At 39.1% G+C, this 576,716-nt stretch overlaps 11 protein-coding genes and 1 long non-coding RNA gene across 35 annotated transcripts; 6 read left to right on the forward strand and 6 right to left on the reverse strand.

Annotated features, from left to right (window-relative positions):
- Positions 1-3,667: 3,667 nt before the first annotated feature.
- On the reverse strand, positions 3,668-22,357 carry CCL20 (C-C motif chemokine ligand 20). 2 transcript variants are annotated; one of them, XM_033005491.1, is made up of 4 exons: positions 22,269-22,357; positions 5,281-5,395; positions 4,445-4,522; positions 3,668-4,170 (listed from the first exon to the last, which is right to left on the reverse strand). In XM_033005491.1, the coding sequence occupies exons 1-4, from the start codon at positions 22,351-22,353 to the stop codon at positions 4,143-4,145; spliced, it is 306 nt and encodes a 101-aa protein (XP_032861382.1). In that variant the 5' UTR covers positions 22,354-22,357; the 3' UTR covers positions 3,668-4,142. The 2 variants fall into 2 exon arrangements, with proteins under 2 accessions (XP_032861382.1, XP_009973751.1); XM_009975449.2 differs by lacking the exon at positions 22,269-22,357 and adding an exon at positions 5,664-5,793.
- Positions 21,117-30,384, forward strand: LOC104356604 (thiamine transporter 2). Of its 2 annotated transcripts, none has more exons than XM_033005490.2 (6): positions 21,117-21,221; positions 23,852-24,030; positions 24,367-25,183; positions 26,353-26,545; positions 28,110-28,251; positions 29,433-30,384. In XM_033005490.2, exons 2-6 carry the CDS (start codon positions 23,881-23,883, stop codon positions 29,610-29,612), a joined length of 1,482 nt encoding a protein of 493 aa, XP_032861381.1. In that variant the 5' UTR covers positions 21,117-21,221; positions 23,852-23,880; the 3' UTR covers positions 29,613-30,384. The 2 variants fall into 2 exon arrangements, with proteins under 2 accessions (XP_032861381.1, XP_032861380.1); XM_033005489.2 differs by having other exon boundaries at positions 23,865-24,030.
- A 4,190-nt stretch (positions 30,385-34,574) lies between these two features.
- Positions 34,575-44,396, forward strand: LOC104355494 (thiamine transporter 2). Of its 2 annotated transcripts, XM_042793498.1 has the most exons (5): positions 34,585-34,735; positions 36,039-36,855; positions 39,083-39,275; positions 39,782-39,923; positions 40,819-44,396. In XM_042793498.1, exons 1-5 carry the CDS (start codon positions 34,586-34,588, stop codon positions 40,939-40,941), a joined length of 1,425 nt encoding a protein of 474 aa, XP_042649432.1. In that variant the 5' UTR covers position 34,585; the 3' UTR covers positions 40,942-44,396. The 2 variants fall into 2 exon arrangements, with proteins under 2 accessions (XP_042649425.1, XP_042649432.1); XM_042793491.1 differs by having other exon boundaries at positions 34,575-34,735; positions 39,782-44,396.
- A 67-nt stretch (positions 44,397-44,463) lies between these two features.
- Positions 44,464-79,873, reverse strand: AGFG1 (ArfGAP with FG repeats 1). 9 transcript variants are annotated; one of them, XM_042793449.1, is made up of 14 exons: positions 79,450-79,873; positions 70,052-70,145; positions 60,012-60,127; positions 59,358-59,520; positions 58,153-58,309; positions 52,761-52,832; positions 51,590-51,799; positions 50,584-50,767; positions 49,813-49,892; positions 49,431-49,523; positions 47,835-47,882; positions 46,283-46,441; positions 45,564-45,655; positions 44,464-45,210 (listed from the first exon to the last, which is right to left on the reverse strand). In XM_042793449.1, exons 1-14 carry the CDS (start codon positions 79,614-79,616, stop codon positions 45,151-45,153), a joined length of 1,695 nt encoding a protein of 564 aa, XP_042649383.1. In that variant the 5' UTR covers positions 79,617-79,873; the 3' UTR covers positions 44,464-45,150. The 9 variants fall into 9 exon arrangements, with proteins under 9 accessions (XP_042649383.1, XP_042649417.1, XP_042649373.1 ...); XM_042793483.1 differs by lacking the exon at positions 47,835-47,882 and adding an exon at positions 53,478-53,597 and having other exon boundaries at positions 79,450-79,872; XM_042793439.1 differs by lacking the exon at positions 52,761-52,832 and adding an exon at positions 53,478-53,597 and having other exon boundaries at positions 46,283-46,438; positions 79,450-79,871.
- Positions 79,874-79,902: 29 nt separating this feature from the next.
- On the forward strand, positions 79,903-99,411 carry LOC122153489 (WAS/WASL-interacting protein family member 2-like). Its single transcript, XM_042793499.1, has 2 exons — positions 79,903-80,516; positions 98,933-99,411. Exons 1-2 carry the CDS (start codon positions 79,903-79,905, stop codon positions 99,219-99,221), a joined length of 903 nt encoding a protein of 300 aa, XP_042649433.1. The 3' UTR covers positions 99,222-99,411.
- Positions 95,032-99,014, reverse strand: MRPL44 (mitochondrial ribosomal protein L44). The gene is made up of 4 exons (XM_033005373.2): positions 98,650-99,014; positions 97,815-98,283; positions 96,606-96,784; positions 95,032-95,369 (listed from the first exon to the last, which is right to left on the reverse strand). Exons 1-4 carry the CDS (start codon positions 98,835-98,837, stop codon positions 95,198-95,200), a joined length of 1,008 nt encoding a protein of 335 aa, XP_032861264.2. The 5' UTR covers positions 98,838-99,014; the 3' UTR covers positions 95,032-95,197.
- A 653-nt stretch (positions 99,412-100,064) lies between the features above and the next one.
- Positions 100,065-124,160, reverse strand: MFF (mitochondrial fission factor). Of its 10 annotated transcripts, XM_042796201.1 has the most exons (10): positions 123,765-124,160; positions 119,275-119,492; positions 118,204-118,376; positions 117,263-117,351; positions 113,383-113,457; positions 109,818-109,976; positions 107,413-107,430; positions 104,084-104,146; positions 101,261-101,345; positions 100,065-100,911 (listed from the first exon to the last, which is right to left on the reverse strand). In XM_042796201.1, the coding sequence occupies exons 2-10, from the start codon at positions 119,489-119,491 to the stop codon at positions 100,780-100,782; spliced, it is 1,011 nt and encodes a 336-aa protein (XP_042652135.1). In that variant the 5' UTR covers position 119,492; positions 123,765-124,160; the 3' UTR covers positions 100,065-100,779. The 10 variants fall into 10 exon arrangements, with proteins under 10 accessions (XP_042652135.1, XP_042652139.1, XP_042652144.1 ...); XM_042796205.1 differs by lacking the exon at positions 107,413-107,430 and having other exon boundaries at positions 123,765-124,159; XM_042796210.1 differs by lacking the exon at positions 113,383-113,457 and having other exon boundaries at positions 123,765-124,158.
- Positions 124,161-129,036: 4,876 nt separating this feature from the next.
- Positions 129,037-192,512, reverse strand: COL4A3 (collagen type IV alpha 3 chain). The gene is made up of 52 exons (XM_033005374.2): positions 192,415-192,512; positions 179,664-179,720; positions 176,053-176,142; positions 174,304-174,348; positions 173,780-173,824; positions 173,426-173,488; positions 172,627-172,680; positions 171,762-171,788; positions 171,073-171,150; positions 169,784-169,846; positions 169,254-169,289; positions 169,097-169,138; positions 167,575-167,652; positions 166,036-166,098; positions 165,720-165,776; positions 163,202-163,246; positions 161,746-161,799; positions 161,313-161,354; positions 159,901-159,988; positions 158,781-158,816; positions 158,268-158,432; positions 157,053-157,145; positions 156,196-156,291; positions 155,776-155,846; positions 154,342-154,530; positions 153,285-153,453; positions 152,313-152,405; positions 151,125-151,229; positions 150,135-150,232; positions 148,586-148,736; positions 148,341-148,454; positions 147,380-147,547; positions 146,162-146,251; positions 145,454-145,588; positions 144,645-144,743; positions 143,017-143,106; positions 142,491-142,630; positions 141,294-141,420; positions 140,936-141,016; positions 139,838-139,936; positions 138,819-138,869; positions 137,649-137,834; positions 136,823-136,953; positions 136,340-136,412; positions 134,943-135,014; positions 134,699-134,818; positions 133,575-133,673; positions 132,781-132,993; positions 131,963-132,140; positions 131,333-131,447; positions 129,850-130,022; positions 129,037-129,576 (listed from the first exon to the last, which is right to left on the reverse strand). Exons 1-52 carry the CDS (start codon positions 192,499-192,501, stop codon positions 129,492-129,494), a joined length of 5,019 nt encoding a protein of 1,672 aa, XP_032861265.2. The 5' UTR covers positions 192,502-192,512; the 3' UTR covers positions 129,037-129,491.
- Positions 192,513-192,733: 221 nt separating this feature from the next.
- COL4A4 (collagen type IV alpha 4 chain) lies at positions 192,734-271,505 on the forward strand. The gene is made up of 50 exons (XM_042799850.1): positions 192,734-192,810; positions 198,220-198,428; positions 200,944-200,983; positions 203,029-203,106; positions 213,869-214,003; positions 214,867-214,911; positions 216,571-216,687; positions 219,456-219,524; positions 219,764-219,799; positions 220,568-220,630; positions 221,060-221,095; positions 221,273-221,314; positions 222,293-222,373; positions 223,518-223,571; positions 224,771-224,830; positions 225,444-225,488; positions 226,546-226,599; positions 231,341-231,410; positions 232,910-233,014; positions 233,620-233,784; positions 234,338-234,430; positions 234,761-234,924; positions 237,973-238,045; positions 239,345-239,451; positions 239,905-240,088; positions 240,548-240,616; positions 241,674-241,778; positions 242,311-242,529; positions 243,461-243,622; positions 244,231-244,401; positions 247,210-247,353; positions 247,716-247,823; positions 248,078-248,256; positions 249,420-249,483; positions 251,026-251,100; positions 251,573-251,680; positions 252,021-252,128; positions 256,092-256,163; positions 256,948-257,076; positions 258,899-259,006; positions 259,947-260,102; positions 260,777-260,875; positions 261,179-261,187; positions 262,056-262,187; positions 264,241-264,357; positions 265,095-265,283; positions 267,112-267,398; positions 268,005-268,330; positions 269,512-269,708; positions 270,127-271,505. Exons 2-48 carry the CDS (start codon positions 198,373-198,375, stop codon positions 268,266-268,268), a joined length of 5,046 nt encoding a protein of 1,681 aa, XP_042655784.1. The 5' UTR covers positions 192,734-192,810; positions 198,220-198,372; the 3' UTR covers positions 268,269-268,330; positions 269,512-269,708; positions 270,127-271,505.
- A 9,266-nt stretch (positions 271,506-280,771) lies between these two features.
- Positions 280,772-330,694, reverse strand: RHBDD1 (rhomboid domain containing 1). Of its 4 annotated transcripts, none has more exons than XM_042800078.1 (7): positions 330,547-330,693; positions 321,965-322,483; positions 318,418-318,550; positions 309,544-309,632; positions 307,873-307,923; positions 302,607-302,726; positions 280,772-281,573 (listed from the first exon to the last, which is right to left on the reverse strand). In XM_042800078.1, the coding sequence occupies exons 2-7, from the start codon at positions 322,395-322,397 to the stop codon at positions 281,455-281,457; spliced, it is 945 nt and encodes a 314-aa protein (XP_042656012.1). In that variant the 5' UTR covers positions 322,398-322,483; positions 330,547-330,693; the 3' UTR covers positions 280,772-281,454. The 4 variants fall into 4 exon arrangements, with proteins under 4 accessions (XP_042656012.1, XP_032861413.2, XP_032861412.2 ...); XM_033005522.2 differs by lacking the exon at positions 330,547-330,693 and adding an exon at positions 330,212-330,284; XM_033005521.2 differs by lacking the exon at positions 330,547-330,693 and adding an exon at positions 329,895-329,913.
- Positions 330,695-330,815: 121 nt separating this feature from the next.
- On the forward strand, positions 330,816-334,259 carry LOC122153889. Its single transcript, XR_006165737.1, has 3 exons — positions 330,816-330,913; positions 332,202-332,255; positions 333,879-334,259. It is a non-coding gene; the product is annotated as an uncharacterized LOC122153889 (long non-coding RNA).
- Positions 334,260-357,806: 23,547 nt separating this feature from the next.
- Positions 357,807-415,749, forward strand: IRS1 (insulin receptor substrate 1). The gene is made up of 2 exons (XM_042797814.1): positions 357,807-362,581; positions 414,663-415,749. Exon 1 carries the CDS (start codon positions 358,947-358,949, stop codon positions 362,556-362,558), a length of 3,612 nt encoding a protein of 1,203 aa, XP_042653748.1. The 5' UTR covers positions 357,807-358,946; the 3' UTR covers positions 362,559-362,581; positions 414,663-415,749.
- The last annotated feature ends 160,967 nt before the right edge of the window (positions 415,750-576,716 follow it).

Genomic DNA, 576,716 nt, shown 5'->3' on the forward strand with positions numbered 1-576,716 from the left:
GATGCCCACTGAAACACATAATCATATTTTTCAACCAGCTCTAATAAATGTACATTCGAAAAAATAAATCACTGTAGTGGCATATAGGTAAAATATTATTATTTTTCAGATATGTATGACAAACTTTTACATGAATGTTTTGAGTTGTATTCCTTAAGCTTATTTATATGTGAGATACTGCCACATTTGAGTAGACGGTTGAAGTCGCCACACTGACCACTCTACAGCTCTGATTTATCTGCCACATTAAATCTATCTTTCTCAAAATCCCATTTGCCTACTTTGTAGATTTATAGTGTTCTCACTAGCTTTGTGCTTCACCAATGGTGCTGCAAGAATATCAAACTATCAGTTTAATCTTGACACTTTAAGTGACAGTTTTACTGCAGACTGGACCACTTACTTGTACCCATTTCCACTGACACAACCGTAATTAGATGGCCTGGCCAGTCAGTGCGTAGCACCTTGCTATGTGCTCCCCCCCATGTATGAGTCTCTAGCTTCTTACAGATTTGTAATGTTTCTCTGCCCTTGTTACCTAATAATGCTATCTACTATCACCTCAGTATTTTTTATATGAATTCTTGCTACAGATTTGATCCCCTTGCAAGCCATGTTCCTTCAAGCACAACCTATGCTTTGATTAAATTTTAACATCCAGAAGATGTAGGAGGAGTCTAGTACAATTTTGTTGTACTAGATCATCCTACACATAAACTTTTGCCTTGTCTTATGGGCACATGGCCAGAAGAGAATACAGTTACAGTTTGCATCCCAAATATACCTAAAGTTTGACTCAGAAGTAAAAAAATACTTTGTGCTCTGTTTTGTACGCTTAAGTACATGCCTTCACTAATCATGGTACCCCAACTTCTTGGTTCATGAATTTCCCAATTAATTTCTCAACAAAATCACAGCTGAACGATGCATTCCAGTTCATCAGGAGTGAAGTTGAGTTACATGTGGCTTCGTTGGTATTGGTAATTGAAAATAACTGACCAATTATCAACACCCCTATGAAAGAGCCAAAAGCATCATTCTCACCAAGCACACCCAGTATATTTAGACATACTTCAAAAAATGCGTATCACAGGCTAAGAAGGGCCTTTACCCATTTGTCTCTTGGATTTGCACATGCTTTTCAACCCCACTTTGCATGGAAGGTGGAAAAAGGAAGAGATGAGGAACAAAAAAACAGTCTTCAACTTATAGCTAGGAGCTACCATCAACTGAACAGTAACACAATAAATAACTTATTAGTACCTGCCCAGCAGATAAAATGTGGCAGGTTTTCTATTTTAACAGAAAAATTAAATCAGCAGAAGGTTTGCTATTCCTTACAAAAATCACTGTCCATGAAATGCTAAGTTATTTCGTTGCATTGGGCTGGAGTAGGAAGAAAAAAATATTAATAAATGAATAAATCTAATTATGATTCCACATATGAAGAAAAAGTTTTCTGTCAAAGATCCCAAGCTAATGAAATGCTGCAGTGTCTTGCTGGGAATGGTGTGAGATTGCTCTAGGGAAGGAAAATGAGAAAAAAAAAATAAAAACAAACAGACAAACAAAACACAGAAAGAATATGCACAAATAGGATTCAATAATAATACTCCAGAAGGCACAGGAATCACTGAGGACTGGTCTCAATACAGCAAGAACAGGAGACTGGAACTGAAATATCAAGTTGTGCTGAGACTTTGAAGGGAAAGGTCTCATATCCATTATCCAAGTGATATCCAAGCTGTAATAAAAAGTCTCATTGGCATTTTGAAAGAAAAAATAATATGTTTTTTTAAAAAAATATATAAATGGAAGGGAAAAAGTTCCTAAATGACCACCTAATACTGTATCTCACATTATTTAATAAAATTGCACATGCTGAGTTAGGAGCTGAGGACCAGAGATGTAGAAGAAAAACTTACCTACACAAATGCAGAACAGCCCCACCAAAGTAATCAGGATTCAGATTTTCCTAGAAGAGGTCATGATTTTGAGATCTGTCAGAACTTTTAACTGACAACATAAGGTTACTTACAAAAATGTACCTCTGATCTTCCCCCCCCCCCCTCCATTGACGTTGGTTATAAAAGAAATATTCAACTAGAATAAGAGGAACTAAAAAAAAAAACCCATTAGTCATACCTCTGTGGATGAAGCATTGGGGGTTTGTGGCAATGGAGCCATGGTTGACAAGAGGAAGGACAAGTTACAAAAGCAACACAAAACTTTTAACAGACCTGGCCTAGGAATACAAAGAGCCACCCACAGAATTTCATACATTGATCTTCACTTTCTTATTGCACTCCCCTTCGTTGAATTCACTAGCTTGGACTCCGGGCTTTTGTGCACCAAGTTCACATACAGCTCTGGTTCCTAACATCTCCACCGATGCCTACTTATTCCCAAAGTAGTCTTGGGGAACCTCGCCTTCAGATGCTTTAACACAAATCCATTAATTGTGTCTGTACCATTGTGTTGGTACCTGATTTAGCCTGCAACCTCTTTGAGCCCAAACAGGAGCCTGCACTAGTGCTAGTAGGTGTGAGGCAGAGCTCTGCAGTTTTGCCTAAAAGTTGGGGGAATCCCTAGGGAATATGCTGGGTAATTACTCCTCCCTAGGAAGCTAATAGCTTCTTACATAATTTCCTTAATATCAGAGACATGGAATCCACCTGCTGGAATGAAAGCAAATTAATCTTGCTCCTTCAGAGCTTCACCCACAAACAACTACCAGTTCTCAGATTTGTGGAGCCACAAGCAGATTGGTTAAGTTCTAGCAAGTTTTGAAATCTGAAAATAACAGCCTTACACTCATGAATACCATTTAAAAAACCCAACACCTCTCAGCTCCTCTCAAAAACACCAAAGATGCTTTATGTTTAAATTAAATTAAAATTAGTGATTCTATCTCTGTGACTAAAAGGTACTAAAAGTCAGGGTATAGATTTATCTGCAATGCTCAGGTGCTGATAATGAGAGGACTACACCTACACAGCCTACTTGGTCACATCCCTGAAGTCTGTTTGGACCATGTAATAGTACCTAAAAAGCTGAGCAGCCTTCCCCATTCAACCTAACCCATGAAGCCCCATTACTTTTATCAGGCATCATTTGTACTGCAATAGTGTCTTCAGACCTCCATCAAGAGATCCTGCATCAGAAAAAAACTCATGAAGCTAGAAGTCATAGGATACTACAGGAAATTCATAAAGGGAAGGAAGGCACTGCAAATTTGTCCTCTACAGATAACCCTTTAAACTGAGAGCAGACTGTGTTACCGTAATCATAGTCCTTCTCAGTGGATGAGCTAGAAGCTTGCCCTGTAACAGTATGTGTAAGGTTTCTCCTAAATAAATAGAGAAACTGGTAAGAGAAATTCTCTCAAGTCTGATTAAGATGGAGTTGAGTTAAGAACGGTTCTTTACATCAAGCAAAAGCTTCATATATAGCAGCTGTCTGGGGGAGAGGAAGGAATTATATCCTACAGAGGTCATAGCTACTCATAAGGCAAAGTGAGCAAGGTGGAAAGTGGCTTTAGCAGGTGTGAATGCACTTGCATAATTGTTTCATCTGGAGGCTCAGAAGCAAAGGAATTAATTTCAAGGGGAAGTCACCTTTTGTAATTAAAAAAATAAACATATCACATAGAGAATGCAGATTTTAACATTTATTTTTTTAAAATTTCAATTTCCATGAGCAGACTTTGTTTAACAATAGTTCAAGAAGCATGATAATGCTAACTACATTTAAAAGGAAACATTTTGGCACAAGACAGTGCCAGGGAAGTAACAGAATAAACAGAATAAATAACCCACTTTACACATGTTTGGACATGCTGAACAAAACAAAAATAACGTGCAATAAAATTAATAAAATTCATACTCTGTACAACAGCTTAAGATAGTCCTTACTAAATAGTACTCGTCATATTAGTAAAAATATAAACTTTAACAAAATGCTTAATTCAAGCAAAACAGCGATGCAATATGAATCAACTCAAGAAGTTCAACAGTTCCAAAGAAGCTAGAGGTGGTGGTGAGTAAGCACACAACAGTGTACAAGACGACAATCTCAACTGAGAGGTTGAACCTTGTGGTTCTTCAGCCACGTCTCTGTTTAGTTCCCTGCTGGAAACCATATCACATGGACATCTTCTTGAGCTTATGGCTGTTAAAAGAATGAGAGTACATAAATAATACTGTCAGCCACAGGCCAATTACAAGTTTCTCTCTCCCAAGTACAGCTCAGGTAGAAAAAGTGGCACATGACATGGCTGCCCCTGAGAAGACTCAGAAAGGAATAGCCCTGTCTGGCAGGAGTTGAAAAAACAAATGTGTTCAGCATTGCCATCGGAAGTGGCATTCAGGAGATGTAAGAAATGGGCTTTCATATGTGCTTTGTTTTCATCAGCCTAGTAGTATTTAGATTTTTAGATTCCTACCTCAGGAAAAGAAGATGCTTCTTCACCCAGCCTTCCTTAGGATTTACACAGGCATTCAGCCCACTGTAGGTGTGGAAACTGGAAAAGAAATAATGATAAAGAGATCAGTATATCATTAGAAATCCTTGCTAGTAAATACTGTGAAGATGCATTTGGTCAAAAACACGCATCATAGTTACTCTATATAATAAACAATAGCAACTCCTTTTGTAAATGCCAGTTAGATATGGGATGCTCCACAACCCCTCCAATACTATATGAACAAAAAGAAACTATTGAAATTTAAATGTAATATCTGCTTCAGTCTCAGGGATCATTTTTTGCACCATAAAGTTGTCTTCAATTTATCAGAACTATTGAGACAAAGAATTTTGCTGAATGCCAGAAATAATTTGTGAGACGAAGGAGAATAGTTGCTGTAAAGCTAAGGTGACAGATCAACATTTAGGAGGGCTAAAACCTTGTGGGAAAAATATTCCAATCTCTGTGAATTAAGAAAACTCTTGTTGCTTATGTGTCTGTTGACAGATTTTGGCAAGGGAACATACTGTGTTGGCTAGAGTGGCTCTCAGCTGGAGACAAAGTGTGTCTTTGCATAGCTGATCCCTAAACAGTCAGATTTATTATTTACATTGTATGGCTGATAGTAGTCCCTATCAACTAGAGGTTGTTTATTTTCTTCACAGGTATTATATACAATTTATTCAATTAATTTAGCATATTGAAAAAGCAAGAAAAATCATGTTTATATTGTTCAAATAATAGTTTCTGCCCAAACAAACATCCTGAGGTTAATGTCTAAAAAAAAACAGAGGATCTTCTGAAAAGTAACTTACATGATCGCATGGATATCGCAGACTTCACTGGAGAGCTGCTCAGTATAACCTTTCAGGGCCCACCGAGGCAGACGTACTTTGGTGTAAGACAGGCAGCAATCCTGGTTGCTTTGTGCTGGAATGAAGAAAAACAACAAAGTAAATAAAACCCATTTGGACCATGCTGTCCTGCTGCCTGGGCTACTCGCTGTTCATCCCCGTGACTCTCCAGCTCCCCATCGACATAAGAGGAGGAGTAAACAGCATACTTTGCTGAAACAATTCCCTCCCATCTCACACTGGTGCTGCTGGCAGCTGTGAGCACTCACAGCCCGGCATGGCTGGCGCGACGCAGAGTGGCCCAGAGAACCGCTGCCTGGGACCAGGCACCGGAGCTCACCCACCTTCGGCGCGGCCGCACAGGAGCAGCGCCAGGAGCCCCAGCAGGGAAACCAGGACCAAGTTCTTGCTGCTAAAGACAGCCATTTCCACTCCACGCAGCAGCTGTGCTCCAGGGAGTGCTCGGCTGCTGCCTGCTTGTCCTGCCAGCCTTGCTGCACCTCCACCTGCTTATAAAGCGGTGGCAGGAGCCGCGGGAATTCACACGCGGGCGGGTTCCACTGTCATCAGCGGGTTTTCCCATGGCAAATTCCATCGTGCCCGATTTGGCCCCAGTGCACCTTCCTGGTGCTATAACCAGAGATAACAGCATGCTGGGGATTTTTTTTTTCTTTTTTTTTTTTTTTTTTTTTTAAGTAGGTTAGAAGATTCAGCCAAAAAGAAAAGGAAATAAAGGGCTGTGAGGTAATGGTTCTGTGGGTGAAGCATGTGTATTTTTAGGGGTAGGAGAGTGTGGGTTGTGAAATGAGGAAAGTCAAATGTAGGTAACTCTCAGTTACCTACAGAAACTGCTGTGCTCTAGTTTAATAAGCCCAGCTGGAGGGAGAGGGAGGTGGGCCTAACTCAGACATTCATTTCAGTATGGTGTGCTCACAGAAGCTGGGTAACTATCTGCAATGATACCAAAGCACTACATTAATATTTACAGGTTGGCCCATACAGTAACATCAAGCTTTCCAGATTACTACTTTCTGAGCTTGAGATCGTAGTACTGGTGAGAACATTTGAGCAACATGAAGTATTCATGGAAATGGATTTCTTTAGAGTTTCTTTCACCATATATTCACTGCCATCACCTTCTGCCAGTTTGTTACACATATGAGCTATTTCATCTGAAACAGTTAGCTTGAAAGCAACTTGAAATGGGGTCTATATTTTCTACTGAATCTGTACTGTCCATAATGCATCAATGCTGCTTCATAAGCAACAGCTGTAGCTTGTTACTTTCCCATGCCGAACTGTACCCAAGTATTGATTCCTGAACACTCAAGTAAAACATGCACAATCTTAAAACTACCTTGCATGACTCAAGAGAATCCCCCAAAGAGAGGCTTTCTTATCGCTGCAGGTACACTGTTTGAGCTGCTGTGGAAGTCTGCTACTTCCCAATGCTATTTAGTGACCTGCGTGAGATGAATGTGATGGCTGCAGGCCATGTCCTAGTCAGCTGGTGTATAGAGCTGCTACCAGCTCCAAGTGGTTTTAGAGTAACCTCAGCTTTAAGTAGCTTCTCTTCAAGTAAAGCTCAGGGACACAGTCATAGTCAGTTCATAATTACATAGCTTCTGTTCTTCGCAGACTGCCAGTACCTCTCACAAAGGGTGCACTCCTATTATTTCTTTCTAGAAATGTAAAAAATTTGAACTCTAGAACAGATTGTTACTCAGAGAAATTTATTTCTCTATATAATAGCCAGAATTTAGGGAAGCTCGTATGGCTGGGGTACATATGAGCGGCCTTGCAGGATGCACGGCGTCACATATGTTGGCGATGTTTCTCCCCAGAGCCACTGCCACTGGCCAAGGCACAGGAGACAGGCAGTAAAGATCCCATGCCCTGATGTACGCTGTTTTTTGTAACTGCTTAACAGATCATAGTGAAATGCTATAAAAATACATAAAGATCAATGCTCCCAGTGAGCAGCTAAACTGGTTTAAGGACTACCTGTCAGCATTAGGCAATGCTACAAAATAGCTAACTAGAATGATAACACTTGAAACGATGAAGGTTTGGCTTGATAGCTTTTTCCTTTCCATAAAGATAGGAGTAATTAAACATAAATCACTTAAACTATTTCTAGATTGACGGGTATCAAGGCTGACAATAAGCAATTCTCTATCTTATCAGCAGCACCACCTTTTGGATTTTGTTTTGGGTTTTTTGTGAGTGTGTGGTTTTTTTGTTTTGTTTTGTTTTGTTTTGTTTTTTTAAACTGACTGTCCAGTAACAACCTGGGATTTTTTATATACTTATTTTTTTAATCAGGTGTTCACACCATTCAGACTCTATCAAGAAACTGCCTGTAAGAAGATATGAAAATTAGGCATTGGGTTATCAACTTGCATTCCTCCACTTCCACCCTCCCATTCCACTCTAGTTTCAATACTAGGAAGGAAAGCATTCAGCTACTTTAGAAAGAGAACTTCTTGATATTGTCAAAATAATAACCATATCTTCTTATCCATGGATTAATATCAAGAGCATCAAAAGCACTAGGCATATAATTTTAAAAATTGCTAACAAAGCCCTTTAAAAAAAGAGATCAGTTTGTTTCCTGTCTTGGTAATGTACTTGTTACTCCCTATATTCATCTTTCCCCCATTAGTTTGGAGACCTGAGACCTAACCAATTAGGGTGATGATAATGTTTATTAATTAGGCAGCACATCTTTTAAAAAATATATAATTGCTTAATTGGCTAATAAAAACACCACTATTTTTAGCAATATTACTTCACAGTTATGTCACTTCAAGTAATATTGAGTTACAATTCTCTTGCTTACTATTAGTATTGATACGGTGGCTACATTAATATATTGGTTAAATTATTATAAAGAAAACTGAAAAATCACTAGTTAGCGCTATTAAATTACAATTCTGCTGCCTTACCTCCTGAGCTGAGTATTAAAGTACAAGTCTATCCTTCCTTACAAGTTTATCCCTTCCTACTCCCCAGTCCTGCACTGTCTTTCAGAGATAGACCTGGTGGAGAGTCTGGTAGGTTGTCCACAGGGGATGTCCCCAGCATCCCAGGGAACTTGGGCCCACAGCTTCACCACTGCCTGGAGGCAGCCGCACTCCTCCTATCACAAGACCTTCCCGTTTCTTGACCTCCTTCTTCATTTTATACCTTATTCCCTATTTTTTCATTTTCTTGAACCCACCTTTTAACCACCTCTGCATCTCCTTTCCTCTGCCCAAACTCCACTCAAATAAACAACTTATCCCAATTCCTTTTCGTCATTGATCCCAAATCTATTACACCCATATCCAACTTCAGTATTTCTTATGCTATTTGCTAGGCAATTACAGCTTAACATGTGATTCCTGATACTGCTATCTAGATGGAGGTGACCTTATATCTCAAGTCTGCCTTCTGACTGTAAAACTCTATTTCTTCTCCATTCAGTGCTTTTTGGACAGAATCTTCTCCCCTGAGCTTTGACACCCCTACCCACTCCTAACTAAGCACAGGCAGTTTGAATATCAGAGCAATGATATCACCCAGTTAGTGCTCACCCCATACTTATGCCCTCAGACAGTTTTTATCACACCTCTGGTTCCCACCAGAGGCCATGGCTGGTGTTGTGCCTCATGTCACAGCAGGACTCTTGCTCATGGTTTGTTTGATTTAGGAAATTAGGTTAAGATTAAGATTTAGAAAAAAAGCCATGAGGAGGGCCTCAGCTTCAGGAGCACTGTCCTTTTGTTTGTACTTGGTGTGTACAAAGTACCTTCAGTTTATTTGCACAAAGTAGTTTTAAAAAAAAATATCAAAAAAGGTTTCATGCAAACTGAAGAAAGTTGCCTTCTAGGTCCCGATATGACTCATAACCATATCTTATCAGTCTTTACAAGTCCATAATACAAACAGAAGGCAGAAAATATAAAACCAGGGAGGTGCTGATGTCTTTGGGGGAAGTGATTATTCCCTGTGGACGAGGGGATGGTGACTGTTGTCCACCCTGACCCAGTGGGGCTTTCGGCCTGGTTTCCCTTAGCGCCTGAGTGACCAAATGGGGCCACATGGACTGGCCGGGGGGCTGCAACACAGGTGTAAGGCTGGGCCACCGGGCTCCGGGGTGGCAACCAGCACCTCAGAGACTGTTCATGGGCCAGCTGTGGGTGGCCATTGCTGGGCCAGTACATTGTGTTTAGTGTCCTAATACTGATGCAATTAGGAGGCTGCACATGGAGTGGAGGTGAGGGAGGGGGCCTCCAGGTCGAGAGAAGCCATTATTTCCCTCTGTTGGGGCCTGTGAGGGTACGCAGGGAGGGCTGTGCCCAGAGCCTCCTCAGAGGGGCACAGCCAAAGCACAGGTTGTGAAAAGGGAAGTTCTCATCAGACATAGTGAAAAACCCTCTTCATAGCAGGAGTGTTGAAGCACTGTTACACGTTGCCCAGGAGGGGATGTGGAAGCCCAGTTTGAATACCCTTGGAGATACTCAAACCTCAATTGGACATGGCCCTTCCCTGAACATGATCTTACTCTTGGGTTCCTTCCCAAGCCACAGTCCAACCCACATAATTTTTTCTGGTTTTGTCATGTCTAACTCTCCTTTTCTTCTTTTAGTTTCCTATTTGTCTCTTCCTGACTTTATGTTGCTATAAGTTTCTCAACTTCCCTCCCTCCTGTTGTCCTACCTCAGATCCCCTCACAAACCCTGCTCTCCCTCCTTGTTGCTGCATCCACAGAAAGACAAAGCACCAAAACACAAGTCATCAAAGTTTTCAGCCTCTCCTAAACCTCCCCTTCTGTTGATCCAGGGGCCAGAGGGAACAGGCCAAATCCCTCCCACATGTACTATAAAAGATGAGGCAAAGACAGCCTAGGTGCCAGTGCTGTAGAGCTGTTCAGTTAGAGCTGTGAAAGGAGAGGAAACGCATCAGGGAAAACAGCCTTCTCCAAGGTAGTATTGGGAAACTGATTGTTCTGAGCAGTTTGGGAACAGTAAAGAGGAGAGCTGGGGAGTCAGACCACTCTTGGTCACCAGCTGCAAATCTGCAGCCTGTGCCCCTGCTTTCCCGGGTCACCAGGCTGCTGTCTCCTTGTAATACACTTCCTCTCTTTTATCTCAATGGGATTTTACTCACAGATGTATCTACTAAAATTCTGAAGCGCTCAAGGGGCTTAATAGTACAACGTTGATAAACATACCTGTATAAAAATAAGCATTGGGTCTGGGGTCACTCTCCCCATTGTGCAGCAGCACAGAAGCAGACTGCCTGGTTTCCAGGTACACATGGAGTTGTGTCAATCAAGCTATGTCTGATTTAATTCAAAATCTTGCCTATGAGAACCCATATGCACATGGGAAATTCAGAACTGTACATTATTTGGAAAACAGTTTGAAATGCTTTGAAAGTATATCCCCACAATGGTAATCTACTTGACTATGCAGCTCTGCTATGAGATCCTAAAACAATCATACAGATACAAGGCTTAAAACACTCCATTAACTTCTTAAGAGACACACAGAGAAGGAATTTTATAATCATTAACTATTTGACTGATAAGCTACAGCATCTAGTCACTTCTTTACAGGTTTAGGTCTAATATTAAACATGAAGGATTAAAAAAAAAAACAAAACAAAACAAAACAAAACAAAAACAACACAAACCCTCCCTTACCTACCCTGATGTTAGATGCTGTCTATAATATATTTACCTGTCCCCTGCAATAAGACGAGAAACATATTGACGGTTTTTAATTGACTGGCAACCATTTGCCAAAATTTCTATTTTTATTCATCCTCACAAAGAGATGTTGGTTTATTACATATTACTGCCCTTATCCAAACTGCTGAAAATAAAGCATTATAGCAATACAGCTGATCATCAACCAGGAAGGACAGAACCAAAAAGGGGAAATTCCCTTCTGTAATTTCCAATGGTTTAGGACACCTTTGACAGAGCAAAGGGCAGGAGAAGTCATTAGTTCAAAGGAACAGGGCCAAATGTGGGGATTTAATCTTTGCATAATCCCTGATGATGAAATACGTAATAAATCCCAAGCACAAAAGTTCCCCAGGTAACTTGCTCAACCTCTGTGGAGCTTTAGAGGCTGTGATGCAATACAGTGATTTCATGCAGTTCAATATTTGCATGACTGACAAAAATCATTATCTGGAGGAAGAAACCAATTTTCACTAATTATATGTTGCACTTCGTATGGAAGAGATCTAGAAATACTATTGAATGACATTGGTTTTGTGCAGTTACAAACAAATTACATGCCTGTTGAGAGAAATGAACCTCTGATCCATCAAAAGTGCAGGTTATGAGGAGACTGGTGCATCTGTTGTGGTCATCCCAGCATCCATCCTAGCACTGCTGTTTGCTTGCCGCTATGTACATACAGGAGCAGAATATGTGATGGTTTGAGGGCAGATTTCTCTCTTTCAAGATTAACCCTACTGTGTCTATAGCCTCTTGTGGTAGCCAACCACATTTTCACAGAAATGGACCTCTCAAAGTTGATGGCAAAACCTATAGTTGGAAAGAAAGATGAAAAAAATAGTCTCTGTTGGGTTTGCATGGCAAGGTTCTGGTATCAGGGGGCTACAGGGGCAGCTGCTGCGAGAAGCTGCCAGAAGGTTCCCCCGTGTCCGCCCGAGCCAACGCCAGCCGGCTCCGAGACGGACCCGCCGCTGGCCAAGGCCGAGCCCAGCAGCGATGGCGGTAGCGCCTCTGGGGTAACGGATTTAGGAAGGGGGGAAAAACACCCGAGCGCCTGCAGCTGGAGAGAGGAGCGAGAACACGCGAGAGCAACAACTCTGCAGGCAGCAGGGCAGCGAAGCAGGAGGGGCGGGAGGTGCTCCAGGCGCCGGAGCAGAGATTCCCCTGCGGCCCGAGGTGCAGCCCGTGGGGAGGCAGGCTGGGCCCTGCAGCCCGGGGAGGCCCACGGAGGAGCAGATCTCCACCTGCAGCCCGGGGAGGACCCCGCGCCGGAGCAGGGGGATGCCCGAAGGAGGCTGTGACCCCGCGGGAAGCCCGCGCTGGAGCGGGCTCCTGGCAGGGCCCGTGGGCCCGTGGGGAGAGGAGCCCGCGCTGGAGCAGGTTTGCTGGCAGGACTGGTGACCCCGTGGGGGACCCACGCGGGAGCGGTCTGTGCCGGAGGGACCGCACCCCCTGGGAGGGACCCACGCTGGAGCAGGTCGTGAAGAACTGCAGCCCGCGGGAAGGACTCACGTGGGAGAAGTTCGTGGAGGACTGTCTGCCGTGGGAGGGACCCACGCTGGAGCAGGGGAGTGTGAGGAGTCCTCCCCGGAGGGGGAAGGAGCAGCAGAGACAAGGTGTGATGAGCTGAACACAACCCCCATTCCCCGTCCCCCCGCACTGCTGGGGGGGAGGAGGCAGAGAGAATCGGGAGTGAAGTTAAGCCTGGGAAGAAGGGAGGGGTGGGGGGAAGGTGTTTTTAAGATTTGGTTTTATTTCTCATTATCCTACCCTGATTTGATAGGTAATAAACTAATTTCCCCAAGTTGTCTCTGTTTTGCATGAGATGGAAATTGGTGAGTGATCTCTTCCTGTCCTTATTTCAAACCACGAGCCATTCATTGTATTTTCTCTCCCCTGCCCATCAGAGGAGGGGAGTGATAGAGCAGCTTTGGTGGGCACCTGGTATCCAGCCAGGGTCAGCCCACCACATAGTCAAAAGAAGAAACAATTGAAGGCTGCCTACCAGACTGAGCTCTAGGTTACATTAGACTTACTTTATTACAGCTCTGTCTCCCTTCTAATCTAAATTTATATGTGCCTTTAGGCATAATAAACACAACAAAATAAATACTTCAACTAATACATTTCTGACCATTAAATAAGTTGAGAAGTGCCAATTTTCTGCATAATTTCTACAAAGGTGAGGAAGAAGGGAAGGAATCACTTGAGTGGATACAACGTGTATCTCCTGCAAGGGACTGAGGTCACCAAGTGTCATTTGCAGACAAAAAGAAACCTGCTTACAAAAAGAAGTAACGTGATTTACTATGGTCTAACATCCTGGAATCTTCACCAAAATAAAAAACCTGTCAGCAACCTTTTAGCACTAGAGTCATCATATAACCTTTGAAACTATGTCTGAAACTTCTGCGAGCCATTTGAGCTCAGAGCTGCCACCTCACCACCTCTACACGTCAGTCAGTGCTTCTCCACTCCTGTGATGTGGCTGAGAGTTTCCCAGAGATGTACAGATTCCAAAGAAGATCTGGAAAAGGAGAATGGCTGGGGCCAAAATCCACAGCCTGAGCATCAAGGCAACTTCCATTACTAACAAACGAAGGTTTGCACTTAAACATTTAATTCAGAAAGAAGATAAAAAGATACTATTCATTGGAAATTATGAAAGATATATGTAACATTTCCAGATTTTGACAATTAGTAGACAAGAATAGATGTAAGGAAAAAAATCTCGCACATTTCATTAGAAATGCAGTTTGATGTGGGCTGAAGCTATTCATAAATTCAGTTGAAACATGGTGAATAGTTTTGTCTAAAAATTAGAAGAGAATAATTTAGAAAAAGTGAAGCTGCTTTTTTTCTCACGTTATATGTTTGCTTCCTCAAAGTGACATAAAACAAATAAAACAAACCCTAAAAAGAAAAGAGAAGAAAGAAGAACTAAGTGACATGAAGTGGTAAAGTTCTAAGTTGTCCAAAAGAACTCATAGACTGAAGGTTTTGCTAAGTTACACTTGACACGTAGAGCACTTGATCACTCTGGACTACTTATTACATGATTAACACAGCTGACATTTTGACATGTCATAGAAGACTAGCTTAAAAATATCGAGTAGCACCTGGTCATTTTGGATTGCCAAACAAAAAACCAGACAAGCTTGGTTTTAATAGATATTATTTAACACTACTGGGTGGCTGTGTCATAAACATTGGCAGAGTAGCCATGGACACAGGCCTTCTCAAGGCAAGTGCTGCAATCACTCTAGCTTTTCAGCACTCCATGGTTACATTATAGGGACTTTCCGGTGGGGAGATTTAAATCACGGTTGCCCAAACCAGCTGGCTCGGACTTTCTTCTGTCCAAGAGTCCTGCTCTTTTTCCAAGGAAATAACAGCCCTGGGTCCTTCCATCCCAAACCTTAAGGGTTCTTTTGCATAACACAACAGAGATACTGCCTTTCTTATCCTCCTATATCCTCACTACTCCTTTTCTAGACCTTAGTCCTCATCTCTTGATTTATGCAAGAGTCATTTGGGAGCCCTAACAAGGGCAGTCTGGCCCTAGCACTCATTAAGGAAATGTCTGCCAGGGTGATTTTTCCTTCCTTTCTACAAGGTTCCCCTTGGCTCCTTCAAGCATATTTTGCTTGTCTTAATTTTCAAAGTCTTTCTCACCTTATTGCTGGCCCAAATAACTCTAGTCAGCCCACTGGACAACTCCAGTCAGCCACAGTAGTGCCGTGTTGGATGAGGCTTAAAGGAAGGTGCTGTTCCCAACCACACAAGACTGCTCACAAGCTTCAGAGGCTCCTGTAAACAACAAGGACTTGTTCTGCAAGAACCAGAGCCAGAAAAGCTGGTCAAACACAAGATGTGTTAAACCAAGCAGTGTGGGCTTGACATAAATCTGATATTCCAAAATGAACTGTGTTTTACAAGAACTTCTTCACCTCGAGTACCTGCACTTATGCTTCCTCAGATCAGAGAATGGTTCTTTTTTATTTCATGTTTGTACACAACCTAGCATACTGGGAACCAGGTGGCCTGGGAACCAGGGCCAGCTACTTCAGGATACAACATATACACTATAACTGCTGCCTTTAGAGGACCAACAGGAAGGTGAGAGCACATGGAATAAAACTTGGACCATGTTAAAAAAAAAAAAAATTATTCGTGAAAGGGAAAAAAACAACACACTGTTGGGGAAAAACAAAACAAAACAACAACAACAACAACAACAAAAAAAAAACAACAAAAAATAAAACACCAAAAAAACCCCACCTGCAAGGCTTTGGTGACTCTATTATCCAAACTCTTCTGAGCTGGCAAAAAAACAAGGTATTAGAAGAATCCAGGACATTTTGAGTACAAGAATACTTAATTTCAAGCAATCACTAGCAGCATGTTGAAGTCTCTCTCAAATGAGATGTAGCATTAAATGAAGCACCCAGCTAGTTATGCGCACTTGTCAAAATGTGACAAACATTCCTCTAGCAGGATGTTACACTACCTGGGTTGTTGCAATGATTCAAAGTCTCCCACCATGTCTGTAATGAGACGCACCTTGAGGGAAAAAAAAAAAAAAAAATGTAGAGCGGAGGTGCTGAGCTGAAACTTCCTACACGGGTTGTGCAAATGCAAAACTGCATCTGTGAAACGAGATGTTCATCCATGACGACAGGGCAAAATCTGCCACTAGTGGGAGGCTTGCAGGATAAACGTACAAGGGAATGTGCCTCAAAGTGATCTTTCAACATGGAAAGTTACTTAGAAATTCTTTCCAGTTTTTCCTCTCATCTCTGTTTGGCAATTCACAGTAAGCCACTAAAAGTATTAACCAATGTAAATGAGATTTCTTTGACGTATATATCGTTTCCTTTTTGTTACTTAACTGGAGATGAAGAAAGTATGCAAAAGGCTAAAGCACAAGCTAAAAGTGCACATTGACTGAGATTATATAGCAACCTTACAAAAAAGACAAATAGGATGGCAAAGTCACCAAGTCCAATCATCGAGTAGGAAACTTGGAGATATAGGGGGTTTTTTGCTGCTGGGATATGCATGCTACACGCATCCATCTATGACTGGAGAGCCCTCCAAATTCTGAAGGTGAAGTTTAGTAAATTTTTTTATTCCCTTCCTCAGCAACTAAAAGCATGATTTTTACTCATTTTTTTGTTACATTTTTGTGTTGAACAATGATTGCACTGAATTAAAAAGATGGGGTTTTCCATCTCTACCAAAAAAATTAGCAAGAGTGGCACAAGCTTTATATCAAGAGAGTACTTGCTTTGTGGACCTTGGCTGGCTCATTGATCATGTGGAGCTCATAGCTCTCATGGGAGTGAGCTGTGGTTGGCACTGATGAGAAAACAGGCCACAACATTTAGAGCATTTGGTACTTTATGAAAGTGATTGTTTCATTCTTACATGTAACCTGTAGCTCATATCAAGGAAGTATTAAGCAAAATGTTCTTATTAGCCACAGAAAATAGACGTGTTTCTCTCAACCACAGTTTGCAGAAATGAAGAACTCAAAGCCAACTTGTGAACCACATTGACAGTCTTAAAGTGATGGTGAAAGATAGCTTTGCTATCACAACAAAAATTCAACCACTTCATTCTCACTGGGATCATTTATCCTCCACTTCATCCAGAAATACCAAACTGCCATTCTTCCTTTAAACACTGATGGCTTCTATGCCATTAGAAGAGCTGACAGACATACTGTGTGTGGGGCAGAGGGAAACCAGAGACCACTACACTCACCCACAGCCAGGACTTGCACAGAAGTCAGCAGCTGACCTACAGCAACCACCACATAAAATTTTAAATAAAAGGAAAAACCACAGAAAATCCCCCTGACTAGTAGTTCCTGTCATTTGCTAATGATCTGGAAGGAAAATGTAAGGAATTTCTTAAGGTATAGCCTATTCTTCTGTAAGCCTTTCTGCGCTGCTCTATGATTCACTGAATGCAACAGGAAGACTTTCTCCAACTTCCAATAAACTTTGGATCACACTATTTTTGGATTTCAGTTCTTGGTTTTAAAAGTTTCAAGACAGTATACTACTATTGGTACAATTGCAACAGAAATAAACTTGGCTGTTAGAGCTAAAATATATCCTGATGCCAAGAGGGAGACCACATATAAGATATAATTTTTCTGCTCAAGCCTGAAACTTTTATCATGTATTCAACTTAACTGCTTGCTTTTTTTTTTTTGTTGTTCAAAAGTAGCTTTGAACCATAAAAAACAAGGTTGAAAATGTTAAAATTTATTTTTCCATCATTCTCAGACCTATAAATCAAGGGGGAAGGTACCGCAAAGCCCACAAACAGCTTCAAGTTTGAGCAATGAATTGTGTAGCAGAACAGTATCAGCAGATACCTTCACATGCTGGGCTGTTTTCTGGATTGGCTCTGTGGCTCCTCTAGTCCACACTGCTTTTCAGCCCTCAGCTGAGAGAGCAGAGTGGGTTTTATGCCAATTAGAGCAAGAAAGTAAAAGCGGAATCTTGCTCAACTAACAAACCTAGTCCTCAGACAATGTGAAACACCTTTATTTGGAAACCTACCAAAGTCTCTGACAGGTTTTCACAAGAAACATGGAGCAAATTGTAGAGCTGCAATGCAGGTCACTGTGATGCAAATAAGGATGCCATACATCCCTGTAAAGTCTTGGCAGTGCTCCCAAGGGGGACACCCAGTATAAATTGGATGCTACTTCCCCAGCCTCTTGCAACTATGGAGGCATTGACCAGCCACCTACACTTAATTCAACAATGAAACTGTAACCAAAAGAGGAGGAAATCCAACCAGTGACTTATATTGCAGAAAGCTAAAATATTTAACTTAACTTTCCCTGGCAAGTAACAGGAGATTAAGAGGGTAAAGCACTCTGTTCGGCCCAGTGCTGGCCCAAGGGTAGCAGTGTACAAAAAGGGATATAAAACATGGGTCTGCAAGAAAAATAAGTTCAACCGGTCTTTAGAAACTCATCACAAAACCTCTACATGCTCCATGCTATGTTGGTAGCACATTATAGCAAGAGCTCCAGACTTAACTGACACAAACATACAAGTGTGCCACCACAGAAATGTTGCCTGTAAGAAAAAACAATTATCCCCCCCACCGCACCCACCCGAATGTTCCAGAGTGATGATTAATGACACAACTGTTAGTTCCAGATCCTGCACTGCTACCAGCAGCCACTACCCTGCATGGTTCAAATGGCAATGCACACTCTAGTGACATGAATAAGAAGTGACCAGAAAAAGGAAGAGCATTAGCCTTATGTAAGAAGCAGTGTAGTGAAAAATAACCTTACATCATTAATTTTTAGTAAGGAAGCACTTGTAAGTCTACATTTAAACTAAGTGCCTGAAACTTTAGTTTGGTTGAACATATTCTCTAACTCACCTCTTGGAGAAATGTACTTAATACTTTTTAGCTAAATATTCTAAACTAGACTTTGCATAAGCATTTAAGTGTCTCAGTCAAAAAGCATTGTAGCCCAGCATGTGAAGGTCTGCCTGTCTTGGAAACCCTGTGTGAGATTCAGCTGAGAGACAAATTATGGAAACCCTTACCCACATACCACAGGGTTCAGGCTCAGACTGCAGTCTCGTTCCCAAAATGGACATGTAGTGCATGAGGAAAGATAAAGATTTACTCATTCATCAATCAGAAAGTGAACTTGCCCTGTGAGTACTCCTGGGTCTGAGGAATCCAACAAAAAAGGTAGTTTAATCTTTATAACTGCCATTGCAACCTTTCTGTGTGTGGGCTGTATGTGACCACCAATTGAGAAAAATCTTCAGTATTAGCCATAGTAAATTTTCTTTCTTATCACTCTTTCTTTAAGGGAGTATTGTACACATTCTTCAAAAAGTATAAGACTTCAGTTTGATTTACAAAGTCTGTTCTTCTGAGTTAAGCAGGTGTCAAGACACAGATGTGATCTGGGAGCTGAGAGACAGTGTCTATATCAGCACCCAACCAGACAGTTTGAGAGAGAGAAACGTACCTCATACAGCTGAGGTGAGACTCTCAGCCTTGGTGCCCCCTGTGAAGCAACAGAGAGAATACCAGGATCCAGCCCAAGGGGCAGCAAGGGCAGGAGAAGGTACCAGGGTGACAGGTTTGCAGTCTGTTCTCTTTCTGCCTTTCCCTCCTCTTCTCACCTCAGAATTTTCCTGTGTCCTCGATACATTAGAGACCATATTACATTAACTCTTTAGGATACACTACTACTATAAAACTCACCTTTTCTCCAGGTCATACAGAGTCTTCCCTTTCACAGCTGAACAAAACTGGCATGCCAGCTATAAACAGATCTCCCAGCCCACCCTCCAAGAAGAACACTTTTGCTTCTGACCAGACTACATTCAAACTCAGTGTAAAGAGCATGGTCCCCTTCAAACCCAGCAACCAAACTCTGCTGCAGACAGTTTATGACATAGGGATCAAGTTGACCCAAATCTTGCATAAGCCCATCATAGTTTTACTGTCTTGCATTTAGCATTCAGATGTCAATCAGTGAAAAAGGATGAAAATTTAAGTACAAATGAGATGGACTAAAGAGTACGGAAAGAACAGCTAATAGGGGATAAAAAAGGACCAGAAAGCGGAAAAGAACAAACATCAATCACTGGAAGTTACTTAAATCATCCTTTCTCATTATTACATTACCAGAAAAACACAATTTGGGGTTTTTTTTCAGTGTCGAGAAATTTGAGTTGGATTCTTGCCTCAGTAGTTCAGCGCAAACTCATAGTAACGCTATTCATTTCAGTAGAAATTCTCTGCATTTTAGCAAGAGCCCTTGAGAGTAAAATCAAAGGTGGGTATACACAGCCTCCTTTCAGATGGGCTGTCACCTCCTATAGCTACAGGTTCAGTTAAACATGCAGAACCAAAATAGCTCCAGAATCAGTGTCAGACAGTGACTGATGGCTGGGAAAGCTCCAAAAGGAATTACTACATCCCTTTCATGCATTAGTTTCACATACATCACAAAAGCTCACGGAAGTATTCAGCAGTGATCTGGGCAGGATTAGATGGATTCATGGACAACAGGTCAACAAACTAATGATAAAGGCAATAGGCAGGGATGGCCCCTCTAACATCACTAATCCTGTTACTTTGCTGAGGAATAGGAGGCAAAACGGCTGCAAAATGTGGCCAAGGCTGAAAGCAAAGGACTGGCCTAGCTGGGCAACTCATCTGACCCAGCAGGGAATTTCATATGTTTTTTGTATTCAAGTGTATCTCCCTAAAGTTACTGAACTATTTTACTGTGTATGAGCTAAGAAGATTAAATTATTGGATAATTCACTATCACTTACAAATTTATTATTTTCCTAATGTATTGGTTGCATTCCTAAGTAATTATTTTATCCCTCATTCCAGACCTATATCTTGTAGGATGAGGATGAGAGTGGATCTAGGTATGTAGGTACATATATTTTGTGCAAATCTGTACATTTCAGATAGTATTCTTTGCTGTTACGAGTCCCACGGGATCTTCTGAAGATGACTATAGGACCATCTCAATCTTCAGTAGGACTGCAAGAACCTGCCTAAGCAAAAGATTTGAGAAATTTGCTAACAAACAACAGTCAAGAGGAAACAGTGTGGTTTATTTTTTAAATCTGCTAGAATAGTATGAAACCCCATGTATTTAGTGGGAAAACATTTAAAGCTTATGACACTGGCATTTGTTCTCCCTCATCTCTGTTATTAGCCATGCGTAGCTACTGCTCCATCTTTAATATAGACCAATTTGAGGCACAGGTGGCTCCCAAGCCATGTACCCTGTCAAATAGATGCAAAATTCTTTGGGAACAGTATTATGTCTATTGCTTTTGTGCCAGTCAAGCACCAAACCTTAGTTTGGGTCTTGATTTCCTGCTGCCTGTGGACAAGGACAGGACAGGATTACCTGGCTGTTCCTTTAAGGGTGCTGAAAGTCAGCTGGAGATGTTTTTAAAGGAGATGTCATCAGAGCATGCTGAAATACCGGAAGAACAGGAAAAGCACAAAAATCAAATAGAGTCCAGCAGTTGCAATACACACAGGATGGCCAGAAGAAAGATTGGAAATACTCAGAGGGGACCTTTCCCTTGGAAGTAAGAAAGGAACAGCTCCAGGAGACAAGGTATGATTATATATGAACTTCAGAAATCAGAAATTTTGCAGTGACAAGGGAAAGAGGGAGGAAAAAAGAGAGTAGCCTGGTGGGGAATTGGGGGGCTGCATCCAGCTGTGTGGGAGAAGACCTGACAGCTACAGCACTAACCAAGAACTTATGGGGGAAATGAGAAACAGAGGGTTGTTCTGCTGCAGAACAACACAAAGGCATCCCACCATCTCTCCAAACATTAAGGAAAACCTAGATTTATAGAAGACAAATTGACCATAAGGGGTGACTGAGTGGGAATGAGTTGGATCCCTCCCCCTTAAGCACCAAGGTGCTTCTTGTCAGAGGTTTATGGTTGTGAATGCAGAAAGGAGCAATTACACCAGCAGCCGGCAGAGCTGAGCAGGGGCTGCAGCAGAGCCCTTCGCCGACAGCAAAAGGCTGGGGTGCAAGGTGGGCACTCACCCCACTGCTGCCGGAGCGGGGCCCACCTCCCACTCCCCAAGGGCAGAGCGGCTGCCCCTGAAAGCCCTCAGCCCGCTGCCTTTCCCGGCTCAGCACCAGAGGCAGGTTTTTTCCTGCACAGCTGCTTAAATCAGGTGGGAAACTTTTCATCTGACTTACCTGCCAGCCTAACACAGGTGCCTCAATGAGTAAATCTACAGAACAGAGGTACATGTCTAGCAGAAAACCCCAAACAGTGCATGTGCTGGCACTGGAGCGATGAAGTGACCATGGCACGCCTAAAGTTTTTCTGTAGGTAGCTCAAAACAGAAATTACCGCACACGATGGCACAGCGCTGCCACAGACGGACAGCATCAGAGGTGCAGCACACGGTGCCCTGCGAGCCCTGGGAATACAGCAGTTTGCCCCACTCACCTCCCAAGGTGTGGGGCATTTTGAAAGAATCCACGAACCCTGCTGTCTTTGTGTCATGCAACCTGCTGCAGAGAGAGCCAACATGGCAAGACCTGAAACAGACCGGAGCACAGAATCTAGGCTGGGAAGGGAAAAAGATAACCTGGCTAAGACACAGAGCTAACTTCAACAAGTGTTTTTCATACCAGTCCTGTAGATGCTCTTCATCCCTGCTGCTCTTGATGCCTTTCTCAGAACCTTTCGGTACCACAGGAGGCATTCACAGGGCATTAGGGTGCTGTAAACACTTTAATGATTACCAGGTGAAAGGAGAGCGAGGGGGTATTATGGTGACTGAGTGTGATCCTGGGCAGGGCCAAAACTGGTCCTACCAAAGCCAAGTCTACAGCAGAAGCTATTACAACAACTGGGGAGGGAGGAGGGACAGAATTGCTTCTTTCCTTGAGCATTCTGAATGTGCTTCACATTCCTCCCATACACATTTTTCCTTTGCTGGGGTCATCTTGCCCTCTAGTGGCTCGCACCGCAGAGCTGAGAGAGCCAAATGCATTTCTGCTGTAAATCCTGTAACGTCAAGGGTTTCAGCCATTATGCATAAAATGAAATACTTCAAATTCCCTTTGATCTGCACCCATGTTTTAGTGCATCAGGCCATTAGTAAAATGTGCTATCCTGGTATGAAGTTAGAAAAGAAGATGCATAACGCCTGCTGCCTTATACGTTATATATCACACCTTATAGGAGGATCCTCTGCCTACCCAGTCTGGAACAATGTATCCAACAGGTACATGAACATTTTTGGCTGTTTTGGAAGAGAACTTTCTTCAGCCTTATAAAAAAGTTTTAGGAAGAACACTCCCTGCAAAATACATTAAGATAAAGTTTTTCACCTGAAAAAGAAAGAGTTCTCAGAAGGTAAACAGGTAGTCAAAACCAGAATGATGGAAATCCCAGCTGGTAACAAGACATAAATTATACAGGTTTAGATTCCCGACATTCCCTATACCAACATGAATATGGAGTATAACCTACTGTCTGTTCCTTTGTGTGCCACTCATTACACACATTTTGACTTCTCTTTGGGCTCTGTCCAGCAGACTTGCAAAGTTTAATTTATTCCATAACTCTGAACTAGAGACAAGAGCAAAAATATCTCCTTTGTTTCATTTTAGTGTGAACTATTGCCTTCAGTGACCACAAATGTTTTATATAGATTGAAAATAGGATGTCTGTATCCAAACTGGACTTCAGATGCAGTTCATTCCAGGTGATGATCTGGCTTGACATCCTTTCTGCATTTATTAGCAAGTCTCATCTGCTAGGCTCCAGAGTTACCAGCTTTCCATAACAGAAAGGCCATGTACATCTAAGGAGGCGAGGGAGAAAAAAGCAGCAATTGTGAACTAGTTGTCATTCAACAAAATTCTTGGCTGTGATCAGTCATGGTGTCAAGTGAAATCTCTGTGCTCAGCTCTCTTCAGCGACTTTTGTCTAGAAAGGCTTTTCCTGCAGTTAGCTTGGTCAGTGCAGATTGAATGACAGTGTAATTTGTCTCCCAGTGAAAGATATTCCAAGTCATTCTTCATACATTATCTACAAAGACAGAGTAGACAAATGTAAGGAAAAGCTGTTCACTTTAAAGTTATGAAGAAAAATGTTTTCCAACTGCCAGCCTCTGAAGAGCACTCCTTAGCATTAGAAACCACAAAATAAAAATCAATTACAAGACATCTTTGTGCTTGTGTGGGCAGTATCATCCTTCCAACAGACTTTCTCCTCAGCTTTGCTGCAGAGGCCATGGGCTGCTGGAAGCAAGAGAAGAGCAACACCTGGACTTTTCCCACCCTGATCCTCTGCCTCTATGGATTCCTCTACATGATGAAACCATCAGAACCTTTCCTAACTCCCTATTTAACCGGACCAGATAAAAACCTGACCACAGATGAGGTACAGTTTTACTCTGCCTTTTCATTTGTATGGGGCATCAAAAATAAAAAAGTAAAATTTTGTTTAAAGTTTTTAAACAAATATAAAAACCAAAAAAAATGCACAACTGTAACGAGCTTTGGCAGGTTACAATTTGCAGCAGATGGCATAAATAAAAGATCGATTTAATGGATTTAATATCCATTTGCCTGCTCAACAGTCACATGCCGCTTCAGCGAGGTTATGTATTTCATGAATTCCTTCAGGGGAAAATCCTCCCTCTACAAAGTCATTTAAAATAAATGACCTTCCTTTCCCAAAGAGTAACAACATAGAGATTTTTCTCTTCTCTTCTAGGTTACCAACCAGATTTTCCCGGTCTGGACATACTCCTACCTCGCGCTCCTTTTCCCAGTCTTCCTGATTACAGACTACGTGCGCTACAAGCCCGTCCTCCTCCTCCAGGGCATCAGCTTCATCATCACGTGGCTCTTGCTCCTCTTTGCACACGGAGTGGTGGCCATGCAGGTGGTGGAATTCTTCTACGGGATGGTGACAGCCACCGAGGTCGCCTATTACGCCTACATCTACAGCGTTGTCAGCACCGATCGCTATCAGAGAGTGACGAGCTATTGCAGAAGTATCACTCTTGTTGCAGCCACCGTTGCGGCGGTGCTGGGGCAGCTGCTGGTTTCCTTAGCAGGCGTATCCTACTTTCACCTTAACGCCATCACTTTGGCTTCCGTGTCCCTGGCATTCGTGTGCTCCTTTTTCCTCCCAATGCCCCAGAAGAGTATGTTCTTCCACAGGAAAGACGGCTCAGAATCTCTCCCGGGACCCGATAAAGTTGTGGCTAGGGTCAGCTCTGACAGGCCACCGAGCTGCCGAGAGGACAAGAGCTCTGTATGTGCTGACAGGGCACCGCCACCCGAGCAGCAGGCTGATAGTCCCAAGGCCCAGAATCACATGCTGAGAGTCCTGGTGCAGCTGAGCAAGGACCTGAGGGATTGCTACAGCTCTAGGAAACTTCTGTACTGGTCCCTGTGGTGGGCTCTGGCTACGGCAGGCTTTAACCAGGTTCTGAATTATGTCCAAGTGCTGTGGGACTTCAGAGCCCCCTCCCACAGCTCTGCAGTGTACAATGGAGCTGTTGAAGCCATAGCAACTTTTCTGAGTAAGTTAATGTCTAAACTGTAAATCACAAAATCATTCTCTAAAGTTTTACTGCAGAACACTTTTAAACTGCCATTACATTGCAGACACTTCGGGAAGCCACTGTATGCAATGTGCATTCAAGACCTAGTGTAGCAGGACAGAAAGAAGAATTTTAGTCATTCCATGACACAGAAATTTGCAGATGATGACCATATTGAATTCATTACAGTGCAAATGTTAACTATTACACTTTTGCACTGGAAGCAGATGCCAACACCACACGAGCAAAGTAATGCTACAGAAAGGTAACATCAGAGGATACCACCTTGACTTGACAGTGTTTCACATATTCATATTGTGCTGCTATAAAGAACTTGCACAAGGCATTGGGGTGTGATCCATCAGGGAAAATAAACATGTCTACATCATACCTGGTCTTTCAGGTTACCTCTACAGCCATTGAGGAGATTCTAAGATTAAAAATTACTCTCATCGTAAGGTAGGCAACTAAACAGACCAAGTGAATTATGAATTAGGAGCCCTTAAATCCTGTAATGTATACACCTTAATGAATTCCTCTTTCTCAAGGAATTGCCTATTTTTTAATGGAGATGCATAGAAGTTTTAAAATTGTATGAGACCTCTATGGATGGCTTACCTTCACAACTGATGCGTCTTTGTAGCAGGCCCACCAAAAGCAAACAGTGCCTATCCTTTCTCATTTCCCTGTACGTATTCACCCTTGATACCTCACAAAACTCCCTTTTTTGACAGCTTATCCCCTTTACAAGCTGCACAGAGCTAAGCTGTTGGGCTAGAAAGTTTACTGGCTTAGTTATAAAGTAAGCTAGTAGAATTGTTCTTGAGCTCTAAACCATGTTCTCTCCCTAGCGATACATGCTGGGTACAGACAGCCAAATAAACTGTTATGTAGAAGGATTTGTTATCTGGTGAAGTGGAATAAAACATTAAGAATGGAATGACAGAGACTTGCTTTATATGCAGCCATCTAAAATGACCAGTCACCTGCACAACTTCAGAAGTGATTAGAAATGCTTTCAAAACACTTCAGAACTACTCTGCTTCACTATTCAGCGTTGTCTTTTGGCATGTGAGGGTGGCAAGACTTGGTGATGTAAGGTATAGAACAGATACAAAATTTACATGTTTTTTTTCCTCTTTTTCTAGGCTCAGTAACATCTTTCTTAGTACAATATATGAAAATTAACTGGGACCTTTTTGGAGAACTGGCTTTAGGGATCTTCTCTGCAATAGATGCTGGTTCGCTATTTCTCATGCACTTCACTGCCAACATCTGGGCGTGTTATACCAGCTATCTCATTTTCAAAGCATGTTATATGCTCCTCATAACAATTGCAACGTAAGTATAAAACCTTACAGTGCTGCCATTATGCACAGAATATTAACCATACTTGAAGTTTACTTTGGGCATCCCTCCTTTTACTCAGGGGTAGCTGATCTAATGCTAGACATAACTGTTTACATAAAGACAAGGACACTTAAATGTCTAGTTATGTTGGTTTTGTTCTTCTAAAGAACCATAAAAGAAAAATTATCAAAGGACACTGAACATTTACTTAGTCAGAAATAAAACAAGGTACAAGTTACCTTTATTACTAAAGGCAATGGTAATGGGAAAACATGTAAGATATTTCCTTCCTTCCTGGCTTGGAAGATGCAAAGTGAACAATAGGGACAAGCATGCCTTGACAACCATCCTTGAAGATCCCCTTAAGTCTAGATCACCTTGCTGATACACGTTTTAGCATGCTATGAACTGCATGAATGCAAGAAAAGATGTGGCATAGAGTATTTCCTAATGTAACTTTATACATATAATCTTTAATGATTTTATGATGTAAAGAAGCAATAAAAGAGAACATTGGACATATAAATTCAGACAAGACCTATTAGGGGGCCAAGCTATTCTGTTGTCAGAAATAGAAAAATAATATAAATAACCAAGACAATATATAATATATGTGTAATAAATATCGAATATTTTTATTATTCCATTTAGTTTATTGATTGGAATGTCTTTAGACATACCACACTATTTCATTAACAAAAATACCAGAAGCATTTTTATGTCAAAATCCAAAATTACTCAGATACCATTTTAAAAAAATCAGTGAAACTATAATGCACGACAAGATTGTGCCTATCTTGAATGAAGCCAAGTGAATGTGCTGTTTTTATTTAGGTGTTCTGTTAGTACATTATAGTGAATCACACCTGGACTATTTCAACATATCCTTTAATAAAAAAATAAATAAAGGTAAAAGCTTGCACAAAAGAACCCCTGCTAAAAATCAATGAGAAGAGTACTGCAGGAATAACAATCTTTTTGTTCAGATAGAATCTTTGGAGGTAAATATTTCAAGGAAAATCTACAGGCCTTTGACAGAAGTGCACAGTATGCTACCTCCCCACTGCCATGCCACAAAGCAAAAAATGATTCACATCATTACAGAAAAGTTGGTTGGAAGATACCCATAGTGACCTTCTAGTGTAACCTCCCAGCCATGGCAGAACTGCCAATGCCAGATCAGGTCATGGTTTTGTCTGGCCAGGTCGTTGAAGGCTTCCAACCATGGAGATTTTAGAACCTGTCTGGCACAGTCTGTGAAGGCACAGTAGGAGTAAAGGGGAAGGTTAAAGAAATCTGATATTCTACTAGATAAAAGACATCCCCTGACATCATGGTTTAGAAAAGCAACACAGACAAGTACAAAACCATCAGAATACACTATGGTAGTCAAGACATTCTTTTAGAGAAAGCAAGGAAGAAAGCAGGAAAATGAAGCACTATTTACCCCGACCTTGTTGTATTCTCTGCATGAATCATTTCTTTTTATCAACTAAATGGGGAACAACAGCTTTATGCCCAGTGTGAAGTAACTGAATTGCCAGTCTCACATTAGGTTCCAGATTGCAGTCAACCTGAGCATAGAACGCTATGCCTTGATGTTTGGATTCAACAACTTCATTGCACTGTTGATTCAGACCATTCTTACAGTAGTTGTTGTAGATTCAAGAGGCCTGGGACTGGACGTAGTGATTCAGGTAAGTGCTATTAACTTACTTACTGTTTAGCCAATTCATCTTCAAAAGTTTACCAAGAAAGAAATTGCTATGCCAATGGAAAATTTAATTCTTTCTTTATTCTATAGAAATGTAGAAATCTTGCTCTTCCCTTCTGTCAGCCACCGGTCTTCTTTTTTGCCCTTTAGTGCAGCATGTAGGATTACAGATGCTGGTCTTTGACTTTTAAAAGCTGATACACAAGAACATAAATAATCAGGCCCTGCTATCCCACCAGCTTTTGCTAATTAATAGTATACTGAATAACATCCTCTCTGCACAAAAGATGCAGAATCAAGATGACCACATGTTGTTAGGGGAGTTCAAGACCATGAGACTCAGCCCAGATAGTTGGATTTATTTTAGCTCAAGTGAAAAGGACAGCTGCCTGCTAATTGCAGCTCAGAAGCAAACCTGGTCTGTGTCTTAATGTGAATAATAGTTTTCTACCCATAATTTGAGCATTTAATTTGGGGTGAGATATCCTATCTCACAACAGCGTCCCTAACTTCAGTCAGCCCCATTCCACTCATGTTAGAGTCAACTGAAATGTACTGACCTCTGCATTTTCTCAGATGGAATCTCGGCTGGGGCAGCTTCCTACTGCCATGGATTTGAAGAAGACTAAAGCTGTTCAGATATTCTGCACACAGAGAAGGCAAAAGTTACTTTAAAAGATTAAAGATTGAATTAAACACTACAAATTAAAACTTTAAAATTAAGGACAGGAATATGTAGGACTTCGATAACAGCCTTACTGCTGTTGTTGGAAATATTGATATGAAGTCATAGTATATTTACTGAAGCCAGTGTGGCGACAGCACTTAAATGCACAAGTATGAGCAAAAAAGGACCAACTCAAACTCTTCACTTACATTATTCATAACTATGTGGGTAATGAAGCTACTTCTACATCTTGCACTAATAGAAAAAAATCGGGTTCCTGGCATAAGGATTGTAAGCAAGGGGTAGTTCTTCATTCCTCAAAGATTTGTTGTTTGGTGGAAAAGCTAAGATTTTGCTTAATCACAAAGCAAAAACTTGAACATAGAGAAACTGTGCCAGAACACAGGTAAACAGAATAATAGTGTCTGTAATCTCCAGAAGTAGCATTTCCCTGTGTTTTTCATTAATTCTTCTGCCTTTTTCTCTCCCCCTCCCAGTTTTTGCTTTATGGCAGCTACTTTGCAGTCATAGCTGGGATTTTCTTGATCAGAAGCGTTTGCATGCTTGTCTCAAGCAAATGCAAAAGGAAAATATCAAGATCTTACAAAGAGCATCTGAACCATGCTGAACACGGATCAAAGGAGCAGATTGTAACTGGCTATACGACACGGCTGTAGGAGTCAGGCAGGCAGGCAGACTCACGCGGCCAGGCCCACGTGGGAGAAGAGCTCCTGCTGCAGCCTGCAGGGAACAGCAGTGCAAGATGAACGTACAACACAGCCCTGAAAAGCTACGCTGAATCATTGCAGCACTTCATTACAACATATGCCAGCTAAGAGATCACTATAATGGCATTGTGCCAAGAAGAAGAGATAAATTGCTTTAGATTCTTATTTATTTGCCTGTAAATAGGTTAACAGAAGTATTTTATACATGAGAACAGAGCAACCATCTTGGCATCTCAGTGTGCACAATGGCAAAGATCAGAGTTCACCCTGCCTTGCTTGTTCTAGCTCTCGTACATGGTGTTGACAAGCTGCTTCCATGCACATTTGCTCATGCACGTGGGTGAAGGGTCTATCCCCCGCTTTGCACATACCTTGTTCTGAACCAAGGAAGAAGGGACTGTGTTTGCATCATTATATTCTTTCCTACCTAACTACAGGAAACTCTGTGACAGACTGCTCCCTTTTAATTTAAAAGCACACAGAAGCAGGCCTTTTGGACAGAACTGTGCAGAAAAGCCGGCTTTGCACAACCTATCTGAGAAGGTTCACTAAAACACTGCTAAGACACAGTTGTTACTTGGCCTACATTTGAAAGCTGCAACCTAAACACTGTACTGAGTCCATAGCAATCTCAGCCCAGAAGGGAAAAACTTCACAGGCAAAACAAAGTAAAAGCATTCCACTCCTTTCCTTATGCTTCCAGTAAAATTAAATTCAGGACTTGAGTGTCTTCCTGTTTCAAGAGGAAAAGAAAAAAATATCAAAGAAATTGAGTAGTGTAGACCAAAGCCATAGAGGTACATTGTGGAGAAATTTAGCTGCTTCTGCACAGGAAAAATTCAGATTAACACAAATATCCAGAAAAATTTATAACTGAAACAAAATGCTAGCATCAGGTGTGCATTTGAGTGACAGATGAGGGAGGTCCACTGATATTGGCCAAGGATTCGGCACGGTCGCATCTCAGAATTTATCTAGAAACTTTAATTCCTATGGCTAATTTAGTCCAACACAAAGGACAGTTAGTCCAGGAGAAGAAAAAAAATATTATAAATGAGTTTGCATAGCAAATTCCTAATTTAATATAAAATATATACATATGTTAAAGTTATTTCTGTACTGCTGTTTGCTTCTAGCTCCCAAAATCTACATCTAACTAATAAAAATAGAAAATACTTAGCATCTACAGAATAATATTTTTGCTGTAGAGAGACATAAACTATCGTTTGCACAGACATATGTGGTTTTCATACAATTGTCGCATACTGCAACTAGGCAGATTTCCCAGAGCTGAGAGCAGGCAGAAGAGAAGAAATTTATTTCAAATCATATGCAAAATCATGTAGGATTTGACCAAATGAACCCAGCTAATTTTCTAGGCTTTTTGTTTACTATTGTGCATTGTGTGGATGCTCTCTATTGTAAACTGGCTCTAAGCAGAACAGCTTAACCAATGCAGTTGTAAAAGCAGGAGATGTACTTGGTCTCCACTTAGCAGTAAGTATCTTTTATTACTGCAAAACCGAGAGCATGATATTCCTGCCTGAAGAAGTGGGGACAACGTCCAACAGAGCAGGCACTGTTTTATTTTACTTTTCCTTGTGAGTAGGATTTTTCTTTTGAGGCATTTTGTTAACGAACTAGGTACCAGTCCTGGGCTAGAAGCTAACTAGAGTTTGTGTTGAAATGAAAAAGAGGAACTTGGTATTTCCAGCTCCATGGTCTCAGACTGCCTTTGGTACAGAAAATCAACAAATATTTCTCAATATGTAGCATCTGGTAAAAGGAAAGAAATCAGCAATGTGAAATTTTTTGCTATGATTAACAAAATAATGTCAGTAGTAAGCTGCAGGAAAGGAGCTAGAAAAACTGGTAGAAATAACCATAAAAATTCTTCCTTTCTGAACTGGTCAGAGCTCACTGCCTTCTGTGTATATGAGATGCCACTAAGGACCAATGGGACCAAGCAAACACAATGAGTTTGGTTTGCAGATATAGAGAATATTATCTTCAGAAAACAGATAAAACATAAAAAAAAAAAAATCTATTTCCATTTGCTCAAATTTCCAAAGGAAAGATTCTGAGGTTGAGAGTGGGGGGAGCATTGGGGGGCAGGGGGGAGGTGGAGAGAGGAATAGGGAAGGAAGAGGGCAGCTCTTAAGAGATTTAGGAAGGACATGATGCATTGGAGGTGGAAACAACAGCAAGAGAAAGGTAAGGTCATGTTACCTTCAGTTTTCAGCTGCAATTCAGTATCAAGCCAACAATCAGAGATTTCATCCAAAACAGTAAGATGCACACATCTACCTGTGTGTTCGTGTACATACACACACACTCTTTGGAAAGGAGATAGTTGAGGCTTGGCAGGTTATGAGCAAGGCTGGAAGCACAGGCTCTAGTTCTGCAGGAAAAGGAAACTGAACAAATCCACCTCTCCTTGCAGCTTTTAGTATTAAGTTCCTGTCTATCTCCCAGCATGCTAAAGGATTCCATGTAAATATGAAAATCCAGAGCTGAGCACATTGCTCCCCATAGCTACAATGACCTCCCAATACAACACTGACTACTTTTGAAACATTAGTGGATTTGGGCACAAGTCTTCCATTAAGATACAGTCAAACAAGCTGATAAGGCCAGTTCTGGCCAACAAGGCAGCAAACAAATTATATCTTTGTTTTCAAAGCAAGCAGGTATTAACCAAGCACCATGTGGGTTACCAGAGAAATGCCACTCAGCAGCCACCTTTCAGCAGGCCAGTAGACCTAGCCAGCAGCATCTTCCCCACGGTTCTTTTCCTTTCTCAGAAGCTGTGGGTAAAGAAAGAGAATGAAGTGCAGAGGCAAGCCCAGCTTCTCTGAATACATGCCTGCCTGGTCTCACTACACGCTCGAAGCGGCATGAGAAGTTTTCATACCAGTAGAATAAGACCAGGCTGTGTCCAGCTCCCAGAGCCGCTCTGGGTAGCACATGGGGCCCATCCCGCCAGGGCCACACCATTTGCTCCCAGTGTCAACACACACCCTGCCAAGAGGCTTCGGGGTTGACTCTGTCCTCTGAAGAACCTTGGAAGATGTAAGGAGTCCAGTCTAAAAAAATATGGGTAAACAAAGACAAAGCAGCAGCATTCCTCTTAAGCAGTTCCGTTTTGATCTTTTTTAGCTTAGAAGCTAGATTTAGAAGCTTCTTACCTTCTTGGCCATTTGCCCTTAAGTGGCAGATTGGTCTTTATATAGAAGTAATTCCTGGTCAACTAATAGTATGAGGTATTATATGTCCTACCTTCCCGTACCCCCAGCAAAGCCAGGACAGTCAGAAGAGACCCCATTAGCCCAGAGGCCACTGCACTATGCACAGGGGAGGATCAGCATCAGCCCAAACTGCAAAAGGGGTGGTGTGTCTTATCCATGAATCAGAGACCAGAGCTTTTAAAGGTATTTATTAACACAAAAATGCAATCAAGTGATTGCTTTCTTGCCAGGTTAGTTTTTATTAATCATTAGCTACTGTGAGTCTTAAAGTTTTATCTTAAAATTAGAAATCAGTTTGCTGAAAAAACCTGTAAAGAAGAAAGCTTCCCTTGTGATAGTTATGGACAAGTTCAGCAAGCAAGAAGAGCTCTCATGAATTACTATTATTACTATTATTTAAATTCTGTTAACATTTTATCAAGTTTAGAAAGAACTTTCAGGAAACAAAAATACAAAGAAATGTCTTAGTACCTCCAGTCCTAAAGGGTGGTTTTCTGACTTCTCTTTGACAAGAGAGAAAGTCATCCTAGGAGGAAACTGTACATGAATCCACAGAAAATGCACCACAGCCACAGTTTTGACAGGTAATTCATTACCTTCAAAGTTACTTGGAAACGTGCTGGCCACTCACTTGCTCAGTGCATTTGGAAGTGATGCAAGGTTTATGCTGATGTTACTGATCAGTCCAGGGTTTAATATCTTTTTATTTTGAAAAGATAGCAGATATCGAAAGATTTCAAAGCAGATCTAGAGTTAAGGATAATATAGGCTATATGGTATATACAATGATTTGTAAAAGATAATTGGAGGCAACCATTTAAAATCAAGTTTCAGTGTTAAGTCTGGTTTTTGTAAGTTTCCTCTGAGGTCACAGAAATACTGCCTTAATAACATACTGCTTATGCTAAGTTTTAATAGATACAGCGTCACAGTACAATAAGAAGCACTTTCCAAAATAGTGCCTGCTATGAAATGGAACTTAACAATTTAAGAGAAATAGCTTGTAACGGATTGATTAAACATCAGTCAGTGTTTTGCTTTCGTTCTCTTAAGTTTCAAAACATCCTTGTTTCTCTTGTTTTCCAGGAACAGTGGAATTGACTTTCTAACACAAAACAAGTAAAATAAGCTTAAAAACCCCAAATCTCTTTACAGCGACTGGAGTGCAAGAAATATGATGAGTATTAAAGCATTTTGAAAAAAACAAGCTCATAATGGGTTGCGAGCTGGCTGGTGGCTCTTATTGTTTGCAAAAAGGCTTGCACTTCTATTGCTCCACTTGACACTCAAGCTGTAGCTCAACAGAAAAAATGCCTCCTTGAACATGCTGAGAATGAGCTTTGATCTCAGTTTGCCCACTCATTTATTCAGAAATTAGACTGTAATGGAACTTCATTCTTCCGCTACGATACAGCCACTCGATGCTAAGTACATCATTAAGAGCAACCTTTGATAGATGGTACAGAGATGGGAGTTTACCACCACCAGTGCACCTTGATCCAAGTTGTTCATTTACAAGCTGCATGTGATCACTAGCAAGATTAGGGGGAGAAACATTAGGTGGAGTGAGTTAAAAAGTAAAATTGCAAATGAATTTTTACCAACTGTGAAGACCATCTTTATAAAGTACTTGGTATGCTCATTTCTTTACTACCTTTTCTTTTTAGGTAGACTATGGATTGCTGGAAGGGAACTATAGGCCAGAGCTGGATTTATCCCACACTGATCATCTGTGCAAATGGATTTCTTTCCACAATGAGGCCATCAGAATCCTTTCTCACTCCTTATCTAACTGGACCAGACAAAAACCTAACAATTGAAGAGGTATGTAACTATTCTCTTGAATAATAATTACAATTCTTAAAGCATCAAGTCTTACAGCAATAGCTGAGGGGGAGATTAAGTGTTTAATAATACAGGTATATTGTATCTAGAGACTCATATTTAAGATGCTTCTGGAAGAGTTAGGAGTCACCTCTTTTGCAGGTCAAAACTTTGAAGTCCCTACATTCTTAGGACTTCGAAACCACTTTGGTGGTTGTTTAAGAAACTGATATTTTAAGCAAAATAAGGTCAGTTAGTCCCTCTCTTCACCTAGAACCCCAGAGGAGGGGCAACACTAAGATTTAGTTATACTTACTGTGAAATTGATTACGCTGACAGTGACACAGTGAGTACAAGACTATAGAAAACCAGACTTCCTATTATGAGCTGTTAGGTTGTTAGCTATGTTACAAGGCTGTTTTATGCATTCACTAAACTGTAGAGGTCAGATTCACAATCAGAAAAAGGGGTTGTTTTTGACAAAAGCATGCACTGCAAGTTTTCTTGCTCTGCTCCTCTGTTCAACACTGCGTGCTTCAGAAGTACACTTCCCAACCAACGGGGACATAGTCAGCAAATGGATGAATCATGGATCTAATGGTATAATTAGAAAACACAAGCTTAGTACACCCACATGCAGCTAATATGAAAAACAGTCATTCCTGATGTGCAGTAGCAAATATTAAGGCAGAACCTGCTAGCATAATGTGAACCTAAGGTTTCTTCTGAAAAAGAGTATTTGTAGTTTGGGTTAGTTTTTTTGTTTGTTTGTTTTCCCTTTTTTATTTTTTTTTTAACCACAAAGGGAAGATAACATAGTAACAGCTACACAGTCACTATGTGCAGTTCCGTTTCCCCCATCACGAGGCATATGCATTTTTTTTCCCAGTTCTAACAACTGAAAGAGCTGACCAAAGGCATACAATGAATCATGTAAAAGTTAAAATTAAATAGGCATTCATTTTCATCTACTCTGGGGAGTAGGATTTAGTGCTAGACACACTTTCCTCTGACAAAAACACATTTATAACTGCTTTACACAGCTGCACGTCAAAATCTGCCTTCTTGATAGGCCTTCACTAGAATTATTTAAGCCAATCTATCTGTTTATGTAGTGGAGCCTAGCATCATTATCTTTGTGACTTAAGGAGTACATTTAAAGTTTTGTAATTTAAGGTGGTTTAAGTCTGCACAATTCACACAATTCAGTTTCCTGTCACCGCAACTATGTTCCTAAAATACCAGCTTCAGAAACAACATTTAGAATGTTTTGGGGTTTTTTTAAATATTTCTTCTCTTCTAGGTTACCAACCAGATTTTCCCGGTCTGGACATACTCCTACCTCGCGCTCCTTTTCCCAGTCTTCCTGATTACAGACTACGTGCGCTACAAGCCCGTCCTCCTCCTCCAGGGCATCAGCTTCATCATCACGTGGCTCTTGCTCCTCTTTGCACACGGAGTGGTGGCCATGCAGGTGGTGGAATTCTTCTACGGGATGGTGACAGCCACCGAGGTCGCCTATTACGCCTACATCTACAGCGTTGTCAGCACCGATCGCTATCAGAGAGTGACGAGCTATTGCAGAAGTATCACTCTTGTTGCAGCCACCGTTGCGGCGGTGCTGGGGCAGCTGCTGGTTTCCTTAGCAGGCGTATCCTACTTTCACCTTAACGCCATCACTTTGGCTTCCGTGTCCCTGGCATTCGTGTGCTCCTTTTTCCTCCCAATGCCCCAGAAGAGTATGTTCTTCCACAGGAAAGACGGCTCAGAATCTCTCCCGGGACCCGATAAAGTTGTGGCTAGGGTCAGCTCTGACAGGCCACCGAGCTGCCGAGAGGACAAGAGCTCTGTATGTGCTGACAGGGCACCGCCACCCGAGCAGCAGGCTGATAGTCCCAAGGCCCAGAATCACATGCTGAGAGTCCTGGTGCAGCTGAGCAAGGACCTGAGGGATTGCTACAGCTCTAGGAAACTTCTGTACTGGTCCCTGTGGTGGGCTCTGGCTACGGCAGGCTTTAACCAGGTTCTGAATTATGTCCAAGTGCTGTGGGACTTCAGAGCCCCCTCCCACAGCTCTGCAGTGTACAATGGAGCTGTTGAAGCCATAGCAACTTTTTTAGGTAAGTGAAAGATCATTAACAACTATTTCTAACCCACCCTGTGCTGATGGCATTCTTAAACAAAAAGGCACCAAAACCATTCCTGATCTCCTATGAGGACCAAGATCAACAGCAACAGCCTCCAATATATACCACCCAGTGAGCAAAGCATTTTTTTACTGTACAATTTTACCAGTAGAGTCTTACAAATATATATATAGCTATAAGCTCTTATTTATTTGAGGAGCCTCATTCCACCAAAGTATTTTAGGAGTTTAAGCTCTGTTTAGACCATGAATTTAGCCCCATGTTAACAGTTCAAAAACCCTGGGTGATGACACCTTGCCTATTCCTCCCTCAAATACACCTGGATTTAGGAGGTTTAGGAATTAAAAGAGCATATTAACAGATACACTGCTCTAGCTGGTCTGTTTAGACAGTGGATTAAATATCATTTCAGGATGAGTGCTCCTGAACGATATTCGTTGAATGCATCTGTATCATGACCAATGAGTTTACCTCCTGATGTGACATGCAAGGCCAGGCTGGGCAAGCTCTAATTGTTTAGCCTTGAGAAAACAAAGCATCTTGTTAATACACATAAAGACTTGAATGGAAGGAGTAAGGAAGACAGCCAGACTCTTCCCAGTGGTGCCCAGTGACAGGACAAGAGACAAGGGGCAGAAATCTAAAAGTTCCACTTAAACATACATAAACACTTTTATTGCAGGGTGATTTAACACTGGAACAGGTTGGCCAGAGGTATGGACTCCCCATTCTTGAAGATGTTCAAAACCTAGACAATATCCTGATCAACTTGTTCTAGCTGACCCTGCTTTCAAGCATGGCTAGGCAATCACCAGAGGCCTCTTCCAACCTCAGCCATTCTGATTCACATTACAGTTACTTGGCCCATCCCCATGACATTTGTCTTTGGCCTCAGAACAGAAGGCATATGGGTAAAGTGCAACTTTGCTCAAATAGGTGTGCAGTACCAACGGAGCCTCATTTCCAAGCTCACAGTTGCACAGCTATGTCTCCTCCTTCATGTCAGAAGTCAGATCGCACATTTCTACAAGGAACTGTCAGTTTATTCTTCCTGCAGGCATCATGAAAATGCTTTTTACTGAAGTTACTCCAAAACTCAAGGCTATTGGTTTGAGTGGTATTCCCAAGGGCTTTCTTGCTCTTACACCCTCTGGCACTTGATACTATTTCAGAGTACAGAAAGCACTCACAGTACTAAGAACCTCTGGTTGTAGCAGTGGTGGACCAAAGGAGTAGGCCTGCTACGACTTTTTGAATTCTGATGAAGAGTACATACAACCAGCAAATGTAGTCCAATTTTGCAGTACCATGCTATGCTGCCTGAAAACATCTGGGCAACTGGTACTATCTGGACTCCAATAGCTCACTGCTGTATAAGCTGCCTGGACCAGACTTCTCTTTGCGTTTGAGCTACCAACCTCAGCATATTGTGTTTCAAAGATGTTTCATAAGCCTACAGCAGCCTCTGTGCTAAAGGGATATAAAAACCCCCCATGGCTAGATACCTTCTACTGCTGTAAGACTGTTACCTCTCCCCATTGAGAGGGAGAGAAAAGTAAACCTTGTCATTATTGCCTTGATTTAAAAGGAAAAAAAAAATATCAAGGCACTGGAATTTATTGTAACCATATTACACTCAGGTAAGGGTTTTTACTATATGTGACAGTCAATAAGGCCTTGACAAATGCAGTTCATAAGATTTTTTTCACCAGAAACTGAAAAGACACTTTCATGAAAAAGATAACATGAGGGAGTGCAACACATTTTCATTTCATAAAGATATTTAAATGAAGAACTCCATTATGCATATTTTGGCAGAAAATGCTTGGTGGGTTTGTTCTCTTTGCTCACAGTTATCAAAAAAATGGAGTAACAGCAATAAACTGTACACTGCTGCCTCCAGCCTTAGGCATGAGGCACTTTCTCAGAGTACTTGTCTGTAAGGGCTCTGTAAGCAAGGGAAAAAAAAAAAAAAAAAAACAAAAACACCACCATACACACAAAAAAAAACAACTAAAAACCACACGAGACAGAAGACTCCCTCACCACTAATAGAAAATATAAGCCACACCACTATCAAAGCCCACTGTGCCTATAACAGTCTCAAGAGCTCCTGGCATGATCCATTTACAGACTTATGCAATGGCTCTAGAAGGATGATAATGTTTCAGAGTTTTAATTATTACTTTCAAATTTTTAGGTTCAGCAACATCCATGGCAGTTGGATATGTCAAAGTAAACTGGGATCTTTCTGGAGAACTGGCTTTGGGAATTTTCTCTGCAATGGATGCTGGTTCTCTGTTTCTTATGCACTTTACTGACAACATCTGGGCATGTTATGCTGGTTACCTTGCATTTAAAGCATGCTATATGCTCCTGATAACAATAGCAACGTAAGTATAATATACAACTGTTCTAATTAATTTAAATCATTAAGTATCACATTTTTAAATTTGTCAAGATTTTACTGAAAGCTCCTCTAGAAATAAGATTTTTAAATAGAAATATGTGCTGCTGTCATGGCCTAACATACACAGCTATGCTTAGTTATATGACCTAGCCATTACAATGTTGCTCCAAATGAGAAACTACCTTATTCTGCCTTTAGTTGTTCAATGATCCATGTACAAGTATTTTCTTAATGATCAGTGAACAAGATCTTTATCAAAAATATCCACTCAAATAAGACATAAGTAGGATGCACAATAGTGCCAAAGCCAGAAAAACAAGGCATTTCTGCCAAAATGAAGCTGCTAAAGCTTAATAGCCAAGATTGAAGAGGCTTTATAATTTGAAGAATCCACTGTGCACATTAAATTGCTCCCAAACTTCCCCCCATAAGTAAATTGCAAACATCCTTGTTCTCCATAGTTTAGTTAACCTGTACATTACTTTTCAGGTTTCAGATTGCTGTCAATCTAAGCATGGAGCGTTATGCTTTGATGTTTGGCTTCAACAACTTTGTGGCACTGGTGATTCAGACAATTTTAACTATTGTTGTTGTAGATTCAAAAGGTCTGGGCTTGGATATCAGCATCCAGGTAAGCTACATTACTCACACTGCTCTCCGTTCCCCTACTCTACTCCAAGAAGGTTCTACTCCAAGATTAGCCTTTGGGAAGATACCAGGTAATGTTCTAGCTTCAGACAGTTACTCACTTGAAAAACAGGTTCATTTAAAGTGAAATGGCAGTAACTACTACAACCTACTTGTCCTCTAGTCCTGCCAGTTTTGCATTTCTGCAATAATTTGAAGAATATTTTCATGAGGCAGAAGGGAAATATCACCACCTACTACTCAGGGCTAGTTTCTGTGGTTTGGGTTTTTTGTTTGTTTTTTTTTTTTTTGTTTGTTTGTTTGTTTGTTTTGTTTTGTTGTTTTATTTTTTGTTTGTGGTTTTTTTTTTTTTTTAGTTTATTTAAAGGCTTATAATTCACAAGTTTATTGTCAAAATACCATAAACAGAAGCAGAAAGCAAGACCAAAGGCAATCTACAGGTCTATTACCAGGGTAATTCTGAATTACAGTTTCATTGGATGCACCTTTAAACTACTCTAATTCTGAAAACTAACTAATCTTGTGATTCCCCATTAAATTTCTAAATTTAAACTTACAAACTGAATGAGGTCCAAGTCTCTAGCTTTCATCTTAACAGAGAAGAGCCAGAAAGTGCAGGGCAGCTGTCCTCCTTCCTTACTGGGGTGGGGAAGGGAAGCATGTAACAGAGTATTCTCCCCCCACACACATTTTACAACCAGAATTCCTACAGTATGAAGTCAAGCAGTGAGACTACTCGAATCCTTTTGAGGTGGGACCATTCTAGGGCATGGGTGACAGGGAAGGCAGCAGTGGAGAGACACTCCTTAAGTTACTGCCTAATAGCAAAAGAAGTTTTTGACTCTTCCTCCTCCTTCTTCCCCACCTCCATTTTCCAGTTTCTCATTTATGGCAGCTACTTCACATTCATAGCTGGAATTTTCCTGATCAGAAGCATATACACCATTATTTCCATCAAATGCACAAACACCGGGGTGGCTGGCGAAAGCACTGATCACTAACAAGGGAGACAAAAACAATGGCTGCAAGCAGCAGTGCAGAAAGTTGCATCATTTGAACAATGAATTGGGGGAGACATAATGCTCAATCAAGCAAGACCGGTCAATGGTGAAACAGGTCATTTATGAGCCTACAGCATAAAGAGCTCTGTCAACAGGATGATACATTTTGCCCATTTTCTCCATCACTAGTTTAATACCAAACAATCTTCAAACAATCTATTTCAACTCAAATTTAGTGATCTGACACCAAAACTTCTATTAATCCTCAAGGAGCACAACAAGCAAGTACATAGATGCCTGAACCTCACAAAAGAAGAGCTTACAGAACACAACGTTTGAACTTTCATTTCTACTGAACATTTAAATTAAAAGACAATTTAGTCATAGGTGTTAAGACCTTCAAACATTCCTAGGGAATCTAAAAAGAGAGGTTGCCCCATAGCAGCAAGATGATTTGTGGAAAGCTTGCCACAGAAGCCTTTTGAAAACATAAGACTTTTTCAACTGGAAGTTGTGACATACATTTTTAAAGCAAGTTAACTAGTAATAAACCATTTTTTTTTCCCAAAAGGTGCTACTTCTGTATGTTCAGAGGTGGATTGCTACGATGCTATATAGCATAGCAATACTGCCACTTCAGTTTACAAATGGCCAAATGCAGTCATTTCAAATTCCACACAGACAATGCACTCCTCAAATCTGAAATTACAGGACTACAAGGAAAGCATGTCCTTATATACAGATAAAACTGCTACTGGTGCAGCGACGGCTTTACGGTGAGTTTGTTGAAGGTATATGCATACAACACACTAATCTTCTCTTTGAGAGTCTGTCTCAAGAAGCATATGCATTACAGCTGCCATGCCCCACACACACTTATCTTTGGAAACAAAAAAGCGCCTAAAATAACTTATTTTTAAGCCACGGGGACACCCTTCAATTTCTATACAAGGCAGTCTTAAATAACACAACCAAAAGTTTAGATATAACTAAAGCTAATTAGGGAATCAACTGTAGTCAGTAACGTCTGCTTTGGAGTAAGCTATATCAGACAGCAGCTAATTCCACGGTGTTCCTTTACCACAACTTGCAGATTTGCCACAAGTCAGGAGTAACTGATGTTTCCCCCAGTTCAGCTCACAAGAAAGTAAAAAAATCAGTCATTCCTTTAAAAACGTACTTTTAACAGCTACTTGAGCTTGCCTTTATGCCCCAGTGAGTTTTCTCTTTAAGAGAGCAGAATACTTGCATCATATCTCTAGTTCTCTTTCAGGAATTCCAACTGAATTTGATCATTTTCAAATTAATTTCTTGACTTAGCATTTGTTCCAACACTGTGTTTGGGAGTTTGCAACCATTAAGTATCTTTGAACTGCAGTGCCTGGGCATCACATCGGCCTTGTGGAACTCAGGATGTACCTCTTACAGCATCTTCTTGCACGCATAAGATCTGACCTATTAGGAATAAAAGTATTAATCTAGAAGATTTCCAAATTAATTTCTATATAGAACAGCTAAAGTTATCAAAAGTGAAGTGCTTTGATGCTAAAGCAGAACAGGATACCAAAAAGCGAGTGGAAGTATAGCTTTTTGGCAACTATGCCAGCTGTGTGATCAATTGCGTGAACAACCGCAGAGGTTTCTAAGACAAAAACATTTATAATCATGGGTGAAGAATTAATCTTTGTAGATATAGCCTTTTAAAAATCTAATTAACGTAAACAGCTTTGGTGTCAGTTCCTGCTCAATATAAAGGAGACTCAAAACCATATAAGATCTTCAGCTACTTGTCTGGAGTTTGGCAAACTTAAAATTAGTGAACATACACTAAACAGACATGGTTGTATATTGTAAAAGTTATGAAAAATAAGGTATTCACTATTTCTGCAGCATAATCTAAAACTAAGTGCCTTGCATACTTAAATGAATTTCAGTATCTCTTAGCAGTTATCAGCTTCATTTGGATCAGAACAACAATTTCAATAGATGCCAATCTCATTAGCCCTTGCCCTAAGCTTAATTTAAATCAATTTAGGTGAAGAGAACACAGGATTGTTCCCCTTCAATAAAGTTGTTTATCTCATTGATGAGACATTTGGTTTATTTGGTCAAGTTCCCTGCAATAAGCATATTTAAGCGTTCCACAAGTCTTTCTGAACCCTTGCAGTTCCCTACTCCCCACTGCATTTGTGTCACTATCCCAAAATTAGTACAGTCAACAACAGGGAAAAATTACAGCTATTTATACTATGCTAAAAAGCAGTGGTTAGAGCAAGGGCATCACCAACATCCTTGAAACTCTCAATCATTGGGGATTTTTTTTAGTGAATTTCCCTGAGAATCTTGGGAATTAAACCATGCACCACACACTATCCAGCAGTCCTCATCAGAAGGAAAAGATAGACTTCAAGTCTGTTTTAACTTTAAATATGCCAACAGGACAAACCCAGACATTTAAGTAAGGACTGCTAGCATAAGCTGCCTGTCCCTTGCTTTGCGATCTCCAAAGCTTAAAAAAAATACATACAGAAATTACTACCACCTCAGGCAGGCAACAGAATTCAAAAGCACTGGCATAAGAGTTTTTACAAGCAGTGGTCAAGTCTTTCAGCTCCCCTAGACATACGCAGCTCTAACATTCAGTCAATTACAAGTGAAATGGGGGTTTTTTGACACAATTTTATGGAATAAATTTTCACATTTGTCTCAAATGGGCTTCCACATCCTTTTCTCAAAAATCAATCTGATCTTACTTATTCCTGTTATCTTGAAAGCTGCTAGAATCTTATTCTCCACCTGGTCAGAAACCTTTTTTTAACCTTGCAGTTTATGTATTCATTATATATTTACATTATTTGCTTAGTTCCAGTATTACACCTGAACTTAAGCCAAGTTATCTCTGTTTAAAACACCACCATCAACTACTCTCATGCAGAATTATACTTTTTCTTGAACCTTCTTACTATTACAGACAAGCCAGACTTTTTCCCCCCCTCTACAAATTCCATTCTAGTGTGGCAAAAAACATTCCAGTAAATAAAGAAATAATTGATTAATTTAATATGCCACAGGAGCTCTTACTAAGATATATAGATTTTTATTAAAAGAGCGCTACTACATCTGTGGTACCTTGGCTTGCTACTAACACATACTGTTCTGATCACAATTAAGTCTTGTTCAAAGACTGTCATTAGCTACCCATTACTGTGTGTCTCTTGCAGGTAACTATTTACCACATAACTACTCTCTTCAATTCTTCCAGTGTCCTTCATTACACAGTTACTCTGTCATAATAACCCAAGTTCACTTAACTTTTTCCTGGTTGATAGGTCACCTCACTTGAGCTAGAACAGCAAGCTTAATCACCAGGACATAAAGAAACATATCAAAGTGAGATATGAAAAAATTTTAAGCTTAACTCACCTTCAAGCGTATTGCTTTTGATAATTCAACTGTGTATGAGACTCAATATGTGCATTTTAACCCAATAAAATGTTACTGCACAGAAATAATGCTACACCATTGTTTTTTCTAATATTTATTTTTTTCACCTGCAAACTGTAGCAAAACATGATCAGCTTTATTATGCAGACAGGTATCCCTCTAACATTAGAGATTTAGGCATGTATAAATAGAAGAGCTCTTAGGAAAGGAAAACATTTTGAGAAATGAACAAACCTTCAATTTAACTCCATGACTTCCAATACCAATAGTTAAAATGATGTAGCTCATTCATTTCAAGAGATACAACAGCACCTTAAAGTGGCTGATCTATTTCCCAGTAACATTTTTCACATAACCATGTGTTAAAGTTACAAATACTGATATGCACAAATAGCTATTTTCTAAGAAAAATATGTACAGTACTGCAGCATAATGAATGTGGTATCTGCAATAACTTATTAGCCAATTTTAATATACATGATACCGCTACTTTTTACCTGCCAGTTCACAGGTTCAAGGATGTTACCACAGCCCTCTGTTTTGCACGTTATTACCTGGTGGGGGGTTGATTTTCTCGGGTTTTGTGTATTTTATTTTATTTTTTTAAAGTTTTTTTAAAGGTACACAATGCAGGCTTTTATTTTTACTTCTTAAAGACTTCTTTTGTGTTTAAAGCTAATATCAGTGAAACAAGACAACAGTGCAAGAGGCGCAGAGATGTTATGTGACCACATAAGAGTTCTTTTGGGTAAAGTGTCTATAAGGCTATAAGAAAGGATTGGTTGATGAGCTTCCTGTTGGAAATTGTCCTGTTGGTGCACCAGCCTGGGGGAAAAAGAAAGAAGAAAAATAAGACAAATACTTAAGATTTTTTTTCTATATTTTAAATCACAGATGCAGGATATATAAAAAAGAAAACAACCTATTAGGAAATATTTCCCACATGTTGCAGTTGCTGAAATTACACTACTATAAGAGCATGGTATACAAGTACCACTGTTTTGATTCAAACAGCCCTACAAATGCCATGTCATCATAATACTGAACTGCATTTAGGAGACTCACATGCTGCCTTATTTGAATAAAAAAAAAAAAAAAAATCTTTGCATGTCTCTAATGTGTTAGAAATTACGTCTCTTCAGATATACAGAAGTTATTAATATAATGCAACAACTCACCATAAAAGGGTTACTAGATACTCCAACAGCTGCAACTTGTCCAAAAGGAGTTACTACAGGCTTTGCCTGTCCAAATGCAGCAAAACTTGCTCCTTGGAAAGATAAATGAAAAATATTAATACTAGTAATCAATCTTCAGAGAGTTCTTTGCTGCAGTTACCACACAAAAATAAGTGGAAGCTTGGACTGCACAATCAGCAGCATTAACCTGACTTAAATACAAGCAGGAAAGTAAGTGTAAAAAAAAAAAATATGGCTGGGCTTTTTGTTTGTTTTCAACTGTTTAGAACTAATTAGCTTCCAATTTCCATATATACATTTTTTTCAACGTTATTTTATCATTTAAATTTAAGGAGAAAGTACTTTCCAATTTTCTCTTGCTTGTGCTCTATGAAGTTAGAGAAAGTATTATAATCAGTTGCAGACACTCCAAAAATGAAGACAAAACAACCTTTCTTGCATAAAAACCCTTTAAGCCTGGGAATACTTACAATTTTAGTATCAGATTATGGTAAAATTTCAGTTATGTTATTGCACACTTGCATGCAAGTCAGAAAGCTCAACTACAGAGCCAAAACACGAGTGTGAGAACCCCTCATCAGTATTATCATCAAGTCCACATAGAAATAAATATGCAGCTGTTATTGCTAACTTACAGAAAAATCATTTTTCTCCATGTTTCTGATTTAAACAAGATTATCTAAAATGTATAGACCTACCATTTGGCTGCTGAGGAAAAGCAGTCTGTTGAGGAAAAGCTGCCTGGGTTGGAAACGTGGGCTGCTGGAAGTTGCCACTAAAACTAGTAGGAAGACTGTAGGAGGCAGGAGTTCCAAATCCTGCAGGCATGCTCATGGATGCAGTACCAAATGTTGCTGCTGGTAGGCAAAAAACAACATTCAATTATTTGTAAGAAATCACATTTTCCATGACAATTACTATAATGGCACATTAAGAAAAGTCTCATAATGCCTCAGTGACCATACAAGAGTTAGGTTCAACTTCTACAGCCACTGAACTGATTTGTTAGCCTGGACCACCACCAACTAGGTGCATTATTTACTTCTGCACTTTAAAATGAATGGAATCATTTAAAATGTATATACATCCAGCACATTCAGATATACTTTCTGAAAAGATCATTTTTTTTACATTCTCTACATCATCTACTTCCCCCAGAGTTTTTCTGGTAAAAGTTTGTACACAGCAGAAGCAAGCACTTTCAGGCAGCATAAGCATCTCTGTTTTTCTCCTTCTGAGAAAAGCATGAAAAGATCTTCCTACTTCAAGCTGCATTACAGGAAGTCACAAGTCAAGTCAAATCATAAGGGATACATGCATCCCCTCTCTCTTCATCCCATCTTTAATGTCACTTTAAAGGAAATTCTCACCATGCACATTATTTGCACACAAAGATCCTATTGCAAATGCTCTTACTGTTGAGGTAAGACATAAAACAAAAAACCCCCAAACCTCTCATCTGATTCTCTGCTGAACATTTCAGGTAAAGAACACACAGCTCATATGCAATTCCACATGCCTTCAACAAACAAACAGGAGCACATCAAGTGCAAAAATGTAGTAACAAAACCATTATTCAGTCTTTTGGGAGCTATGCTTGAAAGGAGAAGTGTATAGAAGTTTTTTTTTCATACAAATACAGACATCAGGCATTTTATTCTAGTAACACATTAGACAGGACTTTTCCTTTGAAATGTTATGTTAGATTTTATGCAAGCCTAACTGTATAAAACAAATTAATGTATGTAATGAATATAGCTTCATTATCAGTTGAAAAGTTTACCCCAAAAATATTCGAGGGCAAGACATTATACATACAAAAACTGCTGACAAAGTATGCACAAAACTAATGTACTACTATTGGTCTCAAGTTAGAGTTAGCGGAGAAGCTATTCAACAGGCAAACTTGCTAAAACAGCAAACAAAGGCACAACAAAATAAGCAGTGACTTGGGATATCCCAAAAGGCATCAAGCTACTGTTGGTAGAAACTTCAAGAGTCACTCAACTTGTTAGTGTTATATTGTGACCATGGAAGGTATCAATAATGGTTTTGTTTTAGTTGCTTAATAGGTTGTCTATGTATGCTCTTCTCTCCCTCTGCCCAGCTGCCAAATACCCACACCCATTCCACTTTGAAAAACAAAGTCTTCCGAAATTCTACATGCAGAGAACCAGATAGCTATCAATAAGCTTTTACAAGCAAGAACAATTAGCCACAAGAAACTTGATACCAAATGTGGCCACCTACCAAAATGAGCCTGAGGAAATATGTGAGAGTGCATTGCTCCCGAGAGGCCTTGTGGAAGCCACAAAGAGACCAGACAATGTCAAATCATTTATACACTCTTGAACAGTCATTTCTTAGTTTTATATATTATGTAAATATACACATTTATATGTACCAAACAATTCATCCACAGCATGACCAGCAATAGATTTAAGCTAAGAAAACCATTAGAAATAAATGCTACAAAACAGATCTCCCATGTAATAAACAGCAAAGTTCATGCAGAAAGAAGGCTTAGCATAAAAGGACAAGCTGCAAGTTTACACCTGACACTGAAAGGGGTAGAATAATATCTTTACTTATAGTCATTATCCCCATAACCTAGTACTTAACATCAAGTTTAGCTGCCAAGGGTTGGAACCTCTGCGAGCCAAGAAGAACAGTTTAGAAGGTGGAAGGATAGAGTTGCCATATTCAAACAAATTTATCTAAAGAGGCTACAAGTTCTTAACGATGATCCAAAATAGCACAGTTAGGAATGAGATTAAAGTAAGGAAAAAGATACTGTCAGCATTAAATAGCTGAAGTAGTTTTACCACATAGTATCTCAAAATGGACTGAAAACAAATATTTTAGCAGAGGACATGAATTTGATCAGTTCAGTTTTACCTCAGTCTGATCAGTTTACTTCAATCTAGCTAAAACTTTGAGCAAAGCACAACTCAATGCTAAAATGCATACATCAGCAGATTTAAATCTGTGGAAGTCCACTTAATAGATAAAAGTGCCAAAATTATTTAGCAATGTCTCTGGAGAGGAAAATTAGCATAATCTAGTAGTCATCTAAATCCAAGTTCAGTGTTTTAAAGAAAAGTACAAGTTTGCTTTTTTAAAAAGTGATTAAATTTTATCTACGGAATTATAATTCTACAGCATCCTCTCCCAGAAAAATCAGTGTAACTCGTGAGTGTAAAGATTATATTTAAACATATGCTTTACTGTTACAAAAGATAAAAGTAAACACCACCACCAATGTACTGAATAAGTGAACTAGTCAGAAGATAACAGCCCAAAAGTCTTGTCTTTCTTGGTTCTAGCTTCAGCTTTTTGGTTTTGAAGGCTTTCAGGACTTCGAAATACCAAAATAAATTGAAAAATCAAGTGTACAAGCTTAGCAGTAGAGCTTTCAAGATCCCTGATTTCAGGACAACCTGCTATGAAGCATGCTTCAAAGCCAAGGTTATAGACTTGGAAGCTACTCAACTGGTAATACACAGACTACAAATAGCTTCGGCAGCATTAGAAGATCTTAAACAGATCATTTTGACATTTTTCATGGCCACCATTTGAAATCCTAGGATTGGGCCAAACCCAGGAAAATAATGTCCTCAGCTCAAAACACTCATCATTTATCATCTCAAAAAAAAAGTTTAAGTTGCTTTCTGCAGCCTATTCATAAATATTGTACTCTGCATTGAACAAACACACAATATATCAAATAGACTAGAGACAGATAATACAGAAAATCTTTAAGGAACAAGTTACACAGCTATGAAAAAAGAATCAATGCAAATCTTGACAGAAAGTTTCTCAAACACTTAGTGTTTTTTTCCTAACCTGTTGCTCCTCGGCTATTGGTCTGGAATGGATTTGTTGAAGGTGCCACTGGGGCAACAGGTGCAGCTACAAATGGATTTGTGGAAGGTGTTACTGAAAGATTAAAAGACACTTTATTTAATACAGTCTTTTAAAAATAGCCAATCTGACTCACATTAAGATTACACAGCTTTTATACAGAGATACATAAATATCTAAAATTATAGGAAAAATTAGGAATTGATAATAAATTGCTTAATTTGAAATGTATCACAACAACAGTACTTTTTTGGTATCCTTCAGTAACTTCAATATTACTAGTGTCAAAGTATAATACTATCAACTAAAAATTAATAAGATATTTGCTTACAGTCCACAGAAGGTGTTAGTAACACTTATATACCTCCAAATGGAGCAGGCACACTCGAAGATGCAGGCTGTGTCTGTGCAGTAGCAGCCACGGGTACTGTTCCAAAAGCATTGCTGAAAATAATTCATACATTCACTGAAGTCAGAATTGCTTGTTTAACAATTAAATACAACTTACAATTACTGTTGGTATGTAAAAGAACAGAAAATGAGTGCTTACGTGCAGTTTGCAAACTGCAATATAATTCACTGATGCCAGGGTTAGAGGCTATAACTAGTGCTGAGCAATGAAAAGTCATCTCCACCAACAGCAGGAGAAGGAATATTGAACAGAGTCCATCAGCATAAAGGTTGCAAAGCATAAGCTTTAGGGGCACTTGCAATACCAAGCAGAGCTATAACTGGCATTTGGTATTTATTACTTTAATGATCTAAAAAATAAGTCGTTGGCACCATTATAAATATCTCAGTAATTATTTTGCCAGGAATGATGCTATGATTCAGTATGCATGCAAATATTCTGTACAGGAAAGTGCTACCATCTAACAGATTTATCATGTAATGACTAGAAAGGTGCACAGAACATTCTGCTGACAAAGTATTCTTAATTTTATCTTGTAATACCTTATCAGACAGTACTGCTATTATTTAAAACAAAGGATACAGTTTCAGTAGTACCTCTAAACTCACGCAACATCTCCCTATTTAGGTAAGAAATAAAACCAGATTGGAGAAACAACTTTAAGCTACTTTTCTGCATATTGCTCAAGCCACTGTCAAAAGTCACCTACTTCTAACAAAGTACCTGCTAACGTTACTGGTGGAAGTATACGCATTACTAGAGGTTGCTGTGGAGCTGAACACGCTGTCTAATTCTGCTAGAGCCGCATACTTGTCTGAAGATGCACTTGACTGATTTGGGGCTGACAACGCAGGACCTGCTGAGGCTGACACTACTGTACTGAAGCCACTTCCTTGCTCACTACCACCTAGAAAGAAACCAGATTAAAAGTGATGAAGACTGTTTCACTTTCTGCCATGCCAACAGCTTAAGTTTCAGGCTTAAAAATTAAATAGGCACTAAGGCATATGCACAGGAAAAAGATATGTTTAACAAGCCATCAGCTATTAGCAAAGTGTCAGGCTTCTATAGATACTCCACAAGTCCAGAAAGCCTCTGGTGTTCCTGGAAAATAATGACTCAATACTACTGTCATCTTCTACTAGAAAATTGAACACCATCCCCTCAAATAAACATCCCCTCAAATAAACCATTTCAGAACAAAGCTCTACATTACAAATCAACACAAGTTTTTATACGCCATTTAAGAAAAAAGTTACAGAATAACTAGTTTTTTCTCCTTAACTTAAAAATCAACTAAACCAAGTATCAATGCTACTAGTTTATAAAAAACTAAAGCCAAGTCTTTTTGTGGCAGAGGTAGGAAAGCTATGCTGGTAGTTCTCTGCAACACCTGTAGCTCTCCATTCAAGAGCCTTCACTATAGGTTTTAGCACAAATATAAAAGATATTTTATGTATTTTCATCATTGTGGTAATATTTCCACTTAGAGCATTCATCTTGATAGGAAGTAGGTTACCAAGAAGCAGTCTTCTGATGACATCCTTTTGGAGTGATGACAGTCTTAAAGCTTACTTTCTCACACATTAAGGGTACACTGATGTGAAATCCTACTGATAACTTAGGGCACATTTCGAAATACAGTTACTATTTTGACAAGCACAGCCATCCCTGGCTTACTAAGTATACAGATGTAGAATTAAGCATGTCAAAGAATAAAGTTTAATACCTTGCCCTGCACTGAAGATATTATCTAAATTAGCAAGAGCTGCATATTTGTCAGCTGACTGGAGATTCGGTTTATTCACTGCAACTTTACTGGATGCAGTTGCTGTTGTGTTGCTCTGAGAAGCACTGAAGGCTCCAAAATCAGCACTGGAGGATTTGGGGAAGTTATCAAAGTGAGCAAAGTTAGCATTCACTGATCCAGCACTTCCACCTGTAACAGATTAAGTTAAACATGATCAACACTCCAAAGCTAGAGAAAGTCTCTCCAACTGTAACTGAGGGCACAATAATCCCATCTCTTTGTGGTTACATGAGGCAACATGTTCCCCCACCCCATCCCACACATTTAAGACCTTTTCCCAATCCCTTCAAAGTTACATTGGATTATCAGGAAAAAAAAGTAATATTTTTTAGTCTACAGATGAAGGATAAAAAAACCCTGAGCTTCAACAGCTTAAATCACAGTCATAATTTGATCTTGAAAAACTATATTATATTAATTAGCTGTTAAAAGTAATTTCAACAATAGTATTTTGGTAGAAAAATAAGTATGTCTGAATCTTTAACATTCAAAATACAGAAGCTTCATTTTCCCGTCATATGTATCTAATGAATAGCTACTATTTGCATTTACTTAATGGTACAATGCTTAACCATTTCAGATATCAGTCATCGTTCTAAGCAAAAAACAGTGCCTAGAAGTCCAAAAGTAGTATGATTTCATGCCAAGGTTTAGAGACATAGTTTGGTTCTCTCTTCTCAGATTTTTAGAGTACATCCAATCAGGAAAGAGGTTGGAGGGGGAAGACACAACACAGCTCTTTTTATACCAAGTCTCCACTGATGCCAGAGATACATAAATCAATTTTTAAAATCTGACTTAGGTACACACTACTGAACTTCAGCTCAAATATGAAGCCACGAGCTTCCATCTCTTCAATGTCCAGACAATTTAATCTAGGCAGGTCACATACTTAAATTTAAATGAGTTGTTCCATTAAGTGTATCACATTTTACAGCAATTGCTTGAGGATTGCACTTATACCACAGAACACACAACTTTCTAATAGCATAATCAATAAGCTAAAACATATGCAATAGTAGGAATGAAAATGCTATACTACAATGGCATAAAATGAAGCAAGCTGAGTTTTCCACTGCGTGGAACTTACTGTGTACAGCCTGGAGAGGAAAAGCTGAAGTAAATTCACCAAAACTGCAGCTAGATGAAAGCGTTCTGAACGCTGGACAGCCAGAAATTGTGTGGGGGTTAAAGTTAACATAAGAAGGGAGAAAGAAAATTTGAAAAAAAGTTTAAAACGACACCACACTCAAAAGGAAAAAGAAAAAAAAGGAAAAGAAAGTCAGTCAGCCAAAGATCTAGACAAACAGCAAGTGTAAGCCCAAGCAGAAGTTCTAAAGCATGATCAAATTAAAGGAGCAAAATAAATCTCAGCAATAGGCTCTACACATGAAGTCAAACATACCAAAGTGTGTGCGTATGTTACACAAATGCAGACACACTTTTTTTTGGTACTGTGATGTGCTTTTGGGTCTACTGAAACATTTCTCTTACAAAATAGTCAATGTAATATTTATCAAAAGCAGTATGGTTTACTCTTTTCATAGTTACTTCAGGTGTAGAGCTAACACACACACAGTGCCATAAATCAGACTTTTGAGTAGCATTAGGGGGTAAAAAAAGGAAAAAAAAAAAAGCAAGAACACCACCAAAACAGAAGGAATTCATTTTGAGTTTCCCCAGAGCTTCAGATGACTTGATTGCATTAAAGCACGCAGATGCAAGAAATACTCAACTTATGTACCTTCCAACATAAAGGTAAGGATTATTTCTATTAATTATTAATCAAAAGTGCTAGGAGTTCTACCTGTATTTTGGGGTTGAAAAGAAGACTGACTTGCTGTGGGGAAACCTCCAAAATTACTTGAGCCACTAGACTGTCCAAATGCATCAAAGTTTGCAAAACCTGCATTTGCAGAGTTCTGCGCTGTAAATTGCAAAGGAACAAAACATGTTAATGGATATGGGAAATAAACACAAAAACAGATGTATTAACTGAATTCATGGTCATGACAGCCTCCAAGGGTTATGTCCTACCTTGTAATTTCTGTTTACATGAAAATTATACATGTTATTCTACAACTGAAAGTGGTCTTCGAACAAGCTTTCACGATCACCTGCACAGAGCTGTACCAGTTAATGCTACTTCTCTCCTCCTCACACGTGCTACTACTCACAGCTGCGTGACCTGATGAAGGGTTCAGCTTAACCCTAGAGTGTTTGCAGTGGTGGCTGGTCAGGAAAAAACAGTCAAGAAGTATAGAATACCAGATGTGTACCTACAGAACCCAAGCCAGGTATCATTCTAAATGCTACTTCTGAAAACTAGAATTTGTGGACAAACTAAACACTTATTTGGGAACAAAAGTTAGAAATTATTCTTGTAACATACTGACAATTTGAATTCATCATATACAAAGTGCTTCTTCCTTGGGTGAATTTGGTTTGGCACCACTTGTGAGTAGTTTTGGCTAGGTTTATAAATTTCATTGGAAAATTCAGTTTTTTAAAAACTAAATCAGAGTGCAGAAATATGGAAAATCAATACCAATGTCAAGAAGACAGCATTCATAGACTGTATCCACAAAATAAAATCCAAGGAAATTTCAAATAGAATTTCAGTTTTCGCCTTCCTTTCGTGCCAGACTACAGGAGAAAATAAAAGTTAACACTCATCTAATTCCAAGCATCTGGACATTTCAAGCATCTATAGATGCAACAGGAGTTGTGTGCCTGACTGAAGCTCCACAGAAAGTAACAAATACAGTTATAAGCAAGGAAAAATATGTCTTAAATCAAGTGCAGAACAAACCTGTGTATATAGGTAACTTGAGTTACTATCCAAAGAAAGCCCATAAAACATCTTCTAGAGTAACAGATATAATACATTGTATTTTTGGGTCAGGATTTGTTTATTCTGAAGGGATTTTGTAGATTATGTATACACAAAAACAATTATGCTGATTGTTTAAGTAATGTAATTAATAGCCAGGTAACGTTAAAAAAAGTTGCATTATTTCACTTAATTTCTATTATAAAAGCATCTGTAGTAAAAATTTATAAACCAGGACATTTTTATACAAACTGCTGTATTCCACAAGGCTGCTAATATAAATGAAAGTGCAAGTATTTCCCTTCACAGGGTATACTAGGAGAGAGGGTGAGGTTTGACTCTACTTGATATCACTTTTTATTAGAAGTATGCATGCATATTTTGTTTACATGGTTTTCGTTTGTTTTGTTTTTGAGCCAGTAACTTAAGAGGAATAGAAAACAAATTCAATTGCACTTTGCTTTAAAATAAAAGTGATGCTTTTATCCTGATGCATCAATTGGATAGGGACTAGTCAGAGACTGATGTTAGGTTGATCAAATAGGATTGAGTATGTAAATGTCACTCCTCGAATTGTGACAAAATTTCTCGTTTTAACCACTTAAACTACTATGTCAGAAATCTTAAAATGAAGTATCTTTTGGGTCTAGATTAAAAACTGGAATGTATTATATTGCAGGCCACTTTTCACAATTTTATTGCATCAGCTGACTCAAAAAGTATGATTTTAAAGTGGGGCCATGTTAAAATAGTAGAGCCGTAAAGACTCTTCTGCAGAGAATTCAGATGTTAATCTTGCCTTATTTTATGCGGTAAAGTTTAAATCTATGTAAAAGTGGCACAAAGGTAAAGACCAGGTATGACTTATACTTTCCTGTACCTGAACAGTATGTATATCATGCTTTTAAGCATATAGTGGCAATTCCAAAATTCAGACCTCCATGCAGGAACCCGAAAGCAACACTAAATAAGTTAAGGAACTGCACTGGATTGCAGGTCGACATAGATTTACAACTGTTGTTGTGACAGCAGATTAGTGAGGCAGTACAAAACTAGCTGGCTAAACCTAGCTCAAGTATGATGGCACCAGTCATGGCAATGCAAGCTGCCCTTACAATCTTTGCATAGTTTCTTCTTGAGGTTTGCACTACCTAGTGTGGAATAAAGGCAGGAAACATTGCAAAACCAAACAACCTAAAATGAAGTCCACATATTCAATTACAAAATTGAAAATAATTATCTAGAAGGCAATAACTATGTTGTACTATTTTATTTGTTTTGGGTAAAGCCTCCTCTCCATTGTTATGTGCGATAGAGTTGTGCTATATCACTGCATCTTTTAAAAAAATCTCTTGTGCAGGTCTGCTGTTCCATTAGTTTATGAAAAGTCTACATGCCAAAAAAAAAAAAGTATCTCTTTTGTCGCTATTACCAGTCTGCAAGGTACAGAGAACAGTTATCTATCATCATCCGCAAAACAGCATAATTTTGCAGAAGTTATCAAACTATGTAAACTAAATACAGACAGTAAACAAGGACAGCATGTTTCCCCTTCAATATGCAACAATGTCTTGAGCCTGATTAGTACGTTGGAAAAATCAGAAAAATTAACATCAAAATTTGCACTTCCTGCATAATTTTCAAGCTTCACATCTATACTTTACAGATCACAGCACAAGTTTGTTAATATGTTCCTGTCAGCTGCTGTACTCAGTTGTGCCTTAATCGCAGAAACAGTAACTTGGAAGACCTTAAATTTGCTGGTGCTCTTCAGTCATTTCTTTAGTTAACCATAGTGTATGTGAAAAGTCCATCCCCTCTAGGTGTAGCTAAAATCAAGCCCTAAAACAAGAACACTGAACCATAAACCTTGAGAAAGTATTGCTGGACTAAGTACAAGTTCTACCATCCTCTGTAGTAGTGTGTGGTTACTAAAAAAAATTACATATTTACACAGCTATTTAAAACTTCAAATAAGCATTTAAATCTCATCTTTACCAAAGCTGATGGACTGATCAACTCTCCTTGTGTTCCAAAGGGAAGAGTCCACAGCATTCATTATTAGTTTCAGTTAACACTACTCTAGAACAAGTCTTACAAGTGTTTTACCCTAGCAAATCCGAAAACACATCAAGGTAAACAAGTCTGCAATACACATTCAGCTATCACATACCCAGAATTAGGTTTTTGTCTTTTAGAAACTGATTTACCAGCTCTGAAACTGTTCTGGATTTTAAAACTTATGGAAAGGAGTCATGGAAATGACCACAGTGGTTAACTGAGTGACCACAATGAAACAGAAAACTAGTCAGTACAGCTGAGTATTCCTCAAATTTGAATTTCCACACTTATTTCAATCAGAAATTAACAGACTCCTTCATAAGATAGTATTTATTCTGGAGTGTTCATACTGCTTTTTATCCTTTTAAAAGTTACTCAGCAGAGATACAGTATACTTTTACCTAGATATTACTTTAATGGAATTTTCATCTCCTGAAACCCACAAAGAGGAATTAAGTGCATATAAATATAGAATAATTCAGCAACAAGTTTGGAAAGAATAAGTGATTAGAAAGCACTAAATATCTATAGCCTCTTCAGTAACACTGTACAACATCAGCCAGTCAGCACAAATTCTCCCAGCTAAATATACCTCCAAAAAGATGATTAACATAAGATTTCATGTTAAGGACTTTACAAAATACACTGCAACAGTGATTCCTACTCTGTATTACTGAATTCACCCAATTACTTCACAACATTTTTTTTTGAAAGTTAACTTTGAGAAAGCCTTGATACTTTGCTCAGTTCCTCAGGTGTGCCTTAAGTCCCTTCCATCAAACTTCCTCTCTGCTGTTAATTTCAGGATTGATTTGCAAGAAATCTCTTACTCTTGTTGGCTTAGCAGCATCACAGTTTCTCTCAGAAAAACTAGAAAAAAAGCCCATTCAGACAAGCCAGGTAAAGGAACTTTCCCATAACTACAATACAAGTTAGCAACAACATACTTCAGTGACCAGAGAATCAATGTTTTCTTTAGGATAGACTTCTATGGCTCAAGATCTTTGGCTGAAAATAAACCCTGAGGGCTCAATATATTTTACTTAAGTCATTCTCTAAGAATTCAAGGCCTACTCCCATCCTCCGTCTATACATATGCTCAAAGCTTGTTTATTCTTCCTGAAAATAGACACACATACAAAAGAGGAGGCCATTCTTTAAACTGAGGAAGCTTTTCTTTTTCTTTTAATAAACTGACTGTTACTGTCAACGCATTTGAACACCCTTAAAGTCTCTATATCTGCTTTCTTTCCATGAATGCTCTTCCTAATAATTTTCAGAAAGAAAATTGAAGGTCTAATATCAGCTTCTCCCTACATTCTGTTACTCATCCTCTCACTCTCCCCCGAAGATTTTGAAGTTCTAGTAGTAGGCAGAAACAGTCTAATCATACATAATATAGAAAATAGCTATAGCAACTCCCACTTCAAAAAGCAGGACTATCAGCCTTAAAGGAAATATCAAGCAATATAACATTCTCAAGGCACAGAAATTACATATACCTCACAAAGAAGTTTAGACTAAAGTCATCAAAAATTAAAACTACATTTTATACATTTTAAAGGGATACACTGGTCAGAATACTTACCTGTATGACTGTTGAAGTGTGCAAAATTAGCAAAATTTGCTGTAGCAGTTGACTGAGGAGGAGCAGCAGCAAAGATATCTGAACCAAGGTCACTGAGGAGATCAAATTGTTTCTTTTCTTGTTGCTGCTGTCCTTGAGATCGAACTACAACAGGAGACTACAAACAATATTTCAATCAGCTAATGCAAAAAAGCTGATATTTTACCAAACTGCCTTTTCAAATGACTAGAAGGATAGACTGAGCATATTTAACAAGCCATTTGCTCCTTAAGTTTAAGATGCTGTATACAGCACAGACTCTCCTCCTATAGTATGAGGAAGACAATCTATTTATACTACTATGGTGGCTTTTAAAGGAACTCCACAGCAGATTTCCATGGATTAAGAGGGCCTAGAAGAACAAAGCAGCAGGATACAAGCAACTTCAAAACTATGTATTTAAAACAGCAAATACTGTAAAAATACAAGCAATAAAACTTAATTTTACAATTTGAAAAATAGTTATTCACTGCATTATGAAAAAGATCTCTAGAATTCATTATAGGGAGAGAAAATTTGAAGAATCTCATAATAAGGCTGCAAGCTTCTAGTTTCTACTGTTTGTGTCTTAAGAGGTCCATGTAAGAGTTGCCTGTATCCTAAAGATAAAACATTTTTTCAAAAAACTGTCTTCCCTCCAAAAATCTAACTATATAGCATTGTTTGGCTTTACAAAACAGCATACAGACATTCCCTGAAAGCCACTTGATAAGACTGTTACAGAATGCATAGCAAGAGATTATGAACATGCATGCTCTTCATCCACATATTCACAACTAATTTCATGTTAACAGTATCATCCACCTTACTGTTTTCAAATTAAAAAAAAAACAAAAAAACCAAACAAACAAACAAAAAAAAAAAAACAAAAATATATCACATTAAGTTCAAAATTTAGAGATATTTAAGCAAAAGACAATCATAATTAAACTTGTCAATGACAGTGGAAAATTCTGCTTACTAAAAATAACCATTTAAAAAAAAGTCAGTTCGGTCAACAGGAACAAGCTTAATTTAGCTGCAAACACCTACATGCTTCAACAAAACACATTAAGTTGTTATTAGCGATCGTATTCTTAGGTAACAGTTGCTATTGCAAGAATTCTTGTGATACTAAGAAAGTGCCACTGAACAGTTTTGTGCTCTTCAGCTCTGTGAGTACTCACTTGGCTAGGTGTGCCCTTGTTTAAGTGCAGTGTAGGTGCACCTTCTCCCAAGAGAGATTTGAGTGGCTTCACCTCAGGTGTGCTGCTTGTACTACTAGCAGAAGACCCCGATATGGATGCATGGACTGATGCCACCACCTTTGCTTGCTCTGGAGGAACGTACCTACGTTCAGAAACAGTGATGGTTTTTACAAGTTTAACATGGAAAGTTCTGCTCAACTTTCATAAGATCTCAGCTTTGTTATTTTAGCCACTGACACTGCAACAAATTCTAACAGTAGTTTGCAAAATACCCATTATTTAAATATACCAGATATTTTTTTAAAAGTGGACTAGAATTCTAAGTCATCAATATTTTATAGCACTCATTTAATACAAACCACATGTGTCTTCCACCTCCTTATAAAACCCTGCAAAACCCTTACTTTATACTGTTGCTGACACCCCCCTTAAGCCATTTCTGTTCCATCAATATGATCTACACATTGAGAAACTTCTTTAAATAGTTTGTTCCCTCTGCTTCTTGTAGAAGCTCTGAATAAAGTCCAAAAATAATTTTACTTTACAGATCTGTGTGATCTAGTCCAAAGAGCACAAGAAGGAAAACACACTCAAGGCATGAAAATAAACAGTCCATCTTCACTTCTTTCTTACCATCTTTTCTTTTCATATTTTTCCTGTAGAAATTCCTTTACTTTCTGTGGATCCCTGAAGTCTGGAATTGCTGATGATCTATCATCAAATAGGCCTAGCCAAATCTGTTTGCACACCTTATAAAAGAAACAACCATGGATTAATCAGATAAAATATCTTAATTCAAAGACTAAGGAAGTTTACAATTGTTACACATCAAACTTAAAAAGTGTGTGGCTGCACATTTTTTTGTTCCAGACTGAGCTGCTTTAACAACTGACTGGTGCACCATGTATTGGTCTAAATACTTAAGAGTTGAAAGACCATCTGTCACAGGAGGGCAAGCAAATCCTAGCATCCAATTTCACCATCAAATAGCGCTTTTACAAAATATTTGTAGTATGTACTTATGATGGGGCAAAGCACCTGATTTCTACTTGTGATCTTCAAGACGCTTCTTCACTTAATTCTACACATTCCCATACCTGTACTTCAGGATTTAAACTGTTTTAACAGATTCCATATGCCATAAGCCCCAGATGGAAGCTTTTAAAGGATCCGAGGGTTAGTATTTATGCTTATAATTACTATATGAGTATAGGAACTTTTTTTTAAAACACCCTTTCTTATCATGATGCAGTTTCTATGGTATCATATATGTTTAATTTGAGAGAAGGGGAAAAATACTCTTGCTCTGTTTTAATTTTCAAATTGTAGTTGTGAGTGATCAAAAGTTGAAACAATTGCAAAATTATCAGTATGTTCATCTTCAATTGCTGACCAAAATGAAAGGAAAGGTGACGGTCCTCAAAACAAGACAAGACACAGGAGTTGTCATTCTTAGAATGTTTTCTTTAAGCCCTTAATACACTTTGCAAGTAACCTGGATATGCAGCCAGATGATATACCAAACTTTAGCTACCCTCTAAAAACAGACTCTGCCATTTTAGAAGAGGTTTCTTCCAGAGAAGTCAAAAAAACTTTGGTTTTATGATGCATACCCTTTCTTCTCACACCCTATCTGAAATAGGCCTGACCATCCCTCTTACATGCCTCCTATAAACACTGTCCTCTATCTCTGCAACGGTGTCAGCTTTCCAGCATTGTCCCCATGACCTTCAGAGGAAGCACATGCTCTAACAAGCAAGAGCTGCATAAACCAATTGCTCTGAAAGTTGGCAAATCAAGGTAGAAGCTGTGATACTACATCATCTTCCCCAGAGAGGTTTTCTTCTTCTTTACCTGGCCAGCTAACTTCAGCAAAATTGTAGCAACTTAGCATCTTTGGGACCAATAGTTGTCAAATGTGATAAATCTTATAGGTCATTTCAAAGATTGCTCAGGATTAGAGATTAGACAGCATAAGTATGTATTTCATACTTGATGTCTCTATTTTATATAGCTTGCTTGCATATCCAACACGCCACAGTCCTTACTGTAATCTACTGGATAGACAAAACCCACAACAATGGAAACAGATCTAATGATCAAAGGACAGCTCTAAATTAGTGATTTAGATACTCATCTAAAAATAAGATCAGTAGTTCCTACTTCAAATAAACTCAGCTATTCAGCATTTATTCAGCAATTGTACTCCACAAAAGGGTTATGTTCAGCACACTGATTTGAGTTCATAAATATAAACAGTCATTATTTGTAGCATGGTAATAGAGGAAATGAAACTGAAGGTTTTTGTTTAATACTTCATACAAAGTTAGAAGATATAAACTCAGTCAAAAAAGTCACAAGTCTGTTCTAAAAATAATAGCATGAAGCACTATTCTACTAGCAGCAATCTTTCACATAAGCACTATAAATTTTTCAGCAAAAAAGTTAAGTCAGAACATCTACACACATAGCTTTAAACATCTGCAATGGATAGTCTGATGTGGGCCAGCAGTAGTCTTTCCACACTTAGATTTACTAGTATAATTGTACCAACTAGCAGTCATATGATCACTAGAAGTAGTCCTGTTTATGACTAGTTACAGAATACCTGGCAGCAAGAGTTGCCGGTGTCCAAATCTACACAGTCCCCCCCCGACCCCAACTTCAGTATTGGAAGGAACATCAGAAAATACTGAAAAAAAGAAAGTTGCGTCTAAGTTCAGACAAGCAGAACGATCAGTGTTAGAACATCCTCTACTTGATCCCACACCTAGCAGAATAACACTCGGGGCTGCACCGTGATGATTAGCTTGCATGCAGCCTAAGATGTGCTACTGAATGAAAGAGGAGGTCCTCCTCCCCACCCATATCAGACCATTAAATTACTCCCCCTTCTCCTTCTACCCAGAAGAGTCAGATCAAAGGAGCTCATCACAATTACCGTGTCACTACTACCACTGAAACCTGTATTAAGATCAACTCACAGCAACAACCAAGCCACAGCCCAGTGCCTAAGTATTCAGAGAGGGGAAAAAAAAAAAGCCAAACTTCTAGGAGAAATCAGAAAACAAGGTCCTGTGTGACTGTAACAGTTCTATGAAGATGCAAACAGGTATGAAGAACAATTGTGCTGTCCACTGTTGATTTAAAAGGATGCAAGCTTCTTAAAGGGATCAATTCTTGCATTACATTGCAATTTTTATAAACTTTTCAAAAAGCAGGCTTCCAGAAGTGTTTCCTGGAGCAATTAATTTCTTCTAAATACCTAAACACAAAAGCAGTACCAACTGAAATATGCCTTAAACCACTATTATAATTTAATTAATTAAACCTGCCAGCCACTCTTTTCATTGGTTCTGTTACAAAGTAACAGAGAGAACAGTATTACCAATGGGCAACATAACAACACACAACCACCAACCAAAAGAACCTAGACTAAGTCACACATGCTTCAGCAAGAAGTTTTAAGTTTGACAGCAGTAGCTATACAAACAAGGATTAAAAAATGTACCACACCAGAGATACAAATTAAATTTCACGTAAGTTTCTTTACCTAAAGAGTTATTGGAGGAAGTACAATTTCTTAGAATACTTAAATATAGATAAATCCCTTAGAAAGCCAAATTTTATAAAGCTTTAATATCACACAAGAAACTATTAAAAGGCACAGTTTTGTCTATTTCTGTATGAAGTAGCACACAATGCTTTGAACACCAGCAGCCGTTCCAAGCAAGCATTCAGAATACAATAAAAGGCCTGTTGTATTTTCTTGTTTGCGGGTGACCTGTATGCTCTTTCTAGCTATACTTTTGTAACACTCATCTGACTTAACAGGGATCCACAATACTGCATTGATTACACTTCAAGTGAGCCATAATACACAATTTACAGCTATCTACAAAAAAGCAAATGGCAGCGTGCTGTGCAATACCATAGGATGAAATCAAAATTGGGAATCAAAATTTAAAAATGTTATTGTCAGAGACAGAACTCTCATCATCATACAACTGGGTTTTGAAGTAGGTCTGAAACCAGGACATTATCTTTCCATAGTTTTAAAATAAATCACTAACAGTACCTAATCTTGTGCAAAGAAAAGTTTGCTGTGAGAAATGTGAATATTTTTACTGACCAGGCCATCACATTTTTCATTTCAAAGCTATTTTAAAGTTACTTTTATTATAAAGATCAAGGAAATTTATGCCATATTACTTGCTGTCAAGTTATGGTAGAGAGCAATCACTCAGTGTTTACACCTTTGGTATCCTTTACTACTAATCACAGCTTTTAATTCCACTATCTGAATTCGACTGCACTAAATATACTAAAAGAGTAATTCTAACAAAAAAATAAAAGCGTAAATGTAGAAAAATCAGATTGGCAATTCAGTTGCCAATACTTCAACATGTGGTTCAGTTCTATTTTCTGACTGGCCCGAGAGCTGCCTCGGCAGGATGTCTGCACAGATTAGCACACAGTTAATCACAGTAGGGCTGACTCTTGCCCAGTCATTACTTGCAGGACGTGGGGAAAAAAAGTGCAAAAAAGACAGTAAATGGCATATAAGTCTACACAAACACAAACTTTAAGCAACCAGTCGCTCTCCTAAACATAGTTTTCTTAGGTTTCTAGTACAAACTGACGATTTGAGAAAACACACAAGGAAGTAATTTTCAAAAGAAGCAAAAATTAAGAACAGTAATTTCTTTGAGAAATTTGAATCAGATAGACCAGAGAACATATATTTCAAAACACCTCTCTAACTACTCCTCTAACTACTCTAAGTTACACAGCATTACTATTAAGGTACCAGGCCTAAAAATTCTATAGCTTTCTGGAATCCTTCTACATTGCACCATCTTCTTGGGGATATCCTGGTTCAGCCATTTGATATTAATACTGTTCTTTTTGCAACAGCAGCACAAATAAGCCCCTGCTCAAAAGCTCTGTTCATTCACCAAAAGTCTTGCTATACTCCTCCTTTTGATAACCAAAGCTCTATTAAATAAAATGCTCTGCTTAGAGGAGAAGAGCCAGGCAAGCTGGAGCCAAGAGTAAACATTCAAGTTATGTGGAAACCCCTAGAAACAGTGGAACATATCCAACAATCCATAATCATTGTCCACTGTCCCTGAAGAGTATAATTAGGTCCATGTCCTACTGGTTCACCAATGCAGTAAGAAGAAAAAAAAAAAAAAAAAGACAGCATTGAAGTCAAAATGATTAAGCATATGCAGCATTTGAAAGTCTACTTTTGTTGAAGGGTTGACAGAAGCAAGACTTTCAAATTTTGTCTCCCTCTATTACATTGTGGGAGCTGCAAAGCACCAAGACAAACAAAAGTTTCATCTTGTCAGGTAACAGAGTAGATAAGAAAATTCAAAAGTTATCTTCACAAAATTTAGAAGTTCATGAGAATCCTTTTACAACTGGTTTGGGAAGAACAGTACCTGTTCTCTGCCAGCAAGCTCCAATCCTGCAAGGGATGTCACTAGACATTTGGCAACTAGATACTAGGAAGTTCAGAATTAGATCAGTAAGTACAGCATGAAGCAAAGAGGGAAAGAGAATCACAACCAGCTTCAACCTACTCACCCCAACCTAGATAAAAACCCAGGAGGTAGCAAGGCAGAAACTGTGAGCTGCCATAATTTAAATATATTGTTGAAAGGAGAAATTGGGCCAAGTGCCCACTGTATGTTATAATAAAGTCTTTACCTATATTTCTCCTCACGCCATTGGTTTCCCTGAATCTGCACACAACAGCTATTCTATTTGAGGGAGAAACTGTTTTTCCTATAATAACTGCATTTACTGATCTTGTTTTTCCATACACCATTTACATTTGTAGTCCTACAGTGAGTAATTATCCTTGTTTTCAGCTTTGACAGAAAGGAACAAAGAACTCACCCCATTCATTGCACATCTGGTACTCCACAAAATAAAGTTGACCAGAAAGGCTTCTGGTTTAAAACCCAGCCTCATAGTAAGATTTCATGCTTTCAGGAGTTCCAGGCAGGGCTCAAAGGCTAAGAACAACATAGATGCACCCATTTTCCACAAATGTTTAGCTTTTGGTTTTGCTTCTAGGTTTGTTGTCATGTTTGGTTTTTGGTTTTGTTTTGTTTTTTTTTTTTTTTTGTGTTTGTGTGTGTGTTTTTACAGAGTTGGGGAGGTGGAGAAGGACAGGTTTACTGAAAAAAAAACTTCTAGTAAAGAAAAAAAAAAATCAGTAGTATCCATCAAATTTTGCAGAAAGCATGATACAATCTGAGTTTTCAGTTATTTCTATTCCAGTGCTACATATTTCCACTACCAAACAACACTTTACCATGTCATAACTATTTCACTGATACAGATCTCCAGTGTGTGTGGGAAGGCGGATATGGGAGAGACAAAGGCCCTCTGCTTACACAACACATTGAGCCACCACACTTTGGAAACTTCTGTTAACATAGTTGTGCTAGTTAGGAATAATAAAAATTCAGTTAGGAAAGCAAAAGTAAGTTTCTACTCACGAAGCTGCCCTCTTTCAATGAGTTATAAGCTAAAGAAATGAGCTATAATAGGACAAGTACTTTTGCTGGTAGAAGCTGCACTTCAACTAGGAAAAAGCACACTACTAGACTAACAGCACTTCTTGTTTAGACCCTGACATACTAAGATTACACGTCAGTCTAGTTTAAAAAGCTCTAATGAGATATTATCTTTCAGGAGTCTGGTAAACACCAAATCAGATTTCTTCTTCTCTTTCTCCCCCTCCTCCCCCCCCCTCCAATAAAATATCCTTAGTTATGCACCAAATGTAATGCTGACAGTGCAAAGAACTACAGATTACCACACAACAAAACTATGTTCCAAAACATAACACTCACCACAGGAAGAAATATTTGGAAACAGTTCCCTTACATAAGCAAGTTATAGCTTTGTTTAGTAATTCAGCACTTCTGTTGTCAATATTATTCATTAATCTCTGTAGGTTAAAAGAATGTTATACTGCCAGTATACTGATTTCAAAGCCAGTTTGGGTCCAGAAGCTGTATCTGCTTTCAAAAGCACAGAATCCAAGCTAGTAAATCCTGCTAACAAAGACATTGTTCTATACACAATCAGCTCATGTATCTCTATATCGTATTAGGAGAACTAGGGATGTACTACAAGGACACCTGACTGCACAGCTCGTGCTGTCAGGACTCATCAGCTCCAGCTTAGTACTGCTCTTTCTACTCCAGGGTTTCTAGGGCACATTCCATAGTAAAGGAGATTCTAGGACAGCATTTTGGTCAGGCTAAACACCAGCTCTGAGTCAGTCAGCCTCATACTGCTACTAGTTCTGCAAGTGTGCAGGGAAACTGGTACTTGCACAGGTGCTATCAAGAGTCAGGAAGACTGGCACCAAAACAAAATTAAGCCCTGTTAAACTAATCCCAAGCAGTTGAGCACACTCACATACCATTCTACTGATTAGCTCAGGTAAACATGGTCTTTGCCAGAGGAACACAGTTTTTCCAAATACAAAACCATCCAAATAATTTTCTTCCGCCATATGCATATTAAAATAGGCTATTTGGAAAGGCTATAAAATACTTGGCACTTTTCAAAAGTGTAGTAGAAAAATTAACTACGTAACTGGTTTGGCTCATAATACTGTTTTTCAGCTTCAGGGGATAGCTTCTGAATAAATATTCACAGCTATAATGGCAACATGAGATTAGTACTACCTCCACTTTCTGCAAACAGTGAGTTCACTTTCTACTACCACTGCACTACTGAATCAGAGGCCTAATCAACATTAGCATCATTTGATTATGATTATTCAAACAGAACCATCTCCATACCACATTCATTATTCCTAACATGAAAATACAGTGTGAAAATATCTCACACTGCTCCTCATGAAGAAAAGGAGGGGGAAAATCCTACCCAGTGAGTCAGAATTGCCTTTATCCTTCAAAAGAACTTGAGAAGGCACTTCAGGAATATCAGCTTGAAGATGTCTCCATTCTTGCTGCAGAAGTGAGCTAACCCCAACATTAGCAAAACCAGAGCCTGGGCATCTGTTTATACCTGCAGATGAGTAAGCTACACCAAAGTACAGAAGTATTCTACTACAGTAAAAAGATTTAAGTCTGTATTCGAAGCAGTAAAAACTTACCTAAAAAAATTTTTAAGAGAACTTCACCTTCACACAATATATTGACCTTATAAATACTCTTTGAAGGAGAGTGGAAAACTACTTCCTCTAAGAACAACTCACCCCCTTAACTACCTTATCTCAGGGAAGCTTTATTGCTATTTTCCTTTTTATTTAGAAAAAGTTCCCTATTGTACACCATGATCTACTCATCTGGAGGCAAGACAGCTTACCACAAAGACCTTGGCCATGTTGTAGAAAGACTAGGAGTACAAAGGGGGAATGAAAAGTATTTTACAAGCTACAGAAAAATGAAAATTAAACATACTAGATTGCAAAGAGGTTTCTGTATATATATAGTTGCAGAACTAAAACAACTGAATGTTACAAATCTAAACCATGCAGTGACTGTACTTTGTTCCACATATCCACATTCTAAAATGTCGGACAGTTCCAAGTTTGAGCAAGTTTATCCTAGAAAATTTAATTTCTTGATATATACAAGAAAAGCCACCTATGTTGAAGAGCAAGCTAAGCAAAGAAGGTTTTGTGTGAAGTCAGGTGAACCTCATCTCCCCAGTACTTTATCTTATCTTTAGGTGAGTATTCCAAAGTTCAAAACCAACAAGAGAAACCAAAATGCTTATTTAACTACTGCAACATGCAGCATGACAAAGTGAAAACATGTTTAAGTTTTACACTTCTAACATTGTTTAAAACAATATCACTTCTGTTGAGTACATGAACACCTGTTAAAAGCTACCATCTGCAATTACAAATATCTATTTGGTGTTACTTTAGAATTAAAGCAATGGACTGCTATCCAACAACCCAAAACAAAACTCAGGTGGACATCTTCATTTATGAGGTACCTCACTTAAACCACTGTAATACTTTAATTAGAGGAATAAGTATTACAAATGCAAAGACCCCTGCTTCTGAAACATAGTATAGCCTTGTAGAGATCTGTGAACTTTTTTTATGTCAATAATGAATTATGTATCAACTAAATCATTTTGATTGGTAGACTAGTCAGGTCTATAATGAGAAGGACAACTACACTCATCAACCAAGTAGGGATCACTTAAGTTTCCAGATCAGCGAAATGTGAAACCGGTAGCATTCTCTAGCCTTTGCAGATTCAGTGAAAAACTGAAATTAAAACAGATGCAGGGAGGGAGGAAGGTACACACACACACACATTTTCCTTTGCACTTGTGAAGCTTAAAGCAAAGCTGTAGTTTATGGAAAGAGAATCCAACATACTACATCTGAACCCATGAAAGATTCTTTATTTTTCTCCCTATGCAAAAAGTCATCAATGTCCTATATATATCTACATATATATATACACACACACACATATGTGCACAATGTTATACAGCTTTAACATGACAAAACAATGAGGGGAAAAAAAAAAAAAAAAAAAAACTAGTCAAAGCCATTAAGAGTATTTTATAATGTCTGCAAGAGTTTAGACCTTGTTGCAGCTCTATCTAGAGTAATCATCCAGTAACAGTCTTTTCAACAAAGAAAACATTTACCAGAACGGAAAAAGAAATTGCTACTGCTATTTCATTCTTCAACCTGACAGTTAAGAATGGGTCAAGTTGAAGAAAGTTATATATCAGCAATTTAGCTAAAGATGGGAATTATTCCCACAAAGCTTCACAAGAACATGTTGATAAGATACTCTGTAGCCTACAATCAATATTTCTACTAAAACAGAATACATATCCAATCAAAGTGAAATATAACTTTTTCTAATTCAGAACAGAGGCAAAAGCTGCCTCTGAAACCTTAAATGTTATAATATGGTATTAAAATACAAATTTCATCCTCAAATTCAAGACAATAGCCACATCCAGGGTTTACATGTTCCATGTGTCCCCATAGAGCCAATTCAACATTTAATTCAGATTTAGTTTTCATCTATTGAAAAGAACAAAAAGGCCGTACACTAGAACTTTGTCTTCAAAGCTGCTCCAAGACACTCAACATATAGACACTTATTAGATAACAATCCTTAGAGGAAAAAAATTCTCCCTTTCCTTTCTCGCTTCATGAACCTTCAACAGATACACTTTCATTAAAGAAAGAGGCTACTGAAACTACTAAAAGTCTTTCTGACACCTACTCTGAAGAAATACAGCCACAAGCAACAAATTTATTTTTGTCATGGTACACTCTTTCAGGAAAGACTACTGCAGTCAGTCTCAAGTTCCGGGCTAACAGATTAAAAAAAAAAAAAAAAGACAGTTGCATTTGCCTTACACAAAAGCAAAAGAAAAACCAAATCAGAAATACTGATCATGTGAATCTAGATTATCTGCGTTGGGCAGTAACAAGTAACATTATGATGATCAGCTACTTAATTGAAACAAGCTCCTTAAAAGCACCACTTCAAATTTTGTTGGCTTTAGAAAACTTCTGTCTACTTTTTGCTACCAAAAAAAAATTTCAAAGTTTTCCTTAAGTAGTGTTTTAAAGTTAATATTAAAGTGCCAAAACCACTTGATATTCTTCAAATAATACTTACTTCATTCCCATGTTTCTGCAGAAATTCTATTTCCTGTTGTGTGAAAGTAGTCATTGAAATGGACTTCACTCTGTGGGGTGGATTCAAGCCCCGTCTAAAAGAAGCAGCAAGAAGTATTCAGTCAGTATTCAAAAAATCTGTCATCATACAATCACTTTTAACATTACAACCGGAAGTCAGTGAGTTTAAAACTCAGGTGCCATCTCTGTAAAACCCACTCATTTTGGTACTGTCATAAAACTTAAAGCTGTGTAAGCACATCTCAAAATAACATTCAGCATGCAAAGTCAAATAATTGGGTGCTTGGGAGACAATGTTTATAGCTGCACATGAAAACTCACTCTGTCACTTTCTATGCAAAATTATGAAAACATAATTAGACTTTTTTAAAAATGCTAATCTGCTTCCCCAAGCTTGTTCACCCTTACCTCTACCCTTCATCTCCTAATCTTGGGCCCCTCTGTTGTGGTTTTCCATCCTTTTAACTCCTCCCTCACTTCAATGTATTCTTACTACAACTTCTACCCAATCACTAGATTTCTTCAAGCTGAACTCCCCAGCTCAGATTAATTCTTTCTTGCTTTAACCTATATTTCCTGTTTCCTCTCAGCATCCTTTTCTAGTTTACTTTCTGCCCCTCTATCCACAGGTCTGTCTTCTACCTCCTCCTGAACGCTACACAAGTAACAGCAACAAAAGCAAAAAGGCAACATTTTTACTGTGCTCTCAAACGAGAGATACCAGTACTAATGCAACAGCTCAAAACTTGAGCAGCTCCGCCTTAAACAACGGTTTGCACCATTCTCACATCCACGCCCCAGACTGCTGCAGCAGGGCGAACAGAAACCCAAGTCACTTGTGCTGCCAAAGCCTGACACTGTCAAACACGGTTCAGTCAAAACCTGCAACTATAGAGAAAAATCCCACTGAGCAACAGTGCCAGCATAAGAAAAAGCTTTTTCTTTTGAAGCTATTTATTTAAATATATGGTAACTACTGCTTTTGCCCACAAATACAATTAAAATCAAGCCATGTTTTGCTTAATGGAAACAAGAACATTACATCCCACATATGCCATACTCAGGCAATACAGTGGGGTTAGTTTAACACTCAAGTTAATCAGGGCTGGATTTCTGTGATACCATCGTAGAAAAATAAATATACATTAACTATGAGATATCAAATAACATAAAATTCTGTGGTTATGTATATGAGAAGAAAGTTTCCAGAAAGTAAGTTGCAGGAAACTTTCCAGGGATGTAATACAGGCTAACAAATCAACTGATAAGAATTAGTTTTATTGCTTATGTTTGTTATTACACATACTTATAAATTTGGTTCAGATTGCTTTTAGGAATAATACAAAAAAAAAAAAAAAAAAAAAAAATCACTGACATGCAATTTAAGAAGACTAGTAATTTTCTTTAAACTCCATGATTATTCCAAGAACACTAATTATAAATAAAATTGCTATCCATCAAAACAGCATATGACAAAAATCTGATGTTCTAAATATTAATACTTTATACTCAACTTCTACAGAAGATTTTTAGCACAAAGTATAAACAGGAAAAAAAATTGTGCAAATTCACCTTGACAACTAAATTCACCCTGTACCTGTAACAATACAATTCTGATCCTGTGTTAAAAAAAATTTCCACGTTTTTAGTTAAGTTGAATGCTGATTAGAACCCTAAGCAGTAACATTTTAGCCTAAATTTCATTAAAAAAAAACCAAAACAAAACAAAAAAACGCCAGAGTTAAGACATTCAGTGTTTTAAATACTGGGATAAAAAGAAACAATTAATTATATTTTGCTACGAAACACAATTAACTTCAGAATACCTTAAAAGCAGAAAGCATATACAAGCCTACTGGCATATGACAATTTTACAGAATGATATTTCCTCAAGCAAATTTTTCAGATCTGAGCATCTAAAATTAGACTCCATGGTTCCTCACCTCAACCAGCACACTGAAGAAGTTTTATTAAAGTTAGTGAGAGATTTCAAGATAGTTTATTCAACTCAACCATCATCAAATTAATTTCTTGTCTCAAAATGTTTACATTTCTTGGTAAACTGAAATTAACAATTTAGCATCTTTCATCTAGCTGTAAATCAAATCCACATCTACATCACAAATAAGCAGCACTTATTAAAATACCATATTATCTAAATTTTTTTTAAATACTCATTTTAAAATGATGCAAAATCTGTAAGAACTCTATGTAGTTAAAAGCAATAGTTTCAGAGATGGTGCTAGTATTAGGTTTGGTTGTGCTCTGGTTTTCATTTTTTTTTTTTTTTTTTTTGAACACACCTTCCTGGTCAGTTCATTTCACTAAGCAACACTGTAGAATCACCTATCAAGTGGCAGCATAGAAACAAAGTTGACATCCACCTGGCATTTCACATAAATATGCATCATCAAACATATGACAACCATTGTCCCTTGCTTTTATAGTAAGTATAAAAGTGTTTCTGCCTACCTTAGTCTGTTCAATTTTCTCCTATTAATTAAAGAAGATACACAGTTAGATAGTTGTAAACTATTTCATGACTATTTTAAAAGCTAGGGCTATTCACTAACACATCCACATGTTTTTCAGCATGGGTAGTATATCTAAACTTTCACACTAGCTTCTGCTGGAAATTAATTTTTACAATAAGTACAGTTTAAGTGCTATATTGTACCTGTGTTTGCAATTTAAAGGCACTGCACAAATTATTTAAGCAGTACCTACACTGCACTGATCTACGAGGGCTCTTCAAAGCATCTACATCATCAAACATGTAACTTCAGTTCTTTTAAGCAGCAATATTAAAAGTACTTAAAGCATAGACAAGATTTTGTTTAGCCTAACTACACACTTCCTACATGCCTCTCTCTCTCCAGTGACGACCGCTCTAGAGTTTTAAGGTTCAGGTTATAAAGTTCCCCGATTTACACATATCCATGATGTAGGATAAGATGAATTCTCCTTTCTTTTACATCCTCCTGCTAAAGGAGGAAGTCATGCCCCACTCCTGAAGGTCAAATCACAACACAAAAGTGTCAGATGTCTTGCATGATTAAAGAGAGCACGTCACCGTATCAGTGGTCCAGAAAGACTGGAAACCCTGAACATAACTTTAATAACCATAAACACTAAGTTAACTATCAAGCTGCAGTACTATACATGCAAGTACTCTTTGAGTTTATTTAACATGACAAGTGGTGGGAGGAAGCCTATGAAAAAGCCTCCTCATACGCTAAAGCAGTGTAAGAAGTCAGACTGGAACAAGAAATTAAGGACAAGATACAGCATACAAACACAGCCTAAAATAAATGCAATATCTTCCTGAGATAAATTACTTTGATTCTACCATTGCAACAGTTAAAACCCTGTTTTGAAATTATGCGTAACTAGCATGAGCCACTTTCAATAACATTATATACCCATGAACTGACTAGAATCTCCCTAAAATTGATCAGTTGTGGGATTTACCAAGCAGAACTTGAGAACCAAACCTAAGTACTAAAGCTAGTCTTACTTCAAAATCCTAAGATATTTTATACCTTTCCTTACCTGAAGAGGTTACTTGATGACGCAAATGATTCAAAACCAACTCATCTACATATGGGGGAAACCTACTGGTAGACAGCCAAGTATAGTTATCTCTTATGAGGAATTCACATTTTTCCTATAAAAAAGGTTTGTATCTACCACTTGCTTTGTTTCTTTCCATGTATTTGACAAGTGTTTTGCACAGCTCTAATGCTTAACGGTATTCCCTAATTAACAAGAAACAAAATGGATTATGAGTCCCTTAGTCCAAATGAATAATGCCTAAATTTTAATTGACCCTGAATAAATATTCGCAATCTGCACCTGTGCAGCAGTACCAGTCACTCCTTTCTCTATGATAGAGTTTGAGGAAGACATGAACGAAACGCTACCTCAACACTTAACCCAGACTGCAGCTATCTCCTAAGAGGCCCTGAGGAAATACGACCAAGTAAAACTATTCTGTCATCTGGCACACCATAGCTAGAACATCTCACATGTAGATCCCAATCATCACTGCCAAGTTCTTCATACTCATTTCTGTGGAATAGCACTGTGACCAGAACTTCCAGCTATGAGACTATCCTCTACTGACCCTCCACTGAATCAGTCCAAGCTTCTAGTGACACAGCCTATCATAGGCACAGCTACAGAGAACAATGAGCAAAACCATGAAATCTCTGTTCTTCAGACAGCATTGTTAAAAACTGGTGATTTCACAAACAAAGGAAGCTTTAAGGCCACTGACACAAGATTCTGAAGTCTGGCAACTGAAACATTAAACATTCAAAACACTGTCAACGAGCACTGAACATTTGTTACTAAAATAATTTAGTAGCAATCACGGTTGAACTTGTGATTGTTGGCAGAGCAGCCATTCCTGCATTTGTCTCAAACAAACGTTGGCAAAGTTGTCTGCAAAGGCAAGGGCTAGGAAAGGAAAAAAAAAAATTAAAGAGTGGGCTCTGCTGGAATACAGTCACTTCCGTGGGAGGAACGGTGGGCAGACAGCTACTCAACACTGCTATGTCCCCCTGTATCAAATTCTAACATGACCTGAAGTCTAAGCCAGCAAAATCTGATCACCTAAGCAGGAGGAAGTTAATGAGGCAAGTCAAATGCCAAGCCATCATAGAGCACCCTACATCCTCAGGTGTCTGGAAAAAAACTTTAGAAAACCCAATGTCACAGCATTCATTACTATTTCTATGCTATTATTAATTGCAAAATAGAATATAAGCAGTACTGGCCATTCCTGATACTTGCAGACCTCCCTGGAGACCCTCCACCATCTCACAAGCTCATTTATTTTTAACAGAAAAAAGGCTCACACACAGATGTAGAAGCACAGTCAAGGTTAATTTAACTTTTTTCTTAAGAGAAAACATCCTTTCTGAACTGCACAGTATTCACTGTGGAATAGACATTTCTTTTGCTCTCCAGCCATGACCCTGAAAACAAGAAATATAGTAATATATGAAATACCCTTAAAAACGTAAATACATACACATACATATAGTACATGGAGCCATTTTTCCAAGCCTGCTCTGAAGGGGAAAAAAAAAAGACCAGAAAGTCATGCCAACACAACCATAATCACCTTCACTCTAACGCTGTTCATTTATACTATTTTAATTTCTACAAAACTTCTTTTGGGGAAAGGAACAATAACTCATCACCATTGCACAAAGATTTATTTTTTAATTTGTTACTAGTGTTTGTCACCAAATATTTCAATCTGGCTGATACAGAAGCCCCTCACCCAGAAAACTTACATTTAAAATTTCAACTATGAATATTATAAGCAGCCAAAATAAGGCCACATGATTCAATAATTATAAGAAATAGAATAAAAGGGCTTTAGCATTCCCCACAGTCGCCATACGTTCTAAACATTCTCTGTTGCTGTGCTTCCTAACACAAGCCAGAAGTGCAAGCAGCTGAATGAGAGACTTGCTCAGTAAGATGGAAGGGAGTAGAGAGGGCAGCAGTGAGAGGAAGGGTAGGAGTGTTCAAATTATCTCATCAGCAGATATTTTTTAAAAAGTCAAACTTAAATAAAAACTAGTACAAAGCTTGTGGAAGCAGACTCTTAGTCAAATGGGAATATTTTTCACTTGAGAATTTAAGAACGTGTTATTTTTATAAAAGTTAGGAGCAGGCTGACCAGGAGTGGTACAGAAGTGCTTGAAAGCAGAGATATACACAGACAGCTGGAAAGCAAGGCAGAGAGGCATTTGATAAGATGAAGGGAAAGTTTTCACTGTCAGCAGGACACGTGGTAGCATCCAGAAACACAAACAGACACAGCTACCAACATAATCCTTTGAACCAAAAGACTTCTGTTAAACCAGAAGAATCTCTCTGCCAACATTTCCCAAATATAGTTTTGTTATAATGAAGAAAAGTCTTCTGGTTTTGTATTACTGTAACCCTTGACCTGAGAAGACTGCTCCTCTAGACCATCTCCTTCTACTCTCAGGGAAGAAATGATTGTGTGTATATTTTTACATATCCCATGTTCTTGTCCAACACCAAAAAGTTGAATTAGGCACAGCCTGCTAGTGTGCCTTCTTCCACATGAAGGTAATTTAAACACAAGGAACAAGCAGAGGTATTTTAAGAGGAAGCCGCTGTTCACACCCCTATCCATAAACTTCCTCCTGCATGTACCATTTTGCACAGCAGAACTTCTCTGGTAAACCCAATCTGATGAGAAAAATTGAAACCTAGGTATTATGGAAAAGGACCTCCTCTATTGTTATTCATAGTTTTAACTTGACAAAACTCACCTTCAATGTTAAAGTCAGAAACAGATCTTTTCAGCAAAGTCATTAGTTCTCCCATTATTTTTAGCAGTACTTGAACAAGCTAGACATACTATTTTTTGAAATAGTTAAGAAAATGGTAGTTTTTTAAAAGCTAAATCTAGTAATAAATAGCATTGCTTGATTCTACACCTAGAATCCCTAGTGGAAATTAATGATGGATCCATAAAGAAGGTTTTGGGTTTGAACACACTGTCCTTGGAGAGAAAATGAATAAACATTTCAGAAAACTTACAAAAAACCCAATTTAGACTTCAGATTTAAAAACTTTAGAGTAAACTCTGTCTAGAACAACATGCCTGTCTAAGATGATACCAATGTTAGCAACCAGTTTTAATTGGGAAACCTTTCTGAAGGAGACTTGTTAATGTACTAGTATTTTAATCTTGCATTGGGCACTTCATACTTGAAAAAACTGGTCTACTTGACTCCAAGAATACTTCCTGTATCAGATTAGAAAAAAAATTAATTAAAACAAGAAGCAATGCAAGTCATTCACATAGCATACAAACAAGATGGAGTAATAAGATTATTAAAGCCTTACATTAAAGCAAGTGTTATAGGGTAGAATGCAGGCAGCCATTAAAAACTACAGAAGCAGCAGTATGTTTACACTTATTTGCCATTATGTGGTTTCTTTCCAAGTCATTTCCCTTCACTGTGGAACTCTACAGCATTTGGAAATAAACAAGTTGTATGAAGGACTATTCTGACAGAAGTGTTAAAAATAACAGTTTCCAGTTATGAAACAGACATGACCGCTCTCTACACTAAGTCTCATCGGTAACAAAAATATCCCACTGGCTAGGTTCTAAGGTGTTAACCAATACATATGATCTTGCACGCAATTTATGGAAGCATTTCCAAGTCACCATGAAAGAATGAGCCCAAATTTATTTCAGAAGAAAACTTTAAATCCTCTTAACAGTCCTTTACTCCAGCTTTAAGTGTAGGTGTTACTAACTGTAACACCTAAAAGTGTTGTTTGTGGTTTCTTTTTTATAGCAACACAAATACACTACATATTTAGAATGAAAGAGCTACTTGCATTTTATTATAATACGATACATTACTAACTTCTCTTCAGAAAAAGTCTTCCTCTTTTAAGCATGCTAACATCCCAATGATGGCCAACTTAACAGCAAGTGACAGCTGTCCCCTGCTTACTAGCTGTTTCACTGGATGTACATCCTTTTGCTTACTGCAAATTGCACTATGGACTTTAGCAGTCCGTACCTCCCGGCCAACAGATAAAAGGAACAAATCCTGCTGAACCCATGCTAAACACCTCAGCAGCACTCTTGATATATTTGTCTATTAAGGTTAAGAAGCCTGAAAAATAAAGCATGATGTTCTCATGGAGCAGTTTTATCATGCTGTCAGTTTAACCAGTAAAAACATGTGCAACCATTAAATAAGCTCTGTGCAGTAGCTTAAAATAGTTTCACATGCCAGCACAAACAACAGTTTGCTAACAGAGCAAACAATAGCCAGAGCTGGCTGATTAAGTAGCATGTATATGTCAAAAACTAGAGTCTCTTCTCAATTGCACAACCTGAATGTGTTTTCTGTATTTGCGTCAAGCCCGTTCAAAAGTCTACAAAAAGTAGAAGGAAAAAAAAAAAGACTAATTAGCTGTCTAGCAGTATAAAAGGCAGGTTGTTCCATGTAAATTCAGCACAGAACTAACACGTTTGCTTTGTTTTGAATCTCAACGTAATTATCAACTTTGTTTTAAAACACCAGACCTTACTCGGAAGGCCTGTGTGGGGTACTTAGTCCCTCTTAGTAAGGGGAAAGAAATTAGTTCAGGCTTCTGAAAGCCTTTCATGAACTCAAACCCTTATGAACACAAATCTGTAGCCTTTGACATACTATTTGTTACTCACTTTGGTCACTCTTTGATTCTGCTCCATTCCATAAGCACAATGCCACAGAAACATAAACAAGCAAACATTTAACTATGGAAAGAGTAGCACTGAAGACAGGAGGACCTTCTCCCCCACCCCCCCCCCCCACCCCCCCCAGTTATGTATATGTAACAAATTCAGAACTGACTCATCTCAACTTTTAGTTTCATACACATCATCTCGGACGAGGAAGGGTGGAAAAGGGAGGAGAAGTAGTGGGGAGGCCCATGCAGGAATGAGGAACAGGAAAAATGCAATCCACTTTAACAGAGCCAATCCCTTTCCAAGATTTATATATATAGTTTGTAGGAAGTAACAGATGTACTGTAGAAAACGCTTTCTACTACTTCTCCAATCAAGTATATTAAACTATTAAAGCTAGAGTCTATCCTCTAAACTAGAGTTTAGAGAGTTGCCTTACAAACTACGATCAAGCGTAATTTGATACACAAAAGGATAAACTGGTGATTTCATTTAACACCGAAGTACGATTTTTAAACGCTAAACTCAGTATTCACGGTAGAGTTAGTCTCCCCACATCTTCAGGACTGTCACGAAACGAACTGTTGAGCCATATGCCCCCTCCCCTTTCCAGAAGTATTCTCCAAACGCTTGTTTAATTACCTAGACTTTCCACGATTTCCGGGGGGGTGGCGGTGCTCCCCCCATTCACGTGCGTGCCGTAGGCAAGCGCTTACATACCCTACGTGCGGGAAAACACCCCTCCGGGCGCGGCCAGGGGATGGAGGAGCTCCCCCCCACACACACGCACACCCCGGGCAGCAACCGCCATGGCCCGGACCGGGGGCTCCGACGGGGATTTTTAGTGAAGCCTCCCGACTGCCGCCCCCTCCCCGGTAAAGCCCGCCGCTCGCTCCCCTCCGACGTGGCGGACCCGGCAGCCCGCCGCTGCCGTGCGGCGAGAAGGAAGGGGAAGCCCAAGGAGCGGGGAACGGCCGGCGCAGCGAGCCCAAAGGCGCGGCGCTACCCCCCGCGGCGCGGCTCGCTTCCCCGCCGCCGGCCCGGCGAGCCCAGGGGGCCGGGCAGGGGCGGCGGTGAGCCCGCCGGCCCCGGGGCCGCCCTCCCTCTCCCCCGCCGCCCGCACTCACAGGATGCCGGAGCAGGAGGTGCACACGAAGCTGCCCACCGTCATGTCGGTGTAGGTGGGGCCGCGCTGGTCGCAGTCGAAGCACTTGCGGTTGGGCGGGAGGCTGCTCATCTCCCGCAGCAGCTTCAGGTGCTTCTCCTCCTGCTTCCGCTTGGCGCTCGCGGCCATGGCCCCGCCGGCGAGGGGACGGGCCGGCACGGCGCCGGGCCCCGCTCACACCCCGGCGGCGGCGGCGCTCCGGGGCCCGGCCGGCGAGAGAGGGGGCCGGGGCGGGGGAAGGGGGGCGGGGGAGGAAGTGGCGGGGAGGGGAACCGGCGCCCGCCGAGAAGCCGGGGCGGGAGCGCGGTCACCGCTTGACGCCGGCCGATAGCACCGCGAGAGAGGGCGGGCGGCGGCGGCGCCAGGCCCGGGGCGGCTGAATGACGAGCCCGGGCGGAACCTGCGCGACACCTTTATGAGATCAGAGGAGATGGCGGAGCGGCGGAGCCGAACGCGCTCGCCGCCGGCAGCGCCCCCTCTCGCGCGGGAGGACGCACTCCCCCCGCGCCGCGACCCCCGGCCCCGGGAAGGCGCCTGCGGCGGGGCCGTGTCACCTGGCGTGACCCGACGGGGTGGGGGGCTTTCCCCGAGGAGCCGGAGAGAACAGCGAGGGAGGGGACACACGCACACGGAGTCCTGTGGAGAATCCGAACGGAAAAAGTTCATCGCAATGTTCGGTTCGCTTTTCCTCAGGGAGGAGAGGGTCGCCCCTCCAGCGGCGCCCCCGGGGTGCGCGCGAGGCGCGGCCGTTGGGGGCGGCGGCCGCCGGTCTCCTCACGCCCCTCAGCCCCACGCCGTGAGGGCGGGCTCGGGCCGGCTGGCGGCGGCGGGGGGAAGCCTGAGCCATAACACAACAAACGCTCACCTCGCCCCCCCCAAACTGCCCTCGCCTCCCCAAAGTCTGAACATTCAGTCACGGGGGGTCGTGCGAAGCGGGGAGCGCTCTCCAGCGAGGGCTGCCCGGGGCTCCCCGCCGGCTGCGGTGCCTCGCCGGGGCTCGGTGAGAACGGCCACAAAGCAGCGGGGGTTGTCAGGAGAACATTGTCAGGAGTCTATCTTTTTTTTTTTTTTTTTGGTGTTGCGGAGAGGGAAAGTGCTCATTTTGCCCTTGGGAATTTGGCTGTCGGTGCCCGACTGGACACTTTCCTCATCAAAGGAAACAAAACAGCAGTCATGTATATCTGCTGATATCCTTGAGAAACTCGTGGCTCCGGCTTGAACTCAAATCTGTCGCTGATCTACAAAATACGCGTTTGTTCTTTACAAATATGCCTAAAGGAATATTTTTCCACAGAGTGCAAAATACTTAAAAAAAAAAAAAAAAATCAATGTACTTTATAATTTGGTGACTCAATTTGCAAAACTTCCTGGTAACACTGTGTGTGATTAAAATCTTTTAAGGGTAAATTATTCCCACTGCTGTGTGTTTAGGGTCAAGTTTTGCACTTCTGACGTCAGTATGTATGTTAGCACTAGCTTTTGCAGGAGCAAGATCTGATCCGCTGTATTTTCCTCATAGTTTTAGTTTAAAAAAATCTAGGACTAGGTGTTCAGCATCAGTAATTTGGCATTCCTCCTCTGATTTCTCTGGATGTGCTGATTTTCATGAGCTGATCAACCAGTCCTAAGTCTTAAACCCAGAGTATAATACACTGATCTCAAATTTTTCTAATATGGAAGGCAGGAGCTGTTCATAGTGAAAAATAAACATCACCAAATCATTAAATCATCACAAATGCTTAAATAGCATTCTTAAAAGTAAACATGAAATATTTCTAGTCTTACAAGGACCAAATTCTCAAGCCTTCCTCTAATTTTTCACTTTTCTCTCAAATGCTGATGTTCTTGTTATTCAGAAGGTTTCAGATTTTTGCCTTCTACAAAACATGCTAACATTGGATGTGTGCCCATGACCTAAATGACCTCAAGTAGATGACCTAAATTTAAGAAAAAAAAAAGTTTAAAGGTTAAAAAACAAGGTTTTTTTTCCTGGAAAATACTTTAGAGAGCAATGATTGGCCACAACATCTGCTACATATGGTTGGTTTTTGTTTCAGTGAGAGTCAAAGGTGCTTTGTAACTGAGGTGGGAATGTCCAACTTCAACTACTTGTGTCGAGAATGTACTTACATGAATATCACATAGGAACAGTTGTTAATAAAAATGATACCGTTGTCATTGAAGCTGTCATTGTCGTTAAGAGGTGGAACTGCGCTCCCAGTGAAGATCCTAGTACTGTTTAAATCAACCACAGCGTTCTGTATGAGTCTTATGTATTTCACGTTACACGTAGATCAGGCTCTAGTTTGTTTTATGAAGAAACAGTTCTGATGTTATTCATGGTCAGCACCAAGGCTGGCTTATGTTAGTGGCTTTATTGACATTAATTTGGTTTAGAAATCGCTTTTTAAAAATATGAGACCTCTCCATTCTATATCTTATAAAGCTGATTTAGCTCAGGAACCTACATAATGAAACTTCAGAGTTGTGAGGATACATCTTTTTGCAAATATCTGTAAGATCTGTGGGATTTGGGTTCTTCTAGAGACTGTGAGCACATCTGCTCCAAATCTTGGTTTCCAACAATCCAGCATCTACATAGTACCATCTTGCTTCCCATAGGAACCAGTTGTTTGAGAAATACAGCTACCTATGTATAAATGTATGTGTTACACTGTTGACATATATAGGACTGAAAACTGGCTACATTAACTTCCAGCCCTGTTTCACCTCCCTGAAAGCGATAATGTAACTTGTTCAGCTTTTCCACTCCCTATTTTTCCATTTTTTGCTGCTCACACCTAGCACTGATTTCCTCAAAGCAGACGGCTTGTGTTTTCTCTAAATTACTAAGGGGAAAAAATCCTCAAATAATACATGTGAATAAAAAATACTCTTCACTTTTACTCTTTGGTTTTCTTTTTCCTGATATTTTTTTTTTCTGTTTCTCTACCCTATGATCTGAATTTCCTTTCCTACAGCCGCTCTGTCCAAATTTGTTCTTCATTCCCTCCTCCTAATGACCAGTCTTTTGTGGTTGGAAATATACTGGCCAGCTGTTTATTCCAAAAGTGCTTAACCCCAGCTGCCACCTGCTACAGCTTTTAGCATTAAAATTAATTTCTTAACAAGAAGTAAAACAATGATTTCTTATGCTTGCAACATTTCTCTTTACATAAAAAAACAGAATTTAAAAGTTAACCCAGTCATGTCAGAAAGATACTGCTTCAGTAAGACCTTAAATATGGGCTAATAGGGTATAAATTATAATGTACAAGTACATGATCTAGGGGATTTATTGTCAGGACCAAAAGAAACAAGAGTCTAAGAATGTACATTTGAGAGATGAATAAGACTTTCTCCGTTTGTCACTAGGATTGAGGTCAATAATATCCATTTTAAAGCAATTAACCTAGCAGGCTAAGTGACATGAAAATTATCATGCTGAAAGACTAATGGGCTATTAAATCCATCTTGCTTCACCACTGATGAGCATACAAAATTAATCCTGGGATTAGGTATGTTGGATCTGTGGTCAACTGCTACTGCAATATCTGTCCATGAAGGGTTTCCTGAAAATGCTAAGAAAGAGCACAGCAAGTGTATCTGGCAAGAACGTTCAGTGATATGTTATCCTAAAGATTCAGTCAGATTAGCGTATCTGTGCCTGGCCTTATTTAAGCAGTAGATTTTTGTTAATGAATAGATGCATTTTAGCAAGAGATCAAAACAAGAGAAGTCATAGTAATGTTTATGAAAATAGTTATTGATTGTTGACAGTTATTTAAATCTAGAAAATTTAACTGCAGGAAATGGTCAGACAAATATGATTGAATTACAAAATTGTTTTTATTTGAAATGCCATTTCCCTTTGATGTTGCCCACCCACTGCTATGACATTAACATGGTAGCAAAGGTAAATGATCAGTAGTCCTGCTCATAGGAGACAGACCTCACAATACAAAGGCACAGTCACATCAGCTTGTTTTTTTTTTTGTAATGCACAAGTTAGAGGTCTTTGTTTGTTTTAAACGCCATGTTTTATTAGTGTGACATACACCTAGTTCATTTTGAGCAATGTAGGGTAGGAAGCGATTTTCAACCACCACAGCAATGAAAGGCTAAGATTCAAAGCAGCCATGCTGTCTTGCTGGCTCTGAGAATGACATGGAGGGGGTTGAAGGTATGGGGTGAGACACACAAAAAGAGTGGGAAGTATCAAAAAGACCAAAAAAACATAGACAGAATAAAGCAATTGTTTTTTTAGACTCCTCTCTCAACAGTTTATGACCTATCAATTGTATCTTTATTGGTAGAACTGCTTTTACAGTTTCCAAGTGAGGTAGATTGAAGTTGTGTAGAGCCAGGTATCAGGCATTAATGCCAAGGCACATACTCTCCTTGCTACAAAGTAAACTACAATTTTCCTATTAATCTAAACAAACCAGATGGGTTTTAAGAAGAGGACCACAAAGGTGTAGAATGCCTTTCCAAAGTTAACACAACAGATCAACATCAGAGGTTGTTAAAAAGCCTTAAATATCTTTCCTCTTATCTTGATGTTCTGCTCTTGGTGACACTTGCTAAGAATGAAGGTTCCATTGTAAACGATAATTTAGATGAGCTTCTTGCCAGCATTAATTTTTCTAAATTATTTGAGTGGAAATTCTGAATTTAAATTAATTGAATTAGTGACACAATAAAGTTAGTGTTTTTAAAAATATCGTTCCTTTTGTCTGAATAAAATCTTTTACCTTGTAGCTCAGTTGAATCTACTTGAAGTTTTTCAATGGGAAGGACTGAGATTTCCTGGATGGACTCTCATGTAGCACTGGTTATCCTATACACCTCCCTCTCTTCAGTTTTTCAGGTTAGCTAAACTATTAACATCTCTCTCATGGAAATACATACTCTCCTTAGGCTTTCTTCATCTTTTTTTTTTTTTTAACCTCATGAAACTAAAAAAAAAAAAAAAAAAAGTACATCAATTGATAAGACTTAAAAAATAGATTCTCTTATTTGATTTTAGCTGTTTAGAAAGCTGTTCAGAAGACTGAGCAGCTTCCATGTTACTTAAATTGTGCATATAGTTGTTAACTAAACACTGTGCTCTCCTGGATGGACTAGAACTACTAGGGAACCTTGTGAGCCTGTCTTGCCAAAGATTACAATTGTTTTACTGTTTTAAGATTTACAAGTTCCTTCAGGCACAGTGCTCAATGAAGAATGGATTTGATTTTTTTTTTTCCAGTGGGGGATTTTTGAGTGCAGGATTGTCCCACCTCATAGTGTAATCCAGTCTAGTTCAACAGGGGGTTTTCACATCCAGGGAGGACATTTCAGCAGATTGACTTGTTCCAAAGTTACAAGAATTTTTCATTTTTTTAATTTTAGTGAGAAATTTTGATAGCTGAGGAGCCATTATTTTCTTCCTGCTTTCTAGCTTGGTCTGTGATGTTGAAAGGTTATCAATATTTCAACCTTGCCCTTTTATTTGACACAGTTCTTGAATTTCCATCATGCCTTAAGTGTACTAGATCATATTCCAGTTTGTAATCACAGACTAGGTAGTGGAAAGAACATGCCTATATACAGTTGCAGTGAAGGCAAAACATCTGCCATAGGAATATCCTGTATGCGAGGTGAACGCGTTTTATTTTTAAAATCATCTTCACAGTATCTTTATTTTTTAGGGTGTGTACCAATGCTTTTGTTACTGATTTAGACTTGTATAGGTTTATCATTATCCCATAAGATCCTGTAGTTGAATGTTGCTTTATAAACTGTACCACAAATCACAGGACTTTTTGTAAAATGATTTGTTTCATGCATCCTTTCAGAGGACAGCGGAACCCTTTGAACTGAAAAGGGAGTATACTCGTATTTGATCCTATAAACAGCAATAGAAAAATAATGTAAGCCATATCATATTTTATATTTGCTGCAACTGCCCATGGGAATCTTGGCAATACGCACGGCAGCCTAGAGCCTATAGGTAGAAGAGAGAGGTTGTGGAATTGATATGAATAAAGTGAGAAGGAAGCAAACAAATGACCTTAGGAGACAAAGAGCTGAAAGATAGACCTCGATGGTAGACAGACAGTTCATCTGTGTCTAACTTTTGGTTCTAAATTAGAAGAGGGAGAGACAGAAACTAAACCGGTATCTAAGACACCAACAATTTCTGTAGTATTTGGCTACATAAAGTACTAAACCAGGAAATGCTCTCCCAGCTCTCTGAACAGGAACAACTTAATTTTCACATTAAAGTTTATATAACGTAACTTATTTCTTGACCTATGAATGAGATTTGTATTTAAAGCCCAGTGTATTTTCAAGTTCAATTCTTCAGTACCTTTTCCACTCATTGACGAGCATGTCCTGCCTCTTTTCTGTAAAACTCCCATGGGAATGAAAAGAGGCCTTTGTTCCTTTCCACTAATGAATCTAAATTATTGATTAGTCAGTCTAATTTGTGGAAAATACTACTGGTTAGTGCCTTCTTGGAACTGCCTTAGATTTGGCAAAAAGAATTACAGGTAATTTGACAAGCATCTTCAGTGAGGGAAATACTGAAAGAGAGAGGAGAAGTAATGTTTTCAACTGGTGTTTTTTAATTTGCCCACACTTTATAAAACTCATGTATTCTCCTTCAGACTTGCATAAAATTTTAATTGTTTTAATAAACATCACTTGAGGGCTGATTTGGGGAACACTGTAGTAGAATTAACTCTTCGGAGCAGGCATCCTTCAGTGCTTGTGTTAATCTTGAAGCAGTGGTTTCAACTGCAATTCTACACAGAGAAAACAGGTCCAAAACTTTCTAATTCTCTAAGTCAGCCTGAATATATAAAGAATGAAAAACGTCAAAAAGAAAGGAAAAAGTGGGATGAGTCTAAGATGCCAAGACAAGCCACAAAATATCTATCATGCACTCCATTATCTGAAACACTGAGATGGTAAATCAGTGACTCCAGTATAGCAGTCTTTGGATCTTGCCTGATAAATAGTTTTGTACAATGCACCGAACAAATCAGTGACTATAGCAAGTAGAATAATTAAAAATCATGGAAACATCCATTTGGATTCAAAGTGGGATGAAAAAGAACTGTATCTTAGAATAAAGCAATGGAGACAGACATAACAAAACACAGAAATTTGGGAAACAGAGCTTTTAGATATCAGATATTCAAACAGAAGAATAAAAAAAATAAGCTATGTAATGTTAATATAGGAAAATTTCTTCAGTCACCCTGTTTCTGAAAGAAAATATTTTAGCAGTCGACTACAAATGGAAACCTGATCCTTCAAGTTTATTGTAATGTTTCTCATTGCTGTAATTTAAAAATCTGAGATATGGTCACCAAGATTTTTTCCATGAATCCCTGAGAATCTGTCTTGTCCAAACTGTAGACAGAAGGGCTTTATGACTGGTAGTATTAACAGGTTAAAAGTAAGTGCGCTATCAAGATGCACAACAAACACAAAATCACCTGGAGAACGTAGCACAAGCTAGTGCAGTTGCAGTGAATAGATATGGATAATCCCTCGTAGCTGCAAGTATCCTCCGTAAGGGAGATTCTCTGCAGGAGAAGCATAATCTCAATCCTTATATGGGAATAATACTGTTAAAACTAATAACACTTTAGCCCTTTCTCTCTATGCCGTTTAGTTTGGAAGTAAAAGGACAAATCCTCAAATTGTTTAGAATAATTAATTTAACAAGAAGTGAATCCCTGTACAGCAAGAGCACCTGCAGTTTCTTGCCTTGAACTGACTGTTTTCAACATCACGAGCCATAGCTGTAGATACAGTTTAAAAAAATACACCGAGATTTCTTTCAAGAATGCATTCTCTGGTTAAGTGGCAATGACAGGCATGTCTCTTTGAAACAATGTGTGTGAATTTCAACTGAGAATGAAGATCTTGAAAGTATTTGCCAATTAGAAAAACTCTTTTGTAACCAACAGGAAAAAGAGAAATGCTCATCAGCATGTAACTTAACCAAAACCATTTGACATGAAAAAGAAGCTTTCTTCATGACATGACAGAAATATTTAATATTTACTGGTTACATGCCTAAATAAATTAAATTTAAAAAACAAAACAAAACCCCAAACAAAATAAAACAAAACAAAATGAAAAACAAACAAACAAAAAAACAGAAACAAATTAACAATTAAGGCATGGTAGGCATAGCAATATTTCACATAGTGTGTTTTGGCAACTGGAAAAGAATAAATGTCCAGAACATTACTGCAGCCTGACTAGAACAAAATCTTGTTTTGTTTTGTTTTTTTTTTGTTTTTCAGTTTGGTTTGTGGACAAGGGAGTTAATGGAAGAGAATGAATAAATACTCTGAAATAGCACAGTGAATGAAAAATTTGGGATTATGTCTGCTCACAGCAATACCCTCATTATTAAAGAGCAGCATCTTACTGACAGAAACATGGCAATTTGAGAAAAATAACCTCCAATGTGCAAGAGATTTTTAAACAAATTAAACAAACTAAAAGAAGTTCCTCCAGACTACCACAGATTAGGAGAATTGGCAGGGATATGGAACCTGACAGTGTCACAAATATGGAAACAAAAGTATTTCAGAAACTATTAGGTAAGCACAGTATTTACTACAATTTAGGACTTTTATTTAAGTCTCCTGTAATTGCTACAGTTTGCTACACTGTTAGTATAACTTACTTAGAGCTCTCTAAGTTTACCCTGACTTCCCTAAATTATCAAGATCCACTTTATGAATATACAGGGGATTTTACATCCCACCCCTCTTTGTGTGGGGCTGTTTCAGACCTCAGTACTTTACTGCCTCGGGTCCAGCTTTCCCACTTTTCAGGTTCAGTGTATTCATATCCAGCTTATAAATATTGTTCTGGTGCCAGAACCACCCCTCAGCTTATTTTTCCCTCCCCGCACGCACCTCTGTGCGCACAGATAACCGCCCAACCGAAATGTTGGCACAGGCAGGCAGGCGATGGAGGAGGCGTGTGTGTGCCCGGCTGGGCAATTAGCTACCAGCTGCCACTCCGCGCCGCACCACGGGCTCTAGGTGCAGACCACAACTTTGGTAATTCAGTTAGGATTATGAGTGCAATCATCCAAAAATAAAACAATTTAAGCAAAGTAATGATCAACAGAGAAAGGTTTGATAGTGACGAATGAAGTTTTCATTGTTACTAACCTAGACATTTGCCAGGATAAACTCGTTTTAGACTCCTACTCCCCATCGCTGATAGAGATCACTGCACAAACCCACCTGTCAAAGGGTTTAATTATTTCTATTTCATCCTCATTATAAACTGATTATAACAGTCAATGAATTTTCAGAGTATTGCCCACAGTCTCAGCTTTGCTCCGAAGTGCTGTGCATTTTCTTTCTTTGCTAGAGCCTCTTAGCACTTCCAGGCAATGGCCACACTTGCCCTTGGTCCTCTCTACAGCCAGTTCCATCCCCTGTATAATGAAATCCAAATGACCATTTGGCAGTGTGAACTCTCTGGAATGACATCTTCACGTTAAAAGGATGTATCATTATGCTTCAAAAATTGAAATTATGTTGAAGTATGAAAAGCATTCCTTGCAGTTTTTAAAAAGAATCTGGTAAGAGTCAGATAATTCAGGAGTGGATTCTGTCACTAGCTGCCAAACCAGGAAAATTTTGAAGCTTATTCCAAATTTTACCATACATCGTCATCATCATTAAATAAATAAATAAACAAATAAATAAAAATAATCTAGTCCCTGCTGGTTTTGGTTACTAGGAAATCATGAGTATAGTGCTCCAGTTAAGAAAAAATGTTCAGACTTGTTATTTTTAAATTGCCTATTTTTATCTCTCACAAGGTATCGAGATCAACCAAAGTCAATGTGATCCATAATCATCTCCTAAACACTTGATCTTACAGCCAAGCTCACAGCAGTTCATTGAAATAACCAATTAAGAACTGGCAAGTTCAACAAGAATCTGTCAAATAAATAAACCATGAAATAAATTACCCACCTCTGAAACCTGGCAAGAATCGACAGTTTTGCCACTGGTCTAGATTTCCATGAACTTCAGCAGCCTGCCTGCTGTTCGTGCACCACAGACTGAGTCAAAGAAATTATCACTAACCTTATTTTGACATCATGCATGAAGTCACAGGACACAGAGCATCAGTGCAGATTCCCAGCAGCTGGGAGAAAAATATGCAATGCCATGGGTCTTGAAGTGAAACTATACGGGTGTGTGTATCTAAGGTAGGTTCATCCTAAAGTAATAAAAGCAGTAACAGAAGCAATAATGATTTGCCATGTAGTGATCTCCTAAATGCCAATATGTATGTCTTTTTTTTTTTTTTTTCCCCCCCTCCAAAGTGTTGTCTTATTCCCTCGCCTAAGTGCTAGCCACAGCCTACGGAAAGAGACAAATAAACTGGCATCGACAAACCACAGTTATCTAAATATGTGTGAATCATGAAACTAGAATCTGTTGCCATAAGTGAAGGACTATGGCTAACTACTGTCTCTCTCTATGGAAACAACTCACATTAAATAGTGTTAAATAGCTTCTTTGAAGCTGGATATCAAAACATTCTTTCAGAACTTTTTTTTTGCAAGCACACATGTTTTTAAGAGTTAGAAATGCTACATAAAAATTTGCCAAGTAATTTGAATGACCACTGAGAATACCATTTTTTAATAGACACACCTATGATGCAATTAATTCTGGTTGCCCATATAAAGTACCAAAATTAGTACTTTAAAAAAAAATTCTGCTTTCAGGACAAAGAGTATTACACTACAAATGTCAGATAGTGATTAATCTAAAATAAGTTACTCAAGTTATAAAAACAAATGTTGCTCTGATTTATATACACATCCTAGCCTATTAGGGAAGACACAGGACTGCAGAGCTGCTGAGATGCCCTATAAAATGGAACCCTCAAGCATCTTTGAAACTCAATGAAATGTTCATCTCATTGGAACTAAATGCAAAATTCTCTTAACATCAGTAAAATCAGATTTATTCTGATAAAGAACACTGGCATAAGAACATGTGAGCACAATTAGCAATGAATACTTGCAGAGGTAAGGCATAATTTTTAACCTCCATATCAGAACCGTGAGGTGCAGTAATTGTCCCCATCTGCAGCAACAGGAACAAAAGATCTAATGCTTCCAAATTGGAGCTCAATCTGTTTAGGAAAAGAACCATATGACATAGTTATGATGGTAATGGATTGTCTTGATGATCCAGGAGTTCCCCGACAGTCATACAATACATGCGCTGTAGTAATTCAGATAACATATCTGAACATAAAACTGGAAGTTCAAGAGCATAGTCACAAGCATAGCTGCCACAGACTGGCAAAAACATTAAACTTATTACACAAAAGTAGAAAAGTATGATAATGTTTACCTTCTCCCTAGAGCTACCCATTTCCCAAAGAAGACCAGCCCAAGTTTTCAGGTGCACCATGAAGAGCTGCATTGCAGTACGCCCTGTGACTTAAAGAATCACTGACAGCCTCCAACGCTGATTCTGTCACACAGATCAACCGCATATCCACTGTGCAACTTTGCACTACAACAGTGGCTATTTACTGACCAACTGGTGACCATTTTATATTCCTCATTTACCAACAATTTCTTAGACAAGCTGAAATGGTAAACACACAAAATTAGTGCTAAAAACTAGATCAGTGGAATCAATTTGAAAAGATAAAATCAATCTGTCCTTAGATGTTTGCTGCTCTATACTAAATGCATCTCTTAATATTAAACTTCAAAGCCTAGATGTAAAAGAAACCAAATAGTTTAGAGCCTGTTTAAAGTTTGCCACAGCATTCAGTAAAGTTAAGGACAAGAAAAAGTAGGGCTCTTCTAATGTTTCTGTACTGCATCATCCCTCTCCTCCTGCCCTGCAAAAAAGAATGACAACACATCTTTTGATGTTTTGAATTCTTCATGGCTTTTTATAGCAACATAACACCAGAGCAGCTTATTTAAATTTTTGATTTATCATAAAAAACAAGAGTTTCGTATAAGAAATTTTAAAAGCTTCAACTTTTCAACAGCAATTTCAAACTCTGAATTAACATGGAGATAACTGTAAAGTGACTGTATTTTAGTCTCCTGCCTTTAAGTCACAGCAACAATTAACACAAGAATTATTCCTGGACTTTTGGTTTTGGGTTTGTTTTTTTTTTTGTTTTTAAAGAAAAAAGTACAACCAACTATCTGGTTATTGTTACCAGAAGCAGCTGCAGTTCAAAACAGGGAGATAATATAGAGTGTTCAGTCACATTACTGAACACCTCGAGACACAGGAGCAAAAGCACATACTGAGAACAGAAGTAACTTAATAAAAGGCCATGAAAGCATATTAGGAAGTTTTTCTCCAATTACCTAGCTGGGACCAGTACAGTAGAACTTCTCTTACCTTTCTCAAAACAAAATCACTTTTAAAACCCTTTCAATAAAAAGACAAAGGATCTAGATGACAGAAACAGAGTAACCTAAGACTATGCACACACTGAATTTATTTAACATTTGGAGTAAAACCAAGTCTAGACCAAAATCAATAGCAAAAATACCATTGCTTTTAACAGATTAATGACTAGCAGCCTATTTATTTAATAATTCGACTTATATCTGTGTCTAAGTATATTAGCATACTTATGCAATTTAATACAAAGATCAAGAAGGAAAAGAAAGTTAAAAAAAGGGTTAGCATATAGCACTCTACTTTTGTCAAAACATAGCTGTTATTATACACTTGACACCATATTTTAAATTAGTGTATAAATATTGTTATTTGTGTTCTGGTTTACCAATTATAATTTTCACTTAAAAATCCTTGATTATGAGATGAGGTTTGAATGAGTTAAAGGAAGGATAAATGCAAATACAGTAACAGAAAAACTTGCATCAGATAAGGTTAAAAGGTAGCATACAGAAAAGCATAATCAAAGTTGATTCTTGAGATGATGTTAACCTGCTCCAAAACTCCCTAATGCTAAGGAACATATTTTCTACTGCTGAGTAAGTTCATAAATATAATATTCATAACAATAATCAGTGAGTTGTTCAATGGGTTGCAAGAATAAACCGTCCTGATTACTTTCTGTCAATTATTGACAGACTGCTTGATCTACTGTCTTCTCAGAAAGATAAATGCGATTTAAGAAGGGAACAACCACTGGGAAATGTAAATGCACTTGTACACAGCACCTGGGTCAGAAACAATGTGAGTAGCTTACAAAAGTACTGTTTAGACAACAAAACTACCATGAAATTTCACAACCTATGTGAAATAGTAGAAGAAAAGCTGCCCTTTTCACCAGATTTTGTAGATACTAATTTCTGTAAGTCTAACCAATCTTCAAACACCACTTAGATATTGTTTATGACTACTGATTGGGGGGGGGGGGTGGGGGGGGGTGGGTAAGTTATTAATCTGAAGTATGTAAATGATCCCACTACTAAAACAATAAATCCTTAAATATATGTTTGAGTGCCAGAAATTAAAGCACAGATACCATATAAAATGCTTTCTGACCTTTGGAAGGTTGAAAATAGGACGTGTTTTCTTATAAAAACTCCCCTTTCACTCACACTTCTATAAAAACCCAGTCCTTTCTTTCCATGTCCTCAAACTGTCTTTCCATCTGAGCTCAAGGCATTCCATACAGGTACTACACAATAAGTTGATTTATCTTGCATTACTCAGTTTTTTTCCAGCATAATATTCAGTAATCCACTTCTAGGACTTATGCCCATATTCCAAACTGTGAAGCTATAGTAAGCACATCTTAAATATTCTCTTAAGGTAAACTGCCAGAAAATTGCTTTTCCCTCTCTCGAAATACATAAATACGTACATTAAAAAATAGTAGATAGATTAAACTTCAGATATTAAAAAACCCACTTTGACTATTGTCCTTTTAAAATAGGTAAAGGTAAGAGAAATACCTCATCTGGAAACTAAAAATAGCATGAGTAATTTCTATCCTCTTTTCAGATTTTGCTATTATTCCCCTGGAATATAGTGACCTTGTTGGCTTTCCTTATATAAGCAATAATAGATTGCCTAGCTGGAATTTTCATTTAACACAAGAAATTTTATGCATATTTTATGCTAGACTGATCTTTCTGCTCTCCTTTTTATATTCAAGCTTTCACACACGTAATCCCCCATGCCAGAACACAGAAGGTTTCGCTGCTACCCAGCCACACAAGTGTTTTGTACACTCTTAAGACGCAGGTCACACCAAATACTGAAGACACACACGAACTGCAGACAGCAGTTCTTTTGCTTGAATACATTAATAGATCTGTTTCCATCGAGCAGACTGGAGTCAGAGCTCCTCCTCAGGCCGCGCCGCTGTACCCCAGGCCTGCCCAGCCGCTGTGGCTGCAGCCCAGGCCTTTGGCTGCCAGGTGCCCCTCACGCAAAGCCCCACCAGGGCCGAAGGCAAAGGAGGCAGGTTGTTCCAGACAGGAACAGCAAACCTGCCTGAACAGCCACCTGCACACTTTTTTTTTTTTTCCCTGATCAGTGAAGACACATTCACCTGTTGTCTTTTTTTACAACCAGGGCTCACTTCTTTAACCACTGTTCTACATTCTGCTTCTTCCTTTCTTCCTCAGAGGGCTCAGTCCCAGTTTGTAACAGACTCTCACTCAATTTTAAAGGCAGTTATTCCAAAAGAGGCACAGTCCTCATGCATCTGCTGTCATCTGGTACACATACTGAGTTTCTATGACATTTAACAGGCACATCGCTCATCCTAAGCGCCCTTCCACTTACTAGGAGTGACATTAGAACAGCTACAGATGGTGCAAACAAAACAAACACAGATTTCACTGAATCCAACAGTCACAGAACCACTTAAATTAAGATGCCAAAAGACAGGAGAAAAATTAAGTACCTGGACTAAGCAGGAGAAGTATCAAGAAGAGAAAAATGAAGAAAATGAAACAATAAGGCTGTAGCTTATCTTATAGCCTATCCTTAAATGATGTTCTCCAATTTCTTTAGGTTCAGGCCTTCATGATCCTTATTTTAATTTATTTCTAGTTTTGCAATAGAGAAATTTTTACCAATTTTAAAATTAAAAATACATGCTCCTTCAGTGTGATCCAACAATAGAAACCAATGTGTTCAGCAAACAAAATCTTTATGAAAGCAGTAAGACCTCAAAAGTGCCATTTGCACTTTTTTTTTTTTTTTAATTGGATCACCAAGTGTCAGTATCATTGACATCACATTTGATGCTTTTAAAAGGTCAAGAACAAATGAATCCAGGTGCAATCCAAAGACCTGTGTTGCATATGTACTCAACTCATTAACAATACCCTCAAAACACTCTCCAAGGAAGTATTCATGAAAACTTTTTCTATAGCATGAGATTTTGTCACACATTATTAAACATCATTAAAAGTGGTCTCCTGTGACGTATGGAAAAACTTCTCAACCACAAGGCAAAATTTCCAAATAAGGGTAATTTTGTTATGTTTAGGAAAATGAGCATATATTAAACATTGTGCAAAAGGAAAAGACTTTATTTATTTTAATACCATATTCGATTTGAAAGTTTCAAGCACTGAATATCAGAAAACCAAACTGAATGTTGCTTTCCTAAATACATCTATATTCAGCATGGAAGCCACTAATTCTTCAGAGAAAACAGAAATGTCTTTTTATCATCTAGTTACTGCTGATAGCCTTTTCAGCTGCCAATCCTTGTTTGGGTTTTGAGTAATCCCAAGGTCTCCTGTTCTCTGTATACCCATACAGCTTCCGCAGTGCCACACGGGCAGCTTCTTCCTCTGCAGCAAACAGCGTTTCACCGGGACCTTCAGCTATAATCTTCTTATCACTTGGGGGAAAAAAAATAAAATTAAAACTATTTTCATCGTGAAATCCTGAGCACTACTGTGTATCATGAATAAGGGCTGCTAGACATTTCTTTCCTCCAATGTCTATGAACACTGGAGGTAATTTCTATATACACACCAATGTAAACATTTCCGTTGGTCTTTCCGGCAAAGATAAGTATTTGCATATTCAGCAGTGGAAATTCAAATCAGAAATGTGTCCGTTTCCTGGAAGAGCACTATTCTGTTCATTTAGATACCTAACATCTCACTGATTCTTTACAGTGCTCAGTCTGTTAGCTGTGTTAAGAATATGCAAATTAGTTACTCTGGTTAGCTTAAAGAAAGAAGTGAAATGTTTCTGTCTTTTCTCCTCCCCTAGCAAGAAAGCATTATAAAACTTCTTCAAGAAGATTCACAGAGAAGTTCTCTGTTATGATGTATGTACTTAGCTCTGTTTATGCAACATCTATGGGTACTCAATAGGAACAGTTTGTGAAGGGACACCAGGGATTCCAGAAGAAAAATAAGCAAAGTTCCTTTCTCTTATATAAGATAATAAATCTTAGAAGGCATATAAACCAAAACATGATAAATCAGAACAAGTTAAGGCAACCTCCCCATGCGTTTATCTGCAGCTCATTTAGCAAAGCAACAGTGATGGGGGTTTTGGTGGAGGAAGGTCCTGTCCTGCTCCAGAGGAGCAATGTTACCTCTGGGCAAGCACTGACCACACCTGAGACAAGTGCACCAGAGGTGAATGGCACTTCCCAAGTCTTACCTGGATACACACTCCTTTTGCCTAGTTTACAGTGCCCATGATTTGAAAACTAAAAACCTTCTCTGGAAGAGAAAATAAATCTCTCTTCAGTCCCACATTCTTTGATGTCTGTGTCTCTCTACCCTTCCCTAAGCTCTGGATGATAGAGTTGTGGTCCCTCCAAAGCCATTCGGTTATGCTATTTGCAAAGTTCCTCTGTCAGGTCACCCAGAACATACACCCACACTCTTTCCTGTGCCTGATTTAGACTTTGAAGCGCTTTAGTCAGAGACTGTCTTTTTATGCATCGTTACAGCAAGCTATGGAACATGCTTAAATGGCTGATTTTACACGGAAGTCGCTGTAACGTTTCTTTCCTGTACTAACTTGACCAAAGAGCAGGAGTAGAAAAGTAAAAGATCATCTTCACTCCTCCCCACCTTAAACCCATTTCACTTTAAATTAATATTGTACTAACCAGTACAACCCAACAAAATACAGTGGTAGAACCGTGCTGACGCCCAACTGCCTGGTAATTCTTGGTTCTGGAGAAGAGATATTCCTCTTGGTCAGTTCTTCCACTAGTAAGCCCATAGGATTTACAACTTCCCACATCTCAAACAGGTCTTTTCCAATCAGCTGGGGAATAAAAAAGTCCTAAACGAGAACATTTAGAAGTTAGAATTAATGGGAAAGGTAATGAAGGCTCTAGCTTCTGGTGTCTCCTAATTAAATGACAATATGAAGAGGCTTTAATACAGTTGACAATAAATTGTTGAAACAAATGATAAAACTGGCTCAGTGCTCCGTCACAGCTGGGCACCGCTACCCAGCACGGCCACGCTCGGCAGCTCTGCTTCTGACGCACCCACTGACAGAGGATGGCAAAGCCAGGCCCAAGGTGGGAACAGCACCGGCCCGAGAGAGGAGCTGTAACGACGCTTGCGCACAGCTCTGAGCTTCCAAGCAAGAAGTTGTGTGCATCAGAAGAGTTCTGCAAGCATGTTGAAGGGAACGTGCAAACCCACAGGACATTGACCTGTTCGGATCACTCTCCTGCCTGTTAACCACTGCTTACTCTTACAGAGACCTCCCAATGGTTTTAACACATATTTCTCCATTGCAAAATTAGAAATAAGTGAAAAGGATGGCCGAAAGGACAGTAGCTGCTAAAACTACTTTGTTACGCTGCATTTTAATTGAACATTTTTGTATTAAATGTTTTCAGGTGCTTGCACATCTATATTCAAAACCTATGAAGGCAGTCTCCACTTTATATAAAATGGGATTTTTTAAAATTAAAGATATTTGTGACCTTACACAGAATAATTTCATTATTTGATACTAAAGTGCATGGAATATAATGCTTTCCTTTAGCAAGTGTCAGCAAACACTAAAATATCACCACTATAAACTAGAGGAATATGATTTTATGTAACTGTGCTTCTTAAAGAAAAAAAAGAACCGACAAATCCAAACCCCGCCAAAACCCCACCCGACCCCCACCACCAACCAAAAGACTTCATTGTTAAATTGTCTTGTTACAGGCACTGTCAAACTTCTACCAATCTCCCTGGATCTCTGGCCATCAAGGTACAAGACAGTATTTCATTTTACCTTTTTTTTTCCTGTAACTGCCAATGTTATTGTTGAGTACAAAAAATACAGATGATAAATAATGACTTACCCTGACAAAGATCCCCGTTTTCTCAGGCCCGCTGCTATCGAGCAAGGCTCCTATTACAGCAAAGAATGTCCTCTGGAGCACATCTGGTGGGACAGGAAACTCTTTGCAAAGCGTCAGATCCTGTATAGACAGGTTTTGAGCCACATAAGAAACAAGTTCCTGACTAGTAAGAAAATCAACAAGTGCTCCTATCCCCTTTGCAGGTAAATCTGGGTAGGCACCTTCAAAGCACTGCGTCAGGTAAGAACGTGAAAAAGACATCCCTTGTTCAGCAAGTTTACTGTTATCTTGTAGATTCAGAGCAACCGCTTCTTTGTCTAGGCCAAGTTCTCGGCGTTTCGCCTCTTCACTTTCAATATAACAAGAATTAACAAATGCAGTCTTGAGAATATCCAAAGAAAAATTTTCCTGTAGCCGGTGGCTAAAAGCTTGTATCTCTGCATGGTAATCCCAGTTGGGCTTCTCTGATCTACAGACATGGAAAACAAATTTAGAAACAGAACAAGAAGTTACCTGTACTGCAAGCATCACGCCTTTGAGATGATCGAAAGGAAATTAAAAACGGAATTGTTTGCGAAGATCAAAACCAGCGTTTAAAAGCCCTCGTGTCAAACACTATAGGCTTGCCTGCCACAGGACGGGCCCCTGACACGTCCAAAAGCGGAGCCAGGCTGACCCGCGGAGCTAAAAACGTTTTGCTTTATGCCCATTTCTCAGCCTGTTGCACTCCCCTCCCCGAGCCCCGCTGTGCGTGTGTGTGTGTGTGTGTGCGTGTGTGCGCTCCCCCCTCCGCCGCCCGCTCCTGACGGCCGGGCCAGGCCGGGCCGGGCCTCACCGCCGCTGCGGCGGCGCCAACAGCCGCTGCTGCTCCAAGTAGGCGCGGAGCCACCGCTTCTTCTCGCGGTGGGGCGCGGGCCGGGGCGCGGGCCGGGGCGCGGTGCTGGGCGCGGTGCTGAGCGCGGCGCGGGGCGCGGGCCCGGCCCACAGCCGCCGCGACCCCCGCAGGAGCAGGCGGGCGGCCATGGCGGCGGGCGCAGGCGCGGTCCGGGCGCTGCCCGGCCCCGCGAGTTCCGGCGGAAGCTGCGGGATGGGGGCGGCCCCGCGTCCCGGGTCGGGAGGCGGCAGCTGCTGCGAAGCCTCGGGGAGAGCCGCGTCTTCACTTACGAGCTCGCAGCTCCTCCGGTTGCAGCGAGTCCTAGAGTGGCGTCACCCGCGGGACGGGGGCGCAGGACGCGGGGCCCCGCCGCCCCTCGGTGTCCGCCCGTGGCACAGGGCGGCGGGAGCCGCGGGACGAGGCCTCCACCAGGCACCGTTTGTCGGGTCCCCACTTCGGGTGTCATTTCCACCCGCAGAACAAAGTCTGATTCTGTGCCTTTAAAAGCAGCTTCACTTTCCCCCTGTTACTAATACAACTCTGTAAAGCCTCTACTAGCTCTAACCCTCATTTGCATCATCAGAGTTCATATGCTACACCTTTAGCTTAGAAGTCATAGTACAAAAGTCTTGAAAATACAGGAAATGTGCAAAGCAGGCCCTTCGCATTGTTGTTCACTAAAAGACAAAGGCTTTTGACGTCGATGGTGAGAAAAGGTGCCCAGCAAACGCCCTAAATAGCTAGTGGAGACTGGCAGCGTGTGACCCACGCTTCCCCAGGGCCCGGCCTCAGCCCCCGGCCCCGCTGCGCCCAGGACAGCGGCTGCAGCCGTCGGGCCCCGCCAGCTCCTCCCAGGCCTGTGCGCTTCCTGAGCCCAGAACTGGCCCTGCGCAGCGGGCCAGGACAAACTGTTCTGGGAGAGGTCCCCTCCCCAGCGCTGTTCTGGCACCCTTGTGCCTGCTCTCACACGCTGGCACTATCAGTTTTCTCACAGGCCCAGGGGGAAGGGGCTGGGGCTGCCACAGCACCACGCGTGCAGAAAGCCAGGGACAGGCAGGGAGGCGGAGGTGACCCCAGCAGCACCGCGCGCGCCTCCGCGCTCCCTTGGGCAGCGGCCCCCAAAAATGTAGCAGATGTGGGACTGAAGAGGGGATGGTTAAACTGGCCACATGACGTGGGGACACTGGGTTAGCTTCTCCTACCTGCATCCTCACCCCACACACCAAGAACAACGCCACAGCGTGCCTGCAGCAGGCTATCGGACGCCCACTGCTGCCTTGGAGTTGTTCAGTGCACCACTACTACCTACTTCAAAGACTGAGAAGTTTAGATGAACCCTTTTGTAATTTTTATTAAAATAATATTAAACAATGCTCTTTTTTTTTTCTTGAGAGAATTTTATTAAATATACTACATCAGTATCTTGCACTCCATAATCTTTTGATCACTCACAGACTGACTTGCTTAAAAATGTATTTTATAGAAAAACATCTGCAAAATTAAAGCTAAAAAAAAATACATATTACACACCTCTGGACAATCTGCATGTTAGCAAACAATTCCTTTTATTATTTGACCCGAACATGTGCTTAAACAAGGAACATACTCATGAAACAGGACACACTCCTTGAATATGGCACACCTCAAACTACTCAGACTAAAGGAAAACTAGTGCAATCATGTTTAATTGCATCTAACAACAAAACATTTTAAACTACTTTTTACTCCTTCGTTTTTATAGTTTTTCCAAACCCATTCCATTTGTTCTCTTCCCACCACAACAAAGCATCCAGTGGTTATTCCTGTGGATCACTGTCTTTACATTGCATGAAGCAAACTTCATATCGGCTGATCCATATTTACACTGAAGCATGCAAAGGAGAATACTGCAAGTATTTGCAATGCAAATCTATTAAGTACATTATAACTGAACAACAGGGTGTCCCTTTAACACTGCAATTCTATAGCCTTTATCTGTGGTGGAAGTTTCCAGTGTATGAATTATAAAACAGCATACAATTCAGAAACAGAAACAAAGAATTTTGAAAACTGTTTGTATTTTCAACTACTAAATCGTTCTGAGAGCTGTGTCTAGCGCCGAAACCAAAGCCAGCTATTGAGTAGCCAGAAAGCTACAGTAATTGAATACATGATCATCTCTCTTTTAGCACGCTCTTTATTTTCTTCTTCCAGAAGTTGTAGACGGCGATTAAGTTTGATTATCTAAAAATAAATAAAGGCTTTTAATACTTCATTAAAAGTTGCCAGACTTTCTAGAAGCTTCTGAGTAGCCATGTAAAATTAGTATCTCAGACAGATGGATTTTAAACGCTTGATAATTTGACTTTCTACCTTCAATCACTAGTGATAAGATCTTGCTGTCCCTAATAAGTAGGAACAGAAATGGAGTTGGAATCTCCAGAAATATAAGTGAGGACAATCCAGCAGGGGTACAGAAAGGATCCCTCACTATATCTTTTATAGATACCTTTGCAACCACACAGAAAACCTGTTTCCCCATTTTACCACTAGAGCTTTTTCTTAATATAATTAGCTACTATGCTTTACATACCTGTCTTCTTAAGGAAGCAGCATCTACAACTGTCATGTCATCTGGTGTTCCCTCAAGTGTAGTATCCAAGTTGGAAAGACCGTATCTATCAAATAAGGGAGATATCTTAGCTGTCTTATCCACGCAGAGATTAGTAAGCATCATATTTTATCAACGTTTTAGTAGATGTATTTTTTGGTGGTGACAGTGAGAATAATTATAAAACTTTTTTTCCAGCTTTTACAGAGTTGTCTATTTCAATAGGATCCTAATTGAACAAAGCAGAAACACATATGAAGTGGGTAAGTGCTTGACTGAATCTGGGTTTATTGCTCTCTACATTTAAATAATTTTGAAGATTCTCCATGCAGACAGACTTCTTGCTGTTACTTGGTCTCTCAAAAGACTTTCCAGTTATTTAAATGACTAATGAAACCTGAAAATTGCCTGAGCTAAATTGCCAAAGTTGCAAGAGACCTGGCAACAGATTAGAAATAACCAAATGAAGACTGGGAACGAATTGGGTGTGTTATACTTGTTACCTACTTAAATATCCCAAGAGGCCACCTTCTGAGATTAACGATCTCAGTCACATTGATCTCAGTATTTCAGAGATACAAGCAGAGATCTTTGCAAATAAAGAGCCTAGTGTGGAGTCACTGCTTGCTGAACTTCACATGCATTAGGTCGTTCCCTCTCAGTTTTCTTAATGTAGCAATGCAGAGAAAGCATTACTCTAACTCCAGGGCAAGTTAATTAAATATGGCACATTTATTATCAGTTCAAAAGTGGCAGAAAGTTTACATAAAGTATGTGTTTTGATCATCCAAATGTTACCTCTTAGCCAGATTCTTTTCCAACAACTAACAGGTAAAAGTAGTTCCTGATGCTGCACCCACCACTGAGATTCTCATTTCCTATCTTAAAACCTCAGTTTCCAATATTAGTTCCCTTTGACTTGCTCTCTCACTAGGACATATGAACAACCGCTGCAAGAAGATTAGGAAATTGAACAAAATAATGTGAAGGCAAACAAAATACACCTAAAAGAATGTTTAGCATTTAATGACAGTTAATGGTCAACTTCAACTAACGTAAATACGAGTGGAACTCCAAGCTTTCAGAATGCACTTAAGTGCAGATACTACCTTTTGCACTGCGTGTTCTTTTATCACTTAAAGCAAACTTCTACAGAACGCCCTCAGCTCAGGCAAGATTCCCCCACACACCAAAAGACAATTTGTCAAAAGTTCTGAATCATATTTCATTAATATATTACTTCTAAAAGAGAACTGCTGTTTCTAGATAAGAGTTGCATTAGTCTGGACTGAGATAACAGTGAGACCCTTGAGCAACACTGTATAAAAGATAGGAAGTTAATTACATGTTGATCTGTGGTTTTTTTTGTGTTGGAGGGCATAATGGGAGAGGGAAACTTTCTTCGGGTGAGATCAGGATAAAACCAGTGTTTGGTAAGGGAATAGTCAAATGAGCAACTGTCTGTCAACAGTGTCATAGCTGTTTTAAAAACACAGTACAGGACAAACTAAAAAGTTCTGGAAACTCCTTTTGTTAGAAAAAGATTTTCTTACTAAGGCTATTACTAATTTTTCATTCTAGAGACTTCAGACATTCACATAACTATAACTTATGCTATTTACTACTTCTAGTTCTTTCACTTTGGGCAATATTAAGAAGACTGAAACTGTTGGGTGGGTGGTTTTTTTGTTGTTGTGTTTTTATTTATTTATTTTATTTATTTATTTATTTTTTATTTCCTCAGTGCTGTGAAGCTCACATTGCTCACTCGACGTTATTTTAAAATAAACTTAATTATAAAACTATTTGAACATTTCTACTGTTTAAAAAAGTCTGAAGCATTGCACACACAAAAAAATAAATCAAGTTTTCCTTACTACTACAGATCCTCTGAAAGCCAGAGATTTCTGAGGAGGGTCTTTTTGTACACATTTTAGAATTTGTAGTAGAAAAAAAAAAAAAGAACAAACATAAAAGTAGAAAAAAAAAAAAATTTAGAAAATTCCACCAGCTCCATAGCAGAGGCTCAATTTCAGTGAGATAGGCACACCTCCCTTCCAGGTCACATAAATTTAATATAAGGTCACAGTATATCACTGCTGCTCTACCAACTTCTAAACCATTCCAGGTACTAAATCAAGAGGGTTAGCGGCAAGAAATCCCCTGAGATAATCTACTGGACCATTAAAAAACCTGAATTCCTGAGTTAGAGAAGACTCACCTGCTTGAATCCAGTGTCTACTTAAGCAGAAATGTAATCTCAATTTTGATGGCAACACAGAAATGTAATTGCAAATAGGAACAACAGATGTGGGACTATTTTTTTTCCTTCATCCTGACCATGAGATTATGTGTCAATCTTATATCCAGTTCCACTGAAACGATGTCACTCTGCCAAGATAATGGCAGTGAAAAGGCATCTAGCTACAACTAACGACTAACCACAGGCATGTTACTGGGAACACCTGGAAAAAAAAAGGTGATGCAAAGCCAAATTTTCTAGCAATAAAAGTATGAAACTCACTATGAAATAGAAGATATTGCTAATGTAATTTAAGAGCCTCCCCTCACACACTACTTTGAGTCAGAATTCTGCAGCACATTGTATCTATTAGACAAGTGAGGTCTTTGCAGGTCACTTGGATGGGTAAGGAAGAAAGGCCTGAAATATCTCAAGCGAAAAGAGAGGGAGGATAGAAATAAGCACTGTGTTTTAAAATAAGGACACTAGAAATCGGGAAACAGAAGCCTTAAATTCTAGAATCTAAATTAGTGGATCATGACTAACAAAAAAATACTCTTTACCTGGTGTTGTCATGATGAGGGTTAGAGGAAGTGGTAGCAGCTGACCCACCACGTAACACTGGCCTACGGCAGGTTTTTGTAGATAGGAAGCACAAGACAGAAACAGGAAATGACAAACAGAAAGAAGAGGTAAAACACACAGAACATAGGAACACCAAAATACTTCCACTTGTATAATGTTTTAATACCATATAATATCTATTTATTTTGTTGTAAATGGTTCTTTCAAATTTCTCTTATTCAAATTTAATCAACCCTGAATATTTATGCAGCTAAGACACATAGGCAAATTGTTGATGATTCAGCTTCACTTAGGGAAGCCAAACTGTTGGAATAGATTTGGGCAGAGGTTTATCAGTCTTATAAAATAACCATGGAAAACTTCAGGATTAAAAAAAAAAATTCCCTCCCCAAACCAAACCCCACCCAACAACAGTGGGGGGGGGGGGGGGGGGGGGAAGTAATAAAAAAAAAAAAAAAAAAAAAATGTATCTACACATACTTATAAAAGACTTTTTAATCATCCTCTCCACCCTCAAGGGAAAGGAGAGATTTGTCTTTTCTTTATTCATCTATGCTGGATGTAATTCACAAATCCGCATCTAGTCTGAAAAGAGGTAGATCCCTCCAGGAAGAAGTGACTAAAAGCTTCAATTAGGTGGTATGAACATCTTTATCAGTGTTGCTCTTTCAATTTGTTTTCTTTTCAGGCAGAGAGGAAGAAAAGGTAGAGCTTTTTAAGTTGCTGCAAATATGTAACATCCATTAACTTCACAATAAGAAGTTACTGTGTCCCACCTTAGGGAACAGGCCCATACCAGCAGTACCTTTGAACAGAGCCAGTACTATTGTGTTTCCAGTGCCTCTGGTAGTGAGGCATTAGTTAAACTGTTTAAGAGCTAGAAATCTTTTCTCAATTTCTTCAATTTTCCCAATGCCAACAGGAGGTACTTGTACCGTGAGTTTAATCCATGTATACTCCAGGCTATGAAATCAAAGACAAAGAGAATCTAGGTCTGAAGATCTTTATAGCAAGTACATGTAGGAGGCAGAGGCTTGGTGCTGAAGTGGTTGGGATAACACTGTGGCCTGGCCTGAAAATGAGCTAGAACCATGCAAAAATGTCACAACCACTAGTTTAATTTAAAAGGATCAGAATCTAGGAGCCTTAACAAACTCTGCTACCCAATATAATACTTACTGGAACTAGGTCCTACTTTAATCAGCACCATAAGTGCATACCACAGTGGTTTTCCATCTAGCACATAAGATAAGCCATCATGATGTGTTTTACAAAACAGAAACCCTCATTCCCAATACATACAATAAAAGAAGTCTTACCTAAATGCATGAGGTCTTGCAGAAAGTTATCAAAAAAGGTATTCCTACTTCTTAATCAGAGAAATAATTCAGCTAGTCTAAAGTCTTGTTTGACAGATGCTAGAACTAAATACTTCGAGAAAGCATAAGAAATTCGGCAAACAGCAGCTATGGAAAAGGTTGCAGAATTTCTCTGTGAACATAAGTCACCTGTAATTAACTGGCAGATACTTCAGTGCCAGCCTGTAGGTATCCAGCAGGCATTTCCCACGCCATCTGACACAGGACAACATTTGTATTTTGTGTAGTGAGAACGACAGTTCTCAAATGCTCTCTAAACTCTTGGCCTCTGGTATTTTGTGGCAAACAAACTGCAGAACTAACCAATACTAACTACTTCACACTACCCTTCCCAAGGAAAGCCACAGGCTTGGAGGTAGCCGAGGGCTGCAGCAAAAAAACAAAACTAGAGCACTCTGGGATCTGTGCAAATCAGGAACTTAAAGACAAGTCTTTAGTCCCACCTCACAGCACAGCCAGGCTGTTAAGAAGCTGCACATACTTCTTCCTTTTCTTTGCAGTTCACATTTTATTTCTTTACAGGTGGACCCAAAAGGATCACCAGAATATTCCCCTGCCTCTTGCACACTTGTTACTTGCTTGGTTTTAGGTATCAACAAAAAATGTCATTATATACATCACAGTGGCCTCATAACTAAGATCACCTTATCCCAAAATCAGCACCAAGTTTTTTGGTAAATACAGAATGCACAAGTATAATATACTCAAGCTATGAAATACATGGCCTTCTTTGAAAACCTGAGTAAGAGTACATTAAAACTTTGAATGCTACTTCTGTCAATTCCATCCTAAACATTAATCCATGATCAGAAGAAGCTGTAACTCCAAGGCTATGTATACTAAACACTTAACTACTTCACTGCAAATACAGCGGCAGCCTGAAACATGAAGGGAATGCACAGTAATACAATTTAATAACAGTGGGAAAACAGGCAATAAGGCAGTGACCAAATGAATCTGGTCTGTCTTCCACTGCTTAGAGCAGAGCATGCAATGGAAATACTACAGTAATGATGCAATCTTAAACACATGGTCTGGGAGGAAAACAAGATGTGGACAATCTAGGTACCTGGGTCCCACTTCCATCGTTCCTGTGCATGCACACAGGGGACTGAGGACAGCATGTTCTCTTTGTTCAGCAGAGGTAGCAGCGATGTTCAACTCTTGCTGCACTTTAAAACACCTCTGGAAACCTCAGAAAGGCTGTAAGAATGGGCACTAGGACTTTACAGACATGTTCTGGATGTGAACTGGGCGAGAAGCTCAGCTTCTGAAGTACAGGAAGGGTCAGTGCATTGAAGAATCAGTGACAATGAAACTGCTTTCCTCACTTGTCTTGGTGCTATAGGCAGTTCCTTCATTAAAGCAATAGGCTACTGCTTTCCCCAGGCTCCATCACATTTGCAGACACATTTCATCTTCTTACGAATTATATTCCCCCAATCCAAAGTCATGTGTATCCCTCTTTGATGGTCTTAACTCACATCCCATTTTCTTTCCACCATGAAAAATATAATTAACTGGCTCAATAGGAAAAGTGATCTCCTAACACTTCATCATACAATTATGTGGGTGAGGTTTGGCATTTAAGGATAGTGGTTTTTTAATAAGGGCTATCCTGAAGAAAGAAAATAGTAATAAATTTCCATACCCTTTTCTCCTACATATAAAGGTATTGACCCAAGAGATGAGGAACAGTTGAGGTAAAGTACAGATTTCAACATAACTCTATCCAGCTATGAAATTGCCTTTTTTTTCCTGCATTTAAGACATCACTAATAGGTCCTTAAATGCAGGGGGGTGTGTGGTTCTTTTTGTTGCCTAGAGCATACAAGATCAGTCTTTAAAAGATACTAGGTATAAGCCCTACAGTCATTCAACAGAAATTGAAACAGAAAAAAATGTTAGAACTGGAAAACAAAACTGACCTATTGTCCTTGTCCAAGCTGAAGGAAATGCAAGAGTAAACAGACAGTGTAAACAGTGATCATTAAATTGTTGCCCATTTAAATAACCTATTATGTGAGCAGTGCCAGCTAAACTAGGCATAATTCTTTATCTGCAGCAGTACAATCAGCACCTACTGTTAGCAGTTTTAGTAGATATGAAAATATTTTCAAAAAAAAAAGCAAGCCGTGAAATGAGTTAAAAATATTTCCAGTGAATAACACATAGTCAGATCTTGTTCATTTTAAAGATCTCTTCTAGTACTAAGCATAAAATGTTAAAATACATAAGGTTTTGAGGTAGAAAGCACGTTACACAGAGCAAAAGAACAGAGTGCAGGTTTGGAGCATTGTAAAATGAACAATATTTTGCAACCATGCAAGTGGATCATCCAAATTTCACATTCCTACGCCAGCTGTAAAGTAATAGTGGGTATCTAAACACCCAACCACAAAGAATACACTTTCACCTTATTGAAAAGTTCATTATTTTGGCACCTATTTGTTCATAGGTGACTAGAAACAGGTTTCCCATTTCTTCTAGGAAGGTTAGTAAGAACACCTCAAAAATTAGCCCAAACCAGGAAGAGAAATGCAGCTTTTGAAGCATTCAGAACCATAGAAATTTTCTGATAACTGATGTAAGTTGAAAGCCTATGTATGAATATGCATATGTTTTCCAGAATCCAAGAAAACATAGGCAAGAAAATGCCTAATGGAAGCCAGGAATAAAACTTGTTAGGCTTCACTGCAGAGTCGGGAGAGGGCTACAATTTCAGTCTGTATTTTAATAAGGACTCTTAGCACAGTATCCATAAGTGCTGTTATTCACAGACAGTAGCTTTTCTCCTTATCTGGGAGTTTTAATTTTGTAAACCAAAACAAACCAGTAATTCCATCTAATTTTTAATATTGAGAAGGAAAAAAAGGTATTGCTGTCCAACTGTTGACAGGCATAAAAATTTTAACAGCTACAGCTGAAATTTCATAGGATTAAGTCAGGGTTAAGTGCTCAACTCACATAATTTCAAGGGGAACTATGCAGCTAATTAGTTGGGCTTTTGTTTTGGTTTGGTTTTTTGTCCCAGTTTAAGAACATAAAGACCAGCAAGACTGAAGTTCTCTATGATTCAGGAATGTTAATATTGGCATTTATATACTGCCAGGTCAGCAAACATGGTGAGCTACAGGAGGTGCCAGTTTGGAAAGTGACTGCAAAGACACAGACATTCACAATAAGATTGGCTTGATAGTCACATTTTATTACCAAAATAACTAAAAAGCAAATCATTTAACTTCACACTACAAAATATTAAGAATGCTGCTGGGATATTAGCAACCAGAGGCAGATGGCAAACTTCACAGAATTTCCTGGCACAGGCCACATTGAAAGGCTGCAGGAAGAAAGCAGTTCCTCCCAATGTTCTTGCTAATTGTCTCCTCTAATTTGACCCCTTGGCAAGCCCTAGACGTCTCAGCTAGCCCTACACTAGAGACTAACTGTGTGCAATTTTTACCTGAACCTCTGTGCTAGTATACTATTGAAATGAAAATTGCTTTTGGTCAATTAAGCTTGCCATTATTAGTCTTTATAAATGTGTTAAAGGTGTCATTCTTGTAACGCTTGAAGTACCAAATCAAAACAGTCCAAGACTACATCAAGTAGGCAAAACTCCACCAAAGAGAATGGAAATACTGTACAATGATTGCCATGAGGCTTGTTTTGGCTCATTACCTCTCAAAGTATCAGCTTATACATAGAACCAGAGACAGCATTAATCAGAGGAGCAACCAGCTTCTCAGTATACACTGCCTTTCTTGCTCTCAGTATCCAGCAAAGTGCTCACCATCAGTCATGCACCAACCACAGATAACTATTCCCAATATAAACTGAAACAGTGTAGAATCTTGACATATTATCAAAAGCAGTGTCTACAAGGCCTTGCATAATATTCTACCCTGTTTCTGCACATTTGTTTTAATGCTTTATGACAACATCAACCCAATCTTACTGATTTGCACCATTGCTCACCAGCAGAAAAGCAGAAGACAAGGCTAAAAAATTTGCAGGCTCAGGGTCAAGTATTAATTGCAGAAAATACTGACGATCTGGGAACAGCAAAATCCCTTGTAGTCACAGACTAACACTTCCTATTTTGATTTTTTTTTTGAAGGAAACCAAAACAATGCTATATTTCACTGAAACAGAAGCATTTTGAAATGTGAATTTTGGACAATTAAATTGCTTATGAATAGTGAAAGCAAAGGAAAGCAACAGCAAATAATTTTATCTCATTATTTTGTAAACAGAAACCAAACTCCACTAAAAAGGAGAAAAGAAACAAAAAAAGCAGCGAACTCTGGCAGAATCAGTGACAACCAATCACCTGCGGTTTTCATCCAGCACATCCAAGACCTGCTGGTAAGCCCTACGAGTGGAAGACTGGATAAACGACAAAATGCCACGAGCAGAGTAAAGATTAGTTCCATCTTCAGGTAACATATTGGGAGGACAGACACGAGCCTGTTGCAGTGATGGTGTCACACTGTTCATATAAGCATAGTAAATGAAGAGAGAAATACTATAGTCAGATTTTAAATTAAAAAAAGCTTTTCAGATAGACCCCATTCCAAAATGCTTATTGTTTGCTTTTGGTTTACCCTTCTCCCACCACTATAACGTAACACTCCCAAATTCTAGTAGCATAGGGATTATGAGCCACATTTATACATGTTCTTCAGCAACAAACACAAGTAATAATCCAAGGACACAGTTTTGATCTTTTATACAGGTTAGTTTTAGAAAGTCCTTGTGCAGCTAAATTTGTACCTGTTGAAGTCAGTATTCAAGTCCTCACTGATATCAGTCGGAAAAGTATTTTTACAAGTACTGGCATTTAAAAAAAAAATTCTACACATAATCTCTTTTCAAAAAACAAGCCTTTTTCAATAAGGAGAACCTCATACACAGCCTCTTCAACGAAAAATTGTTCTCCAAGCTGTGACTAAAGATCAAGATAGTATTTTGATTTGCATGTGAACAAAGTTTAAAGGAAACTGCAAGAAATTTTAAAAAGCACAGAATTCACAGCCCAGTGACAACAAATTCAAACATGACCATTTGGATTACACAAACCTCATCGCTATCAGACAGAAATTAGTTTTGATAAACTGCCTTTGATTTGCTTGTGTTTCTTTACATCGAACCTGACTTTATACACATTTTCCTTCACACATGACAATGTTTTTACCTTTTTTTTTTTTTAATCTGGAAACTTTAATTTAAGGTGAGATTTTTTTTTTTTTTAGGAAGTAATATGTGTTAATTGTAAATATTAACACAAATGCAAACCACGTGTGAGTCACTGTATCCTTTACATCTTGGGATAGTTTTTATTCCAAGATTAGCATCCATAATTCAACACACTTCCTTTGATCTTGCCACTTGTGCTTTGCTCCAACCATTTTTGGAGTTAGAATGCCAATCTTCCCGCTTTTGGCATCAAGAAATTAAGAAAAGCATTAGTGCCTGAGTGCTTGGGAGCTGGTTTGATATTTGGATAATATCTAGATGGGTCATAATTCTATGGACACTCTTATTTTGAATAGAGTTGATCTGCTACTGGCTGGCACCAACATCACAAAATTGAGTAAGGAAGAAAATTCAATTGAAAAAGATAGATTCAAAGCATGTTACACGGATGTCACCTCAACTGCAGAAGAGTTCAGCCATCCTGTGCTTCAAGAAACATGCAAAGACAGCAGTGGCTGGTACTTCACTGATACTGGTCATTATTTATTACCTAAACTGCAGGTATCTTTTCATGCTGCCGTAGAGTACATTTGGACAGAAGTAAAAAGGAAGAGACATCAAGCAACATCTATGTTACTTCTTTACCACTTTTATCATTCTCCAAAACTTGTAGAATCCCATCTTTCTTTTATATTTATGATGACTACTTTGCAATCAATGGTAGCGGCCACACCCACACATTTTACTCTTAAATTGCATTAGAAATGCCAATATTCACTAGACAAATATCAAGAAGCAGGGGAAAGTATGGAAATATCGCCACTAAAGTGAATTTATGAGATTTTCTACTCCTTTGTGTATTTGCTGGTTTGAGGGAAATGAGGGAAGAGCTGAAGGCTTGAACTCACCGTATGTTTTCCATTAAAAGTGATTTTTCCTGTTCACCACTTCAGAGATTTACAGAACAGGCTAAAACACAGCTTAAGAAAAGGTGACCAACAGTATTTAGACATATTGCAAACTAGAAGATATGGTGAAAATCCTGTTGTCAAGAATAGTATTACTGTAAACACCACAGTAATATTATTTGCATATAAAACTCTTCTGTAGGTACCAAAAAAAATCCAAAAAAACTATTTAACTAACACTCTACAAAATTATTTAGAAGAAAGGTACATGTGCTGATTAAATGGAAAGTGTATATAGTAAGGAAAAATCAAGGCAGACTTCAGAACTAGGTAATTCCTAACCCCATTGTCTAGTCCATGGACTACTTTATGCTTATTGTTTTATAGGTGGCTTGTAAAAAAAGGCACTTTCAAGAGATTACTTCATTCATTTTAAGATATTATTTAATTCTTAGTCAAGAGAGTATTTAGTTTCTTAAATGATTTAATTATTTAAAAGATTATTTAAATATATTTGCTCCTGGATATGAGCTAAACTGTACAGCTACGTGAAATTCCTCAAGTTTTCTCCATAGAGGCTATTGCTAATTTTAATACCCCACTAAAGTGTATGGTTTGAGACAGATCTCTCTCCTCCTTTCTGTCTGAAAGTGAGAGTAATTCTATGCAGGGTTCAAATGTCAGGAATAAGGAATAGGGGGTGGGGAAGAAAAAAAAAAAGAAGCAGCCAAATTTTTCTTCCATCTTATTTTTTCAGGATTCAAAATTATTGTCCTGTAAAGATGTGGTAGTCCTTTGGACTATGTCAGAGACGATGGAGAATAAATACCATGAAGCAAATATCTGATATACAAATCAGCCAAGGTGACATAAGAAAAAAAAATCTCTAACAAGGAAAATTCTCTAACATTTAGTATGACTACTTATCACTAGACATTGTGACTATCCCCCTTCTCTTCTTCATTTATAGTTAAATAGTCTTAGACCTAGGTAGAATTTTGTTTCAAATTTCTGAAAAGAAGTCTTATATACAGCTTGAGCCACTTATTTCAGCGCTCCCTGGTTACAAACACCAGTCAATTCATGCAGAATTTTTAGCTTAGCAGTAATCTCCCCTAAACCTTCTGAAAATACTTGTGATGTATACAGGGTTTATTTTAGATATTTCTCTGACTTACAGTTCTAGAAGTATCAAATAAGAGGTAAACAGATTTAACTAATTAAGGTTACTTTAAATTCAACCACATAATCAGACTGTATTTTCATTAAAGACGTGCACACCATCACCTTTTCCCCCCACAACTTGCATGAACAACAGAATTTCTCAAACTGTGAAATTAAACACTCTAGAGATGTATTTTCTAAGGGAAAGGCTCGAGCAGGAAAAAATTAAGTGCTGTCGCCTTTCCCATGCACTCTTGGTGGTATGTTAAATTCTGATGCAGAATAGAATCCTTTGTTTCTCCAGATATTCAAAAACAGCTAAAGAGTAAAGAATCAAACTAAAGCTATTTTGAAATTTAATTTTTCCTTACAACTCAGTTCTTAGTTGAAGCTGTGCTTTTAATTTCGGTCACATATTTTTCCCTATGTTCTTTACACCAGGAAACAATTTGGCCAAGTTTGAGAAACCCTGGAACAAAATTAGAAACCACATATTCAGTGTAGCAAAGGCTGTTTCAAATCTTATATTCTAAACTATAGATACTTAGTCATAAAATTAGTATTGCAGAGAGCTACATAATTAAACACACTCTTGATTTTCATATACCAGGTAACATTTAGGCTTACGTGGAATCCTTAGTCGAAAGAGGTGACTGGAACCGTGGCATTTTATTTCTTGGGGCAGTATCTGATCTGTGCCACCTTGAATAATAATTGTAATCTCTTAAGTAAGCATCCTTATAAATAGAGGGATTTTAATTTAGAGAGATATCATTATTGCTACAAAGATAGATAGTTATTGTACAAGCAGGTGCCTACTTGTTAGTCTCAGTTTTTTTAAAAGCATTTGAGAATTACTGTCTTTAGTGAAGCCTAACTCCTGAAAAATTCTAAGAACTGTCTCTGCATGCAACTGGATGACAAGAAGGGAAAGACAAGAGAAAAGAAAAAACTATTTGTATTATGTAGAGAGCACTGTGACAGGGAGCCCAGCCAATTCCTTCTCTTCAATCTCCCAATCTATTCCAGAAGGTTTAGTTTTGTCAGTTTGTAGGTCAAGCACTAGAATTTTGCAAAGTACATCTGAACATTTTGTTCAAGGAGGACAACAATGTCCTAGATTAAAACTTGAGTATTTCAGTCCTATTTAGAAAACAAAGTTTTTAAAAGGCAGTTCTCCATGTGCCTTTTCTATAGGCTCCTCATCATGGCATCAGAGTAGACTATCATGCCTATCAGAAAGTTTAGTTGAGGAGATAAGAGAAACAAGCATTTAAAAAAACGCAAATAACAACCCAACAGTATTTTCTGGATAAGAATAAAATATTTTAAGTAAAATGTGGACTCTTCCCTATTTGAAGATTTGAACCAGACTCACAGAAGCACTGGAATAAGAAACTGATCTTTGTCAGATTAGAGTGCTATACTATTTGTTACTGCAGAACTAAACTACTTAGACATGATATGAACTTAAAAGTCAAGCCAGTTTTGATGAAGCAGCCATGTATCATTACAATAATTAGAACAAAGACTTTTTTTCAGCCAACAATACTAGAAATAAGAATTTTAGGAGCAGCTGGTTTCTTGTGGTTTTGTACCACTGGAAAAAACATTTCTTAGATGGTAAAGAAATTTCAGTGTAGTATAAATGGGGTAACAGGTATACAATTACGTTTTCTATAGTGCAAAGAAATCATTTGTAGTAGAATTTATCTACTTAAATGGTCTAATTTATCAACATTTACTATGAACCTCTAATAGAAATAGTAGTCCATGAGCTAGGTGATACCCAGTACCATCCGAGGTAGCATAATTTACATCAAACAGGTTTGTTTGCTTTTATTGCCTATTTTGAGTCACACAATAACACTTTCACATGGGTAGCTTCTCTAAGTAGCTACCACAGTGAAAACAGAATGCCACATTATCCATTTTGTTTGTAGAATCACTACTTCTGGTTTTATTTATATGAAACTTGCAATATTTTTTGCAGTTTACAGTATATGTCCTGTGTGCCTAAACTGTGAGGAAACAAGAGCCAAGAGATACCTTTCTCACCAGCTACAAAAGGTTTGGCTTTCCTGCATTTGTGTGAGCCATACAAGTTCCACCATGAACATAAGTGTTTTCATAATCTGAATTCACAGAACATTCTCCTTAGAGTTAGCCACATAAATAGTCACATCCTCCACCGAGATTGACAAAACCTGGATGAGGGAGAAATGCCAAACTCAGCACCACTGAGAGTGCCACAGCATGTTCAAAGTGATTTCTTTTTTTGGATCATACTGAGTCAGAAGCAGCAATGATGACAGAAAAAAAGCAATTTCTAGGAGCCTCAATGATTTCAAAACAGATGATCTACACATTAGGTACAGCATAACTTCTGTCATAAGAAAACAAGTACTTGGGAGGACAAGAGACAAATTAAGTTCTACTAAAATACATTATTTGCAGGTCAGCAAGTGAAGGAAGGTAGCTTCTTCCTCCACATGGGCAGTAGAGACCGCAGATACAGCAGGCTCAATGTTATCTAGCTGTTATTTTTCATGCAAACAAAAGAGATCCTGGATCAATCTAAAGTTTATATAATGTTCTTAGAGGACACTCATAATGGAAACTGCTTGGCATCAAAGTTATATTTATTTGACAGACATTACGCTGGCACTAGTATGGGCATCAAGAGAGGAAAACTAATCTCCAGATGTGTCATAATTTCCTGGCTTTTGTAAATGATAAACTGAGTTCACTGATTACATCCTTTTTCAAACTTACAGGATTCCAAGTGCATAGTGTATTGTTAAGCCTCTGAAGGACTGATAGTAGATTAATAAACTGTGACAGCAGTTCATATTCAATTTAAAACCAGTAATTCTATATATAGCTACTGGGCAACAGCAAAGCACACAGGTGAGTTTTAAAGATTTAGGATTTTCAGATTCAAAAAATCCAAACATATGTGAGAAATCTGACAGCAACTAGACACATCCAGTCAGAGCTGATCTTGCCAGTTTCTCAGATGGCCGGCTGGGCAGACACAGCCTGTGACTTTTGGAAGGCTAAACTAACCTGGGGAGCAAGGATAAAGTGATTTCAGGAAATTGCAAAAATTCATCTGTCTTTCCTCTAAGTGCAATACATCAAAGACTGGCAAAGCAGAGCTAGTAACATCCAAGGGGTAAACTTCTTCACAAGCAGCTCCCATCACATGAAGACCATCTATTCCAGCATGCATCATGTGCAAACTATCAGATGGGCAAGTGAAGGCTAATTCTGCAGTGAAACTCTAGTATGTCCAGTTCAACAGGATGTAACTGGATGACTGAAACCACAGGCAGCTTGGGTACTTAGTAAGCTGATAAGCTTGTGTGAACCACAAGTCTGAGTAAGAAGAAGATATGCAACAATATTTCAATGAAGATCTGAAGGAAGAAGAGAACTGTAACATATCTGGAACATGCATCACAGCACATTTCACCAGTTTTAGAAGAACTTACAGGTAGACAGATATGTAGCACATATAGTATCTCCTAGTGCCTTTGCTGTAAATAGAAGAAAACAGACTTTTCTAGGACATAATTCACTTGATCTATTTTAGACTAAAAATAGGTAGACCCTAAGTAGGTCTTGTACTTATTTCCCTCTAGTTACTGAAAATTAAGTTTATGGTGATTTAGCAACAGTGTTATACAGTCTACATTGGGACAGATGAACCCCATCTTTTAGGTCTTAAATCTAAGATTCTTTCAATAAGGGAAAATCCTCTTTATCGTAGCTGTATTAGGAATCTTTTATATGTGAGTGTTAAGTGTTACATTGCAAAAACAGTTATTGTCAGGTGGAAAGATGCTGTCACTCAGAATAAACCATGATTAATCGAATACTATCATATCTAATAAAAATATACAGACCTGTGTGTCTTCAGAAAGCAACATAAGAAATGCTACCTCAGATGGTAACAACAGATGAAGATGCCAATTCTAAATACTACTTGCCGTTTTGGTTTCAAAAGATGAAGATATATACTCACAGGTTCCAATACAGTAAGTACATTGACACCAAAGAAAAATTACTTATTTGAATATTTATGAGGAAATACATACATTCCTTCTTCTATGAATGAAAACCATTATAATATCAACAGTAAGAGAACCAGTAACATTCTGATGTACAAAGAACTCAATTTCCTGAAAATTCAGGGGGAAAAAAAAAAATGTACCAGCTCAGAAACTGAAAAATCTCCCGAAATAAAAATTCTTGGTAACTGATGAGAGCCCACAAACACTTCCACCTACACACTGCAAGAAAATACTTCACAAAGGAGTCACCCCACTAAACAAAAAGCATAGAAATTAAGAAAAATGCTGTCCTTAAAATATTTAAAATTATGCATTTGCCACAATATACAAAATATTAGTTGGAAAAAACAAATAATGAGGAGATAAGGAACAAAGGCAGTATGTAACAAAGCTGTAGCTGTGTCCCTACACTCTGTTGCTCTACTCACATGGAATCATTTCGGGCCAGCTGGCCATTCTGTCGAGTGGTGTTTTCACTCATGGAACGTTCTCTCTTCAGTCTTCCCACTGAGCGGACCTGCGTAAAAGGGGAGGAATAGGGAGATAAAAGACACAGAATTACAGGAGACATTTGATAATCTGCACTGGAGATTTATAAGTTAGATCTGCCCTCAGATACAAAGGCACGTTTTCATGGGTTTCACAGTGATTAGGAGGAAAACAACCGATGACGGGGTCTGATGCTGGTACATGTAAAACGAAGGTCAAAACTTACTGCAATCCTGTTGTTATCTATCCAAAAGTATGAACAAAGAGAATTTTGAATATGAAAGAAAGCGATAACACATTTAATATTACTTCCTATCCCCAGAGATAAATATTTCTTCTGTATTTTATGAGTCTATATATGCAGCTTCATAAATATTTTTCAGTTTTAATATGTCAATTACCATCATCCACCTGGATGCCAATGTTATATATACCATTATTTGAAGTCAGTTTTCCAAGTTTTGTTAAAACTCACTAATTCTATGTGGTATTATATTATTTGGCCATGAATTCCAAAGGTTAACTATATACATTAAAAGAATCTCAGGTAACCTTCAAATTAAAAAACCATCTTGCATCTTTCTCTTCAATTAAAAGGATTTTTTTGTTGAAAATATTTTGAGTAGTTCTTATTATGACTGTATTTTTGTAAGTACCATGTAAGCTTACTGAGCATGGCAATCCCTAGCCATCTGCCAGTTAAATATGGAACTTCAAAGTCATAATTAGAACTACTACCGTGCTAATAAAAATATTTTTTTGCTTTCCCAAGTTATGTTAGCACCAAGTAGATCTGCACTACAGTTGAGAAATCACTGGTCATTTCACTTTCTTTAGTAGAATGCTTCTCAACTATCGAAAAAGCAAAATAAGTACTAGCCTCTTCATTTTGAGGTGTCTGCTGTGGAGGTTTTTCTAGGTCCAAAAAATCTAGCGGTCGATCACTAAGGGAAATAACACGGGGAGGAGTTTTCAATGCCAGTGGTTTGAATGGAGTAGACTGAAGAAGGTCAAGGTCTGGTGGTCTGGAAAATGGAATGTCTTCACTATTACCTGCAAGAACATCAGTTGTCAATAGAAAGCAAGCTGTTCTGAGGCATGAGGGCTAATGCTAAAGTTCAAAAAGACATCACATCAGTTACTTCCCCTGACTATGCCAAGTAATTAAGTATACCTTTCTTTAACAGGGCTTGTATGTTAAAACCTATGGTTAAAACTCTCATAAAGACCTCATTAACTGACACTTACTTGAGCAGTTTCTCCAAGAACAATGAACCCAAGTAATCCTGAGCAATGTCAACTGTTATTCCAAGTAAGAGCACTTTTAATCTCAGTACATAGTCCTATTAAAGGTGTATTTGTTTAGAAATATGGTGACTGGGCATGCGAACGTGTCACTCTTCCAAAGCACAAAAATATATGCCTGTCATATTTTGCAAATTGTAAGGCCATCAGCAGTTGCAGGTTTGTCACTGTAAAGCCCATGACCATAAATACCACCCAATAATAGACAGATCCTTAACATAATTAGCATTTTGATTATAATCAAACACATTTTGCATGGCTAGAATATAGTTCAACCCAAAAAACTTGTTATAGTTACTTTAGCTTATAGTTAATTAAGAAAAAAAATCACATGTAAATCAATAAACATTAAATTGCTTTGCTACAGAAATGGTTTAGTAAGATAAAAAGTCAGCAATTAAACTTTCTGTTCATGATTTGTTAACTGTCTCCACTATAAGCTACACCAAAACTATTCAGGAAACATTTTCAAAGTCTAAGAAACTTCCTAAGTCAAAGTTGATGAGCAATAACGGTTTGAAAAACAGAAAGCATTTTACAGGTTTTTCTTTTTAAAATATATTAATATTTTTTTTTGTCCATCCAGAAATTTGGAGAACCAATTTCAATTTTCACCTATTTTTCTTTTACTGAGATGCAGACATACCTGCCACTACAATCCGCTCTGGAACCTGCATAGTTACACTGGCATTTGGAAATCCTTCTTGGATGTCCTTCTCAAGGTCAGCATTTTGAGGAGCTACTTTGAGTTTTTCTGGGACCCTCATGCGCTGACTGATTCCTTCGGTGTATTCCATTTCATACTGAAGGCGATTAATTTCTGCCATCTCAGCAGCTGGAGATGGGAATGCAGCCCCACTCATTCTGACAAAAGAAAACCAGAAGCTGTAATAGCAATATAGAAAACCAGCAGAAAGTGTGTAAATGAAACTCTTTGTTCTGATTACAAGTGGTAGATGATCCTAACTGAATAGACTTATTTAGAGAAACAAATTATATAAAATTCATAGGAGGTGTAGTCACAAGGAGCTGAGAGTTGAAAGCAATGACAGAACAAAGCGATGCTATAGGCAACGCTCAAAGCTGCACTGAGGGTCCTGAAATTGAGCAGCAACAAAAAAAACCACAGAAATTCTGCATGTAATGTAGAAAATCTGCACTGGCTGGCAGAAAAAGAAACACAAAACAACAAATTAAAAAGAATTGATAGGATTGGTAGGAAATCTATGCAGGATTGGTAAGAAATCCAAAATACTGACCTGTATTTACACAGATCCAGTGTACTGGTATTTGAGAAAATGGATGAAGCTATACAAAACTGCATGTTGAAGTAGGGGAATGAAAGAAAAGGCTCAGCTTGGACACAGCCTTCTGCTTGCTATCAGTCACCCAGATCTCACTCCATCTTATAGGGACAAAGTTCCTTATCAACAGCCTCTCAAATCAGCTTGAAAACCTAGCATATTCATAACCCACTCCCAACCACAAGCAATTCTGTAAACTTCTCACTTCTGAATTTTTCTGTAAACGAGAATCTTACTTTTGCAGAACAGATACAAGATAGGCAGAGAGAGAACAAGACTTTGTTGAAACTTTTGCCAATACTTTATATACACACTTTCCTAGAAAAGAACCCTAGACAAAGACCAAGATTTGAGGTTAGGTTTAGGGTTGAGAGAAGAAGAAATCCTGAAGCTGCACTTGGAGGTGGGCTGGAAAGGGGCTGCTGATGGAAATTGTGGGTTGGAAAGGAAACTCAGACAGCTGGGAGTTGTTGTCCACCTGGGCAGTGGCTAGCAGAACTTGACAGTGGCTCAGACTGAGATGATGGTTATGGGCTCAGTTAAGAGAGAGACATCCTGGAGCTGCAGCTGGAACGAGGCTGGAAAGGGGCTCCCAAAGGAAACTGAGCTGCAAGGAATACTCAGTTGTGAGAAACTTTTCATCCAGGCAATGGCTAGGTCGGCTTGTCAACAGCTTAGACTGAGATAACAGTTATTTTTAGGGTTAGGATTGAGAGAAATACTTATTTCCATACATGTATGTATGTACACACACACACAATTTGTAAATAGTTTTCCTGACCAATCTGTCTATGCGAAACATAGCTTAGTCTAGCAAGAAATCCTTTAGTGGTATTGTTTGAAGTAGTTCTCTAAATGAAGTAATCTATCCTGGCAAAAAGGCAGGTTTTGCCACTGTAATTGCAACTACATTCTTTTACTATTTTTGGCAGCAAGGCTGTGTCTGTTGCTATGTGTGTGCTTTCATAAGCTGAACACACAGAACTTTGCGAACAAAACGCCTCCGTACAGAGCATCCACTCGGCAGGTGAGACAGACCACAAGCCATTCCTCCCACCATCACACAGAAGCCATACTTTCCATATTTATCAATAAAATCTCAAACTAATAGTAGCCTTCAGACAACAGAAAGAGCACACAGAAGGATCTGGACTGTGTAACACTATATGAAATGCACACATTTAGTATATTTAAGATGTGATCCACCTGGCAATCCATCCTGGGATCCTCAGTGTTATTTTCAGGACTTCCTACCACCACAGGTCAAATGAAAGAATCTCATTCATCTCAGAGTCTCACTACAACACAGTAGGAGAACTGGGGTTCAGGGAAAAGGCAAGAAAGTTACTTTCTGTATAAACTTATAAAGAAGATAGTTATAAAGGAAATACCTGAAGTGATACAGATTTAATCCATCTATATTAATTCTTACTGTCTGTATGTATCAAGCGAAAGCAACTGGAACAAACTATTTAATTAGAAATAAACATTTTGCAGGAGTTCAAGAGGTGGTTAAGCAGCTCTGTCAATTCAAAATTCATAAGATTTCACTTTGGGGTTTTTCTGTCCCTCTTGCAAGACATCAGCTAGATCAGCCAGTGACATGAACAAAGTACACAGTCTTCTGACACTTCCACATTCCAAATGGTGCTTTTCATTTCAATACATGGTCTACGATCAGTAAAGCATTTCCAGATCGACAGGACTAAAAGTCACAATGTCAATAAAGAGACCGAATTTTAAGAGCAACCTAAAGTAGCCAGAATATCTACTGGCAGCACCTTAAAGAATAGTTATTGCTCACAAGATTTGGCAAAAGGTGTTTCACTGCTTGTTCACTTTCTCATTTTGAAATACATGCACTGCTCTAATTTCTGCAATCAAGTATCACTACACTGCAGCAGTGTTTACACCACAGCTTCCCTAAAGTTTGGCATTGCTTTTGTACATAAGTCTGCACGACCACTGTTTTCCAGATATAAGGTAAGACACACAAAAAAGGACAGCATTAGAACAGCTACTTTATAAACTATTTATAAACTAAATAGCACTGTGTGGGTTTGGCTGTACTTGCCAAGGACCTATAGATACAATACCTCAATGTTTTCCAACTCTTCCTTACTTCTCATCTACTTTGCATCATTAAGAATTGTATTTGCTGTCAAAGTAATTTCAATTTTTAACCCTTTTTACAAGAGAAGAGCAAAACAAGAAACAGTGAGATTTCAGCAACAGAAAACTTAAAATATTTAAATGGAGCTTATTAACAGAACCCCCAACTATTTAGAGAGAACAGAAATCAAAGTTAATTTTTCTGTAACGTTCTTGTTATACAAAACATTTTACAGAAGACATTAATAATAAATCAGGGAGAAGAAGGATTTTAAAATTGATATTTACAGAACTCAGTAGCTCTACAGAGGCATAATAGAAAAGAAGTCTGAGAATGGTAAGACAATAAAAATATAATCAAAAATACAGGATAAATAAAGGACAGAGAGCAGCTGAGGCACAAATGAGTATCAGTGGCATTTAACAAAAGAGATAAAGGAAAGAGAAAATCCAGAGGAGAATAAGGGAAGAGAGAGCAAGATGAATTATAGGTGTTCAAAAAGACATAGGGGTACAACCTTCTCCCTCTCCTAAACAAGAACATCAACAGAAGAGATGGGGATGAAGCAATGCATACAAATCTGCAGGATGACTTTTTGTCATCATTCTGGCAATAATCAGGCATTGGCCATATCTGTGCTGCAACCAGGAATGTTACACACAGTGTGGATGTCTGAGTTAATACAAGACATATGAAGATGAGTACCGCTAACAGTATAGCTGTGCCAGCACTGAGATCAGAGCAGGTTTTACAACCTACACTGAACAAATTATAACTTCTGCGGCTACATTACTGTTTGTTCCTGATGCAGCTACTTTACAGGTAGTCTGTTCAAGTGCACATAAGCTAAAAAATGCTCCTCTGGCAAGTGTCTAGATATCCTTTGACAAGTAAAAGGGGAAGAGGAGGACTTAAAGCACAGTTAAGGATGGTATTATAAGACCCGAAGAACCCTATTATGGGACCCTAAAACTATCAGAACATGCATCACAGAGGCATTCAGGATCAGAGCCTATGAAATAACAATGCGCTAACAGAACAATTTGAGGGAAGGGGGAGATAGGTGTAGGCTAAATGCTGAAAGCTGCTCTGTGTAGTACAGTTACATGTGTTGAACTTTTAAAATACATTACTCCTCCTTAGCACAAGGATGACATGAACAAAAAGATCTATGTTATACATGAATAAAGCTATGGGATCACAAAACACTAAAGGCTGCATTCCCTCATGTTCGTTTTCCTCCAGCTGGAGGCTTTAATGAAAACACATTTTTTTTTTTTTTTTAATAGAGAAAAGACTGAAAACGTTAGAGGAAACAAAAAAATGTCACAATCTAACAACCATTTATCTGAAACACCCCAATGTTCACTGCGTTGTGACAGCATTAAGGGCTGACCCAGCCAGTTAACCGGGCCCGACGGCAGCAGCGGGTCCGGGCGCCTGGGAGGGCCCGGAGTCGGGGGAGCAGCGGGCGGCGGCAGACGGCGGCACCCGGCACCGGCGGGAAGGGGCGGCCACCGACGGGGCACGGAGCGGAGGGCGGTGGAACAGGGCTGAAGGGAGACACCGGCGGGGACTCAGGCTGAGGGGATGGACATCGGAGGGGGGGGGGGGGGGGGGGGGGAGGGACGGGCAGGATCGCGCCCTGCGGCCAGGCCAAGCTCCCCCGGGACAACCGGGAGCCGCCGCCGCCGCCAGGCCCCAGCAGCCTGTACTCACCCAGAGCGGCGGGAAGGCGGCCAGCGAGCCCTGCCCCGCCGCGCCGCGCCCCAGGCCCTCGCGCTGCCTCCCGCGGGCGGCGGGGGCGTTAAGCGGCGGGACGCGCCCTCGCCCCGCTCCTCCGGTAAGATGCAAAAAGCGGCCGGCTTGTCCCCATCGGCCTCCCGTCAGGGCTGCCGGGCCGGGGGCCGCGCGTCATGTGACCGAAAGAGGGCGGAAGCGACTCTCGCTGGCTGCCTCACGTACGAAGGGAGCCGGAGGGCATCCATTTTTAGTGAGGGAAGGCGGGCGCTGCGCAGGCGCCGCGCAAGGTCCCCCGGCGGCGGGGGCCGCGGGGTGGCAGCTGGCGGCACCGGTCCCGGCAGGCTCTGCTTAACTCATCCCCGAAGCTTCTCGTCGCCTTCTCCCCAGCGGCGCGGAGGGCGAGCCGCCTGCGCGTGTGCGGTGCCGCCCTGGGGCCGGGGCCCGGGCCCGCTCCCCCCTGCGCGCGCAACGTCTCTTCAGTGTCGAGCGCTCGTGCCCTCCGCGCGCGCCTTGGCGGCGGGCCAGAGCAACGCGCTGCTCTTACGCAGAAACACGAAGATGCGAGTGTGTGTTAAGTGGGTGGAAGATGTGTCTGGATGTGTGAGGAACCTGACGTACCGCCCTCCTGTGCAAGGGCAAAGGGCCAGTCACTTGAGGGCACGTTTTCTGGAGGATGAGTAGTTGCCCAGCTACTGCTCAGTAGCAATGGCACGCCTCCAAAAACCCGGCTGCTAGTTCGGAGTCGCGTCTTCCCGGCTACCAGACTGCACGGGGTCAGTCCTGTGAAATGGTGTCTGTTCTCTGTCAATGACCTCCCCATTAGCACGACATAAAATTTGTCAGCAAAGGTGGTTAACCGAGCCCTCCGTGTCCTGTCCCACTTACACCCAGCGCGCAGGTCAGTTCTGCCCGCAGCACGCCAGCTCCTGAGGGGCCTGGTGACACGCCTGCCAGGGCCCCCTTGAGTGGCCCTGCAACCGGCCCTGGTCACAGCACAGGCTGCTAAGGAACAGCTGTCTTCGAGGTGAGGGTAACTACCAATTTTCCAATTCCATACAGAAAAATATAAATGCTATTATATATCACAGATAATTTTTTAGAAAGAGTAAAGTAGCCTCCGTGCTTTCCCTATATTTTGGTTTATGGTCACAAATAATGCTTTGGAGGTCAAAATGAGCAGCGATGCCAGAAGTATTGAAGCGTATATTGATCCAAGGCCTGCAACTTGCCAATTCAGTTCTTTACAGATACCAACAATGCTGTTTTACCAAGGCAAGTGGTCTGAAATACGATCTCTTACTAGATAAAAGTTGTATAACATTGAGAATTATACATTATTTGCCTTCAGATGTATGATCTTACATTTGGCCTCCATGAAACACAAATTGTTGGCCTGAGCACATCTTACCAGGCAATCCCATCATCCTGTACAAGAGTCCTCATCAACTTTACTTCTCCAGGCTCTAACATTTCCAAACCATGAATAGGGATTTACTCTTTAAAAAAAAATACAATTCTGCAAGAAGTCCAAACACTGGTTCTTGAAGCACACTAGAAATACAGTCTGTCTCCCATGATTCCCCATATATAAAATTACGTTGAGATCAATTACGTAACTATTTTTGTTCTATTGAATATATGACTGTTCATAAAGTGAGTGGTCACACAATAAAAATGGCTGCAGGCTAGTCACCTGAGTTCTTCTAATCCACAGGAAATTCTCCAGGAGAGCCCTGGTGGTGATTTCTAGTGTAGTATCATGCTATAAATTACCACACTAGTGGCCTGCCCAGACCCCATGTATTCTGTCAAGTCTCAAAAAGAATTGCATCATGCTGCACCCTAGCTGTACCCTCATCCCTTTCAGGATTCTCTTTCCCTTTTTTCATTGTGTAGAAGTCCTAGCAGAAATAATTTTGATAGTTTTCAGATATCTCTGCAAATATCCTTGTTCAGTGATTTAAAAAGCCATCCTTAAGAATGTTGCATACAATGCTGTTTTATCACTTTGATCTTCGGATATGCCTTCCTTATTTTCACACTGAAAGCTTGATGATTATTTTATGTGTGCCCTTTTTCTGCTGCACACAATCTGCTTGTTTGTCTGTGCGTACTTACAGAATACCTCCGGGTACTGTCTTCTGTCTGAGGAAGCACAAGTCCTACATTTTTCTAGTTTTCACAGGTTTTGACATCCTTGGTGGCAAGTCCTTTCTTTTCTCGAACCTGGAGTTACAGTGGTTCCCTAAGCAAGTTGTGAGTATTTGTGATGAAGCTGCAAGAGTGGCTTCCTTCCACGTAGCAAGACAACTGCAGCCTGGGCAGGGCGGTGATCTCCTCACCAAGGGCACAGCAACACAGAGCTGGGCTGGTTCTGTTGACCGCCCAGCAACCATCATGCAAATGCAAGGTGACAAGTCAGATCCCAGGTCACAGAGGGGTGAAGAAGCTGGGAGCAGCAGGGGGGAGGGCTGGGCAGAAGCCAACCTACAGCAGAGCTCCAGCACGGCCGAGGCTGGAGCTGGGACCTGCACACTGGGAGTACCAGCCTGGTGGGGCACAGCGGGGCTCCTGGTGCATGTGGGGCCCCGCCAGCCAGCCCGCCTCATCTGCCTAGTTTTTCCTCAGTGTAATCACAACCCTTTCTCTCATATTTCTGTCAACAGCAACTCTCTACCCACCTGTGCTTCATGCTGATGAATCCAGCAGAAAATATGAATGAATGCAGTAGAAGAACATGGCTGAGTTGTTCCAGATCAAAACCACTGTCTCACCAGCCCATCACAGTGTCCTATGTAGAAATAAGTCTAGGAAGGAAGATAGCATGCAGACATAGATACCCATGTAGCTTGGGTATATACACTGAAGTGCTAGACTTCTAGTGTAGTCCAAGTAGGAGAGAGTCTTTCTGAGGGCAAAATCCACCTACTGACTGAGGGGTTTTTTGGTAACTAGTATTATGCATAGGTAGTGGAAAAGATCATTAGCACTGAGATGAACAAAAAACAACCAAGTGAAATGGGTCTTTTATTTAGTCAAAATATTTTTATTTGGCTGTATTTAGCAGAAGGTTTGCTTTCCTCTTCCCCCCTCCCCCCTATTGTTTGATCATTATTTCTGATTTCTCATGCTTCCATGCTTTCAGGACAATAAATTAACACCTTGCACCTCATCAGCACTTTCCAGTCAAGGCTCTCAAAGCATTTACAGACATGAGTTAACTAATCCTCACAACAAGCATTAGCAGTAGTGAAGTAAAATGATCTGCATCTGCAGAGAGAAGTTAAGGTCAACTTATTTCAGGTTTTTCTTTGATTTTCTGTGTCCAGCTTGTATTACGCTGGGCTTGACCATATGTGTCACTGTGCTTGTTTCATGCTTTTGAAAAAAAGACTGAGTTTGAGCACTCAAAATCTAAAGCTATTTATGAAAATCTTTCTTTAGTAACTTGTTGAAGGCCACACAAAAAGTGAACAGCAGAATCCAAAAATGGGAACAAGGCATAACTTCCAGTTATGCATTATACTATGAGACATAACTCTTTGTAACTTACCTTTGGACTTTAAAACCAATCCATTCCCTTCTCCTTACACATTATCCTCTACTGACCATTTCCAGCAGATTTCAACCTCAGGTACTTAACATTCTGCATTTTACTAGCAAGTTTTAGATGAGGGTCTCCACAGTCATCAATTATATACCATATACAATGCCTTCAGGTGACTGTAATGAGCCTTAATAAAAAAAAAAAAAAAAACCAAACTAAAAAACCAACAACCTAACAAGCAATGGGTGTGGACTTTGAGTATTTAAAGCAAACTTCAGAGTTTATGGAAAAATCTACTATGTGATTGTTTTAAGGAAAACACCCTCAACCCCAACCCCAAGCCTGGTTCAAATGGAAGACTAAATATTAACTTGACATTAATACCTTCTTATCAGTAGTGCATCTGCATAGAGATTCTTCATAAAACCCTGCGAATTCACAATTATACCTTGCAAACAGAAGTACTATGACTGTTCAAGCAAACAATAATTTTAAAATATCCATTCAGTTTATGTAAATGGTATCTTCATGTTAGCTCCATCAGAAGATACTGGCATGAAACATAGACAAAACTTTTTCTTAGTTAGGTTAACACTGAAAATTCAAACAGTCAGACAAACACAATGCAAGTATTTTAACAAAAACAATATAAAATGTCACTGGCTTAAAAAACATCTAAATGAGAAATCTTGGTTATTTCAATGAATTGCTACACCCTACATTTAAAATGATGCATTTACAGAACTGTTCAGATGAATTAGGCTTCTTCTGCAACACTAAATACTGGAATTCTGATAGATTGTGCAAGTTTTAAAAAATATTAACATTTTAAATGTTAACATTACAATTTTAAATAGCCTTGCAAGTGCAATGTTATAAATATTAAAAAAAAAACACAAAAAACAAAAAACAAACCTCAGAGCTACAATTTTATATAAGTTATATGAGTAAATGAAAGTGCTTTTCAAGTATTTAGGTTCATTTACAGTTGGATTCTCTTGTATCACTCAGTGCTTAGATGGAACAATTTAAGTATCAATCTTTTTAAAAAATTTTGTATGCATACATTTAACTGGATGGAATAAATCGTTTCATTTGCAGAAATGTGTGATAAATATTTAAATACATAATATAATTTGTGATATATATTTAAATATGGAATATTATAAAATGTTAATATTACAATTTTTGTTACCTATTAAAATAGAAAGAGATCACATCCTGATGGGTGTGTGATAACCTGATAACACTGTGGGAGCCCTTGAGCCATACATTAATTGTTAATCCCATCAAAATCCCAAATTATGGTATGGTAAACAGTTGTTCTTCAGTAGAGACAAAAGCATGTGATCATAAGAGAGGCCCAATACTGTCAACTTTTGAAGAATTTAAAAGATCTCATGATCTGTGTCAAAAGCCATGGAATCTAATAAAAACTTTCTAACACTTTCAATTAGTCAGCCCTTAGCCATAGTCACTCTGGAGAACACAGCTAGTGTGTGTCACCACTGTACTGTTTGCCCAGTGCACAGTGTAGCTCCCTTTCTGGCTAGTCAAGAACCATTATTACCGCAGTGATACAAAAAAGATTGTATTGCTGTTTGCCAGCCAGAGGAAGGGCGAGGTAAGTGGGGAGATACTTGTTTATTAGACAAGAAAACCAAAAAAAAAACCAACCCTAAATGAATCATTAGATATTTAAAAGTGCACTGAAAATATATTTTCTATTGAACCATATCTCTCGTGCCAGATTTTCATCTTAAATTATATCCACTTCGAACACTGAACATATGTAAGCAGATTAAAGCATTTAGTTTGTTGTGCGGTTTGAAAAGCACATGACACAAGGCAGCATTAACATCTTTCATTAGAGATCTGGCAATGCCACAGTTTTATCATGAAGATGCAGCTTAGAAATGACACAGTTCAGCAGAAGCCCCTGCAAACTGCCATTACAAGCTTTCTCCAACAAAGTGCTTTGTCATTTGCCAAAGACAAAAGTCAAACTGTTGCCCTACCTCACCACAGTGCTGCACTGGCAATTTACAATTTTCTTTCCAGGTACAGTTGGACTTCAATAAATTACAGCTCTTCAGAGTTAGGCAATTCTTTATAATAAAAGCAGAGCTTCATGTTCCATCAAGAGTGGCCACTGTTTAGGCTGGTCTCTTCATGCAGACCTGACAACGGCTGATGATATTTTCTAGTTCTCCTGCTTTCAAAGTCTGTGGCAGAGGTTTCCTAAAAGAAAGAAAACAAACACTTAATTTTTCTTTAAAAACCAGGGAGAGATGATGAAACTTTGGGTATGGAATTACTGACAACAGCATTGAAATCCTTGTCTCGCTTAAGGCATCTTTGTGCTACAGAATGGCCCTCACCCTAACAAAGGGGGATGGCTAAACTGAGGGAAATTACTAGGGGAGCCCCTCCATGTTTTGCAGGGAGTTACTGTCTCCTTGGGCACATGCAGCATGGATGCGATGCATATGGATGCAGGGAGGTACAGTTTACCTGAACATTCTTCTTGGATTTAATGATGCCAACCAGAAACTGTAGGAATTTGTATAGTAGTTGCACGTCCCCCTGCCGTGGCACTCTATGAATGGGATGGCTCGAAATTCTTCCAAACAAGATCCAGGAGATGCCAGTGCTTGGCCAGAAGCTTCTGAGCCGGCACTTGTATACTGTAACCACCAATACATTTCTGTATGAGAACTTGTCCATCAGCTTTAGTAAACTGCAGGCAAAAATCTCTTTCTAAAATATACCATATGTTCTGTGGTATATCTCTGACAAAAATGAACAGATTAGTTCTATCAAACTTAAAATGAAGCACAGAAGCCTTATGAAATTCAAGCACAGTTATGGCATTTCTTAAGTCCCTGCAAAGGCCTTTTTCTGCTCCATGAGAAGGGCATGGAACTGTAACCAGTATAAGGACTAGAAAGCAGCTGGCTTCTGTCCAGTTGAGGACTACGGTAACTGAATTACAAATAAGCCAAATCCCCTATTTTGTGTGTGTTCATATTTTCTGTTGCGTTGATTATGTCCCCAAACACAAAAAGCAAAGAAGGCATTTTCCTTCTCTGATGTTGGTAAAAGCTTGTAGAAATAGCTCTAAAATAATTAATGCAGTAGAAAATTGGCTAGAAAATACCATTTCAATTTGCTGATGTTGGAAACAAGCAAATTATTTTAACCAGATGCTGCAAAAATTCTCTCATTCTTTTCCAAGATTAGTATTATTATTATTATTACTACTACTACTACTACTTAGGGCCAAATCCCAGGAGAAACAACAAATTTCACACTAGATCTAAAAGGACTTTATATCATGCAAAAAAGAGGGGGTTTTAATTCTTTTACCCTCATTTGCTGGCACCCCCATGACATCACAAACACACAGATAACAAAGATGAAGTGCTACGTCCCCTAATGTACCCTTATTCCCATAATCAGTTCTGTTTGCAGTCACATTATGAACTTTCTTCACTCATATCTCATTATTGTGACAAAATTGCTAAGGCAGTTTTTTGTACAGTGTTCTGCATTTGTTTTGATTTTAGCTTTCTGTGGAATTCAGCCCCAAGATCAGATTTATAAAAGAACTAACTGGCATGGAAGTGGGTCAGTTATTTCTGTGTATTTGTGTTCAGGACTGGTGTAACCACTCCACCCCCCAAATCTGTTTTCTAGATCTTAGCATGACACATGAAAAGGAGAGCATTCAGTTATTTTTGTCAGACTAAAATCCTGTGGTTCTCCTTTCATCTTTCCCCCCTTTTCCTCCTGACACCTTTTTGAGGACAGGTCAGAATAGTTGTTCCTATGGTACCGGCACTGAATAGGAGTTAATAGAATTATTGTCTACTTCTTGACAAAGGGGAAAAAAAAAAAAACAATTACTAAGAAACAAATGAGCTACAAAGCAGATGAAAATGCCAATGAAAGTGAAAGGACATAAAATTAATAATTCAAATCTTTATATCCTTACCATAACAAAAGAAAAACCCTTCCAGAGAGATATCCAGCCTTCTGGACATGCAGGAACTACAGTGGTTTGGCTGTGAACTGCTATTACCATTGCAGCTCCTTCACAGACAACACACCTGTAAGAGGACACACACATTCATTCAGTGCAGGTATGAGGGAAAACATAAAAGCAGACCAAAACTCTACCTTCTAGGATAGTAGCTACCTAATGGCAGGGCTTACTATAAATGTTACAATTCACAGAGGCTTTATCTGTTTCTTGAGGAGATAAGTAAATTGAAGGTAACCCAAATATCTTGCTTTGCAATTCCTTTGCAATCTCTACTAGTAACACCAGACAATAATTGGTATAAGGTGGGAATTAGTCCCAGAACATTTGAGCTTCCTAATCTTGCCTTTACTGAAGTAACAAACTAAGTTCTACATTCTTCATGTGCTCACTGCTTTATGTTGTTATGGTTTAGATCAAAGTTCTGTACCTTCATTTGCTAAGATTAGAAAAAGTAATATTAATTTCCTAAATGAAGAAACTATGAAACTGAGCTACTAGATTGCAACAACTGTGTAGGGCAGACTAGGTGACAGAGTGCAAAGCTTGCCTTCCCATCTTTGACTTTGCTTATACTCTTACCTGCTTATATGGGGCTCTAATGCCCTGCCAGAAATCGGTGCCATGTCTACTGGCATTACTGCTGCAGTTGACAGCCAGTACGAATAGTCATTGCGAGAAGCAAAACTACAAACATCATTGGTGTTACAGAATAGGAACGGCATGGTGTTAAATCTCTGCAAGCAGCTACCAGCTGTTCCTAGAAGACAAGAGAAGAGAGGTTTGTGACAGATAGATTGTATTTAGTGCAGCAAACAGAATGATGGCATCCATTCTACTATAGTGAGAATGAAAGCCGTTAGTAACTATAAAGGGAGAAGTGTCTGTACAGTGGAAATATTCAAAAGCAAAATTATTATGTTATATATAAAAATATGTATATAAAAAATAAGGGCTAAGAACAAAATCTGTTAAAATTATGTCTTCTTGAATGGTATTGGTCTTCGACACAGTGGCAAGGATTCAGTTGCTTAAACAAAAGTTTCTGGTGCCATTTTTGACACTTTAAAGCATCCCATTTGGGCTCCAAACAAGCAAGATTCTCTCTCAGATCCTGTGTTGTTACTGTAAGCCCTGTGCAGATATTGATTTATACTATACATCCATCCATCAGTAATTGAATTCCTCCTCAAAAATGTCTAAAGATAGCAAAAAGGGTATACAGCAGTGCAGGGAAGAAAGGTGTCTTTTCTAAAGCCATGACTCTGAATTGACTCAGAGCAGCAGACCACTCTGGAGCCTGATGGTTGAAACCAATGTTCATCACAGACACTTAATGACAACTTAGCATTACTGGACTCCTAAAGAAAACAATCTGAAAATTTTTACCAATACAGTACCAAGATCTTGTCCATGTGCTCGTTCATTTCCTTGTACAAAAAGCAGTGAATAGCCAACATAGATCTGCGATGTCCCATGTGGGCATGAAGGAATCTTTGTTGATTGACTATGGCGGGTAAAGATAAAACCTCTTCTTGTTGGACCAGCAATGATAGTACCTGGTGATCCAGGTAACCCCTGTAGACCTGGAAAGCCAATCAGTCCGGGTTGTCCTGTGGAGGGGAGAGAAATATGACTGCAAATATTATGACTTTGTTTACATTTTTACTTCATTTAAATTAGTGAAACCACTTGAAAACTAATAAAAAAAAATACTATCAGGAAGAAGATAGAATTTGAAAATTGATGGTATTTGTTGCTAGATGTATTAACTCCTTCAGACTTAGCACAAGTAGTTTTACATTTCATAGTTTCATGGAGTAGTAAGGTATTTTAAAGAAACATGGCCATTTTTACTAATAAAGTTGTAAAAATATTTTCTGGTGACTAAAAAATACTTAGTTATATTTTGATGTCATGAAAAGGCACACTGACACCTAGAGGTTTCAAGTGGATAAATAAATGTGATTAATAACAGAGGAACACAGTCAGAGCCTATTTTCATAAATGATTGTTTCAGTTGTGAACATGCTTCTCTTAAGCTATGAATGTGTTTACATGTGCTTGTGGCCCTAAAGCTACTGTAAATGTTACAGAATCTCAATACATGCAAGAGGAAGGATTTACAGAAATCAGGCATACAGTTTATCTGTAAATGCAGTAGTAGCAGTCAGAGATATCTGCTTTCCTGTACCTCTTTGTCCTGGAAATCCTCTGTCTCCTTTTGGACCAGGCAGTCCTGGTTGACCTGGAAGACCAAACCTTCCTGGTAGACCTTTTACTCCTTTAAGTCCTAAATTGTAATCAAGAAAAAACCAGAATCATATAGCAGTAGTTATTCTGGATTTTAATAGCTGTTAATGAATAAAGTTAAAAATCCCAAGTAAATGTAGCTGTGTTAGAATAAAAACATCAAGAATGAATTTACTAAGTTTTGAGACTGTCTGTAGTGTTACTGTCACCATATTTCCTATCAGGAAGATTACAAGAAAATATTTAATGTATTACAGGAAAATACTGTTCTCATAAGAGATGTTTACAGAAAGCAGAGCAAATAGCTTTTTCTCCTAGCATGTGTCATACAGTAGAAATATTTCAGAAATACCATACAGGCCATTAATCGTCTTGGTCATAGTTTGTAATTCTATAAATAATGCAGCTCCTTTGTAAAACAACTTTAAGGAAAGCGTAAAAGAACAATTATTTTCTGCCTGCTTTGTTATACTGGAGGTAACTGCCATTCCTGAGTGGAAGTGCCCCCAGAGAAGCTCCCTTCCTGGGGTGGAAAGCTGTGGTATTGAGAAGGGTGGCCAAGTACCCATTGCACATCCACCTCATCCTACCTGCTCCTTGCTTCCTCATTCCTCACAGCTGTGGCAGGCTTCACTTCTAGTGCCAATGGAGAAATAGTCAGCCTCTCCTTTCTCTTCCCAACCCCAGACTATGACAGACACAATCACTTCGTAGCACATCTAGATTACTTCTATTATGTGCTGTAATTTCCCCCCACAAAATATCCCGAGCATGGTTCTGATAGCATGAAAATGGTGAATGTTTTGATACAAGTTTATTTTTTATTCCATTATTTTGCTTAGGCTTATGTTGAGGGAGAAACTCACTGACTGCAAGTGTGGAGGGCAGATGAAATGAGACAGGTTATAAATATAAGGTTGTTAACAAGGTATGAAGAGCTATTTTTAAGTATGGAGAGGTGAAGACATGTCAATTTTCTATGCAGAAGCATGGTTTCCCGTCAAACCAAAACGTTCCACTAAGCAGCACACACAAACACATACAGAGATAAAAAATATAAACCACCTTGTAGTCCAGGAATCCCTTCAATTCCTTGATCACCTGGTGTTCCTGGGATTCCTGGCGGTCCAGGAGGACCCTTGCTTCCTGGGATGGAGAATATTCTCCCAGTGACTCCAGGTGCACCTAGCAGCAAAAATATAATGAAGAGCTATTGCCTTATATTAAAGGAAAGCAAACAAACTACAAAACAAAACAAACAAATCAATTTAAGTAAGCTGGTATTAGAGTGAGAAGGGTTGGTGGTTACCATGCTGACCCTTTGGTCCCCTTGGCCCTTCTGCACCTTGTGGTCCAGGGGGTCCTTGATTACCCTTTTCTCCTAAAAAAGAAGATTGAAGATACGTCTGTCTAGTTTAAAATATGAAAACAACTGTCAAAGTTTCAGAGGCTTAAGAGTTCTGCATGGTCCATGCAACCTTCCCAAAGACTAACAGTGTGTAAACTCATTTGAAATGCAACGGTAGACTTCTACATGTCTGTTGTTACTGTATAATTTATAGGCCAAGTGCACTCAGTTTGTAAGAAGATGTTGCCATGCCTATCTTCATAGAGTCACTGGTCCCATAAACTGAGTTTAAAATCTCAATTTTAGATTATGTTGTTTTTATGTGTTTTTGTCGCTGAGTTTGCAGGTCAAGTGCTGCCTTCAGTGATGTGCAGTTCAACTCCCTTAAAACCCTACTATCAGTTATGCTGATGGCTGTTGTACAGTTTTTCAAGTGTTTAAAACTTAATAAGCAATTTTTTCATGGTGCAAAATATGAGGTTACATTCAGCTTACTCTCCACAGCTCTGCTGGAAATAAAAAAAATAAAAATTGTTATCATTAAGTCAGGAGATTTTACTGACTACGCCATGAAATGAGAGCTTTTTGCTTAAGAAAGTGTAATTACTGTCCGTATGATGACTTTTCAAATTAGAAAAAATTTAACCAACACAATAATGAGCACAGAACACAAACAAGTAGGTTAAACAGGTAATGGTAATTCTGTGTCACTGTAAATCATGCAGTTGAAAAATGAGAATATCTGAGTAATGAAGACCTATATCAGATGTAAATCACTAAAAAAATATCTAAATTAAAGGATTTTTAGCCAGATACTGATCCAAGTAACCCTCAGGAATATGAAATTAATGAAGTCAATATATTTAGCAGTTCATCTGCTGATAAACTGCTAGATTAGATTATAATTGGGACTATGTTTATGGCAAACAGAGGACCCAGTGCTCTGTGTTGTAAATATGACTAAATGCTCTTGAGTCCTATAGCTAAGAGTTTGCCAAGAAGTCACATCATCTAGCAGTGGTGTGGCGCTTCTAATTAGCAGACTCAGTCCCAAAGTCCTTACACACTGTTAGTCACTATGGACAAGTTTGTTTCGAATTTGCCTGGAATGGAGGTCATTGAAGTTTCAGCCCTTTCTCACTTTAACATCAGTTTAGACATGCCCATAGCATCTAACTCAAAGAAAATGCTCTCTTAGTGAATGCTTTAATTTATAGCTGACCTACACCCTGCTCTTGATGGAAAAACCTCATTTCTCTAGGACCATACCTGGTACTATTACATAAATACTATTATAACGCAACATGTAAATGGTCATATTTGGCACACAAAAGTGTATGTAGTAAACATATGAGTACCTTTTACACCTGGGAATCCAAGAAATCCTTGGTCCCCTCTAGCACCAGGATAACCTGATTGACCTTCTATTCCCTGCAAATCAGATAACACCAATAATAAACAGGAAGCAGCATCTGCACGCTAGGAAGTACATTTCCTTTTTGTTTAGAATATTCAAAGCATTATGTTCACAGAATACGCTACAACTAGAATTATCTGCTCAATTTGTGAGCATGTTAGAGATAGTCCTATCATTGTTAATATTATTCTGTAATACAGAATGGCCAAGGAAATGACATGCCAGAAATTCACAATAGTTTACTTTTGGCCCACTTGAGTCCATACCATTTTAATATCCTTCCTCTATTACAAGGGTTTTTTGGGAGCATGTGGGGTTTTTTGTTTCGATTTTTTTTTTTTTTTTAAATTGTCCTGGGTGTTATTTTCATGGTAAGAGCAAATTAACAATGGAGTAAGAAACAAGCAATATTCCTTTCACTGACTTTTGGACCAGGAGGACCAGTGTCGCCGGCTGGGCCTGTTGGCCCTGGAATGCCATCTGCCCCTCTAACACCTTTGCTTCCTTTCATGCTGGGAGTGGAAAGACCAGGAGGCCCTGGAAAACCAGGAGCACCTGTACAGAAACATCAAAGTAAAGGTTACTACCAACAGCATTTCACATACATTACATACAATGCAGTACAATATTCAATGACTGTGTAACAGTACTCATGTTTACCACCTCAGTGATTGCCAAATAAATATACTCAATTAAAAAAAAAAAACAAAACAAAACAAAACTCATTTTTCCTAGCCTGCTAATTTTATCTGAGATCAGATCTGAGTTCTTGCAGTACTCTGTAGCACTGAAGTTTTTTGAATGTTCTCCAGTTGGAGGTATGCCTGTAATCATAGATTCATAGAATCACTGAGGTTGGAAAAGACCTTTAAGATCAAGTCTGACTGTAAACCTAACACTGCCAAGTCCACCACTAGACCATGTCCCTATGTGCCACACCTACACACTTATGCTATCTCACTTCTTTAAAGTTGGATCTCAGCTGCCCTACAGACTGCATAGGAAGAAAGCAAAATAATGCAATCAAGTGGACTGCAAAGCTTAGTGTTATTTTAATTTATATCACATGGCGTAGACAACCACAGTGTTTGCAATGGTAACACTGCATTAACTGGTAAAGGAACTACCTGTTTAATTATGAAGCTCTCTTGGGGGAAGACCCCCTTCAACCTTGAGTTCTGGACAGGCTGAATTCTGCTTTCAATTATTAGTTTATCATTTCAGATAAATAAGGAGTCATAACAACACACCTGGTCTTCCATCTGCACCAGCAGTACCTCTATTCCCTTTTTGGCCAGTAATTGCAATGCCTGTTGTGCCTTGAAATCCAGGTAACCCTGGTAAGCCAGGAGGTCCAATGGGTCCTTGATCACCCTGATGACCTTTCATACCTGGTGGCCCAGGAAAACCAGGCAGTCCCATGTCCCCTTTGATTCCTGCAAAGTGTAAGTGTTACATTTGAGGAGAGCTGCTGAGGTGGTAAGATGTTGTGACTACACAGAATATGTGCATTTACTATACTGCAAAGGTGGAATTCAGCATTTGTTTTAAGTATGGAGAAGTCCCCAAAGCCACCTTGCTACTGTACAGCAAAATAGTTGTGAGAAGACAGGACTTGCTGCAAGGCAGCATACATACCACTCTCTTCTCTCTCTCTTTTTTTTTTTTTTTTTTTCCTCCCAAAAATACCACTTCAGAGATATCTCATACAGAGGAATAAACTTGAGAGGAGTGTAGAAAGACCAGAGAAGGGAAGACTTATTGATGCGTAAGTAGAAGAAATGCTTCTTTGAACATCAGAACTGGCAAATCGTCTTTAAATTCCAACTAAAAGCATCAATATGAGTACAACAAGGTAAGAGGTTGTTATAAGGTTCATCTTAGAGTGCATGATCTATATATGGAGGATATGAAGACAGAATTTTTTTTTTTTTTAATGAAGGAAATGAATGGATTTCTACCAGTACTGGAAATACAATGCAAAACCTAGAAAATGGGAAGAGTCCCCTCAGTCAACTGTTCACCAGTATGAAAAAGGAGATGAACAAAATTAAAATGCCTTCACTACCGCTTTCTTACAGTATGCTTAGTATTCAGCATCATCATCTGTTTTTATTAGATCATACTGTTAATCAAAATATAGATCAAAATAAAATTTCAAAAGCTCTAGAATGTGTATATCACCTTCACAAAACCACAGAAGTTAGCTTAATTCCCTTTTACAATAGTCTTAACTTTACAAGCAAGAACTCTTGACATTTAATATATGGCACCAAGTCACTGATCAAAAGCACAGAATCACTCTTGATTTCCTCTGACACTGTTAGTGCCATTTCAAGCATCCAAAAGCAGGAGGCAACTTAAAGATGAAGATTCTGTATTGAAAAATTAAGCTTTTGCTTTCTGAAAAGACAACTCACCTCTACGACCAGGAATACCTTGAAGGCCAGGGATTCCTCTCCCTGATGCTCCTATAAAATATTAGGTCATGTTATACTCTAAGTCCTGAATAACTAACATAATAGTTGTCTAATATTTCATACATTTCTTCAGAATTCACTGAATCAAGAATGTAGATTTTAGTTATATGTAAAATACAATTTCCTGATTATTTCCATTTCTTCTATCCAGAAATACAAATTAAATTGGTAAGTTTTTCTTTATAGTAGGAACTCTTATTGTCCAGTCATATTTGAGGTACATTCTACAATAATAAGCTTTATCTTTTTTCAAAGGAAAAAAACACAAGAAAAATCTGTAAATCAGTTACTAAGAAAAATAGAAGAAAAAATGTAAATACCTAAAAAAGAAAATACATTAACAGTGATTACTTGAAACTTAATATGAAAAAACTTACTAAGTACTATGAATGCCTTGTCAGTATCCTCTTTATACTAATATACAAAGAAACATTTTCACTGTAAAATATGAAAACACTTTCTGTCAGAATTCAGTGGACAACTAAATCTCTCTGTGGGCATTGATGACATCAGTCATAAAAGGTTTTACAACCAAAGGGCCAGGTCACAGAAACCTTTACTATTCATGTAAGTAAACACTGTGATTCCTTTTATCTTATTTCCATGTAAGAGAGGAGTCTCCTTGAAAATTGTTTTGATTCTTTTAATCTTTTTGAGATTAAGCACACAAGAACTGTTAACAGCAATACTCTGTCTCTTGAAGACATTAACATTTTTAGGTGACATGGCAAACCACATGTATAATAGAGCAGTGACATATGCATTTGGGTTGTTGACAGCATGTACAACAATTACATAGAAAAACCTGTGAATTATGTAAAAGTGAAAAACCTTCTACTTATAAACTTATCTTTGACTTCACAGAAGCTCCTTATTAATCCTTCCCAAATAATCCCTGTCAGTTTAAGTAGGGAAAAAAACAATTGTGAAATAGAATTAAAATATTTAATTGGTGTTACCTGGTTCTCCCTTTACTCCTGGGGGACCAGGCATACCATCCTGACCTTGATTACCTCTTTCACCAACAAGTCCATTTTTTCCAGGGACTCCAACAGCACCTGTGAATTATAATGGACCACAATATCATTTTCACTTCTATTATTTCACATTGCAAAGGGAGAAGATATGAGTCCCCTTTATTAAAATGTAATTAGTTCAGCTACTTCAAAGATAGATGTAACTGTTGGTATATAAACATTTGTAAAGAGCAGCATATAATTTTTATTGAGTTCACTGGACTTCAGTGGTTTTAACACTCCCACTATTTTCACAGGCAATGACTTCCCGTCTCTTAAAGACATTTTAGGACCCTGTCTTTGATTTAATCCATACTGGTGGGAATCCATACAGGCAGTGTGGTTTCTCGCCCCGGCTTTATTACAAATTCAAGATTTTTCTAAACAAGGAGTAGGTTCTGATCTTTGCTAACTCTGCTGATAAGTCAGTGCAAGTTCACTAAAGTCTACAAAACCACAACATCATCATTTTGATGAAGATCTCTGAAAGAAAGAGCTGCTCTTTTTGAAGATGGTGTCTGGCACTTACTTTATTAAGGTCTGCATTGCATACTTCTTTGTTGCTGCATATTTACATGCTCCCCCTTATGTGTATTTTGACTTATTTGATCTTTTCTGTTGCTTTAACAAACTACAAGAAGTCTGCCCCCTCTTTCCACTCTACTTTTCTTCTCCTCCGCATCTAGCTACATCTTAGTTTATTATGCTCTTTTAGGAGGTAGAACAAGCCTTTCTTACAGTTGTGTGGATATCACACCTTCAGACCTCTGGAGGAAAAAAAAAAAAAAGGGAAAAATTTTTACAGTAGTGAAACAAAATTAAAACCTCTTGCCTCTGCTGAACTGATAACATTGAAAACAGGCTGTTAAAGACCTTAGCTGGAACCAGAGAAGGTAAACAAAACTTCAAACTAAGATAAACACAGACTGCAACTGCATCAGTTAAATTCCAAAAATCTCAGAACAAGAACATAACTGCCTCATTACAAAGAAAATAACAAACCAGAGGGCAGTGATTTGGGAGAGATGCTATATACCATACCAGGAGGGCCTATAATGCCCTGTTGTCCTGGACGGCCCTGCTGTCCTTTGACACCAGTATCTCCAGGAGGTCCAAGCTTCCCTGTAGGAAGAAAGCGTGTGAGAGGAGAAAAGGCATTACCACTAGATCCAGACTCAGTCTGAGAACTTTGGTATAATTTCTGCTTCGGTCAGCTGTGAGAAGATCTCTGGCTGACATAAGCTAGCATGGCTGCACTGACTACAAAGGAGCTGTTTAGGTTTACAGCATTAGAATATAAATGTGCCACCCCTGACAGGCACCCTGTGTATTTTATTGAGAAATTATCTTCTCCTAGAAGCATGTCAACATCTCACCACCCCTCCAAAACAACACATACCTGGGATTCCTGCACCTCCAGTTTCCCCTCTGATTCCATGTGATCCTGGTACTCCTTTATGTCCTGGATGACCTTGGGATCCTTTTTCTCCTTTGCTGCCCAGAACTCCTGGGGGTCCTGGATCTCCCTGAGAAATAGCAGTTGCACACAAACAGGTAAAGAATCACATTACCTTAAATACATTACATTCCATAATTGAACTACAGAAAAATCATACATAATTTTAAAGGTTAAGTAGGTATAATCATGGTTCGTTATGATTTTCAGACAAAAATCAATGTAGGTTAATATGACGTCTTCTCATAATACCACTAATCCTTTAGACATAGCTAAGAAAAAAAAAGATCTTTCTTTAATCTGCACAAACCAACTTCAGTCTTTAGGTGTTTCAGTGGCAGACTTCCCTTAAATTTTGTTCTAACAGCTCCTCTTTTGATCCAAACATACATTCCTTACAAAATATACAGCTATACAAAATACTAAAATTTATATCTTTCCTTGAATTCCTACTGACCTTCATGACAGTACTCTCATTGTGGCTACCCAGCTAATACAGAAAATAAACAGATAATTTAGACAGATTACAGGAGTTATAGTACAGTTTATACCCTCGACCATGTATCTCAGATAATCTCACATGTAAAAAGACTCCCAGTTGTTCAACAACCAGAGTATGTAGAGTAAAATTGTATCCCATTGACCTCACTTAAAAGATACTGCTTTTTCTTAGCAATATATATTTTGAACATAATATATACTGAACGTAACATATATTGCTAAGAAAAAAAATAAAAAGCAGTCCATTCTGTGTAATGATATTATTAGAATGTCAAAAACCAACAGTACAATTGTAGATTACAAAACTTTTGCATTTGCTACAATTATGTTTTCCTATACTTTTTAATGTACAAAGATTCCTACTGCTGACTTTTTAAGTCGAAGTCTTTATTCTTAATGGGTTATCAACTTTTACAGAAACTTTACAAATAAGAAATTCTTGCACCAAGAGAAAACTGAAATATAAAGAACTCAAAAGTTTCTCCTGAGTAACGACACAATAGAATTTTCATATTTCTTATCACTAACAAATCATCTACTTCTGCAAACTTTGCAGCTCTTGCTTACATGTTGTTCTGTTTCTATAGTCAAAGGCTCTGCTTATTGCCTAACATAACACAGTTTCCACTGCCTTTATACCTTTGGACCAGGTTCTCCTGGAGGCCCAGGAGATGGGTAGCCAGGATCTCCTTTGTCACCTGGAAAGCCAGCATAGCCTGGTGGACCAGGGTCACCTGATGGTCCTGGAAAGCCTGGAGATCCTTTCTGACCTTTTGGACCTTAAAAAATACAGATACCGAGACCATTCTTAAAAGGATCATAATTGCATACCATACTTCATGTTTTGTGAACAACTGCTTGCATATTCAGATATTAATTCTTCATTAAAGTAATTTACACAGCCAGTGATGTTATTTCTAAACACATTAAAAAGAGGTTCTTACATGTAACAATATATAAATTAAAGAAGTTATATTTCAATTAGAAGGGAAGAACTCTATTCTGCAAGTCAAGCAAATGCTGAGGTGGTGAGAAGTCTATAGGTACTGCAAAGAGTAAATCCCAGTCTAAGTATCGTGCAGTGTGCTTACAGTAACTGCTCGGATCTGTGCAAATGCTTCTATACAGCTCTATGAATTTGTAATATAGCTTGACAGAAAATGACCTGGAGTTCCCATGTCCCCTTTGTTTCCTGGTGCACCTGGGAATCCTTGTCCTCCAGGAATCCCTGGAAGACCCATAAATCCTTTGACACCTGCAAGATGAAGACATAAGTGTCATCGTCACATGTTTGCTTTAGACACTGGCTGGCTGGTAGAGCTGTCATGAATACGGAATGCTCTACCACACACCTGGTCATGGTATCTTATTATTTTTTAAATCAACGTGCAGCCTCCTGCCCCAGACACAGATAAAATTATCGTTGTTGTTAAGAAGTCAAGGAAATAACGAGCATCTTACATATCAACATTAAAATTAAGGTTTGTGACCACGGCACTTAAGGACAGAAATTCAAATATACTCCTGCAAATTTTGATCAAGATTACTAATTTGTATTTATGCACTGCACTCTCCTTTCTTTGTCCCCCTGAGTTCAGTACTGTTTCTGGGCATGTCACAATCACATTGTTACTTACTCATTATGCACTTCTCATGACTAGTATACTCAAATTGCTTTTCCTTATATGCCTGAGGAACTTTTCCCCCCACTCACTTATCTTTAGCTTCATTTAGCTAAATTAGCATTCAGTTTAATGACAGCAAGATCTAGTTGCATCTAGAATTTGCAGATGTCTAAATTCCAGGGTACCAGCAATGCCTGAACATTTAGGCAGCTGAGGTCTTACTTTCTTCCATAAAAAGTTAGGGAGTAGTGGAGCATTTGCAATTTTTCCCATGATGTCTACACTGCAATGAATACAGAGGATGTTAATGACAGGATACAACAGTGATGCTATAGTGACATATAGCATGAATAATTGCCATCATTAGAAGAGCCATTTTGATTACAAGTGTAAAATTATTTCTAATTGTCACCATTTTTATGTATCTAATTATAGTGTCATATGGTTTTCTAGAAAGAAGTTATCTTGAATCAAAAATACAGAATATGGAGAAGCAAAGATGTTATATTAGCATTAATTTGAAAAAACAGATGTATCGTCTCACTCAAGGGTCAACATGTATCATTATGTATGAGATTATTGTAATGGCAGAGCAAAACTGTGTGAAATAGCTTAGGTAGGTTTATAATTTATACAGGTTCTTTTTAAGTCTGCTTTTTACTGAAGATCTGGTAACTTTCAAAATATAAGCCAAACACGCAGGCTTTGAAAAGGGAAATAAAATCAGTCTGAAATTAAAAAAGCTTCTGAAATATTTTTTGTGCACAGTTGCAATGTGAATGTTTTAGAATTCTTACTTTTTTTGTATGTATAATACTGTGAATTCAAACTTCTATCCACTTTTATAAATACCAATTTATATTCATTGGCCTCATCACCTTTTAGATTTTAAAATTATTATTCGGGATTTAATATTATTTTCTATTTATCACACAAAACACTGGTCTATATTTGGAAGGAAACAAATCATTTAGTGGTAGCTGCTATGACTTTCAAATAGAAGGTTTTGAAATTGCTCAGTTTCATAATACTCAGAAAAGCTTCAGAGTTTATGTAGTGCTGAGAATGTAGTGCTGCTGCTAGAGCCGAGCTTATATGCTAGCATTGAGGTAATATTATCTCTACTCTCCACCAATACAGTAATTTTTGATATATGTTTATTCCATACCTGGTACACCAGGTATTCCTTCAGACCCATCAAGACCTGGGGGACCTTGCACTCCAGCATATCCTTTTTCTCCTCTTAGACCCATTCTTCCTTGAACTCCTAAAACAGAGTATCATTTCAAAAAGTATTACAAAGCAACATCTTAGAATGTAAGTTTTATATAAAGTTTCAAGTTTTGTAACTCTTAAAGCTAACGAAGCAGAAGTGGAGAATAGGATTTACACTCTGTGAACACACATAAGCAAGACACAAGCTCACAGTTAATGCTCTCTGTATTTCCCATCTGGAGACAAAAGGAAGTTTCTGAAAGCTTCCATAGGAAAATGTCTACACAAAAACCTGGATAGCACTAGTTAAGCATGTACAACTCATATACAGAGAGTCTATATTAGTATTGCAAACAAAGGAATTCTTCTGATGGCACTTCTGAGAAGACTCAATTTCTTTGCAATTCAGCATCTAGTTGGCAAGTGCACCCATTTCTGTGCTCAAGGGCTACTAAATGTGTAAAAACATGAATGTGTAGCATATATGTATATCAGCCTCCTAGTACTACTGACATACTATTGCTGGATTAACATTACAATAAGATTTTTTTAAAGGAACATGGACTTGCTAAACTGGAAATAAGTGTTCAGTGTTAGTAGCCAGCTATCCCATAAATAAAAAGGCAGTTACAGTACTCAGCAATAATTATTTCAAAGCTGTCAGTAGCAGAGTCAGTTTATTACATGTTTTAGAGTCCAATGGAACAGCAACATAGACTACAACCCTAACTAGTTTTGAATGACAGAACAATGAACATGTACCTTTTAAGCCTTGTTCTCCTTTATTCCCAGTACCAACCAAGGTCTCAAATGGTCCGGGAAAACCTTTATCACCTGGTTCGCCTTTTGCTCCAAGAAACCCTTTTCTTCCCTTCAGTCCTGGGAAGCCAGAAGAACCTGCAAGAATATACAATTACATTTTCTGAAGAAACTGGACTGGACAATAGCATAAAGGAAGCGATGAAACTTCTGTCTTCAAGGGCAACTACATATGCAAATATACATTCCAAATCAACAATCTAAACTATCTTCTTAAGTATTCCAACTATCAATAAAACATCTATGAGCACAGATTATGGCAAGAGACGGTAATTATTTTTTATACTGAATATGTGTATAATCTTATATCTGTTGAATAGATGTGATAATGATACTTGGAACACTAATGGGATGGAAAAAAATGGAGCAAAAAAGAGGTCTGCTTTTTAGCAAATCACCAGCCACTTTTACAAATACCAATGAAATAGAAAGGGTGGCAATTTAAAACTGCTGAAAAAAAATTGAATAATGTCATTCAGTCTGTAGACTGCACACATACAGAAGTCAGATTTACCAAGACCCAAAGAAATCCCAGTATGACACGTGTACTCAGGAGTGATAACATACATCAAGATGGACCACAAGACTAACTTCAGCATGGAAGTTCTTATATTCTAAGTAATAATGAAGGCAGATACTATGACCACTTGCCTCTGACACCTGGGTTTCCTGGTCTTCCAATCATGCCAGGGGGTCCAGGAATTCCTAACCAGCCCATTGTACCTGGCTCTCCCCTTGAACCTGTGGAATTGAAGCAGTAGGGATGTATTTGATAGTATTTGATCAGTGAAATAGAACATTACTTCAGAAAACTACACATATGCCTGTCATTTAAGCACTTAATTGCTTATTTTACTTTTTTTTTTCCCCCCCTATTTCTGTAACATACTGTCCGAACACATTTTCCAGTCTTTAACCACATGAACAGCACTTAAACACACAGTAACCCCCAAACTACCTAGATTCGTAGCTGCAACAGCTTCTATCAATGACTGAAATAACTGACAGTGAGGATAATGTATCTGAGAGATCCACACAGGGATGAGAGACCTGTCATGGGATATATGGGAGAAACATTCCTTTCTGGCTCAGGAATTGAAGGCCAGCTGGGACATGACAGCTCTCCTCCAATGACATCAGAAGTCGCGGTTTGCATAACTGACTCAAGTGCTACATGTTTATCATTAGTTTTATAGGTTGTATATATAAAAAGGTATGTACCATCTCCTTCCCACAGAATAATGAAGAATTTGATAGTAGTGAAAAATCTTTGTTAAGAGAAAAGAAGCATTATATAACTGATTTCTTTTAGTCTGGAGATCCAATTTGAACACTTTTCTGAAAAAAAAAAAAAACAAAAAAACAAACAAACCCACACAACAAAACTACAGGAATTACCTACCTTACTTAAAGTTAGCTATGGTTCACATGAGAGTTTTAACCTGACTCAACTCTGTCAGACTCATGATCTGAACTTGCTTTTTAAGAAAAAGAAGATAGCATTAACAAGCTATGTGTTTGAAAAGGGATGCTAAGAACTGCACTTCCATTATGCTGGGGAGTTGCTTTGAATGTTAACTATTTCATGTCCGACTGCAAGGACATTACTGTGCAAAAAACAATGTAAGGTAGCCCTCTGTTCTCAGAAGACTGTTACAGAAAATTCAGTACTGTGTCATGACATCTTCAAGATATGCTTTTCATTTAGGGAATGATGATTTACTTGTTTTCCAAATAGATCTCAATTATATATGAAAACTGTTGAGGGAAAAATATTTCGGTATCTTCAATTGGAAGAGCATGACTGACACCTTTTTGCAGATACTGGCTTTATTTTTATGTTAAAACAAGTACTTAGGGAATCCTTACCTGGCACACCAGAGATTCCTGGCCTTCCAGACTGTCCCTTGGGACCAGGTAATCCTGTATTTCCCTGAAGACCTATCAATCCAGGTTCCCCAGGTGTTCCATAGATTCCTGGGATACTCAAGCCAGGAGGACCTAGTTTTCCTTTTGAACCTTGCGAACCTCTTCCTCCTAAGAAAAAGGCATGACAGTGTAGTATGGTACATCTGTCTGGAAAACAAACCTTCTCTATCTTGCCATCATGAGAATGAAACTTCTTTAACTCTGACTGTTTGAGGGCTAAACATTAGATCTGTAAAACAACATAGACAGTCAGAAAATATTAGGAGTTGTGAATTGTTGTTTGTTTGTTTGTTTTTTTAAGGGGAAAAAAGGGTGAGAGTAGACAATTCTGTTCTTTCTCAGAAAAGGAAGAAAAACTTAAACACGAAAACCTCACCAATTCTGCATTTAATCTCTAAAAAAGAAATATATATTTTTTTAAATTTAAAAAATCCTTTTGAAATCATATATAGGAAGACTGTGCTGGGTACCCAAGTGTTTTTCTTTTGGAACAAAAGTCATATGTAGTATATGCAGATATTTTGAGACCCTCAACTGGTTTTCTACCTAGCTGAGCTCTTCCTCTGTTTTGCTTCTTTATGAATCACATTGTACTGAGGAATCTAAGTTCAACCCGATACAGGAGACATGACTGAAATACCCTTTTTCCTGCGGAATTTGGGCCAGTTTGTGATTACTCTTTATACTGTACAATGGAATCTGAATCTTAATTCATCTTAATCCATGCATGTGTTTCCTCCAATCTGCAGAAAGTGCATCTTTTAAATGGGCTCACATTTTCTTGCATACTATCCTGTAACCAATATCCAGAAACAACTTCAGCTCCCTCAGGCCATTGGAAGGCAGAAACAAAACCCAGAGTCACCCAGCCAAATGGCACATATGATTCAGAAGGTCCTACCTGGTGGGCCTGTAGCTCCCTGGCCACCTGGCAAACCTGGCAAGCCAATAAGACATTCAGCAGGTTTCCCTGGAAAACCTGGATCTCCAGGAACTCCAGGTGAGCCACGATCTCCTAAAAGAAAGGAGATTGGATTCATAATGGTTTAAGCTACTTAAAGTTTCAGTCTTTGAGCACTGTTTGACTTGTCTTCCCTTTCTTTAAAATAACTTGCAGTGCTCCCTGAGCTTGTTTGACAACAGTACCTCTTAGGCCATCATCACCATCATGTCCAGCACGCCCTGGTAGGCCTGGAAGTCCTGGAAATCCAGTATCACCTTTTGAGCCAGGAATACCATGACCTCCTGGTGAACCCAGTCTACCTGGCTCTCCAGGAATAACCATGCCTGGGTCACCCTGCAACACAGAGAGAAATGTAAGTGATCCACTATATTTTGAAAATCTGCCAGAATATTTTCTCCACTGTGTGGTCAATTAACTACTTTTATTAGAGTAATTTTTTCCAGATCCCTGAGGATCTTTCACATTATAGTTTTTAATAGCTCAAATTCAGCAGACCCCTGGATGTTCCTTATTGACCAGGTGCAGGTTCCATACCAGAGGAGTAATTCATCTAGACAGATTTTGAACTGTCTCCAATATCTAAGAAATTCCTACTGAGCAATACAAGAGACTTCTCTCCATTTACCTTTACTGCATTGTGATGTTTGCTGTAGCTGTGAAAAGCTTTGGACCTGATCTGAAAATTTGATTGACGTTTGTGCAAATACAACTTTTCCTTTATTTTTATATTTTATTTAATTTTAAATATTTTTATCAAAGTATTTATTTAAATAATCAAGGTCAGCAGCCATATATGTCTTAGAATACTCGAAGTCAGTTACTGGGTTTCTTTAAATCATTCTTCTGAGTATTGTTTTCCATGAAGACTGGTTTTATCACAAATGTCCCAAGTCCATTCCCTGAACGGAAAGTGTGAATAAGTTTGTTTTCTGGCTGACTGAACTGCTGATTATTTTGGGTACTAGCTCTGAGTACCATCAAATCATTATGTTCATAAAGCAGGTCAGTAGAGTTGTGCTTATACCAGTCACTGATGAGGCCACTCCACATCCAGATGTTCTGTGGCATCAAATACCAATTAAATAATAATTTAAAACAAAACCCAAAACACAACCTCAAACCCCACATTTTCTCATGTCAAAAAACACACAAAAGAATGGCATATGAGCACACAAAACAGAAATGTCACTTTTTCAAAACATTTAGGTGCTATTATTTTGTTAAAATTTTAATCCTAATTACAGAGTAGTCAAGAATCCTGTGCTTACATATGCCATCAGTAGATTAGTTTCTGTTAATCAGCAAAAGTGGCTGCAGTATTACCTCTAATCTACTTCTTTTATGCTTCAATTTAACAGAGCACTTGCTTAAATTAAATGCATACTTGTCACTGACCTCCATCACACATGTACTTAATTGCAGTTTCTCAATAGCCTTATTTTCAGAAGCTACGGACTTATTTTTGCTTAAGCAATGCAATATCCTCCTTGTGCTCTGAAAACTGAAGTACCAAAACATCCCAAACACTTGGAGTTCTGAAATCCTGTATCTGAATTTAAAATTTTGGATTAAGTCCCTTTATATAAAATGAATTTAATTTCATAGTTTGTGCATCACTGGTCAGGAAACATAGGAACTCCTGTATTCCTTACACTTCTTAATTTCTTTGCTCAGTGTTACATTTAATGAATGGGACCTATGGAAAAGTCTGTGCTGTATTTCTAACCAAACCTTTTCTCCTGGTTGTCCTAGGTTTCCAGCTCGGCCTGGATCTCCAATCTTTCCTTCACAACCTGGTGACCCTCTGCCCCCTGCAAGTCCTTTGTCTCCTGCAAAAGGAATTAAATGGCAGTATAGATGCTATGGTTATCACCTTACTTTACAAATGGATATCTGTATGAATATAGTTATGAGCCTCTGACACTAAAATAGCTTACATGAGGTGAAGACAGCATCTTGATTTCAGAGTTGATATGACACACTCGCATCTTGTTCTTTACATACTCACTCAATATTGACTGTAACACTGCTTGGTTATTTGCTTCAAATCAGTTAAATAACATGGGAATTTTTTCAAATCGAAACTATTCTGATATCAGTTCCCTACTGTTTTCTTTAACAAGCAGCTTGATAGTACTTTTAGTATCAGAGCATTTTTTTTTCTTCCCCCCTGTCCTAACAAGATTATGAGAATTTCTCAATATTTCTACTGTCCAAAGTGGGGAGGGGTATGACTTTGCACAAGGAATGGCCAAATTTGCAGTATTCAAAATGCTTTCTCTCACCTGCACATTAAAGCAGGTATTGCATTGTACAAAACCAAAATTGATTAAAATATTGACACTTACACAGCTCTGTCTCTGTAACATATATTCAGGTAAAGAGAATCCCCCTGAAGTAACTGTGGCACTCAGGTGAACTGCACCTGTTTGGGCAGTATTCCAGGAAGCATCAATGTCTTAAAATACTGTCCTACTGCCAGCTTCGATCCTTGATTCTCTGAAATACCTAAACATATTTCCAACTTGCAATTTATAAGCCTTAAGGCAGTAAATTATAAGAGTGCTAAAAACAAAGAGTGCTAAAGTTTTTTTTGAACTCGTCAATTATTTTTAATATGAACTAAAAAAAAAAAAAAAAGAAAAAAAAGTTGTGGGTTTTTTTTTTTTTTGTTTGGTTTGGCTTGGCTTTTTTTGAAGATGATCAAAAAGAATATTTTACCTTTTGGACCTGGGTTTCCAGGAAACCCAAGCCCTGGAAAGCCTGTGTCACCTGTTGGCCCTGGATGTCCTGTATCACCTGGCTGACCTCTTGCTCCAGCCCTACCTGTACGAAGAAAGTAAATAAACTGTGATGTATCTTACCCAGAGAACATCAACTTGTAAGATTAGGTATTTTGTAGTTTATCATAATTAGGACACCACTGTCGATTATAGTAGAATTTAGACACTCTTTCTCCTCCACAGCAGGTTTTCACAGTTAAAATGCTAATTGTGTTCACAGTATCCAAAGCAGGCATGAGTCCGAGTTAGGTTTTTATGCAAAATGCCCAAATTCCAGACTTCTAGGAACAACTATGTGCAGATATAAATCTTCCACTCATTAAGAAGTTATAAGCACACATTATAGGGGTTGGAACAGAGGCAACTACAAGAACAGAATCTACTGTAAAGCTGCCAAGAAATTTTCCTATGCTAATCAGGGCAGCTTTAAGCACTATTGCTCTACAAAATCAAAGCAAAATGCCTCACGGTTAGCCTGACTGTCACTTACGGTCCTTCAGAGCATTTAAAAATTCTGCGAAATTTAACACACCGACAACCAAAAAAATCCCACCTATAATCTAAGCCCAAAATCCACCCCAAAAAGGAAACTCAGGTTCTTAGTATCTTAGAACAATAGTAACTGTCACATCAAAAAGGAACCAGGAAACTTAGTAATACAGTTACTTTTTTGACTGTGTACCTGCAAAGCCTGAGAAGGACCAAGGGCTTCAGGAAGATTAAGAATGCTTTAACCTAATTTTGTTCCTTCTATTTTGAAGGCTGCAACAGTCCCAGCATAATTTAGGACATGCTTTTGTCAAAATTATGCCAGAGGCAGTTTTCTGGATATACAAGCTGTGGCATATGCACCAGATGCTTCTGATTCTTGGAGGAACCAAGTCATAGTATTAGAATCTCTGCCATACTGCACACTATGGACATGGCCCTGTGTGCCCTTCCTATTTGCATCCACTTCTAGTTTTCTTGAAAGGAAATGTTACAGCTAATTCCATAGTTTCTGTACCACAGAAATCCTTTTAATAGTTATTTCAAAGTAACCACAGTTTTATCTGGCCAGAGCTGAGATAGAAATCCCAATCATATTATCTCTGATTTTTACTGTATTTAGTGCAGAGGTACTCACCAGGCACTCCTGGGGGTCCAGGTAAACCATCTGGTCCTTGAGGTCCTGGCAATGCAGGCAGTGGAGTTATCCTACTGGTCTCTCCTTTCAGGCCTTCAGCAAATATATAATCAAAGATTACAAAGGCTTATAGTTTGGCAATATGTAATCTTAAGCATTTAAAAATATTAGTGATCAATCTACTTGGTTAAAAATGCAGTCTTCTACAGTTTCTGTATTTCTAAAACTCCTTTGAAAAGCCTTCAGATTCTGGCTTCATAAAGCAAAAGACATTTATTGACACCAAGCCCACCTGCAGTCTTCCTCTCAGCCCTCCTGCAGTCTAATGGAGACCCAGAAAAGGAAGCACAAAGTCAGCAGGAAAGTGATGCAACTGAGAAACGCTTAATCTGCAATTCCCTTCATAAAGGTTTAAAGCATATTCTCTTTAAGAAACCTTGACTATATCTGCCATCCAATTTCGAGTTCTTCCAGATTATGCTTGCCTATAAATACATACACGGGTATGTTTTCAGTGATTAAGTCCTTCGTATCTTCCCCTGATGACTTAGCTCAAACTAAAGATGATGACTAGATGCATATTTAAAGACTTTTTTATTTTTTTAATTCATGATGAGGACAGTCAAGCACTGGAACAGGTTGCCCAGAGATGATTTATTTGTCCTTGGAGATTTTCAAGGCTCAGATGGATAATGCCTTAAGTAACTTGGTCTGATTTCATAGCTGTCCTGCTCTGGGCAGAAGTTTTGACTACAGACCTCATAGGGTCCCTTCCAACCTCAATTATCTTATGACCCTAAGACTTTTGCAATTATCTCCAGTTGCACCAAAGTTTGAACAATGCTGTGGAAATCTCATCTCAGGAAAACTTCCTGTTTCATAAATTATGACTTTGACTTCAATCTATCTCTGCAATTTCAACCAAGTACTGTTTAACATAGATAAAACATGGTAAAATAGGAAGTTACAAACCAGCTTCTCCAGGTAATCCAGGTGGACCAGGTATTCCTTTAGAGCCTTTGAAACCTCTTATTCCTTGCGGTCCATATCCTGGCAGTCCAGGAAGCCCCCTCTCTCCAGGATGACCAAGACTGCCAGGTAATCCCAGTAGTCCTCGATCTCCTTTTGAACCAGCCAATCCCTATTAATGATTACACATGTGTGTATACCAATCATTACTTGCTCACCACACCAGCTTTCGTAACAAAATGCCCAATTCTCTGACTATAATCTTGCATTACTTCAGTAACAGAATTTTTCCTCTGATTTACTTGTTACTAAAAGAATATAAATTTGAATATCAATGGTTACAAACAGGGGGCTATTAAAAGTGAAACAACAGCTTGATTTTTTCAATCACTGTGGCATTACAATGTACATTTTTTTCCTTTTTAAAACAGGTTTGGTCAAAAAAACAGAAAAAAACCAAACACCTCAGCTCTGATTTTCCTTGAACACTGTGGAGTCAGGTTTCAAGATAGTTATAGCTGAATCACGTTAACAATTTCTCAGTCAACACAACACAATAATCATTGTTACTTTTTGTTTCTGCTAAACAAGGAGCTCTGCCCTAACAGTTCTAGTTTTATGTCAGTCCTCCCAGCTTTTGTGGTTTCTCTCAGCCCTGACTGAAGATTAACTCCTAAAAATTGAACAAGAACTACTAAAATTATTATTTCTTTTTAAGCATTATAAGTAGCCAGGAAAACCAAGTGTTTTTTAAAAAAATCTTCTACATCATAGGAATCCAGGATAACGCTCCAATATAAATATCCAAGCTAACACCACAATAGACTGTTGAGGTTTTTCAGCAACATGTACCTCCAACAGCCTCATCTTTCTCTGGCATTACATAAAAAAAATATTTACTCTCATTCTTTCATGCATATTGGTTGATATAGTTGAGCATAGTACCACTAAGTCAGGTAAAAGATATTCAGTTAAATTATCTGAATAGATAAAACAGACTGCTGTACGAGATATAAATACTGACTTAGGTTTTAATTAATTAAAAACAGTGCATACCCACCTCTTCACCTTTAGAACCCTTGGATCCTTTAGAGCCAGGTCTTCCTCGAAATCCACTTGAACCTTTCCTTCCTTTGTCTCCCTTGGCCCCTGGATCTCCTCGCTCACCTTTCGGCCCTTCTGGATACACATATCCTGGCTCACCTTTTGATCCTTTATGTCCTTGATCTCCTCTAAAACCTGGAGGTCCCTGGAACAGAGCAATCAAAAGAATTTGAGTGGTAGACTTAATGTCAACTGTTTTCAAGCATTTTTTTTTTTTTAATTAAATATGTGAGAGTGGTTCTCTTTATTCTCATCTTTATTCATTGTAACAGCACACTTCAACGAAAAGGATTTTTGTTTTCATTTGATTTTGTGGTTTTTTTTTTTTCCTTTTTCTCCTGCCTTTACTCATTTTGGCCCTGATTATCATTTCATTTATGCTACTATAAGCAGGAATAATGCAGGATCATTTAATGGATCAGACTGTTAGCCACCTGGTTGTGCTGTGGTGGCACAAAAAAAAGGGCAAGAAAGTAGTTTAAAATCTAATTAGAGATTTCTCTTCCACATGGGACTATCTCCCCAGGGACACTATAACTGCCACAGTTGGTTCTGTTCATAGTTAATGTCTTCTCTCCCTTCTTTCCCCCTCAGGGTACAAAGTGAGTACTCTATCCCAGCCAAACCCAGCACAAGCTGAAAGCATGCTGTGATTTTGGGCTCATGAACTGTTGGGAGCCTTCTGGAAAAGCCTGTTAGCAGACTCATTCTGCGTCTGAACAGCAACCACCACAACGAATACTTGTGCACGACATCTTTTTACTGGACAGCGCTGACTGTAATTTTCCATAAATAATTGCTACTACAGGGACAAGTTAGAACAACCAAATGATTTGTCTGTGGCAGCAGGTGTCAGCCTTCCCTCTTCATAATGCTTCCCAAGAGGGAATGTCTTTTGCACCCCTGAGGAAGGCATTATGAGAAGCAAGTTTCTCCCCACAGCTGGGGCTTTAGCAAGGCCTGAGTATGCTGGAAACAAAGGAAGTAAGAAGTCTGACAAAGATCACAGCACACAAAACTCTATATATGCTTTACAGCCACTGCTATGATTATCGAATTACGTAGATGAACAGAAATTAACTGTAAATTACCTATACCAGGCAGAAAGAAGCAGTGTTGCCATCATGAAATGCAGCACAAGTTAATCACACAGGTATTAACCACACCTGCTTCACTGCCTGGGCTGAACTTCTTGCTGCACTGAGAAAAATGGGCTCATGTAAAGTTAGGTCAGCCATACATTACAGTTTCTGCCTAGGTGTCCCATGAAGGCACATTCATTACTACAGAAGAAAAACCTGTTGAGATCACCTAGTATGACGCTGTATGTAACAATGGCCATGAGGTTTCTCTGAAATAATTCTTGTGGTATCTGAAAAAACAGTCTTACTTGAGCTCCTGGAAACCCTGGTGCTCCTGGAGAACCTGGAGAACCTTTTGGACCTGTTGTTCCTTCTCTACCTGCAAAAGAAACAGTGTATTTTGTAAAGAAAATGAAAACAAGGACATGGATTTTGACAAGCTCTGATAATCACACCCAGCATCGAATGTTTCTGCTTATTACATTGACTGCATCATTATAAACTGACCTGGCTTCAGGCTGCAGCTAAGCTCATTAGCATTCTGACTTCACCTCTTTTAGGGCTTGTGCTCGTAACGGTAGACAGAGCTGTATCAGGCTCTCACACTCATCACAACCTCAGGGCTAGTTCAAGGCCTGCATGCTACAGACATGCCCATACCAGAGTCTTACTCTAAAAGCAAAATCATTGGCATTTCCTACTATACTGTTAGAAACAGGATAACTTACCAGGCATGCCATCCTGGCCATGTGGCCCAGGAGAACCAGGAAGACCAGGCATTCCCAGAATATAGCTGCAATCAGTACACAAGTAAGCTTCATCACCTAGAATGAAAATCATTCATTAGTTCCACCGTAAGTCATTCCCAAGCTTAACTAATGTATTACACAGTTTGTTATAGAGGATAGCTAACACTTTTTGGCCGGAGAGTGGCAGAATCACAGCCTTAATTTTGTTGGAAGATCACTTCCAAAACAGTACAAAATTTCCTGTGGTCAGACAGTGATGCAGAACTGATTACATTTAATTGAAAATGCAGAAACATCCAGTTTAGATATCTTTATTTTTTCAAGTCTAGTTTTAGAAAATCATTTGAATACAGTCATTCTACTGAGAAGCCAAATTCTCTCAAAAGAAGAAAGGGACACAGACTTCAAACTAACATGGCTCCATAATAGCCTGGGTGACTGTAATGACTAGCAAGTGGCAAAGAGATTCAGCAGCTCCTGTGGTAAAATTTGCAGAAGGAACCTTCTGTCAGAGAACAACTGCTAGTGTCAAACATAAAAATAGGAGAATATGAAACCCCTACCAATCTGTAACAATTGTTCCAGTGAAGATCTACACCCTGCTGCAGTGCTGCAGTGCTGTACAACTGGTGTGCAGCACTGGCACATGCACTGCTCTTTTAGCTGCTCTTTACTACAAGGGAAGGAAGGCATCTTGCTATCCCTAATGAGTTTTCTTAAATCTCTGAACTCATCAAATGGCTTAAGAGGTAAATTAAGTTAAAAATTTGATGAGGATCCATGAAGATTACTGGATTGTACCATCTACTTCTAAGTGACAGTCTTCTGAAACTGACCTTTCATGCCAATATCTCCTGGAGGTCCTGGAGGTCCTGTACACCCTGGCTCTCCGGGAAGTCCTGGTAGGCCTGTTTTAAATGTTACTCTACCTGTTAATGAAATGAGCATAGCACCATTACATCAGCAGATTATTCAGGCAATTCTCTAGTTGCGAAAAGAAAAAGAAGTTGCAGGGATGAGCTGGAGACAGGATTCTCATCCTTATGGGTCCCTTCCAACTTGATGTGTTCTAGGATTCATTTAAAAGAGAGAACTACCTGGAGAAATCCAAAACACCTGTAATTGGAGTTACTTGAGGATAAATATGGTAATGCCAAAGTAAATCTCAGCAGACTGTTGGATCCATCTGTCTAGGCTTTAAATAGCAAAGTCCCTTCTGGGCAAAGTATTTCCAATTTATTTGAATCAACAGAATCATAATTCTTTCTTTTAACACAAATGGGAGACCTTTTTTTAATCTTAAACCATTAATGCTGTTCATGTATCTTTGACAGAATTATTCTGCTGTATTTGCCATTACATTGGAAAAACAGAACACTCATCAAGATCTTCCTAAGTTAATATATTTGGAGGATAGATATATTTTTCAAAAGGAGGAGAATACAGGCACTACATTGGTATTGGTTCAGAAAAACCTGTTTTGGCCATACTGCATACAAAAGAAACATCATGCTGTTGAAACTCCTAGTTAAAGAGGTATTCATAATTAATACATTTTCTAGAAGTTTTATAAACTGCTGCTGCTTTGTTTTCATGCAGCCAGAACTTCAGACCTGCTCTAGGGCCCTCTAAGACCTCTGGAGGCATGCAAGTGATTTCTCTAGCTTTCAGATTAGCCCATTCTGAATTTAGTTTTACAGATTTACTACAACCTCTGTAAGAATTAATTTTAAAAACAGATTTTCTCTCACTAATCTTTCCTGGTTTTATGTTGCAGACTTTTATAGTCACAGTTATACAAAAAGGTGAGAAATCTTTATATTGGGAAGCCATTGTATCTTTCCCACAGAATCTCATTAGCAATGGAGCACACACCTTCACTATGTATGTGTTTTCATGAATATCCTAAAAAAAATTTCCCAAAAGAAATTATATTCAGCAATATTACTCAAAATATACTCTATAAGTAATATATTTAATGTCATACATTAGATATCAAGATGCCTCTGGATTTGTTCTTGCTCATTATGTATACAATACTGAAACATCACCTGGTTCTCCTGGGGGACCTGGTAATCCAACAGAACCAGGTCTGCCAGCAATACCAGGCAGTCCTGGAGGGCCTACAATACATAAGCCAGTTTGTCCTTTCTCTCCTTTTTTTCCCTTTGGCCCAGGAAATCCTGGGGGACCTCTCAAACCAGGTCTTGACACACCTAACCAAAGAGGAAAAGATAAAAAAATGAAGTTAAAGAAGAAATGGAATTTCAAAGCAAAGTAAGTACTCAGTAGGATGCTTGAAAGACAAACATATTGAGTTCATCCCACAAATCCTTTTTATCTTGTCATATATTAAAAAACCTCAATGAGAATGCAAATACATTTAAATATTATCTTTAACCTCTCTTTAAATACTCAGCCCATCAAAGCTTTTGGGTGACAATTTTTTACCACCTAGAGATATGGTTAAAGTTATCTGAAGTTAAGATTCCACAAAGCTGATTCAGTGAAATGGGCAGGAAGAACAATGTGTTCTATTGTCGGTACCGGATCATTACACATACCTGGTCTACCAGCATCTCCGGGACGACCCTGTGGCCCTGCAAAAGCAATGTATTTAGAACTTGAGTTAAACAACTGTATACTCTGCAAAGTCATGACTCAGTAATACTGACTGCAAACTTTGGGCTTCTACATTTTAGACTTATTTTATCTTTTAAGAATTTGGTTTTGCCTGCGTAGGCATCTACTGCTTATGCAACTGTTGCATACTGACAATTTTCACCGACACCTGGCAAGATATGGACATTTACAACAGGTAGGAATAGGATCCACCACATTTATCTTAGGTGGGGATGCACTCAGTTACCTGAGATCAACTTATAGGCCTGCAAACTTGCTTCTTTTTGCCACCATTATTTCCTCTAGTAAATATACCACCTCTTCACAATACATTAGTATCTTTGCAAGGCTCAACTTTCCCGTTGCCATCCCTTGCAAGTATGTAAGTAGATTCACAACAACAAAGTGTATTCACTGAATGCAACACAATCACTTGGATATATATATATAACTCATAAAACTAGAACATCAAAACACAGAAGGCAAGAACTTGCTGGATGAGTATGAGATATAGCCTACAAGATGCTGCCTCAGAGTTCAGCCCACAAGTCCTTGTTACGCTGTGATACAGCTCTAACATCCACATATGCAGTACATTTCAATTTTGTAGCATGGCCAAAATAAAATAAAAACTTGCAGATTATTATTATTTTGGAATGATAGGCAATAAAAATGGCATAGGACAAATTATGAAAGCTAAAAAAAAAAAGCGCATGACCTTTAACAGGAGACTTTCAGCCCTAATGGTTTGTCTATGGCATATACAAATAATGTGCTGATGCAGTAGTCCACTAAGGTCATGACACAGGATGTCAGTGAGCTTAGGTGCTCAACTCAATTATCTGCACAAAGAAGCATGCCAGCTTCATTATTTTTACGATGAAACATGGCCATAAATGAAAGTCTCAGGATACATTATAATTCTTCAATTTGATGGGAGTAATTTGGAAATATTCTTGTAAAGGCAGAAGCAGGTTGCTGGGTGCTCAAAAACCTGTCTGCAACAAGCCCTCTGAGTAGACAGCTCTTGTTAAAAGATTCTAGTTTTGATGTCCCACTCACCCGGCATGCCACGTTGACCTTTTGGTCCTGGAGGTCCAGGGGGTCCTTCATCTCCTTTTTCATGAATCACATGATCATAGTACTCCGTCTTAAGAGAGAGATAGTAAGAAAGAAAGAATGGTAAGGATGAAGAGAGAAGCACAGTACCTCACATTGAACATTGGTTAAAACAATGTTATGATCTCATTCATAATTTTGATGGTGTGACACCATAAGACATTTCTAATCACATGGTAATCACAAGCAGAGAGAAATGAAATTGTAATTGTTATACACAGATAATGCCAAGAGATCTGTACAAATAGATGGGGCTGGGATTTCAGCTCAATTCCTCAACTCCCAGATAACTCCTCTGCCTGCAGATGCAACTACAGAGGCAAGGTGTAAGTTGGAGACCCAATCACAAATATTACGGTAGCATGAAATAGAAAATATTCTTGAAATAAATCTCTAGGAATCACTTAGTCTATTCCATCAGCTATATCTAGACTGCTCTTTCAAACAATCATACATGACAACAGACAAAAATCAACTACTTAAGTCACATGTGCATTAAAAACTAATTCCTAAAAAATTTAATACTTAATTTATTGAAGTTTAATATTATGATGTTTCAAAGTTTCTACAAATGACAGGCAAAATCAAAAGTCAATTTGCTGTAACTCTTATTTTATAACCATAAATTTTTGCTCTTTTCTGGATATTTTTTTTTTTCAATGGGCACCATTACTGGGAAATCAGTATTATAATAATTATCATGCCTTGATATATAAACATCACACTGAAACTTAAACTGACTACTAATGCACCAATTTAAAAATTAATAAAAAACTCCTTAAAATTAAAATAAAAAAAAAATTTACTTTTCTCATATAGATGTTTTGAAAAGCAGTGGGTTTTAGTACTCTGTGAATATCACAAATGATTCAGCTTTTTACAAAGTTACTTCTTTTGAACAATTTGGGCAGATGTTTCCATTAGGTGTGCATGGGGCCTTTAAGAAAGCCACTAGTGAGATAGCATGACTAGACAGAGAGATTTTACTCATAGCATCTCCTGTATCCTTTAAAAAGTCTTCTTAGGATTTTAAAATTAATACCACCTGTCCTGGAACTGATTAGAGATTGGTTTAAGAACTAACTCCTGTGAATTTCTGCAAGTGTTCTGTGACAGTCCAATCCCCTGCCAAAATTGCTGGAACTGAGTGAGGTCTAACCAGGCCCTGATTGTGCATCCACCTCCACATGAAGGAAGCTGCCATCTCTGTGAGACTCCCAGCAACATCAGTACTCTGAGAAAGCCGTGCCTCGATTAGAGCATCACAGGACATCTGTTACTGCCTTATACAGTCAGTCTGGCATATTCTTATTCTGATAGTTTAGAAAAATTATATGAAGATAATTTACACTTACTTGACCGCAAGCTCCAGGTGGACCAACGTTTCCTTTCATCCCCTTCATGAGAAAAGAGAGATGGGATTGTTTATTAAAAACAATAGATGACATGACATTTGGTACCCACTGTTACTTCAGTACATTGCTCATAACATTAAAGAACTTCTGCTCCTGACCAGTCCTTCACCACACTCATCTCTGTTCCTTACACAACTATTCAAGCACATACACCAAAAACTATAGGAACACATCAGCAGGCACAGATGGACACCAGTTCAAACACATGATCTACTTCAGCTGATCCATTCTCTATTCCATGATATCATTACTCATCATTGCTTAGGTAAAGTAAAACATACTGTACACACATTGATAAATAAAACGACATAGTAACCCCAAATCATACCTTATGCTTATCCTTAAATGCAAGAGCAAAACCATTAGACAATACCTTAGCTCCCAGCCTGCCAGCCAGTCCTGGTTTGCCCTGTTCACCCTTTGGTCCCTGCAGGTGACAGTACACAACTTTATGAGGATTTATCTTTTAGCACCGTAAGATCTAAAATGGAAAACTTTATTCTTTCACAGCAATGGCAAGGTGCATGTGACTTTCTCATAGGAAGAAATCTCAGAGAAAGACTCAGTTTGGGAAATACCACAGGTCTCTCACCCAAACCTGCCTTTGTAACAGCACACTCCACCAATCCCAAGGTGGAGCCACTTGCATAGCACAAGTGTAGGAGGCTCTGGTTTGTTCTCCCTCTGCAAACTACTATTTCTGGAAGGAGAGAAACTGAGCACAATGTGAGACTCACACTCAGCAACTCCCTCTCCCAGAACTTGGTCAGTCTGCACAATGGCGCTGATCTCAAGAGGTGTCAGTAAAACCATGAGGGAAAATAGTGCAGACCACTGCTCAGGCTTTCTGCAAGTGCATACATGCAAGGAAAAGGGACTTCACAGAGGCTTATGAGGTTGAATGCACAGCTAATTAGTAAAGCTGAAATGGGAACAGGGCAATGACATGTCTTTGTCATGACAGAAAGTATTCTTTCTGTTAGCTGAGGCTGTAGAGCTTTGTGGTCTGTCATTCCACATTCTTTGTCAGACTGAAATGTGTTTAGACTGTCTGGGAAGGTCATTTTGGCATGATGAAAACAATGTGTTAGTAAGATATATGTGAAATTGGATATTCTCACAATAAGAACTTTGATAAGACATTTGTGAGGTCACTGTGACCCCAATGATGATGTTAAAGCTGAAGATAAGTAAATATAAAAGAGTGGTATTTAGCCAATTGAATACAGTATTCCAAATACATTTGAACAACTTTATCTTTTAAATTAGTATAGAAACAAGATAATTTTGGTTATAAAATGGCATGTTTTAAGAATTATGTGATGACAAGATGACCATTTTAATAGCTATCAGTCATCTTATTTCAGGCCAAGGCAGCTGTAACCTTGACAACAACTTTACTTTGTTAAAGAATGTGTTTGACTCTAGTGATTAAAAATTATTCATTTTGCTTCTTGATTTATGCTGAAGTGAAGGTATAACTCTTGCAAAAATTTTAATGTGACTGACCAGAATTAAACTCAGTAGAATTAATTTTGCATAACTTGGACCATGTCTCAAACTCATTAGATAATCAGCAGCAAGCAACAGGTCTTTTTAATTTACACATAAGAGACAACATCTATGAAATAAGACTCTCTCTCCTGCATAAATCTGTGAGGACATGGTATGTCCCAAGGCCAGCTGTACAAAAGGAAATGTTTCACAGTATATGCAAATCAACATTTTCAAATATATTCTGCAATAGGAAAAAACTATGACAGGAAGATATGACTGTGATAAGCAGATTACTATTACTTAGAAAGCATTTAGAAGGCTTCCTTCATTACCGGTAAACCAGGTGGACCCGGGGCACCTTCTTTTCCAGGTTTACCCTACAAAGGAACAAAAATAAAATAAAATAAAATAAAATAAAATAAAATAAAATAAAATAAAATAAAATAAAATAAAATAAAATAAAATAAAATAAAATAAAATAAAATAAAATAAAATAAAATAAAACAGATCAAAATATGGGTCATTGCATTAAAAGAGCATAACAACTAAATGCTGTGCATATGGCTGTATTTTTGGTCTTTGCAAATTTTGAAAAGACATTAAGGTTATTTTTAAAATGTTTATTATTTCTAATCATAACTAATGTTCATAAAACTCTTCAAAACAGGGAGTAAGATATTCCCTGGACATTCCTCCTGCTGTGGAGGATTAGTTGAGGCAGACACTTCACCAGCACAAAGTGCCAGTCAAGTGCAGAAAGCTTGGTGCAAAACCAAGTCCTTGCAGAAGCAAGACAAATGATAAAATAATACAGCAGCTAGCAGCCCTTCTAATGATGAGCATGAAAAGATACTGAAGGGAAACTTTTCACCTACAGGAAATGGGGTCAAGAGATAACTTGAAGAGAAATTATTTAATGAATAGGGAGTACATTTCAAAGGAACTGGAAGTAGGACAGTAGGTGGAAAAGTGACAACAGAAGGAGGCAGCATGCCAGAGGCATCTGCTGTTTTCCATGGTGCACAGCACATTAGGCAGCCTTCCATGGGGGTCCTGGTATCTAGTGTGGCAACAATACGTCTTAAGCAATTCATAACAACAACAACAACAGAAGACAGAAGGAAGGGAGAGAGGGTGGAAATATGGGAAGAGAAACAGAACAAAATGAAAACATAGGTCTGAATATGGATACCTTGCTTGCCACCTTGAAGGCAGAAATGAGGAAAACCTGGTAGATTAAAATCCACAGCAGGAAGGTAGTGATAAAGGGGGGTGGAAAATTATGAGCTCAGAACATCAGGTAAAAGTACATTTTAGAAACTTTTTTTGCACAGAGTAAATTAATTAAACTTAAAATAATTTTGAAAAAGATGACCAGACCATGAATTATGATGTAAGCATCAGAAAAACCAGCAATACTCAAAAGATAGCAGAACTTAACCAAAGAGGATACTTTGAAAGAGGAGAAGGGGAACTGGAATGATGTCACCACACGCTCAAAACTTGTGCAAAATAATATTTTTTTTCTAGAATGTAAAATCCACAGCCATTTGATATCTTGTGCTCACTGATATAACTTCAATAGCAAAAGGAAAAATTTTGTTTTCCCTCTAGAACAGCCAGTCAGTCAATGACTTAACAAAATTTTTATTTCCTTAGCATTCTTCAGGGTCAATAGGCAGAAAAGCAAGGATGCTATACTACTTCCTCCACAAAGGAGGAAAGGAGAGGTCAATTAAGAAGATTTCTAAAAAATACTGCATGACAGGGAAGGGCTTTTGCAAACAGAAGATGTAATAAGGAAGAAAGACAGAAGATTGAGGAAGCAGAACACATACGGGATAGCAAAAACATTTACTACTTTACACCAGTAACTCAAATAGAAATTAAATTTTTGTTATATATAGGAATAATAAAAATAACAATCAAGTTGCTCTATAGCATCATCATCACTATAGCACCATATAATTGAAGAAAGAACAATCTACAGGTAGTACTGATCTTGTCCTGCTACCTTTCCTTGTGGAAGAAAATTTATTGCAAACACAAGAAATATGGGAAAAGTTTCAAAACATATGTTTAGACTGAATGAAATATTTCATTTGAAAATTATTTTTTCTTAATATTGCTTTCAAAATGTATTTGGAGTCAAAATGTTTTATTCAGAAAATGTCACAAAACATTTTGATTTATTTGGATTTCTAAGGGCTCTCCCCTGATTACATATTGGTAAACTGCTATGAATTCATACAGTTTTAATTACTAAGAACCTGCATCTTTCATTGATTAGTTTTTTAACTGAAAGTTTGAAAGTCATTTGAATGCAAAGTGGTAACTTTCTATTTAATTTTCTTCAAAATGTAGATATACTAAAGAAAATTATATTTTAATGTGTATGCTTTTAAAAATAAATGTATGATTTTTTCTCATATTATCCTGTTAACAGAATAACTCTCTTATGACCACTTTCTTCACATGTCCATGTACCTGCTGGTAAACCCCATGTTTTTTATTCTCTTCTACATATCCACTGGCACTATAAAGCCAGGACATGTTCAGAAGAGCACTTTTTTTTTTTTACTAAGTTTCAACAGTAGAATCTTTACAGCAAAACAAATAGAAATGCATCCACCATCATCTGACCCTTGCTTCATATATTTGTGGTATGTGACCTTATAAGAACAATCATTTGACTTTCTGCTGTCTAGTCTGGTTTACTAACTGAAACAGCTTTTGAATCTAAGAAAATTTGCTCTGAGTGGCATTGAAACAAAAACCGGAGAGCCACACTAGGGCAAAACTGCTTTTCAGAAAAGACTAACATATGGGTATTCAATTGTTTGGACATACCTGTGCTCCGGGTTCTCCTCGGTCGCCCTTTTCACTTTGAGAATCACCAACTGGCCCCTGTAACAAAACCACCCTCAAGATACAGGTATTTTGAAACTCATGTTTTCTAAATTTAATATATCTTTTATAGTTTTATTATCTTTAAAAAGAAGTATAAAAATAAAGTACAGTTAGAATGTTATTAATAGGTATTATATTATATTCATTAGTTCTATTCATTAAAGGTCAGAATAAGTGGTGTTAATACTGGACTTTGAAGAGTAGCTTTTACTATGTGATGCTGCTGGATTTAAGTGATTTACTTTTGGTCACTTACTGTAAACCCCATTGGCCCTGGAAGTCCTCTTGACCCTTTTTCTCCTTTCTCTCCTTTCAAGTCCTATTACACAGAAAGTAAGAATTTAATACAATCTCTTGGATTTTTCTGTGCTTACCATAACACTTAAGGAAAATACAAATAACACAAATAGGAAATCCTTACATTACCAGCAAGCTTCTTTAAGCAGAGATGGTTCTACTTAAATGACTAAGGAACAGAAACTTCATCTCAGTGCTCCTAAGTCTATGATGTTTGAAATCTAAACTGGCTCTGCATGTATTTCTGTACGTAACAAGTTCAAAGCTACATCCCTGTGATTGCATGCAAGGGGACTGAAGTAAATATCCCCAGAAATGGCAACAAATTGCAAGTGAGAAACAAATAAACTTTAGTTTCTTCATTGGAGCTACAGTTACCTCCAGTATGTAAATGCAGTGGTTACAGATGCAATCCTTGCCTCTGTGGGCTCAAAATTAGATTACCCTACCGTGTAGTACTATTACCTATTGAACCACATCCTAAGGTCACTGTAAAGCCAAAGTTTATAAACTGTCTACTTATTACCTGGTTAGACTCATTCCCCAAGCTACTTATGTAAGAAGTTTTGAGGGGTCTTTCAATCTTAAAGTCCAGCGTGTCTGAAATATTGCCATCCCCCAATGATAAGATGTCACAGCTGTGACTGGGAAGTGCTCCGGGTGGTCTGTATTTGATTTAAACAGGGAAGAGCTGCTGTGCCTAAATGCTGAATATTGCTTCTACAATCTTTCTCTTCCCTCCTCAATACAGTCTTGATACAAAATTCGCTTTTCAGTTTAGCACATAATGGGGGGGATTTTTGACAAGTACATGGATTAGATGCAAATTATATAAAGAGCAGAGTCGAGAATGGGTTGAAGATTTGTTCTGCTAATATGTGAACGCTTAAAAATGCGTATCATCTACTGCTGTTAAAGTTCTATATAAGGACAAATACAAAAATTTTAATTCACAAAGCAATACTTAAAAAGAAGGTTGAAACGGATTATTTCCTTTCTCCAATACTCACTGTTTTTCCCCTTTCCATCATTACTCATATTCCAGTGAAAACAATGAGAAAATAAACTATGAAATGTACATGAGCATGCTGTAAGCTTTTGTGAAACTCCGGTAGCTCAGAGTCCTGATATTTTCAGTGACAAAGCCCAGAGGTCAACACAGCTGTGGCTTTGATAGCTATTCAGAAAATCTATGTTGATTTGATGAAGCTAAAAGTGATTTACTTTTCATGTACTCAGAGATCCAAAGCAGATGGATTACTAATAAGCATTTGGCATTCCAGGGGCATCATGCAGATGTGTATGTGAATACACAGGCCTCAGCTGAGCTGGCTGTACAGACACACTCTAAGACCTTAGTATCTAACTAAACAAGTCTGAAAAATGTTAGGATAAGTAAAAGGAAATGTTATTAGAACAATGAAGGTGAAAACGTCCTCTCAAAGTAAAACCTGGTAAAATGGCTTATCTGAACATGATGTTTTAACAATTTTACTACCGTCATGTTGTCTGGTCCACTTAATGTCACAATAACAGTTCCCGGTGGTCCAGGGGGTCCAGTTAACCCAGTGTCACCCTTGAAACAAAAGAAAAAAAATAGAGAAATTACAAGTGGTGTGTTTTTCTTGTTTCAAATTACTATTGCTATACTTTTGACGTTGTGAAAATTTTTCTGTCATTACAGTCAGCTGTTAATACAGTTAATGTTTCTCTTTGCTTACTATTTATCTTCCAATAAAAAAGGCATAAGGAAGACTTAAGATTACTATGACAACCTTCTCCTAGCTCAGAAATATAAAAATGCATATGCTCATTTCTGTTAAAGTATATAGAATTAGCTTAAATTTTTAATACTATTTGCTTAAAAGTTATGGAACCATTTTAAATCTAAATAAAATATTTCCTTGATTATAATTTTTCTCTCAATTTGATTAAGTCAATCAATCAAGTACATAAACTGTTTTTGGCAGCATTCTCAGGACTGAAATCTGTGTATTACAGGGGCATGATTGTAAAATAGTGCTGACATTTAAAATTAGCTCTTATGTGCCCTTAACCAAAAATATTAATATTGCAGTACAATTTTTCATTAAGGATATTTCAGAACAGGGAGAAGTCCTAAATGTAATCTTTCCTGTGGAGCTCAACAAAATAACATCCATAATTTCCAGTGATTTTAAGCTAGTGGAATGCCTTTGTGTGCACTTGCAGTGTAACAGCAAAGAATGCATCACTCTTTCATAAGGAAGCAAGATGCTCCATGGTCACGTGAGCTACTCTTAATGAATAATCAATTCTATTTACAGAAATTTTTCCAGGAAATTTTAGCACATTTTCAGGAGTAATTACAAAGTTAAAACCAATCCCACTGTCAGATAGCACTGTTTCAGCTCACAGCTGAATCTGTGCAGGTCGGTTAGCATAACTGTGAGATGCCCCAAGTTCTTGAATGGATCCTGTAAGGACACTCAGACTGACTACACTGGTCCTCCAACTGCAGGCTGAGGTCCCGAGAGACAATATATGCATTTGTAATACTCACTAACTTAATGTTAATTATATGGTATACGAAGTAAGAACATGGACAACAAGTCATCCAATTTTTATTCAGAATCTGGGAGGTTTTCTAGCATCATAAAGGCTGACACTGAAATATTTTGGCCATAAGAAACTGTGAGTCTACAGGTGCTATATATTTACCAATGTTTACATGCTTAGAAAAGCATTTAGGAACCCTGTGCAAATGATATATAAATTAATTTAATGTTATGTGTTAGTAAATATTAAGTACTGGCTCCTCTTAGGTTTCTACCATTCTATCAGGAAGTTTATCTCATTGGCTTGTATGTGGAAACAGTTTGTCCTTAGACATTAGTTGCCATTTTCCAGTAAAAGACTTCCACATATATGCTGAAAATTTTTATGTCACAGTACTTCCCCAAACATTTCACCATAATATATCAGAAAAAGAATAAACCAATCAAAACTTAAAGAACGTTTTAAGTATTTTATACAATTACCTTTCTTCCTTTGGTTCCTATTACTTTCAGTCCCATAAGACCCTGCAAAAAAATCCCCAAGTGTTATTTTTTTTAATTTTAAAATCAGCTATAGAATGAGTTCATTGATGTTACACATAATAGGAAGTTTTCATTTTTATCACCAATCTGAGACTACCTTAGGTCCAGGAGGTCCTGCTTTCCCTGGCAAGCCCTACAAAAAAGGTACAAAAATTTCCTTAATTTAAAAAATTACAATATTCAGCACCAACACAGTTGTTTTGAAGTACCAAATTTTCATGAGTTGTATCACTATCTTTATTCTTTCTTCCACCTTTAAACCGCAATTTGTTGTGAGTGGGTGACAGAATTTCTATACAACATAGTTGCATACATATACATTTCTCTTACAGTTATACACATTAGTATTTAAAGTGAATTTATGGGTAATTATTTGAAAACTAAAATTTATGCCTACATGGACAAGGATGCTTCTGAAAACATGGAAATTATCATGCATAAAAATAATCAAAAGAAACTGAAAAGAAAGTAAATCAGATGTGTACAGAAGGATATGGATTTCTCATACACATATCTCTAGACCTCAGACCAGTCTGGGAGAGTCAAGCACTTGTCCTTGGGTAATTCCACAGGTTTCTGGGAAAATGAAATGTTAAAGTAACTAGTGAGACATAAGTTCATACTCACTGAAACACCTGGAGGGCCCTGTGGTCCAAGTTCCCCAGGATATCCTTGAGGACCCTGGGCCCCCTGCATATTAAAAAAGAAACAGGAATAAATATCTTGGCGAGATTATGAGCAAACCACAACACTAAGTTCAATGAACTAAATAACAAACAGAGGAGCAGCACTGTCTCTGGATTTCCTTTTCATGTCTCAGGATAACACAGAAGTGTAATTCTTCCTCACTGCTTCACTGGTTGGCATACGTTTTGAAACGTAAGAAAACATATCTGTTCAAAAATTAAACTACTCAAGTGAGGATGTATGGTCTGTTTAACTGTGGATATTCTCATAAACCATATAGTCCTATTAATAACCCTAATAATCCTTTAATATTTTGAATACTATATGCAATAAATTATTCTGTACTTTAAAGCTTCATTTTCAAAGAAATGGAAAATTAAAAAAAAATATTTTCCTTTTAATTTCATGTCCTTCGTTTATCATAACAGTCAAAAGAAATGTCTGCTCTGCCTTCTCCTGTTAATCTCCATTTTTAAACTATGGATCATACTGTCCTTCGTTAGTACTCCAGAAATTGAGCTGGTGTAATCTGTCCATGAGGAGTTTTTGTGGTTGGATTAGATGGTCGTTGTAGGTCCCTTACATCTAACTGAATCATTCTATCCTATCCTATCCTATCCTATCCTATCCTATCCTATCCTATCCTATCCTATCCTATCCTATCCTATCCTATCCTATCCTATCCTATTCTATTCTATTCTATTCTATTCTATTCTATTCTATTCTATTCTATTCTATTCTATTCTATTCTATTCTATTCTATTCTATTCTATTCTACTCTATTCTACTCTATTCTATTCTATTCTATACATAGGGGTAAACCCTTAAATATAGGACCAGTTTTTCTCCATTTCTAAAGTATTGTTGTTTGTCTGCAACCTGTCTTCCCTACCTCACTTTACTAACAAATAATGAATACTATTGGTTCTGACAACAAAATTAATTACTGTTGTCTTGGTGAACGCTGGTTTGTAAAGTCAGAAGAAAGATTTTGAATGTACTTTATTAAACAGACTACATAAATAGTTTTTTTAAGACACAGAATTATTTTCTTGTTTAAAAATTAGTGACATATTTGTAAAAAAATACTATATCTATACAAAATATAGAATACATTAATATTGCATATAAAAATAATTTTTATATTTATATATACACACATTATATATCATGTGGGGATTTTTTTATACATATAAAATATCTCATAGTCTGAATGAATTCTGAATTACCTGAAGTCCAGGCATTCCTGGCAATCCAGGATCACCTTTTGCACCATACCCTTGGTTATATCCATCTGCAGGGCACCCCTGGACATTACATAAAAAGATAAAAAGTTACACTATAGAACTCTGTAGTGGGACAAATCTTCAAATACAGTTTGTAAGGAAATAAGCAACATCAGAATTGCATAATAATGGCAACTGTCCAGTATGGATAGTTGTACCTCTAAAAAAGATTTAATAAACAGACTATACATTTCTCAGGCATTCTAGTTCTCTGTTAGGAGCAATCTTCATTTCAGACATACCTATATTACTCGCCCATGATCCTGACCTTCAATTTATTTTTGGCACTTTTTATCTCTTTAAATACTCTCTAGTGCATCTACAGATTTCCATATGAATTCATAAGCTGTTTAGGGGAGGGGCTTATTTATCTGTGAGGTCTGAAAGGGTTAAATTCATTATGTGCAATAACAGTAGTTAAAGGGGAAAAGAAATTTAAATACTGTTTTGTAACCCAGGGTGAATGCAACTAGTATAGACAAAGCACCAAAGTTTGTGGTTGCTTATTCCGGGAAGTAGACCTTCTGTTTCCCATGAATAGAGACGTTAAGAACTCTTTTCCAGCAACGAACATACACACAAATTATTGATCATCAATAAATATTTCACGTAATATGGTGTAAATAACTGACCTTCTCTCCTTTGATGCCAGCAATACCCTAGGGAGGAGAACAATCGTGTTAATAAGACAGAAAAGTGAAAGAGACAATGGTGAAAGGACACTTACTAAATAGTCTCTAAGCTCAATGCTCTTGAAGTGATTTATTTTCATGGACATGGTGTATAGTCAGGTACATGTTTACTGTGCCAAACTTCAATTTAAGAAGAAAGGGCATATTGTTAAAAAATAATCCAGTCTTACAGTTACAACTCCACAACTGAAGGCAGAACAGTTCTGAAGCCTGACCTTAATAAATAAATAAATAAAATCAGGAGATCTGGTAAAGATCATGTTTAGATGTTATTAGATTTGAAGCCACTGGAACTTGACAGAGAGCATTCCTTTCCCATTTTTTTAGAAGTTTCTTTTAAACACACATTTCTGCAGAAAAAAACCCCTAACGGTTCCTAGGGTTTAAGCAATGCACCCAGAATGAGAAGTTCTGGGTTTAATTCCTGGTTCTTATTGACTTAATTAGGCCATATCCTCAAAGATATTTAGGCATGAACTGAAACTGCAATGTATTAAATACGTATTGGACAACTTTAGAGATGTGGGTGGTAAATTTTCATGTGTATCCCTTGAGACACTAAAGAGCTAACACCAGTCAATGAATCTGCATGCACTCATCAACTAAGTTGAGGTCCAGGATGCAGCTGATAAAGCATTACTTTTAATTTTGGTTTCTTTATCACATGGTTTTCATATTAATAAAATGGGGATACCTATGTATTTCAACTGCTGTCAATACCAGATAACATGAGGCTTTACACTCCTTCAGTGAATGGTTTTGCGTGGTAAAAACACACACAACCATGAATTTCATGGATACCTACTGGAACTCCTGGAGCACCTCTTCTACCTGGAGGACCTGGAAAACCTCGATCACCCTGAAAGTAGTAAGAGTGACTGTTAATGCATATTATTGTTTATTTTTTGATCTGATTTTAGAAAATGTGATTACAAAATAAGTTTCTCATGTTATCATACTAAAACTGTGAGTTGCATTACCACCACGTTTGCTAGAATGGGCACAGCTTCACTGTATGGGTCTTGTCTTCTATCTCAGACACCAGGCTTTGTTAGCTATGCCAGATAAGTTCACTGCTTCAGTATAAATGTATGATTTTCTGTAGTAGGCACTCTTCTGATTCTCTCTCAGAATGCTGAAAACATTTGCTCATAGAGCAAAATAAAACTAGTAAATCTGTAACTTAACATTGAGCCTTTTATTAGGTTTCAGGACTTAGGATTTGTCAACTGCAAGTCAGATGCTGGTGATGTGAAATTAATTAACTATCTATCTCTTCTATAACCCATTTCAATTGAAGGACAGGTTGGACAAAACTGACTAGGGTCTTCTGGATTTAATGAAAAAAGTTTTATCTGTCAAAATATCAAACATTATTCTTAACTTTTTAGCAAAGGCCATTAACATGTATTGTTTCGTTATCTATCTCACACAAAAGACAGCACTTTTCCTTCCTCTGGCCTCATGATTCATTTTTTTCCTAGTTGATAAAGCCACAAACCAGTTGAAGCTTGCTGTATATCGCAGGAAAAATTCAGAATGCTTTTTGGCCATTTCTAAGCATAGCCAAACACAATCTCCATAATATTCAGTTTGATTTGTACCTTTGTGCCATTGCAACCTGGAACACCCAATGACCCAGGAGGACCAACAGCTCCCGGTTCACCCTAAAAAGAAGTGCAAAATTGACAGAAGCTTTGTTTTTGCACATTCATATAAACCTACAGCAACACTGAAAGAGTTTATGTTGGTGCAGTGTTTCACAAGACTTGACAGATTACAATGTGTTCTTAAATCATTACAATGAGTAAGAATTGCTGATGCTAAGATTTTTATCTCTAGGCTAACTGAGACAATGCTGATGTTGAGACTAGAGTGAGCACATTGAGCTGAGGAAAATTGTGTACTGAAGACTCTAGTAAGAGAAAAACAGTTAAATCAGTTTCATTTTTACTTACTGGAAGGCCTGGGGGACCTGAAAATCCAGGTATTCCTGGGACTCCCTAATAATATGAAAAACAGGAATATTATTACAAATATTAAACAAAAGCTCATGATGCAGTTTTTCTTTTGATCATTTTTAAGAATGAATGCAAGTATGATTCTATCAAAAGATCATAATTTCCTTAACCCTTCTGACTGTGAACCAAGTATAATGGTAGCTCACTCACTGTTAACATAGACTGCTTTTTCCCACAGGAAAAAACCTGAAACAACTCTTCATGGAATTCTAGTCTGACTTTTTCATAGCACACTCCAATACTAAACACATGCAGCATGAACCTTTGTACATAAGGTGTAACAAAATAGGCAACAGGTTTAAAAAATAAACAATGCATGCGCATATTCCATGACATAAATTTTAAAAATACTTTAAAATCGTATGTAACATTTCAGTTTTATTTTTCACAAATTAGTGAACAAGATGGCATTTAACATAAGATTTAATACATACAAGTTTGTTTAAAATATAAATACTTACTCGTATACCTTTGGGTCCAACAAAGCCCATAAGCCCTGGAGAACCCTAGGTGACAAATAGAAAACAACATATTTCAATATAATTGAGAAAAATCATGTATCTTGTGCAATATTTTTAATACCAATTCCTAACATGTGTACACGAAACTATATAAATAAATAAAATATTTGCCTATTACAGACACTAAAGCAAACAAGCATTTAATACAGCTTGCATAAATCATGGTGTCTTGCCTTCCCTTTCAGTGTTTATGGGGTTATATTTCATCATAGGTCAAAAAAATAACAGTCAGGGTATGTTGAGAAAGCAGTTGCTAAGGATCTGTTCAAACTGTGAGACCCAGAAGTGCTTCCCTGTGAGATAGCTGGAAGGCTTCCAGATATGGATGATGTCTATGTAATTATCAGGTATATGCATGTACCAACCACCCTCACCTGCACTGTTGTCCATGGAAAGGAAAGCCTGGAGCAGGCTGAAAAAGGGGGCTAAGCAGGATGGGAGAGCAAGGCTAAGAGATGACAGCAAAGCATGCCACAGCACAGTTTGGACAGAACCTACTGGAACTGTTTCAAGACACTTAGAGATTTACTGATAGTAAGAAATTTTTATTGTTCTCAGAAAGGAAATGGGGAATGTACAGAACTGCATGGCTCCTAAAGTCCCAGGTGACATTTCATTATAGGCGTTGAATAGGAAAAGCTAACTGGAATACACTACAATAGATGGCATTCAGGCTAACAGAGATGTTCTTGATAGATAAACTATCCTTACTTTTTGCTATTCTTGAAGAAGTTATTAACATTTATTAAAAGGGAAATGCTCTACTAAACACTTTTCAATGAGTTCAGATAAATGGCTTATCAACATGTATGAGATCCACCATGAGTATCAGTTCCACAAAGTATTGTAAAAATGAGATAGGATAGAATAATGAAACAATACCCAAACGAGTTAAAACTATAAAAAACATTTGTTTAAAAGTATGGATAAGTGCTGCAGCCACATTAGTGCAGGTCCTAGACATAATGTGATTGTGACAGTACCTTCCTGTGGCTGAGTTCATACCATATTTACACACAAATAATTTAATCACTGAAGTCAACTTATCAATGACAGCAGGAGTGCTGTTCCTCAAGACAAATATAAATAAAATGTTTTTTAATGATCAATTTATTTGTATTTTCTGCTCATGCAGGAGTCATTGAAAATTCAGATTCAGCCACAGTTTCGGCATACAGGAAAGAAAGCAAGCAAGCCCAAGTCACTGAAGTCATGCTCTCCATACTGCAGCCAACTAGGTATTCCCTAAACAGACCAAGATTTATCTTGAAACCATCTTTCCCTTCAAATTTTCTTAAATACACGTCATATTTGTCTCAGTAGTAAGTAGTTTCCTCTTTTTCCAGCAATAGATGTCAGAGTATACTGTCACAATGAAATTGAGGTTGTGCTGCTAAAATCTATTTAGACCCATGTTCATTGCTTCTGGTAGTTCAGTCCAGGTGCTTCAGCACTGGCCAACGATCAACTGACAACAAAAACCCATGTTCATATCAGCCACTTTGACTCTGTCAAAAACAACCATTGCTGCTGGTGACCACACAACATCCCTCCCCAAATAGGAGACTCTGTAACAGGTTTGGTTTTGTTTTTTAAAACAGAATTCTCTACCCAGTCATAGCTCACTTTCACAGTCAAGCACAGTGGTTTCTCTGTGTCTCTCTCTCTGTGTCTCACATACACACTTACCTTTGGTCCCTGTGGCCCTGGAGGCCCTTCTGGACCAGGAAAGCCTCTATGACCAGGTGGACCTGGAACACCAGGAAAGCCTTTTTCACCCTGTAAACATTAAGACAATTAAGTTCTTAAAATATCCATGAATTCTCCTTTTGATAAATTATTTCTACGACTTTCACTACTTTCAGTACCTCTTAACTTCTATACATGTGTGCTGCAGCGGCAGATATATTACCCTTGCCCATACTGGTAACACTGAAGTAACACACTCATAAGTATGGCTGAAGATATCAGAAGACAAAAGTACTCAAGATTTTGCAGAGTACAGAAGTTAATTGTCAGCATGAAAAGTTTAAGAAAGCAGCTGATAAAGATTCCTTGTTAATATTTCTATATTGTGTTTAGTCCCTACAAGCAATACAAATACAAATCAATTGTAGCAGCCCTATGTAAAGTGGCAAACTTAATGGCTGCTGCTGTACAGCAAGGTCAGTTTCAAATCATCAACACCTTCCTTCATGCAAGCCATGGAAAGAAACAGTGAGAGTCAAATGCAACAAAACCATTCAGATAGAGTAAAAGAAGTTTGCTGTAAGTGACAATTTTATAAATTGTTCCGAGTCTCAGAGATTAAGACACCTGATTACTTTTTTAAGGTCAAGTTCAGTAACAAAACCATGTAAAGGAAACACAGAATATTAAAGCTACATGAATAGAATAAAGGAGTCTAAGTTACAGTGAAAGGGGTATTTTCAGTTTCTTAGTTAAATATAATGAAGATGCAAGTCTTATCTTGGATGGGAAACTGAGTCTGAGCCAGCAATGTGCACTCGCAGCCTAGAAAGCCACCTGTGTCCTGGGCTGCATCAAGAGCAGGGTGTCCAGCAGGGCGAGGGAGGGGATTCTCCCCCTCTGCTCCACTCTTGTGAGACTCCCCTGCAGTGCAGGGTGCAGCTCTGGGCCCCCAACATCAGGACACAGGCCTGCTTGAGCGTGTCCAGAGGAGGCCGCAAAGATGATCTGGGGCTGGAGCAGCTCCCCTGGGAGTCCAGGCTGAGAGAGTTGGGGGGGTTCAGCCTGGAGAAGAGAAGGCTCAGGGGAGACCTTAGAGCGGCCTCCCAGGGCTTAAAGGGGGGACAGGAAAGGTGGGGAGGGACTGTTTACCAGGGGGTGTGAGGATAGGACAGGGGTTAACAGTTTTAAACTGAAACAGGGTAGATTTAGATGAGAGATAAGGAAGAAATTCTTCCCTGTGAGGGTGGTGAGGCACTGGCACAGGTTGCCCAGAGCAGCTGTGGCTGCCCCCTCCCTGGAAGGGTTAAGGGCCAGGTTGGACGGGGCTGGGAGCAACCTGGGCTGGGGGAAGGGGGCCCTGCCTGTGGCAGGGGGGTTGGGACTAGATGATCTTTAAGGTCCCTTCCAACCCAAACCACTCTATGATTTTATGATCTCAGTTAAAATAAAAGTGCTTCAAGCCTAGAAACTCACAGAAGAGGTGTTTCAGCTCTTTAGATAGCAGTGATTTAGCATGCTCTATTTTATATCAGTGAAGAGCTAAGTATTCAAGACCTTTTACATAACTGCATGACAGGGGAGAGAGATCATGTGAGGTTATCAATTCTCTGAGTCAATTTTCCTATTGCTTTATCAAGGCAGAGTTATACAAAAAAGCATTTGAAATTTTGCTGTGCAGAAGTTCCAGTAGCTTATTATTTGATGTACAAAATATGTTCCAAGGAAGTCTTGGGGAAGCCAAAACACCTTGGCTTGACCCCAATTCTGACCCCTCAAAATACCACAAACTTGGATTTTAAATAGTTTCTGAATTAAAAAAAAAAAAAAAAAAAAAAAAAAAACCAAACAAGAAAGAATATAATCCCAGAATATTTTAACACAAATCAAAATAAGAATTGCATTATGAAGTGTCTGTGAGATCTGTATCATGAACCGGCATAGCTTTTTGTAACAAACCGTTTATTTCATCCACCAGCGCCCCGAGGAAGGCAAAAAGGTTAATGCTATACCAAGACGTGCCACTGGAGGGAGCATGATACTAACTCACGGAAAAACTAAAGCAGTCCTTGATCTTCCTCCACTGAGCTTGCTACCCCCTCACCGAAACAAGCCATGGAGTGCTCTCCAGATACAGAGCAACACTGCACTTTCCTGACAGATTCACTCCCCTCCATACGGCACAGGCAATTTTATCCACACTTTCTTCTTGACAGATCAAGATCAGAGGATTCTCAGGTTGGAGAATTTCTTAACACTGAATGGTTATCAAAACATATTGATTAATGTAATTGTCCCAACTTTCCAAAGCTGCCTGAAAAACTTCATCAGTGTAAACAATTATTAACTCTTATCTACCGATTACTCAGTTGCTTTAACATGGAACTGATGAAGACAAGTTGCGGGTGTTCATTCTTACTAATATTTCTCTTTTAGTGGGCAGCTTAATTTTTTTTTCTGAGTTTTCAACTGGTCTCAATTTTACTCGTTAGGACAAAGTCAGGTTAGACCAACTAAGAACATGAAAAATAAGCACCAAGATTTTACTAAAGACATGAGTATTCTCCTTTCCCACTCACGAAAATATGTTTTAATAATGAACATATTTACTTTGAGAGAACTTTTCTCCAACACCAAAATGAAGCTTCCTACAGGCTAGACTAGCAGTGTTTACTGTGGTGCAGTATGACATTTTTTCTTGGTAATATAAGTATGGGAGGAAAGTTGTGAGTAATTCTTTACCAGCCAGATGTGTCAACCAATGGGACTAATCACAGTCCTAAATCTATATAGACCTCTGGAATCTACTGATAAAGTTTAGTATGGCAATCACTGTGTCCACATTTAGCCTAAATTACAACCATGACTTCTTTAATAATGCCCCTTTCATTTGTGAATCAGTTGTTTTTCCAACTACAAGCAGGAGTTTGAAAGAATTTTTGGCATTTGTGTAATTCAGGTTTGTCTAAAAGCCACTCTCAGTCTCTGCCAAGCTACTATTAGCAACAGGCAGAGCTGCAGCTCTCTTACTTTTGATGGATTTTAGGCTGTTCCCTCACTGATGGCAAGGTGTTTGTGGTTAGGATCCAGAAACTCACCCCTGTCTCAGTCTGCAGGAGGTTTATCTGTTTGATGCCAGCAAAGGTGGCTTTCCTTCAGGAACCGGAAAAGGAGGGGAGATGGGCAAGGTCAAAAGAGGGAAAGAGGGAAGCACTGAACAGGATACTCTTGATGGCATTATGAAATTTGTAACAGGAGAGCTGCTGCCAGGGTAATGGAATCTGTGGGCATTTGTCAGGAGTTTGTGGAAAGGACCTAGTGGTTTGGACAGTTGTTCTGCTGGTGTTCAAACATCATGCAATGCTGTAAACAAACTAATGCATTAAAAAAAAAAAAAAAAAAAAAAAAAGTCTTAGTTAAACAGTACCCCCTGAGCTATTTTAACAGAAATTTGTAAGGTAATGTATTATTCCTTTTACAATTCTCTGTAGACTCTGTGGACAGAATTACCATTACATAATAAATTCACTCACTATATCAACTCAACTAATGTATTAACTATTTCCAGGTATAAGCTAATCTTAAAAAAGGAAAAATGTATTTGTTCTTACCTTATTACCTTTCATGCTATCGCAAAAGCAGGGACTTTTACCTTTGCATACACAGCTCTGAAAAACAAAAAGACAAATTTTATAATAAAATTATTTTTCTCATTGTGTTGTTTAGTAAGGTGCAAATGAGATCTCAGTAGTTTTAGTAAGGTAATTATTTCACAGATAATACAACTTAAAAAAAAATTGTTTGTGAAGAGTGCCAATTCCCAACAGCAGCAAAGAGCTCATTAGTCCTCTGTACTGTCTTTTGAGACAGATAAGGGCACTAGTTTAATTTTGTAATTGGGGTAAAGGCAAAGAACCCATGCTTAATGCCACCAATGTTATAGTATCAGTATGAAGTATAAAATTCAAGAGGTTGGGCTCATAGCCCTAAACATTGATGATTCTTTAAAAACTTGCTATAGAAACAAACACATATACCAATATTGTTTTAGATTACAAAGGTATTGTTTTTATTTTAATCTATTAACCAATAATTCTCTGACTTTTTCTGGCTGTGTTCACCTCCTGACCTTGGCTCCTGGTACCTAATACAATTACCAAGGACCCTCAACTTCGTTGTTTCTTAATTCTGAAGGTTTCCTGAGACAAGCTGTGTGACAGTGGGTACCCTCACACAGGGACATCCCCAGTCCTGCAGCAAGTCTGGGGCTGTCGCTGCTACCAGCATGTCCATGTCTTCAAGGGAGCCTGGAGTTTCCAAGCCCTCCTTGAGGAGCTGCGTGTTGCACTGTAGCATCCAAACCTCTCTTTGAGTCTGTGACCTCTACTGCTGGAGTATGGTATGGCTATCCAGGAGCAACTATAATTTGAGATAATTCAGTGATTAATCAAATATGAAGAGATATTCAGGTTTTTATTGTTCACACTTAAGTGAAAAGCAATCAAACAAAAAACCCAAACAAGGATTTTCAGTATGTAACTGGATAGACAACATGATCAAATTAGCTAGCTAATGCACTAGGCAGTCCTGGTAGCACGGAGCTCAGCAGAGCTGCAAAGCCCATCTGAGATCCTGGGTGAACATGAGAACACTTAACACTTCTGTGCCCAGCTTCTGCTACAGCTATCACGCACTCAGTAACTGAGCTAGCCCAGTCTCGCTGGCATAACTCTGCAAAGGACTTTTCTACACTCATGTAGATATATCCTATTTCAGTGAAGTGGTGGAGAAAACAAAAAAAATCATCCTGTTAACATAAATATTATACACACTAAAATAGCATTGAGGTTATTGAAGCCACGCATTTAATAGAGATGTGGAGTAACCTGCATTTATTGTCCTTTGTACACTTAAATTCTTTCATTTGTTTTTGAAGCTGTGGCTGAATGACTGCAGAAAGAGGGTTATTCTTCAGTTTATCCTCCCACTTTAAGTATATATGTTTATCACAATGACCATATACTATGTTACAATGAGAGACAATGTGAAAAGGACAACTATCACGTATTAGTTACAAAAATATTTTTCTAAGTTACATAAAATTCAGAAAAGAAGGAAGAACTGTATTTTTTCTTACAAGATCAAAGCCTTTAAGACGGTATGACATGAAATTTCTATTTAGATCTTGAAGACAGAATTAATTAACGCATACAGCTGGTCATAATACAACAGCAGCACTGTTCCAAATTTGTAACTTTTCCAGTAGTGTTCTCAAAAAACAGAAAACAAAAGACAGAGGAAAAAAAAAAGTTCTCAATTACATTTTTAAATTATAAAGTCAGATTGTCATTAAACTTAAATTTTCCTGTAGCAATCCGTTCAGGTAAAACATTTTACAGAGCATCTTTTCTTCCCACAAGCTAGGATCTATTTCTTGTATCTTTATAATCAAAAACTGCATTGCATGATATCAGTTAGCTGCCTTCATTTCTTACACAGTTCATGCTATTTGTTTCTTTCCTTTGACCACATGAGGAAACTTGACATCTGGTTTGGAACAACTCATCTAGTCTCCTTAGGTGCCTCTTTCAGGATGAAAGAAAGATGCTGCAAGTACTTGTTGTTTTCTATAGACTAGACAATTACTGACATTAGCTGCCTATCTGGTAGGTGTCTGAAGTTAGGTGAGATGACACCGTCTATTAATTTAAAAATAGATGCAGAGGGTATTCCTCAAGTGAACAGCTATTTAAACATTAATTTACAAAATAAACCAGAAATTAGAATCAGTTGTTCATGAAAGGCAAATACCCCAAGAAATGATTGTGTCTGCCTGTGTTTTATAGACAGATCAATAGGTGATCACTTGATGTTTCAAGCTAGATTTTTAAAGAGTTGCAAATACTGAATACCTAATTCTTTGGCATATTTAAAGAAGACTCTTTCTTCCCCTGAACTGACAGCCAGAATTCAAGTGGTACTGCATCAGAAATTTGGGAAACAAAGGTGTCATGTAAAACGGAAACCGTGTGACTATGCTACCTTTACTATTATTTTAATCAATATGATTATATCATCAGAGACACAAGAATAAACACTAGTGCAGAATTAACAACAGTATCCTGACTTCTTCTCAGTGAGGTGTATTAATTTTGCACTGGATAATCCAAATTCACCAAGTTAGTTATATGACAGATATCTTAAGCCTTTAAGCATAAAAACCAGAGGATAAAGTGACATGTATCTCAAAATAAATTTGGAATAGTCCATAAGACAAACAAATCTGTTGTTCCCTATTCAATCACAGTACTTTCCTTCCTAAAGTATTCTCTTCAAAATAGGTGACACAGGTTATTGGTACATGTCTGCTAAGCAGTACAAAGATGGTAACTGTTCAATGTTCAGCATCCCAAGGAAAGATGTAAACACAGTACACAATAAAAGTAGTCTTAAACTGCAGGCACTGCATTTTACTGCTGTACAGGGCTGGTGAGTGACTCAAGCTACCACTTTCTCAAGGCTTGCATATGAAAATTGTAAATTAACTACAAGGCCTAAGAGACCCATTTCCTCAGCAATCTCAACTGATGAAGCAAAGATTTAGCTTACAAATTTAGTAGACATGTCTGAGTCCAGGAAAGGTGCTGTTTACTGAGGTAGAAATGCTTACGGTATTCCAAATCCTCTGAATTTTTTCAGTGTAACTGGGAGCATACCCTGACTGCCCATAAAGAGTCTTCCTGAGAAACAGCCATGGCTGGTTTCTAATCTTCCTAGTACCCGTTATTTACAATTATAATCCTACAGACTTTCATGGAGTCGTACCTTATTTCTGCCTGTAAAAGTAAAGCTGGAAGCAAATTCTTTACAGTATTGGTATGCAAAGCAGTATTCAGGACATGTAGATAATCACCAAATGCTGCAACTCTTCTATAATAGGTATAATCTGCAGAAGACTTGATATGTACAGATACAGAAGAAACTTTTTCTTTTAACTTACAATCAGAGATAATCCAATGTGAAGTTAAATACATGAACATGTAGAAACTTATGATGCTACACAATTAATCAAGGTATTAAACTATTTAAAGAAAAAGAACCTTTGTTCTTCAAGAAGTCAGAATGCTTAGAATGTGTTTAATTTGCCATTAGTAAGCTTTCAGATTAATTTAGGGCTTTTTGTGTACGCATATCACTTTAAACTAAACTGAAAAGACCAATGATGATTTTGCATTACACAGTCAGTTAGCTGGATAATACTAAATGTTTTGGCATATGATTTTTACATAAGATTAGATTATGCCTTCTGTAAAGGAGCTTTGAACCAAAAAATCATTGCTCATTTATACTACTGGATGTTTCCACATCCTTGCAAGATGCCTGCAGTTCCTTCATCAAAGGATCATAACAAAACAAGAGGATATTGCTAGGTTATAAGATAAGGAAATTAAATATTAGTTATTAATGGTTTATTCAAAATCCTCACAATAACATCTATATAGGTAAACGTATTAACAAAGCCACAGGTTTACTGCATGTTTTTTGGTTTTGTGATTTTTATAATAATCGTCTACATTTATTTAAAATATTTAGATATGGTAGATGGCACTAGATTTCTGATCTCAAAATCCAGGCCAAAGGATAAAACCAGATCATTATATGAATAACAGATCAAATTAATTCACCTATGAACCAACACTTTCTGGGAGCAATTTCTTCTGAAAGGAGCTCCTTTCAGAAGTGTTTTTGTTTTGAGTGATAGTAGTTGTAGTATTATATGTTCTTTAAATAATTACAGTTTTGCACGCTGAAGCACATTTACTGCATTGGTTAATGTTTTGTTCAGTGGGTGCAACCTTATCTGTAACACTGAATTGCCCTTCCTACACTATGAAATTGGATTCTATGGGGCTCTGACCTCTTCCTGCCCCCAATTCAGAGACTAACTTAAGCATCTGCTTGAAAGTGTTCTAGTCCTCTCCTTCCCTGAATCCCTCAAAGAAATGACAAATAAAGCAGGAAGAAATAACATACTACAGACTACATTGTCACCTATACAAAGCTTAATATAGATTTATCATGGCACTGCTACTCTTACCATTTGCAGTCATGACAACTTATTCTGGAGTATTAAAGAGAATCTTGCACAGCTCGCAGCACTTTGCCAACAAGATCTAGTTACACGAAAGATGTCAGAGAATGTATTTAGGGATGTTACCAAAGCTGAATATGTTCAAGTGTTAATGTAAGGAAAAAGGCAAACAATGTTAGGAGTTTCCATGAATAGCACAAGCTTTGAGTCCTATCATTCACATTTGTGGGGCAATACAGTCATACTGGGTGTGGTTTAAAGGCAGGAAGATGGGGAACAGCCAAAATGAGCCAGTGCAGGTGATGAGCCATTATTTCTCCACTGATCTCTTTTTGGAATGACATACAGGATGACATAACACGCAGAGTATTTGTTTGCTTTTCCAGATACACAGAAGATCAGAGTAGGTCAGCTATGATTTCAAACTATATATTTGTATTAAAAACACTGCACCCAGGACAGAGGCAGCAAAGTGTGTTGCTGCAGGAAACAGGCACCATATTCTTTGTTTCAGATGAAGACTACATCAAGACCACACAGGATGAGTAATATAAAGACATTCAAATGAAAGCTGAGATGAAATTAAATGTATTTTGTAGGAATCTAGTAATCTGGCTACAGTGGGGTTTAAGGTTACACTTTGGGCCTGATTGGTCTTTAATTTCATGGGTGAACTCCACTGATTCCAGAGGTAAATGTTAGTTAACATCAATGAAAGATGACTGTGCAACATGAGGAAATTTAAGATGAATTAAAAGCAGTGCAAGTGATATCCATTAATTACTCTGGACAGTAAAAATAGTCCAGGTGTCTTCTCTCAAGTGGGTGGTGAAGCTGTCACTTTCCTTCATTGGTGGTTTTAATGGCTGATCAAGCTCATTTTTAAAAATGCAAGCCTGATTTTTCATTTAAACTTGATTTTTGTTAGTATCTCACCTATCCTGCCATTAAGTCTTTATCTTCTAACTTCAAGGATCACTAAATTAGAACTCCATCAAAACACAGAACAAGACTTATTGGACAAGATCTATTTCTCTGTGATGCCACTTTTTGTTTGTTTCTTTCTTTCTTTTACATCTTTCTTCTCATTAATGGTATCCTGAGTAGCCTACAATATGCAGGTCACCACAGTGGTCCTTTCTAAGTGGAAGTAAATTATCAGCTAATTTCCAGTAATTTCTGTAATTTCTCTTAAATTCCAACACTTATTAAAAATTACGTATCAGTGAGCCAGCTCCTTTAAGAGCTTTGATTGTGAATTTTCAAGGGCTGCTGACACACTGAGATTTCTGAATTCTTCCTGAGCTGTCTTAGTGCAGAGCAATCACTTTGCACATTCCAGCTGCATCTATAAACCACAACTGAGTACACAGAATAATACTGCTCAAATAGTTGATGTTAATATAATGGTTAAAACTACAAAGGGCCCATTTCTCTAATATTCTCTACTACATGTTTTCTATTATATCTAATACAAGTGGGTGTAGAGCATTACGATTACACCAAGTGGAAAGTTTTGCTTTAACATTTATCTACACTACAGACTTGTGTTGGGGTAGGTATGCTGCACAGAGATGTGAAATGCTGCACTTTCTGAAAGACACTTTGGTGCTAGTTAAAGCTTCTAGCTCAGACACAGTTATATTTTTGAAAATTTATCCTAACCTCCTCAAGCAGAAAATCTGAGATCAGAGCTGTATAGAAAAGAGTTCCCTCTGTGGAAAAGGCTATATAAGGAAAATCTTTTTTCTGAATCTGATGCACCTGTGTTAGGATACTTAGCTAGACTAGCACAGTCAGTAATTCTACCTAGACATGGTTAGTAGATATGTGACCCTGGCAGCATATTCCTCATGTTGCACAACTGTAAATCACCATGTAGCCTACAAGGTACTGGAGAATGAAATCCCCTCACTCCAAAACATTGTTATCAAAACAAAATACCAGTCTCACAATTACAATCTGTATACTAATAGTTTTTCATGCATTCTAAGCATCAAACATGAATTCATTAAAATTATCAAAGACCATGGAGACCTTTGTGTTTTTTTAGTGATTGCTGGACCAGTACAACAAACCCAAATTATTAAGCCTTCAGTAAGTATAGACAGCATAGAGCAGAAATAGGAGATGATGAGATGAAGGAAAATATGTCAGTTCCCAAACCCTGAAGCATTGTGTAGTCACTTGTGAACTGGAAGGCAGCCAGACATTCCTACCTTAGAAGACTCCTGTTAACAGCCATGTACGCTATGAGAATTCACAGCATTTTGCCTACCAGTTGAATGCCTAGCACCTGACAGAAATGATTACATTTTGACTTTCCATTATAAAGAAATACACTTGTAACTTTAACTAATAAACTACTTGGTCAATAATATCTAATGTAGGGAGACTGGATCTCAAAGGACACAGTGGAAGACAACTGTAATGCTACAGACAGTAGCTCATAGCTCCACACCAGAATTCCATGATGCCAACCATATTCTCGGCCAAGCAGATACAGTACAATTAATTTTATGGAGCTTGCATGTAGGGCTTAGCAATCTTCACTGTGCCTGCATGTTGTCATCACTGCATTAGATAATTAGGTAAGATGCAACACTACATTAGATAATTAGGTAAGATGTTGTAAATCAGAAAGAAAACCAACACCCTGAGTTTTCACAAACTCAGATTGTGAGCTCGGCAGTGATGACCACTAAGGCCTGTGTTGTAGAAGCTGCCTAAAATTACTCAGTATCTATGTACACAGAGCTGGCATGTTGTGTGCAGTTTCGGAAAACTAAGTTGAGGCTCTTAATTGAGTCTCTGTTTTGGGGGTTTCTTTAATTGTTTTTAGTCTATAAAGATACAGAATTACTCCCTCTTTAAACAGAGAGAATGATGGTTTGCTTTCTTCTGCTAAAATACAGAAAATTCTGATCCTTATATTTATAATGACCAAAATCCTACTCTACAAATAATCTCACTGCAGCGGAAGTCAGTGTGACACAGACTATCAGAAACTGGACCAAGCTGTTCACAATATATTCAGATGGGTAAAATCTCCAAAGACAGACCCATAAACGCTGTTTGTGTGGGTTTTTTCTCCTGACCTCGAACAGGACAAAGGGATAAAAGAAATAAATATTCTTCCTTTCCACAAGGAAAAAAAGATTAGCAATTAGGCCACGGAATTTTGTTTTGTGTAGCAAATTCTTAAGGGTGTTTAATCAGCTTATTCATCTGTGTTCTTCCTTCCTAACAGAGGGTCATCCTAAAAGAACAATCTAACAGCAAAGAACACACACCATTTAACTAGTGAATTTTTGCTTACCTACCATAATATGGTTAGCATTACATCACACAATTTGTATCTCTTCTCAACTGTTGAGTGTGGGAATGGTATTCACCATAACTGTTGTCTCCTCAGGCCTGTATATTTGTATATTCATAAAATTCCTGGTGTGCATCTTCTGTTAAGTAATGCAAACAGCAATGAAAGCAACGGGAGCTTGTTCGGAGAAAGCTTATTGCGCATGCCTTGGTTTCTCCTTTTTTGAAAGGCTCTGTGATTACACAGATTTCAAAAAAAAAAAAAAAAAAAAAAGTTATGCTTTCTTGCAGCTTCCTCCAAAATTATCTGTGGAAAAATGCAGCATAAAGCCCAAGTTAAAAAGCCTTCATTGAACCAGCCCAAATGGAAAACCTGTAAACCTGTGAGACTTGTACCCTGTCACAAAACCAAGTTAAAAATAAGGCAAACCATGAAAATAGAACTAAAAATATACTAGCTGTGGCAAAATGGAACTTTTTCAGTGTGTGCACAAGAGACTGGGGCTGTAAACAGTTAAGAAGAAAAAAGCCTTTTTGTATTTCACCTTCCTCCTAGGCTCCTGTAATCTATGCCAACATACTGAGCCTTCTAGTATTACTTTGTTAGGCAGTAGGGTGAGAATGTGACAGTAAAACAGATGACCGGACATCCCATACTAGTTGCACTTAATAGCAAAGTATTTTGTTTCAAAGACGTGTTATGATAAATCAACTCTAGGCAATGCAGAAAAGATTGCTAGCACAGATCTGGAAATAAAATGCTGATATATCTATATGAAATGCAAAGCAATGAAGAAAGAACCAGTGTTTGCCACCTACTTCAATCATTTTAATGATATTATTCAGTCAGCAAAATAACTTGAACTGTAGAGTTTTGCTTAACTGTGTATTTAACTTGTAGATTTGTTAGAAGAAGGCTATACATCAAATTTTAACAGTTCAGTTTTCACAGGTGTTTACTAAGATCACCTAAGGAGGTTCATCTTCTTGCAATTGTATGACGTAGCAAATACTTAAGCATACTTAACATTTCATGGCCATCAGAGCAAGCCTCCATGTCATATAGAACAGCAGAACTCCATACGTTTTGATGCACAAACATTAGGGCAACTCTGCTAATTTATGCTAACTCTCTTGGCCCAGAAGGAAAAGCATTGCTCTGCTGTGCCCTGACATTGGCCTGTTTCTCTGTGGAGATGATGGCTGAATTACAACTAATTATAGAGGCAATCAGGATCAGAACAGTGTAGTATAAATTGGGCCCAATTATCAAAGTAACACCCCCATTGACTTGAGAGCTGGGATCATATTAACCAAATCAAAGAGAGCACTTCACAAAGGACTTGTTCTTCTAACACACTCAGTGAACTCTCTTTTGTATAGTCAGGTGCACATCTTCTCTTCTCAGCTGCCTTATGTGACAAAGAACCTGGGCGCTTCCAAAGGCCGGCAGAGAAGGAAAATTCTCACTGTGACACTTGGTCCCTCCAACATTTTGATTCCCAGTTAAACAAAGCAATTCAGCCTGCATCCTTTTCTTACCAGCTTTGGAGATGCTCATGGCTGAGCTAGAACACTGCATTTTTTCTTTCCAGAGCCATGTATTAAGATCTATTTGCAACAGCAATATAGTTTACATATAACTAGGAAAAAGGGTATTGCATGAAGAAAAGACTAGTTTATAAGTATTTGCATGCAAATTCTAACATCTGTAGAAAATTAAATTGGGAAATATGAACACTTGCATCTGGTCACAGACAAAAACTCTAAGTGAGAAATGTGATGCAAAAAAATCTTCTCAAGCCTTACAGGCACCAAGTTTGTTATCTCCCCTCTTTTGCCAGCAGCACATGATGAAAAAATACAAAGAGTAATGACTGAGGCAAATACAGAATACTAAGAACTTACTTTATCCCGTGAGCTAACACAATATTGCAATTGTATTACAATGCAAATCAAAAACCACTACTAATATGAGGTGCAGCTAACTTGCTATCAAGTAATCCTGCTCAAGTAGAAACCCTCTTTTATCCTGTTCTGAACACATGATGTCATCACAAAAATGATTGATGCCACTAAGCAGCAGTATTGATTCAGTACCAATGAACTTGACCTAGGTATTTTTCTTGTTTGTGTCATTTGAAACAGCAAATTTTAGGGAAAATTTTTATACTACTGTTTGATTTCAAGACATACAAGAAGTACACAGATGGTATCAAAAGACACTCAGGAGAAGATTGTACATGTGCATCAAGACAGTATCAGGTCCAGGTGCTGTTAAACAAAATGAAACAATGAGAAAGCAAATACATATTATTTTTTTTTCTGAGAGGAAAAAATAGAAATGAGGAGTGAGAAAGATCTTGCTCCCTGCAGAAACATATTGATAGTTTTTGTTATTCTTCTAAAGTATTTACACGAACAGTGGGAAAATCCAAAGAATTACATCAGTATCTGAAGCAAAGGAATACACCAAGCAAGCTAAAAATCCTTTGACATGGGAAGATGCTACTTCTGCTGAGTTTTCAGAAGATGTGATTAGAGCATGCCAATGGCCAAGAATGCAGCTAATAATACTCCCTAGCAGGTGCCAAAAAGTTCAGCCTCCTAAGGGCAGGAAAGTCTGGACTCTGTGAAGGGCTATGAGGACCAAAATTTGCTCTATAAACAGCAGCAGGCACAAATTAATAATTTTCTTTCTTGTCTTTGGAAATAAAGTACTTAATGAGTTATTATGGGACATACACTTAAAATTTATACATACAGCAAAAATATTGCTTGCTCGTCAAATATAAATTTATCTTCGTATGAAAGTGTAGCACAAATTTAAACCACAAACAATACTTATTTCTTTCGAATGGACAGTCCAGCTCAGATGCAATGATTTATTCATCAATTTCAATTAACATTAGCCACTAATATTTCATTACGAGTTTAAATAAAATTTCTTTTGAAAATGTTTTTATTTCTTCTATCATCTAGAAATTTTTGTTAGACTTTCTCTTTTGAAAATATAAGCATTTTCATACAAGAATAGAAATGATGACATTTGAATCTTAAACTGATCTCAGTTATCTGTTGCAAATCTAGTTTAAAATAATCTCAGACAACATTTCAGATCCACTGAATTTTCAGAGCACTACTGAGTCAATAGTGTTCAAACTTTGCTTAAACAAGATTTCTGTAGAAGACACTTGTAACCATCCCAAATCCTGTCTTTAAAACCTAAGTGTAAACAAGGATCTAGTAACAACACTCTAGAAAACTGGTATCTGAGTTTCATGATTTATCTTCAGCAGAAAGGCTGCTAATGAACCAAGGTATATGACTCCATGAGACTGGTGACTACTCTAGGATCCTGAGGTTGCTAAAGTGTTGAAATGCTTTACTGAGCCGTAAGTGGGCTCTTACTTGCCGACACACCTCCTTTTCCTTCCTTTGTAGATAAATGCACAGAACGGGATAACAAGATCAACACAGCCAGCATAGAGGCTTAGAAAAAGTGTGTGTGTGTGTGTTGTGGGAGCGGGGGGAGGAGTTCCTGGTACACAGCCTGTCCTTGTTAACAGCCTTCCAGAAGCACACACGATGATGTCCACCTCTTGGGAACAACGAGGGCAATGGATGGGAGGTACCAGCAGACGAAGAGAAGAATGGAATAAAGAACAGCAAACTGGGTAGAAGAGAGAGGCAGATGTTGAGTTTATTAATCTTCCACGTCTTGCTTTAGAGCAAGGATCAGATCTAGGCAGAGCCTGAAACAACTCTGCAGAAAATGTGTACTTTGCAAACAGATCTGGTACCTCTGTTCCATACAAGAACTAAGAGGCATTTTAATTCCACTACATATAAACAATTAGATCTTTGTTAATGACTAAACTTGTCTTCAAGCTAGAGTGCTGTGAAACAAAGCGTTTGGTGATCTGCTTATGCTGTTTCCAGACACTTTACCCAGAATGACTGAGTGAAAGAGAAACAATGTTTTAGAAGAAACATTATTACCAATTAGTCTGCTTCAGATAATTATAGCAGAATGTGGCTCTATTTTATCAACAACAAAGTGGAAGATCAGATTTTTTCCTTATAAAGGTGAACTGCAAAATGTTTTGATAGGCAGTAAAGGGTTTTGATGCACTGCTTTAGAGCTTTACTCACATACACAAGGAGAAGTTAACACTGTTGACTATTACAGGAGGAACAGAACTTGAAATTTACTGAAACTGGTAGTTTTCTGTTTGGTAACTGCTAGAAATGTTGGGAGCTGCGCTGACCCATTTGCACCCACAGCTGACTGCTCTCCTCCCAGTTGGGAATGTGCAATCTAAATGTTATAACCAGACAGAGGAGAAAGGAACGGCAAAGGCGACAGTGGGATCTAGGCGAATTTATCGACCAAACGGTGATGCACACGCATCATTAAACCTGAAAGACAAACTGTGAAGTGAGTTTGTAACGGAGGCGGCACAGGTGGCTCAGACGATAAGCGCTGCTCTCTGTTTCCCTCGGACTATCCACGCCCGGCACCGCTCAGCCCCCGCCGTCCACATTCCCCGTCTCCCGCGGGGCGACGCGCTGCCCGCGGGACAGGCCTCCGCAGCCGCTTTCCAGGCTGGCGGCGGGACGGGGCCCCCTGTCCCCTCACGGTCCCCTCGTGGCAGCCCCTCAGCGGGAAGGGCGGGAAGCCGCCCTGCGAAGGGCCCGGCGGGGCCGCCGACGCGCCGCGCCTCTCCTTCGCACCTGAGACAAATGGTGACAGAGTGCCCTGTGCGGGGGTGAGGGGGGGGGGGGGGGCGTACAATTTTAAGCCAAATAAATTCACCGTTTCTCCCTCAAAACTTGCCAAGGCCGAAGCGCAGCGCGGTGGCCGAGGGGCCGAGCGCCGCTCCGCCCGAGGTGACTCTACAGCCGCCACCGTTCTGCCGCCCCGGCCCCTCCGCCCTGCGCTCACTCACCTCCGCCGCCGCGGCGCGGCCCGGCCGGAGCAGGGCGAGCAGCAGCAGCAGCAGCGCCGGGCGGCTGGGACCAGCCCTGCCGGCCATCCCCGCGCTCGGCGCTGCCTGCGCGGCGTCCCGCGGAGGTCGGCCCGGGGCGCTCGGACTCTGCCCCCCGCCCGCCCGCGGCTTTTGGCCTGGGGGCTGCTGCTTCGCACCCGCTTCGGCGCTCCCGGCGCCCTGGGGTGGGGACAGGGGCCGGGGCCGGCCGGGGCGGGGCCGGCCGGGCCACCCCCCTCCTCCCCTCTTGTCTCCCCCCCGCGCCTCCTGCCTCGGGCACCGCCGGCTGCCGCCGTCCGTCCGTCCTCAGCGGGCATGGAGTGAAGGAGCTGGGGGCTTTCCCGCCTGGGAGCTGAGGTGAGCGCCGCGGAGGGGCAGCCCCGGGCGGCGGTACCTGGCGCCCGTCACGGGCCGTCGCGCCTGGTCTCGGCGCCTGCCGGGGCTGCTCGCAGAGGGCTCAGCCCCGTCCTGGGACAGCCGGAGGTGTCCCGGGCTACCGGGCTGGCTCCGTCCCTCCGCCCGCTTCCTCCGCGCCGCCGTGAGGGCGCAGGTGGCGGGCGCCGCCCGAACGGCCTTGGGGCTGCGCGGAGGGAGCGGGGACGGGGACGGGGACCCGCCCGGGCCAGCCCCGGGCACCGCCCGCGCCAGGACACGGCCTGGGCCCGCCCGGAGCGCGGTCGGCTGTAGCGCCCGGGCGGGGAGAAGGGGTCGGTTAAACGGGGGCGGGAGGGAGGTGGGAGGCGGCACCGGTGCGTGCGCGAGTGAGGCGGCAGCGGGGAAGCGGGAAGGCCGGCGGCAGCCCGGGCCCGCCGCCGCGCTCCTGGGCACTGACGGCAGTGTTTTCCCTTCAGCAGCGCTGTCCTCTCCCTCGAGTGTTTTCGTAATGAGGCAGCGAAGACCGAGAACTCGCAGAAGGGACAAAGTGCTGCCCACTGCGTAAATTTAAATCAGTGAGAAATGTCTCTCCCCAGGCTTTCCACACAGCTGAGCATGATGTAGAAGTTTTCTGAATGGAGGTGTGATTTCTAAAGTGTTGGCAATGTGTAAAAGTTAGCACATTTATGTTATTGACAAAAGTACTGTATGTTCAAGGTAACATCTCAGCAAATAAAGTGCTGTTCCGAGATGGTGCAAACTTAGAAAGTGTGTTCGCCAGGCTGGCCACAGCGATCTTACCTTATCTGTAGTGTCTGTGAATGCTGTACAGGAAATCCTGCCTTACAGGTTTTCTTAAGCACTACAAGCGATACAGAGAAAAACAACATACAACAGTATAATATAGGTATATAAATCTATTCAGGACTCCTCATGAAATACAAATCTAAAGCCTTTCATGAGCATAAACCTAAGCACAGAGCTCTGTAAAACAGCTTCTCTTACAGGCATGAGAGTAGAGCTGGATCTCCATTCAGTAGACAGTCCTGTCCACCCTCTATGAAATCCAGCGTGAAAGCCAGTTAGTAGAGGCTACTTTTCCCAAAAGATTGGTGCTAGCAGCAAGAACATAACTCTGGAAGAGCAGAGCAATGTGTTCAGTATCAAAGATCTTGTACATCATCACAGATGGTATCACCTTGGCTCTGATATCTCAAGCATCAGTGAGAGCAAGCTGGTATAGAGAGAAAGGGGGAAAAAAATCCCCTGTTTTCAAGCCAGATTGATGGTGACCATGTAGAGGAAATAGTATCATAGGGATAAACCCACTAAACTGACACATTTTATTTGTCAGATTCCTAAACCTGTCAACTGTAACAGTGCTACATTTTTTACACAAGAATACTGTAATAAGGGCAAGAATGGGATCTACAGTTGTTTATAAGCCATAAGCACCTATAAATTCTAAATACCTAAATTCACCACTGAAATTTAACATTAGGAGAGCTGGTGTTAGACAGAAGGTAGCAGAGACTCATTCATACAAAAGTGAAAATGAAAGGTGCAAGGTTCTCTGAGACAATGTCAGAGCAAGCAAGACGACAGTGGAAGAGAGTGGTCAGTCTTCAGGAATTATGCAAATTTAGATGCAGAATGAACAGTATGACTCTGAGTAAAGAAGATAGTACCTAAAAGAAGAGCTCTTGAATATGGGGCCAAAGAAATATTGGAAGAAACAGAAGCAAGCAGTCAAACCAATTAATAAAGGCAGAATATCTAGTGAATGAAATACTGCTATAATAAAAAAGGTATTGAATCAGTTTTCAAATGATGAAAACCCTGTATAGAAATTTCAAAAAAAGAAGTCAGCAAGCTCAAAGCAAACATGGGGAAGTGCTAACAAGGGAGATGCAACAGAAAGACAGAACATTTAAAAAAAAAAATTGTCTTCAAGCCCAGTCGTATCCCAGTACCACCTATTTCACTGACCTTGAGCAGCTAGCTGCCAAGTATTATGGCCCAACTGGATAGAGCTTGTATGTGTTCTAGCAAGTAATGTTGCATTGTGAGATTGTCACATAAGAGCATATGTGCTTTTATGTGAGTTTCCAGGACAGATACATGACTTCAGAGTAGCATCGAGCCAGAACAAAGGTAAGATCAGCCACTGATGTTCTGTCTTGCTCATTGCTACCACAATTAATGGCATCCATCCAAAGAAAGTCTCTGAAACCTTGATGCAGACTGTGGTGTTGATACTGTTGTAGTCCATAGTATCTTCAGAGAGCTACATACTCTAAGAAACAGTCTTGTCTACCAAAACACCTGGTCAGGCAGGCTTAACATCAGTTGTGTCAAGACGTATACCTGCAGCTGCCTGTAGAAGTACTTTTTAAAACAAAACAAAACAAAACAACAACAAAAAAAAACCCAAAACAAACAAACAAACAAACCCCCCAGACTACCAGTGCACGAACAGTAGAGAGGTCAACCTTAATACTAGAATGCAATTAAAAGCTGCAACAAATTAAAGTTTGGCTTTTTCCACAATAATTGATGTTTAATTATTTTAGCTTTGATTTTGTTCTCTCAGTTCTCTATGGTAAAACAAGGATAACGGTATTTTCTCTTTTTATAGGTAAGGGATATTTTTGTGGGAAACATTTCAGTTTTATGAATTTAGTATAAAGTGCAAAGTTTCATAGGACACTGAAAGAAAAAAATAGGGCTTTAGAAGAAGGGTGAAAAGAATATGGAATATATCCATCATGAATGAGGCAGAAGTCCTATGGAAAACAGCATATATGTTCTTGTTCTTGAAATGATTGTACCAATCATACGCATAAAAGAACTACATTAAAATTGAGCACACAATCCTAATTTTGATTTCCTAACTTCTCAATCCCTGATTTTGCAACTTCAGTGATCTTGTTACACATGATGTTGGTTTCGTTGGATGTAATGAGAATATAGTTGCAGCTGCTCTAAGTTTTTATCTCAATAACTGTGGCTGTGTGTCTGCTTCAAACTATGACTTATGTCCTATGGCCTTATTTTATCAGACTCCTTTAGAATGAAATTGTCCTCCTTCTTAGTCCTTGTCAAAAAACTAAACATCTAGGTTATGTTACAGTGCCAGCTTTCCCCCTCTGGCTTTTGAGAATTTTATGAGCTGAGATTTGGTAAGGCTTGTATAAAACCTATTCCTTCGGTGATATTGAGTGTGTTATCTTGAGGATATTTCATCTTCTTTTGAATTAGGTAAGTATTCTGTTGGAGTAACTGTTGTGATTACTACAAAATATAAAACATGGGATCAACTTTATATATCAATCTAAATAACACTTTGTAGTCCTTACATTATTGCATTGGTGCTGAACCAGCCCCAGTCAGAAAATGATGGATTTTAGATAGCCACGATGAAATAGCAAGCAGAGTAGCTTAAGTCATCCACTCATGCATTAAGTATGATTTCAAACTGTGTCAATGGGTTTGATTAAAATGGATTTTAATTTGAAAATAAAAGGTTATCTACTAACAAAAAGCAAACGTACCAAATTTCAATTTCTTCTTCATTTTCAGAAGATGTCTGGATAATTCAATAATGAAATAGACAGTGGGCAATAGGAACAAATTTCTGCAAAGTCTAAAACTTTATGACTGGCTTGGACTTTCCATTTGAGGCAATCTGTCCTTGCAGTATTTTATTGCCTCACAATCTTGCTTATAGTATTTATATTATTAATGTAAAAGATTGGTGAGGTAGGAATATTACTGGAATATTATTTTTTTTATTATTAGGAGTGCTCTTCCTTTCTTTCCTTTCTTTCCTTTCTTTCCTTTCTTTGCTTTCTTTCTTTTCTTTCTTTTCTTTCTTTCCTTTCTTTACAGATGGGGAACTGGGGCACAGAAAGAAACTAAGAATTTGGCAGCTGAATGGAGTACTGCACAGTACATGTAGGGTGTGATCTTGCAGCATGGATTGGCTGCAGTTAAGCTATTCATTCATTATTCAGTACACAGTTTACAAAGTCTCTTCTTCATACTGTGGGATATGGATATACTGTGCATACACTTAGGAGTCAGTATTATTTATACATTAGTTGTGGTTAGAAAGATGTTACAATATCTAAATAATAGAAAGCAAGACAGTAATGTTTCAGGAACTGTACACTCATTCGCGTTCCAAAGAAAAGATAGATGCTTGTTGAACAGCTATCAGAGAGCAGCCAGTTTGCTGCAGGTTCACATCCTTGTTCCCTTCTCAGTAACTGACCGTCTGCTTACTCAGGAGACTTCTCCAAAGGAAGGAAACCCCCTGTCAGTTCACTCCAGTCAGCGTTCAGTCTCCTCAAAATTAACCTCCCCACATTTGGAGGACTACAGCACTAAATAAAATAAAAGCCTGTGATAATCTGTGCCACCCTAGGAAAAGCCCAGCCTCTTAAACCCTCAGTTTGAAATAACCAGTGTGAATAGTTTGCCAGATGTGCTTTATTCCAGAGGATTACAGCTTTTTTCTAATTTGGGGGATGTAAAATTTTGCACACAAGCTGGCCATTTCTCTGGATTTGTGAAGCTTGAGTTTACAAAATATTGGTGCAGCATGTTTGCACATAAAACTGCATATACACTGGGACCAAAGTCAGAGATCACAGATGCACTGTGTTGTTAATTTATGCATGCAAAATTTGACTGGGGTTGTAGAGGCCTCTGGTCAGTCTTGTGTTTAAGGCCTCCAGCTTCCTAAATCCTGGCAAAAGCTGTGGAAAAAAATGTTCTAAAAATAAAGCTAAAAAAATCTAGTCAACATTTCCAATGATTGTCATCTATCTATGTGTATGGGTAGAACTCTTGAGCTGAAAACATATACGGCTTATTCTGCATTCGGGGTATCCCTCCTTTGCTCAGATGTACAGACACTCTGTTCCAGCCCAGTTTGCAGAAGATACTACTAAGTCTGGTCTTGAAATTACAGCCAATATTTTATTGATTTTTTTTTTTTTTAAAAAGTTCATTATGTCTTTACTGTAGACAGGTGTCATATCTTTTTTTTTTTTTTTAATGCCTTTAGCTAAAAGGGTGGGTATGATAGCTTTTTAAGAAATAATGATGCAGGATACTATTTGTTCATTATTTCAGACACTGAGTGAAGACTATCTCTTTTCTAGGCTGAAATCTTGTACCCTTTTTATGTTAATATGTAATTTCATATATAGTCCCCTTGAAATAATTGGATTGATAAAATAAAATGCAGCCTGAATAGGAATAATATAATGTAGTGCCAACATAAAGTTGTGCCGTATAACGTATGTAAATGGTTAAGACATATTTTGGTGATCCAGTAATTATTAATGTTTGTACATCAGATGTATATTTTAATGTAAACAGGTTCAGAGGGGAAAACAACAACAGTATGGAGCAGTGTTTATAGATCATCCACAAACAGAATGAAAGAGAAGACCTGCTTTTTTTTTTAAAAAAAAAAAAAAAGAAGAAAGAAAGAAAAAAAGTGCTGCATATACAAATCCTCAATCAGTGTGAATGGCATTAACAAAGGATTCGTTTGAACGGATTAAGTGGCTTATCACAGCTGCCTGGTGAGTTTTACACTAGATTTTTTAACTACAGTCACTGAGATATATTCTTAGCTATTAATTTAACAGTAATAAGAAATCACCAGTTAAATCATTTGTAGCCTGGCATAAATTTGATAAATCTATATGATAATTGATTGTATTTGATTTTGATTGCTGGTCTGTAAGTTTATAGCATTTAAATTCCAGGTACTACACTATTTAAATAGTAGGAAACAGGAACAGTAATTCTGACACTATTTTAAGAGGAAAGATAGTCCTACATTCTAGTGATGAACACTATTTGGAGAATAAAAAGTAATAACCAACTTAAATCTGAATACCTGTTCCAGAATAATTTTTCAGGTGAGGGAGAATTATTAAATGTCATGAAGACAACTTTTAGGGACTATGATGGAAATACCTGCTAGCAGCTGTGGCAGGAGTTCTTTCTGGAGGAACATGATCCTTAGGAGACGATTAGGATCACCACAGCCTGGAATTTTCAGTGGTGTGTGGGATCAGTGATTCCATGTCTATAATATCTTCTAGGAAAAGTCAATCCAATTTTCCTTCTTTATAAAACCTCATGCACCAGACTCTTTAGAAATGTGAAATGATGGTTTTCTAGCTGGGAATCTGGCTCAGCAAATGTACCTTACTTGAACTTGACACCCTCACTTTTGGGCAGTCTTCTGTTGTGCTAATACACCTGAACTCTCTCCAATGTCTTTTTCATGTTTATTTGGTTTGTGCAAACCCAGGCTGCTTGTTATTCTGGTGTTCCCAAATGTAGTAGCCTTCTATCCCAGCCAGCTCTCCAAGGTAGCTCTTCTTGCCTTTTTTCTGTGTTATTTGTGAATGACTCACCTCTCGCAGTCTTGTGCTGATTTCAGTATACTGATGACATCTTCCTGGCTTCAGGAGACAGGGACTTTGAAATGACAGAGAACAATCTGGGAAATGCATTCCTGCTGTTTATGACTGGAAGAAGGGAAGACTGTAGTGTTGTGCATGAAGAACAGCACCATCAGATTTCCATTTCAGTTGTTCAAGGGCTTCATGAGAACTTGGCATTTTCTTAAATGTAAAATAACTCACACCTGGCCAATGTTGATACAGAAAAAAATATTTATAGAGACTGTCTGTAAGTTCAGAAGTTCAGAAGCAAAAGTGGTCTTAAATTAGTAGCAATAACAGAAGAAACAAATGCTATTTTCTGCTGTCTGGCTGAAGTGTTCCTGTGCAGTTATATCCCTTCTACACAAACTTATTTGATGCATTAAAGGATGAACTATCGGGATGCACAAAACCTCTTCACCATTTACTGTTGTAGCTGATCATCTGGCAGTCTCACATCTTTTAATCAGTCTTTTGTTTCACATTTAGCAAGAGACAGGATGAACTTCTGTCTTCAGCTACCACTAATTGTTTTCATAAATATTTTGTTTCTGTGAAATATGTGTTTTTGAAAAAAGGTAGCAGGCAGCATGGATTTTTAAAAGGGTATAGAGTAAATGTACATAAATGGCTAAAATATGTTAAAATTGTCAGTATTGAATTTATCAGTATATATCAGTCCATATACAGGTTATATAATTTGCAGTTTGAATCTATGAATCATGAATAATCGGGGAGAGTAACTATGGGTTTGCTGGCACAGTTCTCAGTGGTCCAAAGAGTAGGCCATGTGAATACCAAATTAAAAAGAGAAGTTGATCTCAGTAGGACTTTGGAAAATTTAATAAATGCCTAAATATTTGCAGGCTTGGAGTAATTTTGATATACAGACTTAATGACAGCTTGGAGAATAATACACAGTAGTCTATACATTATGACCATATCTGATTTATTATTTTATACCATGAGTGAGCACCTTAGTTCTCATTAATAATTAGTACTACTAATAATTAATAATAATGCTTCCTTCCTGTATCGCTGCATAATTTTGGGGGTACTTTTTTGTTTTACTTTATCCTCTTTTTTTTTTGCATGTAGAAATCATAAAAATCATGATTTGAACTTTATAATACATCACTAGCAATGGTTAGCATGGAGCTGTGCTTCCTCAGCAGCTGCTCTGACATTGTATGGCTATTTTGGATATTGCTTTGCGCCCTGCCTTCTCTCACTCTCCCTGAGCAAAAGAAAACAGCACCAGCTAACTCATTTTGGGGCAGATGCAGATCATCTCCATCTCTGCTCAGTCTTAACGCCATGGTATCTGTGGAGGTGTGGAAATCTGTCTGGAGTGGTTCCTCTCTGGCCATTCCTAATTGTGAGACTTGAAATAAGTTACAAAGGGGAAGTTACAAGGGCTTTTACATTGTCTTATTCATGCCAATTTGTTTGTACTCAGTCTCACAAATCCAAAAAGACAAATATATGTGTATCACGTGCTGACTGTTTTACTGTATAATCATCCCAAACAGGACTTAATCATGTGTACACACTTCTCACTTTTTAGAAGCTACATTTTTGTGCAGGTTGGATGTTTGAAGTTTAGTTTTAATTTAGCTTTCTTCTTCTTTTAAATCAGGTGGCTGCTGATTGTTTTTTCAGCACAAGAAACTGATGGGGTAAGTGACTGATATTTACTTTAGCCAGGTGATAGATAGGATGGTATAGTTCAAACAAGTAACCCTAGATACACCAAAATGACCTATGGTTCTGTGGGAAACCTCTGATGTTTCTTTCAGTATTTCTGCAGTTCTAACTTTCCTTTCTGTTCCTGTTGCTCAGCTTAACTAATTTGTAACTTTTTCCTTTGGTTACTTCTAAATTCTAACCTTGACATCTTTAGATGCACATAAAAAGATCTTCCTCATGCACCGAGTCTGTCTCCTTCCTTGTGAAGTCCCTTTAACGGCTCTGCATTATAACATATATCAAACTCTAGTTTTCAATCCCCTCTCTGTATATTAGCCTAGATCTTAAACTGGATCCCCTGTAAATTCCCATCTCTGAAGCCAAAATTTCACGTATAATATAGTCTCAACATCTACTTTATTTTCCTCTCTGTACTGTCCTCCATATTAATCTTACATTTGCAATGCCCTCACCGAAGCTTCTTTCAAGTCCAGCCTCTTTCTTCCTTCCAGATTTTTAAAACCTCTCTTTTTTTTTTTTTCCCTCTCAAATTCATCCCTTTTTAGTTGAACTGTTGAAAATGGAAATATTTTTAAAAGTAAATGTGTTCAATTGGAACAAAGGGTAACAGTTTACATGTTATTAGAAACTTGCATTCCATTGGAATACCAGTAGAGGCAAGTTTTTAATAACTAGGTGAGAGACTAGTGTGGAGTAGATTAGTAATTTCATGGGAAATCCAGTATGTGAAAGAGAAGCAGTCTGTGAGAGACACTATCATATCCTCTCGTTGTGAGGTTTGGGAGTACCAGATATTCTAAAAGTATTGGAAATAAAACAGAATTTTTCCTCCTTATGTAATACTTGTCAGTATCTTGTTTTCTTCTTGAAAAACTGAAGTATGAACCTATAGTGTTGTGTTGGTTATTAAAACCAATAGCAAAACAATGTTGACCTTGATAAAAACGAAATCACACTGAGCAAATACTTTTATGTTATCACTGTTTAGTTGTTTATCTAAATTATTCTTAAATCTTTTCAATCCTTGTCATCCTTTTCAAAACAACTTTGATAATTTACACAATTTTGCTGAAAAAATAATGTCACCTAGTGGACATTCCAACAATCTGAATTCATAAATATATGTGGTGTGTATTATTGGTATATGTTTAATACTACACTTTGGGAAATAGAAAAGAATAATACAATCATGCTCGCTTACCACACAATAAATCTACTGAATTTACATTTTGGTGTGTTTTAGTTTCTCCTAAAATATGCTTTTTTCCCCCCTCATTGCAATTTGATGAAACAAAGTAGTCACTTTTTTGATATTAAGAGGGCAATGACAGAAAATTTTAATATAAGAAATAAATAAATTAATGGTAGTCAATGCATAATTACGCCATGTACACACTCTTTTTTTCATTTAATATACAAGAATTAAATACAAGGCTTTATTGCTGAGTGGGCTTGTTGTTCTTCAGCCTGTTTTGCCTTTTATTATTTAATTGTAGTTAAACAATCTCCTAACCTAATGTGATGGGTTACAAATTTCACATTAAAACAAATTAAATTCTGACACTGTTACATTTTTTTTCTAGATGCAGCCTATTTCCTTAGTTGCATTTAGCTGTGTTTTTTTCATTACTTAACATAACTTGCAGGTGATGTCTTTCACCTTCTACAAGCAAAACAGTAATTAGCTTTTGCTTATTGCTTCTAGTTTGCCAGCATGTTTATGCTGATGAGAGGTCCAAGAAGGTTAGGAGGATCTTAAATGTAGTACTGATGTGTGGATTCTGTTAGGCAAGCATTGGAAAAGGTTCATATGTGTGAAGCTGAAGGTCTGCACACTGATGTTTGCTGCTATGCCAAATTTCTTCACCAGGACATTGCCATGTGGGTATGCAATGGTAGCCAAATCTTTTGCCTTAAAAATCAGCTAAATGAATAATATGTCCATTTGACAATATTTGATGAAGTGATTGTTGTCTGTTGCATATTGATAAATACATAAACTTTTAATTTTTAGGGAGGATATGCTTATATTGACCCATGTGGGGGACAGGATTGTTCAGTTTGTCGGTGCTTTCCAGAAAAAGGATCAAGAGTAAGTGATGATTAGAACTAATGATAATTACTGTTGTAAATACTGTTCATTTAGTGCACATTGCTGTTCTTAAAAACCAATATGGCTGACATAAATCAATAAATCAATATTCAGACATAAACAAGTCTGAATATAGCAAAATAGCATAATTCTCTCACTGGTATGAAGTACAACTGTCATCAAAGGAAGTTAAGACTGTAGACGAGTTTGCTTGTAAATTATGTTTGTAATAATTGTGGTGCCTTTTTTGAGTTAAGGATTCTTTGAGATCTATCTAGTAGTTAGACAAAGGTCATTCTTAATATATATTAAGTTTAGAAATCTGTGTTTTCTACTGAGAGTTGGTTAAAAGAGAATGTCTATGCCATTTACTAGTTTTATGAGAACTTAGGTGTTTCTTATTTATGTGATTCTTGAAAAGCTTGCAGACTTTTGTTTGCTTAATGCATTAAGTATAAAAAAAAATCTGAATTGTCTTTGCCTTATAAATAATTGTAAAACGTTGAATGAAGTCAAGACATTTTCATATTATATACTAAAATTAGTAAATGTGCATGTTGCTGTTTGTTAACTGAAATATGGTAGTCATGCCTAGTTTCTTATCTTGGCTATTCTTTCTCAAAATACACATCTATACAGTGATAGCAAACAATTTAAACATTCTATGAGGAAAGGATTTATTTAGATACATGCCCTGATTAGTGAACTGAAAAAACGTCAGTTAGTGATGGAAATTATTTTCTTTCGAAGTACTAATGTTAAAGTTTAGGATTAGAAAGCTTGAACATGGTGGGTCAGTTTTTAGAAGAGCTGCACACCCCATTTGTTTATGTACAACCTGAGTTGCCACACAAGCAAGACACACCTTTTCCTTCCTGTCCTTCTGCAGTTAGCTGGATGCTTTGCTGTGTCATGATCACTGCCCTGGTGTCCTTGGATCCTATCCTAATCCTCCAGGATTATGTCTATATGAAAGTCCCCCATGCTGTAGGATTTTCATAATAGGGGCCTAGGATGCGTCTATCTTTGTAACACTGTGTTAACAAAACGGCATCCCAGGAAAATTATTTTGACTAGCAGGATTGCAGTGTCTCTCAGCACTAACTGAATAGACTGTTTTGGATACCAAAAACCAGATCTGAAGTGCCATTTAAAAACGACTGACTGTAAAACTAGAGAAAATTTCCCTGATTCTGGTTCTCTCTCAATAGCCTGGAAGTTCTGAATTACATGTCCGTTATCAGTCAATAATAAATACTCACTGCAGTCATTATGGCTCTTTCCTAAGGTAAACTGAGCTATGTTTCATGCATTTGCAGCTAGTTTTTTAAGTAATTCCAAGGATCTGGACATACAGGCCAAATAAAAATGTAATAAACATTTCCCCAACAATTCAATACCATTATGTAAATGTAAATCTCAGAATTGTACCATTTTCTGATACAGCTCTGAAATACTGAGGGATGAAGTCTCTCCAATATAATATGAGTTTATATTTCATGCAACATTTCTATTAATCTATAAGCAAGAAATAGACTTACTTATCAGACCCTAACATGAAATACAGCTTAACTAAACACCACTTCAGATAGATTGTTGCAAATATTTTCTATGCTAATGTATGGTGATTAATTATTCTCCATAGGATTACTTAATCTTTTTTTTCATCCTAGAATCCCGTTGATTTCTAAACTTTGCTGTGTTCTGCCTTTACACTCTGACACACTAGTTTTGCTTTCCTAGCTTTTGTGGAGACTACCCATTACAAAATAAAAGGTTTGTTTATCTTATTGTTAGCTTCCTAGAATGCAAAACATCTGCTTTATCTACTTTTCTGCCTGAATCTTGCTCCCAGGCTAGTTCTTTGGAGTTTTGTGTCTTCCTCAATCCAGTCTTTTAAGTGCAAGAAATAAATGATCATTGCAAGCTTCTGGCACTGTATATTATGCAAGCCTAAAATTTAAGGACTGTACAGTTTATTAAATAATCCTTCCCTCTAAAGAAATTGAGCTAAGGGCAACAGTATAAATTTGGTTGCCTAGCACCATATTTTTTCCTTTTTTACTGTTTAGCACAGGCTAGCTGTCAAAATTAAGGATAAGCTGGCCTCCTCAGCAAACATTCGCTGAAAGCACGAAAAGATACTAGAAAATTCACGTACTTGCTAGCAAAAGGCAACAGAGCAGTAATCTCATCCAGACCAGCTGGAAAGCCAACCTTATAGCAGCCCTCAGAGCTAACAAGTCTTCATTGAGCTCTGTTAAACCAACTGCAGTATCAGGGGCTTTTGCAGAGGCTGAATGAGAAAGGCAGCATCTGAGTGAGCTACATCAGTATGCGTATTGAGTTACATTGAGTTACACAGACCAGTCCACCTATTTTTTATTTTTATTTTTTTTTATTTTTTTAACCTCTTTTACCACAGGGAGTCAGATGTAGGATATTCCCTTCATGATCTTCCATTGAACATGGTAATCTAAGAATTACAGGGGAGCAAGGGCAAATTGTCTCATTATTGTACTGCTAAGGTATCATCTGTGTTAGAAACACACAAGGCCAGACCTATTATGAATTGATTAAACGTTTTATTCAAACTCTTCCAAGAACTGCAACCAAATCCTTCATTAGACTAGCTGGAACATGACCATTCGTATGTTATTCTGAATCTTTGTTGTCTGAAAACTTCAAAATAGAGTTCCAGTTTCAATGGAAAGTTTCTGTCAATTTTTATCTCCCCTAAAAAAATGCACTGAGGAAGAAGCTATTTAGGAAAGCTGCTCATTGTATCTTAATGTAGACTTTGTGCTAGATAGATGTCATAGGTCCAATTTACAAGTTAGTTTAACATCTGAATAAGAGCCCAACCAGTTTGGTTCGCAAATTGCTCATAGTCACTTCTCTACATCCTTTTCCACACACTATTGAAAAGGAGATTTTTAGAGAACTCCGAAAATCTATCTGCTGATAAAACGGCAGTTGTATGGTTTCAAAGTTAAGGTGTGCCCATCTGATAAGGGTTTCACTTTTTCAGCAGACTGTGAGGAAAATACTGTTGCTAGTTTCATTTGAGGGATTCTTGTTTACACTATGACAGGTATTTGATGACATTGACATTTTACAGATATTAGACTGTTACCTTCCTTTTTAGACTTCCAGTGGAAGCACTGCCCACTGGAAATTTAGCTAGTAAAGTGAACAAACAGGTTATTTCTGTTTGGAGCAGACTTACAGTCCTTCCATAACAAAGATTGCTACTGAAATTAAGGTAGAACTGAAGTCTTAGAGCTGAAATAAATTAGCTCTGTTTACCTGTAATTACCAGTGACAAGTGAAGTGTGTTCACATTTTACACACCTAAAAACACTGTAAGCTGCATATGACATAACTGTAGCCCTTATCTGTAATGTCTCTCTACTAAAATAGTAAAAAAATATGATAATAAGAGAACAGACGCTTAAACTCCTAAATATATTTAGGTTTATGAGTCAAGTAGAATGGCTATCAGGAGCATAGTATGCTCTGAAGTTTCCACAGGAAAGTAGGACCTCAAATCTTGCCCTGCTATCTTTGACATAATGACCTTCCTTTCTACCCATTTTGTTGAATGCAGTTTAAGTATGATTAGTTAAAGCTGTGGTTACCAGGACAGTCTAAGTAAACTGTGCAGCTGACTGTGAATGCAATGGGAATTAAGACTTTGCCTTCTAGTTGCCCATTTGAAAATCTTTTAAATGTCAATGTAGAAAGCCTTCTTCACTGTAAATGGACAAGATAATTGAGCTTTTTAGCTAGAGACAAGATGACCATGGGAGTAAGAAAAGGAAATTGCTGTGGCCATACTTGAATGTATTGAAATTGGGCAAGTTGGAAGAAGAGTAGAAGCAAATAGGTGAACTTCTATTTAATGTTTACATAAAAGCAGTATACTTATGCATTAGTTGCTATACTGGGTTTTAGAACTTGTGTACTTGCTGGTTTTTATTTCTCTCAACCTTAGATAACTGCACTATAAACAGATTTGCACTACTATTCATTAGCAAGCAATCACTGTCTGAAAAACATTCTAGTCACTGTTGCTGGTACTATATCCCATTCTGATATCATGACAGCTGTCCACATCACAATGAAAGTTCAACTTCTGTTTAATTGGGATTACAGCCTTGTTGGAATTCGTTTTCTATTATACTGTTTATCTCTTGATCTCATGTCACAACTCAAAAGGACTCTTTCTTCCATTGGACATCACTAAAATGTGCTGTTGAATCTCTTTGTGTATACTGTATGCTCCTATACATATTAATTTAAGAACAATAGAACAGATAATGGAGGAGAAAAAGTCATCAATAAAAGTATATATGCCAGTAAACGTTCTACATGAATTTTAGTGCCAGCCTAGAACAACTGAGACTTTCTCCTGCCTCTTCTTACCCAGGCAAGATGTACAGTCTTCCTGTAGGAAGTAGCAGTTAATGCTTTTAATTAGAGGCAAATAGCAATTTAATTGTTTTAGATTTTTTTCCCCCTCTTCCTCTTTGGTCTCCCATAAAGTCTGTGATTTTAATTTTCTCCTGATATGTCTAACAGAGAGTGAAACCTTTTCTCCATTTCCTACTCCTTTGCTAACTTGGGAAGTCATTTCCTTGATAACTTCTGCAGTGTTTTATCAGAGGCCTCCAAAAATGCTGGCTGCTCTGACAGAATTTGGATAGTAAAAAAAATGTCTGCAGTTAGCAGTGACCAATTGTAAACCTGTCCTGTGCCGACCCCGGAGTTTGATCCCATTCAATTCCTTTGGCTTTGTTTATAGAGTTAAGTAGATTTAGAAAGCAAACGTCTATTCATGACCCAACCTGATCTAGCTTCAGTGAGATCACGTGAACTGCCTGGAGCAAAGAGAATAATAAATATAACTCAGCAAGACCGATGTTCGTTCTTTTGCAGATGAAGTGAGTGGCCTATTTTCAAACTAGTGTAGGAGAGAACCTAGCAAACAGAACTCTAGGAGAAAGGTCTCACATTTTCTGGCCTATGAGGTGTAAGGACTAAGTGTTCGCAAGAGATATTAAGTCAGTTGTTTGTCACAGGTAAGCTAGAAGGTCAGCTGAGGTATACTTCAGGGCAGTGGGTTAGAATGGTGAAATTTAACACTATAGTAGGTCTTCTGGCATCCCTTCTCTTGTAACATCTCTGTAACAGATCTGGTGGGTTGTCACATCTCCCTAGCAGATCCTGTGGGTTAACAGAGTCTGATTTACAGCACAGGGTAAACATATTTAAGGTTCATTAACTGAGAAACTTCAAATTCTGTATGTTTTGGGGAGTAAGAGACATTTATTAAATCACACTTTCTTGCATGTCAGTATGCAATGGCAGTTTGTCATTCACGTGGAATGTCCAGCACTTGATTCTGAATTTTCCACCTGCATACTTAGGAAATGAATATGTAAAAAACATCTATTTGATCTCAAATACATATGCTTAGCTGAACCCACTATCAGAGATGTATGCACACTAGCATCTGAGTAAACCCAGATCTCTCTCACCATTTGCCTCATAATTGTTGACCATTTTTCCCAGTATATTAGCTACGACACAGTTTTAAAATAGAGTCTCAAGACCAGTTATACATTTCTATAGTGTTTCAATTGCATTTCACTTACATATGCTAAGAACCATAGAAAAATGGACCTAGAGAAATAAACCCCCTAAATCTACGTCTGAAGCAGACCACGCATTTTTTTTATAACTGGGCAGAGCAGTAGGCACTTCTCTGGCTCCAGAAGTTAGGATTTGAACTGGTAGGGAATGGAGCCTGCTTACCAGAATGTAGAATAGGAACAGGATCACTCCAGTCTCCTCACTGTAAGGTCTTTCTGAGCCTGTTCCTCATACACTATGTCCAGCTATACCATATGTAAATTAGAATTTTTCACGTTAGACATGTTTCTAAATTTTTCAAAAGCTTTGGTCTTGTTCAGTTATCCCTCCTTTTGATCTTGAGCATCTTTCTTTCCTTAATACTTTCAGTTCCCCTGTCCCACCATACTAAAATCAGTGTTTTTCTCAGTTGTTGCAGATTGGCAAGCTTTTCCACATCAGGCAAGACAAAACTCTACAAAGTCATTCTTTTTCATAGATTTGAATGAACCAAAAATTGCCAATCAGCCACTCATTTTAATAAAATGAACCAGAGAAAAAGTTAATTTTATTTTATTAGCTAATATGATGTTAATTATTTGTGGTCTAAAATGCTCTATTTGCAGCACTCTGCTTTCAACCACTCATAGTGTTTCTTAGAGTTTCAGTGCCAAATTACCGCTTGTTCAGTGTTTGTTTAACACAATAGTGACACCCACTGGCTTACTGAATACTTTTTCTTTTCATGGTTCCACAGAGTCAAAATGCAAACCAACTTAAGACATGAAAAATGTTTTCAGCACTTCACTGTGATTTGTTGTGCTTCAGTGAAGTATCACTGTAGATACTAAACTGCATCATCAGGTACTATATTCCTGTAGCACATTGGATTACTGAAAAATATGCTAAAAGAGCATGGAATTTTCCACTAGTTTGCAGCATGATTCAGATGCTGAGAAAAGTCAAGCACGAAGAGTTATTATTGCATTTAATCAGCTCAAAATTTGACTATAAAAATGAAGTTACCTAATTCTGAAAAGTCATTATGCAATCTTCTGTTTCTGAACAAACTGAGAATAAAGTACATGCTGTATACTAGTCTGATCCTCACTCACTGTTTTACCCACAGTCACAGAAAAATTTGCTCTATTAAGGACAAGAGAGTGGGTTTAACACCAAGTTCCATGCTTTCTCAGATTTATCTCATCTTGATAAAGTTAATATTTAGAAGGTTTATTTTGGAGCCTTCACTTACAGTGAAAATGGTTTTGGTCCCTGTCCTACACAGTTAGAGTGGAGGAATGGAAACTTCCCAGAATGGACACCCCTACAAGCCCTGGAAGCTGGGTCTTTGCTGTGTAGTAGACCTGCTCTTCCAAAAGGGGAGAGGACATGGGTGGAGTTTAGAGTAGCAGCAGATGCTTCCACCTCACTAAGCAAATTACAAAAGAAAACATCTGCCTGCAAGTGCTTTTGTGTGCACTCCTCTTTTGCCCCCAGAACTGCTCTACTTTCCTCCCTTTCTCTGTCCTGCTCCTGGTAAAATGAGAGAGACTGGTTACAAGCCAGAGTCTACTGCAGAATGAAAAAGGGCACTATGTTATTTGCCTACAGTCTGATTCTGTGAAGTTGCTGGGCATTTTCATTTTTGTTCATGTGAACAGTAGGTAAATGCATTTCACATGTCATTGGTACATCCACATAGCCTCTCACATGGGGTACTGTCCTAATTTAAGGCAGTAACTAGACTTCTTTTGACTTTCTTGATAATGAGAAGCAAGACAGAAGTCACACTCTAATAGCATGAACCTTTTTTTTTTTTTTTTTTAATTTTCAGTTAAGACTCATTCAAAACATTGTGCTTTCAGACAATTAGGTGCTCAGGTCGCTCTAAAAAACAGGTGTTCTTTGGTGTCTCTGGCAACCAAAAAAAGTAATTCCAAATAACCTTGACCATTGCCTTTTCTAGACAGTATTAAATGCTTTGCTGCATGATTCTGAAGTATTTGCAGTCTTAGTCATAGGAAGCATGCTTAATTAAAAAAAATATAGTCTTGTTTTGTCAAAAGTCAGTTTCTTACTGAAGGTCAAGCCCAGGATATGCTAAAATAACACACCATAGTCTTGGCATGGGTAGTTCCTGACCTAGACAATTAGCAAGGCATTGAATCCTAAAGGAATTTATTGGCATCAGATGGCAGAGCAGGCATAATATTCTGTTCATTTTAACTGAGCTAATTTGTCATTTCCACATAAGCATGACTACCTTCATCCTCTTTATTTGTACAGCTGTCCTGAGACTGTAATGCTGTGGTAGTCACATTGGATGGGCACAAATAATAGATGTGATAATAGATGTTATGACATGGTATCAGTTTGGTCTTAACAAAGCTCCGAGTCATTATCAGTCTTTGAGCTGAAAGAAAGAGAGACAATCCACCAGCTTCACATGGCATGCTAAAGTTGTATCAGCTGTCAAACCTATTGTGAATTCTGGATTCAGTGACTCTGTTTTATGGCTTCACTACCTCCTACTGAAGACATAACCATGGAGCCAATTAAATTCACAGGGTAGCAACTAAGACGTTTTATAAGCCTAAAGGACTATATATCCTGGCAGTGTTTATTCATTAATTATGATGAATAATTATCATAGAATTCACATAGTGTCTCAGCTTTTTTTCTGAGTACTATCAAAATCATGTTTCTTCAACTGTCCAAAGGATATAATAGGATTTGAAAATCTTCTCTTTCAACTCTTGAATGCAGAGCCTATAAACTATGAATGAAAAATATTACAGTTGCTGCAGAAACTTCTTGTCAACAAAATGCATTGTTAAGACAAAGGCATTAGTGAGAAATATCTTATGTGGGCTTTTTTCCTGCTGATGAATATTGCATTTTGCATGGTAACAGCTAGTTCAGTGTACTAAAATAAATATCACTTCCAGTAGCGTGAATGGTTCAAACAGCTGTATTTTACTATGTTATTAGTCTCATTCATTTCACCTTTCTTATACTCAAAATTATGCTTTAATTAAAGTGATTGCCGAGTTGTTGTTTTTTTTTTTTTTTTTTATCCAATATTTAAAGGGTGTAATAGCTGCTTTAAGAGTACTTAAATGAATAAATTCTGTTTTACAACAGAGGATATACAGGGCACTGCCAATGGACAGGCTGCAATTGTTCATGCAAGCAAATACTCAAATTAAACACTCAGAATCCTGACTGTTCATTCATTGTTAATAAGGATACAGAATCAGCAGATTTTAATACTGGTAGTCCTTAATTTGCATAATAATTTACACTGCTCAAATTATAGTAGCAAGAAAATGGTAACTGTTCCTGAAGACAACGTGTTGATTCTGCCCTGGAATTTTTGCCAGTGACTTCACTGGAAAGAGGATCAAGGTTTAAGTGAGAGGAGCCAGTAAGACAAATGGAAAATGAGTCGTATGAGGATACTTTTTCAGGTAGTCCTTATTTATAAATGTAGGACTTCTTTTCATAGCTGCTGGACTGAATTCCTGTTCATAGCTTCAGGGCCAGTGGTGATCCAGTCCTGCTTCCAGTACAGCATAAGCCTATAGTGTGTTCTTGTTCCAAGCATGTAGTAAGTTACCTTCTCTTTACTCTCTTTTTTTGCTGATTTGATTAGATGATGCATACCATACATATTTTCAATTCATGTTCAACTGTCAAATCACACTGATTTGATGGACATATTTTAAAAGACAAATAGAGAATAAAGAAAAAGGAGAAGAGGTTTGGGTCCCTGCTTTCAATTCACAAGATTTTTTTCAGATAGATTCAGTCTGTTGAAATGTTTACACTGAGAAGCAAACAATACAGTTTTGTTGCTTCAACATAATTTGACTCCTGAAGCTAACATACCTCCTTACACTCACCTTTGATTTTTGTCATTTTGTTTTCCTTCAATCTATTCATAGAAATAATTGGATGGTCTGTCACTTCTGTGAATGTAGGTTGTACGAAACATCCTTTATTGCCCTCAAGTGGTCTTAAATCCATGTGCTTTTCTCAGGAATGCAACAGGACTCCATTTTGCTCTCTTTTTTAATAATGTGGTATAATTGATTGATGGATTCTGAAAAACAAAACAAAACAAAACATTCTTAAGTTGTGAAACAAAACAAGTTAACCTAAACAAAGATAATGATAGAGCATGAAGACCTGTAAATACGTAAGATTTTGTAGGGTGAAAGTGTAGACAGCTCACATGAAGTCTGATCAGAAAGCTTGCTTTATTCAGCACTCTGCATCTATGATTTAATAGTTGTTTAGCAGCACAGAACAAAACCAGCAACAAATCCAAAGCAATTCCACACCAATGCTATAGACTGAAAAATCCAGCTGGCATGGGAAATATTTTTACTTCGGGAGAATATACATTACCTTGGAAAAGCTGGTAGAAATCCATGGAGATGGTGTGTATGGTACTGTAGGTACAGATACTCAATTCAGAGCTATTTGTAGATAAATGACCTTCTGCAACCTCTCAAATCATTGTAACATTATCTGTTAAAATTTATATTTCTGTAAATGAGTTGTCTGATAACTATGCTTTTTTTTTCTGCAGGAAACTGCACAACTTTTAAGTAAGGCATTAAGAGCTGAGCATGATGATGGAAGATATGTGAGCTAGAAAAACTTAAGATAATTAGCATATAGTGTGACTTAAAAGAAAGAGGGAACTTCTCAATTTGTTCTAATTGTGTACAAAGTCCCTGCATCTAAAATGAGCCATCACTTCTCTGGTGGCAAAAATATGATGCTTAGTGGAAACTTACGCTTGCAGAAGGTGATACTTACATTGGTAGACCCAGGAAGACTTGCAATTTATCCCTGACATCTCAGAGAGTTGGTGCTGGAGACCTGATGAAGGTGAAACAAAATTGTCACCTTGAGCAAGTTGTTAAATTTGAAGGTTGTGTTCCTATAGCATCTAATGCATGGAACTGATCTGCAGGCTGTACAGCAAGCTGTTTAGAATCATGAGTATGTAAACACTGTAAGCCTTGTTTTATCCATACAGTCATCTCTGAAATGGTGCCTGATGCAAGGTTTGCAGCAGGAGTCATTCACTTCTTTGAACTCTTTTCAGGGTCAGCCTGGTGAGCTGGGAGCTCAAGGTCTGATTGGGTCCTTGGGGTCTACAGGACCAGCAGGTCTGCCAGGGGAAAAAGGACAGAGAGGTGAGAATGGGCAGCCTGGGCCAGCTGGAGAAAAAGGTGACAAGGTAGGAAACACCATAGACAGCTCTTTTAGCTGAATACACTATGTAATGTTAAATATTTGCAAATGAAACAGAACTTGAATGATCAAAAAGCATTTGCCAAACTATACTCTTGCTCAGACAAAATTCTGAAATTAATTACAGCTTTCTTGAAAAAAATGTTTCAGGGGATTTTTGCTGTGGATTGCAAAATTAGAATTATCAGAAGACATAAAACAAAATGAAACATACCCACTCTCTGATTGTTACATATCACGTCATCTTCCTTAACCTCAAAGAGGGCTGTGGGAGGAATGTGGAGCTGGAAGGAGTAGGTGCTTTTAAAAGTGCTGTACACTAATCAGAATTTTATTACCACTCATGTAGTATAAGTTGCAGTTCAGGGCTCTTGGTACTTTATACTAGTTCTAATGGTCTAATTCAACTGATCTCAGCAGATGACTGAAATCAGCAATGTCGGTATCTAGCATACCTGAAACATCAGTGTCGTAAAAAGAAATTGTGTTGCTGGTATTAATAAAACAGGAGCAGGGTTGTGAAATTACATACAGAATTATTTTCTAAGTTATAGGCAACTTTCCCTTCTCCGTCATTTTATAATCTTCGTAGAATGAATGAGTATGAGAGTTAGACATTTGTCCTGTACTGTGCCATCTGTTACGTGGGTAGCTATTGGCACTAGTCTCTTGCTAAGCCCATATAACTTTTTTCAGATATTTATGTCTGACAATTACATCTTTTGATTCATATTTCAGATGAGACTGTTTCTTTTTTCTTGCTATATAGTATCACATATTCTTGTTTTTCATTCTTTTTAAGAGTTAATGACCTCAGCAACTTTGTTTTTTCATGTCACCTGGTTTTAGGGGCCCACTGGAGTCCCAGGATTTCCTGGTTTAGATGGTGTTCCTGTACGTATTGAATTAATATTGCTTTATAAAAAATTACAGTTTCTATAAAGTCATAGTAAGTCCTCTAACAGAATAATACACTCAATAAATTATTTGGTTTTATATCTATTGATATCATCTCACCTACTGAATTACATGTTTTGCAAAAATGTAAAATAGCCAGCTTAACTTCAGCTGTGTTTACTATTGATAACAAACTCCACAAAATCCCAATGGGTAAGTACATAATTTTCATGCAGGAGTGGGGCGGTGAAGGTAGAGACTAGCCCATGTCAACACAGTATGTGTCAGTTCTAGCACTAAAAACAGTGAGTTTGTTTTCTCAGGCTCTATAGCAGGCTGTAGTCTGCTTGCAGCATTCTTAAAATTTCTGAAAGTATCTCAAATGATCTGCTGCTTTCTGTTCAAATGTTCTGATTTTTCTTGTAGTCCTTTTGCAGGAAAAAAAAAGTAACCACTGAGTCCAGCAATTTTAACCTGAATAGGGACTGAAGAAGGAAAGTGGGTCCTCAATATATCTTTATAAGCATGCACTTATATATTTTTCTGAGTGTCTTCTTCAGTGTGGAAATGGGTGTGGTAAAAGAAAGATAATATCTCTTAGATACACTATTTTGAAAAATGCTGTTTGTTAAAACTGAATTCTTATGCTGCTAATAGTTTCATATGGATCAAACTGAGTTAATATGTTGAATTTTGAAAGTGAAATCAGAACGAGAAACTGTGTGGGTGTCTTAGCATCTGCTTGTCAGCTGTCCACACTTGAAAATGGGACTGAATGCCTATGTACTGTAGAGGTCACAAGGCCAAAATTTAGCACAAAAAAGAAACTCAAGAAATGTATATTCTTTTTATGAAGAATGTTAATTAAAAAACCAGCATCCACAAATTGGGATGAAGAAACTTAAAGATAGGAAGAAGGTAAAATTAACAAAAACATTTCATACTTTCCTGATGATTTTTCAGAACACCAAAACATTATTGTGGGTCAAAATTACTGGTTTTTCCTTATAAAAATGTTTAATTCTGTGAAAATAATTTTTCCTCCAATGGAAAGATCATTCCAAGGGAAATGTCATTGTATGTATTTCCTAGTGTCCAATTTGCAGTAGGACTAACCCATATCTGGACATTGGTTATTTCTTGCTAGGTTAGAAAATTACTTCCTCAATTCTTGAATGTATAGTCATAATCTCTGCGATTACTGTGCACTTGAGTCAAGCTGTGTCCTTTCTCACCTTGTTTTATCCTATCAATTGAAACATATGAGGCTGATTACTTTTGTGTATTTCTTTAGCTTTTCTTTACAACCACAAGAAAGATTATAGTTAGAGGGCTAGAGTCTGCTTTCTCTGAGAAGATAGCACATTACTTTTTGACTTGAGAGCTCAGCCTGGCCCTCTTAACCACTGCTGTCCCTGTTATATTTGCTATGCATCAAAGAAAAAGATAGGAAATACCATTTGTCATACATGAAAAAAAAATCTACTGATCACAACAGAAAACGTTTCTAATGCTAAGATTGTGAAGCTAGGACCACTGTGAGAGGTCCTCTGTTTCAGATTTGAGATACTTTGTTTCTGAACTGTTGTGTTAATTTAAAAAGTAATTCCCTATTTATCCTGGTGTATCTCTAATAAATATTAAACTGTCTTCCAGGGATTACCAGGAAGCGAAGGACCCAGGGGCAAGCCTGGTTTCGATGGCTGCAATGGCTCAAGAGGAGATCCAGGATTTCCGGGCGAAAATGGTTATATTGGACCAAGAGGTCCTTATGTATGTGAAAGTCATTTCTACTGTCTCTGAATGTATATGTACATTTCCTCTCCAAAATAAACGCTCTTAAAATGAAAGAAGTTTTAGACTATGGCACTAGCTTTACACTGCACAATGAATTTCTAGGCATTCTTACAATAATTAATGGGAATGAAGGACACTTGGTACCTTAACAGATTAAGATTGAATGTGAAATAAGTGCCTATATCCTTGAAGTATGTATGTCTACCTTGAGAGTTGAATTCTGCTTTGTTTCCCCAGTATGTAACCACACCAAAGCTAATACCATTTAATGGAAGTACAACTGAGAATGAGTAGCTTGAAACCATCATACCGTTTATCAATACCTGAAATTTCTTAAAAGCCTTAATAGTAGGGATATATGTGAGATGAATTAGCAATAAGTGGAAGCTTCAACAAGTCTACGTCCTGTAACAAAGATTTTTAGTGGTTGATCACACAAATGTATTAGTAGATCTCTTCCAAAATCATGCTCTTACAGTGCCACTTTTTACACACACCTATTCATGACTGCTCTGTGCACACCTCATCTCGCCTGGGTGTTTATCTGTGTATATAGAAATTATTTCAGTTAAAATGTTTAAAATCAGCACTTTAATCTTGTTTACTTTTGCTGTTAAAATGGAAGGCACTTTAAAATCGTTTAAATAGTTGTGTTAGCAGTAAAGCACAGATTTATGTCAGTAAGGGATAAAAATTACTGTAGTTCCAAAGAAATTTTGCTGAACAGTTCTAGTTCCCTGTTTATGACCTTTTGTGGAAAAAAGTTTTAGTTCTGAATGATTAATAGCTGTTTAGTTGGTCAAAGAGCTTCCCTGAAATTTTCTAGTTAAAAGAATAAAAACAACTGCAATTTACGTGAAAAGTCAAGTGTTTAGTAGGAGCTGAATAAGATGCTGATTCAGCCATAGGGAATCAAAAAATGTGCAGTGGGCACCAGAGTGAAAAGATGCTATCAAAAATATAGCAGTTAGAAAAACCATACAATTTGAGTCTTGGGCCTGTAATAAATATTATGAAATGCACAAACTGAGAAACAACTCGGTAATGACCTCATTTGTTACACCTCTCAAGGTAATCCATTGACCTTCCAAATGGTAAAATGACTTCTGCTCAAACTATAATTTACCTGTTTTCTCACTTATTTTCAAAATAGAGTTTTGCCTTTTATAATTAGCCAAATGACATAAAGGAAAAATGAGTCATAGGACAAATCACAGCATAAATCCTCCCAATTGCAGGAGCATGCTCTTTGGCAGGCCTAGAAAAGTATTTGCAATCTACAAAGAATGGGAGACACAATAGGCATGTAGCCCTGGATATGCACAGTAAAATTCCAGTGCAAATTAATTTAGCTACCCAGAAAAAAACAAGACATGGTAACCATATTTGCTTGTGTACGAGAATGCTATTCCAACCTTCTTATGCAGATTGTCTATTTTTAAATCAATTTGTTTCACTATGTACCAACTTGACTACATATTAAGCTAACATTTTATGTTATTATTTATAACGTTCCATATCATTTAATTTAACTCTATGTATATTCATCTGCTTTAGTTCTGTTACCTTGTAGAATCAGTACATTTACCTCACCAATAAGTTGGATAATTAGTTTCCATTTGTAAGCCCTTACCTAACTCAAGTAGAAGGTAACAAACTGAATCTAATAAAGATGTTTTATTACACACATAAAATTACCAAAGACAAATATAACTTTTGATGTGTTTAATGTGTTCCCTAGCAGCTGTTGTTTGATCTATAATCTGCATCCAGTCTACTGTAGCTATATCCAGCTGCAGACAGCTGTAACTCTTCTTTTTATTGTACCATTCCAAGGTTAAGTACTTTCCCTGTTTCATTCTGAGATGAGGATTTGAGCAGCTAATGTATAATATCAGGAAACCAGGAAATTTTTAAAGTGATTAAATTCTATGAAAAACAGTACACCATTTTATTGAAATCACTAGTGGTTAACTTAGTTAAATTATATCCAGTATGTTTGAATTTCAAATGAGAAGACTTCAGGAATAATGTCTTAATATATCTGTTTTTCAGGTATGTACATATCATGTTCTTAATTTAATAGTCAATTGAGCATTACAATTAAATTTTGTAAAAGCAATCACCTGTTCCTACTAAGTCAGGTTGAGGTTTTGAGGGTGCTAAGATTGGCAAAATTTTATAAAGGACTCCACAGCAAGTACCATGGGAACATACAGGGCCTTTGGGCATCAGAATTATATTTTGTTATGGACTGTAAAACATATTTCCTTATAGATGGAAATGTTGACGATTACGCATGTAACAGTCCATACTTTCAGCTTTTTAACTGTATGCAGAATCACACTAGATATTCCTCTAAATCACAACATGAACTTTTGGAGAAGGGAGAGTGCTAATACTTAAAGCCACTGACTCACTGAAAGAAAAGTTAGGCATATTAATATACTTTATACTAAAGGCAAGATTTGTGAAGACTGTAGAGTAGTGAAGTACCCAAAAGCTGAGCTAAGGAGTGTCTAACAGAGCAGGAGTCTGCTCAACTGTACAGAAGGCAGTTTTACTTTTAAGGGTCTTATTAAAGAACTGCAAAATGCTTATGCAGTGATAGTAGTTCTAGTGGATTACGTAGTGATTTATGGGCAACAGAAAAGCACAGCCTGAGAAATTATCATTCAATCTCCACTGAATTGTAGGGTATCAGTAAGTGGATCATGTTTTAAATGACTTTTTTTTCTTTAAAGGGAAATCCAGGGCAAAAAGGAGAAAAAGGAAACTCAGTCTATGTGGCACATTTTGGAAAAGGACCTCCAGTAAGTATCTGATTGTAAAAAAAAAAAAAAAAAAATCACATATTGTAGGAAAACATATATGGCCAATGTAATTGTCCACATAACTTGTCACTGCTTAATAAAGCTTGGTGCAAAAAAAAAAAAGGTTTAAAAGCAAATATATAACTGGAACAGATAGCTTGTGATCTTAAAGGCTATAAAGTTAGAAATACCCATACAAAGCTTATAATGATTCGTTCGCTAAATGATTGTCGTTACAGGGCAACAGAGGTGATCCTGGACCCCCCGGCATGCCCGTAAGTACAGTCAGTGGGTTCTATACATGCTTTTTGTCTTGAAGATCTTTCAAAGTTTCCTTCTTAGTACAGTAAAGAAATACTGGGGTTTCTCCCTGTCTGTCTTAAAAAGCAAAATTTCAGAATAAAGTCTAACAAACACTGAGTCCCTACAGTCTGACCCCATGACCAGTTCATCTGGCTGAAATGGAGCAGAAACAGACCATATGTATCTGTATTAGTTGTGCACTGAGCAGTTGTTGACCTGATACTCACAGTTTGTAGACTGTTTTCTCCATGAAATTCAAGATGTGTAGAGATGTGACACCTTCTTCAACAGTATCTGGTGGATCTCCCAAGAACATGTAGCACGCTACAGTAGTTTGGCCATAAAAACATGAGAAGAAGAGAGAGTTTAATTTTGTTGCTGACTTACACTTTTAATGGCTTTGGGTTCCTCTTCTTATGCCCTTCAAAAATGTATTCACTGATGAACTGTATGAAGTCCCCACATTGTAGCAGAATTACTGACAAAGTATTCTTTCAACTCATTAATAGCATGTAACTGTGCATTTTGTGCTATCTGTACAGTATTACCCAGAAATTGGTGCTAAGCTGCTCTAGTGACAGTGAGGTTTCAGGCACGGTATAAACTTCAGGCCATGGGTAGAATGCAGTGGCCAGTAGACTGAGTCCAAGTGCTGCAGGTATTTTGGAGGGACTAGGTTTGTGGAGAATATGGTACACTCATGGTATTTTTACAAACAGACCTTTTTCTATCTTTTCCAGGGACCCAGAGGCTCAAGAGGTACAATGGGTGCATCTGGATACCCAGGCCAACCAGGCTTGCCTGTAAGAACACCACAGTTACACAGCTTTGCACTTCCACGATATGCCTAAATTCTGGTCTACCAATTTTAGAACTTGCCTTAATATCAATCAAATCTTAGAAATAACTTTTGAGGCAGAAGATAAAATGAGAGATTTACCTTACTTTGTGAGTTTGGAAGTTCAGGAATTGGAGAATATGTTGTTCCTTCCTACGCATGCATGAACACGTTTCATCCTGGCAGTCTGTGGGATTTGTGGGAACAGGAAAGGTGGGAAGCCGGAGTTCAGCCCTCCTGAAAGCAGTGACCAGGTGAAGTAAATTTTACTCTGGGAGAAGCATGTCCCAAGAGGAAATTCTGCCTCTAGGTGCTACTGGCAAGAGGAGGTAATTTTCAAAGCAAAGCTGTCTCCAAATCAGATGCATTAACCTTTCTTCATTCTCTTTTAAAGGGTATTCCAGGATACCCTGGATTGCCAGGTGAACAGGTAGGCAATGACTTTTCCTGAAGTTGTTAGTGAAATAATAAAGTATTTTATACAAATATTTGAAATGTACCTTATGGTTATTTATTACCAAGTTTTTCAAAGGAGTTACTTGATCTTGATTAAATTCTAATGTCAGCATTTTCTGTCTTCAAACTGTGTATATTTTTTGTTAACTAGGGAAACCCAGGTATTGGAGTGGATGGACAGAAGGGGGAGCCGGTAAGAAAATAAATATTATTAGAGAAAACAGAGATTATTAAATATATTATTGCTGTAGAATTAGAAGTATAATAGAGTCTTGTTGGGTTCCTTGGAACCCATTTATTTGTGGCTGTGTAGTGCCACTAATCACGTTAGAATGGAAGTAGTAATACAAGTTATTGACTCAGTTAATTCTGTGCAGAAGTGATTCCCCTTCAGTGAGCTGCATACAGGATTCAAACATATTCTGGGGGTTTTGAAAAGCAACAATCAATATGTTACTTAGCATTTACATAGCAATTACCTTCTGTATAGACCTGCCTGAATAATCACAACAGTACCCTCCAGTAACAGTGGCTGTACCAGATAAATCACAAGAATCTCATCTCTTGCTGTGTCTAGCAACAGATGCCATGGAAAGGGTGTAAGAAAAGGACAAGCACATAATAACAATTCTTTTCCCAGACTCCACCCATTAGCACACACAGGACTTACAGAATCAATGTGGAATATTTGATTTTCCTTCTATGAATTTGTACGTTCACTTCTTAGAATTCATGCAAGTTTCCAACATCCACAACTTTCCACAGTAAATCAATAATTTAATCTTTACATTTGCAAAGCCTTGCGCTCAAAGGCTTCGGTCTGAAATATGAGTACACACAAGAGATCTGACAATTCTGTAACTATCTCTGTACAGACTCAGAGCAAGAGCTATGAGTACACAGTTCTCATTTATTTCCTTAGCCATAACATTAGTTTTAATGACTGAAGAGGAGGGGATTAAGATCATCAACCTTGCTCATTTGGAAAGACAGTAGAGAGCCTTAGAGATCTCAGTACAAACCTTTATTTTTTCTACAGTTATTATTACAAGTACATGTTCAATGAGTACAAAAATATGTAGTGCTGTAGTACAACAGGAAAACATGGTGAGTCTCACTGAAACGTTGCATGGAACAGAATGTCTCTGTGCTGTTCCTCTGGCTTCCACAGGGTGACGTTGGACTTCCTGGGCCACCTGGGTCACCACTGTTAGTTGGACCTCCTGGAGCTCAGCTGTTCAAAGGAGAAAAGGTGCTAATTTGTCTTCATATTTAACTGTGGTCAACTTGGAAAGTACAGTCTCGTGATGTAATTTTTGCAAGGATGGCATAGGACAAGTCTTTCTTTCTGTAGTAAATTACCAGCTTCATCAGAAATCTTGTTGTTCAGCATCCTTCCTACAGGCTTTCAGGAGAAGAGACCCCATGTGTACTTCAGCCTGTGTCCTTGAGGGAAGACTGTCTTGATGCAGAAAGAAGTTGCTGCCCTTGCTCTGGATTTCTTAACTTTGTCATTAGCAAATTGTATTTCAGGCATCTCAGGGAAAGTTGGTTCCTCTGCTACTGAATCTCTTTTGTGGCTTTTCATGGACACTATTATTTTTCAGATCTTTGGTAATTATTCTCTTTGAGATTTCTTCAATGTAATGTTTTGAACTATCAACCCTAACCCTTCTAGGGTGCTCTTTTAAGATGAAAATTAAGTGTGATATTGTTGTCTGTTTTTAATGCAAGTTCCTGTTATTTACTGTACTTTTTCCAATATCACACTTACTGTAGCCACAGTTGTGTACCTTAAAACATTAGAATGTTTGCTTAAAAAGAACAGGAGTTACAAAAATTGCATTATGGAACCCTATATTGGAGTCTCTATATCCTCAAGTCTGATTTGCTCAAATACACAAATCAAAAGGTGAATTTGGCATTGCCAGCCCCTGCAGCCTCAACTCAGAGAACCAACAGATTTCACGTATTGGATCTTGGGCTTTGATTATGCAAATGCCATGCATCCCATTCAGATTGGGTCTATGCACAAAAGTGTAGATTTATGTATGTGAATACTTGCATCAAACTAAATAGAGCAGCAAACAAAAAAAAAAACAGTCATGCATGTTTGTAGGAATAAAGCCCCGATCTTTTCACCCTGCAAGTGAAAACATACATCTATCTCACTCCACAGTCATTATGCTGGTTTGACAGTGTTAGCAGAAATAAAAATCAGTACATAATTGTTTTTCTTGTTTCTCTACTGCCTAGTACTTCTAGAGGAACAGGCCCAGTGCTTAAGACAATACTATTTAACAGCAGTAATTCAGAACAAGACTTAAAAAAAGTTAAACAGCACATAGATATATCCTGCATATTAATATACACAAAAACTTTCCTTGTATATGTAGGGCCAAAAAGGACTGCCTGGGGTAACAGGATACAGAGGGCCACGTGGACCCAAAGTAAGTGATGTGATTTTTTTTTTTTTTTCATGGTGCTAGCAAAGTCCTTCTGTGGTTACTAAGTTAGTCTTTTAAAGCACAAGCTGATAGAAGAAATAACAGCATTTGTGCTGTGAAATTTAATCATCACTTAAATCAGTGTAAAAGCAAAAATATTTCAAAACCCTTTGGAAAACCTTTCTGAGTCTGTTTTATACATATTTATTGAATGTTGCCTGGTAGCAAAAGGTCAGTGTTGTTTCCAGCTGGGCTAGTGACACATAATGGACTGTGAAGAAAAGAGAAGCACAGATTATTTTTTCTCAAGAAGAGAAGTAGAGAAGATCTGTATGTGTTCTTAGTGGGACATGATGTATGTTTCCCTGAGTATGTTAGGAAAAGACACTAACTTCTCATTATGGGTATCCTCAAGAGTAGAGAAAGCAGAGCCACCTGTTTGGAGAAAGAGTTGCTGTATGCTATCTATTTAGCTTTGCTTTTTCTGTCACCATGATTAATTTAAACATTGGTGTGCCAGTAAAGAGTTCCTGCATGCTGAGCAAAAACAACCACAAAAAATATTCTGGAGTCTTTATTGCTGATAGATTTGGAGGAGGAAAATCCACAGGCAGGAAACTACCAGATACCAGGAAAACAGAAGATAACTGGGGACAAAAGAATGAGTCTAGTTTAGGTTAAAAATTTCTTTAGCTTTGTAGGCAGAAGAGAAGAAACGAGAAGCCTGAACATCACATTTCTGAGTTCTAAGTCTAGTACTTTTTCAAAAAGTAATTTTCCATCATAAAAGGGCCATTGTTACTTAGCACTGGAAAAGGAGACAAACCCAATCTTTTTATATCAGATTGATTTTGAAAAAGATGGGCTTTATATGCTTGCTCCAGTACTAGCTGCCCAGTTAGAAGCAGAAACTCAGAAATTGACTGATGCAAAAAGATGCCCAGAGCCTAAAATAAAAAATTAAACTGCTGAAAGCATGTTAAGATTGAAGAAGAAATCACAGCAGATTCCTTGAATAACTGAAGCTATGTAGGCTCTGCTAGTGGTGCTGTATGAAGTAAGCCCCAGTGACTGAGCCTAGCATGTGAAACAAGATCCATTAACCTAATATATATATAACTTAATAAACATGCACAAAAAATAAAATTTATGGCAAACTTCAATAAGCATCTTGTTTAAACAAAGTATTTTGAATGCTCCAGGGTATACTTGGGAGAGGAGAAAAAGGTGAAAAAGGCATTCCTGGATTCCCTGGATTGCGGGTAAGGAAGTTGCAGAATAAATTACTTCACAAATTCACTATAATTAAGTTCATAACATATTTGGCAGTTTAAGTTTGCATTTCCAAGGATTTTAAGGATTTTTTTAAAATAATCTGTCTTACTTTCTGTATGGAATATTGAGGAGTCCTGGGCTGGGACTTACTTTAAACATAAGCTCATACACACTTTCTGTCCTTGTAAAGAAAGTAAATCTGTAGGGTTATCCTCTAAATATTTAGAGCTGCACAAAGCTTCTTTGGAGTAGCACTGTACTAACACAGTAATTTAAATGTACTCACATGTGCTGATGGCAGCTTCTTACAGCAGCTTGTGCTTGATTTGCATAACCATGCTCACATGGAGCAACATGTCCACTACTGTGCTTGGTGCAATATGATAAAAAATTAAGTGAAGACCTGTCTAGTTTACTTTGGTCTATAGTTTGAATTCATGCCCAATTTCAATACAGTACTTGCACAAACTTTGCAAAGTTTTTGGGAAATATCCCAAGTAATAATTATGTAAGGAATATTAACTACTCAGCAATTCTGAACAGGTGTAATTTTGAATAAGCTTTTACTGTTTTAGCTCACATTCTACTTGCTTTTATCAGGGTAATCCTGGTTCTTATGGACCTGCAGGTTTTCCTGGGATGAAGGTAAGAAGTATAAGTATAAGCAGCTCCCTGAGCAGTGGGATCAGTGAGATTTGGGTTTCTGTGGATTTGTGCGGATTTGGAATTTCTACATATTTGATAGCTTATGTTGCATTCCTTCCTTTCTGTCCTGCTACCTGTTGCCACAGAATTTGTATGAACTCTTTGTCTTTGAATTTTTGCCATTCACTGAAATTGGCTGAAATTGGCTAACGGGGTCTGAAGTTGAAAGCAGGAGGAAAAGCCAGTGGGACTTGCCTATAGCATGATAGAAAAGTTATGCAGCATGTTAACTTTGTTTGCCCTGGTGGCACTGTTTGTGTAATTTTGTGTTATATGCATGTTTTGTTCATCTTTCTGGCTCAAGAAATTCCAGTTTTGCTGTTAAGTCTGCTAAATGTTAGTTATGAATTTACAACATCTTGCAGAAGTAAAGAACAATGGATGTAGGTATATAGATCTATATCTTGTCCTTTTTCCTATTGCCTCTCCCCAGCTCATTTTCAAATGTAGTTAAGGTAATGATCATGCTATTCATAAATCACAATAATATATAGATATCTGCATCTAGAGTTATGTTCCAGGTGACTGTTTCATTTGCAAAATTACTTTTTACTTTGTTTTTTACCACTGCCTAACTAAAGAGTTTGAATCCTGGATGGATGAATACATTAATAGGTCCTAAAAGGAGAGGAGGAGCTGATATGAGCTGCTTTCCATGCAATAATGGTTTTAGCAGGCAGCAAACCAATGTCAGCTGTATTAAGCAGACAGCATCTGCTGTTCTGTATTCCAGCTAGTTCTGTGCCCCAGCTACACTGAATCTACTCACCACTGTCTAAATAACCTGGTGATACATGTTGTGGGTTTTTTTTTTTTAACAGAAGAGATTCTATGAAACATACCATCTCTTGTACAAAGCCAGTGAATTTTCTGAAGCACACTGCAGATGCTGTTATAACAAGACAGTATTGTATGACTGCCTTACTGGTTTTTGTTCAATTAATTACATTAATGTCTAAACAGATTAATTGAATTACATTTATGTGACCCTTTCTAGGGGGAAACGGGATTTTCTGGTTTTCCTGGACAACCTGGCTATCCAGGCATACAGGTAAAAACACCCCAACAAACACACAAGCATGTGTGTACGCACACACACATACTCCCCTATATAAATGCTAGTGATTCCTCCCAAATGTTCTGGTTTATCAGATTATTTCCTTTTATACAGTCATAATTACTTTTAAGATTTACTGTTTTCTTGATAGTCATGGTTACTCAACACCATGGTAGTAAATAACAATGCAAGTAAACACTTCTGCCTGGTGTGTGTGAGAGTGGGAATTCCATTTTGCATTCCACAGGAATTGGTTAATCCCAACTGTCTACAGTTACCTTTTACTATACCAGTACAGCTATCTAATCCATAAACTGTAGTACTCTGCAAGTTATTCATGGCTGAGCTGCATTCCCCAGACAGGAATGCTAGGTAAAGGAAACTGCTGTTTAGGTAGCAGTATGATCCTAAAAGCTTTGGTCTATGAACTAGTATGATAATTAGCACCAAATGAGGTGGCAAAATTTGATTCAGATGGGCTTGTTTGCATGACTTACCAAAATTTTTTACCTGTGTTCAACCTGCTCACATAAGTAGCTTTTCCAAGATGGTTACCACAATGGAAACTGGACTTCTTCACACCAGCTTTGTTTAAACATTTCCTACTTTTGCTTGCTTAGATGACGCTAGCTGTTTTTTATTTTAAACTACATGCTGCTTTGCATTAGGGATTAGAAGTGTAGGTGTCACAGTCAGGGAGCTAAGCAGTAAAAGAGCATATTCATCTGAAAAGCATGGGAGAGAGGCTTGATACAATTTCAGAAGACCCAGGTGCCAGTCTAGTGACATTTCAGGATATAAATTTAAGGAATTCTCTTCTGCAGGCTGCAGAACCAATGATCATATTGTAGTTCTGACTACTGGATCATGTTGTAATTCTGACTAACAACAAAAACTTGAATGAAGGGAACTATTATATTTTCTATGGAATCTACAATGCTAAAGCACATTCAGAATGAAAAACCAATTCTGGATGCTACTGTAGAAGCAGCAGTGAGTCTAGCCAGGGAAAAGGTCTAGGGAGTCACCGCAATAGAGTCCAAGTGGTCAGCAATGTATGAGCAAGCGGAGAATTGAAATGCTGCAGTGAAGAAGGTGGGTGACAGGATCATCAGTAAAGACAGCTAGGTTGAAAAAGGTCATCAAAGTTATTACCACAGTACAGAGGACAAAACCAATATTGTACATATTGTGGCACTAATGAACTTGGCTCTAAATATTCTGAAATCTAAAAGTCATTAAGTGTTTATTTCCCTGTGAAATAATATTTTTGGAAAGCTGCATATAAAAAAGTAACTCTTCTTAAAGCACAGTTAGTTGTGCCCATGAAATCAGAGGAATGACACTCAAGAGGTTTGAGCAAGAAACACCTGTGCTGTAAATTGAAAATTAAGATTGGAACACACTACATAATCTATGATGATAGAAGGAAGTAAACTGTGGCTGGTGCAAACTGGCCATAAGTAGTGTACTGCTAAGGAGATCGTTGAAAGCAGACAAAGAAAAAGCAAGAAATAAGTTTTCAAGAACCAGGTTTACAAATGAAAAATGACAAATGCATGGGGCAAATAAGTAAAAGTACAATAAAAACAGCTGTTTTAGTCAGAGGCTTACTTGTTTCAAAGTCAGGACTGTGAGGAGAGTGCTAGATCAGCTGCTTCAGCCAAGACCTCATTTATACATGGGGGAAAAAAAATTGCCCATGGATGTTCATTTTTCTCCTATTTGCCCATTATCGACTTCACAACAATATGGAATCATTCAGACACTAATTAGACAGAAACACTGCATGTCTTATTTAAATAGAAACATCATTACAGTCCATTACACCCCAAAAGTAGAATCAAACCTTAAGCATTTTGTTAAAAAGTACTCACCCTAATGTGCATATTATTTTCGTTGGGTGCATCATTAACAAACTTGAGACAAGAAATTGTATAGACAAAACAGTGCATTCTTCAGTCTCCATTGATTAGACCACAGCCCGAGGAGCCATCAATTAACACTACAAACAGTAAGCAAAAAATAATTAATTGTTGGCAGATTATGCTAGGGAAAGGTTTGAATGCCTGCAGTAATGATTCGGAAAGATGAAATTACAATTGCTAATGCACAGAGCAAAAGAAAACAAATCAAATATAGACACAACTTAAAAAAATCAGGTTAACTCATACAGATATGCAAAGTTTGGAAAGATTACACAGATGCTGTAGTTTTGCTTAGGAAACAACTTGATAAATCTGATTATTCCTGAAAAGTGCAGATTTATCTAGACTGCATCAACTGTTCATCTGGACTCTCCAGGTGTTGCTTATGATCTGCTAAAAATCACATAAACTGGAGGAACACAAATACAGTTAAAAACCCTCCTGAGAATAGCTCATCCTCACGTAGATTTTCTGAAATAAACACATTTAAAGATAACCTAAGATGCATTCAGATTTAAGAGAAAGAAAGAGACTCAGAAAGAAAAATCAGTTGTATTCAAAGTAGACTTCATCTTTTACAAATGTTAACCGTTACTTAAAGCAAAGAATGAACTTTAGGGAATTGTTGGCATACCTTTACCTTTTGATGTCTAAGCCTGGACATTGGCAAGACTGTGTGGATCTTGAACAGGAGCCAGCAACATGCCCTTGCTGCAAAGGCAGTTAATGATATCCTGGGCTGCATTAGGAAAAGTACTGCCAGCAGGCTGAGGGGGGTGATCCTTGCCCTCTACTCAGCACTGGTCTCCATCCTTGTAGATGTTCTAAAGCTGTCTAGACATGGTCCTGGGCAACCAGGTCTAGGTGGTCCTGCTTGAGCAGGGGGAGTTGGACAAGGGGTCCCTTCTAACCTCAGCTGTTCTGTGATAAATTTGAAAAAAAAAAAAAACCAAAACCAAAACCAAAATGCCGCCTTCAGACCAAACAGAACTGAGGATATGAGTCCTGTTGAAATCACTCTGAGACCATTTGTCTCTGCTACTAGTGGGACGAGTCTCATTAAAATAACAAATGGTCTTTACAGGCAATGCAAAATGTTCTTGGACACTGACATTATAAAAAGGTATAGAAACTTACAGAACAAATACAGTGTTTAATGCTTAATTGGGATACCAGTAAAACTGGTGATTACAAGCTTCCATTTTAAGAATACTCCAGGTCACAGAATACAGCAGATAGATGCTTCTGTTGAATGTTTTTGGCATTTTTAGCTTTTTTTTTTAATAAACTGTTGGCAAGTTGAGTCTCCTGAAATTTTTATGGGAAAACAGTATCAGTCAACAAAATAATCCAAACAGATATATATGCCACTATGTGGCAGTGTATCAACAGTGAAAACACAGCAGTTGTGAAGCTACCATCCAGAGAGGGTCATAAGATGTAACAGCCTAAAGACAGAGATTTTCAGAGACTACCACTGGAATTTGTCACTTAAGGAGATACCAAGAACTGATATTTTTGACCTTGTCTCATTGACTCTTCAGCTCTTTCTTGTGTTCTGGTTGCGTCAGTTTAGAATCGTCATGAAAAGCGTGTAAGACTTGGGCCATATCCATCTATTGTACAAATCCTTGGTAGTTTTATCGTCATTAAATTAATTTTAAATCTCAAAATACTTTGTAAGTTTATTGGAGGAGAAAAAATGCTAGGTTTATTTTCTTTCTGGCCACACAGCATACTCTTCTATGTCATTAGGGAAGACAAATTTATATTCCTGTTTAAAACAGCCAGAGGTGACACAAGGATGTTATTTCATTCCGCAATATACAGTCAAAGGAAAAAGGCCAGCCAAAAGGCCAAAGGTCAAGAGGACAGCAGTCAGTGACAGCTCCAGAACTGTTTAAATATTGTAGAGATATCAATTTAAAAAAAAAAAAAAAGAAAAAAAAAGGCCAGAAAGAGGCATGGACTCCGTGTTTTCACTTGCATAAGAGTGAGTATCCAGTTTTACAGTCCCAGTTCTCCTCGTTGGTGTCCTAAAAGGCCCTGAACTCCAGTCCCAGGAATGCAACCTCACTATGCAGTTCCCACATTCACATTCTTGTTTTCTCAGTTCCCATTTGCTGCTGAGAGCAGGGCTGATTCCTAATCTACAAAGCAAAAAGCCTAATACAATTTGCCACATAAAAGACTTCCCTAAAGTGCATTTCACTTGCAATTCTAAGTATCAAAATCCAAGCTAATTTAGAAATCCTCCAAGCAGAAGTGATTTTCCTCACCATTAGTAGGCACTTTTACGTTTTCCTGATGCAGATGTTTAAAACTTCTTATAAGAGCTTTGAGTATCTCTTACCATCGATAATATCTGTCAGACCATGAAACCTCTTTTCTTAATGTTTATCTGTCATCATAGAAGTAATTTCCAAATTCTGATATAGAATTTTAAAGCAAATTATTGCAGCTTGATTGTTAAATCAAAATGTTTCATTTAAAAGGGTACTTATTTACTGTAATTGATTCATCTTTACTATAAATCAATGAAACCAAATACAGCACTCATGAGTTCTGAAGAGTCAAATAGATATGTGTAATAGGTATATTACTGTTTAGACACTGGTATCCGGGAAGATAATGATTATTTTATATCTTTTTGCCTGGTTTTAAATGCTACAAAGTGTCAAAATCAAGTTTCCCAGGTAATATGTGTCACATCCTTATATACCCCATCACTGTTGAAATTCTCAGTTACATGCTAGCACACTGCATATTTGTATCTATCAGTAATATTTACTGTTGGACTCTTACAGGGGGATCCAGGAGAAAAAGGGCCCCCAGGTCCTCCTGGAGCTGTTGGAACTCCGCTGTTTCCTATAAAAGGTTATAGCTAGTTTTAAATAGTTCTGCTGTATAAAGTGTGTAGGACCTATTTTGCTAAGGTGTTTAAAGGTGATCACTAGGGGTTCAGGGAACAGAATCCTAAAACATTATCTTCCTAATGGCCACATTCTGTGGGGGTTTTGTGTCTCACTGATCTTACTGGACCAACGTTAAACATACAAGTTTCAGATTAATTGCTTGCATGAAAGATCTTTATGCATACAGACACAGCTAGATCTGCAGGACTATACCGAGTTATTGAACCTAAGCATATTTAAGAAAAAGCTATGAAAAATAAGCCCATGATGCATAATAGATAGCAAAGAAGAAAACTGGCATTCCTACTGTCATTTAGAATTCCTGTTTTCAGAATTGCCACAACACACAGATACTGGACTACAATTGAGTTTCCTACCACATAGCAGGGGTGAAATCCTGGAACTAGTATTCCTAACAGAATACCTGTCAATCTTACTACCTTCCTACCTAAACCTCAGGCTGGGCTTTCATGTCCCCGCTTCTTTTATCCCCATCTTTACTATCTAATTAGTGAAAAAGTGTGTGGAAGTTCTTATTTCATAGCAGGAGGCAGTGGGGAACAGCCAAGCCTGCTGCCTGAAAGGGATTTGCTTTGGCATCTCATGCTTGTGGAACCTGTATTGTAAGAACATTTAAACAGAAAACTTATCACAAATTGTATTTCTAGTGCAGCAAATGCTGATCGTGAACACAGAAGCAAGACAACACAACTAGAGTTCAGCAGAGCCTCCCCATTAGATAGGGGCATCGTCCAAAAATCAATTAAATTTGTTTTTCATTGGCTTCTGTGTATTTCCAGCCCATGCAGTCAAAGACTTAACCCCTTGCTTAATATCTCAAGTAAGATTTAAAGTTAATCATGAGCATGGTGTGTGAGTGGGTACGTTCTTCAGAGAAATGGGACTTTAGCAGAATTGTTTGAGAACAGAACTACTACCAATATTTTGTTTTCCAATTTAATGAAGCCCTCTATGTCTGATTCAGGTTTTCTTTATCATTATGTAATTCCAATTTTTAAATTTATTCATTATAGCAGTTTTGAAAATATACTTTTACCAATCTGAATAATTTCAAGTGGAATGATCCTGAAATAACCTCCCCATGTGCACTGCCAAATGCGTATAACTTGAGATACACGTTTATTTTAAATGCTACATGTATTTATTTTGGGCAAGCACTTCTCTCTGCATTCTAAAATATGTAGCAAGAAGATACTACTATGGAGTGACAAAGAGTCAAAACTGTGCCTGTGAAATGGGCAGGAATCCATAGAAAAGTAACCAAATCCTCCCGCCTTAAAATTAAATTGTTACACATCTAAAAATGTTTCATAAGACAAAAGAAGTTACTGTGTTTTAGTTTTGTGTAGTTTCCAAATGATAATTTTGGTTGCAGTTTAATTTAGATTTAAGCTGTCAATTGCATAAGGTGTTCAATTCACATGCTTTTTTTCTGTGTAGGTCCACAAGGAGATCCTGGATTTCCAGGTCCTGCTGGTGATATGGGGTCAGTTGGACCAATTGGTCCTGCAGGCCTGCTAGGAAGACCAGGAGATGATGGAACAAGTAAGAGAAGCAGGGCACAAAATCTGAACGATATACCAATAGGAGAGAAAGCAGCTGAAAGAAAACTGTTCTTTGTTCTTGCTTGATGCAAATCACCAACAGTAAGCAACAGTAAGGATTTGATCTCTACAGAGAGCTCAGTAAAAATACTAGCTCAGCACTTAGTGGCCAGAATAGAACCAAAATAATCCAAACAGATTATGAATTAGTAGAAAAGAAACAGAGGACGAAGCAGGATGCTACCATGAACTGTAAATCCATGGTATGCCTGTATCTGGAGTGCTGTGCTCAAAAATTATTTTCTCCATTCCAAGAAGATATAAAGGAAGGTGATGAGGATGACTTTGTTCTGTATAAGGAAGGAGAATAACTGGGATGTCTGGAAAAGAGATAATGGGGAGGAAGAGAAGAAGTATTTGAAAATCTAAAGCAGGAGGCTCTTTTCCAGGGAACCCTGGCAAACTTAAAGATTTAGATTTAAGTCTTTGTTACATAATAGCTCTTCTTCAGGATAGCTCTGGATGGTCTGTAACTTTCTCTTTGATATCCTGTAGTAATCATTACTATGAAGACATATGGGCTATATACCATTCTTTTCTTTATAGGTCTGCCTGGCCTGCCAGGAGTAAGTGGGGCACCAGGACCTCAGGGTTTTCAAGGTGACCCTGGTTTCCCTGGAACAGGTGAATCAATCCCAGGAAGACCTGGATTTCCTGGACCGCCAGGCCTACCAGGACAGCCAGGAAGACAAGGCTTACCTGGACTACCCAGTAGGTTCAACAGCAATTTATATGGCGAGAATATAGTTCTGCAAATTGATGAATTCATTGCTTTTGTTGGTCCTACAAAAAACAGAGGTGAAAAGTGCATTTTGACAGATATATCAAACTTCACATGTGATGCAGAAAACATGTTTTCCCTATCAGTTATTGATGTCAAGATTTTCACAGTTTTCTGGGTGATTTAAACCCACAAAGTAACATATATGAAAAACATCCCTGAAAATATATCACCTGAAGTTAAAAACACAGCAGACTGGGGAGGAAACCCAAATCGGCATGCTTTAGTAAAGAAACAAGAGTCATAAAGTTCTACAGTGGAAAAAGGAAGAAGTAGTAGCAATGAAAAAACAATGTGTCAGCACCAACTATAGCCAGACTGACTCTTGTAGTATGATCTACAAGCAATGACTTGTAAAACATTTCATAAGATCTCTAGCTTTTTACATGAGGATAGCAAGATAAGGGAGCAGAGAACATGTGACCTAAACTGTGGAAACAGTCAACCTGATATATAGTAGCTGTACAATTTGTTTTTTCAAAGGTATAATCTGTACTGACAGAGGGATCCCTGGAGAACCTGGAGCAAAAGGTCAGATAGGTCTTCCAGGAAGAAAAGGTATAAAAGGAGAAAAGGGTAAGTATGCCTGGATAGCAACAACTGGGACATGAGACCTTTGCTGGATATGTCAGGCCTAAATTTGCAAGAAGTTTATGGTAACTTGGAGGATAAGGCCCATCAAAATCCAGAGTTAAATGGCCTGTTGGCACTGGGGCTTCTAAGTCAGCAGAGTTATGTCAGTGCAGCAGTTATTCAGCAGTGTAAAAAGGGACTGGTATGCTTCACTCATTGGAAGGCCATAATGAGATAAAATGGTCTGTGCAATATACAGAAAAGAAGGGCAGTGGTATTTTTTGTATATGTATTTTGCAGCTGTTTCAATGTAACTTTGACACGTTCACACAGGAAATCAAGGCCTCTGCTCATGTAGTGCTGGCCCTCCTGGTCGCCGTGGTATGCAAGGACCTCCAGGTACTCAAGGAAAGAAAGGACAAATGGGATACCCTGGAAGGCATGGAGAAAAGGGCGACCCAGGCTCATCTGGTGCAGTGGGATCACCAGGGCTCCCTGTGAGTAGTTGTCATGAGCTTCAGTAAATAAATAACATCAAGTTACCACTTACGCAGGAGGCATTTAAGCAGAGTGGTGGTAGAACTGCCCTGGAAAACTATCTGATAGTTTTATCTACTTTTGCTTATTACAGGCTTGTTAGAGGATGTATTTTATTAGCTTCTATCTGATTTCCCTTGAGGCAGTGGGCAGAGTTTTACACTGAGGGACCGAATCCCATGCTGTGTTTGTGAGGTGGTCAGGAGGCTTAGGAGAGCTTGTGAATGCTCATCTTGTTTTGTTTTGACTTGTTTTTACTTTTAGTTTTGAATATCCATTGTTTTTATTGAAAACATTGTAGATGCACAAATTGCTCCACTGAAGATGGCTTTTCAGTTATTTCAAAGGAAAGCATTTCCAGCAAAACCATATCAAGGCAAAGAATTGCATGATGTCATAAGGTCAAGATGGATTTTATGTCAACATCCACCTAGGGGGCAGCAATGTCTGAGAAAAGAACCCTTGAAGCATTTCAAGTCATTTCCTTTATTCCTTTTTTAGAAATTAATTTAAGAGCTTAATTTATTTGATATGCTTAATTTATTTTATGAGGCAATCTGGACATAATGTAGAGACTTTCGCTACCACAGAGTCTGAAAGGCATTGTTATTTGTTAGTGTTTATCCCTTTACTGTTCCATATTACATTATCATCTCTCATTTTCAGTCACTATTCAGCCAGTTTGTTCTCCATAAGGATCAGCCACTATAGGCAACGGTTTGTCTCTCTCTGAAATCCATATTAGCAATGAAGCTGAAACAGAATAAATATTTTGCCCTTGATTCAATAGTTCTTATAAGGAAAAATTACTATAACCATAAAGACTTTTCATTTGCTTGATTGTCTTGCTTCCAATGTAACAATTTAAAGCTCCTCAAGAACAGAAACTGAATTAATTTTTTGGTAGTAAAGATTCTGAGTACTGGATTCATTTGACATCAACATACAGTGTTCATTTTTTCCTAAGACCAGTTCATTCCAGTGTTAAAAAATCTGACATCCAGTTTTTCATGGCAAAACCCCATGAAGATTTTCATGGCAAGGTGAGGGGAAGAAAATAATGAAGAAATATTTTAAAAGGCACCTTTAGGTCAGGTGTGTATTTATACTTTAATATTGGCTATCAGCATGATGAACAAACAAATAGGAAATTTGAACTCAAGACCTATATGTTTCCTGGGTCAATAATTTACCGGGTGATGCCTGTTGCCCAACTCAGTGGTACTAGGTATTGGTTTTGGAAACAGACTTATTTTCTTTATTTTGCTTCATATAGTTTATCTTATTCACCACAGTGAGCAATAATTCAAAACACTATTTAATCTAACTGCTTCAGGAATATGTTATAAGATGATTTATTGGGCTTGCTGTGATTTTGTTCCACTTGTTCTGGTCTGGCATGTGGATTTTACATCCAGGATGCTGCGTACCAAAATGATGCCAAATAGAAGCATTTTTTTAATATACTTTCTTGTGTGAGAGCTATTTCTTTGAAAATATATGTAGATGTGCTTGGCTTTATGACTGTTCCATTATGGCTTTTTTTGTTTGGGTTTTTTGAGGTTTTGTTTTGTTTTAATAGCAGAACTCTTTTTCACATGAGGAATTGCTTAAAAGTTTCCAGAACATTTTATTTCAAAATGAAAAAAAAAAAAAAAACTAAAACAATTGTGAGACTGAAGGAAGGAGGTAGAGAGGCTCTGTTATACTGGTTCCAATACAAGCTTTGCATTTGTTTTTATTTTTCTTTTCTTAAAATCCTATTACCTGAGTGGATGATGTGAGATTTTGATATTTTTGTTACTTTTGAAAGTGTGCTTTAGCCCTTGTGGTTCTGAAGTAAAGCTTGAAGCCTTATCCTGAACACTTTGGTGTTCTTAGATTATTTAAGTGAGAAAAAAGTACAAAGGAATCAGTTTGCAAAGAAATAATTCACTTTGATACAGAAGTGCTTGGTCTAGTGGATTTCCTACATATGTATACTTTTTCCAATTTCTGCTCTCTTTTCTTCCCAAACATCTCATTTTGCTTTTCATAACTGGTCACTGCCAACTTGAGGATCTGGACATTTTAACAAATAGTCATTGCTAGTGTCAGATATGCCACATTTTTCAGAAGTCTCCTGCCTGTTTTACAATTGTCATGATTTAAAATCATGTTATAAATTATATTTTCTCCAGTTATTTCTTGGTGAAAGGTTTTGAATAACAGAGGAAACCAGCTAAAAAATACCGCAGTTTTTCTACCTCAGTGACCTTTTACTACTGTGTAAATTTCACATGGTAAAATATATTTACCCAGATGTACTGTTGCAAGATCAGACCCTCACCAACGATGATATACAAATCACGCTCTGCTTGGAGAACTGAGAGTACAAATCAGCATGAAAATATAGAAAAGCACTTCTTTTCCTCTCTAAATCTGCCAAGTCATAGATTCTTCTGACAATACCAGGTACCTAACTAGATATAGATGAAATTTTTATTGGCAGCTTTGTGGGCTTTCACGTAGCAAAAAAAGCACCACTTACCTAGTGCTGTGTTTACTTCTGGGAAGAGAGCCTCATCCCGCAGTCACCGCACTCCAGAGATCCCCCTCCTGTGTAGCCTTGGTGGATTGTGGCTTGATATCTGCAGTGGAAGAGTTGGTGAATCATTCGCAACTTAATATTCCTGCATTTATAGCCACCGCTGTAGATGGCCATGGATCCAATTCTTCTGGCATTACAATTTCTTATAGTTGTGCATCTGTGCCTTTGGCAAAGTCTGGGTGAAACGGCCAGGTGCCATTCACACAACTCCCTACAGACGTCAAAAGAGATAGGTGGGGTTTTTTTGGCATGTTACTTTTATTGGTCTGGTTTTGGGAAACACTGCAAGAGCAAGAGGTAGGTACCTAATTTTCCCCTTCATCCCCACATTGATTACTTGCTGGAGATAACTGACAACTTTTTGGTGGGACTTTTTTGCTTTTTTGTTTGTTTTTGTTGTTTTTTTGTCAATGGTAAGGGGACACCTGGTTCTGCTGGACAACATGGTGAAAAAGGAGAAAAAGGTGATCCAGGAAGAGTTAGAATAAAAGGTAAACACAAATTTTTTCATTAGCCTTTTTATTTCCTATACAATGCCTAGGCAATAGTGTGAGAAAACCATATTTATCTTCTCTTTAATGAAGTCATTAGTTTAGCGAGTTGTTGAAGCCTAGAGGTCACATATATCCAAACTGCTTTCTTGGTACTCTCTCGTTCATTTTCTTCTTGCTAAACACAAGATCAACACAGTGTTTTGTGGTTTTCACTTTATAGTTGAACCATAAAACAGTTTTAACAGCTTGTTATTGAAGCTAACAAATGACTTTTCATGTCATGTGATTGATAGTCAGGGTCTTACAGAGATCTGTATAGCAAAGACTAAGCAGGATACAATTACTGTGAAAGCATGAAGAAATATTATTGTACAGAAGCCACTTTCTGAAGTGTCATATGCCAGTATCCCAACTGCTATCTCAACTTAAACCACCAACATCCTTCTTGGGAAAAACTCAAATCTCAATGGCTATTCAGATTCCTGCTCCTATTTCTAAAAATTACTCTTGACCAGGCATTGAGGAGAAACAATAGGCTACCAGTTGCACAACTGAAATTCTTGTAATTAAATAGATCAAAACCTCTCCACAGTTATGGTTATAATTTGCAAAAGCAAAAGAAACAGAGAACAACAAACTACAGCAATCTGATGGCAAAACTTAGAAATGCTAAACTAATTATTCAGACAAAAGATTGTCCATCTTATTGTTTGTGAAAAGTTAGCTTAGCTTTGGATGCCTGTGTGTGTTTACAGATGTTGGAGCAGGGCAGAACATTTGCTGTTTATTTGCAAAGGATTTCTTAACACAGCAAAATGAATCTTTGGGTTAGAAAAATTATATTGTCCTTTATTCAAAAATTACATTTTCATAAATATTATTGCAAGAGAAATCTAGAAGTAAAGGAAGAAAAAAGTAAGGACCTTTTGGGAATATTGATGCAAATGTTCTGCGTCGTATGGCATTGGTATATCTAATTTCACTGAAATCCAGAATAAAATTCTGACTGATTTCAATAGCAAAATATTTTCACTCTGTATATAGCATGAACAAAAGCCACATTCTTGTGGTGCCTGTAAACATGTCTTTTACAGAGAGATCAAGTTGTTCCATGGTGTCCAAGTACATGTTGCTTTCCTAAACGAAAAATACCTCACTAAGAAATGTGAATTCAAGAACTGGAAATTTTCATACAGATATGATGGATGGTTACCCAGCATCTACCTGAGCAGAAATTAAAAAAAAAAACAAACCTATTGCAAATATTATACTATTTTTTTTTCAATTTGTTTTAAGGAATAAAAGGTGAAAGAGGTCCTACTGGGGTTCCAGGATTTCCAGGCCAAAGAGGTAATGATGGCAGAGACGGGGAACTAGGATTGCCTGGGGAAAAAGGAGCTGAGGTATGCTTGATTTACTCAGAATTTTTTTCCATTTCAGTTAATGTGTTGTCTTATGGAAGGACAAGCTACTTAATGAAAAAATACCATTCTACTCCAAATTCCTATCAGATTAATCAATTTTATCATTCTATGTTAGCCTAGATCAGAAATCATAGTTTTTATCTGTTGAAAAATTATTTGTTTAGAAGTAGTAACTGTTTATTTTGGTATTTCTGAATATAATTTCTGCATATACTGTGTGCCGATATTATGGGATCAGGAAGAAAAAACATCCACAAAACTCTACCCTTTGTTCCTATTGACTTTGAATATTTAAAACTAATATCATCCATGTAGTCACTTAATTGTGGAAGAGTGGTTTCTCCAGACAATTCTCTAACATGGCTTTTCATAATTAAAGAGAAGAAATAAATTAGGTCTTGTTATTTCTTATCAACAATTTATTCCTTTTAGGGCAATTCTGGAGTACCACTGCCAGGTGATAAAGGATTCCCTGGGGTTCCAGGACTTCCTGGGGTAAAAGGACAGATGGGATTGCCGGGTTTGGGGTTTCCTGGCCCTCCAGGAGTCCGAGGTAGCCCTGGGGACTTCGGTGATACTGGTAGTGTTGGGCCACCTGGTCCAAAGGGCCAGAAAGGTAATTTTGAATGTTTACAGTAAGAACCAAATAACAAAATACATGTTTGGTAGCATCCATTACAGTTTTGTATATATTACATACAGTTTTATTCATTTATAGTGAAAAATAATTTTGGCAAGCTCAGTGGTCATGTGAAATCTGGCCATTGAAAGGTATGATACTGTCAGCATTTGGCAGTGGACACTAGTGGAAATATGGCTAGGGGCCTGAAACCTGCAAAGTGCCACTTGCACACTACCAGAGGAATTATTTTCTGGAGTTAAGAGTATAACAGTAGTAAGAAAAATATATTTTAATATTCTCCATCAAACCTTAAGTAATATGGAAATAAAAATGTGCATAAACTGTACCTTTGCACATCTAGTTGGTTAGTTCCACAGAAATATTACACTAAACGTTCAGACTCCATTTATTCTAAAATCAAATCGGCCAGTTTCTTTCTCCCTCTTGCTTCAGGTGAGACTGTCTGCATTACACTACCATACCCTGGAAATCCAGGTCCCCCAGGTTTTAAAGGTGTTCAAGGTATGTTTACAGATGGGAGAATTTTTGGTTTTAATTGAAATGGAGCTTTAAGTTGCTAATTAAAAAAAATAAGCTATCCTAAAAAGATACACTATTCTAGTTTTTCAGCAGATACATGTCTCAAAATGTAAAACTGCACCTACACAGGAATATACTAACCTAACAGAATCAAGGGCCAGACAGCTGCAGTTTGCCCGATCGAAGGTGTGCAGGCTGCCTCCATAGAAATGACTAAATAAAGGCAGCCTGGACCTCTGTCCTGCCTCCATTAAAATGCATAAGAGAGTCTGTAAAATACACAGATGGCTGGAGTCAGATAAGAACTAGAATATGCACATCTGGATACCGGGAAAAAAAAGGTGTGAGAGGCAAAGACATGCTGCAAGTCTGTAATTTCTAAAGCTATTGCTCATGGCAAGTTGCAGTTGAGCCCTAAAATCTGAATACTTACTACTATTACTTCAACTTGTTCAACTTTATTTAAATTCAAAGAAGTCATCCAGGAACTTGCAAAATGTTGCTTGTGATCACCTGCAGAACATTTGAAATACCCCAGAAAATCCTGACCAGAACAACTGGAGACACTGGATTTTCAAGCTGCTTAATATGATGTTACACAGCTCCCTGACATCAGTACTGTGGGTGGTACCTACATTTATAGACACAAAAGAACAAGGAATAGCATATTGAGCTCATCTGCACCATTGCAGAAGTAGCATATAGCACAGGAGAATGCAAGGATTTGAGTTGACACCTGTCATTCACTAAGTTAATACTGTTGATGACCTGTAACATTAAAATTTTTTTCTTTTCTAATTTAAATCTGGTGATTTACAGTCTGCTGTTTATGGATTAGGGAACAAACCATTTAGAAGAACAGCAACCGTGTATTTGGTTGAGACGGGTGGTAGGTCTTGCCCAAAATGTTAGAAGCAGATGAAATCCACTTGTCTTCAAAGTACATGAATTTGTATGGGATAAAGATGCAATACTGTTTCCTTAGATCCCACGTTTTAGAGCTCTGTCAGTTTTTTACATACTTTCTTTCTGTTTCCAGGACCAAAGGGTTTAAAAGGACTCCCCGGTCATCCTGGGCCAAATGGCTTTCATGGGCAAAAAGGCCATCGAGGCAGGCCAGGAGCAGGAATCCCTGGGCCAGAAGGTGAATTGTGCTTTTCTTAGTCCAGGAGATCTCCTGGTCAAGCTGTAATGCATACATACAGGCAGGGTAAGATAGCTACCATGGTAGAATAGAACAGGAAGTGCATTTCAGCAAAAGCTAATGGAAGAGGAATCTTTACCAGTTTCCCGTCCTTTCCTCCAGCATTGCAGGTGCTGCAGTAACCTGAAGTTCAGTGTCCAGAGAGGAAATATTCTCAGAGAACTGAGAACAATTAGTATCATTTTAGCAAAGGGATGGAACTGGACAAGAGTGCAGTACACAAGACAGATGCTGCCCCAAAAATGCCACTCTCACTTCCCACAGGAACAACTGCCCCCTTCCATCCTCATGTATCATTAACTGTAAATGAGAAACCTGAAATTAAATGTATGATGTTAGTCTTCCTTGCAAAGTGATAATTTAATTCTGGTTAAATTCGCATTATAATACTCCACGGTTTTAGACGGAAAATTAAAAACAACATAAAACTTCTCATTTATGCCCTATTTGAATTTTAAAATCCTATCAACAGGCTTTCGAGGCAAAGCTGGTGATCCTGGTGATGAAGGTGAAAGAGGATCTACAGTTGATGGTAAAAAAGGCCCTCCAGGTCCACCTGGCATAGATGGTCAGAAAGGTGTTCCAGGTGATACCACATATGGTCCTCCAGGAATCCCAGGTGACAGGGGACTGCCAGGACCCCCTGGTGCACAAGGATCAAGGGGTGATCCAGGCATTCCTGGGTTTCGAGGTATGAGCCAGTTTCTATGAAGCATTTCCATGTGTTCAAAAGAGAAAATGTGAGCAAAACTGGTCCTGATTCAGACAGAATTTACTCTTTCCTGGATCACTAAGGGTGACTGGGAATGGTATGCCCTATTTTTATGTTTACATTTTTACAGTTAATGTCAATCAGCCACTGGGGAAATCTGCATTGCAGGAAGGGGAAGATGCCTTTACCCAGTCCATCGATTATCAGTGCAGCTTCCTATTCTTACTACTGTTACTGGCTGCTAAGCGGCCATCTGTGCTTAGGGCCTCCTGCTCTGCCACACAGATAGTCCCTGCCTCAGATTGTTTACTCAAATCTGAAAAGACTGGCAAAAAGTGGGAGAACGATCAGGGAGAGGGGGGTAAATTTCTTTGCCCAGAGTTATAAAATATAATCCTCAATATCTTGGGCACTACACTCCTCATTTCAGGGAAGTTTTGTTGGTTGATGCAGACGTCTCCACAGTAGCACTTCCTTCCCACTTCATAGAAGATATTGCTGTTTCCTTTTATATGTCTTCCTTTTGCCCAGCCCTAAGCAGACACACACACCCTTCTGTGCTGGGAATACCTATAGAACTGACCCCAGTGCTGTGTAGCTGTTGCAGGCCAGTGAGCTCCTTCCCTTCTGCTCCTCTGCATCAGAGGCTAGCTTTTTGTGCCATAAAGTCATCCTTGCCTATAGGTGAGAGGTGAATTCATATTTGTTCCTTAAAGAAAGACGATCTCCACAACAGCCAATTCTAAACTGCTGAAAAGCATCAGTTTTCACAAACTATGCAAAAACTAGAGGATAAGTAAGATATTACAATAACTGAACATGTACATTTCAAAATTACAATTAGGAATTCTGAGAGATGGTGAGTAGTCGAAGTAAAACATTTTAAAATGTTTTTTTTTTTTGTTTCCAGGACAGCCTGGTACTCCAGGATTTCCAGGTGCCAAAGGTTTTAGAGGCCCAGAAGGTGATATAGGAGCACCAGGCTGTCCAGGCTTCCCTGGTCCACCTTGTGACACAGGCTTACCAGGGCCACCAGGACTCAGAGGTGTCATGGGCCTGCCAGGACATCAAGGTACACAACACAGCTCTAAGCTTTACGCATCTTTTCTAGCAGATTTAATCACATTATTTTTGTGGCTGACATGACAAATATTTACATGGTGGCTGCTCATTAGTGGGGGTGTACATTACATCTTTCACATTTCCTTAAACTCAAGGAATGTACAAGTGTGCATCCCAGATGTTTCCCAACTTTCCTTCCATTCTCATACTGTTCCTTAGCTGGCCAAATCAGAGTGTGTTCACTGTCAAGTAATAAATGGAAGAGTTACCTCTTGTTCTGTTGTCCTGAGTAAATTAACTCAACTACTATCATTACTGTGATACTTTAATCTTTCTTGTTCTTAAATTGAAGTGGTATTTAGGGAGAGCTAGGAGCTATATATATATCAACAGTATTTACAAATTAGTACTGATTTTTCACAGGGTGCTTCTACTGATATGCCTCTCACTAGTGAAAAGTTTAGGAAGAGCCAGCATGGTAGCAAAGTTTCCAAGTTATTTTGCCATGTCTGATGACATTCATATTTTTACCAAAATCTGTCACTTTCTACTTTTTAGATACAATTGCTGAATGCTTTTCCTGCATTTACATACACAGATGAAAGCTCTTTTTCTCAGGCTTACCAGGTTTTAAAGGTCAGAGGGGAGACAGGGGCCTAGCCGGGCCACCTGGAGTCAAAGGTCTCAAAGGCTCTCCTGGCTCACAAGGTCCCCCAGGTCCTCCAGGCTCCCGAGGCCTTCCAGGACTTCCAGGCAATAAAGGACCACCTGGTTTCCCAGGACAAACAGGTATGTTAAACATCCTGCAAACAACCTCATCTATAACATCTCTTGTAGAGGGAGCTATTTCTACTGCTGTTAAAGCTATAAAGTACTTTGCTCCTTCCTCCCTTTCTAGCTTTGAGAATATGACCCTGCAACAGGGTAGAGGCAGTAACAATAGCATCCTTTGTTCTTTCCCTTATAATACAAACAAAGGGATGGAAATAGTTTGATGCATCTCGGTGCATCCTGGTGCTTTAGTTGTTTTACAACACTGACATATTTCCATATATTATTTCCTGATTAATCGTAATAGGTTGTTGTTATAATATGCTGTAATAAGAACAATGTACTTTCTACTACATCCAGACTATCTCCTTTACTGATGCAGTCTGTGACTATGCTGATGAATATTCAATTCTTGGAGGAGAGGGGTCAGCAAAACTGCTACCTTGGACTTCTGGAGGGCAGACTTTAGCCTGTTTAGGAGACTGGTTGAGAGAGTCCCTTGGGAGGCAGTCCTGAAGGGCAAAGGGGTCCAGGAAGGCTGGACACTCTTCAAGAAGGAAATCTTAAAGGCCCAGGAACGGGCCTTCCCCATGTGCTGAAAGATGAGCTGGCAGGGAAGACCGCCAGCCTGGCTGAACAGAGAGCTTTGGCTGGAACTCAGGAAAAAGGGAGAGTTTATGACCTTTGGAAAAAGGGGCAGGCAACACAGGGAGACTACAAGGATGTTGTGATGTTATACAGGGAGAAAATTAGAACGGCCAAAGCCCAGCTAGAACTTAATCTGGCTACTGCCATAAAAGACAATAAAAAAGTGTTTCTATAAATACATTAGCAACAAAAGGAGAGCTAAGGAGAATCTCCATCCTTTATTGGATGCAGGAGGAAACACAATAACAAAGGCTGAGGTACTTAACACCTTCTTTGCCTCAGTCTAATACTATGACAAGTTGTTCTAGAGGTCCCCAGCCCCCTGAGCTGGCAGACAGGGATGGGGAGCAGAAAGAAGCCCCCATAATCTAAGGGGAAATGGTTAGTTACCTGCTATACCACTTAGACACACACAAGTCTCTGGGGCCAGATGGGATCCCCCCAGGTAATCAGGCCCAGTGAGCATGGGTTTATGAAAGGCAGGTCATGCTTGACTAACCTGATCTTCTATGACAAAGTGACCTGCTTAGTAGGTGAGGGAAAGGCTGTGGATGTTGTCTACCTAGACATTACTAAAGCCTTTGACATCATTTCCCACAGCAGTCTCCTGGAGAAACTGGCTACTCATGGCTTGGATGGATGTACACCTCACTGAGTAAAAAACTGGCTGGATGGCCAGGCCCAAAACCTTGTGGTGAACGGAGTTAAATCCAGTTGGTGGCCAGCCGCAAGTGGTGTTCCCCAGGGCTCAGTACTGGAACCAGTTCTGTTTAATATCTTTATCAATGATCTGGACAAGGGGATCGAGTGCACCCTCAGTAAGTTTGCAGATGACATCATGTTGGGCAGGAGTGTTGGTCTGCTTGAGGGAAGGAAGGCTCTACAGAGGGTTATGAACAGGCTGGATTGATGGGCTGAGGCCAGTTGTAACAAGGTTCAACAATGCTAACTGCCAGGTCCTGCACTTGGGTCACAACAACGCCATGCAACGCTACAGACTTGGGGAATTGTGGCTGGAAAGCTGCTCTGCAGAGGAGGACCTGGGGGTGTTGGTTGATAGTTGTCTGAATATGAGCCAGCAGTATGCCCAGGGAGCCAAGAAGGCCAAGAGCGTCATGGCTTGTATCAGAAATAGTGTGGCCAGCAGGACTAGGGAAGTGATTGTCCCCCTGTACTCGGCACTGTTCAGTTTTGGGCCCCTCAAAACAAGTAAGACATTAAGGTGCTTGAGTGTGTTCAAAGAAGGGCAACAAAGCTGGCAAAGGGTCTATGGCACAAGCCTTCTGAGGAGCAGCTGAGGGAACTGGGATTGTTTAGCCTGGAAGAAAGGAAGCTCAGGGGAGACCTTATCACTCTCTACAACCACCTGAAGGGAGGTTGTTGTGAGGTGGGTGTTGATCTCTTCTCCCAAGTATCAAGGGACTGGGCAAGGGGAAATGGCCTCAAATTATGCCAGAGGAGGTTTAGGTTGGATATTAGAATTTCTTTACAGAAAGGATTGTCAAGCATTGGAACAGGCTGTCCAGGGAACTGGTTGAGTCACCATCCCTGGAGGTATTTAAAAGATGCATAGATGTGGTGCTCAGAGACATGGTTTAATGGTGGATTTGGCTGTGCTAGGTGAACAGTTGGACTTGATGATCTTAAAGATCTTTTCCAACCTGAACGACCCTGTGATTCTATTCTATGGTTCTATGAGTAAGTGGAGAAATAGCTTCTCATTATGTCTAATACTTATAGAAAATGTGACCTTGGTCCCAAATCATCACTAGACAATGGGCAGTTATTCTGAGTAACTGTAGCAAAATCCTGTTTTTCTCTTGTCTCATCTGGAGAGTAGGAGTTGTGATTTCCAGTAGTCCCATGCAAAATCTGGTGGTGTCTTAGCTGTGCATTGTGTTGAAAATGTGTTGGGGATAACTGCTTTAGTAGTAAGTGTAGCCTAAATCTCCAGGGGCGGCAGCAGGGAGGGGATGATGTTTGCTTCAAGGCAGTCTGGATTTCAAGGCAAGCCTGATCTTGGCATGAAGCCATGTTCCAACTATTGCTTCTCTAGCTTTGGTGATTTCCTAAGAAGGCCTTCTAAACTTTCTGCCTTTTGCTTTATATTCTTCCTTAGAATATGACAGCAACAGCTTAGCAGACTGAATATGTAAATAAAGCATTTAATATTACCAGGAAGCAAAGGGATTCAAGGACCCCAAGGATTCCCAGGACTCCCAGGAACACAAGGCCCAATGGGAATCTCCGGTGTAAAAGGTGAAGAAGGAAAAGTGGGTCCACCTGGGCCTACTGGAGAATGTGGGGATATGGGAATAAAAGGTTGGTAAAAATCTGCTTCACTCTCTAGTTAAGTTACTGCTATATTTTGTTTTGCTACTACTGTGTTAGAAATATATTTACTTTTTCTTCTTGTTATGAGGGTATATTTACTTCTGTTTTCAGAGATACTAAGTACTAAATCCTGTTATCTCAGTTACGAATGCATAATGAAAAATAACCAAAGAAAAATTAATTTCACTCAGATCAACAGGTGCATTTACCACTAAATCAGAGTAAGATCACTTATTTGGACAAACCTTGAATTTTGCCCTGTACACATCTGCAACTTCAGATTTGTCAAGTTTTTTTCAAGACAAGTCACTCATGAGGATTTACTTACATTCCATCTGTTTGGTTCAAAGGTGAAAGAGGGCCTCCAGGAGACAGCGGCAGTGTTAACATCCGTCTTGAGAAAGGACAAAAGGGAGAACGAGGGTTTCCTGGTGAGAACGGATTTAGAGGTGAAAGAGGTAAATTCATAAAATAAAGCCCTGCATACACACACATTCATCTGATATAAATCACTAGTGTTTTTCACAGGTTTGGACTCATAGCTGCAGTAACATCCAGCAGCCTGTTTATAGATTCTTAAACCAGCAGGCTAGTTTCTTTGGACAATTACTAAGGCAATACACAAAGTGTGAAAGCATAGACATATTCAAAATAAGTGTCAAATAATGGCTTGACTGTATTGGTCACTATCTTGTTCTACAATAACCTTCAGGTGAAAAAGGCAATACTGGTTTCAGAGGCACCCCAGGATTTCCAGGGAAGAATGGTGTCCCAGGACTGCCAGGTGACCATGGTGACACTGGACTGATGGGGTTTCCAGGATCATGGGGTTTCCCAGGACCAAAAGGCTTTAAAGGAATTACAGGTTTTCAAGGACAAGCAGGTGACCAGGTAAGCAAAGTGGTAGTGAAATGTCCTGGACTTTGCAGTTATCTTTTGCCTCCAAGAAATATTATGAAGGGTACTTCTATTGTACTTACCCATTAGATATTCCTCCTGAGAAGGAACTGTCAGTATAATAGGAAAAGTAAATTCCTTAATGCAATACTTCTGTACTTGGATTACATTTTAGAAGGAACTGTAGTCAGTCAACAAAGACCTCTCCCCTCCCTCTCTCCCAGCTGCATGTTGTGATTTTGTTATATTGCCACTTGGTAGAAGTCTGGGCTACACTGCACTTATTAATGGGGCAAAAAATGAATGCACAACCAAGTCTTAAGCATTATTCCTAAGAACGGATTGGATTGACAAATCACTTATTGCAGAGATCATAACAGAGCAACAGCACAAGTATGAAGTTAATATATATATAGCTACTTCTTCGTATCTTGCTATGTGGAGCAGCCAAGCCAATAGACAAGACAAACCAGGTCTTCTGTGCCCATACTGACAGCTTGCACCAAACAGAACCCAAGCAAGTAATACTGCTCAAGAATGAATCTATAAAACCGCACATATAACATACGGTTATAAGGTAAAATTCTTCACTGGCTTGTATGCTAGATACACAGGCAGTGGGATTACATGAAGCATAAAGCACAGTTGGTTTTTCGGTAAAGGAACATATCTTTGCTTGGCTTGTCTTATATTTCTTTGAAGAGGTAATCTGTGTTTTGCTGATTATAGGTCATTATTCAAAAGGAAAAACAGAGAAATCTTTAGATTTTTACTATTATATCACATCATATTTCTGGTTAATGTTTATAGTAAATTTTGGGTAACATACAACAATATTTGGTACATTTTTATGGTACCTTTTAAATCAAATTACTCAAGCCATCTGTGGGGAATTTAAGCAGTTCAAGCCAAGAGTTAGCAAAAACTATAAAAGCACAAATTCAAAATGATTAGCAAGTCTAATCTACAGTTTCTTGGAAGTGTTAGTGGTCAGTGCTAGACATGTAACAAAACAGCATGCTTTTCTGTTGAGTTTAAGATACAATTTTGCTATTCATATTGACTGCTGGTCTGTTTACCAGTGTAAGAGAAACAAATGCTCTTATAGATCATTCCTGCTACACCTATGTCAAGCGTTTGTTTTTTAAAAAAATCAGGGTGACGTTGGCTTACCAGGAATCCCTGGAAACCCAGGACTGACTGGCCCAAAAGGATCTAAAGGTAATGAAATTATATAGACACGTTTTCAAAAAGAGCAGTATTATTAGGATGTATATGGTCTGATAGACAGCGAGTACTCACTAGAAAAGGGACAACAGGACAGAAGTGAAAATAATTAAAACATGAATGTCATGAGAAACAAGTCTGACTTACCTGAAGACAAAATTTGCATTTCAGTATATTCTTTAACATTTTGTTCCTTTTAAAGTAGGTCTTACTAATTTAGAAGACAAATATCTGACAAATTTCATAGTTTAATAATTCCATCAAACATATATAAAAATCCACTCTAAAATTTGTCAAATCAAATAAGAGAAAATGCCATCATTAGGGTATTATCATATGGTATTATGCAGATATGTAGAATTTTTAAATATTCCAACATGATTTATAATTTCTTTTATATCACTTATTTTCCAATGTTTTCCAGGCTATAATTTTTGAATTCTTAGAACTTCTGAAAGTGTAGTGTAGCAAATCAGGCTGAGTTCATACCCATGGATGCAGAATTATTCAGCTGAAAAGTTGAAGTTCTGTACATTGTTTTTTACATAAGTAGAGATTACTCTGAAAAACTTATCTACAATATTCAGATTTTTAAAATTGTTTCAAAGAAAACCAAAATGATGTCATCCATCATATTCCAAATTTTCTTGGAGCAGGATTTCATTACTAATAAATAACAAAATTAAATCATTGCCTGGAAAAAAGCATTAAAGGGACATGAGAAAGTCTTTTCTCAGTTATATTTTCTATTTCTTCAAAAATTCAAGACCTTCTCAGCCAGGGAATATATTCCCACAAAAAAAAAAAAGTAAAGAACAATACTTGATAACTTTTATGAAATGTATTCAAGACAAATGTCCTGGAAAAGTTATCCGTAAGACTAAAGCAGGAAATAGCCAGTAAGGGTGGGGATTGCTATGGCAAGAGATTTCTAGCAACACTTGAAATTGATATTTCTCTTAACTGCTCACAGCAAAGTCAAACATGGAGACAGCATGAATAAGTAGGAGGGATCAGACCTTTGTACAGACAATGTAAGGCAAAATTGCTCAGAATTACTGATTCTGTGATAAACAGGAATTTCAACACAGACAGAAATAAGGAGTGTTGGCTAAACACTCCCAGCTAGTCCCTGAAATGTCTTTAATGCATAAACACTCACACTATATTGATTTTGCATAACCTCATAAACCTACATAAGGTGTTCTCTCTGTTAAATAAAGTGTCATGGGGAATTTATGCACTATCTTTCAATTTCAGTATATGCTATCAGTATTGGGAAAGTTCCCATAATTTTTGAACACTGCATGAATACTGCCAGGAGTTATAGTAAACACAAACTGAGTTAGTACTTCAAGACAAGATGAGCTAGCAGATAATTTGCATGTGCCAAAACCACTTTTCTCTCCATGTTCTCTCAGTCCCTTTTATAGCTGTTAACATGAGTAAATTATCTGATCTTATAAAATTGTCCAGCTTTGGTTTTGTGGATGAAAAGGATACTTGTATGAAATGAAAGTCATTGTACTTCAACAGGCAAGAGAGGCGACCCAACTCCTCTGCTTGGTGCACATGGTCGAAAAGGGCCTCCGGGAGATCCAGGATTACCAGGTATCTCTGTCTGATTGGAAAAAAAAAATCAGACTTAAGAATTTATTTTCTGTAAGTTTTGTTAGCGGAGATTTATCTCTGCTTCCTGTGTATACTGAGCAGTATTTTCTATAGTTAGAAACCCAGGGATTGGAAAGGCATCAAAATGGGCAGTATGGCTAGCATGAACATAGGAAGTAGAGTTTACTGTCATCTAGTACAGCACTGATGAACATACCAATACCTACCAGAATAAAACCTGGCTTAGCTGTATCTTGCTAGCCATTTCTGCTCTTTCGGATATCACCAGAGAGATCAGTGTAATTCATTACTAATAAATAGATGCAAGGATCTGAAGTATTTGAATAAAATTATTTTTCTAGTCAAGAAACCCCTTGCTGAACTTTTATATTTTTAAACTTATGAGATGAAGAATGGGCAACTTGAAACAAATAAATGCTAGATTTTCTTTTTTTTTTTTTTTTCCTTCAAGGACTCTGTGGATTCCCAGGAGACAAGGGTTCGCCAGGTATCCATGGGCAACCTGGAAGACCAGGATCCAAGGGTGACCCTGGATACCCAGGAAAACCTGGATTTCCAGGTAATGCCAAAGTTTAAAAAAATAATGCCATGTAACAGCTCAAAAGAGATATGGAACAGGAAAATGCAGCTGAGGAGGCACCTCTGTGGAGGAGGCTAGAGAAAATCAGAGATCATATGAAGGTGTGTATTGAAAGCTACTTCAGTATCTAGTACCTATAGACAGCAGCAATAGTCTGCTCAGTCTCAAAGAGCAAGTTCCATCAATTCTTCATACATTGCTATATACTTTTAGGTACCTTTGATTAACTCAGTGTGCTGTGTAGCCTGGGGAAAAAAAAAAAATCAGTAGTTTTAATAGATGTGCATATTCACATGGTTTTTTTTTTTTCCACTCTCAGGAGCTACAGGTCCTCAGGGATTGCCAGGAGAACCTGGAGAAAAAGGGAGACATGGAATTTTGGGACCTACAGGATTGAAAGGATTAGCTGGATCCCAAGGCAGAAAAGGTAAACAGTATACAGTGGAGTTGTTCTGGTAATGTAACAGCACCAAACATAAATACCCTTTTAGTAGTGAAAAATGGAAAAGACCTAACTGTGAGCAGGATTTTGATTCCGTGTTCTCCTAAACTATTAGAATAATTAAGTCAGTTCCCATCACTGAAAATTAATATAAATGCTACCTCAGAAAACGGCTACAATCTAAAATGAGTGAGGAAGGAGGAAGAAACAGACTCTGGCTCAGCTGATGTAACTGATAGCAGAAGTTAAGGAAAGAAAAAGGACTTTGCAGTAATTCACATTTCGCTTTCACTTCAATTATGCTGTGTTCTACTTTTCACCATGGAGTGCCACTGTTACTCTACAAAACCAGCAGAAAGCCATGGAGAGTTTTGTCTTACAAATTTATTTTAACAAATTCTGATAAGATAATTTGGGTTGGTTTTTGTTGTTGGCTTTGTTGTTGTTTTGTTTTCCTGAAACTGATTTTTGGTGGATTTAACATAGAAATGTTTCCTTCAAATTCTAACTTATACTTCTCACAATGATTGTTCTGTTTAAATTGAACACCAGTTCATCTGTACAGTTGTTTTTGTTGGAGAACATTATTAACTTCTGCTACACTTAGAATGATATATTGCAATTATGTTATATTAGTACTTCATAAAGAAAGGTAATCAACTATGTGCTTTGTATCCTCTCTCTGTTATAGTGTGCTTTATAACCAGTTCCTGGACAGGACCATATACAGAAATCATAGTAAAGTAATACTTGTGGCTATGACAAACGGTTAGAGATGACAATAGATTCAGTTTTTCAAACTCAGCCTAAGGAAATATTGAAAAGGTTTATAAGAAACTATTGCAAATTTAAATGAAAAATGGAAACCATTTATGATTGCTTGCAGTAAATAAGTGGTGCTGATGTAAACTATCATGACAGATAGCACTCCTTGCTGGTGCATAATTTGTAAGAGAACTTTTTATTGTTGCAACAGTATTTGCTGTAACAAAGAGAGAGATCTGCAGTGACAGGGATGTCTGAATTGAGAGGTGTCAAAAAAAAAAAAAAAGCATTCTTCTGCTGAAAACTTCTTAGTAGCAGATAAACTCTTTCCTTCTTGCTGTAAGTGGTAAGACACTTCTTTTCTATATTGTGCAGAACTTATCCCAAGTCCTGCGCAAGAAGCATAACAAATTAACACACGTGCTGCAGAGGGAAAAGTTCAGTTCCAAATGGCAATTCATTTGAGACCAAGTTGCCTGCTAAGCCTTAGGATTCTAAATATTGCCAGCATAGTTGAAAAGAAGGCTAACAGCTTTGAAAGTATACCCAGTCATGAAAACTCAATGGAATTTGTATTCCAATTGGAGAATATAAATCTTAACACTGTTTTAAATAAATATTGTTGCTAGCATTAGAAATGAAATGGTTAATTGGCTGTTCATAGCTAAGTACACAGCCTTGTTAGTCTAACTGCTTCTCATTGACACTGAATGTCTTGTGCCTGAAGAACTTTTAGATTAAAAAAAAAAAATTAAAAGGCATCTACTAAAGCATAATCACATTTTCTTTATTACAGAGATAGTTTTACTAGTTAAGGGCTTAGCCTGGCAAGCCTTACTGGTGTGAGTAATCCTTGATGAAGCAAGTAATATTAAGACCATCAGCAGAATTACTTGTCTGAATAGAAGCTGAATTGGGTTGTAAAATACAGAAACAGTGGTTCATACACAGGTCAGCCAATTCAGCTGTACCTAGAAGTATGGGACTATACAATCCAAAAATCTAGAATTACAAGTGCTGATATTATAATGGATTGTTGGCAAATATGACAGAAATTCCCTGGAAAGCAAGTAAACCAAGACATCAATCTCGACTGAATGAGCTAAAGATCAAAAAAGTTTTAAATGGTGACCTAGGTGCCAAAAATAGTTAGGAGTTCATAATAATTTTAAAATACCACTGTTAAATTCCCCAAATTGGCATGCAACTCTACATAAATTTGAAAATGGGAACATGCCCAAAGCACAAGCAGGCTACAGAAAGCAGGACTGAAATTTAGAATGCCATGAAAAGGTAAAGAGCAGTTAATTATGGGCACAGAAGATACTACAGGTTGGATTGCCAGTATCCTGTCTTATAAATGGGATTACATAGAGAGTACATATCAATGTCTTGCAGGTTTTCCAACAATCTTATGGATTTAAAATTTTTCTAGACCAGTGTTTGCTGCAGGTTGAGGTGTTTATTTTTCCCCCCCTTTCTTTTCATTACTTTGTTAAATTTTAACTAAAATAATTTATCACTTTCTGAGAACAAAACTATGGGATATTATTTTTATTGTGTCTGTTAGAGAACTCTACTGTCCTTTTATTTTTCCTTTCTCACATGACCCCTCTTTGAACTAGGAACCTTTACATATGTCACTGGTAAAGCGGTTGATGAAGGGCATTCGTGTTTCTGTTCCTACAACAATTTGTTCCTGCCAAATTTGACCAGTTTATAAACTTTAAAAAATACATCCATTCATATGTGCTTAAGTAGAGCAATACATTCTCCCATGATTCATGTTGTGCACAAACAGCAGATTTGTGTGCTGCAGGACACACTGGGATCAAGCCCAGGAACTGAAACAAGAGAACCTACATCTACTCCAGGAAGCAGCTAGACAGCGAAAAGGAGACAGACAGGAAGATAATTCAGACTTGTGGAAAAAAAACACTGCAGCTGGGCTGGGAATCCTACATGGCAGGAAGAGGAACTGGCAGGGAAGGAAATTAGGCAGAGATAAGCAGCAGAGGTGGAAAAGACACAGGAATAGGCACTGGCAGTATTGTTCAACTTCTTGATGATCAGTGTCCACTCTAATCTGTCCCCCTCTGGAGCAAGAAGCATCCCAAGTCTTTCCCTCTGTCTGAAACCTCTTTGAAACCTGTTACTACCAAATGACCCATCAGCTTTGCCAAATCTGTTCCTATCACCAGGTGATAGGCTGCAATCTGCATTTAATAAGCGTACGTCTTCACATCTGATACTTCACCTACAAAATTTAAGAAACCATAATGTGCTAATGATATGGAGATATTTTTACCTTCCACTGCAAGCAATAAACACAGTTTCAGATTAGTTCAGCTTTTAAAAATGGATTAAAAAATGCTATCTATGTTTTTATTTATTGTGTTTTAGCAATTTTCAAAAAAACACAGATTATAAAGCGAAATTACATCTGACTACCATGAACACCCAGCCTGTGATCTGGTCATTTAGTGAACATCACTAGTGACAAAGCTGCTCTATAATATCACATGTCAGCATAGGTCTCAACTACAGATTTCTTGTCTTCAAAGACTTTGTGCTGTTCAGTTTAAAGAATTCTTGTAATAGTGTGATGGAGAAGAGCATAGTTTTCTGTGTGAAGACTGCAGGACCAGGGAAAAGAAGACAAGTGAAAATTTAGCTTCTTTCTACTGCAACTAGATTAAATTGCCCTTAGCTTTGGAACAGAAGCTGTAAAGAAGTTACAGCTTTACAGATACTTGAGGTAGTGCCTGCATCCCAGTCACCCCGTCATGTGATAACACAGCTAACTTTGGACTAGTTAATCACATGTAGCAGTAGTAGTCTAGCCACAGACACAAGGTTCATTATAGAGTAAATTATCCCATCCTGAGCTTCCTGCTGCTAGCTGCAGTATAGAAATACCTAAAGGATTAAAAGGTGTGTTTTCCGATTGCCTTGATGTGAAGCTGTATTATGATTGTTATTTTCAGATTTCTCACATTTTCCTTTCCAAAAAGACTGCACTCAAGTGCAATGTGATCTCATCTTTGGTTGCCAGTAAGAATCAAATTCAGCAAATACCCTGTCTTGATCCAGAACGTGTTGTCAGAACAAAACCAACATAATTTTTAATTGTGACTGTAAAGGATTATTGTGGCACCTAGTCATGCTTGTAATACCTCTCAGGTCTTCCTGGACTGCCCGGACTGGATGGCTTGGATGGACTAAAAGGTCAAAAAGGTTCTACAGGAGCTCCAGGTAAAGAAGAGAAATAGCAATGTGGAACAGAAAATATTCTCTTAAATGCTTGAATGTGCAATGAATGATGCACGTTATTTTGACACTTGCCTTGTCCAGAAGATATCATTAAGGCTCAGACTAGAGTTTCAAACAATCTAAAGTATGCCTAATGACACACCTGCAGTTATTTGTGGGGAAAACTTAAACTTCCATTACTCATAGTTTTGTTGGAACCTTTCAAGGCTGTTTATAAAATGAAAATGTTCAGTGCAGATGATTCAAAGGACAGCCAAATCTCCAAGTTTTTTATATGTAAAAGATAGAACTAACAAATTAAAAGGAGACTTATGAAATCCCAGACCCACTAAAGTCCACAGGCAGTGTGCCACAAACTTAAGAACCTGGACTTCACTCATGCTGATCTATTTACAACTTTCAAAAGGTGCTTTTGAAGCAGTATTAAAAAACAGTGCTCACCATCTATCTAGAGATTACAAATCTATGCTGATAGAAAATTAAATTTAGGACCATGCAATCAGTTTACATTTCAACTTACAGACAATAATGACACCATATAAAATAACCCCTGAAGAAGAGCATTAAAGCAAAGAGATTACTTTCTTTGAAAGAGATGAATCAGGGCCAGATTCAACAAAACTCTATCCAGCTTCCAAGAGAGAACCAGAAAAACAGTACTAGGCAACCCTTGCAAGGAGGAACATCTGCAGCTGGTATTTCTATTATGCACATCTGTATTTGTACTTACTGTAAGCTTTATGTACATAATTGTTTTCCTATAAAGGTCAAAGTGAAACAGGGCCCCCAGGGTACTCAGGAGAACTTGGACCAAAAGGAGACAGAGGTGAACCTGGATGGCCTGGTATTTCTATTCCAGGCCCCCCTGGAGAAAGGGGATTCCCAGGATTCCCAGGTAAGAAAGGGTTTTGTCCTTAGGGGTGCCATGCAGAGTTGAAATGAAGCTCATACAGGCTCTTCCCCTGGTTAATATGAACATTAATACACCCAGAAGATTCCCTCCCTAAAAACATTTCTGTTGCAATAACATGCTGATGCTTCTTGAGTAGATACAGAGACACCAGTATTTCTTGTTTATTATGTTACAGGAGAGGAAATAATGAGAATAGAAAATGATGGACTTGGACAGACTCAGGGAACTGCAAGGTGGAGTTGCCTCTTGGGAAGAAATTCCTGTAGAAAAAAAGTGCAGGATATCTGGTAGTCAGAAATATAGTAAATCTATCAACTATTCGGATGTAAATGCAAGATGGAGTTGTAATCACAAGATTGCTATGATCATTTAAGAGCCTTGGTGATATAGGAATTTCATAGAAATAGGAAAAAGAAAGTGTTTCAGGAAGGGCCACTAAGAAGGTTAAGAGATTGGAGTACCTGCCATATGAGGGGAGGCTGAGGGAGTGGGAATTGCTTAGCCTCCAGAGGAGAAGGCGCAGGGGGGGATTTTATCAATGTGTGTAAGTACCTGATGGGAAGGACATGGAGACAGATTCTGCATAGTGATATCCAGTGACAGGATAAGAGGCAATGGGCACAAACTGACATACAGGAAATTCTATTTAAATATAAGGAAAAGTTTTGGTTTTCCTGTGAGAATACTTGAATATGGGAACAGGTTGTCCACAGAAGTTATGAAGTGCCCATCCTTGGAGATACTCAAAACCCAGCTGGACAGATTCCCCTGCAACTTGCTCCAGCTGACCCTGCTTTGAGGAGAGGGTTGAACTAGAAAGTCTCCTGCGGCCCATTCAAGCCTCAGCAATTTCATGATTAGAAGTGACATCAGCTTTACTCTACCAAACATTGCCACAGTGTCACAGAACACACAGAAGAAAAAGAGCAAAGGTGAATTATTCTAAGATGAAGACATAGTCATTTTTCTCAATTCAGTTACCCGTTCATGAACTGGGGGAGTCAACAGAATGGTGCTGTCAGTGAAAAAAGAGAAAAAGTTTAATTCTAAAATGTATTAACACTGCTTGACATAGGATCCTATGGTATACTGTGTCCAGCTTTGACAAATTAGGGAGAACTCACTAGAGAGTAAATGGAAGGATGGGCTCAAAAACAAAACTGAAGAAACTAGATTTGTTTTTCTGTAGAAAAGAAGGCAACGATGCAACACACGTACTAACAAGCTGAGACTAGTCGCAAGTGTTATGCAGAGGATGGTAACCTGTAAATTTTCCTGCCTTTCACATGTAAGAGCATCGATGTCTTATTTTGCAAAAATCCAGATTAAAAATTAGGATAAAAATACATTTAAGGCTGGTAAATAAATTTTGTTCACTGAGGTTTTTAGGAGACAGCTGAACTCACTTTTGCTTGGAACAATCTGTGGATACTTAAGCTGTCCCAGGCAGAATGATTTCATAGTCCCCACTTGTCTTACATTTTTACCATTTGTCCCATCGTTAGAATTCAGAAGATGGCTATTTGTGGCAATATACCAATGTGTGATGTTGCATTCTTTAGTTTAAGTAGATTTTATGGAAATAATTTAAAATTTTAAAAAGATAACAAACAGTTTAACTTCTACGAGATGTCTTCATTAGCCTAAACACTGGTATGTTCAGTATACAAGTGAGAGCATACATTACCTCCATGACTTCACATGTCACTGTTCGTTTAGTTAGTAAGTTATTTCTGTAACCCAAAAAAACCTCTGATTTTTTTTTCTTTTTTTTTTTTTTTTTTTGTAAAATGTGATTCCTTAGGTAAAAGAGGACCTGTTGGACCCACTGGACCTATAGGAAGATCTCCTGATAGTGCTTCTCCTGGTCCTCCAGGTGATCAAGGACCACCTGGTTTAGATGGCATCAGAGGTATTAAAACCAAGAATACAAAGTTTGATCATATAGAATGCCCCTGAGGTTACTAGGAGTCACTGGGTTGCTATCTGTGGAACAACATATAAAAGTATATAGAGAACAAGGAAAACAATCAATACCTCAGTGAATACACAGGGAAGTGAACACTGGATAGATCACCAGAACAAGGATAAAATACAGATCTCCAGATTCAGTTTTCTTGCTTGCATGGTAATTCTGTACAAGTCCTGCTGCTAAAACATATCTCAGTTTCCACAGAGGCAAACAGAAATAAGATTACTGGTCTCTCTTCCTCGGAAGAAGGATAAAGCACATTGTCTAGAAGCCTGCTGTTGTTGGTAAACCCACGAAGAGCTTTCCAATCTAAATCCAGCCCTGGGAAAGCTAAAACTGGCAACTCTTTTGTAAGCTTTTATGTAGACCTCACTTCTGCTACAAGCAGAAGTCGCCAAGGGATCCAGTCAATTTCTAGAGATTCTGGTCCTCAAATGGAGCTCTTTCAAGTTGCTCTGTCCCCTTATGGTAAGTATTATCTGAATCCTTCCTTACCCAGTACCAAGACTTACTTCCTATTGGGAAATAGGGTATGGAGATTGAAAGGGTAAGCAACACTATAATAAATATGAGAAACAGTGTCTCAATGCATGTAACATTTAACTTGCTGCCTTTTGCTTTAACAGAATCTACACAGTTTTGGGAGCTATTCCTATTATTGTCTTCCTTACAATGCCTTGGACCAAGGCTAATGCTAATATTTCCAAAAACACACAAGGGCTGTCTTATGTCCCAGGAAAAAAAAAAAAAACAAAACAAAAAACAAACAAACAAACAAACAAACAAACCCACAAAAGCAAAAAAAAATCAAATTAAACATGTCTAATTTTAGATGTTGATGCTTCATGCATATATTAAGAATAAAGTTCTGTTACCGTAGGTCAGCCTGGGAATCCTGGTCCTCCTGGAGAGACTCTCTTTGTGCGAGGAGATCCAGGCGATACCGGTATTCGAGGGGCTCCAGGTAATCCTGGGCAGCGAGGGCGACAAGGAGCCAGAGGTCTGCCAGGGAACCAAGGAAGAGGAGGCCCAAAAGGTATGACCTGAGATGTTTTAAAGTAGCACGTACACTTAATGCTCAGCCCTATGCAACTGAGCCTTGTGCACCAGGGTTTGCCACTGGACACTGAGCCAGGCAGAAGGGGTAGGCTGGACATTTCATAGCTCTGCCCTGTTAACTACAGATAAGTTAGGGCTGGGGCAGAAGGTCAGAGTAGAGCCAGATTCACATGTACTACTACCAACTACTTGTTGGAAGACTCCCCTACCAACCTGAGAAATGAAGCAGTAAAACTTCAGAATCTGCCAGATAAAGCAAACCTTGACCCCTCTGCAGCGTCTTGAGAAACTATGGGAGATTAAGAGGTGTTTGGACTAACACAGACTCTCACATCTGCTCCATATCAATAGCTTTGGGCTTTCAACAGATTCTTTAGTTTGAAAACAGAGATCTAGATACTGCTTCTTTCACACACTGCAGAAAAGTACTATCTACACTAATTCCTTCCACTCTCTAAAAAAAAGTCATAAATTTTAATTCAGCTCAAGACCAGGGAGAGAAGAGGAAAATGTCCATTTCTTTCTGGAAGACAACAGAATTGAGCTGTCCCAAGCGTTTTTCGTTACTCAAGCAGCCAGACTTCATCTTATTTATGTGTTCACCTTCTTGGAATGCAACCACATGTAACTGCACAACTGTTTTCTTTCCAGGTCCTATGGGAATCCATGGCCCACAGGGTCCACCTGGTGCTACAGGACAACCAGGAGACCAAGGTTTTCAAGGAAAACCTGGTCCCAAAGGTCCCACAGGTACTTATGAACCTGTTGCTTATTGTCACCCAATTGTAATCGTGATCTTTCTAGTCATATATAATCTTACTAACATGTACTTGCATACAGACAATTTAAACGATCTCAGAAAAAAAAGCAACTTAACTGATTTCTCATTTGAGTTGTGTAAAAATTTCTGAACTATGTATTTGTTTCTAATGTCATCTCATGAGAGTGTTTTCAGTTCTCATTCCATTCTTTACTCTAATTTACATGCCTGAAACTTGTTCCCACCTGCACCGCAATGGCCACAATCTGCTTTCCATTTTTCAAATCCTTCAGGTTTCATAGGTAAGTTGATGACTACTGATTATTGTTCTTTCCATGTGGGCTTCCTTCTGTATAGATACATTCCACTCTTAGCAGAAGGTATTCTTGTTTTGGCTGCTAGGAATAGCAGATACTGCTACAACATAGTTCTAAAAAATGTTTCACATAAATAGCTAGTACTTCCAAGAAGACCAATATCAGGATAATGCTATGCTGAGAGGTCTCATGCTATGATGTCAATTAGACTTGTAAAACACACTTGTTCCAAATTACCAATTTGGTCTTCTGTTGTCACAGAAAATGCTTCTTAACAAAAAATTTAGCAAAAGCTTGAATCCTAACACTGGATTACTACAAACACTAAACCCTTAATCTGACTAAATTGATCTGAATCTGATTTTGTTCCAAAATGTACATAGCCAATAGCTCCTAGTAACTTTCAATACCTAAAAAGTGGCCATTCTTTATTTTTTATTATTATAATTATTTTAAATGGATATTGTGGGTTAGCTTCTTTGGCCAGCTTACTGATGGGTTTGCAGCCACAGAATAGGCAAAGTATGGTAAATCTTCACATGTGCTAAAATGGTCCCACTGAAGTTGGGTAGACTTTAGGCTTCAACTCAAATCAGTTTGGGGCACATTAAGACAGAAACTGGACACCACATATTTGAAATATAACAGCTAGCATACACCTGTTAACACATGCTTGCCATGCTGTTAAATGCTGTGCTAAAAGACTAAGAGTAAAATTAAAAGCAGTGAGAGATTCAAGATTTTACAATACTTAAAGTAAACACTTGAATACCAAAAACCAACTAACAGTTATGTTGATTTTTCACATGGGAGCTATCTTCTGTGCAATTTACTTTCCTATTACACATTCCAGGTGACCCTGGTGAACCAGGAAAAATAGATGATTCATGCCCTACAATCCCAGGGCCCCCTGGGGAAGCAGGACAAAGAGGAGATGATGGCTCCGTAGGATTACCAGGGCCTATAGGCCACCCTGGAGCCCAAGGTAAGCTTGTGTTTTGAAATCTTGGATGTCTATTTTAGTCGTTTAGATAACAGATTGAAAAGGGTCAGAGTGTCAGTGTTATTTCTCTATGTTTTACCACGTCTCTTCCCCCTAAACACTTATGAACAGTCTCCAGAAACACGTAGTGGGCTGGTTAATACTGAGGATGATGGATCAATACAGCTGAACCAGGCTGCCTGAGCCTGCCTGCACTGCATTCCATTTTCCATTTGCCAGGGAGGGCAAAAGCATCAGGCACTGTTGAGAAGAAATATTCTTCAAATGGGATTTCTCCTTTTTACCAACAAATGAGAAAGCAATGCCTCAAACCACGCCTATGGTTTACACAGGCTGTATTTGGAGGATGTTAAAAACATACTTGCTTTAAAATTTAGCAATAATGAATCACAAAGCTCTGCTAAACAAAGTCCTAAAAGGGAACTGAGGTCAGAAAAGCTGCTACGATAGCACTTTTTATCTTCTAGAACATGAAAAAATTACCACAAAAGAAAACTGGCCAAAGAGATCTTAAAAAGGAGTGATTAAGGTGATGCTGGTACTGATGATTCCAACAGTGACCATCTTCATAGAAATATATCATAGCTTGTCTGTGTAGTGTCTTCAGTTTAGATAGTGGAAATCCTTCATGTGGTTTTAGATATTTCCTACTTGGGAAACCAAAGTTTGTTGTGGTGGCTGCAGTGGACATCCAATGTCTCTAGAGAGAAAATGCATGACTTTCTCCCAGGAGATTACCTGCAATAGACATTCCCCTCATGAAAGTGAACACAAGGCAATTTTCAATGAACTGTCTAGTTTTATATATCTTAATTGATTTGCCAATTAAAAGATGTTTCAGGGGTTGAATTGCTGTGTTTCCATTATATACATCATTAAAACAGTTTCTGTAAAACCAGATGATACAGTGATACATACTCACACTGGTTTTATGAAAGAAAAACTTAGTAATGCTTTTACTTTCATTAAGATAGCAGAATTCCACTTTTTTCCTGGCTTGGAAGGCAAACTGGAGGTTTTACTCGTAAAAGCAATGTGTATTACTAAAACTTCAGTGTACTTGAGCTTTAGTAAAATAACTAGGCAACCAACATTGAAAAGCTGTTAAATTGCTTTGACTTAATGAACGTAGTAAAAAGTAACATGGGGAAAATTTTGAATGTTGTGAGATAACCTTCAATTATGCAGTCTTCAGGTTAAATAGGAAAATTTGTAAGGAATGAAACACATCATTAATGAGAAACAACTGCGGTGCTAGAGAAACATGCTCATCTGAAAACTGTTTTTTACCTAAAGAGGAAATACTCTGCTGAGTGCAACAGTACCTGACAAGTATAGCTTTGTTCAATTCCAATGATGTTTAGAGTGGTCCGTGAACAGGACCATCACTATCTCTGCTCCGCATATGAGACGTATCTTTTACTGTCATGGCCACACCTCGTTATCTGCTAATGTAAGAAAATGCATGTACATATGAGAAATACAAAAAGGTGAGGCCATCAGAAGCCTAAAAATACCTTTACCCTTCCCCACTGAGTGCAGTCTAATTCTGACATTCCCTCCCTGTTCTGTAAGTTCTCCAATACGTACATCACTTCACAGGAAGTTCAGTACCTGTTTAAAGACTTTGCTGAACTGGGTCCTAAAAGATGAAAGCCTGCCATAGGGTGAGTTATAACTCATTACCTGGTACAGATACTGATGACAATTCTGCAAGGCTTGTCATGATCATGTTTGTTAGTGCTTTTATTGCAACTGTAAATCACACAAGTTCTGTAGAGAGGACATAAAACCTTACCAGCATTGCTGTTACAAAAGCCATGCCTCTCTGAGCCACTAGTGTGGTCACACGGTGAATAAACTGTAACGAGGATTCCCCGCAGAAAGCAGTTCTGCACCTCTCTGTCCTGAAGCATCGTCTCTTCATAGTGTCGGTTTTGCTGAGTGGCCCTCTGCACGCTGTGTATGTTTGGACAATGTATAACCTTTAAATGCAGCCATATGAAGGGAAAGCGCATGCTTTGTATTTATCTAGGAAGAAAAGGTGAAGAAGGGTCAGGCGGCCTGCCAGGTCAAGATGGCTTACCTGGGGCACCTGGACCTCCGGGTGACCAAGGGAATGTAGGAGAGCAAGGATACGCTGGGCCACGAGGTAAGAATGGAATGTGACTTCTGGGGGAAGAGATGAGCCATGCATAGACCAAGTTTTCTCTCTACTCTCCCAATTCGCACATGGATACATCCACCTCAAGCCTGAGATACTGTGACACTTCTTTCCCCCTCTCTCAGTTCAAGCCCTGATAGTGACATTTGTGAAAGATTTTGTAACACGTGAAAAGATCTATCAGAAGAAAATCTATCTCAGCGTCCATTATTAACCAGAAAGGAAATTAACCACACATGCTTAAACACCATATACCATAGGTATGCATGTCTGAGCCGGGGCTAATGGTGCATCTGTCTGTGAGTAATTAAAATTGTATTTTAACTGTGACTGCTGTTTAATAAATTAATGTTTTGATACATATGAGAGGAAGCAGCATTAACTGTTACTGCAGGGATTCAAATTCAGTCCAAACAAGTCATCCTAGTGAGTAAGTCTGGGAAGTCATTGTCCACCTCAGTTCATTTCTTAATCCACACAGCACAGGACAGAGGCACAATAGAAAAGTCAACTATCAAGCATTCAGGGGCAATCTAGTTCATTTCTCTCCTGTAAGGATAACATGAGTCTACTGTTCTCTTTATCACCCATGCCAACCTGTGCAGTTGTATTATATTCAGTCAGGTACCCCTTACTGAACACTTAAATATAGTAAAAAATAAAAGTTCACGCTAGCTATGTGTTCATATGAGTAAATTTCTTTTACCTTTTCTCCTATGTATAAGGTCCACCTGGCCAGACTGGTATCCCAGGACCACCAGGCCCCCATATTAGATCTGGAAGTGGATTCTTGCTCGTCCTTCACAGCCAGTCAGACAGAGAACCACTCTGTCCACAGGGGATGCCAAAATTATGGACTGGCTATAGTCTGCTGTACCTGGAAGGACAAGAGAAAGCTCATAATCAAGATCTCGGTATGTGTTGTAGGACAGTTAAGGTCTAATATGGTGTGATCTGTACAATGAAAGACAAGTCAAGTGGAGCACACTAGAGAGTCATCAGTTATTTTCTGCAGAATTTACACTAATTTACACTGATTATAATGGACTTGATTATGCCGCCCTATTATGTGACCCATTTAAAATGGGTTTCTGCTGCTATGCAGTTGAATGAAAAAAGCATTTCTACGTCTAAGAAATTTTGAATAGAAGTTGGAGAGATGAGTGGTTTATTTAATTTATCCTGTCTAGTCATTTTGGGATGTCTTTGAACTCACTGGAGAGATTTTCCTAGATCAGGAATCTTATTTGGCCACTCTGAAATAACGCCCTGGAGGATCTGCTCCTTTTCACTGTAGATAGAAGTTGGGAAAAAGAGCTGGCTAAGGCAAGTGGTTACAGCTGGACAGTATAAATAACTTTTACAAATAAAATTATGCATCATGTGTACAGCAGAATTGTGTGGTTTTAGGAGTCAGAAGGTAATAATTTTTGGAAAAGACAGTCAAATTTCTCCCAAACACAGCTCCTTTTGGTGTCTCAGGTCATTTCTTCTAAGATGTATACAATTCTGACCAAAATTAGCTGTCTAAATAAGCTGCCTGACTTGCAGCCTGAGAAACTGATTGGTGGCAATTTGCACAGAAGGAGTTTCCTGAATTCTTGCTGTTTTGTTATACAAGAGACAGAGAAGTCTCCTAGGAGGAAAGGATCAAGGTCCTAATAAGCTGGGCAAAAAAGAAATGTTTAAAAGAGCAATAAAAGGACGTGTTTTTAATACAGCAGTGTTGCTTTGAAATGTTTTCACTATTGGGGGTTTGGCATTCCCCAAACAGTTGGGAGAGCCAGCTGGTAACAGAATTCTGTATAACAGCAGTGAAAATCAGATTCAAAGAAAATAAAGTCCTTGTCTCCTGTGACCAGTGTGTTCTTTTTGCAGGCATTTTCCTTACTCAGGCTATTTCAGATCCTTTATCAGTACTGGAATGGAATATTATCAATAATAAACAAAACTGGCTTCTGTATAGAAATGTCACATGTCTTTAAAGAAGGCACTAGGGGTTTGGGGCATTACAGAAATAGTACATCACACAAAGTTCAAGGCAGAACACATATGCAGTGATTTTTATTGTTAACTAAATAGGTGATCATGAAACTGGTCTAAATTCAGTTCTGGAAGAAGAACTTCACCTCTGAAGTACGCAACAGTCACTTCTTAATTTCCACTGATGTCTGCCTGATAAGAATTTCGCAGGACTGGCTCTGCAAAATCCCTCAATCCTTTTACTTTTCACTTTGAGAGTCTGTGAAACCTTTCCGAACGGCAATAGAACAGCTGCTGAGCTTTCAGCCTAATGCACTGGTAGCAACGGCTTGTCATACATTAGAAAAATTTTCTATTAATCAGCATTGGCATTTGGTTTCTCACTGCTCCTAATGAGTTTGAAAATAGCTAATCTCCTTTTAAACCAGCCCTCACCTCTTGCCTAATTTTTTTTTTTCAGCATTGGCGCTGATAAAAAATTTATCGTAACTGTTTCTCATGGTGACAAACTACATCATGTTTAAACGCTGGATTGCGATACAATTAAGTATTATTGATCAAAGGAAGATACATACTAGTAAAAACAGTTTCTGTTTTCAATATAACTAGCCACTTTGGGAAAGAGCATGGGAGGTTTAATCTGTGAATTGCGTAACTCCTGTTCAGATATGTAGTTTTGCAGCAACACTACCCAGAACACTATTTTCAATTTACCTAGAAAGAAGTGGAATAATCTGCATCGTTTGTTACTGCTTTCAGGTCTGGCAGGATCTTGTCTTCCTGTGTTTAATACCATGCCTTTTGCTTACTGTAATATCAACCAAGTCTGTTACTATGCCAGTCGAAATGATAAGTCTTACTGGTTGTCAAGTGCTGCTCCTTTACCAACGACACCGCTCTCTGAGGAAGAAATACAACCGTACATAAGCAGATGTGCCGTGTGTGAGGCCCCAGCCCAAGCGGTGGCAGTTCACAGCCAAGATGAGTCCATTCCTCCCTGCCCAGTGAACTGGAGGAGTCTTTGGATAGGATATTCCTTTTTGATGGTAAGGGTCCGGGCATATCCTCGTATCTGTAAGTTTCTTTCATACAGCTTTTGTGTTCTAAACGTTCAAAGATTTTTAGCTCTGAAAAGTAAGCTATCCAGTGTCCAGCAAACATTTAAAAAGAAAATTCACAAAAAGAAACAAGAGGAGGGTTAGTTCCAAATTGCAGAACCTGGTCGTAGCTATAGATACTAAAGTTATAGCCTTAAGCTACACATTTCTTAAAATTACTAAGATTTTGCTTGCTTGTCTTTATTAAACAATAGGATTTTCTTGTACAAAGACACATTTTTCAGAACTGGAGGACCAGGTCCTTTTAATGCCATCCTCTAGTTACATTTGCAGCAGTTCAGATAACAGCATTGTTTAGAATCAACCTGGATTACTCTTCAGTTTGATAAATACCAGAAAAATAAATAACCTGGCTTCTGAGATTAGCTCATTGCAGAGCAGATTAAGACTTCCTCCAGTGAAGGAAGTCTCCTCCAACTTAAGATCACCAAAAATAGTACAGTCAAAAGCAAATAAAGTCAGAAAAAGACAGATTGACATAATTTACCTATTTTTTATGCACAGTTATCCTGTTCTTTCATTGTTTTTTTCCAGCACACTGGATCTGGTGATCAGGGTGGAGGACAGTCCCTTATGTCACCTGGAAGTTGCCTGGAAGACTTCAGATCAGCACCATTCATTGAATGCCAGGGTCAGCGGGGAACATGTCAGTTTTTTGCTAATGAATACAGTTTCTGGCTAACAACCGTGATGCCTGAATTGCAGTTTGCATCAGCCCCCCCATCAGGAACTCTGAAAGAAGGACAAGAGCAGAGGAGAAAAATCAGTAGATGCCAGGTGTGCCTGAAGCATGGCTAACCAGCCAAACAAAAATGGACAGCCAGAGTGAGACTTGCGTAAAGATGAACAGCGTGCTAAAGGTTTAAACAGTATTTAATATTTGAATACATTTGAAAGTGTGCAGCACTCTGTTTGAATGGATATGTAAGACTAAAAGATGAAAGATCTGTTGAGCCTCATCCACCCATGTATACACATCTACCAGTAGTAAAATCTATTGTAAAAAACTGAAAAAGAAAAAAAAACCTGAAACTCCATCACATTGGAGTCCCTCAGCCATAATATACTATACCTGTCCCACAAGGCAATGGATTTCCTGTTCAAAATGGCATTTACAACAGGAAGAGTATGTGCATTTGTATGGCATGTTATAAATATTTATCCTTATAGATACAGATGTGCAAACATACAAATTGCTTAAATCCCTATAGCTGAATATCCCAAGCTAAAGAAACTTGCACATGCTGTTTCCGAGGGCAGGGGAAAATGTAATTGTTAAAAAAACTCATAATAAAAAAAAACTAAGATCAGAGTCTTTTACCATTGCAGCACTGAAGCAAACTGCAAAAGCACTGTTAGTTCGGCTCTCATAAGCAACAAAAAGTTGCAAATCCATTTAACAGCAGATTATGTAAGAAAATAAAATTGGATGAGATAACGAATCCTTAAAAAGCTATATATATATATTCACAATTAATTGCTAAGAGTAGTTAAATTATTAAGCTCCAAACCAAGTAGCTGAAGAAACAAAGCAGTTTCTAATATTTATTGAAAAGAAAGAGTAGTGTGGTGATAAAATGGGTGAACTTATCTGAGTGATGAATATGAGAAACTTTAGGACAATTGTCTAAACTTGAAGCTAATAAATTTGGTTCATTTATTGCTTTATTTTTATAAATACACCACTAAAAAAAAAAAAAAAGAACCATCACCTTTAAAATCCTTACGGAATCATAGCTTAAGAGATGCTTTTTATTTTTTTAAAGCATTGATTGTTAAAATGTTTATAAGCTAAAGCACTAATCACCTTTTGAAAATGTTAACACATTTATAACTCCATCATTCAGCTACAAAACCAGAACTATTAAGTGCGTATTGGAATCATGGTGATGCTACTGGGAATACAAATTGCAAATGGCGAATTCATCATGTGCAGAAGGGCCACAAATGCTCCTTTCACCACTTAAAAAAGCTATATTTTACTAGAATGGAATAAAATGTTTTTTTCCAGCACTTTTCTTTTCAATTTGTGTTCACCAAGAGACATGCCCCCAGCAGAAGGATTTTCAAGGAAAAAGAGATCCATGTCCAAGAGTCCCGATTCAAAGAAAACTGCCTCCGAAGCCACCGTGAGTCCAGCAGGCTGATCAGCCGACTGAAAAGCTGGATACACAAACTCAAAGCGCAGGAAGGACGGACATTCCGCTCCCAGCCAGCGGGACACCGAACACTCAGAGGGTAAGTCCCTTCGAGCGTAAATGCCCCACTGTGCAACTTCCTTGCGAGGCTACCGGCCAGGCCCCCGCTCGGCTCGGCTCCGCTCACCGCCACGCAACCGCCCCCCCGGCCCGCGGGGAGCGCTGCCCTGGGGGCCCCCCTGGCCGCCTGGGCCAGGGCGCACCTCTCGCTTCACCCCGCGGTGACCCCCCCGGCGCGCTCCGGGCCCCGCACCCGCGCAGCCGCCTGAGGCGGGAGGGAGCCCTGCCCCGCAGCCCCCCGCCTCCGAGAGCAGCCCGCGGCGGTGAGACTGCCAACCCGGCCCCAGGGAGAGCCCAACGCCTGGGGGCTGCAGAGCAGCCTCGGAGGTCACTCGTGGGCGAGCCGAGCCGCAGGCAGAGAGGGGCGCCGTGCCTTAACCACCCTCCTACTCTTTCAGGTGCGCGAGCTGTATTTCCAAAAGGGCCACAGCTCAAACCACAGCGCGCTGGCAGCCTCGGCTTATGTTCACAGTAGCAGACCCCCCCTCCTCAGGTGATGTTCCCATCCCCTCAGTGTTACAGGTCATTCCACATTAAGGGCTCACTTGTGAGCTTCTCCTGACAGTTCTCACCAGCTCCTCCGCTACGCATCTGCAGCCTCCTCTCAGGTTAGGAAGTCTCTGGAGAAGGGCGGTCGCTTCGCTGGAAATATTTACAGTGGGGCTTTTGGTTCTAACTGCACTTAGATAAACAATAAAGAAAATCTTATACAGTGTGTTATTGCAAACTTTGTCATAGGATGACAAGTAAGATGGAATCAAATGGGATTTTGGAATTGGATCTGTGTTCATCCAACCTGAACAAGTACTCAGAAAAAAAGTTAAAAACACCTGAGAGAATCAACAAAACCCAAGATGCAGTAATCTAAATAAGCCATTTTATGGCATTTTACCATCTTACTCTTTTGTTTGACTTAAAAACATCATGCAAGGCAATCGTGGTTTTCCATCATTTTGATGCAGGGTTTCTGCACCTGTGCCAGGTACAATTTACTATGTTCTATAAGAACGTATTATATAGGAGATGTATTTTTAAGCTACCAGGTATGTTAACTATTTATTAGGTGTGTAAATTCTCCTTCCATGCTTAGCTGACTCTGTAAGTCACTTATCAGAAATATTCTACTAATTCAAAATGAAATTGCAGATAAACTGCTTAATATTACAAAGCAAGTAAGAAAGACCAAAGTCTAAAGCAGCATACGCTTTAATTCTGCAATCATTTGTCCAGTGACTATAAGCAGAAAAATAACTGGTAAATAACTCATGGGGTACTTAATTATGAAATCATGTATGAAAGGTAATAGCTGAAACTGTCCATGAGTAAAAACACTCCTAAAGGCAATGGCCCTGTGCTAGTCCTTAGAGTCCAAATTACCCTTACTGCTGCATTCAGGAGCTTTGGATCTTGTGTAGGCCCGGTAGAGAAGAGAATTTTATCCGAAACAGCAGGCAGGATACTAACAGCAACACAGAAAATAACGCTGGCTGCACTTGGAGGTCTTTGGAATTAGCACTGTTCGGGGTGAACTGCCCTGGAATTAAATTCTGAACCCGTGGTTTACAATGAGGAGGCTTGCTCGCCCATCGCCCTTGCAAAACCTGGCACCCGGGTGGCGAGGAAGCGGGGACAGTGCCTGGCTCGACGTCATGGCAAATCCCCAGGGCAGTTGTCAGATTCTTCTCTCTCCTTCACCTCCCTCCACATCAGGATTTCTGGAAGGTAACTTGTGGAAGAAAAACACTGCCCAGCCTGAGCCCTGACCTGCTGCTAAGAAGTGGGGCCATTTTTGCGGCATTTGCTGTTTTTCGTAAGACAAGGGAAGAGATGCACAGGCCTAATACTGAAAATGTCTTCTGAACGGAATTTCATCTTTTGGTGTATACAGGCCTTGTCAAAAGGGAGAGAATAAAGGAAACCTGAAAACGGGTATCGCTCGTTTTATCACAGTGGTGCTGTATTGTAAAAAATGGTATTTTTAAAGCGTGCTTTGTGTATGGTAGAATTTCTGGATTTGAAGTCCATAAATCACATTCTAAAAACAGGTATTGGAACGAGATAACACAAAAGATGGTTAAACTGCAAACAGAAAAAATGTTTAGCTGGGGCCTGCGAGCCCACCCAAACTTGCACCTCTCCCTGCAGGGGAAGCACACCCGCCCTGGGCCGGCCCGGCTGCCCCGCGTGCCCCCGTGCCAGCAGTGCCCTGTGCCGGGGAGCTGCTGGGCATCCCTGGACAGGACAGGGGGGACAGCGGCAGGAAAAAGATCAAGAAAGATCGTGGGGTGAAATATAAACAGGGAAATGAATTACCAAGTGCTGTTGTGGGCTAGACAGACTCAACGTGCAGAATTTAACTTAATTTATTGCCATTAAGCACAGATATTTAACTGCCAATTCAGGTTTTGGCCCTTGTTATTGCTGCAGGTTACACTCAAGCCCCTTCAGTGGGGCAAGAGGTGGCAGAGTGCTTCTGGGGGGGTTCCCAGGCACAACACGATGTCTCTGTGCTGCGCCTGCCTTCTCGCTCTTCCCCTGTGCTCCAACACGGGTGCTGGGTGGGCTGCAGCCCTTCGGGGGGAGCACCCGCTCGGCTCGAGTCCTGCAAGGGCTCCCGGCCTCCAGGGCTGAGCCTCTTCTGCCATGGAGCACCTCTGCCTCCTCCGGACCTTGGGGTTCCCACAGCAGCAAACTGCTTCAGGACTCATGCCCAGAATCACATTATTATGTGCAGCAAGTTTAAGCAAAACTGTTCCAGGACTTCTTCCAGAGGAAACTCTTAACCTAACAACCTTTTCCTACTTTGGCTGGTTCACAAGCACCAGAGAAACAAACTAAGTGTCAAAACAGCCAAAAAAACATAGAATTCTTACAGTCCATACATTTTTTTTTGCCTGTGTTTAAGGCAAATTAAACAAAGCTTTTATCTGTCAACCCAAGCTGTTATTTGTTTGAAAAAGATTCCCCGAAAATGTTAAAGCACACTACTGAGAAAAAACTAAATATGATCTGCATCATGCCTTCTGCTCCCACTATACAGCTGAAGATCGCCGGACTACAATGAGCACGTGAGCTCTGCAGCACAGAGTGCAAAACCACAGCATCAGCCCGCATCAATCCTTTAGGTATTACCAAGATCCAAATTCAGGAAATAAACCAGATCCATCTGGGAACAAACTTTCTGTTGTTCCACATGGACCACAAGGAATAACATCACTTTTCACAAACACCCCGGACTGAAGCCTGGCCTTTTCAGGGCTTACAAGCAATCCTTACAGAACTTAACTGCATTCAATTATGCCATACATAGCTAAAGGCTGCAAATATGTGGACTTCTGCTCTGATGCTTTACATGTATTAGAACTGTCTGGGTAAGAAAGAAAAAAAACAAAGCAAAACAAAACAAGAACACATTTGAGGCCATGGGGAAGATTTATAACGGGGAACAGGTGTTTGCAAGAAAAATTTTTCTCCAAAGCCAGCTGTGAAGAGGAGCAGTCAGGCAAGGACAGAGCTGACCTGCCTTCACTCTGAAACTATAAAAAGTTCGACAACTCTGGTAAAAGCTTTCCAGCAGGTGAAGCAATCACTTCATCAAAATGGGGATCTATTTCATGACTGGATCCTATTTCAGAAATCAGCAGTTTAAATGAAACAGAAAACAAAAATAGCTTGTGCAATTCTGCTCACCTTAACCAGCTGGAAAACTAGCCAGGTGGAGGAAAAATCACCATCAGCTTTCAAACAGATTCTGCTCCACTGTCATATTTAACACTTCATCCAGGTGCTCCAACAGGTACTGGAAGGTGAATTAGAGGTGGTATTTTAAGTGTAAAGTACAACACAACTCCACATTTATCAGTCTAGAGTGAATGTATTACCCAGCCCTGGCTTCTCAATACACTGTAGGCAGCCTTCAGCATCTAACGCAACCTCATAGCAAATCTCACCTTCTGCCTGACCACACAGTGCTCGACAGCTTCTCAAAAGGTGGCTTGAGCTTCATGGTGTTTGGAACTCCCCATTTTAATGTTTTCCACAGATTCAGTGAAGCAGAAATGCAAAACACAGACAAAATTCTAACCAATTCCTAAACAAACCTACGTAGTAAGGTACCACGGTAAAGAACAACCACTGTGTATTACCCCCGAGTGCTTTGCAGAAAGATTTGGAATGAAGCACTCGAGCCCCGAACCAACATCATGTTCAGCCTGCTTAAACAAAGCTTCGGTACACAGAAAAGCAAGGTCTTTATCAGAATTGAGTCTTCCATGCACAGATTACAAATACCACTCCTATAGTAGACAGATGCTCCTTCTTACACAATTTAGCACAATGAGCACAGAGGTGATTTCATTGGAATGGAGATTAAACTTTCTCAAAGGTAGAGAACAATTAATTCTGATGGGAATTGAAGAAATCTCTAATAAAAATGGCTACTCTGAGGCAGTTGGAACTGTAGCTTGTTAGAGTTCACATACGGTATTTTAAAAATGCTAAAGCAAATTAGTATTTTCAAATGTTTTATTTTTATTGTGTTTAGACATTTAAGATGCATGTAAAAAGTGAAATGCATGCAGTAAATGGTACCAATGTTATAGAACTTCGGGTCATACACAGACAGACTGTATCTCTGCAAGTACCACGTATGCTTCCTGATGACGATGTGCAGAAACTGAGAATTTAAGCATCCTGCCTTAAGAAATGGTTTATCACTACAGTGCCTTCCAAATTACACGTGTCACTGCTCACTGACCCTCTGTCCTACTCATTTCACTTACATAATCCAATTCCAAAGTACCTTTTTATAAACTAATTGCTCATTCTGGATTTCAGGTCTGTAGCTACATGCAGCAGTGAAAATGGAACTAGTAACGTACTTTTTAATACAATCAGAAGCCTCAGCCCTAAACAGCAGCAAAACAATTACCCGGCTTCCCCCAACAGACGCACTGCAATACACACATACCTGCAGTACCCCCGGCCAGGAAAGCGTATGCCTTTAAATAAACATTTACTCAAGTGCTGTTTTGAACAGCAAAGCTTTCTAGAATCAAGGGTGCTCTGACAAACTCTATTTTTTTTTAAATGTTGGACAAAATGACAGTGCCAGGTTTGACCCCTGCACACCAGGTATTTTGAAGCTTTTATCAGAAGTTGCCGAATTACATTTTGTACTAATGTAAACGAAAAACCTTACCAAAAGCAGCTGAGTTCCATTATTGGCTTTAGAGATGACTTCAGCTGTTTAAGAACACGATCCACTTGCTAATTGGGCAAAAGAATACACAACAGTCACCTCAGGTGCTGAACTGCATACGTATATGCTTAGTTTATAATTTTAAAAGGTCAGCAAACAGGTCATTCCATACTCAATGTTGTACAGATTTAGGAGCCATTCCTTGTTACCTGTGTAAGGACCCACCCACCGATAGCTCTTAAATGATCCCTGTAAGGAATAATTTGGTGAAGGACCTAACCTAACCCTACATTCTCCACCAAGGCAAGAACATTTACTGTTTACCTCCTCAGCAGCCCTTTTCAGGTTTAACCTGCTCCAAAAAAAACTAAAGAAGGAAATTCCAGAACATCCCTAAACCTATTAGAAAAGTTTGCTATCTACATGTGTAGAAGTCCTTTGCTTCCAGCCACTTTGCTGCAAATTAGGCCAATTTCTTCTTATCAGTGGACAAGCGATGAACTTATCACTGCTCTTATGCAGCAGAAGACTGTCATACATACACTCGATCTTCTCTTTTATTAACCCAATTGCTTTACCATTCTGAGTGCCTCATATAAACAGAAATACCCAAACCATATTAAATTTGCATGGCAAACTGTCTCAAATTTTCACAGCTCCTGAAAGAGTAAATAGATACCAGTATTTATTACAAGATTTAGACCCTTCACAAAGCATGATATTGCTTTAGGAACAGTTCTACAACTGAAAGCTGAGAATTTTTAATATTTCCTTACCCTCTGAAATCTGGTAACAAATAAATTACCAATTTTATTATTTTTTCTTTTATAACATAAGAGACACTTAGTAGCTTATAATAACATCCTAAAATGATTGTCCTTCATGTCTGCACACTCCTTCGAGAAGTCACATCAACACGAGTATCTGTTAGCCAGCTGTTTTGCTGAAGTGACTCACACTTAGTCACTCAACGCTAACCAAAAATTGTTACAATTCACCAGTCACAGAATCAGAAGTGAAAATGAACTGCAACACCCATTCCCGTCACATCGCAACAACACAACAGGCAGCTGTACCTGAACTGTTTTTCAAGCTGTTCATTCAAGTTTCACTCAGATACGCTGTGCAATCTTCAGACAGCGTGCACCCATTGAGCTCCACGGTCTAGATACAAGCAGGAGGTTCAAAGGTTCAGCAGTTCTTTATTCTTATATTTATGAGTATATACACTTAGCATATATGGGTATCGTAATTAAAGAGAGTGATGGATAACAAAAGGAAGTTACTTTTGTCCTGCAGACATTTCCAATCATGGAATTACTACAGAGAAGAAAAGGCAAGTCATTTTGCCTTCATTTGGTCAGGATAACCATCCTGGACTAAAAATGCTCATGGCTGCTTTACTCTATCATCTGCAATTTAAGCTCCTTTATATATGTGCGTGTATGTGTGTGTATATATATATATATATATAAAAAACAAATAGTAAGACATCTGCCATAAAGACTTGGTACAAAGACTACCTCTTACCAGGTACGCTCTCTTTCCTCTTTCTCCTTCTTTAGCATAAAACCTATCAAAACTGGGACTTTCTTCAGATCAATCAACACAGGCTCCTAGCAAGGTCTGTTTAAGAATTTCCTTTTCTCCCAAGATGGATCGTCATTCCACAGACTTTTATATATATACATATATATCACTAATTTAATGAACCAATATCCGGGCTCTTTTTTACTTATCTTCATATGTGGTATGAACAAATAAAACCTAATGATAAGAGTTATATTCTCCCTTTCGCTTTCAAATAAAACCAAACCAAAAAGGCAAAACCCCTCTGAAGTGGCCAGTCCCCTCACTGTCTCCTACTACACCCTTTATGCCAACGGAATTCTTAGAGTGGTTCTTAAGGGATATTGTGAAAAAAAACAAGTTGACATTACTCAAACTTTGTAAAAAACGGACCATGAAAATTGTGGGTTTGATTTTCCTCAAACAACAAAGCAAACCTTGTTTGAAAGGGAGTCACAGAAAACAGAGCTTCGGGCAGAAGGACGGCTCAGAGGCGGCGGGGCAGCAGAACCAACACACTGCCCCCAGCACCAACGCGCCCGTTTAAGGGGGGCAGGACAGATTCTGATCTGGTGTACAGCCCGTATGGAGACCACTGATTCCACCCGCACCCACCCGGCACGGCCTGTCCTGCTGGCATGCAGAACAGCTTTGAATATTGTTCTCTCACAAGGGCATTTCCCCCCCCCGTTTAGGAGAAGTGGCAATGACAGGAAGAAAAGCATACACACACAAGAACACACAGTTTGCCTGTGCTTAAAGACAAGACAGAATAGGGAAAAGAATTTCAAAAGTTAAAACACACTTTTTTTTACCACATCTTAATTCTGGACTGCAAGAAACCCATATTTATTAGCAGCAATGTGTTAGGTCATTCAAGCATTAAATTTCAAGTATGTGCCTGTTAACAAGTCTGCTGATTAGGATTAATTAAGGGGGTGGAATTTCTTACATGGTACCTGATCACGAGAGTTCAGAGGAAGTACAAAAAAAAAAAAACACAAGGAATCACAGCTCCTTCAGCAAAGATGCTAAAATATTTTATACAAAACTGCTTTTCTTAAAGAATCCTTACTTTATGTAGAGTTAGTCAGGCACTAAACAGTGTCAGAAAATACACAATGTGGAATACTCATCTATGTAGATTGCCCTTAATTTTTGTCCCTGAAGAGATAAAGTGCAACAGAGCATATATTAGATATTCAGCTGCAACTTACATCTGCCATCATCAGTGCTCTGAAACCTAAAATGATAGGAGTTTTTTAAAGGTAAAAACCATACTAAGGAATCATTCTGTTAATAAACTTCTCAAAATACTTTAAGTACCAGAACTTCCCAATAATCCAATCCCCAAACTTCCACTAGATTCAAAAGAAACAAAATTAGTCCCAACATAATCAATCTGTCCTCTCAGCATCACAAGTCTTCATTTCCAACAATATAGTGGCAGCCCTGTAATTTAAAATATAGACCTCATTAATTGCTCTAATGAAAAAAAGACAGTTTTAAATGTAAAAAAATATTTATTTCAATTCTGTATACAAAAAAAGTAAAAACATAAACAATTATTAGTAGACAATTTTTGTGAACGTTTAATGGGAAGTATTTCTAATCTCACTTTACAAAAACAAGTGCTTTTAGAACGGTAATCATGTTCTTGACTTTACCTAAGTATTTATTTTTCAACTGACTAGTGGCTAATGCAGTGGTTTTAAATCATTAAAGTAACAGAGCTGAACAGATACAGTCAGTTACAGTGACACTTTTGACCAAATCATTAAAAGATTAAACTGAGGAACCAATGCTACTTCTGCCTCATTTACCTGTAATTATTACCCACTGAAAAAAATATGCAAACTATATGCAGTTTTTTGATACTTATTTTTAGTGAGCATAGAAAACTTAACTAAGAATATCTGCTATTTTATTCTATGGCTACTGCATATATAGAAAAACAATCAAGACCAAGAATGCACCAAAAATTAGCTTCCTTGTGTACTAAGGGCCTTAGAATCTGCCAGAAAACAGTTTCCATAAACAGTGTTCTTACGCTACCTGAATGAGTATCTCCATAATCATGCTGCAGTCATGTCTTCTGGCTCTCAGAACCTTAAGCCACACATTTGGCATAACAATATTGTGCTGCTACTTGGCATAAAAATCAACAATAGTTGTAAGAAGGATGGTGAAAGTGAGAATGGCACAGGAGAGCGAGAACAGCTTGCACATTTTTCAGCAAACAAAATTTTAGTTACAACCAGAAGATCTACTCTTTTCTTAAAGAACATAGTAAAAAAAAAAAAAAGGAGTTTCAGGATTTTTTTTCTGTATGAAAAACAGAGCGCTTGTTTCTACATTTAGACCATAACTCCATAGAGAAGTATACTTCATAAAGCACAGATTGGTGATCACATGTACCTGAAAAGAAGCCATTAAATTTCAAATCCTATTGCTCTACTACATTAGAGCTAAAGAGATTCCAATAGTTCTGTGCCAAAGGCCAATAATCCAATTATTCTTGTGCAATCACACCTCTTCAGGACTGAAAAGAGTTAGAGGAGTGTTCCCAATTTCAAAAGAATTTCTTCTATTAAGAGGAAAAAAATCCTGGGCAATGAGTAACTTTTCAGTGATACTAGAACAAAAAACCTTCAGGTTCATTATTTAACATTACTGACTAGGCACAAGTGCCACAAGCAGGACAGCCACTGTGTGACAAGCAGTGAGTAGAGTGTCTGCTCAAAGTGGCAACCGAGCTCTCTGGTCTCCTATCAACTAGTCTAAGACCTGGGTAGAGAAATTCTTTCTAGAAAATAAAGAATTCGAGGTAGCCTATAGTTAGGCAAGATCTCCACAAGTTTGTGTGGTGGGTTGACCCTGGCTGGAGGCCAGGTGCCCACCAAAGCAGCTCTATCACTCCCCTCCTCTGATGGGCAGGGGAGAGAAAATATAATGAAAGGCTCGTGGGTTGAGGTAAGGACAGGGAGAGATCACTCACCAATTGCCATCTCAGGCAAAATAGACACAACTTGGGGAGATTAGTTTATTACCTATCAAATCAGGGTAGGATAATGAGAAATAAAACCAAATCTTAAAAACTCCTTCCCCCCACCCCTCCCTTCTTCCCAGGCTTAACTTCACTCCCGATTCTCTCTGCCTCCTCCCCCCCAGCAGTGCGGGGGGACGGGGAATGGGGGTTGTGTTCAGCTCATCACACCTTGTCTCTGCTGCTCCTTCCCCCTCCGGGGAGGACTCCTCACACTCCCCTGCTCCAGCGTGGGTCCCTCCCACGGCAGACAGTCCTCCACGAACTTCTCCCACGTGAGTCCTTCCCGCGGGCTGCAGTTCTTCACGACCTGCTCCAGCGTGGGTCCCTCCCAGGGGGTGCAGTCCCTCCGGCACAGACCGCTCCCGCGTGGGTCCCCCACGGGGTCACCAGTCCTGCCAGCAAACCTGCTCCAGCGCGGGCTCCTCTCCCCACGGGCCCACGGGCCCTGCCAGGAGCCCGCTCCAGCGCGGGCTTCCCGCGGGGTCACAGCCTCCTTCGGGCATCCCCCTGCTCCGGCGCGGGGTCCTCCCCGGGCTGCAGGTGGAGATCTGCTCCTCCGTGGGCCTCCCCGGGCTGCAGGGCCCAGCCTGCCTCCCCACGGGCTGCACCTCGGGGCCGCAGGGGAATCTCTGCTCCGGCGCCTGGAGCACCTCCCGCCCCTCCTGCTTCGCTGCCCTGCTGCCTGCAGAGTTGTTGCTCTCGCGTGTTCTCGCTCCTCTCTCCAGCTGCAGGCGCTCGGGTGTTTTTCCCCCCTTCCTAAATCCGTTACCCCAGAGGCGCTACCGCCATCGCTGCTGGGCTCGGCCTTGGCCAGCGGCGGGTCCGTCTCGGAGCCGGCTGGCGTTGGCTCGGGCGGACACGGGGGAACCTTCTGGCAGCTTCTCGCAGCAGCTGCCCCTGTAGCCCCCTGATACCAGGACCTTGCCATGCAAACCCAACACAGTCTGCAAACTCTTACTGCTGCTACTGGATGTCAAATGAGATACATATAGAGAAATAGCAGAATTTCTAAAGCTGTACAAACAGTATGTACATGACACAATTTCCAAACCTTATTGAAAAGGAAAATACATGCTTTGAAAAAGTATGTTACTAAATAAAAATATTCTTTGTATGGTACACTCATCTCCCTTTCCATAAAAACTCCTAACAAATTATTTCAACTCCAAAGGGAAGGGTTTTATTTGAAACATAAATACTAAGAAAGGCTTCAGAAAACAGTAAGTAGTTATAACTCATTTTTATCACATATAAGCTCTAGATAAAATAGCATGTTTTAAGGAAGACTGTAACACTAAAGGTTGTATTAAATAACTCCTTAGGGTAAGGATAGCTGCAACTATTTTTCACACAGTTTGCAAGACTGCTGAAGAGCTTAAGCCTAGACTCATATGATCTAGCTGTTGTCATCAAAGCAATCTTTTCAAGTGACATTTCAAATGCCAATCCCAAAAACAGTTGGTCATCATAGATAGAAATAAGTTTGTAAGGAAAAATTGCATAGTTTTACAATTGTTTAAAAAAAAGTGATATTTTTTTTTTTTTTTTCATCTGTGATAGATGAAGAAAACCTGTTGTCTGATAATACCATCAGTCAAAAAGTCAAGGAATTCTTTAAGCTACACAAATGAACTTAAGAAAAAAGACTTTGGTAAAACCATCAGCCTTCTTCCATATTTAAGGTACATTGAGATGGAGACTGCCAAAGATCACATTTTGATTCCCATCTCACACTTTTTATGCAAGTTCCAATTATGAGCCTGAACTCAGAAAATGATCTGCAGTTTTGCAACTAGTAGTAAAAAAGTGGAAAAAGTATTACAGTGAATCTGTATATTAAAAATAAATCTGCAAATATTTTGGCAACTCTGAATAGGACTTTACAATTTACATCAACACCTGCCAATTTCACCGTCTCTCAAACCTACGAAGCCTTTGCCTTCTTATTTCCTCTTCTGAATGCTGCTCAGGTGGAAACCAAAAACCATAGGGTCGCCACTCATTATTGTATGTTGCTCCACCAAAATCTGCAAGACACAATGAAAAACAACTGTTACTCTGTTTTGTAATATGAGAAAAATGCATATATATCCTGTAATCCAAAGCATCACAACACAAAGGAAACAGTGAGTTGAATGTTTCCAATTCTGACAGTTTCGGGGCAATTGCAACTTCCAGCAACCGCTCATAAAGACTTGAAGGAAAAAAAAAAAAACACAAAACAACACAACAAACCAAAACAAACCCCAACAAACAAAAAAATGAAATCAATAACCCACAACCAAAAGAACACCCAAACATCTAACAAGTACTAACCTGAGAGTTCATGTTTTTCACAATCTCTACTTTATACAGTAAACTTCAGAATGTTAAACTATTTAAACATCCTCAGCAGTTACTTCTGGCAAAATAAACTTTTGGTTTTGCTTTTAGTATTGCAGTCCAACATGTGCTGACCCATACCAGATGCACAGAAAACTCCCATCCTTAGCTGGCAGCAAGTAATTTCAGAAATAAACTACACGTGGCAGCTCCGCTAGAGAGAACTGTGAGCGGATTAATCTGTGTAGAAATAGCACACCACGACAGAAAGCTCTCTGCCCTGGCACCGCAACAGAAGACAAGAACAGGCTATTCCAGCAGCTCTTCAGAATTCACTGTAAGTCACCAAGCAAGGAAATGATTAAAACGTTGGGGTTACACACCACCTCAACTGAAGGGCTCTGGGAAAGAAAAATGAGAGACTGCCTTCTGAGCATAGGTCCAGTGTGAAGGATAAGCAAATTAGCTTTAAAGATAACAAAACAGCCTCTGTAACATTCAGTATTTTTTAAACTTTCACCTTAGGATCTCACTTAAGTTAGCAAAAGTCAATATGGAAAACCAAAAGTAAGCATTGTACTACTATGTTCATTTCAAGATGAATTTCAAATACAGCTACATCCTGTATCAGAAACTGTTTGTAGCAAGCACATCAGGCCTGTTTACAGGAGTTGAAGTCAGGAAATCCAACTTACGAAGAGGCTCTGTTAGTTTCTGATCCAGTTACAAAAGCATTTTAGTTTGTACAATACTCTCCAATAAATGTATGATTTTGTGAAAATATTAGAACATGCTCATAATTTTCCTCTTGTGTTTGCCAAGAAGTCAGACTCTCGGAAAATGCTTCCAGAGATAACTATAGCTGCTCAAACTCTGATATACAGCAATATTAACATTTATAAAATGAGATGCACTGTTTAAAAGGATTTTTAAAATTCATATTAACATACAGGGAATTAATTTAATGTATATTTTAGTATTTAATCTTCAGCTTGTCCCTGTGTCTCAACTTGCTAGAGACAAATTTGAAAAATATTTAAGCTGTTACGCCATCTCCAAAAACACTATCATTATTTGACAAATATTAGCTAAAGTATTACAGAAAGCTAACATGTACTGGAAGTCATAGAGCTTGGCACAGATAAAATTAACTGCAAGGCTTCTGAATTTTATTTTTTCTAAATCCAAGAGCAATCTCCTTGTGTAAAAATAAAATAGTTAATACAATCTGCAGCATGGGCAGAATGGTTTCCATTAACAAAAAAAAAATTAAGCTGAACTGAATATTCATTTACTACATTTATTTTCCATCATTTTACTTTGTTTCTTACACAAGAAAGTGTTTGAAAAGAAAAACACATCGTTGTTTTACTGCGTCCCGTTGACCACAAGCTGAGAAAAAACACAGACTTACAATATTTTGTAACCCCATGAACATTTATTTAGAAATTAAAAAACCCAATAGCTTCAAATTGGAAGGCACAAAAGCAAAGTAGTCAGCAGACATCAGATCCTTTCACAATAGTGCAGAAATATGTGTAGACAAAAAAGGCCTAAGAAAGCTCAACAGATCTTTCAAAGTCAATGTTGATGAATTGTAGGCAAATACTACAGTACAAATTAATAGATCTAGATGTATTTATCTTATTCATCATCTATGAGTAAGTAAAGAAACTGTTAAACAACACTGAATTCATTGTAACACTCTCAACAATGTTTATGTTGTCACGGCAAGAAAATTTACAAGAAAAATCACTGTGATTCTTAATTTTTTTAATGGTATGTAATATCTGGTGTTAATAAATGGAAAAAAAAATCAGAAAGTTAAGGGCTTTTCACAGTGTTTTTTATGTAATAATATAATATTAATTAAAATGCCTTGTATTTTCTTTACATTTTGACTTCTGATGGGTATACTTTAAATATAAACATTAACAATAGCTGAGAGGTATAAATTTTGATATATGAAGAGTAATATAGTCAAGACCCTGAACATACAAATGGCTGCACCAGAGTCAAAACTGCATTTTAATGCTAAAGTTTGATATTATCTTTTTAAATCATCATAATTAAGAAAACATTTGCATTTTTAAAAATTATTTTCTGTAGTGGCATATGAAATATCAAGATTTCTCATTAAAAGATCTGGTTTTCTATATAGCATACTTGGTTAGTTTTTATTTAAGAAATCAGATACCACTTATACAGTTAAGATAAGTACTGGCAGGCCCCATAAAATACACTCAACACTTCAAATATAAATGTGCTTTAACAATCACTAGAAGGAGATGATGTAAGAAGAGATGCAAAATGCTCCTTTATATGTTGACCCAAAAACAGAAGACTGACAATGCATTTTGAAAAGCTTTATGTTCAAGAAAAGATATTATTTTACATTGAACAATATGGTAAGGAGTGAAGTTATCTGAAATATATGGCTTTATATATGTATGTATATATTTAAACTATCCTGTTAACCAAAATAGTTCCATGACACCTTTTTTTTTAATTATAATAAAAAATATTAAAGAAGTAACACCTTTTGCTAACCAAAAGATTTGTAAGATGCGCTGTTCAGCAATGGTAATTAGGCCACTGCTACTACTGAAACAACACCTGGCCTTGTGTGCAAGCAACAAACACAATCTTCTCAACACATCAGCAAAACAAGTCAAGACTAGTGGATTTTAAGATTGTATTCAAAGTATTTTAAAAACCTTAACAACAACAGATAACAGACAAACCCAAAGGATATAGTACCAAAAATTCAGAACAAAACACTAACTCTTACATAGTACATTTTTAAATTAATTTTATTGTGAACTCCAACTGTGTTCTCTGAATATGGAAGTCTAAGACCCTCCACGCCTTTCCTATCACTGTGTGGGGTTTTTTGTTACTGAAATTTAAAACTATAGGACTTTGGACCAAACCAAGAAAACCCCTATAATTTCAACTGGTTTAACTAAATTTACACTATTGCAATACAGTAAAGTTTAATAACCCTAAACATTTTCATCCACATGTTAAATAAATATGCCTATCATGCCTAAAATACTTACTGTAGTTAGCCATTAGAGCACCTAACTCTGAAACTACATTCCCCTATGGGCATAACGTCTAGTGCACTAAGCGCTGGTTCAGAGGTTACCCAGCATGTCAGCATCAGAAATTTGGTTCATCACAGACATACAGTCTGGAATGAAGGCAACAACACTGATTGCCCTCCCTTTTTAACATATCTTTTTCCCCGCTATGAATAAGCAAGCATCTCTCAGTTGAGAGAAGGGAGATTGTTTTGCACGCCGGAGAGCAGGGCCGCTCACAGCTCATCAGCCGGGGCTGCCACTGAGTGCATTCGCTCGTCCTCGCTTCCTGGTCTTCCGGCAGCACCTGATCGATGTCCAGATTTACACGAGGAACTGCTTGTACAGTAACCATGACAACAACTTTGGAAAGACGACTGTAAAACTGTTTATGCTGACCCGTGAGACCATTTTTACTAGTTTAAAAAAAACAACACAGATTTGCAGATTGTTACTCAAATTTGTCACTTTTTCTTGCATTTAAACAATACAGAAAAATAAAAAATATTGAGCAGAAGTCTTCTCAAGTCAAGAGACATGATTAACCAAGGGAATCTCTCAAGAAACTCAAGTCTGTCATGCTCTCTTGGTTCCAGTCAAATTCCAAGTTTTGGAATCAAGTTACTGGCATGTTCAACACTGTTTTAAAATGCAACGGCCCAATCTGATAAGGCAGAAAGGAAGATACGTCTGTGAGACTATTTGGTATATGTTATTGGACACTTGGCACTGGAAATTCCACGCCCGATATTGGTGGTTCTGATTCCTAAGAAAAACTTTTGGTTTATATCTTAAGTTCTATTACCAGCTTTCACTTTTATAATTACAATTAACAGACTGCAAACAAATGACTATCTCAATTCTGAAATTCCAACACAAGCAGATACTCATTGTCTATAAGGATCTCCCTGAATGATATTTCTGTTTTAGAACAAGAAAATATATTCTAAATTCTACACAAACAGAGAAATCTTGTAACAAAGTCAACCAACAATAAATACAAGGAGTTAAGACTGTCTTACTGGATACAAGTCTTCCAAGCAAAAGACTTAAAACTCAGCAATACACATATATTTCGGTTTGGTTCTCATGCAGTTCTGGGTACTACAAACTTGTAACAGCAGGTAATACCCAAAACTTCCTCAGAGGCTTTACGATAGCAGAAGGAAACTTAATAAATGTTTCAATGTGTCTTTTTGATTCATATTTGAGACATATATGAAGTAAACTCTGAACTTCCATTTCATCACTGAACTGATGCTGAATAGTTCACCTTACTGGTAATGGGTCATTTGCAAGTAAAAGATTTTTTCAAATTAAGTACTAGCACATTGAGTACTTTTATAGGACAATCAGGAGAGCAATAGATTGTTATTACTGTTGTTCTTCCTTCAATTAAATTACACTTATTTTGTTAAAAAGCATAGTTGATGAAAACTTGAGTATTAAAAAAATCTTCGTTTCTGTTGCTATACACATTACATGACATATGAAAAAAATAAGGCAATCGCAACACAAAATTTATTACTTTTTTTTAAATCTTCCATATGATGTGGGTATTAAAGCACAGGTAGCTATCACTACTAGACAAACAACCAGAGTTTCTACTGTGGACATTCACAGCTCACGCTATACCAAATCACCAATATGGTTAATATCCGGAAGTGCCCTAACCACCAGAAACTAACTGTAGACACAAAACCAAAGTCAGCTCAGCAAAGAGGCATCATTTGATCCCACAAAGGCTTAAGCCTTTATCTTGTCCAAAAAGTTTCACATCTGAAGCACTTTGCAAGTCTAATCATCTTGTAGGGAAAAGCAAAGGAGCTAGAGAGTATTACATGCCGAATTGCTTTAAGCAATTTGGAGACTCTTGAGGAGCAATTTAACGGTCAAATAATAGAATTTATAACCCATGCAGATCCACAGGTTTAGTAAAGGATGCCTAAGATGACAGCTGCAACTGGGCCACTATTTCTCTCTTCCTTCAAGAAACGAGACAGAAGGAGAGAGGGCACACACTAGCTTGGCAACATTAAATTCACACTTTTAATCGTGCACCTGAGACTCCATTAGCAAGCAACAAGGTGATTAAATAATGAGATCTTAGACCCTTGCACCACCTCTGGGCAGGGAGGCAGCAGGCGCTGGGCCCGGGGACATCGCTGGCTGACCCAGCAGATGGCACCGGAGCCACACAGGCCGCCACGGAAATCGGGACAAACTCCAGCCAACACAGCATTCCGCCTTGTAGGCAGAATTAGGGTTATTTTGAAACAGATGGGCTCTAGAGAAGCTGCTGCACTGAATATTAGAGTTGTTTATTGTCTGGCTGGTTTGAAACCCAGGGATTATTTGCCAGCATCTAGCAGTTTTTGTCACATCAGGTTTCATCAAAAGGAAAGCAAAGCGAAAGCCACTGGAATACATACATACTTTTTTCTTTACTAAACCAGTCCTAAATTCTAAACTTAACTTCCTATTGTATACAGTGCTTTGCAGCAGAATGTCTGTCCTGACAAGACCAGCTGCATAACCAACATCTTAACTCTGAAGCTGAACAGCTAACTCAGCTATCTTCTGTACAAGAATCCTCTAAATATTGCTTGTCTTGTTATCAAGCAAAATTTCTCTAGTGTTTTTCTCATTTTATGCATTAGCAATACAACCCTCAGACACACACAGTACACTCTTTGAGGCTTTTCACTGTAACAGTCATCAGCTCAAAGCCCCCTTCCCCAGATCTTTTTTCACACATTCTCAGAACTTCAAATACTATCACACAGTTACTAGATGCATGATCTGGAAGAGCAGACAGAGAGGTGAAAAAACTAACATCAGTAGTGTCAACAATTCATTGCTTAGAATATTTCAGTGGAAATAGCAAGCCTCCAAATGTGAAGGAGAATAAAAGTTTTTCTAGTATCAGTTGATAATAGAAAACAAAACAAAAAAAAAACCTCCTGTTTCCCAAAGCAAGCACACAGGTGAAAGGACATACTCAACTTCACTGGAATTAGAAGTTCTAGCTACATCAAGTCTAACAGATAATTCAGAACTGCTCTTCTGAATGACATGTGAACCTCCAGCCAGAGTCACTGCAAACACAAGCTGACCACTCCACAAAGCAGCACACAGATTTCACAGGAACACCAGAGACATCCATCTGGCTGTGGCACAGCAAGCCTTGTTTGACAGCAAAGCAAAACTTCTGCAGCCAGCTGGCAGTGCAAATGAGCCATCCATTTAGTCTTCACTTATACACTGCCCTCTATCACCAAGATCAGATGCAAGGACAATTTGAAACATGCCATCCTGTCAAGTGTAATAATAGTACCTGTGGAACATGTGTGAGGTGTGCATTTTTTGCTCCTCTGCATGAAATTTGGCATAGGGAAGAAAAATCAGCTGGTCAGCTTACAGGGTGAGCCAAACAGACAAAATCTCTACGTGGGGTTCTAGTTCTGCCTGTAGTACAAGCCGCAGAAGTATAACATCAAACACAGTTGATTTTTCTTCCTCCTCTCTGAATTAATAGCCTTAGTTTTAGGTTAGATAATAGGATTTGCAAGTTTCTGTAAGCTTCAGGAAGAATTTATTAAGCTACCAAACTGTGAATGTCTGACTGGTAAAAATATACAGTTAGGTCCTTGATAAATACAGATGGCACTAGATAAAAGAAAGTGTCTGCATTTCTGTTTCATACTAGCCTTAGTTGTATTGAAGAATAATCTAGAATATTTCAGTTGAATAGCTTACAGTTTTCAGTATCATGATCTGCCCTGGCACTAGTGAATGTGGTATCCATACAAAAATCAAACTATACAAACACCCACATACCCATACAAAGAACAAACACTTCTCATTTCCAAAAAACTCTGTCTTTTGTAGAAGCTTTGTTGTAGAAGATAATCACAGACAAGTGATAATCTTTTTCCACAGTGAGTACCATATGGCTAACCAAAATGTAAGAAGCCCTGATGTGGATTAAAAAACTGGTCTGTGCCAAGAGTAGTCAAGTCTCAAGGTTAGTTTAATTGACTACCTTCTGATTTATTGAGTTGTACAGAGAATCTTAAGGATAGACAGTGCATATGCAACACCATTTTTCATCCTCTCCTATTTTAGAAAGACTAGGAAGCTTCCAGAAAGAGTTGAGGGAAACAAAACACTCAGAGGAGCCTTTTCACTCCCTCTGCAAAATGCAGACATGCTATACAGCCTGACAGATTGGCGTTTAGCACTTACCACCGTCCAATTTTTTCCTACTCAGCTCCACATTTAATAGCCTACGCTATTGTTTCTAACAGTGCCCTTTAAGTTTCTGTCAATGTATGAAAGAATTTTGTCATGCTATGAAGCAAACTATTCTTCCTGGTGCTAGTGCCAATATTCCTCATCTACAGACTTGAACACAACAAACCGGTGAAGAGAAGAAACAAGTCTGACTACTGATTCCATGCTGTGCTTTGCAATGACTGACAAATGAAAAATCAAGTTAGCAGGAAATCAGTTGTGGCCAGTAAAGTTAGAAGGCCAGTAATATACAATGAATCCAGATACAACTGGTTTGTTAGAAGAGCAAGCAAAATCAATCTTGAACACAGTCTCTCTCTCGTTTTTAAAAGAAGAGATGATAAAATTGAGAAACACACAAAACCATTCCCTCCAAATGGTCTGATAGTTTGTGTTGGTTAGAAGAGATGGTTAAGACTTAATATGGGTATCTTAATCCCTTCATACATGAGGATTTTTAAATGCATTTTAATCATGCCTCAAAGGCTCATCTTTGCTGTATCCGTATCACCAAAATAGCAAACTCTTTTGTGAAAGTAATAAAAGTTATTAAAAGCACATTGGTAATGTTTTTTTTTGAGAGTAGAAATCATCAGTCACTGCCTCAGAGTAAGTCAAAAGCTTACTGCATACTCAAATCCCATGTTTGCAACACGTAATCAACACTACAGTACAGAAGATGATATGGACCACTGCTGGACTTGATGACCTTCAGAAAAAGAATTAAGGGGGTTAGTTTTATAGCTACTTCCAAATACCATTTAGTTAGATACCGAAAATATTACAGGAGATATGATATAAAATAATTTCACTGCATTTCCAACCATCTAACAATGCTTGATGGTAATTCTCCTAAACAAGGCTAAACTCAACATTAAACTTAAAATGATTGATCCATAAAATCAAATATATCTTTCATTCTCAAGTATTGAAAGGGATTTGCTAACCAACTCAAAAAACCCTTGACCTATGCAGACAGGCTGCTTAACCTATGTTTAGGCTAAAACAGACAGACATCTATTCCTCTTCAGAGCAGTAAGAAGAAAGCTAAGAATAACTCTAGTTACAAGAAGAATTTCAGGTAGGCTGTATATTTATCATCATCTACTAGAAGTCTTTTGTTCAGCTGCATATAGCAAGGTATCCTTTTCCTCATTTATTTAGTTTATGTTCATCTGTTTCAAGCATCTGCAGTACATCCTTCACTGACAAAACTAAAACTGGAGACCTCATGTTATTCCATATTCTTTTCTATGCAGCTTCTTCTCTTGGTTGGTTTGTTAGTACATATTCAGGAGTGTTTAGACATATTTTCCAATTCCATACTCCAAAGGATATTGAGTACTTTTATTAAGTAATGAATGTCTAAAGTGACTTACTGTGCTACTCATATGACCTGTATTTTATTCTACTGAACTGTTTTTACAGTCAGTTGCACAGCTCAAGTAAAGAACACTGCCAAAATACAGTGAAGTAATGCACTAAAAATGAGATCGAAGAACAAAACAAACAGGATAAGGAGTTACACAAAACTGAAAAAGCTTAGTTTCTCATGGCAAAAACGAGGACTAAATGCAAATGAAATATAATTGTCCCTACAAAGTTGCTTAGATCTATGGAGTTACACACAAGTTATGTCCTTACCAGTGGTAACACATGACTATTCTTGGCAAATATTTTTGTGTGATGTTACAGTACTTGGTTCAATGCTTCTAAATTGTAATGCTCACAGGTCCTTTCTGGATCCTAAACACAAGACCAGAAAAAAAAAAAAAAAAAAAAACAACCCACACCACAAAGTTCCCTTGCTCAAGAGTTAAAAAAAGAATACTTCCATTTCACTGATAAACATTAGACTTCTATTAAAAGTCCCTTGTTTGATATTGCTGATGCACATGATGACTCAGTAAAAAAAGAACATAGATAACGTAACAGGGTCACACTAGGAGACTTACTAATTTTCTTCTGAAACCCATCCCCTATTTCTCTTCTTACAGCTTGACTAAACTTGTTTTAAAAAATAGCTCAACTAAACTGGTTTTAAATAATTTAGCTGGTCTTTTCCTCCTCATTCCCTCAGCGATTGTTCAGCAGCTTAATGCAGTTAGCTTCTGGGAAGATATCCTTACACTGTTCTATGGTATTCTTCCTCAGTCATTACACCCTCTAAAAATTATTTTCCAAGTTGTCAGGTCTTTCAAGTTCTTTAGCTAAATCTATATATAATTTGTAGTATAAAGTGATTTGATTGTAAAATGAAGCATAATTTATTGCTAGAACCATAGAAACCAGAGCTACAAAGAACCTCAAATTATCATCTAGTACATCTTCATGCCCTACGGCATGGTCAGCTATCTGTCACATTCATGAAAAACCTTACAACCCTTGCAGGATGAAGGTGTCACAAAATTCTTTGCAAATTTATTCCATTACTTCTCATTATTAACGTCTAACAAATTTCCACTAGTGAAATAGCACCTTTATTTCTTAGTTTATAAATTGTAATAAATTTACATTCCCTTCCTCTTTGCAGCTACTTTTAATCTATTTGAAGATTTGTGTATTATCAGATATCTACAGACCAACTGCCCTTTGCTTCCTATCTCATATGCTCTTTTCAGCTGTTTTTTCTAGATCTCCACTTGATACAACTAGCTTGCTATGACTGTCATAGCAAATCCATACAGCCTTGTTACTTATCTAAGTGTAACTCTTCCAGGATTTTATAGTGCATTTTTCTGGAAATTTAAGTTGCTAGAACATGTAAAATCTGGGCTCCTTCCCTCATCCCAGATGAATACCATATTTACCCCTTTCTGGTCTACTGCAACCTCATAGAACACCTCAAGTTGGAAGGGGCCCATAAGGATCAAGTTCAACACCTTGCTCCCTGCAGAGCTACCTAAAATTAAACCATATGACTGAGAGCACAGTCCAGATGCTCCCCGAACTCATCCGGGCTTGGTGTCATGACCACTTACTTCACTGCAGAGCCTGTTCCAGTGACCGACCACACTCTCACTGAAGAATCTTTTCCTAATGTCCAATCTGAAATTTCCCTGGCTCAGTTTCATTCCATTTCCTTGTGTCCTATTGCTGGTCACCACAGAGAAGAAAACAGCACCCCCCCTCCACTGCCCCCCACGAGGAAGCTGTAGGCTGTGATGAGGTCACTCCTCATCACCTTCTCCAAGCTGAACAAACCAAGTGACCCCAGCCACTCCTTGTAAGTCTTGCCCTTGAGGCTCTTCACCATCTTGGTCACCCCCCGCTGGACACACTACTAGTTTTATGTCCTTCTTGCATTCAGGCACCCAGAACTGCACACAGTACTCAAGGTGGGGCCGTCAGTGTGATGTAGAGTAAGACAATCACCTCCCTCAACTGGTTAGCTCTGCTGTGGCTTGATGCATGCCAGGGCACACTGTTGACTCATATTCAGCTTGACATCAACCCAAACCCCCAGATCTCTTTCCATGGGGCTGCTCTCCAGCCTCTTGTTCCCTGGTTTGTACGTATAACCTGATTTACCCCATTCCAGGTGGAAAATCCTGCACTTGCTCTTGTTAAATTCTTATGCCTGGTGATTACCCAGCTCCCTAGTCTATCCAGATCTCTTTGTAAGACCTCACCCGTCCTGCCATTACCTAAGATACCTGAGCATCACCACAACAAAATAAACAGAACTTATTATGAAAAAGGATATAAAAATTGTGTAAGTCCATTTCCTCCCAGTTTTTATCCCTCTGAAGTGTATACCACATTGTGCAATTATGCCAATTTTCCACTTTGACCCCTCCCTTCCTCTTTCCATGTTATGTATTAATTTGTATTTTCCTTTGACTATTCCCTTTGCTTTTTCTTGATCAAGTTTCTCAGGACAACTAAACATGTATTATTTCTTGAGGCTTGGTGTTAGGAAGCCATTAAGAAATGACAATTTTTAAACCCAGAGCTTAAATATCCTTTCCTCTTTACACAGCCTATTTGAAATCATTAATACATGTTAAGATCTGTATTTATAATCTATTAAAATAAACTTGAACTAAATCAACAAGAATTAAGCAATACGTGCTTACTGTCACAGGTAAGCCAGAGACCTAGATGACCACTTGCTCAAATCCTGAAACCAGAATCTGACAGCTTCTGCTTTAACATATCAAAAATTTCCTGTTGAGCTCATGCTGTTAAGCGATTTTTACATTTCAGTTTATTTAGTTATTAACTTGTTCACCTAAAGAAATAAAATAGAAAATGAAATCTTTATATTAATCTTCAAACAACAGAAAGAGGAAAAAGTGCTACCTAATGAGCCTTAGTAGCTCCAAAAATCCTGAATACTGTCAGGATCAGAAACAATTTTGGCAAATTATTTAATTACAAACAGTAATACCTGTATTAAATAAGGCAAATGGGCTTTGTTTTTCCATTTAAAACTGTTGTTAAAGGTATCCTGAAACCTAGATGGATGTTTATTTTTTCAACTAAATTAGAATTTTCATCCAAACATTGCTTCATAAGAATTTGTTTTTAAAAATGCTAAATAAATGCATTATTCATCCTTTATAGTATCATCAGTCATAGCAACGTGTTAAAAAATTAAACAAACATTTAAGCTATGTAATTAATAAAATGAATAAAGATAAAAAATACCAAGTTACGCTGATCTGAATTACCATTTTTCCCTATTTGAAAAAATACAAAGCTAGATTTAAATTATTTCAGGTTCATCAAACCTAGGTGCTTGCCACACCTTTTCATGTACTACAGGATATAAATGGTACTACATATCCTCTGTCAAGTCACTGAAAGACTTAAGTGCAGACATTCACTACCATCTTGCAATGCTCTAACCGTGAGGCATATCTGAAATACCTAAATGTGGCTATGAATCCTTTGCAGAAAGGGTCATATCTGTCCATACTTAAGCCTGCAAAATGTAACTAACGGCATTAACAAAACTTCTTGAGCTAATGAAACTAAGACTTTTTGATCGGAGCTGGCTCACGTCCAACCAGCTTTCAGGGTAATGTCTACAAGACTGCACAGTCATGTTAAATTGAATATGAAAGACAAAATTGTCCTGTGTATTTCTTTTGAGCATAATCCAAAAACCTACTGTTTCAGACTGACAACAGCAGGGAATCTATGTAATGCTCAAAATAATTACAGATTTTGTTTTAAATGCAAGCTAGACACTCCAGATAGAAAATGAAAAGTATAGAAGAGAAGCAAACCAGAACACAGTTGGCCTTAGGACCACAGGGATGCAGCCATGATGTTGGCCAACAAGACACAATATGGAAATACATAGCTTTCTTGAAACTACTAGGAATGACTAATTTATTCATTCAGACATCAGAGGAAGGTTCAGACCATAATTTTTAAGATAGTCCCAATGAACAAAATGTGAACTATACCCAGTCTACAGAATTAATCCAATGATAAAACAAGAGTTCAAATAGTAAATCATGAGTAAATCTAAGATTAGGAATATTCACTGACCTTAGCTTACCACTAAAAGCATCCCCAGACTAAGTTTGTCAACATTCCTAAGAATCTTTCATATACATATCTTCATATGTACACATATATGAAATCACATTTGGAAAAAACACTTTTTTTTTTTTTTTCCTTTACTGCATTTCTGCTTGCCTAACAAAGATTCACAACAACAAAGAAACTCTGAACAACATCCATTTCCCAGTGCCAAGACTAAGAAACACAAATGGATGAAGACACCAACACAGACTGAAGCCACTCCACAGTAACTACCACTTTCTACAAAGTGGAAAAGCGTGCTTTTTTGTAGCCCACACACAGCTTCTTCTAATTATGCCCACAGCTGTTAAGCAGAACTGCCTGTTCTCCAGCAAGGTGACCCTGCCAAACCCACTGTGAAAGGAATAACATTTGCTCCTTTAAGAAAAAGTTCAAGTTACCAAGGGGAAAAAAAAAAAAAATCCTGAGACCACTAAAGTCACTGAAAAGACTCCAATTTGTATCACTGAGTCTTGGATCAAAACACCAAGAACAGCCTCTATCTCCACATGCAAATCATGCTTTTATAATAGATGAAGCATGAATGTAAGAAAAACATCTCTAGCACAGTCAGATTTAACTATTTACTTACTAAAGCGTTTCCTTCCTATTTTACTTGCTGTTGTCAGTTGAAACTTCAGCAAGAAGGAAACCATCCAAAATAAAGCTGCATTGACAGTACCTTCAAAAATGTTTGCATGTTTAGGAAGTCACAGAAAAAAAAAAAAAAAAAAAAAATCAGCATTTTGTATACATTTTAGCATGAAAATCTGAATAAATGTTTTGTGTCAGAGATATATACTTTTAAAATGCAAATAAAATTAAGCATTATTTAAATTCTTATCTTAAAATCTTTTGTGGCAATAATTGGAACCCTAAGAACAACTAGGACACCGTCAACTTGTTGCCTAAAGACCAAAGGAAGTTAAACAATGCCCTTCAGGCACCGTTTCCAAAAATACCCAATATAATACCAAGCATTTGATAGAAGGAATGAAAGATGTGCTGCACTGCAAAAGAAGCTATCATGTCCAGAATGTCAAATACTGAATATAGTAATCTCAGCACAGTGCTATAATCCAGGGCAAATCAGTGAAGCAAACAATACCAGCACAAAATAGCCTTGAAAGGCATGCTGTATTAGGGCGTCAAACTGAATCTGAAAATATGTTCTAAACTATTTTCAGTGCAGTAGTGTCACAATGCCTCAATACTTTCTATTTTCATAATTTTTCACTTGAACGGTAAGTGCAAACACATTATCACTCATGTGGAATGAAGCCCTACTTTTAAATTAATAGTGTCTGTCTTTTTACCCCTATCACATGTAACTCAGGAATGCTGCATCCAAGCAAGCCCAAAATCTTAGGCAGTATTGTTTGCAACAATGGACAGAACTTTTTCAGGAAAGACACGAGAGACATGGGGAACACAGACTCATTCATTTGTGTAGCCAACATTTATACCAAAAAAAAGTTTCTGTGTTTCAGAACACATCTCAGCTCTTCCAATTTACTAATCAACAGCTGAAATAGTTTTCTCCTGTATGCAGAGGTTTCAAAGGCAGGAGGAAAAGGATACACACAGAAGTCCTGCATAATGGGCAGGAAGGGAACACCAGTTTAGACAACAAAGGGTAGCAACTGTTTCAGTTGTCTGAAGCCAACCTGTTCGCCCATGTAAACTGAGGTTTTCCAACAGAATGATTTCACTGCTTTACAGAACTATTCTTTACACCACAGTACTTCATATGTGCTAACTGGTTGTGGTTCTATGTTAAAAGATAAGCCCATGGTGAAGCGCTTAGCGGTGCTTTGCCTTACCTACCTGGTGAACTTTTCATAGTCAGGTTGGAAGGGACCTTTAATGGTCATCTAGTCCAACCCTGCTGCCACGGACAGGGACATCTTCAATTAGACCAGGTTGCTCAAAGCCCCATCCAACCTGACCTTGAACGTTTCCAGGGAGGGGGCATGTACCACCTCTGGACAACCTGTTCCAGTGCCTCACCACCCTCACAGTGAAGTTCTGCCTCGCATCTAGTTGAAATCTACTCTCTTTCAGTTTAAAATCATTACCCCTTGTCCTATGGCAACAGGCCCTGTTAAAAAGTTTCTCCTCGTCTTTCTTATGAGCACCCTTTAAGCACTGGAAGGCCACTATCAGGTCTCCCCAGAGCCTTCTCTTCTCCAGGCTGAACCATCCCCAACTCTCAGCCTTTCTTTCACCACCAGTATCAAGACAATCAGGACTTTTTTGGTTCTCATCTTCAGTAAAACTGTTTTATCCTACACCAACCACTATTTTTATGAAGAGATAAACAGAAGAATATTGCTATACATTCATTAAACATTTCTAATAGAATTCTGGCTATGTTTCTTGTTTCAAGTGGTCTGCTACTTACACACTGAGGGTACACCAAAACTTTCTGTGTCATGGTTTAACCCCAGCTTGCAATTAAACACCACAGCCACTCACTTACTCTCCCACCCACAGTGGGATGGGTGAGAGAATCAGAGAAAGAAAAAAAAGTTAAAACTCAGGGGTTGACATAAACACAGTTTAACAGGACAGAAAAGGCAGGGAAAATAATAATAATAACAATAGACTACACAAAGTAAGTGATGCACAGTGTACTTGCCCACCACCTGCTGACTGATGCCCAGCCAGCCCCTGAACTGTGGTGCTCCCTGGCCAGCTCCCCCCAGGTTATGCACTCGGCATGACACCGTATGGTATGGAATACCCCTCTGACTCATTTGGGCCAGCTGTCCTGGCTATGTCCCCTCCCAGATTCTTGTGCACCCCCAGCCTCCCCCAGCCCAGCAGTATGAGAAGCTGAAAAAGTCCATGAGTTAGTGTAAACACTCTTTACAATAATTAAAACATCAGCGTGTTATCAGCATTCTCATCCTAAATCTAAAACACAGCACTACACCAGCTACTAGGAAGAAAATTAACTTTATTCCAGCCAAAACCAGGACACTGTGGAAATTATAAAAATGTACTGATTTAATTTCCTGGAAATTTGCCTGAAGAAAGTGCTGGTTATCAAGATCACAGAGCACAGTTGAAGTTTTAGAAAGATATTTAGTATAAGAACTCAATTCAAGGGGGAAAGCTTTCTTCCAAAAAAGAAAAAGTTGGACTTCAAGATTCAGATGTAAGTCCTAGCACGTGACTATCTGATACCATGGCACTGCATATTTGAGCATATAATCTACTTTAAGACATTTTAACAAAAAAACACCATAGTCAAATGCAATGACTGGCATTCCTACAATTGCAGAAGGGAAACAACACTAACTGGAAAAAAAAATTGAATTACACAGCATTTATCTATAGTCTTATCACATCAGTTTCAGTTTTATTACAATGTCCCAAGGATTTGGCAAATTTCTGAACTACTAATAAAAAGTCCAGTCTCAGTAGAAGAAAACAGAAATGGGAACCCTTAAAAATTCAGAGAACAGGCAAGCCAGATGCCTAGATATTTCCTAACTACACCACAAAAGTACCTATGGCTAGCCCATACTTGGCCATTTAAAAACTTTGAGTGGATGCAGTTTTTCTTTTTGCTTTGTTTTAAACTAGAACTAAAGAAATACATATATAGACAGTTTCATTATAGAAGAGGAATATCTATATATGTATACTTATAGGTATTTCTCTTTAATTCACTAACCATAAGGATTAATCAGCTATATGTTTAAAAAACTTAGTCTTAAGAAAAAGGGGAAAATTACTTTGTGCAGAGACATAAGCTTGCAAGGGATTCTTAACATTATTGAGACTGAGAGACACTTAGAAGTTCAACTCACAAAAAATCCCAACACCCACCACAACAAAAATCCAAATCCACATCCCGCACTAATCAAGATATTTCTTCTGAGCAGAATAGCAAGTAAGCAATAGATAAGAAATACAGTATACTGGGGTTCCAGTAAGGACGGCTGCTAATACTAGTATTAAACAAAAAGGGCAGCCATACATTTTAGCTTCACAGCAAAACCATACAGTTCAAATATCAAAAGCTAAGATTTTTTTAAATCCAAAATTATTTTACTGACTTAAGTAAAGGAAGAATTATTGTAATTTGGAACCAATATAGAATTATGAGAATAAGAATGAAGAATTTTAAAATAGGCAAAACTTTGGAAAAATAAAAATTAATGCTGTTTAAACCAATTCTTGTTTGATGCAGCAACATATCTAAAACTGGGAATGAAAAGAATAGAAATAATAGTTCCTTCTAGTAACTGGACCTAAATCATTATGACAGTTTGGTAAGTCTTAAAACTGATGCCTTCATAAATCTCATAAACTAAGCCTAGCAATTTATTTTGTTGCACTATATACTAGTTGTTATTATTATTTAAGAAATGTTCAGGATATAGCATAAAAATAGAATTGTAGTTCAGGAATGCCTGAATGTGATATAAGCAGAAATGCAGTGCTGGGTCTAGATAACCCATGTATGGGATTATACAAGACTAACTACTGAATTTAAATTCAATGCATGTCTTAATACAAATTGGTTTTCAGATGTGGACAACAACTGATATCAGGAAATTCTCTACTACACCACTGATTCTTTTAACAGCTTAGCAGGATACTAATATAGTACAAGAATGGATCAACATTCCAAATCTGTAATGGCACATTTTGTGGCCTAAAAACTATAATAAATGCATTTGTTTAACTAAGGAGGGAAAAAAAAACCCACAACCACCTACTAAAAATATCAGTTGAAATTACCGCAATACTTTTATGTCCAAGTTACAGAGCAACTGTGATGGTTTCAATGTCATAGTTGGGAGGAAAAAAAAAGAAAGAGATTCATCCCAAAAAAGTTTCCTAGATTTTGATTGTAGTACCTCTTTTTACATCCATTTAGTTATCTATTTCAAATTACTTTATGTAATTTTTAGTCATGTTAAGTACCCGTTTCATCATCCATGTAATTGGAAGCAACTGTGAATGTCATGCTTCAGGGAAAAATGTATCATTGTGTTCAAAGGACAGTGATCGTTCAAGCTAATTATTTTTCAAACTAACTGAAAGGGAAAGATATCCTAATTGCTCGTTAGCACAGTAAATTCCATCTCATCCTTTGTGTCACTAAAACCAGTATGATCAATTACATGCTCGGTAGTATTTTCTTTGTGAAATAACGCACCTACTTATAGGCAACCTTAACCTCAAAGCAGCTTGTTTAAGGAAATAAATATTTTAAGAGTTCAGCTCTAAAGTTTTGCTTGTGCAAACTGAAGTGCTCCAGCAGGTAGGAGAAAGAGGTGCAAAATTAAAGCACTCCTGTGAAACCACTGAAAACAACATCTATATCTATTTGGTCACACCAAACTATATTGGAAACAATATAAAAGGATACATTTTCCAGCTTTGCTTATCTGTGAGGCTTAAAAACTGTAACTAGCACTGAAAACAGACGCTACTATAGACTTAAGAAATGCTGCTGTCTCAAATTGAAGTTAAAAATGTGACTTGGTATGCCACAGTTATCTACCAGTGAGATATACTTAGTTAGAGATGCTATTTAAAGTCTGTACCATGTTTCATCAAAAGGCACTCTCCAAAAAAGAATATATTCCCTCTTATAGTTGAAAACTTATCTTTGTCCAAAACCAACAGGCAGGCAAAAAAAAATACTTACCTATAGTGATTTTTATTATTTAAAAAGGCTACAAGTAAAAGTTGTAGGTGTTTCACACTGATACATGAAAGCCTTTAAAGTGTATACTATCTAGTTATATTACCATAATTTTGTCATTGTTATTTGTATTCTGCTTGATAGTTTCAAAAAAACATAAATATTGTTCATTCTTGCAGATAACATTTCAAAACGCTTAATATGAAAAGCTTTGAAAGATTTCCTTCTCAAACTTATTGTTAAAAATTATATAAAATGTCATGTAAAAACAATAAAGTAAAAAGCAGTCCTTACAATAAAGCTCATTTAAAACTCATTCCTTCCCAAAATTACATGGGACAACATATTGACTCTGATAATTTTAAAAAATTCCTAGGACAGCATGAACAGTAACTAATTCATTATCTTCTTCTGACAAACCAGATCGACCAAATCCCATTTTATCGATATATTTGAAAGCTAAGATTCTTACTGTCTACTAAGGCTTTCAGTACATTTTGATTAAAATGGCATTGCTCAGATTGCAATAATTTCTAGAACAAATATATTACAGTAATAATCTTGCAGTAGAAAATGTGGGGTTTTTTTTAAGTTTCTAGCTTCACCATGTTGAGGGACATTTAGACAGAACTACTCTCAAAGAACAAAGGTCAACACAAAATGAAGTAGGAAAAAAAAAAAAAACAAATCACTTAAAACCCTCCTAATTTCCCTAAAAGTCTGCATTTCTGTCTCCCAGGGGACTTTCACAATAGATGTAAACTTAATAAAGCAAAAAGCTGTATTAGCTTTAAAAAAAATGTTCATCAGTTTCTCAAATTGGAAAAGCCTTTTCCTATCACAATCGTGCCTCATCTGCTGCCTTTTTAAAACCATCTTCCAGATAACACAACACGTTCTTTGTAATAAAAAAATAGGATCACAGAAGGTGTGAAAGTGAAAGTGATGATGATTTGTCAAGATAGTCATTTTCATATTTTGCTTGGTATTTCTGACAGCCATAACACAGTGGTGTAAATTAATTTTCTGAGCGGAGATTTATGAATGGTGCTCCGGCTGCAGTGACAAGCAGAGACTTCTGTATCTTTTTTATAATGAATGCTTCCTTGCACCCAGGAAGACAGAATACCAAGATTATGAAAAAGGAAATGACATTGATGAGATAGATTACTTTTGTTAAGATTAAATGTTACAGCTTCACCAAATTTAAAATAAAATTTTCAGATTTGTTAACGAGCACAAAGCCTTTGGCTGTATTCCCAAAAGAATCCATATTGACAAGAAACAGATTAAAGAGGAAGCAAGTTTTTCATATCAAACATATCTCAACACCAGACAACATATACTAGGTTAATTTCTGTTCTTTATTTTATCAGTCCAATATAAGAAATTTTGCATAACTGATGTAAATTTTACATGTGATGCTCTAATAATACGCCGTCAGTCCTACTAAACAGGTTTTCTCTCAAGTCTTGAAGTTCTCAGCAACTGAGAAATTGATTCTACAAAGTATTCTCTCCCTCTTGATTTCACTTGCATTATAAAAAGATAAAATATATACTAATAAATGTATTTTACACCAATTTAACTAATACATTTTGGTTAAACACTGTTTTTCTTTCTAAACATTGCTTTTTTTTTTTAGGTCTTTCATCTAGGTAGACTATAAGTTTCCTTTAAATTCGAAAGGATAGTGTGAGGAGTAAGAAATCAGTACGACATTGTCAATTAAACTTGTATAAAAAGCAAAAATAAAAACAGAGAAAGTTTAAATATTGACAGCATCAATTCTTCTATTCTAACATTTCATACTACTTATTAGAGTATTCTAAGATTTTTTTGGCACAGCAACTTAGTTTACTTAAGGGGATTTTGTTATAAAAGCATTTCTTTTATTATAGTAGTAGCAAGGTAATCGAACAGTGAGCAATTGCAAACAAATGCAATTACCCAAGAGAATGATACTGCATCCTCACACTGCATTCTCTGAATTTTCTGAAAATTCTATCAAGAAACTTTCATCTCTTTCCAAAGATATGTCCAAAATACTGAAAATAAATAATGAGCGATACATCTTCCCCCACACATACCCCCTTCTCAGTACGAATCATAACTTAAAATATAAAATGCAATAAAATTCCTACCTCTTTCATTAAGACTGTTTAGCACTGCCCTTTCAAGCTGTTCTTCTTCAGTAAGCCCACCTGTATAATCGTAATAGCTCCTCGGTGTTCTGTACTGATAACCTGGATAACCATAATACTCTGTAAAATGAATATAAAATAAAGAAAATAAACTGCTGCTACTCAGTAGGAGAGTGAAATCGGCTATTATCTTTATGCTTTCATCCACAAATTATTTTAATTTGGGAAAGAAAAAAAAAAGATTAGGATTCAATTCCTTACACAATATATGCCATGAATCAATTTCTAATTTACAAAGCCAAACCATGGTAACAGGAGAAAGAAACACAACAGAAAAAAAGATGGCTCAAATATCTCAATTTTTTATGATTGTTGTAAGTGTCAGAAAACTGCCATTATTAAGAAGTTTCACATAGAAACTGAAAGACATTGGCTTCTTTTAACATTTAATTGTCACTACTTGGACACCTTATTAATGTCACTAGAACAGCAGCAAAAAAACAGGCAGGTTTCAGGCTTCTTCCCACCTGGGTCTCCCTTCCCCCTAGTGTCTGTGAACAATACATGCTGATGTCATCAGAAATGTAAGTAATGTTTGAACTTAGAACTAACACAGGGGAAAAGATCCCTGCGAATTTTTACAGTAATATATACAGCTAATATTGTGCTATTGCACAGCTACATCTGCCCTGGAAAAAACTCACCACACTGTAGATCTCATCTAATGTCACAGTCACTCTATGTGGCCTACACTACCGATAACCAAGAATTTCTGATCATTTGCAGTTTCTCAACACCAAGCACAAATCATCATCCATACAAACACATCGGATTTAGAAGAAAAAAAATTTCTTGGCTAGAGAACTGAGCGAGACTCACTTCTTTTTAACACAATCTGATCTTGCCTGAGCACAGAAAATCTAAACTGAGAAAAAACTCCATTTTTGCATCTTCAAAATACAAAGCTCTGGGTGGTATTTTAACTTTTCTTCCAGACAGTTGGACAGGAGATTTGGAAGAATCAAAGTACAGAAATATTGCCAGTTTTTTCCAACTGACAGAAAATGTACAGAAGTTTTTCAAAAAGAAATAATGAGAAATATTTTTGTATGAAACAAATATAGCAGGCCATTTCATTTTATCTTCAGATTATTAGCATCAATGATAGTCTTGTGTTATCTCATTAGTTATATGGATGCCATTTGTAGCGGAGTTTCTGTGATTAGTAACATGCACAGACTATGAAGTGAGGACATATAAATAATTTCTTTTAAAAAAGACTGTGTTAAAGAAAATCTCAAGTTCTAGAACCTTAAAACAAATAAAAATAGCAATACCCTATCTTAAATTTATACAGGAAAAATTGAACAGTTATTGCACACTATTCTACACAGGATTATACTCCTCTGTGGGGATTATGCAAACACACCTACATATATTTTATATAGATGTGTATGTGTACACAGATGTATGCATACATATATACATTACACACACAGAGTTAAAAATTTCATCGTCCACTTGTAAATTTTTCTTTTTCGGAACATACAACTGACATTGGGAGGATTTTCATACATCTGCAGTGAACACACTGTATTATCCTTCAGTAACCTGAAATTCTGCCTTTCTCCAATGATTGGCAACTTCGCTAGTTAGAAAACATTATTTGTGTTTTCCAATTTGCATGCATTACAGTCATATTTTTAACAAACTTTTAAAGCCTTTAAGTCATACTGGCTACATTTAAGAGACGTAATTCTGCGCAAAAATAGAACTGACTGCAGGACACCATTTAGCTGTTATACACTTTGGATGCAATCTTATGTATTTCCCTCATTCCCCTCTGCATTACATTAATCTAAAAATGAACATCTTTTCAGCTATAAATTTATTTTCTGAAGGCTTCAAAACTGCATGCATGAAGACTATAAAAATTATGGTACTAAAAGCATGAAATTCTCTGATGAAAGAAAAAAGATGTCATATTTTAAATTTGTTCTATTACTGTAAATTTTTATATGTTTGGCATTTTACACTGTCATGAAGTTTTAAGCGCTCAAAAAGCCATAATCTTTTATTTTACAAGAAACAGTTTGGTAACATCAACATGTTCAAGGTGTTTCTATTAATCAAAATAAATGTCCTACTATGTTATTCATGAACTGCATTTAGAGAAAACCTAATTCAGTTACTGTGTTAAAGTTACACTTAAAATAATCTTTTTCTTCTAAAGCTCTTTTCTTGTACTCTTTCATAAAATCTGTTCTGATCATAACTTCATCTATTTTTTTATTTAAATTGGTATTTAAAGGTAGATAGTAATAAATCAGCAATACCAGAAAATGAAAAATTAATCAAGATATGCATCATTAGCCTATGACACTAGAGAGTTTTCTTAATTCACAGATGGCCAAATTTATTACATATAACATACACCAAGCAAAAGGTTAAATCTTCCATAAAGACTTCTGCAAATAGGATAAAAGACAATCACAAAGTACATACACAGTGAATGAACGTAACAAATATGCATTTTTTTAAACTGCAGTTGGATGTCACTTTAGAGAAAGTAATTTAGTAACAAATATTTAGTTACATCTAAAGTCAAGCTTGGAAGACAGGATAAATCAGGTTAATCCTCTCCTTTGTCTCCCCTTTGTCCACAACAATTCAAAGCAACAGCATGGCTACTTCAGGGACTGGTCAGGACATACAAAAAAAAACAGACTTCCTTGTTTGTCAGAGTGCTAAAGTTGTTTTTTCCTCAGGTGCTACGTAGTCCCCCATCAGGCTAGGTATATTATATGAAATCTCCTCCTTTTCCTCTGCTTTGGAAAATAAAAAGGTAAAGGGCTATTCAGAATCTGCTCCTATTCCACAAGGGTGGTCTTTTACACCCACTCAAGCTCCAAGCATCTGGTGTTTGTACCGTGTCAGCAACAGATTATGGAGCTTAAATGTCAAGTACAAATTCTTAGCATCATTAGCCATTAAAGAACCTTTTCCAATATAAATCTTTAGCATTTCCATCCACCCTGCTGTACTGGATTTAGTGTCTATGAATGTGGAATACAGAGCAATGCAAGCAGCACACATGGCCCTGCTGAACTGAACATAGCTGTAGCTGGGGGAGCATCTTTAACTAGGCTGAGACTGCCAGTCATGAAAACAGGTAGCTCATGCTCACTACACAGCCTGCGTTCACATCTTATTTCATTTCACAATATTAATTTTATTTCTTTACTGGCCTTTAGAACAAGTGTTTCTTGAGAACTGGAATAATGGAAATCCAGGGTAAATATAATTTTAGGTTACTGTTGGTAAGGAAAGTAGGTTAAGATCTTTTGGTTAGGAACTAGAAAACAAATGCTTCAAAAATATTCAGGGACCCATAATCTCACTTGGGGGAATTATTTAATATAATTATAAAATTGGAGGTAGATCACAGAGGACAAAATCCACCATGGAGAATAAAAGTAGCACTAACCTTGGCTCTCCGTGGCTCAGAGTAAGCACATCTCAAAAGACTTTACAAAAGTAAAAACCTCTGGATGACTAAACATCAGAGAACAGTAAGAATGATCAAACGTATGAAATAGTTTGCATATAAGCAACCATATAGACTAAAACTTTTCAACCAGAAAGAAGAGTATGGTGAGTATAGGACTGAAGTCTATAAAATCATAAAGAATATGAAGAAAGTACATAAAAAATAACGTTGTGGTTTAAGCCTACTCAGCAGCTAAATGCCATACGGTCGCTCACCTACCCTCCCCCCACTTGGGAATGGGGAGGGAATCAGAGGGGCAAAGGGAGACTCACGGGTTAAGATGAAAACAGTTTAATAACAGTAACAGAATAATACACTGACAGCAGTATCAGCAGGTAATGTACAATACAGCTGCTCACCACCTGCCGACCGACACCCGCCTGCTTCCGGCCAGCAATCCCAAACACAAAACCACCACAGCCACACTCCCAGAAGTGGCAGCCTCTCCCAGCCCTCTCCTGCCTTTATATGGTGAGCACAATGTCACATGACACGGAATATCAGCCAATCCCGGCCCAGCCCTCCAGCTGTGCTCCCCCCGCCCCCACACACAGGTGAGGGCACTGGGACCTGGGGAGCCCCTGGGGTCTCAGGGTGCTGCAGCACTCCTCCAGCTACTAAAACAAACAGGAACTCTATTCCAGCCCGAACCAGGACAAAGTTTAGTTTCCCTTCCCAAGCGAAGAATTAACGTGCATCAAATAAAATTAGCAGCTAGCAGGTTTAAAACAAACAAACCCAACAGATTCTACACCAGGAAGTAAACTGTGAAATTCTTCTTCTGTGATGTTGTAGGTGTTAGAAGAATTGATGTCAATTCAAAGAGCTTTTGACAAATTCATGGAAAAAGAATCTATCACGGGCTATTAAAGACAAAATTCCCCCATAAAACTTTCTGCTGACAACATCTTTAAGCCACAAGCCACTGCACACTGGCAGATATTTCAGGGAGTTATCACTACATATTTATCCTGTTCTTACAGCTGATGCCTAGGAAATAGTTTAAATCATTGCAGGAGATAAGATACACTAAGCTATCCATCCCTTAGCTTTGATCCAACACACAGCCCTTCTCACAGCTGGCTCCTCTTCTGTCCCTCCCAGACAAGGTCTCCACCTATTATTTCTATACAATCCGTATATAATGACTCAATGTTCTGCACGAGAAGTGAATCAAACACGCTACATTCGAACTGCGCCAGCATCCTAACTATCCATCTATATACTGTGAAGACAGCCTAAATTTATTCTGGCGAGGAGTGGGCTTTTTGCATGTAAATTACTTGATTTACAAAAAGTATTCAAAGGAACAAGTTCCTTGTCAGAGGGGGGAAAAAATGTCCTAGAATGGAATAGATAAATTTGCCAGATCAGGGCAGATTTACCAAGGTTCAAAGGGCTGCTTTCAGTACACACGATTTCCCTCCTGCTACACCTTCTGCAAAGGAGATGATATTTCCACAGGGTAGCATTTTATGAAGTCATGACCTTAGCTTAAGGTTTAAAGCCTCTTCTACAAAATATATCCACACAGTTCCCTAAAAAAGAAAGGTGAGGCATGGCCAGAGAATAATATAAGTTTAGCAAATATGCATATGTGCAGAATATTTTGTATATGCTTCCATTTAACTAGCTCTTCTATAGGTTTTCTAGCATTAGCAAAAATTATTTTTAAAGCTGGACTAAGTTTTTAGTTAAGTGGATGAGAATACCTACCTGAATAGTAGTCCCGTGGCCTGGCAGGGTCTGTAAATGCAGAAATGCCACCTAAATACAAGAATAGCACATGTACTATTAGAATAAAACAATCACATTGGTTTTATAGAATACAAAACCAAAAATTTAAAGTACTTTTTTTTTCAGAGTCTGTTTCATAAGATACAAATATGAAACCACGGGTATCTATGAATTTTTCTGGCATCAATGAGAGAATATAGTATTGGTAAGCTTGCATGTTCCAGATTTTGTAGTGTGCCATGTTTAAGTACCACATCAACATGTAGACTAGAAAAATGCAAACCAACCTAACAAATGTTCTCCAGAACATATAATTAATATTTTTTGCACTAAGACTGTACATTGGCAAAAATGAGTTAATGCACAGAAAACTGAGGACTGAAGTAACACTGCACTGTTTCTGATCTGCTACATAGGAGAAAAAGATGACCTGTATACTGAAACACTCCTTCCTCCAGGTCTTAGTCACACAACTACCTTCACAGCAGCAGGATCTCCATGCTTCACTAACAGTACCATGGGCTTTATCACACAACCCTAGAATAATTCTATTTGGAAAGGACCTCAGAAGGTCTCTAGCTCAACTCCCACTCAGATCAGGGTTAGCTATGAGATCAGACCAGGTTACTCAGTCAGGGCTTTATCTCGTCAAGTCTTGAAAAGCAAGGATGGAGACTGCCGAACCTCTGCAGACAGCGTGATCCAATGGTTGACTATCAGGTAATACCTCTCTGTCACAGAAACATGCAATATTAACATTTAACTAATGTGACAATTTATGTCTGTTCACTCCAGTGGGGTAGGAAATCTGATGCTTCAGTCTCTATTTTTCCACTGTAAGCTGCTAAACATACATGACTTACAGGCTGTATCACCAAACTGTGATAAAACCTCCTGTGAAAAGCACACACATTTGAACAAATAATTTCCCACTATACAAACACCGTATCTATGGTCAATTTGGTGGCACAGACATGAATAAAGTACTCAACCTATTAAGTAATCAGACATAAAAAAACAAATACTCTGACAATCAACCCCCAGCACAGTTGTTGCGAAAGGCTTAGACTTCCAATTAAAACACTGAAATTCATAGGAGCGTTCATATAAAAGTTTACAAGGATGTAATTTAAAACAATTGTTAGAGTAAACATCTCTACAGATACAATCTTTTTAAAAAGTATTACTACAACATGAAAAGCGGTAGTAACACATTGTTGGAAAGCTTGAGAACTCCGGTAACAATTTCTCAAACATCCCACAACCTTTTTCAAACTGTAAGGACTTCCACCAGAATGGACTCAAATTGTAGAAATCAACATGGAAACACATTGTGTTCTGGCATATTTTTATGGCTTCACCCCACTTCATTTCAAGTGACATTTTCACTGACATCTTATGTAAACCATTTTACTCCAAATAAACATTTAAAAAGAAAGGTAAAAGGTATTCCTCTAAATAGAGCATTCATATTTAAGGAAAAAAAAAGAAGATAATTTTTTAAAATTCTGTGTTCATTTTAATAATCAGCATATCTCTAATTGCCTAAAAACTTGCTGGAATGGCCTGAGTTTCTCTATGTAAGACTTACTAAAATTTTTTAAAAAGTGTCTCTTAAGCAGATTTTACACATTGAACTAAATTTTATACCTGCACAGGCTTTCATGATCTTTTTCAGAGGTCCCATAGTGTACATCAATCCAACAAGAATTCCTGCCAGATGCCCAGCAAAAGAAGTCCTAGTAAAAAGGAAAATCTTGTGAGTGATGGAAAGGAAGACTTTTTGTAGGGATCCAGAAGGACGAGTGAAGAATTCCTTGTAACGGAGAAAGTCCCCAAGTGAGTCCAAACATAGAGAAATTACTTGCCTTCAAGGACATACTGCCAAGTTTTCCTTCCTCATAACTACCTTAAAATGGGTAGAGATACACAGTTACAGAAAAGTATCTAATATCCTGAGGAAGCTGGAAACTAATCAGAAAGATCATTTTAATTGCTTTTTTAAACAGAACACCATTTCCCTAAAAGCATTTAAATACTTCTTGAAGTAGCAAACTAGTTTTAATCTGTAAAAAAGTATATCCACAGAATTACGCTGAAATGTCTAGGTAAGATCTACCAAAACCAGTTAGAGTTTTAAGTGAAAGCATACAGTACTTTCTACTACACTATCAATACAATCCTACTAATGTTTATCTGAGATAAGCATGAATGCAGATGCATCGCAATCTTTGTAACACAGTGCCTTAAAATTAAAAGAATGAGTGAAACACTGAGATCCAAATTATTTTCTATACCTACCAACAATTTCTTTAGCAAATTATCATCGTCCATTTGCATGTAGAATGAAAAGGCTGTAGAGTCTTTTGAGAAACAAACATGGAAGCATATGTTTACAGTAAATAAGGATATTTGCTCCAAGTATTGCCATGGCTATTGGGTACTCTATAAATTCATAAATTAATTTTCAGTATTCAAATTATGAGTTTGACTCTTTTGTATTCAATTGGGTTTAAACACTAAGAATAAATTCTTTTGAGTTTAACCCAGTTTAAACACTATTTGCAAATTTATCACCTACATTATTTAGTACTAATACTAAATCTAAACCCTAAGATGTTTACTAATCTAAGTACTAATCTAAACATTAACATTTCCTAGTGTATGCAATTATAAACACCTCAGTTCTGCGGATTTATACTGGTTGTCCAAAGATGCAAGTACTATGAGCTTTTTTGTCTTCATAAAGCAGAAATGAAACCTATGTTTAATGTAAAATCAGATTTAAACATGAAGCTTTTTACATTCCGGTCAGAAATCCAAGAGAGTTACACAGATGATAGTATATGCACTCCTGACAAAAAAAGCTTACAGGAATCACTGGTAAAAGTATACTAGAAAATGCATGTATCACTAGAGGGAGATAAAGTTCAAATCTAAATTCACTCTTTTGACACTTACTTAACCACAAACTTGCATTCTGCTATGTAGAGCTGTGGTTCTCTCCCATAAGTAACCAACTTTTTTTTTTTTTTTTTTTAAGAGTAACACCCAAATGCTGATGTGAAAATTTGTATGTAAGAGGTAGTTAGCAAAATAAACTATCTATAAGGAATTAACTTTCCAGGTTTTTCTGGAACAGTTTTTTCCAAATTTGTGAAAAATACATGCCTAACTTGGAAAAATGTCTGTACACAGAAAATATGAAATACTTGAAGATGCATTACTCTAGAAATCACCAACATGAAACTGCTGTTCCTGGCATATTCCTGGCAGTCTTTTAAACGAATTTTATGCTCATCTTAATTTATCTGAGTACAACACTGTTCCACAAAACCCCCAAATCAAGGTTTTTGCTTGCAACAGAGTGAAGCTGTATATTTATATAATATGAATAATCAGAACCCTTCGATTTTAAAAAGTCTTTAGGGAGATAATTTTCACTTCACGTCTATTGAATAGGTTAGTGTACTAGATGCCTAAACACTATTGCCTGTTTAATTATAAATTATATTAAAGGATTAGAAACTTAAAATTAAAACATTTAAACAGGGTCTTCTAAATGAAAAATAACATCAGATACACTGTCATTCGTATATACTATCACTGACATGCAGAAAATGAGTACATTTGATAAATTACATCAAATTTTCACCATATGCTGCCGTAAAATTGAATGTGACCAACTGTAGCACCTTGCTACTTGTAATTACTAAGGAAAAGCAATTCTGCAGAGTACTACACAGCTTCTCTTACACTAAAGCATTGCTTAATGTTACAGCCAAGTTAAGTAGATACCATCTCATTTTAGAACATGTTATATTGTAAATTACTCAAATAACTTATATTTTCCAAATGTAACAACTGAAACATGCAGATAATATGCAACTTAACAAAACAAACGAACAAAAACTAAAAAACCCAACCAAACAAAAAAAAAAACCCAGCAATTCTATTAAAAACTTTTAACATTGTCAAAACAAATGAAAAAATATAACTATGCAGGAAAATTCTGAAGTAGTTAACTTGTGTCTTCTCCCAGCTGTTCTGAGGATAGGTAAGGTTCCAGAGGACTGTAAGGGTATTTCTATAACCATTCTTAAGCCGGACAGAAAAAAAATTAAAAAGCTAAAGGAGAACTCTAGTCAGACAACTACAGACTCATCACTATCTTCTGTTCCCAGACAAAACCATTTGTTCAGCAATGACCAGGGCACATAGTTTGTGGATACAACCAAGGTAAGAACACCAGAAACAGAAAACAGATTAATCAAGAATGAATCATGTCAAATCAACCATAATTCCTCCTTCGACAGGGCAACAAGCCTCAAAGAAAAGGAGAATTAGCAGATGTCACACATGCTGAAAGAATGCAGCACTGTCTCACAGCATTTGTCATAAAGAAGGCTTAAAAACTTTAAACTCAAACTACACTATGAAGATCTTTAAGTGGATGGTAAGCCTGACTTAATATTTATTAGTGATTCATTATCAAACAGGATATGGATCAAGTAGACTTCTGCAAGACTCTATTCCAAATATTATTTACAAATGACAAGCTAAGGGAAGCTGTAGGGGTCACTGGAGATGGCAGTACAATTTAAAGCAACCTTGACAAAATATATTAGTGTTTTGGAAAAAATCGTGTGCAATTCAATAAAGACAAACAGTTCTGAACATACCACAGAAATCATCAACTATACAGACAAGCTAGAAGTGACTGGCAAGTAGGAGAGCTTCAGGATTGAACCTGGGGCACACAGTGAATTATACAGCAACGCACGCATCAACATGTCAGACCACTATAGAAAAGACAAGTATTTTACTAGAAATACATAAGCAGGAGCACTATCTGGAAAGTAAAATGAAGTAACCTTCCACTCTACTCAGCAGTGGTCTCAGCTGGAGAACTGAGCCTACTTTTTGCATATTGCACAAAAAGAGCAGCAATAAAAAAAATGGAAAGCCCACAAGAAAAGAGTGAAGGAATCACAATCACTTAAGTCTATTGAAGAAATCTCTCAGATACAATTACCTCAAAATATGGAAAAGATTGTCACAAATACAAATGAATTCACTCCCTACATTCTCTATCCATAGGATAAGGAGTAATGGACATAAGTCACAACAAGAGATTTAAAACCAGTGGAGTAGAAGAACAGGCTGCCTAAAGAAACTGGAAGGTCTCCACCCAGATGAGGTAGAAGCCTCCCAGATCCTGCTGGGTTCAGGGCCCATCCTCTCCTATGTTTGCCTCTGCTTCACAAGGGAAAATGAGATACCCTGCAAAGAGCAGTCAGAGTTTATTGTAGTGATGATCTTTAAAAGTGCATTAGACTGAATATATTAATAAGTATAAATTATATATACACACATACATGTTTATATACGTTTGTCCTTCTGAAGTTATCACTCAGAGCATTTCTTCTGAGACCAGATTCACTCAGATCCTCTGTAATCTTTCTTGTTTGATAACAAAGTAGACTGAAATTATTCAATTGAAGTAAATTACTTAAAATTATTGGTTTATGTAATATTGAGTAAATTAATGTTCTTCTATCCATATGTCTTAGTCCAAAGTGGATACTCACTTTTTCAATTAAATGAACTTAAATATATTTGAACAACTAATCCTGGATAATACTTCAATGTCACTACTCTTGCAATTTTACTACATTTTACAGTGAATTGTAATTTTCAGTAGACCACTTTATTAAAAAAAAATTGTATAATGGATTTCTCGTCTGTGAGGCTGTCTCAGTTTTACCTGCAGGCATTAAAATTAATGGCAAAACTACAACTGTTTTTACAAGGTAGGATTATATGCAAAATTTAGAACCAAATGCTATGGATTTTGGCTGAAATTAATAAACAGTTTACAAAAAGCACAGAAGTTGTGTGAAGAAGTCTTGTCCAAGTATATATTACCAAGGCTCCTTTCACCTGTATTACAAATTTCACTCTTTCTTGTCTAATTCAGAAAACCAAGGTTACTCTATTTTCTGATTTTCATATAAATAATTCTGGATATAATCGAAACCTCTTACAATATCAGTGATAAAGCAACCTCTACAATCAACCGATTCCAAAATAGGATTTTTACACTATTCATAAGAATAGCAATGCCTTGACTGGAATGTATATTTTACTACCTAAAAATTGACTGTTTTTTTCAGACTAATGAAGAAACATTGTTGTGATTGCAATATGATAAGCTACTGCCTTATTTACTGCTGGTTAATAAAGAAAAAATGACAGTATTTTTTTTTTCCACAGTACCAATTTCAGTTTCTATAATACAAGCTGAACTTTGAACGGAAATAAAAACAGGGTTCTTGACTTTTTAAATTGCATGTTTTTTCTCTAAATGTCAATGAGCTCTATCAATATTAACTAATGTTCTCTCTGGTACCAAGAAATTCAAATGATGTCTCATTTAACTTTTTGTTTGAAAATGTAGATCTCCCCAGAGATCTTATGTATCTCAACCATTTGCTTCATACTAATGATAATTATACAATATGTCTAAATACTGTTTCCTGAAGACATTTGCCATCAAGCTGATGTGCACATTACTTCAGAAAAATCCTCTAAACAGAATTAATTATACTTTTTCATTTGGCTGCATAATTTCCCTGAAGACTGGTATCACTAGAGGGAAAATCATTTGGACTGCATTTGCTTTTCATGTATGAGAGATTCTAACCCAATGTTTACAAGAGTCTCGGTATCAATTTTAATATTAATATTGTTCCAGTATCCTTACAATGAATTCAAATCGATTTCTCACTGTTGGTGAATTTGTGCTGAATTATTTCAATTCTGTGGTGTCAGTCACCTGACTCAACAAATGAAAACAGAGCAAGAAAGTCTACACCAACCACTTAACTTCCATAACTTTTAACAGCAAGCCCCCAGTCTGGTAGGCATTATTATTTACACATGCAATTCTGCCACAGGACAAAGCCACCTATTTAGCAATAAAAGTATGTCTAGCTTAAGCCACTGCTGCAATATTTTGTGTTCCATGCATCTCCTATTCCAAGGCTAGGCTAGGAAACATGCATTCACTGAACAAGCAAACAAAGGAATAATATCAGTGACAAACTACAAGAAACTACACAGTACACTAATGTCATTTTTGAAGAACAACTAGTTTTTTGAGACCACGGGAATCAAATCTCAGTATTTATACATAGTCTATTTCCAAATTAACACAAGCACAGTCACTTGCACATGACAATTTAAATAATTTGCTACAAAATTTAACCTTGCTTAGAAAGTAGGCCATGTAGTCAATTTACCAGTACTAAACACATACCTGAATGCAAATTAAACCAAATTAAATGACTGCCTAAGTAAAAGTCAACTTGTTTTACACATCCCTATACAGGAAAATGCCATTCCTTCCTTAAATGGAAATGGGAAACTTAGTAATTTCGTAACACATTGGGAAAATAGCATAAAAAAGTAAAAGATGTATTTTACCAAAAAAATAAAGGCTATAAATGGTTCTCATCATGTGATGTCATTCCTGTCAAACCCAGAGTTTTTTTGGTTGATCGGCTGTTCTTAGCCCTTTTGTTCCTGAGGAACAGTATTCATGCATAAACAGTTCAACAGTAAATGTGAATGATTACCAGTGATATTCCTAAGCATTAGCAAGTGAGAAATTAAAAAAGCAGATGAAATAGGAAAATAAATACATACAAAAGATCTCATGAGGTTAAGTTTATTAGTGCTATGCAAAATACTTGTACTCACACCAGACACTGTACCAGGGTTGAGACTGAGAAGGGTACAAAGCAAAACAATTGAAACTTAAAACCAGGTTTGTCAAAGTATGTTCTTATGTTTTCAAATATATATAAGTTAGGTTTTGTGTGTTTTGTTTTTGGTGGGGTTTCTTTGGTGGTTTTTCTTTTTAATTAAAAGCTCATTATTCCTATTATGTTTACCTGTTTTGACCACGATTCCACTTTGAGATTTTGGTTTCCCATAGATCCTTGAGTGCAGATGAAATGAAGCAAAAGCTAATTGTCATCGTTGATTCATTATACATTGTAACTGTATAACATTTGCAGTTGTCAGCTATGAATGCTTATGACAATGACACAGGTCAAAAGGAGGCCTAGGGAAATGCGTAAGCCAGTTTTCAGAGATGCAGTGACCTACAGAAATGTTAAGACATCTTTGAGATCCTCTGAACTCCAGAATAGCAAGTCTCACTGTTTCTGAAAAACTGCAAAAAGAGCAATTCTGGACAGTCACAATATCAAACCTCAACACTTCTGAATGCTGAAAAAAAAAATAACATCCTCTACTCTTCTCCACTTCTAGATTTCCACTCTTCCACTATTTTCATCCTTTGTTACTTTTAACTTTCTGAAAAAGAAGTTTGAAAAAAACTGTAATGTCCAGCTTTCAACCCCAAAGTGTCTCCTTTCTCAATCTGATAAATATTTGAGTTATTTCAGAAACAACCTGAAAGACAGTATTTTCCTTTGAGTATAGGTAAAGGCCCTCCATGCAAAAAGGATAGATGACTTAAGACAGCACATGTCCAATTCTGGAAGAGGCATAGAGATTAAATATAAAATAACTTTTCACATGCCTGTTCTTCCATCAAAGAAATAATCCCAAGGATTGCTATACAAAGCCTACATCTCAATATCCTTACTTTACAGAAGGTGAAGATTAGAAGGGTATCACGTCTTTTTGAACTTCGCCATAACAAAAACATTAATGAGAAAGAAAATAATTAACAAGCCAGTAAAACCCTAAATCCTCTCCTAGCACACAAATCAAAGTTTCCAGTAGCCTCAGTATTACTTCAGAATCCTTCATTGGTTATGCATTCTCAAGTGATCCTGACACATCATTCCACTAAGGCAGGTCCAAATGTATTGCAAGTCTTTCTGACTGGACAGAATTTTGCCCCATTTATTGACATCTTATCTATTCAAAACTAAATTATGCAACTTGATCTACAAAGGGACACCATTTAATCAGACATTTCAAATATTACAACATGCCCTGAACATACAGATGAGCATGTAAGAGCAATGCTCTAAAAGCTATAATTTTTATGGTTCATTTCAGGGCAGTTGGAAGTTACTAATTAAAAATGTTGTGTTTTGGGAGATTAGTACTTGTTTTCTATGGCCCCCATTACCATTTAAGTGCTATCAAGACTGAATCTAACAATGTAGAGGTTCTTCAGACCAGGGCTCAATCTAAGCTTCTATAAAATTATGAAAATGTTTTTGACATTATTACTGGACCTTCTATATGCTTTCTACCCAAAGACATTTCTGCAGTAATGAAGTGAAAAACAACACCACTCAACCACTAAACCCATGCTTTTCCTCTACCAGGTACAGTACAATATGCTCATGGTTTTACTTCAGACATAATGTTCTTTCCTTATTCTTTAATAATAAAATAAACAGTAGTATTAAACATATCACCAAATAAAAACTATGTTCAGCTAACACAACAGTTTGTATTTTTTCAGAAGAATGTTTTTAATGCACTGAAAACTTTGGTGTTATGCTTGTAGTAATGCCATGCAAGTGACCTCTCAGCTCACACTTAAAATTGCATTTGCAACAGAGCACTCTGCAGTTCTTTTGTCTTTTAACCTAGGATTCAGAGGTGCAGTCAACCAGGTAATAAGTCATAAAGCAATAAAACCAGTGTTTAACATAAATAATATTTGAATTATCACTCTGGTCTAGGAAATGTTCTATCAGCTATACCATATTATCTGACAAGGAGTATGTCATTATTGCTCCCCTCTTTTTTTTTTTGACATCTTTCTGGAAAGAAGGAAATAGTATATAAGCTGTGATTTGGTAGTTTGTAAATTTGATGTCTGTACTTCACATATATTCTCCAATATGATTGACAGTTACAAAATATCATACAAGAAAATTAATGATTTGCAACTAGATCTCCAGAAATCAACTGCCAAAGAAGAGAAAGGCACTATTCTCACAGAGGTAGGGGCGAATGAACTGTGCTGGCAGAACTGAGCACACAGAAAAATTAAGGGAGACGAACAGCAAGACTGCAAAACAGAGAAACTGCATAAAATTTGCAGAATAGTGGATGATAGCTTTATCATAAATTAGAGGAGTGACTACAACAAATGGGCAGAAGGGACTAGGACACAAATAGTAAGCAAAGAGTTTTGCCAATGAAGCCCTTGTCCCTACAGAATATTAGTTTGGTTACTTTGCTAAAAACGCATGTCCCTTCTTCCTGTCAATCAACTTTTGTTATCTACTGTCAAATACTTAGTAATACCTTCTGGGCACAGTATTTCCATTTTTTATTTTGAAATGTGCTCAAAATAAAGGTTGTTAAGGAAAAAAGCAGACTGTAGCCTCAACACTTAGTTGTAGCCCCAACACTCCATTTGGATACCAGCTAACACTACGTATACTTCATACTATATTTCAAACTACTTCAGAGAGCCCAAATCTTTTCTCCTAATTTTGAAATATTAAATGCACTTACCCTGGGGAGATTAAATGAATAGCCACCAGCTCCACCCAACAAGCATATTTACTGGATATCTGCAATCCAAGGACACTGCTGACTCTTCCTGGATTGTAATGGTTGTTAAGAACTTTCAAAGCAAACAAGACTCCTGAAAAAAAAAAAAAAAAAAAAACCACAAAGAGAAGTGCTTGTGCCCAAATAATAAAAAAATGCAAACAACTTAACTACTGAAATTGAAGTACCATGAAATTTCACAGCACTACGAAGCACACTTGCACACCAGAACAACAGTTCTAAACTGATTTTTCAGTGCTACTTTTCAGTGACTTAAAACAAAAAAAAAAGGGGGATTAAAAAAATTACGTGTTTGTTAAACAGCCAATTCTAAATTGTTTTTTAATATGCCTACTCACTGTAGTTATTCAGGTAATCAAAACAATACAACCATAATTTAAAAACAGAAATTCTAGTTCAAATAACTGAGAAAATTATGGAACTCAAAAAAATGTTTCATGAGTTGAGAAAAGCCATTACTGCCAACAAGACAAACAGATACATGTGAAGCTCAACAGTAAACTCAAATTCTGAATTAGTAGAAAAACATCTTACATATATTCCAGAATCATTTGTTTCTGAAAAAAAAAAGTAGATAAATCAACTTTAATCGCAATATTCATTCATTTCTAATTAACTGCAACTGTTTTATCATGCAAGCAAAAGCCAACATGACAGAATGAATTCACATAATTTACTGGAACTTTCGAAATGTTTTTGGAAAAGTTCCTCTCAAGAGAAAGCTCATACAGTTGTCTGAAAAAAAAATCTGAAAAATCAACAAGTAAAAGACTTGACATGGAAAAGACAACAGAGTTGAACATCAATACAGACATACTAGATAAAAACATGAAAAAGGCTTCCCTCCCCTTCTAAAACCATAGAAAACAAGAGACAGAAAAATTCCTTAATCTATCCAGTGATGTAAATATGGTTATTCTAGGATCAAATATAAATAGGAATGTGTGCATGAGTATACACACAAATTCATGCTATTTGATGATGATAAAACTGGACTTGTTCAGAAACTATAAATTTACTAAATGCAGCATAGTTTGAGTCATCTCCACCCAATCCACCCTTGGCTCACCACAACCCTCTCTGTACAGCTTTTTTTTTTTTTTTTTTTAAGGTTTAAGTGTTTGGTCTGGTGTATTATCAGGTTCTATCCAGGGGTACATGGAGCAGGTCAGTTTCGTACATTTAAAATAAAATTTTAAAAAATAATCCAGGCATCCTAAACATCTTAAAACCTGTTAAAGTGAATGGGTCAAATATGCATACAGATTGCCTCTTAAAATAAAAAGTTATCAGGAAAATACTCGTATTTTCTTCAACAGCTGTTCCATAGACAAGCCACTTGCCCCAACTGAAGAGAAATTACATATACCGAAGGTCATGTTAAGCATGTTGAAGGTTTAGAATGATTGACTGTGAATACTAAGTCTGCCAGAGCTCCTTTAACCTGATGCCTGAATAATGGTCAAATGCATATGCACATAGGTTGCAGGCCCACATTTTCAAGGTTTGAATACTCAAAAGATGCTGTATAAGATAAGTGACATCAGAACAGGGTGCAATACTCGCTGTTAAAGCAGAACTATCTTATCTTGCAGAACATGTAAATTAAAATTCAATTAGATAATCCATAAATGGATAAAAACCTTGACTTCTTGTGCTCTGCACAAATGGCTTAGCAGATTAGAGGCTTAGTCCCATTCTCTTTTTAGTTCACTGAAAAATCCAAAATATATGCTCCAGCTGATACTATAGTATGGCTGACATAAGTTTCTTTGTAAGGAATGAAATGGGAACCCCAACGCCAATGCTTGCCCTGCCTGCCAGCACTGCTGCTCTTCAGTAACTTGGTCCCCTTTTGCCATAAAGCATGGGAAGCCATAAACCTACATATCTCCTGGATAATTATATCACTAAATCTACCTCCTCTTCTGTTGGTTTGAGGAAAGGGACATATAAATTGCTATACGGCTAAGTCAGAAGCTGGAGACTGGTGAAAAAAAACTTACAGTGAAATCTCACCACCGCCCAATTATATGGTAGTATTATATTCCCAGTTATATAGTATAAAGAAGTTTCATCATAAATTTTTGAAATATTCACTCTTCTCATTCCTAACAAGAACTGGGTTGATACTAAGCTGTTTTATGGTATGGACTGATAGGAACATATAGGAAAAACCTCACATGGATGGTGCATTATATAAGCAAATACCCAAAACTGATACTTCTTCACAACTTCTAGATCTCAACTTCTTATCCTACAATCTAGGATGATCCAAGAAAAGAGGTTCAAAAAGAAGTTTGATGGCAGCACCTCCCAGTTGTTCACAGAGAACATTAGAGAGCACACCTCCCCACAAATCACCCAGCAAAAGTAGGAGTAACAGGTAAGAGGTAACCCTAGAAAGTCTACCTGTGGCTGGACTGAGTGCACATATTTCAGTCATTTTACTGCTAATAATAAATATTCAGTAGGGTTCTGTAGTCATGCTTAGGGAACAGCAAGAGTAAGATGCTCTGCAAAGGAAGGATATCCAGAGGGAACAGGGAGGCAGGCAGGCAGGAGCCTCCCCAGTAGGGGCCCAGTCCCATAGCCCTTGGGCAAGTGCACAGGGCAGGTTGGTGATGGAAAGTGGGGTTGGCCAGGAGCCCAAATCACCAGGCACATCCTCCTGATGAAGCAGGGGCAAAGAAAGTCGGTAAGTCGAGTCAGGGCCCAGGTGAGAGGAGCATATGGCCAGGCACAGATGCAAAGCAGCTCAGACAGGGATGATGCAGAGGGCTTGAGCTTAGAAGTAGCTGCTGAGCAATGGGGTAAAAGACCCCCAGTTGAGGCTTCCCTCAGACATCTCACACACCTCTTTTCCCACTAGTCTGAGGTGGGTTCATAGCTACCCCATATCAGAGCTGTCCTCAACCACAGGCATCCAAACCCCTCTGAAGAGGTCACACTCTGGGCCCATACAGCCACCATAAAGGCCCATATGAGCTGGGCATGTTACATTACCACAGGGTGGGTGACCAGAGAATATGTGAAGCTCTAAACGAGCAACTACCAGAATGTTCCAATTAGTACCAATTAGAATAGCGCAAGGAACCCTCAGAGGTATTGAAGCACCATTTCGCAGGGATTGAAAAGGAGTGCTTGCCTTCTAATGCTAGGTCCCAATGACAGCAAGGAAAAACCCTATATATCTAGAAGAGCAGTGCTACTTCTCCAACTGGCTACAGATTTCTTTAAATAGAAGAAGTTCCAGGACTTGAAACTTTGATCTCCTAAATGAGAAGGCAAGATCATTACTGGAAGACGATCAATACCCAGAGTACATGCTTTAAATTTAAAAATGGGGTAACTTTACTGACATAACAACCACATACATGCATATGGATGTACACCTATCTTTTTTTTTTCATTCAACTAATATTGTTATATAGTATCTACAAATACTAATTTTACAGATGAAAATTGGATCGACTATGTGCCTTACCTGAAAAACCTACAGCACAATGCATTTCATACGAAGGATCATCCAGAATTTTCACAAGCATGAATTCCAGCACCATATAAACAACTCCAATCAGCACTGAAAATACTGCAACTATGTATGCAAACCATATGCTCTTAAGCTTTTTTTCCAGCATTATCCCCTTCCAAAGCATGGAAATCATGTTATAATATAAATGCCAGTCATCTGCATGGTGGACAGGAGAAAGCAGTAAACGCTGCCAGTTCCTTCTGTAGAAGGCTTCATTTACACTGATACACACTTCAGACAGTGGCCTCACAGGATTCAGAAAGAGAAAAATATTCAGTGCAAGTACCCCAAGGGTAACAGAAGGAATGTTCTGGAGTCCAACTTGAGAAATCTGATAAAGCAGCAAAAGCAGTCCAGCATTGACTCTTCCCTGTCTCCGTTGCATTATTACTTCTTATTCAAAGAAATGTGAAGATTAATCCAATTTCTAGTCTTCTGTTTGAATTCAAAACCATAGAAATGTGGGAAAATCTGAGAGAAAAAAAAAAAAAAAAGATAACGGCATTATTATACATATATGGCTCATTACTGCCTTTTTTTTTTTTTTCAACACAGCAAATTCTTCAAGCTAATCAGCTGAGACCTTTTTTAAATCAGAACAAAATTCAAATGAGAAAAAAAATCATGATTTCTAAAATGGAATAAGATACAAATAAAAGGTATTTACACAGATAATTCAGAATCATTGTGAGAAACATGAGTCTGCAACCTGTCTTTCATATCCCTGGGCAGGCTTTACTTCACCTATAAAATTCCTAGGTGTTCTAGACATGTTCTCATTAATATCCCGATTCTCTCACAGTTATTAAAATTTCAGGAAGTAAACCAGTTAAAAATTCTCTAGAATCTCGGTTTTCAGGCTTCTTATCCATGCTACTTTTTTTTTCTCGATCATTTTTCCAACTTCTACAAATATTCAATACAACCTAAGAATGAAAATTAGAAGCTATAATTTCAAAAAGTAAGAGACACATCTAAGCACTCCTAAATGTAAGCTTTAAAAATTGTTATTGCTTTCCTAGTGACTAAAATTTGAAGTTTAGTTTAAAAGTATGTGATGGAGAAAAAAAACTGTAGGAGGAAATCATATGCAAGAACAGTACATAAAATTTCCAGACAGTTATAGCAAAATATTCATCTCTGCTCTATTTATGACAAATAAAATGGTGGATTAAAAAGGGCTATAATAGTTCTAGATCTAGTGAGAAATAGGGTTACTATGACAAAAACTGAGAAAGGGCATTGAGCTAAACTGTGCAAGCCTATAAAGAGAGGCGGGAGGAAGCTGCACTGGAGAATACAGCACAAGGTGACATGGAGTTTCTGGAGACTGGAACCGCCTGCGGAAGACAGGAAGAGACACTGAATTTCAAGTAGCTTCTGAGGGCCACCCCAAGTTGGCCAGTATTATTTTTAGTTCTCAAAACTCTCCAAGGGGGCACAACAGTAGCATGGCCACTCTTCTCCACCTCTAGGATGCCAGTTCTTCACTGAACTATTGAAGATATGTAACACATTATTTCACACAAATATCAACTATGCAGAGCCAGCAAAAGTACACCTACTCTTCAAAAGTTTGCCATCAGATTTCAAATTAAACTTCCTGAAATATCTAGATACGTCCAAAATTCTGATCTCAACATCCCGTGCATCACCTTTTACATATTATAGTCAGAATAAGTTGCTAATATACTAATTTTTTATTTAAATACCTTTCCAATTCATCACATCAAATGCTTCTTCTGTAAACATTTTTATTAAATAAACAAACAAAGATCTAATTTTTCTGGAGGACAACAGAAAAAAAATACACCTTTATAAAGGGAAAGGGATAACAGCTCAAGATACAAAGTTTAACATTCCACATTACGTCTGTTAGGACTTACTAAGTTTCACATTTCTATAGACCAATGGTATGACTGCAAACTACTAAACATTTTTCTTTAGGTGTTCAGACTATCATTAATAATGATTGCACTACACAAAGTAAGTGAACACACAGAAAAGAAGGAAATCACCTCTGAATGACGCTATCCTATAACAGCAAAAGAAACTATGAAACCTGCACAGGGTTGAACATCAAAGAACATCATCTAAGTGCCAGCCTACCTCCTCTACTTAGATATAAGAGAGAGGAGCATATACTTTCATGCTAGTTCACACACATAATTACTTAATGACACTTCTTATAGTTAAGTTTAAGTTATTCTAGTCTCTGGATTTCTCTTTAAATTACTTTTATGCTTATTATATCACTTTAATAGAAGGAAAAATAACCCTGGTAGCATCCTTAAAGCAACTGCAGAACAGAATTCAAGTAGAGTATTTGCTACATTAAAAGGAAATTCACTGCATTTTCCCATGGTCTAATCTCAGAGATGCTACTGAACATCTAAATCTTGACCAAAACAGCAGAAACATGCTTTATACCAGGCCTCTTGAACATATAACTAACTAGACATGCCCTTAAAAAACAATTTTTAATCCTCACAATTGAACTACAGAAACCACAGCTGTAGTCCCTACAAAGTTCAAATGAGCCAAGACCTCTTAAAGTATAAACTGATTGTTGTAGATGATAATTAACATTATCAGCCTTTGACTTTTTAACATCAACGTTACAAAAAAAAAAAGTACTTAGCTAATCAAAAGTTTAGTCAATGTCATTCTCTTTTCTCACACTACATGGTCTGATACCAGGTCTACCAACATCTCCAAACATGCATCTGCCCAAACCTCTGACTTCTCATACCACTGACACAGCTACATTTTTTCCAGCACAGAACAGTTGACATAAAAACTGTTAGAATTTAAAAATCAACATTATTTAAACCCAAGTTATGTGGAAACGCCAAAATCTTGCCATACCACGTTGTTCAAAGTGCCAAACACTACAGTCTTATTTAAAGTTTACACACACACACCCCCCTTTAAATTGGAAACTAAAGAGTATCAAAACACTTTTAACATACATGCACCTAGGAAAAGGGACCCTTATAAAACACATATCTTTACGATAATCACATAACATGACTGGAAATGGTTTACACCATGATTACAGTAGTGCTATGTATTATAAAATTATTCCCATTATTGGGAAGAATCAAAAATGTCAGCCAAGACACATTATGTGTTTGATTAGAAAGGAAAAAGATATAAGAAAGAAAATAGGAGTTACTTGAGAGCCTTATGGAACACAACTCACTTAAAATATATAGAGCTTTCAACTGTTCGAACATTCTTCCTCAGCCTCTACTCTGTTTATTAAAAGTCTAATGAGGCTTGAAACAATGAAGCACTTATTCCTTTTTCTTTTTTGAAAACATGCCACCCACTTCAAAATGTATAAATTTCCAGAACAGACTTGAAATAGACATTTGTCTTGCATCTAGGCTGCCACGTGTCTGCATTTTTGTCACCTACTCAAGATAAATGTCTGAACTAAACATTCTTGGAATTTGTTTGTTTGTTTTGTACTAACCAAGTGCAAAGCATTTAAACTTTTATTCTTTTATTTTTACTGTGACAACCCCTCTTGCCCACTTGGCAACCATAAAATATTATGACTTCATATTACTGAAAAATCATGTAATAAAGTAAATATTTTAGTAAATACCAGTTAAAATTGTTATACTGTCTTTTCCTATAGCCGTAATTTGATGTTAGAGGAAAAGAATCTCCCTGTACCCTTGGTCCCCAAAAAATGAACAGAACTATGCTGAAATTTTAATTTATGTGGAGCAAAACCCAGCCCATTGCCTCTCTCCTTAATAAATAAAATTGCACTGTGACGTAAACCCAGATTTTTATGAATAGATGGAGACATGTAACATCTCATTCCCACCGAGGGTGAATGCAGCCATGACCTACAGATTTTGCTATTATCTGCATGGCACATTCTGGTCTTTAGATCTGTCACCAATCTTCTCTCTCAAACTGCTTTGTTATTCTTGCTGCTTTGCAAAAAGGATTTGTAATGGAGACACTTTAGCATTGTATAACTCTTCACTGATATTAAAAACCCGAAGTGTTACTCTTTCAGTTCAGTAGTATGATTTTGACATTCATTCCTCCATTGCCCTCACTGACTTCACTAGGGTTCACATCATTGAGTGGCCTGAGTGTGCAGGAACTAGTCTATTTTCAGATTAAACTAAACCAGGAGATGTATTTCAGGCAGGAACCCAGTGCACTCCATAAAAAAAATTGGGCATTCAGCCTACATGTCCAGATTAGAGCTAGACCAATGTAAAACACACATGAAACACTTGAACGGTGAGTATCAAATCCTGAGCACAAAACATTTCACAGTACAGATAAGCCTCAACAGGCCCACACTACTTGCTTAGGAAGATAGCCACAGGGTACAAAGACTTATCCAAGTAAAGACTGAAACAGAGTTCTTAAAGCAAAAGAAGCCCTAACAAAAGATGCAGAAGCAAACTGTAAACCCTCTTACTATTGCCCTCAAACTTTGGAAGTGAGGGGAAGGAAGGAATAACAACAAAAAAAAAACTGCAGGAAAAACCTCCAAAATTTTAAAACATAATGAATCATCCTGTTTACTTTTAATATGTATGCAAGGAGAAGGTCAACCACAAGCTGTCAGTTACAATAAGTTTTGAAATGTACAGTCAATTACTGAGTTCATAACAAAAGACAAGGTTCTGACTTAATTGTAAAAGTAATTACTTTATAAAGAATGACTTCTGGATTAATCAAATCTGCCTTATTAGGGGCATAACGCGCTTTCATTCACAAAGAAATACTCAACCTTAAACTGAAAAAACACAGCATTTCAGAATGTGGTATTAGAAGTCATACTTCTGTAATACAAAGGTTTTAAAATAATTTAAGTCAGTAACTACCTTGCTGAAAGGAAACAATACAAAGTTAAATGCCAACATATTTGACTGCATGAACAGCTACATCATGAAGTCTTTTTTTTTTAATATGCCACATTTTATTTTAAATGTCCTTCAAAGTTTTCTGTGAGAACAAGGAAGTTCATCTACCTCTTATGCCTTTAGCATGAAAATTGAAAATGTTTTATAGTTCTTTAATCCTCTTAAGTACTACTGAAAATAAGCCCTTAACAAAATAAGCTTTTAAGCTAACAACTTCAACTTAAAACTGAAAATTGTGTTCTGAAGGGTGTGATGATTACTATTCACAATAAAATATAAACATGTTAAACAACACGTGCCAAGATTACTTTTGGAAGCCTTATCCCAAAATAAATGAGACAGCTTTCAAAGTAAAAAATGGAAGGGACTAGGTCAAATCTTGTACTCTGCCTCACATCTTAACTATGAACATCTGAGACACTAAGCAGTTAGGCTTTTAACTGCATCATTAGTTTGACTATTGCTATTTCATCTAAAAAGAAAAATACATCTAAAAAGAAAAAGACCGCAACCTGTTCATCCTTCAGTTAAAATATGGAGTTACTAAAATTGTTTCATTATAATTATTAACTTTCAATGTCACTGGAAGCCCTGCCAATTTTGGACTCATGTTTTCATTCACAAAAGAGAAAACAATTTTATATAGTTATCATAAATTTAATTACAATCAGTATACCAATCTAAACATCAGAACGAGCATCCACTGGACTTTTCTTTAAAGATTATCATGGTGAAGACCAGTTATATTTTGTCATCATTTGAGACTACTAACATTATCTCTAAAATCTGCTTAAGATAACTGCATTTTATCTACCTGCCTTCATTTCCTACATAGCATCCACTTCTAATTCAAAGTCTTCAAATTATTCAGTTGGCTACAATGACAATGAAATCATAGCAAGCAACGTTTCCTTATGCCACACAAGGACACAGCACGTAGAACCAACAAGCCTCCTTAAGCCACTCTCAGGCAGATACAAACTTGGAAGTTTTTAATTCTAGCAGAGCTCAGTCTGATTGTCCAAACGGTCCTTTGCTTCAAAGCAGCTACTCCACCACCATGTGCCGCTCAAACCAGCTGCACATTTGCTCGGTCAGAACTTCCCTCAAAGCCAACTGACTAAGAAAGGACTGGAAGACTTATTCTGGAAATTACAGTATGCATTTCAGACACCAGCTTGACCCTCAAGGTGATACGATGCATTGCAGGCAACGTACATGTTGGGTATTATACAGCAGCCAGAATCCGAAGAAAAACAGTGACTCCAAGTTGCAAGAAGAAAAATAAATAATAGAAATTTAAAAAAAAGGCCAAAGAAAATTCTGTAGTAGCAATATGAGAAACATTATTTGATATAACAAAGTCTTCAAAACCTCTTCAGTTTGTGAAAAATCAGAACAATTACTGAAAACTTCTTTACACTGTGATCCGTGAAAGCATTGAAAAATATATTTGTTGTGCAACTAATCTACCACTAAACACGTTCCTTCCTGATCTTTCAGTTTCTCCATTACCTTTGGTAGGCAGCCACTGTGGAAGGAGTTTGTTCATATGCCTCAAAACTGAGGCCTAATCTATGCTGAAGAAGATTTACTTGTAATACGTACACTAGTGATACTCCCTATTTCCTCCTCTGGAGACAAAGATCACACCAGTCTTTTCATAGTGCAGTACAAATCAGCTCCAAAAATGGAACGAACTAATAAAAAGCCTTTTCACAGTTATAGCTTATTCCAGTCAAGAAGCTGATTATAAATACGCTGTCAGAAGGAATACGTTCTGCTTATGTAAGTTTTATACAAAAGGAATTCTGCTGCAATTGCCAAATCGGTCAGTCATTCTAGCGCAAAACTGACTGAGAAAGCATGAACCTTTATAGTTTTTTTATCATTTACACTTATTGTCATGGCTTAACCCCAGCCAGCAACTAAGCACCATGCAGCTGCCTGCTCAGTCCTCCCCACTGTCAGTGGGATAGGGAGAAGAATGGAAAAAAAAAAAAAAAAAAAAAAAGTAAAACTTGTGAGTTAAGAACTGTTTAGTAACTAAATTATAATTATTATATTGTAATTAAAAGAAATATAACGAGAAATAAAACCCAATAAAAGCAATGCACAGTGCAGTTGCTTAGTACTCATGTTGACTGATGCCTGAGCAGCAATATGCCCCTCCTGGCCAACTGCCCCCAATTTATACAAGGAGGAAAATGTCACTAAGCGTCAGTTGTTGCTGAACCTCTGTGGTCAGTTAGTTGGAGTTATTTTATCGTAGTACTGTGAGGGGAGATAATGGACATATTAAGTCCCTTTCCAGTTTTGTGGAAGGAAAGGGACATGGAAAGGTTTGATAAATATTACTATCCCCATCTCATAACAGATGGCAATTAGTAACTACCTCTCAAAATGTTAGGATGAATCTACACATAATTCAGGTTAGAGAAGTAAAATAATCAAAAATATAGTTGTATCACTGTACTGGTAAAGGTGAGGGCATACCACAGTTTAAAAAAGTGAAAATACATTGGAACAGTAGTCTTCAGATTAGGCCACAGTGACAGTTTCGACATCACAGATGTTAAACTACTTTCATCAGGGTCAGGTGGTTTGTGTTTTTTTTACTTGATTTCAATACTTCCATTTGTATAATCCTAAAACTGGGTAATTACACCAAAAGAGCATCCTCCTTTATTTATCTCAAGAATTTTTGTAATTAAAACGAAACAACCAATGCTTCCCTGACTCCTCTTCAGAAGTATGAAGCACAAGCACTCTTACAAGTTTAGCATTCCTTAGTTTGTGTTGCTTCGAGGGAAAATTTGCAGTTTGCAGGAGAAAGAATGGAAAGCTTATTTTCTAACAAAATCCATTTTAAATACTATTGGTTAAATACACAAACAATTCAGAAATATACATTTCCTAGTATTACAGTTATATTAGCTCTTGTCAAGAGCTCAAATGTTAAGGTGTCACCACACGTGAACTCGCTGCGGTGTAGCGATAAGACGGGCGTATCTGGGGTTCGGAGCTCGGGCAGCAGCGCCGCCACAGCCCCTCCGGCTCCCACGCGAGACTCCGAGCCCGCCGGCACCGCTTCCTTCAGCCGCCTCAACAGCACTCGGAGAGCAAAGTTCTACAGAAACGCAGAGAAGGGGGAAACGCTCCGAGATGCTACACATGTGAAATATTAAGTATCGTAGCAATGTCTGAAACTCGCTTCATTTCTATAAACTTCGCTCCGCCACTGCGGTTCCAGCGGCAGGGGACGAGCGAAGCTTGGCAGAAGACAACTTACTAAGACCCGGCTCGGGAGAGCTAACGGCTTCACGGGAAGCCTTCCCCAGCGCAGGCGCCTCCGCACCGCTTTTGTTTCGGTGCACCGGGCAGCCTCCGGCACAGCGACCACACGCGGCGCCAAGGCCCGGGCTGTGCCACTCACGGCCGGGGCGGCTCCCTCACACGGCCGGGCCGGCCTCAGCCCCAGCGCCGCCAGCCCCGCCACGGGCCCGGCCGGGGCGGCCCGAGGGCACCCGGGGGGGGGGGGGGGGGGGGGGGGGGGGAGCGGGAGGGGCAGGGGCCGGTCACCGGGCGGCGGAGGCGCGCGCGCCCCCTCCCCGCATCGACACTCACGTTCTCGCGCGCCCGCGCGCCACCGAGCGCACGGCGGCGCCAACCACAACAGCAACAGCAACGGCAGTCCCGGCCCTCGCGCCCGCACCGCGTGACCCGCCCGCCACTCAGCGGCGATGGTGGCCGTTGCTCAGCCCGCCCCCGGCGCGCGCGCCGCGGGCTGCGCATGCGCCGGGCGGCCACCGTCAAAGAGGCGGGAGTAGGGGGGCGGGATGTGCTGGGTGTATGCGCGGGCGTTCCAGCTGAGGCGGAGCGGCCGAAACCGCTCCCAGTGGCGCGGCGCGCAGCGGCTCCCTGTTTTGTCGTCGCGCCACTCGGAAGGGCTCCGCCCAGGAGCTGAGGCAACAGCTGAGGAGGAGGGGATGAAGTGTTTAGCCAGCTGTTCGCCTTATCCGCGCTGCAGGCGGGCGGGGGCGGTGTTGAGGCGAACACAAATTAGCGAAGATACGGGAGTGTTAAAGAACGGTTGAGGAGTACGCCGGCTCCTCGGCAAAACCCCTCAGCGAGTACGTTCTGGTGAAAGACCTGATCTAGGTGATAAAAGGTGCTTAGCTTTCCACTTGGAACTGTGTTTATTCTAATAACGTCTGCGAAAATACCAGTGGCTGGTACTACTTATCATTAGAATGCATAATTAGGTTCCCTTTGAAAATGTCTTACTGCACATGCAAAACAGTAACTAGTTCTGTAGGTTTAATAGCTCAATCGCTCTATTTTTTTTTTTTTTCCAAGAGTTAAAGGCAATTAAATGAACACCTTAGTTTCACTTGGGTAGAGTACTAGTCACTGGTGTTAAGTGTTATTCCCCAAATTTGGTACAGATACCTAGACTCTGAGCTTTGTTATTAATCTTCAGTAGGGAATACATTGAGCAAATTATAAATGTCTAAAATAATAGGTTATCATATAAATGTTGGCAAGCTAATGGTGCAAATATGTGACTAGGAATGAATCACATAAAATCTATAGCCAAAGCTACATGTAAATGGCCTTATTTTGCCGTCATTTATGTGGCACTTAGGTTTCATAGAACATTTTGGCAATTCCTACAAGTATGTCATAGAATTTATAAGAAAATTGTATTCTGTCCTTCCAAAAACAGCACACAGCTCAGCAGACTGGCAGGCATGAAAGGGGCTGAATTCCTAGAAATAGGGTGGAGATCAAGTTAAAGGAGCAGACTTTGCCAAGACAAGCAACTTCAGCATAGTCTTCTGTTCCAAGAACAAGCCGAAGCCAAAAGAGGAGGGCAGATTCAGTGTGTGCCACCATTTAAACACGTTATCTTAAGCTCCTTAGTTTTGGCACATTTAGATCTGTTACCTCAATTAATGCTAATCATAATAATTCATAGAAATCACAGGATGTGGGAGTTATAAATGCCTAGACTGATAGATTTTCTATCATGCACCAGGTTTTCTATAATTGGCACCATTTTCTGCAACAGCGTACGCCATTTTCATGCAATCATAATTCCAGTCCATAATTCTTAAAGATGCAGTATTTATTGCCTGAGTACAGGTCCAGATTTAATTATTGGATGTACAAGTCCTGAGGTTGTGGTTCTGTTCTGGGATCTAGAAGATCTGGATTTCATTCCTAGTTAACTTTCTGGGTCAACCTGAGCAATAATTTATTATATTCTATCTTTTCAGGTCCTTATTGATACAGCTGGGATAATAAAAGTCACCGGAACAATGGGAAGCTAAGTAAGTGAATGGTGTGTTCAGATGCTGCAATTAATAGTCCACATATGTAGATAGATTAAAAAAAAAACACTGTTCCTGTACTTTTTACTCAAGTGTGGGACTTGATACCTGTTGAGTTTTTTTCTCTTGTTCTACACGAATTTTGCTAAAAAACCCACAGATCTTTTGCATTCTTTTATACTTACATAACTATCTGGTTAGAAGAAAAAAAAAAAACCAACCACCTGCTGCTCTCTTTCTTTAATCTCATGCCACCATTAACTTAATGGATTTCTTTTACCTTTTTTATCTGAATGGTCATTTTTTTTTTATCAATAAAATTGAATCAAATTGAATAAAATGAGAAATAATGTCCACAAACTCCAACTTTTTTTTAATGGAAAAATCAGAAGTTGATTAAGTTTATTTCTTTAGCCTTGCTCATACATGTCCCATATGTACAATTATTGAGCTCTCCTGAACACGAAAGGTGTTCTTGAATAAGAATAGTGATTCGGTTCGGCTGGAGCACTGGCACATAAAAGGTTAGTTGAGTTCATGTAAGACAATATCCCTTTCCATTTAAGTCACTATTAACAGTATAGGTTCTGTTTCCTAGTTATGGCTGGTCTGATTAGAAAGATAATTTAATACTTGGAAAGAAAATACGGAAGAAATAAACAAAAACATCATTTTCATAACCCATGTACACTTAGCAGAGGAGTGACGCATACAGCTAGCACTGCTTACGCCTTACTGCTAACTCTATAAGCCATGTAAATATTTATAATACAGCTATTATCAGTGTAAACATACAGCTTAGTCATATGTTGACCCATAATGAAAAAGTGACATTGAGATCTTTCCTTTGCTTAATAGCACAAGGTTTAAACAGGTTTTAGGAGCAGTAAAACAGGTCTTGGAATACCCATTTTCTGAGATTTATATTGGGGTTTTTCATCATGAAATAATTGGGAAGGAACAGCCTGCTATGGAATGCATGGATGCAAATTAAATCCATATCTGAAGGATATTTTTTTAATTAATGCTGGGAATCTGATAGCAGCATATTTGAAACACTGTTCATGTTAATCTCGAAGGAACTAGTTAGGACTAGCCTACAAATGTAAGAAGAATGTCAAAGCATAGTTACAGTGAAGGAACTGTGACTTTCCTAGACTGTCAGTAGGTGACAATGTTTACAAATAGTAGAAGAAGAGAGAAGCAGTAACCCGGAATTTGATACATAGAATATTATGAGTCTGTCAGAAATTTAACAAAATACGGATGATTAAAGTATTGATTTCAGCATGTTATCAGTTTATATGCAGCTATTGTACCAGTGCTACCATTCTGATTCTGAAAGCAACATAATGCCTTGGAAACTGTGGAGTCAAACCCTTCTGAGAGATACATACTCGGAAATACGATCTGATAGCAAATGTTTTGTATGAATTCAGGGTTTACTCTTTTGGAGTCTTTGATCTGACATTAAATTTGGCTTTGCTATATAGCCCACCCATACTAACTTTTCCTTAGCTGGTGGTGTACTTTCTCCAGTTCAGCTGCCATCATCACCAACACTGTAACTTTATAATACAGTGTGGACAAATAGAGTGAAAAATGCAGATGCTTTCTCTCCAGCTTATAGAGATAAAAAGGAGTATATCCTGGAGGTTCTTGATCTGTTCATATAGTCTGTCGGAAAGAACAGAAGAAACATCTGGTGGAAAATAAAAGCGTGCATTGGTCTGAATGTGGGCCGGAAGAAACGGACTAACATCAAAAAGTTTCATAACACTTACAGCCAAAGGGGCCTTTGATCATCTAGTCACCTCCTGCTTATCCAGATACTTCCACATTGCTTTGAGAGACTTCAATTAAACCAAAGCATTTTCATCCTCAAAAGCCTAAGCTGTTGTATATGACCAGAAGAGAAGAGCGTAGAGCAAAAGACAGTATTAAGGAAATGAATGTGTGAAATGTGCCAAGAAGAAGGTACCAGGCAATCCCCCTACGCAACTAAAGCGCAATAAGAAAGATTATAATTTGAGATCACTGGTGAAAACAAACTATAATGTAGAAAGTTATTGGTTATGGAATAACAAGAGAGTAACCTGCTGTCATCTAAAATTGATTTTAAAACATGTATATACAAACACTTATCTTCATTTTGCTTGACCACAGGAATGTTAAATAATCATTACTAAAACTGTCTGCAAGTTGTTAACCATAATAATACTACAGGCAGAAAATATTCTGTTGAATATAGTTCTTTTTTCAGTAGGAACATAATTTACATCTCATCATTCACAGTTTATATAAATCATGAAGTTGTAGTATATTCTGCTGCTGGCACGGAATTTTTGTTAATACTGTAGCTGTGAAAATTTTGTGATTATTTCCCATTTTTATAAAGCATTCATGTAATGCTTTTCTTCATGGAAGCATGGGTTTTGATCCAATTTTTTATGACATTTTAACTGCTTTATAACAAGGATGTATCAGTAATCTGGTGACCTCTTTGTGTGCTCCATTGGCCTGCAGGGTGCCGGGACAGTGGAAGCCATGTCCTCCCCCGCGGAGGTGAAATGTCGATTTGTAGCACTCCCATGTTCCCAGCTCTCAAAGTTGGGCTAATCCAGAGGCAACACTGGAGGGCTTTATCTGGCACTCCTTGTAAAGAAGGATTTGTCAAAGATAGTAAAGGAATTTCTCCAGAAATTGCATTAAGGCCCCTTTTTGGCAGTCTTTTCTTGCTCTGTATTTTGTCATGGATATATGAGTAGAATTCAGGTTCTGCATGTTTTTTGTCTTTTTATGCTAACCTTAGTCCTACAATGTATATGCTCACCAACCTGTCTCACGTCCCCTGCAGAGAGGTTGAGAGGCAGAGGCAGGGAAGCATTTCAAAGAGGGGATGATACCAGTGGAACACTGATCCTAAAATTTTACTTCACGATTTAATCTTTTTATTTTTGTCTTTGTACTATTGAAAGAAGTTGTTTTTCCCTTGGACGTTTGAATCACAGAAGTATGAGGAGGCATAGTGTGTCATAATATTAATAATATTGAAATGGGTGTTGATTATTTGCATTTTGTTTTTAACTTAATGGGCTTTCCAAAGCTGTCTTTACCATATTAAGTTTTATTTAACAAAACTAAGCCTCACAAATGGATGTCACGGCTCAGAGTGCATTGATAGCCCTTACTTCCTCTGACCAGCCTCACCTGGGTCCCCCTACCCACACCTGCTACCCATGGGCCCAGGAGCCCTGTTTAAGGTCAGCCCCAGGGGTGTGATCTCTTCTTGAGTAGGGCTGTAGTAGCGTTGGTCTCTCGCTCTACCACAGCCTTGCTCTGGCTGTGGGCCCTGCTGAGCTGGCAGCTGAGTTTGGCCATCCTGGTACCGTGTCTGATCCTGACGTCTCAGGCTTGCCTCTGACCTGCCTGATTGCTGTGGGCCGCTCTGTGATTTGGACTCTTGGTTAAACCTGGCTGCCACCCCTGGACTTTCCCTGACCCTTGCTCAGGTACCTCAGGGCTCCCCCTTCTCACAAGTTGTCCCAGAGTAGGGAAGAAGCAAATATGCTATTCAAGTCAATGAACCTGAAAGTGGCAATTCAAAGTTGGTAAGCTCTGTCAAAGTGTTACTTTAATTTGTTTCTTTATTGGTTCTGTTTTTAAAACATTCAGTAGAAATTACAAAGCTGCTGTAGAAAAGAGAACAATAAATTTAGTGAAGATCAAGCTGGCTTTTTGAAGCATTTAACCATTTTTAGCATAGAAAATAATGTATGAATTATAATTGAACTAAGTTAAACTACTGAATATCACCAAACCTGGCAGCTTGTACCTTGTAGCTTGGAGTTACTCAGGTTCAGCTCAGGAGAAATTTTACTCTAACCTAGCAAACCAGAATTTTCTGGCAAATATATTATATTTGATCAGCTAGAGTAGATGGGAAAAGTAGACAAGCTTTCAGGTGCACAATGCTTTATTCGGATCTGAAATAGAAGCAGTGGACTTCAAAGTTAAATAAAAATTGAGGCCCGTTTTTCTTGATTATCTTTAGAGCACACTGGAAGTTACACACAGCATCTGAGTGGAAATAACTGGCGAGTCTGCTGGGGATGATGCTTTTTCTGGTGTATGTACAGGAATTAAGGATCAGCCTTTAGCTTGGTTTCAAACAAGCAAGTTTCATCTCTGTTCTTGTGGTAGTACTATTGTAGCCATAATGGTCTCCTCAGGACAGAGGCAGAAGTGTGTAAACAGACATAGTCCTGCTTGTTGGTGGCACCAACAAATAAAGGTGGAAGCCCTCCTCCAGATCTCGGGTAGCAGCAGGCGATTCCTCCATATTGTACTTCTGTGGCTGCCTCTCGTGACGTGTTGCTGAGGCCGAGAAAGGGTCTGCCATGGTGCAGTCACCGTGCGAATGGCTGCAACAAGTCACTGTCTACTGCTCTAGTTTATTTTTCGCTCTGCTGAAGATGACTGCCTGTCAATCCTCTGCTGATAGAGCTTTCTAATCTGCTTTAAACAAAATCACAAGGCTGGGTGCTTGGGATCAGATTGGGGCTGTCTCCAGGGGCTGGGTGGGGCTGGAGCAGGCAAGATTCACATCATCCTCTCCATGTGCTGAGAGGATGCAGTACAGCTCCCAGCTAGAACAAGTAATACGGCCCCGGGCTGTCTTGTCCCACAAGCCATCTCCACAGTGGGAATCTCCCACTTCAAAGGCCACTGCTGGAATGGGGCAGAGGGCTTGCGATTGGCATGGAATGAGCACCGACAAGGGCATACAGATAGTGCTTGGCCATCTGCACTGGTGTTTATGCAAACTTTCTAGGACTTGTTCAGGTTTCTGGGGATCTTCCAGCTTTCTAGGTAGAAGGGCAAGTTTTTCAGCCATTAGTGAGATGAATCCTCCCACTTCCCAGAGTCAAAGAATTCCCATGGAGATTGCCCTGGGGACCTCTTCCTCCTCTCCTAAAGCCTTGTGAGACTCTATTTGCAGATTTTTCTTTCAGCAGCTGAATAATATGTATTTCTGCTACTTGTCACATTTATTTCAATTATTCATTCTGTGTTCTAATTTTGATCTGCGTCCAATGAGCTTGAGAAATACATTTTTAAATTACTTTCCTTGTTCTCTTTACTTGGCTTTCCATCTATAAAATAATGGTCTCTGGCAGCTTTTTGGCTTTTGGCATCGCAGAGTACCTAGATCAGTTACAGCAAGGTGACTCAGTATTCTGCGCAGCCGCTTGTGAAGATTTCAGCCAGGCCTTTGCTTGATTAATGAGCGTTGGCCTATTCTTGAGATAAATTCGTGCTGGATTTTGCCCAAGGGCTACAGAGTGGGCACTCCAGGGAATTTAGTGGAAGAAATCTGTACTTGAAATGACTTTTCTTTGAGATCTGTTTACATAATGATTGCTTACTTGAAGGTAACACCACTGATAAGGAGGAAAAGTCAGAAATGTAAAGAGCAATACATTAGATTTCTTTTTTCTCCTGTTTGTGTATTAAAGCCAGTTCTCCCCAAGGAAAGATTATATGGCAGACCCTGTACTGGGCCAAGTCCCTGAGGTTGGTGGGAGCTCACAAGATATTAGCTTGCATCTGCATGGCACCTTTCAGCAGTGGCATTTGTGATACCAAGGACTTGCAGGGAGCAGTAGTCCCCCTCCTGCCCCTGCCAGAGCTGCTTTCCTCGGTGATGACTGGCATATCCATGTTGATATTGATCACCAACCACATATATGAGCATGTGTAAGTTGATTTCCTGAAAAACTAATGTGTGACAATTTTACCTGCATGCTGGCCTCCCCTAGCAACTTCTAAACCAATTGACCGGTTCCAGTCTCATGTGCCAGAAGTGTGGGATGCTCATGGGCTGCAGCTGCATTGCCTCTGACAGCTGCCACTCATGATCAGTCTCTTTGGCAAGGGGAGCTGCTTTGTGCCATGTGATGGGAATGGCCAGGGCTGTGTGTGCAAATCCCAGACCTGAGCTCAGATACTGGAGACATGGCAAAAGATACCAAGTTTGTTGAACAGGCCTGTCTAGCACTGACCATTTTTAGCTATGCCCTCTCAGCAGCTGTGGGGGTTGTGCCTGGGTGGATTTGTGCGTAAGTTCACACAGCTTGACCTGCCTGTACCATGTGGTGGTTCTTTTTCAGACAACAGGTCAAACAGAGGTGCGTAGGAGACTTTGGAGAGACTAGAAACCATTGGGTTGGAAATGGGAAGCAGGGAGGGAGAGGGGTGAACAAGCAGTGTGTAGGGAGCAAGCCAGGGAGCTGACGGTATTATGATTGAACCTGATATTCAGAACAATCAATCAGGGTTAATTATTTTTTTCTATATTCAAGACTTCTACATTTATATAAGAAGTTGAACACCTCTTTTGGTGGACCGTTGGGGGAGTGATGTTGAAATACTTGGCAAAAAAATCTACCAAGTATATAATCTATGCAGTATTTGAGTACTTCTGTTGGTGTATCAGAGAAGTGTTTCTCTGAAGGGATCATATGTGATTCTGCAAATCCCAGGTTCATTTGCAGAAGGAGAAGAAATAAATGGATGTGTGCACAAAAAAGTCAATATACTGAAATGAAGAAAGCAACAGAAAACAAAACACAATATGTGTGTTTTTAGAGCATCTGTCAATCTAAAGTAATAATAAATAAGTAAACAGAACCTTTTTGATTTGTGCAAATTAATCCCTTTCAGGGATGAATTAACTAAAGCATATCCCTATGAAATAACCTTCATTATATAAATCAGTGTGCTGATGGATTACTGAGTTTGCAGCCAAAAAAACCACACCACCATAGGTGTGAAGTTTCCTGATCATCTAATAAATTGATAACTTTGAAGCCTAGTTGTGACAATTTAAATGTCATCACTATTAAACAGGTTGCCAAAATGCAAACAACCATCCTAAGTCATTAAAATGTAATTATAAAGGACAGCTGGGTCTACTATCAATCTGGGCTGTGGGGACTCATAATGGGGAAAAATATGAAACTTTCACACAAACAGAATGAGACTGCTTTATGTGCCAACCAGAGCTTGCACGGGAAGCAAGGGAAACATGTATTTTGTGCATAAACAGTTATTGATGGTTATAGAAGGCTTGCATTACCGAGATGAACATAAGAGTCAGTGACAGCATGACATCCAGCAAATGCCTTCACCTTCTCTCTACCGTATATGAAAAGTCCTTTTGCTTATTCCCAGGTTAGGTTTTGCTAATGAGAGGCAGATAGGCTGGGTGGCAATTATAATCTAGCAGAAACAACTATGAAGTGGGACTAAATTTGCTCTATTGTGGAATGGTAGCACAGGTGTTGTAAACCCTGTTTTGAGAATCAGGTGGGCTTTAAGTGATAATGAAGGTTTGCATTTTGGCTGAGAGTAGTAAAGAGGAAAAGTGACTATAAGGCTTTGCAGGCATGGAACCCATATCTTTATGAAAGCAGTGTTTAGTCACACTGATAACTAAGTTATTGTACGTTATTTTTTTATGTTTATTATTTGCTTGATACTTTGAAATGGCCATGATGCAGACAACAAACCCAGTCCCTGCTCAGGGACCTGCAGCTCAAGACATGCAGCTCCTGCTACATATGGTATAGCTCTAAATTCACACTGGTTTCAGTTACAGCCCCATAGGTTCTGTCTGTTATTCAGTGATGCAGCATATAGTTGATTAGATTTACTGCTGATATGTACAGTGGAAAGGGTGGAACAGGCTAGAACTGTGATACTGCTTCATTAAAACTGTAACCCCTAAAGGCCCCACAGTCTTTTGGTGTATTATTTATATGTATTATGGAGCTACAACAGCTGCTAGCTTCCATAATTAAGCCCCATTTTCCCTAAATGTGACAGGAGGGGTGAAATAAGTGGGAATTGCTGATAATCAGTAAAATTCTAAAAGAAATATCTTTATGAATCTTAATGCATATAATAACTCAAATATTGGATAGCTACTTTTCTGAGGCTTTTACAGATCTAAATAGATTTTTAAAATATGTACAAATGCTACCATAGTATTTGAAATAGTGTGATTTGAAATAGTGTGTGTACAACAGCCTATAGCACATCATTCTCAAAACACCTGAGTATGTTCTGTTGCAGACAACTCCAAGTTGTATTCTAATTGATCAGTATTCCTAAAACATCTAGGTATCAAATTCTCCATGTATATTTTTCTACTATGAAGTAAATCCTTGTGGTGCCTTGGGGCATTAATTGTGCTGAAAAGCTTGTTCATTTATTCTTACCAAGAAAAGTGTGCTATTGCATATGGATGCTCACAAACCATTAATTTTCTTCTTTTTGTATACTTGGAAATGATATAATAACTGGCTGTACTAGCGTAATTATCTACCTTTCACTTTTGTAAATTGTAATTTTTGTTTGTTTTGTAACAAGAATCAGTTGGTATGGAGCTTAGAGAAACATTTAAGATTATGAACTGTTTCTAATTAACAGATTGTTTTCTGATGCAAATAGAAAGCCAAGTTGAAAGAGATTTTTCTTTTTTTATGCAGAAGGATAGAGCCTCTCAACAGACTTTGCCCTTATTTTTTGGCAGATTTGGACTGCCCTACTCAAAAGCATAAACAAGCCTTAGCCTATCAACAACAGAAATGGGAAACTAACCTGCCAAATACAGGAAAATGAATAAATGGAAGAACAATAAAAGTCAATAAAGTAGGAAATCTCATGCAGTGTGAATGATTTCCCATATAGCATAAGTAAAAATTTCTGCTGTTTGTTTCACACAGCTACACTAAGGATGAATAAATTGTTGTCACCAATGCTGTTATGAAAAGCATGCAAATTCCAGAGATCACACTGGCTAATGGATGGAATGGTTATTTTGAAAGGAAAAATAAGCTTTCCTATAATTTCCATTCACATCCTCCCAATGTGAGATGACAATTTACAGCAGGTTTAGGAAATCAGAATAAAGTGTTAGTTTTTCCAGGTGCACTGAAGAGGTTTTGAAATTAACTTAGCAAAGGTGAAGCTACATGGTATTTCTCACCGCACAGTGAGAGTCAGCAAGATGACATTGTAAAATATCCTTAGTAATAGTCACTTAAGATGTCTGCAGGGGATAAGGTCAAGGAAAGGTTAGCAGCTGACATCAAATCAGAAGCCAGATGTGCTGACCCTTAATCATAGGCTTTTGCAGGCTTTTTTTTTTGGACTGCAATTCAGCATAACATTATTGAATTCACCTTTAGATTAAGCTGGTCTGCTTTGACATATATAAACCCATATGCAAGTTAATGGCTGTGTCATCCACTTCATTATGCAAGCTTTGATAACAGATCAGTGAGGTGACCTCTGCAAACACTACTTTTCAAGGTCCTTAACCATTTGCATTTTCAATGAACAGAAAGTGGTGCTCCCCAGTTAGGTCACACTGGATCATTAGTTTTGTGTATACAAATTAAACCTGGGAATAGTAATCTGCAACATGTTTTTCTTTTTTCTTGCAAGATTACTTGGAGCTATTTAATTCAGCACTATGTTATGATGAAAATCATCTGCTCGTATACTGGTGCAAAATCTTTGGCTTTGCAGAGAAAACATTCTTAGAGACAGTAGTCGCAGCAAAAGCATAGGTACTACTCAGTGAACTGAAATTAAGCATGGTCAGAAACTTTTGAAGGATTAAAACCTCTTAGGAAAAAAAAAATACTTTATCATAAAGGTCTGGAGATGACAATGTTAAGATTATATATGCAAACCCTAACTGTTCCTTGTTGCTTACAGATGATTCTGCATTCTTTGCTTGCAAGATCGTTCTGCAGAGAATTTTTGCATTGGACCTGAGGTGAAAGAAGGCTTCATGTGGTGCCATTTCTACCAGTTTAAGCTTAAAATAATAATATAATGATGCAGTGTTATCTTTATTCAGAGGATATGCTTCTGACTTCCTCACTTACATAGCGCTTACTCAGCAAACCGCATAGTAATCGGTAATACTAAAGTTAATGGCAACAGATCTGTCTCTCACACTGTGCACTAAAGACAACATTGACTGAATATTGCACCAGCGTAGAATCAAACTCATTGCTGATTCCACTGAAATTACTTACCTTTCATGCAACTGTGGGAAAGGATTTAGCCAGGAGCTTGCCAATGGGCTTATGCCCTTTGCAGTCTTCACTGGGCATAGTCCAACTCACATACCAAATAAGGCAGGTATGCAAAAGAGACGGCTTATTTCTTAGATTGAGTAATACCTGACCCTCTTCCCAGTGCGGTGACTTCAGTGAGAATTGTTTGCTCCTATGGTGAAAGACCTTGATGGTGTCCATAATGACCTGGAAACCCACATAAAATGCTATAATTGCAGTTATTAGCATAGTATTTCAGATCTCAGATTCTGGAACTGCAGAACTCAGTGGTCTGATCTCTCCTGTTCACAAGGCAAGGGGAGGCATATGTATGGGCCAGGCTTTCCACATGTCTGATTTTAGAGTCTATTTCCTGTATTTTTTAGCTCTTTTTTCACTCTTGCTTTTGTGTTCTATCCTTTGTTCCTATTAACTGTTGCTGTGGGAAAGCACAGTTAAATTATTTTAACACTTAAACCTGAATTTGTGGTTCTTCTAATTTCATCTGGATGAGGAGTTTCAAGACAACAGGTTTTGGCGGGTTTGTCTTCTGCTCACAAGAGTTTCATCCAGGAAGTTGGTCACTTCGTTTCTGAGAAATGCAGCTATCGAGGAGGACTGTCATCACAGATTTAAAAAGTCTTGGCTGTATAAGACTGCTTCCACGGAGCCAACTGCAGTTCACTAGTTCCCCTGACAAGGCTTTACTCTACTTTTTGGTGAAGGCTTTGCACCTCTGAACAGATATATTTCACTTGCAAGTCTTAAGACTTGAGAATATATACCTGTTTCATATAGGCATGCTTTCTCTTTGAGGTCTGATGTTCAAAAGTCTTAAATATAAAAATACAGGACTCAGAAACCATGGGGTAGGCATCCATGTTGTATTGCTGCTCTGTTGGGGCAAGAAGCACTGTGCAAATCTCCAGCTGGGTGGCAGAGGTAGACATTGCAATCCAATTCATCAGCTGTAATCCTCGTAAAGAGAACACACCTGTAAAGTAACTGATGGGTTTATTCTCACTCTGGAGTGACTGATGCCAGTATCAGTCACCAAATTCAGCTACAAGGGAGAGCATAACTAATATCTTATCATCCTTTGGTGTTTAGAGTTCTCTCTGTCAATCAAAGAAAGGTTGTGAGGGTAATTCCTACCAAAACCAGAACAGGACTGTGGTTGACTGGTGATGCTGTACTCTGCTGTAACACATATGTGCAGGACCTTAGTGCACATGTACTTAGGACACTGATGCTGTTTAGGAAGCTGGACCTATGTTTTATACCAAGTTTGCTACAGCATATTGATGTGACAGAAGAAACTGGGTATTCTACAGTAGCTTAATTAAAGTTAAAAAAAGACATTTGAAGTTAGTTACATATGAAAGTGTTTCATAATAGGAATTAATTCCTCAGAGATGTTCTTTTTTTTTTGTTACTTCTCCCACCACATGGACAGCTTTGGACTGAAGGTTAAGAACAAAAGCTAGATGCTTCTGCTGAAATTCTCCATATAGGAATAATTACTGAGGGCAACATTTTAACTTACCTTTCAGTTACAGACGTGACAACCCTTTCAAATGATTAGGGGGAAGCAGACCTCTCCATTAAATTTTTTCAGGTTGTTCTGCAGACTCAGGCAGACGTTATTTATACTCTGTTCATGTATTTAGGTTGATCTTTGTCATTGTGTGGCCAGAAACATTTGTTTTAAACAACAGAAGCTGAGATTATTAATCACTATTCTATAGGAAGGAATTAATTCAGTAACAAACTGCATAGCTATAGAATCATACAGTAACTGGAGCCTTGCTAATAGCATGGATGAATTGAAGGTTTCATTGTACTGAGATGTCAGTCTTAGATCTGTCATCACTGCTAGATAATTTTTAAAGGCTTAAAAAACCCAGGCGGCATCCTGTCCCCATGTGAAATTCAAAATTCATTTGTTTCTGAGTGCTATTTTTACTGATTTGTCTGTTTCTTGTGCTATTTTTAGTAACTATATTCATGTTTGTAGTTTAATCCTATGAAAGAGGAAAGAAATAAGGCAATTGTAGTCATCTGCAGAAATTGGAATATCCTTAGTACCTTGTTCAGGTTTTGTTTTTGGTAAAAGTACTCATATTGGAAAATTGTGTGATCCTTAAAGATTTCTCTCTGAGAAGGCAAACAGGAACTGCAAATGGACACAGAAAGGCTGTCTGGAGGCAGCCTCTGTGAATGCTGATGGTAAAAACAAGCAAAGGATAGGGTGGAAAATATAATGAATAAAGGAAAATCTTTTACTCCACAGTATTTACACTAGTTTTGTACTTGTAACATGAGACAATAAATACAAACTGATCCAAATTGCTAGATAAATCTAAATGGTGCAAACATGTGGGAGATGTTGGGTGAGAAAATAAGTGAACCTGCTCTATAGTTACTTGAAATCTGGTCCGTGAACTAAGAGCCCTCAAAGACAAAGAGAACAAAGATAGGATTCATGCAGGGAGTAGCCTCATATGTAAAAAACTATATAGAATGAGGAAACCTCAGCTTTGTGTTCTGCAACTCAGCCCTTGAGTTTTAGACCTTTATCTCTGGCTTTATCAAATACAGGATGCAAAGTCAAGAGCATGGTCCTTCCAGTCTGTGCAGTGAGCTGAGCACCACATCTCCTTATCACAGTGGTTACATGAAGGGAAGCCCTGAAAATCAAACAGATATAAGCAACCTCTTTTAACATGTGCTTCCCCCCACCCCCTTTTCATAATCATCCTGATTTTCCCAGATTTTATGTTTGGGCTCTGTTGGCACCTTTTAGCCTGCCTAAATCCATCAATTGATCAATGTTTTCTTCCTGTCTATGTGAGAGAAAAAAAATGCAGATGTTACCCATGTTGAGACCCTCCTCTCCATAGCTGGTCTCATGTTTAGGGTGAAAAACAGCTACTTGCTGTACTTTCAATATAAACATCAGTGTGTAAATCTGTACAAGGAAAGCATGGAAACAGGGTGCTCTCTGTTTTTCTGGACTGTATGGCAAGTACAGGATTTTCTGAATCTCTTGGCTACTAATAATCCCCAGTAATGCTTTGTAAAAAAATAATCTAATGCATGTAATAATGTAATAGGAGGGGAGAATATATTTATGTAAAGAAAGTAAAACATCCTCAAGAATTAATGTACTGAAGTGGTTAGAAAAGCTAGGAGAAAATGATAGGCATGGAGGCCTTCTGTTTGTCAGCAGAGACTGTTAAATGGTTGAAGCTGCTGCAGCACTGTGCAAGCCAAATAGATGCAAAATAATCTTCAGCACTAGAAAAATCACCTGATTGCAATAACTCAAATAGTATGTTCTATTAATGTATTTAACTTACTGTATGTATCAATACTATTTAATACTTGTGTCTGTGGTTGTATGTGAATGCGTAGCAAAAGAAGAAATTTACTAATTTTAATTATTAGTATTAACATTACAAATTACTAGCATTTTCATGGGCAATCTTACTTGCAACAAACTTTCTCTACTCTCTTTGAAATTAATGAGAATTTGGCACCTTGATTTCTTTTAAAATCTGGCTTTCAGTGTCCAAAGTTAACAAAAATATTACTTTAAGAAAATGGATTTGTCAATTCAACTTTTTATTTAAGTTTATAGGAGCAGTCTGTGAAAGAGGTGGAAATCCTGCCCTGCTCCTATTACCTACATCATGCTGAGTACAGTATTAGGGCAGCAAGTACTTTTTCTAATTTTAGCATATACACTAAGGAGACCAGGTGCCATTTAGTTTAGATAACTTGGCTTAATTTTTGAGAAAAGTGATTGCTGTTGACAATAATAGTGGCTAGTCAGAATTTACTCATTTATAATTATAGCTGAAGGGTTTGTTAAGATGCAGGTCTTGGGGTGAATACAGATCCTGGCTAAGAAACAGGAGAGGATGGAAGAGTCTGAGAACTCCCATACAGAAAGAGCAGAGCCCCTTTATCCTAACTGTGTAACTTCAGAGGCTCTGTAAATTGGATGTGACACGGTATACATCTTCTACCAGAGCTATCAGAATTTTAAAAGTGAAACTCTTAGGGGAATGTTTGATTTGTAATGCTTGCCTCACAGTTCATGGTCTCTGTCTCATTCTACTCAATGAGATTTTTCCTTAATTCAACTAATACAGCTTTTCCAGATAAACATATGTGCATAAATTAGTATTTCCTTTTCTTTCTACATATATTACACTTCCCTTTCTGCTGGAATATTTTCACTGTAAACAGCAACAGTTTACCTTGGCCCTGGAATTAACTTGGATCTCCTCAGTTTACTAATGAAACAGAGTTTGAACTAATATACAAAAATATTTTTTTTTACATTAAAAAATGAGCTCAATAATTGTTTTATGGCTAGATCAACACTGTACTTGGATCACAGGCTGTTTCTATCTCTTGTTGCTGAAATTCATGAAGAAGGATATATTTCTCTATTATTAAGTTCCCAAAAATCTCAGAAGACGATTTTTTGAAGGAAGCTCCGGTATCTGTTAAATGGCAATTATTCAAAGTATTTGCCAAAAACAAATTATTTAACAGCACTGTTTGACAGATTTATTTAAGGATAATTTACATACTGGTTTGGTAAACAGATTTTAGTTGCATACGTTCAAGTTGCCTACTTTGCTCATACAAGACAAAAATTGGACCTTTTTTATGGTAGACCTAATGTCATCTCTAATTCACACCACCTCAGATGGAGGATTGAAGATGAAAAACAAAACCCATGATTTTATCAGTCTTTTTTGAACCTGGTAGATCTTAGACACCTAATAAACCAACTCTGAGTATTTCAGTAATTTAATCTATGTACAATTCTACAATAATTGAAAAAAAAAAAATCTTATAAATTTTAACCTACAGGGCAAAACTGCTGGCTTTCTGGGACCAGTGTCTGATTTTGGTGGTCATTTCTAAAACATCTGACATACTAAAATGTAAGTAGAGAAATAATGTTTTAAGGCGGCAGATAAACTTACCATTTCTTCACATTGGATTTTCTTGCTCATTTGTATTTAGAAAAAAAAAAAAAAAACAAAAAAAAACCAAAGTTGCTATTACCATTACCAAATCCTCATCAAACAGAGCAGTTTCAATTGGTTGGAGTCCCATTGATGTATGTGTTTCTGGAAACATAATCCATACTGTTTGGCATTCCTGAACTTCAAAACCCTAAACCCCGTTACTTTACATTCAATTAGATATTCTGTGCTCTTGAATCAGGTCAGTATTTCTAATCTGAGAAATCAGTATGGTTAGGGGCAGGTGCCCAGTCCTGAGTGACTGGTGCCGTTTCACGTGCTCAGCATATCCAGAGTGTTTGCACAGGACTGGTGGACATCATCCATGGTCCAGTCAGGACCTAGATCCTTCTGGAGGAGCACCTGCAGTGGTTCCTCTCTGCACCTTCAGCTGAGTCTATGAAATATTTGCAGGAGCCAGGATCAGCAGGCACTTTTGAGAATATTCTTGCTCATGGCCTATCAATGAAATTTTACCTTATTTAAGCAATAATAGTAATGATGTTCCAAGTGAGTAGCAGTTATTAACTTCTATTAGGCTGAAACCAGTTTCTTCAGTGATGTTCCCAAAAATGACTGTTCTACTTTGGCAAGTATCATTTAAGTGGTAATTACTGTGGTAACATTTTCAATGCATGTGGTGCCTTTCATTTTATACAGCAAACCTGCACTAAGTAGGAGTTGAGAGAAATTAATGGATTTTGACTAGACTATTCAGAGCAAGCTAGAGAAGGAAACATTTGAATAGTGGTTAAAAAAACAAAACAAAACAAAAAGTAGTTTGGGTTATTTTTTCATGCAAGCAGAACTTGAAACAACTGATTGGATTTTGTCTAAGATTTCCTGAATTTGCTTTTCATATGAGATCAGTCATGAAAACTTTGAGTCCTGAAAGTATGAAGAAAATTGAATAATGTGAAAATGGGATTTAAATTCTTTCAGTGCCTTTCTTTGCATGATGAAATGTATGAACTTGCAGGCATACTTACACATCAGTGGGCATACATGACAGTAAATATTTTTTAGTGCTTGATACACACTGCCCCATCCACCCTGAAGATCATCCCCAGATGCAGATAAAAATTTCTAGCGACTGGGGCAAACTAAAACATAAAGCATAGTAATTAACATAATTAACATGCATAAGTGTGCTTATGCCATGTTTTTATATTTAAATTTTAAAGAGGGCTCCCTGAAAAACTTCAGCTAATGACCTGCACTTGAATCAGCTTATAGGTGCATCTAGAAATCAAGGGAAGAACAGACTTTGGATGATGACTTCTTGGTCCCTGATGTAAGGCCTCCTTAGCAGGTTAATGATTAAAAATGTTTCACAGAAGTCTGCAAGTAGGAAGAGGTAGCTGATGAAGACTGGTAACAACTGCATCCAGTTAATGTGATTGCAAGATGAGTCCAATTCACACCATCCTAGAAAGGCCATTTTCTATGGAAGGAATGATTACATTTTCTGGGGTATCAACTCCGATATGCAAAGGCTTTATGTGTGAAAGTGTAATGAAAAACAGCGTATAAATAGTGAAATTACTATATCAGTGCTGCTCGCATCACACACTAGCACATGGATATTTTCTGGGTCTCATCCCAGAAACTGCTGAGATAGTATGGTTTGAGAGGTATGGGATTCTAAGCAAGTAATTTAATTTGTACTTTGAATCATTCCCTGTCCAATAGCTCTTTTTAAAAAGTTAGTGGATTTCTCACTGCAGTGACTTAAAAGGATATTTGGCAGGTTCCTAAATGTTCCTGTTTAAATAATGTGGAATTAATATCACTGTTTACAACTCTGTGTGTGTCTTAAATGTAGAGAACTTTATTTTACAAATATGCATATGAATTTCTCTGGATAAAGGAAACTATTTTGTGTTTTTCTTTGGTATATGAAAATGGTACAATGCAGTAACTGTTGAAAGATGGAGGGAGATGTCCTCATCTGCACTGCTTCATCATTTGTTATGTGCTAATTCTGGAGACTACTCAGTGTCTGGGCTTGATGCTACCTCTCTTAACCCTGTGCCATGTTGTGTCCACGAGGTTATTGAGATACTGTTGATCTTGTGCTTTGAAATCTCAACATTTCTTAAGTCTGACAAAACCTTCTAAAAGCTGGCCTCCACTGACCATCTCTCATAACAACAACAAAAAACCCCCCAAACCACTCAATAAACAGTATATACAAAAAGGATAATAGGGATTTAACAAAATGTAAGTCACAAAAATTGTCCAATGAAAAGTAATGGTGCATTATTGCCAGTGTGATCTCAAAAGATATTATGTGCGCTCTAACACTGTAATTAACTATTTGAAAATCATGAAGTTTTGGGGATGGACTTATTTTGGTTCTTACTGGCTAGGAAGTGAAGATTAGTAGATTGTGCTTCCTGACTAAGAAGCATCTGAAGCATTGGAATAAGAATTTCAAAAATTGGAATACACTTAGATTACTAATCCCCATTGTGTGCTATAAATACAAATTTTCATTAAACTGAGTCCAAAACTTGGTTCTGCAGTCCCCTTCAATTCACGGTGCAATTTTGTTAATGCAAATTTTAAGTCAAATAATTGCTCACAAATAACAGTAATTCTTACAGAATTTTGTTGTACTATAGGAGGCTGTGCACAGCCTAGGCTATGGATTCAAACATGGCAAATGTGAAGAGTTACCAAAGAACTCTTACAGGATCAAGTGAAATTAATCTTAAAAGCATAATCATCTGTGCTGCATCATACCAAGGTCCATCTAGGCTGCTATTTGGTGACAGAGGCACATACAGGAGTAAGTAGTGGCACTTACCCAGAACACAGTCCCAGCTTGTGCAGTTCTGGAGCTGGCTGGGGTGTCTTTGTATTGCATGGACAGGCTTTCCCTGAGTATTTGTCCACTGATTTTTCAAGTCACAGAATCCCCTGGCAAAGATTTCACAGGTTGATTGACATTGTCTGAAGAAGTAGCTTTGTTTAGAACTTGCTAGATTTAGTCCACGTCTTTTTTGTACTGGAACAGTCAGTCCTTTTTCACCTTCTCCACGCTAGTAATGATATTTCTGGATATCTGTCACAACCCTTCTCAGGCACTCTTTTTCCAGTCTGAAAAATCTTAGCTCAGACTGGGCTTGCAGACTATCTTTGATCATCTACTCGTATCTTTTTTCCAGTTCTTTAATATTGTTTTCAAGACCTGAAAGTAGAATTTTTGCCACAGTATGCAAGTACAAGGTGCACAGTAGGTTATACATCTAAAAAAATTGTTCTTTATTTCATTTTCTCTTCTTTACATGATAAGTTAATGTTCTATTTGCTTTTTGACTGCATAAGAATATCAACCTGATGTTTTCATAGAGCTATCTCTTATAATTCCAAGACCTTCCTCAAAATTAGCTGTAATTAACTCAGAGCCTGTCACTAAATATATAAAGTCAGTATTACTTTTTCCTGCAGGTGTTTATGCTTACCATTTTATTGCCTGGCATGAACAGTCTCATGAGGCTTTTCTGCAACACTTTGAACCTTTAGTAATTCTTCGAAAGAGTGGAGACCAAGAAAGTATGTTCCATTTATGATCAGCAGGCTATGATTAAGCTTGATCCTATCACAGAAGTGAAAGCTCAAGGAACCCTGAATCACAGCTGGAGGCTGTGAAATGAGTCCATGCCTTCCCAGGTTGATAAAAATGACTAAATTTTGTCCATTATCACTGGACATAAGCTGGGTCTTTAGATAAGCTCAACTGCTAAACTCTTTGAAAAACAGCAATACTCCTTTTCCTCTAGAAACCATTGCTTACTCTTTTGCTCTGTTATCCCATTTTCAGTCCCCCATTCTTGATTAACACGACTGAGAAATTGGTAATGATCAAACACCAGCAGCGCATCCTGCTTGGAAGCAATCATCCCTGAGACCAGACTGCAGTGCAAGGACTAACAGCAAAGACAGCCAGTCACAGGCAGCTTCCTTATAGCCAAAGGAAGGATCACTGGCTTCATGCCATACGCTTTCCTTGCAGCTTCTGACACAGTGGACCCCAAAGTACAGTTAATCCACCTCAGTGGCGTATAGTAGGAGCAGATGGGTCAGCACAGCCTGGCTCCATCCACTCCTCTCCAGCAGAGTGAGCAGGACAGGTAGCTGATTCTTGCCTCAGAAGGCTCTCCCCCATGAGATTCTGTAGGGATCAACACCTTTTCTCCTTTTCTTTCGTAACTGCTAAATACCACTGCTGGCAATAACATGCACATTACCTGCTGCTTTAGCTCTCGTTCATGGTTAAACACTGTGACACCTAAAAGATGAAATAAAGCTGACTGAGCAAGACCAAGACTTGCTGCTATCACTGAGTAACCATGGGCAAAACCTTCTATTTTGATTTTATTTTCATACCTCTGTGGATTTTGCCACAGTGGTATGAAACAAAAGAAAACCCCATGGGCTTATGAAATTCCCTTCCTCAGCTAAAAACTGCTTGAGACCATTGCTTTAAGCCATGCACAGACACAAATTATTCTGAATTGGATAAAAGTTTCTGTAACTTCCCTTTTGAAAGTCATGCTCCAGGCAATTTTGTCTGCAGCGAAGGAGGCAGAATTAAAAAAAAAAAAGAAGTCTGTGAAGCATTGAAACCTTTTCTGAACATATTACAAGACAGAAATCTACATATAATAGATGCACAGATGAAGGTTGATCAGCATAGTCTGGGAATTATCCAAAAATACTGCTTAGCTTCCTGTTAGTTTAGTGATAATTCAATGGGATATCCATATTCCCCAATGGAAAACATAGGAATGATGTTTTATCTTTTCTGGCTTCTTTCAACAGAGACATACAAAGGTACGTAGGGAGGTAGAAAAATACAAAAAAATATATTCTGTATGAATTAATAGTGTGGGTTTTAAGAGGAAAGATGGTTAACTGATCACTAGAATGTAACAAATATTTCATATAATTAATATATGTGCTCTGACTAAATGCTGATAATGTAAAACTGTTTTATGCATGAACTGGATAATACACTATAGAAACAATCCTAGTAAGTGAGGTATGGAAATGATGACTTAGACTTTTCTACCTCTCCTTGCTGTGATAGTGGAATACATCTGCAAACAATCAGATATGCTTACTGTTCATAATGTAATACATTTGAAGAGTCCAATTAGTCATTCCATATGTGTTCTTGATTTGTCTCAGAGATGACAGTAGAAGTCAGGGATGTAAGATCTGTTGTTTTGCATTTCTACTGTAGTCATGATATTGCTAGCATTCCTTTAACAGAGAAATTAAACCACTTGTTTACTTAAGTAATGATTTAACTGGTTTAGAGTCAACCATGCTATTTTTGAAGGAGGAGTTACGCAAGTTTCATCCTTACTGTTGAATGTAGATAAGTAAATACTACAAATTATCTTAAACAAATAAAATATGCAAGCAAATCAACCTTGGAATGAGGGCCAGAATATGTGATGGGAAGGACAGAGCGCTGGACTCTTCTCCATGGTGCCCAGTGTCAGGACAAAGGGCAATGGGCGCAAACTGAAATACAGGCAATTCTGTTTGAATGTAAGAAGAATCTTTCTTGATGTGAGTGTGGTCAAACACTCTGGAGCAGGTTGCCCAGAGAGGCTGTGGGATCTCCATCTGTGGAGATATTAAAACCCTAACTGGACAAGGAGCTGAACAACTTGCTGTCCTTTACCCTGCTTAAAATGGGGGCAGGGGGTGGACTAGACAATCTCCAGAGGTTCCTCACAACCTCACCTCTTCTGTGATTCTGGTTTCTGTCACCAGCTTGCCCTGCTCGCCCTGTTTGGGTGCAGTAGGAGTGGGCTGCTATTGGGGAGGCCACTGCCCCTTGGCACCCGGCTCCCCTTCCCTTGCAGAGCAACTCATTTCTCCTGCTCCTGGACATGATTAAAACTCAGAAGGAAATGGAAGAAAAGAATGTTCAAACAGTTTTGATTCCCTGACTTATTTTTTAAATGTGATTCTGCCCAGAACTACAGGGTGGTTTGGTTTTTTTTTTTTTTCCCAACTATTTTAAATGAAGTTGTGGAAGATGAGATCAAGTGGTTTAGAAGCAGCTGGGAGTGGAGGTTAGAGTAGGCAACTTGTTGGTCAGTTGGGTTTGAAAGGTGACTTGACAAAGCTAATGAACAAGAGTCATGCTGCTTTGTTTACAGGCTTACAGTGATGTAACTTCACCTTTGAGGAATATTTCTTTTGGTTTGTATCCTTTTGAGTGAGATTTTTCAGTGAACCCTAAAATTCCAGAAGAAAGTAATAATAAGACTAACACTCTTTTACATAACCATCAGCTTACATAGAAAAGTGAACAAAGCGCATAGAGATCTGTCAGAGGAGGGAGGTTGGAAAAAAAGAGGAATAAAAGCAGGTGACAGCAGAGGCAAAAAAGACCAACAGCCTATGACAGTCCCCTGGAAAGATAAAAGTGGGGTTTTTTTCTTACTGCATTAAGGGTCCATGTTTAGTCTTAACTCCTACTTTCACTCCATTTTTCATTCAAATGTAAAAAAAAACCCAAAACCATGAGGAGCTAGAAATATAATTTATCCAAACCTTTTTTTTTGCAGCTAGCTGAGAGTTTGTATGTGAACAGGTAAAAGTGGCTTCAAAAGAAACTAATCTTCGTCATAATTTAGAGCAGCTTTACATCCTTAATTAGTTTTGGAAACTTAGTGGCCTTCCTGAGATGCCATTCCACAAACGCAGTGTTACCAAAACACAAGTTTTGATTATCTCGTGGTCCTTACCTATCTATCTACTCTGCCAGGTTCAGTAGTGAACAATAGGAACTAATTGTTTCAAGCACTTTATGCTTCATAGGATTACCCTATGCTAAATTAATCTTCATCCACTTACTAAGGCAGATAAAAAATGGAAACTTTGATCCCTACCTGTTCTATTATACTCCTTTCCCTTCTCTACATCAAATAATTATATTGTCTCCAAAAGAATGGTTAGTTCTGATATGTTCTGAGGTGTGTGGTCTGAACATGGGGATAAAGGGTACTGCACAAACTCGGTTGTATGGAATTTAGGGTTTGGACATGGATGCTAAAATAGCAACCTCCATTTTGTTGATGTTTATTGAAACTCAATTCCTCCTACAGAGAGATAGCGATGTAGTGTGATAGCTATGGGTATTTATACATGGAATTAAATGTCTTGATTTTCTGCCAGGATATTCTATTATGTGAACCCCTTTTGCAATTAATTGCACAGCCTGAATTCTCAACAGCTCACTGTCAAAGCAAGGAAGAGTATTTAAATAGAAGAAGCAAGGGTACATTCTTCTCTGATGCACTGGTGTGCATGCTTATGTACCTTGCAGAGAAGTGCAGTACTTCAGAGCTTTGGAACTCAGTGAGCAAAAAAACAGTTCCAAGATGTGGTCTGATATGATGCAAACTATCTCTCCAAAAATAGTTTTCAAAATATGCTGGAAGTATTAGTTATTGCCTGTTATTTCTCTTGGATGAAGAATGTGAATCTGTATATAAAGTTTGAAAACACTTCTGGGACATTTACTGAGTCCCCTTGAGAAACAAATTTCACTGTATCTGCAAAGTCAGTTATCACTCAAGAGAATGTTCCCAAGATGAAGGGAGCACATTTAAATACACTGCCCACATACTGTGGACAGGGCATGGTATGAGTGGAATGAAGCTGCATCAGGGGAAATTCAGACTGGACATCAGAAAAAGGCTCTTTACTGAGAGCGAGGTTGATCACTGGAACAGGCTCCCCAGAGAAGTGGTCATGACACCAAGCCTGGTTGAGTCCAAGGAGTGTCTGGACAATGCTCTTAGTCTATGGTTTAGTTTGACATAGCCCTGTGAGGAGCAGGGTGTTGGGCTCGATGATCCATATGGGTCTCTTCCAGCTTTAGATATCCTATGATTCTAGGACTATCTCCTGGTTTTACACTTAAATCTGTTTCCCTGTGCAACACAATGCAAGTCAGGTGGTTACTATCCTCCATCAAGAGATCATTCCACTTCTGCATCCCAGTGTATCACTTGTCAAAGGAAAGAATGGGGCAGAGCAAATACCAGTTGTTATTTAATATTAATAATCTTACCTAGTATGTGCAAAATGTTTAATTAAAAAACAGTGCTGCATATATTCTGTGCACAAACATTTGTTCCCATGGTTGTGGGGGGAAGGGAGAGGAGGTTTAGGAGCTATCCTCTTGCCACAGGCCCCACTGCCCAACATGTGTGGTGATGGTGCCCACAAAACCTACTTTGTCATTACTGACAGCCGTGATAGCTCATCTTAATATACCTTGAGGCTGCAATTCTGTCCCGTGGCTCCATGGCGTGGGGTAGCAATTTCATGTCATTCTACTTACTGAAGATGGATATATGTTTGGTTTGTAGTAAGCTTTATCTCAAGGTATGTATAACTGATTTTTTTTCAATACAAGTATTTGTTTTTGTCACAACAAACTACACTGTGAAGTGGAGGGAAGAATTGAGATGATGATGTAGGTTATTGTTATAGCGTGGATTATTATTATGTGTCTTTCTCATTCCTTGTGTTTTACCAGCTAGGCTCTGCTCCTACATTACAAATTGTCATCCTGTGTTTGGTAAACACCTTTAAATAATTCTCTGTGTTACAGTGTTATCTGTAGGGTAAGATGAGAGTGTGGCTTGCAGTGCTGCCTGTTATCCTCTGTAGGTTCTCCATGTTTTTCTGCAACACTTTCAGGAGAATTTTTCACCTTTTGACTAGCTAACTTCTCATATCAAGTAATTGTACAACCATGATCTCTATGACAACAAACTTTGTAATGCAGATGCATTAGAAAAGCCTCTGACTTAACTAAAGGGGGCCTGTGAGAAAGCTGGAGAAGGACTTTTTACAAGGGTGCATAGTGATAGGACAAGGAGTAATGGCTTTAAACTGAAAGAGGGTAGATTTATACTGCATGTAAGGAAGAAATTCTTCCCTGTGAGGGTGGTGAGACACTGGCACAGGTTGCCCAGAGAAGCTGTGGCTGCCCCCTCCCTGGAAGGGTTAAGGGCCAGGTTGGACGGGGCTGGGAGCCCCCTGGGCTGGGGGAAGGGGGCCCTGCCCGGGGCAGGGGGTTTGGAACTAGGATGATCTTTAAGGTCCCTTCCAACCCAAACCACTCTATGATTCCAATATGGTTCTGTGATTTGTTCCATGCTTGGACCTACATCAATAAAAATGAAAGTATCATTTTGTATTGCATTTCCACCTTAAGAGTAGGTTTAAGTATTGTTATCACGCTTTCACGTCTCCCTGGGGGTGCACAGCCTGCTTGGCCAGGGCAGGGCCCCCGCGGCACGGCACGGCCCCCGCGGCACGGCACGGCACGGCACGGGGCCGCCGGAGTCACCCGGCAACAGAAATGGCGCTAGGGGAAAAACCAACCAAACCACAAAAAAACCCAAAACAAGCAAACAAACGAACAACTGAAAAATAACAAAAAGAAACCACAACAAAACCAGGTGAAACCTACAACCAGGTCCTCTCTCCTGAATGCAGAAGTAACGGGGACCCTTTTGAACTGCCCTGGAGGTGGCAGCATTGAGCAATTTATTTTTTAGAGTTGGCTTGCAACGCTTGTCTTGTTTGCTACGTGAAAGTTATGCGGATGGTACATTTCAGCCGCGTAAACAGCAGATCGCGTTGAATATTCAGTTTAATTTAGCATATAACGATTCGGGGAAATACAGCTAACTGCCTGACACTACCCGGGAAGCACTCCTCCGGGGCCCTTGCCCGGCCCGCCCTGTGCCGCCCGGCCCCCCGCTCCCGGCCCGCTCTTTACTCGGGGCACCTCTCCGCCGGGAGCGGCTCCCTACGATGGGGACGAGCCGCCGCCGGCCCCGGGTGGCGGGAACCACCCACCCCACGGGCGGCGGCCGCGCCGCTCCCCTGACGGCGGCCTCGCCCTGAGGGGGGGCGGCGGCGGCGGCGGCTCCGCGCCGGGGCCGGCCCCGCCGAGCGCGGCCGGCGACAAGGGCTGCGGGCAGGCGCGCGGAGGTCGTCCGCCAGGCCGGGCCCGCCGCGGTGAAAGCCGCCCCACTGCAGAGGCTGCCGGCGGCGGTTATAAATAACACGGCGCTGAATGGCGTCTACGCCTCCTTACTACGCGCCGCGCCTCAGCCTGGCCGGGCCCCGCCCCCCGCCGCCGCCGTGACGGACAGGCGGCGGCACCAATGGGGGCGCGGCCCCCGGCGGGCGGTGCGGCGCGGCGGGGCCGGGCCCGGCGGTGGCGGCCCCCGCGGCCGCGCTGAATGAGGGCAGGCAGGGGGGGCGGGTGGGAGGCGGGGAGCGGCGGGGCGGGCCGCGGGGCCGTGGCGCTGGGCTGGCCGGGAGCCCGGCGGCGGCGGCTCCGGGGATGGTCCACGCACTGGCGCCGTCACGTGTTGTTCTCCTCGGAGTGAGCCTGAGCCGCGGCGGCGGCGGGCGCAGGGGGCTGGACTGGCGAGCGCGGCCCCCGCCGCCTGTTTTGGTGCGGGGCGCCGGGAAACTCCGTGAAGAATCCGGCGGAGAGGGAGCCACCGCGGCCGTGCCCGCTCCCCCGCCGGCCTGGGGCACGGGAGGGGGCCGCGCCGCCGGCCGCTGAGGCGCTGCCGACTGGAATGAAGAGGAGGAGGAAGAGAGGATGTTCCTTCGGCACTCGGGCTGCCTCCCCTCCCGCCTCTGCCGGGCTGCGCCGTGTGTGGAAATGGCACTTTCTCTGCCTAACGAGATGGGACTGAATGGGGTCGCCAGCCTCCTCCGCACGCCCGAGCGGGAGAAGCAGCAGCAGCAGCCTTAGCGCTGATATTTGGGGACGGGGAGGGTTGTGTTGTGGGCTTTTTTTTTTTTTTTTTTTTTTTTTTTGATTTTGTCTTTTTTTGGGGGAGGAGGGAAAAAGGGGGCAGAAAGCAGCGTGTATTTTTGGGTGCAAACCCCCGGACTTTGCAAAACAATCTCCGCCCCCAAGAGGATATTTAATCTGCAACAGAAATCGCTCCTCGCCGAAGCAAACTTGAGACGGGGAAGGGGTGCAGGGAGCGGAGGAAGGGGACCCCCGCCCCGCTCCCGGCGGAGCCCGACCCCTGCAAGGGAAGATGCGTTTCTCTTTCCCGGCGGCTGCTCTTGGGACGAGACTTTCGTCTGGACTGATCGGGACTGGACTTTTTAAGGACGCGCTTACCCATCTAAGGGCGATTTGGGCATAAACAGCAGCGCAAACTCTGATTTGGTGCTGGAAGCTGCCTCTGCCACTGAACAGCTGCTCTCACCCTGCTTCTGTCCCTCCCCCGTCCCGTTCTCAAAAGAGGATCCCGAACTATTTTTTCTTTTCCTTTTTTTTTTTTTTTTTTTTCTTTTTTAAATTGTTGTTGCATGAATTTTAGTTTAGGTGGTTGTCTTTTCCGGCTGACTTGGCTGTTTTGGGGTCTTGCGGACTGCTAGCTGCAGTAGCAGCTCCAACGCCTCTCATCATGGCTAGCCCCACAGATAATAATGAGGGCTTCTTCTCAGATGTCAGAAAGGTGGGTTACTTGCGCAAACCCAAGAGCATGCATAAACGCTTTTTCGTGCTGAGGGCAGCCAGCGAGTCTGGACCCGCCCGGCTGGAGTATTACGAGAATGAGAAGAAATGGAGACACAAGTCAGGGGCCCCCAAGCGCTCCATCCCACTAGAAAGCTGCTTCAACATCAACAAACGGGCTGACTCCAAGAACAAGCACCTGGTGGCCCTCTACACCAAGGACGAGCACTTTGCCATTGCAGCTGACAGCGAGCCTGAACAGGAGAGCTGGTACCAAGCGCTGCTGCAGTTGCACAACAGGGCCAAGGGCCACCACCACCTCCATCACCATCACCATCACCACCACAGCGATGTCACCTTTGGAGGCAGCAACGCGGGACCGGGGGAAGCAGGTGAGGACAGCTATGGCGAGGTAGCCCCTGGCCCAGCTTTTAAGGAAGTTTGGCAAGTAATTCTGAAGCCTAAGGGCCTAGGCCAGACAAAGAACCTGATTGGCATCTACCGCCTGTGCCTGACTAACAAGACCATCAGCTTTGTGAAGTTGAATTCAGATGCGGCTGCTGTGGTGCTGCAGCTGCTCAATATCCGCCGCTGTGGTCACTCTGAGAACTTCTTCTTCATTGAGGTGGGGCGCTCGGCTGTGACTGGGCCTGGTGAGTTCTGGATGCAGGTAGATGATTCGGTGGTGGCACAGAACATGCATGAAACCATCCTGGAGGCCATGCGAGCCATGAGTGAGGAATTCCGGCCCCGCAGCAAGAGCCAGTCCTCCTCAAACTGTTCCAACCCCATCTCTGTGCCCCTTCGCAGCAGGCACCATGTCAACAACCCTCCACCCAGCCAGGTGGGGCTCAGTCGCCGGTCCAGGACTGAGAGCGTCACGGCCACCTCTCCTGCCGGTGGTGGGGGCGGAGGTACAGGTGGTAAACCCAGCTCTTTCCGGGTTCGAGCGTCGAGTGACGGGGAAGGCACGATGTCGAGGCCTGCCTCTGTGGATGGTAGCCCAGTTAGTCCCAGTGCCAACCGGACTCATTCGCACAGACACCGTGGCAACTCCAGGCTCCATCCTCCGCTCAACCACAGCCGGTCCATCCCAATGCCTTCCTCGCGCTGCTCTCCTTCGGCCACCAGTCCGGTCAGCCTGTCATCTAGCAGCACGAGTGGCCATGGCTCCACCTCAGACTGCCTGTTTCCACGAAGGTCTAGTGCTTCGGTTTCTGGCTCCCCTAGCGATGGTGGATTTATTTCTTCTGACGAGTATGGTTCCAGTCCATGTGACTTTCGCAGCTCTTTTCGCAGTGTGACCCCGGATTCATTGGGACATACCCCACCAGCTCGGGGCGATGAAGAGCTCAACTACATCTGCATGGGGGGGAAGACCGCCTCCTCGTGCTGCAGCCTGGCAGCCCCCAATGGCCACTTCATCCCGCGCACGTGCCACCCACAGCAACAACCTCGCTACCCTAGTACGCCGTGCTGCCCTCGAGGTGGTAGCGAGGAGGTTGCTGACTTGGAGAAAGCGTTCAGGAAGAGGACTCACTCTGCAGGCACTTCGCCCACCATCTCCCACCAGAAGACGCCCTCGCAGTCTTCGGTGGCCTCCATTGAGGAGTACACGGAGATGCTGCCTTCCTACCCCTGTGGCGGCAGCCGCCTGCCCTCCTACCGGCACTCAGCCTTTGTGCCCACTCACTCCTACCCAGAGGAGTGTCTGGAGATGCACCACCTGGACAGCGGCCATCATCGGACCAACTCCGCCCCGCACACGGATGACGGCTACATGCCCATGTCACCTGGTGTAGCCCCCGTGCCCAGCGGCGGGGGGCCCCCCAAGGGTGGTGACTACATGCCCATGAGTCCTAAGAGCGTGTCGGCCCCGCAGCAGATCATCAACCCTGGCAGGGGGGGCCGCCACCCTCCAGCCACGATGGACTCCAACGGCTACATGATGATGTCCCCCAGCGGCAGCTACTCCCCAGATGGCGGCTCTGCGGGCTACGCCAAGATCTGGACGAACGGCGCCGGCCACCACCCGAAACTCTCAGTGGAGAGCAACGAAGGGAAGCTCCCGTGCGGCGGCAGTGACTACATCAACATGTCCCCAGCCAGCGGCTCCACCACCAGCACCCCGCCGGACTGCTACTTCGGGGGCGCGGGGCAGCCGGGCGTCGAGGAGGCGCCCACCGCCCACCACAAGCCCATCTACTCCTACTTCTCGCTGCCGCGCTCCTTCAAGCACGTGCACCGGCGGGGCGGCGGCGGGGCGGGCGAGGACGGCAGCCCCCAGCCCCGCATCGCCCTCGGCCCCGGCCGCCTGCTCTACGCCACCGAGGACTCGTCCTCCTCCACCAGCAGCGACAGCCTGGGCGGCGGCGGCGGCCCCGAGGGCGGCCCCCCGCCGCCGGCGCAGCCCCCTCGCAAGGTGGACACGGCCGTGCAGACCAAGGGCCGCCTGGCGCGACCCACTCGCCTGTCGCTGGGCGGCCCCAAGGCCAGCACCCTGCCGCGGGCGCGGGAGCAGCCCCCGCTCCTCCTGCCGCCGGAGCCCAAGAGCCCCGGCGAGTACGTCAACATCGAGTTCATCGCCGGCGAGAAGCCGGCCTTCCCTTCGGCCGCCCTGGGGCTCGGCTTGCCGCCGCCGGGCGGCGAGGCCGCCGAAGAGTACATGAACATGGAGCTGGGGCCGCCGCGGGCCCCCTGCCCCGCCGGCTTCGCCGCCGCCCGGGTGGCCCCTGCGGCCCGGCCCGGCCGAGGCGCGGCCCCCGGCGGCCGGGACTACGTGGCGATGCAGCTGGGGGGCGCCGCCGCCGCCGGGGGCTCCTGCTCGGACTGCGCCGACAGCCCTTCCCCCTGCTCGCCCGCCCTCCTGCTCAGCTACGCCGACGTGCGGGCGGGCCGCTCCGCTGCCGAGAAGCCCCCGCCGGCGGCGGCGGCGACCACGGTTTCCCCGGAGCTGCCGCGGCCGCCGGCCGAGCTGTCGGCGGCGCCGCCGCGCTCCTCCTCCCTGCTCGGGGGCCCCGGCGCGGGCAGCGCCTTCACCCGCGTCAGCCTCAGCCCCGGCCGCAACCAGAGCGCCAAGGTGATCCGCGCCGACCCGCAGGGCGGCCGGCGGCGGCACAGCTCCGAGACCTTCTCGTCCACGCCGAGCGCCGCCCGCGGAGCGGCGGCGGGGGGCGGCGGCGGCGGCGGGCTCGGGGCGGCCTTCCCCTGCGGCGGCGCGGCGGGCGCCGAGGAGGTGAAGCGCCACAGCTCGGCCTCCTTCGAGAACGTCTGGCTGCGACCCGCCGCGGGGGAGGCGGCCGGCGCCCCCGCCGCCCGCCGGGAGCAGGGGGCCGCGCCCGCCCTGGAGAACGGGCTCAACTACATCGACCTGGACTTGGTGAAGGACTTCAGCCACCGCCGCCACCACCACCTCCACCCCCCCGCCGAGGGCGCCGCTCTGCCGGGGGGGAAGCAGCCGCCGCCGCCGAAGCCCCCGGGCCAGCCCCGCGGGAGCGGCCACTCCGGCGACGACCTGAGCGCGTACGCCAGCATCAGCTTCCAGAAGCGGGAGGAGATGTAGGAGCCGGGCGCCCGCCGGGGAAGGTGAGCCCGGGGGCGGGGCGGGAGGGGGGAGAGTGCCGGGGCGGCGGCGGGAGGCTGCCCGCGGGGCGGGCGGTGTTCCCCCCCCCCCCCCAACCCGGGGAGGCTCCGGGAGGAGCCGCGGCCCGGGCGGTGGCGGCTGCCGTCTGCGGTTTGCCTTTAATATCTGCGGGGCGTTTCGGTGGCCCCGGCAGCACAGCGGCCCTGCGGGTGGCCCCGCTGCTGGCTCTCACCTGCGCGGGGCGGGGGTCGCTCCCGAAAAGCGCGCTCGGGGGCTGCGGTTCGGATGGGGATACGATACCGTCCTTACCGCGTTGCCACGTTTCTTTACTTTTCAGAATTAGGTACGCTTCAAAAGTGTGTGTGTGGAGTGGGGGGGAAAGCGAGTTAGCTGGAGGATAGGGCTGGAAACGGGAGACTCCCATTGTAATCCTCGTTTGGTCAGCAATCACTCTTGTGGCCGAGGGTGAAGCGGTCAGCCATGCCAGCTCTTGCTTTGCCATGTGCAAAACACGTCTAGCAGCATCTACCTCACGGGGATGTGATGAGTATTAATTCAGTTTTGTTTGAAAGGTGCTTCGAATTTGAAAACAGACTTCAAAGCCTTCAGAGCATTGTATCTGTCACTCGTGTTCCAGCTGATACTAAGCACGGCTGTCCCACTCTCACGACAGTGTTACAGACTGCATAAGAAACAGGCTTTTCATTTTTAATTTGGGAAAAACTTCTGCCAGGCAGGCTGTTACACGTGGATGATAGGCGAGCAGGAGCATTGTTGCAAGCAATGTGATATTTCTGCTACATGGAAACTTCATGCCGCACATAACAGATGTATCATGTTTAGAGCTCATGGAGTACAGCACACCTGTGTGAGTCCTTTCGTGAAAGGTGAAGACTTTTGGTGCAGACGAGCACTAGTAGATAGCTACCCAGTTCATCTTGTTGAGACGCTCGGTTTTAGCGGTTTTCTATGTACTCGAGCAGCAGCAATCACAGTACGTTAAGCGGTTGCTATGAACACGTGCAGTGGCATTAGGGGGATGAATCTCATACCACTGTTTACATCGTAAGTGTAATAAACGCACTGTTTGTATTGCTTGTTTTCTCGGCTTAAGGGAATTGCTGAGGGCTGGTCTCGGTACGATGCCTGTGATCGTACGTTCACCACTTTTACACGTTTTGCAACCCTATAACCTGAACAAAAGCAAAACAATCTCTTCACACTTGTTACTTAGCACTTGCTACTGTTGCTTGTTAGAACAACGCAATATTAGGTGTTAGTCTTACCTGATCTGCGAATACAAAGTGAATTTCAGAGTTCAAGGGAAGGTTTAAGATCAGCACAGACAGTGCTGGTCTGGTTCAGATGGTAACTGCTAGGAAATGGTTGGTTTTGTGTCTATCTGACAGGAGTGTGGTGGCTGTCACAATACCTTGTCTGTGACCAGATTTACACTGCCACACCCTTTCTCTGCTCTGGGATGTGCTTGCAAAAGCCTGTCTAGACTTCCTTCGAGATGCTTCTGGATACCCTGGGAATCTGTATCTGCCTGGGGCAGTGCTGGTGTTACGAACTCTTCAGGAGGAGGGGGTTTTTGCCAGAGGATGCAGCACGTTGTGCTGTAAGTCACATTGCTAGGAGCATCCCTTTTTTCCACCCTGTTGTGTGTTAAGATAGAGGGGAGCAATTGTGAAGGAAAATTCTCTGTCAGCGTATGGATAAATAATAAACGTGTGCAAGAGTATGTGGACAGAGGTCTGGGGGGGGGAGCAGTGTCATAACTGTTTACTTACACAGTTTTTTTCCAAATGCACTGTTGAATTTTCCTGTAGACAACTTATTTAATTGATCCTGTGTGCCATCTTTAGCATAAAAGCTGTGGCAATGCTCTCCATCATGGTGGTAGGTAGATACCTGCCGTGATTATGATGTTCAGTGAGGATCTGGACAGGGAAGACCTGATATAAGAACATGCTGAAAAAAATTATGCAGATGTTTTTCAGAGCAGTGTTGTGAAAGGTAGTGTCTAACAGAGTAATTGCTGTTTGAAGTAGGTTCTTATTTCCCAAAATTGGGATTAGACTGAGCAAGCACAGCTTCTTCTGGGAGGCAGGGGAAGAGTCAGGCTATAATTATATGGGGAGTTTGTAGCCATGGCTGTTCCCTTTCCCTTCCCACTATAAAGCTGTGTTAATTGCTTGTAGCTTTCTCAGACATTAACCCTTTGGACTCTTATTTCCCAGGCTAGATTGCTTTCCATAAGCTGAAACTTTCATTGCAAAATTCAGCCTGACTAGCTCCTCTGCTGTTGAATGCGTTAAGGAGAAAAAAACAACAGCCTTTTGTCTGTGTTAAACCATTTTTACAGCTGTTTTTTGACGTGTCCTCATACCTTTTTTGTTTTGGAGGAGGAACTTAAGCTTGGCAGGGGAATCGGCCCATGTAGGTTATACCTTATGCTGTTCTTGAGAAAATCTGCCTGGAGGTGAGTGATTTACAGGCCTGCAAACAGTCTGTTTGCACACGCCTGAAAAAGTTGTTGAGCACCTTCAGCTAAACGGTTCTCCTGAAAACTGCATGTGCAGTGAGGGTGCTCCAGTTCCCCAAAGCTCTGCATGCCCCTTTCCAACAAGCAGCCGAGCAGGCTGTGCTGCCTTGGCCTTGGCCACCTTTCCCCCCTGCTCCTCCTGCCAGGTGAGGCTGTTCAGGCTTCGGCTGAGAGCGGGCAGCCTGCGGTTGATGTTTCTCCTGTTGGTGTCTGAGCAGTGTGAAAGAGGAAGGAAAAGCTACTTGGTATGTTTGCAGCTACGATGGAGAGGAGAGAACATCCAGACCTGGGAAGGGAGAAGTGAAGCTGCAGGTATCAGAACAAGGGATGGCGACAACTGCATTAAGTACGCTTTCTTTGCTCTCCATAACTTTTGTGAGTTGTTATTTACACTTTTAATCTCAGAAGTGGAAAAGGTACTGCAAGTGCTTTTTTTTTTTTTTTTCTCCCCTCCATAGAGCAGCCTTTCGCCTCACCCCAAAGGCCAAAACTGTTTCGATAACTCTCGTTTTATCCATTCTGGAATTTTCTGTTGTTCTAGAGTACAAGACTCCAAATGTTGACCATTCATCTCCTGATGGTTAAAATGATTGTTGCTCCTTTGCCAGCTAACTTTGCTAGCTAACTCCTCTCCCCTTCCCTGTTCCATTGTCCTCCCCCCCCACAGCTGCCTCCAAGTTGCTCAGGCATAACGTTCTGAAGTATTTTTAAACTCTTTTCAAGTGTAGTTACTTCTCCTAGCATTAAAGATACTGGCTGAAATAATTAAAAAACATTTCTCTTGCACCCACAGCATTCCTCTGCACTCTCCAATCTCATTGCTTTCCCTGTCATATATTCTTGGCTGTTTCCTAACAGCTGACACTGCCCTAGCCTTTCTAGCTCTCTTCTCTCATCCAGTTAAAAAAGTGCAGCAGATTCAGTGCAGTCCTGCGTGCTCCCCCGCCCAAATGCTTATTTCTACTTCAGAGAATTGGGTACTGTTGTGTGCGCCTAGCCTAGCCAGTGACTCTGGTACTTGAATCCTCTGATGAGTGGACTTTTGTACTGTAGCTGGAAGGCCACACTGCTGCAGTGGCCAAATCATGCTGGGAAACACCAGCCTATGACATGGAGAAAGTGAGGCAAGAGCTAGGGAGGGGGGAGAGCAATGTTGCTGTAAGGCATTTTTCTCCTGCTTAGAGTTTGGCATGCACAGATGTGGTGGGTTGACCCTGGCTGGATACCAGGTGCCCACCAAAGCTGCTCTATCACTTCCCTCAGCTGGGCAGGGGAGAGAAAATATAATGAAAGGCTCGTGGGTTGAGGTAAGGACAGGGAGAGATCACTCACCAATTGCCATCTCAGGCAAAACAGACACAACTTGGGGAAATTAGTTTATTACCTATCAAATCAGGGTAGGATAATGAGAAATAAAACCAAATCTTAAAAACACCTTCCCCCCACCCCTCCCTTCTTCCCAGGCTTAACTTCACTCCCGATTCTCTCTGCCTCCTCCCGCCCAGCAGTGCGGGGGGACGGGGAATGGGGGTTGTGTTCAGCTCATCACACCTTGTCTCTGCTGCTCCTTCCCCCTCCGGGGAGGACTCCTCACACTCCCCTGCTCCAGCGTGGGTCCCTCCCACGGCAGACAGTCCTCCACGAACTTCTCCCACGTGAGTCCTTCCCGCGGGCTGCAGTTCTTCACGACCTGCTCCAGCGTGGGTCCCTCCCAGGGGGTGCAGTCCCTCCGGCACAGACCGCTCCCGCGTGGGTCCCCCACGGGGTCACCAGTCCTGCCAGCAAACCTGCTCCAGCGCGGGCTCCTCTCCCCACGGGCCCACGGGCCCTGCCAGGAGCCCGCTCCAGCGCGGGCTTCCCGCGGGGTCACAGCCTCCTTCGGGCATCCCCCTGCTCCGGCGCGGGGTCCTCCCCGGGCTGCAGGTGGAGATCTGCTCCTCCGTGGGCCTCCCCGGGCTGCAGGGCCCAGCCTGCCTCCCCACGGGCTGCACCTCGGGCCGCAGGGGAATCTCTGCTCCGGCGCCTGGAGCACCTCCCGCCCCTCCTGCTTCGCTGCCCTGCTGCCTGCAGAGTTGTTGCTCTCGCGTGTTCTCGCTCCTCTCTCCAGCTGCAGGCGCTCGGGTGTTTTTCCCCCCTTCCTAAATCCGTTACCCCAGAGGCGCTACCGCCATCGCTGCTGGGCTCGGCCTTGGCCAGCGGCGGGTCCGTCTCGGAGCCGGCTGGCGTTGGCTCGGGCGGACACGGGGGAACCTTCTGGCAGCTTCTCGCAGCAGCTGCCCCTGTAGCCCCCTGATACCAGAACCTTGCCATGCAAACCCAACAGATGAGCAGGTGTAGTGGATGTGCTGCGGATCCTGCTTTTGGGATTGCTGTGAGAAGAGAAGGCTCCTAGAATAAGCAGTGGTTTTGTAGATGAACCGCTGATAGTTTGTGTTCTGAGTACATAGTCAAAAAATATTCCAGAAGGGAAACGATTAGACCTTGGCTCCGGAGAAACAGGAAAGGCTGTAGTAGGATAGTAGCATGAATCCAGGTATGTGGCTTTGATCTCTGAAGCTTCAAAGCAAAGCCATTATTCCCTTGACTCATTTCCATTTTGTTGATGAGTCTGAGAACTGTGAAAGTGTGTGCTAATAACACTGAATTGAGTATGTGTAGTGTGAACAAGTGGTAACTTGGCTCACCCGCAGCTTTAATGACACCTATTTTACCCAGTGCATGGACGGTTTGGGTTTTTTTGGTGATGTAAGAAAAAGGAATACAGTACAAGGGCATCTATATGGTTGTTATGCTTTTTGTCTGGTTCCACTTAAAGCACTACTAAAGGGAAGAGTTAAACATTTGTTTGGGTCTCATGAAAATACACATGATGATAAACAGAAAATCACTCGTAATTCTTGTATAATATACCTGGATTTTTTTTTTTTTGTTGGGACATTACTTGCTTTTTAATTTCTTTAGTAGTTTTCAATAGTTATTTTTGTTTCCTCAAGTTAAAAACTTCAGGTGAAACAACAGAAACACAGTAAATGCCAAAATAAGACATGTACAATTAAATAAAGTTTTTTGGGGGAGGTTGTTTCCAGAACTGAAAGATCCTAACTTCCTTAGTTTTGGGTCAGCACAAAGGTAAATACCAGTAGGTTATGAAAGTTTTCCATGCTTTGGAATTTATATGGATATTACTGTAGACAAGACAGTGCATTTCTTACTGTATGCACACACTAGTTTTTCCCCATACCTATTTATTTGTCAAAATATGTGTCTCCACATACTTGCATATTTGCAGTTTTCCTGTTTATCAGGATCACAAGCTTATAATTAATGTTTTTAGGTTTTTTGAGGGCTTGTTGGATTTTTTGGTAATCTAGACAGTAAATCAGTTCCTTTAATCTAGCTACATTAAATTGTAGTATTGATTATTTCCTCATCCCCACCTTGATTTTAATAACAGATTTCTTGGGGCTTTTCTCTTTTGTTTTCCTGGCTTAAAAATTGGAACTCTGTGATTTATAAAGCAAATCAGTAAATTATGAAGCATTATCTGGACTTCTTTAGCACATAGCTTTCATATTTAGTCAATGTTTAAACTGGTTTCTGAATGTGGTTTACATTTGAAGATGAAACAGGACTTTGCAGGGCAAGGATGATGCTAATTTTTAACTAGCAAGTGTGGAAAGATCATATGTTTCCTTAGATAACACTTGTAAATGGAGAATTACAACTCTTAAATAAAATGAAGCAAGCAGCTGTGGAGTGAGAATGTTATTTGGCCAGTATCTTCAGCATGCAGCGTTGTTTCAGGAATGCTGTATAGTAGTTTTGATATTCATTAGGTCTATACAGTTTTCACGACTTTATAAATACGTAAGTGCAAGTATTGAAAGTAAAATGTACTTGAATATTCTTTTGAACAACTTGCAGTAACTCTATAGTAGCTTGTTTGTGAAGAAAGTGGGGTGGTTTTCTTCTGGATCTGGAAGTGGATATGTTCAGTACTGATTATTGTGTAAATAAAGTCACTAGTGAACTTAAGCCGTAAAAGAAAATATTTTGGTGTCCAGTGATATGGAAGCTAAATAGATACTATTTTCCAAAACTAATTTGATACTAGATTTAACCTCTGTGCCAGGTTTCATTGAAAACTAATTATTGTTTCTGATCAACAGAGTTATGGAGTACAGTACTCTCTTAAGAGATAGGAGGAAAAAGGGGAGAAATACTGTTCACAGGGCCCGTGCTGTGACTAGAAGAGACACTATGGCATGGCGACATAAGGTGCTGGGGAATAGGTGTAGAGACTTTTATGGGAGATGGAAATGAGAGATAGAAATTACTTAGGAGACACAGAGGAACTGTGCTGTGATGACGTGGGTGGAGAGAATTGCAAGGTGTTCGTGATCTGAAGGGAATTGGGATGGTGGTATGTGAAAGTTTGAGTACAGAGAAATGCGGAGAGCCTGGTTACACACCGAGAGTTTATTCTAGAGGCACTCATTTTGCATGGTACTGCAGTTTTCTGAAGGTGTTTTTACTTCTGTGTTTTGATCTTTATTACTTGGATAGACACTCTTTAGAAAGCACATGTGTTCCATACTTGTGATTAGATTTATTTGGATGTTCTGTTCAACTTAATGGGGTGATGTGTATAGTAAGGTAAACAGAATTTACCTCCGGCTTATCTTTCCTAAAATCTTTGTCTTGTAGCATCCTTGTCACATCCACAGCAGTAAACCACAGGTAGGAATCTGAATTAAGTACAAGATAAATAGAATTAGTTAATTTTAACGTTATAGACCCTTGTTTTTATAAAATATATATAATGAAAGGAGAGCTATATTCACATAGGGTTTTTTAACTGCAGTATTTTTTTCTTGACACTTTATTAATTGAACAGTTATAAATTTCATTAAGAATGAGGTTCATTAGTTTCATGATTTGTCTTATGGATTAGTAAGTGTAGATTCCCTTAAAAATGTTTAATTTAAAGAACATTTTGTAAAAGAAAATGTCAAATGATGACATCATTGTGGCTTGTTATAGCAGATCTTGCGTTTTTCTTTTTGTGGTAAGAGCTGCAACACAAATATATTAGCATTAACAAAGGCATCTGAATTCGCAATTTGTCAGAATGCTAAAAACTGGGTTTTGGTCATCTGTATGTCATCTGGTGTGTTAAGAGTATTTATAAAATGGTTATGTTCTATTTTTATAATATTCTGGCTTTTTGATAAATGGTGATCATGATGATTGTTATTTTGAATACATGAGACATGTAGTAAAGGATAGATGTTGGTAACTTAATCTGAAGATTAACAGCTTTACTCTTCACTTACAGAAATGATGGGAAATATAACAAAAGCCAAGGTGTGAACAGATAAAGGAGATTTAAATAAGCCTGGCACTCTTAACTAACTAAAAGATATCTTGATATATATCTCTCTGATCATGTTTGACATATCTAGGTCATGTTCTCTGAAGACTATTATTAGAGATTTAACCTTGAGTAATTGCAAAGTGTATTTTCTTCAGAGTAGTTTTTGATCAGGCAGGTGAGACAGTGAAAGTTTGTGTGTGTTCAACTGCTTGTAGTAATTTGGGAGTCTAGTTAGAAGATACGGTGTCAGCCACCTGAGCTGTAAGGTGAAATGTACTGTTCCCATGGTGTATCACAGAATATTTGCCTGTGTACCTTTTGTCAACTGTTGTAAAATTCCATTTTTTTGGGAAGCTGGGGATGTGAAAGAAACAACCTGTTAAATTTTCAAATAAGATACGCTTCAGGAAGAATGGAATTACGTTGGGCACTTTACAGCTAGTAGAGCTGTTGAAGTATACTTGTACATTTGAACTGTTTGATGATGTATGTTATAAAATGCAAGAAGGTGGTAGTCTGGGAACATCTACAGCTTTAATTGACTGTATTTCTTCTCCCTCCTCCCCCATCTGAGTAGTTTGGATATTTGTAACTCACTAAGGCGCCTAAGCATTGGACAAGCTTTTTTTGAAATACAGAATCTGTGTGAATAGAAAAAATGTGAATTATCAGTCAGCCTTGGTTCTTGTCCAGTTTCAGTGGTCTGGTTTTCAGTGTGGTGCGCGAATATTTGTTAAGATATAACTACGGGGCATGAACTCCATAAGATGGCTTTGCCAGTCAATAATCTGTGCACAGGAGCTTTCCTTCAGTGGCACAGTTCCCTGAAGGAGTAAAAAGCACAAATGTGGAGGAGACTAAGACAGTGATTGTATGGGTTCCTTCCGTCCTTACTTCACTGAATTGTAGAATTAAAAAAAAAAACAAACAAACAAACAAAAAAAACAAACAAAACAAAACAAACCCAACCCAAAAACCCCCTTAATTCTCCTCTCAAGGTAATGGACATCTGTATGTCACTAGTAACATCCATATTTAAATGCTGTGCCCAGAGTTGTGGAGAAGACACATGTATTGGTTGAGAGAGTAAAAGAACCTCAGGAAGGTATAGATGGGAGGTAGAAGATTGAGTTGTTCACTACTCTTACACATGTCTCAGCTGTGGTCTTGCTGCTCATCAGTTTGTAAGTGACAGCAGAGGAGTGGAAGGGAGGTGGGGAGCTCAAAATGTCATGGCTGAAGCAGTGACTTGCTTGTGAGCTTCCCGTGCCCTGTGCTGCGTACGAGAGATACGGAAGACAAAGTAGGACAGCTAGGCTTGCCCAGAGGGTTTGAAATGACTTGTACATGCTGGTAAGGTGTTTTGGTGGGAGCAAAGGTCTGTACGATGGCTGCATGAAGGAAAAAAGAGCAACAGCTGATGTCTATCAGTGAGGGAATCTTTTAGATTAAAACACTGGATGGTAATTTGTCTTCAACAGCTGGCCTTCATTTTGAAGAGAAGATTGTTGTGTTAGAAAAGGAAATTTTAACCCCTAGAGAACAGAAAACAAGCAACAGGGAAGACTTTTCAGTTTCAGAGACAAACTTGGAGCTTGAAAGCCCTCTATGTGTGCTGCACAGCTGGTGTCCAGGCATAGGTAATATTTAGACACTTTGATGAAATACCTGGAAAATCACTAGAGCAAGGAGACTGTGGCCTTCCAGTAGCTTCCCAGTTTAGTTTGAGAGTTGCTTTGCAAGGGATCGACAAGGTGTTCAGGAGACGGTGTCAGCAGTGATGCATATAGTATGCAAGAATCTTCATACTGATACTTAAAAAGGAAAAAAAAAAAAAACAAAAAACAAAAAAAGTCTTCTCTTTCCTGAAAAGGATACAGGTGCAACAATGTATTTTCCTGCTCCTGTGCCTACCATGTCATAGGGCTGGTTAAGTCTGCTGCCTTCCCTGGCATGGTACAATGTGCTTTTTCATGGTACTTGTTCTCTAATGGTGATACCCAGAGAAATAAAGTTTGGGCACTTCTGTTGAAATGACGGCTGTTAATCCATTTCTGACTCTTGCAGGCACTGTATGTAAATGACAGAGGCATTGGCTGAACGGTCTCTGAAAATGGGATTAATTTTCATTTCCTCAGAAAAGTTTATGCTGTCATAATTACTGATTCCACTCCTGTAATTCCTGATCACAAATTCTGAATTACTTGTTACTTCAAAATGGCAAAATGTGTCATTTATGGAGCAGAATGTTATGGAATAATGAGGAAGTAAACTAGCAAGCTGTTTAGTCAGTTGAGGCTGAGACAATGTTCTCTTTTTCTACTTTGGAATATATCCATGAGGATTTTCCTTTCATAGTACAGTTGTATTTCATGGAAGTGACCAACAGCAGATAGCCCAGCTGCACAGTTCTTGAAAGAAGTAGGACAGCTAGGTTTGCCCAGAGGGTTTGAAATGACTTGTACATGCTGGTAAGGTGTTTTGGTGGGAGCAAAAGTCTGTACGATGGCTGCATGAAGGAAAAAATGAGCAATACTCACCTCCTTGCAGTGATGGTAAATTCAAACTGAACCATTTTCATCTGGTGAAAATGAAAGTGACTAATTGAAATCTTTAGGAGGATGAGAATACATTTTGGATAGGTAGGAACTGCTTTGTTAAAAGTGAAAAAATCGCCTCTCTTTAACCTGCTACCTTTACCCTGTTTCTCTTTTTGACTTCTTTGCTTGCAAAGCACAGGCACAGTATACCATCCCTTCATGCTTTGCTGTGTTATGGTATTCTTAGCACTTGGTTCAATCTTGATTTTCTGTATTGCAGAGCACAGTTGATTTTTTTTTTTAAACTAGTGCAGCTAAACTGCAGAATAATAAATAAGTGTTGCCCTTTGAAAAACAAAAGGAGATGCACTAGTACTAAGTAGTTAATTTCTTGATCACATACATAAAATGAAATACAGGTAAGGAAACCTTATCATTTCTAAAGCTTAGGTGTACTGAAAACCATTACAAACAGAGCAGACTTTCTATCTACTGTATGTTGTTCAGGAATCTCAAAAAGCAGGCTGGCTGGCACATCTAGGGTGTGGTCCTGCAAGATGTTTGGGCAGATTTAAACAGCTTGCTTTGCTGGAAAGGGTGGTCTCGCCTCAGCTGCCTTTACTCTCATCTGCATGCTCCCACTGTTTCTCTGTGCTGGTTCCATACAAGTAAATGTCAACTATAGTTAGGCTGATGTACTATTTGGTAACTGTTTATATTTCCTCGTTTCGCACATAAAGGCATTCAGATTTCTGAGAAACAGCAAAATCAATGTATAAAGGGAAATTCAGTTTGTTTAGGAAGCTGTAGGTTGAAAACTGTAAATATTTTTCTAATTGAAAGTTAGTATTTGTTCTAGTGTCAGTATTTTGGAAATAATCTTGTACTTTGTTGACTTTATCATAATCTGGTGAACATGATGTAGAATGTTCTTGAATTACTTGGGTATCTTATGGGTGGATAGCCATGCATGATTTGCATCTGTTTTACCAGTTTGAGATGAAAACAGGGGCAGAGGAAACTAAATAGAAGAACAGTGATGGAAACCAAACAGCTCAAATCATCTCTTTTCCTTTTACAACTGCTGTGCGCACTCCTTCCATCCATGGCTACTTACTTTGTTTTCTCTTGGATCAGCTTCTTGGGAGCAGAAGTTAAAGCACTGATATCTGCTGGCATCAGCACACTCTATATGAACACTGTAGTTTAAACATGTAAGTGGTGAAACTTTATTCTTAAATGGATTGACAGAACTGATCAATTTAAATTCAGTCTTGAATACTTCAGACAATTTAAAGGTTCTTAAAAATGAAACAAAACTCTCAAATACAATTAAGTCTTTTATGTATGAAACTTCTTTCCCCAGCAAGCTCTGATACTAGGGAAAAGCCCTTCTGAAGGTGTGCAGGCATGTAGCTAGGGCATGTTTTTTCAGGCCTTTGAACTAGGTTAGGAATGTGTCTCAAGATGGAAGAATGAATAGTTACTTGGTGCTTTTAGCCTCCGGGCTTGAAACTCGCAAGAGGAATGTTATTGTGTCTTCAAAGCCTGTTTCACACAAGCCTTTGTTGAGCAGGAACTTGGAGAGTCTTTGTATTATCATGCACACAACAAAAACAGCCAGCCACCCAATTTGATCTAATTGGGCGGTGGTAGTGAGATGTTTCTTCAGTAGGAAGGCTCTGGAAAACGGGGTGCATATTTTTAATTAGGAAATACCCTTCAGAGCAAAGGGATTGCCTGCACAGACATTTACCAGCTTGATAAAACTCTCTAATTATACTGATGCAATTCCCCATATGTACATCCCCTCTTTTCTCCTCCTCTCTACGTAATGCTTTCCCAGTAAGAGAGCAAATATTTACATTTCTTTTAAAATTTGTTTTGACCCTGAGGTGGTGGTAGCACATCCCTGGAGAAGGCAAGCTGAGGTTGAGAAAGTGGGGTCGTTCAGGTTGAAGTAATTTTTGTAATGTTTTATCAAAAATAAACCTGTATTCAGGACTAAATATGTTGTAATGTACTAATATTGCCTAAATTAAGACAGACCTTTCAATCAATGTAACTATCAAGTGTTCAGAGGAAATAAAACTGTTGCTCTAATGAATGTGATTGGTGAAGTATCCAGAATTGGGGTTTGAAATGCTAAAAACTCATTTTTGAGAATAGCAGCTGCTTCAGTAGATATCCAGAGAAATTTATTCTTCGTTTTAGTATATGACTAGCCTAATTACATGAGTAGTTTATTCAAAGTTGAGTGAGATCAACTGAAATTGAAAATATAAGAAAACTGATTTCTTTTCTAAAGTGTTTTAGTTACAAAGGACCCCACATATACTCTACTAAATCTGAAATTTTGAAGTCTGTAGTAGCCAAGCCCATTCAATTTCACCTACTAAATAAAGAGGAGGCTTAAAAAAAAAAAAAAAGATTTGTCTTTAAATGCAAGGTTTATTTTGTTAAGCAGCTTCCTTATGTGTTCAAGATATTTTGTTAGTATGTTCTGTATTTAGTTATCAGTTAACTAAAAACTATTTTAGAGTTTTATCCTGATTTTCATTTGGACACAGCTTGAAAAGTCATAAATATAAAATTTAACCAGCTAGTAAATAGTAACCTGTATTGGTCATTAATTTTATGTCAAGAATCTGCATAAATACACATGAATGGTATTGTCTAACTAAGGACTATATCAAATGCTGAATTAAAAGGTTATATTGCAGATCAGCATGATTTAGTGGTTATTGCACTTTGAGAATGACCGTTAAGAGTGTAAAAAGATAAATTTCCTCATTTACTAATCTAAATTTGATTATTTTAATCACTTTAATTTGAATTAATCCACTGTGAAGCCATTTGTCAGTATATATATTATAATTAAATACATTTGAACTGATACGATTATGCAGAACTAAAGCATAAGCACAGAAAAGACCTGCTTACAGGACCTCATCTAATCCAGAGGAGGAGCAGCAGAAAATGCAGGAAATGGTAGGATGTTGGGAGGAGGACAAAACCACAAGTACAGAGAAAAGGTGGTTAAATGTATTGAAGGGTAAGAGTGATGGGCAGGCTGTGTAAATTGGCTGGCCAGTTAGTGAAGTTTCGCAAGGTTTGAGAAGGCAAAGTTGTGTAGGAAGGGGTACAGGGGCTGAGCAGAGGGAGAAATTGGAATAATGCTAGGAAGCTCAGATTTCAGTTGGTGTAATTGGGCTTTAATGGCTTGAATGATTCATAATCTTGTAGCTTGATAGGCTGCTATAAAATTTTAAACATAGGTATGAATGAAGTTACTTACACTGATAACATTGTAGGATTGCAGTAGTGGAAAGCATTGACGTTCCAAGAATTGTTAGAGGAAAAAAATTGTGTAAGATGTTGGTAACATTTGGGTAAACATATTTTGGAGGAAGGTTTGAATGGTGTTCCTTCTTCATGAGTGTGCTACAAAGTATTTCTCATCTTGGTGGGGAAGGGGAGGAATCCTCATAAATTACTGTACTTACTTGAAATCGATGGGACTAAGGCGACATGCCTCATTTTAGAATGTGTTCCTTTAACTTCTTTTTTCTTCTTTTTTTTTTTTCTGTAAGCTGTTATTACTGTTCTGTTTGAATTAATAGCAAGTCCCCATTAATTTTAATTAGCTACAGTAATGAGTGAGTTCTAAAGTGCTACAAAATGATCTGTAATTCAATGTCTAATTCATCTCCTACCTTGGGTATTTTATCTTTTTAAAAAATTCTTCTCCTGAAGATTAGTGAGACGTTTGATCTGTCTTGATTCAAGCTTGTTTACTTCTATATTTGTTAGAGTAGCTCATCAGCATTTATTCCTTTATCAAATAACTTCTGTGATGTTAATTGTGCTTTATGGATTTGGGTCACATTTCAGCATTTGCATTTAGGTTGAAGGAACAGGTAAAAGCAGAGGACTATTGGTAGGACTGCTATATGCTTAGAATAAACAGGATTACAGAACGCTTGATAGCCTTTGCATTACAGGAGTCCTGTTGTTTCTAGAGCTTTGTAATCTGTTCGTGTTTTTAACTGATACAGTCTTATAGTAGCTTTTTTTCTGATCTTCACTGAAACTAAAAAAGTTTTTGTTTTGTTTTTGTGAAGTTGAGAGTGATACAAATCACTATCTGGAATCTGTTTCCATGTCTGGTTTTATCTGCATATCCCGTAGTCATACTCAATTGTTGTGACTTTCTCTGTTCTGAGCATTTATGCTTGGTGCATGCAGGTATGTCTGACAGATTTAAGGCCAGAAAGAGATGTGGTAAGTACAGGTAATAGTTTCACTTCAGAAGCAGAATGTGGGATGCAGCTTTGCCATCAGCTTGAAGTAATTGCAGGCCACCCTGCTGTTGCTGTCTCTGATGGCGTATTCCTCTGGAGGGTTGGTTTTGGCATCACCCGTGGTTGCTCATGGGTGATGGTGCAGGGGAGCACTTGGAAATGTGTTTAGGAGGGAATGCTGGGCCATTTCCCTGGGCAGCGGTTTGCTCCTAGTTTGGTTAAAACCAACTGTGAAACCTCATCTTCAATATTCTTTCAGGCAGCATTTAAACTTAATTTCGCCCCCAATCTGGAATTGGTTTATTTAAAACTTCATGTAGAACACCTTATGTGATTAGTGCCTTATGCTCTCCTTGAAACCACAGTTGTCTTGGGCTATGCTGCTGGTGTTTCTGGCCTGGGTTCTCCATTTGCCAACTGCAAAAACTGTGTTTGAAATTGCCTGCCTGCACAGTTGATGTGAAACTGTGCCTTTAGCGAGGTATGAACCTGACCAGCCGTGAGTTGGCCAGGACCAGCTGTACCACAGTCCCTCAGCTGCAGAAGCCTTTGCAGGTGTGCTGGGTTAGAGTCAGAGAAGTTTTATTGAAATGGGTTTGCTGCTTCACTCACCCTGGAGATACTACTTTTAAGAGTGACTACACAGTATAGGTGTATCTATGCTGTTGAAAAAAACACTTCTCCATTATAACTTGTTTTGGTTCAGGTAAAAAATAGTGAGCTGTGTCTGAGAAAAGGCATCTTTTACTGGCAAACCTGCACCTGCTGCTTCAGTATTCATACTAGTTTAGCTGTCTGTGTTAGTCATCTTCTCAAACAAGCCTTTACCACCAAAGCCAAAATCCCCACTGACAAATTAGCTTTTCTAGTTTAGATAAGATCATACGTATGTGGAAAACACTTTCAAGTGAAAATGAAAAATGCATATAATGGCTTCAGACAGCTGTCTTTCAGACCTGATATAGTTACTGAAGGTGACATATGAGAAACAGGCAGGGTTTCCACCTTCCTACCCCTAAATCTTGTTCAAATTTAGTGATTATAGGAGAATTCAGTAAGTAACTGATTTTAATAGAAGGAAATGTCAGTCTCCCTGAAACATTTCCTACTGATCTCATAGCAACTCATGAGTCTGTAGAAGAAAATTTTTGTTCTTTTATTAAAAAATCTTTTTCATTGTCCCCTGTTGTGTGATACAAAACTGAATGTGTGTTGTCTGGCAGATGCATGATTGTAAAAACAAAACTTGCTTTTAACTCTTTGTTGAACTTCTAACATTATAATCTATGTTGGGATCTACATAGCCTCTTAAAGGTAGCTCTGCCTTTCTGCTGCAACGTGCAATGTTTCCAGATGTATTTGAGTACAGTCATCTGTAGCTTGGCGTTTTTTTTTCCTTTGCCTCAAATTTTCTGTAGCTTTCTGTTTTAAGCCTTATTTATTAAGAAGCGTTGCTGCGTTCTGTTTGTTTTTTTTCAAACTGCTATGTCATTTATTTGGCAGGAGGTGGGGAAGGTTAAAGTTCGTCCTTACCTCCTCCCCCTCTCTGCAGTGAAATTTTTGATTGTTCTGTTTAGTGAGTCATTTTCTCTACAGCTGAAGTTAATTTCGTGGTTCATCCAAACAATGAGTATTTTCTGAGCAAGGAAGTGAGGGAACTTTAGTTCTTTCCCCCCTTTTTAAATATAGAGGTATGTCTTGGGTGTTTCCAAAAAAAGGACATATTTGGAAAAAGAACCTTAAATTTTGTGTTGCATGAGCTTGACTTACCGTGTCCAGGTTATGTTCCTCCTCTTCACAGACTGATGGAAATCCACCGATCCAGATGGATGAGTAGTTTTATTCTACCTTAAATAACTCTGGAAGTGCAAATATTTGGCGTCTTCTAGTGGATGTGTTTGTCTGTAAATGACAGGATTCCCCCAAGTTCATTCTGCTTCAGCAGCTGATGGTCACACAGTGCACTCTTTTGCATTGCCATCTGGCAGATTATTATTAGCAGTGGTATGGAAACCAGAAATAAGAAAAGCTGGACCAACAACATTCAATGTATTGTTTCAGATGTTCAGTGCAAGCTCAGTTCGTGTACACGAACGATGTGGTGGCCTCTCCTTTCCATGGGCTATCCAGCCCTGCCATTTGGCATTTGAAGCAGCTTCACCTTCTGCTTGAGCCACATCTCCACATGGTTTCTTCTTTGTGTCCACAGTTGCCTTTGAATCTGTTGCCAGTTTGAATTCCACTGCCTTAGAATAATAGGCTTAGTTTTTATTGCTCTGTACCATAGTTAATTTTTTAAGCCAGGTCGTCCTTTCGACCATTAGTCTGAAGACAGCAGGAAGAGAGGTGGCTTTGCTAACATGTTTGCACACTGTTGGGAGGTATTTTATCACTTAAGAATTGGTAACAAAACGTCCATTGACTTCACTGGAGTGGGTTTGCTGAGTAGTATCCTCAGAGCAGAGGAGGTAGATAGGGTTCATAGTGCTGCTGTATGTCCAGAAAAGCTCTTTTCCAAGTGTTCTTTATCTGTATTTAAAAGCTGATAGTGAATGCCATTGAACTCTTATTTTCTCTCGTTTGTTCTTTCCTGCGGAAGTGGATGTGTGTGTTAAGAGAGTTGTATGTTTTGTGCTGTTTAAGCCGATCTGTCCAAGAGCATTGTTTTCCAGAGGAAAATGGTAATCAAAGATTTGAAATGAAAATCACTTGTGAAATACTTCTGACGTGTATGTCATAGATTTGTAAAATCTGTTTTATACTTCTGTTTGTTGAACATAGGGTGTTCTGATTTGGCTGAATAATACCAAGTTATTGTGCGTCAGTATCCTCACACACAAGGCTTTGATTAAGCAAGAAAAAAATGCTACGGTATTAAAGGCTGGCCTAAGTACAGACTTGCACAGAGAAACAAAAAGTGGGAATTAATAAAGTTAGCATTTTAATACAAGTGTTTTAATACCATAATAGTGACTGGTCTGGGCAAAATAAAACGATGGCATAAAGTGAAAGATTCATTCAGACCTTTGGAGAAGACACAGAGACTTTTCATAGCAGATCAGGCTTGCTTTGTTGGTTGGTTTTGCCTTTTTTTGTTGATGTTGTTGTTATTTTATTTTTTTTTTACAGCTGGATATAATTTTAACCAGGGTAGGTTCAGTGACTTCGTTTAATTATGTGGACTGCAGGTATGAGTGGCTATTCAAGGTTCAGTCATCAGCTCAAGTTCCTTTGGACTAAACCAGATTTCCCCTGCTCCCTGTCAGCCCTTTTCATCACAGTGTGTGACATTATATTCCTGTGTTGAATCAGGTTGCTGAGCTGAACATGCTGTCTGATTTGGACCTCCTCTTTCCCAGGAAGAAAAAAGGGCCACCGGAGCAGGTGCAGTTATGGACATGTCTCTGAACAGCCTCCGGACAAGGGGGAGTTTGTGCCTTGTCAGTTCAGATCACAGATGGGATTTGTACACGAGTACCTGTGTGAGGCTTCCTCGTACATCATCCTTTCACTGCTACTTTTTAGACTGTCACTTTGAAGAACTGTTCTTAGTCCTCCCATGCTGCCACCTCCTTCGTATGAGTACAAGTATTCCTGTAGCTGAGCAGGCAGCTACATCAGGGGCCTAATCCGGACTAAAAGTAACCCAGCTCGGGGAGGGGAGAAATCAGTTTTTTATTCAGATCCAGTTCATCATGCTGCTATGCAGTTCCTTGTGCCTGGGCGAAAGAGGGGATGCTCTGTGTGGTGGGGCTGTGGAAAGTAGGTGAGAACACAAGACGACAGCAGAACAGGCTTGTACTGGCTTCAGGTAGACTAGGAACTGTGATCATCTTCTCCTTACAACATGTTCATTCATTTTTCAGAGTGCTTATTTCATTAGGCCAGGACGATAATGGTGCCTTGAGGTATTATACTGGTGGTGTGAAGCAGAAGGAGCTTGGTCTTTTCCTGCATTATGATCCTAGAAACTTTCCAAGTCTAATGGCTGAAAGTGAGCCTTATGCACAAAGGTTCTTTTGTTTTGTTTTTGTATAAATCTATTTGATGTTAAGCAGCCAAATCTCATCCTGTATGGTTAGCTTAGTGCATTTTTTAGAAGCTCCCAGGCTTCCTGTTTAGCTTTCAGCCACTGCTCCAGAAGGGTATGCATCTTCTTATGTGATCCTGTTGCATACCTGCTAGGTCAGGGATACTGAAATGGCACTGGGCACCTCTGGTTAGAAACCTGATTTTTCTGCTTAGGAGTGTTAATTACTCTGATGATTTTCTGTCTTTCAGCTATGGAGAGTTTTATGGTGTTTTTTTTTTGTTTTTTGTTTGTTTGTTTGTTTTTTAGAAATAATTCCAGTTACTAATAGAATTGGGAATGATTGTGCTGAATTATCAGCATGAGATGAGGGATTTGTTGTTGTTTTGGTTTGTTTTCTCTTGAAAGGTAGTTTGGTCAGTATTGGGACTGGTGCTGTTTAACATCTTTGTTGGTGACATAGAGAGTGGGATTGAGAGCACCCTCAGCAAGTTCACCGAAGGCACCCAGCTGTGTGGTGGGTGACACGCTGGGGGGAAGGGATGCCATCCAGAGGGACCTGGACAGCCTGGAGAGGTGGGCCTGGGCAAACCTCATGGAGTTCAGCAGGGCCAAGTGGAAGGTCCTGCCTGTGGGTCAGGGCAATCCCACGCACAAATCCAGGCTGGGCGAGAAGTGGATTGAGAGCAGCCCTGCGGAGAAAGACTTGGGGGCATTAGTGGATGGGAAACTGCCTGTGAGCCATCAATGTGCGCTCCCAGCCCGGAAAGCCACCCGTGTGCTGGGCTGCATCAAGAGCAGGGTGCCCAGCAGGGCGAGGGAGGGGATTCTTCCACTCTGCAGAGACCCCCCTGCAGTGCTGGGTCCAGCTCTGGGCCCCCAACATCAGAAGGACACGGACCTGCTTGAGCGGGTCCAGAGGAGGCCATGAGGATGATCAGGGGGCTGGAGCAGCTCCCCTGGGAGGCCAGGCTGAGAGAGTTGGGGGGGTTCAGCCTGGAGAAGGGAAGGCTCCGGGGAGACCTTAGAGCGGCCCCCCAGTGCTTAAAGGGGGGACAGGAAAGGTGGGGAGGGACTCTTTATCAGGGGGTGTGGGGATAGGACAAGGGGTAACAGTTTCAAACTGAAATCTTCTGATGCAGATGCATTAGAAAGCCTCTGACTTAACTAAAGGGGGCCTACAAGAAAGCCGGAGAGGGACTTTTTAGAAGGGCACATAGTGATAGGACAAGGAGTAATGGCTTTAAACTGAAAGAGGGTAGATTTATATTGGATGTAAGGAAGTATTTCTTTACCATGAGGGTGGTGAGGCACTGGCCCAGGTTGCCCAGAGAAGCTGTGGCTGCCCCCTCCCTGGAAGGGTTCAAGGCCAGGTTGGACGGGGCTTTGAGCAACCTGGGCTGGTGGAAGGTGTCCCTGCCTGTGGCAATGGGGTTGGGACTAGATGATCTTTAAGGTCCCTTCCAACCCAACCCATTCTATGAATACCTATCCTGAAAGGCTATCTGCCTTCTTTCTCTGTGCTTGCAGAAGCATACAGTCTCTTGCTCCTTGGAAAATGAGTCACACTAAACTCTGTAGCAGCTAGCTAGCATAACAAATACAATGTTTGAGGCTTATTCTGTAAGCTTGTCATTATCAACAACAGATGAACTAGTAATTTATCTTGCCCAGTATATGACTTTGATATGCAGGGAATAAATCAGTAATTTACTTTGTTGTTAAGCACTAGAAAGGGATACACTAGAAGGTGCCACAAGGCAGATTCCAGGTTTTGTTTCTCAGATCTACAAGCAAGTATTTTGATTTGGACTTTTTACTGTCGTACTACTTATTTGAGAGTTAGGAACAGATGTGTGCTTAATTGTTTTTGTAACAAAGATTAAATGATTAAAACTCAAGGCATTCTTTCAAACAGGGAGAAATAAAGCTTTTTCTTCATGTTTCAAGACTAGAGAGATAGAGGGGAAAAGTAATGATCTTCAAAGAAAAACCTTCTGGATCTATTCAGGAAATGACAAATAAAGAACAAGTCCCAAAGACCAAAATAAATTCATAAAATTTTTATGTAAAAAGGAGAAACCTAGAAATTCATGTATGGGATACCTGATGGGTGACCTCCGCAGTCAACTCTGTGGGCTGAGTTTGGAAGCAATAACCACATCATTTAAGGCCTCTGGTCATAAAGGAATTAATAGAAGTCATGCCACTGTAACCTGCTGCTCATCTTCTGATGAGCATTCTATCCAAATGCTGACCTGGTGCATCAAAATAGCGAGATTGTATTTCTAAAGCTTTAGATGACAGACACTTTAAAGAGAAGGAGGGGAATGAAAACACTACAGCCCAACTCTGAGCACTGTCTTTTAATGGTGTGTGTTCTCCACAAGTCTGGTAAGCACAGTTAAAGGTAAGAAGCTTCAGTGTTCAGATGGAAGTTCCCCGATGTGGATGTAGGAAGGATGTTGAATAGTTACACTGTTGCAGTCGTGTGCTCATTAATTAATGAGAAATAGCCAGGCTGTGACCTTTGTTAAGTTGTACATGTGGTTCATGACATGTTGAGAAATACTGTGCTGTTACTTCTCTCTGCTCTCATGTATGTACGTGTCTCTTTTTTTTCTTTCCTTATAGGTCTGCTGGGGCAGGGACTGTCATTTTACTTTGTTTGTTCAGTGGCCAGTAAAGTGAGGCCTTCCAAATGTGACTGGGGCTCCTGTATGCTGTTACAGTGCAAACAGTACGAATAATCATTATCACTGGTTACCACTTCAGTTCCTGTACAGCTCTGGCTGGGCGTTGTCCAAATATGTAATATTCTGTTGCTGCCGAGATTCAAAGTCTTCCCCTAAATCAGTAAGCTTCACCTTATTGACAAAACTCTTGTCGTCAAGCTTTTTCCCTCTCCTCCATAGTGGCAGCAGTTTCTGCTAAAAGTTGCCCAGAAGTGCTGGCAGTGGTATTTTTTCATGCCTGCATCATTAGAGGTTGTAACCAGGAATATGATGTGTATGCCACCTTCCTTTCCACTGTGTTTAACTTTGAATCGCATGTGTGATTGCTTTCATTGCCTTGTAATATGTCTTTCTGTCTCTAAGAATAACAGTGATCTTCTTAAAAGGCACATCTTTCATTGTTTAATAAAATTTGGATCTTTTTTAATGTCAAGTGATATTTTGTTACAAAGCAAATGACAGATGATCTGTCTTTCCCTCCCCACCGTGGTGGTACAGCTTGTGTAGGGTGCTCTATATACCTTGTGTGAGCTACACGTGCGGCTTCTTCTCAGTGCAAGACAGCTGAGACAGACATGGTCACTCCTCGTAAAACAATCTGGAACTGTAGCATTTTGAAGAGGGGGAAAGAGCTTCCAACTCTTTAATTTTATGACTACAGTCATCTAAATTTAAATCTTCGGTGATTTCACGGATGATAGCTTGGGAGGTTCCTCTTTTGGGGGCACCTGAGAGAGAGCACCAGCCAGACAACTGGTACAGACAAGCAAGAGGCATTGAAACGTACAGCGCAATCACTCGAGCGGTGCAGGAGGGAAAGCTATATTTAACAGATACAAGTGCTAATAATGAGACTTCAAAGAGAGCACACCCTTTCCTTCCACAGCTGTGCTCTGCCACGCAGGAGAGACAGGGTAGTTTTCCAGTGGAAGTTTGCTTTGTGTCTTTGCCTTGGGGAAGAAGTTCAGAGAGATCTGGAATTAGCTTAGAATTTCAGAAAGGCAAAAGGGAGAGAGAAGATATGAGGGTAATTACGAATTTTGATGCCAAACCCATCATTCTGATATAGCAGATTATTTTTTTATTCCATCTTGTTCTTGAGGGGATAAAAAGGTTTGGATTTTTTTCCTCCCTTCTGTGTTCCCTTTTACTTTGAATTTTTACTAGCTTTTTTTACCCACTGCCAGTAAAAGATCCCCTCCGTTTCTTGCTGAAAGCTGTTTGCCTAGCTTTGTTGGAGCACAAATAGACAGTTGGGCTATCTTTTTGGACAAAACAGTCACAGTCCTTTTACAACTGAAGTTTTTTCCATAAGGTAGAGTATAGCTTTGATTCTGTTTACTTTTGAGTGTTTTTTCCTTTCACATATGAAGCCATAAACTGTAAAGGGAACTTGATATACTTGTACCGTATTTGCAATTAAGATTGCAGAGAGTGTTTTGGAGTGCACGTGTTTGGCTGCCAGTGAAACCACTGGCTGTGAGTCAGAAGGCATTGAACATTGTTTTCAAAAGTGTCCTTAAGGATGAGGTCACATAAATGCTGGAAGAATATTTCAGAGTGTTCCGAGAAGCAGTGGAAGGCTATTTTGTATCTTGTGAGTAGGTGACCTGGGGGGCTGGAGGGTACATGCCAGCTTTTCTTGCCTATATCAGTCTCATAAACCAATTTAGAGGAACAAACAGGGAATTTAAATGTTTTGCACTTGTTTGGGGCAATTTGAGGCTGGGGATTAATGGAGACTCAGGTTTCTGTGTGGCTTTCCTTTTCCTTTCACTTCAGCTGTGAATTTCTCACTTCTAAGTTAATTTAAAAATAATTCTAGATCAACCTTCTAACTTTTTTTTTTTGTTGTTTAGAAATTATCAAATATACTTTTATATACATTTTGCTGTGGTGGTGTTAGACGCTTTTAAATGCCTCAAGTCAAGAACTGCAGGGTCACAGACACTGTAGGAAGCACAGGAAGGCTGTTAAATGAGGCTTATTTGCTGCCCATCTTTGCTTTTCCTTCACAGATAGGTTTAATGAAGGACTAAGGTGGCTCGCTGAGAGGCAGAACAAAAATCCTCTTTTTGGTGCTACCTACTCTGCCTGTTTGGATCCGAAGCTGGAAACCTGTCACACACAAGCGTTACGTGTGAGGAAGGTGCCTTGGTGCCTGTGAGCGCTAGGGTGGTGGTGTTGCCGGCCCTCACCCAGAGCCGTGCTCCGCCAGCGCCAGCGCTGAAAATGGAGCAAAGTTCAGTCCCTCGCCCGGCGCCGGCCCCCTCCCGCCAAACGCCATCCAGCTGCGCCTCAGCACAGCTGGATCCCCAGTTCTACTCCTCAGCCTGTTTGCTAAGGTGTATGCTGTTAATGTTCTATGTTGTTATTATGTTAAAAACATTATTACATGCTAAAGCTGGCTGCCAGGACAACTGACAGCTTTGGTTTTGCTGTTGCTGGAGTGGCTAGTGTTTCCAGCAAGTAGGAGGCATCAGGTGTCGGAGGAAAACCTGTTCCATGAATAAATGGCAGATTGCACTCTCCTGAGTGAGCACAATGCTCATAAGCACTAAATTACCTTCTATTTTTGAAAGTGCATGTGCGATATTTTTTTTTTTAATTATCACTGGCAATATATATACTGTTTCTTTTGCAACTTGGCAATTTGCTTTACATTGTAATTCATTTTTCTTCAGCCTTTTTAATTAGTACTAGAATTCCTATACCATGCTACAGAAGGCCACTTCCTTAGACCATCAAATCTTGTATTTGTTTTGTGCAAATCACATGGCTTATATTTCACTGGAGCAAGTGACAAGGTTAATTGTAGTAGGAAACTTAAGTGCTCCACCTCTGTGAGCATAATTGATGACAGGATCTGTGCCGCTTGCATGTGTAGTCCAAGCTATGTCTGTAAAACTAAAGTTTTGTATTGTTTCAGTTGCAGAAATGCCTTTTCAGCAACATGTATTGGCACATCTCTTATTCTGCAGTCTCCCTAAATGTTCTGTACGTTTCCTGAGGCTTGGTAACTAGGATGTAGTGATCTACCAGCAAAACCCATTGTTGTTTACCTAAGAGATACTCTTAAAGGATTGACAGAATGCTGTAGTTTGATCTGGCTGAAAATTCTTGCATGAAACTGCTTTAAGTTTACTCCTCTATACTGTGTCCATTACCATGTAGTCAGGCGTGACCAATTCATAAAAGGTGTAGGATAACAGATAATCATCTTAGATGCACTAACCTGTCATCATCATGTGCCTCATCTCCCTTAATAACTTAATGCCTTGATAGACGAAAGTCCCAGTCCAGGGAACGTCAAATTCATAATTGGCTCAAACAGAATAGAACAGATGTAAGTGAAGACATGTAAACACTACTAGTCAACTGAGCGTAAATGCACCTTCCATTTTGACATTCAGCCTGTGATTTGAGACTAGTCTGACCACTGAAAAGTGACCTCTGAAGAGGATGGACTATGTTCAGCTCAGACATTCCTGAGGCAGACTTTCAGAGCCTTTAAAATGGCTGAATGTTTCTTTGCCACTGTGTATAGAGGTATAAAACAAGAAGTATCAAAGTTATAAGTGCAGCTCTAAGGCAGTGTCTTAATTTAATTTACCAGCTCCATTAAGTACTGTATGTTTTAAAGGGAATTTAAGTATAATGTTTGTAATGGCAAATGCAGATTAAAGAAAACAGAATATTTGATCTAATGAATATTGTAAAGAGGAAAGACATGAACTGTAATATTTGACACATAGCCTTTGCCTGTCTTAAACAGATTATAAATTCTGTTATTTATTGCCTCTGATTTATGTGGGATGGATTCCTTTTTAGGGGAGGACTAGGTATACCTGCCAAAGTAAATGTGATAGTAGTAACCTTTTTCTGCTCTACCAAGTTAAACTCAGAATGTGCAGGGTAAAGAATGAAAAACCTCAGTGTGTGCTAGTATCACAAATGTGTATATACTGGCAACTTACTTGCTAACAAGTTGTTATTGCATATACAGGTTTCAAAATGTTTTGAAAATAGATTATCTGTACAGAAGTTGTGAGGTAAATAAAAATTCAACTGAAATAGAAGCTATGTTAAGGTTTCAAAGTAAGAGACTTGTCTCTTAAGACTTAAACTGTTCATAAAGAAAAGCGAGCAGACATAATGTCAAGTTAACAGTGGAATTTTAGTGTTTTCTTCAGTTTATGAAATTACATCTAAGGTTTTCTCATGTGTGATTGAAGTGCACAGAACATCTACAGCTGGACAAGGTAGGAAAGAACTTGTAGGATGAAAGGAACAGCATTTGAGAATGGCTTCATTTTAATGAACTATTTGCACGATTTGTGTAAAAATTGAAACAGATTTATTCTGGGTGCAAAGCTTATTTAAATTGTATAGAAAGTGGAAGATAGACATTTATATAGGTAGGAATGTTTGGGTTTTTTTCCCCAAGCGAACTGTATCCTTTAACAAGGTTAAAAACTGTTTTTATTTAAATGTTGAGTCAAACACCATTCCCTATTCAGAATCGTAAAATAAAAGCACAGTATGTGAAGAAACAGTGATGCAGCTGAATTGCTCTTTCCTAATACTCACCAGAGGAATTTGGAGCTGCTGATTCTGTGGTCAAGATTGAGAGGCTGCAGTGCATAGAACCATGCAGCTTAATGCTCTAAGCTATTCTTCCTTAAGTAGGCACTGCAACAACATTAAAATCTACTTTGTAAAATTCCTTATTACACAAATCCTTCCTTCTTTTCCTTCTTCCCCAAATTTACTGATGCTTTCCATGTTTGATAGGCTTTGATTTGTCCTGTTCTGAACATTCCCCTCTCACCTACAGGCTGGTTTGCCTTTTTTGTATGCTTGGGAAACTGAAAGGCAGCTCTGACTCCTTGAGAAAAACCCTCTCGACACTAATGCTGGTGGAGGAAGAGGAGAGAAGCTTAAATGTAACTCTCACTTCAGCTTTCAGGCAGAAAGGCATCAGAAAGATTTCTTTCTTGTTCTGTAGAAGTAGGTTACTAATAGCAAAGTCACTTAATACTTTTCTTTCCATTTGAGAGCGGAAGCGATTTTTGGCTTTGTTTCTTTTTCCTGGAGTGTTTTTTATCATGCATCTATTTGATGGCAGATGCGTGGAGAATATGCCAGTAGTTTATTCAGCAGAGCAGCAGGTGCCTCGTTGAGAAGAGCTGAGGAGTGGCGTGACATGGCTTTGCGTAGCTGTCTGCACGCTCACAACTTCTGTACTCTGCACTGGACAGCCTTGATATTGAAGGGAGGGCTTACTGTGGTCATTGCTGATCAGGTTCAAAAGCTTCTGTGTATTTAGCATGATTTTTGCCATGCCCATTACTGGGCATGTTTTGTTACTTTGACCTGTAGGAAAACAAAACAGAAAACTTCTGTCTAAGAGACAGTGCACAAAAGTTTACAAGGTTTTTAATTTGCAAACCAAAAGTAGGTTTTCTTCTTTTATGGGTTTTCTCCTTTTATTATTCATTACATCCTACTTTACATTCATACTGGGAAGACAGAGTTAAGAAGATGGAAACTCCTGTAGAGGACAAGTGGCAGGCTAGGTTTCAGCAGTCTTGACAAGAAGGACAGTGCTTTCATCTGCAAAAGATAACACCCCACTGGTACCAGGTACTCCAAAAGCACTTGTTCTGGGCTGTGACAAGATTTCTTATAATTCAGAATTTCAAGAAAAGGAAGTCAGTGCTTATCCATCACCTGATCCCAAATGGAAGATTCTTAGAGAATAAGGGTTTCTGAAAACAGATGTGCTGAACAAAACATTCAGAAAATCCCAACACATACATTAGGGGGAAGATGGAACAAGTAAATTTCAAACCTAAATCTGTTGGAATCAGAAACTCATTTGCACTCTGGAATCTGGAGGTTAGTGGGTTTCTTTTGTTTTGGGGTAGGAGTTAGGGCATTTTTTCAGTAAGTATGATATAGGCTAATTGTTACATGCAAAGTATAAGCATCTTTGAAGATGAAAAATACAAAATGAATGTCATTTATATTTGTTAGGAAGCAGTCTGTGCCAACAAATCTGAAACAGACTCCCAGCTTTACTAGGTATGGCTAAAAAAACAGCTTTCTCTTGTAAAATCACAGTCAAGTCAACAGAATGTAATGAAACAAATATTTAAAATTCAGGGTTTTTTTCTTTCTGAAATTATTTGATGCTTGATAGAGCAGCCATAAATTTGTCTTTGATTCCTATGACTGAGAAAAGAGGGAATGCAGTTTTGATAGTTTATTTAAATTAACTCTTGAGTCTGAATAAAGGTGTTGTGGTTTGGTTGTTTGGTTGTTGTTTTTTTTTGTTTTGTTTTGTTTTGTTTTTTTTTAATTTCAGAGAGCAAACTGCAGTCATATCCATAAGTGGAAATTATCAGTATTTTCTTTAACATTAGATCTGCCACTTTTACTACATGAAATTTCTGTGACATGTTTTAGGGGACAGGACTTGTCAATGCTGCACATGATAGGTTATGATTCCTATGGTGGTATAACAGTGCTCAGATGTAGTTGAGCCAAAATACTTACTTTCTTAAGTTCCTACATTAATCACAGAAATTCTTAAGGCTTTTGTTTACAGTTACCGGTGACTTTTCTTGTGTGATAAGCTGCTGTAGCCCTCTAATTTGATTAAGTTTTTGTTTGATTTCTGTTGGTAGTGTGGTGATTCAGCTTTGTCCAAATACAGAATTCTTTAGCAAAAGAATCCTGCTTCAATCTTCAGTATGATTTTTAATTAGATTTTTTTTTCTCCAGTGCTACTTGGATTTTTACATTAGCTTTTTAAAAGGTAGTTTTGAAGATTTCCTTGAATTATTTTTCATTGTAAGGTAAAAGTGAGGACTGATAGCTGGCAGATACAAAAAGACATTATGAACCCTGCTGTCTGGCTATCATGCTAGAGTATCACCAGAGCTGGTGTTACAAGAGATCTAATTTCCTCCGTAATAGTGGTCAAGTAGTTACATCCATGAACAGTCGACAACTCTGTGAACAATCCACTGCAGGTTTTGTACTGTTCTCTGTCATCACTCATGGAAGTGTGATGTGTAGAGTTTGTTGGGTTTTTTTTTGTTTTTTTTTTTTTTGGTTGGTGGGTTTTTTCTTTTTTGTTTGTTTGGTTTCTTTGTTGTTAAATTTTCTACCCGGTTTCCATCCTGCTTAACAAATCTTCTGCCTTTGGTAGTTTTCTCCCAGTGATAAAACTGGCTCTGGTGGTCTTGACTGATCTCAGTCTCAGGCCTTCCCTGTGGCTTCTAGACATCATTCAAACCAAAAGCTCAATCTATTAACTTGCACCAGCCTCAGAATGATTACAGTTCTGATGAAAAACAGTATTACTGTTACTTTTGGGTAGTTAGATGCTGTGTCAGTGCTGAGGAATTCCAGAAGGCCATCGCGCAACTAAGTGGTCAAAAACGCGGTAGACTAATGTCAGCATAGGTAAACATAGGTTTTTAAACATCATTTTTTTCCAGTAAGGAAAAAATTATACGAAACCATGCTTGTGTGATGCTGAGCATGGAACTGAGGGCTGCAACTTGGAAAAGAGGCCTTGTGGTTGTCATTGACAGTTCTCCAGAATCATTTTCTGCAATGTGGAGCAGCAGCAGCCAAAAAAATTGCCAGAAAACCATGGGCAGTGCCTTTTGGCATCATCAGAAAAAGGTATCAAGGACAAGAAAAAGGTGTCATTTTGTTGGTATTTAAAACACTGGTGTGTCAGCCACATTTTGAGCACTGGATGCGTTTTTTGTGTCCACATCTTAAGAAGGTACAGTTAGTACCCTTACTTTGGGGAAGGCACAGAGAAGAGCATCCCTTAGTCCAAGGGGATGGTATCGCTGCTTGGGGTGGAGTTGTGTCATTTAAAAGACTTGATTCAGATGAGAGGCTGAGAGGGGCAGTATGATCAGTGCTTACAAAATAATGAAGTTGGTGGGTAAGGTGAACACAGAACTCTTGTTGACGGAAACCCTGCAGTACCAGAATTACAGGACACTTGATGAAACTGGTTGGGAATCAGTTTAAGACAGATTAAAGAAAGTATTTGTTTACATAGCAGGTGGTGAATTTATGCAACTTGCAGCCAGAGGATGTTTTGAAAACAGGCTGTGTAGGCAGGTTCAAAACAGGGTTAGGAGAGTTCATGGTCAGCAGGTAGAGTGTGAGGGGAGTGGACCACAGAACATGGTTTCTAGGTTCTCTCTAAATAGCACCTTGTCTGCCCTGTTGGAGACACATTCTGGATGAGATGAACAGTTGGTCTGACCCAGCTGGCCATTTTTTATATTCCTGAGCTCTCAGGCTTAGTGGGATCTTTTTGTCATTCACTTAAAATTATTTTCTCATTCATGGCAGGGTTAGATGGGAGGCATGAAGCTTCTCTCTTTTTTTTTTTTTTTTTTTTTTTTTTTCATGTTCAGTAAGATGCACCTCCAGAAGAGACTCTTGATCTTCTTGCTTGAATTCATTGGTGCTGCAGGCTGAGATGGTTGTTGCTTCATAGTAAGCTGGAAAAAATTTCCTTCTTTCTAGCCAGGAAAAAAATACTGGGAAATCCATCTGGGAATGTGATTCATCTGGGTCACGCTTATAATTTTCCTTTCAGATTACAAGGAAAATTTCAGGATAGTGCTCAGCTACGAGTGATAAGATTTTACTTAGACTTAGCTGCCTTCAGTTTGTGGTGGTAAGCAGGTACACTGCTGTTTATGCAACAAGGCTCCAAACACAGTATTTATCACTTCATCGGTGTGACATATTCCTTGGTATTTGGTTATGTCCCAGTGTGCTTTGAGAAATGCGAGTTCTTCATCTCCTGCTTCACCTCAGAGCTACCAGCACTGCATATTGATGCAAATAAGTGGGTGGACATTGCTCATGGTCGAGAGTAAAACCCACAGCTAGAAGGCATTGAATTGAAATCTGAAGAATGTGAGCAGCTCTTTTGTTAGAGTCTAGGATAAGTATACTACACGATTTTCAAGTAAATGTGTTTTTTTTTAAAAATCCTCACAAAGTTAACTTGAGTATAGCAGTGGCTTGTAGGGTGGTAACCACTGGTAACTGGAAGACAGTGAGCCTAGTGCTGTTAGTGGTTTTCTTTGTTATATTTTTAGAAATAATTTGGGTGGAAATCATCTAAAAAACAGATTAATAAAGACAACTTGGAGTTTTTGCATAATTTTAAGACTGGAGAGACTGCAAGGCTGAAAAATAGCAATTGAACAAATGCTAAAAATGGCATAAGAAAAATAGAGAAAATGGTGAGGGCATTCTTTTGAAAAGTAGTGGGGTTTTGTTTTATTTTTAACTTCAGTCTCATACAACAGAGAAATAAATGTCCCAGTTTTAATGCAATGTTCTACAGTGTATTTTATCCTGCAGGAAAACTTCATTAGTGAAAAGAGCTAGGTTATATCTAAATCTAGACACAGTTGAGCTTCATCTTAGTCTAGTGTCAAGCTGCTCTAGAATCTGTCACTAAGGCAATTGTGTGAGCAATAGTTATTACTCATCTGGATAAATCCATCTGAATTTTTCTTGCTGGGTCATAGTTGTCTTGGAAGAACACTGAGTATGAGACCAGTGAGAGCTTGTCCTGCTTTCTTCCTGCCTTCCCTCTCCCCTCTTTCTCTTTCCATAACTCTGCAGTAATATTTGATAGTTCATAGTGTAAATTAATACTAAATTATATGAAAGTCTTTCCTTGAAAGACACCATAAATCTCAGCAATACACTTCTGCTTCTTAGAGAAAAAGAGCCTCTGTTTGGGGAAGGTGGTGGGGGGTTTGGTTGAATTTTTTTTTTTTTTTTTTTTTAATAATGAATAGATGTGTATAAAGTAAAGCTTACTCAGTAGCTTCAGAACCAGCCAACGAAAAAAAAAAAAACTTTTGTTCTTTGGCTAAGAGAATACTTTCTTACTAAATTATTAAATACTTACATTAAAAATGTCAGTATTTACTATTCTGTGAACAGTCTTTAATATTTACTGCTTGAGCCAGCTCTGTACCTTTTTTGTTAATTTTTGAGTGTCTAGTGTTTCCACCCAATGCAATGAAAATACTCTTAAATGTATTTAGTGATCAAAATAATCTTTTAATTTGCATTAAGCAAGTTTGATGAGGTGATCTAAAAGCCAGTCTCGGTGGGTGGAAAAAAAAAGCACTAGAAGAATACAGAGTGGTTGGTAAGATGATGAGCACTGGCACTGGAGACCGGACCTTAGAAGTAGTAGGATCTGGTCGGTTTGGTTCCAGTCACAGCATGCAACAGGGAAAAACAAATGTATCTGGAAAACCTCCTTTGCTTTTTCTCCCTTTCTAGGATGTGCCTACCTGAGCGACTGTGGAGAAGTGAACTTTCCCCACTCCCTTACCATATTATTGCTCTAGTGTGGGGGAAGGAGGATGATGGTGATGTAGATTGTTTTGTGACATCTTTTTCCTCCCTACAAATTATCAGCTGTAAAGAGTGAAGGAAGTGGGGCGGGCAGGGAATGAAGTCTTCCTCAGACTTGTTTGGTTTTTTAATGGAAGACCACAGCACTAAGCTCCTTAGATTGCTTTGATGGTCCATTGATAGCCCCACTCTGCTTGAAATATTATATTGCTACAATCCAGCGTATGCAGGGACAGGGTGCTGGTAATGGCTGGCCAACCTCTGAGGGTGACGTGGAGCCCACATCCAGCGCAGCGAAGTGTGCAGAGGCCCGCCTGATCCTCTGTATTGCATACGAGTACTCGGGATAAGTGTCAGCTCTTTTGATCAAGGGGAGTCGAAAGTACATGACTGAGTATGCTGAGAGAGCATTTAACAGTAAGAAGAGGTGCAGGATGCTGAGGTTCTCTCTGTGGCTAAGTACAGCTGTAAACTGCATATGAGCAGTGGTGAATTCAGTGCTCTCAATAGCCATTCAAGTGGCCTTGCTGCTTAAAGCACAGGTATTGCTCCTCTGCAGAGGGATGCTTACAGATAATGTTACAGCCTGATCACTACTGAAGGAAGAGAGAGAGAGGTCACAGCCTAGAAAACTAGCAACTTTGTTCAGTCTCTCTGTTTCTATGGAAGTTGGGTTTTTTTCCAAATATATTTGTAGAGCAGAAGCTGAAATCCAATTCAGCTTCCTAGTGTATATGTATTCCTATTGGCCCCTGGATTTGAAGCTTTCCTTGGTTATTTAGCTTTGAGAGGTTGGCAAAAGCTGTCCAAAATACTCTTCTCTAATAATGAGGTAACTGACTGTAACATAGCATGTCGGGAAGGCTTCTTGGGCAGCTGCATCCTACAAGCAGCTAAAGGCGTAGGAGAGGCAGTGGAAAAAATGGAGCTCCAAACCAGCCAGAAAGAGGGGACAGACAGATCTACCATCCCCAGCTGCTGCTGTAGGCTGCAGTATGTTACAATAAACAGAAAAGATGCAGCTTGGATGAATCGACAGTAGAAGGACCCTGTTAGGAACGGAGAAAACCATTTGATAAACTGTATCCTGAGTTCTGGTTAGTGTGGGGATGGCAGCCTATCTGTTGCAGTTGAGGCTAGAATGGATGAATTATTTTAATAAAAAGATGAAGTGCTGAAAGTGACAAGTCTCTGTCTGCAGGCTGGGTCCCTGTCAGCTCCCTGTTGCAGGATACTGGTGGTGCAGAGCGTCAGACAGGATGGCGTTCCCACGGCAGCCTCGCTAATCCAGCTGCTGCAGTTCAGAGCGACTATAGCCTGGTCACATGCAGAGATTACTGAAGCTTCTAGTTAAAGTCTTGCCATTGACATTTTGCACAGTCAAGTTCTCATCCCTGAAGTTCTGTGAGCAGAAAATTCCTTCTGTTACTTTTGGAGAAATATGTAAAGTATCCACCTAATCTCTTCAGCCTCTCTGTTCCCACAAATCACAGGGTGCTTTGACGGGCATGGTTGTCCTTCCCTGGGTGTACTGCAATAATGTATTCATTATGAGAAGGCTGAAGGCTTGTTGTATAGTTTCAAAGTTAACACCTCCTTGGAAATTATCTCAAACTGTGAGAGTTGTGGCTTTTTATATTTAGCTCAAATTGTCTGCTATAATTGGCATTTCGACTAGTTATAGTAGCTGGCTCCCCATGAAAAGCGCTTGTATTTCATGTAACTTAAAAACATGCATCTGTCTTTTTGTCGTCTCAAAATCTGCTTTGCAGGGCAAGATTTATTGGCATAACTCTTCCATTTACTTCCTTTATTTTCTTACTTGAGTAAGACTGAGATCAGGCTCCCCTTGCATCTTCTTACTTGGCTACACACTTGTCTTGTCACCCTCCACCCCCCCACCCCCCCCCCACTGGTGCTCAGCTTGGCTTCTAACTTTAGTTTCACATAACCAGCCAGCAGTGAAACCTAGAGGTATTGGTTTTCACCCAAGCTCTGCTGACAGAGACACCCACAGCTGTGCTGCGGAGTACATACACCCTTATGCCGTGCTGTGGCAGCATGTTGACTTGATGTAGTCTTTTCCCCAACATATCGTATCTTCTAATTATAGAAGAAAGCAGTGTAATTACCTAGTTACTTGACTTTGTCTTTTTAAGAGAAATGAAAATATCGGTATGGCTGTGATGTTTGATGTTGATAGTTGTTCTCAATATTTTGTTAGGGCCTTGGGGTGATAGAGAAAGAAAAATTAAGTTGAATTCCTTCAAAATATTCTGTGAATGTTGTAAAAACTAGATACAGTGAAAGTCAGAAGTTTGTCTTTTTTTTTTTTCCCCAATAAATGTTTTTTATTAACCTGCAGTCCAGTTGCACTATCTCAAGGTTAATTGTAGTCTTTTCAAAATTACAAAAATAGATACACCGAAAATGATGGTTCCCAACTGATGGGCAGGGGTGTGCAGAAGAGCCAGCATGCTGTTAGATACGCTTTGAAATACAAAGTAATTATAGCTGTCTCTCTGCAGTGTTGCATTCAGTTTATAAGCATACTTATGGAGGGACATTGGCAAATGTGTGTATGTATATCATGGAACAGTCAGTGAGCAGTCAATGGATGGCGAATGCTGGGAAGAAGCACTGCTCAGGGAAGTTAATGTACCTGAGTGTCAGGTACTTACCTGGTGTGAATCTTACTTGATGCTTTGTTTCGTGTTGAGGTGAACTCATGTTGTTTCTTAGTATGACCTAGAGTTCTTCATGCAAATCTTCACATGTTTGTGGTAACTAGAAAAATTGCAGCATAATGATCATATTAGTGACATGTATGATACTCTTGCTTGTTCTTTATTATATGTGGTTACTATAAATATCTTGCTGAACATGAGGCAGACCTAACACCATCTCTTCGCTTTTAAAAAAATGTTATGTCCCTCATTTGATGATTGTGCACTTTATTAGAAAACACGGTGCTATGGGTTTTTAATATTAATGTAATTCTTGCTTTGGAAGAGCTCTCTGGCTCAGTTATATACTCTGTTCATATGATCTTTGTTCCGTTGCAGTGTAGAAATAATTGTTAGCGCATACCAAAACATATAGGAGGTGCAGCGAGGTTTCTGAATTTGATTTGCTCCAGCTGCTGTGCAGCGGTTGATATGTCCGGGTGTTTACCAGCTGCTGAAGTGTGCACCCAGGCACATGCGCACACATACCCCAGTTTAACTTGGTATTGTAGCCTCGGGCTTAGTGCTTGTCTTGTGGTTTGAACCTGAGTATCTGCTTTTTCCAAAAGAAAGGTATACATGAAATGGTGGAAGAAAGATGTGAAGGAGAGGACTTGTTAGAGTTGTCATTCTGCACTGTGAATAGAATGCGTTTAGTAACGACCTTTCAAAATTATAATCAGTATTTTTCACAAACGATAATATAATTAAAATCTAAGTAATCCATTCCAGTATTTTTGACTTCCCACCGCCCAACTGATAAGTTTAAAAATAAAGTAGCTGCTGCACAAGGAGCTGCACGCTGTAGAGCAGGGAGTACAGTTAGTTTCCCAAGCTGGAAATGGGCCAAATCCACAGAAGGTGAAGAGGGGCTGGTGGGGCCTCTCTGCTGTAACTTAATCCGAGGAACAGATAAATTCTTTTCAAAGTCAAAGCAAGTAATTAGTTCCCTCCTGGTATACCAGTGTTATACCAATTTATAAATTGCTGCTGTTTTCATGTCATCTTTGCAGCCTGTGAGATGGAGGGGCTTTTTTTTTTTTTTTTTGTACATATGTAGACACTAGATTAATTTCTTGTATTTTATGTTGGCATATATGGGTACTAACACTTTATTTGATCTTCACAGAAACAATCACCACCAGCTGCAGAGAGTGGTTTAAAACTATAGGAAGGCCAAATGTTGCTTCTTAACGTAGTTTGATTTTAGTATTGTGTATACCGGGACCTCTTTTAAGACTTTTTTTCTGATAAAGATTAAAATCACACAAAGTAAAAGTCAAGTTATTTTCTCACAAGAGACCTGACCCTCTGTAGAAGCTATCTTCTTATTAAGTTAAAATAAAAACTGTACCAAGTAATTAAAATCAACAAAACTACTATAAAACTTTATTTACAAGTGACTTGCCAGCTCAGTTAGTTCCTTGCCCCAGCTTATTTTGTAAGGTGTTAGCTGAGATGTTTGGCAGCTAATTTTGGGATACGTGGGAAAGAAAATCATCAATTCTTGTTGACTTCAGGTAGGTTTGCAAACAGTAAATTGATATTATTTATGAAATGACTGAAATTCCAGCTGCAAGTTCTGTGTGGTTTTACTTACGAGAGTCTGCAAACGTAGAGAAGATTGTATCTGTGGGTTTGTAACAACGTCTGTTTTCCCCTGTTGGAGAAACCTAGCTTCTTGCCTAACCTGGCTTCTTTTAGATACTGCTATAGTACAGGTAACAGAACTATATTTGAACACTGTTTTGTGGCAGATGAAGGCAAAAGGTAAGCTAGCTCAAAGTACCTAATGTATTTTGAAGCACTGTTGATCACACAAAGACTGTCCCTCAACTGTTAAGTGGTTTAGTATTTCTGGTTTATCTCTCAAAAGGTTAGCCTGTAAACTGCTTCAGGACAAGAGTGATGAGAGCTTTGAAAGCTTCTGGATCATCTGTTTTGAGTGCATTATTTTCTAATGACTGGTAAATCTGTGCACATAATTTTTGCTTGTAGTTGGTACTGACATGGAAGATGGCTTGTACTGTAGACATTTGAAGGAAATGCTGAAATAAATCTTGCTTTTTGCTAACCTTCATCAACTGAGTAAGAGGGCTTGGATATGGCGAGGTGTGTGTGTATATGTATATACTTACATATCACTGCGTGTGTGTTACCTATGTGTGTAGAGAGAGAAAGGGAGAGAGATAAAAACTATTTTTTGGCAAACGAAGGCAAAAAGTGGGCTAGCTCCCATAAAACCACACATGTATAAATGACTGCAACACCAAGGTTGCTTGGGTGGCGGTATGGGTAACCTGTGCGGTGGAGTGCAGCATGCCTTGTCCTCCCTGCCACCTGGCAGCAGGAACCTTTCTAGCTGCTGTACCCTTGGAAGGACCCTACCTACTCAGACTGCAGACTGGAGTTTAATTTGCATAATGTTGCAGGAAATGCAGTGTTTTGAAACTACTGTTGTTGTTCTGTCCTTCATTCAGGCACAACACGTTTTGATTTGTGTGGATAATATTCTAATGAGTGGATGCTTTAGAAATACAAACAATTGCAAAAGGAAAATGCAGCTGTTTTCTATTACTATTTAATATTATGCTCATCTGTGGCCTCTGAGTAATGGGTACTTGTTTAGGTATTACAGAATATGGATTATAATTTTATAAACATATTGTTTATAGTTGCATATTGGTTTCCTAAATAAAAGGAAGAAAAGCGATACTGGCTTATAGAAATACTTGTACTGAGGCAGTCATTGGAGGGAAAAGAAGCAGCTGGCATACAAGGACGGGAGCGGGAGGAGCCTGCGCTTACGGACTGCCCTTCCCATACCTTCTGAGGTACTGGCTCTCTTTATGCTCAGATCTGTTACTACTTATGACTTTCGCTTACTTAATTTAGGGTTTGTTGTAAATGAAGATTGCAGCATTGTTTTCCTGTAACTGAATCTGAGTTGTAAACGCATAAGTGAAGGGAAAGTCTTTAAACCTTTTAAAGCAAAATGTCAGACATCTGTGTTCTCCCCTGGTTTAATCACTAATCTAAACTGTAACTGTGGGATGTTTCCAAAACCCTCTTCTCCTTTCTTGCATTTCTGTGAATTTTTTGATCTCACTTTCAGTGAGTCATGGCTTTGTTTAGTTGAAGTGAGTTAATATTTTCTATATTTCATATACATTATATAACTAAAGCGTCCAGTTCAACATTTAAAATGTACAGCTTTGAAATCTTGCATGTCTGAATATATTACTACTTTTTGTTGTCATAAGATTGCTCTGACTGGAAGAACAGTACAGAAAAATTCGGTTGTTTACTCCTTTCTTGAACATTTAGGATGAGAAATAATACAGCAGCAGCAAGGAGGCATCTGAGCACTGAAAAGGAAATAAGAGTATGGAAGCATGTGTGGACCTATTCTTAAGCCCATCTGGAAGATACTTGATAAAAATAGTAGCAAAAGAGGGGGGTTTGTGTTTTTTTTTTTTTTAATGAAAAGCTGTGTTTACAGTATGCAAAGATTGTGCTAGCAAAAATCTGATTGTCTAAGATGAGCTAGTTTAAAAATAATCATTATGTTGTGCCCTATATGGAAGTTTGGGGTATCTTAACTGAGTTGCTTATTCTTCTGTAAATGTATAGTACAAGAAGATTTTCACTTTAAAAGTCATGTGAATGTCTGCATTATTGTTCACGTACTGAATGGTAAAATAGCAGAACATCTAATTTGCTCATATTTTTGACAGCTTTCAGTGCTTAAGGCTGAAATTTCCCATGCTTATTACCAGTCCCTGGTGGTCGAAATTCATTGGAAAGCTTTATCTAAAAGAATTTAACCATCCTCAGTGAGATGAGAATGCTATTCCTTTTTCATCCATTCCAACCAATACTTCAGACAGCTCAGATGTTTTGCAGATTTTGAAGTGACGTTGAAGTTTGGAAGGAACTAATAGCTACATTTCAGGTGTTGTATTTGTTTGAAAGCCATACTTTATTATGTCAATACTCTAAGTAACTGAAAAATGCCAAGTTGCATTGACAGTAGAACTTGCTACGCCTTTCAGTTATGATTTCTAAAAGTTGTGGCTCCCACTGTGTGTGCTTCCACAGACCCTGATGCATCTTTTCCTAGCAACTAGACTTTTAGCTAGAAGAGAATCACAGACAAAAAAGAAAGTTTGAAAGGTTGTTTTACCTTGCTGAAATACCGGGACTTTGGCTTACAGAACAAAAAGGTTCGTGTGTTTGTATTTGATCATATTGTCTCTGTAAAACAAGATACCTACAGATACTGCAGAGGTTCTGACTTCTAATTGTCATGGTTCTTAATTAAAATTAAACATTGCATTAAGTGTTATGCATCATTGGTAACTAGAAATGAAGTAAGTTTGAGGAGTTGAAAGGAATGTTTTTAAAGAGAGTTGAATATGCAGTTATTGAGACTGGAGAAAATGTAATAGAAAACAGTGATTACCAATATTGGATGCATTTATCCGTAGAAAGTATGTGTTCTTTGTTTTTCCCTTCTTTCAAGATGATTCTTATTTCTAAGAGTCTGCAGAATTTGACCTGGGAATCATAAATTGTCTGACAATATGGAGTTTTGGGTGTGGGTGTCTGGTTTTGGTTTTTAACTGAAGAAGGGAGTTATTCTGGTTTTGGAATTTTAGTTTGGTTTCTTGTTTTTTTTTTTTTTTGTTTGTTTGTTTGTTTGGGTTTTTTTTGTTTTTTTTTTCTAGCAAATTGAACATTTTTTTTTTTTTCGTGTTACTATAGCCTACTTCGGCTCCTTTTTGTATATATGCATACTTATAGGCAGTGGTGTTATATTTTGTACAATGCATGCGATAAGTAGAAAACTCATGTTGCAGAAAAGTGTGATAAGCAATATACCTTCTCATAAAATTCTGAACTGCAAGATATATATACTTTCAATATGACAACATAGTTGCAAGGTTGTTTTCTCTTGTTCCTTATGTGATTTAAAATGATGAAATGTACCTTCAAAAAAACATTTTAATAATGTGAAAAAATCTGGTGTTATTGGAAAACCGATGGACAAAATAACGTAGACCGAGATCTCTTTGGTTGCCACACTGTGTACATTTATTTTTTTTTCCCCAAAAGGCCATGAAAATTGAAGTTTTATAACAAAAATACTAGCTTTATTTTAATTAAAGCCTTCATTTAAGAGAATTGACCTAAAATTAGACTTAGAATATTTTTGACTCTGGCATGAAGATACAGATGGAAAGTAGAAGCCAAGATACTTTCTGCCTTTCTTCATACGTTCTTGCTGTAGGAAGGACATTCAGAGTCCCTACCACGGGAGCTGCAGGGAGTTTCCAAACATACTCAAGAACTTAAAAAATAAATGCAATATTCTGTTGGATAAGGGGAGGGATACAGGGAGAATTTCACATAGAGAGCTTCTGAAAGCAGAAGAGGTTTTAAAAGGGACCATGCTGTAAAACTTCCTTACTGTGGAGCACTGCCTTTGGAAGTACCTTGGTACTAGGTATCATCGATGGCATAGCTGCTTGGTTGCAGTCTTACTGTGGTTTGGGTTGCCTTTATAACAAAGATCAGTGATGTGAATTTTTTTTGAAAATTGCACTGTTGCTTGTCACAACCACTGATATTTTTAAATTATTTTTTGTAATTCTATGTTCTTATTGCCCTTTATTTTTCAATCTGCCTTTTCCCATCTCGGGCATATGTCTGATCTATACTTGCTGCTTTATGTATGATGTAGGATTCTGGTTTTTTAAGTTATAGCAATAAGGCTGAATGGAACGTTACCCTCCTTGTTTGACCTCCCACGTGATACACAATCCATTAAATCTCATGTAATATTTAAGAATTTAATACATTCTTTGCATAACATAAGAGTACCGACAAAACACTGCTCCAAGCAAAACTGCTTGTACAAACAGATCGTCTGTGAGCAGTGGAACTAGTGAAGCCCTGTTTCATATAGATTTGTCTTACATCTATTAACTGGCCCTTCCGTGCCTGCAGTACACCCTCTGCAGCATCTGCCAGGCAGCTCTGGGGGTCCTGAGGCGATGAGGAGGGGGCTGGTGGTGGGTGCTGGCCAGCCCGCTCTCTGCTCGTTGTGGAACTTGTGAGTTAAAACTGTGCCTCAGAAAAGGAATCCTTTACTCAGCTGTGGATTTTTACAAAATGTGCAGCAGCTTATCGCACCTGAAACTTTATGTCTTTGCCAAAGTTAAACTGAATTTTACATCCTGTGTAAGAGGTCTGCTCTCTATTGTACCAATTACGTAAGCTCCATTTCTTCAGGAGACCAGACCAAAGAAACCAGTGCAAGCTAAGGTTTCTTGAGTGTGGCACGAGATATTTTGCCTTCTTGGTGACTGTGGTGTTTGTGCTGCTCATACCCTCCTTTCCTCTCCTGTCACTTCACTGTTTTTGAATTTTGTGCTGACTATATTTCTGCTTTAACATCTTTGTCCTTTGCAAAGATTAACATCTTTGACCCTCGACTGGCATATGTTTAGCTGCCAGCTGGGCAATCCACTGAGCCATCGCTCTGAAGGAAAAGAAAATATTTATGTGCCTAGAATAGTTATTTTCAGGGTATTTTACTAAACTTTTGGGGGTTTTTTGTTTTGGTTTGGTTTTTGGGGGGGGGGTTGTTTTTGTTGTTTTTGTGGTATGACTGAACTATAACGTAGACTTCATTAGTGGGATACACAGTTGTTAGAAGACCTGATGGTGAAAGGAAGTGCAAGTGAATGTCCAACTCAGCAATTTGTCTTGAGGACCTTTACTTCTCTATGCAAAAGCTCATCCTTTTTCCTAATCCTGCTTGTTTATTCTAGCACGTTTTAGTTTTTGAATGGCTAGTTGCTAAAAGTATGCCTAGTTTTGGACATGGAGGAGACTACACTTAGTCATCAACACTCATTTAAACAATACTATGATCAGTAAGACTGGCAGTTTCAGTAACTACTTAGCAGATACTGTTTTGTCAAACTATTTCCAAAACCATTATTGGTATTTAACTAGTATAATATTAAACTTCTTTGTGTTTCAGGAAGAGACCTTGTTCTGTGTAATGTGTGTTTTGAGTAACTTTTTGATTGTTGATATTAAGGGATGATTAATACAATTTATTTTGGGGAGAGCTTTAGAAGTAGCAGCAATTACTTCCGTAATCACTGAGACTGTCAGCAGTCCAAGATAGTTAAAAATTCCTCTCTTGGTTAAGAAGACTGGGTGGCCAATGGTACAAGTTCCTGTCGTAGGTTATGAGAACATGGAGAACTACCCATTTTATGAGATTATGTAGTGCAGTCATACACTGTAATAAAGCTGAATTTTTATACATTTTGTCAAGGTTAATGTTTAGTGGATATTTTCAATCATTGATTAGCCAAGATATCTTAATGAGATGTGATACTGTGTACAGATCCTTTTGTGTGCATGCTAAGCCTTTAATCTGTATTACTATATGCTTTTAATTTTCAATTGACTTACACTAATAGCTTCTAAAGGGTTATCCTTAATACTAGATTTGACAACTGGTGGAAGATTTATGTGTCACAATAATACAGTATCTATCATCTAGTGAGATTCTTAGTGATCCTGGTGTGAACAGCTCTTACTATATGGGAAAAACTTCTCCTGGCCATGTTTTGGGTTTTTTTTTTAAGAATTGAAGTAAGAATTATTGAGTTAAAATTTCTGACTGCAGATTTCTGAGATGAGAAAAACTTTTACCTACTTAGACTTCTGGTTGTGTAATTAGGCAGTTTCATAATGCTAGACTGGTATGAAAATAATGTCAGATAATTAACGTGACTGTTGATTAATTTCCCATTTGAAATCATGGCAAACGAACAAATGAAGATTAGTCCATTTAAGCTATTAGTAACTTTAAAATATAATATTGGCAGTCATTCAGGCTTTTAGGATTTCACAGAATGAAACTCTAAAGAAACAGCAGTAAAAGACTTGGTTTGTCTGATTGGTCTTTATAATTTGGATTTAATTCACAGCTGTATCCAAATAGGGCTCCCCCATCACAGAGAGCCTGCCAGGTGCTGCTTCCTCTGTATACTTCAAACTTGAGGTAGCTCCATTGTTCTGAATCAGAATTCATTTCCTTTGTGCCCTTTCATCACCCTATATTTATTATTTTCTTGTTACTATGGTTTCTGGAAATAAATTAGATGACAATTGTTTTGAAAACCTAATCTATATACAAACAAGCATTTCACTGTTTAAATGGTACAATGAATAGTTTAGCCATGAACTACCTCAGAGCTCATTAAAGTGCTCAGCATTGTTTTTGAGGTTAATCCCAACGCAGTCCAGAGTATCTTGATTGCTAAATCAATGGGAGTAGAAGTGTAGAGCTCTTGCTCTACCAGTAAAGGCTTATTTTCTTAGGTGGCAATTTTGTTTCTTTTTCCAGCTAAAAAGTCTATTTGCATGTAGAGTTTACTTAATTTTATAGATCTGTTTTAACATGGAATATTGCTTGGCAATATATATAGTCACAAAATTCTCAAATGCTATTTATTTTCTTAAACATTGATACTTTTACCCCCACCCTCATGCATATGCATTCTCATAGTTTAAGACCATGTAGTAAGAAACTAATATTTCCCGCATAAAACGTATTCTTCTTCAGTTTGTAGTCAGTGTTCAGGGAATTAAGCAGTTTTTCACTTACTTTTAGTCTTAGCGGTGTATGGCTGGTCTGATGTTTTATTTATTCATCTTGTCCAGATGCTGCCCTGCATCTGCCATCGTGTGGGCAGTGTCAAGACACTTGCCACCCTGCTGTCTGGCCCCTGGCACAGGCTGAACTCTTCTGTCAGGTACCAGTTCTCATCTCACAGTCAAGGCACTGAGATACAGGACAATTAAGGCACAAACCTACCTCCCTAGATGTTACAGTGACTCTGTGTGTTTGAGACATCATGACTTCCTCCTCACAAGAAAATTTCATGCTAGGAAATAGACGGAGTAGATGTTTTATCTGGGTTTTTTGTGAGACCAAGACAAAGTAACTTGAGTAAAACTACATAGCAAATCAAACCAAGAAGCAGAATTAGATTTCAGGTCTTTCTGCATCCAACTGTGTGCTTGTCCACCTGCCTCTAGGCTGCATCCCCCAACCACAGCACTTCATTGTTGAAGAGCTTTTGAGCATAGCTGATGGTTTGGATTTCACTTGTCAGCTTAAGTGTCAAAGGATTCTGAACAGGAGGTTTGAAGTGCTGGGAAGAGGAAAATGCCATATGACTCCACCTAGAGAAGTTTTGCAATTTATGGCAGAGAGAGAGAAGGTAAAAAGGTCAGGTCAAGTGAGTGCAAATTGCTAGAAACTAGATATAAATTGTTAATGTACATGGATGTACATGAAAATACATTCTTACTGAAGCAAATTCCTATCAGATGTTGTAGACTTGTAAGATTTGTTATCATCTTGGTCTACAAAGGAGAAAACGATGGGTCAAAGCAGTTGATGTAGTTCATTTGATGCCAGACTGAAGGTGGTATCTTGGTGAAAAGCTACATTTGTGGTTAAATAATTGTTTTCTAGTCCAGCTTCAAGTTGTAACAAATTTTACTGCTGCTGTTTGCCTTTTACCAAAGGCCTTCTCCTTTTAGTTTTTTAAAACACTGCTTCTAATTTATTTTCAACTGTTATTTCTGCTGTATGGTACAGGTTTTGTACAGTGTCAAAATAATGGATGCTTTGCTTCTACCTTAGCTTTCCAGACTACTTATTACAATTTTGTCAACTTTATGACATTTCATTTGCTCTTATTCCCTCCTCTTTTTTTCTTGGTGTGTTTTTCAGAATGTATTTTCCAGCAGCTTATTATCCTTTTTTGGTATTTAATGTGCTGTTGTTGGGAATTGAGGAAGTGTTTCATCCAAAATCACTGCAGAACTTCCTTCCCACACTGCTGCCAGAAGTGCTGCAGACTAGCTACTTAATTTGCACTGGCAAAATTTCAAAGGGAAGGTCAGCTGGCCAGGTTATCCCCCTGCAGGGCTTCTGTATGTCTTCCTTTTAAATGCCATTTTTCTTCTGTCTGTTCTACTTTTTCCCCTTACTCGTCCATTGGGAGGAAAATAGCTCCAGCTAAGCTGAATGGTGTGAATCCTTGCTTTAAGGTGGAACTCTCACAATTTAGCATGTATCATGAGAGTAGTTTTCAGGTAGTAGGGACTATTACATAGGAGTTTTTAACATGTCAGAGAAAAGTCTTATCTGGCAGAAAATGAGCATTATAAAGTCAGGTCAGACACACAGGAGAAAGTTGGCAATGTTTGGCTGCAGGAATGGGGAACCAGACCACAAGGCCAGAAAGGCATGTGAAATACAAATTCACAGAAAGATAATGAAAATGAAAATTCAGCAGCTGAAATATATTCTGACTATTTGGTAGCTACGCTGGGTGTTATGTGTTGTTGAGCTCCACTGCTGATGTAATTTAGTTGATATAATACGAGCATAGCTTCAGTGCACTCAAGTTTGGTCAAATTTAATTGTGTATGTTTAAACTGCTTGCAAGCCAAGGGCATGTGAGTGCATCTAAGGGCACACAGGTCACCTGCTTCCACATAGGCTGAGCAGTTGTAAGGATTCTGATGATTGGTGAGTTTTACTGAATTCAAACTACCACAGACATAATTAAAAAAAAAAAAAAAAGTGCTAAGAAACTCCATTGAGATACACATTGAATAATGAAGTGTTTCTGGATTCCCCTTATTAATATGGTTGGTATGCAGTTACATGTTTGATAAATACTGAGCAATGTTTTCCTCTTTCAGAGGTACAGCCATACAAAGTGCTCTTCATCATTGCTTTCTGGAACTGAGACTGGGTTATTGGGTCATCAGGGGAAGCATGAATGCTCCAAATTCTTCAGGATTAGATTCTGAAAACTTGGTGAACTGAACAGTACAAATTCCAAAATAACGAATGACACCAGTCATTGAATTTACAAGTTTCTTTGAGTCTTAATAACAGAAGCAATGTCCTGTGAAGGCTGAAGCTATAAACTAGATGATACACATTTAGGTTTTGATTTCCCTTCTCATTATTGCAGTCTGGGTGACCCTGGGCCAACAGTGGGTTTATCTGAGGAACATCAAACACAAACAGTGCTGCCAAGAATATTAGAGAGGCATTATAAGAAGATTTGGGATGAACTTGGAGTATTGATCACATGAGATCCTGCATTCCCTGGCTTCATAGAAACATCATTATTTTCATTCCTGAAACAAAGGAAACTTTTCTTCATGTGAGCTGGACTCAAACTTTAGCTGCTTACCCAGCTGGACTGTTAGTAAAGGAAGGGGAAAGATCCAGACCTTCAGTCCTTAAAAAATTGGAAGAAACAAACATCAGAATCTCATTTACAATGTATCACTTCTTAATGAGAGGTACTCTTCCCCTATTTTCCATTTCATAAAAACCAGCCAACCAACCAAAAATCTACAGGCTGCGTCTTAGTTTTTTTTTGTAACCTGCAACTGTTGGACAGTTGTTTTGCTTTATCACTTAGCTGTATTGCTGCAAGAAAAGTGGTAGAGTTTCTTTAGAAAACAGACTACTGAGTTTAAGCTCTTTCTTTCTAGACTTAGTTATATCTCGTTTCTTTTAGTCTTCAAGAAAAAAACTCAGTAACTTTTTTTTTCCAAAATTGAAAAGATTAAATATTTAATCAGAAATTCAGTACCTCGCTCAAGTCAGTTTTGTTCAAACTGCTGCTGATTTTGTGTAATAGAGAAGGAGATCCCTTAAATATTTGTTCTACATACAAATTTGGTGAATTCCTTTTTCTAGTATCTTTACATACCAGTTCAGAGAGCCTGGCTCGTTTCTTTACAGGTAGAAATGTGCAAAGCTGACCTCCAGCAGTGTCATTCTCCAATGCTCAGTGCTTGGGGCAGGCTGTCCTTGGATTCCTCTTTGTAGCAACAGCCTTTCTTGCTGACCTTGGTGATGGGTTTAGTTTTGTCTTGCGTGAGTTTAAAGCAGGCTGACACACTGTGAAGCTGAAATCAAACATATGAATTCTTTGCTGAGCAGAAGCTCATCCAAAGAATGTGTGTGGTTTAGTTTGTGTTTTCCCACTGTACTTAAACCACAGGAAATGGGTTCTTAAATGTGAGAACTTGGTGGTTCATCATATTATTTGAAAAGTCTCTTAGTTTTTGGTTTTTATCACCTCTTTCTGGGGAAAAGAGGAAAATCTTCCTCTGTGGTGGGGATGACTGTTTTCAGTGCTGTATGTAAAGGGAGTAAATTTTGTCTGAAATCATAGCAGAAGGCATGTACCATTTATTACTGGTCCTTAGATTCCTCCATCAATGCATGATTACCTATATGAAAACGAAAAAGGGGATGAAAACAGGAAAGGACTTGATGAAACCGAATCATCAGTAATTCCCCACTTACACATTCAGAAGAAACCTGAAAGAGGCATTTTGGGGTACAATGAAGAAAAGCTTATCTAGGCTTATTAAATGTAGATTATAGCCTGTCAAATTAAATAGCAATGTTGTAATTACTTTGTTTAGTTCTATTTTGAATTCCTTTTGTTAGTACTCAGGCTGCAATTAACATACTAGAGCAACCACTGTTTCTTCTTGCATTCCTTTACTCTTTCAGCCGTCCATGTGAGATCGGGGAAGCTGTACAATGTATTTGCATCTCTTTGAAAAGAAGTTATTTGAGCCAGTTGAAATTTCGGTTCATGTTTTTAATTTATCCAAGTGGGATACTTCCCATATCTGTGTGCATGTTACTAATGCCAAGAAAAATGTAAACAGACACTACTTACAATCATCGGTATGGTGAACACAAAGACATGGATAAATTCAGCTTTTAAGTAGGTGTGCACTATTTCATTATAATTAGGTGACAACTCATGCAAATGTCACCAAGACAAGAGCTGTAAATGAGCTTTTCAGGACTACTTAATGTGTTTACGATGTGTCAGATTTCTAAAGACACTTGGTTATACCTGCCCAGACAAAGGGTGCCCAGGCTGCCTGCAGGCCTCAACTTAACAATGAAATTCTGCACGAGTCCACTGGTGTATTTTCATAATGGCTGTCTTTTTATTTTGAGCTTTTGTTCCTGAGCTTTTAATTTTTTACTAGGTAGATGTGTTCCTTATGTTGTAAATCACTGCTTAATCTACACAGAATAATATACTCTGTCTGACTCTCAAGTAAAAACCAAATGCATTTTCTTTTCCAGCCTTTTATTTATAACTAGTAACTCTGACAGGGAGTCTTCAACCAGTCCTTGTTGTTTGTTGTTTCAAATGAGATGCTGGTGGGATAGGTACAGTTTTGGAGAATACGTTTGGTTTAGTGAGGTTGATGGCAGAGTTGGGAATAAACCTCCTTTGGTAGATCTGGAAAAATTTGCATTTTCTGCAGTCGGGAGTCATCTTTTCATGGACCTGGCTCTGTTACCTGTAGAGTTGTTTCCTAAACAGATGTCCAGCTAACACTGGCAAGGTGTCACTGTGTACTAATCAGGTCTGGTGTTTGTGAGCCACGTTTTCCCCTCGCATATTAATTGGTGACAAAGTAGTTGCATTTATTTGCTGAAATGATTGCAGTTTCAGCAGCAACTCTGCATTGGTTTAGTTGGTTTGAAATTAAGTGGCCCTTTGGAAGGGCATTTCTATTGGTGTTGTAGGGACAAGACACATTACTGGTCCTTAGTAGCAAATAGAAGTTTGAATTGGCTACTGGAAAGTCTATTGCTTGAAAATTGCTTGAGTTTTCACTTTCTTCTTCTGATACATTTATTCCTCCTTAGTTACTCTTCAAAGAGAATGGATTGTAAGGAAGGAGTAAAGATTACACTTTCAGTGTATTTTAACAACACATCCATTTTATGTATGAAAATTCTGTTAACTTCAAGAAAGATATTAAATTGTCTAGACACTCTGCTCTTTGGGAGTTCAGATTTTAAGTACTCATCTCCTTCTTCAGCTCCCCAATAATGGAAATAAAATGAAGTATCAACTTATTTATAGTTACTGGATTTAAGAATGGGACCTCAGCTGTAATAGGAACTGCGGCTAGCTGTGTCGTATCCAGCCTGGACTAATAGATTTGAGAAGAAAGCGTTGCCAGCTGGAATGTGCGTGAGTGTTATCTGCATGTGTGTTGTAACAGATGTTGAGCAGAGACTACTTGTCAAAGGTACCTTGTAGTAACTTTTAAAGCTGCTTGTTTGTTTCAGTACATATTTCTTGCATCACTAATTTTTTCCATAAAGTCAACCACAAACTGTATTATTGGGGACTCCAGCTGAAACTTGTGGTGAATAGGAAATAGATTAAACACAGGTTTTCCCTTTTCTCTGGTTGCCAACAGTGATGTCAGTAGTTTTAACGATCCTTACCTCAGCTCTCTGCAGTCCTAGCACTCTCTATTAAAACACTTGCCTTCTGCACTGTTTTTATATGTTGTTAAGGAAATGCTGATGGCTGTTGATAAGAAACAATGGGCTATCCAGTCAATTACTTCAATTCCGAATAAGGTACTTCCTCCTTGAAACATGCTGTAGTAGTTCACTGAGGAGAGAGGAGATTCAGATTGTTTTGTCAAAAATTTAAGAAATAATTAAATCCAGCAAAGAGCATTTGTAAGCTAAAATTGAGGGATGCGGCTTTTGGCTATAAGGTGTGCACAAACAAGAATTCCCAGGATCCAGGGCCTTATAGGTTGACTGTATTTCCAGTGACCTTGGAGGAGCAGCTTTGTTCTCAGAATGGCTGTTTTCTTGGCAGCTTTCTGAATTCAGACAGAACAGGCACCACTGTCCTGTAATTGTAGCATGAATTGTCATACTGAGTTACACAGTTTTTGTATTGTGGAAAGAGATTTGTCAGAGGAATTGGGGATGTGAAAACAAATAATTGCAATCAATAATTTCAGACAGTCTGCAGCAAAGAGTAAATTTTTTTTTCCTTCACAGAATTAGAAGAAAACAAAAGCTACCGATATATATGTATCAAAGGGTGACAGATTTCCACGTTGTACTGCTGAAGATCCCGGAGGAATAATTACAAGCTTCCAACTATTCTGTGCCTCTGCGTCCTGTCATACCTGCAGCTAATGTCTGTATGAAATGCAGCCTATACCAGTTTGTGTCCTACATGATTCTGGCTCTTCATCCCAAGTCTCAAACTCTTGGATATTTCAGCCCTCTGTGTTTTTTCACTCTTTTTACACATACTCAGGACTTTAATATGTGAGCATCTGGGTTTCTGTAACTGTGGGTTTCCTCAATATTATTTTCTTAGTGAATTCCTCTAGGAAGTGTTTTGTTTTTCAAATGGACTTGTTATTTCTGAATCCAGGAATGAATACCTGCTAGTAGTGGTTGTGATGACTTCTTGGCCACATTGGTTGGATTGGTGAGGAGTTGGATTGGACAGGCCATTTTGTTCAATACATGTTGCATTTGAGTTTAGATGACCTGGATACTAGTGAAGAGGCGTAATATTTGGCCCTGATATTGCAAATTATTATTTATGTACTTAAAATCTCTTAGCAGAATAAAGTCTAGCAGTGTAGAAAAGCAGTTACTTGCTTTCTTTCCTCTTGTCCTGTACGTGCAGGGCAGGTCAGGCCGTGGGGCCCGGCTGGTGGCACCCAACTGTTCTCGGGCCCGGCTGGGCGGGAGCTGGGTGTGAAACACCTGCCGTGGACATGCAGCATGCAACTCATGCACACTTTGCTCCTCTGTTTAAATGAAGCCATTTCTCCTTTGTCACTCGTCTTTATTAATAAAGTATAGCATTACTGGCTAATTTTAGGTCTGACATAGTTGAAAGCTGCAAAGCTATGCAAAGCTGTATATAGATATTTGGGTAGGAACATTCCAGTAGATCGCAATGTGAGTGCAGAAGAAAGTTAAAAGTAAATAAGAGATCTGTGAGATAATTCTCCAGGGAGTTTTCACAGCATACCACACATCATTTACAGGGATAGGCTTTCCTTTCACTTGAAGGACCACACAAAGTAAATTCTGTTTCTTGGGCAATTAAAGAATATAGGACAGGAGGTCTTTTCAGTTTTTTCACTTTAACGTGTCTATGGGAAGCCTTTATTTGTACTGAGGAAAAGGCACTGTTTACTTATCTTTTCAGGAACATAGTTAATATCGAATATAGAAATAGACACACTTTTATGTAAAATCTAAGTCTTGCTTCATCAGATTTTAGGCGAAACTCCTGAAATGTAAATGATGGTAGTCCTCTAACCCCAGTTAAAACAAAAATAGTATTCATACCCCGGTGCGCCACACAGTCCCCAGTGGGCATGGCTGCATGCGACTGTAGTGCGAAGAGGGGAGGACGGGGCTGCGGTCTGTGGTGGCTGGGGGATGGCACCGGCGCCCGGGGGAGGCCAGCCCCTGTGGCGGGGAGGCCCCCCACGCTCCCCGGCGTGCCGCCACGGCCCTGCCTCCTCCGGCGGGGACCCCCGCTGCGGCCGGGGCTTCGGCGCGGGGTGGCCGGCCCGGCGGGACGGCAGGCAGGCAGGGCCCCGATCGGAGCCCTGGTACGGGCGAGCTGCCTGGGTAAAACCAGCCAAAAGCAGAGCTGGGGGGCCTTACTGGCAGAGGCAGTTGCACTGTGTGCTAGGTCAGGGAGGCTGGAGCCAAGAGATGAGGGGAACGGGTGGGACAGGTCGAAGGCAGCTGCTGACATGCGCTCCCCAGTAAAGCCCTGCGGTGCGTTATTAGGGTTGTGGGACCTGGTTGCTCACCCACTCAGAGAGAGAAACAGAATGTAGATAAAAATTTATGAACTTTAACAGGATTTTCTGAGCATGATTTTTTTTTTGTATCGTGTATGTCAATAGGGAATGGTAATGCTGCACCCCTAATGCTCCATTCCTTGGTCATCCTTCTCATGCAAGCCGTGGCATTTGCAGGTGGCCAGGAATCCCTACAAGGAGGCTTGCTATCTAATGAATCTTTCTTGTGGGTAAAAATGCCAACAGCAGGCTAATGGTTTGAGTTTTTCATTCTCTTGTCACAGGAGCTTGTCAGAGTTAATCAGTACGGACACTTAAATTGTTTCTGCTTAGGTGAATCTCTTGCAAGTTTTAAATGTATTTCTGACTGCTTTGAATTTTATTGCCAACATCTGTTTTAAATGCTTTTGGGATTCAGATGCTTGAGTACAGTTCAGCTGTGTATGCCATAATTTTTCAAGGTGCTAACATTTTCAGTTTGGGTGATAACTCTTTTAAAGGGGGGTGGGGAGGAGGAAAAAGGTGGGGGGGAGAGGGAAATAGTTACAGAAAAGCTTTTAAAGTGCCCATGATGCTAATTTTCTTTCTTTTTCAATTTCAGAATGATGACCTATACAACCTCAGCAAATCCTTCTTTTAACTCATGGGTATCAAGACTATAAATGTTTCATGCTATCACAACTAGGACCTCACCTCCTCCTCCTCCTGCTCTTCCTCTGTAAATGGGTACGATGCATCCAGTTCAGTTTGTTTACTATACACAAACCTCAGGAGTTAGTTGACTGAGCTGCACATCCTGTGTTGTGCCAAGCAGAAGCACTGTGACACCTGGACAATGAGTCTCTCTTACTTCATCCTCCACCATAAGGACTTAGCTGGCCACAATGAACCGATGTGCCCACCACTATGTCATGGTGAGAATGGGTATTTTACTAGCACATTTACACAACTTCATTTGCTGCTGAAAACCTGTATGACAAATCATCATTGTAAATTATTACCTACAAAACTTAATGTTGGTTGAAGAGTATTAAATATTTAACATAGGTTTTGATTTATACATGTACTTTTTTAATTAAAATGTAACTTTTCCTACAGCACATCTTTTTTGATGTGGAACTGAGGTATACTATATTCTGTTGTAAACAGAGTGGGAAACCTGCTTAAAACAAGGCTTCTAAGAATAGAGTAGGGTACTATTCTTGTTTTAAGATTGTAATTCAGAAAATAATATAATATGAGTCATTGGTCCCTGGGCCGTGATTGTACAGTCATATTTACTGATACTATCAGTTGTAAGATAACCCTGATGTTGAGTTGAGTTCTTTCCAAAAGAAAAATAATTTTGTACTCCTTGTAAAATAATAGTCTGTATTAACTACAATGAAGACAAACATTACTGTACATGGTATTTACAAGTGTCAACTTGAATTCGTCAATTGCACAGGAACTGACAAAAAAAATCAGAAAAAATAAATCAAAGTCTTCCATTGTATATATTGTAAAGAAAAAAAAAAAAAAAAACAAACAAAAAACAAAAAACAACCAACAGAAAACCACAAAACAAAATGAAAAGAAAAAAGGGTGAACTTTTCAAATTGACTCTTTCCCTGGAATGAAAATGTGGGTGTTTGTAAATTCTGGAAATCTCTTTCTATATGTAATAAACTAGATACTGTTTTATCTGCTGTAGTGTTTTTGGGGGTTTTTTGTTTTCTTGGTAAGCTGTCTCAAATATCTCAAATTGTCCCACCAGGTTTCTTTGATGTTTCCATTGTGTGTAATTGAGAATGGCTGTGGATCACCTTAGCTTAAGAATAAAGTCAAGTGTAATTAGGTGTAGTAGGGAGTATGCTTCCTTGAATTATTTGACTAAAGCTCTTGTTTCAGTTTTCTGGATAATCTTCAGGATATATCACTCCTTCCACTTCAGTCAGTGGAAGAGTTCACAGCAAGTGAAATCACTGGAAGCCATAGCAAGACTTCAGCATAAAATTTAAAAAGAATGACCCAGATGATTGTCTGGAGACCTGTTCAAGAGGAAGGACGAGGAAAAATCCTTCTGAGGCTCTCCTGTGCTTCGCTCTGGTTCTGTGCAGATAGAAATTCTTTTGTGCATAGCATTTGCAGAGCCTTAATTCTTTTTGGAACTGGAAAAATACTGAGATCATGGATTTCCAAGTAAATGGTTGTTGAAGTGATTATTGAACTTGAAGCCATGTCAGGTCCCTGTTGGTCCCTCCTCCTGCTTCTGCGAAGCAACTCCATGGACCAGTGCACGTTCGACAGGATTCTTGTTATCAGGAAAAGGCAGGCACTCAAAGCACCAGCTCTCCCTGCAGGAAGGCTGTCAGACCCTCAAAGAAGGGGTTTTTCTCCCCTGAGATGTTTATGATGTCTGGGGTTAGGCTGTGGTTAATGCAATGTCCTCTTCGGATCGTGGTATAGGTGAAGGGGCCACTGCACAGCTATTTTTCACCTCTCCTTTTGCTGGAGGCTTACCATTCCCTTAGATCTGCTGGCATTATTGCATGAGTGTAACCACTTTGACCCTGTCAAATCAAAGTATTCTCTTAAGAAGCAACTTGCATCCCAAGAATACTTAAATCATTCCAGATCACTGAGAGCAACGGCATAAGTGGTGTTCCTGGCAGATTTGAGAGTGTTGTTGCATGGTGAGGCTGCAGCCCGAGAAAGACCTGCGATGGCCCAGGGTGCTGCCTTCGGAAATCTTGGCCTTTGCTGACCGAACAGTATCCTCCCAAAGAGGCTGATACCAATCAGTGCAGGACATGAGGCTTTGCTTTTTTATTATGTAGGAAGGGGCAAGTCGAGCCTTGGTAGCTTGCCTGTTACTCTTGAGCACTGGTGTGCGTTTTTTCCAAAGAACCATTAATATCTAAGGAGGCAGCACTCGCTTTAAAAAGAAAGCCACATGCATCAGACCAGTGTTTAAAACTTGAAAGTTGCCCATTTTTGTTTTATTTTAAGATCCTTCTTCTTTGTTGTTTTGGGTTTTTTTTTTTTGGTGTGTGTGTTTTGGTTGAGGGTTTTTTTGTTGTTGTTGTTTTTTTAATGGGGTTTAATTGAAATGAAAACTTGCACATGTTTTGAAGTAAAAACATAGAAACAATTCACCCCCCTTTGCCCACAGCCTTCTCCAGCATAATGAATTAACATGAATGTTCACTGTGTTGATTTGGTTGCTAAATATTAGCCTGTGTTGATGCTTAAGTGCCTTGGATAGAACAGTATTTTATGGTCATTGTGCTTTGCATTGTTTCACATAATTTTCATGCTCTAGCAATTACTGAAATAATAGGTTTGTAGGTACTGGAAGCTACTGTTAAGTTTTAAAAGGCATTAATGAATACATTTAGTCCTGGTAGAAGTATTTCAGTGTGATACATCCATGACCAAATTTTGTTCGTAAGTTATGAATTTTTAAAAAATTGTAGGAATTGGTAATGGCCATTATGAAAGGGAATGGTGAGGGGAGAATAGTGCTCATCTGATGGGTTTCCTTTCATGTTAATAGTAAAGTATGGCCAGAGAAACAGCTTGTTAATGCATGTTAACATCATTGTTTTTATGGTAATTCTTATTTTTTTCCTAGCAAAATTAAACATGCCTGTTTAGCAAATGTTTTGAAAAGGCTTTTGAAGCAAAATGCATTCATAACCAAACCTGAAACTCTTGATGCTTTTCTTGCATAGATTTTTATTCTTATAAATTGCAAACTTCAATAAATAGACCATTATGAACTGAACCCTTTTAAATTAAAGCATAAATGCTTCAAAAATATGGTACTATACTATTTTATCCTTTTATGAATTCTTTTGTTCTGTCTGCTGCAGAACAGATTATCATTTCTTTAAGTTTGAAAGTGAGCAAATGGGAGCAGTCCTGTATCATCTAGTAGAACTCAGATGCTCAGGAGTTTATTTAGCTTTTAATTTTTTTCAAGTGGAAGTTTCTGGTTATCATTTGAGTTCCTTTCTGGCTCCGTCACTGGGACAGCTTCAGTTTTCAAAAACTGTACTGAATGCATTTATTAGTGCTATTGGCTGAAAATGAATGGCGTTGGAAAAAACATTTGAAGCAGTCTCCAGGAGCGCAAGCAACACTTACACTCTTGGGTCTTTGCAAGGATTGCTGTGTTCAAGCTCAATTTGATGCTGAGTTAACATGTATGTTGTGGAACTCTAAATAAATTTTTGACCTTCTAGTCTTTGATATTAACCTCTTTAATTAGTATTTTAAATGTCATATGTCTCTTACAGTCTTCATTAATTATTTTTTTTTTTTCCAGCAAAAATACGACTTCAGGAAGCAAAAAGGAAACTCGGGCCGTGTTTATAACCACAGTCTAGTGCTGTAGCCTTACTTTCTGCATATTTAAGAGCTAAGCATCCGTGTCCATCTTGCTACCAGCTGACTTTTAGCTGAAGCCGTTATTCATGCCCTCTATTACACTCAAGGGCTGTGAAATGAGTAGTTTGTGCTGAAATGGACGCCATGAACTTAGCATGTGCCATATTTCAGTTAGAAAACTCCACTCTGCCGCAACAGATTAATGCAGCAATATGAACATTTGCTTTTAAAATGATTAGCTGAAGCTAGTACTTGGTAGCTGCTGAAGTACAGCATGTCCACTGTTAATTGACTCAGCCTGGATAGAAGTTTGAGTGCTTTCTTCTGCAATTTAATTCACCTAAGCTAATTTATTTTAAAGAAGTAATAGTGAAAATAATGAAGCTAGGGTGAATCATTTGCCCATCTCTTGTGTGACTTCCAACTCGTATTTGGGTGCAGCCGATGTTTTTGTTTTGTTTTGTTCTTTTCAAGCTTTGAGCCTAGTTCACTGGTATAAAGTGGTGATATTTACCCTTGTCCAGTTCACCTTGTCTTTACCTGCTTATTAGTAATTTCATTAAGCTGAGGCTTTGAAGATATCCTAAGTTGGTTGTGAACTTAGTGGATGCCCATATGAAATTCTTCAGGCTATAGGATGGAGAATGAGAAAGAGTGGAAGTGGAAAAAAAAATCAGGACTTTCAGTTCGTAGAGAAGCTCTTTCTTTTTAGTCTTTGTATACCTAAGGTGATACTACTTTCAAAAAAGTTGAAATGAGGAGTCTGAGATGGGGAAGTCCATGATCTGTCATACTCACTTCTCAAATGTATGTTCTGAAAGTGTTTATATGTAAGAGGAAAAGGTGGAGGCTAATCAATGACTACTTGAGAAAGCAGGCATTATTCTAGCTACTGTATCTAAATACTTACAGGTTGGAAATTTTGTATTCTACATTTGGACTAGCAGTAACGGGATAATCAAATATTAGTGTATACCTGCTGTGGACAGGCTCAGATGTTACAGAAAACAGCTCAAGAACTCTGCATCTGTACTGTAAGTCATAATAAAGGTGGGTGCCAGGCCTCTTGGAGGGAGGGAGGGAGGGGGAACTAAAGCACCTTGTGCCTCATGAAGCTTGATGGGGACATGTTTTCCATAAAGGGTTCTATGCCATTCTGAACTCCTGATCTGAATTGGAAGATGGTTTGAAAATTGGTACTTTGCATTACCCAAGGGCCACGGAAAAGTAACTGCTGGGAAATCTCCCTAACATGGCACCACTTGTAGAAGGGCTCTGGTAGGTTGGTATCTCTCTGGCTGCAAGATCCCCAAAACTACTATTTCTGCTGTATTAGGATACTTGGTAGTTATGTCTGGAGATGGACAGTGAGAGAATAAATTAAAACCTCTATGCCTTCTGTAGATTAAACCAATTGAATACATCTCAGAGAAATCAAGTTATTTATAGGCAGATGAACTACATTGAATCAGAACAACCCAAAGAGGGATTATTCTGTGTCATGGCTTGAAAAAAGTGGTTATGCTTTTTCGACTACTCTTAGGCCCTGCTTCTATCTAAAGAAATTGAAGCACTGATTATTTAGAGGAAAGAGGCCTGAATAAAGAATTTACCTACTGTGTTTGTAAAGGGTAGAGTATTGCAAGGAAAAACCGTTAAAGCAGCAATCCTGCAACAGAATTGATAAAAATTTGAAAATATCAGGTAATGTCTTTGATATTTTTGCCAGTAATTTTTGAAAAGTTCTGTCTTACAGCTCAGTTCCTATCAGACTATCCAATGGCTTTTGTGGCATTACAGTGTATAGTATGTGGCAGTCACAATCTCTACCTTCCTTTTATACTTCTGTTTTTTAATTTCAAAATCAGTCTGTCACCATTTGGCTGTTTGATGTCAGACTGAACCTTCCTGGTCTGGAAGCTGGGCTGGAAGTCCCTCCTGGAGCACACAGCTGTGTTGGGCCAGGCCAGGCCGGGGGCGAGTTCCTGAGGGGCCTCCTCTTGAACTGGGAAGCAATGGCTCCTGTGTCTCGGTCTGTTTGGTTTGGGGTTTTTTAAATAACTAATTATTATTAGTTAATTAAATAACTAATAGGTAAAAATATCAGTTACGCCATGAATTATTTATTGTCAGTAACATACAATAAAGATGAAATGTCAGGGGGTTTCTGTTTACTGTGGACAGTGGTATTGTCCTGTTAGGTTTCCTCACCACAGTGCTGGTGCTCTGTTTTTCCACTTTTTTGAAGATTAACTGAAAAGAAGAATTTATCATTTTACTGTTTCACCTTCAGCTGGTGAGTTTAGGACAGCATTTAATTTGTCTTTAAACTGTTATTTGGAAATTTGATTAAGGTATGAGTTTGAGAACAACAGAATTTCTCACATATGAGATGAGTGCAAGGCAAACTTGTCATTATTTTCTTCCTCAGACTATATCTTTTGAAATAAACAACAGGTTGTTGGATTTTGTTTTTAAATGGCTGATGGATTGATCCCATGAAAGGGTAAAATGTGGTTATTTCTCCTTTAAGTATGGATATGACTCACTTCAGAGAAAGGTGTCTTCTTGTCTTCTAACAACCTTTAGATAATCCTGTGGTTTCAGTAACTAGAATTTTACTATCTTTTCTCCAGACCAGTCTAAAGGCCCTGTGCATTGAATCTGCGTGCTTTTCCCTCCTTAGAGGAGGAAGTCATTGCTGTCCTGCCCAGCCTGTCATTTTACCACAACATCTGGCTTTCCTCAGATGCATGGCAGAGTAATCTGGCTCATACTTACAGTGTGCTTTTATCAGTAGCATGTTTTGCATTAATTTCAGATTCTTCACAGTGTGCCTGTGACTGCTGTAATGCCTGCTGGTGAGTTCTTGCCAGCCACCTTTAGTCATGCAGTCCATCTCCTTCATCCACACTGTCTGTGCCACCTCAGCGGGATCCCACAGGAAAAGGTAAGCTGAAATTCTCTTTCCTAAATCTGCAAGGAAACAATCTGCTTGGGCTTTTTCCTTGTCAGGCTTTCTCTGTGTGCAGTGGCCTGGTGATCTGTTGGCTCACCACCAGTCTCCGAGTCATGTGGCTAATCCTGAGAGTCGTCATCTGAGGTGAAAGATAAGGAGAAGGGTCTGAACATGACACATCTATGTGAAAGATCAAGAGACTTCTGCCTGCTGTGTTATTTTTAAAATTAGAGCTAATAATGAAACATGAGTGAGCTGTTTGTTCTGACCTCTTCTAAAACATTGTATGAACGTGTATAAATCATTTAATATTATTGCCTTAGTTTTGTATATACAAAATTAAAATGATATTTACCTTCTTCACGGAGTTGTTAGGAGGATTAAGTACAGACTCCTGCAGTGTTGGGCGGTATAGAAATGCTTGCAAAGAAACTACATAAACTTTGTTGTAGAACAGTAGTACTATCCAGCCCTTCTTACCTCTCCAGATTTCTGCGTCCACTTAAGTGTTTCCTCTATTATTTTTAATATCATCTTTCTCAGTCAGAAAACTTGATTGCCGGAATGTTCTGTTTTGTGTTTAGTCCAGTGGTCCCTTCCACTCTTGAGTTTCATTATAACTGTTGCACAGTCAAGGTGTTCTCACCAGAATATAAGTGTTCTAAGCCAGGTCTGCAGTTCTCAAAAAACCTTTCTTTGTAATCTATTAATAGAAGTCACGCTTGACCCTGACTCAGGAGACCACTGCAATTCAGGAAGGCCAGTGTAATACTTGCTGAAGATTCATTGAAGTGATCTTTACTAAACAAAGCCTATAAATTAAATACAGAAGCTTAAAGCAAGTATATCCTTAAATTAAGAATGGCTCTCTATACACATGTAAGTGCTTTGAGGTGTCTGTGTTTGTTTGTCCAGCAGTTTCATTGTGAGAGCTAGGAGATCTGTGAAATTAAGATCTTCAAAGATTCCTTGAAGGTACGATGCTCTTCCCCACTAATGTTCTGACTTTGTGCCCTGTCAAAGCAGAAGCCTCTTTTAGTGACAGTGAGCTAGTTGTCTTCCTCCTCTTCCCATGGATGCTTCAAGGAGGGACCTTCTTATTGTCGAGCTCCTCATTTCTTCACTTTACTGGTGAGCTCCTCATGCCTACCTGAAACTATTTTTCTTTGCTTGCCTCTTTTCTGTGAAGCACTTTCAGCACTTGAAATGTTCTTTGGCCGCTGTATGCTGACTTTGGGGACAGTACTGGCTTAGTGAAACCTTGCCCTCTACACACCTGCTGCTACTGCACTACCGCAACATGCCAGGAAAACTTTCTGGAGACATACTGTGAGCAGTCTCACTGAATTGACTCGGACTTAAATGACCCAACTGTGGCCTCTCCAATTTTCTGTGAGTAGATGAACTTATAGAATTAAATTTTGGGGGGAAATAAGACTTTTTCCATGTTACAGAATTATCTTGCTTTTAAAAGGCTTTGGCCTCTCTGGTATCTTCAGCTCCTGACTAAGTATGGAATGATTTCACTTGAAATAAGACCTCCAAAATAGCAAGTAAACTCACTTTAAAAAAAAAAAAAAATCATTTAATAAATGCAATTTAGAATATGATTACACAGATAACAACACAACTCAAAAGCTGGAACCTTCCAGTGTGAGAATAAACTTATTCTGGTGTTAGAAGAAGAGAAGCAGGAAACTAGCAGACTAACAACTTGGAGAGCATACTACTTTCTTTTTGATGGGATCTAAAATGAACTTAAGTGTTCAGATCACTTAAGTGTTCAGAGTCTCTTTGACACAGTGTATATGTTACACACCTTGCTAGCTGGCAGTGAAGTGAAATGGTTTCCTGATGAAACTTCCATCACTGTAAAATAATCACACATCCTTGCTAAGCAAATAACATTGTCATAACCGTGATGTGGGTTTGCCAGTCCATTTTCTTAACAGTGTTGTTATTTAAGCAGGATGTTTGCCATAAATAACAGTAATATAAACTGATGCCAAATAGATTAGATCTTTTAAGGAAAGCTGTGATCAATATAACTAAGAATTTAATAGCTTTTTTGGGCATTCTTTGTTTGTTTGCTTGTTTGTTTTGTTTTTGTTTTTGTTTTTTTCTGCTTATTACCTGTGTGTGTGTGCAGAGTTGAAACCACTTTCAGAAGCTTGTTAGTGAAGAATCAATGATTGATTGCGTCCAGATAGGTGGTCTCTAATAAATCCGTATTTGATCTTTGTGTAGACACTTCAAATGTTGCTTTCCAGCAATCAGCGGCTCTTCTTGCTCCAGTGATCACCAGAAGTTATTTTTGGAAATTACAGGAAGTACATGCTTAGTCTGAAAATAGTTAAGGCCAATTCTTAAAAAGAGGAGTTAAGCCATGAATAACTTACAATTCACATAGATAACTGTCATTATATTATAATACTTCCCTAAAAGATATTTCAATAGCTATAATGAGAAGGAAACAAGAAATGAAACTCACAGGAAATAAATTACAAGTCCAATGTGCTCAAATTCTCCCTTTGTCATCTTCACATATTTAGTTGTTTTCAGTATTTCTGCATATTCTTTTTCAAAGCAAACTTTACCCAGCAGACAAGATTCAGATTTCTTATGCCTATCATTTGCATTCCTTGGTCTCTTCTCTGTTGTTTTCTAAGGTTGACAAAGAATAAATTTAGAATTAATTTCTTTGATTAATAGCCTTAGTGTTCTAATCTAATTCCACGTTTAGTATACCTATTTGGTGCTATTGCAATACTGCGGTCTCTCAAAGTGTAACACTGTATGCATTTTCATTTATTATGAAGGAAAATAGTTCAAAAGCAAAATTGGGAGAACTCTTAACGCAGTGCCTTCAGAAACAGGTTTTACCTCCTTGTTCCTTCACGGGAAATGAAAGGTCAGGAGAGTTGAAACAGGAGTGCTCATTTTGCTTCAGTAAAATACAATGCTTCCATATGATCATAATTTTAAATTACTTCTCCAACTTTGTCACTGCCAGAATTAATCAGGGTAATGTATGGCAGAGTGAGCTGAAATACACAAACACAATAAGGTATCCTAACTTCCCAAGACAGAACAAAAAAGCATTCATTTCTGAGAGGGAGATGAACTAACAGAAGGTAATTCTCTACCATACAAAGCAGTCTGTAAGATATTAGTGTGTTGTTTTGTTTAAATAGTGAGGCTTAAAATAAAGCTGCTTAAAGGAAGAGGGAGTTCAATGTTATAACGATTCTTTCTTTGGGGGTGAAGGGAAAAAATCTTGTTTCCCTGCCAGATTTTTTTAATATGATAGTGGGAACTGTACACAGGAATAGGCTGTGCACAGGCTTCTGTAAACCAGCGTCACGAGGGACACAGCAAATACAGATATTTCAGATTATAATTATTGTTTAGGCGATGCCCGGTTCAGAGACAGTTTAGAGAGCAGAGAATAGAGGTAACCCTTCCTCAGACCAGCAGATTTTGAAGGAGCTGAAAGCTAGCCGATAGGCTCGAGCCTGGCAGGGAACCACTGGGTTAAAAAACATAGCCAGCAAAGATTGGAAAAAGCTTAACAAAATCCACAATTGTGATCTTTGCCCATGGGAGGCATGATCAAAGAGGAGCTTGGATGCTGAACTTAACCCCGCTCACACCAAAGAGATGATCCTGCCCTGATTGGCCTTATCTGATCTCTGCTCAGCAGAAGTGACCTCAGGAGCAAGGCGCACCACGTCACCGTCACCGGAGGGCTCAGCCAGCAGCCACCCCCGCCTGGGACCCTGCCGCTGGCCCTCCCGGGCTGCTGGCAGGGGGATGTGACCCGGCCCAGGCAGTGCCTGCACCCAGCCCTGCTCCTGTGGGAAACCATCTGGGGGCTGTTAATCACTCGCCCCTGAGGCGTGGAGTGGGGGGCTGCTGGTCAGGTGTACGGCGGTAACGTGCCCGATTCAGACAAATGGGAATTTGGCTGCAAGCTTCTGAATGTGTGCTGTGGTCGCAGCAGCAGGCAGAGCATGTCATGACTAAGTAAATTCCTGCAGCCCACACAGTCAAAGTGGTCCTCTTTCGGTTTTATAATTTAGAAATATGTTGCTGGGAATAAACATAGGGCTTGTGTGCTCCAGGCAGTGTTTAAAGCTCTATCTTGCTCTTGTTGCATAACAAAATCCCTATCAGAGATGGTAGCCAGGCCAAAGACAAAGCTTATAATGAATTTATGTTAAACGCGTATAGTTAGATTTTTGTAAACACTTCTTTGTTCGTACCTTCTTGTTTGTAGAGTATCCCCACGTCCTCTGCACCTGCGTGGAGAGTCTGCCACTGCTCCTAGAGTGACGTGACCTAGATTTTTAAACCAAAAACTGAACCCCGGAGTTTTTCAGCTGTAGGCTTACATTTTCACTGGAACTGAACTTTCCCAAAAGTACATTGGCCTTGATCAAGGTCTGGAACGGGTGAGCTGAGAAGGGAATTCTTGCAACTCAACCCTGACTTTCAGATCCAGCTAGCATAATTATAGTTTAGCTACTGGCCAGTAGTACTGCTTTGGATAGCATCAAAGCATTCTTGTAAAGCATTTTGAACTACTCCCAATGACCACTTCTGTGGTCGGTATATAGTAACTTCGGAGCACATACTCAACTGTGCGTCGTCCAAAGAGTTATGCAGTTTCTATATACAGACACCAGCACAGATCCGTGTGAATTACCCATCTACAAAAAAGCTTGGTTGTAAAGACCAGATGATTTGACTACCCGGGCATTGTGGCATCTATTGCGTAACTGTACTTCAAACGCTGTCTGGAGTCGGTGGCAGCTTCCCAGGCAGGATCTATCCTATCAGCTAATGCATCCGGAATGGGCTGTATCAAAAGCTTTAGCAAATCAATGCCTACAGAAATGTAATTTGACTGACTTTAATCAATTTTATTGTTAGAGTAAAGGAGGAAAACACAGATAAAAGCTTTAAGAGTACAAAAGGGAAAAATTTAATTTGTAGGAAGCTAATTAATTTGTTTTTAAGATGCTTTTTTTTCAGTCCTGTGGAAGATTACATCCTGTTTAAAGAAACTGACTTGCTGGGAGGAAAAGACAGTGTCCATAGCAGTGTTGTTTCTCTCTGTAGAGGTTAGTGTAAATTATTTGTATTTATTTTCTTCTTCTCTAGGGACCTAAAATACGCTAAGGTTGTTCAAAAGAAAATAAAAAGAAGGGAAAAGGGAATTAGGTGCAACTGTAGAAGATAAGAGGAAATGGGAAAAGCATCAGAGAGTGACTGTGTCTAACAAAGTCCCTCTGTGTGTATATGAATGTACACATGTAAGGCCCAATAATGCTCCAACAGCACTGACTGTGGGATAACCAAAAGTCACAAATCACCCTTGAAAACTCTGTTCTATTTTTATCCCATAAAAGCCTTAACATCTCTATTTAGTAGACATTTGTTCATTAGTGAATTACACGAAGTGGTGTTTCTTGAACTTGTGGTTCAAGTTATGTTTTGCTTTATGTTGTAGTTATGACGCACATGCTCTATGGGATGTATTTAAAGATGAGTATCTGTTGGAGGAAATGTTGAATTATTTGTATTTCGGAGTATGTCAAATAACTGACCCAGGGCTCAGTTTCAGTAATTAGACCTGTTTCTGTGAGGCGTGGTACCGTTCAACAGTTTCTGTTGAACCAAGGCAAGTTTGGAGTTATTTCCCTGCAGGTGATAGCCATTCTGGACCTCTGTCAGTGTAAAAGAGGTCACTATACCATTCTTGCTTCTATAGTGGGCTGCTTAATAAATCAGATAGTCCTCTGCTATTGCTGTTTGATTTGAGGGATATCTATTCTGGGAAAGAAAAATACAGATAAACCTGCCTACCCATTTAGATAATATCTGAAGAATGCTGAAGAAATTAAGAGGCCAAGTATTTACATTTAACTGTAGTCATTGCATATTAATTCCTATACCTATTTATAATACTGTGTGCCATGAAAGAAATTCAGTAATGAAATTTCCTGTAGATTTATGTAAGATTATTATAGCTGTCAGCCTATTCTCATAATACTGTGAATCTGAGCATCAGTTTTCAAATGCTCTCCTTTTTCAAGTTTTCTATCAGCCTGCTGCTGCTGCTATTCTTAACTCCTGAGCAGTCAGCATTTGGGTTGGAGGAAGATGGGAATTAGCTAGTTCATGTCTGTGTTTCTTATTGAGGACAGCTTAAAAGCTGGAGAGGTGCATTTGAACATTTGTGGGAAAAACAATGTGAATACAAATCAGAACTAAGCACCAGGAATTTTCTATTTATTGCTTTTAAAACAGGTGAGATTTTTATAAAATAATTAGGAATTACTTTAATGTGACAGACATAAAAAATATATTTCTTTTTTATTTCCAGCTTTTAGAGTTGGCCTGATTTCCACAAGTGCAAGGCAATGACAGATGCTGTCTTTTACATTGGGCTCTGAGGTTATGGCACATTTCTGAGAACCAAGCCATTTGCTGCTACTTCTGCATGTCTGAAACGTAACTTAATAAGGTATTCAGAACTATAAAAAGTGATTTACATAATTTCCAAATATTGTGAAATATTTGCAAAAAACTTGTATTTTCAGGAAATATACTGCTTTTCTTATGGCACCATTGAAGAGCAACAGACCTGAAAAACCCCCAAACATGTTTGTGTGAGCTATCATGCATCATTTGGGGATTCAATTCCATCTTTTCATTACGATTTCAGTGCTTTTTCTGTTTTGTTCTGCTGAAAGGAGATAATGCTGATAAAGAAACAGCTCTCTCCTCCTCCTGCTTGGTGGGAACTCTTGCCTTTAAGTTAATAATCCACACATTTAAAAGTGTGCATCTGTACACATACATGTGCATGCACATAAAAAACAATTTTTAAAAAGAGAGGGGATTGCTGTGAGAACCGCCTCAATAGCTTTATGAACTTAAGTGCTGACTGCTCTTAAGAGTTATGATCCTGCTGTTCTATGGTGAGCATTGCTGTAGGGTCATATTACTATTATTCTTTGTGCTGTATATATTTCCTTGCCTTCTTCAATAAAAAGAACCCCTGCTTTTATTGTAAGCATTTCCAATTTGTAACAGATCAGCAACCCAGTGTTGTTTCTTTGGCAGGGTGAGGCCATCAAGACCTATCCTTTCTGGGACTTTCCGGGTGATTTACTAGCAATGACTTTCCCTTCATATCACACTTGAAGTTTCATCAAAATAATTTGGAATGTACTGGGACCAAATAAATGGCATAGGCGAAAGTATCTGTTTGCCAAGATAACCACACTAAAACTTGCCAAACCAAATATTATTGTTAGAAACATGGCTTAACCATAATGCCCAACTCTGAACTGGAGTGGGAATAGTTTCATGGGAAAAAGTTTCCTCAACAATATACAGACTCATAGATGCTACATTTGGAGAAGAGACAGCATACCTAATTTAAATAAGTTTAAACTACAGCCAGTACTGTGGTTTGTGGCTGATCTTTATTACCTGCAATTTTTTCAGATTCTACTATTTTTATTTTTTAAATATTATCTCAAAATCATTCTCTTTTTTAAAAATTAAAAAAAAAAAAAAAAAGAGTTATGTGGGTCATAGGTGGGAATGACAGAGCAAGGTTGATTTCCTCAGCATCCAAACCTTGTCCAGCCCCACAGAAGAAAACCAGCACAAGTTGATAAAGCCAACTGTTAATTTAGTTGAAAAGCTTTTTCCCTTCATTTTTGTGAATTAAACACTCAGGTGAGACAAGTGCTGTGAGGAGGACGCTGGCAGCTGGAAAGCCACATGAACAGTTTATCACCCAGGGACTGGGCTGCAGTAGTGCAGGTGCAAAGCACCAGATGAGCAAGATAAAAGGGGATTAAGTAATCAGGGTAAATTCCATTTCCTGAAAACCTCTGTGGAAGTGTGCTGTTGTTTCCCCTTGTTTTTTAGCAAGGAGAGCTGTGACTAAACAGCAGTGCTGAGGTTGTTTCTCCCCTGTACGGAGTTTGTTTCAGTTGACTCAGAAGAGGGAGAGGGGACGCTGAAGCATTAGACTGCTGAGCTTTCAGATGGCCTTTGCTTTCCCTTTCCCTTAAGCTTTTCTATCAAGGATCATGCAAATGTATGCCATCTCGCCTCATGAATGCATCTAGTGTTTCATTTTGTCCTTGGTTCAAATTCTCAAGTGGTTTGTGGTTTGCTTTTTTTTTTCCAAGCATCAATGCAGCTCATGTTTTGTTCTTCCCATAGTTTCCATCACACTTTGACAAATTTTGACTATCCTTTCATCAGCTTTATTGTCACTTGTCTCTGTATTACTGTTTCTCAGCTTGTCATTTAATAACTGAAATACTAGGACATATAAGAACATGGGAAATGACATATATCACCCAGTTGTCATGTTTGGAACTGTAGCAGCTCTGTTGCACATGATACAGTTGTAAATTAAAATTTTCCATTGACCTGGAGCTTAGAAGCATATTCTCAGTACAGTATTTGCTTAGTTTTGCTGCTCTTGATATATTTATATCTGTTTTTTAAAATATTCCTAATTCTTATTTCATTTTGCTATTCCTTGTAAAAATCCACTTCTCTGTCGTGCCCTTGCCTTTATGGGAGTTGACGTTTGCAACCATTCTTGAGATTGAGTGAAAGGTTTTGACTGTAAACTGGTTGGCAAAAAGTATACAAAATCCTGCATGTTCTATCTATGCAGGAAGCTATGAAAGTTAACTTTTCATAATGTCAAAGGAGAAAGGAGAAAATTATGTCTTAAAAATGGTTGTATCTGAACTAATTCAGGATAGGAAGGTTTTATGAGACCTGTCTTTATAAATTCTGAGACTGATGTATTTGTCTCTAATTTTTATACTGACTGTAGTTAAATTTTAAAGATTATGTAGTTTTGATAATGTGAAACAGAGCTATTTTAAAAAAGCTTGTCAAAAGCACCTGCTTTCCGCCAGGACTAGCACACTGAAGCCAATATGGGATTTGAATCCAACCCATTTTTGAGTTGTAACAGGCCCGAGATCTCCAAAAATTTTGAGATCTCAAATGCTTTCTGATTTGCTTCAGACTTTACAGGTAAATTCTGCCTTGACATAACGTCCTGAAATCTCAGACATGTTGGTGTTACTTTGCTGAAGCTGAGACTGTATGTGTCAAAATCAGCTTTCGAAGGGAAGGACTGTTTCAGCCTTCACTACGGAGAGGCTATTGTCTCTTCAGAATAAAGTAATAGATATTTCAGGAGTGCTTTGAAGTTGTGCCAGCCTCCTCAGAGCTGTGAAATCTGATACCTCTGCTTTTAAGCTGTTTGTGAAAGTACAAACTGTAGTACTTGTGGAATTCATTCACTGACTTCCAAACTTGAGTCTGGCTTGGGAATGGGAAGAAAGAGTTTAAGAAAAAGGGGGGAAAAAATACTCCAGTAGTATGCGGCAGTTAACTGTCAACCTTGGCATCTTTTCAGATTTGCGGCTTCGTGCTTTCTAGGGATAAACTGTGACTTTTCCCTTAGGATTGCGGGATTTTATTTTCTTTTCCACTGAAGCTCTTAGGACTGTATGCCTGTAGGAGCTAAGTGAAGTGTAGAACTACCAGCAAGACGCCTGCCATGCTCTTACATAGTTAATTTAAGGTTGAAAAATGATTCTTGCAGCTTGTTCCTCTTACATTAATTTCTCAATATTTTCCATTTGTAAAACAGACAAATAGGATTCCTCTGTCTGTATTACCATGCTTTGTTGTGTTTCATCTGGTTGTTCGTGAAACTTTTTGTCTCATTAACAGGTGAATTGAAGATTTTCTGTGGTCTCAGAGCATTCCTGTGCACTCTCTGTGACAGAAGATCTTTTGTAAAAGCAGAGAAGGAGCAACTCTGGGAGCAACTGAATCTTCAAAGAGTCAAACTTCCTTATCTTTTTCATTCTCATTAGAGCTCAAATGTGAGCGGACAGCGAGGCCCCCGTTTCTGCTCTGCAGCCTGTTGCTTTTGTTTTATTTCAACAGAGTTGAAGGAAGGTATACACTTCTGTCTCTTCATAGTGCTCTCTGGGCTTGTCTTGACTGCAGTACGTTTGAGTCATAACTCTAGTTTCACCTCAGCTCAAGTCTTGTCCAAATGTAGAAACCTTTGAGATGAGGATGGTGGTGTTTTCACTTGAACTGACTGGCTTGTCTGGCCACAGAGGCTACAGCTTGAGTTAACGCAGTTTGTCAGCTGCTAACGCAGTTATTCTGTGCAGTAATCCAATCCCTCTGTGCAATGCAAGCGTTATTTTGCAGTGTGGCTGCTCTTGGCTAACGATCCCAAAGAGAGGGCAGGCAGTGACAGGTGAGCATGGCTTACTACACTGAGGGGAAAAAAAAAAAAAGAGGAAAAGGCGCCTTTCTACTTGCTGAGGACTGATATGACAGATTTCATGGACATGTAGGGAAAAGTCAGAATTGCAACTGCCAAGGAAGGAAGAATAGCAAGGAAATACTTGAGTAATCAAGGTGGAAGAAAGTATAAGTTTATTACTTAATGTAGAAATGAGCAAAAAATAGGTGATCTATTTGGTGTCTTTCTCCTTTCAACTACCACAGAAAAAGTGAATTATGACCAGATGCTTAAAACAGTTAATTATAATAAAAATAGGACTGAAAAGGAACAGGTCAGGTGTACTGGATAGATAAGAGAGATTATGCAAGTCAGCAGGACTTGATACAATATCCAGTAATGTGAAAAATTTGCAAAAGCTAAGCTATCTGCCATTCTCTTTAAGGAATGTGGAGTCTCCTGATGATGTCAAGAAGGCAAATGCATTACCTGTATTTGAAAACGCAAGGGCAGCTGAGGGGAAGGAACCCATGGAGGATTTAGAGAAAGTTAATGCCTATTTGGCATTGAAAATGAATAATGGCATGAATCATTAGACGATACTTCGAAAGTCTTTCTTGTCCTTACAGATATGATAAATAACTGTCATGGTGTCGCTGTGTACTGATGCTACTGGTCTAGTAGACTTAGTGGAACATTTTTTCAAAGACAAAATAGGACACAGTCCCACATGACATTCTTGTAAGCAAATTATCTATTGTGAAAACATGGCAGGGTGGGCACACGACTGACTGAGACATCCTGGGATGAACAAGCAAATAGGGATTTAGAATTTCCAATCTGAAGACTGTCCAGGGAGGTCATGATGACTTTGCTGCTGGAATCTTTTAAAAACAGTGTAGATATATGGCACTTGATTGTGCCTCAGAGGTGGGATATGGCCTAGATGATTTCCTGCAATTCCTTCCACTTTTCTGTTCCTGTGACTGTGTGACGTGAGGCTAACTGGGGAGATATTAATTCAAGTGCAAATAACTCAAGTTAACTGTGCACTGAAGACACAACCCTCAGCTTAATAGATGTCATTTAAAAACTTGGCTAGAAAAACACGGTTTCATATGTGGTAATAATGTCCCAAGAGGACACCCCAAGATGAATGGTAGATTCAAGAATGATGTGGACTGATGGGAGAGGCTCCACAGTGTGAATGATCAAAAGACTAGGAAACAAACCTGGAAGGCGGACTGAAATGATTTGGATTGTGTAGAGAATAAAAGACCAGAGGAAACATTGCAAGAGTCTTTATATACAAAACAGGCTGCTGTAAAGAAGAGCAGTATGTTGTTCACAGAGAGTAAAAGCTCTGCAGTAGATGGAACGAGAATTAATAACACTAAATTGCAGCCAAGATTCAAAGAAGACGTTAGAAAAAAACAAAGAGGGGGGGAAAAAAACGCCAAAACCCAACTGTTCAAAGCAGGGATAGCAATGCACTGGAAGATTGCTCAGGTAATTATGAAATATGGTTAGAGAAATACCTCTCAGAAAGGACATGGAGCTAATTGTTCCTACTTTGCGGCCTGGGATGGACTGAATGTCCTTTCAGGGTCCCTATCTGATTCCTTGTTCAATTATATTTTTTTTTTCTCCTGAGGAAGAATGCTTTGCCTTGATACTTGAGGTACTTGGGGATTAAATTTGTTAATTTAATTTTAAAAATAGAATCATTACTCTCTGTTCCTACCAAAATTATCTAGCAAATAGGGAAAATAGCCGGGACTACATCTAAGGTTTTTACCCTTTGGTTCCCTGTTTGTCTCTGACGAGGAACATGTGGAAGATAACCTGTCCTCTGCCCAATTGCAGCCAGCATTGCAGCTTGTGTATGGGAAGAAAGAGATGCTGTTTCTTTTCATGAGATGTTAGAGCTGTGAACAGGTAGGCCATGCTGAATATCCAGACACTGAAAACAAAACTGTTATATGCGATTGTTGTGTTTGTGGATTCCTAATTAGCATTTGCAGCGGTTCTTCAAAAGACACCTAGACTTGCATTAATTTTACATATTTAGATTCTTTTGCAAGTAAAACCCTCCTACAGCTAGAGTTTAGGTCTAAATTTTGTCTTTTGGGTACTAAGCTGTTGGAGAACGTGATGTAAATTAAAAAAAAAAAAAAAACTGGATGCAAAATGTAGCACATATTTAGGCAATGTCAGATGACTTTTCTGAGGCTAGATTTGTTACAGACTACAAAATTATCTGTCATTTTTGTTTAGAAGTTCAGAAGGAAGCAGACAGTTTGGATCAGGCAACAGTCTGCAGTGATGTGTCTGAAACAAGAGCTTTTGTTCCAAACTGGGCTGATGCATGCCACCAAATATGCAAAGAATGCAGGGCCGTTTGTGGTGCTACTACAGATGCCATCACCGGAAAGCTAAGCACCCAAATTCCTGTTGAAATAATGTTGCAGTTAAGATGAAGAAAACCAAAATAGGGCAAATACAAAACAGAAGGATGCCGTTGCCTGCAAGCACACTAATGTTTGATATAAAATAATCTCTGGGGCTTTTTTAAACCCAGAATTTGCAGTCCTCTTCCTCAAGGCAGTGCATTGGCTCAGTCAATTAGCTGTGAAACCTTTCAGGGCTGAAGGGTCAAGGTTAGTTGCAAGAAAGGGGTTAAGAACTTTTGAATCAGCTACTGTAATTTCAGTGAAAAATCTATGAAGGCTCCATCCCTTGCATCAGGAAATTATAGTTTTCCAGCTGACATAATTTCCAACATCAAACATGGCCGTATATGTGAAATCTCTATGTATAAATATGTATGAACTGGGAGAGTTCTTGCACTGGCTTGTGAAAAGGCTCTACCAATTGCTCTGAGCAATTTTCATACCTGTTTCAGCGGTATTTTTGTAACACCACAACAATTAACAGTTAAGATTTCATTTATACTTTAAAGTGGGGTTTATTTCTTGTTGGTAGCTATGAAAATAGGGGTTGAACAAAACCAAAATGAACGTTGTTCTTAAAGAAAAAGTGTCTTGCTGCAAAATTGTATGGAAATGTATTCATTCATTTGGGAATTCAAAGAAGTTAAGAGTAACTTTCTTTAAATTTTACAATTCTGTGTAACACTTGAACTATCAGGACATTTTAGTGCTTGAAGCTGTAGGCAGGCATAGCTTGGAATGCACTCCAATAGGTTGGCTATCTTGAAAATAATTTAAATGAGCAAAATTTCTAACATGACACTTCATTAGTAGTAACTAAAGTAGCTAACCAATTAAAAATCCCCCAAACCTGCAGAGCACCAAATCTGCCAAATGGCACTTCTGAACTCTGACACTTGCCAGTTTTGAAATTAGCTCCTTTCATCTTCAGTAAAGGAAATATTCTGCAGAAGCAAGTTTATCTTTTACTCCAGAATTCGGGCACAATAAGGAGCTGCGTTTCACAGGCCCGTGACTTGAGGCTGCTCTGTGTTAGGTTCACCATCTGCTGATGTTGTCAGTGTGTTGTAGGGGAGGTATTTTTCATCACCCATAGGGGTGAGCTAAAGTCAATCTCTTCTACTTGCTGTGAGTAACTTTTAAGAGCTAGTAAGCACAGCTAAGCACATCAGAGAATAGGTGTTCATAGCTATTAAACACCATGGTCTCGGCTGGCTCCAGGCTCTCCTCCGGCTGGAGGGAGGCTGGGGGGGGCCTTGGCCTGACCCAGGCTGGCACTTGTGATGCTGGAAGTCAGAGTGCTGGAAGTTGGGGTGCCTGGAGGTTACCTGAACGGGTGTCGCAGAAAAAATGGCCTGGAAAATACCAATTAATATGTAAAATCAGGCTGCTATTGCAGCACTGGGGGGGCTGGCACCAGTGGTGAAATGGGAAGAAAAGCAGTGGATCCCAACCTGCCTATTAACCCATCTAGAGGAGTCGATGTGGAGGATTTCTCCAGCCTCTGTTTTGATGAAGTGGTTAAGTGGTGTAAAATCAAAAATTCAACAGAACTGATATTTTACTGTTTTTCATTCAAGCCATTTTTCAATTATGTTTCTTTTCCTTAAGCTCTTAATAAATGTATCAGATTAACAGATTCTTCTGCCGTCTTAAAAAGGAACTTTGTGATGATACCAAAGCAAAAATTTTAGGGAAGAGGAGCAATTTGTTTCCAGTGTCTTTATCTTCCATAAGTGACAAGATGGATAGTAAAATATCTCTCTCTGCAGAACTGAGTTTGTGTTTTAATGGATAGATCTACTCAGAGCTAAAAGGAAATTTCACAATATATTTTTTTGTAGAGAAGTCTCCCAATGCTAATGAGCAGCCAAATTTGTCTTGGGGAAACAGTTTGTTACTAAAAATAAATTGCAGCCTAACTGTAACTAAAATCAGATTGCAGAAACCAAGCTACTCTGATTCCTGATTTCTATTGCAGAAGGGGATTAATCGATTACAAACAGCTCTGATTATTATATATTTTAAAATGTGCCAACTGAGCCCTGTTTTGAAATTAATCCACTTGTGAGCTTCTATCAAATACGCTTACAGCATTCTCCAGAGATTTTCTTCAGACTCCACAAAGGCAGTGAGGAACCAGTTCATAGTTGTGAGGCCAAAAGGAAAAACAGTGCACACAAGCTATTTATAGAATATGAAGCAAAACAGTGTGATAAAGGGCAAATGAAAGCTTTCAACGAGAGGCTTCTTTTCGTTCTCAATCACGTGGTCTTTACATGCAATTTATTTTTTACTATACAATTTAGCAGGGAAATTAAATCACTTGACAACAGCCTTTTTCTGCTAAGAAAAGAACCTTTCAGTGTTTCTTTACCATTTGTAATACTCTCACTTGTGGCTGTCACCAAGAGGTTTTGTTTGCAGAAGTTTCTATGGGGGCCAGTGCTTTTCTGGCAGGTGCCATCAGAAGTGGTGACCAGAGGCTGCCCCGGGGAGCGTTCGGTGTTCGGCATTGAAAATCTTCCACTCTGCTGCCCAGGACAAAATGCAGAGTTCTTACTTAGGATCCCCAGATGTTTGGGACAGCAGGACAAGGATCTATCTCCTCTGAAACTTTGACATTTAAAGGCAGCAGCAGAAGCAAGTAATGGAGAAGCCAATCTTTCTAATTGCTTTTGTGTCCCATAACCCACTGAATATAAATGTCCTTGTTTTCTATTTCCGCCCTTTTGTTCTCAATGAAAACAGCAAAGGACATTTCTGTCCTGAGAGTTTATCAACAAAGCCTCATCCAGGTAGATTTTGAATATCCTTCCTTCGGTCCTAGTTAGCTCAAGTCAAGTATCTGTGCTCTGTCTCCAGGGTCTCCCTTTAAGCAATTCTGACCTTGAAAAAAGCCCAAAACTTTGACCTGCATGTCAATTTGTGCCTTATCCCTACTGTATTCAACTCTTTCAGAGATGTAGGAGTTGACAATTTTTTTGACACTCCCTTAAATTGGATACTTTACTGCGTAAGTCTGGTGTCTCCAAGAAGGAGAAGGTACTGAAGGGAAATTGCATGAACCGTGTCCCTGAGGTCCAGGCAGATAAAAATAAGTGGCTTCTCAGATAGATTCCTTTTTGTTATCTTTCCTTTTTCTTTGTGTCTGTGATAAAGAATAAACTGGATAGTTTATCTCCCAAATACAGACAATGATGATGCAATTTCAGAATAATTTTGCAGACAAGATGATTTATGGGAGCAGCCTTTTTTTCTTGGACATTAGCAGCACATCTGTGGGTTCGATCTGTCTGTGCTACCTGAGCTTCTCACCACTTTGGTAGATCAGGGCATCACCCAAACTGTCACATCTCAACTTTGCCATATTCCTCTTCAGTCCTGGGAGCTCATGTGTTTGCTTAAAAATATTAATACTTCACAGACTCATCCTGCATTGTGACAAGTGAGAGAGTGGATAAAATATCAAGGCTTTAACACCTAGGGATGCTGTATGGGAGCTAAACACTGCAGCAAAGAAGCTGGGTAGCAAGGATCAATGAACGTGATACATCTATCTGTATTCCCATATGTCAGTCTCTCAGACAATTTCACAGATTTGCTAATGGGAACAAGGCTTTTCAGTAAAGCTTCTTCCGGGCCCTTACAGAGATGTGAATGTACTCCAGGACCTCGATGAGTGATAAGAGGAAACACTGAAAGACAAATTTCCACTGCTACTTCTCAGACACATGAACTCCTTCATAAGTCAGGAGTCAGTCTGAGTTTAAAGAAATCAATGCTGGCACCCTCCCAGGATGCGAACTCTTTTAGGAACTCTGTTTTGTGTGTGTGTGTGTACATATGTATATACATATATAATGTTTTTTTTGAATACCCAGTGGAAATACAATGAAGTTGCAGGAACAGACGAATGGAGGAGAACTAATTCTGTATCCAGCACCTAACCCAAACACTGCTGTGGAGTTGGTCCCCAAGAGGAAGGCAGGGCAGTAACACAAAGTCAGGGTTGAGAGGTTGGGGGCTGCCCTACAGAGCTTGGTCCAGTCTAATGGCTAGAAAAATCCCCACCTTCTTCACTCCTCTAGTGATCTTGCTGGATATTAAAACTGACCTAAAAAAACTGGAAGAGAATAGAAATTGGAAAGTGTGGAGGGAAAAGAGAAAGAGTTCTTTTCAGCAATGTATTCTGTAGAAGCCTTACTTTACTGGGCAAAAATTAAAACAGTGATTTTGAACTTTTGAGGTATGTCACGATGGCTCGTTGCAGTTGTTCAGATAAGTCGTGCTCCCATTTCCCTCCACATCTTGACCTTCCCACTCAGACTAACAATATCTCTGGTGGGACATTGCCTTTCCATCCAACAGCTGTGCCGAGATGGAGCAGAGGAGTGAATAGCTGCATGCCCAGCTCTACTGTGCGAGGCGGGAAGGTGTTCCCACTCCGTTATGCCCTGTGCAAATGACCCGTGAGCACGGGTCTTTGGAGCTGCCTGAGCTTGGCTTTACTTCCCTCTGATAGGTGTTTCTGAGCACGTTATGAAGTCTCAGCTCATCTCTTCCTGTCTACTGTGGCATCACTGATATTTTCTCACTTGTAGTTATTTGTGCATGAAGCCAGAACAGCTCTTCTCCAAAGCTAGGCTATGACCGGAGCTACAGTCAGTAGATTATAGATGGAAAAACAAAACAACCCCCCACCTCCGTGTAGTTCCCTTAGCAACAACCTGGAGCCAGGGTGAGTCTAAGAGAAGGGCTTTAAAGCTGGTGTTGCAGCACAACTGCACACAAATCTTTTGTCTCACCACACTGCCTGTCTCAGCCTGAGACTCCTCTCTTGCTAGTGTGGAACAGGCTGATCCCATTCATTACTGTCACCTTCAAATATAAACCTGCTGGAACAGATAGCTCTTCACAAAGCCATCCCGTACTCCCACTATGTGCTAACAAACAAGACTGTGCTTGTGTGCTTGTAAGAGCACACCACAAAGTGGCAGAGTGTTCTTTTTTTTTTTTTTTTTTTTTTAAAGATGATCAAGAGGGACAAGAAACACAGCAGTCTGTCTTAAGGGTATTCAGATCACAAGACTTTTTGATGAAGAGAACATGCAGCTGACTGCATATGCTATTCCAGAAAAATAAACACCACTTGTAAATATCTGGCCCTCTTGCCATCACTGAAGAATTTCTGCCAGCTGATGTAAGTATCTGAGGAAGAGTTTGGAAGGCTGTCGCCCCTAGGCTTGCCACCCTTGTGTGTTGGCAGGGTGAAACAGCAGCCTGCAAAATCCAGGGCAGGGGAGGATAAGCTGAGGGGACTGTCCTGGTCCCAGTTCTGTTGGATCATGTGTTGTGAGCCACACGTCCTACTAAAGTACATTCAAGAAGTCTATGCACAGGCACACAATTTGCAGTAAGGACTTACAGGATGAACCTTAATTAGCGCAGACCTGTTTTAAGAGGTGGTTGAAATTATCTCTTAAAATATGGGACTACATCACATGTTCTTGTGTGCTCTCAGCTGTCTAAAACTGGCTTTTGTGCTGACACTTCAGATGCAGGGTAGTCCTTTGGCACAGAAGGGGATCCCCCAGCATAGCCAAGGGGGGCTGAATACCTGGCAGAGCCAGGGCCTGGCTGGGAGGACACCCAACGCACAGATATTTAGTTGAACTTTCAGCCCTAGGAACTCTTTGGACTTGCTGTGAAGTAAAGCAGCCTTTACTCAGAGAGACTTCTTTGGCACAAAGGCAGCCCTAGAACTGGGAGACTGCCAGATCTGCAAGTTTTACTGTTAATAGACATGTTTTGAAGCAAGCATTGATTTGTAAAGTATTACATAAAGTGATAGGGCTCTTGAAGACAGGCTGAGGCTTCAAGAACAAAGCATTGTGACTTTTATGTATTTCTCTTTCCTTTGCTGTTACTGTTATAAAGACTACTGCAAGAAGAGTTTTAGTTTTGCTGTAAGAATTCATCTACTTCTGCCCCTCATTCTTCATCTGAAGTCAGTGAAGTGAAGGTTCAGGTAGTTATCCAGGTGTGCTTACCCAATTTCAGGTCTGAGTTTCCAGAATACACCGGCATTGATGGCTTTGGACTCCAGCCCACAGACACATGCTATTCTGATACAACATGTCTGATTCTTTGCATTGTTACCTCCTTTTTTGGTGCTTTGCTTATATTGCAGTAGAAATGAATTAAGCTTAACCATATTATGAGTCATACATGAGCACACATGCAGGTCTGTAAGTACATAGAAACAGGGAGATAGGAAATACACTATAATACTTAACAGCGCTTAGTATCTATATATTTGCATAACAAACCAGCCTATTCTGTTTCCATTTTTAGAGTCTTGTCTGACTACTTAATCCAAAGCCTCATCCTACATTCAGTCACTGCTCAGGTGAGCCATCAGGCAGGAGATGAGCTGGGTTGTGTTTGATTAGTCCCCATGCAAGTTGTTCTTTCCTTCTTCCCCTGCTCTGCTGTTTGCTTGCTTTCTTTATTTTTTTCTGCTAAGTTGTTGTTTTTTTTTTTTTTTGTCATCATTTTAGATTATGAGCTTCTTGGTTCAGGAGGTTCTTTACCTACATGTTTACATTTCACCTAGTAATATTGGGCTCTGATCTCAGATTTGGGTCTGTGTGCTACTGCGATATAAATAAAAATAAGCCTTGCTGCTTTGGCATGCAGTCAAGTTGGAATCACTGCAGCTCTACTGTGCTTGTGGGCACTACCCATTGCAAGACTGTTTTATTTTTTGACTGAAAGTCATGCTGTGTACAGTACAAATATCCCCCAGCACAGCAAAATAATAAACAGCAACAGGGTAGCAAAAACTTTCATCTGTGCCAATGGTAAAAGCATTTTCTTGAAGGAGTGCAAATGTGCTGTAAGCACTTCTTGGTTTGTTAGAAATCTTGGGATGTGTAAATATAACTAATCCCATCCAGGTTATCATAAAGGGAGTTTATTGGTGAGTCTGAGGTCAGAAACTCCCTAAGGCTCAAAGGATAAGGGGAACAGGTGCTTTCCCAGAGCCTTAGAAGGTATGCCACAATTAGTTTCTTCCTTTCCTTTGGGCTTAATAATATACTAAAGTTGGTATATTATAGCTATGGTAACATTTATAATAAGAAAATATGCAAATGCATCAGCAACATAATTTTTCTAGGCTGCTTAGCAAGTAAATGGTTGTATACTGAATGGCCTTCAATCCTAGGAATATCTTTCTGTCAGAGACAGCTCCTGTTATTTATGTCAGCAATAAAACTACTGATTATTATTGGACAAATTTCTCAGACATGAAAAAAAACTTCAGACATTTTACTTTCAAATCTTTCAGTATGTAACAAAAGGTTTTGGGTTTCAGAAGTTTAGTCCCTGAGGATAAAGAAATAAAGTTGTGAAGAGCACACCTTGCTAATATGATTGCTCCTTATTAGCATAATAGTTTTCAAATAAACAACCTGCTAATGTCTCTAATAAGCAATTACTCTATGATGAAAGCTGCAAATGGAGCCCACTGGTGGGTAACAGATAACAGTAAAATCTGTCAATAAAACAAATATTGTTCTGCCTGAACAGCTCTACTCTTTACTCCGAGAGAAGAACAGAGCTGCCTAGGTATTTTTATAGGGTGCTATTTGACAGCCAGACATGTTACAGCACTGCTCTTCTGATACGTTGCTGTGATGTGGAGTCTTTACTCTTTGCAATGTTAGTGTCATAACAAAATAAGGCAGAGATCTTTACTTAGTTGGAAGCTACCTACTTTCAGTACCTGAGTCAAATAAAACCAGAGTAGGATGAGTGTTTGCCCAAGAATAGTGAATTGCCAGATTATTAGGTTTTTCTTCCTTTCATAAACTGAAGATCATAATGAAAAATTTGAAGTCTGTCCTATCTCCAAAACATGCAAATGAATGGAAATCATGTCTCAGCATTCTTCTCTTCTTGCTATTCTAAACGTAAAAAAACATTTACAGTGGCAAGAAAAGTGTTAAATATATGCAACAATCTCACTTTTCCAAACATTGAAAAGTGTGAAAAAAATTCATAGTTTTTCAAGCATAGTTGACAAACTATTTTCAAAACATTTGCAGATGTAATTTATATATTTGCTTAGTTGCTTCACCATCCGTTAGAAAGCCATGTTGTGCTTGCTTTGGTCTCTCTATTTCTGCAGTCATTTTTCCAAAGTAATTTTGCATATGTTTTCTTAGTTTTCAGGAAGTAAGGGTATGGAATATGAGAGGGTCACAAATCCCCAAACCTGGTCCTTTCCAAATGTCATGGTGAGTATTAGGTTTTTATTTTTTATATAGCTTTGTAGAAAAGGCATAATTTGAAGGAAAATCTTGAGCCATTCTTTTCTTTATTCCACTTCTGGACTGACATCATGGTACGAAAATGCAGGGAATGTACAGTAAAGCCTGGTGTGGGAAGAAGATCTTGGCAGAGGGATGATTAATGGTGTCTAAAAGAAGGAAAACAGTTATGTAATAAATACAGCCCATGAGATTCAAACTGAAAAAACCATCACAGGTGCAGACTGTAAACAGGCCCCAGAGGAAAGAATATTGGTCTTTTAAAGGTGGACTCTGTAAACAAACAGATGAGGCATAGGAAATATCCTTTCCTATAAATTTTTATGGTACAAATCAGTACATGGAGTACATAAGCACCATAAGTGTTTATAAACTCAAAGAACATCCATACTGCAGCAAAGCAGCACAAATAGTGCCGCGGTGTAAATTTATATAACGTGGGGAAGATGTGTGGTCTGGAGGCTCGGTTTGTTTTTTTGACTCGCGCAAATGACATGATTTCTGCCTCTCTGATTTTGTTTTGTTCCATTTAGCTGCTTTCAGCTACATAATTGTTCTTTTAGCTTGTAAATATTATGGTCAACCTCCAGCAAAGTTTAGATGAGGCCAATCAAATGTAAACAAGTGTGTCTGTGCCAATGATGTAAGCAAAGCCGTCTCTTGTGATATTTCTTCCCACTTTTCCTAAGTCCCCTGGGACTGCAAGAGCTTTGCAGAGCCTGCCGTGGTAGCACAGAGCCTGGAGTTCCATTTAACTACCTGTCTGGGATTTTTTTTTAATCTTTTTTTGGGGGGACATTTGATGTAGGAATTATCCAGCGATGTGAGAACAATGGACCAGAATAACTCCTGGGGAGCATCCTCGCCTCTATCCGTGCTTCTGTCCCTGGCCCAGAGATCACTGTCTGCAAAGTCAATACAGGTGTAACGTGCTGTGCCGAGGGGTCGGGAAGGGTTGAGGATGAGTGGCGACTCCCGATTATCTGTGGCCCCCGGCGGCACGGCGTGGTGGTGTTGCGGCGGTGCCGTGCGATGCTCGCTGCTGCCCGGCCTGGCTGTGCTGGCGGGGCAGCTTCGCGCTGCCGCCGGTTGAGTTAAGGGGTTTCACTCCACGTTGCTCTACTGTTTCAGCCCACATTCAGGCAACCAGGTTCAGCAGCACGCTCACTCACTGTCACTGTGCAGCCACCAACGTTTAGGACATGCTGTCCACACAGTGAATGAATCCCATGGCCTTTCTGTGGTGTAAGGGCAAACACAAGCACGCAGGTAGGTTTTCCCTGCGCGCGAGCTCCTCCCCGTTGCTTTGGAGCTGCTCGCTGCTGTGTGATCCCTGCCCGCTCCCCTGCACACAACCTCTCCCCGTCTCCCGGCCTTGCCTTCCCACCCCAGCTCTGGGTCTTCCAAATGCCTGAATCCTGCTGCTTTTTGCAGCCGTAGCAGTTCCAACACAAGTGGCAACCTTGCATCCCGCACCTCATCCTCCCAGAAGCAGTGAGCTGTGTTTGGTGGCTGTTGGGTCACGATTCGTGATTAGATACAAGTTAACCTTTAAGGAAAAAAAACACAGAAGTAATCATTGCAATGCTATTGATCTCCTGGGAACAGAGCCTGGGAGGTGTCTGACATTTTACATTATTATCTATGGGAGAGGAAGGAGCTGGGCTGTTTTTTCCCACAAGAAATATATCTATTTTTGAGTGCAAAGTACTTTCTTTGCCATGGGACCCAAAACAGTTTTCATTCACTGACTCACGGTCTCTGGAGGCTTTTTCCCTGAGCTTAGGAGGCAAAAGCTTTAGTGATTTGCAGCTGGAAATGTGACAGCCCAATTAGCGAAAACTGTTAATTTAAAGGTAAAGATGTTACCTGTTTACAGCTATCTCGGCTTTGAAGAACCAGTGTCCACCAGCTCTGTTTCTCTGTGTTTACATACTGAGTTGCTGTAGATTTGATCATAATAGCTATTGGGTGAGTATCCGAAAGCAGTGTATCAACAGCATATGATTTATTCTGTAGTTCTTGCACAGAAAGCCAAAATATGATTTCATCCTTTCCTATTTCTCTTTAGAGTGTTTTTCTCTTCCTTTTTTTTTTTTTTTTCTTTATTTATTTTTTTGTCTTCTTATGGTATAGAAATTGCTCATTAGCTATTTGCTATTAAATTTGTCCAATAGCCTATTTACTTAATTATGGATAAATGCCTACTGATGAATCTTTCCTTCCCAAAAGACAATCTCTTCAAGGCCCAGGCAGCAACTACAGGAAATTTATTTGGATGGTGTTCAAGTTACATCTCTTCTTGTGGTGTATGGCAGAGCCACTGTGGGTCAGTTTGGCAGTTCATGGCCTCAGATTGATCCATAGAATATGAGGAATGCCTATAGTCATCACTTATGGTCCAAACAGATGAAAACTCTTTTCTGCTTCTGTGCAGGGTGTGACAGTGGGATCCCAGTCTGCCTTGTCCACATAGAAGGAAAGGACTAGGTGACAAATGTAGTCTGGGAGCTGCCAGTGTCCGTGCAGCCTGGGAGTTGTGCCTGGTATGGGTCACTGGCAGTTGGGCCCAGACATCTAAGCATGCTTTTCTGTTTCTTTCATAGATTACATGGAGACTGTTTAACCTTTAGACAAAGCTTTTCCAAATAAAGTGTTTTACCAAAGGAACAAAATACCAAGGAATGGCATATAACAATACTTAGAATTCCTCCACATTGCAAAATCTGTGCAATAAACTTTGAATGAGTCATTACCATATGTGCACAGTGGCACTTCTTCATATTTGGAGTTGTTCTTGAATCTATATACCTAATCGGCTCTTTAAACTATGCTCCAGGCATAGCGAAGTGGAAAAAAATATTTTAAAAATGCCTGCAGAGATCAAGTCTCTTGGTATTTTTGGTAAATGCACTGTTTCTCCTCTTGTTGGGGAATTTCATTAGTTTTATAAGCTGCATTAAGACAGACAATACAGTTATTGACAGTAAAAGAGATTCGAAAGTGGCATGTCACCATGGAATAGTTTTACTGTTAATATATAATAGAGAGGTAACCCTCATTAATCCAAAAGTCAAAATGCAACTTAAGATTTCTTATTTTGATGATGATATCTTAATTGAGCTCCACCTGGGGCATGACTGGGTAAAGTTCAGGTGATGTTTCTGCATAAGGTGTGGCTGTCAGTTAAGCGCAGTTGGTTATTTTGAGAAACATAATAAAAAATTTTAGTCCGGTAAAGCCATTTTTGCTGCCCATTCACCAAAGCCCAAGTTTTCTGTTGGTTTACCAGAGCTTGGCTTGGCTGAGGCTCTCTGTCACAGTATGGCAGGGGGTCCATGAGCTTACATACCTCTCAGCACATAAGCAAGCAGATCCTCAGGACAGCACTCTGGAGTGGGATCCTAGCTCTGTGTTGTGTAGTGTATGTTATCAAACAACTGAAAGCTGCTTGTATCACCTTCTTTACACTGGTGGACAGGGTATGGGCACACAATGGTCTGAAATGCTAAGTGGGCAGAACTGGCAGTCAGTACCTTGTGTCTTTAGTGAAGGAGCATCTTTGATCCCTGTCTGTTTGTAAAGCAACAACTACTGTATGCAAAGGACCTAATGTGTCTAATTATGTGCTTTCTCCTCCTATTCTTTTGAATCAGCCTCGTGTACAGAATCTTTGCTCAAACTCCTTCTTACTGATGTTTCACGCTTTCTGCTTTCCATTATTTGCCAATTACTAAAAGGAGGTCTTGTAACCAATGCAGCATTAAGAGTAGATCTTAGAGCAATCAATAGTTTCAGCAACTCTTTCTATTCTCCCTGCTTTTATGGCTTATTATAAAAGTGTCAATCTCTCACTGCTATCTAACAAACAAACTTCTGCCCTGGATCCATTTCCTCTTGGGCAGTTTGCCAGGAATAACAAATTTAACTTCAGCTCTCAGCTTAAGAAGTTTCACTTCACTGAGTGGAGTTCAAGTACAGTCTATTACCCTGACTAAGTGACAGAGGAGTCCTTTGATGTTTGCTTCTTGAGTGGCTTATATAAGCCAGGGCTTCCTGTAGGAAAAAGAACAGCAGCTGAAGGAAGTACTTGATTGATCAGGTAACCTCTTCCTCTCACTCTTATTTGAGAGTGCCTGAGTGCCCAATGACAAAATTCTGCAGAGATACAAAGAGAGACTGAGTACGTGCTTCACCAGCAGAAGTCACGTATGGTTTGATGATGTTGCTCAGTTTATCAGGTGAGAAGGAACAACCCTCCTCCTTCCACCTTCCTGTCCCCCACCGCATTCTCCCACTATTTTCCCTGCATCATCTCTGGCACACCACCATGGCTTGCTCAGCCTGCTTAGCTTGTAAGACATACCAACTGAAGTTAAGTTTTCTGCCATGCCAGTGAGCTGAACTGGATAATTCGTAGGGCTCCTGCCCCGGAAGGGGCTGGGCTGCACAGGTGGCACCCAGGGCAGGAGGCACAGGGGAGAGGGGAATCACAGCATGGGGGAACAGGAATCCTCCATCAGGAGCTGTCAGCCTGGCTGCGTCACTGACCCGCGGACTGGGGGGTCCGCCAGAGCCCTTTGACATTCAGCTGGGTTCCACTCTGAACTCTTGTGGAAGATACTGTTTTGTTCCTCTCATCTCCAGGGGCTAAATTCACTTTATCACATAAACTGTTTCAGTGTCACGTTTTGTCTCTCTACAACAAGCCATAGTGATGCTTCATTCCCAGTGATTCTGACATGGAAGTTGGAGGAAGAGGTAGAAGTTGGCTAGAGTATCTAAAGGAAAAATTGGGAGCGTGCATTGAAAAGGTGATTCAAGCATAGGGGCTGGCTAAGCACATGGAGGAAAGGAAAGAGGTACCATCAAACCTTGCAGTGTGTAAATTGTTTCAAGATACCCACTTTTCTTTGGTCAGTGGTCATGAACTGCTGTGCTTGATCTCTGAGCTTGTGTATTTAAGAGCTCCCTTTGTTAGCTTGTCACTCACACATAATTGTTTTTTTCTGGGCCTATAGATGTTCCTGACAACTTTGCCGCTCCCTGATCTTTATAAAACTGTGGTCACATTGTGTGTGGTGAGTGCAGCATTGCTTTTCTGTCTGTGCTGGAGCGCCTGGGCACAGTACTGACTCGCAGAACTCTCTCGTTTAACTGAGGGGACAGCTGAGCAGTTTGTGAGTAGCACTGCAGTGTTAGAAGTAGCCGTGCTAATAGCTCAGTAGTACAGGCAGGAGAGATCTTGCTCCCCTTCTTAGCTCCTGGTCTTGCAATTCTGCTATTTCCTTTGAGTTGGATGTGTTGGGCTCCTGTCAGATGATTATTGAGCTGATTCAACTCACTAAGCCAAAAGAAAACTATCCCCATGTAACATTGTCACCGTTGGCTGAAAGGAGAGCATGAGGAGGTTTGGAGGAAAACAGCCTTTATTTTGCAATTAGATGTTGCAATACCTGTGGATATTGCATGTTCCACAGTGTTGCAAGAGAGTCCCTTGAGTAGAACTCATTGAATTTGGTTTGTAAAAGTTTCTCTTAAGTATGGACATTGGAAGTTGTGAAATTATCCATTATTCAGTGCATGCAAAGTAACAAAATATTTCCTAAACTGTTTTATTACAAGTTATTTTGAATTGTGTAGAAGTGGCATTTCCTTCAGCCATATCCATGCACAAGTTCTGGAACAATTTTAATCCTGAACACTCTGGCTCTCCTGAGCTCTTTTGTTGTACAGTTAAACGCTTTAATAAGGTCCAATTAGCTGTAGAAATGCACATGTTGGAGACCTCAGTGTTTTCTCCCTTTGCAGCTCTGATGTAGCAGGCAGTTTCCCTCAGGATGACTGAATAAACCTGGGAATCGTCTTTTTTCCCCCAAGTGATTTGCTGTTGCTATCCACCTTTCAAGATCTAGACTCCCCCCTCAGAGAACTTCTGAAATTTTTTGCAGTTAGCCCCAGGAGTGTGTCCTGGATAGTGGACACTGACATTTTCCAATGAGCAATGTTATTTTTAAGCTCTGTCATGTCATCAGCTAGTCATGTATCTTATTGCCTCACAGACTCTGTGGCCTGCTTGTGCCTACAGACAAAGCTAGCACAGGCTAGGGGGAGGGTAATTCTTCCTTTTCTGCCTGCCCTTTCCCCTCTTACATCCCAGAGGCCTATTTCTAGCTGGGAGTCGGGGCTGATTTTGAAAGGGCAGGTGACTATATATGTGTCTATATATGACAGTGCCTTCCTGCATCCGGACAGCTCTGCTGGGTCTCTTCCTCTACTGCCTGGCTTCTCTGAAACTCCTGTAACCCATGGTGCTGCTTCTTCCCCCAGTGGAACTTTCAGCTCTAAAAATGCTATCAGTTTTCCTGGGAATTATTTCATAAGGAATTTTGACTTTCCTGTTGTACACCCAAGATGTGCTTTCTTTGAAAACCCCATGCATTACACCTCATGTGGACTGCAGAGGTCATTTTTTTGCACTCTGGTACTCTTCCTGCCTTCCCATAGAAATGCTGCTCATCAGCTACTTCACCGTTTGTGCTTTCCTTTTCTTGTCCTAGACCTCTATGCTACTCATTTCTCAGTCTCAGGATGGATAAAGTGATGGTCCCTCACTAAATGGAAACATATTTTCCCCCTCAAGAGATCTGCTTTTATCCAACTTGTTTCTTGAAGAAAGACTAAAATGCCAGAAACAGAGATGTGAGCTGAAGCATTTGTTTGTCTGACTGCAGGCTCACCCTTACTTCAAAGTACAGTATGATTGTGTGGTCAGACTGTCAGGTGCATGTCCTGAGTGTGAGGAAATGAAGTTTACAATGACTGCAAATGGATAAGCTTTTAAAAACATTGAATTGGCTAAGTCTCAATCACATTTCTCTTGGTTCTACTCATTAAAAAACATGTTCTTACTTTCTCATGAACTCTATTCTTGATGAAATATTAGAATGAATTCCATTATGATCATCCTATGCAGGTAATAAATATTGCAGGACTCCTCTGGAAAAAGTAAGTGATAAAATTCTGCTATCTTTGCCAAGATTCTCATTTTTGCATTCAGTGAAACACATTCCAAAGTGGTGAAAACTGAGTTTCTCATTTGTAGAAAATTTTACTGTTGGGGTTTTAAAATTTTGGTTTTGGACCTAAATTTTTAGAGTCATCAGCTTTGAAGCAGGAATCCAGACTAGGTCCTGGCTCAACTGGCTTCTGACCTGAAGAAGGTTTGGAACAAGGTATTTCAAACTAACAGCATTTTCTTTGGGTAAATTCTGACAATTTAAAATGTCTAATACTTAAGTACTGCTGATCAATAGTATTTGTTTTGCAAAAGAACCAGACTCTGTCCCAGCTGTCTGGAAACGTGTTTTTCCTGGGTGTACTCAGGGAGATGCAAGAGCAGGCACCTCAGCATCCCTTCCTGAAAGTCACCTCTGCAAAGGCTGTATCTCCCCTTGCAGCTGCAAGGCTGAAAGTGTAGCTTTTGTGGCTGATTGCAGCTCTGATGGTAAACATAAAATATACTGACTATTTACACTGAGAAACAAAGCAGCCCTACAGCAATGGGACTCTTAACTGCTAGCGTTTCTTAACTGCCAATTTACTTCCATAGTAACTGGGATAAGGCCTTAGGGGGGAAAAAACATGACAAGAAACATGGCAAAATACGAAGCCCCTTTTCTTTAGTAGCAACTGCTCTCTTCCCGCAGTTGGCAGTGAGGGAGCAGACATGAAGAGAGCCTGAAGCTTCTCTGTACCCAATGTGTAGCTTCAGGATTGATTTCTTCTGGTAGCACAGGACATGTAAGAAATTCCTGATGCATCAGATTGTTCCTGTCCCGAAGTTTTTAGCTGGCGTCATGTCACAGAGCCAGTACACGTCTCCCCACAAGCAGTTGTATCCCTGTGTCCCTGGAATGGTGAGCTGCAGAATTGTGGCTGCTGGTGGTGTAGCCATGAGTGAAAATGCACACTCAGAGCATACCTTGGGCAGCCAACGTAGCCCGAGGGCATGTAACCTTCCCATCCATTGGGCAAGTAGCAGTGCATGCCCTGTGTCAGTATGCTGAAGGGTTGGACGTTTTTCTTTAGTGAGAGGAAAGAAGACTGATAGAATCACTTGATTTAAAAAGCCCCATATGCAAGGAAGGACAGAGGGAGGAGAATTACGGACCTGACACCTCTCTACCAAGAATGAAAGAGGAAAATGATAGGTTCTTTTTAGGAAGGCTGCTTTTTAGGAAAGCTTTGCTGCTTTCTTATGAGTTGCTCCCACACAGCTGAAGAGCCTCATTGGCTTTTGCCAAGCACAGTTGGAAATCAAGGCATCTACCATAGAAATTGTAGGCCTCACCAGCCTTTGAGTCCATTGAGTTCAGCTCTGGGAACTTCACGTTTGTTGTGCCAGAGGCTCAGTGTACCTCTATACATGCTGCTGGTAAAGGCATTACTTGTGGATTGGCTTGGAGACTTTCTGGCTTTTTGGCTTTTACTTTTGTGGAAAAACACCCCTCCTAAAACTTAGGAGGGAGGATGAGAGAAAGGGAAAACTGAATGCAGTAGACATTTTCACATCATTATTGAACTGTTCAGATGAGAGAGAGAGAATTCTGGAAGTTCTCTGATGATTTGAAACATTTTAATTTCTTTGGAAAAGCCCTTGCAGAAGTGGATTGTTTTTCTGGCTGGCACTCCCCAGCAGCTGTTGCCAGCTTTCTTACTGGTCTAGTGTGTCTCACAGGACTCTGGTGTGCTGCAGGACTTGTGTTCCTTGACATGTTTTGTCTCTGTGACAGTCCCCTGTCCTCATTTCAGGTTTTAAATGTCTACACAAAGATGAAGGCCTGAGCATCACACTGCGCAAGTGCAAATGGATACTACCTTTGTTTGAACCCCTAATACCCATGGTCTTTGCTAATAAAGATTCACTGTGTAACTCCCCATTAAATGTGGCAGTTGGAGGCCAGGAAGAAAATCAGTTATCCAATGTTTGAAATACCCGTTTAGCTGCTGGGAGCCACCATTTGATCTTGAGCAGGATACTTAGATGTGTTCATTTTTAAGTGTCAGGTAGTTCAATGACTTCACTCAGCATTTGCATTTTATGGGGGTACATGTAACCTGAAGAACAAAAGGAAAGTTTGCTATTTCCTGTAAACATTTTTATAGAAAAGTGTCACATGAAAGGCTGTAGGATGAAAAAAAAACTTTATTGTTGAGTGCCTGGAAAAAATCACTTAGGCATTTTTTTTTAATCCTTGGCAGTAACTATTCCAGTATATACTGTTTATTTAAGAAATCTAGAACACTGTTCCTGAAATTACTTTCTTAGGACTCCATGTATAGAGCCAAATACAGGTAATCTGTGTATGGATGAGTAGGTAGAGGCTGTCCCCTTTGGGAGAGTAAGACCATGTAAGGGTGCAGAAGGATTCTGACCATTTTACCTGGAAGTTAATTCAGACCATGTTGGGTAAGCAGTGGCATAAGCCTGTAACCAAAGCAAGTAAATCTAAAGGTCAACAGTCCTTAGGTGTTTTTCTGTATGCCAGAACAATATGCAGTGACAGAGAATTCTCTCTCCTCATATTCTCAAGCTCTTCAGATTGGTTGAAAGATGTAAACATACCACTTTTCTAAGGCTTTTGTCTTTATGGGAACAGTGTTATGCTGCTTTCCTTGTGTATTTATGGTGATGTCTGGGAAAAAAAGAAAAGTGGAGAAAGAAAGAACCTGGAAAAGCCTGAAGATACCCAAATGAGATAAGTGAAAACACATTTTGGGTGGAAGAGTTATAAATCAAAGATCTTGGAAATATTCAACAGCAAATTTTGTCCTTTCAGGTAGCAAAAGGAATTTTGTCATTAATTTTGTGTTTAATCTTGTACCTCACCACCGAAATAAAAGTTGAAAGAGCGATCTCTTGCCCAACAACAGAAACAGATTAAGAATTTTGAGCATTAATATGTTCCTAGTAGCAAATAAGTGCCAGTAAGAAACAAAAGCATCTCTTTAATAGGGAAATCGGTGGCACAGGTTATCATCTGTTTTGACAAGTCGTTTTCTCTTGTGTCATTTGTTGGTTTTGCTGTTATCTGTAGGAATGATCAAGGAGGCTGATATGTCATTGGAGATCAGGAGAGAGGTCACACGTGAAGCATGTCTTCTGTACTGCCTTTAATTGAACCTTCCCTGCTGCTTTTCCAGGCCGGTGGCTTTTCTGCACAGAATTAGCTGCAGGCAGTGCCTTCAGAGAACACAGGTCAGCACGACAGCTTGGCTAGAGCAAAAGTCTTGAAAGGTGGCAGAAGAACTGAAAACATGGATGAGGGAAGAATTTTTGATAATGGTAGATGGAAAACAGATACATATAAATAGAGGAGAGCAGCCATAAAAGGTCAGTAAAATGCATAATGGCAGAAGACAGGACAGAGTCTTTCAATGTTTAAAGGACCTTCTTTATACATGTGACAGTTCTGGACACATGAGCTGATCTCATGCAGCTAGATACGTTTCCCAGGAAACCTTTAAACTATTTAAATGTCCTATTTTTAATTTTGTGGTGCTTTTCACAGCTGCTTATTTAAACAGACAGCCTGCAAGTGATAATATTAAGGAAATATGAAGTGGCTGACAAAATGGCCAAACAGCATGACTATTGTGTTTATTGAGACATACCTGTCCTGGTCTGTTTTTAATTCAAGAATATTTAGTTACCAGTTGCTATAGTGAAGACACATGGGCATGAGGAGGAATCAGCATCTTTCCTACCTCCTAATGCTGTTGTCCCTGAGGTATGAGGGAGAGAATACAGAGCCCCTTATTTCAAATATCCCTCTCCTGGGACAGTCTTCTCCAAGAATTTTAAAGTCATCTCATTTATCTCTATAACCCTGGTTTCACCTTTTCCTTGAATCCTCATTGAATAAGGATGGCTAGTTCTTATTTAGCATTTCTAATTTGTAGCTCTTTAAGTGATTTACAGTGAAAGTCAGGATGGCTCTTCTTATTTTACAGTAGGGAAGGTGGGATCCAAAGAGGAAAAATAGGCCTATTCATTCTGGACCCTTTGCTGTACCTGAATGGAGGTTTCTGCTATGAATTCTTCAGAATTCCCACCGTACCAGAGGAGCAGGGGAGAAATCTCCCTCACCCCTTCTCTTCTGATCATCAGAAGTAACCATCTGACATATTGCAAATTGTGGTCTCTTTGGAGGCAGGTCAGGTTACGTGTTGTCCTCATAAATTTTCAGATAAAAGACATGCTGAAAAAGGTGAACGTGTTTAAGAGGGGAATTGGCCCATTGGGGATACTTCCTCTGCTGTTCTTCTCTTAAATGCTGTGATGGTGAAATGCCATGGGACACTTATTTCTGTATATTGGAGAAGTTATATGACTTGAAGCTGTATGGTATTGAATTGTCTGGGCTAAATAACATCCAGCGACTTCTAGCTTTCTCTTTGGTCTCTGGGTATTTCCAGCATTTGAAGTTTCTTTTTTTCCTGGTGTGTCCCTGAGCCTTCGGGAGGGATAAGAAACAGTGGCATCTTCAAAGCAGTGGCATCTTCAGACCTTTATTGATAGCCAGAAGTAGTAAACTAGAAGTAGGGTTGACTACCCAATGTAGAATCATTCCTGTATTTGACATTTATTTTTATATAAACTGGACAAGAAAGAGCTGTTAAAAGCCGTGTAGAAGATAAATATAAAAGGTACATTAAATCATCAGGACGGAACTGAATATATGGCTGGGTTTTCAGAAGCTTGAGTTGCTGTTGTGTGCTCTTACAGCAGACAACTTGCTCAACGAAAGCTTGATCTGAGCCCTGTCCTGACCCCCACACTTTGCTGCAGTGACTATATCTAAATTGCAGTTCTTCCCTCATAATTTGCAGAACCACCCTTTCTGGGCTTCCTTCCTGATGCAGGAGTATTGTGTCCTGCTGGCTGTGGCCCGCTGCACTCTGTGCTTTTGTGCACTGTGGTGAGTGCTTGGGCAGGGCAAGGTGGGGATACTCCCTTGTCAACCCCTCACCTGAGAAAGTAAAGGAGGAACCATTAGTCCTGGCCGTAGGAAAAGCCACAGAGTTTTCAGGCCAGGTTTTTTATTCTTCTGATGTTGCTTTTCATGCTGTACCATTCAGGACAGAGCCAAAGTCATACAGGCAGGCGAGTGAAAGCAGTTGTAAGCTTTTCCCTGTCACAGCAACTTGTCAGGGAATCTCTAATAGCTATTTTTATTCTCGCATCGGTTGAGTCAAATCCGTTCCATTCAAAATTACTGCTCTGACATTTGAACCTTTCAGGCAGACTGCCAGTGGCAGCACCTTATTTTTCTGTTGGAAAAGGAGAAAAAAAAAATCGTTGACATGTAATTAACGGAACCAGATAGAATTTGAAATCTGAATGACACCCATTATTGAATAATGAGCTTCAAATCCTTTGTTACAAATCACTTTAACATAGCGATGGTATGCCAGGATTCAGAGAGGATAGTAACTTGTTTTGCTAGAGCACTGCTCTCGTACATAGACAAATGCTCATGAGAGTTGTTCCATTAAACAGTGCAGACAAAATGTTGGACCAAAATGGGTAGGAGCGAGCCTATGCAGCAGTAAGACACCAAACACATCATGTGAAATCAGAGCAAATACTCAAAGCCCCCATATTTCTGTTTGCCAGCACTGCGGTGAGCCATGTGCAGGCGCTGGCCACGTGGCTACCCAGGCCCAGGAAAGCCCGGGCTCCCTGGGTGCCGGGCAGGCTGCCCGGGGGAAGGTGAGTAGGGAGCGGTGCGCTCTGCGTCCCGCGTGTTGCACTTGGGCCGGCTGTCAGAGGGGTGACCTGTGGGATGTGTGGGGTCTGTGACCCACATGCTGTGCCTAATCACACTAGCGGAAGGAGAGGGAGAAGGAGATCAAAATCTTACTTTGCCTTCTTCAACTTGCTGAATCCCTGCCTGGGTGTCTATATAGATTTTTTTTATAATCAGGACTGTAAAGTTCTAGACAGGTGAACTCTGTCTTGCATCCACTTTTAAGAAGTATTCATCCACAAATGTGTTTCTGTCTGTATAACTGTTGTCTCTCAGAATACAAGATGTTACTAATGCATAGCTTCTAATTGAATACTAAACTATAGTTATTTGTTCTTTTCAATTAAGGGGGAGCTTCAATGCCCTAAAATCTCAGAATATTGAAAGTAATTAATTGTAGATTATACTAGAAGTCAAATTAGGCTTAAAACAAAATTCAAAATTGAGAACATGGTTTTATGCTAAGGGGTAAGTTTTACATAGGGTAAATTGTTATAATTATAATTTGAATTATCTTTTTATCAGTCCCAAAATATAAAGTTTCTCTATGACATGAAACCTAGGTAAGTTTTGAAGGCATTTTATATAGTAATGTGGGGTTCAGAGGAGATGGGTAGAGGGTGTGAGAAACAAATAGAAACAAATGTAGGTTAGCTGAAATTCTAGGGCGTCTCAGAGATGTTTTAAGAAAGTGTGATTCTATAATCTTTTTAAGGAGATGAGAGAGGAAAACCAAACAAATATTTGCCTGTTTTAATAAGACAGCCTGCAAAGATTTTGACATCAATTTTCAGTGGTAACTGAAAGCTGAAAGGTTTTGGGAAATTGCTGTTACAGAGCTGTCTCTGAGGGTAGAGTCAGAGGAATGTTCTTTAATGCCACATCCCAGGATCTGAGCTGACAAAGCTGGTTTCTATGCAAAATGCATAAGGCACAATCTTTTTTTATGCCTTTTGTAAAATACGACTGGACTTCTGGTAAAGAGATTGTGATGCTCCAAAAGTTCAAAGATTTTCTCGAGTTAGACCCCCTGCAATTCAGAAAACTATTAGATTTTTTCTTTCTTATTTCTGGACAAATCGCCTTGCCTGAATGCAAGCCCTCCCCATGCTCTCCTGCTTTGACTCATTCCTGATCTGAATCAGCTCCCACTCAAGCTCCTGTATTGCTTGGAGGATATCTGTCTGTCTGGCCTGACAGGCTGCTGCCGCATATCAGGAATGCTCAGGGACTTTCCTCAGCATTAGAAAGGTACAAAATCTATTCAGTGGCTCTGCCTGTGAGGAAGCCTGTCAGCAAGTAAGATTTGGAGAGAACCCAGTTATGCATTATTGAGTCCGCTGAGACACAAAAGTGTTTACAGTAGAAATGGCTGGATGATTTTATGATGATATGCATTCAGGTGGACCTGTCTCTGAAAAGTGTGATTTGGTTTATACTGTTGAGAAAAGTCAGGTTCCAAGATAGTTTCATCAGTGTACTCATAATTCTGAGAACTGTCATTCCTGACATAATCTACCTACTCTCCTCCTTGGATCTTATTTTTGCAGGTACGTTGGAGACCACGAAATTAGAGCCCAACTCAACAAACTGAGACATGGCACAATGCAGTGAGCTAGTGTCACTGAATAGTTAGGCATCCCACATATCCTGGGGACAGATCAGTACAGAGCTGGTTAGAGAAGCCTTTACACACCTCAACTGTTGCAGTTTGTGTGAACTCATTCAAGAGGCAAAGGAAAGCCACTAAAATGTAAAAGAATTAATTCACTTGTAGGAACAATTTCTGGAAGAGTCAAATAGTGAGAACTTTTACTACAGTCTTGCTTTAATACCTGGCATGTTAAGTTTAAAATGCACCTTGCTTTACACATCTTTTTTGTCTAGGTGAGTAGCTTCCAGTTGAAATGGTTTTATATCTGATGCAACCTTTTAATGGGAACAGGATTTGTTCTAAAGAGAGAGCAGTGTAAAAATGTCTAAAATAATGCCTTTATTAGTGCTTTGTCATTTAAAACAATGATACAGTAGCTGCATGTGTTTCCTGCAATTGCATATGATGTGCCCATGCTAATACTGCAAACGTCTTGGGTAGTATCAAAACACTACATGTCTTTAAGAAGTGTGTCACCAATGAAGTTTACATTAGACAGCTGCGTTCTGTTCTGACATTAAGCTATTTCAGTTTATTTTTTTTTAATCTGGTCAGTTGTGGTGTTCTGATGAGACTGGAGAAGATAAGGTTACAGGAAGAGGTTGATATGAGAAAACCTTATGTGCTACATTAGATTGAGTGGGTCAAATGCATGCATGGCATTGTATATAGATAAAGAAGTCTATTCTTATTTGTTAGCAGTTACTTTTATTATGGAGCAGAGGAAAAGATAGTGCTGCCTCATCCCTGTTTCAATCCAGTAGAAGTCCATTCCTCATCTAAGCTTTAGTGATTGTTTATTCAATCTGACATGATGTCTTTGGGAAGAATGACCTAAAAGAAGCCTCTGGAGAGGAAGACGCCACTTGACCTCACAGGCTGGTCCCCGCTTAAGTTTCTCTTAACCCCCAGTTTTCTGTTTTGTCACTATATCTTTTAATTCCTTCTCTCTCCATAAAAGTGCCAAGACATCTCCAAGCCACTTAGACTTCAGTACTTGTTTCCATGTTCTTACTTGGCAACTAATTCCATGAGTTCATTATTCTGACCCTGAGTAAAATAGTTTGAATTTCCGGTATACACAATTATTTTGGGTCACGACTTCTGACTTTTGAACCCCTCACCAGAATGCACCATTTAAATCTCTTCATCAGCTCTGAGTGCTGTTACCAGGTCAAGCCAGTGTCAATATTCCTCTAACAGCATTATGCTGGTCGGAATTTCTTCCTACATCTTCTCTTCGAACAACTGCAGCAAAATCTGGGATCTTCTGTTCAGAAGGCATGATCCTTCCGCTATTATTCATGTTCTCCAGGGGTCATGGGGTTGTTTACAGCATATGAGACAGGTGCTTTATGAAAAGTAAAACTGGATTCAGTAACTAATAGTCCTTGTTGTGTATTTCGTGTTCTCTGCAACTGTGCTGGACTGCATTCTGATTTCATCTGCAGCAATACAAATAGTAAGTACCACAAGCAATTTCAGTACATGATCTGAGTGCAAAAAGAGGTATAACTTGAGAAAGCATTCAGCACTCTGGTATTCCTGATCTGCAGTCATTCCTCTGTGTAGTAAAAATATTCTATATGCATTTTGTTTTCAGTGTTTAAAACATCTACAATAAAAACCCCAAAAAGATAGCAGATATTAAATATCCAGTCACTGCACATGGAAGTAGATCATCTGATGTATTTTATTCTTTCTTTCACACATTCTGCTCTGTAGGAAGTAATATGATATTAAAGAGTGATTTTTCTTCCTGTTTCTTCATCCATTTATTGTATTGATATTGTCAAGTACTCTTGTAAAATAAACTATCAGCCCACGCCCACTTAATTCAGCCAGACGTTAGTCTACCAGTATATATCTTTAGTGAAGACTGATTTGGTAGAAGGGAGTTTAATTGAGGGTGCAAAATGGACATATGGATGTATTCTCAACTGGAACTGTTTTGAAGTTTGTATAAAAGCAGATAATAATCTAAAATGCACTCTCAGCCAAAAAAAAAGAGCAGAAAAAGGCTTACACCACTGAAGTGGTATTTACTATTTTTTATTTCCTTCCTGAGTTTACTATCAGCCATGGGAATTTACGGGCTTTCCAGTCCAGGAAACCACAATGACAGACCCACTTGAAAAGACTGTTTCATGAGAGTGAGTTGAGAAAATACAAAATATTTTTTATCAGTGGCTGAAGATGTCTATTAGAAACATCACTAATAATACAAAGTTCAGTTTAATAAAAGGAGTGTTTCTCATGCACAGCTGGCAGACATTTGTTTGCATCAATATTTTTTCTTTCACATGAAAGCCACTATAGGCAGTCCAGTTCTCTCAGAAATGGCTGCAAGGTTACAAATTTTGGGCACATTCTTTCGATAAGCAGGTCATTATTCTTTTAAAATATTAATTTATAAATGAGATCTGTCAAGTAAAAATCTGTGGTTTTGTGAGTTTTTTTGATTGTGCAAGTATCAGTAAACGTTGTGTAAAAAGTCAGATTGTGTGAACAACATAAAGGATTGATGAGTATAAGAAAAGAACTTGTTCTGAATTTGCTTGGCTTGAAAATTCTTCCATCTATTTTGGCCAGAAATAAGAGGTACGATGGGGAAGGAAGCCTCCCTATAAGTATGTGCAGAAGTACATAAAAATGAACAGGGGAAAAAAAAAAAAAAGTAAGAAATTCCTTGCAGACCTCAAAGAAACAAGTACAAAATAAAATAAAAACCCTTGGCTTGAGGTTAGGGTAAGGTATTGGTGCTATTAATCTTTATTGTTCTGATTTTTGAGGAAGATTTTTATCCATAGAAGTTCTTTTTCTTCCCTAGGACAAATTCAGAGAGGAGACTTTGAGAACTCCTATTCAGATGATTTTGAGAGAACCTCTGACTGATACGTTCAAAGGGAGAAGAAGAGTTAGCCCCACAATACCTTGTATTTGAAATATATGGCCACCCAGAGGAGTCAGTATTTGCCTGTGCTGTGCCCCTCTGTGTGTGGTATTTGTTACATCTCCCACTAGTTTGAAGGAATTTATCCTATTGGGTTACGTTGTGCTTCTCTTCTGAAAAGTGATAATCCAGTATATCTCATATTTGTATTGTAAACTTGCTGATTTTCATGACAGGGACATTTCTACTACTTATTAATTCTACAGGAACTGTTCAGAGCCTGGCTTTGAATATGGGATTCAGTGCCATTTTGTGCAACTTCCACAGAACTGTACACAAGATCTCACCCAGTTACCCAAGTGTTGGCCTGAGATTGTTTGGGCGTTACTGAGAGCATGGCATACAGGTGTTGAGGCACTCAGCTGTCACATTTCTGATGGGATGTGGTATGCTGAGAAGAGAAAATCAGACATGGTGTGTGAGGGGGCTTCTCAGTGATGTGTGCAAGGACTGGCTGGACAGTCTTGTGCATATGCGCCCATCACCTAACCAAGCGGTTGGTTAGAAGTACCTGGGCAGAAACTGCCCATGCTGACCTCCAACTTTTTCTGCTCCAGAGACCCCCCTATTCCCACCTCTTACTATTCCTCCAACAGCACCAGAAACTCAAAGCTCTTCTCTTCCCCCTTCTCACTGTTCATCTTCCCACAACCCTTCTCATCCTGATGGGCCAGGGAGGGAGTGGAGTGCACTGTGTTACTCCTTCACCTTGGGCTCAGAGGCAGTTCAGAACAATTTGTGCACATATTGAGACTAGGCAGTAGGGTAGTTGCGGGCAAGGAAAATCATCTTCTCCCTTCCAATTCTAGATAAAGTTCTGGGGCAGAAAATCTGGCAGTATGGTACTCCGGTGCAGAGATGTAAACAGTGTCTTTATTTGTCCCACAAACTACTATTATGGGTTGAGATTGAGAAAGAAATGTGCCAGAGTGATTCTCAGATTCCAAGCTGAGCTTCCAAAGCAAGCAAAATAAAATAAAATGAGCACAGTTTACGTGGAAATCAGTAAGATGCAAACAGTGTGGAATCTCAAGTGTAGTACTAGTGGAAATAGCCAAACTATCGTAGTTAGTGAGGTACTGCTGTATATCTGAGCATGTGAATTTTGGATTACTTCTGGAAAATACTCTTTGTCAGCTATGCTATCCTTCTTTTCTTCATGCTTTGCTGAATCCTCTGCTTAGTCTGCTTGAATCTCATGAACGGAAGTTTCCTTGACTGCTGCCTGCAGGTGATAACAGAATCACATGAAAACAACATATGGGCAGTGATGCCCATCCCAAATATGTTTTTTTGGAGTAGAGCTTCATTTTGAACAAGGTTTTGATGCAAATGAAGGCATGTGGGCCCACACTCTCCAAACTATTAGCTGCCTTTTTCAAGAGGCTTTTTTTGCTGGATTCCACAGCATGGTTTCTAGTATGTTCAACACTAAGAGCTATTAATTTAATAGAATTGAGATTGTTTCCCATAACACAGTGCTCCACTGCTTCCTTGTAAAAAATAATCATGTGGGTTTTTTGTAGGTTACATGCAGTGCTCAGGATTTTGTAATTTCATTGGAAGATGCCTACAATTATCAGCTAACTTCAGGCTTAATTAGCTTATTAGCTTGTCTTGTAACTCTGCCTGCCCTTTAAAGTTTCAGCTTTTTTCCAAATGTTGCCCCAAGCATTATTATTTTGATTTTGTGGATGCTTGGTGATGAATTCGTCTTGGTTTTGAATCTAGTTTAAATAACTATGCCTATATAGAACCTAGTTTTCTCTGTATAAAATATTGTACTGGCACCAATGTAAACAGAGCTGAAATGGCTAGCAGGCCACAGCATAATAAATCAGAATGATTAGTCATCCTCCTGGGACACAGATGAGTCAGCTCAGGTCAAGACACTTCTGGGAAAACTAGATAGCTGGTAAATGTATTACTAGCGGACTATCAAAGTCCCTGTGCCATACCAGGAAATATCCCTGACTTGAGCAATTCTTCCCTTCCTGCAATGACAGAAGCAAACCAACTGCTTAACAACTCGTTCTCCTTCCTTCTATTCCTTGCTACCGTTTTTGGCAGGCCAAACAAATTATTTCCCCATGACATTCTTTGTATTTGTGGGCTAACAACAAAGCTTTTTATTAGATGAAATACTATCTGCAATGTAATAAGCAGCTTTTTTTTCTTCTTGTAGACAAGAAGCAGGGTTACCTCATGATCTTTTAAAATTTATTTCTTTAATCATGTTTTACTCTCTTTTCAAATGAGGTCCAGATTGTCATTTCAGAATAAAGCAGAGCATTTTCTTTTACTGCACCACATTCCATCATGATGTGCAGAATTAAAGCTTGCACTCCCACCTGAGTAATGATTACATAGTTTGCTCCATTATTGGGATGCAAAACCAAAAAAAATATCTGTTCTCATCGATATCTTTTTCTTTTCATACTGGTAGTTAAGGGGAGTCTTGAAATGCCCTGCTGGAGCTGAGCACTGATGCCTCAAGGTAAAGATGTTTCTTAATCTGAGCTGGAAACATCCACGACTTCTTTTGATTTTAATAGGCAGACCTGATCGGCAGATCCACAAGACCTTTTGCCTGTTCATTTTGTTTTTATAAGTAACTATTGTCCAAATAAAACATAAAATCCTTCCATCTTAGCCTTTTTCACATCAACTTATTTTAGATGTCTCTAGATATGCCACAAACAGTGATGGCTTTGGTGATTTGTTAATGACCTCACCAGGGATGAATTTACTATGGAGTCTGTTAGTTCCCTCTTCTCCCTCCCTCCCATCTGCCCGTGCCTATTAGCTCTTCTCAGTACAAAGCATCAGCCAAAACCTGTTGAACATCACGGCTGGATCCAGGTCTGATCTAATCTTTCGCCTCCGTCATTCATGCCGCTGAAGCTTTGGGCTGTAACTTCATTCCAATGTGCTCTCTTTATCTTGTGTGTACCTGTGTGTCAGAGGTGTAGTACCATCCAGAGATCTGGGACGAACAGAGCCAGTGGGAGTGGAACTGTCTGGAAATGTTCCAGTGACGCCGAAGTCTACAAACACAGATCTGTTGAGGCTGAAATGTTTGGAATTACATGCATTTTTTGCTGAATTGCTGCAGCTTTACTGAAGAATATAATCTTGCATCTGGCATACGGCTATCTTGGGAACATGATCTCAATGCCTCTTGGAGCCTCGGCCCTGCATCAGGAGATGTTGGGAGCTCAGCAGAGGAGCAGCCCATCTAGGGAATGTGTTCTGGAAGGTGGGTTCCTTGTGTTTGGTGCTGTTTCCAGCTTCAGAGCTGTAGAGCTCAGAGGTTCCAGGTACTCAGCCCCATGTGTGTGAGTATATTCTTTGCCAAAGCCTTGTACAGTGCCAAAACAAGGAACTGAACGTGTTTCTCTTCCTACAGTGTGTGACCTTCTTTGTATTTGCTTCTTCAAATTTCACCAGGACAGACATTTATATAAAGAGTAATTGTGACTCGAAATTTTACCATTGAATATATATATATTATATATAATAAGTATTAATATTATATATATATATGTAATAAGACTTAAAGTCTGCTTTTGCATGAAAGGCTCATTTTATTTACCAACACAATGTGAGTGATGCACCCATCCTCTCTTACGGTGAAGCAGTTGCAGCTGAAGACACACATCTGACATTCATTTTGACTTTTTGCTGTTTGAGATGTAGACCTATATGGTTTTTCATGATACGTCTGAGAATTCTGCAATGTGTGGACAAGTTGTAGACATGGAAAAAAATCATCAAATGATTTAGTTAGATCCAGTCTGTACATGCCAGTGATGTTCAGGTAATAAATAACTTTGTGGAAATAGATAAAATTATCTACAATGCAGTATATTTGTATACATAACCCATCACTGCTGTTTTGGTCACTTGCTGTGACCAGAACTGCACGTTCTATATCTGTGAAAAACTTGAATTAGTTTCTGAAGAGAAAACCAGGCTTTGTCACAAAAGAATTTGACTATTCCACTCTGGTAGACATCATTAAGTATTTGATATTGCTGGGTTAGATAAGTGTGATTCTTAGTTTTTTCTGAGTGATCTTTTTGAAGCTCAATATACGGAGAGCCTGGCGATGGCCACTTTACAAATCTTAAGGTAAGATATATGTCCTGTAGCCTGTCCAAGGCTCTGTTTCCTAGGCTTGATGGGATTCCAAGCCTTCAGACAGATAAATCATCTATATGGCTCCTGGGAGATTCAGATGTAAAACTGATCCTCTCCTGAGGATAAAGCTCAGTTAAGTATCCCTTAAAGTTTTTTAAATGTAGGCCTCAGTCCTACAGTTTAAGGCACATCGATTCACTGGATTCAGCTAAGGATTTACTTGAAAACAGGTGTCCTCTAGCATATAACACATGGCAGGATTAGACAGATTCTCCCTTATTCTGGTTTCTGTGAAGCTTTTACCTGAGAATAAGGAAAACCAGTGTTACAGCCATATGGATACTGTTCTCAGTGGCATAAAAATCCTAGTGGTCTACAGAAATTGAATCTGACTAGTACTTTTGTCTGACTGAACAGACCTAGTTATCACCTACCGTTATTGGTTTTTTCTACAGCTGTAGTTGTGAATGGGAATTCAGAAATACAGACAATTATGGCAATGCCACAGCGTATATGTCTGAAATTGGAATGCTATCTTGGTTCTGTGGATTTTAGTTTGTAACATGGATCTTAGTTCTATAAAAAATCCAGGTAGAAGTATACATCTGGATTCACACATCTCTCTTAGACTCATTTCTTGCAAACAGAACTGCTCTGTTAGAATCCCCTTCCACAGAGAACTCTTTGTAGGATTAGCACTATAAGCAAGCTGTGACAGAAATGCCAGCTGTGACATAGGATTGCATGTCAGTGCTGTGGGAAGATGGCAAAAGAGCCTAGTTCCTGTGCAGCACTTCTCATTCATAAATTTTGAGGTCTTCAGTGTCATTTTACAGTAATATCCCAAGGTTACTCAGCAGATAAGTGACACAGCTGGGAATGAAGTCCAGGTGTCCTGAGTCCCAGTCCACTGCTCCATCCATCCTGCCTCCAAAGAAGCAATGTTTGTGAAGAGCTGTAGGAAATGCCCGATTTGCCTGTGTTTCACCCCGGGAATGGAATGCTAGGTCAGCAGTATTTATTTTCTTATCTTGATCCCCCTAATTTTCACTTTTTAAAGAGCTCTCTCTGTGACGGAGCCTCTTGCAAACTCAAAACATGTTGCTAGTAGAGCCTGGAAAATTTCTTGCAAGTTATTGATGCTTGTAAAATGGTGTTTCCCAAACTTTGCCTGTGGAGCTTGGAAAATGGTGGTGGGAGGAACCCACCTGGCAGCGTGTCAGCTGCGGTCCTGTGTGCTGCTCTGATCACACTGATGGCTGGATTTGAAAGTAAAGCATGGCTGGTCCTGCCTCTGCCCTGCACCAGATTTCACCCCATTGCCCTTGCTCTGAAGTTAATGGGTTTAGGGATACGAACTCACTGTGTGTTTCTTGGTCTGGAGCTAAATAGATTGCCGTACATAAAAGCCCCACCACCCATTGCTATAAATCTATTAAACATCTTCAGTTAACCATACAACCTCCTGCTTCAGCAGCTGAGCATGTAAATTCCTGTGACCAAATAGCTGCACAGTTAACTGCTTTCACATGTGCTCCCACCGTGCCCATCTCAAAAGGCCCATCTTCGTCCCATGGGCAGCCGGCTGGTGACCAGGACACAGCTGTTTTGGGGGTTGTGTGGGGCACCCTGCAGACTTACTCTTTACGTCTCCCTGGGAGTGGGGCAGAAGGTGAGCAGGCAAAGGCAGCCCAGGTGACAGTGGGACCTCTGGCTTGCCCTCGTCCTCCTCTTTCCCCTGGCACTGGGAGCCAGTGGCTGCTGCGGGAGGCCAGACTCGCTGCCAGGCTTTCCCAGGACCTGGTTTTGCTGGAGCCGGACAATGGGGTTCATGATGGCTCCCCAAGTGTGGCAAAGTGTGTCCTGGGGTGCTCCCTCCCACAGCCTCGACGCACCTATGGGAGGGGAAACTGCTTTTTTTTTTCTACCTCCCAGGCTGCGGGAAGGTTTTTGTTCATTGTGAAACAATGCACATCTGGGCAGAAAGCACTCTGGCAGCTCAGAAGGGCAAATAGTTTCCCCCCCACCCCGGCCCCGGCTGGTTGCTACAGCCCTGGGGCTGTGCTCCGCGTGTGGCACGGAGGGGCTGTGGGGCCAGGGCCGGCCTGGCGCTGAGGCCCGGCAATGGGTGCCCGGGCAGCCAAGGCGCGTCGGCAGCACTGCTGTAAGTAACTGGCCACGTTAGAAACGAAAGGGCCGCGTCCCCCCAAGTCTGGAAGCAGGGGCCGGAGAGCCCTCTGAGAAAGGCAGCGGTTAATTTGAAACACAGGCAAAAAATCGTGGCGGTGCTGGGAGCGTGTTTGCCTTGGTGGCTCCGAGCCCCACGCTGCAGCTCCGAGCAGGCCCCTGGCTGCCCGCCAGGCTGTAATATTTCCTTTCGCTGTTGTTCATAAAGGCATTCAGGAAAACAATTGAGTGCAATGAGGGCCTTCCCGTTCCGGCGGCGTGCGTGCCTCCCTCCGGCAAGCGGAGCCTGGGCCACAGGGAGCCTGCCTGGCCTGGGGGCAGCGGTGGGGCCCGAGGCCGTGCTCGGCCCCACGGGCCTGGCTGGCTCCGAGGGAGCTGCCTTTTGAAAGCTGCTTCTCCCACCCCTCAAGGCACAACGGGATTTCTGCCGGCAAACAAAAGGAAATGTCACAGCTGTATTTTGGTGTGGGGGTTATGGGCATGCAGTTTAAAAGGATTTATCGATGCGAGAGCTGTGGCTTTTTAAAGTGCCCAGATATCAGGGGCCACACACCCCCAGCACGTGCAGCTGCAGCCCTGTGAAGATGATGGCATGATTTTCCTCAGTGGGAGGAGGAATACACTGCAGTGCTAGAAGGCACCCTTGTAGCTAGGTCTGTCTGAGAGGCAGTGTTGAGTGAATTGCTTTAAAATAAAAAAGTCACTCACCTCACACTGGTAGTTATATGGTTATAAATTTTGTGTATGAAGCAGGCCTCAGGCTACCCAAGATGTCAGCTGTGCAAAGGAAATCATATGGAACATAAACTAATAGGGACAGAAATGCTCAAACTACATGCCTTTTGCATTACCTGGGGCAGGGCAGCAATAAACATGAACACAAGGGAAACTTGGCAAATCTCTCCCTCCTTGTACATGTACAACCACACCAATTGTAATGGAGCCGGCCAGGTGCTGGGAATGCTCCGTCAGTGCTCAGGGAAGCTCTGGGACTGCCTGGGACCTTGAAGGATCTTGACTCTTAGTATCCAGCACTTGATGAAGTGTTAAAACGCCACCAATTTAGAGAGAGTGGCTTGATATCCTTAGGTAAATTGGGAAGAACCCTATCAATGCCATGTTTATGCTTGTTAATAGCCCTGACTCACTGCTGGAGGGTAGTCCTTGGTGTATCTGTGACAGGACAAACCCTAATGTACAGAAAGCACCTGATGGCTTTGTGCTGATGTAGTTAATGGAAAGTGAGGTCAGCAAATCCTGGGTGGATGACAGGATCTAATAGCCTTACCTTTCACATCTGGGTTGGCCAACTGGTAGTCCAGGAATTGAACCAATCCACAGTGTGGGGTTTTTTCTGGCTCTTGGGAACGCTGGCCTGTTCACATGAATGCTTCAAGGGGCTCAGGAGGCGATGTGTTGTGTTCTACTTCTTTTTAAAGACAAGCAAGCTGGAAGCATGATAGTTTTAATCTACTGTAGTGTAGCCTAAACATGTCCTCTGGTGTTCTTGCCTGCTGACTCTTTAGCTGGACACAGAAGTTCTTCTCCCTTCACAAGTCAGCCATCCATGTTTTAGCTGATGGGAAGAAAGAGGAGGATTGTCTGCATCCCAGTCACCCTGCCTCTGCCAGCTAAGGTACTAGCAGCCAAAGCTGTAGCTAGTTAAGCTAAGACAGAATGGGATAATCAGTGGTAGGAGGGAATTGTGTAGGGCAGAGGACTAGAGAGCTTCATCTGTGTGAATGTCATTCAACTAAATTTTTTGGTGTCCCAACTCTACAGAGCATTTTGTATTACAGTGACCTTACATTTGTTTTTTTTTTTTCCAGGTCACTGGGGCCTTATCTAGACCCATGCCTTTCAAAACAAACTTCATGAAGAGAATCAGTACCACAGATGGCAAGACTTCATGCAATTCAGAGCCTCTGGTAAGCAATATGGATTGTGTTTTAACACATGTGAGTTTGTTGAGGAGAATGCTGCTGGGGAGTCACTCAGATTTTTATCCTGGACTTTTAAGAAGAGCTGAGATAGGTCTCTCCTGAGCTTCCTTGCAGGACTGAACTTGTGGGCTAAATTGGGCACAAAAATGCTATGATGTGTTCCTGATGCCAGAGTTAATTCCATATGGGCCAGGACAGGCTCCAGAGGGGTTCATCAGCCCCTCCTCAGTCAGAGGGAGAGGTGCCTATCTTGACAGTACAGCCCAGAGAAGCTGGGCAGCCAGGAAGGAAGCAGCTGCCCGGGCTGGTATATAATAGTAAAAACTGGAGTCAAAAACTGTGGCTGCAGCCATGTGTTCTGCCCTCCTTCTAGCTCCCCTCACTGTAGTTAGTGCCCGCTATCTTGATCTAGGGAAATAACTGCTTGTTGGGTGAAGCCTTGCACATGCTGATGTTGCACGCGATGATGATGTGTGCACTTTCACTGTTGTTGCAGTTCTTCAGTTTAGGGACCAAATTTAAAGCTTCTTGTTCAGGGGGCAGGAATGCTAAAACTGTAACTTTGAATCATAAAGGAATGTATCTTGTCAGAAGCCTGTTAGGACTGGGTTGTGCACAAATGACCATTGTGAATAGAATAAACATTTTCTTTTGGGCTAGTGCTCACCTGACATCTTATTACAGGGATTTGTATTGCAAGGACCATATCTTTAAGGGTAAGTGCATTGGTTATATAGGAAAATACCCATTTTTCCAGTGTAGCTAACAAGGCCTTTAGCATAATGCAGCCTAAATATATTTTTATTTTTATTTTAGTGACATTTGAAAAGCACTTGAACTATTTAGAACTGGGTTTCTTTCTAAACGCTTTTTTCTTTTTTTTACATACACCCCAAATTCAGCTGATTCTTTTAACATGAATAGTTTGTGTGAGAACTGTGGGCTGTTCCCAGTACCTGCAAAATTAGTACTGTTGCTTTTTTCTTTAATGCCAACAATTGAATTATACTGATTTGCGTTTCAAGACTACTCTGGGAGGGGAGGAGCTTGAAAGTTTACCTGGAAAAGTCATCAACAAACAGTCCCAAGAGCACAAGCTGCAATTTTCAGGTGCATTTTTCTTCTTCCAAATCAGAGGCAAGTGTCAGGTATATACTACCTTGAGCAAAAAAATTGCACAGTTCTTGTTGCTGTTTAGACTGGAGAGGGATGCACTGCATGTTTCTATTTCGGGCAGATCAGTTGTATCTCACATCTAGCAGTACCAACAGGGAGTTCTAAAAAGCAGTCTCCCCTGAGTGTCATGCCTTATCATATTTGAAGAAACACTAGCAACTGTGTTTCAGTCACAGTGGGTTTGTAATGTTCCTTCACCTCTGTGAAGTCTTACATTTTCCTAGAAGTTGTGGCAGCCCATGAAATGGTCTTCATTTTGGAGTTATAAACTCTGCATTCAAATTTTATCACTTCTTGGAGCTTAACAGAGCACTAGGTTTGTGATTTTATTCACAAAGCTATGGATCATTGCAAATTGCTTCCTACTATTTGACAGCTTCCTTTTTAGAAATTTCAACACTCCAGCTATCTGCCTTCAGCAGTGTATGATTCTAATCACTGCTATGATTTCATAATCCCCCTTTAATTCAGCAAACATTCCAGATTATCAACATATGTGATTTGTATTTTGGGAAAGCACAGTGCTGCAAAATTTTCCTGTTGTCAGGCTTTTAGGTTTTGTAGCTGAAAGGTGCATATTGTTAACCAGGGGTAATTTCTTAGATATAGTTTATAAATACATGTAACTATTTTGGTTCGTAGAGATAACATTCCCTCCAATGAATGTAAGAAGTAAAGCTGCGGAGTTTAAAGCCAAATTCAGCAGGAAGAAAGAAAATTACTTCCATATATCTTCTGTATGTCATTAAATGGAAAATGAGATAATTCTTCCGTACATCTGAAAACTAAATAAAGAGGTCTATTCTCCTCACAGTTTCTGTGGATAACTTCAGCTAATTTTTGTGGCAGTTATGCACATTGATGGGAGAAAAGATGCCTCAAGTGGGATGATATGGTATACATATATTACTAAATAAAATGCTCATTTTACTTAGGGTAATCCATCTTTGTTCCAGATATATGTATGCATTCTTCTTACAACAAGTATTTCAGTTGTCAGGATGACTTGATACATTTGTTCTTTGATGTCAAATTCAGTTGCATCACTGTGGAATGGTTGCTACAGAAACCCCAGCCCGGTTTTTAAATATATTGAGTTCACTCCCTTTTACTTAGAGAAGCTGGATTTGATTTCTTTCCTGTAAAGAAGTTCATAGTAAAATGGGTGAAACCTCTAAAACTGCAGCAATAAGCGTGGCAAAAATACCCAGATAGTGAGATCAGAGACAATAAGGAAAAAAGCAATTTAAAGTCCAACAAACAAAGTCTATCTCTTGATAAAATGCTCCCTGTTGTAATTGAAACCAGAGCTAAATTAGATCAATACCAAAATATTAAAGTGTGCCAAACCTGTTTTCTGTAGGCTTTGCTGTAATTGGATTCTGATGCGAGAGATAGCTTAAGTAGGCAAAGTCTGTTGACTCAAGACCATGATTATTCATAGAAAAAGAGCTTCTTGCTAAGGTATACAGTACTTTTATCCAGTGTTTCTTGAAGAATTAATACATTTCTATCCTCCCCTTCCATGCTGATGCATTTGAAGTCCATATCCTGCCTACAGTAAATCTCTGTCTTGCTTAACAAGAAACTATTTCACTGTATAAGCAAGGCATATTGACAACAGATTTAACCCAGACAACTCAGCTTTATTCAATCAGAAGAATGCTGGCCTGGTTTCAGGTTTCTGGGATACAGGCACAAATGGACATGCCCCAAGTAGAATCCATTTGTTTTCCCATGAATGCACCTAGTAGGAGGTCAAATAAAAATAAATATTTTGGCTGTTCGGAACAAGATAGATTACCGGAGTATTTGTGATTCAGACTGGAAATGTGATTACAACAGGCAGAGGTAGCATCAGAAATATGTTCTGTTGAGAGTAAAAAAAAAGCATTGTTTTTTCTCTCTCTCTGTGTTTTAAACTGTGGTTATTCCTTGTCTTCACTAATCAGATTTATGAGAATAACTACATATATCTTAATGCCCCTTACGTCTTTGTAGAAGTCGTTCTCTTCAGGAGTTAAGGAAAAAGAGCCATTTGTGTAGCCTGTTATGATTTTTTTTTAATGTAGGTATAACTTATGCAAAGGAGTAGTTTATGGACTTCCCCTGTGATAGTAAGAATAAATCAACTTAGATCCAGTATACCAGGGGCCTCAGATTCTCTGTGGAGTTCCACCAAACAATGGAATAAACTGTGCAAGGGCAATTTGTCCCTAATGTTTTTGGCTATTTGATTTTGTTGAGGTTTTGCCGGTATTATTTAGATATTCACTGTAATTTATACTGCAGTGTAAAAAAACCCCTGCATATTTGCCTGCAGGGGAGAGAGTGCTCACTGAAACAATCCTTTGAACATAATAAAAATGAAATCCCCAGGTAATAAAAATATCCCCGGCTTTTATGAATAATGCATTAGTGGAGGGGGGGGGGAGAAAGTGCTTTTTAGATTTATTCCCCAATCTTCCCCCTCCTCAACCTGTTGGCAGAAATAAACTCTAGGCTGGGAATGGGTTCCTACATTGTGGATGTGTTCTCAGGCTATTTTTTAAGGTCCTGGCCTAAATGCTGCAACACAACCAGACAGTAAATAATGGTAAATCTGATCTGTTTGTTTGTTTGTTTGTTTGTTTGTTTATTTATTTGTAAAGTCTGTGGGTGTCTTCCCCTGTGTGTTGACCATCTGGTTGTGGGTTAGGCTGTTTGGGATATGCCTGGCATGCTGAAAAGCGACACAAAATTGCCAAGTGGTTGGAGACCCATTGACGATGGTTTGTTTGGGGTCCTCAGTGAGCTTTGACAGAGAGCAGGTGTTGTGATGATAAATTCAGGATGGGGTTGAGGATTTCTCTCTTCAGCTGGTAAATGTGTGGGAAATGCTGGAGGCACACTGTAAAAATAAATGGTACTTATTCAGGAGATACTGAAATGGAAACACTTTTGTGTCACAGTCTCAATGGAAAAACTGTTTGAGGATTTTAATGGATTTCACCCCACAGCAGTGGTTTGTGTTCAGCGTGGGAAGATCCAGAGTCAGAGCTAAATTATGGCTGTTGAGCCTACGTGAGACTAAAAAAATGGAGTTTCAGTATGGTTCCCATGACCGAGTGTCCCAGTCGTGAAAACTGCTACAATACCTATCGCTGTACCTTTGTTTTTTGGCAGTGCAAAGCCTGTGCTCCATAGCCATTGCAGAAATCCCATACCTTCTCTGTCATTTCATCAAGTGACTTGGATAAGCTATTGGTTTCCAGTTCTCTCTCCCACTGAGATAACTGCTTTGTAGGAAGGGAAGGGAAGGGAAGGGAAGGGAAGGGAAGGGAAGGGAAGGGAAGGGAAGGGAAGGGAAGGGAAGGGAAGGGAAGGGAAGGGAAGGGAAGGGAAGGGAAGGGAAGGGAAGGGAAGGGAAGGGAAGGGAAGGGAAGGGAAGGGAAGGGAAAGGGAAAGGGAAGGGAAAGGAAGGGAAAGGAAAGGGAAAGGAAAGGGAAAGGGAAGGGAAAGGGAAAGGGAAGGGAAAGGGAAGGGAAAGGGAAGGGAAGGGAAGGAAAGGAAAGGAAAGGAAAGGAAAGGAAAGGAAAGGAAAGGAAAGGAAAGGAAAGGAAAGGAAAGGAAAGGAAAGGAAAGGAAAGGAAAGGAAAGGAAAGGAAAGGAAAGGAAAGGAAAGGAAAGGAAAGGAAAGGAAAGGAAAGGAAAGGAAAGGAAAGGAAAGGAAAGGAAAGGAAAGGAAAGGAAAGGAAAGGAAAGGAAAGGAAAGGAAAGGAAAGGAAAGGAAAGGAAAGGAAAGGAAAGGAAAGGAAAGGAAAGGAAAGGAAAGGAAAGGAAAGGAAAGGAAAGGAAAGGAAAGGAAAGGAAAGGAAAGGAAAGGAAAGGAAAGGAAAGGAAAGGAAAGGAAAGGAAAGGAAAGGAAAGGAAAGGAAAGGAAAGGAAAGGAAAGGAAAGGAAAGGAAAGGAAAGGAAAGGAAAGGAAAGGAAAGGAAAGGAAAGGAAAGGAAAGGAAAGGAAAGGAAAGGAAAGGAAAGGAAAGGAAAGGAAAGGAAAGGAAAGGAAAGGGAAGGGAAAGGGAAAGGGAAAGGGAAAGGGAAAGGGAAAGGGAAAGGGAAAGGGAAAGGGAGCTGACAGTTTCCAAACTGAGGGTACTGGAGGAAATTTCTGTAATGTGTATGAGGGATGTATATCAGGCAGTAGAGAATCAGTTCTCTGAGGGCTCAATTTCTAAGAGTCACAGCGGATGTGGTGCTCTTACAGCCAGTTAAACTTTGAATAATCCTTTCAGGAATAAAATATATTTTCTGTGACTATGATGGTGCCAAATCATTTTAAGTTGCCAAAAAGCTGCTTTGGAAGGACTTGAGGAAACCACAGCTGGGAATTGTGTCACAGATATAAAATGAGATTTATTTACTCTTCTACATCCAACACTGAAATAATAAGACAGGAACAGATGAAAGAAACATTTGGGTTTTGCAGATTTTCTTTCTGTTTTTTTTTTTTTTTTAAATTTAATTTATTTTTTTATAGAGTTTCTGTAGCAAATCTGCATTTTCAACAGGGACTTAACACTCTTAACACTGAAGTCATTGGCCAAATGAATACTAGGAATGAGTGTAGGGATGTATCTTATGTTTTGGGGGTGGGGAGGAGAGTGCCCTCACAACTCAGCAGCATCTTGAGGATTTCAAAGTGCCATGTGCAGTTTGCAGAGCCTGTTTCTAGGCCCATATTCACTGATGCTCTTCTCTGCACACTTGTTCTGCTTGTGGAACCTACTTACCTTGTTGTCTGATATCAGAATTCAAGTGGTACCCAGAGACTGACTTATACTTCCACAAATAATGAATTTATCACTATGATTTTTAAATGCTGTAAAATGCCGATGTATTTTGTGGGTTGCAGATATCCTTGGTTGTGCTAGGAGTGTTTGTGGACTGACTGTAGTTCAGACTTCTCTCTTGGACAGTGCTTTGGAACTGTAGCCATGTAGAAAACTCGCAGGTTTTGCTTGGACATCTATACCCAATATGGACCCAATCCTGCAGTTCTGTCTCCATTCTTTTTCAGGGTAAATTAAAAAGAAACAGAACTGCAGATGAGAATTTTTCGTAAGTCTGTACTTTCTGGTGTTACTTGTATTTGCATAACTGACCAATTTACAGAGTGAGCAGTATGTGGTATGCTCTTTTCTGCTTTTTGTTATCTAATTTACTGAGAAATACATTTTCAAGAAATCTTTCTTCTATCCTGGTGCAGTCAGGAACTTTCATAGATCAGGGATGATAAGGAATATTGTAATAATAGGAATCTGAAAATATAATACAGATGAGTATATGTGTGTGCGCGTACATCCTGTGTCATTGTATTCGTGTTTCTAGAAGTATTAGGACAATAATTTTGGTGTTCTGTTAATATGAATTATTTATTAAAATACTCTTACTTTGCATCAAATGAAACATATTAGAATGCAATGAATTTTTTCCTCAAATGAATGCCCATTAAAAAACAACATTTAAATTAATCTATTTTTGACTAACTAATTTAAGCATTGGACAGGTACCTACTTTATAAGCAACAACTGGCAAGGGAGAAAAAAATGAGGCAGAGCAGAGACAAGCAGAAACTGCTAATTGTTATAGGTTCCACACCACTGGAAAAAGAATATAGAGAGCAGTTTTCTACTGGAATGTGGAGACAACAGTAGCATGGTAAAGAAACTGGAATATGAGGAAAGGTATTTTATGCAATGAAGACATTTTTAAGCACTCCTTAAGAAGCAGTAGAATTCTTGAAGTGTACAACATGGAGTCCTTTGTAGGATCAAGGCCTTAGGACTGTATAGTTTCAAACATTGAGATTGGAATTTGAAGAACACACTTCTTACCATAAGGCTTGCTTATATTCTACAGTTATTAGGAAATGCCTAAATTTGGCAAATTTGAGTCAAAGGAGCCAAAATTAGTCAGAGGAAGATTGGCATGATTGAAATTAAATGGTCTAGTTTGCCTTGTATCTTTACAACCCATTCAGATGTTTATGGTGGGATTTGTGTGGGATCCCTGGACAAGCAGTTCTGTAACTCCTGTGTAAGACGCTCTTGCCACCATTTCAGGAAAGTTCCATCTACTTCTGGGGGTGATTTTGTCCTGTTTTATGGACAGATATTGCAACACTTCTGAATGAGCTTATTGGGGATGTAGGTGTCGTTTTCAACACTTGTGTTGGACATGTTTAAGAAAAGATATTTCAGTTACAGGGGAGCAATATTTCCACCTTACTGTGCTGCCGACTGACATGCGCTAAAGGCTAGACCATCCAGTCCATCTTCCTGGAATGAATGTTTACTCCAGTTCAGCTGATCCTCTCACATGGAAAAGGTGTGTATGTAGCCCTCACATTAAAAAAGAAAATTAATCTGTGGTTTTAACTCATACTGCATATGCAGCATGTTTAGGCACTGCAGGCTTTGGGACTCTCACTGAGTGTTTTCACTGAGCGTAACTGGTTCATATTTTCCTCATGTTTTGCACAACTCCAGCTCTGAGTGAAGTTCAGTCCATAAGTATTATGATGAGGCGGATTAAGTGCTTTCTGCCAAAATTGTTTTTTCAACCAAATATTGGGTCTTAGAATTTTCATTGTTTTTTTTAAGCACCTGGTCCTCATGGACAGTTTGGGGCTTCTCTTTCTTGTTTTAGCTTTGGAAAATGGAACATTAGAAGAGCAGAGACTAAACTATCACGATGCTTTTCTGGGAAGAAGGACCAGTGTTTCCTAAGAGGGTTTACTACAAGGCCAGGTTTTGTTGTTGTTTGCAATCCCTGCCTTATACCCAGTGCACGTGTTAAGAGATGTCTCATATTCTCTTTGAGATGAGGATTAGAGGAGACTTGAACTATTTTATTGCTAGTTTGGCAATCTCAGTAGGCCTAGTTTGATACCTTGCTATTTACCACATGCTTGCAGCAGAAGTGTTTAGCTCCTTTTTAAACCACATAACAGATTTTGTGGTTGTGATTTTGTAAATTTATTTTTCAGTAAATTTCTGAACTTTATTGTATTTATGACTTTACCGGATGCCAAAGAGAGAAATCCTCCAAATTGAGGCTTTAGATGTAAAATACTAAGAAATTCTTTACTGGACCTAATACATCTCATGACAGAGTACTCCATGTTCCTGTTCCTTATGGTACTGAGTTAAAAGATCTTGGATAAATAACTTGTATACTGTTCTTATATTTTAAATTAAATCCTTGTTAGTATAATCAACAGTGGCTCTTCCTGTAGTTTTGGAGCCTTTTCTTGCTACCACTTCTCATTGGCTTCTGTATGACTTAGAATTCCCCTAGAAAATGCTTGTTACTGTGATGCTTTTTTTTTTCCTCTAACTGAACAGATCTGTGAATAGTCCAGTGAATACTCTATGTTGTAACTGGCCTTTTTCTTGGGTTGGTGATAGGAATTAGTTACCTTTGCTGGTTTCCCATGTGATTTTCTATTCTTTGAATCCTTCAGACTTAGTGCGATTACAGTATGTTAGGTCTTTTATATTTTATTATCTCCTGAAAAAGAATAGCCCTCCAGTTCTGTTGTGCTAACTGTTGGTGTCCTAGGAAATGTTGGAAGAGACATGCTTACACTGAAGTAGATTTCCTACCAGGTTTGTACAACTTCTGTGAATACAGTTCAGAGGAAAAGTTGATTTTCTTGTGCAGTGCTGTTGATACTTGTGGAAGAAGTATTATTAATGTTTTGAAATACCATGTAACAGTTCTCTTTCATACATGCAAAAAGTATGAAGAATAAAAACAGAACCCACTGTATCCATCCAAGACTAAATACTTGACATTTTTTAGTTTTCAGAATAAAACAGATTTTGTTTCTAAGGAAGCATGCCAGAAAACACTTTGAAACTACTAACTTCCACTCTTTATTTGATGTATCTGTATCAGTGTTATTTGACAGTTTTTAAAAGAAGACATTTGCATCTACACTAGCAAATTTATCTGATGGTTCAGCTGAGTATGTCTTAAATGGTGGACTAACGAAGTGGTTTTAAATGGAAATTGAAATTATATCTTTAAATAAAATTATAGTGATTGTCTCTAATACTTTAGTAAATTAAATAAATATTTGCTTGGAGAAATATGTACAGGATAGAGGAATTTTCTAAACAGTTTCAGAAATACCTGTCTGCCTTGCAACGTATTCAAGGGCATGGATTATTTCTTACAGTATAGAAGATTGAGCCTTTGCCCAGAGGACCAAAACAGGTCAGTGTCCCAAAAGATAACACTGAATAATAGTCCTCCTGATGATCTGAAGAGACACTATCTTGGAGGGTGAAAAAACTGGCAGAAAAATTGCCATTTCTAAACTCTGGAAGCTTGATTATTCTGGAGTTACTTGCAAAGGAAGTTCTATAATTTCAAAACAAAGAAATCCCAATGGATCTTAATTTGACATTTTGCAAATCAACTGTACAAAACACAGAGAATGTGCAATGCTGTGATGTTTTGTTATTTTGTAAGGGTAAGAGATCGTGGTTAGCAGTTTTCAGGGGTTTTGCTCTACAGCCATAGAGTCTGTTTGCTTGAAGGGTAGGAAAGCATGAAGAAAAGACTGCAGGTCTCTTCAAAAACCATCTAATTAAACTTGTTGTTTGTTCATTACAGAAACAGAAACTTCCCATTGCTCTTCCTGTAGCCTTTCTTCCATATTATTTCTGGAAGTGCTATCTTCATTTTGCAGTAGCAGCTCCTATCAAGGTTTGTGCTGGTGTAAATTCTGTGTGGAATAGCAGTTCCTGATGGTCAAAGGGTACTTTTGTCCTGCCTTGCTGGCATGTAGCTAGTATGACATTGAAATGAGGTAGCCAGCAACATGGTGAAGGATCACAAAGGGTGGGATGTGTCAGTTCTGGAATTACAGTTTACAACACATTTTCTCTGAGGGAATATGCCAGGGGTGTGGAGGATTTTGCCCTGGGGAGGATGCTGTTGCCCACCTCTGCACTGCTGACAAGGAGTTTTTCTCACTGTTCTCATGCTGCAACAGTATTGTGCCTTTTCACTGGAAGCTGTGCTGCAGTGTTGCTGTTTTTTTCTGGCTTTCTTTGCAAAACTTCAGTGACTTGCATAATTTTGACCGAAGTCAAATCCTGGTGGCCACCATGGCCTGAGGAGGCCTCTTGACTGAGAGGACCATTAGGGCAGACCCACAACTAACAATCACATTCTCTCAAGAGTCCTAAAGCTGTGCTGACCTGCCCGTTTGGCTTCAGGGCAAGTGAATATGAAAGCTTGTCTGAGATATGACAGCCCAATAAGAGGTTAGCCAGTGTCCCTAAGTGAACAAAGTTGTGTCCAGATTGACACGAGGCTGTTTTAGATAGAAAAGTTGTGGATGGAGAAACTTTTTTCTTCATATGGTAGCATAAGCCAAACTGTACATAAACTCAAAGGAGCATTCCTGCGTCTGGTGTCATCAGTGGGACAGGGAGACCCTGAGCTTGAATACTCTGGAATACTAAAAGAGCAGTGCTATGTCTCAGTAATGAGAGAGACTTCTGGATGGAGGAGAAGGGAGACACAGGAAGAGGGGGGTGGTAAATGAAGGTGCAGATCAGTAAGAAAGGGATTCTGAAAGTATCCAGTGTGGGAGAGCTCAGGAGAAGCATATAAATGATCAGAGAAAGAAAACACAATATAATGAGGAAGAGGTGCATGCACAACTGTTTGTATTGTTATAATTTCAGTACATACTTTCAATCATTAGGCTTTGTTTCTTTGAATTAAAAACTGTTTTCTTGCAAGCAAGGGAAAAATTACAGATGTGACTGCAGCATGCTATAGAAACATGTGAGCTTCCTAAATGCTAACTAACTCGAGTACTAGAAGCAATCTTTCCACAAGAGGTTGGAGATCAACCCAGTGAAATGTATTTATCAGGCAGTTAACATTTTGCAGCCTTTGTAGGGCTTCATGCTGCTGTGATAGGCCTACTAAACTAGGTGGCTTGGACATACCAATGTAACAGTCATGGCCTTTGCAGAAGCATCTTGAATGGAATGTCTTGTCCAGAGCCAGCATCTACATGCGGATGTGAGGAGCTGCTGTGGCAGTGAGACTGAGGAAGTCAAGGAGTAGAGGAATCAGACTTCCAAAAATACCTCTGGGGTTGAGCAGATTTCATGGAGTCTTCTTGGCCAACATTGACATGTGGCACCCCTGAGTCTAAATCAGGGACATTCTCATTCTCTGTTTTGGTACAGTGTCTAGCACCAAGAGCTCTGTATTTCGTTGAGCCTTAAGCACAAGCTTAAGAAACATCATGATGATTTGTAGCTTAATATTCGGTCGTGCCTGTTCAGGGCTACCGGCTGTTATTTATAGAATAACAGTGGCGGGTGTGTTGGTCGATACATGCCCTGGTTGGGTGGCAGGATGAGAAGGTGGAATACTCCCTGCCCCTGGACCCCTGAGAAGGCTCGAGTATAAAAAGACGCCTTGGAAAAGTCTGCAGGGGCAGTAGGGAATTCCAAACCGGGGGGAGATGAAGACGTGCCCCGGCACGCTTCTGCCCCGCGGCCAGAGGTGGCTGCGGCCGCCCGGCCCGGCCTCGCAGGGCGGCCGCGCTTCAGCACCCTGGCCAACACTCCGCGCCCCGCCGCGGCGCCCGCGCCCCTCGGCCCTGGCCCTGCCCCTGCCCCTGCCCCTGCCCCTGCCCCTGCCCCTGGCCCTGGCTCTGCCCTTGCCCCTGGCCCTGGCTCTGCCCTTGCGCCTGCCCCTGCCCCTGCCTCTGCCCCTGCCCCTGCCCCTGCCCCTGGCCCTGGCCCTGGCCCTGGCCCTGCCCCTGGCCCTGCCCCTGGCCCTGCCCCTGGCCCTGCCCCTGCCCCTGCCCCTGCCCCTGCCTCCGTGGATCAGGGCTCTGCTGGGCCCTGCTGTGGGCGTCTTGGTCCTGGGCAAGGGGCTGGCGTGCCCCGTGCTGCACGACACAGGCGTGTGAGGCGGTGTATGGGTGGTTAGAGGGTGGGGGTGGAAGATGCTCACATTCTCTGTATTCCTTCTCCCTTGTGTATGTGAGTGTAGAGCTTATTAATTCTTACACCTGCAGAGATTTATATGCAAGGGATAAGATCAGCTGTTACACGTGGAATTTATAATAAATAATGAGCCTATTTAACCAAGCAGGAAACAACTGACTCATAAGAGAGTGTGCAACACACCGATTGTAGGAGAGCTGGAAAATCCTGGTTGTAGAAAACCTGCATAATTCCAAATAAATAGGGAGACTGGTGAAGTCCTGTGCTCTTTCAGAGCCCAGATACTACAGAAAATTTGGAGCTGAGGTTTTCTGCTTACTTCTGCATCTAAGTGACCTATATGATCTTATTGCTTACTTCCCCCCCCCCCCCCCCCCCCCCCCCTATTGTGCAGCTGTTAATGTGGCTCCCAGCTCCCAGAAGAGCGCACAAAGGGCACTTCTTTTTTGTACACTCAGCTTTCTGGACACATGCTTTACAACATGAACACCTGTGTATATCTGAGTGCTGGCTTCCCTCTCCCTCAAGCACAGATGTCACGCTCAGAAAGTACACTTGCTGAGTTTGTGCTGCAGAATAGCATGGAACCAAAGGAAGACAGCTTTTGGAAAGCTTGGTGCAAGAGCATCTCCCCGCAGCTCTGACATACCTTGGAAAGTGGATGTTGTTCACTTTAATACTGAGGGCCCATTGTGCCCAACTAGCTGAAATCAGTAGCAGTTTTTTTCTGGATTTACCAGACTGGATGTCTCTCTCTCTCTCTCTCCCATCCCTCACTTTGGTCTCCCTCTAATTGAGGGGAGATAGCCAAGGTCCTATGTGTAATGAAATGTGCCTGTTGCAGCTACCCTGTTTGACATTGTGTCTATTCACCACCTATCAGAACTCTGTGAAACAGATGACAGAAAGCTGCTCCTAAACTTCCAGGACATGTCTTTTTCCTAGTGGGCGTGCAAGGAAAGGCCTTGCTCTTCTGAAAGTGTCACTTATCTGCCCACTAGAAATAGGAGGTGTTTATTTCTCAGACCTCTGCTTTTCTGGCAAAGTTGGTTAAAATCAGCCAATGGCTTCAGAAGTTACTGGAGGAGAGGGAATTTATAATCAGACACAGACAAGCTGACTTTATGTGATTGTCTGTGCCTCATTTCTTTAGGAAACGATGGTAAAATATGTGGATAAAGTTGCAGTAATATGAAGGTTAGAGTTCATGCTGTCTTGTACTTCTCTCTCAATTTTTCTAGCATGATGGTGTTAGTCAGCCTGGAGCTTTTTGAAACTTTTTATTCCATATACAGAAATTTTTCAGACCTAGCTTCTCTATCTACCCTGATTTTTTCTTGCTGAGCTTAAATATTAGATGGGAAAAGTGAACACTTTAAAAATAGAGGGGCCTGTGTGGAAATATTGCTGGCTAGATTCTTTGGTTTGGTTTTGGGATATTTTTTTTTTTTTTGGTACAACACTTAATATTTGCAGAACTTTCTGATTCACTATGGTCCTAAAAAAGCATTAAAGCATTCAGGCTAGATAGGTTCCTTTGTGGCTTGCCAGGAGTCCCAATCACCATGACAGTGTTACTTGAGAAAGGAAACATGCTCTACATCTGGGAGCAGGGCTGTCTCCTCCATCAAGCACAGTCAGCAAGAGTGTTAACTGTGTTCTCTCAATCTTATTTTTTCATTTAAACCTGGTCTGTTGGACTATAATGTGGCTATAAGGACTGCAGAGATTTAAGCACAAGGGAAAGAGATGGAAGTATTTCAAGGGTGAGAAAAAAGCACTGCCTGACATCTGTGGATTTTGTTTGCAAGGTTGGAAATAGGTAGAATTGCCCACATAGGAATCAATTCTCAACTTTTTGCTTGCCACAGCATATCACATGGGTACAGAAGGGATGAATGGAGAGGTACCTATCTGGTCACGGTTTCCTCATCAGGTTCAGTGTATATGGGAAGAGGGAATCCCTTTGTGTGAAGTGTAACCTTTAGCAGGCTTTGGCCTTCTATATTGAATAATGAGATGATAGCAGATGTGGCAGGAGACATTCAGGCTTGTTTGCTCCTACAAATGAAGCAGCTCTAACAGGGGAAAAAAAAAAAAAGCCTTAACAGAATTAGCTAAAAAAAAAATGTGTCAGACAAAATTGTGCTTTGAATGCATTATAGGAGCTTACTGTTTTGCAGTGAGAAAAGACAGTCAGGTGTTGATAGCACGTAGGAGGCAAGAGCTGTTATTAGTGAGTGGGAAGAAACACATTGAGTGTGGTGTGGGAGTAGGGCAGATGGGAATGAATATAGAGGCTCTTTTGGAATTACTCATATTCTGAATCATCTTCTTACAAACTTACTCTCAAAGCCTCCAGTGCAGAACACCATCATCCTCCCAGGTCCCACAATATTGCCATGCTGAGCATGGCGTTGAGAGGGATGTTGAGTCAGCTCTCTATGCAATAGCAGTATGAGATGTTCAGTGAGGAGTTTAAGTAACTACTTCAGCCAAGTAGGTTGTGACTACAGTACAGAGGTGGGATCCATATCCATTAATTCAAGCCCGCTGTGTGACGAAAAAATGGTAGTATATTGTTATCAAGGTAGGAGTGTCTGTTCAGAGCCATTAATGGAACAATTTCCACAGTCATCCATTTGTGAATGCAAGGGCTTTGTTGCCAAGAGTCTAGCTGTGCATAATACTTAGTGGGAGCCAGAAAAGCATGTCTGAAGTGCCTAAGATATGCCTGGAAGTGTCTATTGAGAGCTCTTCCTTGGACTTGACATACATGCTTGTGTGCTCTGACTGGATACATATGGTGGTGGCGTTATAAATCTGGTCCTGGCCCTGCAGACCGTGGTGTTGCCTACACCATCTTTTGAGAGGCACTGCAAGCTGTCTGTCCAGGCTCCAAACAGCCGCAAAACGAGGGAGGCAACAACAGTTAGACTCAGTCCAGTAAGTTTGGTCCTGGAGGTGTAGGCGTACCCAGACTTAGAGAAATGTGAGCATGCTACAGTCGGGGAGCGAGAGGCCTGTGAAAAGTGGCAGAGCTCCTAAATAAAGGCCTTGTGCCTCTGACCAGTTGGTGACAATGTGATGGCTCAGTGGCTTGGAAAAAACATCAGCAGCAGGACTTCCCCAGGATTGCCTGACCTCCAGGGCTGTACTGGATGTTTGTACACTGAAGCCTTCTGATGGTTTCGCACTGAGACACAGGGTCCTGGCTTGTGGTGAGGACCTCTTGAATTGCCTCTCTGGCAGTATCTTTTACCAATTGCCGCCTTAACCTGCTACCACATAATAGGCAAGTTTCAGAAGGAAGCTTGTTTAGACACAGGTCTGTAGAGCAAGCTTATGGTTTTCACCAAGTATACTGTGCTTTTTATGCTCAGATATGTCTTAAAACATGCTTGGCAATCTGGAGAAAACAATAGAAGCTGTGAGTATATTCTCTCTTTATGTTTTCCTGGCCTCTTCAGGAAGAGCACTAACAGTCACTGGGTTAATGCCTGGTTTCTGTCAGTACGTTAGGGCTGCACTGGGCCAGCTGCAGAGTCTCCCTTTAGATATTAAAGGTAGGCACATTCTTGGTGAATAGAAAATACCAACAGAAGCAAATTGATAGAGAGTTAACACAATGAAGGCCCGTTCTCTGGGCTTGTCACAAATCCATTAACTTCTTCACTAATGCATTCTAACTCTGAACTTTTTGGATCATATTATAAAAGAACAGAATACATAATTTCACCAGACTATTGCTTGCAACTATACACTTTCCCGTTTGTTGCCTTTATTTGTGGCTGAATGTGCTTGTAGCTATATTTTCACTGCTGCTGCTTTTGTCTACTAATCTGGCTTACTCCCGAAGGACTAAAGAAGATTTATTTTACAAATTTACACTTGAACTTCCTAGCACAAAGCAGTGGTTTTGCTCTCAGGTTTCAAGAGTGGTGATGAAAGGTATTTCCCACAACACTTGTGAAATTTAAATGAAAATGAGTCTCTGCATTAAATTTTTATTGTGCTTCATATGTAGTTTTACATTTATTGGATATTCTTTCTGAGGCTTATTATGGTGGGATTGTTTGGTATTTCCTGACCTTTGTCATTAATTTTGACTCAGATATACACATTTATGTAATGTTTATCTAGGTACTTGAATAGGTAGCTAGCTAGCTAAATATTAATATATTTAGAAATTGTTTCTGGGCAATTGTTGTCCTATCTGAATAGTGATGGAAAAAAAAGAAAAAGAAAGATAACATGAAAATAGATTTTATTTCCAAACTATCAGGTGGCTGAAAGTGGGGACAGGAGAGAGGAGGCAGAAAGGAAGGAAAAAAGAAATCAGTGAATAGTCATAGCAGACAGGTGAAAACACACATCTTAAAAGAAAAACCAAACCAGTAAACGCTATAGATTACTTCTGTGTTTTTCTGAAGCCCTGAAACAATTTAAAATATGAAAAACTGAGGTTAATTGAGAGCATTATATTGATCGGCCCCAATTTTCTTTCTTCTTTTGTTTTCAATCCAGCCTCTCTCATTATAACCTCTTAAAATAAATAAATAAAAACTCTCTATAAATATCTGAAAGAGTCATTCTTATATAATAGCCCTTTCTTGCAGCAAAATTTATCATTATAACAATACTGTAGTAGTTTTGCTGGCAGAATAACAGCCAATCAAAGCTATTACAATAATGGAACATTTAATGGTTTTGGAAATTAAATGTGTAACCATGGCACTGAAATGTCTCTTAAATCATATTTGGAGACGTATTTTTCACCAAACGATTTGCACATTATCTCATTTCATCTGAATTTTATTTTCATCAAAATTGCACCATCGATTTTTTTTTTTCTTTTTTTTTCTGCAGCAGTTTTGCAACAGAACTTCCCATCTGCTTCCACTTTTTGTAAGTTTGATCATATTTGTTCAAGAAACAGATCTAAACCTTATTTTATCATGAGGCGTAACTTAACAGCTGACTAATGGTCAAACTGTACATTATGCTGTAAATAACTATCATGCTGAGTTGCAGGAATGAGTAATACTGTTATCAAAATTAGTAGCTATTGTAGTTTCAATACATAAGAAAGTGGCTAATGCAGTCATTGTTCTAAGACCTTGGATCAGCTCAGGGCATGTGAATCCTCAGGAGTTTTACCTGTTGAAGAATCATGAGAGCCAGGCGTTTTTGAGTAAGAAAGGGTAGAAATCTGCAGGTGTTTGTGCTCTATACACATATTTAGTATTTCCTGAGGTGTTTGCATGCATCTGGAAGGCATTTTTGGTACTGAACTGAATGCAGTCTCATCTTTGCCATGAACCATATCTGTCTCCTGTTTAGGGGAACTTCATGAGATTTGTTAGTAGAGGTCTCTGGACAATCGGAAAGAACAATAAAATAGAAACTGGAAAACACAGAGAAAATAAAAATACTCAGAGGAGATAAAAATGTGTCTGTGGTATGACTACAGACTACATTAAAACTTGTAGAGCTCAGATGGAACATCTTTCCATTGGAGAATAGTGTTAGGAAAATCAGTGTTTGCAAAGTGTTCACATGAATATATATAGCTTTGAACAAAATATTGAATAAGGAAATGAAGCAAATTCTCATCTTGGGTTTCTTGTTTTGGTGTATTTTCAGCTTTATAACTTTTGTTTATATGAATTTTAATAAATTTTGTATGGATAAGAGAATATATCAATATAATTTGCATTTTAGTAACATTCTCAAAAACAAAGTGACAAAATTTAAACAAAACAATTAGTGATATCAAGCTGTATGGAGTTTTCTAGACATATTTCCCACCTGTGAGAATGACACTGGCTTGGATGTAATTTGGGGTCCAGGCACACTCAGTGTAGTTCCTGCTGGAAGGTGGGTGCACAGAGACTAGGCAGGGATGGTGTGAGTTGGTTTTGTGAAAGTGATTCAGGTACATCAGAAAGGCAGGAGGGTTTATTAGTTTGGGCACAGGTTCACTGTAATGAAGCTCTCCTGGGCTGGTGCACCCCCAGGCTGCTATGGGAAATCAGGTAGAATCACCGTCAAGGGTCACTGTTACCCTGGGGAATTCCTCACCTTTGGTGTAGGGATGTGAATGCTATTCCAGGGCACTGGCCTAGTGATGGGGTTGTTGGATGCTCCTGGGGCATGATTTCTCTGATTAGAAATCCCATCTTGTAACCAAGAAAATATTCCAGACAAAGTTAGTGTGTATATTCATGCCAAAAGCTTTGGTTTCAACTAATTGACATTTTCTTTTGAAAAACAACTTTGTCAGAAAATGACCAACCAGCTCTGGTTTCACACCCTCTGATCTGTCATCTTTGATCTGCTTAATGAAATCAGGGTTCCAGTAGTACTTACTTGCTGCTGGGCTTTTAAAAATCTTTTAAGCTGCCTTTTGCTTCTGTCTAGATTTCTCTCTTACTCGACTCATCTGCAGCTATTTTTCTCTCCTTAGGGAGAACCCTGATCCTGTTTCAGTCTCTTTCACAAAGGCTGCCTGCTGGTTTGCTGGCTTTTCTCTCTGCTCTTTTTCACCAGAAGTGCCCATAACTAAAATGTAATGGGAAACCTATTTTCAAACTGAAATCAGGATTACACTGAAATTTGGGAAAAGTTCAGATCATGATTTCTTATGAGATCTGGATCTGATTCCCGAATCCTCTGTCTGGTTGGTGCTTGCAGTACTGTCTGCAAATCAGTACTCGCAGGTAATTCTGGCAACCGAGCCACTCATTATTCTGACTCGTCCGAGGCTAGATTTTGCACATTGTGATTCCTACTCTTTTTTCAGGGGCTAACTTAGCCTTTTTTTAAAATTAATAAAAAAATAGTATCTTTTACTCTGGTTGTCACAGCATCTTATTCCCCCAAATAAACAGATTCTTGTATTCTAGACTTTGGTATTTGGAACTGTCAAGGATAACTTCTTTACATGATATTTCACGTTGAAAAGGAATAACACATTACAGGTAGTTCTGGATGTGGTGTGCTTCAATGAATAACAGCATTTGCAAATCAACTTGCTTTGATATAGTAGATTGCAAGAACACTTTACATATATCTTTTTCAATGTGTCCATAAGTTACACAGGGAAAAAAAAAAAACCCTCTAACTAAAACTGGCAAGTTTTCATAAACCACAACTATTCAGTGTATTGCCTGACCATTTTTAACATGTATTTTGCACTTTTGGTAGATGTTGTAATGCATTCAGCACAGTGTGAAGTCTTGGCATAGATGCTGTGTTCTAAAATAAGATGAGCTCTGCCTTTTAAAAAATAAATGTTTGCTTGTGAAATACCTTTGCTATTAAGGGTCTTTGGGAAGAGGGGACAGGAAATAGTGGTGATGCCACCAACAGTGAGAAAGCAGATTTATTTTTAATTTTAACAAATAATCATAGCAATGGAAAAAGCCCTTCTCAGTGAACGCTGGGTGGGCAGAATTTTATCTTCATTGTACTCCTTCTTCAGATACTTCTTAACAGTCAAACGTGCTCTTGGTTTGTGCAGATGAAGGTGGCATTAGATTTGGTAGGGTGGGCAGAGGTCTGTCCCACAACGTGCTGTGTTTCTGAGATTGATTCCTCCTCTGTCAGCTTCGTATCAGCAGCTCCTTTCACAGGGACTGGTCTAGCCAGTGGCCAGGGAAACCTTCAGAAATGCTAATGGGTTGGCTGACTCTGTCAGGCCCTTTCTGGGAAGCACAGATCCAAATAAAGATTCCGAGCACCAGAGGCTCTGGCTGACATCAGTGGGATTTGCTCACCTTTAGCAGGTCTGCAGCCTTGCTATTGGAGTGAGGGGTGGAAATCTAATCAGCATGGTTGCTCTTGTATCAGTAACACACCTGAGAGGTGCCATGCATTGTGCTTGGCTCCTGTCCTTAATGTCTGTTGCAGAATATAAAGACTACACAGATGCTAAACTTCTTGTAAAGTTGAGTAGGTATTAGGAAATAGAAAGGAAAGGGGGACTTAAGTATGCCCATGCAAAACCTGTAATGAGCTCCATATAGATGAAACTCATGCTGTGGCAGTGAAGAAAATTTCTGAGTACAAATGAAGCACACGGAGCAATTTGCCATCCAGGCTTGGGAAGTCTTTCCAGCTCATTTCAAGCTGGAGATCTATGGCTCCCTCCCAGGTTCTCATGTAATGTGTTTTGTCCATTTGGTTTATCTGTCCTTGAAAGAGCCTGTGGAACATCCTCATCCTCTCTAGAGAAATGAGAAGACAGACAAAGTAGAGAAGGTTTTTTAATCAAGCCTTGGGGTGGCTGCCCCGGACTCGGCCAGTGCTGCAGCTCAGGAGAAGCAGGCAGGAATGTTATAGCTGCCACATGAGGTACTGGTGCTTGTTGGTGCACACTGCAGTGTCTGTTACAGTATTGTTTCACGTAAGGAAAAGTAAGTGTTAGCCCTGGTCTATTTTTGATGTAAAATATAGTACTCCTAGAGTACTCCCCTGAGAAAGAGAGAGACTCTGGAGAGTAGCTATACCCTCTACTGCAACAGAAGAGACTAGTTGCAGCAAGTAACTTGGCCTCAGAACTTTACAGTGCTGAGAATAACGTGGTTAGTGAAATCAGTGCTAAAATGATGGCAGAGTGACAGGGCGTCTATTCTCTTACAGTCAGCACTGACTCTCAGATTCTCTTTTTGGCTTAAAGTAGTCTCTCCATTATGTGCCATGAAAACAAACAAAATGGGAAAGTATAACCAATGACATAAAATATTGCAGCCCTTTCTAGCTTTTTCTTTCTTTTTCTACATATTTCAGTTTCTTCTTACTGCACAGTCAAGTTGCAGCTGATTGGTGTAAGAAAGCTTTCTCACACTGAGTGCTGATCACACTTGTGCTCAGACCACACTACTTCTGGTGGTTGATCCTAGAGGGCCTTGTGAGTTCCCAGAGCTCGCTGCAGCGTGCCATGGGGCTGGCTGGCTGTGCATGGGGAGCGTATGTCTCTCCTTAAAGTGGCATGTGATGTAGCTATAATGACTGCTGTTCCTGTCTGCTCTGGGCAGCGTGATGTTTTGTGCACTCCTGCCAAGGGCAGTCCTTCCTGCTAGGCTTCAAGATCTTCTCCTCATTTATATGATTTGACCCTGTTACCTGTGTTGTCCCCTTCCATGTATGTTGCCCCACATGTGCTCCATCACGATTATGAGTGCAGGGCTAACTCTGGGAGCCAGTGAACTTGGTAGTGCACCTTTGACACAGGAGTCAAACTGTGGCAGGGGAGTGGAGTGTTGCACCACCAGCATATTGTGCTGAGTCTCTGTTCCTCCGGTCAGCCCTGCAGTGTGCTGCTTCTTGCGCAGCTGTATTGTGGATCAGTATAAAGCCATCTTGACTTAAATTGCTTTGTTTATTAGGGCTCCAGGGAGATGTTTTGCGGCGCTGGAAGCTTGTCTCGTGTTTCCCTTGCAAGTATTGTCCCTCTCTCACAGCGTATCCCTCTGAAGTCGTTCCAGCTGCTGGCTGCACCTTCTGATGTGTCCTGCAGGGAACCTGCAACCCCATCCCTGGGTAGGATGGCAGACAGCAGCCGTTGCTGCTTCAGGAGCTCAGGCATATCATCTTCCTTTGGCACACCTCCTGGGGCTCTGCTATGGCTCGGTGTTAGTGCTTGGAGGAAGGACTGGCTCTGGATATCTAGCCAGATAATGGCTTCTTGCAGCATGGAAAGATGTCAGTGTCATTCAAAGGAGATGAATGGTGGCCCTTGAATGTATTAAGTGTTGCAGTGAGGGTGTAGGTTCCCTGACGCACGACTATACAATAGAGGGAACGTTTGCTTCTGCTGCCGTTCCTGTCTGTGGGTAAGTGAGAGCTGACAAGAGCCCCATGGCCTGGCTGGGAGCACTCCCCCGGGCTGCCAGCCGGGCTGCCAGCACGCCATGCGCTCCCCTGGGCACTGCGCTGAGGCTGGCCCCTGCCCAGGTGTGGCAGGGAGGGGAAGAGGGCTCCATCTGGCCTCTTCTTTGTCTTGTGCACCCCTGGGAAAGGAAAGCATGATTTAGCTCCAAAGCATTAAACAAAACCCCCTGAAACACTATCCCTCCAGAATCGTCTAACCCTTTATGGCTTAATATAAGAATGCCTGAGGATTGATGAGGAAAGGATGTTGCTCCTGTTGGTAATTACAAGTTTGCTCCATTCAGTGTTTTCTATTCTGGTTGTTCCATTCCAGCATTTAGACTTTGTTTTAGGTGTGTGCAAATGCTTTCTGCTGTGTCAGGAGTTTTGCTTAGCTATTCATGTGATCAGACTCTTGGTAAGATACTTATCCTTTCAGGCAGTTCAAAGACATACGTTTAGTCATTTGGAATAGGTAAGCAGGAGGAAAGAAATCTCTTAAGAGTGATGACATGGTATAACTGGTGAATAACAAATACAATTATGTACATATATATGTGCATGTCCCCCTAATAATCACTGCTGCAAATGGCACAGAAACACATCACAATTGAAATCTTCTAGTTAATTGCAATGACTGTCAGTCAATCTGTCTTGCCAGTGAAAATTTTCTATTTCAGTAATCAACTCCCTTCTAATCAAGAGTCTAGCTTCTGCCAACAGAGAGAAAATATGCAAGTTTCATTTTAAGAAACAAAGTTTTGACCTGCATGATGAAACTAAAATACAGAATTCTTCCTTCTTCAGACAAAATGAAGGGCACATGAGCTAGCTGATAACTACTGGAATTCATGCAAAACTCTGTATTTCAGGCACAACATAAGCGTGTGAAGTATTCAGCATAGAATAGGAAATGTGGTGAGATGCAGGTGCTTTGTTTATTTGTAGATTGCAATGTGTGGATAGATAAATAAGCTTCAGTTTAGGAACAAACATTTTTGCATACTGGAATGTTTAGAATTCAGACAAAGAAATGCCATTCAAACAGCAGTGGGTCTGCAGGAGCAGGACTGTGATATATGGAACAGATAACATTCAGTGGTGCAGAGACAAGTTTACTCTTTGCAGAGTGGGACTATACAGAGCTGCAAAGGAGCTAGCTCTGGATCAAAGCAGTACAATGCAGAGGTAGCCTGAGCTCATTAGCCTGGGCGTAATGCCATGCTAATATATCTATACTACTCCCAGGACCCAAACTAATGGCTCAGCATGGTGCTATGCTGGGTACTCACACCAGCTGGTGAAGGGATTTCTGCATTGTATAGTGTAGACATGCCATAAGGTTTTCACACCAGCTCTGTAAGCAAAGAAAAATGAATAAGGAGCAAGATATAGCCCAAGACTTTGAAAAGCAGGGATGGTTAATTTTGGGTTCCCAAATCTTTGTTCATACTCTTCAGGAGGAGTCCAGTGTAAACGTTATGGAAGTCAAGGACAGTCTTCACATTACCTGCCACAGGCTTTGGATCAAACTCAAGAACTCTAAACTCCAAAGTACCTAGTAATTCCTATTGATGTGATTTTTCAACACCAGTTAGTTGTATCTCTGGAAAACAGGCTTGTTGAGCTAGTCGGTCAGCTGCTGTGCTGCCTTTTGAATTTATTTGGAATGAAAAGTGACTCCCAAGATTCTACCTTTGTTCAGGGAATGTTTATATGCAATGTAAAAATAATACCCTGTTCTTACTCCCTCAGAAACAAGGAACAAGTGGTACATGAAAAAGTAGTAGATGGGCTAGTTGATATTTTTTAATAATGACCTAACCGTCCATCTCTGGATGAAGCTTTTTTTTTTCTTTACAAAAAAGAAAATAAAAGTGAGGTCTAATGTTTGAGTCATATTTTTATTGCTATTTTCACTGGCTTGATTATCTGCACCAACTTGTTCTTACTAAGGCTATAACTGTAGATGCCAAAAGACAGAAAAGAGACAGTTCACAATATAACTGTGGCTCAGATGGACTTGAGAAGCACTGGAAATTGCAGAACTGAACCTGGTCTTATAAACAGTAGAGCCTTAGATTGCTCAGTGAAGAAAATTTTAGGCCCAGCAGAGTCAGTGCACTATTAACTTCCAGCATGGGATTTAGTATCAGCCAAGTGACATACATGGGAAATGCAAAATCTTCCAGTGGGAGTTCTGCCCAAGAACTACAAATTCTGGCCTAAGAAGAACAGGAAGTAGGCAGTTTACATCTGAAAAGCAGTTACATATTATTTCAGAAAATGCCATACAAATGGTAGAACTCCAGTACAAAAGATTATTATCACTGAGTGACAATAATAAAAAGTTTATAATGTCCGGTTGAAATATAAATTGTTCTAAAATGTAATCTGGAGGGATTGAAAGAATAAGTGAAGGCGAGAAGTGTGAGGGTCAGAACCGGGTAAGGCTATCTATCAGGGAGAGGCATTAGAAACTTTTTCTTTGCTAAAACTCATAGCATTTAATTTTTTTTTTTTTAACATTACTGAACACTCTTAGGAGGTAGTTAAGAAATTAAGTACTTATTATGCCAGTTTTACAGCTGAGGAAAAGGAGTGAGATTGATTAAGTGTCAGATTTTCCATATAAATAACTTGTATCCCATAGTAATCTCTAACCTGAGATTGTTGTGTATGTAGTAACACCTCAGTATTGACTCCAACGGTAGTATATTTGACTTTAATATCTGCTTTTTGATTTCTTGGATGCTTTTCAATTCCTTGGAAATTATAGCATACACTTGTGCTTTGAACTAAATGAAAACATAAAATAGTGTAAAATACAATGATTGAAAATTAAAAACATTTTAATACACTGATTTAAAATTAACAGAGTATTTCCCTATAGCATTCCTATGATTTTGGAAACATGGAATGTAAATTTCTCTTAGAAAAGTCAGTTCTGTATCACTGTTGACAACTAAAGCAGGATCTGTGGAAATAATTCCTGCTACAGAACTTCATGAGGTCCTAAGGTCGAATCCGTCCTGATAAATGGTAATAAATGGTAGCTCAGCTGCTATCTTCTAAAAATATTTGTCAGATAAAACTGTTACCTTACCCAACAAAGATTAGCAGCTTCTATGGCACAGATGGGAGCATGCAACTGTCTGATTTAACATGTGATTAAGTATGTGCCAGTATCCAGAAAACTGTAGTCTTAAAATGCAGATCATGCAGCATCAACAAAATTATATTTGCAGTCTAAACAGAGAGCTATAAACTGTCATTGCAATAGCAGTAGATGCTAGTGCTCTAATGTGCCCCAAGGATTTTTAGGACATGTGCTATGGGACTGTAAAAAGGATTAGAGAATATGGGAAAATGTTTTCATCAAAATAGGATTCATGATAAATATTAATCTTCCATGTGATCCTAAACTACATTTCTGGTGTAACCTTGATGATGACTGTCTAGTGCTTTGGAGCTCACAAGAAGTTCTCATTGAGCATAACAGTTTTAAAGTACCTTTGTTCTTTCAGAGTATAAACCAGCTGGAATGCTTTTGATCATTCTGTTCTTCACCCTAAAATACAGATTTGTTGCCACCAAGTACTTTTGAAAAACCTTTTGGCAAAACATTTTTGGAGGATTTTGAAAAAAATCTGCGGTCTATTGCACTTTCTGACTTTAGCAGTTTGTTTTCAATTTTTCATTTCAACTTGAGCATTTGATTTCAGCCATTTCATTTCATTTCATTTCATTTCATTTCATTTCATTTCATTTCATTTCATTTCATTTCATTTATTTCATTTCCTTAATGCTTTAATTAGTTTCCCACTTGCAGGAATTTGTGGTGGGACTTGTGGGGGAAGGCCACTCCTGCCCCAATTTTCTTTCATTGGTTTGAAAATCATTTGGTGGTGTTTCTCATGGGGCAGCAAAGCTCTGGAGCTGTATGATTAAAAACAGCTTCTTTTTGTCACTGAGTTTGCCTGTTAGAAGGTGTGTTGAGGGCAGAGCAAAGCTGTCAGCTTCTTTGGAAATATCAGTTTAAGGAATGAATTTACAGCTTTTCCATTTTCAGCAGTCTTGTGGTGTCCTTTTTTCTCAGATGTCCCTTAATTTTTTTTTGTATGTGTGCTGACTGATGACCCTGCTTTTTGCAAAGACAAGAACAGATTGCAGAGCTTACCGTGTGCCCAGGCAGTCTACTATCCCTGAAGCCACTTCGTAACGTGAAATGACGCCTTGTAAAGCCATAGTTATCCCAACAAAGAAAATTAGGTGTTTCTGCTGCTACTGCCCCTGTGGGAAGCAGAATTGCCTTATTAGAGCCTGAATCTGAAGAGTTTTGACCACCTGGCTGTGATGGCCATGCTGTGCCAAGACTGGAACAAGTGGTTGTGATGTTCAAGTGCATTAGGCAAAGCTTTGTCCCATTTGCCGGTCCTGGCACTGTGTCCTTAGGGGCAGTCCTTCAGTGTCCTGTAGATACACATGACTTTTGGCAAGTCACATGCAAGTGGCCTTCTTTCATCTGAAAGGGCCATCTGCCCTACAATCTTCCTGTGTATGACAAGAGACCCAGCAGCAGAGACCTGTGGGCTGGACTAGCGAAGGGCAGAAAGAGGATCTGTTGCTGGGGGGCAGGAATGGTATCTATTTTCCTCGTGTTTCTACTTCTTAGCTTGGCTAAGTATTATGTAAAGTTATTTTTTTGCTCTTGAATAGCTTTGTTTAATATTAAGAGTTTTGTTTACTGCTAACAGAAGATGTGTTGCTGGTAGGACATTGGATAAGCAAGCACCTTTGGAAAGGACACATGCCTCCTTCCCTTTTGTTTGACTCTAAACAACGTGAAGAAAGGTTTTGCACTGCATTTTGCTGACTCATGTTCACATTCACAGAATTAACGTCACTGCTGTTTCTGCTTGTGACAAATTTGCTGAGGCTTAGGAGAAGGTAAGCAGGGGAATGGTGAGAACAGAACATGCAAATATTTATCCTCCTTTTAATCATGGTTTTTCATTTCAAAAGTACTAAGCAGCAATTGGTTTGGCTTTCCTATGAGAAGATTTTCTCTCATTTGGATCCGAGATGAGCTATACTGTATGGCATACTCCACAGAGCAATAGAAGTTAGAGGTAATGGTTTTCATGTGCTGTTTAGGTAATCAGTTTAGAAATACAGAAGAAGACTGTGTCTGTATCGTTTTGACTCCAGAATGAATGGTTTCAGAATGACTTTAGAAGTATAATAAGAATGGTAAACAAATGATTCCCTAGATGGCCCATCTAAAAAGCAGCAGTAAAGAAAGGAAATACAAAACAAAACAAAGCTGCTGGTGGTGTGAAGGGTGCCAGCAAGTAAGCTTGTGGCAGATGCATGTGGGATTTTCTTAGAGGAGTGAGAGTAGTGGTGTCTTCCACTAAGTATCAGAGAAATTTCTGAACTGGATCTTCCTATACTAGCAGATGTCATTTAAGCCATGATCAAGCCTTTGTGATTCCTGTTGTGCTATTAGCTGGTGTAGTCCCTTGTCTGCCTGGTTATGGGGAGGCAACCAAAAGAATTAACTTAATGAGCAACACTGTAACAATGAAAAACCACACCACTTAAAAATAATTAATATTTATTTTTTTCTTATAAAAGAAAACAATTCCTTAAATAGCATCAAATACCAAACAAATACTTGTATTCTTCTCCTTTGTAGAATCGTGGAGAACTTTGACTCTGGAGAGAAAACACATTTCAAAGCAGGTCAGCAGCCTCAGCGCAACCACCTCGGGCCTGCCTCCTTTGGGCTGTGGAGGTGGGTAGGACCAGCGGCACCCTGGGGCTGCTGCTACCCCTTCAGGTGCCCTGGCACGCACACGGCTGCCCTCCCTCTCTTCAGTAGTGAACTCTAATAGATAAGGTGAGATGGGTCAGAAAAGTGAGGCATTAAGAAGCCAGCTTGATATTGGTACCAGTGCAGTGGGTGTCCTGGCACTGAAAAAGGACAGTTTCCAGGGTGATATCACCAGAAAGGATGTTCACAGTTTGGAGAAGATGGCACTAGTTCATGTTTTTCCTATGCCAGCGTGAACTATTACTGTAGGGGAAGCTGGCAGCTATATTTTGTTTCCTATCCATTCTGCTGGATCACATCTCTTCAATCTCAGCTGTATTTGTGTAAATATGTATATATACATTTGCATGCATTTGAATCTGTTTATCCCATATGCTATTCTTAGATATCTGAATGAATTACAGAAAAAGAACTAATGAAGAGTTAACAAGGGGTTTTAAGATTGTTTTCTTTGTATATATTTAAACCATGAAGAAATAACTGCTTACTTGAAAGCATCTAGTACTAAGGTGTTTGGGAAATATTGTAACCTACAGTTGTCTCTGCTGATTTAACAATATAGATGAGGTAAGATGTGTGATGAGGAGCATTAAAAGAAACTATAGCGCAATAGCATTATAAAATATTATTTACATATCTGGAGACTTCAACTGAGGGAAAAATTAGAAAGGGTCTAAACTTCCTTACTGATGTTCTTCATGTCTGTTCTTTTTTGGAAAGTTTGACATATTTGAGGGCGAGTGGGATCCCTCTTCCTTTCTACTGTTGTTATATGTTCAAAATGAACTTTTTTTATGCCTACAATTCATTAGTAGCAGAATCTGGAAACTTAGGCCTCTGTTTTCGAGTTCTCAGAAAGAAGGGGCAATGGTACTCTGAAAACAAAAATGAGTCAAGTATTTTTAGTTTGGATGCCTGGAAAATCATTAGCATTGTGGCAGTACTGAAGGATTTTATACTGACTGAGTTTGCACTGAAATTTACTGTATGTATCCAAAATACTGAAAAAGAATGTAGGTGCATATGAGAGTCAGCCCCAGAAATCTTCTAATTTGGCATTTTTACATGTGGATTTTGGAGCTTTCCACTTTTTTCCCCCCTGACAAAGTTACTTAAAGAGTATTTCAACTACATTCTCTTGGACTGAAGATGCTTTATTTCTATGCACCTCAGTTAAAAGTGCCCTTTATCTTTACAGTTTTCTTCTCACTTCCTTAAATGCCATTATGAGAAATTTTTATACCTACCTACAGACCTGTTAAGTCACTGAATGAATCTGAGAAATCAGATCCTCAAAGAGAGACACTTGCCCAAATTCTGGGACCTTACACTTCTATCAGGGAGGCCTTGCTTCTACAACAGGATCTGCTGTCAGTAAAAGGAAAGACAACTGGATCTGGTTTGGGCTCAGCTCACTAAAGGACAGCTCTAGATCTGGAAATAAAATTTTTATTTTTATTCTTTTTCTGAGCTCAAAGTTTAGGGTTATTTGGATTCAAAGAATTTGGTTTGGCTGCTCCCAGGCTTTATAAACAATATTAGCATCTCTGGTTGCTTCTCTAGCAGCCACTGATACCCTCAAAAGGAGTATTAGTGTATGCAGCAGTTGTTATTTTGGCAGTAGTTAATGGTCGTCAGGCAAGGTTTACCTGTGCTTAAAATGTGAAGTTTATGCTGGGGATTTTGGAAGGGTCTAAAAGAGTTAGCCAATATATGAGATTTGATGAGAGCTTTGTGCCAATGCTCCTTATGCTTCCTTGAAAGTCCCAGTTTAGCTTACATCATTTTGGACTCTTGGGCTAGTGCAGTGATGAATCACTGTGAGAAACCAGACAGAGCTGCTGATAGGATTTCCACAGAAACCCATGTTGAGGAAATACGTGGAATCAATACATTGCATAGTTTCCTTGGCCAACCCTCTCTGTGGCTATGTTGCCCACTTTTCAGGAAGCAAAAAAAATCTGGGGCATATTTCTATGTGGCATGATTGGAAATGTTCTTATGTCTGTGATGTTAAATAAAGATGCTCACTTGAGCATTTTGTTTTGGCTGAGTCTGCCCTTTCAGGGTGCATGTGTAACCTCTTTGTGAATTACTAAAATAAAGGAATTGCCTAATGTGAAAGAGAAATTCCACAAATATGAAACCGTTGGAATGCTTTCTACATCAGCCATTTCCTTTTTCGCTTGTGCAATGTGTATGGATTGTCAGCATGATGTGGTATGTGGTAACCAATGTGTGCAGCAGGCTATTAATCTTCTTGTTACAGCACTGTGTTAATATAAGATTTGGGAGAGCAGTGGAATTCTGTTCAAACACTTTCAGCTTGTAGTACTTATCGGCCTATATGGATCCTTTATATGCACTCAGAAGCCTGAATCTACTTCCTATATGTGTCAGCGTGTTCACTCTTTCCTTACACTGTTTGGGTAAACAACCAGCTCATGGATCTTGATAGTCTTTATTAATATATTCTCATTATGGGGAGTGGGGGTTCATATTGTCCTGTGTATGCTCAAGGTAAAGAGTATGATGGAAACAATTAGGTCAGACCTACCAGCTATGGGACGTAAATGCCTGAGGGTATGTGTTGTACTTTTGGATACTTAGGTTTTGTGTTTGTTAATTTATAGATCAAGATTTCATTCTCCAACAACTTGCCAGACAGTGAAGCTTGCAGAATAAACATTTGTTATGCTGCAGTTTAAGTTTAAATAAGCACTTAATCAAAAAGGAGAGAAGTCTGAAAGGCAAAAACATTGGAAAAAAAGTGATTTATTAAACTTTTTATTTCCACTGTCTTTGCAATTATAAGCTATCACATTGTATAGGGTTTTTTCCCTACAATGCTAATACTCCCTCTGGTATATGTAGGATATGTTTGGGTTTGTTTTTTTTTTTTTTTCCTACAGTGTTTAAAGTCTGAGGCTTTTAGCAGTTTAATCCAAACCAAAGCGTCTTTATCATGGGACTTGCCTTTAATTCTCTCTTAGATGCTTTTTTCCCTGTATGCCAAATTAGATATCATTCCGAAGGCATGCATTCTTAATTAACATTTTTTTAATCAATGACTGGATTCTCAGGAGGATTTTCTTCTATGCATCATTATTTTTCTCTTTCCACAGCAACTTCACAAGCAGATTAAATAAACACTTTGTGGATTTTTCTGTGACAGCCTGCAAACCTGTGAACTTTTTTATTTATTTTTAACTTGAAGCTGCTAATTGTAGAACTGTATAATTAATGCATTATCCACGACAACAAGGTTACATGGTTTGTGTTTAGCAAACATGCTTTTTCTGGAGGGTGGAAAAATACATAGTGAAAACTTATGGAAACACTAAGCTGTTTTTCACCACTCTGCATGACAGCCAGTCTCTCAACCATCAGTAGAGCTCTGTGCCTAATAAGACTCTGGAAAGGTACCCTGAAAATTGGCTGGAGCCCTGGTATCATCTGAGTCCACAGCTTGAACCTTGCGGTTTAGCCTTCCAAGATATGCCATTACAGCCAGATACTCTCTGGAACTGGAATGTTTGCTCTGCTAATTGGCACATTCCTACTTAGATTTGGTAGGACACGCTGATTTGTAACAGGACTCATGAATTTACTTCTTAATGGGTAGTTGCCTCAACTTTCCCAAATCTTTCTGTTCACCAGCTTCCTTTCTTTATTGTGCTTGTCTACTGCTCTTTCAGCATTTGTAATCTTTTTTTTATTAGCTGCACATCCTTCTGGTTATTTCACATGTTTTTCACTGGTTTGAGAGTTTCTTTGCTCCCTGACCTTTTCATAAATCAAGTATGTGTTGGCATGTGCTGGAAATGATGGAATGATTGCCTTATAGCTTGCAGCAAATGATGTTGTATCAATGCTGACTTTGTTACTGCAGTTGTAGAAACTTTTAAACAAATTGGATGATGCTTTCTGTATTCAGAATTCAAATGCAGTATGTCTAGGCACTTCTCTGTGAACTGGATGCTTGGTAGCTCCAGATATAGTATGACCTCTTTCATTATGAAATTTAGAAGCTGGCTTATGACTTACACAAGTCTTAATCCACCTGTCAGTTCAAAGAAATGGTTGTAAATACCATCGATTTCACTGAATTAATCTTTTTGGCAACTTATGTTCGTGTCATTTTTGCCCCCTCACTCCTGATCATTTCATTCTCTTGATTTTAAGATTTTAGTGAAAGGAAAATCGTACTGTAATTCTTGGATGAGTTTTGCAGTTATTGCAATTATCATTATACAGTTATTGATGCTTGAGAGTTTCTTGGTGAACCTGTTATATCACCATTCCACAATGCAGGAAAACACTTCTACTTTCAGGCAAAATTTTCACTGGGTTTGCTCTTCCCATGTTTCTGTGAAAGTGCTGAAAACTTTGCAGGTGGATTTGAGAGTGGTTATTTTTTTTTTTTTTTTTTTTTTTTTCCCTTGTCCTAACAATTTTCAAATGCTTAATTTGATCAACTTTTACCAGAATGGTTTATCTGGCACGCCAGCCTACATGTCTTTCTTCATCAGCAGTTAGAGCATGTGCAGGGAGCCACTGAGTAGCACTGTGGGAGAAGGGAAAGCTTGCTCTATTCCTTTCCTATAACTGTATACCTATAATTCATTGCCTTTGAGAACTGTCTTATCACAGCATCGACTCATTAGTGGTTTAATATGAGATAAGCTTATTAGAGATAATCTGTTTACTGAATGTCCTTACCACAGAGCAATCTAGTTAACAGCATCTTTTGAAGCTTTGTCTTCTGCATATATCTGTTAAGCTGATCCCAGATTGTTTATCTATATCTATATCTTTAGTTCCTTTTCTTTAGACTTGTATCTACTTTGGCATAAAATTACAGTGTCTGTAGAATACACTGATAAATTAAGTACTCTCATGGAGAAATAAGGCAAACCAACACCAGTTTATAATATGCTAGTCAGGGCAAATAATTCAATCTGTTCATAGTTGTTTAGACTTAAAAATAATTTTCAGTATTATTAAGGTAGGACTTTCCAGAAGAGCTACTCTTCCACCAAATGTTGCCACAGTCTCAGCAGTACTCATCACATAGCAGTTTGAATGTCCAGATGTTTCCCATTCAATGAGCTGGCTTCCTTGAAAACGTGGACTGCTGCTGAAGATGTACAGAAGAGGAAATGGAACCTGGCAATTCATCCTCAAAGTGCTAAGTATCATTGGAAAATACTTACAAGCGATTGTATTAAAAAAAAAAAAAAAAAAAAAAAAAAGATGAGGAAAGAGCATTATGAAAAAAAACAAAAAGCTGAAGAAGAAAAGATAAAAGCTGTGAGAAATGTAATGTGGTGAGCCTGTTTTATCTTTGGATCTTTCTGACCATTGGAAACTGCTCAATGCAATTCTGTCTTGATAGTTCAGAATACTCTACATGTCTATTCTGACACAGTAGCAGCTCCACCGGTTACTGAAGAAGGTGATATTAATGTGAATAATGTGAACAGTGCACAGACCCTTCGTATTTCCTGTTTTCCCATTGCAGTTTAGATGCATTTAAAACAGAACTACAAATTGTCAAGCAGGCTTTTCCCTTCATAGGAAAGAGAATCTGACTTACCAAGAGAAACAGTGTTTGAGTGTCTTAAGAAATTCTGTTTTCTACAAAAAGCCCCGAGTTTGAGGCACATAGGTAACTGATGACAGTTTTCCTGTGATAAAAGTGAATGTGACTCACTGTTTTAAAAACTCTGTTGCACACTCTGTATTTCTTGCTTAACTGATCCTTTCACTGTTGATGAAGCCTGGATGCCAAGGATCTAATGAATCTGTCTGAAACCTCCTGAGGCAGTAACAGATTTATATGCTACACTTAGACTAATTTTGCTTCAGCGATTGCTGTAGCTGGTCAGGTTTTAGCAAGTGATAAGCAATGAAACTGCTGTACTTGGAGGGTATTGCATCTCAGGTGCAAGGGATACTGGCTAACGGAAACTTGAATAATGTCTTGTGAGCAAAATCTAGCACCTTGCCAAATGAAATTTTTATTTTGAATCTTCCCTAATCTCCTTTCCTTTTTCTTGGCACTATTAGGCTAAAGTTGATGCATGTGTACCAATGTGGTATTAGTTCAGACAATCTTCAAAAAACGAACACCAAGATCTTTCAGCAGGAGCAACTTTATAACACTGTAGGCAAATTCTACAAAGTTCGTTCTTTTTAATGGAAAATATACTTGTTACAAAGGGTGCTGAAACTTTTGTGCACATCAAGAGAAAAAAAATAGAAAATAAACATTTTGTTGCCAGTGTTTTTAGAAATGTAGTATCCATTCTTGCTGGTGTGAACTGAGCATTGCTACCCCAATTAGAATATGGTTGCTACATGCTACAGAAAAATGGAGAAGCATTTCTTTGCAAGCAGTTTAAAGCTACTATGAATTTCTGTAAGTCCAGAGAAATCTAGTACCTCCAGCCTATAAAACAAGCTTCTCTATTTGGCCTCATTCATGTTTAGTCTGTTTTTTCTTGGCAAAAGCACTTCAGTGACGGTCTCCACCAGATTGACACTAAAGTGTTTTCTTTACTTGCCATCTGTCTGGACTGATTGGAAAAAGTAAAGTGGGGCTTGTTTAGAAAAATATATAAGCAGTTCATTTGGCACAGAGTTTGCTATATATGTATGAAAAGCAGCTGGGTCCAGCTCAGGAGGTTAAAGAAAAAAGTTTTATTACAGAGAGATGACTTTTCATGTACAAGTTCATGCACTAAATGTGTTCTTTCATTTCACTTGCAAGAAGTGACTAAATAAATTAGCTATGGCATTTAATTAGTTTTAGTTGTGTTTTCCCAGGCCACTTATAATATTATAAGTGTGAATAGGGATCTGATTTTTCAGATGTTGCCAGTCAGTTGTAAGTACAACATTTAAAAGTAGCAGAATAGGGCTAAAAGCTTCTTAAATGCTTTCTTCCACCTTAATTCAGCAAAATACTTAAACACATCAAAGTTCAGTGTTTTACTGGATTGATTCTGGTTTTATACACATTTGTCTGACAGGTCTGCAGTTTTGCGGGGGTTTTTTTAACATTGTGAAAGTTTTGCTCAAGTCCACTTAGAATAGTAATTAAACCCTGTTCACGTTAATGCTTTCTCCAGATATGTTTGTATGTGTATGTATGAGTACATGTATATAGAGAGAGAATAAGCATGCTCACATGATGCTTTTTTCTCCAGCTGTGTGAAATGCTTAGCTTCACTTGTATTAATATTCAAAATACATTATGATTAGAGGTCAGAGTCTGTCTTTAAACTAGCTATGTTTGGCCCAGTCTTTTTTCCCCTTCCTACTTTGAACTATCTACAGTTGCCTTTTGCTGTGTTTTTACTATGAGACACTCTGCCTTTATTGGATGAACCTCTGCAATGGTGAGTGTGAAGCTGAGCAAAACCCATTTTTCTGTGGTTTATGAAAAAGAGAGGTAGGCTGAATTAACAGAAAAAATTAGGAAAAAAAATCCTTTCTACTTTCTGAGGAACATTAATCCCTGGTGGGAATTGTCTGCTGTGTGTATTGTAATTCCTCTGCTTGCTCACAACTCTCTCATTGTTTCTTGTAAAAATAAATCAGTTTTAGGAGGGAAATTTTTTTTTCAGGCTCTCAGGTAGGAGGGATTAGACCTCAGTCTTCTATATTTCCAGTTATGGTGGTCTGTGTCTTTGTTATTTATAGTTTAGTGTACATAATAACCACAGCAGGATTATCAAAAGGGGAATTTATTTCATAGAATCATAGAATACCACCTTGGAAGGGACCTCAAGGATCATCTGATCCAACCTTTCTGGCAGAAACACGGTCTAGACAAGATGGCCCAGCACCCTGTCCAGCAGAATCTTAAAAGTGTCCAATGATGGAGAATCCACCACTTTCCTGGGGATATTATTCCAATGGCTGATTGTTTGCATTGTGAAAATTTTCCCTCAGGTTAAAATTCTAATGTTGCATCAGAGCTAAAGGCTATTCCAGTTTCTGGTTCCTGAAACTGAAGAAACTGAGTTATGTCCTGCTGAACCACAGTTTTACTTTGTCAGTGTTTCATAATCATAGATAAACATAACTGTAACCATCTGAATGTGTTTTTAACTTTCAGAGCATCTGAAATTTCATGTTTACATATACACGTGTTAACATCTTTAACTGAACTGGGAATATTTTGCACTGTTCTAATGTTTTTCTCTTCTGAGATTCTATTTTTGGAAGCATTACTCATGTTGAGTGCTAATTCCTTACTTAAGTATGTACTGCTCAGGCCTCATGAATTAGGTGTCATCTATTACTGGATGAGAATTTTCCCTGATTGTGCATGTTAAACATTGCTTCTGTAACTTCTTCTAACACATGAAGATTGAAGAGTAAACAGGGGCTAGGTAGCTATCTTTGGTCTTCTGATTTTGAAAGTATAGAGTGCTAAGGTGAAGCTCAGCAGTCCCCTTCTGATAAGCAGACCATGGCAGCAAATGATGCACCTGGAAGTTATTTATGGATAGGTGAATGTTTTCATTCATTAATTCAGATATTCAACTGCATTAAACACTACCAGCTAGCTAGCTAGAGACATCCATATATGAATTACTGGCATAGGTTGTACGTGCATCTCTGTGGCTGGATTTGCAGGTGGGATTTTTGCAAGTGCAAATTCTCTTGTCCAAAGCCAGATGCAGCTGTTTTGAAACTTACCAATATATTGATTTTTTTTTTTTCTCCAGACTTTGATTAAGGTATAATAATTTTTGCCATTGTGTTTGTTTTGCAGCATCTGTTCTTCTTGACATGTTTACTCTGTCCCATCTTGTCTCTGTGGCATGTTCCCACTCAGTATTTTTCAAATATTGTCTGCTGGATTGGATGATTCATGTTTTTGCTGGACCTTATTAGTTCAATTTACTGCTTTTACTACTATTTGTTTTCTGTTCTAATGTAGAGTTTTATTCTTCCCTTCTTCATTAAAATGATTACTTTTGGTACATAGTGTTTTTACAGATGAGTCAGTTAACTTTTGTGGATGGAGAGGCTATTTTTTTTGAAATTTTATGTGTCCATATGGCACTTGATTTGTCTTTCTTATACTTGTTTTCTGCTCTTGTTATTCTACTAATGGCAGTAGAAATATTTTTATATAACATTTATATAACAAAGCCCTTTAGTATTGATGACACCTATTAAGATAATACATCATTTTTATACATATAGTAGGACAGGAAGGTCTATTTAGAACACCGATAGTCTGTTCTGTGGACCAAGACTGCCCATGATACAAAATGGTGTAGGTCCAGCAAAGTTAGTCTGATTTACCAGTGCAAAAGATCTTGCCACTGTACTTTCATATTTGTAAATCTAACTAGTTTCATAGAAGAATTTGTAGAAATATGCACCTAATTCATTTAATGTTATTGGTCACTGAACAGTAATAACGTTGCTGCCTCTTTAGACAAGCTATTGATTGATAACAGTATTTCTGTGTGCATTGTCAAAATAGATTTGACTACACATAGAAGACTGGATTCTTTACAATAAAAAGAATGCCATGAAAACATAACTGATACCAAACTATGTAAATACAATGGATATGATTGGTTAGAGGAGTTATCATATGTGCTTTCATTTCAGAGTAGCGAAAAATTAGTTTCTTCCTACATAATCCTTTGAAGAAAAAAATCCCATTGAAAATCTACCAAAAGGTGAGGGGTATTCTTCATGGTTTTCCTTCCCTTTGTATAAATAATTGGGTATAAAGTTATAGGATAGTAATATTTTTGATAGACATAGTGTGGGCAGAGGTGTTACAATTGTTCCTCATAGTGGGCTGATATTTTCAGGCTAGTCAACCACCTTGTTGAATTAGTCTTGAAAGTCCTTTTGGTGGAGATGACAATTTTTGCTAAGTTTTCACATGATGGTTTATGAAATGAACAGAGAAATACTAACAAGAGAGCGAGAGATGTTGTCCACTTCATCCTTATAATTGTGTACTTCTGCAAAATTAAGCATAGTTTTACACGATGCAGTAAAAAGATAGGAAAATAATACAGGAAAAGGAATCATTGTGTAGTTAAGGAGACTTTATTGATGACTTGGCTCTGACTTAGCTCTTATCATATGCTATTAGATGATTCAATTTCAGTAATGATAGGAAATAACCTGTAGATGAACTCAGATTACTTGTACTGTACTGTTTTAACTCACAAAGAGGTACAAAGGCTGTCAGTAAGGAGATGAGGTATGGCTTTGCTAGGTTTTCCTTATGCTGCTCTAATCAAACAATCACAGGCTTAGAAAAGATTGGCTCAAGCTGAACCAAAACAATTTGGGATGCTGATGCAGAGGAGGAATAATTCTCTTCTTTTCTGAAATACTTTCTCAAGTACAGGGCCATCTCCTTTGGGTGGCAAACCCATTCACAATTAGTCAGTTCTGGCATAGAGTACTCGGTTCCCAAAACATTTTGGTACCTATGTTGAGCTGTGAATGTCCAGGAGCAGGAACTGAGGAAAAAGACTGGAGGTAGTGGATAGTATAACTCTGTGCCTCTACCTCATAAGGTTCATCTTTGTAAAAACTAGTTTCTATTCTAGCTTTTTAGCCCTGGAAACTAGAGAGTGGAGAAGTCTCCCTTTGGCTTGCAGAAAGTTATTTTGGTTTTCTTCCCATGCAGGTTTGAAAATCCAACTGCAATTTCTTGCAGTTCATCCAAATCCCACTGTGTAATTTGGGTCACAATAAAAACACTACAGCTGATTTTGGGTGCTGATGTCGAGGTGGTTAGTAGACATACTACCTGTAGGAAGTGATGAATGAGCGGGGGTGGGTGCTGCAAACTCAGTACAAAATTTAGCTTGGGGTTTCTGTTCTGGTGAGTGTTGCAGTTGCTAGAGCTGTTTAGTGCCTAGGGGAACTAGATGGTGCTTCTCATCTCCTCTAAACAATTCTGTCAGTATCATACCAACATAGCATAGTGGTGCTGAGATTTACACCAAGAACTCTTCCAAACAAGGTACTCTAAGTCACACCCCAGCTACCACCTACATCAGTGCTCATGTGCTGGGTGAAGAGCAAGGAAGCAGTCCATAATATCATTTGACAGATTTCCATTTTCTTGTTCACTTCCCAGGCAAACCTGGAATGTAAGCACCGCACTACAGACCTTTGACAGACCTTTTCACAAATTCTTCCTTAAGTTTGGGAAGTGTTTTGCTTCCTCCTCATTAAGTGAGCAGGGAGAAATTTTTAATTCCTTCAATATTTGAACTGTATACATGGTGCATAAGCTGATGCTTTCAGGGCTCTAGGCAATTTGCAGGGAACTTTTTTATGCAATATTCTTCTCCCCTCAATTTTTTGCTTGCTCCGGGTTGAAATATGAGACTCAAAAGAAAGACTAAGAGGAAAAGAAGCCAAATTCCCATAAACCCATGTGATAGATAAGGAAACAAAGGCACAGGAGACCACACAGTAGTTTAATGGCAGAGCCAAGAGTACCTTCAGATAATCCAACTCATGTGCTTTAGTGTTGAGAACACATTATCTTCCTCAATTCCTAAGCTGGTTCAAGCTCCTTCTCTGTCCCAGAGTGAGATTTCCACATACAGAGCTTCTGAGAATCACCACTCTGGGGATTGCTGTTAGCTCCAAAGTGTGTTATTTGCACATTGAAGTACTTAAATGAGGAGCTTTTCTTTTTCCAGTTGCATTCACATGAGGTTTGATGGTAATAGAGCTGTCTTCTGGTCTCTGCCAAGTTTATTTTCCAAAAGAAATATCTGAATGAGGAAACAATGACTGAATAGGGTATGTGAACTGTCTAGCATACTGCAAGGGGCCAAACATTAAGGAGAGATTGGATTTTTAGGATGGATGAAGGGTGTATTATTAGGAATAAAGGCATGAAATGGAGCAAAATAAAATTTAGGATATCAGTTAATGTCACTTCATACGGTATAGAATTACCTCCTAAGGGAGCTGGTGGAAGTCTCGTGGCTTGAATGGTTTCAAAGGGCAGAAACACTTTGGGAACAACTCTCCACTGGCGTGGGATGCAATGTATAACCAAAGAGGTACTTTCCATCTCCCTACTTCTTTTAACTGATGTTATGTTCAATGTCAAATTCACGTTAGTTGTCAGGCTTAAACAACACCTACAAAAATCAGTCATAATTTCAAGGCTGTTTGAGAAAAGAGGAAAAATGCTTTAAAATTGGGAGTCATTGGAAACTCTGAGGAGACAATTGCCAAATTTGGAAGCTGAAGGTGAGATTCAGTCCAGTATTTCACACCTGATTTCTGGAAGTCCCTGTAACAGGTTGCCACGGGCAGGGCCTGAGGGCCTTAATTGCCCTGATCAGCCTTACCTGGGGCCTCCCCACACCTGTCTCTCGTTCCAGGAGCCCTATTTAAGCCCAGCCCCAGGCCCCAGCTCCCTTCCTGAGCAGTGCCACGGCAGTACTGGTCTGCAGCTCTGCTTTAGCCCTGCCTGATCCCCTGAGGAGCCCTGGCTGTTGCTGGCCCTTGCTTGTCTGCCTGCAGGTGAGTCTGAGACTGTGGCTGCTGATCTTGCTTCCAGGAAATAACTTTCTTGTGAGGAGAATATTAGTGGTGGTTCAGCTTTAGTGCTGGCCTCATATCATACTTTAAATTTAGAACATCTTGGTTGGTTGTTTGTTTTCTCATAATTTATCTGGTCAAATCAATTAATGTCTATACAGCAAAAATGAACTTTAGGCCCAAATGCTTGAATACTCAGAAAGAAAATCAGATACCTCACTGAGGAGAAAAAGAAACTTGTCTGCCAAGTTTCAGGCTTGGATGGAGAGTGAAAATGTCAGCCAACAGGGCCAAATTGCACCCTGTAATAAACTGTCCTTTCAAAGAGCCTTAAGACTTGCTGTGTTTTGTCTAGTTTGGTATGAAATCAACTCACAGCAGCCTGGAGTTAAGCTGTCAGGCCTTCTCCTTTCTCTTATTATGCATTGAGACTTTGAAGATGTTGTTTTAGTTGAACAATATGCAGAGTGAAAAATAATACTCTAGAGCAAAGATATGAATGCGCTTCCTTGTTTCTTAAAGAACCTTATCCCAGTCACTAGTACTTTTAACAGCCATCTCTGGGACCAGGGGCAGTGCTTAAAACCCACACAGGTTGTAAAGTTTGAGGTGATTGTGATACTGTGCCTTGAGCCCCACCTGTGTTCTAATTCAGGATTTTGAAAACAGCTGTGAGTGATGGGCAGGCATGCTCTAACCCTGGGTGAGGTGGGGGGGGTGGTGGTGGTGGAATGACTGGAGGAACATGTCTGTGAAAACAGGTCTGGAAAAGAGACACTTTGAAAACCATGCAGGGGCTTTTCCATTGCTTTACAAGGTAGTAGTATCTACCCTGTCACATTACACTAAGCATAAGATTAGAGCATTGTGCTGAAGGGCTGGGCTTCCCGCCTTTGCAGGGGACTAGGGGAACACACATCCTAGTTAACCCCTAAGCCTCAGTTTGAAGGATTTGGAGGCTCTAGACAGGTAGTTAAATGTTCCCCGTGGAGTTCATACAAACTGGGCTGTGCACAGGTGTTGGAAAGTGCAGTGTGCCTTTGGCCCTAAGAGAGAGGGATGCTGCCTGGGCAGTTGAGTGTTCCTAGAAATTCCACAGGCCTTGCTGTGAATGTGCATTTGTGATGTAGCATTGTAGTTTGGTCTCCAGCTTTTTTCCTCCATCTTACTGGTCATTTTTCTGATGAGTCTTAGACAGCTTTTCAAATATTGTCTGTGAAAAAGGATCCCCACATCTTAAAATTTTTGTATATATATAAAAAGATAAATCTCCAATTTCTTGGCTTTGTCCAAAGCCCACAGTCTGCATTAAACACACAATGCAAACCCCCTTTACAGTTGCAAGTTAGCTGTGTGTGCTCTAATGCTGAAAAGCTTCCTGAAGTTGGTTTAGAGTTGGAAGGAGCTGATGTGATCCAGAAGCAGGCACAGTGTTCTGAAGCTGGCTAAGCATAATAGTCATTGAGTGTGCTGCTACAGTGACCCACAAAAAAAGGTGAAGTGAATGCAAAGTCCTTGTAAAATTTCAGTGACTCTACCTTTGGATACTTCATATAAAATCAAGGTCAAATGTTGTGAGTTGGCTGCACTGCTTTGTTTATATAGCTCTAGTTTAAAACATGTTAGGCCGTATATCAACTGTATGGTCCTGTGCGAAAGAGGTGTAATAGTTTCTGTTCAGTCCCCAATGGACATTACTTCATTTAACAAAACTGTAAGTGGAGCACAGTTTGGCTGTTTCTGTATGAGACAGGCGGAAGAGGTGAGCTTTTTACCACAGCTTTTACTGTTAAACAGGCTGTGTTCTTACCACAGATGGGAAGAACTGTCAGCTCCATTTAAAGGTGATATTATAGGTTTAGTGGGACAATTATGCTGCAAATGCCAACATCATGGCTAATACCTGTGTCTGTAGAAACATATGCTATATAGTTTTCTGACTAATGAGAGACACAACTTTTCATTATTATTGCTAGAATAGGCTATAAATTTATTGAAATGTCTAACCTTAATAAATAAATACATGTGTTTTCTAACAGCAGTGGTAAAGCTGTTGAACCATACGTTGCAGACTTTGTTTAGAATTCACAGATGTGACTTGGTTAATTTAATAGCCTTACTCTACAAGTTGTCAAAGTCAATTGGAAGATTCTCTGTCTCCAATGCTATTTTCTGCCTGTAAAGGTACCAGAACCTGGTCCTTGCCTATTATTTCACAAGGATTGTAGCACTGAAAATGAAGGAATCTCGTTATTCGATCAAAGCAGTTACTGCAGATTTTTGGGTCATGGGAAATCAAGGTGGCTTTCTTCATTATTTGTTTTTGAGAGAGAAATATTTGAGAAAAGGCATCTTTGTATTCTATGTAGCTTGTTGCAAATCTTGATTATATAATAATTCCAGAGTACACAAATAACAAAAATGTGAATAGAATATACTGATTATTTGCAGTGGAGAAGTTCACTGGTAGCAGGGAGGTAGGAATGACACTATTATTTTAAGATATAAGAAGAACCCTGAGAAATGGCATAAATTAAGCAAAGGATGACCTGATAATTTTTTTGGGGGAGGGGCGATGGGATAAATGCATCATGCGAGTGGGCCACATACATCTGCAAGTCCCAGGAAATTAATGGAGTTGCACCAGGAAAAGCCCCACTGAGCACAAATGCATTTGAAGTCTTTGAAAATGCAAGGCTTTTTCTGACATCTTAACTATTTCTTCCATTAGTATCGGTATATCTGGAATTCCACATACTATTTGTTCAGTGTTCATTTCATCCCTTAATAAAGGGGTCTGTCTTTCCAAAGATAAGCCTATTTTTCCTCCTTCCTAAAGAGAAAAGTGAGAATGCTTGACAGCTCATTTCTTTCTCTTTCCTATGCTCACTATGCAGCAACTAATCAATCTTGGCTGAATGACACTTTAGAGAAATTGCAGTCGTAAATGTGTCAGTACTTAAGAAAAGTGTAAAATGCCCCTTGCATTTGCATAGGAGGGAAATCAGAATTTACCTAAACATACATGTGGTTGAGGAAAGCGTAAAAATAAAACTGGTTTTGTAACAAGAAGATTACAAGGCAGCTTTTTTAGGGAATTGGGTGATTTACTTGAAGAAAATTTCATGAATGGTCACCACTGTGAAGACTTAAATGGGTGGATCCCAAATAAGTCCTTGAAGAGTGATTGTGCCTAATTCTGGGTGGTGCTGAGTGCCTGTGGCATCAAACCCCCTCTTACAAAAAGGTGTCCTCATGCTTTTTTTAACTGTTGCTACAAGATCAGACAGAATGTATCAAATATAACTCCTCTTTTGCAGATTGGTCTGCAACTATTTTTCACTTTGTACAAGAGAATTGAGAAGAAACAATGTACTTACCATTACTTCAATAATAATTAATAACATACATCAATCCTTTAAACATGTACATTTTAATGCTTTTCCCAGTGGCATCTGAGTAGGCTTTGCAAACAGTGATCAATCAATAACGTTCACAAAGCCCTCTCCATCACTCTCTTAGTTACACAGTTAGGGAACTGAAGGATAAGGGTGTTGAAAGACTTGCCCAAGGTCACACAAGGAGTTGGTAGCTGCGTGTTTTTTGGTGTGGTTTTTTTTTTTTTTTTGTTTTTTTTTTTTTTACATCCCAGACTTCTATTTCAAACTTCAGACCACACCACCTCCATATAAGCGTGTTTATGTTTTGGGCAGGGTATAGGGAACAGTCTTGCCACAGTGACTTTCCGGGTCAGTGACTATTCCTTTATAAATTGTAAGCTTTCCAAAGCCAAATGTCTGAAAAGTACAAACATGAGGGATACTTCAGGAGTGTGAAAGCTGATGTAGTGAGGATGTAGATTTCTCACCAAGGGAAACCGCTGATGTGTTCCAACATCATTTGGTTTGCCACCAACCAACAAGCTAGTGATGGTGGCACTGACTTGCAGTCAGTCTGTGCGAGGTATTTGTTAATGTTGCTACAACAGATATTCATTATAAACTACAGTTACCCACAGTTTACTCTGTTTATACAACCATTTAGTGGTTATTTATTGAAAATAAAATTTATGTATGGTTATTGGAGGTATATTTTGGCAGGGAAGTGACCTTGGCAGAAATATGTCCGAATCAACACTTGACTAGCAGTCACTCTTTATGTTGTCATATAAAACCTTGTTAAATAATATTTTGTTTCTATCTTCAATTGCAGTAATGAAAATGAGATTTTCAAGTCCAGTAATGAAAATCTCCCAAAAGATTGGTAAATGGAGTGAGTTTTTCTGTACGTTTTCTCCATAAAATAAAGAACTTAGCCAATGAGTGTCAACATTATTGCCTAGTTGAAGTGCTTGCTATAAACTTTGATAATAAATTGTTTACTTTTAGATTTTTGCAGGTATAAAAGTTCTCTACATTTAAATACAATTTGAATGGCTTTTTGAGAATGAAGGATAATTCACATTCAGAAAGCACTTAAGTTTCATTTCAGTGAGACTATTCACATGCTTAGAGTTAAGTGGTTGTCTGAATTGTTTAATGCTCAGAAAAGATACTAAAAATAAAACCAGGGAGAAACCTTGGATTCAGATAGGGAAACAGTGTCAAAACTGGTTGTACTTGTGATAGTTTTAAAAGACACCTTAATGTCATCTGCAATCTCACTGTCTTTCTCCTCAGTTTTTGTGATTTTTTTTTTTTTTTTTTTTTTTTTTTAGCCTTTAAAATAAAACCTTTGCATGACAACCACTAGACTAAAAGCTGCTGTATAAAACTAAGGAAGAATAGAGGTTTCTGCATGGTAAATCATATTTAAATATACTGATATAGTTTAATGTGAGGAAAAAGTATTTTCCATTTTGACAATAGATCAGACAATATTAGGGGAAACTATCCTCCTCCTCCTGAGTGAGAATAAAGTATAACTTGTTTTGAAGGAGCTGTTGGGAGTATGAAGCAATACTTCTAGATTAGCAACAAAATGGTTGATAGTATTTATCGCATAGGGGAGAGGGAGGCATGTTCTGATAGACAGTATTGATAGTGTGTATTTAGAAGGCTGATAACTGTCAAGTCAGTCCATCCTCGTAGATGTTACTAGTATGATCAAAAGGGTGCATTTGTGCTTCTAGAGGCAAAGGCATATGTTCTGTTGACAGAAAGAAATGGCTTGTCTACTTACAGACTGGTTGTGGATGTTGACTGTGATCACAGGAGATGGATGGACAGCAGAGGTGCAGCTGTGTAGCTGCATTGGCTGTCTGGAATGACACTCTGGGTAGCATCTAGATAGGCCACTCACAAACCTAAGTATTTGAACAGTTGATAAAGTGAAGAACAGACAAGAAGGGGTCCCTACCACTGCTAGCTACTCTGACAAAAACAACTGAGGATAAATACTGTCCTCAAACCTTGTCTTACATCCAGGGGGTCTCTCACTCTGGGGCACATATGAAGCTGTGTCTCTTCAGAAGTAAATAACTGATCTGTCTCTTGAGTCAGAAAAACCTGCCATAGAGCCTTGGTTGTCAGGGGAATGTAAAACAAACCAGCCCTTGGCTTCCAAAACAAAAGGAGTGCAGTCAGAGAAAAACAAATCAAGAAAAACCTCAGGCCCTTGCTTTGGGGTAAAGACAAACAAAGAAGTCCTCTTTGCTCTGGGATGGCTGGGGTAGTCACCATTTGAAAAAGTTGGAATTCACCCACAGTTCCCACATGGCAATAGTTATTTTCCTTATGCTTACAGGAATATCTCAGTCTGCCAGGTGGGATCAGTGGCTGCATGACAACTTCTGAACTGTGACCAGCACTGGTCTGTGCGCCTCAGCCCAGTGGTAGCTGTGGCCCTCACTGACTGTTTGGTGTATTGAGGCCAGGGCAGATGTACATTCAGTTTTTCCCTCTTAGGTGGAAGAAAAAAGGGAGAATAAAAAACTGTCTTAGTCACATTTCTTTCTTCTGAGAGAGCCTATGACTGACTTTTGCAGGGCTCTGTTTTTTAGACCTGCAGACCTCACGTACCTGAGTGGCCTAGTATTACTAGTGTTTCCATGATTAACATGTTCTAGCTCCTTTTTTTCTGAGCTGAGATACTCTTTCTGACTGTGGAACTGGGCTTATCTGGCAAACAGAGCAGCTTGTGTAGTCTTAACAGAGTGAATGGCTTCAGAAATAAATTTTGCCTCCTGGATCCTGGCCCATCAGCACTCCCTATACCATCCTGACTCTGAACGCTTGCTCAGGGGCTCTCCCGTGAGACTAGCAGTGTGGGCAGTGTGTATGGAGGGTCTTGCTGCCTAGCCTCAAACTGTTGCAGCACCTGGCTGTGTTTGTTCTGAAAGCCAGCACTGTTAAGCATGGTATTTAACCCTCCCACAGTGGCAGCACGTCTACTCCTACCCCATCTTTTCTTTTTGCAACAGAGAAGCATCTTTGTCCCTGAGAGCTACTGTGTGGGAGGCATTTTTGAGAGGTTCAGTGTGTATGAGAAGGACTCCAGATCACTTTTGTTGCTCTCCCTTTCACAGTGTTCTCACTAGAATCCATAGCGCTTTCAGTCCCTCATGCTGTTTAAGAACCTCTTGGGAAAACCTAGGGGCATATGCAGTACAAAGGAATAATCAATACAGGTAAAGGATATAATGCAGTGAGGAGAAATACTTTACTTTGATAACTTTGAGAGCTGGAATTTGAAGCCTCTCAAAAAGCTCTTACAAAATTGCTATTACTTTTGTGTTTGTAGATGGTTTTGTGAGGTGTTTTTTCTCTCTGTACGTCGTCATCATAATCTAATGTTGTACGATGTTTCTTAGATGTAAGGAGAGCTACATGCTGTGCTATGGATAGAATAGCAGATCCACAGGCCATCAGGAACCATCAAGTAGGCATTGTTCTTTATAGGAAAACAAGGCATGCAGTTAGGAGTTTGAATCCATAGCTGCACTTCTCATTTGTTTGACTTTGAGTGAGCCTAAAAGAGCTAATACAGGAAAAGAACATATAAAATTAAATACTAGGAAAAAAGATAAAACAGAAAAAAGGTGCCATTTCATATGGCTACAGACACTGATTCTACTACACAAGCACAGAAACATGGCTTTTATATTTTTGGTGTCTGGGTGTTTATCTACCAGAGCCTAAACATGTGCTGCTTCCATCCTTTCATTGCTTTTCCCTCTCTAGTGTAGAGAAACTCAGAAGCTGAGTAAGCTGTATCCTGGAAAAACACATTGCAGGAAATGGTATTTACCCTTTGATCTTTAGATCCTTCCTCTGCTGTGATATACAGTAACTTGTTTTGGTTTTGCTTAGTGAATGGGCTTTCTTCATTTAGATTTATGGCAATGGCTCATTGCTGGTAGAGGAGGCTCTAGTGTCTTTTATAAAATAAGGGAAAAAAGACCATGTTTTCCACTTACCTTACAGCTTTCCATACTGTCTGGAGACTAAGGAATTTTGAGACATGGATTTCTTTGATGGTAAAATATTAGTTGCACTGGATTGGGTGCTACTGTCCTGACTTCGGAGTGCTACTCCATGCACAGCCCTATTTAACTCAAAAGAAGCCTTTGTAGAATAAGCTGGCTAAATCAGAGCAAATGTTTGCAGCTCTTATCCCAGAATAGAGTATTTATGTAGTCAGTTAAATGCTTGGAGAGCATTGTAGCAACCAGTGGGGCTGTATATTCACCTCCAGACCCATACCATTGTGAATTGTTTGTGTTGACGTACCCAGGGATGCTATTCAGTATCAGCAAGGGGATAAACTCTGGACTACATATACATATGTGATGATAAAGGGGGAAAACTGGAATCGGTGTAGGGAGTTGATACATGCCTGAAGCCTTTCTATTTAACTGTGAGAAATAGGGGACCACTTTACATTTCTCTACATACATCTCACTGAATCCTTCTGGGGTGCTGGTGGGATAGGATTTGCTGTCTTTGCCTTTCCTCTGTGTTTTTTTAACTCCATCTGCCTCTCTTCATGTTGGAGGCATGCTTTGATTGTTGAGTGATAACCTCAGTCTTCTCCTGGTAGGATCAAAATTCTGTCCCAGACTGTGTCTGTTTCCCTTGTAAATGCCAGGCCAGTATGTTGAGGTTCTTGATTGTGGTAGGAGGCATTATGGACACTACAACTGTCTCACTATAACTTGTATCATATAGGTTAGTGTTTGAGATGTGTATGTGAGTGCCTTCAAGGCACTCAAAGAAGGAAACTTCATCAATAAAGTGGGAATTGATAGCAGAAGAATAACATGTTTTCAGTCTTTTTTCAACTGTTACTAACAACTTCCCTCACAGAATTTCACAGAAGTAAAATTGCTAAATGGGAAATCTAAAGATTTTTATAGTGAAGTTTGTGGAAAAGTTCTGTCACTTTTATCTGTATACAGTTATAAAGCTTTCTATTAATTTTATTTAAAGACTCTTCTATACACTTTTTTATCATGGTACCCTTTTTGGAATATAAAGGATATGATAATGAAGGGAAGGATGACAAGATATATAGAAAAAAAATTTAGAAGTAGCTTTTCTACCCAAACTGGCTCAGTTATAAAAGCTGTAGGCAAGCATATGTTTGAGAATTTCCTACTGGTGTACTAATTTATAATGCCACTGTAAGTCTTCAATTTAAATAAATTTTTAAATATTTGAATTATTTTAAAATGCAACAGTTTTATTTATGATCTGGAATTACATCTGTATGTAAATACAACTTTTGTGCAGTAAGGAACAAGTAACAAATCAGTGAAAATCTTTCTCTTTCCATAATTTTTCTATGTTTTGATTGCTTTATTTGCTAGCATTGATGATCTTTAATCTTCAAGATCTGCAATCATGCAACTGCTTCCTTTTTTTAATAACACACTTGAATTTTTTGAAGGAAAAAAAGCCTTTTTATACAGCTGTATGCTTTCATGAAGAATTAATGACTTGATAAACATTAGAATGTTATTGTTTATGCAAATGCACTCAGCTCCCTGAAAAGAAGTCCAGGTTGCATAGTGCGTGCGTGATTTAGTTCAAGAAAAAGAAAATATTTCTTTTAGTGGGAAAACAAAGAGTAGGATCCATGTCATAAACACCAGTAATTTCATACACAGAAAAATTCTCCTCTCTTGGAGAACTTCCTGCTACCTAACCACAGTTCTCTTTTTCTCTTGGTAAGGAATAGCAAAGAACCAAGTCCACGCAGTTGTGTGCAGTTTCTGTAGCTGTTTGTGGGTCTCTTAACAGATATAATTTGTTAATTGATAAAAGATATTGAAATAACAGTACAGGCTAAAAGATACGGTAAATCTTTGGCTACTGAAGCTAAAGTCTTCCAAGACTATGCCCAATAGTCATCATTTGCTTTGTGTGGAAAGCTCAAAAAAGCAAGGAGGAAGAGCTTTAGCCATGAGGTAGTAAAGCACTTAATAATGTGCAGTGCTTTTCTTGATTGCCTTTGGGAGAGCAGATAACAGTCTTTTCTTACTTAGAGTTCAGGAGATGATTCTGAAATCCACATTTTTCAGAAACCTGTTTGAGGAGTTATGCTAGAAACAAGTGTGATAATGACAGCCAAGGATTGCAAATGTATTCCTAATCCTAAATCTATGTTTTTGAAAGCCTCTACCAGGCTTCCAGTTTTTGGTCTATGTTTTGTTTGTGGGCTGCTAACTGGGGGCATGGTTTGCAGTGTTCTATGCCCCACAAATTATTACCAGTCACCAAGATCGGAATGTTGCCATTTTAGCTCTAAATGCTTAATTTTGGGGTAATATATGTGTATGTTTTAACCTTTTGCACTCCAGAGTTAACATCTATCTAAGTAAGGGCTGACTCCAGGCTGCCCAAGGTTGCCTAGAGTATATTGCCTTGAGAACAGAATTTTGCTTAAGGGTTAAAGTTTGTCAGTTTTGCCTGACCCTCTGAAACCAGGGAAGAGCTGCTGGCTGTGGGGCAGGTGAAGCAATGGGAATGTAGGGAAGGGTGCCTTTGGCATCCCTCATCCCAGGTCACTGCTGCAAAATCTCCCAGGACAGCAGCAGGAAGGTGAAGGTGGAAAGAGGCACAGGACAATACCACCAGCAGCATCTTTGCTGCTGGGGAACTTGCTCAGTCTTAACCCCCCAGAACAACCAGGAAAGATGGTGCCAGAGGGATGTTTTCTATTGTTGTGATATTGCTACCCCAAGGAAGCCACTGTCTACTTTGGCTAGAGCCAGTCACAACTGGTGTCAGGAGATGCTGCCATCTCAGTCTTGGATTTGCACAGTTTTTATAGAGCTAGAATTGTGGTCATCCTAGCTTTACAATAGTTATCCTATAATAAACTAAATTACTAAATGATTCTAGCATCAGTTATTGTAGTAATTAATGTGCCGAACTGGAGTGGATAATTCTATTGTATGGAATATGTTGGCCTGCAATCTTGTTCAGGCAAAACTATTTTGACTTTGACCTAGAACAGGTTATTGGGAGTTAACACAAAGCCTGAGCCAACTGAAAGATTTCTGATTTCAGTGGTCAGTGGATCCTGCCAGAGACCCATGTCTGCTTTCACTGAAGCCCATGACAGAATTCCCTTTGCACAGGAGAAAGTCAGGGTGGTCGTCCGATAGGAATAATGTGTAAGCAATAGACACATTAACTTACAGTCACTTTTTTTTATATGTCTGTGAGAATACAACTTCCTCTTCAGACAATACCAGTTATTGTTGTGGCCTTGTTCACTTCTGCTTTGAAAATAAACAACAAAAGCATCTTGGGGTATCAAATATGCATAGAAATTATGTTACCAGGGAAAGCAGCCTGAAGTCTTGATTACAGAGAAGGTCAAGGATTAGCATGGTTTGAAAATTCAAGCTTATAGTTTTGAGGGGGGAGTGGTGATTTTTCTTTTTTCATAGTCATGGTTGGCAGTGTTGATAATGGCATAGATCTCCTATATGCTTTTACAGAAGCTTTTATGTCAGAGTCCAGGATCAAGCTCCATATAATGATGTGGAATGTTAAACTTGTGACACAGTTGAATACTAATTAATATCTTCACAGGTAGGAATTGATGTGGGGTAATAATCAGGTTTATATATGGCCACAGCCATTATGATTTAGAAGATCAGAGTAGAGCAGTTTGCAATAACCAGTTAGAGAGAAAAATTGTGGAGCTTTTCCTGCTTGCCATGTTGAATGTTTTGTAGTGTAGGCCCTGTTCAATTCTCTTCACCCAGAATAGTATTTTACTGAAATTAAATATTCTGTAGTTGGTCTATGTCTAACAATAAATAATCACCAATAGTGTTAAGTATTTGCTGAGGTATAGCGGTGACATATCAGTAAAATGTTAAAAGCACGCTTACCAGAAATTATGCATGGAAAGTGTCTTAAATCCTTACTTTGAGAATAGGTTCTGATTTAAAAAAGAAACACAACCAAAAAAGCCCTACCTCTCATGTCTTAACTTTTATTTTTGTTTTCTCTGTGTTTTTTTACATTTTCTCATATGTGCTCCATGAGTAATATTAGGTTGGGCTGTGCTTCCATTGTGTCAAAGCTGGATACCTAAAATGCTTCCTACTGATCTGTTTCATAATCTCAGCATATTTATGGCTGAAATCCACCAGGTGTTTTTTTTGTTGGTTTTTGATTTTTTTATTTTATGGCTGGAATGCTAGAAACCATCCAGTCACAGCACTGACTGAGTTTAGCACTGGCTAATTTTCCTGATTTCCTGGCCACTCGCTAATTTACTCTGGGTATGAACCCTGTTGTAAAGCCCATACTGACATATTCTACAGCCCTACTTGATCATGCTGGATTAAATTAGTGCTATGATAGCCAGCCCTACAATGATACCACTGTAAAGACATAAACATAAGAGTAGCTTATGTTTATGTCTTTACAGGTTCATGTTGCCTGGTTATTGTCTGCAGCAATGACCAGAAATGGATGCTCAGAGAATTTACAAATAGAGGAAGTATGTAGGAATAGTTAGTCCAAACACTCTTGATAGCTTTTCAGTAGTTTGCAGCTCAGACTTTGAAAGCAGAGATGGCTTCTATTATTTAGTAACATTTTAGGGGTTCTATTTCATTAACTTGTGCAGTCTCCCCTTAAACTTGCATAAACTTTGGTATCCACAACATCCTTTTTTAGGAATTTACCTGTACCATAGTTTAACTAGAAATTGTTTGACCTATCCTTAACCTCTTTGTTTACAACCTACCACCTTTTAACTTCATTTAACAGCCCTTATTTTTTGTAATATGTGAGCCTTTTCCACTGCTTTTGTACGTGGTTTTGAGTGTGTGTGCGCATGCGTGTATAAAATATCACATAGATATTTAAGATGTGGTAGTATTATGTTACACCATAGCATATTGGCATTCTTTTTCCTGTGCTCTGTTCCTGCCTAATAACATCTAACATTCAGTTTGCTGCATTTTTCTGAGTAGGGAAATCAAAGGATGCAGTTAGGACTCTTCCACTGCAGACTGGAAGCATTTGAGAAGCAATAGCATCATTGGCTCATGCAAACTTGCTGAAGTACTAGCAGCAGTCAGACCACTCTGGCGTTGTAGCTGTGAATGCTGACTGCAGAGTTGCTTCAGCTAATCACTTTCTGGTATTCTGCTGCTTTATTTACCACTGACCCTGACATCTGTGCCAGCCTGCAGTCCACAGTGTAGACACACTCTAATAGTATCCCAGTCAAAGTACTAAGCAGAAACTGAGTAAGGACTAGGTTTGTTCCTGATTTGACACAGAACACTCAGCAATTTATAATAAAGTTGCTGTGGTAAGATAAGTCCCACCTACACATGCTACTCATGGAAGCCATCACACTCTAGACTGTCAGGGACATTTTGTGCCTTCATGAGTCTAATGCATGACTAACATTTCTTTAAATGTCACAAATGTCTCTGGGTATGAAGTCAATCCATGCCTAATGTTACTTCATACAGTTTTGGGGTGCTCATCTATGATGTATTTGCTTATTAATTATGCACTCATCAATTATGTTCAAATGCATTCTATACATTCAGAAATGTGTGCTGGGTTTTATCTTCCTGTTCAGATATATTCTGTGGGCAAATAACAGCACTGGAAAGCAATGAAATTAAATGGAACACAAATGCAAGTTATGTTGCCTAGGCATTAATTAGTTTCTTGATAAGTGGTGGCTGGAGTCTTTTCATTTTCCTGTTTAGTAGGGAAACCATGGTTAATATTTTAAGTTATAATATATAAAATGAAAGGCTTGTAATTGTGGAGTGAATGCATCTGAAGTTCTGCCTGGTAGTAGCTGGAATGATGTCATATGAGAAAGGGCAGCTTGTGGCTAAGCACAGTTCAAATAAGCTTGAACAAATTGATTTTTTCATGTCTGAAAGTGAGGGAGGCTTATTCTGATTGTAAATCATGGGAGAAGACCAAGAAACCCATTGCTGGTGTCTAAACAATTGTGTGTTATTTTAGCCACTCTATTGACAAAATAAATATATTTACATAGATCATGTAGAGTATGAATGTGAGTCTCAGCATCAGGGGAGTTATGTAAAGAACTCTTCTGCCCAATTTTGTTTCATTTAGTGCTTTTGTATTGCTGTTTGTGACAATTTCTCGCTATTCTGGCTCCATTTTATTTTTTACATGCCTACCATTTTGAATCTAGCTGTAATCAATGTGAAAAGTATCCAGTCATCAATAACCAAATAGCAATTCTGCACTTGTGATGAAAGTTACTGTGATCAAAATGTCCACATGCCAGTTTCTTTTTGTATTCACAGGGTTTAATCCTGGCTATCTCAGTCAAAGGTGCTGAGGTATCTGAGTGCAGAATTTGACCCTTGGACATTGCTTTTTGATCACTGCTTTCTAATGGCTGTTGATTTGAATGGGGATGGGCTCAGAAGGGCAGATTCCACCTGAACACACGAAGCTGCACTTCAGTCCTTCAGAATAATCACTTCTATAACTTTGAAAATCTGATAAAAAGAGATAGGTTATGTCCCATATCAATCTTGCTTTTCAATTCTAATTCTGGAATGAATGTGTAAATGCAAAATTAAGGAAAGAAGAAGAATGTTCCCTGGGTTGTATGTTGCAACTACTAGTTCATGCCAGGATAAGCATTAGCTATATATAAATAACCAGGTATTATCCAAGGATTTCTGGAAACTGTTTTAATTCCTCACTTCAGAAATATTTCCTATGAGCAATTCAACCAGGGAAATTCTGGTTATTGTTGAGACTCTCCTAGTATTTTTATATGCTGATAAGTTCCAAAATTACTGATCTGATGGGATGGTCTGGATTGTTTTTCTGCCACTGGATGCCATTTATACAATATCTCCTGGTGAGTTGCTTCATGTTGTGCTGCACAGAAGGGTTACAGAAAATACTGGGATGCAAAGTATAGACACTGTGAAAATATCTTCCATTTCACTACATAACACATATTTGACTGTGTGCCCCCCTTCCTAAAGCTCAGCTGGCTTTATGGACTTGATCTGGGAACACCATGAGAAAGGAAAGCTATAGGGGAAATAAAAATCAACAAAAACGTTATATATTGGGTGAAAAACAGTGAGTAGCTTGCTTATCTAGAATATCACAGCACTGAATATCTTGAATCTCATGTAAATGAGTCTTCTAGTCTTGAGCATTATGAAATTTGAAGGTGTTTGTTTCTACAATATCAGAAGCACAAAGGTCAGCTTGAGTACATGTCAACTTGAATATGTAGTGAGTGGCATAACATGAGCTAAGCAGTCTTATATGCAAATTGCCAAGGATGAGATCACTTTGTCATGCTGTTTTCCAGGTGCAGTTCAGGTTGGCAGGATGTCTCCTTGGGTGGCTGTGAGATTGTGGTTGAAGTTTGTATCTTCATTTTGTTCCCTTTAGGCTTGGGAAAGGGCATGGGGCAGCAATAAAGGGGCCATAGACACTTAAGGTACGATTAGGGAAGGATTTTTCTAGTGCTAGAAGTGTGAAATGACTAAACATTCATAGGAGTCATTGGAACATTCACCTGAAAGATGTAGATTCAAACCTATTCAGGCAGTAGAGGTTGTTCTACAAATGTGTTCAAGATTCTGACTGATGTGCAACCCAATGAAAAAGATGGGAGAGTAACAATATCACTGGCAATTTGACCAGATATTTTCAAAAACTTGCTGAAAAATAAACTCAAATCTGTCCCAATACGTATCTGATGTCTCTGAGACTAAGTTCTATTTGAATTGAGTATTGAATTTAGTTTGCAATGCATAAATACCTTATTAAGTAGATGTATAAAAATTGAATCTTAAAACCAAAAATCTTCAGTCGAATTGTCACCAGCCTACTCTCCCTTCTTTGCTGTGTGTTTTGATTGAACTATGACAAAGGATGTCTCTCTTTGAAAGGTGGATATCTATGAGGGGACAGAGTAAATACTAGCTTCCCTTTCTAATTTGTTTTTGAGAGCTGGAAGGAATTGCCTTTCAAACTGCAGCAGATGAACATAGTAGAGATGATTGTTCCTCAGGGATTCAATGTAATGCAGAATATATGCAAGCAGGTATTAGATAACATGTTGCTGTGCATGGGCTGGTTTTGCAGTTGGGGATTTTATGCATTGCTAAATGATGGAAGATGCCAACAGTGCTCATACTGCTGCAGTATTCATACAAGGTGCTTTTCCAAATTGGCTGCTTCACTAGACTGGCAGACAGAAGACTAACAAAGATTTTTTTTTAAATATAGAGAGAGTTCTATAATTGAAGCTTTTCCCCAGTCCACATGCAGCCACTATATCATAGTAGCCTCTGTGTAGGTCATTTAAAAAAAGTTGTACATACAAATGATGTTTAATAAAACCTTTGTTGGCTTAAAGACATGGTGCCAAAACAGTTGCTGCAGATGTATTAGGTGACTGAACCTGTAGTTCATTTACTGTATTATGTCCTCCTATTTCTCCGTGTGGCCTTGGAAACAAGCCTACTCTATTTAAAGCAGAGCCCTTGCTTATTTCTTCACTTATTTTGTTTCTACTTATTCACTCAGATCTATTATGAGAGGGAAGGATTGAAAGTAATGTAGACATTTAGCGAGATGAAATATAACATGGAATTTACTGATTAGGCCCCTGTAATTACAGTTTATGCAGGAAGAAGCACTCCCAGGAGATTCCTGCAGATAAGCAGAAGGAATGATGGTGCCTTTCTACTGCAGTGCTGAAATGTGGCTTTTTCCAGATGCTTCTAGGTTTCAGATAAAGAATCCAGAGTCTGCTTGTGCTGCCTGCACTGCTTGCTGCAGGGCAGAGCCAAGGGGCACCTATCATCTTGCCTGGATATTAGTAATTATTTTCATAACTGCAGTTCCCATAGCTCCCCCCTTTAAGCAAGGGCTTTGTTCTTGTGGTAGGTAACAGGCATCAACTGGAGATTTTCCAAAGAACTATTTGATGCCATGACTTATGGAGTTGGTCTTGGTTTTTACCACTTTGACAGAAGAATGACTCAGGTCAATTTAAAACAGGTGAATCAACGCACATGTGCAGATCAGCTACTGTACTGATTCCATAGAAAATTATTGCACTTGGATTGTTTGTTTCTCTCTGTAGATGTGCGACTGAAAACTCCCTATTAAAAAAAAAAAATTTAATTATTTTGACTCATCACTATAGCATTCTGCATTGCCTAGCTGCATAAGTAAATTGGATTTAAAATCATAAGATTTAAAAAGAAAGATGGAAGTCTTTTTACTTGCTTTCTCGTCTTTGAGGCTTTATGGTACACTGGGGTCTGGAGATCACTAATTCTCTTGTCCTGAGAGTTTGACTTTCTTTAAAAGCATAAGAAATTTTAAAAAATCAGTTTTGGTTTCCATGCAGTTAGATGGCTGGAAAAACTCAGGCAGTTAAAAAGAAATCAATAAAAAAAATACATTATGAGACCTGGGGATAGAATTGGGAAGATTGTATGAACTGGATATTTGTTTCAGTCTGAAAAGCCTGCATCTACTTTCTGTAAAATGTGGGAATTTCACAGGCTTGGTTGCAGTTAAAACAAAGTGACTGTATCATCTCAGTAGTCTGTTTCTTCACAAGCATATGTCTGTTAGTGTGGATGACACTTGCCCTGTGCAGAAGACCAGCAGACAGCACGTGTACCACTTAAAGCTCTTTTAAAGTCTCAGAGCTGGGCATCAGTGGAATTCAAAAGGTGCCTTGTTCTCAGAGTATCCTTTGTGCCAGACTGCATCTCCTGTCTCTTCATAGGTAGTCTAGTTTGTCTGTGGGGAAATGGTAGACTTGGAGGTACTGGTATTTAAATATGCCCCCCATTAAAAAAAAGCTATCTTGAAATAAAACATTCTAGAAGTTGACCATGGAAAGAAGGCACTTGTATTCAGAGATGAGAGATTCAGAGCTTTCCTCAGACAGCAGCCTGTGTGTAGCTGCTAAGCACTTGGACTGTGCATTTTAATAAAGGTGAGGCTGGAAAAAAACACCCTTGCTATGTTTATTACCCAAGAAATGTGGTGTACCAATCTCACCTGGAGAAAAAGCCTATAATAATTCCTTTTCTGTCTTTATTACTAACAATGAAATCTGTCTGCATAAAATTGGAGGCTGAAATGAAATCAGAGGTGAAATCTTGCTTCTTCATTTGTGTTAATTTTTCCATTGGTACATGTGCTATGAAGTCAATGGGGACTTAGACTGTTACAGAGACCTGCCTGCCAGTGGAGCAGGGGCTTCTTGGTGTAACCCTTCTCACAGGGAGGAAGAGAGAAGGGAAATGGACAATCCGAAGTCATCCTTGCTTCACATATGGTGTTAGAAAATGGAGCAAAGGGTATATCTGTCTTGATTATTTTTTAATTTCTTCCATTAAATTGCTGTGAGGTTATTCTGTTGTTTTGATGAATCACATTTTGCTACTTAGTGTGCTAGGGATGCAAGGACCCAGAAGTGGGAAAGGTAAGAGTATTTCAGAATCTTTTTCCTTCGGGCTTAATTTCTAATTTTGATCTTTTTCTGACAAAGTTGTGACATCTGAAATATAAAGAATAATTTTGTTTGGGTGCATTATAAGAAACTTGTCAATCTTTTCCTGAATAATAATTCTCTCCAAGGATCCTTTTTCCCATTATTTTTTGAGATTTTTCTTGTAATTTGACAGGCAGCATTAATGCTACACTGGCCATGTTATGGCAGGTTGCTAAATCTCCTCTCTCTGCACCCACCTCCTCATCACCCCTCTTTTACCTAGCAAACATTTTTCTTATTCTTGCATCATAAAAGTGGTTACACTTTGCTGTTGCTCTGCAAGGAAAGATTTAATTTGTGAACTGATCATCCTCTGAACCAAAGGGAGAACACCTGGGTTTATTTAATTTTGAATAACCTGGCATACTGGGGCAGTGGGCTTTAGCTTTTCACCTGTAAGTGCTGTTTATTTTGCAGTAGCATGTGTGAGCTGGAAGCCTTCTCTGAAAGCAGTGCTCTTGCAGCAGTAAAGAGGCCACCCAACTGTCCCGTACTTGTGGTTTCTCTTTTTTCTTCACCCCCACTCCTCTCCAGGAAATTGACAATTCATTCTTATAATGGCTTGCATTTGCAAACTTGGGTCTTTCACTTAAGTGGTTAACAGTATATTTATTTATTGGTAAGATTAATGCAGTGTTTTGTTAAAATTTCTGGGCTTTTGGAGGCAGTGTATTTAGCTGTATGCTTGTATTAAGCCTTGAAGCTGGAGTAGGAATGTGTAACTCTGAGTCTTCAGCTCTTTTCTTCTTGATGTTCTCAGCAGGTTTTCTGATGAGGAAGAAAAGTGTTGCCATACAGAGCTTTTCTGTTGCTGCTAATGTCTGCCTCTGCCCAGGTGTTATTTGTGGAAAGTAAGAATAAAAAAAACTCCAACTGTCCTGAGCATGACTAGTGTGTTCAACTTCTGTTAAGAATGAGTTTTCAATTGCCTGAAAGGAGGGCTGAATTTAAAATAGGTCTTAAGGGAAGCTTCCAGTAATGTAGATGCTAATATAATCTGTCCATCCTTATGAATATCTTTATACATCCATTTAATTAAGCTACATCCATTCCCCTGAATAAAGACAGATTGCACTGATACTAGTGGATCTGGGTATGAGAAGCATGGAAGAGGAAGAAAGGCTACTGTGATAGGTGCCTGGGGTGTAATGTGTGAGGAGGCATGTGGCTCTTCTGATATAAGCCTGTTCTCATCTTCTCACCTGTTTGGTTTACCTGCATGTGCTAGTGGGAGTGGAATCAATAACAGTTAGGTTGATTTATGCATTAGTTGGAAAAAGTGGATTTGTGGCAGCGGTCAATGAGGGAACCCTGCTTGCAGTAAATGGGCTGCACTGGAAATGAGGAAGGTTTTTCTTTGTGTCCACTCTTCCGGAATCAGATGATGGAAAGGAAAATATTGTGGCTGAGAAGAGACCGTCACTCCTGTTCACTGCTTAATTAAACTTTTGCTGCATACCCATGCTGTCAACTAAACCAGAAGTTTTAAACTCATGGCACTTCTATTTTTTTTCCCGAGGAATGTAGACATGGAAAGTTATGTCATTCAGTGCATAGGTATATGGCATCTCAGTTGCACTGCAGCTCAGTCTGGATCTCAGTTGCTATTTTCTGTTCTTATTATTTTCTCTTTTTTTTAAATTTTTTTTTCTTTTGTGCACTTGTGTTGGGTATTTCTCTTATGATATTTCTGGGCAATACCCGGCTTGCACAGCAGAGCCCTGGTTCTATTCAGTGTTTTCTAAGAACAATAATTTAAGTCATTAAAAAATGCAATTATTAAACATCTCTTTTTAATGACTTAAATGGCATTCTGTTTAACATCATTGCTAAAATGTAACATCAGTCTACAGCATTGCATTTTGCAATACCCACAGAACAGAAATTTATTTGCTTTTTCAATGCTTCCTGCTCCTCTTATTTGTTGCCAGAAATAAACCAACAATCTGCTTTGGTCCATCTGATGCTCTCTTTCTGTGTATCATATGCCATGTATCTGATGGCCTTTTCCTTTAAACACCCAGTCCAAAATATTTGTTCTTCAGCACCAACCAGACATCATGGCTTACTCTGGTGTTTTGATTAAATTACTGCACTGAATTCTACTGCTGTGGTTGAGGCTTTTACCTAGTGCTCAGTTGAGCAAAGATTCAAGGGAGGTGAGGTAATTTACAGTAGGATAAAGTGATACAATTAAATGTGGTATTTCAAACTTACTAAAATCATCCCTAGTGTGATATACAATCAAAAATCAATGCCAATCTTTCTTTTTGGCTGCTCACAAAAATTCATTTAAACAGGAGAATCTTATTTGCCAAAATTTAATTCTAATTAGTAAACTTTTAAGTCATTTTGAGGGAATTCAAAACGTGCATAAAGAACTAGCAGAGGAAAGAAGTCTGTGGAAGCCACTTGTATAGTTGAAGGACAAGTTAAGTAATAGTCTATGAAAAATCAATTAAAATTGAAGTATAAGAATCCTTCAAAAATATAATGAATATTTCAAGTGCATTGAAACAGTTTTATGGAAGAAAACCAGAAGTAGCATTTTGCATTTCAAAAGCCAATGAGATGAAAATTCTCTTTATAACATTCAAGAGACCTGTAAGATAGGACTTATAATACCATGCATGTCATGCTATTAAAATTAAAGCCTTGCTGAGCACATATTGATCAAGTCGTTTTAATACCCCTCCAATAAATGACTGACTGTTACCAGATTACAGGTGGAGGGAGTATGAAGTTAACTCTGAAATATACAGTCCAGTGAACCAAAATCCTTGGTGTTCCTGTGGATGAAAAGCTATTAGACACGAGCACTGCAGCAGCACTGTTTATCCACTAAAACTTGATCTTATTCCTAGAAGAGGAAGTCCTGGATTAAACTGAAATGCCATCAAATCAGCTATTTTGGCATTCTGATTTAATTCCTGGAAGTACTGAGCTTTGGAAGTGATATTTATAGGAATTTCTCTCATACCTATTCTTTCTCCCACTTCCTGGTGGCAGTGCTACAGCAAGTCAAAAATACCTCCTATGCAATTCCCAGTAGTATCAGATCTGGGGATTGAGGGATAAATCCCAGTTCAAACACTTGATTCCAGTGAAATAGATGTGGATTTGTCTGGGGTTTGGATGTGTCTCTAGCTGTTGACACCTACACTAACAGCTACAGTCTCTAGCTACATACAGTATCTATAGTTCATCAGTCAATCCCTTCATTGATTTATCTAGGTTATCTCAGAAATTAATTGGTATTCAAATTGGAAAATGTCATTTTAGGATTCGGAGGTCCCATGTGCAATGTGCTGCCCAGCTCAGTTGCTTTGTAGGCTGTGGGCAGCTAGCAGCAGCTCTAGGACTGCCTGTCTGGCCACGGTTGTGTGGTAGACTCAGGTATGTGCCACTGGCATGAGCAGCTCCCTGTATGCCTGCCCAGCGTGGACAATCCAAGTCTGGTTCTCAGGGCAAGGGAACTGGACCTGTTGTGGCTGCTTGTGATATTTTTCCCCTGTTCCTTGTTGGGTAGTTTTGGCCTTTGTTTCCTTTTACATCCTACTGCCAGGTGTCCTGACTACCCTTTCTGCTTGGGTTGCAAGTTTTCCCTTTCCTTCTAAAAAAACTCTCAGTCTATTTTTATTTGGAAATTCCTTAGAAGGTAATGGTTTGCCAACTAGGCCTTTAGATTTTCTTTGAGAGGCTGCTGTCTAGGATACTAGCAGGCATATGATTTCAGATCTTCGTCCATTGTGGGTTAATTTAAGAGCTTAAATAAGAACCTTGAGTAAAGACCCTCAATGCATTAGGGTATTCCTGTAATGAATGGATAAAATAATTGCTTCTGTATTGCCTTTGAGCCACTCAGTCTGTGTCACTAGAGAAGATTTTTCCCTTGCCTGTTTAGGGTGACTAGATTGCTGACTTGGGTGCCTTAGTTCATTTGATAGCATCTCTCTAAAGACCTTTAGAGGCAGTAAAATGTGGAATCATGGTGAATATGGGTCATCTACCAGAGCAGGCAGTAAATTGAAAAGCCTACCAAAGCACTGAGAAGCGAGTGTGGTGCTCATGCTAGGAAACCTATTAGGAGTAGAAAACGGGATTTTTCTGCTGGGAAATGCAACATTCTGTCAGGTATTTGAAAGATAAGGAGATTTCAAGTGGATGGGCAGCTAGGATTCAGATGATATCCCACAGGGAAAGTGTTTTATCTTGAGTCTTCTAGCAACAAAATATAAGCTATTTGCTAGCAACAATAACTATGGAAAGGAATAATATTTAGACTGATTATTCAAAAAACATGTTTGGTGATCTGTGCCTGCCAGTGACCCCTTGTTCAGGGAACTGCAATCTGGCTGCACTGCTCCCCCTCTGTCTGACACAGTGCCCATGGAAGGGAGATATTTAATTATACATGGGATTTTTAAAAATCTGGCACTGAATGGTTTTGAAATGTTGCCAATAATGATGTTCCTAAATATTCTTACTGTTTCAGAGAGAAAAAGTACCAGGGTGCCAGCAGATACCTTCCTTTTAATTTCCCTGTGACTGGCAGAAGCCCTTTTAAAGAGGTAGAACAGTCACAAATTGCAGTGTGATACATCCAAAATGCTTTTTGACCTGAACAGTATTCTGTTGATAAACAACAAAACATCATCTGTATATGGAGTTGCCTGTGGCATTTCAGGTAGCCATAATCTTGCTTCTATTGGCATCTATTGTGCATCCCCTAGCTCTTGGCACTTCTCTTGGGGGATGGTGGTATGGTAGCACTGCCTTAGCTGGTTTTTGTCTTTTTAGTGAGTAGCTCTTCAGGCACAGGGGAGCAGGTGCAAGCAGGCTTTTTGTACCCAATGCAGAGGGAGGGTCATTTGTGTGAGGAAGTTTCTTGTATGTTGCCCTGCTCAGTCCTGCCATCACAGTTGGTATGGCCTGTTCTGTCCTAGAAGCTGTAAACCACAGAAAAAATATTTCTGTGCAATTCCATTAATGTTCTTTCTGAAGTTGTGCCCATTAGTTTTGTAGAATTACAGCTATAGTTTCATGCTGGATGATTCTGTTCTGTTTGATATTGTGTTCATTAGAAAAATCCAGTGTTGGTTCACATGAAATTATCCTTATATTATTCTAATCCCGGAAATGGTTTCAGTTGAAGAAAAGTGTGTTGGGACTGGAATGCCTATCACAGAGCCAGTGAGGATGGTGTGAGATATTGCTGATGCATCTTTCCATCCTTATACTTGGTAGTCTCCTGTATGCAATACTGGAGTGTTATACAGGATACCTGGGCTCAGATTGCTTCTGTGCTTGCTTGAGCATGGGAATGTGGATTTTCGGTGACAACTGTGATAGTCCCAACCACGAGTAAATTGCTGTTTGGTGAATTCATTTCTTTAGCTCTTATTAGAAATCCCTTAACTACCATCCTCCACCCCCACCCTAACAAATAAAAAGCCTCAGAGCCCAATCCAAGTAAGAAAGCAATAATTTTGGCTGTAGGGAAAGGAGAAGGGGTTTCTTGACCTGAAACAAATATTTTCATCTTGCACAACATTTAGGATAAATTCAATTTTGGGACTGATGTGAAATACTTCTGGTTCTTTATCCGGTGAGCCATGACATCGATTATTCACACATGGGAGATTGATGTGTTAGAAAGGCAAGCATTTTATGGGAAGTTTTATCTTAACTTTTGGCTTGTAAGAACTGTGGACAAGACTGGAGTCTACCTGATCTCTCTCCCTGGCAGAGGCTAGGAATAGCTTATTCACAGTATGATGACATAGGAGAGATAAATGCCTCTCTTTCACAACCTGTCTCTGCTGTGCCTGCCTGCCTGTTGGAAGATGTTGGTACAGGATGACTGAGGTTTGGATGAGGAAGAGGCTCCTCTTTCTTTTATGTTTGTGCACAGGAGAGCAGAGAACAGCCCTGTACAGAGCTGGCAACTTAGAAGATGTGAATAGCCCCTGGGAACGGTAGCTGTGCATCCATCAAGGTCCCTGGGTAAAAGTAGGAAAGTAGGAGGAAACACTTGAAAAACTTGGCAGTTGGAGGGGAACTGAGCTTTATTCCTTGAAGAGTATTTATAATTGTTGCCAGAAAACCCTTCCCCCACCCCAGTAGTCTTATGTACCTGGAGAAAAAGTTGCTAATGGTTTAATGTGACTCCAGACTCCCTTTTCTGTCTTTAGAAAGTTGATGTACTGTTTCAAAGCTACTACAAAAAAAGTTAAGTAATATTTTATTTAATGTGTATGTTGGATTATTTATAAGACTACTTCAGATTTTTCTCTGGATCTGAATATAACGTTTTTCCAGAACTCAGTTTGGTCAGGTGGTAAGTCATTGCACATGCAATTTTCCTTGCTGAATCCCATGATGTGACCTATGTCCTGTTATATGCATGGAGCAGACAGGACCTCTGGCTTGTTTTTTATAAACCTTTCTTGTTCAGCTCTGAAGGCAAGCTAGGAAAGTGCTTGTTAATATGGTCAGCTGATTCCCATGCCTCCTTACCTCAATCCATTTCCAGCAGCTCTGCAGCAAGCAGGAAACTTTAGCTGTGTATAGCCTTCCTGTCAAGGGGCCACTGAGGGGGGATGCCAAAAACATTTTCTTCGCTTTCCATGTGAACACACGGGGTCTCTTGCTGAATTCCACAGAAGTCTCATTTGTTACTCTCCATGAAATCGCTGAATTACTGGTCTGACAAAACAGGCTTCCATCTGTGATTGTGTTGAGAAGCCGCATGATATACTGTGTACTGTAACATAGGAAAAACACTCACAAAAATAAGCTTACTGATATTTGTTAAGAATATATTAACGACAGCTTTTTTTGATATTTGACACTCAGCTTTGCCATTCTAGATGCAGCTTTTATCTGATCCTCAGAAGTTTACTGAAACACATTAAGTTAAAGGTTCATAATAGCTTTCTCAGTGATCAGTCTTGCTGAATTTTCCATGATACCTATGATAGATTTGTATGTAATTCCCATGAATAGTTTTCCAGTTAACATGCATTTTTCTGTATTTATCTGCACATACTTGGAAACAGATATGCATAATTTAAAATTGTTATACTAAGTGAAATGCGCTTAGTAGGCTTTGAAAAAGGGTTAAACATTTATAATCATAATAAGATAACCTAGAGTTATGTTAGAAAGGATTCAGAACATGCTAGAGAAATCCCTGTGCCTCAGGGGATAATTGATAGAGTTTAGAAAGGAATTTCCCTGATGGGTAAATTAGTCTATAATTGCCCCCATAGGGACTCTCTCCTTAAACATCTGATACTAGTGTCAGTCAATACCATGCTTGATGGACCTTCAAACTAATTCAGCATGGCAATTCTCATACAGTAACTAATACAGTATTGTGGTGTATACCATGTTCCTTTCTGGCAATTTAAAAAATATTTACTGTTTAGCAATATTATGTTATAGTAATACATTGTATCTTATAATGCTTATTGATATATCACAGTATGTAATAAATAGTAAATGTAACTGCTGGTACTATGTAATGGCTCTCAGATTTGCACTTTGCAAGAAGGGAAGGTCTCTCTCTTACAAACAGTGGAATTAGATGACAGACTTTGGGCTAAGTGTCTTCCTATTTTTGAGTTCTAAGTAGTAGAAAAAGGGATCTGATTCCAAACTATCTAAAAGATAAAACTGTCTAAAACTATCTAAAAGACAAACCAGGGGTAGCATTCCTCTTGTTTCTGACTCATGTATTTTTTCATATGAAGCTTTCATGGGCTTTGTGACAGAAAGGACCTCAGGCAGAAAATCAAAATAAATAGGTAGGCAGGGAGTAAAAGTCTCATTCACCTCTAAGGCATCTTGGATGTGTGAGAGAAGGGGGACAATAGGTCTGGGGCTCCATGGATTAGACCTGAGCCACTTCTCAGGAGATTTGTGTAACTCCAGAACAGTGCAGGTGGCAGCTGAGTAAAATATTGAGAGAACAAATACAACAGAAGACATTTTTTCCTTTTGCTTTCAATGATCCAACAAGTCATGTACTAGGAGCTTCTCATGCCACTTTCATGGAGGGTTGAGAAATGACTGTCAGTGTGAAAAACTGTTAACTTTTGAGTATGTGGTATTCTTAATGAGGCTTATGGTACTGAATCACCACTACTCATAAGCATTAAAAAAAACCCAACCACCCAAACATTCCCTGCCTACTTAGTGTACATTCAGTTCCCAGTCAGTATGCAGAATCTTCTCCCACAGAGGGAGTTGAGGAATACTGTAACGTCAAAAATGCTTAATCACAAAATTATTTGTATAGTCATCCCAGACTGCTGTAAGGCTCACTGGCTGTTGCTCTCTTGCTGGAGTTTTGACTAACTCTCATGCTGCTTATGTATTGCCCATCTGGGAGTCAAATTCTCTCTATGGTCTGAGAACCATCTTAAAAGTGAACCTGTAGTGGGCTGTGTTAGCCCCCTACTTCATAGACTCTGCAGTGTAGAGGCAATAGAGACCCTGGTTTATAACATTTCCTCCCTTTTGTAAATGACCTCAGGTTCATACCTTATAAGAATTTATTATTTTACTCTTAATTTAGCTACATCTATTTTTTAAGGGGTGGAGTTAATTTCTATTTATGTGATCACTGTCAGTCTAGTTGGCAGTCAACTAGAACTGTGGAATACTACCTTTAATTACAGGCTAGACGGTATTTTGGGCAGCTAGACTGAATATTTTCTTGCCCATATTCAGCAATGATGTAAAAACTGGCAGTAAAAGACTTACCCTAGTAAAAGTCTAGGCTGAGACAAATGAGCACAAACACTGCTGCTAGGAATGTTCTGATCTCTCACTGAATAGTTCCCTTCTTTACTCTGAAGCAGTAATTCAAAAGAGTTTTGAATTCATTCCCCAAAACAAATTAATTATAAAAAGATAAGCCCTATACTGGAATTAAAAAATACTTATGGAGTAGTCCTAGCCGTTGGTATAACCATGGCAGTGTGTGGTGACAAGACACACACCTCTTGCCCTACTGAGTGAATACTAAATGGGGCAAATATGAAAATGTTGCTGCTTTGGAAGATTGAACCCCAGCCAAGTGGTATAAGAAGCTTGAAGCTAAAAGGAGTCAAAGAGGATGATGAATAGGCATCTGGGGAGAGGTAAGGAACTTGGCTGAAGGGTGAAAGAGCCTAAGAGACGGGGATATCTCAGAACATAATCATAAGTAATTTCAGACTTTTTACTATAACTCTACTCACAAGGAAATATATATGTTCCTGTATAACTGGTAGCTTTTGTGTCCTCTTTCAGTATTCATGGTTTCTGTTTCATTTAATATTTACACAATAAAATTTTCTTTTGTGTTCACTTAGTAAAAGGTTGTCTTATGGGAATTGTCTACAGGAGTGATTACCTCTTTTTTCCAGTCAACAAACTGCACAACAGATCTGTACATCAGGATTTTAGATGAAATTATGATCTAACAGTCTGTGAAAGTTCTTCTCACAAGTGCATTTTCTCGCACATGAATTAATGAAAGTGCAAAATATGTGTCTCTGACTTTTTGCTACAGATGTGAGGTATAAAAGTCAGGTTTGATGAAAGGTTTGCAAGGATTCATGAACTTTGTTTATACTATGAGTTGGTTTGGTCATCCAACAGTCTACATGGGGACTATCAACAACTCTGGTATTACTGAATGCTCGTTGTACCTGGGTCAGTGCATAAGACATACTGAGTGTCATGGGAAAACTTAGTGGTGGTGTCAGGTGAGTTTTGTCTCCAGACATGCATTCTCCTGAACTTAGAATTATCTCCAGGGGAAAAAGAAATTTTGGTTTTGCTCAAAATTGGGGGACCAATGGCTGGAAGATCATGTGGAGTCAGTTGAGATGAAGGGAATGGGCACACCTGCAGCTAGAGTGGTACTTCTGCTTTTGGTGTTTCCTCTGTTTCATTGCTTCCATCAATCCTGCTTTCTATAAGAAAGATAAGTTCTTGAAGATGAATTTCAGAATTAATACACCTAGACTTCCTATCTTCATACTAAAGAACATTTGGTGTTAGATGCAGGAAGAATATGAAGCTTCACAGCAAACTGGATTGCTAGAATTTCCCTATAAAGCCACAATCATCTAGTAACACTGACAGAGTTAGACTGCAGACTACAACTGACTTTTGTCTCCACTTTCCCTGTCCTGTGTAGAATTGACGTTGTCCCAGTAAAACTGTAAAATCAATGTAACATCTGAAATTTGGCTAATGGTGGTAAAATATGGATGTTTTGCTAGTAGAGAGTGTCCTTAAACTATAATCTTGACAATGTGAGGAAAGAATGGAGGCTTTTTCCCCTTTGCCCCTCTCAAATACAAGGGTGTTTCACACAGCCTGCAGGTCTGAGAGCAGGTCTCTTTACATAGCTAATCTTACCACTGTAAATAATACATTAGAATGCAAAAAGGAAATAAACATCTGATGACAGATAAAAAGAAAGTCACTTTTTTTCCTGCAGGGAAAGCGAAGAAACTTTTATCAACTGTCTCTAGGCAAGTTTTCTTGCAAACAAATGTGTATGTTATCCTTCTCCCAACCCCCCAATACCTAAAAAAAAATAAAATAAAAAAAAGCAGTTAAGGGTTATTGAGCACTGTGAGTTTTAGCCATTTATCACAGGTGTTTCTGTAATTGTGATTCATGGGGAGCAGTCAGACTGTTCAATGACCATCAGGCTCTGGCTTTGTGGAGTGAGGATCTTGTGCTAGTGCTCTGGGTTGCAACATAAATCATATTCGTTGACTTAGGTATGTTGTATTTTTTTTTTCTCCTATACATGCTCTGTGCTCACTTTTCTTTATGCCTGTAGTCGTACCTTCCCAGTTTTGCTTTATAGAGACTTGTATTTTCTTGCTGGGCAATTACTAAATGATTGCACTTCAGAAGCCCCAGGGAAGTTTGGTGCAGGTGTGGTGTCGCTGCCTGTGAGGGTTGGAGCTCCCACAGGAGCTGTGTGGCTTGGGAGAAGGGATGGTGTGGGGAAAGGGCAGGTGGGCTTGTTCATTCTCTCTGCTTGGCATGGGATGAGTGGATTGTTTAATTGACTGGAATTGTTTACTTGACTTATATTTGAAACCTGTTGGTTTCTCAGGCTACCATGCTCATTTCCTTGTCAGCCTGACCGACCATTTAATCTGCAAGATTGACTCCTGAATTTTTCTGTCTTTACTATTCTCTTCACACTTCTGTTACTATGGAAGAGCACTGGGATTGGTCTGCTTGTCTTGAAGTTAAAAGGCAAAATTTCACACTAATTTCTTTGGTAAAACAGGATCAAACTTTAACACTATAACTTTAAGTTTTTTATATGTCTTTAAGAAGTAAATATAGGTAGCCACTTTCTGTGGCAACAGAAAGTTGAAAATAGGCTCGATTGTTTAATGTATCTGGTGGCTTTTGCAGTTTGCACTTATGTCTCCTTGGGCTGCAGTCATATTTTTAATAGATAAGAAAAGTATATCTAACTTAGTGATTTTTGAGCAGATTATTTAGGGCTTGACATGGTAAAAGTGATGTCAGGCAGAGCTTTAATCTTTTTTTTGATATTAAAATCTCGCAATGGCCTATGTAGTGAGCACCAGTGAAAAGGCTATCTTTTTTTTTTTTTCCTGCTTCAGTGTTATCTTAAGTATTCAACTTTCACTGTGATCATCTGATGACCTTGCCACGTATTTGAGGAGAATCCCTACTTATAATTCATTGGAAAAAAAAAATAAAAAAGAAAACAAAGCAGAACAACTTCTGTTAGCTGTTATGCTTCTAGCGTGTAGCTTCTCAAAACTTTGTGGCCTTCAGTATAGCATGCTAGACTGTGCTTTTTTCTGTATTCTTTGGGCAGAATATCCATTTTCTGAGATCTTTCCTTCTAAGTACCTGTTTAGCTCTTCCACCCGACTGTCAATACTTTTGAAAAATCTTTGTGCTTATGTTATTTATTCTGAATCCCATACTGTTTTATGAATTCATAAGGAGATTTAATTGGTGAACGAACATCTATAAGTTCCTCTGTAGGAACACAGTGTTTAAGTGCTGTATTAGAAGACCAGAATAAATTAATAATCCATGTATCTGAAATTGTCATCCATTTACCAATTTACATTTTCCTTCTAATTTCCTTACAACAACCTTCCCTGTCTTTTAGATCATTCTCTTCTTGAGCTGATGAGTGTTTTACCAGATAAGTGTGTCTTTGATAGCACAAAGATATGTTGAATGTGTGTAGAAATGTGTTGTAATTCTTCAGCAGTTTACAACTTGAACCAAATTCTCTGCTTATAATATTGCTTGTTGAGTAAATCTCACTACTTCTGTGCCCTGACACTCTCAAAACTCTCCATATGCTTGGCTGCCCCTCTCCCCTCAAATATTAATGAAATCCTGTCAGTAGCTTGAAGCTTCCCTGAAATAACGACCAGGTACCCCTCTGTGCCCAATTTAGTCTTTCCAGGTTTGCTCTATAATTTTCAGGATTCACCACCTCATTGAAATATATTTTGAATAATAATTAAAAAAATCATATTCACTTTATTCCAGTTTGAATTTTCACATACAAGTTTAATGGTAGTTTTTTTAAAGACAAACTTGCAGCTTGTTCTTTGTTTGGCATATTTCATTTTCTGTACAGTTGCTTATTTGTGTTGTAATACAGCATGAATTATTTCAGTACTCACCGAAAACAGCTTTCCTCGTGCCTGTGTACTGCCATTGTCAGTGGCATTACGCAAGCATAAGTGAAGGGTGGATTTGGCACCTGATGTGGATGAGTTGCGCTTGAACTCATTTAAGTATCTAGGTGGGAATTTATGCAACATCAAAGAAGCTGCACCTTTGATTAAGTAAATCAAAGAGTTTTCTAGTTAGGACAGTCTAGCCTAGGTCCTTATAAAGAAAGATGTGAGAAGGCTCAAGTGTTTGCTTTTAACTGGGTAAGTTTGTGTTTTCCGAAGTGGGATACTTTACCAATATAATGAAGGAAACTCAAACACAAGCTCGTAGATCTTGATGAGAATGTAAATTGACTTGTTCTTCTTGGTGGAAAAGCCCCCTGACCCAAAACATGTCATTCCATCTGTCAGCATGTAGGCACCAGAGGAGAAGAAAAATGAATGCTGTGGCTTTAGAGGAGTTACTTTTGGAATCGTTTACATAGCACCTAATCGGTACTCTGGTTTAGAAGATAAACAGTTTTCTACTTTACATCAGAAGTAAATTATTTCTTAAGTCAAAAGTAGGTAAATAAAATGTTGTTATGGAAAATTTTACCTTGTTTCTTTTTTTACTCCTGTTCTGTTTAATCATCAAAGGAAGGCAGAATAACAAAAAGGGTATTGCACTTAGATTCATCACACACCAGACAGATCTTATCCTATTGTCTTGCTTGTAGATGTCTTGTGATGGAAGTAGCGTGGGTCAGCTTTGGGCTGGTCTTTCCAACATCTTACTGATGGTGTTTAGTTTTGATTGTTTACCTGATGCATACTATCTATTCCAAGCATTTTATTTCTTTTTAAATAAAAGCATAGAATAAATCAGAAAAAAAAAAAACAAAATGCCCTTTAAGAAATACCTCAAATATATTGTACTGTACTTAACAAAAACTTCAAACAAATGTATGGGGGAATATCTCTTCTTTCAGTACCTCATGAAACAATTATTTTTACAGATATGAGATGATTTTAATTTTTTTTTCCTAAAATTTATAAATATTTTCCTTGCTTTTTGTGACAAACTTGCACAAGAGAGGGAGAAATATGTTCAGTTCTGATGTAGTTTCTCACAATAGCTGAACCTTAATATGCATTATTTCCTCCACTAATTTCTCTTATTACACAAAAAAATGTAGTCATCCAAAATGACTTTACTTCACCACTTTTCACAAACATTTAGCATCTTAAGGTTCTTTTCCCCACAGATTATGTAGTAACATAGGCATTCGTGTCAGTTTATATGGTATGAGGCTAACAGCCAATATTTACATGAACAATGGTGGAAGAACAAACATGGGTATAACTTTTTTTGATAATAGACTGCCAGCTGTGGTTTTGAGGTTGACTTTTAAATAAGAGGGAAAATACTCACCTGATATAAATCAGCATAGTTTCTTTGGTCTTGGTAGTGCTTTATACATTGAGAATTAGATGTGATGTCAGATGGACTTACTTGCATGATAAGAAAAAAAAATACTACTTATTTTTTTTATTTACCTTCTATGAGAGCTTTTAAAATCATTTGTAATTGTAAGAACACGTTCTAATGATGAAGCATCATGGAAATGACCGAGCACTTTGAGACAGCAAATACTTTTTTCCTTTCCACCAGATGAATGGAAACCTTGGATCACTTTCTATAGAAAGCTAACTTGCCATTAAAATTAATCATGTACTTAATGTTCTGCTAAAGAGAGAACACGCTGTCTGAGAACATTACAGTAGCTAAGGCTTTTGACAGAGCTGCCCCCAAGCAAGGAGGGGAAAAAAAAAAATTAAATTTCCTTTGGGATTGTACAGTTGTATCTGTTAAACAGATAAACATAACTTGATACTAATGAATCATACAAACATAAATTCTGAGCACTGAAAAAAACAAAGTTAGATTTTTTTCAAGGTGGACAATTTGTGAAACAGATGTGGATATTATGTTTAGCTTTTGTTTGGAGTGAAGTATTTTTTAATGAACATAGGAAGCTGAAGTGCATTAAATGTCTCTTCCAAAGGCCAAATGGATATTTTTTTTCCAAAGGAATAATGTAACGGATTAGTTAATATCACCTTGTAGAAAGAAATGAAAAGTTCACCAAACATCTGCTGAAAATATTAGGTTTGGTCAAAATGAAGCTTATGAGCCCTAAAATATTTCCTCTGTATCATTCGGAGGTAGTATCTCGTGCTTGAAAACCTTTCTGTCTGTTAGGTATGAAAAGATTCCACTCTGGATTGAGCAAATAAGTACTGATGTTTTACATATTTCACTAGACTACTTAGAGCAAGAAAATTGTATAGATATTTTTGGTTTTGGACTTGCATAGCATTTATAAAGCATACATTGGCTTTTTTTAGTAGTGTTGGACAGTGTCATGTTAGAATAGAACACTTCAGTTGGAAGGGACCTGCATTGATCATCTAGTCCAACTGCCTGACCAATTCAGGGCTGATCAAAAGTTTTAAAGCATGTTAAGCATTGTCCAGATACCTCTTAAACACTGACAGGCACAGGGCATCAACCAGCTCTCTAGGAAGCCTGTTCCAGTGATGTTATATTCCATTGTACTAGGAACTCAAAACCAGGTGTATTGCCATAGTAAACTTGTCATAAAATATTTTTCTTAAATAGTTGTCACATTCTTGACAAAGCTAACTTTTAAAGAGTGAAAATTTAATAAACCATAAAAGGCCATGGTAGGATTACATAAAACCATGGCATTTCTTCTATTTTTAGCATGTAAACATTTGTTTGCTATTTCACACAAAGCAAATTTTACAACAAATAGTTGTAATAAAATGGCAGTTCACTGAGTGCATAAATCCTATGTTTATTCTTGAATTGATAACTGTTTTTTGTTTTATCTGTTATTGACCATGCAACAGTTTACAGCCATAAGAGTAGTGATGGAAAAGAAATTTTTTTTATCAGCAAAACAAAAATCCACATCAATGTAGTTGATAAACCATCTGGGATATTCCAGTATTAACTAGAGATGATACAGGTGCACTGGAGTTTAGAAGTCACTCAAGGAGTATCTGCATTAACCTCAAAATAAGTAGGATAAATGGAGGTGGAAGGTGTGTAAAATATAGGAAGCTATGTATGGGAGATGGGGTGAATTTCTCTAGCTTGTGTCTCTGGCTTTCACATTGGAGAGATGCCCTAGTTATCTGAGATGACAAATACTGTAGCAATTGGGAAGGACTCCTGTTAAGTAAAAGCTAACATTGCCTTAACTGTGTCTTTTAAACTTGTAATCTTTTACTTCCACTTTTAACACAGTAGTTCAATTTCAATAGAGAAGTTTTTCCTTTAAGTGCAGGGGGCTTGAGGGAATGGCTCAAAACCAACAGGTTGGGAATAAACAGCCTTCGTTGAGGCAGCAGTTAGAGTGCAATGGTTTTAGACATTTTTCTAAAAACATTCAGTGGTGCAGATTCTTCAGAAGTCTAGAAACTAGGCAACACTTCCTGCTGATCTGCAGGTGAACATTGTGGGGGGCAGTAGCATCAGAAGCTAGCTTGTGGGCAACCATTCCCCCAGGTATGGGACAACTGGGTATTTTTCCCCCTTTAAAGAAATGGATAGAAGAGACAACCCACACTTCCAGACAAATCCCGAAGTATCACAAGAGTTTTTATATATTAGTGGGAGGTGTCTGAGCTGTAGCTTCTAGTTTATTTCCCATATGGAGCAGGTTTCTATATTCCACAATAAAACAGTGTTTTAAAGCGAATTGAGATAGGTATTTTCAATTAGCAGCTTATTTGTGACTTGATTTCTCAACAAAGAAATTAATGGAATGTAGAAGCATCTCTTGCTGATTAAAAATCCTGTTTAACACATGAAACATATTTAGGTTTATATTCACATAGAAGGAATTCAAGTTTGAGTTGTACTCCGTTTATTACAGTTCAGTTCCTATACCTGAGATGGAGCAAGCTGTGGAAATGCCATGCCTGCCCCAGATCTGCTTCTGCACGTAAGAAAGCACATGTATCATATTCTATATCTTAACACAGAAAGCAGCAATAAGAAATAGGTTTTAACCAAACACATGACTGTCTCAATTTTGAGGGCATCCTCATCAGTTTGTAAGGGGTGGGTGGGAGTAATCTTTGGGCAGGCAGAGAAACTTCTAAGTTAGTGATTGCTAAGTGCACACAAGCTAAACATCTGATGTCCAGTTTTTAGCTGCAAATATATTGTTTTGTTGCCAGTGAGATTTCATTTTTGGAAGTAACACCTTTCAAAGACTACTGAACTAAAGGGATAAAGACAATTTAAAACCAACCTGTTTGTAAAAACATTCAGCAGTCACAGTGCAGGCTGAATTCTAGAGTTTCTGCTGGCATATTTTAAAAGGTTTGTAGTCTTATTTTACTTGATGGAAAAGGACTGGATTGTAAGAGAAGGACCATGGACATTCACCTGGTAGGTCCCACCTATTTTTTGGGTGCAGATTTGGATCTGAGTTAAATAATGATAGGTTTGTCTGTAGAAGAGTTTGGTCCTACCAGAAGTAGAAGTGTTAGTTTTCCTGCAAGGGAAACTTTTTTTTCACAGATTTTCCAGCTGTGTGTTTTAGAGGTGAATAATTTGAAAGTAGATGTTTTTGAGTACTAAGTTCACAGCTCCTAAGGGAATCAGACATTAAATTGCCATTAGAAATCTGGACCTTACAGCTTAATCTTGCCATCTTTTTACAGTGGAACTCGTGCTTAAAACAAAGTGTATATTTTATATGGTCATTTGGGAGGAGATTCAGGCTTGAATTTATCATGTTACAAGCCTGGAAGTATGTTAGTGCTGCAGAATGTCTAACTGATAGATTGTTCTGGTTTGGGAGGCTAACTTATTGTTTGTTCAGCACTAGGTTAACACACTCAAATGGTCAGTTTGCAACCTGGGCAGAGCTTTTCTTCTGACCTGCAGCTATCTACAACTCTGAAAAGTGTTATTCCACATGACCTGCAGAACAAGTCTTTAGATTTGTTTCAGGGCAACACTTCAGTTTGGAGGTTTTGTTGAAAAACTTCACTGCACTTTGAAAACTGGCTAATGGCTTTCCATACAGTCAGTAATGTGGTGGTTCCTTATGCCTTTCCCACCTCAGTATTACAGTTTAAGCATTATCTGGCAGTCAGATATTATGAAAACAGAGTTCAAGGGAGAAAGTGTAACTCCTGATTTTAGAGGTTGTTCTAAGTGGCAAAACCTGTAGCACCATAATCTCAGTGTTCACATCCTATGACCTATGCAAAAGGGGGGTGCTACTGGAGTTGGGTAGATATTGTCTATAAAGGGTCCTAAACACAATTTTTATTCCAGTCTTTTTTAAAACAGTTATAAAAAGTTTTCTCTATTACCAGTTGTACCTCTTTCAAAGCCTTAATGCATAGTGTTTTATTTTAAGGAATAATATACCCACTCATCAACATCCCATTACAAAAGGAGTAAAGGACTTACCAGACATCTGTGGAAGATATAGTTGAGGGGATTGAGATGGTCAGCTCTAATTTTTCTGTAGTGCTCCTCTGATACATCAAGCTTGCAGAGTTTATCTGAAGTATAACCGCCTGCTCTTCTGAAGAATCTTCTCTACTGTTTCTAATGCCTGATTGCATTTAAGTATGTGAATGTATGAGCATTCATGGAAAATTTTATACCCACATATCACTAAGACACTTTTCCTCCAATTAATTAACTTCAGAATTTGCCTGGATAGCTTCACAGATCATATTCAGAGAACTTTGATTTAAAATGTTATACCAAGCTAGGAATTTGAGAGCAATCTGTTCAGTAGTAATGCTTCTCTTATTTCATGCTTATGTTTAATTTTGCAGGAGGTCTGTTGTATTCAGTGAAGCATGTTGAGCATGCTAAATGTTGATCTTGGGAATAAATGCATTGCTGAATAAGGGAGATGATCTGAACCGCATCCAGAATTTTCTATTTTGCAAATACACTCTTTACCTGTGGTAGTAATTTTTTTTGAATGATAGAACTAAAAATATCTCAGATCTCTGAAGAGAATATCCAGTCTTTCATCTGTTCTAATATAACTGCTTCAAGACCAAGTACTACTTTCTGCAAGTTGATGACCATCCAGTAGGTAATGTGAATTTATAGTGACTTCAGTCCCTACTGGGCACATAAGTCTTCTGCAACAGTACCACAGTAATAATATAATGGGCATCCAGAGGTCACTATTAACTGGGCGCTGAAAAGAAAGTCTGAAATGGTGTGATCCTTTCTTAGTATATTTGTAGGCATCTTGTAATGATCGTGTTCCTTCTGTCAACAAGTAGCATTTCTTGTCGTAGGAGTTTAGACTTTAGACCTATGATTAAAAGGACAGAAAAGAAAACATGACTTCCAGCTAAGACCATATTACTGTCTATCACAGCAGACTTATTAACATGTTTCCATCTGCTTTGGAATGTGCCGTTGAGGTGATTTTCATACACCGCCCCCCCCCCCCCCCCCCCCCCCAAATAATTAATGAATATGTAATGTTCAGTATGTAACTCCTGAGGCCTCCTTACAAAGTTCAGATAACTTTTCAGTCTAAATATCTATTTCAGTTATCAGCATCTTGTATGTAGTTTGTCATTTCTCTGTGTGAGTAGTGAGACTAAAAGATTATTCATGACCTTCCATGAAGACCAGAAAACAGTTGGTGATTGGCAATATAAAGTCAAACAGGTTTGAACTGAAGTTCAGAAGGTAAGATAGAACCATATCTATAACGTTTTCTGGTTTAGGTTGAAGAGGATGAAGCTGAAAACTTTTCCTTCTAATGTTGCCCATGTAGGAAAGCAGTATTTCTTGGAGCAAAAACTCAGTGAAGTTATTTTGTCTTCCTTCTGTCACAAATAGCAGAAAGGGCTAAATGTCATAGGATGGTTTGGGTTGGAAGGGACCTTAAAGATCATCTAGTCCAACCCCACTGCCATGGGCAGGGACACCTTCCCCCAGCCCAGGTTGCTCAAAGCCCCGTCCAACCTGGCCCTGAACCCTTCCAGGGAGGGGGCAGCCACAGCTGCTCTGGGCAGCCTGTGCCAGTGCCTCACCACCCTCACAGGGAAGAATTTGTTCCTTATATCTAATCTACCCTCTTCCAGTTTAAACCCATTACCCCTCATCCTGTCCCTGCACCCCTTGATAAAGAGTCCCTTCCCATCTTTCCTGTACCCCCTTTAAGTACTGGAAGGCTTCTCTAAGGTCTCCCCAGAGTCTTCTGTTCTCCAGGTTGAATCACCCCAACCCTCTCAGCCTGTCCTCATAAGGGAGGTTCTTCAGCCCCTCATCGTCTTTATGGCCTCCTTTGCACCTGAAAATGCACAAAATATCTTTCTAACCCACCTGTATAATCAGTGACTTCAAGATTTATTTTACTTGGTTATCATAGATTTGTGGTGAATTCTGTTCTGTCCCTGTCAGGTATCTTTCTAGAGCTGTCTTTGCAATATTAGGCCTTCTTTGGTCTAGAGTCCTTGCTAACAAAGGAATAATGTAACAAATACTTGAATTTTTTTGTCTCTACTCTTTACTAGATAAATCTTTCTGTTGAGTTTCCAGACACAATTATGTCTGGATCTGCTAAAATGCAGTGTTTATAGTATGGATGCATTTGATTCAGCTGCAATTCTCATATTTTTGTGGCTTCTGTTTCACAAATAAGGTGACGTTGGTAGATCATATGCAGTTTTAAAGTAATAATGTTACTCTGAGTATTCCAACAAGTCTGGCCAAGTGTACTTCCTTTGTGAGATTGCAGACTACTTTATGCATGACCTTTGGTTCCTCATTCATCTTGCTTTTATTCCCGTCTTTGTCCTATTTTTTAAACTACCTTGTGAACTGTATCTAGTTTCTTAATTCCTGACAATCACCACTGCTAATTCATACATATACACTGTAGCTGGTTTCTTATGTGAACAAAACTAAATCTCAAATGTTTCAGCTATTGCTACCCTCTGTAATGTCTTAGTAGCCATCTCTTTGATGCCCTAGATGCATGGGCCAAAAGCTGCTTGTTATAAAAGAAGATGCTTTTATTTTGTGGGATCAAAGTGTTCTATCATTATCAATGTGAGAAGCAAAAATGTTTGATCAACATCCTATTTTGCTGATTAAAAAAAAATTTTCATTATGTTTTATTACTGATGGTGGTTTCTGACAAACATTTGACTGTTTCCTCATAATCAGAGACATTTTTTTCCTTTTTTATTTCACTTAAATTGTGGGAAAGAAACAATGGCGTATTTTCATTGTTTGGGTGAATTCCTAATATGTCATATTTGCAGTTTTGAGAAATATTTTACTTTGTACATTATTCTCTGGAAGCCTGTTGTTTGCTCTCCATATAAACGCATTGTATTATTGTTGCATATAAAGTCAACAAAGAAATTATTTCCATCAATATTGGAAAATGGGAATTAAATATCACAGTTTACACAAGAGCTTCGAGGTGTATAATCCAATGTTTAAGAACTAGCTGAAGATTTGAGATACCCTTGGTCAATTTGCTACTCCAATGTGGATTTCCTGTTTGGATGAGGACTTCTTGTGCTTCATTTCCTTAGCTGCAATGTGTTAAGTTACACAGGGTGCCGTGATTAATGTTTGCCAGGTGCTATAATACTGCTATGATGGGAGCCATCTAAGTATTAACAATATCCAACAGAGTAGCAATGTTTTCTAGAGTATAGAGTCTGACTTTCAGAAATGTGTAATGAATTACAGTGAAAATCAGTGTAGAATAATGTGCCTGCAGAAGAAGCATCTTCACACCTGTTAAACTTAAGCCCTTCAAAAATGAGTTTTCATCATATTTAAATGTTTAATGTCTACTGTGCTTATCTTTGCAATAGCACTTTTTTCATAATTCCTGATAATCTCCTGGTCTGAGAGTTCTGCAGTCTAATCTCTGTATAGCACAAAATTACACATACATCAATCTAGGTAAACACTGCCACGAGAGCTGAGGAAAAGGAACCTATATCATTCACTCATATCTGAACCCCATCATATTTCCCATTCATTTGTGTAGTCTTACATTAGATCAAGTCCCCAGCTGTATGCAGGGTCTGGTGGTCATTGCCTCAGGTAAGTAATGAAAGTCAGAGTCCTTCACCTGTGCCTGGCTGAGAATTCTGCATCTACAGAATGATAACCAGTGGAAGATACGAGACCCTTTTTTCAACCTAGAGCATGACACTGATCTAGAGAACAGGTTTGTTATTTCTCTGTAGAAATTATCAGAGTGCATGCCTAAGAGTGGGGCTTTTCTATGCAAAGACTGCCTTCTGGACCAGAACATCACTAAAACTACTGGCCTCTGAGGGAGAAAAATGGACTCCGTGTGTGTGTGTTCAAAATAAATTAAAAAAATGATAGATTGATAGGTCTGGCAATACTCGGACCTCAATAATTAGCTTAGAAAATATTCCTGGGAGTATTAGCTGTACCAGATACTTGCTAGTTTAAGCTAGAATTGTTAAAATGTTCTTGGAAATTGAGAGGAAAAAAATCTGTCGTCTTAACACACCCTTGGATATATTTAACAGGTTCTACTGTTGTGAGTTGCTTCTAAAAGGCCAAATGACATGCCCAGGTATTTCCTTAACAACTTTTTCAGTTTCCTGAGTCTGGCATTTCACAGTAGCATTAGTACAAGCATTTAATTGGTCTCTCTTGTATATCTGGCAGTTCTCTCCATCAGTTCAGACTTCCTGTTTGCATTACCTCCCACTCTCAGTAACAAGAGATGTATACCTGCATATATTTATTTATTTATTTATTTTAATTCTATTCTTGCATGTTAAACTACTTGTGACACGACAGAGCCAGTCAGGCCATTTTTACATCCTGGTGCTAGCTGATCTTGTGCTTTTTGGCTGTGAAAATTTAATGTTTCAGCAAAATAACTTGGTAGAATTGTCAAGCATTTTGACAGTACTTTGTATTCAATTGTGGAAATGATCTCACATGGCTTTGTGTCTGCACCGGGATCTGGACCCATCAATGTCTGTATATACCTATGCGAAAACTTGTTCATGTCAGCATTATTCTTGATGGGGTCAGCATTAAATCCTGCAGGAGCAATGCCCAAAACCGTAACTTTGAATATGACCTTTCCTGAAAATGCTTTTCGGATTTGTTCTTAATTAATGTCTTCAAAGTCTGAGTTTGTCACTTTCTCAATAAGCTAGTTTTGCTTATGAATCTGCCACTTAGCTAAGTAACACTAAACACCACTGTCAAAAGCTGATCGATTGCTGCTCTCCATGAACTTGGATGAAGGCCACCCAGTGGGTAATAGATTTGCATTTGGTGCAGTTTTCCGTGCTGCTCTATTTCTGGCTTCTTGATGGTCATTTCTTGCTTTCTCATTTACTTCTGTAGTTCTGTGCAGAGCAACTGGAGCTACGTAAGTGTTTTGCCGATTGACAGGGTTAACACAAAGAACAGACACCAAACTAAAGAAATAGATTAATTTTACTTTAGTTTAAAGCAGCAGAAAGAATAAGCAAGGTAATGCACCTAGTCATTACTACATAAAGCTGGCTATAGTGGTTAAGAAAGATACATCACCAGTTGCCTTCATACTTTACCATCATCCAGATCCGTGCATCAGCTGGGGAGCCCCGTCACAGCGAAGGGTCGGAGAGCCTGTCCCGGCAGCTGGGAAGTCCTACGCAGTGCGTCCACTCGTAGGTGAGGTCTCCGTCTGTGCTGTGAGAGGGTCTGGCTTTTATACCGTTTAACGAACAAATCTATACAAAATGCACGGGAGATATCTGGTAGGTTGACATGCCTCACTCAGGCGTCTCCAGATCTGGCCAGGATCTGGGCACGTCTGAGGAGTTTCTGTTTTTCTTTACATTTGGGATTTATAGTTACTTCCTGTTGTTTACTTATAGTTTTCAGGGATGGTTCCCAGGGTTGCATTTCATGCTGATAAGATGCTGGTTGCTGGTTGGGGAATTCACTCAGAAGTCAACTTTGGTTTGAAGCCTATTGTTTGGGCCTTTTTTGTTTCAATAAGTTAAATCCTCTTTAGCTTCTCCTCCCCTATATTCCTCACTTCAGTTTATTTCTAAAGTTCTCCTTTGTACTCTGGATCCCTAGAGGTTTAATTTTTATCCTTTTTACTTTGGCCATAGTATTTTGCAAAATTATACAACAGAAAAGAAACATGCTGCCAAGTGAGTTGCAATCAGCTCTGTGGATGGCCCAGAGAACAAGGGGATAGGGATCCTCAGTATCTGCCTTCCTGCGAAAGAGCAACAGTAGCAGTCATCAAGGATCCTGCAGCTTCAGGTTTCTCTGGGGATGGTCTATGAAGTTTGCATCTCAAAAGCTTTTTTCCAAGGGTTCTACCTTCTTTGTTACAGATTTCTCCTAATGCATGCTTATGTGGTAAAAAGGAGGACTAGTCACCTTTACTTCTCAGAGCTGTTTGTAGAGGAGCAACTTTTTTCTCTGTTGGGGAAGAGAGCTCCATCAGGATGATGGGAGCAGTTAGAGGTTGTTCGTTCTCATGCTAGAAATTCATTCATGGGCTACATTAGTGTCCAGCTCTGTACTCGAGAGTAGGAGATTTCCAAAGGTTCTGTCTCACAGATTGTATGAACAAACTGCATGTCATGTGAGTGGTGTTTTAAAAATCTGCAAAATTTCAAATGAAAACTTAGCCTTTGGAAATCAAGGTGAAGAATCTATGTCCCTTATTAGAAGACCCCGAGGAGGCTCCTGTCACCAGAGGCAGTAGATTTACCATTTTCTTCATACTTTCATGGGAACAAAAAAGCACCAGAAAACTCTAACTTGATTAATTTAGACAATTCACTGCACTGAGGGTGGAAGTGGTCATAGCAAGCTACATCTGAACACAGTATTCTGTTTCTAGTCCTTTAAATTAACTTGGCAAAGATATGCGATATTCACTATTAGGGTAAAATTATGTGAAGCAGCTGCACTGACAGGTAAGATTAATTATCCTTTCCATTGCTGACATTAACCCTACTTGTCATCAGGGGTATGGGAGGAGTTGCCCCCTCATCAGGTCATTTACTACCAATATGTTGTTTTAAATTATTGTAAAAGATAATGAGCCAAAAAGGAGACTGACACCTGTAGTTTTCTATCAACACATTAGGAAGATCATATCTTTCAGATTTTAAAATACAGAAGTGAAAATGTTAGTAGCCATCAGTTAGACTTCAGAGTTCCCACAGGGCATATACACCTTAGATACCCTTGTAAATGACTTAATACAGTGAACTTGAGACCAGAAAGCTATCATTGACTGTAAGCACCAGTTCTGCTTTCCACAGAGATGTTGCTCAAATGTGGGCAGGAAGAAATACTAGCACATCATAGGGAGTAGGATGGCTAGCTGGTGAGTTTCATGTGACAAGGCTAATCTAGCTTCATTTTTGTCTCCATTTATCTGTTTCAACAATCAGGATGAGGTAAATATTTACCCCCAGTGTCGGACTGCACTAACAAGAACGAACCTGGGCTATGGTGACAAGCAGAGCTGGCCAGTGGTTCTGCTGTCATGCACCCAGGTGAGATGAGCGTCTGTCACCTCTCTGGCTCTGGATGTCTTGAAGATGTGTGGGTCAGGGGTGTTCTATTAGTGAAAGGTGTTGGCAGCCTGTGAGTGCAGAAGTCCTCAGCCTCTGCCAACCTGATGGCACGGTATGTTGAGGAACACTGGTTTAATGGAACACTGGTTTAATTCTTCATGTGCTATTGGGAGAATCTCCAGGACACATCTCTAGATAAAAGGAGCTGGGAGGCCATGGATGGCTCCCTAGCCTTTGTGGAGAGCATGCTGTCTGTAAATTTCTAGGGATATTAAACCTTTTGTGATTACACTGATACCAAATCCCTTTTTGAATTCCCAGTAGGAAGTGGGAAAATGAGTGTTTGGTATGGGGTTAAGACATAGCTCTGCATGTAAAAATAATGTTACTCTCTTGTCTTCTCTGTCACACTAAAGTCAATTTTAACATGAGTTTGGGGTATTCTTCACTGCAAAATCTTCATGTAGGGTGTAAGAAAAGCCAAATGCATTCAAATCTTTGCATTAAAAATTCTCCATGGAAAGAGTAGACAAATGTTAATGTTTGTAGAGAAATTGTAACTTCTAGCAGGCTGGGGTAGCCCATCTCCTAGTTTGCAACAATAAACTAATTAGAATTATGAAAGCCATGAAGAAATATAAAGTGTTAACTTGATTAAATTTGGAATGGAACTGCCCACCTGTTCTTCTAAATATAAGTGACTGCAACATGACCCATTAGTTGTCAGAGGTGGGTAAGCCAGTGAAAGCTTGCACTGGGCCCTGGCTCAGACTGGGCTTTCTGTCCGTGAATGAGGGCCAGCCAAGGAAGGGAGAAGTCTGCAAGAATGTCTTGGCACTACTTCCTGGCTCCCCCAGTGACCTTAGATACATATCACTTTATGTAATAGTTTTTTCAAATGTGTATAGTCAGCTCTAACGGCTCGTTGATCCCAGCTAAGCTCTTTGGCTTGGCTCTGCTGTCAAGTGTTCTTGTTTGCCCGGGTCTAGTAAGTTATGTGGCTTGAAGCTACAGGCGTTTCCTTACTATATGGAAATAAATTCAAAAGCTCCATTGTGATCACTTGTTGAAACAGCTCTAACTTATCGCACCAAGATTCCCCAATGCTGACAAGCTAAACAACTTTCACTTGGTGCAAAACCCTGCCAAGCAAACCTGCCTCCAGATCTGATCTGCAGTGTGAAGGAGGTGTCTTACAGAAGCTCATTTAAACAACTTCACACCATCCTTCTCAATAGAATTGAGTCTGCATAATCTACAGCAATCTCTTGACTTAAACATTGCATCCTAATGCATCACTGCTTAGTGGGTGACAGTCACCATCCAAGTACTACTAATTAGCTTTTTATTTAAATGAGCCCAGACACTAAAGTTTTGTGAACATGGTATGCTTGCCAGTTGCAACTTGGAGTAAAGCTCTGAAGTGCTCTTGTTAATTCCACACATTCCTCTTAGGCACATTTTCTGGGTTGCTGTCCTACAGTTATCTTCCTCTGCTTTGCTGCTCGTATCTTAAAATACAGGCTTCTTATTTATTCTGCCTAACATATCCATTTTCATAGGGGGCCCTGGCTATCAAGTATTAAATATCTGTTTTGGTGAAGTAATGTTATGTTTCTGCTAATGCTCTAACTCTGCTTCACTGCAGTGATCCTACAGTGGTTGACTTTCAAACCCTTTAGGGTGCGCTTTTTGAATATGTGTTATTTTCTTTCCCAGGGGCACTAATTTGAAGAAGCAGCTCACCTTCTGATGATAATATAGGGCTTGACTGTTACTTGCAATTTAATGGTGTGTTGGCATTGAAATTCTGTCTTCACTCCAATTTTATACGTTTTATTTATATACATCGTATATTGCATTTGTTACTGGATTAAAAATTGTATTCCTAATGACTTCCATGGCAATTTTGAAATAGCGGTATATATTGCATAAATAACGAGCTTCTCAGCTGAAAAGTGATTTACATCTTCCCAAGTTGCAAGATTTCTTTGTCAGGCTTATTAAAAACTCTCAAAGGGCACTTTATTTTTACTTGCCTTCCCTTTCCCTGCCGTTGATTCTGTAATTCAGTGCTCTGCTAAGCCACAGGGGAATGGCAGCCCTCCACAAGCAGGCAGGCTGACAACAAGTAGTGCTGGCTCAAAGTCCTACCGCAGTGCCTTTGCTACAATTACACCTTAGCTCTGCTCTGCAATATCCTGTTTGTTTGTTCCTGGACCTCTTCTAAACAGGGATTAAGGGCATAAAAATGAATTGCACAAGACTCTTCTTTATAGTGATTTTATGCTGTGGGGAATTCCATTAGAGATTAACTTTTTGGACCATAAAACTTCTTTCAAATCTCTTTTAAGCTGGATATGAATTCTAGTTTACCGAGGTAAATAAATACAATTTTCCAATCCTGTTCCATCCACCTGACAAAATCGGGTCCATAAGGGCAGCCAAAATCTATTATTGGTTTACACTGGTGCAAATCTTCTGACGCTAAAGGTTGAATCTGTGTAACTGAGAGTGGAATTTGGCTTGTGGCCTATGTATTTTATATGGCATGGGTGAAAGTCTACAGTTCAGACCAACTCTTGTGACCAGATATAATAAGAGTGGGCTGGTGGGAGGAAGCAATGAAGAAAAGATACTTTATGAAAAAAAGACTGTATACATGCATTGTGGATATACGAGTGTGTCTAAATGCTCTAATTGCTTATTTCTCCTCTGTATATTATTAAGCCTACATAAATATATCTCTGTTAAATAAAACCTGCAAATATAAATTTACTTTGAGTTATCACTTCCTTCCAGAAGACTAGTGTGTTCTGAAAGTCTTTAATATATGTGTATGAAAGCCAGTCTGTTAATATTTTTCTCTAACATGGAGAATGTTTGGGTGTCAACTTTGCCAGTTTGTGTAGCATATAATAACCATCTGGTAGTGGTTAAAACTGAGGTTCCATTATAACAGAGAATTGTGAGAAGTAACTGTTGCTTTTTCTTTCTTGCTGAGTTGAGTGCTTCTGTATTCCATAAAGAAAACCCAGTACCTTTTTTTTTTTTTGTATGTTAGGTAACTTTAGGTAATGTTGGAAGCCATAAATTTTAAAAATTTTGTTAAGCAAAAATTATGATAGTTTCTTAGAAAAGCAAATTGGTTTTGCTATGGAGAAAGACACTTGCGTATACAAAAACTTAAAAATAATACTGCCTCATTCCAAAGAAAATAGAGAATAATAGGATGGCCACTTTAGCTTGATGATAATTCTAGAACAACAAATTCAGTTTTCACTTGCACTGTTTTAAGTCTGTAGCAACTCCATGGAAGCAAAAGGAATTATTTATATGCTGACAATCTCTTCACTGTTGCCTTTGCACATGTTTGCTGGTGATTTCTTCAGAAAGCACAGTGACTTTAAGCAATGTCTGTGGGAAGAGAGAGCTCTTTTAAACTTTGAGAATATAAAAGAGGGCATCCAGGGCCAAACTGGTTATCTGTGGTTTTTAAGCACTGCTTATCAGAGCACTGAAGTTTTATTATAGGCAAGGGAGTGATACCTAATATATTGCAGCAACTGGAGTAGGTTCTTGGCCCACTGCAGAATAAGCACTGCATTACACATGTGTAAGTTGCTTGAGTCTTTCACAAGTGCAACTAAAACAAATTACTCTTGACTTCTTTATTCAGCATGGAATTTTAGAGTCTGAGTCTCAAGGTGTTAAAAATACAAATTGTGATTTCACATGATGTTTTGATGTCCATTAATCTCAGTGGATCAACTGACTAATGCTTTTGGTTTGGCCTTGAATTTTTGTTGTCTGGTATTTGCAAGTGGTGATTTCTTTCATTAAGTTTTTTTTCTAAATCTTGTGCTAGTACAAAATCTATCTTTAAGTCAGAAATTCTTTTTCTCACAAATGTTATTAGGGTGTTTCTGATCTGTGGGTGTTTAACTCGGATTAATAACAAAATTGCCTCAAACTGTTTTACCCTCCTGTGGGAAATCAGAATTTGGGGTGATTATTGGATCTTTCCTTTCTGACTCTCTGAGGGAAGGAAATGGAAAACAGAAGGGTACTTCTTAAGGGAACAGCTGTACTGGTAGTCCCATGGGTTTGCTCTGAAAATGTGGCTGCCCAGAATCTGAGATGGACGAACACCTTCTGTCATCTGAGCCTGTCTAACAAATGTGCTGAATTGTGTTGGGAGAGGGCAAAAAGCTGGATAGTTCTGACAGGAATGAGGAGGGGGGAAAAAAAAAGTAAAAAAGGCCAGGTCAACACACTGAACATGGCTTCACTTCTGCTTTCCAATGGCTACAGTAAGAAGACTTTTGAAACTTTTTGCCTTTTGTCCTGGTGTTTTACAGGAGATGTGCAAGAATTGTGGCTTTTTCTGTTTGTTTTGGGTTTGTGTTTGTTTCTGCCCCCATGCTGCCGCCTGCACCCCCCCCCCCCCCGAAGTTCTCTGCAGTTTTTTGTGCAATGCTGTAATCTTGTGCTTTGTGAGGAGAAGGTTCACGTTTCAGTGGAGACAAAGCTCTACTAGGTAGGGAAGGACCTGACTGCATTAAAAATTAAACTGTTTTGACCTTTTTTATCTTGATAGACATATAAAATATAATGAACCAAGAGTGACTTCTCCATGTATTATCCATCTCCTTATCAGTGAAACTAATATCAAAACCTAACAATTTTGTAATAGTATATAGAATTCTTGGAGTTTTTTTAATCCTGCTTTTCATCAGCACTAGTCTTTGCTTAGATGAATAGTGAGAATATAAAATAAATGAGGAGATACAAAGATATGCAGGATGACATGCTTCTGAACAGTACGTGGCAAGTAACATGATTCTGGCTTATGCTATGGAGCGGGGTGACAAAATGGTCCTAAGTGGCATAAGAAATCCTATCCTGGGGAAAGCCAATGTCGCTGCTGCTCCCAGCTCTAGCCCAGGGAAGGTGAGGGATGATGGCCAGCGGAGGAAGAGGGGGGTGCGCACGCAGGCAGGCGCAGGTCCCCAGGTTCTCCTGGGGCTGGTGACACACAGCAGTAACTCATATCTCTGGGGAGTGGGGCTGTTGCTTGTGTGAAAGCTGGCACTATCAATAATAATCACGTGCTTCTCTTTGCTAGAAAAATAAAAGATATCAGGACACACTCATACAGCAATGATTACTAGAAAAACTTTATTCCCACACACCACTTTATGCAGAAAATCTGCTGTTCTGGCAAAAATACTTATTTCTGGACAGGTGATCGGTATGTAGATTAAAGGCAACAGTAGGCATATGGCAGAGATCTTTGTTTCAAAATCTACTGAATAATCACTACAACTTATTGTAGGAGTTCTTAAACAGGTGTTTATGAAGGAGGTGAAGAACAGCAGAGGTAGTATGAAGCATTATGATCTTTTGAATTATCTCTCTCGTACAGATTTAAACTTTTAACTTTTAAAGTGGTGATTTTATCGTGATTTTGTGGTGATTTTATCATGACTCAATTTACTACTGTGTACTAAGTCACTTAAGAAAACCAGGAGATGTATGTAATCTCCTACCTTGTGCTGGAGAAAGTGCAAAACAATGCAGCCCAATTAATTGTGCTATGAAGATAATGATTTGTATTAAGTTATGTGTAGGACAATATGGGAATCGTGAGATTAAACTCCAAGTAGCCTGTGATCTTAATGGAAAAATTGTAAAGCACGTACAACATTGTACTCACAGGTTTCCTTTGTTATGCTTTATGTTGTAATGGATACCTGGTGACTAAGGAAACTGGTTTCTGGTGTCTGTTGGGGATCAGTTCCTAGCAGATAAATGGTCCCCTTCATTTTTCTGTTGTGGGATTTTCTTATTTTTTTTTCCCCAGTTTTCTTTTTGCTCCTTGTTTTCTTTTTTCTCAACAGTTCAGAAAATAAAAGTAGTATGCAAACAGATTTCACTGATTAGATTCTAAACGTCTGGAATAACTGTTCACAGGGTCAGGCGCTCTGCTTTCTTGTACATGTACAATTCATATACAAGTATGAAATGGTAAATGACTGACTCAAAATCCCACTATTGCTAAAACCAGCCAAAGTTTTGCCATCTCTTCTTTGGTTATAAAATTGTCTTGTCTTAAGCCTCTTCCTTTTCAACTTTCTGGTAAGTTCAGGAAAGTGTTCACCAGAGAATTCAACTGCACAAAACCATTCTCCTAAGCTTGTGAACCCGATTATTTGCCTTTTAAGAACAGATTATGACAAATGATAAGTTAAATTCCATGTTACTTCTTGCAAAATTTGAATTGCTGCAAGCGAGGCATCCAACAGAGCTGCTGAATAGCATGGTGTAAGACTTGGCACTGTCTATTTCTACAGGTTTTGCCAGGCTCTTTTGCGGCTTTTCTTCATATCATATGAATTTTCTCTTCCACAACTCTGTTATAAACAAATAGAAAACTGAAAGAGTAGTGAGCAAAGTTGTTTTAGCTTCCTTTTGGTTGCTTTAGAGGTTCAGTAACCCAGAAACCTTTTGTTGTAACCCATTCTTTAAAATAGTAACCACAAAGATTAAAATCTAGGTTTTTGTCTTATTTTAGATAAAGGCATGAGGGAAGGAATCTATGGAAAATCTGTTCCATAGATTAAACAGGGCTATCTCTTCTGGTTTGGTTCTGTATCCTAGACATCCAGTTGCCTCAGGGAATTGTTAATAGGTTGCCTCCATTTGTAGGGAAACAGTGTGAATATTGCTAAACTTGACAGCATCTAAAAACTTTTTGATGGCATGTGTGGAGTAAGCTTGGAAATCACAGATTTTAATGGACAGCTATCTGTGGTACAGGAGCTGTATTCACAACGTGCAGTTCTGTTGGCATTTTCGATGCAGGCATGGGTTGGAAATAAGCATTCTACTGACCTCTGGATATAATTCTTCTGAGGCATCGAAGACCTGACTCAACCAGGGAGTAGTTCTGTACCCATTTGGGAATCTCCATTTCTAAGACCCTTGTTAGGCATGTGTCACATGATACTTACCTAAGATAAGGATTCCCTTTCCCTGATGGAATATTCTAACAAGGGAGTTGTATAGATTCAGAAGGCCAAATATGTAAAGCAAATGCCAGAACTTTTGGCAGCTTTTTTTTTTTTAAAGGCAGCTGATTTTGTTTTCTTCCTGACAGGTTATGGTTAGCTGTCTCTCTTCTCTGAGAACAACAGTATCATGAAGTAGACATTCCTGTGTAGTTAGATCCAGTGCCCATCAATAACAGAAAATCAAAGACAGTAGCAACACCAGCAATTAAAGCACTTTCTGTTTGTCAGTCTGCTAGTATTTTTAGGAAGCTGATGGAATTTGGCTTGTCATTTAATGCGCTGATCTTTTGCCAAATGTCAGGTCCCCTGACCAGCCGCCCAAGTCACTCTACCAACTGTCATCCTGCCTTGCAGAAAGTGGAATGCACTGGAGTCGGCAACTTGATGAAGAATTAACAGCCTCTGCCAGGATGCTCTAATTAAACAGCTATATAGACAACAGCTGTGAAAAATTCATCAATCACAGAGTGTTTATTATTGGAATTAAAACACCTCATAACTAATGCATAGATTTGCATTGATTACCATCTTCTAGAAGGAACAAGTGGTGCCAGCTTACTGTGCCTGGGCATTTTGAACATTTCTACTGCTTGCACTGTCACCCATCTGCCTCTGGTTTGTTAATCATAGTTAAGGATTGATCAGCTTCTTTGCAGCAAGTCAGGATCTACATCTGTAGTAGAATACATAGAACTGTGATGCTGAACACTACAAGGAACTCTAAATTCACTTGGTAATATGACGCAGGGTGTATTTAGGTATATCAGACTTCTGGGCACATGGACAGGACTCTAGATTTATTTACATTTGAGCAAATCAGAAGTAATGCAGCAAATACTAGTTTAGTTACATTGGCTTATGACCATGGTTAGCTCGGAAACAAGATCACAGTAAGTTGCCCAATTTCAGTTTCTCTTAGCATTCTGGTGTCTAACAGTAGTGGCAATTGTGTGTATCATTTTTTTAATAGGAGGTACCCTCCTCAGGCAGTATATGTTGCAGTCAAGCTACAACAAAGATCAATATACAAAACATTTCCTAAGCTGTTTGAAGATGGTCATAATAAAATACGCTCACGTGCACTCACAATTTTATATATTCAATGCAATATATTTGTGTGGGTAATACCAATATCTGTGCCTGGTTTAGAAGCAAACTTGTCTCTTTCTGTCAACATTTACAAGGACTTATGCAATATGAATACAGGTGTAGTTTTGAAGCACTTGATCCATGTGTTCAGGGCCAGTACAAGACCTGAGGTCCCAGTTAAGCCCTCAAAACTTGTGGTGTTCTACCTAGAATCATTTATATCCAAGCTAAATGGAACAAACTTTAGTGTTAGAGTTCTAATACAACATCCTTCTCCAAGGCATGAAACAGCAGAAAAGAACAAGCTAGAGGTTGACTCCAGGGTTCTGAACCTGTGATGAGGTCTCTTGTCATTTTTAGTGCTCATTAAATGGTACTTACAGGATCACACACTCAGCAAGCTTGGAATAAATGCTTTTCCTCATCTAGAGAAAATAAATGTTTGAAAATATTCAGTGGCACTGATAGTTTGAAAAATGTATTGGGAGGTAGGCTGAAAAAAAATAGATGATTTGTAAATGAGAGGAATTGTAGTGTTTTAATTTGATTAAAGAAAGTGACTGGAATCCAGTCCTAGAATGCTTTATCGCATGATGGGCAGTGGCATTTGTGTTTGTCTGTGTTAGGATCTCATTCTGTGTTGTAGCACAACAAAAATACTGTATCTTGGAGGAGCTTGACTGAATGCCTTTAAATCATAAAATTAAAAACAAATATAAGATATGGTGCAGGGATCTAAACTTCGTATTCCTGCCAGATAATGTTACCAGCCAATAGTTTATGGCTGTAGTAGAAACTTTTGGTTTGTATTCTAAATTTTTAGACCAAAGTTGAGTATTACCCACAATGTGCAGATGTATTTGATGAGGCATTATAGACAACTCTTCCTACTGTATGATTAAGTTGAGAGGTAAATAACAGTTTTTTAATGAATAACTGGAAATTCTCATGTCAAGAGATGAAGACTAAAACTCTGTCTAAGAAAGAATCTCATTCTGTATCTCAGCTAATAACTTGGGTGGCATTCATGAGAGCTGAAGGAATTCAAGAAGTTGAGGAACCTTTTCTTTAGTGGGCATGGTGAACAGAGTTCATTCAGTTAATGGTAAGATGTTTTTCTTTTGACAGACACTTTCCTACACACTGAGCACAGCCCAGACCTTTGTGAATAGTCTATTTACTAAGATGAGGAAAAAGAACCTTTCCAATGGATCTTTCAGAGATTCTGCTGCCGGATGCTTTTCTGCTTTTACACATGCTTAATCCTGAAGTTACTGTTGACTTTAGTAAAACTGTAAGACTTCAGATTTGTTGCTTTTTTTTTTTTCTCATGAGAACAAATCGGGTATGTTCTTACGTTTTTGCTACGGAGTACTACTGAGATTGGCAGCAGCAAGACAAGGTAAAAAACCACAAATGGTGAAAAGTTTATTGCTGCAAGATGTAAATGCTTCAGGTACTTTATGACAGTAATACACAGTAATTTTATTTCTGATGTAATGCCCTCCTTAAACTGCTCTGTCACGTGTTCATGCATAATGGAGAGTATCAGTACTGAACCTAGTGCATGTCTCAAGATGTCCAAAAGCTCCATGTATTTTGGAGGACAAGAGAGGTTTTAAAATGTCAGCTTTTACTGCACAGAACTGTTTGAATTTACTGCCATACTTGTAATATTTTTTCTATTTAAGAAGAGTAAGGAATACTACTAATTCAGCAGTAAAGTTAATTAGCACAGACCGTAAATGTTTATTTGTTTTTTAATAGCAGAAAATGCATTATGAATGACTCCCACATTCACCTATTGTAAAATCCCAGTTAGAGTAATTTGTAATGTAGCTTTTCTTTACGATAGCTATTGGCATTGCAAAAGCAAAAATATGAATTTGGTGCTAATTGTGGAATAACCAGGCATGTAAAGTATGATCAATCTTCAACATTTTTAACTAGGACTTGCTGTGTGAAAAAGACTAAAAATACATGTACATTGATGGATATTGAAAGAGTTAATATCTATTTACTTTCAGAAACCTGTTTTTGTAGGCTTCTAAAAACTGAAACAGTATATTTTTCATAAATATGGATTCATGATATGTAAGCTCTAAGTAGGTTATGATAATTCTTGGCTTTTGAAAGAAAAACATAGAAAATGGTATACTGTAAGTTTTATCTGTTAGATTGAATGCAACTTCACAGATGCTTATGAAGAAATGATAGCAAAATTTAATTAAATTTTGAGGAAGTTACAGACTTTTTATAATGTTTTTGGTGGCAAGTATGGTTTTATAGCATTGTAAATGTATCTAATAGTGTTCCAAAGTTTTAGTATTTGTCAACATTTGACCTAAAATAATGAAATCTGTTTTAATTTACCCCTTCACTTTATGCAGTTCTGTGTGGCCATTTCAGATTAAATGTATCCTAATCAACAAGATATCTCGTTAGTTAAATTACATTTTGTGGGTCACTCTTACATAGAAATGAAACACAAGTTTGTACTGAAATAGCACAGTCTGTGAACGAAGAACTGCTTTACAGTCCTGCTTTGTTCAGGGTTCACATTTTGTACTGAACTGATTCTCATTTACCTGGATGAGGAAAGTGAAACAGATTCAGGATTAAGATATATAATAGAGAAGAGTTAGTGAGGTGCAATTTCTGCTGTGAGATGATTTCCTTAGAGAAGTACATTTTAGAGAAAGATTAAAAGAATTGAGAGCAAGTTTGGATTTTTAGAGGGGGAATCTCCAGTAGCAGTGGAGGGCAAAGTATTTTACAAATGACAAAAACAAGAACCGTATGCAGAGGGCCAGGTTGGGGGGATGGTAGATGTTATGGGCAGAAAGAAAAGTTATGTGTACCTAATTCAGTTCACACTAAAAAATGGAGAAATTGCTATGTTGTGCAGTGTTTTTGCCTTTAGTTTTAATAAGTTTTGCCCTTGGGTATTATGAGAGAAATGTCCACTTTTGATACCTTAATCAATGCTGTCATGTTTTCTGCAACTACAGTCTTTTCATAGTCTTTTCAGCCTTGACTGCTGGTCAAACTTTATTGAGCCATTTAAATTGATTAAGGTTTTTCCAATTTTGCAACATCATCTCTAATGTGATGAATCCAGTGACCTAACCATCTTTTCAGTGTTATTTCTGTCTCAAGAAGTTTGGAAGATTATCCAGCTGTTGATATGCTGGTTTCTATATTGGCAATATTTTCATGAAGAAGCAAGTATGATATTAAAAGCACTTAACTTTTTTGAGAACAAGAGGAACATCTTATATACACACTCATATACAGTTGGAGACACTGAAATGTGACAATAAAGGCTGAATATGGTTTGCTTACACAGCAAGAGTTCAACTTCTGGGAGGATCTGGCTTTGGTATGAAAAACGGAGCATTTACCACACATTTTTCAGAATATTCTCTGCATAAAGCATGCATTTTCTGAGGATTTCCAAGTAAATATGTTTTGGGTTTGTTTTTTTTTTTTCTTTTTTTAAAGTGTGTTTATATAGAAACACATGTGATTATTTTTGGACTTTATTCTTGATTTCCACATACAGTACCTATAACACTGGCTTCTGAAAAAGTTCCCGCTCCAGAAGGCAATTACTTGCTTGTTGAAGAAATAGTGTCTTAGAAAACTGCTTTTGTTTATTAACCATTGCTTGCTTTATGCTTTTTCATGACGATATTTGCAAATGTCTCATTAAAGCAACAGATCCAACAGAGTGGAAAGGCATCGTCAGTTCTAACACTCAAAGAAGCCGACTGGACTCCTCACTGACTCATTAGGAGTTCATTCCAATTGAAGTAAAATCTGTAAAGGTATGGGTTGGGTTTTCTTAGATTTAGAAGACCAGGCACAGATCTGACAGAAAAAGTTGCTTCATATTTGCTTGGATGTTAAAAAAAAAATTCCTGGAGTTTGATCTGCATTCATTTTCAATATATCTATTGGACTGGTGAAGGGGGGATTAGGGGAAGCGGAGAGGAACAGAACACGGTGATGTACAATTTTATCCTTGTTTTCAAGCTCCTACCAAAGTCTGGTCCCTTTGCTCCAGCCTTCAGTGAATATCTGAGTCCTTGTGAAAAGGGATTAATTTAATGAAGTGGGGCACCACACAGTGATTTTTAAGAATGGGTATATGTTACTGAGGAAAGCTTGGTGCAGCATGTAGCTATGGGATGGAATCAGTGTGCCAAGCTGTCAAGAAGGGAGATAGAAACAAACATCTTGATTTCTATTTGTGGTGCCAGTTGCTCTCTGCTTCAGTAGATCAATATAAGACTTGTTCTTCATGTTACTACTCAGTGTTTTCCCGTTAACTTCATGTTTTTTTGTTTCGCTTTTCATTATAACAAAGCCTTACACAATTTTATGAGAAATCATCTAGTTTAACTAGCTCAGCATAGTCAGCTGTTTTTTCAGAAGGCACATACAGTGTACTTGTACATCTCAGCTGTTGTTTTTGTGATTCTGACTTTGAGATTGGGGCATACAATTCTGCCCACCCAAAGGAAATGAACCTACTGATACTGACACAAATGTTGGTGTAGCAGGTATAGACATACTTGCAGAACAGTGCATGCTTATCTCCAGCATCCTCTTCTGTCCTGTATCGAGGTAAACTTGACCCAGACAGGTTTTATATATCTATCATAGAACATGTACTGCACGTAGCTTACAAGAAAGTGAACTGTATGTGAGTCTTTCACATCCCCTAATGTAGTGCTTGAAGGGATTTAGAGAAAATAGTCAATGGGCTGCAGAATCTTCAGGAAATAAGAAAATGCATTTAAGGGTGTTGAAAGCAAATGCCTAAAATTAACTTTGTGATTTAAAATATGCCCTTTTGCTTTAAAGTTGTGACCAGATGATCACGGAGGTGTTATACCTTCCAGTAAAGTGCTCTGAGAAATGATTATATGTGTTCAGTTAATACAGTGTCATTACTACATTGTATCTTTTTGGTCATAAGTGTTGGGATGGGAACAGGTTAATTCTGGAATCCTGTGTTTAGTGACTTTTTGGATTTGATTACAGCAGCTTTGCTTGCTGCTCTTCCAAATCAGTTTTCATAGCATACACGGATGATAGGTGCCTGGCAGGATGCTGTTGGTCTTCACATTGTTATCTCTGGATTTAGGTCCTGTTTGCAATCACTTAGAGTTCTCATTAATCAGTGTATTGATGGCAAAGTCAGTCTTATTTCAATGTCCCTGACTATGGTGTTGCTTTATCTGGGCCTTAAACCAGCTCTTAAAGCAGCGTTGATGCTGGTTTTTGCTCTCTTTTGTCTTCCATGAAGAATGCTAGGCTCTTACCTTTGGTCAATATACATTGGAATTAGAAAGGTTGATGATAATTTACATATGATACTTCATATATAAAAAGTGTATATCCAGATATTTCTGTTGTCCAGCTGTGTGTCAGGTGCCTTTAGTTATGTTTCCCTTGAATCAGGTTTATCATCAAAACTTACTCAATCTATTGTGAATTTTAAGAAGTTTAATTCTAAAGTTTCAGTTCTATAGATGTAAAAGATTGAATTATTTACAATGTAAATTTGAAATACTCAGTTTTAAATAGTAGCACAATGTCATCACACAGTGTGTTACTACCTGCATTTAAGCTTAGAAAAACTTATTTGGCACAGATGGAAAGAATAATCATAAACCTATTGTTGCTAAAAAGCCTTCATATGTTTTCTGAGGGGATTTCCCATTCATGTGTAGGTGTGGTTGTACTTTTCCAAGTTTGATAAAGACAGCAATGAGAGCTGAAATACTTTTAGTACCCTTACAAAGTGGAATGTATCAGGAAAACTTTGAGTGCATGTGTCCATTAATTTTTCAGGGAATCTACTAGTAAAAGTGCTCATTAATCCATGACACCACTTACAGATTTACTTTGAAAAAAGGTGGTGCTGCTTCTGGTCTCCCCAAGATGATATTCACTTCTGCAGTGTTTCTGATTTCCTTGTGACTGAGGGCCATGAAGTTCTCCTTCTCACTGTGCAGATGGTATGTGCATTTCTTTCCCAGCCACTCCTGGCTCATATATCACACTCGGAGCATCAGTGCAGCCTGGCTAAATAATTGTTCTTTGGCTAGTATTTAAGGTCAGTATTAATGTGAGTTAAAATGAGGAGATAACATACTGAACACTGCAGAGTGCTTGTGAATTGGAGACTTTGACCTATGCGAGGTTTTAATTACTATGTTTTCATTTTAAATGAATAAAGCTTAAATATATAGCTCAAGAAATAGCTAAATTAGCAAAGCCTTACTGAGCAGGTGATAGTTGAACCCCTGCATAGCAAATGAAAGGGAAAGTACTTTCTGCTTTTAGTAGTAAAAAGTTTTATCTCCTGTTTGAAAACTCTATAGACACATCCATCAAGCAGTCTGACAGGGAAATTAAATTGGGTTACCGCACTGCAAGAAGTCCAGATTATGTTCCTGCTGAGCAGTAACAAACTGTGGTGTACTTCATAAAAGTTTCTTTCTGTTTTTAACAAAATAACGCAGCATAGAGCTAGTCAGTGGTCACAAGAGACACTGGGGAAACTTCTGGAAAAGCTTGGTATTCCTTAATAAGGAAATGAAATGGAATTATAGATGTGGCTTTCCTTTCCTGCAGAATCACTTGTGTTCTCTGCTCCTTTACAAGAGCACCAAGCCTGCACAAGGTATGATTTTCATTTTGCAGTAAATAAAGCAAAAATTTAAATTACTTTCCTGACTTCAAGGTAATGTACTTGTGGCTTGGTAGTGGTGGTTCACCATTACCTTCTGCTGAATGTGGTAAGAGATGCAGCTATTATGCTGGAGGCCACAATGGAACCCTAATTTTTCCCCTGTGAATTTTACCCCAGTAATCAAATAAAGAATATTTTAATTCAACTCAGCTCATGTGTGCATTTCAACTAGACTGGCATTTCAGTAACCTTTCTTATCTTTCATTTATTTAGAGAGGAGCTCTTATACACAGCTAGGATTCAGGTGCTTCTGAACTCAGTGATGTTCAGATCTAGAACCTACCTTTTGCTCTTTTTCTTATTCAGAGCCATTCTGGCTCTGAATACTCTTCAACTTGAAGCAACTTCAGACCCATCTCTGATGGCAATGAGGATCTATGAATGCTTGAAAACAGGTCTGGAGTTGTTTTCAAGCTTTGTGAACTTCAGCCAGACATTCCATTAATGCGAGTGTCAGGTTTTTAAGAAAATCTGAAACAGGGAAAGGTTCCTGGTATCGGGTTTCCCTGCATCCTTCTGCAAACGTTTGAATTAATATGAAAAATTAACATTGTTTGTATACTTGCATGTATGTAGGTATGGATGATTAAGTACTTTAGCATGTGAGGTACTAGGTGTTTTAACGAAAGAGAATTAATTCCTTCTTTTAATTATTCACTGTCTCTTCCGGAACAGTTGCGTTTAACTACATAGCCTAGACTATTTTTGAATAATACCCATGCATTTTTAAAATAAAAATAAAAAAGGGAGAGCACTTCCTTTCCATTTGGATGTGGTGCTTCTCACAGCATGAGCATTAAAAACCATTGATCTCCAAATACCTTGTTCATGTGGAAGTCAATCTACCTTTTAAAAATACATACAGATGAATGAAACTGAAAAATAAAGGAGAAAGTTTATTAGACAAGGAAAGCTAATGTTCTTTAATGAAGTGTGGCATTCTGATCTGTTTTAAAAGCCTTGTTCTTTCTCAGTAAGCAATAGGAGTAAAATGTTTCTCTTATGGGCTTCTGCTTTACACGTTGCATGCTTGCCTTGAGGGATTCAAAACCTAAATAAACCTTAACTCACAAAAGATTTAAGTATGAGAAATCTCATACTTTTTCTGGAACAGTTTAGGAGCTGATTGTTTATTTAACAAGCTGGTGCCCTATTTTTGCCACTGACACACTTCGACAAAAATCCCCTCACAGGCATTTAAAGTTGCAAAAAGGAAGAAAATTGGAAAGAAAGATGTGAGTCAATGTGCAAAGCCACAAAGGTCTGCTGACCTAGGTGTTTTCAATATTTAGTAACTATATTTGAAGTTGCAGAGTAAGAATGATCTGAGAGAGCACTCAGTAATGTTCTGATCTAATAGAACCAAATAAGATCTTCCTATGAGTTGCTGGTTGCTTGAGTTACTTGGTACAGAAACTTACTCTGGGGAAGAAGGAAATCGCATCTATAGAAAGACCCAGAAGAGTACTTATAAAAATCCTAGCAGACGCAGGTGAAATTTAAATAGTGTATAGGCTTTGTGCCAGCTCATAAAAGGTGAATGTATTTTATCCTTAGATGTCAACATCGTTGAGAGGCTGAATTTGGGAATTGCCTTTTGTTCTCTTCACTGAAAACAGCTGGGAGTTGTGGTAGAAGGCAGATGCTGATACAGCGTCCCTACAATTAGCACTTCTCAGTGGAATGATAAGTGCTAAACCCAACTATGAGAGCCAGTGAAAAACTTGATGTTTTGCCTATGGATTTTTTTTTTTTTTTTTTTTTTAAGGAAAAATGCTATTTTGAAATAGCGATGCAAAGCACTTTTGCTGCAAGATTCCCTTACCACTAACTAGAGTATTCTGGATACAAAGTTTCATTCCATTTAAACAACTTTTTTTAACTAAAAAGCTTTGGCTGTCCATCAGGGAAGAAGTGGGTGGGTTTGTCTGTCCGCTTGTTTTTCCCTATTTCCAGTCCCTTTCCCTTTTCTTATTTCCACTTTTTTATACACAGATGCAAAAAGAGGGTGTATGGAAAAAACTGAGGAATGGGAAAAAAGTTGGGAAAAAAACCTTTTTATATCCTTTGGAACCAAACAGGGATGAATGAAAGTAGCATTTTCCCTTTAATTTACATTATGTTTTTATTTGTACAGTTGGAAAGGAAGGGCAAAAAGGAAGGTGAAGAAGTTTCTTTTCATGTCATGGATGTTCTCACTTTTGTCATATGAGTTTCTCCAACTGTTTTCTACAAGACTAAGCTATCACATTTCCCCAAATGAGATTTGCTATGCTTGTGTCATTCCAAGTCACAGCAGGTTTCTCAGTGATCACTTTTTGAATTCCTGTTTCTCACATTATGGAACTTGGGTTCTACTGTAACTATTATAAGTCAAACCAAAATCTTCAAATATGCAAAATTTTCAGTTTCTTTTCATGTACCTGGGATGTTTATGGTTTTTAGAAAGCACTATTTCACTATGATTTTACTTTGTGACCAAGGTTGTCAATGACAGAGTTAGTAAACTTCCTGTTCAAAAGGGAATCTGAGCACATGGCTCTGAAATGTGCAAACAGATTGCATTACTAAGTGGTATGCATTTAAGAGGATAGATATTATAATTAAATTTTACTTTGTGGTATCCTGATGTTTGTTTAAATTTAAGTAATGGTCTGAAATTGACCCAGACTTGTCTGAAACACTCAATTGCAGGATGGAAATCTGGAAGGAGTGTAGGCATATATGATTTCTTATATTGTTTAGAGTGGGTGAATTGGAGCCCCCTGAATATTTGGGGGGGGTTCACTTATTTTGTTGTTTTCAGCCCTGTGAAAACTTGGCAGTGGAAAAGAATAACAGAAAAATGAGCCGAAGTTAGATTTTATTTCAGTTTAAATTTAATCTGAAATATTTCACTCAACCCTTTTCATATTTTTAAAGAATTTTTTTTTCTTATTATTCATGGATATATACATTTAAAACATAGTTTAAAAGTTAGAATTAATTAAAAAAATGCATACAAGTATATCCTAAATTGGAATAAAACCCAGCACCTCAAAATACTCAACCAAAAATCTCACTCCTCTGTACTTTACCACTAGAGAAGAATGGACTTGGAGTGGTTCAAGAAACTCAGAAAAAAACATTTTATTTTTACTTCCATTTTTAAGAACAGATAATAGTATCTCTTATTTCCCTTCAAGTAGTTTTGACTGGAAAATAAAATAATTTATAATGGTATCATTTTTCCCAGATAATATTTTTCTCTGAAAATTGTTGTCTCCAGTGTTTTTCTGATTTTACTGAGGAGAATTGGAAGGAATCAAACAGGAGAATAGGGCAGACACACCTGTTTTAAGGAAAGCTTTCCAATCAGTTCTGCTTTGTATGTAGTCTTTTCTAGAATTGATTTTTTTTTTTTTTCACTGAGTTAAGGGATTCTCCTTCATATCTACATTTGTAATTTCATTGTATTTGACCTATTAACTAATGCATACAGCAAATCTTTAATTTTCCATACTTGGTGGCTAAAGATGAAAATGGGTCTCAGTAACTGCAAAATAAGCTTTAAATTCTAATTAAAAATCATCTTATCAACATTACATTTCACATTGTATAGTTGTGGGTCTGATATTTTCTGAATTGGTTACGCTAGATTACTTTATAGTACTTTGTGATTGAGAGGGAGCATGACTTTTTTTTTGAACAATTTCTTTTGCACAGCAGGGTGACTTAGATCAGTGTGACATCCTCCTAATACGCTTAAAAAATCTTTGGAACAATTGATATGAAACTTGAGCGTTTTCATTCTGATTGGATCAGAGCACGAGCAAGAAGTTGGATGTGCTGGATATTCAAGCATATTCACATAGCTTCTTCTCTTAAATCTTGATCCATGGTATATCTAAGCATGTATATAAACTTAGAATTTGAACATTGCTGAATCACATGGGAAAAAATTCTGGTCCAGAACAAACTGTCACACCTCACAGGAACAGAAATGAATCCAGGACTTTACTTAATGTGTAAACTTACAAAATGCAGGTGCTGAAATATTTGAGAGAAATATATATAAAAGAGATGAGGAGAAAAATATTGCTGTGGTTGATGTTCTCCTAGATGAAGGATCTTGCATATATAAAAACCAATTAATATAAATGATTCTTTCCCTGGATTAAAAACAAAAACCTAAAATGTTCCCCAGACAGAGCCCTAAAAGAGGATTTTTCCTTGGAAATGTTGCTATTAATCTTTAGTATATAATATGCTATTTACTTGAGCCAGGGAGTCTCTTGTATTGGCCATCCCCCCTCCCCAATCCCAGTTGCTAATTTTACTTCCTTAATACATTTTCTATAAAAATAGTGCTTAGATCTCTAAGTACCTGTCTGTATCTGGACAGTTAGAGTAGTGCTAGCATTATAAAAGAAAAATTGTAAAACAGTAACCAGTGATCAAAGCAACAATCCAACAAAAGAGATGATAATCTTTTAAATAGTTGTGTCCTTTCTACTGTTGAGTATGCACCTATGCTGAGAAACAGTGTGTCCCCCAGCGTGGCAAATGATGTATATATGATTAGGAGCTGCAGGACAAACAGCCCAGAAGAATTTAAACACTTGTGTAAATGAACATGTCCTGATCTCCAAAAAGTTGAACTACCTTCTATCTGTACAGCAGTATTTACAGTATATTTCTTTTTAAAGGTACTGTCACAAGGTAATAGAAACAAATTTTGACTGCAAACTTACATGCGCATCCTATTAAAATACCTGTGTGAACACTGTCGTGGTCAGACTCAAATGAAGTCACTAGGCCTTGTATTTATCTGGCTGAGAGGCGAAAGGGTCAGACTTCTGGCCTAATGGCTAACTGTTGAAGTTGTGAAATTTTAGACAGTTCTTAGACTTGTTCAACAGCATTTTTTAAGAGCTCACATCCTAAGGCTTTAAGACGCAGAATTTCAGAACTCCACAGGAATATGCAAGAGCTACTACATTATTCTGGGTATACTTGTTTTCCCTTAGACGTGTCATGAGAGCTTTTTAATTTAGGAATAGATCCTCATAGTGAAGGAACAATTTATTTCCTAGACACTCAGAAAATACAACTGTGTCTGTAATGCTTCAAGTAAGATACACTATGAAACATTTTTAGTGACAATGTGCATTCCTCTGTAGAAGTAATATTTCAGTCTTGCACCTGACTTATCAGGTTAAAAAAGCTTTTGCATTGACCCTCATGATATCAATATGAGAACTAAAGAAAGGTACGTCTTTTCCCTTTAATCTGCTTGCCTTGCCCATTTCTCCTATATGACAAATGCCATCTGGCTGGAACTAATGTGGACTGAAGGGGAAGTCCTGTTAGCAAAGGTCAATGAGTTGACTGAGCATGTGCATGTCCTTTGGTACCCCCACAATATGTTGTGGGGTTGTTCAGTCAGCTGAGAACTGAGGTCTGGAGTTCAGTTGATATTTAGCACACATGATGTCATCATACCTACAGGGTACACTTACACAGCAGGACTCATGAGCCGAACCTAACCTTGTATTGATGTGCAGTATGTTATTCCATGTATTAAGCTTATGTCTGTTACTGGTGGTGATGCAAAAATACATTAGTGACACTATACAGCTTTTTGGTTTAAAACATTTAGCAAATAGGCAGGAATATGAAATAACTGCTATTCCATAATAACAAGCAGTAGTAATAGCAATCTCACTGTGATGTGGCACCCACATAACCTGAGCCATTAAACCAGAACATCCAAAGACTGTCTTTTGCAGAAAGCATTTTCACATCTCTTCAAGCACCAGTTCAGCCCCTCTGCTTTTTCTTTCAGTCACTGTGTTTATGGCCTCTTTCATTTTTCATATGCTCACAAACCACTATTACCAGTGGGTAAGGTACACCTGCCAAAACCTGGTTTCTAGAAAGGATGGCACACAGGGGTGTCTGATCTAGCCCTGGAATCCCAGGAACAGAAAAACTACAGTGTGTGGGTTTATACTGGAATTATTTTAGTTTAAAAGAGTACCCAAATGCTACCTTGAATCTAAATGCCACTTTAAAGGCCACAAATGGGCCATCTTAAAACTGGATGTCAGCAACAGCTACAAAGCTGCAGTTTCCCTGAACTTGGGCCTGTGGAACCGCGGCATGTTCGTAGTAGCTGAGTATCCCTGGCAATGGGCAGACATTGTGTGTGCACTTGTTTTCTAGGTTTTAGGTTGTTTGTTTCTTTTTGATCTGCATATGATTGGTAGTCATCTTTTCCCCTACTACTATTCAGTTTATTGGGGATAATGTTTTTCTTTTTCACTTTAAGTGGTGAAAATTCCTGTTCTGTTTGCAGAGAGAAGTCTTTTAGTCTAGTTCCGTTGAAGAGCATAGACACTGTACTGCCAGGTTAGGCATGTAAATACACCATACTGACACTTGAAGTTCTGCTCAGTTTTAATCTAGTCCTAGAGCCATTGCTTTTCATAGCACCTGCATTTTTTCAAGCAAAGTCACATTATCTTCTTGTATGATCTGTGATTTGAGGGGTGGGTTTTGCCTATTTCCACTCCAGAGCCTGATCCAGCAGTTTTATCTGCAGCATACTTTGTGGATACCAGGTAGCCTAATAGTTACCTTTTTATCAAGCAGCCTGGTGTTCAATGCCTGTCCGTACTACATTGGATGTCATATTTCACAACAGATAGAGCAGCCTAGCTGGCCAATAAAGAAAAAACAATCCAACCTTTTAACAGTTTTACAAAAAAATCTCTTGATGTGTATAAAATTTGACATCTAATGAAACAATGCTGAATCATGTGAATACATTGCAGTCTGTGATGGATCGGAACTGGAATGCTGACAGCTCTGAGGCATTTTTTTAAAGTTGGTAACAGTTCAAATCTCATCAGCTTCTGAGGTTTCATCTGTTTCTTTGGGAGGATGGGATAAATGTCTCTGGACATGATGCCAAGCTTGAATCTTTAAGAAGATTTAGATAAAAATTCCTTTCTTCTTCTGACTCTACCTCTTCTTGCCCATTGTGATATACAAATTGAATTACAGAGCTCGTGAGCTAAAGTTTCTGCAATGGTCGGCAGAAGTGTCTTTCCATTTGATTACCCTTGAGGTCAGAAGCACGTAATGTATTCAGGGGTGTTTCTAATTGAACGAAGCTCAGAATATGTGAGGGTTGTAGACAGCAGCTGGCCCCAGCAGAGACTAACAGATTTGCTGAGAACCTGCAAAGATCTTGGCAGGATGTCAACAAAGATACTGCAGGGTTGCTAGATGCCAGGAAAACGAGATCTTTGGTTTGCGGCAAGGAAAATGGTATTTAGGGAGGATGGGATGTAATAAATTACAATAATAGCACTGCAAACAAGTCTCATCCAAAAGTATTAAGGACTGTGCCTATAGTGGGAAAGTTGTGTACTCATTTTCATGGAAGTAGAAGCAGGTGAAAAAAATGTGCTTTCTTATAGTGGCAGAGTCTTATAGCCAGGAAAAGTAACAACTCGATTCTATGTAGAAATCGGTTTTGAAAGGAAGTGAAGGATGAAGTAAAGAAAAACAATGGTGGAGCAAAGGTTTAGCTGAATTAAAACAATAGGAAAGAGAAGAATGGAGGCTGGGTGAAAAAAACAGACATGATTCTGGAGAACAAGATAATAGATACATTTTAAAAGGGCCTTACTGTCTTTCTGGGATAACAAGAAATTGGGTCTACAACATTGGGAGTTTCTATCATGAAGTATCCAATTATAAATTGAACTTTACTCTGACCATGCATTTGTTAGTGATTTTCTCTGGCAAAATATGCAGGTATTACTCTGAAAGGTTCACGTGCTGTAAATCGTAGCTGGACATTTACCTGATGAAGTGTAATGGTGCACATGTCAGCTATGCCTGACCCATAAATATTTTCAGAAGACTTTTAGGTCAGTCTGCAGGGAACTGTTTGATCTGTTATGCTGATGCATTCTTGTTCTCTCGTGAGAGTTTTAGTGAGGACGGTGCTCTCCAAAGAGCCTGTCCAGAATTAATAGGTTACTGAAGCAAAACTGTGGCATTTAGAGGCAGCTTCATGAGGAAAGAAAAGAAAACAGATTCTCATCTAATCGGCATATTGAACATGACACAGAGAATAGCATCCCTAATGAAGAATACCTGCATGGAAATTTTCTGCCCTACATGGTGGGTTTTGATCAGTGTTCCACAAATTTGATTTAAATTATTTCAGAATGATTTTCTCTTCATTTAGCTGGTATAGCAATCCCAATTACTTATTACTGTTCTTAGGACTTGATTGGATTATACCCTCCCTGATTATTTTATCAGGTTAAAGTCTATGGATTATTGACAGTTCTGTGTTAACTAGGCAGCCTTGGTATTCTGGCAGAATGCCAGCAGAGGGGGAAAGCAGCTGTTCTTCAGATGGGAATAATAAAAAATGCCAACTGATAAAATCTTTCTGACTTTTGCAGAACTGAAAAAGGCCATTAACAACTCTTGGAATTCCTCAGTCTCTTGCATCCTTGCGTTCCAAGAGAAATAATGTGGCAGGCAGGAATACCATTGTAAACGTAATGCAGTGGGTGCTGACAGAAGCACCAGATGGGGCGGGGGGAATACAAAATGCAGACTATTAGTAAAATACATGGATGACAAATACTTCCTTACTGATAGATGGGTCTGTTTCAAAGTAGGAGACAGCATGAGCTGATTTTTAGAACTATTGAATCATCCAAATCACAGCTTCCTTCCATGCTAACGATTAGCTTGCTCTGAAAATAATGGTTCTAAATAGCAGTTTAAACCTCTCTGATTTTGTGATAATTAAACAAGCCTATAGAGAAATTTTCCACTATTTGTGCTTTGTTCCTTTCTCCCTTAGCTCAGCTCCCCCAAATGACCTTTAGATGTGAAGCATTGCCTTTAGTACAGGTATTAAACAAGTAATGGAACCAGGGGACTTAGGAGTGGGTACCATTTGGGAGTGATATAAAGTGCAAGAGTTACAGATCCATAAAGGTGTTTCTGGTGACAGACTCAATGCAAGCAATCTGTAGAAAAGAGAAAGCTCTGGAAGTCTCTGAACCCTTGGGCATAAACTTCTCTTTTTCGAGATCCTGTTAAAATCGGGAGCTAGTGGTAGCAGACTGGTCAATGTGGCTTAGAAAGCCATGGGGAGCTTTCGACAGCAGCTGCTGTATGTCAGAAGTCTATAAATTGACTTCCTGCCATGGGAGGCCTCCAGCTAGTTCAGCTGGAGAGTTACTGGGGGGAAGTCTTCACCCTCTGTCTTGCCAGCAGAACAAATATATCCAAGGCCGTGCCCAGGGCTGGAGAGGAGTTTGAGCTGGTAGATTCCTTACGTCAGCCGACAAGATCTTGATTAATAAAACTGGTGTGGGTGGAGACCTTAGTGTTTTGTTGAGGGAGAGAAGGCACTATCCTTTGAGTAGTATATGCACATGTCCGTCATGTTCTTTGCTTTCAAAAACTCCCAGATGAGAGCACACTTCTTTCATCACGTCTCAGATAACATCAAACAAGATATTTGCCTTTTTTTTCTATTTCTTTGTTTTCCAGGCAGCTATGTGCTATTCGGTCTATTCAGGGTAGATGCATGTTCCCTTAACAATAATCATTATCTACCAGTTTGGAACTGTCCTTCTCCAAGAGGATTTAATT

This window comes from Tyto alba, unplaced genomic scaffold, assembly GCF_018691265.1.
Source record: "Tyto alba isolate M040663 unplaced genomic scaffold, T.alba_DEE_v4.0 Super-Scaffold_10, whole genome shotgun sequence".
NCBI lineage: Eukaryota > Metazoa > Chordata > Aves > Strigiformes > Tytonidae > Tyto > Tyto alba.

Bases quoted from the DNA above. Each gene is read 5' to 3' on its own strand.
- CCL20 (XM_033005491.1), bottom strand. From the start codon at position 22,353: ATGCCCTGTGAATGCCTCCTGTGGTACCGAAAGGTTCTGAGAAAGGCA. The intron at 4,523-5,280 runs GTAAGTTACTTT...TTTCTTTTCCAG, and splicing joins TGCGATATCCATGCGATCAT to TTTCCACACCTACAGTGGGC. The intron at 4,171-4,444 runs GTAGGAATCTAA...TTCTTTTAACAG, and splicing joins AAGCATCTTCTTTTCCTGAG to CCATAAGCTCAAGAAGATGT.
- LOC104356604 (XM_033005490.2), top strand. From the start codon at position 23,881: ATGGGCTGCTGGAAGCAAGAGAAGAGCAACACCTGGACTTTTCCCACC. The intron at 25,184-26,352 runs GTAAGTTAATGT...CTCTTTTTCTAG, and splicing joins AGCCATAGCAACTTTTCTGA to GCTCAGTAACATCTTTCTTA. The intron at 28,252-29,432 runs GTAAGTGCTATT...TCCCCCTCCCAG, and splicing joins GACTGGACGTAGTGATTCAG to TTTTTGCTTTATGGCAGCTA.
- LOC104355494 (XM_042793491.1), top strand. From the start codon at position 34,586: ATGGATTGCTGGAAGGGAACTATAGGCCAGAGCTGGATTTATCCCACA. The intron at 34,736-36,038 runs GTATGTAACTAT...CTTCTCTTCTAG, and splicing joins AAAACCTAACAATTGAAGAG to GTTACCAACCAGATTTTCCC. The intron at 36,856-39,082 runs GTAAGTGAAAGA...TCAAATTTTTAG, and splicing joins AGCCATAGCAACTTTTTTAG to GTTCAGCAACATCCATGGCA.
- AGFG1 (XM_042793483.1), bottom strand. From the start codon at position 79,616: ATGGCCGCGAGCGCCAAGCGGAAGCAGGAGGAGAAGCACCTGAAGCTG. The intron at 60,128-70,051 runs GTAAGTATTATT...TTCTTTTATAAG, and splicing joins TGCAGAAACATGGGAATGAA to GTGTGCAAACAGATTTGGCT. The intron at 49,524-49,812 runs GTATATAAGTGT...TTAATCTTTCAG, and splicing joins TGTGCCTGCTCCATTTGGAG to TAACACCTTCCACAAATCCA.
- LOC122153489 (XM_042793499.1), top strand. From the start codon at position 79,903: ATGAGATCAGAGGAGATGGCGGAGCGGCGGAGCCGAACGCGCTCGCCG. The intron at 80,517-98,932 runs GTCAGGAGAACA...CCGGGTCGGGAG, and splicing joins GCCACAAAGCAGCGGGGGTT to GCGGCAGCTGCTGCGAAGCC.
- MRPL44 (XM_033005373.2), bottom strand. From the start codon at position 98,837: ATGGCCGCCCGCCTGCTCCTGCGGGGGTCGCGGCGGCTGTGGGCCGGG. The intron at 96,785-97,814 runs GTAAGTCATTAT...GTTCTCGTTTAG, and splicing joins AAACGGGGATCTTTGTCAGG to GACTTTTTTATTCCCCAGCT. The intron at 95,370-96,605 runs GTTAGTACAATA...TTTTCCCCCAAG, and splicing joins TATTTTGTTGGGTTGTACTG to TGATAAGAAGATTATAGCTG.
- MFF (XM_042796201.1), bottom strand. From the start codon at position 119,491: ATGAGTGGGGCTGCATTCCCATCTCCAGCTGCTGAGATGGCAGAAATT. The intron at 117,352-118,203 runs GCTAGTACTTAT...CCTTTTACGCAG, and splicing joins AGACACCTCAAAATGAAGAG to GTCCGCTCAGTGGGAAGACT. The intron at 109,977-113,382 runs GTAAGCCTAAAT...TTATATGAACAG, and splicing joins CTTTCGACTAAGGATTCCAC to TGTGACACCATCACTGCAAC.
- COL4A3 (XM_033005374.2), bottom strand. From the start codon at position 192,501: ATGGCCGGCAGGGCTGGTCCCAGCCGCCCGGCGCTGCTGCTGCTGCTG. The intron at 151,230-152,312 runs GTGAGTACCTCT...TTCTTCGTACAG, and splicing joins TGGACCCCCAGGAGTGCCTG to GTAGGGCTGGAGCAAGAGGT. The intron at 138,870-139,837 runs GTAACACCAATT...AATATTTTATAG, and splicing joins AGGAGTAAAGGGAGAACCAG to GAGCATCAGGGAGAGGAATC.
- COL4A4 (XM_042799850.1), top strand. From the start codon at position 198,373: ATGGCATTAACAAAGGATTCGTTTGAACGGATTAAGTGGCTTATCACA. The intron at 219,525-219,763 runs GTAAGTATCTGA...TTGTCGTTACAG, and splicing joins ATTTTGGAAAAGGACCTCCA to GGCAACAGAGGTGATCCTGG. The intron at 221,096-221,272 runs GTAGGCAATGAC...TTTGTTAACTAG, and splicing joins CTGGATTGCCAGGTGAACAG to GGAAACCCAGGTATTGGAGT.
- RHBDD1 (XM_042800078.1), bottom strand. From the start codon at position 322,397: ATGCAACGGAGACAGGGAAGAGTCAATGCTGGACTGCTTTTGCTGCTT. The intron at 309,633-318,417 runs GTAAGTGCATTT...CCTTTTTACTAG, and splicing joins ATTCATTTAATCTCCCCAGG to GACTTCTTTTGCTGGGCATC. The intron at 302,727-307,872 runs GTAGGTATTCTC...TTCATTTTACAG, and splicing joins GCCACGGGACTACTATTCAG to AGTATTATGGTTATCCAGGT.
- IRS1 (XM_042797814.1), top strand. From the start codon at position 358,947: ATGGCTAGCCCCACAGATAATAATGAGGGCTTCTTCTCAGATGTCAGA.